General features: G+C 43.2%; 9 protein-coding genes and 4 long non-coding RNA genes across 24 annotated transcripts in view; 9 read left to right on the top strand and 4 right to left on the bottom strand.

Moving 5' to 3' along the window:
* Positions 1-37,420, top strand: part of INSYN2A (inhibitory synaptic factor 2A) — a 39,951-nt gene extending 2,531 nt beyond the window's left edge. Inside the window, exons 2-4 of the mRNA XM_069020267.1 lie at positions 9,759-10,917; positions 25,811-25,882; positions 34,899-37,420. Coding sequence (XP_068876368.1) covers positions 9,764-10,917; positions 25,811-25,882; positions 34,899-35,082 — 1,410 coding nt within the window. The 5' untranslated portion in view covers positions 9,759-9,763 and the 3' untranslated portion in view covers positions 35,083-37,420. The remainder of the gene's footprint in view (positions 1-9,758; positions 10,918-25,810; positions 25,883-34,898) is intronic.
* DOCK1 (dedicator of cytokinesis 1) overlaps positions 1-123,533 on the bottom strand; it is a 265,954-nt gene extending 142,421 nt beyond the window's left edge. For 3 of the 6 annotated variants that reach the window (XM_069020260.1, XM_069020265.1, XM_069020266.1), the window contains exons 1-27: positions 123,397-123,533; positions 102,680-102,763; positions 97,722-97,762; positions 95,774-95,829; positions 94,170-94,266; positions 91,097-91,245; positions 87,399-87,534; positions 86,455-86,612; positions 85,699-85,780; positions 84,856-84,991; positions 84,457-84,529; positions 82,571-82,713; positions 80,264-80,389; positions 78,959-79,083; positions 78,590-78,688; positions 77,839-77,911; positions 76,337-76,440; positions 75,795-75,978; positions 70,632-70,729; positions 67,117-67,206; positions 66,672-66,772; positions 64,519-64,653; positions 61,019-61,127; positions 51,430-51,500; positions 49,754-49,860; positions 43,694-43,821; positions 42,090-42,185 (exon numbers count right to left, since the gene is read on the bottom strand). In XM_069020260.1, the coding sequence (XP_068876361.1) occupies positions 42,090-42,185; positions 43,694-43,821; positions 49,754-49,860; positions 51,430-51,500; positions 61,019-61,127; positions 64,519-64,653; positions 66,672-66,772; positions 67,117-67,206; positions 70,632-70,729; positions 75,795-75,978; positions 76,337-76,440; positions 77,839-77,911; positions 78,590-78,688; positions 78,959-79,083; positions 80,264-80,389; positions 82,571-82,713; positions 84,457-84,529; positions 84,856-84,991; positions 85,699-85,780; positions 86,455-86,612; positions 87,399-87,534; positions 91,097-91,245; positions 94,170-94,266; positions 95,774-95,829; positions 97,722-97,762; positions 102,680-102,763; positions 123,397-123,442 (2,847 nt within the window). In that variant the 5' untranslated portion in view covers positions 123,443-123,533. The remainder of the gene's footprint in view (positions 1-42,089; positions 42,186-43,693; positions 43,822-49,753; positions 49,861-51,429; positions 51,501-61,018; positions 61,128-64,518; positions 64,654-66,671; positions 66,773-67,116; positions 67,207-70,631; positions 70,730-75,794; positions 75,979-76,336; positions 76,441-77,838; positions 77,912-78,589; positions 78,689-78,958; positions 79,084-80,263; positions 80,390-82,570; positions 82,714-84,456; positions 84,530-84,855; positions 84,992-85,698; positions 85,781-86,454; positions 86,613-87,398; positions 87,535-91,096; positions 91,246-94,169; positions 94,267-95,773; positions 95,830-97,721; positions 97,763-102,679; positions 102,764-123,396) is intronic. The other 3 variants (XM_069020261.1, XM_069020263.1, XM_069020264.1) reach the window with 2 other exon arrangements.
* An 89-nt stretch (positions 123,534-123,622) lies between these two features.
* Positions 123,623-139,606, top strand: LOC138112727 (uncharacterized). Its single transcript, XR_011151816.1, has 4 exons — positions 123,623-123,783; positions 132,512-136,980; positions 137,858-138,016; positions 138,921-139,606. It is a non-coding gene; the product is annotated as an uncharacterized lncRNA (long non-coding RNA).
* Positions 139,607-166,877: 27,271 nt separating this feature from the next.
* Positions 166,878-173,189, top strand: LOC138112885 (uncharacterized). The gene is made up of 4 exons (XR_011151892.1): positions 166,878-166,965; positions 169,206-169,274; positions 171,538-171,619; positions 172,881-173,189. It is a non-coding gene; the product is annotated as an uncharacterized lncRNA (long non-coding RNA).
* Positions 173,190-197,738: 24,549 nt separating this feature from the next.
* On the top strand, positions 197,739-255,930 carry C6H10orf90 (chromosome 6 C10orf90 homolog). The gene is made up of 9 exons (XM_069020258.1): positions 197,739-198,072; positions 224,972-225,066; positions 227,354-228,422; positions 242,441-242,713; positions 244,611-244,837; positions 245,856-246,051; positions 253,570-253,633; positions 254,712-254,811; positions 254,965-255,930. Exons 1-9 carry the CDS (start codon positions 197,937-197,939, stop codon positions 255,001-255,003), a joined length of 2,199 nt encoding a protein of 732 aa, XP_068876359.1. The 5' UTR covers positions 197,739-197,936; the 3' UTR covers positions 255,004-255,930.
* On the top strand, positions 200,011-203,426 carry LOC138112726 (uncharacterized). The gene is made up of 2 exons (XR_011151815.1): positions 200,011-200,069; positions 201,366-203,426. It is a non-coding gene; the product is annotated as an uncharacterized lncRNA (long non-coding RNA).
* Positions 255,931-267,842: 11,912 nt separating the features above from the next.
* Positions 267,843-453,782, top strand: ADAM12 (ADAM metallopeptidase domain 12). Of its 2 annotated transcripts, none has more exons than XM_069020257.1 (24): positions 267,843-267,854; positions 269,061-269,367; positions 285,408-285,529; positions 313,664-313,737; positions 365,928-366,006; positions 369,601-369,677; positions 382,302-382,485; positions 386,356-386,421; positions 387,259-387,330; positions 389,345-389,514; positions 390,714-390,798; positions 395,557-395,705; positions 414,123-414,300; positions 419,140-419,229; positions 421,048-421,243; positions 439,172-439,280; positions 439,380-439,578; positions 442,092-442,169; positions 444,717-444,825; positions 445,338-445,473; positions 446,092-446,200; positions 446,644-446,826; positions 451,478-451,596; positions 452,474-453,782. In XM_069020257.1, the coding sequence occupies exons 2-24, from the start codon at positions 269,235-269,237 to the stop codon at positions 452,532-452,534; spliced, it is 2,778 nt and encodes a 925-aa protein (XP_068876358.1). In that variant the 5' UTR covers positions 267,843-267,854; positions 269,061-269,234; the 3' UTR covers positions 452,535-453,782. The 2 variants fall into 2 exon arrangements, with proteins under 2 accessions (XP_068876358.1, XP_068876357.1); XM_069020256.1 differs by having other exon boundaries at positions 451,475-451,596.
* A 16,895-nt stretch (positions 453,783-470,677) lies between these two features.
* On the bottom strand, positions 470,678-479,643 carry LOC138112723 (uncharacterized). 5 transcript variants are annotated; one of them, XR_011151810.1, is made up of 4 exons: positions 479,485-479,643; positions 479,331-479,402; positions 479,201-479,255; positions 477,411-477,716 (listed from the first exon to the last, which is right to left on the bottom strand). It is a non-coding gene; the product is annotated as an uncharacterized lncRNA (long non-coding RNA). The 5 variants fall into 5 exon arrangements; XR_011151814.1 differs by having other exon boundaries at positions 479,201-479,242; XR_011151812.1 differs by having other exon boundaries at positions 479,331-479,381.
* A 7,488-nt stretch (positions 479,644-487,131) lies between these two features.
* DHX32 (DEAH-box helicase 32 (putative)) lies at positions 487,132-508,656 on the top strand. The gene is made up of 11 exons (XM_069020250.1): positions 487,132-487,763; positions 489,953-490,143; positions 491,760-492,156; positions 494,038-494,283; positions 496,422-496,521; positions 496,637-496,795; positions 504,046-504,237; positions 505,237-505,386; positions 506,384-506,574; positions 507,413-507,594; positions 508,325-508,656. Exons 1-11 carry the CDS (start codon positions 487,494-487,496, stop codon positions 508,515-508,517), a joined length of 2,271 nt encoding a protein of 756 aa, XP_068876351.1. The 5' UTR covers positions 487,132-487,493; the 3' UTR covers positions 508,518-508,656.
* Positions 508,657-508,746: 90 nt separating this feature from the next.
* On the bottom strand, positions 508,747-516,488 carry BCCIP (BRCA2 and CDKN1A interacting protein). Its single transcript, XM_069020253.1, has 7 exons — positions 516,182-516,488; positions 514,679-514,753; positions 514,104-514,184; positions 513,298-513,390; positions 512,604-512,791; positions 511,279-511,456; positions 508,747-509,113 (listed from the first exon to the last, which is right to left on the bottom strand). Exons 1-7 carry the CDS (start codon positions 516,320-516,322, stop codon positions 508,943-508,945), a joined length of 927 nt encoding a protein of 308 aa, XP_068876354.1. The 5' UTR covers positions 516,323-516,488; the 3' UTR covers positions 508,747-508,942.
* Positions 516,489-516,530: 42 nt separating this feature from the next.
* On the top strand, positions 516,531-527,068 carry UROS (uroporphyrinogen III synthase). 2 transcript variants are annotated; one of them, XM_069020251.1, is made up of 12 exons: positions 516,531-516,852; positions 517,156-517,262; positions 518,156-518,245; positions 518,564-518,608; positions 518,888-518,971; positions 519,328-519,424; positions 520,611-520,685; positions 521,163-521,237; positions 523,730-523,813; positions 524,104-524,189; positions 524,762-524,860; positions 525,519-527,068. In XM_069020251.1, exons 3-12 carry the CDS (start codon positions 518,183-518,185, stop codon positions 525,663-525,665), a joined length of 855 nt encoding a protein of 284 aa, XP_068876352.1. In that variant the 5' UTR covers positions 516,531-516,852; positions 517,156-517,262; positions 518,156-518,182; the 3' UTR covers positions 525,666-527,068. The 2 variants fall into 2 exon arrangements, with proteins under 2 accessions (XP_068876352.1, XP_068876353.1); XM_069020252.1 differs by lacking the exon at positions 518,564-518,608.
* Positions 527,069-527,099: 31 nt separating this feature from the next.
* On the bottom strand, positions 527,100-548,691 carry EDRF1 (erythroid differentiation regulatory factor 1). Its single transcript, XM_069020254.1, has 25 exons — positions 548,528-548,691; positions 546,987-547,195; positions 545,553-545,619; positions 544,277-544,402; positions 543,669-543,793; positions 543,166-543,325; positions 541,850-541,951; positions 541,456-541,577; positions 540,685-540,796; positions 539,858-540,005; positions 539,675-539,783; positions 539,259-539,370; positions 538,071-538,331; positions 537,693-537,764; positions 537,427-537,577; positions 535,408-535,596; positions 534,162-534,362; positions 533,620-533,838; positions 532,309-532,532; positions 531,771-531,929; positions 531,193-531,342; positions 530,808-530,961; positions 530,420-530,535; positions 529,643-529,806; positions 527,100-527,908 (listed from the first exon to the last, which is right to left on the bottom strand). Exons 1-25 carry the CDS (start codon positions 548,591-548,593, stop codon positions 527,737-527,739), a joined length of 3,690 nt encoding a protein of 1,229 aa, XP_068876355.1. The 5' UTR covers positions 548,594-548,691; the 3' UTR covers positions 527,100-527,736.
* Positions 548,692-550,314: 1,623 nt separating this feature from the next.
* Positions 550,315-555,065, top strand: TEX36 (testis expressed 36). The gene is made up of 4 exons (XM_069020472.1): positions 550,315-550,365; positions 551,202-551,333; positions 553,351-553,431; positions 554,742-555,065. Exons 1-4 carry the CDS (start codon positions 550,315-550,317, stop codon positions 555,000-555,002), a joined length of 525 nt encoding a protein of 174 aa, XP_068876573.1. The 3' UTR covers positions 555,003-555,065.
* The last annotated feature ends 21,651 nt before the right edge of the window (positions 555,066-576,716 follow it).

The following is a 576,716-nucleotide window of genomic DNA, read 5'->3' as shown; positions in this document are numbered from 1 at the left end:
GGAGCTGCCCGAGTGCCGAGTCACGGAGTGTGCGTCACCTTCCAGACCAGCACCACCAGGGACCAGACACCACTGGTCACCACCAGGATGGACACTGCCTGGGATCCAAACTCAGCCAGGGATCGTACAGAAGGCATGGAAATACCAACTTTAGAAGAATTTAAAAGCAAACTTAGCCATGCTGGTCCTTTGCTGTGACTGATGTGGGAGAGAAAGCCAGGGAAAACTGTGAGCTTGCCAAAAATCCCTGCTAAAATATAAGGCTACCTCCATAGAGCTCTTGAGCTGTGATGTCTCAAGGCCATTTCTTATTCAAGCACAGGACAGGGAGAACTAGGGATGTATAGTCCCATAATTCATGCCCACTTGAGGAAATGACAGTAAATCTAGAATATCTGAGACCATAAAATATTCACGTGATTATCTGAACTAGCTATTAATAAAAAGCTCTTATATTCTGCTTTATGACAGGCACGGTTTAAAGAACTGCTGAAAATTTGTCTAAGATATTAAAAAACATGTAAGCAACAAATCTATTTTATAGCCCAGTACTCCCTTGTATTTTTCCTAATCAGTTTGCAAATTAAATAGGCTTTATAAAATGAAATCACGAGCATATTTTAAGGAAAAAAATCATCTCAAGAGTGGTAATTTCAGTGGGAGTTCCACATTCAGCCTTCTGAAAACTGGTGCTTGCTTAGAAAATCCCGAATAACCTCTGAACACACACACAGGTACGACTCCCTGGGTATTGACACTTGGTTTTAAATTGTTATTGACCACACAGAATATGCTCAGAGCATTCTCTTGTTGTAGTGGCACATCCCCATTTGAAGGCTATTTACTCCAATTTTACTACATTCAGGCAGAAAAATGATTCCTTAATACTCCTGAGAGCAGTTCACCCTGTTCATGCTTTTGCACAGCTCCGTGTCAGGGTGATCAGTGCCTGAAAACTGCTTCCCATTAAGACATCCCAGCACAAGTCTCACAGGCAAAGAGAACTGGGTGTAAAAATAACAATTCAGAGATCAAACAGCAACTTTTAGTGTCCTCCTTGTCTGTTTTTCTCCCCCTTTAGTAGCACCAGACACCAAGCCTGATTTTAAACCAGTTTTTCCGGCTAAATCCACTGGGTTTGATACAGAGGAATGTAGAGGAGTAAGGGCCGTTTTCAAAGTCTGAATCAAAAAGAGATGGATAAAAAGGCTGACGGTCTGCAAGTCCTGCTTTGTCTAGGTGCAGATCTGAACTTCTAAATCATTACAAGAGATTTCTGTCCTGGCAGGGAAGTGCTGGAGCTCTGCCATGTCACACTCCCCAGAGTTGCTGATACCTGGTCTCCAACTCGGCCCATATCAAAAGTAGTTGCTAAACATCTCCCAAACCCCAGCCTTAACTCATTTTGTGACATCCATGGGAAGAGAAGCAGGTTGCTGCTGTTATTTTTGCCTGCCCATGATTGCTGTAGCCTATAAATAAAGCCCACGTAGTTACCAAATTAAACCAGTTTAAAAACAAAAGCAGAGGAAGCTCTTTCCATCTGGTCTGAGCGAGGAGGAATTGTCACAAGCTCACAAAAAAAGGATTTACTTGTTTTGTGCTTTTGCCCACCTTCCCTGCTTGTTTTACAGCTACCCTTCTCTCCTCTTCCATTTTTTTTCCCAATTCTCACGTCAAGGTTGTGATCACATTGCTTGGAACAATTTGGTGAGGTCAAAGCTTATAAAGCCCAACCATGGTGTAAATGACTTTTAAAAACTGCAACAGAGGCTCTCTGATGCCCAATACAAACCCATTTGAGCAGGAGTGGGAATTCAGGACTGTATTTTAAAAGTTAATAACATCACAAGTAGTTTTGGTCTGGTCAGTTGCTTCCTGGGAGAAGGAAGAAGAGGGAATTCAGTAAAATCACTATTTTTGGTGTATTTATCTCTGAATAAGCACAAAGTCTACAAGCCCAACATCTCCTTCCAACCATTAGTAACTGGTTGTTCATGCCCATTTTGTTATTATATTCATTATTCTCTCCTGAGAGAGAAGAGAAGAGAAGAGAAGAGAAGAGAAGAGAAGAGAAGAGAAATTAATGAGGAGATATCCACGAGTACAGAAATTTAACTTGTGCATCAGTTGAATACATTTTTGTGTATCAAGGCCATCAGCAAATAAAACACTGTGATATCTCCACGGAGCTGACAAAGAGACAGATAAAACATCCCACTGCTGGAGAGAGTAATTCAGCAGAAATTATGCTTGAACTGCCTGGGAGCAGTGATAGCACTGATCCCTTCTGGAGACTGAGCCAGAGTTGCTGAATTCCAGAGGAATCCGTGTGTTTTAGGTGGCTGTAGTTGAGCAAGCTGGTGAGAAGAACGTGGTACATTCCTGCATTCAAAATTTGTACTAAAAGCACACAAAGCCACAAGAAAGGTGATGCAAATTATCTGTCTGGTGGCCAGTTGTGGTGCCTTTCCCAGCCAAAAAATATCCTTGAGAAGGTCTTTAATTATTACTTCACTAAACTTCCTAATCGTCCACATCCCAACCAACCCATCCTAAAATCCAGAATGACAGAATGGTTTGGGTTGGAAGGGCATTAAGGATCATCTCATTCCAGCCCTTGCTATGGGCAGGGACACCAGGTTTATTTTAAGGTCTTAGTCCACATTATCCCAGGTCCACAAAACCTGGGAGCAATGTATTCAGCAACTCCACACTGCATTTGCTTCCCTCTTCATTCCCCACATAGTTCTTCCCACATGGCACCAAAACTGTGTTACCTGGAATGAGCAATTTCCATCAGCCCTCTCCCAGAGCCCTCATGTTTGATGAGAACCTGGGATTTTCAGAGTTTAAGACAACTTCCCCTCACACAAGACTTCAGCTCTTCCTTCCCAGTATTTCAAAAGCATCTTAGAACCAGCTTTGAGGAAGCTTTGCAGGTTTAGGGACTGTAATTCCCCTCAGCAACTGAAGCTTTTTGCTCTACGAAAACTCTTTTTGGGTAACTAAAGGGAATTTTTGTACAATGCTCCAGCAGGAGTCAGACTGATCTGTGCAATTTCCCCAACATTAGCATGCTCAGATGCACCTGCACATGGACAATTCAGAATTCCAGCAGAACCAGAACCTGCTTGAAACTTCAGGAACCTGCTTGCTCCTCAGGAAGGTGAAAAATGACACAGCTCTTATTTGGTGGTGACTGCTGCCAGCAGTGGAGTGCAAAAACGCATCTCCCAGACAGATCCTATTTCCCAATTAACATCCCGCTAATGATGTCAAGTTTTAGACCTAAATTACCCAGCTGAGTTGTTTAACAACCCTTCACACCCTCCCAAGCCTGTCTGCCGGGAACCCTGCTCCAAGCAGGAAGAGCTGACAAAGCTCTGATGCCTTACAACCACTGACCCCAGGAAAGTCACTGTCGTCTCCCATTTGTAGGGAGCTCCAGCACGATGGGAACACCTGCATTCCCAGGGCAATGCTCTGATATGCATAGCAAAATTAAGGATGCAGGATCGAAGCCCGGAGCTTTTTCCTCTTCACCCAATGCTTGAAAATCTCTGATGAAGAAACAAAACCAGCTGCAGTTCCTGTAGGTGCTCACAGTCTGGCCATCCCTGGCAGTGCCCAAGGCCAGGGTGGGTGGGGCTTGGAGCAACCTGGGAGAGGGGAAGGTGTCCCTGCCCATGGCAGGGGTGGGATGAGATGATCTTTAAGGTCCTTTCCAACCCAAACCATTCCAGCACTCAGATCCCTCTCTGCAGAGCTCTGACAGTTTTACAACCCTGCTGGTCAAAGCTGAAGAGCAGAACTGCTTTTTCCCCCTCTCATTTGCCTGGTTTTTTTCTCCTTAAACACCCACAAAACCTATCGATGTCAACTAAGAACAATTAAAATTTAGTATTCAACAGTAATGCCGATAAAGAACTGCCTTTAAGCCCTTGTTTTTACCAGCTTGCCCTTTAAATTATTTACCAGAAAGTCCCATAAAAATGAAAAAGCAAGTCCTGTGGCTTTTGGACTCCTGGAAGTCAGTAGTGTGAGCAGAACTATTAGGGATTCTCCTGGCAACCCATCCTCAGCAGCATCCTGCTCCTGCTCCTCCCCCTGAAGCAGGGACAAAGCCTTGCCCAGATTTACATGACAAAATAATACTAAAGAAACCTTCACTGCTCTCTTCCTTGAGCCAGAGATGCAGAGCTCAGGGAGAAAAATCAGCATTGCTCTCTTAACAGTGACATTATTTTTTTCCAGTACACTAAATCCCAGCAAATGTTTGAGATCAGAACACCATGAATTCACAGGGCATATCTTGTGACACTGCATTTGTTCCACTGGGAAGTTAATAGTTATTAACTCACCCTGTAAGTCTACACTGCTTTTAAAGCAAGTGCAAATCTCCTGTTAATGGTACTATTCCTTGCAAAATTCTGTTATGGGGAAAATAACCCTTATTTTCCAGAATTTTATCACGTTGAATGGATTCCTTTTAATTTTATGCACAGAACAATATAGGAAGCAACAAAGCCAAAGTATTATTAAAATTGGTGTTCAGAAAGCATAGTAGAGATGTCAGAATTAAAGGAAATTGTCTCTACCAGCTGCATTCGGGGAAACTGGCTTGGCTTGTAAGGAAAATTTTAAGTAGTTTATCCTCCAGTAGATTCCTGTTTTATCTAAAAGTCTCCAGGCTTATTAAATCGTACATTTTATTTGTTGCCATTTAGTTCTAAAGCTGAAGCTCACAAGAGCATTTAAAGGCATTTACTGGGTATCTCAGCCATTAGCTATGATTTTCTACATCATTCTTACCGAGCCTGCCAATGGATGGGAGGGGGGAAAAGACAAATCCAATGCCATAGGATCCTGTTTATTCCGAAGGAAGACTTCCAAGGCACTTGGAAATGCAGCAGGAAGGATGACTTCGGTATTGAGCAATAAACAAGGAAGTTCAAGAGAGAGAAAATTCAAGTTCAGTGCCTCGGGGTTTCAAAACAGAGTTAAAAAAAATACTGGTTTGACATTTAGCAGCACTGCTAACTCTGTTATTCTGCATGAACAATTCTGTGATGAAATGAAGACAGGCTGGGCTACCCCATCAGTTTTCCTAATAATCCTCATCAGTACTTTCTACCCCATAAAAACTGGGAATACCTGCAACCCTCAGATTTATCTGGAAGTCAGAATTTCCCCTCAGTCCTTTTGTATTAAAGCTCTTCCAAAATTCGTAACACAGGCAAAGTTTCTGCAAACAACTTTTATAATTAATAACTGCATAAGATAATCCGTATATTCCAACATTTTTTATCATGAGAGCCTTCTTTACTGGGCATTGCTTCTAGGATGATACTCTATAATTTTTAAGTTTCTAACATAACAACACTGTCAGCTAATTAACAATTAGATTCCTTTGAAAAGGATAAAAATACTCCTCATTTAATGGAGTCAAAATGTATGGGATATTTAGAATTAACATTAGGTTTCTATGAAGTAAATCTGAGTTTCTTTCTGCTCTTTATTTTTAACAGTACAATTGGATGAATATTCCAGGGATGCACTTATGACTTACAAACATCAAACAGTTTTTGAAAAGTACGTGGTTTAAGGTGGTATTTAGGCATATAAAAATTACATCTGAGGCAGTGGGGATTTCTCAGGAGAATGTCCAGCCTGGAAATATTCAGAAGCCTAAAGATGCTGCACATCACTTCCCACTTTCCATGCAAAAAGCCAATTATTTGCAATTCCCTGCATTATTTTAAGCCAACCCATCCATCCACAAAATCCTGGGTGCTCTTAATACGTGCACAGATGTTTCCAGCTGCATCTCCAAAGCCTTCATCTGCTCTGGAAACCCAGGGACTGAAATCTGTGCCTTTCATCTGGCATTGGGAACCTGCAAAGTTCAAGCCCATTCTGTGTATTAACACATCCTGAATCTGCCTGTGTGTCATAAAACTGAGAGAAAATGAAAATTACAAGGTGAGCTCCAAATCTCCTCTCCCCTCATTAACCAATCAGTCTGGAAATCCCACACTGTAATTCTCCTCACAGAGCAGTGACTCTGCAGAGTTTGGGATGCAGAGGGAAGGTCCTGCAAAGATTTGTACCCCCTAACTGGTGGTTTCCAGAATTACCCTGATGATTTTATAACAACTTAAAGCCCCTCTGTGCATCACTTTTTAGTTATTATTATTATTGAATAGTTTATTTCCATATTCAAACATAGAGGGATGCTGCTTAAGGGCAATCAGTCACTAGTTTATAAAGAAATCAAGGCTAAAAACTGAAAAATGAAGCTTGTGATTACTTAAATATTTAGTTTAGCAAATCATCTCTTTGTTTGGAGTAAGTACAGATAAAAAGTTGAACTCCATTATCTGCATGTAATTGGCATCTGGAACTAAAATTCAAATTGAAAGGCTTTATTACCCCCCTGACAGCACGAGCCATAAAGTGAGAAACTCCAGCTCAGTAGTTTCCTTATGTACTCAAAAATCCTTCAAAGACGCCGTGGCAGTGCCTAAATAAGCCAGAATTGGAGGCAACACTTTGTCCAAAACTGAAACAAACCAAGCAATATTCTATACAGTCTTCCCTGTGAAGTGTTTAACTCACAATTGACTCCTTGCTCAACTTTCTTTTATCAGCTGAGCACACAGAGTTCCCCTCGGAGACACCGGGATCCGAGCAAGGCTTCAAAAAAAAAGTCAAGTTCTTTTGGTTGTTGTCATTCTTAATCACAGATATCTCTAAAGTTATTACTCCCAGCTCCTAGTGGGAATAGAAAATTCTGGATCAGCTAAATCAATCAGGCCTGTGCAGTTGGGAAAGGGAGACAGCAATTTGGTGAAGAATCAATTTATTGGCTATTAAAGATGTGCTTAAAATTAACTGCAGAATAAAGTTCCCCATTTATCTACTCCGGAGGGTATCTCCAGACTCCTGGCTTCTGCTGGGTTATGGACTCCATTAATTCCATGTGAAGTCATCCCAAACAAAGCCAGCCATCCTGCAGCCCCCAAAAATGATGGGATTAATGTGAGAGGTGAAATAATCTGAAAATTGACACAGGTCACAGACACCAATGAAATATCAAGCCAGTACTTGAAAATAAATCGTGTTAATGGATCCTGCTGTCAAATAACCAAGTGCCCAAAAACTCACTTTGACAACTCCAGGAATCCTAAGACATGGTTCTAAAGGGTGACTTTCGGAGCCAACAGCCAGTTTTTGTAGCCTTTTTGGATAAAAATGTGGTTTTTTCAGCCACAGCCACAGAGTATTTCACATCTTTGTGAATGCAACATTTCGTTTTTGCCACAATTTCTTGGTAGCACAGGAACTCCCACTGGCAGGTTTGAAACTAATGGCTGTAATGGCTGTTGTGTTCTTGTATTTAGGGTTTTTTGGTCAACTCATTCCTTTACCAGACTGTTGTGGAAAGTCTGCTTCCTGTAGTTCTGAAGTGCAGAGTTTTGGGGTTTGACAGCAATTTTTACAACAGATTTTAATGTGGTCCAGTTGCAAGCTGAAGGACTGGGTTTGTATCTTACACACCAGTTTATTCACTAAAATATTCCCAAATCCCAGCCCTAGATAGACAAAAAGATGGATGTCTGTACTCCCTCCTTACTGTGGGCAGAGTGTCCCTCAAATAAAGGCATTAATTTCACTCACAAACACAATTACAATTAAAATACAGCCCAAACCAGCCAGGACAGGACACTGCTGTTCCCCCACAACCAACTCCTTATTTAGGGTTTCAACCAGAGCAAAAATTCCTGACATTCAAATGTAGTTTATTCCCCCCAGAATCATTCCCTATTTGTACCTCATGTGTTAAAGGCACAGGGATTACTGATCGTATCCCCTACTCTCATTTTATCTTCACACTCTCCCCTCAGAATTTCCATTTTATTCCCTCTTTTCCCCCACAACAGGGACTCGGTCACCTTGGTATCAGATCCTAGGCTTGTATATATAAAGTATCTGGTTGAAAACCAGGATCTGGCAATCTCAGATTCCATTATTTGAATGTTTCTGTCCTGAATTTTTCCCTCTTTTTGCTTCTTCTACAGACTTTGTACTACAGAGTCACAGAAAAACTTCTTCCCCCTCTCCAATGACTGCAGCTCCCTCACCACTCCCTGAGCATCCCAAGTCAGACAGAAAAAGGCAAACCAGGGGGATTCTGGAATATTTCAGTTCCTTGCTCACCAATTACCAGTGCCAGGGAGTTAAAACATGAAAAAATCATTAAGTAATTACACATTTTCATGAGATTTTTGACCCAGAAGTCCAGCCTTGGACTCTCTGCCGTGCACATCTGTGTCTATCTTTAGGGAAATGTTACTAATAGTTTTAAACCTCATAAACATCCAGTTTTCCACTGAAAATGATTTTCTTCTTAAGCTTTCTTCCTTTAAATATAGCCTAGTCAAGGATTCACTCCCTTGTGCCTGAGTTGGCTTTCTAAAACATATGCTATTATGGCACTTAACTCTTCAAGAGCTTCACATATTTTATTAAATAGACAAAGGAATTTTAATTAAAAACATATTTCAAATACACCTGGAAGTCCCTTTACTTGTTTTACATTGTACTCCTGAGTCCCTCTGAGGGTTTAAATAGGAGATACATGCAGAATATTTGGATTAAGTGGGAATTTGGTAATTCAGCAAGTCTCAGGGAGAAATCTGTGCAATGGGAAAGTAAAAATTACAACTTCAAATGAGGTGTAAAAATGAAATCTTAATTATGCAGCTACTACAGATCCCCTATGATCTGTACAACCACTGGGGTTTGGGGGTTTTTTTGGGTATGTGCTGCGTTAAGCACTTGGCATCTTCTCCTCCTTGAGGAGGGGCTTATATTCCAATGGCAGATTAAGTAATTTCTGTGAATCATCACAGGTTTGGAGGTTTTTTTAGTGCTTTAGGATCTTTTGGGATAAGCAGCTGTACCATAAAAGCACATTACTGCTTCTAGGAAAGGATGAGTTGTTTTGCATTTGAAGCAAAAGCTTAATTGATGCACCGCTGACTTCCTCCAAAACTTCACTAGTTCATAAATTTCACACATCCAGCACTACCAACCAGTTGCTAATAATTAATCTGTATTTAGTTTTAGCCATGAGGTAATTTTTTATAAAAATCCAAATAATGACACCTCTAATGACCAATTAATTTCTTGCAAAGAATGCTGAATACATTACACAGCAGAAATGTGTTTGGTAAGCAAGCCCACTCTAAAAATAATGCCAGTTTGACACTTCTTGCTACTAAACATTTGCATTAAAGGAGAATTAAGGGTGGGCAGAGCTCTAAACTGTTCTTCATTTGGACAAAGACACTTGGTTTTCAATCTCCCTGTAGTTTGTACTATCAAGTAAATTCAGAGGACTGGCTTCCTGGGAGCACATATTCCCGAAGGAAATTGCTTCCTGGGAAGCCCTGGCATGACAGTCACGGTCCTGTCGTGGCAAAATAGGTGTGGAAAAACTTCTGGCACCAGGAAACCTCCTCTCTGAGGAGCAGGTGTTCACAACAGATCAAGATAAGAAGCGCAGTTAAGGTACAAATCTCTAGAAAATCACCAAGGGCTGCGACTCGAGAGAATCGCGCGCACCGGTCGCGAGTTGCAGCCATTTCAGCGGGATCAGAGGAATGGGGCCCAAATACTGCAAAGACCTAAGGGGGAAAAGTGACATTTCTATTGTAACTTGAGGCTTTTTGCACTCTTCTTGGCTGCAGGCATCATGGTGAGTAAGGAGCCCAGCAAATGCTTACTCACCGCCTCGGACAGCGACGTCGAGCCTGCGGCTTCCCTGGCGCTGGAGATGAAATACGCGCTGGATCCCAACCGGCAGATCAAGAAACGGAACAAAGCCCTCCAGGTGAGGTTTAAGGATATCTGCGAGGCCCAGAACGAGCAGAGGGACAAGCAGCTCTCCACCTCCTCCACGCAGGACCCTGACAAGAGGGAGGCCAAGGCCATTTCCTACAAGACAGCCTACCGCAAGTACATGACGGTGCCCGCCCGCAGGTCCATCCCCAATGTCACCAAGAGCACAGGAGTCCAGACATCCCCTGATCTCAAGAAGTGCTACCAGACCTTCCCTCTGGACCGGAAAAAAGGGAATATTCTGAAAAGCGCCTCGACTGTGGACACACTACCGAGCGAGAACAACGGGTTCCTGATCGAGGTGAAGGACAGGGAGGGCCGGGGCTCGGGGGAGGCCGCGGCGTGGGGCAGGAAGGCCGGCAGCCTGCAGACGGCCGAGTTCATCTCCCACATCTCCGAGCGCCCCGCGCACGACAACGGGGCCGAGGCCTGGCAAAGCAGCGATTTGCACAGTTCTCCCAAAGAGCCGCCTCCTCCTCTGCCCAGCTTGGCCGAGCCCGGCGAGGAGGAGCTGGCGCGGCCGCCCGGCCGGGGCAGGGCAGCAGCAGCACGGCTGGGGAGCGACGAGGCCACCCAGCCCCTCCACGGGAGGGTCTTCAAGACTGAAGTGGCCACCGTTTACCTGCCGGCCTCGCAGCCCGACCTGCCCGGCCTGGGCGACTGGGGGCCGTGCCCCGAGGAGGACGACAAGAGGACGGTGCAGCTGAACGGGGTGCAGCCCCCGGCCAGAGATGCCCGAGTGTGCGTGGCACGGGCGCAGTGCCCGGCCCCTGAATGTAGTGACCAGAGCCTGCAGGTCAACGTGGCACCCATGGAGGAGAGCCAGCCCTGCCGGACGGCCGTCGCCGTGAGCCAGGAATGCCAACAAATCGTGCCTCACACCGAAGTTGTGGACTTGAAAGCGCAGCTTCAGATGATGGAGAACCTGATCAGCTCTAGTCAGGAGACCATCAAAGTGTTGTTGGGTGTTATACAGGAGCTAGAGAAGGGAGAAGCTCACAGGGAAGGGTGAGTAGAAGCTTTTTTAATGAGTATGAGCTGACTGAAATGTCTTTTCCATCAGTGCTGCCCGTGAGTTTGCAGATGCCAACGCGCCCCCGCCGCCGCGCACGTGGCGCTTCTCACACGGAGTTTTGCTGCTCTAGGAGAAACCTGCCAGCAGCATTCAGATTGCTGTCTGCTAGTCCCAGGGTGTAATTAAGTAATTATTTAACGAAGGGCCCATAATACATCTTCTTGTGCCTTTTCTAAGGAGCACAGAACAAGCCGCTCTCCAAACAGGATTAGCGAGGATGTTTTCACATCAGCAACTTGCATTAGCCATAATTCCTCACACGGCATGAAAAGCAGCAGCAAAACCTTAATTCTGTAAGAGACTTACCTTTTTAAGATTAAGGGATATTATTACAACTCCTAATATAATTCCATTAATGGCATACGAATCTCGTCTGGTTTCCTTGCACCTGCATTTTTCGTGGTATTTCTTTCAGAAGGAAATGAAATGAGAACTTTGAATATCAGTATCTTCTTCAGAGCTTTCACACAGCTCTAAACACAACAAACCCAAGCAGAAATAAACAAAATTGTGCTTATCCCTAACTTTCATTATTTAAATCAATCCATAAGCCATTAAAAATATTAGAAACTGTAACTCAGTACAACCTTTAGTCTTTACCTGGACAGTTCAATCCATCTCTTATATCACCTTAACAAACATTTTGCAGACTGACTCACCTTAGTTCCCTCATCTTTATTCAGTGAACACACCTCACAATGTATGCATGCTGTTTGTATGTTTTGAAATATTTCTGTAATTAAATCCCAATTTGCCAGAAGAAATCAGGATTTTAAAAGGAAGAAGCCAGCAGCTTGTGCTACTTGAAGCAAAACCTGCTTTCATTTGAGTCAGAAAGGTACACCCTTAATTTAACTTTCTTTAGGAATGTAGAAATCATGTGAATCCTTAAAACTCAAAATGTTTGGCATTAAGAAGTCATCTTAGTTGGATCCTGCTGTCAACACAGCCTTTGTGGTTTTAGTTTATTTTACAGCTGGTTATATTATTATTTCTATCCATATAAATTGTCGATTATCTAGATCAAGGACCTTATCAAGTCCTGGATATTCAGACTGGGACGTTTCTTGACCTACCTGAAAGCCACACAGGCTTCAATGATCTAAAGCTATTTTCCAACCTAAACAACTCTATAATCTATTTTTTTTTAAATTACTATTCAGAAAAAGAACTCCCCTGACTTTCTTAACTTAGAGAAACTGCAGGAGCTTTGCAAAGAGGTGCCAAGCTGCTTTTCAAACCACAAAATAGAGACAACTATTTCATCATCATAACTCATCAGCCGCTCAAGAACCCTGAGTGCACAAACACCCACACCAGCCCCCAGAGGCACCTGCTATAAATACCTCTGCTTCCTCCATACAATTAGCCATCCCTATTTTATCCTTTCCCAAAGATAGTACAGCCACAGGTGCAGCAAATACAGGTTTTTTTATTGCCCTGACAGACCAGAGCTGTTAATGCAGCCGACATTAAGAGTGTATCCCTGCCCTCAGTGCAAAACAGATCTTGACCAAACTATCCAGGATCGTCTTCAAATAATTCCCCTCCAGCTGTCAGCCTCACAAAGCTGTGTTAGCCCTAAAATGGTGAAATTATCCATAAATCCCAGTTTAGAACATCTCTACAGCCTCTCAGACACTCAGACTCATGCACTGGAGTTTACAAGATTCCATTTGGCCAAAAAGAGCCTATTTATTAGCACTGCTTTCTACCTGGAGCCCCTTCCAGCTGCTCCTGCACATGCTCCAGACACATCCCAGACCTGCTCCCTCCGTGCTGGGCAGGAAGGTGTCGAGATGGGGAAGGAGGGAAAAGAAGGGAGATGCACACTTGTGTATTTTCCAATCCCTGCACTCCAGATCCCTCTAATTTTGTGGCTGTTGGATGATTTGGAAAGAGACTGCACAGCTTTGTGCTCAGGACCTTCCCCAGTGATCCCTCTCCCGAGCTGGGAGAACACTCTGTTCTCCTGCAAACACCAACACATCATTAACATGAAGCCTGTCTTTATCCCCAGCTCCCTCAAATTACACAACTCTTGCAATAATAGGCTGCCCCATCCTTTTATTAGAATAATTCTTGCCAAATGCTGCATTCATCCTACAACATCTTTGCCACAGACCCTGTGTAAACTATTACATATCTCCTCAGTGTCAGCATGTTGAGCTTTTTTTCTGCTATAACCAGGTTTAGGTCAGTTTATATCAAGAAGTTAAAGCAATTCTACTGTTTATTGTAGCATCTTCCATCTGCTAGAACAGTAAGAGATGGTCTGTATTTATGGAACTCTGCTGCTTTTCTGATGTACATTAAATTCCTTAGAAGAGCACGCTACAAGAAACAGATACAACTAACACACTGCTGGTAAAGAAAAAAAAAAAAGAATATGAAGGGGGGGGGAAAACCCATCAAAAGCAAAAAACAAAGCCCCAGCTAAATTTCTTAATCAGATTTTTCTGCCTTTAAGGAAATCAGTGTTCTTTAAGTGCTGTTGTGGTGCCATGGGACTGGTGCTCAGCGGATTCATTTTCACTAATATGCTGTAGGTCCTGAACTGCTATTACTGCAATTCATCACTAAATGAGTCGATGCCAGCAGAATTGTAGCAGCATCTCTGAAGGCAGCAGTCTCATCCTTTGGGTGACTATCATCTATGTGTGCTTTTGAAAATGTCAGTGCTACATCATCTGCAATTAGCAGCAACAGCCAGCACTCAACTCTGCTTGAAGGGAAGGGGAAAGCCACTGGAGCAGGAAGGGAAACACAGACCCCGTGATCCCCATCCCAGTATCAAAGGGCATTATTAAAATTCTGTATTATGTGCATCATTATTTACTAAATCTTTGCCAAAATGGCTGTTTTGCCCTTCTGTGTGGAAGCTTCTACAAAAAAAGCACATTACATCCCAGCAAACATTGCTGGATGCCTTAAGTCATGCATGAAGGAAGTGCAGAGCTGCAGCTTCAATTAAGAGTCCCAGCTCAGAGTTAAAAAGATGTTGAATATTACATGATGCAGGGTGCAGCTTTACAACACAAACCCGGTTTTATGCTCCAGTTTTATTTTGATAAATTATCAGTGATCTCACTTTACAGACATATTTGTGTTCAGATAGAGAATTTAGGAAGCCAAATGTGTGGAGCATCACTAAGGCTGACAGGACTGCGAGTAAAATGGGAGTTAATCATTCTGAAACCTGGCTAACAAAGATCTGTGAAATACATAACAGGAGATGAGCACATAATCAGAAATACTTTGCTGCTGGAGAACAGCAGTGACCTGCCCTTTAAATCCTTTCTGTGGAAAGGAACAGTAATCTGGGCCCTCCTCATTATACAACAAATCAGCAATTTTAATAAACAAAGTGCTCAATTTGCCACACAAAAACAAGTCAGAGTATTTTGACTCTGCCAGGCCAAATGCTACACATTAGACAAGAGTTAAATGAACCTGTTTCAGAGCTAATTTATATTCATCTATTAGTCAGCAGTGGTTCAGGAATTTAAAGAGCTTCTCAACAAACTCCTTTGAAGAGGCTTTGAGAGAACACATTGTCATGGATGGAATTTAAATGTCACTTCAGGCTTTCCAATGACTAAGGGATTTTTGTGCCTCATATTCTCATTTCTGAGCAGAAAGCCCATATTGTGTGTCTGGATGGAGGTTTGCACCCAAGGGAAGAGGAGAGCAGGGAGCATCCTCACCTGAGTCCTGCCTGAGCAGCACTGCCAGCACTCATCCTCAAGGTCATCCAAACTGATCCTCCTGCTCAGCAGTGATGGCAAGTGAAAGTCAGGGAGCCAGAGCAATTATTGCCCAGATTGTTTGCTCTGCTCCCTTTTGGGAGCCAGCCCAGCTATCCAGAGCAGACCAAGGAGACAGAGCAAATCAAGGCAGGAACAACCTCTGCTGTTCAAACCAACTCAATCCATCCCCACACCAGCCAATACCTTCCAAACTTGGGAGTTCCTTATTTCACACCTGGAGAAAAGGAAGCTTAGAAGAGTTTCCAAGAGCAGAGCCTGTAAAAGCACAGCCTTTGGGAGCGATGTGCCAGCTGCAGGAATGATAGGACAGGGCTTGGTTTGGGACTACCCCCCCTTAGTGGTTTTATTTTGATTTTTATCAATGGGAACCCTGGCAAAGGAAAGGTTTAACAGGACCATTTCTAAGAGAAAACCTGGAAATGGAGGGAAGCAATAGACAAGCTAAACTACAAAAGACAGCTGAACTACAAACAAATACATGAAAACCAGAAAGAATACAGCAAATTCCATCTGGGATGCACAAATTGTGTCACATTCTGAGTGACTCCAGGTTTTGGGAGACTGTAAGAGCAGTCCTTGGGAAGAGGACTGTGATGAGTGCCTTCATTTCCTGCTGTGACCTTTACATCCATCCATCCTGCCTGGAATGCCCTCTGGAATGGTCACAACTCATTCCATTATCCCCTGAGACCACCTCCTAAATTCTTCCCTCTTCTCTCTCACTGGAGCTGCTGTATTTTGGGGTGTGCATCATTTAGAGATCACTCCCAAACACCTTGGAAATTGTAACAATTCACCTTCCTGAGGCAGAGCCAGGAAATCTCTTTGGATGCATCTTCCTTAGTCGAGGAAAAGGAGGAATTTTTCCACAAACCAGAGCTTTGTGGGTCTTGTGATCCTTGGGCCAGTGATGGTTGAGTGGTGCTCACTCAACCCAAAGCAGGAGCAGTACTAAGACACCAGAAGTCCATTTATCTGCCCTCACTGTAAGAAATTTGGTTTTCCAAGCTCTAAACCAGCCCTTCTCTGCTCCCCCAAGCACAACAGGAGCAGAGCAGGCACACACTGACCTCCCTCACCACTGGAACTGTTCCATTATATTCCAAAACTCCATGGAGGTTATTCCAGTACCTGCTGCCAGTCCATGGGATCTCCTTGACCCCTCTTATTTAAAATTCTCTTATGTAAAAACCAACCAACCAACGAAAGCTGATGATATAAGGCTGACCACTGAAATATCCAGCATTATTCAAGGCAAAAAATCTAGCATCGCCCAAGGTTTAACCTCAAATTCCATTTTTTAACCTCACATTCCATTTTTTTCTGAAGTAGCTCCCTAAAACCAATCTGGAGTTGGATCTCCAAGGGCAGGTACCAGGAGTAGCTCAGAGCACAGTATTTCACAGGCCTTCAGAACATGATGAGATTTATATTTTTGATAGCATTTTTCATTAGAGTTGGACACATTTATGCTGGGGCTGAGAATCCAAGTTTCAGATCACACTGTCAGAGTGGATAAAAAGGGCAAAGTCTCACAGTTCACAGACATCCTGGAACATTAATGTGTAATAATTCAGAGTACCTGGGTACTATAACATTGAAGATAGAGAGCTCTTAAATAACCCTGCTGTCAGAGCCACTTTCTATCAAGCCTTTGTGAGGAATAGAGTGGTGGGAGGTTTTCAGCAAGGAAATGAGGGAAAAAAAGGGAAAAGTGAACCCTTAGCAACAGCCAGAATGTGGGCTAAACATTAAAAAGAAAAGGAACAATCTTTTTGCAAAGTTACTTGGTATTAGTACTCTGTTTTCTCCAAAAAAAATGCCACTAGGAACGTTCTGAGTCTCAGAAAATACAACTGATTTTGCTAATATAGTCCAGCTTTTTATTTGCATATACTGTACAGGCACAATTTAATGGAAATGTATTTGAAATACTGAGAAAAATAATTTGATTTCTATCTGGTTGCTATTCACTGGACTTTTAAAACCAAGATGAAATGTCATTCCCCACCACACCTCCCTGTTCCAGCCAGGATCAGCAGCTTCAAAGTGCAATTAAGGTTCAGGACTTTTCCAGCAGGTTGGCTACAGGGAAAAAGAGGCCAATAAAAGCAAATTCCCACTATTCAAATCTGGAAACACTGATGAAGTCTATAAACGAAAGATTAAAAAACAGTGCAAGCAAACAATGTTCTTGCTAAATATATCCCTGGGAATTACCATGGATCAGAAGTTTCCCAAGTGTCACCAAGCTGCCCAAATCATACACCTGCAAGGAGAGTTTTCCTGCTAAATCAGTCTTTTTTTAAAAAACAGGATGACTGAAGGTAAAGAATTACCAAGTTTTCACAATTAGGATAATCCTTTAATAACTGCAGTTTGGCTGTTGGCAGTATCAGAATGCAGAAGCAGAGCCTGTAAAAATGGGACCAAAATGAGCTTTACAGTGTTAAATTTCTCACTGCTGTTCCTTCACCAGGAGATGAAACAACAGATTTCTAATTGACACCTCCTTCTGAGCCCCAGTGCTTGCACAAAGGTACAATTATCTCTTATCCTGACTGAGGAGAAATGGCAAAAAAAGAAGAAAAAGACTCCTCTGAAGACGGGGGTGTTTTATTTTTAAACTGCCAAGGCTCCAGCTACCCCAGGTTCCAGATTTGGGACGGGCAGTTCAGTCTCAACAAAGCTCCTGTGTAGCACATCCAGGGAACTGAAGGTGAAAAGCTGGGACAGGATGGAGAGCTGAGCTGGATTCAGGTACCTGGGGGTTGGAATGAGATGGTCTTAAAGGTCCTTCCCAACCCACACCATCCTGGGATCTGTGGCCTGAGGAAAATTTAAGTGAGGAGGTCCAGGCATGGATGTGTCCATCCTCCCTGATCCCACCTCTGCAGCACTGCTGGCTCTTTGGTGGAGCTGTTCTCACACCTGAACAAAACTGAGGTGCCCACACTGTTCCACAGCTCTTACAGGTTTCGCTTGGAGCTTTGCCAATACACAGGAATTCTGAAGATGGATGAGTAATTCCCTGCCACAGAACCATTTTTTCCATGTTAAGCAGCAGTTAGTAAAATATTTAAGTGAAACTGGGACAATTCTGAGCTTTCTGTGATAATTTTTGCATGCCACAGAGCAGCAATGGAAGGATCAGTGCTCCAGGTCAACCAGGAAGGAAAACTGCCATTCCAAGGGAGGCTGGAAATCTCTCCAAAAAACAGTCCCAACTGTGTTTGGACCTCTTTTCCTAAATAGGATGATGATAGGGGATGTTTTCTACCCCATTACTCACTGCATGAACCAACCAGAAGAGGACAGACAGAACTATGTGGGGGAATACTGGGATTTTTTGCCCTGGATTCCAGTATCAGAGAATCACTAAATGGATTGGTTTGGAAAGGACCTTCAAGACCATCCCATTCCACCCCCAGCCATGGGCAGGGACACCTTCCACTATCCCAGGTTGCTCCAACCTTGCCTTGGACACTTCCAGGGATCCAGAGGCAGCCACAGCTTCTCTGAGCCTGTGCCAGGGCCTCACAGGGAATAATTTCTTCCCAATGTCCCATCTCCATCCACCTTTTTTAGTTTAAAGCCATAGAAGCTGTGTGTGGTCCAGTAATACCTCAGGATGAGAGGCTTGACTGCAGAGGCCAGAAGAGCTATTTTGGAATTAAGAAGTAAGTTTACACTCTGGAATGGTTTGAACCTGGCATGGGTTAGGTCATTCCTTTGATAAATGAGAGATTTGTTTACTTTACTGTCATCCACACAAGCCCAGAAAGAATTCCAGGGATGGGACCTGGAACTGTGCACAAAACTCAAGCAACTGCCCAACTCCTGGTCTGTGGATTCTCCTCAAACTCCCATTATCCAAGGAAATGAGAAAACACAAAGTACTGGGACCTGCTCAGGCTGCAACAGGAAGAGTTCAGCACTTCCACAGTCCTTCCTGCTGGTTCTTTGGTGGCTTTTTTTCTCCATCCTTCTTCCAAGTACAGAATCCCAGAATCATTCAGGTGGGAGAAGACCTCCAGGACCATCAAGTCCAAGCTGTGCCCGATCCCCACCTTGGCACCAGCCCAGAGCACTGAGTGCCACATCCAGTCCGTCCTGGAACACCAAGCACTGGCTCCACACAAACACCAGGATCAGTGGCCAGCAATCCTCCTCCCTCTTTCAATTTTATGCTACTGCACAACATGTGGAATGTTAAGCAAGTCTGGCTGGTGCAGTTATTATTTGAAGCCAGTGTAGGCTTAGAGATACAATGCACAAAGGGTATCTGAGCTGGCACTGAAACATCAATCACAGCAAAATGATGAAGGAATACCACAGGTTCTCATTTCCCCCATCTTCCCTCCTTATAGAAACAATTCCTGTGAGCAGCCTCAGTTGAGAAGTCCAAGCCAAGCAGAATCTCAGGTGTTGTGTTTTAGTAGTAGGAACTCCTCAGCTCAGGGTGGGAGCAGCAGGAGCTGTGAGGGCACAAGGATTTCCACCCTTTAACACATCACCCCAGCTGGCCCCAAAAGGTACACACACACAAAATTCATTTTAAAATCCCGTGGATTTGGGTGTCTAAAGGCACTGGGAAGAGGAACACTTGAAGCTGCAGGAAAGGATGGGTGGGTGAAGCAGATCTGATGATGAGCTGCAGGCTCAGGAGGCTCAGGGCATCCAGGTAACAACCCCAAATCCAGTCCTGAATCCTCCATCAGGCAGAAACCACAGCGGAGAGATTTGGGATGAAGGGGGAAGGGACAGAGCTCATCCCAGCCTCACTACTGGAATGTGCTCCCAGACAACCTGCTGGAAGTGCCTGGCCTAAGAATTACACACCAGCAATGCAGCTGCTGTTCCACCAGAGCAAATTCCCTGAATCGTTATTAACACCATGAGCTGACATTTTAATTATCCTCCTGATTCTTCTGATGAGACAACAGAGGCACAAATATTCAGGAGAGATGTTAGACCTTGTACACACCTAATTCCTGTAAGATTTCATTATTTCACTTGAAAATCATTTTAATTCTCTGCGTTCTCGCCGGGGTTTTTTTTTTTCAAGTAACAGTCCTATTAAAACATGTATTTATTTTTTTTTTAAAAAACCACTCCCTGACTAACCTGAGTGTAATCCAGAATGTATTTACAGGGTGAAAGCACTTGAATTACTGTCGTGGGAGTCGTGCCGTACGCCCACAGTGCAAATACCTCAAAAAGCAAATTAGTCATCTGCTTCCAACTGTCAGGAGGCAGCAAAAGACAACAAACCACTGTCTTGGAAAGAGCCTGAAAATCTCACCACTGAGCTTCTGTACATTGCAAAGGATTTTTTCAGAAGCCAAATCAGTAATGTCAGCCTTGAAGTAAAAAGAGAGCGAAGAGTGTTCAGTGTGGGAGTGTCCAAGGCCAGGTTGGATGGGGTTTGGATAGTGGAAGGTGTCCCTGTCCAGGATGGGGGTGGAATGGCATGAGCTTTGGAGAGAGGAAAACTGTTTTCATTAAGGTTTACTTAATCCTTAGTTGGAAAATCACCCAGGAGCACAAAGCTGGGATCACTTAGACCTGTGTGATCTCCGAGTGCTCCCAGAGGAAAAAAAAACCAAAGGGAAATGGGGAAAACAGAAAACAAAACCACAGAAAACAGAAAAAGAGTTAGGAGGAAAAACCAAGAAAACCCCAAAGCACACCAGACCCTGAAACACATGGAACAAATCCATGTTTGCATCCAGAAAAGCCTCAAGGTAATTCCTCAAAGCACAACATCCATCCTGATTTTTATCAGGCTGTATCATCTCTAAATGCAAACTGCTAATTGGTAATTATCAACTTCAGGAAAACACAGCAGGAGAAAGGTTAAAACAATTTTTCTACTCTGAAAGTGATTTTTCAGAACACCTTTAAAGGAGCCAAAGGCTGGCCCAAGGTGGTTCAGACCTGCCCAGATCTGGTCTGGGAGCAGAATCTGAAGTCCTTAAAGGAACCAGAGGTTTTCATCCACTAAAAACCTGATTTTGCTTTTACAAAAGCATTTGTATGAGGCTTCCATTGAACTAAAGTGGTAAATCTTTCCTAAGGCAGAATAAACCTCTAGGGGTAAGCAGGATTTATTTTAACCTGCAAAAGACACACAAGAGATTTTTCTGCATTTTACGTGGTTGAAAAATGACTTACTCAAGTCATAAGGACAACTAAAGCTCTTGTGACAAAGTGGAGTCATTTTATTGTGCCAAAAGGCAAATTATGTTCATAATAATAATAATGCAAATTTTCTCTTGAAGCCCAGTTATCAGAATTATCAGTTCTGTAATACTTCAGAGTGGAAAACAAAGACTCTGAGAAGTTCTCCATCAAACTGTTGATTTTTAAAGGATTCTTCTGTAAAGATGGGAAACATTAGGCCAGGTTGGATGGGGCTTGGAGCAACCTGGTCTGTGAAAGGTGTTCCCGTGGCAGGGGGTGTTACTGGGTGGCTTTAAAGATCCTTTCCAGCCCAAACCACTCTGGGATGCTGGGATCCATGTGTTTAACCAGCTGTGCTATGAATTGTCCCAGCAGCTCTAGGAAATAATAATTTAAAAACCCCAATTAATACAAAGACTTCAGGAGAAGCAAGGCCTGCACTTCCTCTGAGCAGGGCCAGAAGTGTCACTTCAAGCACACTTCAAAGGCCCACTGCCTGCTTAAGATAATTTGTTTCACTATATTTAAATAACAAACATCAACCAAAAAAATATTCTTGAAGTCTGTTCGTCCTCCTTGGTGCTGATAATACACTAAAAGTGTGAGGAGCATCAGGATCATCCTGATCTGTACCCAGCACAGCCACTTCTGGAAAATTCTGCCATTAAGGGACTCAATTTATATCAAGTATTCCCTGCATCCCAGCAGAGAAAGGGAAGACATCCAGATCCAACAGATCTATCCTTCTAAATCACTTTTGAAGAGTTTTTTCTTTGTTTTTAATAGATGCCCATATTAAAGAAAAAACAGCATACACAGATCTAAGCTTCCCTCTCCCAGTTCAACAGGGTCTCTCTAATTTATACAAGCAAGGAAATATTCAAATGCAAAGATTTTGATGTTAAAGTTGGTATTTTTGAAAAAAAGCCTCCAGCAGGTGCACAAATTCTGAGTTTCACAGGGATTTAGAGGGTGTAATCCCTTTAGGCTGCTCCGAAAACTGCAGCCTATTCTTAGTTCCTGCCAGTCCACGTCAGCAAAATGGCTGTTCTTCATTATAAAATTTTAATAGTTGGGAGTGTTAATTGAGGTTAAGCTCAGGTTCTGCTCGGAATGCTAAAAAAAAACCAAACCTGCCAGAAAATGAAAGTCTCCTGAAAATCACATGGGAAAACGTGTGAAGAACTGGAGATGAGATCTGCTTTCCAAGGGGAGATGCAAACAGAGCAATGGAACTCACCCAAATCCATCCTTGCTCCAGGACCTGCAAGGCCAGGTGGGACAGGGTTTGGAGCACCTTGGGACACTGGGAGGTGTCCCTGCCCATGGAACTGGATGGGATTTAAGGTCCCCTCCAACCCAAACCAGTCTGGAATTCTGCGATTCCATGACCTGCCCATGCTCTGCACATCCACGTGGAAACAGAAAATACAGGATCTAAGGTGCAAAGGATGAAGCTGTGGAGCAGTGGCTCCTCCTCAGTGGACATCAGAACACATCCAGTCCAAAGAAGTCTGAAACTCCAGGAATAACCCCTGGGATCTAAACCAGGCCCAACCCAACTTTCATTTCTCTAAAAAGGCGACAGATTTTCTGTAGGAAACTTGGCTTTGTGAAAGACTTGACATTTGAAAGAATTTCTTTTTACCAAAAATAACAACTGGTTTACTAATGAAGGACAAAGTTTTTGGTCTCTCTCCTAGGCTGGAATACCTCCCAATTTATTTTTAGGAGGAAGGAAAAAAGCAGCTTACTCAAAACACTGCATGGCACAAGGAAAGCATCAATACCCAGAACTCTGCTCTCCTCCTGGTATCCAGACTCTGCTCTCAAATCCTTGCTAGGAGTTAAAACTGAGGCAAACTCTGTTTTTCAGGAAGTCTGCACTGAAAATCAACCTCATTGCCTAAAAACTGCATGGAAATGCTGTGCCAGTAGTGAAATCCTTGCTGGCGTGAAGGAGATGAATTCCATGCAAGTGTTTGTGTAGATAATTATGTGAAAACAAGAAAGTAAAAATCCAAAGCCCTGAGGTATCAACAACAAAATTCTTTCATGAGGAGTTTAATTTTTATAGAAATAATTGAATTTATCCTGTTCTAACACTCATGTAATTCCGTCTTGGCTAAAGAGTTCTCAAACTGCCAGATGGAAACCAAACACTGGGAAACCATGGAGCGTTCTTGGGGCTTTCAGGGAATTCTAACAAGATCACTCAAAAAAGGAAATAATAGAAAATATGTAAAAATCATCTCTGAAAAGCTCAAAATACTCAGTAAGGAAAAACTGCTTTAAGAAAATTTAATTGAGAATTGAATTGGACTAGAAAATGAATATATCACTATAACCAGTGGAGACTGAGAATTGCAAAGATGCTAAAACCAAGCAGAGCTGAATACAGCAGTTGAGAAATCAGGATTTCAAACTCATCACCCAAAAACCATCTCATTTTTAAATACTTACATCCAAGGACCATTCTCATCAGCTTAATGAGTCTGCCTTATACCAGCAAATATGTTTTTAAGTATATGGAAATCTGGAATTACTGTGCATTTAAAGACCATCAAATCATAGAATGGCTTGGGTTGGGAGGGACCTTAAAGATTATCCAGTTCCAGCTGTTTGCAGGACTCCAAAGGTGAATGAAAATGTCCCAACTGGAAAACAGCTTTGAACAAAAAACCAAACCAACTTTAAACAAAAAACCCAAACCAAGCTGGCACCAGCACAGAGAGTTTATGGCTTTACCTATAAAGAGGCTCTCTCACAGCAGAGCCACATCCCTCTGAAGGCAACTACTGACTGCTCTTTATGTCCTCAGTAAAGAAAGGCCTTCCCCAACTCATCTGCAGACTTTAAACGTTGGATCTTTAGTCAGAGCTTTTGGTAGCTGATCAATAGCTTGGGAAAAAAAAAAACATTTTACAAGTCTCAGGTTCATAGTAGTGATAATTTGAATGTCGAGTTGTGAAAGACTTGAGGAGGGGAGATGAAAATCAGGAATTGTTTCTCCTCCTTGAGAGGATAAGAGCAAATATAAACCAGGAGTGGGGATTTTCCCAGAAGGAGCAGCACACAAAGTGGACATTTTGCTTTGGATAAATTCTTCTGCACATCTGAAGGAGAGTGGGTTTAGATTAAATATTGGGAAGGAATTGTTCCCTGGGAGGGTGGGCAGGCCCTGGCACAGGGTGCCCAGAGCAGCTGGGGCTGCCCCTGGATCCCTGGCAGTGCCCAAGGCCAGGCTGGACATTGGGGCTGGGAGCAGCCTGGGAGAGTGGGAGGTGTCCCTGCCCATGGCAGGGGTGGAATGGGATGAGCTTTAAAATCCCTTCCAACCCAAACCATTCCATGGTTCTGTGACTTGGCTTTGGTGTTGTGATAATTTTTAGCCATGTTGGTAATCTGAGCATATCCCTCTAATTAAAAAGCAATTTTGAGGCCAAATAACAACCAGCACCTAGAACAGCACGAACTCCACGATGCATTTTGCTTTTAGAAGGGAAAAAAAAGTTTTAAAACAAGTGAACCCACCCTCTTGTGAGCTTCTGTTGGTGCCACCACAGCGCCAAGAGCTGCACCCACAGCCCCAGAGCCTTTGGCTGTGACACCACCCCAGCCACTGATAATCCTTCAAATCATAAAGAGCAGTGACACAGGCCCAGCTGATCGTTTTCTGAGCTACAGAAACAGCCTGAAGCATCTCAGAAATGCTGATTTTTCAGCGTGGGGACAGGCACATGGCACAGCTGGTGCAGAATTTCCCACTGACACTTGATACTGCACAGGCTGGATGTTTTGTCAGGTAAAAATTAAGCCAATTTTTTTTTCTCAAATGCTGGATTTTTCCTTTTTCTTCACAGGGCAGCAGAGGAGCAGGTGCCAGGGCAGGGAAGGGGCAGAGATGCCCCTGGTTAAGCAAAGCAACCCCAAATAATTGGAGGTCAATCAGCTGAACTGCCTGGGCTTGAGAGCAGAACCTGCCTCCAGCAGCATTCCCTGAAGGAATCTTGACTGGATCTGTTTTCCACATCTCCAAAGTTCCCTAGATGAATTATTTCCCCACTTCTTCTAAAAACAACTATGAAGAAGCTTTGCCAGCACTTGTTTGTATGTAGCAAACTGAAAATAACTTTAAAAGAGTCGAAATTTGTGATTGGTACTTAGATTTTTCTTTGTAAAATGCACAAATACTGACTTAACAATTTGCATTTTAAACTTATTTGCATGCCAGAGCATTCATGTTCTATTTTAATGAAATATATTTATTTTAATGAAGATTTTATGTATAAAAAAGTACCTGCATACCTTAAAAACCCTTTTTTAATTAAAAGTGACCAAGGCAGAGACAATCAGAGGTAAATGAGAAGTCACTGCTGCAAGAGACTTCAAACCAGAGTGTGACAAAGCACAGCTGCAGGCTAAGGGAACACAGGAAATGTCATTTCAAAGGCACTTTCTTCCTTTTAACACACAAACATCCCTACAACAAATCTTCAGACCTCACTGAGAGGCACAAAATTCCTAAACAGATCCCACTTTGCAATAATATATTCTGTATATTCCTCCTGATATAATGGAGGATTTATTGCTTGACAATCAGAGTTTGCTTAGTGTGAAAGTGGAGAAAAACATTAATCCACCCCAAAAAGCAATTTCTTAATTTCAGCTGAATATGCCATTTTTGATGCTGTTTTCCTAGCGGCTGGATTTTTGTATTCAATAGTCAAGGCAAAAAAAATAATCCTGAAGTTCTGATTATTATGAAATAATCCTGAAGTTCTGATTATTATGAAAAAAGAGTCATGGAAGGCAAAGACTTGTTAAAATAAATAACTTTTTTAGTTCTTTTATGTTCTTGTGCTTGCAGGCTTTCCTATCGCACCGGTCAGGACACGGCCAACTGTGACACGTGCAGGAACAGTGCGTGTATCATCTACAGGTAGGTCAAAAACCCCAACATTCCCATTTTATCCTGAGGGAAAGCAATGATTCAGTCACTAATGCAAGCTCAGCAACTGGCCTTGATGCTCCAATCAACACAACAGAAAGTGAACTTCACTGAATGAATAAAATTCAGCACCTGTGTAAGTCTAAATCAGAAAGAGAGGATCGTGGGCAGCAGAGCTGTGGGAAAAGTTTTAGGAGGTGGGAGCTTTAGTTTGAAATTGCTGGAGGTATTTAGGACTTCCTGACCAACAACTCAACTTCAAATTTACTTTTATCTGCTTCTACACCTACTTTAGATTTATTTTTATGGCAATAACAACCAGACTTGAGAAGTCATTTGGAGAGAGGGTCTGTACAGCAAAGAGAAGCAGATACAGATCCCATCTACAGTTTTAGAGTAAAATCAGGGTTAGACAGGATATTGGGCAGGAATTGTTCCCTGGGAGGGTGATGAGGCCCTGGCACAGGGTGCCCAGAGCAGCTGGGGCTGCCCCTGGATCCCTGGCAGTGCCCAAGGCCAGGTTGGAGCAGCCTGGGACAGTGGAAGGTGTCCCTGCCAGGGGCTGGAATGAGATGAGCTTTAAAATCCCTCCCAATCCAAACCATTTTCTGATTTTTATAAATGGACACTCCTATCCAGGCCTTTTTTTTTTTTTTGGCACATCCAGTGAAGGAGTAATAGGCACTGGGCATGATGTGAAGCTGTCATGAGGCTGATGACGTGTTTCACACTGACAGCTTAATTGTCCTCCTCCTTTGGAGCCTCAAAAAACCCAACTGACTGTTTGCAGGCATTGCAGGTGAGATGAAAACAAATGTGTCTCAGGATTTCAGCAGATCAGGCAGTGCAGCACGAATGAAAATGCACAAAGTTGACAATTCCAGTGAGGACAGACACTCAAATGAAGGTACAAAGACAGGATTTCCCTCCTCGCTCCTTAATTCTCTGCTCAATCTGCTTTAGGCAGAAGAGCTGGAGCTGTTTAATTATGAATTTTCACTGCGAGAAATAAAAGGAAAAAATGGTGGAAACCTCCAGCTCCACCTTACAACCAGCCACAACAGGGTTCTGTGCAGGGGCAGGGACCAATTAATGTCTTTATTCCTCCTTTAAAGCCAGTTCAGAAGCACAGAAATACCCAAAGCCTCCTGTGCCTCCCTTCTCCTGTGCAATTCCTGGCTCGGGGCAGCCTGGAGGTACAACACAGCCCGTTTCCATCAGGGAATTATCCTTGTTTCATTAGCTAGGAAAAAATCCAATTAGAAATTTTTGCAAATCTTCATTTCTGCTCAGTGGATTTTAAGTGAAGGAAACTTGCAGCTTCAATTCTTGCACTCAGTGCAGATGAAATGATTCCAGAGCAGCAGGCTGGCAGAGTTTCCCAACTGAGAGAGGATGGAGTGAGCAGGTCCAGCTCCCCATTCCCACCTGAAATGCCTTTGGATATTTGCCTCAAGGCATGTTTGCAGGGGATGTTTGAGCAAAAACCAGCTCAGCTTTGTGCCAGTTTAGGGGAATTCGTGCTGCAGGCAAGAAATCTGAAACCAGAGACACAGCAAAGTGGGGGAAACACGAGAAAAGGGGGTTAGTGAGACAGGATAAAGCCAGAAGGGATAAACCAGGAATTCACTGATAAAACCAGCACTGGGATGTCCTGTAGGAACTTCTGGTCCTCCACAGGGCCCTGACACCTCTGGAAAAAGGGCAGCAGTTCCTGTGTCAGGCTGGGATGAAATCCAGATGTTCTTTTGCCAAGGATTTGCACAGAAAATGCTGCAGGGAGTGACCCGAGTTCTCTTTAGGACAAAACAGCTTTTAGGAACAGAAATTAAAACTGTTCCAGGTGCATCAATCCCTGAGGTAGTGGAGGGCACTGGACCTGTCAGAGCAGGAGGTTCTTCTTAGTCTTGAGCTCTTTTTCCAGTTAATACATAGAAGACACTTAAAATACATATAACCAATGCCCTTATGGGACAAATTGATATTTGAAGAGAAATCCTTCAGTTTGCCATAACTGACTGGGTGGGTTTTTGAAATATGATTCAATTTTGAGCATTGTAACATTAAAAAAAGAATATTTAGAGCTGCTTCAAATCTTTATTTTCAAGCAGCATCTTAGAGGAATGATTAAGTCCCCCAAGTGCATCCTGCAGTGGCAGCAGGTAGAGCACAGGTGAGGAGGTAGAAATCCATGGAAATAAATTCTTCCCCCTCCAGATGAATTTCCAGAATATTGATGTAATTCAGCACAAAAGCCAGAGACAGTGGAGAAGGCAAAAAAAAAAAAAACAACCTGCTGTGCTTTAAAGGGTTTTTAGCATCCAAAATACCAATACTGTCAGTAAAAATTCCAAGAATAGCCTTTTGGGAACACAGTTATTTTACATATTAAATTTAAATGGTTTTGTTAAGGTTACAAATCTATTTAGTATTATTTTCTCTTTATATTAAGAATATATATTTCTTAGTACTAAAAAGAAAGGAAAATCAGGTTACTTTCTCATTTTTTAAAATAAATAGGAAACTGATCAAATATTAAAGAGTATCACAAAGACAAAATAGCAATACCCGAAGCTGCTTTAAAAATCAGAAGGAAAAGAAAGACATCCCCATTTGGGTATTCCATTTTCCTCAAAATTCTGCTTATTTCTCCAAGTTTTTCAGCTTGGAACTCCAGACCTTTTCCACTGACACCTTTTCCCACTGCACCAGAGCAGCCACAGCCTTAAAACTGTCACTAAAAAATACTCTTTATAACATTTCCAAGCAGAATTTAAAACAGTAGCCAAAAATGTGATTAAATTGTAAAAAAACCCCGACCACTTTACCATTTTCTCCATCAGTTTCAATAGTCATGAGGTCACAGAACACTTCCAAATACATCTGCTACAAACACAACACGAATTTCTGTCTGATGTTGATGCACCATGGACACTTTTAAAGACACAGAATAAGTTTTATTGGGGGGTATTGCCAGGATAAAGTCAAATTCTGAAGTAAAATCTTGCTGTGAAGAAGGAATTGCATTGAAATGCAGAAACTGTGGCAATTGTGAAAAACCCCAAACCCATGTGGACTCAAAGCTTCCCAGCCTTTTTTATTCTATAATTATCTTCTCCTGGAACTTTCCTTTTCTGTTCCTGTTTAATTTCCCATCCCATGTGAATGTTAATCCTGGAGCAGGAATCTGCAGGAGAAAATGGGGCTTCTCCTGAATATTTTGGTGCATTATTCTCAGGCCTCTAGCAGGAATTATTTCTGGGAAGGAGCATCTTGTAGAATTCCTGCTGGATTTCCCTTTAGGCAGAAAGGTCAGGAATTTTCAGCAGCTTTTACAAGGAAATGTTAACTTCGAGAAGGAAACTTTTAGGAGCTGAAATCCCAATTTTTGCCTGGGAAAGAAAACCAATCAACACTCCACTATTATAGTTCTGGGGGGAGGGAATCCCTCAAAGCTGTCTCAGCCATTAATGTGGCTACTTTTGACTCCTTTAAAATTTTGATTTATGCTGCTGTGTTTTATTTTATTTTAATTTGAGGTGGACTCTCAGTATCCAGCAGAAAATGTATTATTAGAATCTATAAAATGTAACTCAATACAACACCTGCAGGTGAAACAGGTTAAAATATGGGGATCAAACTTAACCAGGCAGCACAGAGCCCACATGGAGGCAATTCACTTTTAAAGGTTCAATATTTAAATATTAACTATTCAAATTAATAAACTGTGGCAATAAAAAGTGAACATAAGGCATCAATCCGTAGGATAGCAACAGTCTGAGAAAATCAGGTGATTAAATGCTGAGAATAGTAATTTTCATCACCTTTTTATTTCCTACCCACATTAATTAATTTACATTTTCTCATCTTATCTCTGGCCTGTAAGATGCTTATTGGAAACAAATGGATCTCAAAGGCTCCTTAATGCTGGCAGTGCTTTGGATCCCAGGCTGTGGTGATTTTCGGGCTGAAACAGGGAATTCAGCAGAGATTGCTGGGAAGTGCATTAAGCTCATTTTCAAGTGATTAGTGCTTATCTGGATCTCGTTTTTCCAGGATGTGGCAGGCACTAATGCCATGTCATCCAATTAATGTGACCCACAAGGAGACATGAAGGAATTCTCTAATTCCTGCTTCACCTCCCTGCTTAATGCCCAGGGTTGAGCTGCTCTGTAGGATGTGGGGATGACAAGGGAAATTCAGGTGTCACCTGAGTACCTGAGAAGGGATTTCCCTGGAGGCAGAAGGACGGAAAACTGCCCAGAGCCTGTGCAGGCTCCAGCCTTGGAGGTGTCAAGAGACAAGGGAAAGAAGGACAAGGAGCTGCTGGAATGAGTCCAGAGCAGGCACCAGGATGATCAGAGGGATGGAGCAGCTCTGCTCTGGGGAAAGGTTGGGAGAGCTGGGATTGTTCAGCCTGGAAAATTGAAGCTTTGGGGTGACCTTATTGTACCTTCAGTGCCTCAAGGAGCTACAACACAGATGCAGAGAGACTACAAAGGTCTGGAGGGACAGGACACAGGGAATGGCTTCCCAGTGCCAGAGGACAGGGATGGATGGGATATTGGGAAGGAATTGTTCCCTGGGAGGGTGGGCAGGCCCTGGCACAGGGTGCCCAGAGCAGCTGGGGCTGCCCCTGGATCCCTGGCAGTGCCCAAGGCCAGGCTGGACACTGGGGCTGGGAGCAGCCTGGGACAGTGGGAGGTGTCCCTGCCCATGGCAGGGGGGGCACTGGGTGAACTTTAAGGTCCTTTCCAACCCTAATCATTCCATGATTCTCTGATAAATCCCTCAGGAGCTCCATCCTGAACCCGGATTTCTCTGATTCAGCAATTCTCCAGTAGCCAACAGATCATGAGCATCTAAAACCTTAAAATGATTCATGACAACAACGTGTGACTGTGCTAGAAAATAAGAAAACCCATCCATATCTCGGAGCTTGTTGCTCCATACCCTCCCACAGTCCATATGTTTAATCCCAATGGTTCTCACTCCTCAAATTCTGCTTTCAATCCCTCACACAGCAACTATATTAGAAAAGGTTCACTGCTGCCTGCACGCAAAAAATAAACTCATTAACATATATTGTCAAAAACAGAAAGCCAAACCCAGAAAATTCATCACAGCAATCCCTCAGGTCCCCTAAAGGGGCTCCAGGACAGCTGGAGAGGGATTTGGGACAAGGTGTGGAGTGACAGGACACAGGGAGTGGCTTCCCACTGCCGGAGGGCAGGGCTAGATGGGATGTTGGGAAAAAATCCTTCCCTGTGAGGGTGGTGTCAAAATAAAATTGTCCAAGGGCTGTTCTTTGATTTTATTTGGCCAAATTTTCCTGGGCAGGACATCAGTGCAAACACTGATACACAGGCAACTGCCCTAAAATGGGAAGTTTTGGTTGCAAACCTTTTAAGTCTATAATGATTTTGGGAAGAAAACACAGAAATACTTATCACAGATAGAATTTTACTGCTTGTAGTTGTTGATAAAACCAGCCCCTCTATTTGGAGGAAGAATTTGGGATAGGCATTAAACATGGAAAAACTGTGATTCAGTGTTCCAAAATTAACAATACTGTAGCGAAGTGAAGCTTTAGGATGTCCTGACCAGGTGTGGCAGGCCAAGGTTTGTGCTATTAAATAATATTTAGATTTGTCTCTTGTTTCTGTAGGGCTTGTTCAGAACTGTCAGGCTGTTGAAAAATAGTACTCTATTATCTAAGAAAAAATGCTTCTGAAGCAAATAATTCCCATCTCCGTATGTAATGCCAGGAGAACAGGAGAGTCCTGGATAATTACGTTAATGGAGTTATTATGGGCAAGCTTAGGGGACAAAACCCAAGTTTGAAAGTGAAAAGAGGCACATGGCAGGGAGGATATTTCAGGAAAAGGTCATTTGGAGAGAGGACACCTAGAGATGCTGAGGGGACAGAAATAGCACTGAGCAAAACAGGATTGGCAGAGCTGTGACAGGTGACAGAATCAAGCTCAGGAATGCAGCTCGGTAACAAAAATATCAAGAGGTCCTGCAAATATGGAATATTTGCTGAATTTAATCCCTGGCAGTGTCCAAGGCCAGGCTGGACAGGGCTTGGAGCAACCTGGGATAGTGGAAGGTGTCCCTGCCCATGGCAGGGGTTTGGAATTGGATGATCCTGAAGGTCCCTTCAATCCAAATCTTTCTGGGAATCTCTGACTGATAATGATTAAAAGTATTTCATATGACTGATATAAAATTAAATTAAGTAAATTAAGTAAAACTTAAGTCAGCTATAGAAAGGTATGTGAAAATTTTAAAAAGTTCTTTAAAAACCCAAAACCAGAAGGTTTTTGTCTTATTTCTGCAGCACAATCAGGTATAAATTAAAGCCTAAGTTTGCAATCAAATAATCTGCTGATGGAGCAATTCCATTAAAACACCTCCAAAGCTGGATAAATTGATGCTGATAGACACCAATCAGTTATTCTGCAAAACTTACAGTTCTCAATGCTGAAATAACACAAATGTTTTTTCTTCAGCCTCTTTATACCCTTCAGAAGCAAAATATTTCCCTTGGATGTAAAGAGCTGAAAGCTGATCTGTGCTGCAGCAGCAAAAGGCAATAACATGAGGCTTGTCAGACAGACCAGAACTAAGATGCCTTTTTTCTCTTGAAGTCTATCTTTAATAGAAATTGATTATGTAAAAAATTACTCTGTTCAGCAAGGGGTTTTTTTATAACATTTTCTTCTTTTTACAGCAATTTCCAGCAGCTCTTAAGAGCCTCCCTGCAAGAACAACGTTTGAAAGAAGTAAAAATGAACTCTGGCAATGCCAGAGCTGAAAGGGGTTTTTTTCCCCCAAAAAAAAACTTTACACTGAGAAAAAAAAACAGATATAACACATGCTAAAATGCTGCTCTTTAAATGAGATTTGGTGAGCTCCTAGAGAAGCACCTCCCTCATTCCAAGATCGTCTCACTCAGAGAATTCCCGTGCTGGGGCATTCCCAATGAGCTAATATCCACATCTCATTAACTAATGCTGAACTAAATTCATGCTGAACTTCTCTAACCAACTATTTTTTGCCAGCTAAATTGCACACAGAAAGTGTTATCAGTGAAGACAACATTCATTGTTTTTCCACTAACAGGGAAGGATATTAATCAGTAGGCTTGGAATGTGCTTCTGCACCAATACAGCTGCCTCCTGAAAATTCACCATTCCACACTTCTAGCACCGAGCTGAAGTTTTTTAAATTATCTTCCTTGATCTGGAATGGCTTTTTATTCATTAAAAACACAGCAATGGGTAACATACTCTCTATATTTGAACTCTTACCTAATGTATTTCTCTTCTCTGCTATTGAAAAGTTTATCCGGATCACTGAAATGCTGGAACTTTTGCTAAGACTGGATTTAGCATTAAACCAAACACCAAATCAGGCACAGACAGATGTAAAAAGACCTCACACCTCTCCAGCACGCCTTTCTGGGGTTTCACCAGAGTCCCTGTAGTCAGAATCATCAGCTCTTTAAAAAAAAAACAAAGCACAAAATTATCCTTATCCTTCTCTCAGCATCTCTGATTCCTAAGAGGAAAATAAACCCCACTGAAATCAGCAGATGGTTGTAGATGACATTCTGTGCTCAATTTACAACAGCTGTCACATTGAAGCCCACCAAAATTTCCCCTTGGAAATCTTGGAGGTCTTTTCCAACCTTAATGATTCAGCTTGGAGAATTTCCTCTGAAATGGCTGCAGGTGTTCTCTGCTATATCCCTGCACTCCTTAAGCCAGACAAGGTTTAAACTGAAGTTTAAAATAATCTCTTTTTGGATGAGACCTGGGGAATCAGATCTCACTTCTCTAATGGTTCACTCCAAACAAGCAATGGCAGAAATAACGCAGAAAACAGATTTAATACTAATTAAAAGTGAACTCAAGCCCAGGAATGATAATTTCCTATTTAGGTAATGGTGAAAGCAGCCAGTGCAAAGCCCAAGACAACTCAGCAGTGAAGGGGGACAGGGAAGAGATACATTAACCCAAGTGTCTAAATTCCCAAAATTTCACCCTTTTAAATTCATCCTCTGATATCCAGAGGCCCCACTGCAATGGGGCTGGACCAGATGACCTTCAAAGGTCCCTTCCAACCCCAAATCTTCTAGACAAGACAGGAACAGCCTCAGTGCAGAACGTGGCCAGAGGCTGCTGCACAAACCCAACCAAAAGCACCAAGTTCCAGAGCGTTTCTGAGGGGCCAAAATTCACTTTCCACCATCAGACAGGATTTTTGCTCCACTTTATGCTGTGGTTCCTTTGGTTTATAAGGTGGCCTCGAAATGCTCTGCAGCACAATGCTCGGGTAAGGGTTGTAATTTCATCTTGATGATGGTTCTTAACTGCTGGAAGGGTTCTGTAGCCAACACAGTGTTTAGGATCCAGGACAGGGATTTCACAGCTTCAGTTCTTGTTTTCTGAATGCAAGGCTGCACTATAAAAAAGAATTGCTTTTTTAAGTTATCTGTTTATTCCACACATGTGTATGAGCCTGTAGATAGGACAGGAAGTTGGTGAAATTAATCTGTTCCATGGTAAAACTGGCAAGGAACAGCTCAGGTAAAGAAGCTGCTGAGACCCTCATCATTTTTGGCCAACCTCTCAGCTTTTCCCAAAGAACAAGGATGCAGGTGCCTGGCTGCCACCCTGACTTCCCAGAAGGGAGAATTGAGCCTGGAAGCCCTCAAAAATCATTTCTCTGCCAAAAAACTAAGTTGCATTTCTAGTTTTCAGTCACTTCACAGCACCTCACCATAATCCCCAAGACCCTCCTAAGCAGCAGGGAAAAGCTGAACAATCCCATTCCTATTCCTCTTCCGTAATATATCCCTTTTTGAACTTCTCCTTTCCATTTTGGTGCAGGAAGTATTTTTTTTATTTGACTTCCATAAATTAAGCACTCAGCTGTTGGGTTAATTAAATTTTTTTATCATCATAATTAACAAGTGGTTTTTTCTTCCCCTTTCTAGCGTGGAATTGGATTTTAAACAGCAAGAAGATAAACTCCAGCCAGTTTTGAGAAAACTTCATCCTATTGAGGAAACTCAGGTTGCACCTTTGCCTTATTCTCAGGAGAGCTACTCCTCTACTCCCAAGCAAAAATCCAAAACTGAATCAAAAAAGCATGGAAGATGGAAACTCTGGTTCCTTTAACCCAAGTCCATTACGTGTGCAGTTCAAGGCCTTCTTTGACAAATACTTGGAGTTCTGTCCATCATCTCTGACGGGATCTTGGTGGAATGAGGAGTGTTCCTGGCCAACGGCAGCGTCCAGTTCTCACCGCGTGTACCAAAAAGGCCTTTGTACCTATGGACTCATGCCCAGGAGCAAGGGCTTGGGGAACCCCCTGCCCACTTCTACTTCCAGTTTGCCAATGTGGGATGTAAAACCTGAATGGAAATCTGGACAAAGACGGGAAGTAAAACTGCTCCCCCCCCCTCAGATCCGAAAGCGTCGCGCTCCGACCTGTTCAACCGTAGGCCGTCATCCCGCTCCCACAGGAATGGTTCAAGCCTTCTGGGGGTCCGGGGTGTTGTCTTTGGACACCAGTGAGGGGGAAAAATAACAAGCAAGCCTTATGTTTGCAGCAGTGTTCAGTTTTACAGCTCCATGTTGATCGGGGAGTGCAGTTTTCAGCACAGAATTCCTGGACAAAGCACAATTTTTCCCGTGGCCCGAGGCCGCGCTGATCTCCGAGACGTGACTGTGGTGTATTCTCTGCCTTCATGCGATGTAGACTCCAACCAAGCGCTCACATTTCGCCATCATTTCTGGTTCAGCTGTGTCCTCACCACCTGAAGAACCACTCTGCTGCTCAGCCCCAGCCGGGGAGCGGCCAGAAACCTCCCAAAAATCAAGCCCAGCCTTTAAGCACCTCCAGCTCACAGGGTCCAGGTCACGGGACAACCTCTCAGTGTCACCTTCGGTACCCAAAAGGTCTCAACCACACAGGAACAAAACCCGACCCCAAAGCAGACCGATCCCAATCTGGATTGTTGGCGTTTGCCATGGGTTAGTATTTTTTGTAACAGTCTTTGGAAAACCTCTCCACTACTGCAGGAGATTTCGGGGCTGCAGCACTGCTTGGAAGGAGCTGGAATTTGAAATGCTATTTATTTATTTATTAGGCTGCTCAGATGGGTTTCCCAACTTATTATAATTTATATCTCGATCTATTAATTGTACTCAGTAATTGAAACACTTAGGGGAGAGATGGGAATCAGATTTTTCCTAATTTTGTTTGGTTTGGGTTTTTTTTTTTTTAAGTGGCACTTAAAATTTTGCTCTGACTCATAAACTGCAATTTTTTCGTTTAAGTATTTGCTACTGTCATTAAACTTGCATCTAAAATGACCATTGGTGGAAAAATTCCTCATGCTAGAAGTGGCCAGGGAGTGGGAATCTTGGCTTTTGTTTTGGTTTGGGGTTTTTTCCTAAGGATTTCAGATAATTTGAGTGGCGTGTGACAAATTTGGTTTGAAATTGCATCCCCTGCAGCAGCAGGAAGGTACAAATTCTTCAGCCTTTAGGTGCAAGAATTGTGATCATTAATTTGCACATACTAAAAATTTGGGAAGTGTTTTCCTTTACACTGTTTCTCCTCTTAGCTCAGAATCCAATTTATTCCTCAGATGAAACTGGAGGAAAAGAACTTTTTTTTTTCCTCCAAAAGAGCAAGAAAAGCAAGTTAAACTGGGAAATGCAGAAGATGCCTACAGCCAGCTCAATTTTTGCAGTAAACCTTCAAGAGGGCTACGAGCACTTGCACAGAAGCAAATCCTGAAATCCTTTGGTGGAAGCTGAGGGATTAGGAAGGTGATCCTGTACACCAGGAAGGAAGTGCCATTGTTTCATGTGGAAAAAACCCCGTGTTACACGTATTTTATATTGCTTTTAACTAAAATATAAAACTGTTTACGGGACAAGCCCACGTGACATGGTTTAGAAACCCAAATATTTCCAAACAAAAAAATACTTTTTTTTGTAAGCAGAAAGGAATCTCAAATACAGGCAGAACGAGGAAAATACAGCAGCATTCATTATTAAAATAATGTTAATATTAATGCACCCCTCCATGCTAACAGGCCTAGTGTTTGGGGCTTTTTTAAAGAAATGAAACCAAGCATCTCTCCACAGCAATCAGTTCCCAACTCCTCAGTGCCACCCCTCTGTAGCTTTGCCCATGAAGCTGTTTGTGTGTGCAGGGACCCTGCCACAAACCCGACCTGTTTGTGGTTACTGACTCATCACGGGAAAAGAGGGAGGAAACTCACACTGGAGAAACAAAGAGCTCAAAGGGAAAGTTCTCACAGCGTGTTCTATACATGTCCAGGCTATTTTCTTAAGAAGTTGCAAATTTTTAATTTTTTACATTTTTTTAAACCTGGGGAAAGCTGACATTAACATAGAGTCTTGCTTCCAACCAACATCTCGTGTTCTCTGGTACCCTCCGATGTACTTTGTAATAAAATGTTTTTGCAAGTGTGTAAAATGTATCATAATTGTATTGCCTTTAGAATCACTCAGGCTCAGGTTAGATAGACACCAAGAGAAAAAAACAAACCCAATTCTTTAGAGCTTTTAGTGTAGAAGTTCTTGGAGGTCCTAACAAGGAAAATGCAGTTTTTATTTTCAGTGTGGCTTTGCTGGATTCACTGGCAGTCCCCTGCACTTCATACACTGATTTTCTATCTGCACTTCTCCCATCTCCTGCTATCAAAATACTTTTTAGCCAATAAATACTGCAGTGATTTTATATCCCTCGCTCTTTGCTGAGTCCTTATAATTTCCATCCAGCAACAGTTGCATTCTTTGGTTTAGAACTATGAGGAAAATACTATTCCTGTGAGTAGCATTTGGTTTCTTAAAGATTAAAAACAAAAAAATCACTGTAAAAATACTTTAAAAAAAACAGATAAACTGAAAAAATCATGATTAAAACTGGAAAATCCTACCATGGGTACAAAGTGTTTGCTTTTTCTTGCCTAAAATGCAAAACCACCATCCATGCCTTTAATTCCACTCAATGTTTTAAAGGTTAAATCCCTTTTTCCAATCAAATAGGGCCATTTTTCATGAACTTCCCAACCAAGTCAGCTGTCAGATGACACCAGCTCTTCAGGACCTGTGTATTGCCACACGTTATATATTGCTGCTGGAATTGAACTGGAATTGAACCAGACTGCCCTAAAAATCCAACTGCACCGACACCATTTTGTCTGGGAGAATGAAAGGGACTGCATGAAGGTTTTTAATATTCCATAAAATCCATCTGTGGTTCATTGAAATAACTGGAGTGCTACAAATGTGTCCATTTGTTTAGGTGAATGCAGCTCGTTCCCATAAATGTTGGTAGGGAATGCAACAGGGATGCAGTATTAGTGATGGAATAAAATCATGGCCACCATCCAAATACCACTTCAGTTTCTGTGAAATTAGCTTGCAATATGTAATTTCAAAAGAGAAGAAAACATGTGACTCAGTTAAGCTAAGGAATTTTACATGGAAGAAGTCTGGTGAAGAAAACGAGGTTTTCTCCCCAACATTTTGGAATCCATGAAGCCTGACCTGGACAGATTTTAAGGCACAGGAAGATAATTTACACCCAGGTTCAACTCCTGAATAACTGCAGCCCCAGAAATCTCCTGTGACCATCAATAACTCTTATTTCAGACTTGTATTTTACAGCCTGCTGGAGAGGCCTCCAGCCTAGAAGTGCCAAGAGACAGACAATCCACCACTGTCTTTGACTGACTGATTATCCAGAGCTCCCCCATCAGTGGCACACTCTCTGCTCCCCTTCACCTTTGGCACTCTCCTTGTGTCAGGTGCCACCTGCACTCCACAGAGATTCCCCTTCTCAGTCTGCTTCCAGGACCCTCAGACAGATTCCACAAACCCCTTCTTCTCCTTCTGATGGCTCCTGCACCATTTCTGTTCTGGTTTCACCTCATCCTTGTCCCAAAGCACAGCAGGGAGAGCAGCGACATGGGGCACGTTCCATTCATCAGCAACACCATAAAGTCCTGTCCACTGCTTCCTGCTCACACATCCCAATAACCCAAAGAGCCCTTTTTCCCTGGTCACAGCACTGACTTCATTCCCCACACACCCCTAGATGTTTTCCAGAGCCACTCTCCTTAAGGACATACTCTTGGAAGTTAAAATCACAGGATCATGGAATGGTTTGGGTTGGAAGAGACCTTAAAGACCATCTCATTCCAACCCTTGCCATGGGCAAGGAATCTTCCACTAGGCCAGGAGATTTCCTTTCAGAAATTAAAGAGCTTGGTTTCCTTGGCTTTGGAAACAAAGCACATCCCAAGCTGCTGACACAAGGCAAAGGAGCAGCCATGGATCCTTCTGGAGCTGCCACTGAGGCTGCTCCGTCCTGATTTACTGCAGGAGGCCGAGATGCTGCCTCACATGGAACCCAATGCTGTTCAAAAGCCACCAGGCAAGGAAAGAGATCCTTTAAAACCACCCTTGCAAAGACTCAAAGAAGTTTGCTCAATTTACTTTTTCTTCAGGCAACGTGTTCTTCAGTAAGGAAGATTTTGTGGGTTTTTTTCCAGGTGACTTCTCACTGTGCCAGGAGCAGGAGCAGCTCGAGGCAGGAGCAAAATTAACCTAAACCAGGCAGTTTGGAGCAGCAGGACACAGCTCAGCACCCTCAGGCTGCATCCTGTACTTGCCTCTACTACTGATAGAATCATTACATAAAATAAATATAAATAATAATAACAGAATCTTCTACTCAGCAAATGGATCAAGTAAAAATCACCAGTGAGACTTCCAGAGTGAAAAATAGTCCAAACCAATGAGGATTAAAAACTCTCTTGCTACCAAAATTATGGTCAAATCAGATTTTAAACTAATCACTTTTACTCCATTTTATTTAATAACGTCTAGTTCTCCTTGCGACTGGTCTCTTAATTCAAGGTAATTCTCTTTTGAAGATATAGGACAAAACTTGCTTTTGATTTTATCAAGGAACTCATATTTACGGAAGAAAAAATGAAAACCAAATGTGCAAAGCCAAAGGGGACTACTGGAGGATCTTTCCAGTTCAAGGCTGTAGAAAAGGCACATCCTGTAATTAAAACTTTTCACTTGAGCACTTAAATCCTTGACATTCTTCCACTGCTCATAAACTGCATTAAGCAACATCAGGTTTTGGATGGAGATGGTGTCACTAAGTATTTTTCCAACATGCCAGCTTTAGCACACCAATACAGATATATTTGTAGAATAAAAAAAACAAACGGTTATGTCCTGTATTGTACTTCTTTTAAAGAAGTTATCATTACTTGAACTGTGCTTCTGTGAGATATTTCAAATTCCTTCCTTCCAGTCATCCTGTATGGTTCATTTTCTACTACAGGTAAAACTAAAAAAAAAAGTCAGTGTATCATTTCAACCCAAATCTGATTCAAGAGAGATCAGGTTGTGCTTCCTAGTAATTATTATTATTATCAATTTTACTCCTCCTACTTTGCTGACACCACAAAAATGAGTGGTTGCTGGTTGTTTAACAGGGGAATCTTTTCAGCAAAGGCTGCATTGTAAGGTGGGAGTAAGTACTCATTAAACACACCCTGAAATCTCAGTGTTCATTAGCTGATTATAGAGGCTGTGCATGGAGGGGTTCCAGGCTGTGCTCATGAGCACGACAGAGATCTTTAATACCACGGTGCTGAGTTCAAACACACACACAAGTTTTTAAATCTACTCTGCTAACTGCAAAAGGCATAATTAACATTTTTAAATATCACCTGAATCATGCTCATCAAAACAATAATTAACTCTCATTCAGCCTGAATCTGAGGAAGTTAAAATAACACACAAGTCTTTCAACTTTCTTGTACTGCTGCTGCATCCCAGCACTGGAATATTCTGTAGGAATGATCTGCATGGAACCATCTCCCCAGAGAGGTTGTGGATTCCCATCCCTGGCAGTGTCCAAGGCCACGCTGGACAGGGCTTGGAGCACCCTGGGATAGTGGAAGGTGTCCCTGCTCACAGCAGGGGTGGAATAGGATGAGCTTTAAGGTCTTTCCAACCAAAACCAGTCTGGGATACTGTGATTTCTTGCTCCAGCAATGGATTTGGAGATCCATTATCCCTTCCTTACAACAAAACCCAAAGTGATACAAGTGGAAGAGCAAAACTAAGCCAGTGGATGATGCACCAAAGACAAAATGAAATTGCAGCACATTTACCAACACAAGCACCCCCCAATGCCAAGGAAATGGGCAGCAGGAGGTAAGGAAGACATGCTGAGGACACAGAGCCCTTTAAAAAGTCAAATACCACTGTGTGCAATTACAGGGGGAATTTAAATTGGGAAGGAAAGAGGAGATCAAAAAAACAAGTTGCTGATGGACTCATCTCTCTAACAATTAACCCCTTTGTAAGAAAGAGATCCGTGCACTGAGCCAAACTGACCCAAACTGATGCAGAACTGAGGGAAAAGTGCTCAAACACAGCACAAACCTGACCCACTTTGACCAGTTTCCTGGAGAGATCAGCTGCCAGATGCAGACAGCTAAGAAAGAATACAAGGGAAAGGCAAACACACAGAGAGACTCCCAAAACCACACTCAGATCTATCCCCATCTCAGATATCAACAGGCCTCACTATGGTTTTCACTCTTTAGACCAATCTTAATTAACAGTTCAAAAATTCAAGTGTCAGGCTTCAAAATCAGAGTGTTAAGTCAGCAGGGTTGCTTGCATCAGTCCTTCCTCTAAACATAATAATTCTGGGTTCTGTTCTTCAATCACCTGAACACTTACCTTGATTATCTCAGTTTTAAGTCAAAAAGACAAGTAAGTGCTTGTAATGCAGTAACAAACAGCCAAGTCCCTCATTTCCACACTTCTCAGCTGGCTAATTACCAATCCTACATCGTTTTGGTGCACACAGATATCAATCCTGGCTAATCACCTGCTCACAGATATTTTTCAAGCCCTTTTTTTTCCTCTCCCCTTGTGTCAACCACAGTAAAATTACCAGGCAGTGCTTTCCAGCTTCCTGAGCACACAGAGAGTGAGAGGAGGTTTTGATTGCTTTGGGTCACCTGGGATTGCAATCCTATTACAGCCAGGTTCAGGAAGATGTGGCAGAGGTGTTTGAGTTTACAGCAGGAGACACTTACAATGAGCTCTGAGTCCCGTCCCATGGAAATCACTGTTCTGTTCACCGTCCTCAGCAGGTTCTCCATGATGATCTGGACATGTCTCTGTGTGGGACCCTGAGGATGAGGAATAAATTAGTGGTAACTAGAAACAACAGACACCAACACAACTGAACTATTTGTGTTGCCTTTCAACCCACCTGTCTGGTGAAAATTAAATGAAACATCACTTGCTGTTGATCAAAAGCAGCGAATGAGCCTCCCACTTTAACAAAGTGTATCTCAGTAATACACGTTACTGATAAATTAAAATGTGCTCTTACAATGTCAATGGAAAGCCAAGTCCCTGGAAATACAGCCTATGACATTTAGTTACCCATTCATTTTCTTCCCCCAAGTCATTTTTCCAACATCAAACCCTCACAGGCATTACTGGATCAGGGGTGCTGTTCTACAACAGCTCAGTTAAAAGGAAAAGCAAAACTTTCATTAAGGAACTGCCAATTCCAGGCAGCTGTTTCAAGTCAGTATTAGAAGCCATCTACCACGACTTTTGAAAGAGTTAAAGTGAAATATTTATTCCAAGCAGCTTTTAAGGACAAGTCCAGAAACCTCACACAGAATGATGGGCAAAAAATAAAGCCAAAAACACAACAAGGAGAAAGAAACAGATGAGCTTTGCTCCTATCTTTTACTTTATAGATGAAAAATGGATTTGCATATTCGAAGGACAATCCACCACCAGCACAAACTCATCCAGGAACTGGTCCTGCTGCCAGGATCAGCCTGGGAGAGGGTGGAGCTGCAGGTGAGCTCCTTCCACAGGCAGAAAAGCAGCCAACAAAGAGTGACAGGAAGCAGCCAAGCTGCCAGAACCGAATTCCTCCTGTAAAACAACCCCCTCTCTGAAGCAGCCATGCAGAGCTACTTCCAAAAAGAAACAAAATCAGAGCAAAACCCAAAAAACCACAATTAAATAAGATGCCAGATCAGATGCAAGTAGCTGACCCCCGAGGTCCTTTCCAACTGAATTAGTGCATGATTCTACACAGGACTGAAGGTTCAGGCAGCAGCAGCAGCCCAAATTTTAGGAGAGCATCAAATCACTGCAGCTCTCTGGCAAAGCACCAATATTTGTACATTTGTTGAGGTCAAGAGAAAACAAAAAAAGAGACTATTATGCAAAAAAAAAAAAAAAAAAAAAAAGGGATATTACACATGCTGCACATCTGGGAACTGTGCCAGCAACAATTCAACTCAAATGCACATTTCCCAAAATGCCCATGGGATGAAAAAAAAAAAACCCACCAAAACAAAACATTTTCCACCTGGAAGAGGCTGGGCAGAATAATGAGGAAGGTTTAACTCCTAAGGATATTTATTTATTCACTATCCCAGAAAAGCTGCATTGGGTGTGCCTCAGAAAAGAAGCGCTGTGCTGGATGTGATGTGTGAGATGTCACACATCCTCATCACTGGAAAACTAAAAGAGGTAGAAGAGACTGGTTAGGAGGTTGTATTAAAAAAAATAACAATTCTAAGGCTTCAGGAGTTACCTGCTTAATTCACTTTACTGAAACAATTTCTGTGAAGTGTTACTCATCACAGAGCCACCCTGCACTCACCACGTCTTTCTTGTAGAGCACTTCCAGGATGTTACTCAGCAACTGGCAGCAAGCCTCCAGATCTTCTTGTCTCTCCAAGTGATACTTGAGCTGGTCTGTCATTGTTGGCAGCAAGATTTCCCTGCAGTCTGCACACAAAACACGAGGTTACAAACACAGGTTTCAGGGCCTTTGGGCTGATGTGCTTCAGTGCTTACATAAGGCACAAAAATATCAGGAAAAAAGAAATTAACTTCCAGCTTTTCAACCAAAACCTCACCTCACCTTAAAAACTTCTGCCTCTGAACTGCTCCGACCTTTGACCATTTGCCCCTATTAAAAAAAAAAGTATCTCCTTCCTTGCTGAAGTACTCAAGACTGTTCCTACATGAAGGAAAGCACCAGGTCAGAATGAATTACTAATTATCCATATAAATGTCAGCCCAGTGACCAGCCTGGTTGAGCAGATTTGCCCCAGAGATGCTCTGTGATCACAGCCTTGTGCCTCTGCATTTGTGCAACTCCAGGATCTGTTGCTCCCTGAATTTTGGGCTAACATGGAAAGGAAAGAGCAGATTAAGCAAAACCCCACAGGGCACAAGGGTCCTGCAACGTGAACTGTCCCCAAATGCAGGGGAGGGGAAGAACCCCAAGGCCCAGCTGCTGAGCTCTCCAGGAAAGGCACAGAACTTGTCTTGGCAAAGCCTGAGAGGTGAATCAGTCTTTAAGAACTTAAAAGGCCCCTGATTAAAGGTTTGAGAATGCTTCACAGCCCTGCTAAGCCCCACTGGTAGGGAGGGGGCAAAGATCAATTTAGTATCTGAGTCACCTCTGAGTTCCACTGTCTGGAGCTGCTCTGATCAATGGGGGAGGCAGTCAAGCTGCATTTCTGAGAAAGGGAAAACTAATTGATTTGTCACAATGCTTAGTTTGGAATTACACAACCAGCACAGAACACTCTGGTCCCTGGGGTGGAGCTGACAGCTCCTCAGCACCCACCTGGGAGCACCTGGGGCTGGTGATAAACATGGGGGGAAACAAATTGGGCTGGGCACTCCAAAAAATCATCCCAAAGGCGATGAGGAGCAGCTGAGGGAGCTGGGGGGACTCAGCCTGGAGAAAAGGGGGCTCAGGGGGACCTTCTGGCTCTGCACAACTCCCTGACAGGAGAGACTATTGAGTGAAGGACACAGGGAATGGCTTCCCACTGCCAGAGGGCAGGGCTGGATGGGAGATTGGGAAGGAATTGTTCCCTGGGAGGGTGGGCAGGCCCTGGCACAGGGTGCCCAGAGCAGCTGGGGCTGCCCCTGGATCCCTGGCAGTGCCCAAGGCCAGGCTGGACACTGGGGCTTGGAGCAGCCTAGGACAGTGGGAGGTGTCCCTGCCATGGCAGGGGTGGCACTGGATGGGCTTTAAGATCCCACCCAACCCAAACCATTCCATGACTGTGGTATTTCAGCCAATCCAGTGCTGTGGTGACATCCTCCACAAGGAGATGAGACCTTCAGTTTATCTTTGCTATGAACTATTTTGGAAAACCCTGAGCTGACCAACTGGGTGTTGATTACCAGGAAGCGCTGAGGAGGAAAGGAGAACCCCCATCACCCTGCCTGCCACAAACACCTCCCAGCCCTGATCAATGGGGAACCTTGATGGTCCAGAACACTGGCTCCTGCCCACAAGCCAGCTCAGGATCTGATGCACAATGATCACAGACAATGATAATTCCACATCTGTTCTAGAGCAAAGTCCAGCCCGTGGTGATTTAATGCCACAGACAATCAAATAGTCATCTGTATCAAAGGATGCTCAGCAGGAATTATCAATCAGCAGCACCCAAGGAAAGCCTTCAATGAACGGGCACAGGAACTCTGCTGAAGGTGAACTCACACCATAAATTTGTGTCAATAAAAACATTCTGTTTGTTGGGACACTGACAAATCCATTTATTTTATGGTTCATTTCGTTCACGTGGCCAAAAAAGTTTAACCTTTGCTCAGCAACTTTGTTTCCACTACACAGCTGAGTTGAGTCGTAATTGAACAATAAGAACTCTTATAAATGCTGGGTGTTGTCACTAATATTCAATAGACTCAAACTCCTCACGGAAAAATCCCTGGATTTTCTCTTTCAGACCACAGCAGCTCCACAGCTCACTTAGCAATTAGCTGGAAGTCATTTGGAAAACAAAGCAACAGCGAATCCAAACGACTCCACAGGACAAAACAAATCAGACAAATCACTGTTTACATAAACCAAAACCTTGACATCTGCAAGGACAGGACACTTCCTTTAACTCCCAACCACGAGTACTGAAAATATGCACTAAATTATTATTAAACTGCTCCACAACTCAGGAAAAAATCGTATTTATGCCTTTTTGCTTAATTTTTAATTGGTGGAATGAAGATTATATATAACATTATATATATTATGTTATTATGTTGTGGTAGGGATAATTGTTATTTATTTAGATATGCATTTACTTCTAAATGGAAACATTTATCTAATTACTACATATTCATATTTATGTTGTGTTTATAAAGATGAATAAATTTTAAAACTATATTTTACTTTTTTTTTTAAGATCCACAAACCCCACCACCAGAGTCCATTCTGATCCAAGGTCTCACGCTCTCCAGCTTTCATGTGGAATCATCTATCACTCAGCAACATCACTACAGCAAAATGCTTTAACAAACTGCTTCACACACCCACTCCCTCTCACCCCCAAATCCTTCAAGCTTCACAAATTCAGTATTTTGAATTTTAATTCCTCTGGAGACACAAACACATCTTCCTCGACCTCTCAAAGCACAGAATTAGAGCTTTTTTCTCCACCAGAAACGGGCTGATGAAATTTTCTGTGCATTTGCCAGCCTTCCCCAAGTCCACAATCCTGTAGCTCATATTGCTTTTAGAAAAGAAAATCTCATTTGTGCAACAGGATCCAGGATTAGCTGACAGTTTATATGGAAGTATTCCTTATCAGTTTCAAATTCCTGAATCAGTGAGAAGCAGGAAGGGCAGGGAACCACCTTTTAGTAATGAACTCCTACCCACAGAGCAAGGGGGAGAAAAATCTAAATTTTAAAAAGGCTGTGGATAGGGGCTTGATTTGTTTTTGAGTGAATTGGAGCATTTATGAAAGGCTTCCCAGCACTACTGGGGCTTCAGACACAAACTTCAGAGAATGGTCATGATGAAAAATTATGGTGAGAAGATCAAGAGGGATGGGAGCCCCTTTCCTATGACGAACAGATGGGAGAGCTGGGGGTGTTCACCTGGAGAAGAGGAGGCTCCAGGGAGAGCTCAGAGCCCCTTGCAGGGCCTAAAGGGGCTCCAGGAGAGCTGGAGAGGGACTGGGGACAAGGGCTGGAGGGACAGGACACAGGGAATGGCTTTAAGCTGAGAGTGGGGAGATTTAGATGGGATATTGGGAAGGAATTGTTCCCTGTGAGGGTGGGCAGGCCCTGGCACAGGGTGCCCAGAGCAGCTGGGGCTGCCCCTGGATCCCTGGCAGTGCCCAAGGCCAGGCTGGACATTGGGGCTGGGAGCAGCCTGGGACAGTGGGAGGTGTCCCTGCCATGGCAGGGGTGGGAGTGGGTGGGATTTAAGGTCCCTCCCAACCCAAACCAGTCTGGGGTTCTGTGATACCAGTGGCAAGAGAAGCTTTTAAGGCCACACTTTATTTATTGGCACATCAAACCCCCAGACATCCATGGGAATCCCACAGTGGTTTGGGTCAGCACACGTGCCTGGAATCCCCATTCCAACCCCACCAAAGCCTGTTGGATTTAAGACATTCCTAACAGGCAGTGACAGGAAAACCCTGGTTAGGAGCCTCCTGATAAGATCCAAGAGCCATTAAGCAGCTCTGTTCTGTCAGCAAACCCAGCCTGAGTCCTGATTAATCACCCTCCCACTAAAACAGATCTGTTTAAATTTCTCGGGAGCTCAATAATGTTGGACCACACCATCCCCTGCACCCTGAAGGGCTGAGTTTGAGCGTGAGGTTTCAAAAACAAAGCAGCCCCACACAATTCCTACCTCCCCCTCTGAAAATGAAATTGTTTCAATAAGGGAAGGCAAAGATCAATATGGTAAATGCACCCTGTGCCCCTGTAGCCTTTCTCAGGAGTGTGTTTTACACTCATAATTCCTTGTTTTCTCTGACTTATCTCCATTTCTTCCTCCCCAAGAGAGTAAAGGATGATGCCTGATATTACTGACTTCTGCCCCAAAGTCCTGGCAATCTGAGAGCAGCCAGGAGAAGGGAAAATTATTACACAGTGAGCTGAGAATGAATGAAGCAAATGAGTAACACTGATGCACGGCTCTAGCCAGGAAACATGAAAATATTCTTGGGGACACCATTTCCTCCAGGTCCCAACAAACACCAGCAACTCCACCTGCATTCCTCCTTTTTCTTCCTGAAAATGCAGCACTTAAGGGCTGAATAATTTCAAATCATCTCAAAAGTGGAGGGTAAAGTCTGGACTTGCTGTTTCTACCAAATTTCTAAGGCAGAAAGACCATGGTGACACGGCTGGTAAACTTGGCTTTTCAGAGATTCTAAGAGTGGTATAAAACCACCACAATGCCAATCCACTGAGATTTTTTAAAATTGGAACCAGAAAAATTTGTTTTATCAGCACTCAGCGATCCTGGCTTTTGTGGTCAGAGAGAAGAATCCTTTCAAATCTCCCTTCTCACTGAACCAGTGCCTATTTGCTCCCTCATTACCTTCCCTGACAGCATACACACACTTTGTTTGGGTCAGTTTAACCTGCAGCCAGCCTGAAAAGGAATCAAGTGTTTCACCTCAAAGCAGGAAATCGGCAGGATGAGTGCTTGAACTTATCTTTCACTGGCCCACTAATGCAAAAGGAGAAAATAATAAGGCATGGATGAACAGCACACTCAGAAAGGTTCCTGTGCTGCTTTCCTTCAGCCAGGGAACAGCTTCAAGGCAGGAAGGACATCAAAAACTTCCATTTCCCCCCCACCGAGTTCACTGAGCACAAAAGCTGAATTAATGATTTTTGATAAACCCCGACACAAAGCTACAACAGAGGCCAATAACACGGCTGCTTCGTGCCCCTTTAAAATACCAAATTACAAATGGTAAAGAAGTGAAGGCAAAAACTTGTAACCTGCAGTGTCAGTTAGGATTTCCTTGTGTCCAAGGCAAGGCTGGATGAGGATTTGTAGGAACCCAGAGTGCTGAGGATATTTCTCTGCCTGTTTTGAAGGGTTTGTACTCCCCTGAACAACACTGTTTTGACCTCCAACCTTGGAAAAAATTACCAACGATCAGACAAGAACTAGAAATACAGTGGTGTGAATTAGGTGATAGACTACTATGTAAGATTGTCACAGGGTAAAAAATTCAGAGGTTTTGGGCTTCTCTTTGTAGTAAATAGATAAGAGTAAAAAACATCAAAATGGAGGATTGTTGTTGTTCTCCAAACCTCCTCCTTCTTCTTCTATTACTCCACATTCTGCAGTAAAAGTAATTTGGGATGACTGGACAAAGAATTCCGCAGTTCCTGGCTGTGTTACTGAATAATTGGCAGGAAAGTGAAAATAATGTACGTTTATAGTAACCATTGGTTAAATTATCTTTAAAAGGCTGTGTAAATCTTGATAATGGGGCTTTCTCCTGCATTCTCTGCTCTGTGCTGTGTCTGGGTCATGCTAGTGACTCTGTTTCTCTGATAAGACTTAATAAACAACTAGCTAGCAGCAGTGAAAGCTGAAAGTCCCCGTTTGTCTCTCGAACTAACTCCTGACAAAGACTTTAAGAACTCTCTCCCATCAGGAGAGGTTTGATTTATGGCACGGGATCTGTCTCAGGGATTGGAGCAGCCTGGGACAGTGGAAGGTGTCCCCCAAGCTGGGGTGGCACTGGATGGGCTTTAAGGTCCCTTCCCACCCAAACCAGCCTCGGATTAGGATTTTAAATCTTGTGCTTCCAGTGGAGAGCCCTTAACGTGTCCCAGGCTCCCCTGGGATGGCAGGAAGGCCAAGGCAGAGGGCTGGGACAGGGAATAGAGGCCTGGAATGCTGCCTGCTCACCGTGCTGGGTGAAGAGGTCGCTGTGCACGATCTCGATGAGGCAGTAGAGCTTCTGGATGGTCAGTCTGCTCACGGGCACGTTCAGGATGAACTCAGTGAAGAGCTTGCTGCACACACAGGGAAAGGAAAAATCCATTAAATCCCCACCCCCAACCATGGAAAAACACCCAGGAATAAAGAACCAGACACACAACTTCATGCTTTTGGTTGAGCAGACTCCATTTGTTTGAGACATAAAAAAACAAAATCAGAGAATCGTGAATAGTTTTGAAGAAATTTGTTCAGTTTTTGATGTCATTTCTTTTGTCCCCTCCCTTTTATCTCAGTTTTAGACTCTTCTTCTGTGTTTCATTTAAGGTTTTAGGTTTCAAATCTTCCATGTCTGTGCTTCACTTCTATCAGCACATTTATGATTACGGATGCCAAAAATAAAGTGATAATTAACATTGTAAGCTACCAACAAAAAAATGAATAATTAAAAAACCCCAGAAACAGACACATTTTAGGATAAGGATAATACTGAAAAGACTTTTCAATAATTTTGCCTAAAATCTTGAGTTCTTTGCTTTTCCTATTGAGACTGCACTGCTAATTATAAGGCAACCTCAATTTCAGTACTCCCAGTATTTAATTGCAATTTGTAGTGGTAATACCAGAGAAATAATGTAGTATTTGGGGTAAAACAGGCCAAGTCCTGCATTTTCATTTCTCTTTCCCCAGTAATTTTTGCTGTCACATACCAAAATTATCATTTAGTCCAGAAACTCTACAAACGTAAGTCCAGAGAAGTGCAGATGTAAAACACTTCACAGTCCAGGCAAGCAGAAGGTAAATGCAGATTCCTCAGGCCACTGGAATGTTAGACTAAGATTATATTTATTTATTTTATCTCTACTTAATTCTCTTTTCCACCTTCTGACATATCAAGACCATAGAAATAAAACTAGACAAAATTTAGAAGGGTTTGTGCAGAAAAATTCGATTTAAAATGTTGGGTTTTTTTTTTTTAGTTTGTAACAGCACCATGAAAAATTAAATTCTATTTTTCTCCAAGTTAAAAATTCTCCTGAAATACCAGTTTTTATTTGGTTCCTCTATTGCTTTTTTTTTTCCTTAAACATCTTCTTATTACTATCCTTTTTATTTACTAACAACACTGCAGTGTTTATGAGCTACTGAGACATTGATCCAGCAACAGGGCTCACTGAATTATTTATTATTTCATTATTTACATCAAATTTATACTTGAAAGAGTGAAGCATCATGGTCCAGCTGAAGAGTTTTGATGGCAGTTGCCTGACCTATGATAATTCTTGCTGCATCATTTGTACTGCAAAGTTTGTACACATGTTATCTCAAAAAAAAAAAAAACAAACCAGGCCCTTTGTGTAACCCTTAAAATATCTGCAAGGGACCAAAAAAATGTAATAAGAGCAAAGGGATGAAATTTCTCAGGTGATCCATATTTCACTGTATCATCAGTATATATTTTTATATATTTACATATAGCATACCTATAAATATATAGCATTTATATAAAAATATTTTTATATTTTAATTTTTTTTATGTTTTAATGTTAATATTCTATCTATTTTTCTCTTTTTTAACTTTTTATAGATTTTTATATAAAGATTTATATAAAATTAACACTCTACACTTAATTAACTCTACTCACCTGAGTTCCTTCGGATCAAACACTAATTTCACATCATTGACAATTGCTGGCAAGTATTTAAGTGCTGCCCCCTAAAATAAAAACAACAAAAAAAACCAAATAAGAGCAAAATTAATGCATTTAAAGGTGATGCAAAGACTGCAAGAAGAGAATCAGGCTTTGGTTTCACCATTTGCTGTGACACCTGAGCTGAAATTCAGCAAAAATTAAACTTTTAAACTGATTTAAAAGAAGACAGAGGCATCAAATGTTCATAAACTGGGGAAAACTTACACCAAAATTAGAGATTTATAAGCTCCTTCCAACCTTTATAGAAACCTTTTGGTTCCTCTAATCCCTTCATCCCCATCTTCTGTCGAGCACTTTCCCATCCTCCTCCTCAGCCATGCTGTAGTTGATTGGGTTTAATTTTCACACCACTACTTAAAAATTCCACAAAAAGGCCTAATTATCATTTTTTCCCTGCAGTAAATCCTTGGTAGAGGCACTCGTGAAACCGTGGCTCTTCCCAATTCCCCTTGAACTTGCAGCTGCCACTGCACAGCACATGAAAGAGCTTGGAAGATACAAACAGATGTTTAATATTTTAACTGTTTGTAGGAATTTTTACTCATTTTATCTTTTTCTTAGGAACAAGTTGCGTGTGCTGAGCACCAGAGGAGGAAAAAACTCCAAGTAATTGGAACATAAACCAGAACAGCCAGACTTGCCTCCCTTAACTTTGTGTTTTATTGATTACATCCAATGGTTTGATTACAGATGGAATTTTGCTTGAAAAGAGGCAGGATTGGATGGGATATCGGGAAGGAATTGCTCCCTGGGAGGGTGGGGAGGAGCTGGGATAGAATCCCCAGAGCAGCTGGGGCTGCCCCTGGATCCCTGGCAGTGCCCAAGGCCAGGCTGGACATTGGGGCTGGGAGCAGCCTGGGCTAGAGGAAGGTGTCCCTGCCATGGCAGGGTGGGACTGGATGAATTTTAGGGTCTTTCCAACCCAAACCTCTCTGTCAGTCTGTGATGTGAGCAGTGACTGTAGTTCACATTCCCCCAGTCCGGACAATTTCCATCCCCAGTGGTTCCTGCAGGTAGGAGAGCCCCAGGAGAACAGTCTCGAGGAGTAATCACAAACCCACTCCTTTCTTTTCCAAGAACTGCCCATTCCTGCCACAACCCCTGTCATTTCAAACCCAACCCTACAGCTCTTCAAAGCCACAGCTCGCTGGTTTGATGACACCCAAGGAGAACTTCAAGCAGCCACCAAGGCTCCTCTCCAAAGGGACCCCCCGACCTGTCCATAGGCTAGATGCAGATTTCAGAGCACCCAGCTTTCATTCTGTCTTGGGGTGACCTTATGATGTGTATCCCATATCGCTGCCTATGCCCAGAAATTAATTCTTGTGCCTTTCTATGCCTCTAAACTGAGCCTGAGAGGGGGAAGAAAAAAAAAACTGAGCAAAACTTTCTCAAAGCAGTTTGCAGCTTGTTCAAGGTCACATAAAGATAGGAGGGGTTTTTTTCCCAGCTGGGGAGGGGAGCGAGGAAGCACCCGGCTTGCTGGGTTCCAGTCAGCTTTTGGCCAGTTGTTTCAGTTTCTGGTTCTCCAGAGAGAGACTGAGAGTTGGACCTTGCTTTTCCTTCTCTAGAATTCCGGATTTTCTCCCTTTTATACTGGACTGCTTTCAACCTCAGAGCACATCGGGAGGACTTTCCACTGGGCACAGAGGGCCTGGCCCTGGGCCAAGCCCCAGCTCCGAGGAGACCAAGGGGAGGACTCTAATGCTTTCCCAGGTTTTTCCTCCACAGCGAAAGATTTTACCATTTAACCTCATTTTCCTTTCCCGTGTGTTTGTTAAATAAATAGTTTTATCTTCTTCACTTTCCTTCGAGGAAAATTTATTTTTCCTGAACCTGGTGGGGGAGGGCTGGTTGTGCCTTCTCTCAGAGGATCTATTTCTAAATTTGGCCAAACTGGTACAATTCACAATCCACTGAAGCTGTCAAGCTGATCATCAAACACTCCCAGATGTGCTTAAAGGTCTCCTGAGCTGGGGACTCTGGGATTATGCAAATGGAGCCATTCCATGTGGGCTCTAATGACCAGTTAGGAACCACAGTCAGCAACAGGGCTTTATTTGCTGATCATTCACATGCATGGAGCCATAAATGTTTAGTAACATCTTAAAAGAGAGCTTGCATTTTATATCTTGAAGTAAAATTTCGAACCATGCCCCGGCAGGAGCGTAAAAATTAACACCTGAATGGCTTCCATGAACTACTGTGGGGTGAAACATTATTTACAACAGCCATTTACAGCTTGTAGCTGCAACAATTAGCAGCAACTGAGGGTCTACTTTATGGACAAACAAATTAAAGTTTAATTCTGGAGATTTAAAGAAGATTGTGGAAGTGTATTTCCCAATTTCCTACCTCAGCTGGCTCGATTATGTGACAAGATGATCAGAGAATGAAGCTCTGCAGCTCCATGATTAAATCTGTATCTCTCTAAACCAAAGGGCTACTAAAATAAATTTTTATTGGTATTAAATCATGTAAAAGAGCAGCTCTCATTGTAGATCTTACTCTGTTAAAGCTGCAGCTGAAGTAGATTTTCTGTGAGCAGTAGCTCTATTGCAATGCTGGTAATTCCCAGGATACTGCAATGCATAAATGAGGAATATGAAATTCAGCAGACAAAAAAAACCCAGCTCTTGTCTTTTCATATAACATCAGGGGGAAAAAAGCATCTGGTTTGGGTTGTTTTGGTTTGCTTTTTTTTTTTTTCCTTCCATTTAAAGAAATTAAATTAATTTACTTTTCATTCCTGATCAGCACTGGACAAAGGCTCCAATTCCTCATTTCCACAAGAAGCACACAGCAAACTAAGCCAAAAATCATAATTCCATGGTTACACAGGGATGCCTTAAACACTTGAAAATTCCAGCCAGAATTAAAAAACCACAGTAGTGAGGAATCTTAATGTTCAATCCCACAGTTTTTTTGCAGTAATTTCCCTGTGATCACACGAGAAGCACACCCAAAGCTGGGAAGATCAGTCTCACACACACACACTCAATAATTACACACAGTTTCAAGCTGGGCTGCAATAAAAATTTTACTGCCCAAAGGGGCTTCTCTCTTTGTGCAAAACGAGTGACAAATTATTCCCACCCTTATCAAATTACAAAATCAGTCATTTCCAGCACTACAAAGCACACAAATAAAGCAGCAAAGGGGAAGGATGAAAAGGAGTGAAAGCAGCAATGAGGGCATGTGTGGCAGGAATAATGGATATATTCTCCCTGAGCTGAATGGCCCTGTACACTCAGTGTTCTGTTGGCTCTGGGGTGTTATTGGGATTTCATTTTTTTGCCCTGGTTGTGATTCACATGGCTCAGCATGACATCAGCAAGGCCATGGCAGCCTGCAGCCAACTCAGAGCACTCCCAATGCTGTGGCTCATCCTCCACATCCCAACCACACAAATCCACATTAATTTCCCCTTCATGAACACTGTATCTGTGTGTAAAAGGAATTATTCCCCAGAAAGCATGGGAAGAACCAGGAGCTGCCACCCCCTCCATGCAGCAGCTGCCAAGACAAGCCATGGAAGCACTCAGTGCCTCAAGGATACCCTTCCCCAACTGTGGAAAAGGCAATTAACTGGGCCAAGAAATACAAGTCACTAAGTGAAAATAATCAGGGCCAGAAAAAAGCTTTGTTTTAAATGGAATAAATTAAGCAGTAATTGATGGCCACAGCTCTCTGCACAGCCAGTGCAGGGGATGGCAATTCCCAGGATTTATCCTTCCACAGACTAATTGGAACTTATTCCCTAAATCATCCCAACCAGCTCTCTGTCTGGAGCAGGGCCCTTTGCAACCTTTAAGATAAATTCATTGATGGGCTTCTAACGACTTCCCAGCTAATTGTGTTCTCCTAAACTTCTCCACAGCTAGCAGCCAAATCACGTTCCTGTTGAAGGAATAAACTCAGTGTTGGTATCAGAAGGTCATTTGAGAGAAAAAAAAACCCTTCACAGGTGGTAAAAAAAGGCAGAATAAGTAAGATCAGGAGCAATGGAATTGTTAATCCCAACAGTGGCCCCTCTGAACATCAACTGACTTAACAGCTAATCGTGTTCTCCTGAACTTCTCCACAGCTAGCAGCCAAATCACATCCATGTGGAAGCAACAAACTCAGTGTTGGTATCAAAAGATCATCTGAGGGAATAAAACCGCTTCCAATGTGGTAAAAAAGCCACAATAAATAAGATCAGGTGCCATGGAATTGTTATTCCCAACAGTGGCCTCTCTGAACATCAATGAAGAGCCCCCTGCACTGCCCACTCTTCTCTTTTCTCACTGATAATTCATTTCCAGACAGGTTTAATGAGACAGAAATGGGTAAAGAATGGGATCTACCAAAAGGAAAATTAGCACATTGCCCAGATCTAAAAGTTCAAGGAGTTTCTATGAGTAAAAGTTTATGTGAATTATTTATCTTGATTCTGAAAGGAATTTTTTCTGCAGTTCTTTTTCTGGGTGGGAAAGCCTCAAACCACAAAAAACTTCACATTGACACTTGAATATTTAAATAAGAGTAAGCTTCATTTACTTATTGGGACAGAAAGAGTCCCAACTGCTAAAACTGCCAGGAGCAGCTGCTTTTCAAGGAAATTTCTGGAGTTTTTAGTTTCTTCACAAAAGGAATGAGAGGACAGGTAAAAGCCTTTTCTTTGTGTCATCAGGCAAATAAAAGCACATTAAAATAAGACAGGGCAACCTTGCTAAGTACCTTAAAGTATTTCTGCTATCATGTGGGATAACAGAAAAATGGGTTTTACTCATTTGCTTTTGTTTGTTTCTCTTAATTAATACAAAACCAGAATTACCTCTGTGATAATTACAGTAGTCACTGGTGAGTGAAAAGAAAGCAGGACAGCAAAGGAATCTTGCAACAATGGAAAATTATCCCATTCTTGGGTTTATAAATGGAATAGCAAAAAGAAGTCACAAAAGCTTCTTTGCAGAAGCTGTTTAAAAGAAAAACTAACTTAAGGTTGCCATTAGATTGACCAAATGACATTTGCAAAGTATTAAACAAAATGTATTCTGAGCAGAACACCACAGCTTTTTTTCTGGGGCTTAAGTTCAGCTCTTTGTAGTCCATAAAAGCAAAAAAACCCTTAATTTAAAACTGTCATTTTCCAAAGCCATTTGTTTCCATCAGCACGCCTGGTCTCCAAATTAAGCACAAAAACTCAGAGCCAAATACAGGATATTCTTCTGAACTCCTTTGTTTGACAAAGCAATACATTTGTTTAACCTCACTCCATTTGAACATTATTTTAATGTTAATTTTCATCTTTTGTGTCATTCAACACAAAGCACCTCCCTTGTACCCAAGCATTATCTCGGGTGCTATTCCATTAAACTCATCCAAACCTAATTAAGCCCAGTCAGCAGCCAGATAAAAAACATCCAGGAACTCCTAAACTCTGTTTCAGGTTTGCCCCAGCCTAGAGCAGTTATTCTCTCCACAAACTAAAGAACTTTTTATCCCAGTTGCAAAGCAGCACCTGTGCACTGGCACTAAATTCAGTGTTAAACAGCCCAAAGCACAATCACAAATGAATATCTTCTGCAGGTATTTCCCACATGGATTCTAAGAGACACAGAAACCTCACTCCACAGCTGCATCTTGTTACTCAGCTGGTTTTAAGGGATGGTTTTTAAGTATTCCACTTCTTGGAAAAGCCCTGCAGATTAACACAGTCTTGTTTTCTTCTCAGGCACCTTGTCATGTATTTCCCTGCCTTCACTTAAATACTTTTCTGTGGCTTTAGCAATAAATGCTGAATATTAAAGCTCAGAGTGGGCACTGAGAAATGAGTTAGAAGTGACCAGGATTATTAAGAACCCACAGGCACAGGAAAATTCACATTAAGAAATGGTCTCATCTTCCACCCCAGCTCTCTGTGGCCACACCCAGGATGATTTTATACACACAAAGTGCTCACACCTCCTTAATTCAGACCATGTAAAGCTCCCAGATTGTCCCTTCCCAGTCATCCTGAAGAAAAATCAGAACAGCAAGTTATCAGAGGGGCCCTGCTGAGAAGAGTCCAGACCTCTCCTCCACTGCAGGAGGAGCTTCTCTGCTTCCCAAGGGATGCAGGAATACCTGACTGAGGAATAGCTGCATTTTTCTCCAAACTGGAAACATCACTCTCAGGCTCCAGCTGAGCTCATGCTTCAGCAGGAAAAGGTTAAGGAAATAATTATCATGCACCAATTAGCAGAAAACAGGAATAAACCCAGGATGGCTCAGTACACTTGTAACCATGAAAAATTCATGCACACCCCAAATGCTGCTCACCTTACTGAATCAGGTTTAACTCTTGGAGTCAGACTGACGCTTGGAAAACAAACTGGAATCCCCCCTTCCCAAGCTGTTGCTGTAGCCCACTGCCACTCATCGTGCAAGGAGAATTTTTGTCAGTGAGAGAACAACCACAACATCTGTCAGCTCAAATCACTGCTTGGATTTCCCTCTCCAGCTTGGACAACCCCACACCTTAAACAAACAAGTGGAAAAGGCAGCCCTGAAATGTCTGTCTCCACTGCAGATAACAGTGACACCAGAAAAAGCCCCTAACCATTTTATTTAGCTAACTAAAAAAACCCCAGCTTCTGTGCTGTTTTGAACACTGTAATTTTTACCAGTTCACCTTCCCAAATTCAAACCTACAGGACTGATCACTGCTGCCTTTGTAGCCTGGCTTTTAGTCATTCTTGTTAATTCCAACACATCTGAGTAGAGAAAAGGCAAAAGAAACAGGAGATTTAAGTGCCAGTAAAGTGCTATAAGAGGTTTAAGTCCTAGTAAAGCTCTGCTCTCACTTGAGCCTCTCATTGGGGAATCTTTGATAGATCTGCTAATGAGTAACACCTCTAATGTTATCCCAGATCTTTTGGGGTGTGCATTGTGGTGTGCATTGAGGTGCATTCGACCTGGACATGGTGCACCTAAGGATCCTTAAAATAAATACCAAGGTAAAATCCCTTTTTCCCTTCTAACCGTGTTTGACTCTTGATTTTAAGACCAGGAAAAGGCATCACATCCCTCTGCTGTCCTGGCTGCCTCCACAACCCCCTGTAGCAAGAACCTTCAGAAAAGATAAAAAATTCCTTTACTTCCTTTAAACTCCCCTCCTAACGATGCCAGCAAGTGCCCCCTGTAAAATCCCAGAGCACAGGAAATCCCCATTTCACCTGCTGGGCAGGTGCAGCATTCCCAATCCTCTGCACCCCTTTAACCCTTTCCTCAGGTTTGGAACCAGCCCCACACCCAGCATGCAAGAAGTGGCTGCTCCAGGGCTCTGTGACAGCCCTGCCACCCCTGCCCACCCCCAACACCCTGCTGCTTTCCCTGCCATGCTCATGGAGCTGACGGCTCTGAGGAGCTGCCACTGGTGACTCTAAGGTGTCCTGCCCAAAGTGCCAGCTCCAAGTGGAGCACCATGCAGGGATTAATTCACTCTTCCTGACAGCAGTGTCCCACATCTGCCCACCCTTCAGCTCCCATTTCAGCCCCCCAGCTCTGGGAGGTCCATCCAGTGCTCCTCTCCACCAGCACAGACTGAGGCATCCACTCAGTCACTGCTGCAGATGCTGAATGAGGCCTCTGATGTCACCCCCGTGGTGTCACTGCCACCTCCCAGCACTCCTGCAGCTCTGCCAGGCAGGATCCACAGAATCCACACTCACCCTCCCCAAAAAAACCCCATAATTATCCACCCATTCAATAGTTTTGTTCTCTGTAACAGAGCACACACTTCTGCCAAGTGCTCACACTGCAGAGCTTCAGATACCTGAACATCATAAAAGCAATTTCACAGGCTGCAAAAAGCCAATAGTAACAATTATGTGTTCTAAGAGCTGAGTAATTAGAGTCCAGAGGAGATGAAAGCAATAAATAATGAATGGAAGGTTGTCAAGGCTCCTGAAAGGCCTCCTCAAGCACACTCAACATCACCGTGGCTCATCCCTCAGTGCTTCATCTGCTGCCCTTCAAACACAGACAGGAGCTGTGCTCTCCCCAAGTCTGCAGAGTTCTGAACCTGAACCAGCACAGCCACTCCTGCAGTGGGATCTCTCCAGCTCTTACCAGGAAGTTTTCCTTCCTGCATCTCAGGTGAACACAGCCAAATCCACTTTTTATGGTTTGTTTGTTGGGTTTTTTTTTTCCCCCAAGCTATAAATTGTTAAAGAAAAAAAGCTCATGTTCATCTGCCTTCCTGAAGCAGGCCCTGCAAAAGGGGTCTCAGGAAAAGAAATCTCACATTCCACTCCTGTAATGTGCAAACACCCTACTGTAAAACCCCAGAGAGCACACCCTGAGCCACGGACTCCAACTCCCCATTTCCATTCAGGAGAGATGCTTTGGCAATGAAATGAAAACACAGCTTTCTCAAAACATGTAATATCCCTATTTTGTTATCAGATTATAGTCTCAGCTTCTGTGCCTAAAATATTCCACTTCAGCTGCTTTATCCCCACTATCTGTTTTTGCTGTGTGCTCAGCATGGCATCAGGAGCCCGAGCTCAGCTACAAAGGACTGGGGGCTCTCACTCAGGGCTTTTCCAGCTGGACTTCTCCAGGAGCCTCTTCCACTGGCACAGGGATTTCCCACTGTCTGTCTTTGCAATCACCAGAGCAGGAGGAATCCAACTGCCCCCAAATTCTACCCCAATTCTCAGCCCCTTGATCATCTCCCAACTGATTCAGCAGGGCTGGGTCAGGGGTTTCATCCAGTGGGAACCACAAGAGGAAGTTCAAGGTGCACTTATCAGACACACATTTAGGGCAGTCTCTGTAGTTTTCCATGATGAAAAAGATCCACAAACTTTTGTATCCAGCCTCCTCTGGATACTAAAATCCATCAGTCCTACAATTCAGTGCTTTTGCTCTTTGATATCAGCACCATTTGAGGGCAGAGACCCCATTCCCAATTCCATGAGCCAATGTCACCAAAAGCAGATGCTGTTTTTAAAAGGGACACAAGAAAAGGGATAAGGGATGAAAGGTGGAGTTTGCAGTCTCACTCAGCACTGATTTTCCTTTTAAAGTATCTACTTTGCCTTAAGATCCTATACTGAAGTTCCTGAACAGCCTCAGATATAAATAAGTGCATTTAAATAGGAAGCTCTGCATTGTCATCAGCATCTTAAATGTAATGCCTTAAAAACACCTTAACATTAAGGTTATGCAAGTTAAAGAAGCCAAATGTCAACCCAAATTAAGTTCTCTTTTTAAAATAAAAGTCAGGGTTTTGAAGCAATTAAGGGTTGGACTTGACGATCTTAGATGTCTTTTCCAAATTAAATTATTCTAGGACTCCATAAACTTACTTGTTCAAAGAAAGTTCTTTATACAGTCACAAACCCTTCAGCAGAAACACCGAGTATGAACCTTGTTTGGGGAAAAATCAGCTTAAAACCAGCTTTTAAGCACAAACACAAGCAAATACTTCACTGACTGCCTTACTTGCAGTTTAGGATGCCAAAGTGCAGATCTGGAAAGCACAAACCTTCACTATGACAGTCTGATCAGAGTTGCTGCTCATCATCTCATTGATGGACTTAAAGAGCTGCAGCAGAGACTCCCTGAAGTCTGCTTCTCCTTTGTTTTCATACAGTCTGAAAAAGAATTAGGTTTCATCAGCACAAACCTCAATGGAAATACAGGATTTTTAAATCTGGTGATTTTTTTAACAATCAAATGACAGATGCCTGTTTGTTGTTTTAACACTTTTTCAAGAATTTCTACAAGTTTCTTCACCAAACCAAGAGTTTTCTTTCACAAAAAAACCTCCAGACAAGACAGACTGGCCAGACTGGACCAGCAGGAGCAGAGATTTTTATTGTAAAGGTTTCTCTGTGAAATGCCACAGCCAGCACTGCTGTTTCAGTCTCCTGGTGAATCCCTAAGCAGTGACCCAATTCCCTGTGCCCACACAGCCCTGGGACAGCCTCTCCACCCTGCAGATGTCTGGCAGGACCCTTGCCAGGCAGCTCTGTGCTGATGAAGCCAGAAAGCAGCCAGCCAACTTGCCAGCAATCATTAAAATCTACCAGTGGCCTAAGGTGAGTGACCTTAAACTCTGGGAAAGAAAGACGGAAGGAAGGAAAGAAAGAACAAAAGAAAAAGCCCATCGACCCTTTTGTTGCTAAAAATATACTTTTTACTTTCTGTGGGAAGGAAGCACTGAGGTTAAACTGTGCTTCAGCACTAATTCCAGGCTCAGTTTCCCATGGAGTCAGCAGAGCTGACACAGAGGAATGACTCAGCCCCAGCTCAGCTTCAGGGACAAGGTCCCTGTGCCTTCAGGCAGATGCCTCAGGGCTGAGCTGCCCACTAGGACCCCCTTCCTCTCTCTCTCAGATGCTTTCAGGGGATTAGAACTGCACAGGGCAACACCAAAGGCAACAAAAATACAGCAAACGTGAAGAACTTGGGCCACTGGTTCAGTGAGTGTTCCTGGAATTCTCTGAAGGTTTTAAAATGCAGAACCAGCCCTGCTTCAGGTGTAGGATGGCACAATCCTCACTGGAAAATGAGGAGAGACGACCACTGGCTCCACATCATCCTTGAAAACTTCCCCCTCCTTGGGCAGCACGTGGGACTCAATACCCCAGGGTTATTCAGACTTAACCTGAGCAAAATCAAAAGGGATCTGGAATCCAGATTAAATCTAACCAGGGGAGTTATAAACATCCCATGGGGCTTCCAGGCCAGGTTGGATGGGGCTTGGGGCAGCCTGGGATAGTGGAAGGTGAAGTGGGATGAGTTTAAGGTCCTTTCCCACCCAAACCATTCCATGACTCCTTCCCCCAGTAAAACCCCACATTTGCCCAGCTCTGTTTGCCTCCAAGAGTCTCACCCAACAACAAAAACTGGGCTTCCAACGCCCTCCCTGGTTCCACTGGCTCTGATCCCCCCAAACACCTTGCACCAAGACCCATTAGAACAGCTCCCAGCAAGAGTTCAATTCCCTTTTACTTTCCTCCATTTTCTCCTGGAGTTAAACCCAGTAGGAAGGTCTTGAACAAAGTTTGCAGCTCAGAAAGAGAATCTCACGCAGGAATTTTCCATATATAATCATTGCATGGTTTCTTCATGTTCCAAGATCACAGAATCCCAGAATGGTTTGTGTTGGAAGGGATTTTAAATCCCACCCAGTGCCAGCCCTGCCATGGCAGGGACACCTCCCACTGTCCCAGGCTGCTCCCAGCCCCAATGTCCAGCCTGGCCTTGGGCACTGCCAGGGATCCAGGGGCAGCCCCAGCTGCTCTGGGCACCCTGTGCCAGGGCCTGCCCACCCTCACAGGGAAGAATCTCCTCCCAGTATCCAATTTAAAGCTACATCATGATGGATCACATATTGCAGTTGGGAAGGGGCTTTTCTTGGGATAAACACAGAGTTCAGGATGTTCCTGCTGCTTTATGCTGAAGTTAATGTGTATCACACATTTTTAATGCTGTGCTCATAAACTTTTGGAAGCCCCAAATATGAAAAAAGCCTATATTAACTTGGACACAGAGGAAATGAATGCTACAGGAAAAAAAACCCCAAACCACTAAATCGTGTTATTTTGCTGTGCAAAATTCTATTTCCCTTTTAGGCTAAATCTGGGGATTATGCAGGACAAAAAACTTGTCAATTCCCCATTTTCATAATGGATTTCAGTGTCCCCTGAGCAGATCAGAGAGGTGAAACTTACACCAACAGAAAGAGTAACTGAACTTGACAGCCCAATAAATCAAAGTCCTTCAGACAAAAAGCTCTGCCTTTCAAAAAGGAAGTTGCAATAAAAAAATAAACAAGTTAGTCACAAATGTGTTCCTACTGTCAGTTAATAACATCTATTTATTTAATATACCTGATAAAGCACAAAAACTCTGCAGCTGTGAGAAAACCAGGTTTACACCAGGTTGGTTCTTCCAGCACTGCCTGGAGGATTTCAAGACTGCAGTAAATACACCACAACCACTGGGATCATTACTGAGGAAATCAAATAAAGATATTTCTAAAGGTCACTTGTAATATTTTGCCTTTATCAACCTTTGCTGTAGTGAACAAATAGCTGTGCCACCAGGCTTTAAGTGGATGAACTTCCAGAACTGAACTGCTAACAGGCTCCATCCATCCACCCTACCACCCTAGTCCTGAAGTTAAAAATATGCCATAATTTGGAATAAAAGCTTCAGCTCGCTGCTCGTGATTCCTCAGCAGAACAGCAGCAATCACTCAGAGCCCTGCCACCCTCCTGCATTTTAATCACCCCAAATCACACCCCCCAGGCAGGGTTTCAGTCCTGCAGCAGAACCAATCACAGGCTCGTTCAGCATTCAGTAATTCTGCTGATTAATCCCTTGGCATGGAGAGCTGTGTCTTCCCAACACTGAAGGGCTGTGAATTAGGGCTTCCCACAAGGAAACCCCACAGCCAGTCCTGGAGGGTCAGACTGTCTGTAAATCCAATCTGCAGCCAGAGGGAATCTTTTTTTTCTGTTTTCAAGTGATTTGTAGGGCCTGCTACAGGCTCAGTGACATTCAGTATTTTACGAATCTCGCAGCAGGGCTCCTACAGAAATAAATTCCAAGCCCTAAATTAGAGAAAAGGGTGCTGGAGATGGTAACTTAAGAGCTCTACATAAATCCCTTGTAATAAGGTTGTTACCACTGCTAACAAGCAGTAAAAGGACTCAATCTAAGCAAAGCTGAAGATCTCATCAGCTTGGTTTATAACTTTTGTACAAAACACAATATAGCAACAGAAGTTTCCCCAAATAGTGCCAAGCTTTAATTGTTCAGAGACCTAAACTATCATGATTTTACCAATTCACTGCTACTGAAAATACTCATCTCTGCTGAAGAGGGAAAAACCTCATCCTGAAGTAACCTCTCACAGCTTCAAGCATTTCTAAAACAATGCAATATTGAGCAATTTTAACTGAAGCACTATGAAATTTTGGCAGTTTTTGAGCATTATTGGGAATGGGAGGTTTAAGCACTGCCTGTACTCACTGGTTGAACAATATCCTGGAGCGGACGATGAACTTGAAGATGTATTCCAAGGCTTTCATGGCTTTGAAGAGTTGATCAGTGATCCCACACTTCTCAGCATTGTCCACGTATGTTTTTAAAACCTTGGTCAGTTTGCTGTTTAAATACAAAAAAAAAACCCCACATCCAAGTTACATTCTCACAGAATTTCCATTTTGAAAGGTTCAAAGAAAAATTATGCACCCACAGAGTTACAAAATTAATTATTCAACTCAAACTCATGTTCTTGTTTTGGTTAGTAGCTGTAACTTATTCTTGAGCAAAAAAGAGAAAAGTCACAGACCATAACTTTATCATACAGCAAATCTCAGGCTGATTTTCTGCTGGATGTTTAGGGATACTCAGATTTAAGCTCTGAGAAAGATGCACCTACTAAGAATAATCAGAATAATAAAAATAATTAAATGAAATACAAGCATGTTGTTAGAATTAACACATAGTATGAATTTCTTCATTCAACAAGGCTTCCCTTTATAAAGCCTTCCCGTGGATTTTGGGCTGGAATTTGCAAAATTTATCTCTCCATGTATGTAATACCAGCTGGAAATTCTCTTATTCCCCATTTTAAAGCCTATCAAACTCAAAAGTGAAACAATTTTCAAAATAATCCCATTTCAGCTCCCTCCCTTCCAATGAATATAAATCAGGGTTTTAATGCAACCACGAGCAATTCCATTTTAAATCATCCCAGCTCCAGTGCATGATCCAACATCCCCACTCCAAGTAAACAAGCGCCACATTATTCTCCACTGACAGAAAACAACACGGAGCTCACAGAGATCCTGCTGCCTGGGGATTTGTTGGAATAGGAGCAAACTGCCTGAGAATTTCAAGTAACCACTTCAATATTGCCAAGGCCACCTCTCTTTACTTCAGAGCAACAGCTGAAGGTTGGGCCTGATGATGTTGGAGCTCTTTGCCAAGCTGGATGTTCTATGAACAGAAGGCAGGGAGAGGGCAGGGATCTGCCATGTCCACGGGTGCACATCAAGCCAGAATTGAGCTCTTCCCTGCTTCTGTCTCCCTGCACTTGAGGAAGGGAAGCATTCTTTCCACGCCAGCCACAGAAAGGACCACCCTCAGCTTTTCCTGATAAATCCAGGTGCTGGAGGATGCTCCACCCTCAGCTTTTCCTGATAAATCCGGGTCCTGGAGGATGCTCCATCTTCTGCTCACATCACACGGAGTTGCAACAGCAGCGGCAACTCAGTGATCAAAACATCAACACTGAGACTGAAGGCTCAAATCTTCTTTGGGAATTAAAGGAGGATCAGGAAAGGCTCTTCCCCCAGAGGGTGCTGGGCACTGCCCAGGCTCCCCAGGGAATGGGCACGGCCCCGAGGCTGCTCCAGGAGCGTTGGGACAGCGCTGCCAGGGATGCCCAGGGTGGGAGTGTTGGGGGGTCTGGGCAGGGCCAGGGGTGGGACTGGATGATCCTGTGGGTCCCTTCCAGCTCGGGATATTCCACGATTCTATGATTTTATGATTCTTCACGATTTTAAATCAGTATTTTTGCACACTTTCAGGCCCTTTAACAGAGACTCTGCACCAGCAAATGCACCCCAGGTTTCCCGCTTTGGGTTTGCTTCCCCCCAGCAATGCAAAGATTCCATTAGATATTTTTCCTCCAACACTGACAGTCTAAAGCAGCAGCAAAGATTCCAACTGTCAAAAAAACACTTAAGACAACAAAAATAATGGACTTTTGGGTTTTTTTGTCCTTCACTGCTTCTTCCCCACAATGACAGTAATGTGGATAATCCAGGGTACAACGTCAATTTAATGCACCGAACAACCTGTAGTTGAAACACCCTAAATGGACATGGTATCTTTCCCAGTATGAGTGAGAAGTCATTTTGTTTTCCTTACAAAACAACTCCTGAAATTGTCAAATCATCCCCTTCATTACAACACAATCAAGACTTCTCCTTGCACGTGACTGAAAGTGTTACCAATTTATTGCAAGAAAGAAACAAAGATTATCCCCAGTCTTCCTCAAGACCCTCCCAAGCTCATGGGCACATCCTAATTAAGTGCCATAAACGAGTAATTAAATAATATTACCTGGAAAAATTCTCCAAGTCACATTAGGAAAAATCAATTTTCCCACTTACGTGTAGGCCAAGGTAGCACTGAAATGCTTCTTGATGTAAGTCTCCAAGACAGGGTTGAAATGTTGAAATTTTCTGTCAGCAATCAGTCCAATGATAAATACCTGAAAAAAACCAACATCATTAGTGCGTTACTCTCAAAAAAAAAATCTTTAATTTTTTGCCCATTCCCCTTTCTTTTCAGAGAAGACACATTACTGACATTAAAATTTCTGCTTCTGTCCTAAATTCTGCTGTTAATCCATTAAAATGGCAGGATTTCACTGCTTCGTTATTTTCTGGGAGGATGACATGAAATAATCCAACTCCCTCTGGATCTGAACCTTTAAATACAACTTTTAAATGAAATAATAACTATCAGCTCAGATTTTTTTCCATTACAAACTTCACTCTATCTTTTATACCCCATCATTATCTACATTTCAGACCTTCCCCACTGCAGACTCACCAAAGCATCAAACACCAAAGTGTCAAAGGTCTCACTCTCCGAGTTCTCCATCATGATGTTAAAAAGGGCATCCAGTGTATCTTGCAGAAACTACAAAGAAACCACACAGCTCATCATATTTCCAAAGGAATATTAAATTCAGACTCCACACAGGTCTCTATAGAGGTACTTGCTAAAGGCATTTTAAAAGTTAGCCAAAAAATGAAAAATCCAATGTTTTTCTTTTCAGCAAATTATTTTTTAGTGAAGTTCATTATCTCTACACACGTTATCACTCCAGCAGAAAAAAAGGAAGTCCGAAATCACACTTGGCACACCTGAACAAGGACTTCCATCTACGACAGTGCTCCAACAAGAATTTCCAAACTGCAGCTTCACCCCACAGTCACCAGGCCCATGCATTGCTGAAAACTTGGGTGTTTCAGAGCACAAACCACACAAGCAACTGAGTCTCATGCCAAGGAAACTGGGAGCTGAGCCGTGGGAGGCACTCAGAACATCCCTGCTCAGGGCTGCCCCGCCCAGATCCACAACTCCAACGGGATCACACATGCAGGCATGGGAACAGAGCACCCCACTGCTGCCCCAGCCCCAAACCTACACAGGAAGGTCTTCACTCCCCCCTGGCTGGGCACCCCCATCTGTGCAAGACGAGAGGAAAAGCAGATTAGTGCCAGGGGCTTCCAGTCAAGCACAGGGACAAAAGCTTCCTAATTCCTGTAGTTCTTCCCAGAGACAGCCAGGAATCCATGCACTGCCCAGAGATACTCATCAGTTTTGCTGGAATGGGATTGTGTGTCTGAGCAGCTCCTTCCTCCAGCTGGCACAGACAGACAGGGGCTCCTCCAGGGCACAGCCAGGACGGATCACAGCTCAGTTTGGGTCGAGAAAGAAGGGGTTAAATACGGATGGTTCCAGCACATCTGTCTCAAATCATCACAAAATGGTTTGGAAGGGATCTTAAAGTTCATCCAGTGCCACTCCTGCCATGGGCAGGGACACCTTCCACTGTCCTAGGCTGCTCCCAGCCCCAATGTCCAGCCTGGCCTTGGGCACTGCCAGGGATCCAGGGGCAGCCACAGCTGCTCTGGGCACCCTGTGCCAGGGCCTCAGCACCCTCACAGAGAAGTAAAATGAAACAAAAATAGTTTTTGCACTGTAGATGAGACAAGGTTGGGGAAGAGTATCTCAAATAGCAGAAAGGAACTGATTCCAAGATCCCAGCTACAAAGAGGCACCACACACCCTGTGAGAGGGAAAACCAGCCTGACTCCCACCTTCCTCCTTTAAAAATGTTCAGCTGTGCAATGAGTCTCCTGGATCAAGCATGATTCACCTGATCTCCTAAACCTACAGTCAAATGTCAGGAATTAACCCCCATTCACAGCTGAATGTCAAACTTCTTAAACCAAGTGAGCACTGAGTCACAGCTCCTGCTGCTGAGGATGAAAAAACAGAAAAGCCAAAATTCTTGCAGCTGATGTCAGCCCAGTCCTGGGGAAGAGCCAGCTCATAATTTCACTACAGGGGCAAAAGAAAAACATCACCTTCTCCCAGCCTTACTCATTCCATTAAAGAAGATGTGCAAATAAAGCACATTAAAGGCTGGACTCGATGTTCTAAAGGTTGAACTCTGAGATCTTAGAGGTCTTTTCCAACCTAAATGGTTCTGTAATTCGAAATGATTCCGTGGCTGCTGCCAGCTGGCAGGAAGGGAAGTGTAAAGCAGGGTTCTGAGCCTTGACAGGAGAAGTTTCTCTCTTGGTCTGAAGAGAAGTTGCACTCTTGGGTCCCACACGCTGAGTCCTTTGGAAGCCAAAGGATGGCTGGGAGGCTGACCAAGCCTTGATTTCACATTCAGGCACCTTAGCCTGACTTGCACAGGCAGAGTTCAAGCTTTAAATCCGTTCACAAGGACTCGGTGGAGCAGCTGGAAGAGCACGGCAGAGATGCTGCTGTGCAAAGGGGCAGGACGTTCCTCAGGTAGCATGAATAATTATAATTCCTGGACTATTCTGTTACCTTCTCATATTCCATAGACTCTGCAAAAATGGAGCCAGAGCCTCTGGGGAAGGGAGATAACATTTACAGCTTCCCCACACTCTGGGAACAGGCACAGAATGGGGATCTGGGCTGATCTCTACTCAGCAATAAATGAACGCTGGCAGGCCCAGGCCTTTTACTGGGAGTTTTGAGGAATGGCAATGGCTTAACAGAAAATATGAATGCATTTTATCACATCAGTACTTTTTTTAAAGATATCCAGACTGTACCAGGTATTGTGTTTAAAGACATGAAGGACAAAGAAAGCTGGAAGAACAGAAAGAACAGTTACAAATCAGATACTCCAACAGAGCAGGCTCCACAAAGATGGAACACTGCTGCAACAGATTGAGAATGTAAACAGATGGAGAATGGAATGGCCCTCTAAAAAAAAGGATAAAAATGGTGGTGGAAGCAATATTAAACATTCCTTCTTCTGCCCTGTGCATGATCCAGTTGTGCTCAGATCCCTGTGAGCAGGAAGGAAGGGAATCTCATTGACTCTGAGTGTGTGCAGCTGGAGAACTCACTCCAGTGCTTTTACTCAAACCTCATCTATGCTGCATCCTGAGGAAATCCCTAATCCCCACCAAGCAGGAATGTGCCACGCACTCTGGGATGCCACATCTGGAGAGGAGGGAGAACTCCAAGTGACAGAGCCATGACAGTGCTTGGCAGGAGCCAGTACCACTGTCAAGATTCTGCTGTCAAACGATCCAGGACAAAACCACAGCAGGTAGAACCTTCCTGAAACACAAACCTGTGAGATCCCACTTTCCCCACCCTCCAAGGATGACAGTATCAGCATTCCCAGATGGTTTAAGTTACTTCAAGCTGAGCCATTCATTATGCTCCTATTAACCACCTAAAAATGCCCTGAAGTAAGGAAATAACTCCCCAGGGCCTTCAGGGTCACCTGTCCCCAGTACATCTTTTGACTCTCTTTTAGATTTGATTTGTTACAACATCTTAAATGAAGTCCCAGCCTCCTCTTTTGCACAGCTAAATAATCACTCAGTGGCCTTGGCAAATGAAAATAACTTGGCTCAGCTAAATATTTCCAGAAAAAGTGTTTTTTTTTAAAAAGAAAACAACAGCAGCACACACGAGGATTGCATTCCACATCCACAGATTAAGTGTATTTAATATCACCATGTAAGAATTCTGAGATGCTCTAATACTGCAAAGAAAAACACCTTTTCTTCATGGATGTGTATATAAAAATTGACCAAAGTGCTAAAAAAAAACCCCCTAAATTTTCAGAAATGTGCATTTTATGTGTGTTTTATCAGTTCTCAACATCTGAAATGTTCTAGAGGGCAGGGAGAGGAGCATCAGCACCCTGAAGTTTGAGACTCCTGCTTGCAATTTAATGTGCAAGTGAGTGCAGTGAGCTTGAGGGGGGAGGTGTGGGGAACCAAAACAAAAAGATGCCTCAAAATCTGGGATTTTTAAAGACATGAACTCATTACCTTGACCACTTCACCACCATCAACCTTCATCAGCTGCTTCAAGTTCTGGTGCAACAGGCTCGTGTTGGATCTCCACTTCAGCAGTCCCAAGAGGTCAACTAGGAATTATAAGAAACAATTTTATCACACAGGGTATTTCCCTCCCCTCACCCTCCATAACCATGGGCAGGACAAAGAGCTTTATTTCCTTAGTTCAGCCTTTTTTCCCTGGACAACGACGCATTTCTGGTACCTTCTGACGCTGCAGAAACCTCGGACAATCCTTCTACCCTGACAGAACTCTGAAAGGCTCTCAGAAAAGCAGCCAGCTTTTGAAATATCAGCAGGAAAAATCTAGGCCAAGGAAGCCTGCTCCCTCGGTTTTTAATTTGCTGTACACAACAGTTGTGTATTTAGAAAAAGATGCCAGAATGAAATTAGTCAGCCACCAACACAGTCATATCTACAGGGCAGTGACTCTCCCAGCATTAATGTTTCCAGCTCCTTTGCTCTCACTGCATAAACTGAAAAGAAAACAAAGCACAGTGCAAGGCAAACAGCTGCAAACTAAATGAGAGTGGGGGGAAGCTGGGTGATGAGGAGTGCCCAGACTGCTCTCAAGGGATGGACCCTGAGGGCACAGAGCGGATCATGAGAATGGTCTTGTCCCCAAATCCAGCACCACGAAGATGGTGTCACTCCAGCATTCCTTGATAAAGAAGGGAATACAGAAGGCCAGCTCTCTCCATTAGTCATTGCAAAGCTTCCTTTAGAGAGAAGTTCCCAGGAGGAACTCTCAGTTCCCCTGCAGAGCAGCAGCTCGCTGGGAAATATCAACCCCAAGGGGTCAAACCCACCCCAGCATCTGCTGAGATGCTGAATTGCACCCAGACCCCAAAACCCCACACTCCTCCTGCCTTAGCCAAAGTAGCCTCAGGGAAAAATTCTTCCCCATGAAAAGTCACTTTTCAGCACAAAACAAACTCGCAGCAACTCCTGCTCAGAAGAAGCCCTCAACAAAAAACTGAATTCAATGATCTTAAAGGTCTTCTCCAACCTAAACGATTTCATGACTAATTTAAAGACTCACTACCTTCAGTTTAGCCCCTGACCCACTCCTGCACATTACCCACCTCCCAATATGATTCATATTATGTGAATTCTGCCCAAAATAACTCAAAACAGGCAGTTTCTCCCAACAAATATCCCCTCACCTCTCTGCTATTTAGACTTTCAAAGCAACCAACACTATGCTTACCAAGCCATGAATCTGCAGAGTTTATTCTGCAAACTATCTGCAAAGACCCAAAGCAGCTGCTATACTTTTCCCAAAAAATCTTTCATTCTAAGTAATAAATGAAGTTACTTCTAGTGGAGAGGACTGCAGTACTCCTTGGAAAGATTCCCCTCTGAGCAGCACTCAAACCAAGCCTTCTCATCATCTCCTTGTGAGGAGAAATAAAGAGTGGTTTACTACATTAAAACTTTGAAAGACTTGAATCCAAGCCCTCCATTCCTTTTAATACATCCTACAAGAAGTCTATAGCCTGAACCCAAAGTCTTAAGAAACTCAGCATTAACAAAAAAATGCTTCTGGAAGCAAAGCAAAGATGCCTCCATGAGTTATCCAAAGTGTTTCATGGATATATTCATAGCAGCTTTCCACCCCTGAATTTTGCTGCAGTCTGACTTCTAACAAGGCATCAGCTTGACAGAAGAAATGATCTGAACAAAAGCCAGCCCACAGACAAGCTCTGAACAGCATCACGGATTGCCCCAAGAAAACAAACCCACGTGGACTCGCAGCGTGCTGGCAGAGCAAATGCTAAATGAATATACATTTGTGAGCACAAAATGTCAGTGCAGGCCAGCTGAAAGGGAAAAATAACTTACAGGGTACAGAAAAATGGGCACTCACTGGCACTGCAAGCATTAATTAACCCCAGCAAAGTACCAGTCAGGCAGTTAATCCCACTCCTTTCACAGGGCTGCGTGTAAAATAATGCAGCAAAAGGATGTAAAACACTGGTTTAGCCTACAGGAAACAGGAATGTTGGAGTCAGCCTAGGTCAAGTGAAATTTGAGATTAGAAAACATCAGGAGAAAGACAGAATGAGGTTGCCCAGGGAAGCTGGGGCTGCCCCAACCCTGGAAGTGTCCAAGGCCAGGTTGGAGCAACCTGGGACAGTGGGAGGTGTCCCTGCCTACGGCAGGGGGTGGCACTGGGTGATCATTAAGGTCCCTTCCAACCCAAACCAGTCTGGGATTCTGTGATTTCCAACTGCAAAGGGTTTAAACAAACACTCAGGTTGCAAAGTCCCCAGCAGCAACTTTGCTTTATTAATGTGATTTATTATTCTATTGACTGCTTATGAACATTTTCTTTCACAAGGTATTTAACAAGTGGAAGCAAACAGCCCAAGTTCCTGCCTATCTGCTTCCCCTGACCTCTATCTGTGCAAAAGCTCCCCCATAGACACACCCAAACCTTTCTCAAAGCCCAGCCCCTGAATTAAGTTAGGTAATATTTCCCCTAAAAATCTGTTCTTTGAAATTCTCTGCTTTCTTGACTTTAACATTTGATTTCCAGGCTGTATGGCTTTTATTTTAATTCAGTGCTTACATCTTCACTTTTTATGCCACTACAGCACTTCAATTAGTCATGTGTGTATGTGTGTTGGGTTTTTTTTAATTATCAACTGTGCTAAGTCAAATTTTTCCCAACTGTTCTCCAAAATTCTGGTCTCCCTGGTTCCTCAAAGTCCTGACTCCAGTGAAGGAACAGCCACTATTATCCTGAGATTTGAGTCCTTCAGGCAGGAAAGAAAACAGAGAAATTCTTGAAATAAGCCTTAGAGGTGCCCTGGATGCTTCCAGCACAAACCCACGGGGACAGCACCAGCCAGCTCTCTGCCTACTGGAAACTGAACACTTTTCCAGCATTAATGCAAGCCCATTAATGCAATTTCACTTCTGGTCCCATCACCCTGATAGTAACAGGACATCCTGGAAGTCTTGGAAGAAGGACCAAGAGGATTTATTTCCACAGGCACTGAGGGGGGTTTTGCTCCTCCTCTTTGTTTTATGTCACTGGTCTTCTTCAAAATTAACTGCAAAATCCAGCAAAAGGCCAGGGAATGGTCCTGCCCTCATAAATTCTGCTCAAATCACTAAAAACCAGTGAAGTGTTAAAGTAGATACTTCTTACCACCACCCTCTCTCAAATAAAAGTCTCACCAGTGGCCAAATTTGTTATTTTGAAGACTTTTCCATGCTAAGGACATTGATTACTGATAGAAAAGCAACATTAATAACTCACAGTTCATAGAGGACTGAAGTCAAGGGAGTGCTCAAAGAGCTCAGGTGCAAGAAGGTTTCTGCACCATTAACCACCACACAGAAAAAGCCAGATGACTTATTCTCATGCTTTCAGAATAATTAAAAATAAGTCTTAAAGCCAGTTCTGAGATAGTTATGGAGGGTAAAGAAAGAACTATGAGTGGTAATCAAAAGAAAAATCTGCTTTGGCTCAATGTTTTGGTAAGTGAGGATAATAATGGATTTTTATTTACTTGTTTTTAAGGAAGTTGAAGGAAGATTATTAACCAACCATTTTACAAAACTTAAAATCAGCTTCAGAAATCACCATCTGAAAAGCACTGCCAATTTCCAGATGCAAACTGATACTTGAGGGAGGAATTTAATGATGGTTTTTTTGTTTTATTTCTTTTCTGCTCAACGACTCATGGTGATCTTGCTTAATAGTGTCACAGTACTTTGAAGAGAGAGAAAAGACTTTGGCAACTCCGAGGAAAAGTTTCACAGACAACATAATTACCAGCAGCATTAAATAAAGATCAGGCCCTCAAAGCAAACGCTATGTAAATTAAGTGCCAAACAATGCTCAGGTTTAATTTTAATAGCAGTTCTGTGAAAGCCACATCAATATATTGATCACTGGGAAATACTTTTAACTACTAACGAGCACTAGTAGGGAAGGCTGAAGGGAAAAACAGCACACATGTTCCAACAAAAAGCAGTTTAATTCCAGATGCTGGATCCTGCTCTCCGAGCCCCGGCCCCACTGTGCTGCTGTTGAGCTGTGATCCCAGCTTTGCTGGGAAACCCTACAAGCACATCCCAATTCTTTTGCTGAGCACCCTCCCAGGCTCCAAGCCTGCCAGACTGCAGTGGATCTGATGTGCTCTGCATGTGAAACACCCGGGATGTGCTGGGAGATGCCACTGGAAAACACCGCAGTCAACTCCGGGCTGGCCGTGGAGCTGTGCCCGAGCAGGGACATCCCCCTGGACAGGGGGGACTCAGGAATGTGGGAATCTCATCGTGATTCCCACCCACCTTCCCTCCTCATCCAGCTCCCCACAGACCCTCCTGAGTCACAGCAGCTCCCTGGAATGACTCACTCCCTATGGAATGACCCTCCCACACTCCCCACTCCGCTGCTGGTGCAGCCAGGAGAACAAGGGATCGCTCCATGGCAACGGAGCACAGAAATTACACAGAGGGCACAGGCTGGAAATGTGAAATATTGGCTGTGGTGGCTGCCACCAGCTTTGCACAGCCTTGGGATGCACTCAGCCAGCTGACAAACAGGGAAAATGTACAGAAGGCAAGGTTTAGAAGGAACAAACGAGGCCAAGGCCACTCCTGGGAAGGTGTGGGAACATGAGAGTGACCTCCAGGCAACAGATCCTCCCCTCACATCCCTTCTGCACACCAGGAGAAAACATCAAAGCTTTCCTCAGCCCCAAGATATGGATATTGCACCCTGGAATAACATAAATCAGCTTGTTTGGGAGCAGAGCCCTGATATTACCTACTCCTGAAAGCAAACACATCCCCTTCCTCAGTGCTACTTTTCAAGGAAAACTAAATTGCTACAGAGCCTGTTTTCAGTGCCCTTCAGGGCAAGAGTCTCAGCTATATGGGAAACAATATCCCTGGTTCCACTTAACCTCAGAATCCCAAGCTTCCTCAGACAGACTGCTCTGGAGCAAAACAAGAGAGAAAAGGTTGGATGGTTCACACATTCACTCACCCAATTTAATCCAGGACCTTGTGGCAAACAGCCACCACCCATTCCCATGGAATTGGGATGGAGAAGGCAGCAAAGCCAGCACACAGATCCCAATCCTCCTGTGAGGAGCAGTTCTGGGAACTCACCATTCTGGGTCAGTTTTGTTGAACAGACCAGAGTGGAAATCTGGAAAGAGTCTTTGCTGATGGTGCAGCTGCCAAGGTTCTGCATGCTCTTCCCTGTTGCTGAATGTCCCTTTTCCTCCAGCTCTATTTTTGTGGATGGCAGACTGAGATAGGTCGAGGCATCCTCCAGTTTCTTGGCTTCTGCCTACAGTGATGTTTGAAACACAGCAGGAGAAAATACCCAGTCAAAATCCCAGTAATAAGAAAATTTTAACATTTATACTGAATTTTCTTAGGCCTGGAGCCATCAAATTCACTTTTCCCAATCCACAAAAAACTCAACAACAAATGCCTTCGAAATTAAAACATATTAAAGGTTTAACACTCAATCACCCATATTCAATCACCCATATTCAATCACCCATATAAACCAACTACCCATGACTTGCTGCTTAGTTTGATTTAACAGAGGAGTTCAAAACACATTTTCCTGTGTAGTTCTGGAACAGAATTCCCCAGAAGTCAATCAGTGGAGCGCCCCCACGGGGAAGTCAAAATTCTACCTTGTAAACTATAAGGTCGTGCTCTCCATCTCTCAGAGTTGTCCCATCGTATCTCATGAGCTTCACAAATGCCAGAGCAAATATTTTCTCAGATTTATCTTTGGCTGTTACAAAAAAAAGACAAATCACCACATAACTATTTGGTACTTCTACAGACAGGGCACCTAAATCCCACAGACATGGACAACCTGCCAGTGAGTGACCACAGCAAAGATTCTCCTGTAAATTAAGTGTACAAGAAATTGGGGAAGTCTACTAAAAGCAAGATAGAACCAAAAAAAAAAAAAAAAAAATGAACATATCAACAGTAACCAGATGCTCCTTTTTCTCTATTCTGTCTGTTCTTTTGGAAAGCTTTATATTAAGGCAGCTTTTTAAAAACAAAACAGAAATGTGATGCATTTGGAAAGCTCAGGTTTTTAGAAGAATGGCAGTGTTTGGGAGCTGGAATAAAGATCTGAACAGCAGCACTGAGGATCTCATCAGAGCACAGAGCCCTGAGGACACACATTTGAAGGGGGAACATTAGAAGCAAAACAGAAACTGGATCTGTAATCGCAGATGAAATGCCTGAGTTTTTTTGAAAGCTGACCCATTCTGCAGCCAACAGGAACTAGAAAATGCATTTGCTTTGTTCTTGCCCAAATCTATTGGCAAAAGTTTAAAAAAACAAAGCAACAGAGAAAGGAGAGATCACAAAGTTGAGAAGTAAAGCCAGAAGGAAAGTGTCATCACCTCAGACAGCCCAAGGAGCCTGGGAGAAAGCCCTGGAAGGGGCTCCTTTTAATATTTAGGAATGACCTCTTTTAAATATTTAGGCTGTGGCCAACCTAAATATCTGAGCCATCATAAGAACATTTCTGACTCTATTGATTTGTAGCACACAATCATGATTCTGATAATAATGGCACTGACTTTTGGCATACTGTTTTCCTTAAGAATTATCATTCTTGTCTTGGGGATGTTTTTTGTTCCCATACCATTTTTGGGTGGGGGTTTTTTTGTTTTGTGTTTTTGTTTGGCTGGGTTGTTTGGCTTTTTTGAGGATTTTTTTTTGTTTTTTGTTTTTATCTAAATTATTTTACTAAGTTTCTCAATCCCAAAGTCTTCAATTCCTGACGCTAAGCCAACTGCAAACTTTCACATTCCCATTTGTTGATCTTTACTACTCCCTACCCCTAAGGTACAGAATACCACAACCCTCTGAATTACTAATGGAAAGCTTTATTCCATTAGTAATCTAGTAAAAAATCCCATTTATTCCCTTTGGAGAAAAAAACTGGGCAGGGAAGGAAAAACTCGATGAGGATAGGTAAGAGTGAGGAAGATGTAAAGGGAAAAAGGAGCTGAGACGTGACATAAAATAAAATAAAATGTCACAAATATAATCCTGCACTAAAACTGACAATAATCAGTTCAGGACTGGGAATGCCATCCCTGCTTCAGGAGACACTGGCACCAGGCACTGCCAGGAATTCCCAAGGAGAGGCTGAGGTACTCACAGTCCTGGGAAGATCTGTGGCGGAAGGTGAACCTCAGGTGGCTGCGGTTCACGTCCTCGATGGGGATGGCCACCTGCACACGAGGGGAGAGGGGAAGGAAATGGTCAGTGCAGCACCTTCAGCCTCTCCCAACCCCATCCAGACATCTTTCAGCACTTCCAAATGATCAGTGAGTGACAATCCCAGCAGCACATCCATCCTCGGCCACCCCCAGCAGCCCCTTGCTGCCTATGGACACAACAAGGGCAGCTTTGGAGTGAAAATTCCGGTGTGGGGAGTAGCTCCAAGGCCCTTGTGAGCACACAGCCCCTGCTCCCACTGCTCAGACAGACTGGAAGTATCCCAGAAAGCCACCATCAGCTCCTCTGCAATATCCAAACTTGGCAGGGAAGTGGAAAGATTATTGCCCCAGCAAAATGAGCAAGCTTAAAGCACAACCAGCTCCCCAAACAGTGATGAGTCCAGCACTCTGGCAAATGTGTTACAGCCTTCATATCCTGCTCCTCTAGGTCAGCTTCATGGAAACAGAGCAAACCATTCCTAAAGAGATGCTGGAGTTTCCCCACAACAGTCATCCTGGCCAATGGCTGAAATAAAATTCAGTGTGCAATAAAAGTCAGAGCCTTCCTTAGCTGAGCCATTCCTTGCCCTGCTGAACACAGGCACTGCATCTCCCCAGTTCTGTTTGCCACTGAAAGCTGGATTAACGGCACATTAACACCCAGAGAAGTTATTTTAACAGTTTCAATACCTTTACAGTCTCAAACCAGCGAGGCTGCTTCACTTGGTAATAGATCACTGACTTGTACTCCGAGATGGCTTCATCACCAGCACCAGGAAAAATCACACTCTGCAAAAACAAGTGACAGGGGAAGCGTTTATGCCACTTAAACCCCACTTTTTCAGTCAAATCAAGAAAAAATAATTCAGTGAAGAGAATGCTCCTCATGAAACTGGTATCAAAGTGCATTCATTGATAAGGCAAAATGTACTTAATGATGCCAAAAGTTTGGCTGAAAATAAAACCTGGGACCTTAAGCTGCCAAATACAGATGTTGGAAAGGCTTAAACAGATATGTATCAAAATCAAAAAGCCCCCAGACATGAAACACTTTAGTACCTCTAATCTTTTGCCATCTTCATCATAAACAGACACCGTGACTTCCACGTTCTTTGCTGTGGTTTTACTGCCTTTGTCAAAATCTCCCTGAACCAAGGTGACATAAATGTCATTACGAACATCTCCTACAAGGGAAAGCAAAGCACAGAATAACCCACAATTCTCACAGTAAGCCCACGGATTTGTGAAACCAGTGACACACAGAAACAACAGCAAAACACTGAAAACACCAAATTTCCATTTATTTTGTTTTTACACAACTTCTTTCATTATTCATTTGAAAGGAAAAGTTTCAACACAGCCATTTCTCCCATACAAAGGTGGTTTGCAATTTAAAGTATTTTAGCAGCCTACAAGAGGTCTCTAATTTGTTACATCAGGAAGAGATTTGATGTTTTTGCTGGCTTGGGGGTTGCAGGGGAGGGCTGTATTCAGATTTGTGTTTTAAAATGCTCCTCAGCTCCACCCCAATTCAATTGGGATTTTGAAGACGAGCTGGGGAAACGAGGGATTTCCACTAATTTCATGAGGCAGACTGTTTATGAGCCAACACAGGACCCAAACAAGGTGCTGAGGCACTCACACCATCTGAAGAGACTGTAAAACATTGGACAGACATCTGTCAGCAGCCACAGGAACACCTGGAACTGGGATGGGCTTTGGAAACACCTCATGGATCCTCCAGAGCCCATCAACCTGCAAAGGACAGTGCTGGTTCTGCACTTGCTCAGGACAGTTTTTATTTGGAGAAGCACCACAGTTCTGGGTTGGTTTTTATGGGTTTTGGTTTGGTTTCTTTTCTGTAAACACCTGAGCTGAACATGCACAGAATACATGTATTTAAAAAAAGATGATGGGGCTCTCTTTCAAAGGCATTATCCACATCTGGTACCAACCCTAAGAGAGCTGCTATCTCTAAATCAAGCCTGTGCCTCTGAAAAATCTGCTTTGGATTCAGCACAGGACAGAAGTTTTACATATGCCCTTGCTATGGGGATAATACAAAGTGTGTACTTTGTATACATTCTTTTTAACTGGGAGAAAAGAGGAGAATTTCCACTCTCACTGGGATCTCCTGTCTTCTTGAAGGGGGTGGGAGCTTCATTTATTGTTGCAGGTATTACCAAAGTATTTTACATTTATTTTAAATGAGACAGCATCTTTTGATGATGCTTTTTTTTCCATGCATACCATACCTTAAATTCATCTTTAATTATTTTTTTTCCTCCAAAACCTTCCATAGATCCAGATATTTAAAGCAGGTTAAAATCTAACAAAGCAGCATCAATCCCCACAGTGCCTTACCAGGCATGATAATCTCAGGAAAGCCCATTTTCCGAGCCACTGCTGTTGACCTGTCCACTAAGTGTGGAAACTCTTTCCTAATCTGATGGATATCTCCTGGAAGAAGTTTCAAAGTCACCCACAGACCTGTCGTGTAAAAAAAACCACAATTATGGAACTGCTGGGATTTATTCTTAGACACTACAGATTTCTTTTAACAAACTGAAAAATGTAAGAATATTAAAATAATTAAGGTACATTAAGATAACTGATCTCCCATTACTAAAAAAAAATACAAAATATTTTAGAACACCCAAAGGATCTCATCACTTCCCACAAAAATATGAGCACAGCAAACAGAATTATTTCTGATTATGTTCCATGTTCTTCTTAATGAAATGTTTATCTTCTATGGGGGAACAAGAGAAGAAGTAAGGATGATTTGCATGGAACGACTTCACTATTCCAAGCAAGCAACAGCAGCAGATCCATACCCCAAACTGATTTATCAACACCCCCATAAGTTGTTTCTACTGCTCTGAGCACACAAATCTACAGCATCAGCTTCACACAGCTGATATTTTTCTGCTCAGCAGCAGAAGAAGCCACTAAAAAGCTGCTGCTTGCCAACTCACATCAGGCACATTTGTTACAGCAAAAATAAAGATGCCAAAGTGAAAAAAAAAAAACCCATAAAAATAAAAAAGAAACCCAACCCAAAGAAGTCCTCCACTTGGTGAAGTGGCTGGCAATCAAGTTTAAGCACGAAATAATCACAGCAGCAATTTGCAGAAGAAAATCCGAAAATTAAAAGCTACGAAAAACACCCCAAAAATATTCATCCATGAAATAAATTGTGGGTTACCCTGTGAGAGAATTAACTGTACATTCATTTGGCATACACTTGGCAGCTTGTCTTTCCCATGGTATCTCTGTAAGAGTTTCTGTGCTGACTTGTTGCCAGGGATGGTTCTGACAGCTGCTACTTCACTGAGCTGCAACTCTACCTGCACTGACTGGCTAAGGAACAACTCCCAGTCCTCCTCCTGTTTGCTTGGGCACCCTCTTTTAGGGAAAGGATCTGAAATGAATCAAGGAAACCGAAATGTTTCCTCATTTTTGATACACACTGGCCACAGGTGAAAGCGAGGGGAGGAAATCGGATAAAACTTTTCCTGATTAGCTAAAGGAGAATCTAAAAATAAGGTTTATTTAAGATTTTGTTTGTTACTAATTAGTGAGAAAAATCAGGGAAAAGTGTGTGATTTTCCTGGAGTTTGGTCAGATATGAAGTGATACAGACATTCAAAGAGTGTCTGGTGGAAACTCTGCATTAACCAGCGTAACTCCATATTAATCCAGAATTCCACAAAAATACTGAAGCCAGTAGAGGAATAACTGGACACAGACACATCACAATCATGAGATCACACACAGCAATAAATCAACCCAGAGTACTGCCCTAGACAAGGTAGGGGGGAAGGTTTCAGAGTGGTTGCCTGGCTCTGGCTCCCTCCTCTCCCTCCTGCAAGCTCAGGTCTTCTGGGGAAGGAGCAAAATGCTGCATGTGCAGCTGCAGAGTGGAAAAATACAGGGAAGGAAGAGAAGGGAGGGAATATCCCTTCCTGCAGCATGGAGAGGCAAAAATCCACAGCTCAAAGGCACAAGAGCTGAGTCCTTGAGCCATCACCTTCAGCAGAGAATCACAAGAGTCACAGGATGGGTGGGGTTGGAAGGAACCTCTGGAGATCATCCAGTCCTGCCAAGGGGAGCAGGTGACACAGGAATGTGTCCAGATGGGTTGGGAATGTCTCCAGAGAGGGACACTCCACACCCTCCCTGACAGCTGTTCCAGAGCTCTGCCACCCTCATGGAAAGAAATTCTTCCTCACGGTGAGGTGAAACTTGTCGTGTTTTAGTTTATGGCCATTGCTCCTCATCCTGTCACTGAGCACCACTGAGAAGAGTCTGGCCCCATCCTCTGACACCCTTGGGATGTGTTTACATGGAATAAGGAGATTCCCTCTCAAGTTTCCTCCTCTCCAGACTGACCAGGCCCAGCTCCCTCAGTCTCTCATCATCAGAGAGATGTCCAGACCCCTCAATATCTTTGTGGCCTCCGCTGGACCCTCTCCAGCAGAAATATAAAGACATCCAAGAGATGAACAACACTACAACATGCAGAGTCCACACTGGGCAGGGGAAAAATTACAGGGCAGGAGGAAGAGAGGAACAAACCATTCCAACTGGTTTTGGACTCCAAAATTAAAACCACCATCACTCGCTGCAAATCAAGGCACAGAGGTGCATAGAAAGAGCAGTACCTACCCTGACCCTTGTGGTTGACTTCTTTAGCAGCAATCACTTTGTTTATAACAGTCTGCAGGAAATCATTCTCCCCTGCCACCCTGGGTGAAAAACGGGATGATATGTTCAGCTGCTTGTGTCGAATGGCGTCATCCAACGCTAGCCTGGAGGATGCACATGACGACCAACACCAGGAGACAAAGGGGCACAGAAAACCAGAAGTCACAGTGACAAGGGAACACAAAAGATTGTATCATAGTTGTGACAGAGAGTATTTATTAGTCAACGCAGGACAAAGGACAGGAAAGGTAACAAGAAAGACAGAGGGAGATCATTAATCAGAAGAACGCTGATCTACCAGAGAGAGTCCAGCACACCTGTGAGGGCTCTGCTCCCTCAGGGACAGGCACAGTCCTCAGGGAGCAGGGGGAGGTCTCCCACCTGAGATTCCCCAATTAAGCAGTGAAAACCCACACAGGCAGTTCTTTTATATCAATATTGAAAAATATATATATATATATTTATAGCAGACTGGCCCTGCAACACCTCCAGGGTCACCTCTGTCATTCCACAGGTGGAGTGCCCGAAGGAAAAGCTCCCATCAATCTCAGAGGGAAAAGGAGGAGAAGAGCAGACAACCCAAACTCGGTGAATAAATGAGAAGATGGGGATGATAAATAAACAGCAGCATTAGGTGTCACTGGAGTAAATCTTGCCACGTGCTGTTGAGAGCCATTTTGTGGGTGGCCAGTGAATGAGTACAAACAAACAAAGATATGAAAACAGAATTGCATGTGGTACAACAGAAACAAAGCATGGGATGAGGAGAAAAATGTGCCTCTTATACACAGCCCAAGTCTACCTTGGAAATAACAACACCAGCGTTCAACCCTGTGTTTGTTTGCACCTTGTTCATATTCTTTGGGATAGACTTTTGCAGGGGAGTGTTTTGATTTATTACAGGGGGGAAAGAAAAATCACACTGTGCATCTTTTTACAGCTCTGTGTATATGTAACAGAAAAAATGAATCAGTGCTAATGGAGCAGAAAACTGGATGTTCCATTAGCACCCCCTCTGAAAGGTTCATTTCCATTCCGTACTTCCACACTTGCTGAAAAACAACTTTGCTATTGTTTACCACACAAACATATCCTTCTCTTCCCCAAAACCCATTTTCCTTGAAAAATGGAATTGTACTTTGATTTTCTCATTAATGTCCCCTATCCCTGCAGCACCTGCACACCTTGCAGTCCTCTCACCAGCCTTCCACCTTCAAACCATGAGGGCTTCCTGAATTATGCCTATTTCTCAAAATAAAATTAATTTAAGATTTCATTATTTCAAGCTTTTTAAAAAAATATTATTAAAACCCCTCTGAATATCCCTCAGTGTTTTAATCAAGGAATTTAGCTCCCATAACTATGTTTTGCCTTTTGGAATAGATGGCAGGCCAGCATTTCCCACAAAACTAAGCATCCATACTTTATTTGTATTTATTTGCCTTATCCCTTCTACCTTTGCTCATTTCATGGAATTAAAACCTGAGGATCTATGGATGGAGCATGATCTTTATGGATCTCAGGCAGGGCTAAACCAGCAATGAACTTACTTTGAGCATTTCACCCCTTACACATTCTCACCCTGACATCTTTAAACAATAAGAAAACAAGGCTGCAAAACTGGGAATGCATACTTTAAACTCAAAAAAATCCCCAAAGTTTCTGGGGCTAGCAATTATAACTAACAGGAAATTATCAAGAAGAAGTATTAGCAACTATTACTCAGGATAAAATACCCCATGGAAATAAATTAACTTAAAATATTGGCTATTTTTTTTTTTTTTAATCAAAGTTAAAATCTTGGTTTTTTTCACTTCTGCTTGCTCGTGAAACTGCTCCCTACTTACGGCTGGAATGGGATGAAGTGCTGCTTGTCCTCATCATCAACCTTCCCGTTAATGATGTCAGTAACATCCATCACTGCAAAGAGAAACCAAGGGCACTGAATGAACTGATCAACGTGGGAAGAGGGAACACCCTGGGGAACTGAAGCAACAGTGACTCAGAAGAGGGTTGGAATTCTCAGCTGTGGAATTTCAGAACTGTCTATGGAATAACACGGTGCAGCAAACAAGCTTTGGCATCTCAGCTACCACAAGCCCTGCAAGGTAATGTCTAGGACACAGCAACTAGTCTGATGAGATTTGGAACGACTCTTTGAGTTTATACAACCCCACAGCAGTTCCACCACCCAATTTCCATGGAAAAGATGTAATAGGATATGGAGAGATCCATCCCAGAGGTACCTGCCACCCCGAAGGGTCTGCGCAGCCCCGACGTGAGCTTCCTGGTGTTGTTGTCCCGCAGCTCCATCCTGCCCACACGCACAATCTGACACACAAAACTGATCTTCTCTCTCTTCAGGTCTTTGCTGCCCAGGTCCTACAAACAATAGGAACATCAGGTTGCTTTCTAATAGTTGCATTTCAAATTCCATTTCAGTAGGCTGAGGGTTTTCTGCTCAGAATTTGCCTTCGCTGGGCACACCTCTAACACAAAGTGCTCTCAGAGTAGAGCAGTTTTTGTAACAATATTTAAATATCTCGCTGGAGTTCTGTGTAAATCAATTGCTTAGGAGGTCAAACCATTTCTAGTAAGCTAAAAATTGAAAAATTTACTTTGGTTTTAGCCAGGAGTTGAGAATATTTAGCAGCCGCTTGAGAGAAATGTCTCATGTGAGCCTTCGCCAGCACAGAATCGTGGAATGCTTTGGGTTGGAAGGGACCTTAAAAATCATCTTATTCCAGCCCTAGCAACGAGGAGGGACACCTTCCACTATCCCAGGTCGCTCCAACCTAGCCTTGGGCACTGCCAGGGATCCAGGGGCAGCCCCAGCTGCTCTGGGCACCCTGTGCCAGGGCCTGCCCACCCTCCCAGGGAACAATTCCTTCCCAATATCCCATCCAGCCCTGCCCTCTGGCAGCGGGAAGCCATTCCCTGTGTCCTGTCCCTCCATCCCTTGGTCCAGAGCCTCTCTGCAGCTCTGTTTCCCCCCTGCAGAGGTGTCCCCACACTGTTCACACCCAGCTCTTTCCCCTCCCGTGTGACTCCCAGGCGCTGGAGGGCAGCGCTCGGGGCAGGGCACTCACGGTGAACACGGCCCGCAGGTTGTGCAGTCTGTCAATGTCCTTGGGGAGGCCACAGCTCGACCACCTCACCAGGTAGTTCTCACTGAAAAGAAACAGTGTTTGGAGGACTTTTTGTTTAAATCACAGAGCAACAGAATCACAGAGTGGTTTAGGTTACAAGGGACTACTTAAAGACCACCCCATCCCACCCCTGCCATGGGCAGGGACACCTCCCACTGTCCCAGGCTGCTCCAAGCCCCAATGTCCAACCTGCCCTTGGGCACTGCCAGGGATCCAGGGGCAGCCCCAGCTGCTCTGGGAAACCCAGGAAAGGATTTCTTCCCAATATCCCATCTAAATCTACCCCCTTACCTTAAAGCCATTCCCCCATATCCTATAACTGCTCTTTAACATAAGCAGATAAAAGTCAACTTCAGACTTTACAGAAGACTCTTGAACCCAATCTCCTCATCCTAAACACACGAATATTGAGCAGAGAGCTGCCATTTCCCTTAGTGCAGACAGTTTTTATAAAGAAAGCACCTCCTCAGCACCCAAGTGTGGGAATTTTTGCAGCTCAGCGAGGGCACAGCCCTTGCAGGCGTGTTCACCTCTGATTTCCCATCTGCTCTGGGGGAACCACAAGCACAGCACGACCCTGAAACGTGCCCCAGCTGAAGGCACCTGCCTCTGCCTTTCACACAAATCTGACTTTGCTAAGCCCCAAAACTACCTCAGTGCTATCCCTGAGTAAGCACAGATAAAAATGGCACTAACCTGATGAATTTTAATTCCAGTGGGTCATACAGAGACATCAGGACTTCAGCGTCTTCTCCTATTTTACACACTACGTTTTTTAAATTTACAAATAAAGCAAATGAAGGGGTGGCAGCAAACTTGGCTTGTCTGTTGATATCAATATTCTGCTTCTGAGACTGCAATTCAAGAACAAAATAGAGTTTAACTTAGCCCAACAGACATCCAACTGCTGTAAAACTTTACTAAAAGCTTCCAAAGGAAGAGGAAGAGGTTTCCATTGAGTATCTGCTCTTGTGATCTTTTTTCTGTTAAGTTTTATGACAGACAGCATTTCCTGGATCTGTCTTGAAATGCCACACCATCAGGAGAAAGTTAAAAAAAAAAGAAGAGAAAAGAAGAGAAAAAAAGAGAGAAAAGAAATCTTCACTTGCTAAGTAGAGAGACAAATGGAGAAAAAAACTGAGCCTCAAATATACCTAAAAAAAACCAGGAACACACAACAGAAAAAGAAACGGAAAAGTTCTTCCTTTTAAAAATAAGGATTTTGAACTGCAAGTTGCTGACAATTCAAGACTGAGAAGGGCTTTAAATTTGCCCCTTTTATTTCAAAAGCAAGTTTTTAGGATTGGCATAAAGAAACCACGCAAGAATAGGATTTTTTTCTTTGTGATTCTGAAACAAACTCTTGATGACAACCTAACTTACAAACCTCTCACATGCACATCTCTGATATTAACCTACAAATGCACCTGATTTTGTCATATAGGTCTGAACCATCAATTCTACTAAACCCTTTAAAGGATGAAAAAAACCAGCCTAAGACATAAAAGTTCCTACAAAATGTTTAAGCCTGATAATTCTTCATAAGCACATCAAATCCCTCATTACCAATGCTAAAATAACAGCCATCCAATTAGTTTACAGCCTTGTGTTTCACAGAGAAAAGCCACAGTATCTCTCACTTTTTCCTCCTGTAGCCTCTCTTCCACTTGCTTGGAAGCTATTTCATGTGCTCTGAAAAGGCTGATGGTGCTGGTCTGCTCTGGGTCCAAAATGTTGCCATCTTCATCTCTAACCACCAGATCCAAATCCAGAATTCTAAACAAGACAGAAGAAATGGTTGTGGATTAGCAGCACTCAGAGGAAAGCCTAAAAAACACCTGTCAAGTGTTCAACCTGCACACCTGACACACCATGGAAAAGAAATTATTTGAGACATGATAATGCAATTTAACATGTCAGCAACCCTGGAGATCCAAGGCACTTATTCCCACAGCACAGGGAGAACTGATGGAAATGAAACAGCACAACAGCTGGGGAAGCAATTTCTTGAACAAATAAATTTGCCAGGGACTTGGGCTCCTCCTCTGATTTATCCAACAGTCTGAACAATCAAGTCCCACCACACACAGCTCATGTCTCCCACTCCACCTTCTCCTCCAACTGAAAACTCATGTTTTACCCAAAGCCCACAAGGTAAGGCAGAAGTTGTTTCCTATTATTTAGAGCAGAAGGCAGATTTCTGTCAGCAGGGTGTTGACATCCACAATTATCTTCTGCAGAGAGGAAGGTTTCTGCCATAATCAAATCCACGCTCAGGAAAAACCTTTCACATTTTTCCACATTTTCCACAGTGCTGGCAGCAGAGCCAAGGGTTAAAAAACCAGGTCACTTCCCCAAGACTGACCTTGTCACCTCCATCCCAATAAATGCATCCCCTGTTTCCTTCTAACTCTGTGGTCAGCTCTCCCAGTGGAGCTGCTGTAACTCTGGGGTTGAAATACATTTGCTCAATGAGCTTAAATCAAATTTGCTGTGTCTGGTAAGACACAGAGGTTCATGATTTATCTGAAAGGAAATTCCCTCTGGGCATAACCTGCAAGCATGTGAAAACAGGAGCTGTGGCACACAAAGATGCTTCCATGGACTTGGAGGATTCCTCCTCACCCTTTCCAGACCTGGAGGTGTTAAATCCTTGAGTGGGGTCAACACCCAAACCCCTCCAATTAACTGCACTGCAAGGGAGACAAACATCACTCAAGCTGCAGATTTTTAAGCACCACCTCCTAAGCTCTGCTCTGGACCCAGCCACCACAAAATTCTCCAGCATCCCCAGAACACCACACTCCCAGATGAATTTCCTGGTGAGAAAATGGTTTCATCATCAAAACCAAACAGAAAAGCAGCCAAAGATGTTTTCCTCCTCCCTACTACTGCTCCCTGACCAGCAGCCACAGCAGGAGAAACACCCACAGAGCACTGGAACTGTCAGTCCTGCAGTGTTTCCATGAGGAAAATGCCTGGGCCAGGGGAAAAGATCAGAAATTCAGGGAAAGACTCATAACCCAGACTACAACACACCAATGTTTGCACAGACTGCCAAAGAAGTTGAAGCAAACCCTCCTTTGATTCCTTTGTTTTAGCCTTTAACTTGCAAATGATGCTTGGGAAAAAATCTGAATATTTGTTTCTTAAGCGTCCCAGTTACAGATATCGGCAACTGAACCAAAAAAAAAAGCATTTTCACAACAAAATTTACCTGACCCAATTTCAGAAAGATATTAAAATACAGATTCCTAAGGCCATTTTTGCTTCCTCAGTTATTCTGACAATATGCTGCAAAACTTCTGCCTATATTTATAGAAGGAGGAAATCTTATTTACAAATCAGTGTTTCACAAGTCAGGAAAAGTGAGGATATGATTAGGACAGAAAACATTTAGAATTATTTGGGTTGGGACCTTAAAGATCACCTAGTATTTCTAAAGCAGATAATGAATTCATTCTGTCTGGATCCTAAAATCCCCATTCACGCTTCCTTTAAGCACAAGTGAATGCAGGATTTTATTAGAAGCATATGTGGTGTGGATTTACTCACAAGTTCACATTCACCTCCCTCCTGCACTCCCCAGAGAACGCTCTGATCACTTAATTAGGCCATCAGAACATGAGGAATACAAAGCACAGCACAAGATGTTCCACTGTGTTTGAAGGCTCAGCATCTGGAGGTTATTCAGAGCAACTTTTACCAACTCCTTGGGCAGATGGTAAAATCCAGTAGCCAAAGAAATAATCCCAACAACATCTGGTTAATTGTCTGCAGAGTTGCCACCGTCCATATCTCGGATTACAAATGATAATTACTGACTGAATGCAGTTATTATTTTAATTTTTATTAAAAAAATATTTAAAATTTTTTTTAAATTTCTTTTTAGATTTTTTTTTTTAATCACAGCTTTTGCTGATGAAGCACCTGAGCAGAAATACTGCAACTCTGGCAGTTCTTAAGGAGCTAAACACAAACAGCTGAAATATGATGGGACATCTGCATCACAAAATTTAAAGACTGGGTTGGTGAAAACTTTTTCACACCCCAGGTGTGCAGGACAACAGAATTCCACAAGATGGGTAACACTGGAAAGGAGCACTACAACATTTGTCTCTCAGTATTCAAAACACTCTTCAAACGATGAAGAGTAAGATTTGATTTCTCCTTTTTGATCAAAATGAAAAGTCATCACTGCATAGACAAGTTATAACCTAAAACTTTTATTTACAAAAATTGTGCTGAAACCCAGCCAGCTGCCTGGGGAGAGAATGATGCCATGATGATTTTTTGCCTTTTCTTTTATACCCCTGTTATACCTTTTTTACAACTTCTGTATTCCCAGTGCTTTTTGCCTCCATTCTTGGACTTGTTTGTCAAGCTGAGAGACTCAACATTTTAGAAGCTTCGTAGCCAGGGATCAGTGTGCCCCAGAGCCCAAGGTCCTCTCCAGAACACATTCTGTAAACCAAGATAGAACCATCCAGGGGAAGGTTCCTTGGGGAGGGGGGCTCACTTGAGCCTCTCATTGAGGAATCTTTGATAGATCTGCTAATTAGTAAAACCTATAATGTTATCCCAGATCTTTTGGGGGTGCATTGTGGTGTGCATTGAGGTGCATTCGACCTGGACGTGTACACCTAAGGATCCTTAAAATAAATACCAAGGCAAAATCCCTTTTTCCCTTCTAACCGTGTTTGACTCTTGATTTTAAGACCAAGAAAAGGCATCAAGAACACATGTGAATCACTAAAATATCCCACCACGTGCAACCTGCACTGCTTTCTCTTTTGGGTCAGTATTTCCTTCCCAACTTCCACTCTCTTGTGCTAAATGGCTCCATTCTTTTATGAAATCTCCCTGTTAATCTTCTGCTACCAGCTGGATCCTGTGGAGGGAGAGGAACCAAGAGCTACATGATGCTTCTGAGCCAAATCCTTCAACATCACATTACAGCTGAGTGACTCGAGGGCACAGGCAGCTGGTGGTGCTCAGAGGGTGACAATGGTTTGTGCTGCAGAAGCAAGTGGAGTTTAAAATTCTGGGGTTTTTTGCACTTTTGAATTGGCCTTAAAAAATTACAGCTCATACCAGCATCAAATTGATGAAAGCATCAGGAAAGAGAGATGGATTCCACTTTACATGTTTTACTTTAAAGATGCTGCATCAACTTCCATCTTTATCTTGCTGTAACAGAAGTGTGAGTACACAAATATTTCATCTCTACAACTACAGGGAAAAAAGGAATCCTGCAAGAAGTCCTTGACAGCTGATGTGTCTTACACAGGGTGATCTGGTTGCAGACAGAAAAACTTGGAAGATGCTGTTCACAAACCTGTTGCCATAATCAATTTTGGCAGTCACTTTCTTTTTCAGCTCCTTGAGCTCATCTTGGGGCAGGGTCCCAGAGAGGATTTGGGATCTCCACTCAATCAGGTCGTAAATCATGTGCCGGACGCTGCGGAACATCTCCCTGTTGTCCTGCTGTTTTGGGGGGAAAAATGGGGAGAAATCAGGTTTGAAGGCTTGTGAATACACAGGATAAACTGCAATTGTAAATATGAATTCAAAGGGTAAGTCTACAAGAGCTCTGAAGCAGGAGCCTCACTTCCTACAGCACAGAACACCGAATATCCAGAGTCCTGCACTCAGCTTTAAGGAGCTAAATAGGGATAAATGTTTGTTTTCATGTTACCCTAAAACCTGGGTCATGCTGCTTTCAGGCATTCAAGGGGAAAAAGTCCTTTTATTGATTCCCAGGGTAGCTTTATTCAGTGACCCTCTGCACTGAGCAGAGCAGGACTGAAAATGGTGCATTTGAACAGCAAGAGGCTCAAGTTCTGCAATAGCCCATCTGCAACAGATGGGAGAATCCTTCCCCTCCCTGGTTAAACCTCCACAATAGCACTTCAAAATCCCTTACTGTGCACATCAATGCCATACAAGCCCACAGGTAACTTTTAAAGGACAGTGAAACACCAGGAAAAGACCTAAACTTGATAGGAAGTTAAATACCTGAATTGCTTATAAAGCCTGGAACTGTGGATATTAAATACTGCCAGCAGCACACACAAACTTTCCTTGGCAACATTCAGCTAAGCTAGGAATAATTAAATAATTACAATAAAATTCTCCACTGAAAAAGAAAAACCAAGGAAAAAAATGCAGAAGATGCAGGAAAAGAACATAATGACTCCAAGACTCTGGGAAAAGGATATCTAACTGTGAAACTTAAAGACTTCAGTCTGTTCAGATTATCCAAAAGCTGGCTTGATTATAGTGGGAGAATCTTCACAGAGAGAAAATACCCATTATTAAAAGCTCTTCAATGTAGCAGAGAAAGACACAACAGGCACATATGGCTGGAAGCTAAATACAGACAAATCCAAATGGGGAAGAGGTTCCTGATTTTCGAGGCTGCAGGCAATCAAACCAGAGAGATGGGAAACATTCCACATCCCCTGCTCTCTGCAAACAAAATCTGAACATCCATTCAAGATTCAAACACAAATTACAAACTGATTTAAGTCATAAATGTGGCCCTTTCATGGGTTTTGATATGCAAGGCATGGACAGCATGGAATATCCCTCAAAGCTGCAGACTGCCCAGTCTGAAACCAGCTGCCTCCAGTGAACCAAACCTCCCTTGATTGCCTGCTCTTGGATTCCAAATTATCAGCAAAGCACTGAAGTATTGTTTATCATGGAATCATAGAGTGGGATGGTTTGGAAAGGACCTTAAAGCCCCTCCAGTGCCACCCCCTGCCATGGGCAGGGACACCTTCCCCTATCCCAGGCTGCTCCAAGCCCCAGCCCCACTTCCCACCCTGGAAGTGTCCAAGGCCAGGCTGGCACTGAATGGGCTTTAAAAATCCCTTCCATCCCAAACCATTCTGGGATTCTACAGCAGTAGAACCAAGGGCAAAGCTGTTCTCAGTGCCCTCCTGAGATTCTGCTCCTCCTGCTTTTATTTCTGCCTGTCTACTTCTTCCCTGCTCCTCGGCACACAACTCCCTGCTATTCCAACACCTTAAAGCTCCCTCTTCAATACATAATCTGTTTCTTTTCATAGAAGATATTATCCTTCACCTTCTCTATTGCCACACTACATCATTTCCATTACACTCTTACTCCTAATCTTTATTTTCATGGGTGTGATTAAAAGCCACATTAGTCAGCACAAACATCTTCATTACCACTCGGTGTCTTCATTACACAGCTTGCACTTTTATGATACAAGATTTCAAACATATTTATGGGAAACAGAGACTGCATTAAACTCTGCTTTAAATAAAGGAATTTCATGGTCCCATTATCTTGTTACAGTGACCTTGCACAATGAGAGCATCAGAAGTGTGAGCCAGGTACCTTAAATCCCACAGCAGGCCTTGCTTTACAGCTGAACTGTGCTTTTAAATGTAGGTTTGAACTCTTGATCTCACTTATGTGCACTTTCATCTCTGTTTTTCTATGCTCCCTTCTGAGAGACTATCAATAATTATCTGTACAAATTTCTAAGAATACATTCTTATGTGTTTGGAGCCTTAGCATATCAAAATAAACAGGGATGCAAGTTAAGGTGTCAATAATTTGGGAGTAATCAACTTCAAGTAAAGGAATACTGAGAAGTTAAAGGCCTACACTGATAAATTCACAAAGCTTTCAGTTTACACCCACAAATTCAACAATAAATACTCAATTATTCCATAACACAGACCGACAGTCTAAATAAATAGCCTGAAAAGTATTTTTTTAAATTTCTTTAATAAAATTACATGTTAAATTACTCCCCATCTGTATACACCCGAAAAATCAAGTATGTTTTCTATAACAGAACCCACATGAAAAAGGGGTCATAATTGCTCAACAGATTATTGCTAGATCAAGGTAACACTCTAAAAATCCGATTCTGCACAAGATGTGTGCCACATCCACGCATTTTGTGAGCAGTTCCAGGAATGGTGACTCCACCACAGCACAGAGCAGCCTGGGCCAAGGCTTGATGGTCTCTTCTGTGAAAATTTTTATGCTGATATCTAATCAAGATCACCTAACCTAGAATCATGTTTTCTATAACAGAACCCACATGAAAAAGGGGTCATAACTGCTCAACAGATTATTGCTTGATCAAGGTAACACTCAAAAAAAAACCTGATTCTGCACAAGAAAAGAAATGGATTTGAAAAAACAGGCAGGAGAATCATGGCTGAGATTTGTGCTTTAACAGAGATGATGCTACACAGATTTTCAGCACTGGAAGTAGCCTTTAGAAACACCACCACAAGGGGAATTTCATTAATGATTCCTTCATAAATAGCAGCTCCTTCCTGCATCTCCCTGCACCTTTCCCAGCACCACTTTTCCCATCAAGCTCTCCCAGTGTCAACGTTTTCCTGAGCTGCACATACCACATAGAGCTGCCTCCAGATGACAGACCATTCCCTCAGCGTGGTGGTGACCTCCTGGATCAGGGGCAGCTCGTTGGGGATCACTGTCTCATGTTGGCTGAAGAGGAAGAAGGAAAAAATGAGGCTCAATTAAGCAGCAGAATGAAGAATCACAGAATTAAGGTTTGAAAGGAGCTTTAAGGTCATTGAGTGCAATCAGCACCACCATGGTCACCACTAAGCCATGTCCCCACGTGCCACATCCACACATTTTGTGAGCAGTTCCAGGAATGGTGACTCCACCACAGCACAGAGCAGCCTGGGCCAAGGCTGGATGGCCTCTTCTGTGAAAATTTTTGTGCTGATATCTCATCAAAATCACCTAACCTAGAATCATTCCTAGGGAAGAACTGTTCATTTCCAAAGGGAACTGAATAAAACTGGGTTGGAATTAGCATCACTTACTATAAATTTATAAGCAAAAATAAGATCTTATCAGATATTGAAGCACTGGACACCAGTACAGCCATACCACATAAAGGGTATTTTGATGGGCTGAGATTATGGAATCACAGAATGGTCTGGGTTAGAAGGGATCATCTTAAAGATGATCTTGATCCACTCCTGCCATGGCAGGGACACCTCCCACTGTCCCAGGCTGCTCCCAGCCCCAATGTCCAGCCTGGCCTTGGGCACTGCCAGGGATCCAGGGGCAGCCCCAGCTGCTCTGGGCACCCTGTGCCAGGGCCTGCCCACCCTCCCAGGGAACAGCTCCTTCCCAATATCCCATCTAAACCTTCCCCCTCTCATCTTATCACTCCACACCCTTGAGAATTCCTCCCAGCCTCTCCTCATTTCTACATTCACAAGGATATCAAAACACACCTCACTATAACATCACCAAGATATTTATTTTACAAGAAACAACCAAGAATAAAACCAGATGTACCCAACCTACAATAGCACAACACTCCCCTGTAATTCTTTTTTTCAAAATATTGGTCTTGCAATGAAAATTAAGATTCAGTTCATTACCACGAAGTTCCTGTATGATTTGTTTTAAAATGAGGTGCCATGAAGGTAAGAAACACCAGCTAGATCTTTTAATATTGCAGAAGGAGGGTACTTAAAGGCAGTTTTGCAATCAGCAAGAAAGATGTCATTATGCAGCAACCTCATGATTAGTAGTTTGATCATTTACATATTTAACAGAGTATAAAAATAAATCAGGCACAAAGGAATAAAATATTTTAATCCTGTTTCACTCCATTTCATACCTGGGTAATGATTTATTAATTTCACTCCACCTCCTTTGTCCCCTGGGATATGGTTGTGGGTTTTTTCCTGGTTTTTAACTCAACTTTTATTTTCATGTTAGAGACTTTTACCTGCATGTCCAGCAAAGCTGATTTGATACATAAGGATCTGAACAACTGCTGAACAACAAACACAGCTCAAACCACTCAGTGTTGCACACACCACCGAAGAGAACAGGAAAAATCACAGAATAATTTCTCACAAAGGCAAAAAACTACCTGGAAACAGTGTAAGTGACCTGATAATGCACTGAAATGATGTGGATAAAACAGGAAAAGGGAGTTTTGTTCTTTTCAAATCCAACTTACCCTTTGCCTTCAACGATTGCTTCCTTAAGGTGGATGTATGAGGCAGGGAATATGCCCTTGGAGAGGGAGGGAGAGGAAAAAATGTGTTAAATAATCAGTTGAACACAACATATTGTGTTTATTACCTAAAATATGCCAAGACACTGCTGGGTGTGCAGAGCCATTCACACCCTTGAGCACCAGAAGAGTTGTGTTTGAGACTTTTCTAATAGATATTGAATTTTTGCACTGCCTGTCCTTTTCAAGAAGATGTAATTGCAACCTTACAGCTCCTCTGAAAAAATATTCTAAATTAATCAACATCCCAGAAATAAAACGGTATTTTTAAAATAAACTAACCCAAGCTGATAAAACAACTTCCTCCATCTCACTCTTCAAGGTAGGAGTTCAGTTTTCTGATCTTCTGGGAATGTAGTAATAGAAAGTTTTGGAAAGCCACTGGGGGAAATGGTGCATGGGAGTTGTCTTTTCACCCCAGTTTAAAAAAATATTTAAAAATCACTAAATTTAGTGGCAGTCAGACAAATGCAGCAACACGTGGAATTAATTTAAGAAACATGTCTAATTGCTTCTCAGACTGTAAAAAGCACGTCCATGAAATATGGTATGGAAGAAATGTAACGTATTCACAGAAAAAAAAAAGAAAATACAAAAATAGAATAAAAACCCAGGCCTGGTAAGGAAATGGGTGGGATGAACCACACAACTCTGTACTTTCAGACATGCAGACTCAACTGAAAACACACCTCTGGATACAAACATGGCATTTGTAGAGTTTTGGTGAAAAAAGAAGCAAACCCTGAAGTTTAGTTTTATTTAATTACTACTGTGAAGTAAAAGGCTCAAAAAATAAAACACGATGCTACAGCCAGTGTTTGTGTGGTTTCCTCTCCTTTTATTTCAGCAAAGCTGCTGTAAATGCAGCCCTTGGTGCACACTGGAATTACACTGCAGGAGAAGCCTCCTCCTCTCCAAAGGGAAGGACTGAAAAATCCCATGCTGGGGGCTCCACATCCCTCTCCAAGCTGCAGCTGCATTTCACCAGGAATTCATTATTAAACAGACACTGGAGCAGTGTCAGCCTCTAAATAGACCAAGGAGAACATCAAGGTCTGAACTTTTTACTGAGGCACAGGCTTGGGACAGCAGTTACTGCCCAAAAGGAGATGATGCACATGAAGACACATCCAGTGACTGATTTACCTTTAAACTGCAAAAATGGGATCACAGGAACACAAAACAGCCTGGCTTGGAAGGGACCTTAAAAGGGACCTTAAAAGGGACCTTAAAGCCCATCCAGTGCCACCCCTGCCATGGGCAGGGACACCTCCCACTGTCCCAGGCTGCTCCCAGCCCCAGTGTCCAGCCTGGCCTTGGGCACTGCCAGGGATCCAGGGGCAGCCCCAGCTGCTCTGGGCACCCTGTGCCAGGGCCTCAGCACCCTCACAGCCAAGAATTTCTTCTGAATTTCCCATCTACATCTCCCCTCCTTCAGCTTAAAGCCATTCCCCTTGTCCTGTCACTCCATCCCTTCTCCAAACTCTCTCTCCATGTTTCCTGTGGTTCCTTCAGGCACTGGGAAGCCACAATGAGGTCATCCCAAAGCTTCCCTTCTCCAGATGGAACAATCCAAATTCTCAGCTTTTCCTCCCAGCAGAGCTGCTCCATCCCTCAGATCATCCTGGTGCCTCCTCTGGACTCTCTCCAGCAGCTCCATGTCCTTCCTCCGGACCCCAGAGCTGGATATGCCACTCATCCTTTAGGCCTTGCTAAAATAAGTTTTTATTAACTTGAAAAATTCCTACTGGCCAGAGGCTGAGGACACAGAGCAATAGTGACCAGTGCACACCTGGGCTCCAGCTCCATCAGCACCAGAGACCTCCACAAACCCACACACCCAGTGCCAAAAGTCCACCTTATTCCAAGAGAAAAAACGAGCATCTCTCACCTTCTTGGATTTCTTCCGTAGTGTATAGCCCCTGTACCAACCTAGGAGAGAAAAAAGGGAAAAAACATTAAAAAGTTCATTTATGGCACCTCCCAGCTGCTCCTTCCCAGCTCAACAGCACTGTAAGGTGTTTCTGACCGTGCTTCAGCCCTGCACATCCCACCTGAATTCCAGCTTTCCACAGGCTTAATATCCTGGATAAAACAAGTCACCCTGGAAGCTATAAAATCAGAGAGATGATGGAGAGAAGCACATGACAGAGATGGTGCCTGGCACGATGTGTGTAATTGCTGTGCATTTCATTTTAATTACTAACTCACCAACACAAAACCAACTTAAGAGCATTACCTTGACAAAAACTGATTGTTTGACTAGCTCCATTTCAAAACCCATTTCAATTCCACAAACCCAAGTTTTCAGCTGTTAGCCACCTCACCGGAAAACAGGAATACTCTGGAATTTAGGAGTCACACATCAAAATACAAAAGCATTTGGAGAACTGAGCCTGGATGCAGCACCCACCCCTCCAGCCCTGCAAAGAGGGGTTTGTACAGCAAAGCATCCCTGTCTGGGGGAGGATGGGGAGAGCACAAAGCAGATGTGGAACAAAAACTGCAGTCCCAGTCCTGAGAACAGGGAGGAAGTTCCATGAAATCAACACATGCTGATAAATTCATTATGCACACTCTGGGACCAGAAACCCAAATCACAGGCTCAAGCACATGGGATTTTTCAGTCTGCTCTCCTGCAGCACGAGCCAAAGTGATTCATCACCTTCTCACTGCAGCACTTGGGGCTGCTTAGTGCCACCTCCTCCTTAGACCTGGTGTCTGTACCCACCACACAGAGCCTGCCATGGCCTCACATCCCACATTCCCACTGCTTCCCAAGGAACATCCAGCTGCTGCTGAAATGAGCACTCCCAGTTTTGCTCAGGTGCAAAGGAGGCAAAGCATTTCTGCCTGTGTTAAACTCCACTGGCTGAAATCCATGCACAGATTCCAATCCTAATAAAAAACTAAACTTCCACCGTTTTAGATTAATAAACCTACATTTTGAAGTCCTGGAGTTTAAACTGTGGAACCCCAGAACTTTGATCAGATGCACTGTACAAACTGAAGAACAAACAATCATTCTCTCTTCTCCCAGCCCACCTCCTGTGCTGCCTCAGGACATCCCACAGCACTTGTGGAATAAAAGCCCTGCAGCAAAGAGAGCTCCCCATGGAGGAACCTCTGCTTCCTGAAGTTTTGCAGCCAGAGCTCCCAGGATCAGGGAGAAGAGAGCAGCCAAAATCCACCTTGGAGAGCTGGCAGCACTCCTGCTCCTTGCAGAGGTCCTGATGTGGCCAGGCTGGTCCAACCAGGCTCTTCCCTGCAGGGAGCTGGTGCTGGGTATCCAGCCTGGAGCTCTGCAGGGAGCCCAGTTTGCAAATGCAGCTCTCACTGGTTCAACTGGAGGCACTGGGTCTGGCCATGAATGTGCTCAGATGGGGGCAGTGTCACTTAAACATGTGAAGTCATCTCTAATCAACTCCCCAAAAACATGGGAGAGCTGGGGGTGCTCACCTGGAGAGGAGAAGGCTCCAGGGAGAACTTAGAGCCCCTTCCAGTGCCCAAAGGGGCTCCAGAAGAGCTGGAGAGGGACTTGAGACAAGGGCTGGAGGGACAGGACACAGGGAATGGCTTCCCAGTGCCAGAGGGCAGGGCTGGATGGGAGATTGGGAAGGAATTGCTCCCTGGGAAGGTGGGCAGGCCCTGGCACAGGGTGCCCAGAGCAGCTGGGGCTGCCCCTGGATCCCTGGCAGTGTCCAAGGCCAGGCTGGACATTGGGGCTTGGAGCAGCCTGGGACAGTGGGAGGTGTCCCTGCCATGGCAGGGGTAGCACTGGGTGAACTTTAAGGTCCTTTCCAGCCCAAAGCATTGGGGGATTCCAGGAATTCCTTCCCTGGGAAGGAGGTGACTCTGGCACAGGTTGTGGACCCCTCATCCCTGGAGCTGTTCAAGAGCAGACCTTGTCCTTAACAAACACTATGGAACAGCTGGAAATGTGCATCCAAGGAAATGCTCAACTAAGAGGAGACCAAGGAAATATTTTTGTCTCTGTTGAAGCTGCAGAAGACACTCAAGAATTTGCTGTGGTTACCCTCGAACAATGCATCCATTTTTGACACAGTTACATTGAAAAACAAACAAACAAAAAAAAAAACTGCACCAAAAACTGAACTTTCCCGTAATACCAAGAATAACTTCTGTGAAAAATCCCTATCTGGAAAGCCAAATTCCCTTCTCACAGCAGCATTAGAAATTAACTGAAGCTCCAGCACATAACCTTGGTTTTGAGGTTGATTTTCTGTTACATTTCCCAGCTATTCCCCTTAATGAGCCACGGGTATTGATCACATGGTTCCATTTGCCCATTCCATCAAATTCCATCAAGAAATGGAATTAAGACAACAAAGATCTGGAAAATACTAATCCAGAATGTGGTAAATCCTTGGGTTTTAGGGTATCTGCTACAAAATGCAATCCTCCTCTCCTGCAGAGAAGGATATTTAGGAATTCCTACAGCTTTCCTGCTTGGCTTTTCCTCTAAGGCTCAGATTAGAAGGACAGAGAAAGTTTTCTAACTGAAAAATAAACTAAAATACTTCCTGAAAGAAAAATACTAGTTTTATTTTAGTCTTAAAAAGTGGCTTCATCTTTACTTTGGTTTCTGGAAGAACATAAATTTAATAATTATCATGAAATGTGCACATTCATTTCCAGTCTCCTCACTCCTATAAAAATAGGGAATGTTTTTACCAAGACTGAAGCCTCACAGGATCTGCACATTGAATTCATTCTATGCAATTTTTCTGCATTTCAGAGAAAAAAAAATTCCATAATTAGAATGCAACACATCAAAATTTTTAGTAATAAAAACAAACTCCAAAATAAGTTCAAGTCATGGGCAAAAAAAAGGAAATATTATTTTAAACACAGGGTCAAGGTTCATTTCAGCCATCAATTCCAGGACATGGTGGCAAGAGATATCCTACATCTGCCCTAAAAACAGATCTTCCAGACCAGGGATGTGAGACTGAGCCCTCCCAACTCCTCACCTCTCTCTTCTGCAGAGACCCCAACTGAGCAAGGATTTCCCATGAGCTTTTCTTGGCAATGCAGATTCAGAGGAAAAAAAACCCAAAAAACAAAAACCAACTTATTTCTACCACTTCAAAGACACAGATCAGTCTTCAAAACTGCTCTCAACCTAGGAATTATCACAGAAAACTAATTTAAAATAGTATCAGATTTACAGCAGGATGGGAGGAGCAGAATGTCTACTCCATCCATGAATAAAGCCAACTGTTTTTCCCACGGGGAAAAGGGGTAGACCTTGGAGAGGCAAAACCCCAGATCCTCAGCAAAAAGGCTTTACTGCCTCTTCCAACAACTCTTCTGTCCCAGGATTATTTAATTAGAGGGTTTTCCTTTGGATGGGCCCATTCCCACCTCAGCCTGGCACAGGCAGGTGAGTCCCAGGCACACACCTGGAAATTTATGGCACAAAACCTTCCGGGGGCACAATCCACACAAATTCTATCCGGGGAACCAGAGATCAAACAACTCCAATAATCCCCTAATCACAGCAGCTCTGTAAACAAAGAGAGATAAGAGTTACAGCATCTAAATCCCCATCTCAGCAGGTAGGGAATGAGCAATCAGTGCTTGGGAGAACGGGAATTTGCATTTCTTTTCACATGAACTCATCCCATGTGCTCCAAGCCCTGAGAGGGTGAAGGTCTTCCCATTATTCCAGTCCATGGGAAAGGTGGCTCATCCCCACTGCCCCCCTTAGCTGGCAGCAGTCAGCATTTGAGAGGGTTTCACATTCCCTGCTCAGAGCTTCTCCCACATTCATGAAATAAATCTATTTATATATAAAAGTACAAAGCTGTGCAATATTTGAATCGTTCCATTTGCATCTGAACTCATCGCATTATTAGGGTTTTATTAAAGCATGCAACGTCAGAGAGTGGAAAGATTGCTTTGCTCAAACTTGGCATTGCAGCAGCAAACTGAGCTCCAACAAAAGGCCAGCCCAGGAAGAATGAGAAAATTCAAAAATACCCCTTCACAGTGATGATCAGATCTTGCTGAAATAGCATTGTTTCAGTAAATAATAAAAAAAAATCCAGTTAAGCCAATAACTAAAATAAATTTATCACACAGATCTACTGAAATATCAATGACTAGAGAAGCAAATTAAATCAATGTATTAAATCAATATATTTATACATAAACCATGTTTCCACAAGACAAAAAAGTGTTACACTATTTTAAACACACAAAGTTTAGTTCTATGTTCCCCACACCCTTCCAAACTGCAGCATGCCATAAAATTTCAACTCCAGGATGTAATGAAAGAGTTTTATTTTGCTTGGATTAAGAGCTGAAAACGTTGAGACAACTTCCATATCCTGTTGATTATCAAACTCAGCCATTCAGATTCCCTTGTACACAGATCAGGGAGGAAGGATTTTGGTCCAGGTGATGTTTCCAGAGTTTCATCTCAGAAGAGGCATCTGGGAAAGCCTGAAATCAGTGCAGGGCACTAACACAGGCACCCATCTTAGAAGAGACACAATTTAGGAGCCAGGTGACCTTCAAATTCAGATTAAACTTCTTTTAGCAGCAGGTTCTTTTGCATTACCCAAGGGTACCCAAAAACCATCTCTCATTTCTCTTAACGTGGGGGAGATGCTACAACAGATCCATACAAATCCAGCTGTGGGAACATTCTTATTCCCCAGAAAACCCCATACTTACTCCCCAGCTCATCAACCACACATGCCTTCATTTGTTTCAGCTTCCAATTCATCACTTGGCAGCACCAGAAGGTCACAAACAGAAAAGGAACACAACTCCCCTCTAAAAAAATCCTCTTTTTCAGTTCAGGTTTTGCCCCCTTACCCTCATATGTTTCCAGGATGTGCACGGTGTCCCCGATCTGTAAGGAAAGTTCATCTGGTCCCCTGGCATCGTAGTTGTAGAGAGCTGGACAGAGGAAACACTGCTGTTAGTACAGGCAAGACAACAATTCCAGGTGTTTCTCCACATAATTGCTTTTATTACTCATTGTTGCCATTCTGAATCTTTCTGCAAAAAAAATTGTTTGAAAATTCCATAAAAATTCAGCCAAGTTCTGAAATCCATAATATTTCCCCTTGTAACAAAAAAAACCCCCAAGTTCACTCTCTAAAGTTGTCCCCCACTCTGTTTATAATCATCTTCTTCATGGCAATACACTCAATTTTTGTTGGATTTGCCAGCCTTCCAGCACTTCACATCAATTTTAGGCAATTTTAGGAACTGCTCTGCCTTGCCCCATCAGCTCAACACACAGAGAACTTCCAAAGTGCCTTTAGAAAACTCAAATTGCCATGCTAATATTAAAGGATGATTTCTCAGTCACTTCATTCATTTACTGCATGCATAGGATGCTGAAAAATATGATTTCAGAATTTCTGAGTGCCAGAGGCAACTGCATCAACCCACTGTATATTAAATTACAACCAAAACCAACAGTAACTCAAAGACTACTCCTCCCTACCCTTCCCAAAGGAAAACCTGGACACTCTTGAGCACTGAGATTGGCAATGCTCACAAATTCATCTGACAAATGATGCTACAACTAGGCTTGGTTGGGAAAAAAATACCCATGATGTGAAAAACTAAACAGTTACAACTCCTAAAGCCAAATTTTTGGTTTACATACAGCAAACTCTCTGTCGGAGAAAAAAATCTTCCAATACCAAGGAAGGTCCTCCTGACCAAAGGCAACAACTCCAATATTCACAAGACTAAAACTAAGGAATTCAGGCAAGGTGATCCCACAGAAGTTTCTTCCTCAGTTTACAACTGAGCAGCTCCTCCCTCCAATGGGGATCAATAATACCTGAAAATCAGAATTTCTCACTACTTGTTGCAACTCTTCAGGAAGCAAAAGCGTTTTTAGAACATAATAATTACCTCCTAACTTCCTCCCACCCCTCAGATTACCACTGCTTTTCTTTCTGCCTCACTTTCCAGGGCAGGACTCGGGGATATTTTATCGGAACAGAAAGACCTGGATAAGTTACGTGTGACTCTCCCAGGAAATTTTCAGACCAAGAGTTCATAGAGCACCCACAACACGTTCCACACTCATTACAGGTAACAAAGCACTTCCAAAAAACCCCTCCAACTCAAACCCTATGGCACAGCTATAAATGAAGCAATGAGAGATGGGATGCAGGGAACACCTCCCTTACCTGCCCAGCTCTCTCCTACCCCAGCAGTCCTAAGCAGCAGGCAAGAGCCTGCATTACACAGGAGATCAACACCACAAATTACATCTCTAAGAACTGGTAACTGGAGAAAAAATACTGCTTTGACCCCAAAGCTGATAATCGGTTTAGCCCTGAGTTCACAGGCTGGGAACATCCCAGTGGGCACGAGGGAAGGTCTAATCCCAGCACGAGGATGGGGCACAGAGCCCAGTGCTGCCTCCAGCTCCAGCCTCTAGGAATTACTGCTTGTTCACCCCAGAACTCCTGGAATTCCAGCTGACACAATTATCACCAGTAAATAAATCCATAACAGGCTGGGTCCCTTCTGCAGAACTCCTCTGGCTTGACAGACTCTAGAGTTCAGAGGTAAATATCTGAGTGCAGAAACAGAACAAAAACATCAAAAAGCAGTTTGGAAAACACAGGATAAGGTAAAACATTATTAATGGAATAAAAGGACACTACAAGGTAAAAAGAATAAAGGCCAGGTGCACTGCAGAGACCAATAAATATCACCAGTATTTAAATGAAGGTTTTAGAAAGTAACAATGTTTTTATTGACATCAAAACAAGCCAAGCTAATTCCTACTTTAATATTTTCCTTAATTTTGTCATTATTAAAGAGAGATAAGCCCTCTCTCCCAGGTATCTGGCACAGGATATCTGAAAGCCATAAATGCTATTCAGGAGAAGGGGGCTCTGAGAAACACATCAGCAAAAATGAGCATTTTAAACTGCTCTGAGCAGAGGGATGGTCACAGTGGTGACCACACTTCTGCTTGGAAACGCCCCCCAGAAATATTCTCATTTCAGCTTTTGTGCATAGCAGGGAAAACAAAGTTACACGGTCCTAACTCCTCCAAACTCGTGTGGCTGGAGCTCAACACAAAAAAATCCATCCTTTGGGTGTTTACTCAGATCCCTTCAAAGCTCACAGCTCAACCAAGAGGCCCCTGGATATTCACACATCCAAAAATGAATCCAAGGACAGTCTCCCACTTCCAGGACCCCAACAAGCAACTTCAGTGACTCACACCAGACATCCCAGCCAGGAAAAATTTGCATTCTAACAGATTAAAAACCAGCCCTGGACTCAATTCACACTTCAGCTGAGCATTTCTCCAACATTTAAGTGGAAAAACACTCAGGATCAAAGGCAGCTATGAATAAAAGGCACCAAAATTTGTGCCCAGGAGTGCTAAACTGGTGTCTGTCACAACAAGGAAGGTCATGCACCAGGAGCTGCAGTGTAATGACCAATTCTTGTGGCAGAAGATGACAAACAACCATCAAATGGTAATTACTGCCCAGACAGCTCCCACTGACCTCAACTGACTGAGGAACTAGGGAGAGGTGATTTATCTTTAAAAATATATATATACATATATATGTATATACACATATATCTATATATATACACACACACATATATATATATGTGTGTGTGTGTGTGTGTGAAAAATATGTCTATGAGACAAAATAAACCACGTTTCTGGCTTCCAACAGCATTGATAGATCATGAAGCAAACAACCAAAATAACTATAAAGTGCATCCCACCCCTGTGATCACAAAGCAAGGCTTGAACTACACCACAAACTCCCCTGTAAGGTAGAAGAACTCCTCCTCACAGGAATCTTTTTTATGTACAGCGACATCAAAAGCTGCTGTGACAGAAAATGTTTGATTGGAGCAAATGACAAGGCTTTAATTAAAGGAAAAGACAAAATTTGGAGGAGTAAAGCATGAAACTGGTATGTTTGCATTTTGTCTCATCAACTGTATCCTGAGCTATCATTTAAAATATTTTAAAACCTGAGGTATAACTTCTAGTTTTTAAGGTGTTTTTTTAACTGATGTTTTGCTTAATTTAAAAAAAAATCCAACATCCACACAAGAATCCCGAAGTGCCAAAAGCAAAGGATTAAGTGTGGGCACAGAAAGAGCCATTTTTCTCAACTCTAAGAGTTGATAACAAAAGGAACAATGAACAGGGCATTACAGTAATTGCACCAAAGCTCCATTTGCTGTTAAAGAACACAAAACAAACACCTCTGTGAGCTGCACTCGTTAATCTGCACACGCTGGAAAAATGAGGAGGCCAACACTAAAAGAATTAGATTTGACAGAGGTGGGAAAAAAAAGAAAAAGCAAACAAAGGTAACATCAACTGATATTGAAAAAGCTTTTTTCTGACTGTATGAAAGGTGAGATATCTTAAGATGCCATAAAGATGTTGCAGAGTAATATTCCCTGGTATTACTTTGTGTGAAAGGTTGTATTAATCATCCTAAACTCCTAAAAGAAACCAAAATACATTTAACAAATGATCAACTTTATTTTACACTGTCTTTTAAAAAAAAACAAATCCCTAAATCATAACTGTGCTTTTTCAATAAAAGCAGACTGAAACCACAGAGGTGAAAAAAAGCAAAGTCTTCCATAAAGTCTCTGGTATTAAAAGACACCTGAAGGTTTTCCTCTGATTTTCCCTAAAATCTAAGTGGCTGATTTCAATATTCAGGCAGATTCCTTAGTCCTCTGCTACTCACCCAGAGGAGTTTCTGATTCCTACACCTGAGGCTAATGGAGAAGTGAAAGAAAAAAAGCAGTGTTGGAGTCAGGCGTTGCACCTGAGAATTGTTAAAGACAATTAGTTCATGTATGCCTTAACCAAGGGTAGAGGATCTCACCTTCACCTTGGGTTTTGTCACCCCTGGTCTTACCAAGCTGCATTCAGAGTTTTCTCAATGTTTTGGCTATTCTGTTATCCAAACATTCCCAAAAATTCCTTTCCTGAAGAGACGAGAAACCTGGAGAAATTCTTAGACCTGAACAGTTACGACCCAGTTAAAGGAGAAATCCAGCTCATGGTTCCTCCTGTCCAGTGATGCTCTAATCTTATTGATTAAATCCATGAATGTGACTTTTATCACAGGATTAGCCTAAATCCCATGAGTTCAAGTAGATAGAAAGGATTTATCATTACTTTCCCTTACAAAGGTGAGACAGCTCCTTTCACTCCTCCTCTACGTGAGCAGCAAATCCCTGAAATGCACATGGGTTCATCTGGAACTTCCTCTTCTCCATGACTACACAGGGCATCTGTTGAGGGTGAGAGAATCCTAAACCAGACTCTGGAAGCCCTCAGCCCGAAATCCCTACAATGCCAGCCTTCCTCTCCTCTTCCAAAGTGAGCACACAAAGTGAGGGGCCACCAAGCTTTTCTAAAGGCAGCAGACACCTCAGGTTTCACAACAGATGGCAAGGGCAGCAATATGTTCTGCATTGCATTTGGTGTCTCATCACCCACTGCCCAACGGGAATCCATAAACTGAGGAAACTTCATAAATCCAGAACAATCCCAAACTTGAGGCCTGGTGCCTTCCAGAGGTGTGACCACCCTGCTGCTGAGTCCTGCAGGCAGAGCTTGAGTAGGACAGAGCAAGATGCTCACTTGTCCTTCCTGCACTAATTAAAAAACATGGGGAAATAAAACCTGGAGCAAAGGAGGCTCAGGGGGGACCTTGTGGCTCTGCACAAGTCCCTGACAGGAGGGGGCAGCCGGGGGGGTCGGGCTCTGCTCCCAGGGAACAGGGACAGGAGGAGAGGGAATGGGGCACCAGGGGAGGTTCAGGTTGGACGTCAGCAGGAATTTCTCCGTGGAAAGGGTGATTTGACATTGGCAGGGGCTGCCCAGGGAGGGTTGGAGTCCCCATCCCTGCAGGTGTCCAAGGAAGGGCTGGAGGTGGCACTCAGAGCTCTGGGCTGGGGGACAAGGTGGGCATCGGGCACAGCTTGGACTCAACAGTCTGGGAAGTCTTTTCCAACTCAAATGATCCTGTGAAATGAAGAGTTCTGGACCAAGCCAAGATTTCCAAGAAATAAGTTCAGCTTCTTGCTTTCCTTCCTCCCCCCTTTCAAGGCAGACACTTTATTTTTAAGGAGCTAATGAAGTAAGATGCTTACTCACTGTTTTAACAGCCCTCCCCACCACTTCTGGCTGATCTGTATGCAGAGTACTTCACCACAAAGTACTGAGGGTATAAAGCTGAAAGCAGTGCTAAAAAATATATATATACATCATTATTGACTCTAACAGCATTATTAATGTGCCATAATGCACAGCTAACAAGAAGCACAATCAAGAACATCCAAATTGATTTTTAATATTAAGAAGTCCATTAAGTGAAACACCCTGGATGCAAGGAATAATCACATCACCCCGAGCTCTTAATGCTGGCTCTTGCAGAAAAAGCAAGATGCTGATTTAGACTAACACAAAACATTATCCAGAGGCAGATGTTTTGGCATCTGTCTTGTGGCAACTCAGAATCACAAAGTGAGTGAGTTTTGATGTTCCCTCAGACCTCCTGCATTTCACTGGGGGCCACTAAGGAGCTGTAACTTGGCTCTTGCTCTGGTGGGGCTCCAGGCACCATCCTCCAGGAAGGCAAGGCCAGCATTTGAGCATTAGCTGTGCTCACCCACACGTGCCTCCAGAAAGGATGTGAGCACTCGGAACTGAGCATAATTCAAAACTGATTCCACACGTGGTTTTTAGAAAATTTGCAAAACCTCCAGCACTGCTATGTAGAAAACACACCCAGGGGTCTGCTGGGCAGGAGATGGACAAGAGTTAAAGGCTAGAGGGGAGGAGGAACTCATCCAGCTTATGGTCAGTGCTGGCAGAGCATCAACTGTGCATGGGCTGGTCATGAGTCAGGCCAGATCCTCCGGCCAAGACTCCCCAGGAGAGAAGTGACCAGAACTGGCAGTGCTGCAGCTCCACGCCCAATCCTGGCTGATGTTCCTCCATCCCTGCCCATCACTGCCCCTTCCCTCGTGGCAGCACTGCCACCCACCCCATCCTCAGCCGGCACTGCCCAGGGTCCAGCCTGCTCAGCACCACGGGGACGGTACCGACTCCATCAACAGCAAGGACAGCCTCAGAAGTCCCAATTCCAGCCACAGAATCCCAAAACACTTGGGGCTGGAAAGGACCTCTGCAGATCATCCAGTCCATCCCCCCTGCCAAGGCAGGGTCACTTGGAGCAGGGCACACATCCAGGTGGGTTTGGGATGTCTCCAGAGAGGGAGACTCCACACCCTCCCTGGAAGCTGTTCCAGTGCTCTGCCACCCTCATGGAAAGAAGTTCCTCATGTTGAGGTGAACTTCTCATGTTTTAGTTTAATCCAGCCAACACACACACAGGTGCAACATCCCAAACACCACAAGCTCAATCTGAAATCCAGCTTGTGAAAGAGACTTAGAAACCCTGAAGTCCTTCCCAACCCAGCACTCCAGGCTACACCCACACAAATGGTGTCAAAGCCCCCACAGGGCCAGTTTGGTGCTCCAGGAGATCACAGAGCTCCCTATGAACATCCTCAAGGCATCAGCCCCCTGCTTCCTCAAGCCCCTCCCTTGCCATGGCAGGAAGCTCCTATTGCACTGAGCAGAACTGTGCAAAGAGGGTCTTTTACTAAGCAGTACTACAGCAGTGAGCTTAATGGCACAGCTAGATTTTAATGGGCATTTCAGTGACTATAAAAACTCAGGTTCAACACACTGAAACTCCTCTTGCACTGCTGTAGAAACAGGATAAAAATGACACAATTCACTGCAACACTGAGCTCATGATGCAGAGCAAAGAGCCTAAAGCAAGGAGGAAATGAGGTGATGGGAAGATGCTTTCATTTCCTACTGTTCTTCCTCCTCAGGATTTCTACAAAGGAAAACAAAACCAAAATTCCTCTGTTGCTTTCTCAGGGAAGCCTCTGGAATGGGAGAAAAAAGATGAAGGAGTTTGGGGCTTTTTACACATCAAAACTTACTCAATTTATTTTTCTTTGCCATCCCCTTATTTGTCTCTCAGTCTTTGAGGCTGTCTCCAACAGCAAGAGAACAGACCCCAAGTCAAACCAATCCCTGAGGAACATGTTCTCCTTTCCCCAAAAGGACACCCAGAGAGAGGAATGACCTGCTGAGAGCCACAGTTTGACCCACCAATACTTTCCCCCTCTCTCCCAAAACAACCAGGCTATCCCAGAAATGGGAAATCGGCGACGCTTTTCCTGAATTTGTACCTCACACCAGAATCAGGGGGAAAACGTCACCATGGGAGCGAGTCAAACAGCACTGAATGCACTAAAAGATAAGAGCAGCATTTTGCAAAAACAGGGAAAAACTGTTTTTCTCCAAACCAGGGGCAATCACATGCTCCAGGCTGCTTCCAGCAGACTTGGCTCAGCCCCTGGCCCTAACAAAGGGTCACTGTCCGGCTCCCTCTCAGCACCAGCCCCTTCCACCAGCACTGGGGCAGCTCTCAGAGAGGAGTTCATATCCCTGTAATTCTGTTTTTCCCACCTCAGGGCAATCCTTTGAGCCCACACCGATTTTTATGTTCATTCTGGAAGAAATAATGAAAAGTAACTGATGTGATCCCACTATTCATTAAAGACCCAGCATCACATTTTACTCCATAAATTTACAGACTTCTGGGAAGTCAGGAAAACCAGGGTAGAGGGACACCCTAGATCTCTGCTTCCAGACACTGAGCTCCACAATTCTGGCACAGTAAGAACCTACAGGTATATTCACCACAATTCACTTTAGCACAAGTTTATTTAATAATTCTAAAGCCTCTTCTAGTCTAACTGCAGAATATTCTGAGTTGGAAGGGACCCACAAGGATCATCAAGTGCAACTCTTTTTCATTATTATTATTTAAATTAGTCAATGATTTTTAAGATATATAGTGTAATAAATTAATATTTTGAAGTTGATGTAGCCCAGTAATCGATCCCAGATGTACACAGGAACTCCCAGGTGAGAACTTGGTTCCCCACTGCTAAGGCACCCCTCAGCCTACTGAAACACATCAGCAATAACCCTTATACCTACTTCCCTCACTGCCCTGAGCCTCAAAATTGCCCTTGTTAATTCAGAATAGCTCAAAGCCATAACTCCTTCCTTCCCAAGCATAATCATCCAAAGAAAATGTATTTTAAAACCACCCTGATGGTCACATATTAATGCCAGGAAGGTGGCTAAGATGCCACTAACCCAGCAGTAACTCACTAACCTCTGCTATAAAAAAAAAAAAAAGAGTATTTTGATTATTCTTTCCTCCTTTTTGGCAGGTTATTTTTCCAGCATCAATCTGAGAACTCCCTGAAAAGGGGTGAGGCATTAGCACCCAGCACATGCCTGCTGGCAGCCAGGGAGGGCAGAGCAGGAGAGCAGAGCCAGCTCCTGGCTAAGGAGCAGATCCGTGCTGTTCCTAGCACTGCTCTGCTGGAAACAACAGCTTAAGGGGACATATTTGGGGACATATTTCCCTGCCATGATTCCCAAAATCTGCTCCAATGTCTCTATTTGGAAAGCTCCAATAGGCAGCACAAATTTGTGCTAGACTGGACAGCGTAGCTTTCACCTTAAAACATTTGCTTCCCTCGCTGAAAAAGTACTGCAATAATCTAAAATTAGTGGTTATTTCTCAACTATTCAACTCCTCTCCACTTGCAGGATTCTCTACCTCAAACTGTTAAAAAGCCAAACTGTTGACAGCCAGCACACTGCACACTCCATTCATGGCCAGCAAACCAGCTCATTTTTGATCTATAAATCATCACACATTTGCACTGGGTGAGTTTGGTGCAAGCATCCTCTGAGGCACTGCTCAGCAGCGTTGGAAAAGGCAGGGAGAGCATTTGTGCCATTTTCCTGGAGGAATCTCACTCTTGCTAAGCAGCCTTCAGCCTTCTGGAGAAAAACAGTTTGAACTTCAGAAATGTTTCTTGCTCCATGAGTGGCCCAAAAGCAGGAGGCTGCTGCTGCATGCAAAGGTAACAACACAAACCCTGCCATGTGCAGGTGTGGCAAGAAGGGAAACACAACTGTGGAACTCAAGACTTCATTAATAATCACCAAGATTTTACTTTCCACTAAGTTTACCCAGGCATTTCTCAGCCCATCTCCTCAGCACCTAAGCTGGCATGCAATTACTCCAGTTCCCCTCCCCAAAACTATTTTATCTTTTCCACACTTTTAATGTAACTGTTATGGAAGCATCAAGACAGAGTTTTACAAATATAATACTCCTGGTCTTCCAAGTTTGATTTAAGAACAGCTCCCAGATCAGCACGCTGTGTTATAGATGGTATCACACCCAGACTGTAAAGGCTTGCAGTTATCCCAATATTTTAAATATTCAAGACCTATAATTATTAAAACTTCTGGTTTTTGACCAAGAACACGTTCACTTTCGTGTGCTCTGTGGAAACTGCAGCTGCTGCAGGAAGCCCAAACTGTACTTTCTGTGTTTAAGGCAAAAGTCTGAACCAGTTCAATCACTCATCACAGCCCAGTAAATAAAGAGAAACCTCCTCTGCAGCACAAGTGATTGATAAAAATCTGTTAATAAATCATTTCAAGAACACATTCAACTAGAAAAATCCTGAACCCACACAAAACTTCCAACAGTGTCAGCAGCACCATAACGGAGTCATTCCCTCAAGTCTTTATTAAAATGTGCTGATCTGCCTATATCCAGTCTTTATTTTTAGGAACAAGAATCCCCACCCCACAGAGCTCAAAGCAAGATACTTTAGTCACTCCCTGAAGACTCAACTGATTCTCAAAGAAAGTTTGGGAGATTCTTCCCAAAAAACTCTTTGCTAATCTTAAAGGTCTTTTCCAACCTTAATGATTCCAAGATCATCAAATCCAACCACCAACCCAGCACCATGGTCACCACCAAACCATGTTCCCAAGCACCACATCCCCACGTGTTCTGGACACTTCCAGGGATGGGGGCTGCACCACCTGATGGGACCCCACTCCCAGTTTGTGGCTGCAGCCCTGGTTTAACCAAGCCTTTGCCATCATCTTGCATAAGCACCACCTCCATCAACATCCCAAAACTGGGATCTAGCAGGAGACAGAGCAGACAGAACCCAAAGTCCAATTCCCATGATCAGCACTTTAGAGACAGATCAAGGCCTTATAAAAAAACTCCCTCAGCCATGAGCACCTCCTGGAGCTCTTCAGGACAGCAGTGGTCAGCATTAAAGCAATCCCATCTAACTGCAGATGTCCCTATGAGCCAGATAAACATCTCATGTGCTTTTTTAAATCCTTTCAGAGTCTTAGGTACAGTCAAATGCTCAAGAACATGACCAATAAATACAAATAAACAAAGTGTAGTGCAATAAATACCAAAAGAGTATTGGATGCAGAGCCAGAAAGTTTGGGGTTGGTCTTTTGTCCCGTTTGACTCACACACTGTGGAAGCTACTGTCCAAGAAATACCTCTGCACCACAAAAAATATCTGTTCTCATCTCAGCCACTTCACTGGGAGCAAGGACAACTGTTTTCTCACCAAAAAAGCTCAATGATTGAAATCTCTGGAAAAAGGATCTTTATCCACTGCTTTGTCACATGTCACTAAATTAATTTCAGAAAGGAGTCAATGCCAGGTGTTTGTGAGGCAGTCCCAGGGCTCCAGGAATTCTGAGCTGCTCCTGTGCACGCTCCTGCCACCGCCTGGGAAGTCCAGGACAAAAAGTTTGGTTCCTTTATGCCCAAGTGTCAGTGAGCAGCACCAAAAAAGTGCAGAACAGCCCAGTGGAGGTGACAGAGAGGTGGGACACAGACTGTCAGCAGCTACAGAGGCGTTGCTGACAGGGTGGCAGGGAAGGACAGAGCTGGATACTGCCACACCAAACACACACACCTTCTACAGACTAACTCTAATTGGAAACAAAAGCCAAAATAACTCCAAAATTTAAAAAAAAAAAAAAATGCCACAAACCACCTTTTTTTTTTGCAACCAGTTTGAGTCACATCATTTACCCTTCACACTGGAAACTTCAACATCAATCTAAAGAAGGCAAAAAACACACCAAAAAAAACAAAAAACCAAACCCACAAGACACACCAGGCTCAGACAGAAGGAAACAAAACAGGCTCTCAAGTCCATCTTAGATTCTTGGTCTAAGAAGCACCAGGAAGGTGATGGATTGATGGAGACACCAACATCTACCAGTCATGGCAAGAAAAATGTAACAGGCAAGACTGAGAAGGCACAACAATGGGAAAAAGGGCGAGCAGGAAGGAAGGAATTGCAGCAGGGATGACAAGGCAACAGCTGATGTTGGGAATCTGTGTATAAGGACAAGGTAAGAGATATAAAGGAAAAAAAAAAAAAAAAAGAGGTCTGACACCAGGCAACATCACCACTACTTTGGGTTACGTAAAGCATATTAAAGGCATCAGTCTAAGCAGTATTTTCTATATTAAAGCTACAAATGAGACATGGATTGATGCAAAAGAACAGGAATTTTCCCACAGCACCCCAAAGCAGGAGGAAAAAGTCAATCAAACGAGAGCTGCTGGACACATCCTCTTTTAGCTCTTTCCATTACTTACAAAACAATAATTAAAGATTTCTTTCTTCTGTTTTGATGTTAGTTGTCACTCATACACTCCCATTTTGAGAGATTAACCTCATATTTATCAACAGAAACACTCCCACAGGCCCTTATCTATAACTTTTCCTGGCCCAAGTGACATGTTTCACCATATCTCTGCACAGTCACTAAACTGCAGTGCAAGCCCTCCTTCAGAGGACAGCATTTACAGGGCATTCCAAGCCACTGCCCTGATAATCCCCAGCCATGGCAGGGGCAGGGTTTGCTCACTGGAGTCATATGCACAGCAGATTTTTCTGAAAGCAAGCGTCCTTTTAAACCATTCACCATCTGCCTCAAGACTCAAACTCAAATTCTCATCAGCAGCTTCCATCTGGCTCAGCACTGAGATATTTCCTGTGTCAGGGTCTACTACAGGAGTACTTTTTACATTACCAGTTGCTTCCACTTCATTTCTGATACACACACACACATTGCACACTCTGCATGAGGCAGCTCCTCAATAAAAGCACCCAACTCCATGCCCTGAACCATTCCCTGCTGCCAACATTTTTTCCTGCAGACCAGCTGGCACCATTAGGAGGATGTTAAAGGCTAAAGCACCAGCTGCGAGGCAGGGAAGCTGCTGGAGACAGGTGAGAGTGGAGCTTTCCATGATCCTGCACCTCTGCCCCCTCCCAGAGGCACCAGCAGCACCAGGGTTTGCCATGCTCTCCCTTAATTCTTTTTCTCCTGTTTATTCCATGTAGAGAAATTGGGAAAACCCTCCTAACACAGCACAGCTGAAGGTCTTAGGTTTGGGTGCAGCATGGCCACATCCCCTCCCTGTGGGTTCCCTCCTCCCGAGCTATTCGGGCCCCAGTCCCTGCACTGATGTTCTTTTATTCCATCCAACTGCGAGCCCAGTGACGCCAGCGCTTCCGTGCTTTGTTTGGATAAGCAGGAGAAGGAAGGCAGAGTAAACACAAGCACCTAAGGCTGCACTTCCAGAAGGCATCTGCATGCCTGAGGAGGCTCTCAGGTATTTCAGAGGCTCTGTGCTCTCTCCAGTCCCAAGTGCCCACCTGCACTGCCAAATTTTCCAAATGCTCCAGGAAGCTCTGCCAGAAGCTGCCCGGAGCTCCATGAGGTTCCTCCTCAAGGAACACAATTCCTGATGCCCCCACTGATAGGCTCACCATATTTTAAACAACTGCTAAAAGCAGTATTTGACAACACAGACTTAACACCTTTTGATTGCAGATACATTGCTTCATCAATTTTAACAGAGTCACAATACATCCAGTCACACCTGGCAGCTTTTTTGGCAAGTGTTTGCTTCATGAGGACTACCTCAAGAGGTAAGAGCAGACAATTGCCCTGCATATACCACAAGACTGGCTGATTTTCCAATGGATGGGGGAGTTCAGCACACTTTTGGTGCTCCTTACTCTCCCACAAGTCTAAAAGCCTAATCAAAACTCTGTTTTTAAAGGTATATAAATAACTGCAAAGTCTTAACCTGTCACGGTCAACAGCTTTTCTTTGGCTCGGATTATGATTAGAGCTAGCATTTATATGGTCCTGAATATTGGTTTTGGTGACATCTAAGGCAAAAAGATCTATTCTATTATCAGCCCTCCCCACATGGGACTCCTCAGGGTTACAGGGTTTTCCCAAAACCACCACACCTGCTCAGCCTGGCAGCTGCTCCAGCAGGTTTTCCACCTCAATATTCAATCATTTGTGCAGCACATCCGTGAAAGTGGCACAGGTACTGCAAGAGCAGGGAGGGACAAACAGAGCGCCTCAAAAACCCAAGTGCCTACAAGCACAAACATTGATTATGTACAATTTTGGTGCCATTTCTGTTCAGAAATTACACAGCAAACCCTGCACCACTCACTTGTTGGTATTTTCTACTGGTGAACACAAAGACATTTTGCTACTCCAACGCCCTCAGGCAAAATCAGCCACCAAAACCGTCTGCAAACGTGTTCTAAAAAGTGTTGTGCTGAAATAATATAAGCAGCACTCGAAATAAGGCAGCAGTGCTAAAAAATGTCATGCAATAAACCCCAAAATTCATGTATGGCAGCCAATAGTTGCTTCAGTTCTTCATCCATCTGTTTGTTTTGTCACGTATATGGTACATGATTACACATAATAGTTCTCAATGCAATTATTTCAGTTTAGTTACAAAGCTATATGGAGCAGAAAAATATTTCCAGAGATATTTCACATTTTTGCTGATGAAACTGAAATGCAGCAACTGCTGCTTCTTGTGTTACAAATCTTCACATCAGAAATCAGATTTAATGCACAAATTACATAAACATGGCCAGATAACACTATAAATATATAAATGTTTTCACAACTACAGTCTGGAAAGGGAGATAAAGTTTCAGAATTACATGAATTATCTCTTATTGAACATTTTTTTTGTTTAGATAGGGCATGATTTCAATTCCACACACACACACCCCACACCCCCCCCAGCTAAAAGAGGAAAATATTCCAGTAACTCATTAAGGAATTCATTAAAGCCTTACTCAGAAAATGACTATTGTCAGAACAGCTTTGGGGCCACCACAGGCTAGAAAACAGAATTTAAAATGCTTTTAAGTTTAATTAAAAAAAAATTTGACTTGTCAGTGGTCCACCTCCCTGCCAAAGAAGACCCATAAGGAGAAGCAGCTCCACTGAGGGTTTTGAGGAAGTTTTGGACTTGAAACAACACAAAGGGGAGAGGCAAAACCAACATCTTTGATGGAGTAAATTCTTTAAAACTGGATTAGAGGCAGTTCCTTGTTGGAGCTCCCATTCATTAACAGGAGTCAGCCCCAGCTATTTATCTACAGTTGGACACATCCACAGGTGTTTAACAAGAGGTATTGGATTTCAGTCCTGCAGGACCACTGAAGAATCAGACAAAGCAAAGGGTCCTCCATGTGCTCGACAGCCAGCACTGGACAAACTCCAGAAACACCAATATTTAAAGGAAAAGTTATCCCAACCCTTATTCCTGTAGCTGCAAGCTGACAGAGGGGCTTCCTGGAGAAGGTTTGCCTTTATGCTGCCTCCAGTTTATTTTCCCCTTCCCTGAAAGCTTTGCCTTTGGAGAAAGGAAAATGCCTCTATAACACAAAGAAATCTGTGCCAAGTGTGGCAAACAGCCCGAATTAGTGCACCTAAGTCAAGCACTTACAATATAACCGATAAAGGGATAATTACAAAACCCACCAAGGTGCTACCTGAAATCAGAGAATCCCAGAATGGTTTGGGTTAAAGGGACCTTAAAGCCCATCCAGTCCTATCCCCTGTGATAGGCAGGGACACCTTCCACTATCCCAGGGTGCTCCAACCCCATCCAATCTAGCCTTGGACACTTCCAGGGACACAAATACCAAACCAAACGCCTTAAATCAACCCCCAATGACTACTGTCATTGCCATACCTGTGTACCACGTGAAGTGTAAAACCTCACTTGTTTTCTACCTCCCCTTTTGTTTTCTAGGAACAAGAGTAAAATTAACAGCTGAAAATCCCCTAAACCGACTGAAAACTTCCTTTGCAAAGTTCAATAAAAGCTCTGTATTATGGCCCTAGGCTGCTGGCTACCTAATGAAGTCAGTTTGTGCTCCATGAGGAAAAAAAAAAATAGTAATTCCTGGAAAATCCCATCAGGAATCATTTCTCAGAACAATCCCAGCTTGTAATGTCACTGGCCTGGATGAAAACAAACAGGAGTCCACGGTCACTTCCACTTATCTGGTATCTTTATCCCTCTCCAATCTGTTGTTTGCAACAAGTGTTTATTGACAGAGAACAATAGTGGCTGCTGAGTAAACTGGGAGGAACCGAGCACATGCCTGCAGTCCAACTCAGGTCATTCCTGCAGGAAGAAGCGTGTTACACCTTCCAGCCCCTTCCCTCTGCTTCAGGGGATGCCAGGGATGGGGCAGCACGGAAATGCATCCCCTCAGCAAGCAGGGAATTAAAGGGTTTTGTAAAATAGAATCATGGAATGGTTTGGGTTAGAAGGGACCTGAAATCCCATCCCATTCCACCCCTGCCATGGGCAGGGACACCTTCCACTAACCTGGGCTGTTCCAAGCCCCATCCAGCCTGGCCTTGGGCACTGCCAGGGATCCAGGGGCAGCCACAGCTGCTCTGGGCACCCTGTGCCAGGGCCTGCCCACCCTCACAGCCAAAAATTCCTTCCCAATATCCCATCTAAACCTATTCTCTGTCATTTTAAAGCCATCTCCCCTTGTCCTGTCACTCCATCCCTCATAAAGAGTCTCTCTCCATCTTTCCTGTAGCTCCTTCAGGTACTAGAAGGTCACAATGAGGTCACCCCAAAACCTTCTTTTCTCCCAGCTGAACAATCCCAATTCTCTCAGCCTTTCCTCACAGCAGAGGGATGTAACAAATAAAACCCTCATCTTGGTGTCCATGGGGAATGTTATCTCTAGGAAACTGAATCTGCATGTGCTCTCTCCAACACACTGATCAATGCAGCAGCAAATCTTCCATGGACGTTTTACCTTTCCATTTTTACTCCATGGGTTTGGGATGTGTCACAGCATGGCCCTGCTGTCACTAACAGCAGTCACCTGTCCTGTCCTGCCAGGCAGCTCCAAACCTCACAGCACAGCAGCACTAAAATCACTAAGATGCATTCCTAAGATGCATCTTCTTCAATTTCCTTTAAAAGTTTCCTTCCCTGCTCTAAGGCACAAATACACACAAGATCATCACCTTAAAAAAGAGTCTCCACGTGCTACCACAGCTCACCACAGCCTGGACTGTAACTCCAGAGTTCCACAAAAGCCTTAAATCTGTCCAAAAGCATCACAGCCCTCCCTGAAGACGCAGAAGTGGAGCAACAGTGCTTGGCTGTAGGATTTCCTAGGCTTTGACCAGCATTCCTCTTCCCAAATTCTATCCCCCATTCAAAGGGCATTGCAAGAGCAGAATTCAGCTGCAAAACTTTTAAATCATGAAGAGTGTATCATCACTTAGTCCACCAACTCGTTAAAACCCTCGCCTAATAACCAAATAAATATATTTCTATGTACCTGGTTTGGAGGTACTTCCATAAATACCTTTGGCAAAGCTATCCCGACCTCAGAGAGGCACTAAAACACCCTAACCATGAAGTGTGGCCAACATCCCAATCTTAAATCAGGCCTGTTACGATCTGCCACGTTGGGATATGCAACAGAAACTCACCAGGAACAAACAAAAATCCTGGAACTCATTGAATTTGGAAAACACCTCCAAGACCATCAAGTCCAAGTCCAATCCCCACCTTGTCACCCAGCCCAGAGCACTGAGTGCCACATCCAGGCATTCCTTGGACACCTCCAGGGACAGGGACTCCAGCCCTGTAACTGGGAGTTCTCCTTTTACATCTGACCATCCAAAGGCATGTGGCACTAATTTTCTATTTCACCATTTATTCAAATGAAAAAAAAAAGGACTAAACTACCACAGAAGTGGTCTAATTACTCCATAGGAACACAGAGCTTTGGACACAGAGGCATTTTAAATATGAAATTTGCAGTCACCACAGTAGTACCAGTTCTACCTCCCACTGCAGCTCTCAGCCCAAAGGAAAAAGAACAGCAGAATTCAGGAGGATTTGGCAGCTGCCACAGCCACTTTGCACCATCTCAGAGGAGCTGGTCAGGCTCCCAGACTTCCCAAAGCAGCTCTTTACATCCCTTCTCCCCTGGCAGAAGGAAAACCACCAAAATTACAAATTTCACATCACCCTAAAAGCGGCGAATGTGAGACGGAGCAGCCACACTCCACGGCCACTCTGTGACACCGAGGGGACACAAACAGCTCTCAGGACTCTCTGGAAGCCTCTGGTGTCCCCATGGAGGAAGCCACACACCCACGTGGTCCTCTCCACACAACCACACTCCTCCCCACCAGCTCAGGGCAAGGGATGAAAGGCAGGATTGAGATGGAGGACAAGGATCTGCAGCACTGGGAGCAGGGAAAAGCCTCTCCAATGAAGGCGATCATTCCCCTGTTCTGCATGGCTCCCCATATGGTAACCTAATATCCGTATTATCCCATTAGATCCACACCCATTCCTCCTGCAGCCTCCCCTGAACTCTCTCAGGAAGCAGAGCTGAGTCACGCTCTCACAACTGCCTGCTGAGATAATGCCTCTGCACAGAGGCTTGGGACAGCAAATTCACTTTACTCGAGTGCAGGGCAGCCAGAGCACCCCCAAATCCCACGGGAGGGAGTGCTCCTTAACACACCTGTGTCCTACCAGCTTCCACTACTGGCTTGTTGGCATAATTTGTTCCAGCTGCATCACAGCCAGCAAATCTTCAAGTCTTGAGATGTTAGGAAAACTCTGTTGTGCACAGGGATAGACCAGAGGAGGGGAAAAAGGGATATAAATGTATTACATAAGCACATGTGCATATTTCAAGTATACACACCTCTATATATAGACATTTATATATATTTCTGAGCTCCCACAGCTGGGACATAACAAACATAACCACAACACACACCTTCCTGATATTTCTGCTTTGGGATAGCCTGCACACAGAATCGCAGAGTATCTGGGGTTGGAAGGCACCTCTGGAGATCACCCACTCCATCCCACCTGGAGCAGGTGACACAGGAATGCATCCAGGTAGGTTGGGATGTCTCCAGAGGGGGAGACTCCAAACCCTCCCTGGGCAGTTGTTCCAGGGCTCTGTCACCCTTCATGGAAAGTTCTTGCTCATGTTGAGGTGGAAGTTCTTCTCATAGTTTAGTCCATGGCCATTGCACCTCATCCTGTCACTGGGCACCACTGCAATGAGTCTGGCACCATCCTTCTGGAGATCTTTGCATGGACTGATGAAATACACAGTCTGCCACATTATGTTTCACTAAGTCCCATTAGCACTCCTATTAGAGATTTTCCTCACTGTCAGACAACACTGAGTCAACATCGGCCTCCAGGACTGGTCATGGCAAATAGGAAGGAAAATATTCCCATGTCCAAATTCTCAGGTTAACAGTACCCTCTCCAATTCTGTTTGGGACTACACAACTGTTGCATCAATTCTCCACAACCTCCAGCTTTCACCAAGTAGCAAAAAATAAAACATCAGAAAACTCACAGTGCCCTCTCTTAACAGCATAGAGGTCCATAAAGCACATATAATCCAACTGAATATTCATTTTCTTAATGAGGACATCAAAAAGAAGCTATCCCTCCCAAAGCAGCACCTAACACTGGCATAGGCCAGTGAATCCAATGTTCAATTAGTTCTAAATCTCATCTTATCTCCGTGCAACACCACAGCCACTTTCAACTCTCACACCTCTGTGACTCAGCAGAGAAATCCCCAAGTTTGGTGAGGATCTCAGCTTCCTTACAGGTAAAAAAAACCAAACTATCAGAGAAACACAAACCTATCATAAAACCATGACAAGCTTCTCTGCAGAGCAGTAGACACAAAATACCAACTAAGCACGAACGGAGCACATCACCTTGTGCTTCTTCAAACTGGGAAACGGGGTTTTTATGCTTGAATTACATTTAAATCCAGTTCTCTTACTACACACGCAATCCCCCACGCTGGAGATCCAAGTACGCTTAGAGCATGTTATAAAACAATCAGTCTATTTCACACTTCTCTCTCCTGTCCTTTTCAAATCAATTTCAAGACATTCCTGGAAAGCAGGGCCCGGGCAGGCACCCCCACCAGAGCAGCAGACACGGAGTTCCTGCAAAAGAGGAACTTGCTTTCGAGTGTCACTGGGTTGTAACATCAGCTTATACTACGTGACAATTCAGTCATTCCAAAATACCCATCCCACACCACCAGGCAGATAATTTGGAAACTTAACGAGCGACTGCCATCAGCTGCACTTCTGCTTCCCTGTGTTTGTCCTGCATCCCCAGCAATGGAATTACCCACGGGTCTCACACAGTGTAACCAGCACTTACTAATAATTTTTAAAAGTCAAGCTGTGGTTTTCTAGGGACATGCACACAGAATTTAAAATTAATTCCCTACAATTCACTTAAGTTTTACTCAGACCCCAAAACTCCCTTCTTCCTGCTCTCTTTGTTTATGAGGTTTAGCTGTGGGTTTCTATGAAAAGTTGTTCTTCACAATCAATCCAGCCCAAGAGCTGTGGTGGACATTGAACTTCATGTTTCCAATGTGAATAGTCAGATTTATTATTTCCTTCCCCCAGACAAACGCTCATTCATGCCAACAAAGTTTCCTGCGCCGCAACCCCAAAATAAAAGCCTTTACTCAAAACGCAACATCTTTAAACTCGAGATGGGCCCTCTCGGCACAGCCCTGCCCAAACCTCACCGGGGTCTGGTCCTGTTTAGTTACAGCGGGGATGTTTTAGCCACCAGCTGGGAACAATCCCCCTCTGTTCGAGACGGACGGAAGGAGCGGAGTAGGAAATGGATCCCAGGGTGCGCGGAAACCCCTCATCTGTATGAGCATCACACTCCGTGCAGAACCCAGAGCCTCGTTCCTTACACCTCCCACGGAGGGACAGCACACAGGGCACACGGTGGGCTCCCAAAGGAGCCAGCCTTGGAAGCGCATCCCGCTCCGCCGCCTCCAGCGCGGGGAGAAAGAGCCCGACACGAAAACAACTCCGAGCTCCTTCTCTCCGCGCAGCGCTCGGGGAGCGACGGAACACAGCGGAGCGGAGCAGAAAGGCAACTTCTCCCAGCGGGGCACGCCGTGCCCGGACAACTCCTCAAGTTCCTGGGAGCCAGGAGGAGCCGGGCGGGGGAGGGCAGGGACCGGAGGGGACTCGGGGGACACCGCGCTCCATCCCGGCCGCGGAGTGGAGCGGGGAGCCGGGCAGGGACGGGGAGGCCGCGGCCGGGGTCGCCCCTGGGCGCAACAGGCAGGAGCGGGGGCGGGCGCGTCCTCACCTACGCCGTACTTCTCCTCCCTTTTGGTGGGCACCCAGCGGGTCATGGCGCCGGGAGCCGCCGGGATGCCAGAGCCCCGCTCCCTACGCCGCCATTTTCCGACCGCGGGACGGGAAAAGTTTCTCCTGACGGCGGAGTCATGTGGTGCGGGCGGAGCCAGCCCGGCCCGGCCCGGCCCGCCGCCCCTCGCCCGCCCGCCCTCCCTCCCTCCGCGTCCCCTCCGCTCCCGGCCGGCGTCCCGGGCCGGCCCCGCGGCTGCCACCAACGGGAAGGGCTGCCCTGCAAAGGGGCCGGGATGGGGAGGTGGTCGCTGCCCATCCCCGGTTATGTACCAGGTGCCTCCCCGCCGAACCCGGCTGTGTTCCAGGTGCCCCGGCTGTGTTCCAGGTGCGCCCGCTTGTGCTCTCCCGGGAAGTTTCTGCTTGCGCAAAGCCGGCGCTTCTGGCTGCGTCCGACCCGGAGATGCGGCTTTAAAACAAAGTTGTTGCGAACGTTTAATAGTTGGAGTAGGATCTGCGTTTGGAGCTTGCCATGCAGGAGCTGGACAAGCACGAGAAGTGAGGCTGTAAGAACATTATGAGGTTAAACAGGGCCGAGTGCGGGTGCTGCAGCTGGATCGGGAAAACCCCCCGGTAGCGATCCAGGTTAAACAGGGACAAGTGCGGGTGCTGAGCTGGATCGGAAAACCCCCCGGTAGCGATCCAGGTTAAACAGGGACAAGTGCGGGTGCTGAGCTGGATCGGAAAACCCCCCGGTAGCGATCCAGGTTAAACGGGGACAAGTGCGGGTGCTGAGCTGGATCGGGAAAACCCCCCGGTAGCGATCCAGGTTAAACGGGGACAAGTGCGGGTGCTGAGCTGGATCGGGAAAACCCCCCGGTAGCGATCCAGGCTGGGGATGAACGGATGGAGCAGCCCTGGCAGAAGGACTTGGGGGTGAGAGCTGGACATGCCCCGGTCATGTGGGAAAAAAAATCGAGTCTTGGACTGATGCCACACCATGGGCGGTATGGAAGAGGGGAATTCTGTCCCTCTGCCCCGCTCAGGTGAGACCCCACCTGCAGAGCTGCCTCCAGCCCTGGGATCCAGCATCAGAAGGCTGTGGAGCTGCGGAAAGAGTCCAGAGGAGGCCACGGAGCTGCTCCAAGGAGAGCCAGGCTGGGAGAGCTGGGGATGCTCACCTGGAGAGGAGAAGGCTCCAGGGAGACCTCAGAGCCCCTCGCAGGGCCTGAAGGGGCTCCAGGAGAGCTGGAGAGGGACTGGGGACAAGGGATGGAGGGACAGGACACAGGGAATGACTTCCCACTGCCAGAGGGAATATTAGGGATAAATTGTTCCCTGGGAGGGTGGGCAGGCCCTGGCACAGGGTGCCCAGAGCAGCTGGGGCTGCCCCTGGATCCCTGGCAGTGTCCAAGGCCATTGGGGCTTGGAGTATAAAGATCACAAACTTTCTGATTTCTAGACCTAAGTCCAAAAAAATCTCGTCCAAATCTAGCATCTCCTGGCTAATTAAAGCTTGGAATAAGTGATTACAAAGGAATGAGCAAGGGAAATGAACTTCCTGTTCCCAATCCCTGTAGTCTTTGGAGACATCCAGGATCATGATTTCAAACCAAAAGTTTTTAAAACGTGTTTAGGAAATAGAAAATATAATGTATACAAGTTAAGAAACAGCAGAGGGATAACACTTAAGAGAAATAAAAAGTGAAATACCTGACTGGCTTTCATTTGGTAGGATTAGTCCTCTGCTAAAGGGCAAGCCCCATAGCACAAATTTAAGGATTAAAACAGGTCCAGGGCTGAATCTTTTTTCTCCTTATTTTCTTGTGTTGTGTTGCTGGCAAAGGACTGGTTTCTGCAACAGCATTTTTACTGTCAGGTTTTGAGCTCAAGTACCCAGCCACCTGAAGGAGTCTGCTCCTCTTCCCATGTATCTTCCCTTTTCCCACCCTTGGAATTAGTTTCCCAGGCCATCACATGTTCAAACTATTCTAGATTCTGTTGTGCCTGTCCTGCAGAATCCCAGGCCCATTGTGATGGAGCCAACTCCTGCACCTTTTGCATTCTGCTTGGGAGTGAGGACATCAAAAGGTTTTCAAAGTCCTGGCTTGTCCTCTTTATCCCTAATGGATCAATGATTAGAGCCTTCCCCAAGACAGCTTACAAGGGAGCTCTTCGGTTTCACACCTTTATTTTCATAAGGTCAATCAAAGTGAATTGAAATGTTGGACCTGCTTGCTCTGTGCCTGCAATCACCTTTGGTTTCCCACACCGGGGGAAATGGAAAGCAATAATATTAATTTCCAGCTATGAATGTTTCACCCTTTTATACAACTGGTATGTTATTTTTGTGGTGCTCCTAAATTCATGCAGCAAAACTGCCAGAGCTGCTCAGGCCTCAGGTGGTTATGGGGTTTTTAAGGCTATTACTGGAACAATCTGTAAATCTGGAAGCTGATTAACTTTTCATTTACATCACTGATAACCAGGAATCACTTCCGTGGAACCGTGGTGGCTTTGCAGGTCCAGGGTGCGAGCAGGGGACACAAAGCAGGACACTGATGTTAATTTAAACCTGCAGATGGCTGTAATTAGTTAATAAATGAGCTATTGCTGCAGTCTGTCTTTCTGGGCCTCAAGGTTGAAAGCTGAAATGTGGTGTTTGTTTCTGTTTTGAGGGAGGCCAAGGGAGCACCCGTGTTTCCCTTCATGAGAAATGCGCTGCTGCCAAGCTTTCTTCAGGTGTTAACCAAGAGTTAAATTAAATTCTCCCACAGATTGGCACTCCTTAGTCCCAGCTTGCCTCTGTGTCTGCACTAAATGGGAATTATATAGACACCAAAGATCAAGTGCAAGCCTAAGGCAGGACGCACCAGGTTCAATGAAATGAAAGTTAAAGAATTGCTTATAACTTCTACATATTAAATCTGTTCAATAGCAAAATTGATGTTGATGGCAGTGGAAAAGAAGAGGTTGGTCCTGCTGTCTGATCATGGTCTGTAACAAATATTACACAGCTGATCCCATGACCACCATAAAGCCTCACTGCTACTGATGAGGGTCTATATTCATTTTACTGCTTTCCACATTCTCATTTTAATGAAAACGTGTTACAAGTAGAGCTAATGCCATTTAAATTTTGATAGCTGGTAAAAAGTACTTCTAATTCACCAAGTATAAATATCCCAATGCTGGGGTTTTACAGCTAGGAAAAAATGGTAATTTTTGGACTGTGATATGGAGAAAATAAAAGATTTTTATTTTTTCTCCAGCAAACATAATATAAACTGTTCTCCTGAAAAAAAACATTTTTCATTAAACTGTAAAATGTTCAAGCTGACATATTCTACATGCTTAGGCATAACATACTTCTTCACACTGTGCAAGTATGTTTTTCATTTATTAAGAGGAAACTGAAAAATGCTTCTTTCCATAAAACCCAAAAGTTTTATCACATCCTTATGTCAGCTCTTGGGGTTCTCATCTGATTTTTTAAATGCATCACAGTGAATTGGAGACACTTCTCTTGGAGCAAAGGAACATTCCTTTGCATTCCTCAGTTCCAAGAAACCCAAATGCATTTTTTGGCCACGAACGATGTTTGAAATTCTTGTCACAGCATCTTTTCAAAAGGCTGAATGGAACCAGAGCTGCTGCCCTGCTTGAGACAGATTTGCAATAAGTAAGAGATATTCCATAAATGTCCAGGTATGATCAAGATTTCTTTCATAGTTACTGCAGATGACTGCACCAGGGGAATGTTTGTTCCATCTCAGTTAAATATCACCCTTTTTTGGTAGTAATTTCTTTTCATTGACAAGCCTTGTAGGTAAGTTCAGCATTCTCAGGCAAAAAACACATAAGTAGTTCTTGTACACTCACAGTGCAAATTCTTCTTGGAAATATTGCTCCCAGGAGGAGATGGGTGGACTTATAAAAAAATAATGTAATAACTTTTTGGCTTTTCTAGTTGCATTAAAGATATTCTGTTGGGAATGTTATGGCTTCCATTCCATCTGCTGATCATTTATTTTTGCTGTAATTTCCATTAGGGGTGAATGACCTCTTGTGTCTATGACTGGCTGCATGTTCCATGTTTAGGTGTACACAAAATAAGAGATTTTTACACCTGGTGGAAAGACTCTTGTAATAACTGCTGTGCTTTACAATGTATTACTCTGAATCAGAATGGGAATAAAAGTAAATTTATGAGTTTGTACAAAAATGACTTCAGCCTTGGCTTTGCAGACACCTGATATGTGTCTGATTAATTTGGGGGTCTCTTGCAGGTGAAAGTGGACAATTTTCAGGAAGAATTAAGAAGCCAAAACTACATTTCCTTTGACATTCCTGTTGGCTTCGGCCAGCCAAGGAGTGGCATTTACAAACCTGGACAAAGCTGGAGGGAAGTTCTGTGCTCTTCCAGGCTTTGCCCTGTGTTTTTCAAGGGTGCTCAGTAATCTTTACTCCTCCTCTCACCTTCTTAGAAGCATTTTGATTATCAATGGGTGTTTCTTCAGTTTTTCTTCCAGAAGGATGACATTTGGGATGCCCAACGTGCTGCATGCAGGGCTTCATTTGCCAGCAGAAGTGTTCAAAGGCAACATTTGAATTTATTTAGCTCCTGGGACATGCATTGCAGTCATTGCACTGATTTAGGGTCTTTGGGTTAAAGAGAGCATCTCTCCTTCCTGCTGACTCCATCAGCAGTTACTGCCTTCTTGCATTTGAATTTTTATATTCAGAGATTATGAGACTATTAGGGATTTAAAGGGTGATTAATTATTCCTTCAGTGAGAAGTCCAGAAAGGAGCTAAAGGTACTAATTTATTAAGTAATATTATTTTATTAAACTGTTTATGTTTTAGCCTAAGAAACGGGGCTTGGCTGTACATAAGGAAAGGGATTGTTTCCTAAATTATGTTCCTTCAGACTGTGCTGCTGAAAGTGATCTAATGAGCAAGGGGTTTTCAGAGGGGTTGGATGTTTAGATGCAAATGTGTGAACATCTCCCCGGTGCTCTTTAAAGTACACAGGGGTTCCCAAAGTGATGTGGTTTTGGAAGGATGGGATTATTATGGATACAGCTTAGTTTATACCCTGGTATTTCATCCTGTGCTCTGTAATAAAAAGTGGTTTACAGTGCCTCAGCAAATGGAAGCGGCTTCACGTCTACAAAAGAGGGAACTCTGATTTCTGGTCGTGCAGGTGTAAGGTTTTACATTCTTCAGGGAGAAAGTGCAGAGAGATTTTATGGTGGGTCAATGTTATCACTGTGTGCTCTGAATAAACACCATTTACATAAAGAGCAGGTCTTTTGTCAAAACCATCTCAGGCATCACCTTAAGGACATTTTATGGGATGGGCACTGTATGTCTTGGACATTGGCTCATGAGCTCTTTCCCTGCGGGGTTTTTTTGACCCCTTACCCTTCCCAGGATGTTCATTCCTGCAGGACTGAGGCAGCTGACATCCTCTTGGCAATTGCAGGTTTCTCCAACTCTCTGCAGCCTGAAATCTCACAAAATCTAAACAAACTTTTTTATTCCAAACTGAAATACCGACTAACAGGAGGAAGATACTCATGTGATTGTTACATTGTAAACTCCAAAGCACACAGAAGTTAATTTTTCATCAGTTCCTCGCACAAATTAGGTTTTAATTCTTATTAATTAACAGCAACAGACTCAGGAATATCTTTGCAAATTTTGCAGTCGAGCCCAAAGCAGTTAAGGGAAAGGGTTGTACAAATTAATCTAAAATACAAGTTAACTTAGTTAACTTAGAGTTCACTCTTGTGGCAGCCTATTCCTCTTTGCAACACCTGTAAATAACCAAGAGTACAAGGGTTTGTGTGGTTGTGGTTTTTTTCTGGTTGTGTTTACTGGTACATTTTTCATATATTTGATATCTATACTCAAAATGAGATTATGAGCTCAATTCACAAAACTCTTTGACAAATTCATATATAACTGGCAAAACAAAAAGCTGGATGTAACAAGTCAGGGATGAATCATTTCCAGAAAGTCAATAAAGTTTAACTGTATCAACTCCAACAGATCCGTGATTTTAAATCTGACACGTGTAGAAGCTCACAGTTAAAAATAAGGAGCATTTTCCAAAGATGTTTTCTGGGACTATATCCTGGTAAAGCTGTTACTTATTAGAAGCCAAATAATGATTACACTGAAGAGTGCAAGCTGGAGCAGCAAACATCCATTATTTCTGGTAATAAGGCTCAGCACTCATGTTGCACTTAACATTATGAAAGCACTGAACAAATATTAACTCTCTCTTGTGATCCAGGGAGCTTTCTGGATCTCCATTTGCAGGAGGGAGGCAGCTGAGCTAAGGCCAGCTTTTTAAAATGTGACAGGCATTCAGAAATTGAGAAACTCGGAATACCAGGCCACTTCTGTCACCTCCTGATGATGTGATTTTCCTGAGGCCAAAAGTGACACGTTAGCTGAGGCAGGGTTAGATTGGATGATTTCCTCGGCCTGCAGACAATGTTCCCTCTCATCCCTTGATGAACGATATGAGATGACAATGAGAAATGACAGGGAGGGAACATGATGTACTAGCACCTGTTAGAAGGTTTGAAAAACTGGTTATTGGAATATGGAGTGTTTGAAGCAATGAGGAAAATTAGTTTGTGGGAGCAAAGAACCGGGTGGGATTCACAGAAATGGCCTCTACATATAAAATGTTAATTTTTGAAGGAAAAACAAAAGCATCCTATCAATTCTCTATACAAATTTTATCCTTCTGAGCCCTTGGAAGACCAAGTTGGGAAGGGATGAGAGGATGCCCAGGAGGCTGCATGTAGTGCAGGAAGCTGACATCGCTTTTGACAGCGGATTGATCCAAAGCACTCGGCAAACCCTGCCCTGGGAATTGTGCAGCACTGACAGTCAGGGGCTGGGGGCAAGTGGTACCATTATCTCTCCCTGGCTGCTCTCCAAAACTGGGTTTCTAAATGTATTTCTCACTGCAAACTCTGGCAGACTTTGCTACCAAGTAGGATTGGTTTCCTAAAGAGCCTTTTAAAAGACTTTATCAGATGTGCCTTAGGACAAAGCCTTTGCTCTCCTCTGCCTTTGGATGGAGTCTTCAGTTCAGCCACTCTCAGGGGAGATGATGGGGTGGCAACTCCACACCTTCTGGCTGGGTTGCCATGGCAGGCCCAGTTCCTTTTGGAAAGTCCCAAATGATTTTGTTTAACCTTGTAGCTCACAAAAGACTGAAGTAGCTCATACTGGCTTCTCCAACATGAGGTGTGATTTATTCACTTGAGGACAGAGAGCAAGCCAAAAATTCAACCACTTGCTTTGATCTTCTGTAAATCCTTCCCTGGGAGGGTGGGCAGGCCCTGGCACAGGGTGCCCAGAGCAGCTGGGGCTGCCCCTGGATCCCTGGCAGTGCCCAAGGCCAGGCTGGACATTGGGGCTGGGAGCAGCCTGGGACAGTGGGAGGTGTCCCTGCCATGGCAGGGCTGGCACTGGATGAACTTTAAGCTCCTTCCAACCAAACCATTCCATGTTTCTATGAAACCCAGTGAATTTTTGTTCCCCTCATGTAAGATCCAGGATTCCTGAAAAGTGAAGAAAGGTATTTGCTGTGTTTTGCCCAAGGCTCAGTTTTCCACGTGGAGCACGGAGCTGTTCTGCAGCTGGCTGCCAAACATGAAACGGTGCCTCGCTCCTCCTTGGAAAAAAGGCAGGAGCTGATCTAATGCTCAGTGCCTTCCTTTTGTCTGGCTTAGGAAAACATCTCCAAATTCTCTCCTGTCATGTTGGAAAAATGTCACATTTTTGTTTCCAGCAGGATCCTGCACTGAGAAGAGTCAAACACAATAAAGCTGATATCTGTATTCCTGAGCTCGCTCTGGCTCTGCCCAAACTCCAACTTACAAACTATTTATGTGGAGTTGTTTGGAAATGGAAAGTTGTGAGTGCTGTTCCTGATTTTGTAATCAAAAGTTGTTTGTGTCAGCCATAGGAACTCCTCACCAATGTGTGTTGACAGTGGTTGGAATGGAAATACAGAATCCTCTGTCTGAAAATGAGAAAATCTTCTTCCTCATCAGAAGCCTCCACCTGAAAAACAATGATTTACTTGTCTGACAGAGAGAGAAACACTGATAAAACAAACCATGTTCCAGGCCATTTTCAATGTTCATCATCTATCTCTCTATGAATATGTACATTTATCTCTAAAACACACATATTTCTGCAATAAAAGTATTAATATTCTGGACAGGAATCCAATTTTATCTTTAAGCAGCATTTGCCAGGGATTGTTAAATCATATAATGGAAGCTTTGTCTAGACACATTTCTCAGTGGCCAACTTAATTTTTTTTACTTTGATTGTTTTTAATGTATTTCTCGGAAGAAAAGGTCCTAATAAATTTGTTTACAACCTTTTCTGGAAACTCTGGCACTTTTACAATGTTCAGTGCTGGTAATAATTTTTCTATCCCAAGCCCCCTATTCTTGGAGTCTCAGTGTTCTCCAGGAGAACCCTCAGCTGAAAGTTGCCTCAGATTGTTATTAAAAAAGTTATTAGGTTTTTTTTGCAAGTGAAACATTATCAAGTGTATGACTTGGAAAGGAGCAAAGCTTGCTTTCAGTGACTGCAGGATGTTTCCATGTGATGATTTTTACTATGAGTTATTAACATAAATTGCCTGGGTGTATTTCACAGTGGAAAATCCAAATTATGACCAAATCCAAATTATCAAACCCGGGACAGCCTCAGCACCCAGGCAGGGACCCTGACATGGCTTTAAAGTCTCAGCAGTGGTTGTTGGAACAAAGGGCAAGATATTTTTGTGCAGCATTTTTAAAGCTGCTGCCTTTGTCCTCCCACCCCTGGCCTTGGTCCAGGCTCCCTGAAATCAATGGAAAGGCTCACGTTGATTTTGGTGGGATTTAGCTCTGGACCAGCTCTTTAGGGTTCAGATTTTAGACCTCTCAATCACAAGCATTAAAGCAAGGCTGACAAAATGTTACTGCTTTCCACAGTGCTGCAGGTGCTGTTCCTGAGGCTTATAATGTCATGTTTGCCTTTGTTTCCAATGCACTTTATTAATGAAGTATTATTTTCTTCCAGTTGCCAGGTGTGCACCTCAGTCACCTCAAAACCATTAACAAAAGCATGCCAGGATAGTTTTAAGAAGCCAAAGGAGCTGCATGAAGCTGGATTTTCACCAAAGGCCATGAGTTCATTTAAGACACCTTTCCTTGGTTTGGGGTGTTGGGGGGGGTTTAAGTTAATTTTGGAATCTTCCCCTGCAGCATTATCTTGTTTTAAATTGAATTCTGTGTAAATTCAGTCTGTTGTCTGAGAACTTCTGCATCAGTCGGAGAAGGGGAAGTGAAACTCATTAATTGGGTGAAGAAAGCAGAAGGATTCCTTCCAGGTTTCAGAGCTTGCTGCCTCCCACAGATTTGGGGGATGTTGAGAGCTGCCCCTGCTCCCAGACAGTGGGGTGAGGGGACACAAGGTGCTCATCAGAGGTTCCCACGGCTGCCAAAGCATTTAGAGGGAAAATGTCACTTTGCAAGGCTTCAGTCATCCCAGTATTGCCTGCTGGTGGCTCCTGGGGAAGGCAGCAGCTCCAGGAGGGTTCTTGGATTGCTCTCACCCTCTGGGACCATCTGCTGGGACATTTCCAAGGACATCCCAAGGATGACATCACCTCTGCTCACAGGAGGGAGTGTGGTTTCCATGGCCACCCTTCCATCCCCTCCCATCTCCCTGCCTGCGCTGCCACCTTAAACACAAAGGATTCACTTTCCAATTCAGAGAGGTCTGAGCTTGTGCATCTCTAAACTGTCACACTTTGATTGTTCTTTCAATGCTTTAAAAACTCAACTTTTAGCCTGACTGCAGAGCAAGAAATATTTCTTCCTTGAACTCTCTGCGTTTCTACAGCCCTCTGTCTTTAGATTAGACAAGCAGATACAAGAATTGTCTTGTAAAATTGTAGTTTCCCTTTAATAAGCCACTCTGACAGGCAATTATTCATGCAGTCTGCTCGGTGCTAAATGTTTTTTCATGCTGTGCACCCCTGTCTCTTGATTGCAGGAATGCACTCCTGTGAATTATAATTATGAGCAAATATGAACTGGTGTGCAGGAAATGATTTACTAGGCCTTCCATTGCTACATGGTATTGGTTCCCCTCTTCTAACAAATAACATGTATTTTTTCATTCTTTGGGTTTTTAAGTATTTACTGCAAGTTATTTTGAGAGGAGTTGGTGAAACTCTGCATAAGGAACCTCTTCAGTGACAAATTGTTTGCTAATGTTTAAATTTCAGGACAGAAATGGCAAGCAGGTGTTAAAGCTTGGTGCTAGAATATTAAATACTATACAAACATAACCAGGTGGATCCAATTCACCTTGATAATTATCCCATTTTCAGGTACTTCCAGAGAAACCACAGGCTTGTCATACTGAACTTAATAAACCAGATATTCCCTCATGATTAAAAAAAAAGGTCTGATCTCACTCCTTCTAGATCTGTGTATATTTGGGGCATAGAGAGTAAAATCTGAACGATATTAAAACTATGTAATAATAACCATTTTGCTCTTTGGCTTCAAATATGAGCTGGGTGATAGAAATGCAGCAGGAAAGCCCAAAAATAGACAGAACATCGTGGGTCTTTCAGGATCTAAAGTATTCCTCCTCTCCAGGCAAATCCTGTTGGCTGAGATGTCGTGAATCCTCAGAGAAAACATGGGAGGTTCTGTAAGGTTCAGAGTTGTATTTAATTTTAGAAATAGCATCACTTCCACGGGTATGTAAAGAACAAATCATGTCAAGCAAAGATGACTCCTTTTTTAATTAAATCCTAAATTAGTGGGAGAAGACAAGGCAGTGCACGAAAGCATCTAGAATTTACTAAAGCGTTCGACACGGCGCATCTCGGAATTGTGTTTGACAAATGAATCCAAATGGATTACGCAGAAATGCAATTATGAGCCCGAGTAATTGGCTAAAGAATGTGCTGAGGAGTAATGATCAACAGGGGAGTGCAATCGTGGGCCCACGCAGGACGTTATTAGGGTTTCACAACCCCCCAGGGAAGGAGGTTTGTGGTGATAATGTTGCAGCAACAAAATTTAACTCGCTCGTGGGGCTGTGTACCTGGCAGAACCGAGGATTCGAGGAGTCAGAGAAATATTCTTTCCCTTATTCCTGTCTAGCTGAAGGTGTGGTGGGCAGCAGAAATGCACGGCGTGGCTCTGATCACGAATGCATCTGCAGCTGTCCTGAGTCAGAACAATTTCTCTGCCTTACAGAGAAACATTTGCAGACAGATTTCGGTGCCCAACATCACCTCCTGTGCAAGGCTGTCACCTTTTGAGGCTTGTTCCCCCATGGTTCACCTGGGAAAACACAAATTAAACCATTACATTTGCCCGTGGCAGGGCAGCAGTAACCCGCAGATCACAGGGTTTTCTGACCAGGCATATCCCTGGTGACTGGATGCTGGGAATTATGGAATCATTTAGGTTGGAAAAGGCCTCTAAGGTCATGGAGTCCAACTATTAACCCAGCACTGCCAAGGCCACCACTGAGCCATGTCCCTAATCACGAGGAGGAGGAAATTTCCTTGCTAAAAGGACAAATAAATGTAAGTCCCTGAGTGAGCTGAGCAATTGCCTTCCCTGTGAGGAGCAAATCCGAGTAAAACACAAGCTTGGATCACACATCAAGGAAGCAACAGGCTGGGGTGAGAGGAATAATTGGCCTATTTCCCAAATTCACCTTCTGTGTTTAGCTATGGCCCCAAAATGAAGGGCAAATTGCTGCAATTTGGGGTTGTGTCCCTGTTTTCCCTTTACCCTGTTTGGCTTTCCACAGGTGCAGAGGTGGCGAGTTTGGCTCTGCCAACGCAGCATGTTTAGATGAGCGAGGTGGGATGTAAAAAAAACCCCAAGTCAGCTCTCTGGAATATGTAAACAGATGAAATTGAAGCAGGAGCTCTTTCTTAGTGCTCAGAAAGCTGGGAATGTTTATCCAAGTGCTCCATCAGCTATAACAGAGACAATGAAATGCTGCAGCCAATATGGGATGGGATTCTAGACCCGACATTCTGCTCCAAGGGCTGAATTTGGTCCTTCAGGGGAATTTATCAGCCTTTGTAGGAGCAACTCTGATTGGAGAGGAAGGGACAGGACCATTCTCCCCATTTCTGTCAGGACAGTTTGGCCATGATGTAGCTCATCCACCTACAACAGTTCAAGTGGTGAATATTTAGTCTGAGTTTTCATCCAGTCTCCCTCAGCAATCAGTGAAGGGAGGATAACACAGCTCACTTTTCAACAGTACAGAATAGGTCACGTAGGTAGAATGAGAAAACCCCTCTTTTTCTGCCAAATGAAACCTGGACAGCCGTGCCAAACTGTGGGCAGTTCTTCACACCTGAGCATTTCGTTACCCACCTCAGCTCTGGTTTATTTACAGAGAAGTTTATAACCACTGGCACATCCTATGTTGATTTTTCCCTACATTTTTTGCCCGACCTGCACATGCATTCTGCCATTCTCCCCTTCTGTAGGGCAGGGGGTGACATTGGAGGCCTTGACTGCACTGATCAAACTTCAGAAATCAGTTGAAACTTTTTAATAAAATAAAAAAATACATTTTTTCCTCATGGGTAAATCTTTCCCAGGCTTTTGCTGAGAAAGCTTGGTCCAGATGATCCCTCCAACCTGGTATTTGGTGATTTTTTTCCACCAGCATTAAACTGGTAGAAAGAAGCCTTCCAGCTGAGAATATTTTCTATACAGAAAAGGAGAGCACTTGGCCAGGACATTTCAATCAATCCCATGGATATATTTCCCTCCAGTAATCCGGGCTGACAGAAGAGCTGTAGGATTGGGGAGCTGATTCCCAGGAGTGTAAACCAGCTCCACCTGCCCACAGCTGAGGCCACCTGGGCTGGGAGCTGCCTCACACAGGTGAATGTTGTTATTCCTGGGATTTCAATGATTTAACTGCCTCACTAGGCCATAATCAGGAGCATAAGGACCTTTAATGTTCCTGTAGTCTTCATTTTTATTTCTGGACCAAGCAGCCACCAGCGCTGAGCAATGCGTTGTCACAGTTGTGAGTAATGAACCTGAAAAGTGGACACTTTGCTAATTTGCTAAAAATAAGATTTTACATCTCTATAAAAGCGCTCTCTCATCCCTTTGGATGATTAAATACAGCACTGAGATGTTCTCTTGCATCAGTGTATGGCTCTGTTTAAACTGACTTCCCAAAATTCACTCTTTAATCCTATTTCATGTGCGGTGGTCTCACAGGGAGAGTATAAAATGTGAATGGTGGAGTCGTAGTCATAAAATAAAGAAAGAAAAAGGGCTCAACACTGGGACTATGAAAGCAGTTTCCAAGCAGTCCTTATTGAAATTAGGTTTTAATCTGGTAAAAATAGAACATACATTTACAAGCATCTCTTTCAATGGAGTGAAAATCCTGCAAAATAAAAAGCTCTGCAGTTTATCCTGTGGGTTCCTGTTTGCTTTTATGAGGATTTTGTCAATGACAGAACAAATATTGTAAGCATTTCCTGATTTTTTTTTTTCCCCTCTCTATGCTTGGGAAAATAACAAAATAAAGAAATAATTCCTTATTTTTCCCCCTGCCTGTTCATTCTGATACCACTCTTCAAGCTATTTCTCTTCAGCCTTGGTGATAAATGGGGCTTTGCAGGGAGCAGCCATAAAGCTCTCACAGTTTGTTTGTTGCACGTTGCTTATGTGGATTTTAAAAGAACATTGTATCGTAATAAACAGCCATGAAAAATTATATATCCTGATCAGCTGTACTAACAAGTATTTGTGAAATAAATCAGAGAGTTCAGAGGTGTTTAGTACTTTCAGAGGAGTCTGTTTGCCAGGCTGTCGTGCAGGGATTTGATTTCTTTTCTTTTTTTCTTTCGTTTTTTAATTCAGCTTTGGATTTTTAGACTTATTTTCCCATACAATTTGAAAATGTCTCCATCCATCCATCATCCATCCCTCTCTCCTTCCAATGGCACTAAAAATGGGATTTCCATATCTGTGTTCCTTCCAGGTGATTTCTTTTCCTGACCTGTGAGGAAAACATTCATCCCAAACAACATGGCCCTAAAGTCCAGTTATTTGGAGAAGCCAAACAAGACATGTTCTATCAACACATTCCTTGTAATTAAATTAATCTCCATTTTCCAATTAGGCTTTTCTTTTTTTATCAGTCCCCACACTTAATAATATCTACAATTACGAACAGAAATTTTAGTTAATAGTGTCTATTAACAACTGGCTTTATAAGAATTTATCTCCCATTTCAATATCTGTGGTCATAGTAACAGAAGTAATTGAGGATTAAATGAGTTTTCAGCCTTGAGCGTTGCATAAATTGCATTATTTCCTTTTTTTCTTGTTATTTATGCAGCACCACAAGTTCTGATGGACAACCCTTTGGTGAAGGAGTTTTCCCAAATATCCAACCTAAACCTCCCCTGGTGCAACTTGAGACCATTCCTCTTGTCCTGTCCCTTGTTTCCTGGAAAAGAAGGACAAAAATGCTGGCAAATAGAACAAATTCCTGAAGGTAAATGATAAATGATATTGATTGAGTTCTTCCACACCCCAAATTTCCATAACCATCCGTTTTAATCCCCAAAATGAAGCCTAGAGCAGAGATGTAGGAATTTCCTGCTGGAGCAGAGGAAGGCAGGGCTCCAGTTCCTCTTTTTGCAGCCTCTCTCTGCCTCCTGCCTCACTCCTACAAGTCCTAAACATTTTCTGAATGTTCTGGGGGTTTTGTCCTCCCCATTTTCTCTTTTCTTTATCTCTGCCTTCCCTTTGCTTTTTTCCTTACTCATTCCATTTCTTTTTCCCTATTAGTGCTGAATGTCACCTATATCCTTTTCCATTTTCCAGAGGCATTCTCTCTTTTCTCCTTTTTCCCATTTATATTTTTCTTCTGGCTTTGTGGTTTTGTTTTTTTTTTTTCTTTTGACAATTTCCATTTTTTTCCTCTTTGTAGGGAGATTATATTAAGTGACAAGAATAATGTCAAATAAATGAGATTATGTTAATTAACAGATCTTGTCGCATTTCCATGATTCACAGGAAAAAATATTCACACTGGCTGATTTTTCAATTAAATCATTTGCTCTGTTATCTGCTCAGCATATCTTTATGAATATGCAGAACTGTAATGCAGTTAAATTGTTTCAGGGTCCTTGTTAACCTCAAAAAGCCACAAGGTGCCTACTAGCAAAATAGGGGATTTTGGGGGGTTTTTTGCCTTTTTGTGTCAAAATCACAATTCTTTGGTTTAGCCTTGATATCTTTTCCAAAGAAGTACAGGGGATTAGATGTTTGGAAAAGCATCTTGATTCTTTCTGAGGATAACAGGCTCATTCTTTTCCTTGCTCAATTTATTTCATCTTAAAAGTATTATTTTTTGCCTTTAATATTTCTCATAACGTCTCTTTATCCCATGGGAGCTCTAACCACGAGCAAGCACATCCCAAAAAAAAACGCCTCAGAAAGAATCCGTAGAAAATTAGCTGGAACTTCAAAGATACCAGAAGTATTAATTCTGAAGTGGAAGATTGCTACTGCCCACATACAAAGGGAACCTTTTGGGAATAAACTGGAGTTTCCTGAACATTCCTTTCCTGTGGCTGGGAAGGAATTACAAGGTCTGGCAATGTGGTTAATGGCAAGCACCGACATCTCTGATTTCAAAGCCTCTGACAAAGCCTTGTGGAGACGTTGCAGTTTGAAAATAAAAAACTTTTTTCTCATCAGCTGAAAAACTGGAGTGTCATGGGCACCTTCCCAGGGGTTTCTGTGCTGAAATCACTCACATTGGTTCTCTGGTGAGATTTCACTGAAAATAAGGTAACAGAGCCTTGTGCCATGGAGGAGAGAGGAGATCTCTGTCCCCTGGAGGCTCCAATACAGGATAATTTGGAGGAGTTACAAGGAACAGATGAAGTGAGCTGGTGGTTGTTTACTGATGGAAATCACCCAGTACAGACATCCCTCCTCTCCAGGTTTGCCCTTCAAGGGCTTTCACTTTCCAAAGCTCCTCTGTGTTTTCATTACTCTACTTGGGACCATAGAAAAATTAAAAACTAGAGAATTAAAATAAATAAAAATAAAAAATAGGAATTAAAATATTGCAGCAGTGCATATAATTTAACATTTATTATTATTATTATTATTATTATTATTAATGCAGTAAATTCTTCTACTTTATATGGCACAGTGCAGTGTAATAATTCTTTTTCTTTGCTACAAGGTTAATATCCTTTCAAACTCTCAGCCTTTTTGTCTTTCTATGTGTAAAATAAGGCAATTTGCTAGTGTGGAAAATACTTTTTCATTATAAAAGTGGTATTTTACGTATTTGGTAAGTCTGGTTAGAATGGGGAAAATATGTGTAACAATCTCCAGAATATTTCACTTGGGATTTTCATAGAATTATGGAATGGTTTGGGTTGAAAGGGACCTTAAAGCTCATCCCATTCCACCCCCTGCCATGGCAGGGACACCTTCCACTGTCCCAGGCTGCTCCAAGCCCCAATGTCCAGCCTGGCCTTGGGCACTGCCAGGGATCCAGGGGCAGCCCCAGCTGCTCTGGGCACCCTGTGCCAGGGCCTGCCCACGTTCCCAGCAGATCTGGTTATTAAAAAAAAACCAAAAAACCATTGCAAGGACTATTCCATCCTATCCTCAGGAATAGGAATTTTAGTACTAGAACTTGGATGGTTGAATATCATTTGGGGGAAGGGATAGAGCCCAAGGACACATGAGGCTCACAAGGAGCACAACCATGGTATCACTCCCTTCTTTTTCTCTGCTCCTGATTGAAGATCCCTTCTTTCTCCAGCCCACCTGGGCAGGGCAGGTCACAGTGCCCTCCCTCTCCCTCTGATTAGGATCTGAAGTTTCCCCTTCCATCAGTCAGTTCTCCTTTTCTTCCAGGGGCAGAGGGGTCTCCAATTGCTGTGACCTCTTTAACTCTCTGGGATTCAGCTCATTTTTCCAAAATCTCCACAGCAAAACTGCCCTGCACGTTCCAGCCTTAACTTCTAGGCTGTTGTTTTAAAAATAACCCCAAGTGTTCAAGGACAGGAGCACAATGTCCACCCTTTTGTGGTGAGTGGAGGGTTCAGTCTGGTGGGGAAGGAGGGAAGGCACAAATGGTATGGGAACCTGATCCAGCCACCTCTGTCATGACAAAATTCAGGTTCAACAGAGCCTCCCCCTGCCCTGGAGTTCCTCTGAGTGTCCGTGGATGTCCGTGGGTGCTGCTCCTCCCCTTTGTCCCAGGCTTAGATAGTCCAAGTGACTGCTTTGACTTTGTTTCAGCTTAGGCTATAATTAGTTTGAACATCTCTGCCTTTCGCTGACTCTCCTCATTTTATCAGAAATAAATGTCCCTAATCAATAGCCATTATTCTGGTAGATTCATTAGTCCTTAATTGCTGACAGGGTTCCTGCCCTGCCCCGTGCTCGCTATGGAGCTGAAATCCCAATAGTGCTCATGGAGGTGATGTTTTCACCCCACTCCATTTCCCTTTAGGATGGATGTTTTGATGGGAACCAAAACCCAGTTAATGTAGTTTTGAAAGTCATATATTAAAAAATACAAGTGGAATTGACTTTTTGCCAGAAGTCTTTGATTTTTCTGGGATTGCTCTTCCCTAAAATGCACTTGAATTGGCACCCTCAAGGGTTTAAACAAAGGAGATAATTAAACAGATCCTTCAAAGCAGAGACCTACTGGTGCACTGGAAAATGGTGCTTAAGCACATTCTTTTATTTGAAAACTGTAACTTTGTGCCGAGTTCTTTTTATCTTTTCTCGCCCATCTTTTATGCCGGCACAATTATTGGTGGCTAGCAGCAGCTGATTCCATTTTGAAATCCACATGAGAGATACATTCCTTGGGTCCCATCTCAGGACTCACATCATGCACAGTGCCAGCACGATCCAGAATTTCCTTCTGATCCTGAAAAAGACCCCTCGTGCAGCAGGTCAGGAATGGGAGAATCAGGGCTTCTTCTGACACCACCAAGCTGCAGGGCCACTGGGAAGGTGGTGGCTGTCCCTAAAGGTCACCAGTGGTGTCACACACCACACAACTCCCTCGTGCACCCCTTGGAGGATTTAAAGTAGTGAAGGGTTTAAAAATTGCATCAGTTCTTCTGAAGGCTCCATTAGGAGCCCAGTACATTCCCTGGTTTCCAGCAGGGAGGAAAGAGGGAAGGAGGGGAGCATGATTGTGCACAGAGTAAAAGTAAAGCCGATTTGAGTAATCAGCTGTAGGAAATTAACTCTGTCAGATCCTGGCTGCCTCCTTTCAAGGTGTAATTATCTATGTTTTGGAGTAGGACCTTTAAATTACTTGTAAATATTTATTGAGAATAACTGCATAATATCACAGTGCTCTTTTGTGACATTCTGAGTTATGGAAGGAATAAATCCCCTCATCATCAGGGGAGTCTGTGGGCTTTGGATTCTCAGATTTCCCTTGTCTCCCTCCCACACACTGCAGGTGTGACACAGGATGATGTCACACTTTGCCAGCTTCGTTACTGTTTAGTCAGAATTTTGCACAAACAAGCCCAGATAAAGTTAAAAGATATCTGTAACTCTCAATATTTGAGCACTGCTGGTAACAGCTGGGCAAATAAATAAGGATTTGCACTCTTTAATTGTTGTCGCTCTAATTATGGAGTTAATTTAAACCTGAACTCAGGGCTTCTTTTAGAGGTTTCGAGGAGAGATGCAATTTATTGGCTCTGTTTAAATAGACTTTGGGAGAGCTGAGAAACAACAGTGGGGTCTGGTTTCACTGCTGCCAGTGGGAATATCCCCTGAAAAAAACTCTCAGTATCACTACAACCATCACTTCATACAATCATGGAATGGTTTGGGTTGGAATGGATCTTAAAGCCCCCCCAGTGCCACCCCTGCCATGGCAGGGACACCTCCCACTGTCCCAGGCTGCTCCAAGCCCCAATGTCCAGCCTGGCCTTGGGCACTGCCAGGGATCCAGGGGCAGCCACAGCTGCTCTGGGCACCCTGTGCCAGGGCCTGCCCACCCTCCCAGGGAACAATTCCTGCCCAATATCCCATCCAGCCCTGCCCTGTGGCAGTTTGAAGCCAATGGGAACCTTCCTAATGATTTCTGTGTCACCAAAGGGTACCTGCTCAGCGATGGAAACCAATGCCATAAGATATCATTCCTCACCTTTTGTCAGCCTCCAGACCAGGCTGGGAAACAAAAACAGAAATAAAAGCTGCAAGAAGCTGAGTTTGGTTGAATTTCATCATTCCTACATGATCTGATCAGTGCTGGGACTGTGGATTAAAGAACCCAGTGATATTTGGAGAGATGTCAGGCAACATAAGGTGCTGTATGTGATTATTAACCTATTTTTTGCCTTGGATTTTGCCCACATGGCCATGGGGGAACCTACTACAGAGCCAGAAAACTTCTGGTTTCCTCTACAAGTGGGGAAAAAAAAAAGAGTTGAGCAGGAAATTAAAACATTAACCAAGAGTTACACCGAAAGAGTGAGGGAAAAGGGTTGAGGAAGGGAGAGATGCAAGTTTGTGAGAGTTTGAAGTAGCTGTCTTTGAAGTCTTTTATGTTCCACACATCTTTCCTGCTGCAGCCCATCGGGAATTTGAGGATGGAAGTCCAGAACTCCATGTTCAGAGGAGATGAAAGGCAGAGTTGTCCAGTGGTGAGAGCAGATCTCTGGAAGTGCATCCAACCCCACGTAACTGGGATTAAATGACAGGACATGATGTTACTGCTTAAGGGGTAACGTGGCCCTCAGTGCTGCACAAGGTAAAATGAAAAATAACTTCTGGAAACACTCATGGATCACTGAACTTTGCAACATTGGTGGTGGGGGCTGAAAAATGAGTGACTGGGGATTAATGGGGAGAGTATGCTGCTATAAATTACAGAGAGGTGCTCAAGTTCATCAATAAAAGCTTAAAAAAGGCTCTTTAAATTAGCTTTCTAATTGATCAGGAGCAGTTCTGAGAAAAGATAGGAAAGGGTTGGAGCAGCTGAAGTCTGCGAGCACAGTCTGGACCTTGAAAATCTCGGTTGGCTTTGTGAGTGAAGATGTATTCAGAATATCTTTGGAAAACTGACTCACCTTGATGGATGTCAGCTTCCAGAGAGGCAGAAGTCAGTGACTCAGGAGAAGGAAATGGTAACTCATGCAGTGGGGACAACAATTAAGATGTTTTCCTTTCATTTTGGTAAATATTATGAGATGCAAAATAATGCAAAAGGGTTTAGGATTGCTTTTGTTTGCTGACACACCTTACATTTAGAGGAACAGGGAATAATGGGTGTTTATTCTGCAGCAGTGTCTATGTGAGTGCTTAAAACCTGGAAATATATTTCTTTTTTTTTTTCTGAGCTTCTCCCAGCATTGCAGAACACAAACCCAGTGAGGTTGTTCTGTTTGGGTTTGAGTGTGCCTTCTTTGCTATTTTATTCCAAGTAGGGGCAATTTCCCTTTATTTTCAGCTGAGCAGGATATTACAGTTTAACTCCATGGTGCAGTTGCTATGATTCCATGAGCTCTGGAACCAGCCTGTGCTGTGGAGCGTGAAGGCTGTTTTGGGATGTTGGTAATTCCTGGAGTGGGCATCATCTCATCTCCAGCCCAGGACTAGCTGGGAGGAGGCTGAGATCCTGCTGGCAGTGAGGGCTGGCTGAGCTCCCCCCAAAACCCCCCACAATTTCTGCTGAGGCTGCTGGTGTACAATTTAAATACCAGAAAGGCTCAAATAAACCCCATCAGCTGCTAAACAGATGAAGATAAATAGACCCAGCAAGCACCAGTGGCCACACAGTTGGGGTTTTTTTTCCATCTTTTGAGTCCTGTCATTACACTGAAGTTTTCAGGCAATTCCAAAGGAATCATATTTAGGATTTGTAGAGAATAAGCCTGTAAAGGTTCACAGCTCCCTGCCTGCCTTGAGGTGGCATTCCACAGTGTAAGCAGCAGGATGAGTCCTCACTCCCTGGTTTAGATTCCTTCGCTTCCCCGCCACTCACAGCCCTCTCAAACATCATTAATCATTGTCACGATAAAAGCTGGCTCTGCACATGTCTCACTGTGCTCACAGTTCCTTCTGGAGCTTGTTCCAGTTAACTTCTCGTGGGTCATACGATAAAAGGAGATGAAAGAGCAGCTGCTGAGGATGCCTCCTCTGAAAGGGTTCTCCTATCTCCCCCTGTCCTGCCGTCGCTCATTTCTACCGGGAAGAGCAGGAGATAATTATAATCTCAGAGTGGGAAAATAACTGTCTGCCTCCTCACTGCCGCCCTGGGGAGCGTTTAAGCACTACTTAACCACGGGTTAAGCATTGCTGGCTTTGCACTAAAGTTTAAGTACAACTTGCTTTGAATAAGCACAGGGTCTGCTCTCCTGGAAGCGCTTTGAGGGCAATCATCTCCTCAGAGACATCAGCTGGTAGGATGGGCTGGCACCTGAACTGCCTGCAAAAACTTGTGCAGCACTTGAGTTGCTGAAGAGTTCAATAATTTAAAAGTGGAAAAGACGTACCAAATTATCGAGGTAATTTTCCTGAATATGGGTTTAACTTAATTTTCTGTGTCTGCAGCAAAGCAGTGCCCAACATTTCCCTTGGGAGCCATCCTAATGAATCTCATTGCCAGTGAATTTTCCCTTATATTCAACCTAATTTTTCCCTGTCTTAATTTAATCCCATTACTTCTGCTTATGCTCCCTCTTGCTACACTAAATAATTCAGTGTCAGTAATTAGGTACAATTAGAGATGCGTCAATTAACGTTGGTCGGCACAGCTGCAATGCCACGGGAAGGTCCAGGAGACCTGGCTGGGTTTGTGGAGTTCCAGGAACTGCTGAACACGGATCTGGTCCCTTGCAGGCTTCCATCCCGTTCCCACTCCTCTATATTTAGCTGAAGTTGCTGGGCAGAGCAGCTCAGATATTCTTATCAGCTTTTCATTATTCTGGTGACACTGAACACATCCATCCCCCAAGCCAGTCAGTCCCATTTAGGCCAATAATTAGCAAAATTTGTCACGGATGCGAGCGTGGATATAAAAACACAGACACATGAAATCACCATGAGTTGTAAGAAATACTGGAGTTCCTATTAACCCATTAAAGGGTTGAAAGAAGTTCAGCTCCTGTCCTTGTTCCATTGGTGGGTTTGTGCTGCCTAGAAATGGGAGTTTTTCCTGCAAGATTTGGAGTTTCCTTCCCTTAGACTACAGAATATTTCCTTTGTTTCCTACAACAAAGGTACTGTGGTTTTGTAGAGATTTGAACTGCTGAACACTCAGCTGGAAAAGATTGACTGTAGCAGTTTGGATAAATCTATTTGATGCACAGATGTTCTAAGAACCTATTCTGCATGCTTGCCTGACTTGCTTCCCATTCCATTTTAAAGAGGGATTCCGCCTATTCCATCCATCTGCAACTCCTCTCCCTTGCCTCTAAGGAAAATAACAAACCCTTACCTGCAGTTCTGTGGAAGCACAGACTGCTTTGGGTGGGAAGGGACCTTAAAGCCCATCCAGTTCCACCCCCTGCCTTGGGCAGGGACACCTTCTGCTATCCCAGGTGGCTCCAAGCCCCGTCCATCACCTTGGACAGCTACAATTTATGGATCCATGGAAATCCAGCTTGGTGGGTGAGCAGCGTGCAGAGAGAATTCATCCACATCAGTCAGGAATTCAAGACCCTTTTTAGATAAGGAGTGTTGGAATCCTCGGGATTGCCTGCTGGGACAAAGTTCCCTGATCCCTCCCTGTTTTTGATGGCATGGAACTGCTGGAACTCCCCCAGGAAGTGCCACAGGAGCAGCCCTGGAAAGGATTGTCCCCAGAACTGCAGAGTGGGTGGTTATTTCCTGACATGGTCCCTGTGTTCCATGGTTTGGGGGGTACCAGCCACAGATATCAAAGCCTCTCCTTATTCCAGCTGATGCCCCTGGATCTTCCCAGAGATTCAGGGAGCAGCTTTATCTGCTCCCGTGGGCAATATTGTGCCCCCAGTTCAGCAATATAACCAGTTCTGTAATGCTGTTATTCCATGCAAATTGGCTTATTATCCTTTAGAAAAACCTAAAGATCTGTGCTTACCCTTGGTGATATTTCAGCAGAGATCCACAGGAACTTGTTTCGATAAATTAAAATAAAAAATAAATTTAAAAAAAAATCCCCAAATAGCATGTGTCAGTGAATGGGAAACAACTGTTAGTTTTGTTTTTTCAATTTAGGAAAAGAAAGCGACTCCAGCTGGAAAGAAAGGAACCCCAGGGTGATTTTGCCAGAGAGGTTTTTATATATCTTGTTCTGTATCCTGTCACCAACATAACAGACAGCCTTCCTGACCTGCAGGGGGAATGAAAAGGTGCTTAAACTTAATGCTTTTAAAAATAATTAATCATCTATTATTACTGTTATATATGGCCAAGTTCAAGAAACACTAAATTGCTTTTTATCTTTTATCAGTGAAAGCCAAATTTCAGGCATGGGAATGGATAAATCTAGGTCAGTGGCTGGATTTTCTGTGGTTTCTCTGGCATTTGAACAAATTAAAAATACATTTTGAACACTGAATGCATCAATCACTAAGTACTCAAAAATGGAAAGAAATTTAGGGGTTGGTCCTTCAGGAGTTTCCTGGGTTCAGTCACAATGTCATAATAAACATATTTTTAATTGTATTAGGATCTCTGTTCCTATTTTCGTTGTGGCATTTGGGCATGGAAGGAGATAATTTCTCTGCTAGAACTTATTTTGTCTTTTTCTTCCTTCAAGGCAAACTGTGGCTGTTTGTTGTATTTTTCCTGTATCGCAGCCCTGCCTCCCTTTGACCTTTGGTATGAGCATCCTTGTCCTGGTCAGTTGCAATTAAGCCATGAATCCATCAAATTTCAGCAGGGCTGAATTGTGCTATTCCCTGAAAATCCTCTTCCTGTGCCTGGCACTTGTAATTCCCCATCTTTTCTTCCTCCTGTTTCCCACCCAGCACAGGTGACGGTGTCTGAGGCTATTCAGCAGCACAATTGGTGCTTTTCTTCTTATTTTATGACATTGTTGGGCAAAGATCTGTCAGGTGAAAGGATTCCTGTGGACCAGGAGTTATCCCTAGGCCTGCATCTTAAACATATAAATTATTCTTTGTCGTGTCAATAAAAGGTGGAATGGAAGGCAGAAAAATTTGGGGAATTTTTTTCCTGGTTTTTTTTTTGTGATCAGCACTGCTTTTCTGTGTTCTTACCTATTCATTTCAGATTATATCCTTGGTGAAGTGTCATGAGTATACTGCTTGGTAATTTAAGGCAAGGTGGGTAGAGATGAGTTTTCCAATGAAATGTGAAGGAATACTTACCCAAAACTAAACTCAGAAAGGGGTCTGGAAGGAGCCCTCCCACAGCCCAGATCAGCCCCCAGATCTGCCCACTGCTCCCAGAGGACACTGGGGTTGTGAGGCAGAAAAAGCAAGGCACAGACAAGGAAAGACACTGTTGGTCCTGCATGGACATCCATAGATCGGATATTAGGAAAAAATTCTTCATGGAAAGGGTTGTCAAGCTGGAAAGGGCTTCCCAGGAAAGTTATGGATTCCTGGAGGGATTTAAAAGACATGAGATGTGGTTCTTGGGGACATGGTAAAGTGGTGGCCTTGGCAGCGCTGAGTTCATGGTTGGACTCCATGATCTTAGAGATCTTTTCCAAACTTAATAATTCCGTGATTTTATGAGTGGGAGTAGATTTGGCCCAAATGGGAAAGAACAGAGCTTCAGTGGAGCTTTAAAATTAATCTGCATACTTTCAAAGCACCTTTCTTATCCTTGGCTGAATTGGAGTGAAACAAGAAGGAATCTGAAGTTTCTTTCTCATTTGGAGCTCACAAACTGCATCATTTCAGATGGCTTTCAGGGGATTGGTAATTTTAAGACAGATTTCCTGGGAGTCCCTAAGGGCAAACTTCATCCAAGCAAAAGCAGAATGATAGATGTGCTATTTAGGACACCCAGCTCCACATCTGTGGATATTTCAGTGAAATAAGATTAAAGGAGGAGAAATTCTTTCCATTTCCTTTGGGTTTGGTTGGACCTCCAGAGACAACAATCTACCCTGAGGTTTCAGACAACTGGGAAACAATTCCACCTCCCAAGTGGGAAAATGAGACAGCCCATCTGCACCTAAAGCTTCCTTGGTGGGGAACTGGAAGTTGGTGAGGGATGGACCTGGCACAAGAATTGAAAACTGAGGAGGACGTTGCTGGAGGGTCTCCACCATCATGGTTGGACTTGGTTGGTTGCACGTCTCCATCCATAATCATAAAGTTACAGAATGGTTGGGGTTGGAAGGGTCCTTAAAGCTCATCTTAAAGCCACGGGCAGGGACATCTTCCACTACCCCAGGGTGCTCCAAGCCCTGTCCAGCCTGGCCTTGGGCACTGCCAGGGATCCAGGGGCAGCCACAGCTGCTCTGGGCACCCTGTGCTAAGGCCTGACCTCCCTCACAGGAAAGAATTTCTTCCTTGCCTGCTGCAGCAAATCCAGAATTTCTCCCTGACTGCTGATTTCCTCCTGCCAAGGAGAGAGAGCTGGGCTGCCCTTCAGCACCTCCTGAGCTGCCTCTGAGTGCAGGGGAGCCGAGCAGCAGCGCGGGGTGAGCAGGACACTGGAGCCACTGGAAACAAGCTGCTGTCATTAATATGGATTCCAGGGTAATTTTATATTTCATGAGCTTCTTTTCTTTTTCTCTTTCTCTTCAAGCCCCCAGGAGATGGCAGATGGTTTTGGGGATCACGTGGAAAGCAATGTGTCTTACTTTAATTTTTTTTATTGTGAAGATTCCTCCTCACTTGAAGGGATTGAGAGAGGGAAATCTCTCTTCTGGCTTTGTTTTTGGTTTGTTTGGTTTTTTAATTAATCAAATGCAGTCAGCATTTCTGAAAAGTTTGCAGTCAGTTTTCCTCTTAGAGCCCTTTCAAAGGGGAGAACTGGGTTTCCAGATAGTTTCCAGATCCCTCCTTCAGGGGTACAGCTCATGTGCAGTAAAATACCAGGATCAGTGACACTGCAAAAGGTTTGTGCCACTCTAGATTGTACATTTATTCCTCACTATCTCCATCTAAACCCAAATTCAGAGCCAAACACCTCGTGAAATCAAATCTATACATACTATTTGCAAAATTAGGTCTAATCCTCCAGTCTGTCTTTAAGGGAAGGTATCACAAATAAATTACAGGAGCCACATTGAATTTCTTCTGGCAAAATCCAACAGCAGCAATGAACCCCTGGAACAATGAGCAACATCACCCATCAGATCTCTATTTCCTCTCTATGGAGTTAATCTCTTGTGGTATTGAATCTATCTAATGTCTCTGTAATTGTCCCTTCAGCTCCTTTCTGATGATTTCTTGCTTTCCTTTAACAATGACAAAATTTTCTCTCTCTTTTGCATATGGGCAGGAAGATGAAGTTGGGTTGTTTTTTGGGTTTTTTTTCTGGAAAAACTGTAGAAATTGCAGTGCGTTAATTCATTGCACCCTAATGTTTAATACAGGAATATCTGCCACAGGCTTTCCATCATGGATTTCTTCCTGATTCCTTCCTTCAGTACCTGGCCAGTGGCTTTGGCCAGAAGATCCTGCACCCTCCCAGCATGAGGACAAGACCTGTCCACAATAACATGGAACCACTGGATGTATCCAACCAAAAAAAGGCTGGCTGTGCATCCCTGATGGATAAACGTGCTGGAAATGGAACCTTTTCCCCAGTCTGCTCCAGGAGAGGTTTACAACTGCTCCAAGGCATGGGGATGGGGACTAATATTGGAAATCTTGGCTGGATGGAGGCTGTTCATGCTTGGTTGCTGCATTGCTGCCAGCTGGCAAGGCTGGAAGCATCCATGAATTCCCTTAAAACATGGGAATTCCATGGGGACGGGACAGTGCTCAAAGACTGCAGAAGTAAATACAGCAAAGGAATTCCAGAGGAAATGTCAAAGTTCTGCCAACTCTCCTCCCTCAGCCAACTTTTATTTTAGCTTGAAATGTAAGAAATAATTTACTTCTTAGAAAATACGAGGGCAATTCATAAAGAATTCATTTCCCCTTACCTTGGTGATTAAGGTGGCTCTGTTTTTCCTTCCTGTTTCCAGGGAGGGGAACAGGCAGCCCAAACTCTGCTGAATGAAAGATAAATGAGTGATAAAATTGCTGGAGAATCTCTAATGTGTGTGCTCAAGCCATCAGGCTTCAGCTCTTATTAAGTGTGAGCAAGGACTGGGACTATTCCTGTGTTTGACTGACGTCGGAGGCTTTAAAAAATTTATTTTAAAGGATAAAAGCTAAAATAACTTTTAGATATTTCACTCAAAGTAACCAGAAATATTTTGCAGAGTGTCATGGTTTAATAATAATAAAGAAGAGAGAGAGGGGGGACTAAAACCCAGACAGAGCAGTGATGCCCAAACAGCTGCTCAGCACCCGTCCCCCAGCACAGATCAGTGCTCCCAGCCAGTTCCCCCAGTTTATAAACTGGGCCTGGCATTCCAAGGTGTGGAATGTCCCTTTGGCCACTTCAGGTCACCTGTCCTGGCCGTGCTCCTCCCAAATTCTTGTGCAGCTCCTCACTGGCAGAGCCTGGGATGCTGAAAAGTCCTTGACTCCAAAGCATCAGCGTGTTCTCAGCATTGTTCCCTCTATCCCAGCCCAAACCAGCACAAGGTGGGATGAGGATCACATTTCCTAAACCCAACAGGAAGGGTCCCCCAAACCAGACCTCTCAATATTGGCTGCACAGAGGAAAAAAATCAAATCATTTTTATGTCCCTTTGCAATTTCTCTCTGCCTTATCTCCTTCACTTGATGCTGAGGAAAATAAAATGGTTGTGAAGGTAGCAAAAAAAACCCCAACAAAGTACTTGGAGTGTTTCTCATAAAATGAGATTATTGGGCTCTATGAGCTTCTCCTAATGGTTGAAATAGACAGAGGCAGCCTGAAGCCCCAGACTAATTTTGCAGTGAGTTTGTTACACAATGAGCCAGGGAACAAAGAAAGAGCTGGAAGGAGGGGAGGATGATGATGGAGCCCTTCCTTGGTCTGTGATGTGCCTTTGCCCATTCCCAAGAAACAAGGAAGAAAAGTCTTGTAAAAATTGTCAGCAATATGAAAGTACATTATCTGGGACACCAAAGAAAAAAGATCATAACTTTTGCTCTGTATCCTCTCTATTCCCCTGGCATCGAGTGATAGAACCTTAAAATACTCTCCTTTTTTTGTTTTATTACTTGGAAAAGTGGAACAGAGTTACAAATCTGAAGTTTTTGAGAACTGTTTTCTGAAAGAAACTTCTAATGGTATTTTTGCCTGATGTGCAATATTGTGCTCTCTTCCTGGGCATATGGAGTAAAGGGATCTCCTGGAATACCCAGGGAATGAATACTGTGTGTGTATAGATACATACAGATATAGATATATAGATATAGATATAGATATAGATATAGATATAGATATATAGATAGATATAGATATAGATATAGATATAGATATAGATATAGATATAGATATAGATATAGATATAGATATAGATACACTGTCTTTAAATACTCCTACACACTACTCACATAGTAGAGTTAAAGTATATAAACTACCAGCCAAAAAATATCCTAAAATAAAATCATATTTGCAGAACTGACAGGTGGCTGCTGGAAGTGGGAGAATACTGGGAAAATCCAGCAAAGGACAGTTCTAGAGTGAGACATGAGCACATGTATGAGGTAGCAAATATACAGCTGTCTATAAGAACAAACTAAAGTTTTGATAGACCTGAATATTCCTCACTCTCCATATTATTGATATAAATAATTAGACTTCTTTTTTGTTTGTTTTTTCCAGCTAAGAGTGGATATTCCAGAGCTTCAGACAAAACCTACTACATGGAAGAAAACCCCAAACCCATTAAAATTTTTGTGAGTGTCCACGCAAACGTTTTTCATTGAATCCTGGACTGGTTTGTGTTGGAAAGAAACTTAATACTCATCCAGATCCACCCCTGCCATGGGCAGGGACACCTCCCACTGTGCCAGGCTGCTCCCAGCCCCAATGTCCAGCCTGGCCTTGGGCACTGCCAGGGATCCAGGGGCAGCCCCAGCTGCTCTGGGCACCCTGTGCCAGGGCCTGCCCACCCTCACAGGGAACAATTCCTTCCCAATATCCAACCTAAACCTACTCTGTGTCAGTGTGAAGCCATTCCCCTTGTTCTGTCACTCCAAGCCCTTTTCCAAAGGCCCTCTCCAACCTCCCTGTAATCTCCATTTTTGCTCATGTTTTACACATCAGGAATATCTGAAAACACTAAGCTACGTGCTGGAGCACAAAATCTGACCAGGACAGCAGGGATGGGTTTCCCATTCAGCACAAGAATTAGGCACAGCATTCCAGAGAAAAGATGGGAAACCAGAGCAAAGTAAAGGTTCTGGGGTTTTTTGGCACTTGCAGAGGCTCTCAGGATGCTCCCTGTGAGTGTGGGATGCCGTGGGATTCCCAGGCCCTCACGGATGCAGGGAAGCCATCCCTGAGCCCGAGGTTCAGTGAGGGTGCAATTAAGTGTGAGATTCAATTAGGGGCTCCTGGAGGCATCCCCTCTTCATTTCAACCAGTATTTGTACAACTTCTGCATGAGATACAGATATATATAGATATATATAGATATATGTACAGAGTTCTTCCTGCTTTCTGAACTAGAAGAAAAATCCCCACCGGAATTAAATGTTCCCCTGGAATTTCATTCCTGATGCATTTTTCTTATGTAAACAGCTCCTGGGGAGGGAATGATCCCTGGGAGGGCTTTTTTTTTTTTTGCTTTCCACGTTGATTTAAAAGAAAGAGGATGAGACTTCTTCAAAGCACAGTTCACCATTTCCTTCCCCATGGCTGTGACAAGTTCTCCTGAGGAAACACACACTCATTCCATCATTTCCCATCAACCCTGACACTTCCAAATCACATCTCACTGTCACTCACTTTGCCCTAGCACACGCTCCACAGTTCCTTGTGGCAGAAGGATATTTCCAAGCCCTTTTCCCAAAGCAGTCCATGGGAAGCACAGGTGGTTCTGGCACTGCCGTGTTTAGGAGCAGAGGAACAGCACAGGGTCTTGCTGAAATCTGGCTGGGAGCCCCTCTCAAAGGAGAGTTTATAAAAGATATATAAGAGAAAAATTAAACCATTAAGTTTTCATGGAGTGTAGACTGAGGTGTTTAGAATTGTAAATTTTCTCCCCTTTTGCAAAATCCAAAGAACAAGCTTAAAATTGTAAATTATTTGACCTACAAAGCTTTATATCATATATATTTAATCAGGATCACAGAGGTGGTTCTCCGCCTCTACTCTGCTCTTGTGAGACCCCACCTGGAGCTCTGAATCCAGCTCCAGGGTCCTCAGCATGGGAAGGACGTGGAGCTGCTGGAGAGATTCCAGAGGAGGCCACGGAGCTGCTCCAAGGGCTGCAGCCCCTCTGGAGCCAGGCTGGGAGAGCTGGGGATGCTCACCTGGAGAGGAGAAGGCTCCAGGGAGAGCTCAGAGCCCCTTGCAGGGCCTAAAGGATCTCCAGGAGAGCTGGAGAGGGACTGGGGACAAGGGCTGGAGGGACAGGACACAGGGAATGGCTTCCCACTGCCAGAGGGGATATTAGGGATAAATTGTTCCCTGGGAGGGTGGGCAGGCCCTGGCACAGGGTGCCCAGAGCAGCTGGGGCTGCCCCTGGATCCCTGGCAGTGCCCAAGGCCAGGCTGGACACTGGGGCTGGGAGCAGCCTGGGACAGTGGGAGGTGTCCCTGCCCATGGCAGGGGTGGCACTGGATGATTTTTGAGGTCTCTTCCGATCCAAACCATTCCATGATCCTCTGGCAGGCACAGACAAGGGGAGAGGTGCAGAGAGAGTTGCCCACTGTAATAAATTCCATTGAATTCCCAAGCAAAGCTGACCTAAGCCAGAATCACATAACCAGTTTAAACCTGTCTCCCTGTGCTGTATGCCTGTGTTTCCATGGGGAAATGGAGTTTCAGGACATGCAGTTGGATTGCTGGACTGTCCATAGGAACAGCAATTTGCAGATTACCTTCTACTCCTGGGCACCCAGAGGAATTACATGCTTCTGCAATAGGAAATTAGGGAACTGGGAAGTGATTCCTTCAAGGCAAAGGAAGATCAGGAAAGAGCGATTTGAGAATAAATATAGATGAATAAATAAAGAATTGGACTCAGCCCCGTGCACGGTGCTTTTTTGTGCCCCTGCTGAGTGAAGGGATGGGCCCCTCTCTCACCAAGAGCAGCCTGGGAAGGTCTCACCGAAATGGATTTTTACAAAGCAAAGTCTTTTCCTCAGCCACTTCTCATTAGCAATTTTTGTCTTCCACAGTAGTGCTAATTATGGTGAAAGGAAACCTTTCTTCAGGGGATACAGACACAGACCACAGATCAAGCACACAGTGATCATAAATATAGTTCATGATCTAAAATAAGGGTTTAAGTGTAATTCATCAGCCAGCTTAACATATTGTCTGAGTTCTTTCTCCTTGAGGATATTTAACGGTTTGTGGTTCTTTTAACAAATAGGGACATTCATATTTAAAGAAAAAAGTGAAAAAACATGCTGGAATTTCAATTATCTTTTTACTGCAGTATTTTTTTTTTAAATATATGAATACATATCTAAATCTATAAATAAACCTTATGAGGAAAATGTTCTTCCCTCAGAGGGTGGTCAGGCACTGAACAGGCTCCCCAGGGCAGTGGTCACTGGAGGTCTCTCCCAACCTTCAGATTCCATGATTCCATATATTTTTTTTTTTTTTTTTTGCACGGGGAAGAATAAAAACTCCAGGTTGTGTTCTCGTGTTCTCCTCTGCAGAGACAAACACAACGAACTGTACCTATAATAAGCACAAGTTCTTGAGCTAAAAAACATCAACCATTTTCAGAATCCAGTTAATTATTAAAAGACCCATAAAGATTTTGAATGCATGGCTGGCTTTTGTGAGCTTATCTGATAGACTGAGTTTCTCTCTTTAGTTGATTCAGATAACTCCAAGTTCTTCTCCTTTCTCAAAAATACATCCTTGCAGCTGGATGAGAAGATGTGTTTGGGTAGGGGGTGCTTTGGTGAGGCACAACAGAGGAATGAGAGCTCCAGAAATGTTCAAAGGAGGAAAAGAGAATTGCAGATTTGTCTGGTTTCAGCACTAAATGAAGGTCCAAATCAATTATTATCAGAGGTTATTATAAAAATGCTCTAGGTGAAGTAAACAGTGGCTGGCACACCAAGGAAAAGCAGGTGTGGAATCAGATGGACCTTACAACCAACCCACATTTTCCTAAGGGGTTAAAAACGCCACACTGCACATTGTGCAGATCTTTCCCCACGTTCCAAACCCGATTCCAAGGAATCAGTTCGGGTCTCTTGTTTCGGCTTCGCTCCTCTGGTGGCTTCCCGTATCTTTCTCACGTCACTTAGAGCAAAGTGATGATCCAGGGCAGATATTCCTCCCCCAGCTCCATCCCTGTGCCAGGATCCCAAAAAGCTGCTGTGCATGCCTTGTGTTGTCCCTGCTGGGGTATGGCTCCACTCCAAAAAGCAGGGAATCAAGTGTGCGTTAATTTTTCATTTCCTAACGAGCTTTTAGGATTCTGCTCAGAGCATGAAGGAAACATTTCCAAAATAGAAGTGATTTCCATGGCAGGCCTTGCTGGGGATTGATTGCCACTCTGGCAGATGAGCAGCAGCCCTTGAGCACAGAATCACTCAGTGCTGCTATCACAGCCCCCAGTCCTGCTCCATCACAGCAGCTCTGGCACAGGAACCCTTATCAGGGTGGCTGAGGAATGAAATCTCTACTGACAGAAGGACTGGGACAACTGGATTGTAAACAAACCCATTTGGGACACTTAAGAAAGGTTAAACCCTGTGATTGGTTGTCCAGGAGAGGAATTATTATTTCTTTAGGAACTGGAGCCTGCCAAGTAGGGAATAAAGTGAACACAGGTCCTGAGGTGAAATGAGAGCTGGCACATGGTCAGAGTTACATCATTACACTCCTCTTATCTGGGGGGGTTCACAGCCAAACACCCCTCTGAGCTCCCCAAAGCCCTGCTGAAATCAGTGAGTACATCATCAATAAAAAGTGAGTGTACTCCAAAGTCACTGCTGGCAGCCTCAGTGCTAGTTAGGTATTTTAAGTGCTTGTTTTGATGCAAGGAGTATTCTCAAAGGAAGTTATGGGAATAAAATACTCCTGTAGAGAAAGATGGGTTATTTTTTATCAGAGCTACTTCCAAAAAAATCAATTTCTGAGAAAGCACATTATGCTGAGGGAAACTGGTACAAAAAGGATGGAGATGTATAAAAATGCTCTCCTCTCTGGTACAATACTCTGACTTTACTCATCCCCAGCAGATCAATAAGTAAGTTTGGTCCTCATCCTTTTACCGCATGAGTTGTTATTATCCTCTGATTCAGGTCTTAAATATTGAATATTTAGGGAAATGTACATAAAAGTTTCTTTAGCTATAAATGTATATAAATGTGTACATATTATAAAGTAGAAATATATATGAGTGAGGATAAAAATCAAGTTCAAAGATGTGTGAGGAAGAATTTAAAGTTAATTACAGAGGTTCTTCATAACTGTGGCTGCCCCCAGATCCCTGGCAGTGTCCAAGGCCAGGTTGGATGGGGCTTGGAGCAACCTGGGACAGTGGAAGCTGTCCCTGCCCATGGCAGGGGTGGCACTGGATGGGATTTAAAGTCTCTCCCAACCCAAACCATTCCAAGATTCTGTGATTTCATTACCATAACCCTGCACTCTTGGCTTTAAAATGCTTTCAAAGCAATGGGAAAAGTCTCCTTTGGACAATATCCTACAATAAAAGTGGAATTTGCAACAGATGAAAAGACTTCTAATTTTGGACCCTATAATTTACCAGTCCAAATAAGTGATTTTACATTTCTGCTTCAAGGTACCCTCATTCTCCTCAAGCAAATGTTGAAGTGTAGTTATAAAGGGAACAGAGCTCCACTGGTTTGCTGAGCCTTTATCTGCTTTTTCCCCTGCTATTTTTATTATAATGGTCATTTTAATGCTCTTTAAACACTGATCTTCCTTTTGATTGGCCATTGATCCTAATGCCTAAATCCATACCTGCTGTGCTGAGGTATATCTTGCTGTATGTTACTAAATCTATATTTTTATGATCTGTTATCCAAAAGAAAACAGAGTTTAATGTGATGCATGGGTTGATGTTAGATTTTATTTCTGTATAAATAACAGTGGAGCTCAGGACAGTGCTCTCAACTCACCTGTGTGCTCTGGTTTCACAATTGTGTACACACATTATTCTGATGGGTTTCATGCTTGATTTTGCTTTACAATGAGATTTTCTCCACCAAAGGAAAGACCAAAGAGGTCCCATTTCAAATGTCCCTGGGAATGCTGGGCCACCGTGGGCCCTGACAATCACCCTTGTGTGGCCCAAAGAAGGATGGTGCCCATGGGTTTTCTTCCTAACACAGCTATTTTGATATGGAATTAAATACTTTTTAAGGCTATCTAATGAATTTTGAAATGTTTTTCTGTCCCTGGAAGTGTCTTCATTAAATAATATTAAAGTCAACCTCAATGGCATCTTATGGCAAAGGGACACAAATGCCAGCTTTGCCACGGGCAGGGACACCTCCCACTATCCCAGGCTGCTCCCAGCCCCAATGTCCAGCCTGGCCTTGGGCACTGCCAGGGATCCAGGGGCAGCCCCAGCTGCTCTGGGCACCCTGTGCCAGGGCCTGCCCACCCTCCCAGGGAACAATTCCTTCCCAGTATCCAACCTAAACCTATTCTCTTTCTTTCTTGTGAGGTGGAACAGTGAAGATCTGGGAATGCTGGGATTCTGTCTTCTCCCCTTTCTTGCTGTAATGTCTCACTGTGTCAAGTCTTATTCTTGGCAAGAAAGACTTTCTACACCTGAGGCTGCCTGACATTTTTGGTACATTTGTACGTGTCGTAAATACACTCAGACCAGCAGTTTACAAAACTAAATCCATGAGTGGTAATAAAGAGTTCATCCTCCTTTTTGAACCAAAAATTTGATTAAAATAACCAAAAAGTTGGTGGGTTTATAGATAATTTTCACTCATTAACAGCAACTAAATAAATGCTAAAAGCAATTTCATTGCTTTCACCATGGGAAGGGCTGTGGCTGGTTCTGGGATTCAATGCTTTGATGGGAAACTCCTGGAGTTCAACAAGGTTGTTTTGTGACTGGGTAGCTCCAACATCTAACTTGGCTCCTCCCAAACCCAAACCCAAACCCAAACCCAAACCCAAACCCAAACCCAAACCCAAACCCATTACAACATAATTTTAATTTGGAGTGAACAAAAGCCCCCGAGAGCAGCTGGATGGGAATTTTTGCAGCCCTTGTTTTCCCAGGGACCACGGGCAGCACAGCAAGAGCTGTGATCCCAACCCTGCTTTCGGGAAAGGAGCAGTCACCCTCTGCCACCCCATCTGCACAACTGGCCCCTTCCCTGGGACAGAGCTGCCTTTGTCCCAGGAGGGAAAACACAGAGTCATTTTATCACACGGGGATTTGGAAAATGCTCAGAATTGTTTCGGGAAGAGAAAACTTATTCACAGATCCTAAACAGGACTTTATTTTTTTTTTTCCCCCAAGGAGTTTAGTGATTTGCAGAGTCTTTCAAGGAAAACCCTTGTGAGAGATGCGAAAGGAAAGTGTTTTCAGACAAAAAGTTGGACAGAAAAACTCCTAAATCCAATAATTGCTGAGTTCACTCAAAGCTTAACACGGGAGCAGTGTTAAGAGCAAAGCTCTTCTTATCTCTTTGTTTTAGAGCACTGGGTGCTTTAAGTGTTTAGGGCTGATCCTCTCCAGAGGGTAAAATCTCCCTGTTTTCTATTCAAAATTCCAAAAGCATTAGAAGTTTTATAAGATTTTGGTGCTTTATAGGCAAACACAAGTGGGAAAAATAGGAAGTGACTGTGATTTTATGATAATTATGTACATTGGAACTGTTCACAACCTGACAAGGAGCCATTGCTATTCCTCAGCATCAGGATTTCAGTCCTGGAGAATTCAACAACCCAAGGAGGAATTAGTTCAGGCCTTCCCATGGAAAATATGATTTGTCCCTTCTCTCTGTCTCTCAGCTTTCAACACCAACCTTGAGCCCCACAGTGTCAGAAAGTGCTGATTCACATCGTGATTCTTGGAAAAAAACAAGGAATTGTTGTTTCCCAGCAGGTTTGGGGAGGCTTGAAGGTACTGTGGGCTGATGCAGCAATTAAATAACTGTACATAACATTCAAACTATACAAAACCACATATCTGACTATGCCCATGATGCCCCTAGAAGTAAAAAAAAAATGCACATTATCAGCATTTCAAAAGAAACTAAACTATCAGTTCATGAATTCAGAGTAATCCTGAGGTTTAAGCACAGAAATGCTGCATCACCTGCAGCGGAAGATCTTTCATGGCAGTGAATGTTGCTTTTACTAGAAAATAGATTTAAAAAAAATCCTTAAAATAGATTAAGAATTCAGTGGCATAAATAACTGCCACAGAGCACCTGTAGCTATTTTACTTTTTTTAAAATAATTCATTGCTGAAATGCTTAAATGCGTATTAAATACTGCAAGTTCTACTGCACTGCACGAGAACAAAACCAGGTTAGCACTGGAGCTAAAATACATGGATTTTACACTAAAAGGTAACTTAGTATGTTCTTTCCAGGAGGAGAGCTATGGAATGGCTTGGAAGTCCACATATTTTCTTGTCCAGGGCAGGTGTGGAGGAGTGAAAAACCAAGCAGTGGTTGATGGACACCCCACACGTGCCTGAGCATCCCCTGACTGCCAGTGCATCCACAAAATGCCTGGAAACACCACCCAAGATCCAGAACAGAATTAGGACAGAACAAAATCCTGCATTTCACAGCTCCCAGGGAAAGCCTTTCCATCAGCACAGAGGGGAAAGAGTCACATGGAGCTGGCAGCCCTGGAAATTCAGTGTGTAAAAAGCAGCGAGGTCAGAGTGTGATCAGCTCCCAAGGGGCAGGAAAAGTCTTTGTGTTTTCCCTTTTTGAAATAAATCAGGATGCCAGCTTCAGCTTAGGAACAGGCCACATCATTCTTAACAGACCCAAGTACAGGGCCATTGCCCAAATTACATTTCTAAATTAAAATTTTTAACATAAACAACAGATTTTCTTGGGTTGACAAAAGCTATAACCCCAAACCCCTGCACTCCAGGTGACCCTCTCTCCTCCTCTGTGCCCTGTGAGTGGTTCCAGCACTGAAATCCCAGAGTTTTAACTCTATCAACTTACTGATATTATGGAATAGCATTAATATATTTCTCCATTCATATGACTTCTTGCTGCTAAGTTGCATTTTTCATCTTTCTTTGGTTTTCCCAGCCTGGTTTCAACTTTAGCCGGGAAAACAGTCTGAAATATCCCAAAATCTACCTGAACCACAACCTACACCTGCCCCAAACCTTGCAGCAGGCTGTGAGTAAACCCAGAGTATGCTGTGTGTAAGCACAGGGCCCTTTTTTGAATACATCCATTGTGGCAAAACTCGTTCTGCTGGTTCATTGTATTATCACAAATGTTTTCGCTGACTTAACTCCTCGGATGACTCACACAGAGGCAACTGGGCTCCCAGAATAAAACACTGTTGTAGCAGTTTTTCCACATAAAAGGCAAGTGTTTCAGGGATCCTGCTTCAACAGGGGTTTCTTTTTTAATGTATATAATGCATGTTCAGTCTCATCTCTGCTCCAAGTTTGTGAATAAGCAGCGAGGATCATCTCCCGCTGGAGCAGCTTGGAAGAGGGAGCTGCAAACCTATACAGGCCATCTAAATTTATATGGGAAGGAAATTTGTCTCCTGGGACAGCATTATCTCTGTGTGGTTTCTATGGTTGCTTGTTCAGGTCGTTCTATTCCTCCTCATGAAGACTCCCTCTCTGCCAAAAACTAAAAAGCTGGTTTTTAAAAAAAATGAAGAGTTACTGACATATTCATGTTGTAGCAGAAATCGTTTTGCCAGGAGTGACTGGCATTTTCCAAGCCGTGTGACTGCATTAACCGGGCACGTTTAATGGGGAGCATTTGGGAACTGATGAAGGAATGCTATTTATACCCTAATTCCCATGGCTCCTGGGAAAATGGTGTAAGAGTTGCAACAGGAGAACGAGAAGATCCGTGCAAAGGAGGTGCTGGCTGTCCTTGGGGAAAGCCAGTTCCAGCTGATGAAGGCTGGGATAGGCAAACACCGACTCACTCGAGGCTGTAGTGGAAGGAGTGGATTTTGGGGTGTAAGTTTTCTTTTTAACAGACACTTTCAATGACGTCTGTTTTTGTCTCGTGCTTAAGTGGATCTGCCTGGATTTAGCACCGAATTTTTCCCTTCAGCACAATATTAACCAAGGTTGCACCTGCCTTTTGTTGCTGTGACCCTTCTTTGACTGTGCAATCAGAGAATCGTGGAATGGTTTGGGTTGGGAGAGACCTTAAAACCCATCTGTGCCACCCCTGCCATGGCAGGGACACCTCCCACTGTCCCAGGCTGCTCCCAGCCCCAATGTCCAGCCTGGCCTTGGGCACTGCCAGGGATCCAGGGGCAGCCCCAGCTGCTCTGGGCACCCTGTGCCAGGGCCTGCCCACCCTCCCAGGGAAGGATTTTTCCTCACCTCCCATCCAAACTGACTCTCCTTCAGTTGAACACCATTGCACCTTCTCCTATCACAACAGGCCCTGCTAAAAAGCTGTCCCTGCTTTGTCCCCACATCCTTCTTACCACAAAAATCCCTTTGGGCTCGTTGCTCTAGACCTGGTGAAAAAGTCACTGTCTGCTTGGGCACAACAGAGCAGACCGACAGAGCCTCTTGAAGATGATGAATACTGCGATAATCTAAATTATGCAAACAGTTTTATTATATTAAATATCTATATGCACATCCACTTATGCGAAGGAAAAAAGCTTTGGCGGAGTTCTGCAAAACTCCAGTGCCCTGTAGACTTTTTAGAAGATACTTAAGAATTATTTAAAAACAGAATTTGAGGGCTGGGAAACACAGCTACTTGTTCTGCAGTTAATTCCTTGAGTTCAGAGTAACTCGGTGTGAAATGAGGTCGTGCCTTTGACACCGGAGCGGTGGGAGACACCCGATCACCGTGGGATGATGGAGCAGCCCACAAACAGCGGGGCAAACAAGGGCCAAGCCATGCTTCCAAGGACTTGGTAGGGCAGTGTCCTGCTGGGGATGAGGCTTTTGCACGCCAAAATCTCTCTCCGGAGCTTTAGATCCAGCAGGCTTGAGAACTTGATCGCACGGATTGAAAGGAATTGGGCGGGGAGGTTAAAGAGGGAGTTCAACAGCAGCTCCGAAGAACCTTCAGCACCTGAACTGAGAACAAAGAAGGGTCTGTTCCTCTGCTGAGCTCCCTGGCAGCAGCAGGATTCCCTCCAGCATGGAGGATTTGGGAAACTCAGCTGCAGCCGCTGCAGGGAAGAGTCTGCGGGGGATGCTGAAGGTGAGCTCGGCGAGCAGCGGCTCCGATCCTCTCGCAGATGTTCCTGTGGTGAGCAGCAAGGATTTGGGGAGTAACTGGGAGGGGAAAACTGAAAAGCTTCCTCTGCACCTGCCAGACCCTGCAGAGCAAAGACCTAACAGCCAGCAAATCTAAGGTAAAGGTAAGGGTAAATTCAGAATGATTCGCTGGTAAAAACGTCCATCTGTTGAAATCAGAATATTTAATTATGGGAGAAGCCTTGGACACTAACTGATGCCTAAGCAATGTGAAATTGAACTGTAAAAAGTTTAAATTGTGTGTTTCTCTTAGCTAATACTCACACTGAGAGGAAAAATGTGAGCTGGTTAGAATTAGAAGGAAATGGATGCACAAGGGCCCAACTTGACTTGTCAAGGATGCTCAAGGAGCAAGATTGCAGCATGAGGCTCTGCACTTTTGAGTTATGCAACCAGGATTTCTCTATTTCTAAAACTTCAGGTTTAATTAATTTTCCTCTCCTTCAAAGTTCAAGAAAGAAAATAAACCATATCAGAAATATAAATGGTGCTACTATGGGCCTTTTGTTTCACTTCTGCATATCTAATAAACTCCCAGATATATTGTGTGTCTCCAACAAAGCAAGTCCTCTCGTGTTGGGGAGAGATTATTCTCACAAAGGGGAACCTCTTTGTCAAAACAATGGGAATAAGAAAGTTTTCAAGATTAAAATGTCAGGTAGATAAACACATTACTTTGAACCCTATTTGTATTCCGTGGCTGGTTCAAACACTGGCAGTTATCTTTCCCAAAGTAAACATGCGTGAAATCTGATCAGCTCTTTATTGTACACGGAATAAATTATGCGAGGCATTGTAGGAGCCTCCTATATGGCTCATTTACACATCTTTTGATAAATGTAATATGCAGATTCCTGTTCCTTTGTGAGGCATTAACCTCCGTGCATATTGATGCTGTTATTCCCAGAGATGACAGGCACTCAAAGACCTTTCTGTGTCTCTTTGAAAGCTGGCAGGGCCCTGATTGGGGAGGGATTTGCTCAGGGATGTACAAATGACCTTTCTTTAGAATTCAGCCTTGTCATAAATTTTCTTCTCACTGTCAGAGAATTAAAGGTTTCAAGTGGTTTTGATAAAGGTATAAAGTGGTTGGCAGAAAAGACATGAGTTTATTGCACTGTTCAGGAGGAAGTCAGTCATGATCCACCAGCTACAGGAATTACTGGAAATTTAAATGATAAAAATTCACATTCAGTGGCCAAACTCTTCAAAGATAAATCATTTGGGATGCTTATCTCCATTTAAGACACCCAGCAAGTCTATTTGAGGAAAGGGAAGAGCTCCCTAAGTGCCTCAATTTGGGGCTCCACTCGGGCACCGACAATCCCCACCCACCAAATCCACAACGAGGATGTTGGAAGCTTTTCCCAAGTACCTGTGCAATGGTAGTTTTTGCTAAAACCTTGTCTGATAGGGCTGCAAAGCAATATGGCCACATCTTGCTACAGAACCTTTGCTGATAAATGGGATGGAAATTATGTGCACCCTTTGTTTTTTGGGGCAAAAATGTTCCTTTTCCTTATTTGGCAGCAAAATGAAAAAAGAAAAAGGGGATGCTGTACTCTAAAGGTGAGGATTTGTAGATTTTTCTTTTGAGAGAAGCAAATCCAAAGGAAATCTGAAGCTTTAGTTAAAGTCTGCTCCTTATTCAAAGTCAAGGCTATTTGTTCTTGCAGCCTTCTTGTTCTTACACAAAGTCAAGGCTAGAATAAAAGGCCTTTCGGGGATGGGAAAAAGGCAAAGCAGCATTTTGTGGGATGTTCTCCCAGCATGTGAGGGCTGGTGGATGTGAGGAGAGCAGGAGTTTGCTGAATTACACAAGTCCCCTGCAAAATAAAGCAGCTGGAGGGCTGAGGATGGAGGTGTCATTTGCTTGACAGTGCAAAGATCATTTCACTTGACAAGGTAAGGAAGGGCTTCGCTACAAAACATCCCCAAGCTGAGAGCTCATCTCCTGATTCCTGGTTTCATTCCAGCCAGGAGGAGTTGGAAAAGAGTTGAGGTCCTGGGGAGGGAGCAAAAGAGTGAATGGCTTTTCCACAAGTCTTTGGAATATGGAAAAGTCGAGCTTTTGCTGGTAATTGAACAGAAATGCTCAAAATGAGCTAGAATGTGGCAAAACCTCCAAACAAGTCAGATAATGCTGCTTTATAGTAAAGAAACCTCTTAAAAGCCACAGAGCCAGGGTGTCATTGGCTTAATCCTCATGTGGGCATGACAACAGCAATTCCAGCAAGGAGCTTTTCAGCTTAATCAAGTCTCACTCAGACTTCCAGGACCTTGAAGTGCTTTGAGTTGCTCTAACACAAAAAAATTTACAAAACACTTCCTGAAAAAACCCTCTATGAATTGTTGGACACACAAAATTCTCATTTTAAGCTTGCAGAGACATAAATATTTCAGCTGATGTATTTGGCTCTGCAAGGCTGTCCAACAAAGGAGAGGAAGTTCCTTGGTTTTCCTCTATTTACAGTGAAGCTGCAGCGGAAGTGCAGGTCAGGAGCAGTAATTCCAGTGAAATCACCATCAGGTCAACCAAAAAATCATTGACTCCAAAACCATGAGGTTAAGCTATATGCATGCAGATCGATAATAAATGAAGCCTTATTAATTATTCTCTGGAGTTTGAGAGCGTGGGATGCATTTACTGAAAAAACCTGGAAGCTCAGGCACAACCATTGGGGCTTGGAGCAGTGTTTCATTATAAAGCAAAACAATTACAATAAAATACAATAAAATACAATAAAATACAATAAAATACAATAAAATACCATACCCCAAGAACAGCAAAGCAAAGGCCAGAGTGCAGCCACTCACTTTTAGGAGCACAATATTAGGAACAGCCCTGCAATAGTGCTTTGGCAACACCACACTGGTGCCAGCAATCCACGTTGTCAGGGGAATTAATTCCTGGTGTCTGCCTGCCTCCAAATGCTTTGGAGGCTGTCATTAATGGAAAAAGATGGACTTGGAAGGAAGCAGAGTAAAAAACAATTAAACAAACTATTTCCTGATCCCTTTTATGCCAAATTCTGGATTAATGAGCAAGATCAGCCTACGGCTTGGTGGAACACTTGATAATTCCACATTTCCGGTTAAATCCACAGCTCAGTGCATGTGTTTGGTGCTTGTCTCTGAAGGGAAGAATTACTCACACTCAAAATTACTTGCTGGTTGCTGGCACGGAAAAATATTCTTTGTATTTCTCTGCCCTGGCCAGGAAGGCTTTCAGATGTTTATTTTATGTATCCATATCTTCCCGTTAAATGATTTGGGACAGCTGACTATCTTTTTGTGGATGCATTTACACAATGCTCCTGTGAGATGGGTAAATGTGATTCATTCATTTTACAGGCAGGGAACTGAAGCAGAGGGAAACCAAGGCTCAAATCAGTGTAGAACTTAAAAAGCCCAGTGACACTCCAAAGTTTGAAAGAAAAACCACCAACCCCACCAAAAATCCAACCTCAGTCAGTATCTTAAAATCTTTCAGCAGCCCACTTGGTGGTTTCATCAGCAGACTAAGGAAGGAGATGGATCCCCCCTAAATGATCCAAAATGACCCAAAAAGAGGAAAATCAGAAACACAGAACAAATAGTCTAAACTCAACCACCTTTGCCATCAGGAGTGCTGCTGCAGCTCTGCACATCTGCCAGCAGCACCTCCAGCCCCAGAGCAGGCAGCTGAAGGTAATTAATTTTTAACTCCTAATTAACAGTCCTCTAAATGCAGTGCTGTAGCCAGTGAGGTCTTCAGACACCCAGAGCCTGCCTCAGATCAGGGGATATCACTTATTTTTGGAAAGGTACTCACAGACTTCTCTCGTTCTGTCCTGACCTACTTTGGGATACATCTCTAAAACAGCTGATTTCTCCCACAATGATTGAGTAAGCAGACAGAAAAATAATGCTGTGCTGCCCCTTTTCTACAGCGGTGCAGGCACTGTAAAATAGGAAATAGAAATAATAGGAAATATAAATAACAGGAAAATATAAATTAATCTTTTATTCCAGGGGGAGAAGATTGTCAGTAAAAGCTGAAGAATGGAACATTCTGTAGCTGTTCATGCAAAAAGCATCACAGAATATTTTGTATTATAAACCAAGAGCCATAGGATCAATTCCAGAATGGTTGGGGTTGGAAGGGACCTTAAAGACCATCCAACCCCTGCCATGGGCAGGGAACCAAGTTTTCCTTTCCAAGGAGGAAAATTACCATTTAGGAGGATGAAGAGGGAAGGGTTGTCTCTTTTGGTATAAAATGTTCTTTCATGCCAAACTTGCTCCAGAGGGAGCAGCTCAGGCTCTTCCTTCTGTCTGTCCCTCATTTTGGGAGTAGCTGAGGAGGAACAGAGGATGTTTGCACCACCTCCCTCAGCACATTGTGCCTTCCGCACTGTGCTGAAACATTTTATTCCATCAAAGAGGGTCCTTTGCCTTAGGTATTACAGCCAGGGGAAGCTGGAGTGGGTTTTTTCTTTCTTTTAGCTGTCTTATTCCCAGTTTTCAAGCTGCATGCTAAAAACCCCCATCAAATACAGAAATGGGAATCTGCTCCACTACTATGGCTAAGCTAATTTGGGAAAATAAATATCCCGCTCGAATTCCAGGTAGGATATACCAATTACAGCTCAATTGATGGAGGTTGAAGTGGTGTCTAGTATAGCTGTTTTCTCACCCACTCCACCAGCTGAGAGCTAAAGAAGGAGCTGTGCTGCTTTGCAGGCACTGGGACCTCCTGGAATTAAGACTTTCTGTTGAGTTCTGCCTCCAGCTCTGGGTCCACAGCACAGGAAAGACATGGAGGTGTTGGAGCCAGGCAAGAGGAAACCACTGAGCTGATGAGAGGGATGGAGGAAAGGCTGGGAGAATTGGGATTGTTCAGCCTGGAGAGGAGAACCTTTGGGGTGACCTCATTGTGACCTTCCAGTCCCTGAAAGGAGCATAAAATACAGCTGGAGAGAGGCAATTTACAAGGAGCAGGGGTGACAGGACAAGGGGAAATGGCTTTAAGATGAAAGAGGGTTAATTTAGATTTGATATGGGGAAGGAATTGTTCCCTGGGAGGGTGGGCAGGCCCTGGCACAGGGTGCCCAGAGCAGCTGGGGCTGCCCCTGGATCCCTGGCAGTGTCCAAGGCCAGGTTGGATGGGGCTTGGAGCCACCTGGGATGGTGGAAGGTGTCCCTGCCCAGGACACTGGAGGGGCTTTTAAGGTCTCTTCCAACCCAAACCATTCTGGGATTCCCTGATAATTGATTTTCCTAGAAAAACAAAGAGAAGCACTGGAGATGCAGTCCCACATCCAGATTAAAATTATCACAAATGGGAAAACCCAAAAATCAGTGACCAACCCATGAATTTGCTGGCTTGCCAATCTTTCAAGCGTGGAGATGTCTGAGCAGCAGCTCATGATGCTTGTAACAATCTGAACATTAATCCACAGTTCCCAAGCAAGCCCTCGTTTGGAGGGGGGAGTTGAGCATTTCCCTCCGACCTTCCTGAACCAATGGAAGTTGGGAAAAGCCAAGAGGAGTAGAGTTTTATCCTATTCCTTCAGTCAGCATTTTGTACAATGAACAAAATCAATAGGGAGCGGGATCTGTGTGGGGTTTTGGATGAGTGAGCTGTACAAGGAAAAAAAAACCCCACTGAAATATTCAGAAAAGGTCATGTAGAGAAATAGAAAGGTGAGATCCACATGGCAAAACCTCACCAATTTCTTCAGGAAAACTCTCACCCTTTAACTCTTTGCTGGTGAAGGCAATCCTGGCTGTGGGGAGTTGCCCAGCAAGGGCTTGCAGAGGCACCTCATGTTATGCAAACTGCAGAATTTAAGACTTTGGGGAAATTCCTAAAGCCATTTTCTCTGCTCCTGATAAGGGGGGCCCTACTGGCATTATCTCATCTGATTAATTAGTAGTATCCTGCTCTGTTAATTAGGCAAAACTTTGCACCTCATTGACCTAACACAACGTACATAAAATCGTCTCATGAAAAATAGAGAGCTCATGTTTTACAAACTCTTTTTTATCCTCCTTTTTCTAGTGCTCAATGGAAAATCGTACCAGATACAGGTTAAGGAAAATCTCTGTTGCCTCCAGCAACAATTTGGAGGTGGGCAAATGCTTTCTTTCCCATATTGCAGATTTGTTGTTAGAGAAATGCTGCAAAGTATTGACCTGAGTACTTGGGAAATGTGCAACAGTCAGTAAAAACAGAGTTACCAGATTCAGTTTTCTGCGTGCTGTGCTGAAAGGTCATTGTGGCCAGCTCAGCTTTAAATGTGTGTAAATGCTCTGAAACAAAGTTGAGAAAACCGTGACTCTGCAAAAAAAAAAGGTTGTGGGAAAACCAAGGGATGTTTTGGAGTTGTAACTCTTTAGCACCTGGGCAGGATTGAAGAAAATGGAAGCTTTGTTTAAACTCAAAAATAAAACAAAAGGCCTCTGTTAAGCAGGGATCCATGAGCAGGAACTACATCCTGCTATAAGGGCAGGCTTGGAGAGTTGGGATTGTTCAGCCTGGAGAGGAGAAGGCTCCTGGGAGAGCTCAGAGCCCCTTGCAGGGCCTGAAGGGGCTCCAGGAGAGCTGGAGAGGGACTGGGGACAAGGGATGGAGGGACAGGACACAGGGAATGGCTTTAGGCTGAAAGTGGGGAGATTTAGATGGGATATTGGGCAGGAATTGTTCCCTGGGAGGGTGGGCAGGCCCTGGCACAGGGTGCCCAGAGCAGCTGGGGCTGCCCCTGGATCCCTGGCAGTGCCCAAGGCCAGGCTGGACATTGGGGCTGGGAGCAGCCTGGGACAGTGGGAGGTGTCCCTGCCCAGAAACTGGATGGGCTTTAAATTCCCTCCCAACCCAAACCATTCTCTGATAAATCCCCCTGGAAACAGCCACCCTTTGCATTTTTAGAAAAGATAACAAACCTGGTGCTGCTGTAGCTGATTTGATTTGGCCTGAGATGGTTTTATCTCCATCCACACCTGAGGGGCTCTGCAAGAGCAAAGTCAAGCCAGGTCCTCACAGTGAAAAGTTTTCACATCAACCTTTAAATGCCTTTGAAGTCAATATTTTTAAAGCATAGAAATTAACAAGAACTGTAGCATGACTTAAGTAATGTTATGTTATCTCATATGTGGAAAAGAACCCCAATTTGCTTTTCATTTTTTAAAATACCAATAAAATTCAGGTTGGTTGCAAGAATTCAGGAGTGCCAACATTTTTATTCATTTTTTTTGGCCCAACAATTTCAGCATTTCAAATCAGATAAGGGATGTTATCTTTGCAATAAAAGGCTATCGAGAATCTAAATGAGAAATCAAATGCTTTTTCATGCTGGTTTATTTTAGATTAGAGAAACTTGAACCAGATGTAAACCTGAATTGCTGAGGCATGAGAAGGGACTCAGAGCAGAGTGATAAATATCTGAGCCGTGTTGTTCTAGGTGCAGATTTGCATTAACTCAAATAAATTGATCTGTAAGCTTTTCTAAAACTTAATTAATGCTGCAGAACAAAGCTGGAGATCAATTATCAGCTTGATATCTTGGCATAGATAAAGTTGAACTAAATTAACCGTCCAAAAAATGTATGGTATCAATATCATAGTGAAATGATTACTGGCACAGGATAGAAATGGATCCCCGTGCAGCCTGAACCAGAATCCTTTATTCCCAAATGCTGGAAATGCAGGAATTCTATCCAGAAACTCTAATTTTTCCTTAGCAAAATGAGCATTTTATACTGAAAAAAAAAAAAAGAGAAACAAGAGACTAGAGATGCACAGACATGGAGAGTATTTTTCTAAGCATACTCAGGAGCAGGCTGACTATTTTTCTTCCAGAATAAGAGAATTTCTAGGTGAGCTGGTGGACAGCTATCATGAAATTGTTAGTTACTGTCAGGAATTAGGTGGCAGTATTGAATTAGTGAGACAGAGATGTAATTCCTGTGTGTCTGGTAACTCTTCAGGTACTTTATTTTTACTGCTTTCTTCTGCTCCTTCTTTAGGCTGACTTTGCTCATAGGTTTGCAGTGTAATTAGGGCTTTTTAGTAAAGTCTGTGCAGTGCAGTGTTGTCTGCACCTTGAAATGAATATAAGAGATGTCTGTAGGAATGCAGGTTCCCTGGGTAGGAAGTTCACACTCACAGATAAAATGTTCAGACTACACCAACTGGAGAAGTTTTTCTGGAGGAGATATTTAAAATGCCTTTAAATTCACTGATATATTGCAAACTCTATTTTTTTTAATGAGGACAAGCCTGAAAAGTCCTATATCAAAGCATCCCAAACGAAATTCACGATTCCAAGACTGCATTCCAGGCAAGAAATATAAGTTAATAGTGTATCTTATCCATTGGATCTGAATCTCCATAGATCTTCACGTGCTCCATCTGAATTTCCTGTTGTGACAAGAAAAATAAATTAAAGGTGTTTGCAGTTCAGTCTTGGTGTTAAGGTAGGGATGGATGGATGGACAAAGGGATGGATGGACAAAGGGATGGAGGGAGGGATGGATGGATTGATGGATGGATGGATGGACAAAGGGATGGATGGACACAGGGATGGAGGGAGGGATGGAGGGATGGACACAAGGATGGAGGTATGGACACAGGGATGGAGGGATGGATGGAGAGTTCTGTGATTTCCCTTTTATCTGTGATTTTCTTTTCCTTCTGTGATTTTCTTTTAATGCCAAACTGCATCCTGTGCAAGCTAAAAACACATGAGCATTTGTCTTGTAATCAGCACCATCTTCTCCATGATCCCTGATCCTCCTAAAAGCATTCCAGGTTTCCCACCTCACTTCCACACAGCGTTATTTAAAGGGAGTGGCCCCACTGGAAGGTTTTCCAGTGCTGTTTGCCTCATTTAGAAGTGCCCAGTCGATGTTGTAAGAGGCCAGAGGCTGCCACACACTTCAACCTCTGCTTCAGCAAGGCATTAAAAACTTTCCAAGACAGGGACAGAGCATCCCAGAGATGAGTTTAGATCTCTTCAATCGATTGCATTGATCAAACACTGCTCCATTTTAAACTCTGAGTCAGATAACCCTAATTTGTTTGTAAAAGGGTCTCTTTGAAGGTAATCTTAATTAAGTAGAGGGAAAATGAGCCTGTCGCTGATGTGAGGAGAGCAATATGGGCAGCTAAATAAATATCCCACCACCAAAACCATCTGCTGGTGGTAAAGCTTTTCAAGAGAATGATTTGGGAATCACTGAATATAAAGGTATTTGTCCTTTGATCAAGGACTTCTGCTCAATTCCCAACGGGATAACAGACAGCTCCTTGCTGGCTGTACTCATGGAATGGCAATGAAGGTGTACATGCAGTGCACTGGGAAATTCAGCCTCACAAATGTCATTTATACAAATGTTTGGGGACTGCCCAGCACCAGGGAACCTGTTCCCAGCAGGGCCTCAAGGAGCTGCTGGAATTCATGGAAACCACACAAATCCTGTGTCTTGGGGGAGCTGGATTATAAATGACACACAGCATCTCCTGCTGAGCTAGAAACTGTTCACAAAAATGGGAATAAATTGGATTTCACCTCTCCCATGCAGCTGCTTTGGGCGTGGTGGGCACAGGACCCTGCAGGCTACGTTGCACCTTGTAGTAAAATGCTACAGACTCAAAATCTTCCCCCTCTGAAGGTATTTCTGTCACAGAGTATTTAGGAATGTTGGCTGATCATAGCTTGTTGCTTCACTTTTGCAGTTCCTTTGAAGTCATCAATATCCCAGGTTCATTTTGTAGCAGAGTTAGCTCAGGGGAGAGGAGAAAGATGTGCCATGGATTCAATTCCACAGCTAACTGCTTATTGGGACTCTGATCCTCTAACCCTTAATCAAGGGAAACTGCTGGCCTTGGCAAGACAGGGGGAAAATGCTCCAGGAGGCGTCTTTGAGTTGTTTTCATCCTGTTGCTCATTATTTGAAGATTATACATCCAGTAAGTGCAGTAATAGGGGGTTGTTTTTATGTCCCTTCAAGAGTCATCTCGTCTCACAAGGACATCTAGCAGGGAGGAGAGCCTTTCCCATAAAGTGCAGGGAATTGTTTCCCAGCTACAGGACCAGCTTGTGGAGCTTTTATTTCCATTTCTTTTATTAACTATTAATAATGATATATGCTCTTTGAAGTACACTCTGTTTACACATAGAGAGCATAATGGAATGGCAATGATGAGGCAGAAGGTAAATCTGGGTTTCTAAACAAAACATTTTTAAATGATAAAGTAGTTCCAAGCAAAGAAAATGCAAGGAAAAAATTGATCACTTGGGATGCTGTTGCTGCCTTTTGGGACTGTCTGAAGATTGCTGACTAGATTAGAATAAAACCACCATAGCACACAATTAAATTTTCATGGAAAATGTTAATTTTAAATATTGATGACAATCTTTTCTTGCAAACCATTTAAAAAAATAACTGCAGCAGCTCACTAGTGTCAGTGAAATACAGTGACACGAGGGAGAGTTACGGGGCAGGTAATATCCATCCTGTGTCAGCAGAAATTGTTGGCAAATGCAGCTCTGTTGGGATTTAGGTTGGGATGGCACCAGTGTCATCTCTGTGGGACAGCTTCTCCAAGGCTTGGTCACACTTTGCTATGAGGGTAAAGCTTCAAATAAGAGGCACAGGGTCTGTAAGATCCACAGCCAGGACTGGTGTTCTTTGCACAGAGCCTTCACCTTGAACTGGTGAAGATTTGAGAAATTGTCCAAATGCCAGAGGAGGCCACGAACTGCACCAGGGGCTGGAGCCCCTCTGGAGCCAGGCTGGCAGAGCTGGAGGTGCTCACCTGGAGAGGAGAAGGCTCCTGGGAGACCTCAGAGCCCCTTCCAGTGCCTAAAGGGGCTCCAGGAGAGCTGCAGAGGGACTGGGGACAAGGGCTGGAGGGACAGGACACAGGGAATGGCTTTGCACTGACAGAGGGCAGGGCTGGATGGGATATTGGGCAGGAATTGTTCCCTGGGAGGGTGGGCAGGCCCTGGCACAGGGTGCCCAGAGCAGCTGGGGCTGCCCCTGGATCCCTGGCAGTGCCCAAGGCCAGGTTGGTCAGGGCTTGGAGCAGCCTGGGACAGTGGGAGGTGTCCCTGCACATGGCAAGGGGTTGGAAGTGGATGATCTTTAAGATCTTTTCCAACCCAAACCATTCTGTAGTTCCTCTGGCAGGCAGTGACTTCCCTGATGGGATGGAAAGGTTGTTTTTGCAGACAGCCCTTATTTCACTCTAAACTAATTTCTCCTGCTCTCTGCCTGACATCTCCCTCACCGTGCCCTCACGGAGCCTCCAAGGACCATGGAAAAATACACACAACAGATGAGAGTTATGCAACTTCTTGTTCCAACAACAATCTCTCCCAGCTGCTGGCCGGGGAGTTGGTGCCTCTGTAGGGCCCTGCTCCCACGCCTCCAGGTCTGCTCAGCCTGGCTTTGCCAAGTTCTGATTCCAAAGGTACAGGAAGGAGCAGCTTAGGGGCAGAGAGGTTATGTGCAGGGAAGGAACTGCAGGTAGCAAGAGGTTTTCTGGTTTTGTTCCTTTTTAAGGGTCTCAGGAACTGTGAATTGCCTCAAACAGTGGGGTTTTTTGAAGTTCTACCAGGAAGGTAAGCGAAGCAGTGCTGTGTTACCTAGAAGGTAAAATGTAAGGGGACAAAAAAGCATTTATAGGGTTTTTATATGCAATTATTGAGAATTGAAAAAGCGAACAGGAAGCAAAAAGGAGGAATGTTAGACAGAAAGAAGGAGAAAACAAAAACCAGAAGTGAGACAGTCCTTTAAGTGGATGCAAAATGATGGCACTGAAGCCAGTGCTTTGCCACCTTCTTCATCTTGTTTGTCTCAGAGAAGTCCTCAGAAATGAGCTCCATGACAGTCACCAGAACAAGAAAAACTAAATCCTGTGGGAAAATATGTAGGTGGTTGGGATCTGACATCGCTCACACTGATGGTCTGGTGACCACCTTCCTCCCATCCCTACAGCAGCTTGAAAACTCTAAAGAGCTGCCAGGTTTCATTTAACCTGAAACTATGGAAACTGAAATCATCTATGGGAAAAAAGACCATTAAATCATTTTATTGGAGGTGTTTAATTGTTGAGACTGCTTTGCTCTTCTCCAAAGCTCCCTGTCAAAGGCAACCAGCACTGCCAGGCACAAGAGTCAAAGGAATGTCACCACAGAATCATGGAATTGTTTGGGTTGGGAGGGACCTTAAAGCCTGTTTTGTCCCACCCCCTGCCATGGGCAGCGACACTTCCATAGCCCAGATTGATAAAACCTCACTGAGAGCACCTGGATTGGCTGCTGAACCTCCAAAAAGCACTAAGATGAGATGAAATCCTGTTGGGAATTCAACCCCAGCCTCAGGGCCTTGCTGGCTGCCCTGGCTGCAGCAGGACACGCTCAAAGATGGACCCACGGACCTGCAAAGGGCTCTGACTGTGCCCATTGTTGTCCTTTCTGTCCTTGGTGCCAAGTAATTTCCCTTAATACACCCAGGGGGAACCCTGGTGGGGTGCTGGTGCCTTCTGGATTCATTCCTGGGCACTCACTCTGGGCCCCAGAGCCCAGAAGATGAGGTGATGACACAAATGCATCTTCTAGGTCAAATCTTGGCCACCCAGCTTGGTGGCAGAAAACTCTTTCACTTTCCTTTTGCTGTTTAACCAGGAGGAAACAAAACTTTCTCTCTCAGTTTAAAAACAAGAATTTCCCTCTACCACTGCACTCCACTGAAACTGTGAGAATAACAGGGAGCAATTAACAGGATATGTTATTTTCTTTTGATTCATCGTTGGGCTGAAGAAAAACACTGGATTTTTTTTTTTTTCCCACTGAGGTTAATGTGCCTCATTCAAATAACTTAAAAATAAATAATCAACCCCTGTTCTTTTCTCATTTACATTTTTGTTAGGATTCCTTGCAATGTGAGCCAGACCTTGTCTCTGTTGCTGTGGAAGCCTTTTCTTAAGGTTTACCAGAGAAAAGGGTTTGAAAATGTAAGTGGGAAATTGACTCAAAGATACTGATTGTTGCTACAAAGTGCATTATAATTTCATTCTTTTCTTGCTATATATCTTCTTTTTAATATCAGAATAGACTTGTAATGTACGTTTCAAACTTATAACAGAATTTTTATATCAGAAAATAATTATTGTGGTAATTATATGAGGTTTTTTTTTAATTGTGGGCAATAGAGACCTTGAAAATGGTAAGGAGACTTGTGAAGGAGGAAAGAACAGTGCACAGGCAACTCACTGGCTTTATCAGTCCAGGGAGTAAAAATATCCTGAGTTTTTGAAAACCTTTTTTTTTATTTATGTCCTTTGAAGAGGAAAAAGGGTTATTTCAAGGTGCTCGGAGTTCCTCTGTTAGGAATGATACTCAAAAAGTTTAGATTTAAAGCTAAGCCAATTTGGACTTAAACATCCTGTATTGAGAGGGAGTATTACTTCCTACTTGTAAATTTAAATCTGAAGCTTTGGGGCAATTGCCCCGGAAACTTTCTTTTTTTTACACCCTGCATACATGACTTGGTTTCTGTTGGGTTTTTGTTTGGTTTCTTAAGCAATAATTGTCTTAAATCCATGAGGGGAAAAAAGAACCAGCGCTGAAACAGGCTGTGAAATTGAATTATAAGAATACTGGGGATAAATTAGCAATGAATGTTTTCAGGCATTGTGATGGTGGAGAGACAGACAGACAGGTGTGGGTTGACAGCTCCCCAGATTTATTTAGGGATTGGAAACCCATTTGGAATATTCTCCTGAACTGCCCTGGAATCACAGCAAAACTGTTCAGCCAGAACAGCACAAAGGGACTAAAACGAGATTTTATAATATTTGTGCAGGGAATCTAAAGACTTCTGGCTGCTGCAATATAGAGACTACTTGGAGCAATTAAATTTCTGTGTCACTCTTGATTACATCAGAAAGGTGGGGCAAGCAGAGACAAATGCAATAGTGGAGCCTCTTTGATAATCAGATTTATGTTCTTAAGCTCCACAGAAACGTTTGAAAATGGATTATAAACTACTTGGTCACTTAGATAACATAATAATTTCTTGGGAAAATACCCTGAAACACCCAATAACCCAGAAACAGCTTTCACTGAACAATGGGAGAAAAAGGAAGAAAAACCCATTCTCTGGCTTTGCCATGGCTTTTGAAGCTCCCTAAATTCCAGTTTGGTGCTACTCTTGGAATCTCTTTGGTTTCTTTTGTTTATTTGGACACGACTTCACGCCTGCAACCTTATTTTGTTCAATCACCAACATAACAAACAAGTTTTTTATGCATGATTTGCTCATTAGTGGCTGCTTCAAACACCCCATCTCCTGGTACATAATCCAATTTTAAGAATAATTGGGAAAATGATGTCGTGTAATTAGCATTCCGAGATCTGGTTTAATCCGTGTGGCTCTGGGTCAGCTGGGGAGAAGCAATTTCAATTAGTGATGGGTTGCCTGGGCTGGGGGAGCGGGGAGGGGATGTTACACAACCCTGCGGTGCCACCTCCGCCGCGGAGCCTTGGCCAGGCTGCTCCAGGATCTTCCAGAGAACACCATCCTGCCAGGGATTCACTTGGCAGAGCTTCCCCCTTTGATTTATCTCAGATCTGTGAGGATCTGATCTTGCACCTTGGGAAGCTGGAGGGAGTTTAGCAGTTCCCTTGGACCCAACTCCAGTCCTGGCTTAATTTGGGCTGACAGTGGTTGGAGCTGGGCTCATTAGGGCAGCTCCCTGTGTGTGTGTGTGTGTGTGTGTGAGCAGGCATGTGCGAAAGTGCAGAGCTGATGGGGATGCTCTGGCCACACACCAATCCCAGGAATGTCACACAAATAAAATTCCACCCCCCCCCCCCGGAGCCTCTTCACAGCCAGGCTGGGAATGCTCCTCCTCACCGACTCATTTGTGGCCCTGCACGAGGGGATGCCTTGCCCTGAGACCTTGCCCTACCAGGATAAGCATCTGGCAAAAAGGAGTGAAAAAAACCTTCTAAGCAGACATCATTAAGGTTGGAAATATCCTTATAAACCTGTCCTGTGCGGAGAAATGGAGATTGTTATTGCTATGCAAATGGCTGTTATGTACAAGTCTCACAGGCTGCAGTGGAGATGAATCATTTAAATTGACTTAATCACTACATATTCTGTTAAGGGGTTATCTGCGAATCTCATTAAGTACCAGTGCTAATGGTTGGCACGTTTAGGCCATTGTTTTAAAACTCAGAAGTCACCAAGTTTGTGTCTGACAGAGAAACAAAACCGCAGGAGCTCGACAGCCTGACTTTTTATTTTGGATGGTTCACTTAATAACTCCTCGGAGAAAAAGAGTGACAGCATTGGGATTTATGGTCTCACTTCAAGGTATTCCACAATTCATCCTGAGAAAGTCTTGGCATTTTCTTAAGCTATTTAAATAGAATGACTCAGGGCTTATAAGTGTCTCATTTCTAACTTGTTGCTTGTGCACTTTTCAGTCCCATACACGGGGATGTACCTGGAATTCACACCATGGAGAAGTCCCACTAGCTCCCATTTTTCCATCCATATTAGATTTAATTGTGCTGGCTAATACAAGGATTTAGGGGATCAGCTTGGGCAATATTTCTTAATGATGTAAAGTAGCATAGGAGCACAGAGCTTGAAGCAGAGGATTGAATTCTCAGGCTTAATGAGATACGGGGCTCTGGCTTATCTATTCAGGCAGGGATTTTTATTGACAGCAGGAGCATGAATGCAAGCTTTGGAAATAAAGTGAATGCAGCAGCTACCCAGAAGATCACCTTGACTGCAGCTCCTGCCGTCAGATGCCCAATCTGCCAGGAAGCTTCTGCATTATCCCCAGCCTCAGTCCAAATCTGAAATCCAAAGATTTGAACTCATCCCTCCCATTTTCTTCCTCTGCAGAGCAGCTGGCACAGGGACCGGCCTCTGTCCTCTCAATCTTCTTTTCCTTCCCTCAGTAATTTTCCACTTTGCACCCCCCCACACCTTCTCCCCTCACTTGTTGCAATTGGTTTTATGCAAAATGGGCTTAATCCTTCCCGAGCCGCATCCCTGTGCCAGCACATGGATGGAGGAATGCAGATACGGGGTACCACAGACTGGTGTGGGTTGGAAAGGACCTTGGAGACCATTTCATTCCATCCCCTCCCGTGGGCAGGGACATTTTCCACTATCCCAGGTTGTCCAGCCTGGCCTTGGACACTGCCAGGGATCCAGGGGCAGCCCCAGCTGCTCTGGGCACCCTGTGCCAGGGCCTGCCCACCCTCCCAGGGAACAGTTCCTTCCCAATGTTCCATCTAAACCTACCATAAACTCATTATATTCTTACTGATCATAAGCATGGGGGTGTATTTTGCAAACTCATCAGTTTAATACAGTGTCTCTACCCCAATGATTTTATTCCTGTGGTACCACTGGGGCTGGTTTGGGCTTGGCTTAGCCTGAGGTGAGGATCTGGATCTCACCAGGCATGGATGGACATGGCACCTGCCCTTAGTGATGGGACAATGAAATGATGGTAACCAGCACTGGGGTGATGGTGGAGGGAGCAGGGATTGAAGCTGAGGGGTCCTGGGGCTGCTGAGCACCCTCTGCCAAGATCAATGGGATCAGGACATGGCCCAAAGGCACGGAGGGCAACCAGGCTGCTCACAGCCAGGTTTTTATTTCTGGAGATCACACAGCGCTGACAAACCTATCAAGAAATATTCAAGTACTACCAGTGCACTCCTTCATGGCTTTAAAACCAATGTAAATTTACATGCAAATGAGGTGCAGCCCTCCAGCTCTTGGCAATTTGCCACGGCAGCCTTTGCTATTGCCCCCAGTAGCTCGTCTTTTATGGGAAAGCCATCAGTCATCCCACAGCCCCGGAGGAGGAGAATTTCCCTGCATGAGCTGCATGAAGATGGCCCTGCACACTGCTGTCCTACCCCGAGCAAAGGGATTCTGCTCCCAGCCCTTGGTTGGCTCATTGGTTCCTTTTCCAGCCTACTGAGCAACTGCAGAAATTGGATTTCTAGGATTAAAACAATAGGGTGCTTTGGAACTGAAATTCAGCATTCTCATGTATGTGCAAGTGATAATCCCTGGATAAAAAATAGAGTTTAACTGTCCTGTGTACATTCCCTCTTTGCAAATATTGCATTTCCTCCCGTTTCACTGGCTAGTGGTTACATTTACCTCTTTGTAAGGAATATCAAAGAGAAAAGTAATTCTTGGGGGTAAAATCCCAGGCCTGGCCATCCCTGCAAAAATATTTCAGGGCATAATAACTCTAGAAATTCCTCCTGTTTATGGCTTGATTGCTTCTTTTAGTGAAATGTTAATAATGCAGCAGTGGCCAGAGAGGGTCGATAATGAGGTAATGTGTATTTATGGGCTCTGTGTCCAAATGGTCCTTAGCACATGGTTATTTGAAAATAAATAGTGTATTGATTGAAACAGCTACGGGACAAAATGGGCTTTCAACACGTGGGCAGAGCTGATAATTACTTGGGATATTTTTCTTTGTTGTTAATATATCAACGAGTCTATTTTTAGCTCTTTTGCATAAAAAGGCAAATCCACTCAGAACAATATGATAATTTTTAATAGGGTTTTTTAATATATATATATATATAAAAAAGCGTTTTCTGCATCAGTTTGAAAATTCTGTGATGAAAATACGATATTCACACCTATTTCCCATCACTAGGATATCTCCACAGTCTCATTTCAACACAGTCAATACCACTTTGAAAGAGGTTTTAAATGGCATTTAATGTAGCCACACTACTAATATTCCATTAAAACCACATAACCTCTTGTCATGGGAAAAGTCAACCGAATGAGCTGCAAGCAGTGGAATTTATAGAGTTCAATATCCAGCTCTTAAAACCCTCAGGTTTTGGGGGGGAAGTCTTTGTGGCAATAATTTTTGGGAAATAAATGAAAATTATGTGAGGGATGAAAAAAGGGATGAAAAAACCCATGGAAAGAACAAAGCAGGGTTGTCAGATGAAGAGATTCCCCTCAGTGATTCGATGGATCCTGACCTCATATTCAGTTTTCCTTGTATTCTAAAGCCAACAGATAAAATTCCTCCACAGAGGAAGAGCTGATGTAGCTTATTGGGTAAATATCTGATTAAAAATCTAATTCACTTCTGAAAAAGCTGGAATGGATTGAAAATTTGGAGTTTCAAGCAGGAGGTATAGTGACAACTTGCTTGTTTCTTTCATCCCAAAATTATCTATGAAAAATTAAAGGTTATTTTTAAAACATGAAATAACTCTATTCCGAGCTGCAGGCAGTAGGATTGGGCTTTCCCCAAATATCTGGGATGTTGAGATGTTTGAACCAAATATTTGGTACTGGTATTTACCTATGAAATCCTCATCCCAAATATTTGGTGTTGACTCTTGCAGAGGGATGTAAATATTGACCTGCAGAGCTGATCTGGGGATGAAGAAGATACTTGGTCTGTTTTGTCTTACAGTCAGCAAACACCACAATTCCCCACATCATTGCCCAGTCCTTGGATTTTGCAGTGGGAAAAATGCAGGTTAAGGAAGTCTGAGGATGTGTTCACTGTCCACAGGGCCACACACCCAAAATGTGACACATCCTCCTCCACTTGCCTTTGCCCTTTTAATCTTCAGATCCTTTTCAGTGAGGTCACAGCTAAGAAAACCCCGTTATTGTCTCCTCTAGGCGCTTTTTTGAAGCGCCATTAAAATCTGGAGCATTCTGTCCCTTGGCCTCTTCTATAATTCATAAGTATTTTGTAGTTGTGATCTTTTATATTAAGAACTTCCAAACCCCCTAAACTATCAAGTTCAATCCCACTTAATTGCCTGCCTGCAGCATCAGAAAGCAAAAAAAGATGAATCATTTATTCATTTATAAACCTTCTCTCCACAGCACATCCCAGCTTTGTAGATTTAAGAACAACTTTCCTAATACCTGTAAGTTTAAAATGAAAATGTTTATAACACAGAGCTATAAGCACTTATCAGGCAATTGAGGTATTTTTCCCTTTGAATGTGCCATTTTGGTAATTCAAAGGCCAGCTAATGGTTTTTTTGGATAGGAAGGAGCAGGGTTAGAGGGCATTTGTTGAGGCAGTTGTAAAGCCAACCCAGATTCTGTAATTGCCAGTGCAATCCTGCCGTGCTGCCCGCAGCAGCTGCAGCACTCCAGCTCTGTTTATTGATCCCTGTGATTCAGTGTTTGTGCTCATGGGCATAAGTCAGCACTTTCAGCAGATCAGCTGAAGGATCAATCGCTCCTTCCCCCTCCTGATCCATTTTAATTGGGGTATCAAAGCTGCTGTAATCCTTTCTCAGGTCAGGAGATGTGTTTGAAGCTGGGACAAAGCTGTGCTGTAAAAGCAGAGAGATTCCCCTATGCAGATCTGAAGGAAAACCTCCTCATTCCAGGAACCCACCCCAAAGCAGCAGCCAGCGATGCTGAGCTCGCTTTAAATTGTTACAGCAACCAACTCAATAAATAAAGTGGTTCACTTCCCTCACCTCTCCCTTGGCAGCAGCGCAGGACTGAAAGGCAAACTGCAGGACAATGGTGCTCCAGGGAAATTATTAAGCTCAGACTCAGAGTCTTTATTTTGACATTCAGGAACAAGCCAGAGTGCAGACATGTTACCAGGCGTGTGAGGGCTGAGCTCATGTGAACTCAAGCTGTGTCTTTTCCTCTTTTGAAAAAAATTCTCCCTTGAAAAAAAATTCTCTTTCCTTCCATCACCGTTTTTAACCCACGAGAAATAATTCCAAAGGAAAGGCAAAAAAGATTCCCAGAACAGCTGCTGGCTGCTGCACTTAAAGGAGAGGTGCAATTAAAGAATTGCGATAGCAGCTTGTCAAAATACAGGATTGCTCAGTGGTGGGACTGGGGGTTTTTCCACTTTGGTTTGGGGCTTTGTCACCTCTGCTTTTAGCTGTGTAGGATATTAAGGCTTTCACATTCCCTGTGGAAAGTTGGTCTGTAGCTTCTGAGGATTTCCTGGCAGATGTCCTTTGGAGAGAGCTCATATGGGAGCCATGAAGAGAGGTGGAAGGGGAAAGGAGACTTCTCCAGGGCTGCTGCACTGATGCACATTAAGAGAATGCACTTGAGACCGTCGGGAGTGACTTCTCCCATCTAACTTTGGTTTTCTCCATCCTCTAGTCCCAAGAACTCTTCCAAGGAAGTTGGAGCTGATAAATCCACATGCTGTAGGCTTTCTTCCCTCTGAAGGAAACATCTTGCTCACAGGCTAACGCTGCCCCTCACACACAACCTCCTTTCCAGGGCAACTCAGAAATGGCCCTAGAGAACCAAGAGAGGTTTTTTATCTGGGAAAGACCTTAGAAAATTTTAGCTGGCACTCAAGAAGTGGAAAAAAGACAGAAGAAACCACAGCTGCTCTTACTCCTGTTGGGTTGCAGGCAAGAGGCAGGGAGAGCCGGGTGGAGACCTTGATGCAGAGGAGCTGCTTTAACAAAAGAGCCACAATTCAGGCTTTTCACGGGAGAGGTGCAGAGTTTCCCCCAGGGTCACAGCTGGGTGGGAGGACAGACCCTGCTGGCAGGAGGGGTGGGATCCTGGCAGTCCCCATGCAGAGGAGGACAGCGAGTGGCTGCCACCCCAGCACCTCTGCCCCGACACCAGTGGGAAGGTGAAGGGAGAGCTCCCTGCCCTAATTAATTTAGAGTGGCCTGCAGATCAATCAAGGCTGAAAATGCATCCCTTGGAGCGTGGAGTTTACATTGCAGGCACATATTTATCCAGGGCCTTCAGACCGGGCTCCAGCAGCATTGGCTCACAGCAAGGGCAGGTTCTCCTGGCTCCTGCTGAGCTTCCCGTGCCTGGCACAGGGGGCACACCTGGGAGCAGCAGGCTTGGGACCTGCTGCAAGCTTCATTCCCGACTTATTCAGGAGGAAGTTACTTCTCAAGGTCCCTAGAAGAGGCTGCTGGCGAAGGGGGAGCCCAGGCAGCTGCTGCTTCTCTGGGCATCCCTGCATTCCAGGGAAAATGCAGCTCCAGCACCCACAGATTCGTGGGTGATTTCAGCTTTCCCTGGGCCATAAAGGACAAAGATGTGGAACCACAGTCTAGAAGGAGAAAGGGGGGTGGGGCTTCTTAATGTATCTTTTATCAGGTTTTATTTTCTTTGAGAATTGGGGGTGATTTTACGTTTTGACTGGTTCTGAACAGTTTCATGCTGTGCTGTGGGAGCAGAGAGATGTGAACCAGAAGCAAAACTGTGCTCAAAGGTGTTCAGTGTCAGAGCTGGAGACCCTCACACAGCAAAGCATAAACACAGGTAGTTCTGAATAATTTGATTCCCCAAATTTTTCCTTCAAAACTGACAGATTGTCCTCATTTAATTTTGCATTTAACTGCAACTGCAGCACTGGTCTCACGTTAGCGATCTTAGATTAAAAAGGCTTCTGTCTACACAATTGGGTAGCACATCCTGCCACCCATTTACACCCACAAACAGGCAAAGATTCGAGATCCTCTTAAATACGTTTTTAGTGAAGTTGGAAGTGGTGAATCCCTGACAAGGATTTGTGAAGATGGGAGCCCCGAGTGGAAAAGGTAAATAAAATAATTAGGGGAAAAGTGTCAGTACACGAAGCAGGGGAGGGACAGAGTAAGAGATGCAAAGCAAAATGCAGCTTGGCTGGGCTGGGAACACACAGCAGGTGTTTGGACAGCAAACAGGCATTAGTGGATGATTTTATGGCGAGCCTACAGTGAAATGAGGGAGTGCTGCAGATGGAGGTGAACTGATGGACAAAGAGAGGTGCCTTTAAAAATTAACATGCACAGAAAGAGGGGATTGGAGGCGGAGCTGCCGTAAAACTGCAGAGATGGATGGAGAGGCACCGGCAAAGGGGAGAGTGGCAGGGGAGGAGGAGGAGGAGTGGATCGCGGACTCCCGATGGAGAAAGCGATTATCACTTTGAGATAACTTTAATAGCCCGAGTTCTTGAGACGCTGTTATCAGAAAGGGAGCTGGAAATGCAAGCCCGAGATAAAAGGAATGGGAGCTGTGACACGAGCGGTGTAAGGGCATCCACCCCACCTCTGAAAGGCGATGCTGAGGAGGCTCAGATTGGATCTGCTGCTCTTGCGTGTCAGCCCCAGCCCCAACCTGAGCCTGTGGCAGATTTCCCTTTGTTCTCTGACTGAACTTCCTTGGTTTGCAGTTTTCCTCGGAAAAATGGGATTTGGGCAGGTGACCTCGAAGTGGTTAGAGGACAGAAACGCCCTGGGTTTGTTCTGTGCTTCTTATTTTACCTGTTAAAGAGCTAAAATCCAAGCTGTTTGCAAAGGTCTCTCCAAAACTCTTTTCCTTGCTTTCCATAGCTGATTTATGTACCTATATATTTATGTAGATAGATAGGTCGTTGAAGTTCATAACAGAGATATAATTTTATAAATATAAATTCCACTACTCTAAACTGTACTCTGGTACCTCTGCCCTACCATTTAATCCTCTGATGGATTTATTGCCTGCTTATTGCTTATTATTCTGCCTGTGGTTGCCTGTATTGCTTATTTTCCCTTTCTTTTCTCACGGATATGACGACCCCAGCTATTTTCTCACCTGTAATAGCATTCATTTCTTCTCCCCTACCTGATGCATCAGAAATCAAAAACGCGTTTGGGAAGCAATCAGAGGAAAAGCACTCTGTGGGTTAAAGGCATGGCTCTGCCTGGTAACAGTGTGATCCTGTTCCCAGTGTTCGGTGTCCTGCAGGTTGTTCCCATTAGGAACAGACAGTGCTGATGGAGATGTGTCATCCTCTGATGAGCCCCTTTTGTTTCCAGGGAATGCTCCCACTCCCATTTCCCTGGGCAGAGCAGGGCTGGAGTTGCAGGAGAGCCCTCGCCCCCCTGACCCGCCCGACTCAGTGCTCAGTACCAGCAATGTTTTCTTCCCTTTATCTTTTCTGTGGCCCTGGGTGATGCCTCCTTGCTGTCTTTCCTTGCTGTTTCTCCGGCTTTTTCTTCCTTTCCCTCCCAAAGAAGCCTCAGAACTCTTTCCCCCTGTGTGTGCAGGGAGGCTGCTGCTCATGGATTACAGAGAGAGCTTCTTGTGTTATTTTTCTTAAAGAGAATGTGTTTTTTTTTAAACGAATGAGTTAAACCAGAGTTACTCCAACTGACAGGAATAATCTCTCTGATTTGGTACCTGATCATTGCACCTTGTTACAGGTGAGCCCCTAATGAGAGCAGAAGGGTTTTAGTGCTTCTTCCTTTAATTTCACAGAATCCCAGACTGGTTTGGGTTGGAAGAAACCTTCAAGCTCGTCCAGTCCCTCCCATTGCTGCGGGCAGGGACACCTCCCACTATCCCAGGTATTCAGCTGGAACAACAGCTCCGTATCTCCCTTATGCCCAGTTTCTAGGTGAAAGTGTTTGATTATTTTGTATTTTTTCTGCTCTTTCTTTGTGTGAGAGTTTGACAGTTGTATTAAGGAAAAAACAGCTCGAGGGTTTAGGTGTTGCAGCCTGTTCTGAATGTGATGGAGTCCAGGATCAGATGCTCCTCACCTGGTTGTGATGTGTGCCATGCTCCTGCTGTGGTTTCTGCTGAGAAAAAAAAAATTAAAATAAAAAAAAATTGAAAAGAAGTAGTTGAAAATAAGCAGCATTAAGCAGCTAGGAAGTTAAAATGCTCATTTTAGTGGTTCATGTTTATTGTATAACAACGAGGAAGAGCTCCTTTAATTAATATTAACAATCAAGAGCAGATTAGACCAAAAATACCCTATTACCACTTTCTCTAATCCACCTCTAATTGTGTACCAAGCTATCAAGGAGCACTTAAACCCCAAAAAGCCTCAGCAAGAAGCAAAGGCAATTGTCTGCTTCAACATCTCCGACAGTTGGATGTGGAAATCATTCGGCTCCAGTTGTCTTTTATTCCGTCCTTCCAGTGCTCTTCACAGCCCCACAACAGTTTGGGGAGTTAAATGGGGTCTGTGGGGTGCAGCCAAACACCCAAAATGCAGGAGCTGCCACTGAGGAGGAAACTTATTCCAGGGAAGAGGACTGAGTTTGTCCTTCTCTGGATTTGTGCAGAAACAGAACATCTTTCAACGTTATTAAAGCACTTTGCCTGAAAAAATGTGGATCTGATTACTGCTAGTTTGCATTCCTTTTTCCTTAAGTTTGGAGAAGGCAAAGCTCTCCAGTGAATTAATTAATTTCACTCCATTTTGACAGAGTGCTTAAATCAGCTCAGAAGTGCCACAGCTGAGTAAACCCAGCTCACAGGCTGTGATTGCTTCTCTTGGAAGGCCCTGCTCAACACCAGCAGCAGCTGAAACAGAGCAGGCAGGAGAAGCACTTCATTAAAGAACCCTTACAACACTGCTACAGCCTCGGCTGGTCCTGTAAGAAATTGATAGGAGGTTTTAAAGAATGACAAGGAACTTTCCTGTGCATTTTCACTTTCATGATCCGATGGAAGATGTTCCCCTGTGTCCCAGATCTGATCCCCCTTTTACTTCCCAGCCCCCTGTGCATCCACAGCAGGTTTGCATCCCACAGACAGAAGTTTGCAGCTGCCTTTTCCCAAGGCTGGAAGTTATTTTGTTGGTATGTAATTAAATTGAGATATTTAATTAACCTGAAATGTTCAGAACTTGTATGCCTGAGATCTCTCCCTCTCACACTTTGTATATTTATATAACTATATGCTGTAATTATATATGTTGCAATTATATACATATAAATATATCTCACACTTAGATATATTTTCTATTTAATACCAAGATATATTTCCCTCTTGAAAGGTCCATCAGCCTTTCCTGTGACAATCTGGCATGAACTTTGTCCCAGAGGAAATGTACATTGAAAGCCTTTGTTACCAACGTGCATACCTATGAGATGGCCTGACAGGCTTCTGACTAAAAGTGTCTTCCCATATTGATCCAAGTGGACACAATCTGTGGGCCAGCTCCTGTGAAATATGGATTCCTTCCTTGCCTGCCATTTAATAATTATTTCTTTTCAGTGCAGCAGGATTTTAAGATGGAGTCACAGATCCTTCTGCCTTTAATTCCTGCACTAAGTATTTTTGCGTGCTTTGTTGTGAGCCAAAAATTCCAATGCAGTCACCTACAGCTTGGAGATGGGAATTGCATTCGTGTTATCCTTATCACTGCTGTGTTTTCCCAAATTCCAGCTCATAATCACAGCCATCAGCCTCATCAACCTGCTTAAGTTTTGATCTTCTGGAGACCTGCTCTTCAGAGACCTGACCTGTTCAGAAACAACACCCTCCCCTCTGCAGTCAGATAAACTTCTGTCATCTCCCAGCTCCCTCTTCCCTCTTGAATTATTTACTGAGGTCATGAATTTCTTAGAAAATCAGGCAACAAGACACAGAGAAGTGAAGAGAGCCCTTTGTAAGTTTGTGTCTGGGAATTAATTTACTGCCTTGGATTGGGAAATGGCCAAAGGGAAGATGTGAAACCCCAAACACGACACAATGAAATTGCTTCTTGTTGCTCCTTGTCTCAAGTCAGGCAGGTTATTGTGCCTGGAAATTTCTTTTATACAAGATCCAGTTGCTGCAGAGGATGAAGTAATCAAAACCTTGGGAGCCTCAGCAATTTACATGGAAAAGCAGAGATGATACAGGGTCGGGACCTCACATCTGCTCCACTGAGGCCACGAGTGCACCCAGGATGGCTTTGAAAAGGTTCTGTCTAAAACAGACCCAAAGAAGCAGTTTAGCAGCAGGAAATTGTGATCAGAGGGGAGAGTGCAGGGTGCAGTCCTGGCCCTGCTCTGAGGCTTCGTGGCAGCATCTGTGTTTTCATAATCCTATTTGGAAAAAAGAATAATCATGTCAGGGTTTCGGCTGTAATGGGAGAAGTGAACAGCGCAGGTAATTCTAAGGTTGTGATCTAATGCTATTCCATTATCTAGGCAATTTCAAAGTTCTAGTGGGCAAACAGCATGTTTTAGGTCTTCTTTATTTTTTTTTTTAAATCATGTAGATTTGTGTTAGAGTTCAATGCAGCCCTCATGCTGCAAAACTGAGGACTTCTGAGCAAACCAGCTGGATCTGTGGATTTTTCTGGGATGGAAGGCAGAGGAGCTATGGCATGGGCTGCATGGGAGGCTTTGCCATCCCCATCCTTGGGATTTCAAGGCCAGCTGGGGGAAAAATCCTGAGCCAGTGTGTAGGGGTTGAATCTGAACCCTTTTGAGTCCCTTCCCACTGGGGAATCTTGGGATCCTGTGAACTGTTTGATAGATATTATAAAGGCTTGCTAGTCAATCATGTGTACCCCTGTATTTTTATTTTTTTTTTTACCTCTGTGAGCCCTGAATGAACCCGTGAAAACATGAAAGGGAAAAAACGTCACATTTCTCCTGTCTGAAATGATCTATTTATTTTGCTGTGGCTGCCAAAGTGAGAGGCACAGTCCCATCTGTCCTGCAGCACTGGCCAGGCTTCCCAGCTCATTGGGGCAGGCACTGAACAGAGACTGAAATGGAGCAGTGCCAGAGAATTTACAGCTGAAGTAAAAGCTGGGAAAACATGGGTGACTCTCACAAAACCTGAGGGAAATACAAGGTCTCTGTGAAGATCAGAAGAGCTGTCCCAGGACTTCAGCTCCTGCACCATTTTCGAGGTGTTTGGTGTTTTATTCTCTGCAGCAGTGACAGCAGAGGTGACCTCTGAGTGAGGCCTCGAAAGAGGAGAATCAGGTCTCCTTTTAGACTCTGAGAGGGGAATTGTTTCAGTCCATTAAGCCTGGCATGGAATGCAATTCCAAGCAGGGAGGGGTGACCTGGCAGCAGCCAGGGCTGGGCCAGGATCGGAGCAGGGCCAGGATCAGCATCTCTGGGATGGTTTGTGTTGGAAGAACAGGGAAGAGCAGGGCTGCGAGCAGGGAAGGGATTCTGCAGGAGCAATGAGGCAGAAAAATGATCCGTGAAGAAGGATGGCTGTCAGTGAGGTGGTTTGGGAATTGTCAGGGTCAGGGAGAGATTCCTAACAGCCCAAGACAGAGGCTAATCAAGATCAAGATGAGCACTTTGCAATGTGCAATTAAAAAGCAAAACTTGCCCATGGAAGACCTTAGAAATGTGCAGGAAAAAGCACAGAATTTGCTGTAACTGCAGCAGAACTTACATCAAATGACATAAAAAATGGGGGTTGGAATGAGATGGTCTTTAAGGTCCCTTCCAACCCAAACCATTCTGTGATAAATCCGAATAATCCTGGTTCTGGGAAGCAAAGGCACTGTTAAATGGTTGCATCTATCTAAGAGATCATAACTTCCTCTCCTTCTCTTTATTCCCATTAAAATATTTGGGATCAACTGTCGGTGAGACAATACTGAGGATGCAATCCCAGCACTACTAATCAGGACCCATGGACAGCACGGCCAGGCACAGAATACATCTCTGTTTTACTCCTTGAACCCAATTAATACCAACTGGTTTATTAGCAATTAAATAGCTGATGTTTAAATATGAAAAATGTTTGGCAGATAAATATTAGAGGAAATAGAGGCTGTTACAGGCACTTTCTCTTGGCACATCACATTATTCATCTCTTTATTGTGAGAAACAAAAATGAGGGAAGAAAGAAGAAGCTTTTTCTTGGTGCAAATTTGCCACAAAGTGAATCTTTAAGAGGTGGGCTGGACCTGGGGTACAGAGGAGCTGATCTAGGCTGGGCAATACAGACAGATCTTCATCATAATCCCTGCTGCAATAACAAAATCTGTAACAAAGAATTTAGGTGGCCTGGTTTTCAGTAACAAAAAGGAAAGGGTGCTTCAAAGTTTTTAGGAAACTTGTAAGCCAATTCTCTTGTTTCTCTCTCCTATCTTGAATATGATGTTGTCCTTTAGCAGAGTTCACAGGAAGTTTAATATGAGATATCCTCCCTTATTCCTTGTCCCACACCAACAGTTCCACTGGGGTTTCCTTGGCCATCAGGTGGTGGACATCAGATGAGGAATTGGACTCTCCAGGTCCTACTTCTGTGGCTGAAGGCAACTGCAACTTCTCTTGCCTCTTATCTCCCACCAGCCTTGAAGTTTTATTCCTTAGCAATGGTTTCCCAGAGAACCTGTGGCTGCCCCATCCCTGGAAGTCTCCAAGGCCAGGTAAAAGAGCCAAGATTTCACCTGTGTTGTAGCAGACATTTGGGAAAGAAACCCTTACCTGCAGTAAAATACTTCACCAAGGCTTAGAGTTTTAAAATTCATGCAAAAAGTATTTGAAGTTACCAACGACTATTTATATCCTTAAAATAATGGTTCTCACAGAACCACTTCACAGGACTTCTAAATGAAGTTTAGAGAAGCAGCAATGATGATGAATAACGACAAGAAGAAACCATTGTGGGAAAAAGAATTGTAGAACCGTTCCCCTCACTGTTGCTATGTGAATGTTTATCAGGGAGACATTCACCACCCACATTTTCTGGGTGATTTTGCAAAAATTCCAATGCCACTCCCTTCTTCTTTTGCCACAAATCCAATTTTTGCATTGTTTATTGAGAAGTTAAAGGAATTTCAGCAGCCTGGTCTGGTGGGAGGTGTCCCTGCCCATGGTCTTTCAGGTCACTTCCAGCCCAAACCATCCTGGGACTCTACGGCTGCAAAAGGGTTTGGAATTTAGGATCCTCACTTGGGCCCACTGGTGGGAATTCATCTCTTGAAAACCCCTGCCTGTGGCAAAGGGAGCTTTTTAGAAATCCAGTGCTGGATTGCAGCCAAAAGGGCTCAGATGTGAGTTGAAAACAACGCAGGGTCTCTGTGTTTCTCTCTGATTTTAGTGTAGCTGTATGTGCTCAATGTTTTTAATGCCTTGTTCTACTATAGGGGGGGAAAAAGTTAATTACACTCCAGACAAATATTTAGTGACTTTATGTAAAACCACTGAAACGTGAGCCTGCAAACTGTCCCCACAGCCAGACTTTGCCCCTGACTTTCTAACTTCAGTTATTCCCTCATCATTGCACTGCTCCTCCTTCGTGCACGGATTACATGATGGGACAGAAAGTAAGTTCTGGTTTAGCCAAGGGAAAAATCACACAGGTGCTTTTATTGCATGTCTTCACAAGCAAAGCAACTTCCTTTCCAAAGTGTCTTCATACCCACTAAAAACATAGAGAAATTATACAAAACCAGGAGTATTTATCAACATAATATTTTCTTTTCCTTGATCCAGTGCTGGTGCAAAAACCCCATCCTTGCTCTTAGGTTTAAATCATGCTTTAATTAGGTTGTTCTCAAGTCACCTGTGACTTTATTAATCTTGCACAAATAGTAGCTGCTTCCTGTAGGTGGTGGCTGGAGAATAGTGGGTTTTATTTGTTTTAAACTGCTTGTTTTGTTAAATGAAGTGCTTGAACTAATTAAAGACGTTTTTGGGGATGTCTCAGCTTTAGCCTAATGAAGGAGAGGCACAAGAAGGTGCACACAGACACTTCTTATTGCCCATAAATCTGCTCTTATTGCAACTGTAAACTCTGCAATGGAGTTTTATGGCTCCCATTCCATCAAAAACTGTAGAGGCTGTTACTGATGTTGGATAGTTGAATAAAAGCCGTTTTGAATTTTGGGTTTGATTGCTTTTACTTGTGAATTATGCTGAAGCTGCTGTAGTCATTATCTTAAAAACTATTTAATTAAATGCAAGTATCCAGCTGTGTGTATTTTCAAAGAGCCAAAGTGCTCTAAGATCTTCAGCAGAAGAGCAATATATATATATTTATGTACCACAGGGTTTGCAAAACCCTTCCCTCAGTTTTCATAGAATTTCCTCACTTTGGGGTGTTTCATTTGCAGCTTTGATGATTGGTTTGGTCTCCATTTCTTGTGTGTAATTTGAATTTTTTGAAATAACAAGCAGAAATGAAGGCCAGGGCTCAGCTAGCACGATCAGAGTGCAGCAAGCCTGGGGCAGAGAGAGGAGCAGGGACTCCAGTCCTGCTCTGCCTTCAAAGAGGAGAGAGTCTGCAATGCCCTGACTCTTCTGTCCACCAAACCTGAGCCTTTTTTTCCTCTTGATTTTCTTCTTCAGTCTCTCCCGGTCCTAACTGCACTCCTCCCTCTCTGAGAGATCATTGTTCTCCTTCCCCTTTCACTGCAGCCCCCAGCTTTGTGCCAGATCCATCCCAGATTCCTGTCCAAGTCACTCTCCTCACTCCCTGTTGTTTTTTCCTTTCTCACAATTTATCCCCTATTTTTCCTGTCTAAGTATCTGCCTTTCCCTGCCCACCTTTAATTCATGTCTTGGCTCCCTCATTTGTCATTGTCCTTAATCTTTTTCTTCTCTGGGATGAGCTTATCTCTTCTCTCACCTCCTTTCCCCCACCTCATTTCTCAGGAAATCTGTCTCTTGATTTCCCCTCTTTTTTTTCCCCATTCCAGTGGCATCCAGCCCCTTCACTCAGCCAGTCCCAGTTCTCCTCCTGCATCCACACAGGAATCTGTGCAAATCCTCAGCCTATTCCACACCCACAAGAGTTCAGCTCAGGCTGCTGCCCAGACTTCAGCCGTGCCTCCGAGTTAATGATGTGAATTAAGGAGTCAGCATTAACTTGGAATTTTCTGGCTTTTGACTTTTCTTTTCACAGCTTGACGTTTTCGTAATGCTCTGTTTTTCTGAGACTTCAAAAAAAAACCCCAGATGGGGAATAATGTGCCAGCAGAACGTGTTTTGGCATTTCTGCCACAGCTCCCTGGGATGGTTACTGGGGTTGTCCTGGACTGTTGCCCCTCCTGGTGCCATGTGCCAGAAGAGGCACCATTTGGTGTCTCAGAATCCCAGGATTATTTAGGGTGGAAAAGACCTCCAAGCACATCGAGTCCAAGCTGTGCCCAATCCCCACCTTGTCCCCAGCCCAGAGCACTGAGTGCCACATCCAGGCCTTCCTTGGACACCTCCAAGGATGGAGATCCCACCACCTTCCTGAACAGCCTGTTTTTATGCTACCAATCCTTTCCAGGAGGAATTCCTCCTGATGTTCACCCTGAGCCTCCCCTGGCCCAGCCTGAGGCCGTTCCCTCTCCTCCTGTCCCTGTTCCCTGGGAGCAGAGCCCGACCCCCCCGGCTGCCCCCTCCTGTCAGGGACTTGTGCAGAGCCACAAGGTCCCCCCTGAGCCTCCTTTGCTCCAGGCTGAGCCCCTTTCCCAGCTCCCTCAGGAATTCTCCCCTTCCCAGCTCCATTCCCTTCCCTGGACATGCCCCAGCTCCTCAATTTCCTTTTTTTCAATGAGGAACTCCTAAATGGGGACAGGATTCAAGGTGCTCCTCACCAGTGCTGGGTACAGAGGGAAAATGCTGAGAGTCTCATCCCAAATCCAGCTCAGCCATCTCTGGCAGGTGCCACCTTGGGGAGGTGGCAGCTCTAGACAGGTGTCCCAGCAGGGAACGCATTCCCTGCCAATGGTGCCAAGGAACAATGGGAAAAAAGGGAAATAAGTGAGGTGACAAGCTGGGAAACAGCCAACAGGGAAGGGTCAGCCCCTGGGCAGAGCAGGGAATTGATTCACTCCCCTCCCAGATGCATCTCAGTGATTTTCTGCAGCACCTTGACAGGAAGCAGATACTACAGTGATAGCTAATTTAAGGGTATCAATAGGCAGTCACACTCCAATCTCCTGAATCCCAAATCTTTCCCGTGGTCACGCCATCACCCTGTCCCTGCCCAGCCACAGGAGATGCTGAGGCTGAGATGTGGCATTACACACATCTGCTCTGGACTGTGACAGATCAGGCGCCTGCAAACCATTTCCAAGGTATTGCATGACTTTGTATATCCTAGGAATGATTTCAGGCAATTACATACATGGATGCAGCTTTGCACAGCTGCATTATTTCATGGACAGTGGAGATTTGCTGAGGGAACAGAGCTCTGATGGTGTCCACTGGGGCACCACAGGTTGTATCCATAGCTGCCCTATATCCACATCTCACCTCAGCTGCCTTGAGGAGACAAATGGCATTAAAAATTCTTGATTGGAGTGAAATTCCATCATCTGGATTTTTAAAGTGGAATGGAATTTGCCCTTGGGATGTGCTTAGGGACGTGGCTCGGTGATGGAAATGGCAGTGCTGGGTTAATGGTTGGACTTGATGGGTTTGGAGTCTTTTCCAACATTAATGATGCTGTGATCTGAGAAAATACATGATAACGTGATCAGGGGTTAAAGAGTTGTTGGATCCCCCTGAGATGCAGACAGAGAGATACAATTCCTGTTGTGACCAGCGCACCTTTAATCTAAAACTATTTCAGAAGTTCAATTCGTGTGGATTTTCACTCTGCATTTGCAGGGAAGCTCCAGCCTGGGTTAATAATACAGTGGCAGCACTTCACAACGCTTTCCACCATCCAGAAGTAGCTATTAAACTGTCAACAGCACTAAAAGATGATATTTTGATGGCAATGGATAGGAACCCCATCTCCCTACTCAACATTTCTGCAGCTTTCAAGCACAGTCAAGCATAATTTGTCACTGCCTTGCATGTGTGACACTGTCTGAATAGGGACTCTGAGCTACAACTCTGTCAATCGTTTTTTTTTTTTCCCAGGCAAAACTCCTGTAGCACCAACAGGCAGCAATTCCCTTTTCCTGCTCTGTGCCCCTTGCACTCTTTGCTGTTCACCATCCCCCTGGAGACCTGTGGAGGGGTGGCAGGACATGCCAGCTCCGGGGCTGGGGCTGATATGGACCTGCATAATCCCCTTGCCCAGCTGCAGCCAGAGATATCATTTTATGTGCAGAATGAGGAGTGGATTTGGGCTCACTGCATCCTGCTGGGAAATGCTTCCAAGGGCTGCCTTGGCCAATATCTGCCTGGCTATCTTCTCCCTTGCAGCCTAACCTTTCCTTTCATGCTGCACATATCCTAAAGGACATTTCCAGCATTCAGTTCAGGTGCAAACACATTTTTTTGGCTGTTGTCACAAGTCCACCATAGGAGGGGGTGACCTCAGCAGTGATCTCTGTAATCACCACCTCCAAAGTGCACCTGCAATCTGGAAGGAACAGCAGATTCTGCCTTGTGCCAAAATCCAGCAGATAATCACAAACCCTTCTGTCCGTGCTGCAGTTTTAAGCTGGTGATCAAAGTCTTAAGAGTCCTTCAGCCCCATCTACATCAAACACTGAATAAAGTTGTGTTTTTCTCAGTCTAAACCTGTCTAGAGCCAGAATATTAGAGGCAGAAATAAGCTTCATTTATAATTCTACAAAGCAAAATCAAATTATCTCATGTCCTTGTGCCCCAAGTTGTTTTTCTTTCTTATCCTAACTGGAATAATGAGAAAAAGGTGGGAGGAAAAGTGCATCCACCTGGGCTGTTCCAGAAAGGCTCAGCAGCAAACATTTTGAAGTCTGCCATGAAACATTCATCAGCCTCATTTGCATTACAATTGTCATGGTTCTCTGGGTGAAATCCTGAAATCATTGCAATTTTTTTTTGGATTTAAAGATTGCTCAAATCACCCCATGCAGTTGATGGGAAGGTACTGGGGACTTCAACGAAGGACATGAACACAATGCAGTTCTGAAAGGATTTAAAGGAATCTGCTCTTACGCTCCCTGCATTTTAAGTTCTGTAACTTTTTGTTGTTTGTTTGGCAAAAGCATATTTTCTAGAGAGGTATCTAAGAAATTCAGAGGTCACTGGTGTACTCAGAACATTCTTGTAGTAGGTAATCACTGTCTCCAAAGAAATATCTACCTCAGAAGTACTTAAAGGTATTTTCTCCTTGACAAGCCCTTGGTGCACTGTAATCAAATTAACTCTCAGTATCCTTTTGCACAGCAAACCAGTTTGAATCACATCTTTTTAATTTGCTTTACTGAGTTCAAATAATTCCTGAATAGTGTTTTTCTGCAGTTCTATTTGGAACGTGGATACCAAAATTAATGCAATATTCCAGTGCTGCTCTTAGCAGTATCAAAGAAAATGATATCAATCTTCGTTTATCCCACTAAGGCATTATATAACTACACAGGTAAATGATTAAAAATCCTTCCTTGTGTTCCATCATTAGTCTTGTGATCAGTTATCAGAAGGATGATTATTAAATTGTTATTATTTTCAGTTATTAATGATTCCTAGATGGCAAACATTGTGAAAAAGAATGGTGCTAATACTGATCGGTCTAAAACCTTGCAATAATAATTAAAATATCACAGTGAAAAAAAATCTCCTTCAAACCACAATTTCAAAAATAACACTGCAGTGTATTTTAAAGCAAATTATGAATTTGCTGCTTTTTCCCCCCCTCTCATGCTTAGAACAGGAACATTTTGGCAAACAGGTGTTGGCTGTTTAGAAGTCCAGGACGTCATCACAGAAATATGTGCGAGCAGCATATTTGGAGATTTCCTCTTAACTTTGCTCCAGAACACTCAGAAAGAGGGACATTTAAATTTAAATACAGAGGGCTATTCAATATTTAACTCAAGAAAACGAACTGTTCACACAGTGCCTTTATAACCAAACAGCCAAGGGACACAAATTGTCCCCGGTCAGCCTAAATAAATCCGCCGGTTTCCCCGTCCCCAGCACTTTCAATCAGTTTTTCCCCGGACACAAAGCACCCAGTGAGCGGCTCTGCCGTGGCCGCCGGAGCAGCAGCAGCAGCTGCTGCGGGCGCTGGAGGGTGAATAATTGATGTCCTGGCAGGCAGGGCTGGCAGCTCCTGGCTGTCCCTGTCACCAGCCCGAGCGGGGCTGGCCGGGCAGCGCATCCCGCCGGGAATGCCCTCGGGAGCGGCTCCGCGGCCCCGGCTGCGGCTGCAGGTGACGCCCGAGCGCTCCCGGGACGCGCAGCCCTTGGCCACTCGCTGCTTCTGGACCGTGAGCTGCCCTGCCCGGAGGGCAACGGGGCCTTTGGGTGAGTTCGGGCTACTTTTGGGGTTTTCCGAGCCTCCCGTGACCTCCTTTCTCTTCCTCTCTCTTGTGCCGGTCTTTCTGGAAATAGGCTGCTTTCTCTTGGGGTTTAAAGTGATTTAAAGAAAGCCTAAAAAGGCAGGAAACGCCTTTCTTTTTAACGCTGGGAAATATGTAAACAGTACCTACAGAACTGGCACCAAAGTTACGATCAAGCCTTCTGAAGTTACCTGGTGGTATTTAAATTTTCAACCCCCCGTGGCACACTACTGAAACTAAAGATATTTATGTTCCATTTATGATTTGCCCGAACTGAGATTAATGTAATTCAGTGTCAAATGCGAGAACCTGAAAGGAGTTTTACTTTCCATAAAAAAAAAAAAAAAGTTGGTTCCCTGTTGGAACTTTAACTTGTGGTGTTGTTTTTTTACTCAGTTAAATACCTTGGTCATTGGGTTGAGAACATGACCTGAGACCTGTGTTAAGTTCTTACTCTGCATGAAGTCCTTACTCTGCGTTAAATATTCTATTTTACCATAAAGTAGGGGGAAAGTAACTTGGTTTTCCTAAGGATAAGAAGGAGATCTATTTTATATGTAAAGCACGTGGCAGTGATGAACTAAAGCAACTCTCACCCCTTCTTTATCAGGTGAAAAACATCAAAGTGTTTTTATTTATTAATCATTAACAGCAGACCTACCTGTAATATTTGTTTCAATTGTCTGAGTGCTGCTATTTTCCAGCAGTGATCCTGTCAGCAGTGCCTGGGAGCTCTCAGGTAACTCAGTCCTTGGCACAGGTAAAAAATTGATACAAAAACAATCAGCTCCCAAGAGCAGAGGCCATGGGTAGGAGCAGGGATGTGAGATGAATCCTGAATAAGTCTTGATTGTGGATAACAAGCTCCCCCTCTTTTTATTTGTTTTTAGTTGCATGGTCCGGATTCTGCTGCTTTTGCTTTATTTTCTTTGTGTAGATCACAAAAGCATTTTTTATTTGGCATCCAAAACCCAGCCAAATTTTGAAGGGACAAAAGTACAGCACAACGATATCTGGTGCTAACAGTAATTAAATGCCCCGTGTTAAAACCAAAAAAACAACAAAAAACCAAGAGGTGAAAATAGGGATATGTAAACAACAGGAGATATGCAAAGAATGGATGTAATCCTGCACTCCTTAATCATGGGAGTAATCCTTACTCAGGAAAGTAATCCTGGTGCTTTCAATAGACATCAGTGGGTGCTGGAGCACCAGGCCCAGCTTTTCCAAGGAGATAACAATGTTTTATGTGGTTTCTTTCTGCAGTGCAATTTTAGCAACCCAGCTCTTGGTGATGTATTTGAATGCATTAGTGATAATATTGAATTAGGCTTTACCTGATGTCCGTTTTGCCTCTGAAAGCATGAAAGAGAATGGGATAATGTATGAGATGTGGCAGGGAGAAGGTACAAACCCCACGTGCTTTATTGGCTCACCCTGTTCCCTGTGTTTGCAAATCACTTTTTGGTCTGTGGGATGCATAATTTTTTTTTTTTTTTTTTAGGATAGGATGCAACTTTAGCACAAAAAAAAATCACCTGAGACCTGATATCCCTTAAAGTATATTTGTGTCTCCCTAAAAGTGACATTGATAAACATTGTTCATCTGATTTAAATACAGGGGGATTGTGGCAATGTCCTGGGAATGATTTTTATTGCTGTTATGTTCTGTGATCTTGCTGGAACGACACATTTTTATCTAAATGTGGTGGTTCTGCTGCCCTTTTCACCAGCCCAGCTCAGCATTTCTGAGCTTTGCCCTCCCAGCCTGTGTGGTGCTGCCCTGTAATCCAGGATGGGGCTTGGGAGCACCTGTGTGCCCTTCCCCAGGCAGTGCATCTGCTAATGAGGAAAACTAATTACTTAAAAGCTTTCAGCAGGATGGGGTTGTGAAGTATAAATAGTCATGAACTGCTCTTCCTGCTCTGTGTTTGTGCTGCTGCCAGCAGTGGTGGGGTGGAGGTGAGTTACCCTGTGCAGTCACTGCTCTGGTAAGATGCCTCTTCTGGGGGAAAATTCTGTTCTGTGCACCCTGAAGGGGACTAAACACAAAAAATCAGAGGTAAAAATGCACTGGATGATGATTCCAGGTGGTATTAAAACCAAGTGAAGTTGGTATTAAGTCTCTATTGGCTTTTTGTTGTTGCATGGAGGTATCAGGAATGAGCTGCTTTTCTCTCATCAGCTTTCCTACAAGGCAAAGATTGGGCTGGTTTAAATTTAAAAATGAGGTTTAGTAGATTTTTCAGCATTTATTTGCTACAGAAGCAGTTTAATGCTGAGGTTACATCGCTCCTGTGGCCAGCAGAGAGCTGGAAGCCCTAAAATGACCCCAGTGCCAAGGGGCTGGGGGGGTGGGCAGAGTGCCAGCTGCTGCCAGGGAGAGGCTGGAGTGGCCCTGGGCAGCGTTTTCCTTCTCTTACTCCATGCAGCATCCAGGAGCATTGATTCTCTCCAAGGAAGTCCCTTTCTGTCCCTGAACCCTGCCCGTGGAGTCAGTTCCTAATCCTTGCAGAACCCCACAAGCATTGCTTGCACCTTAATTTGAACTTTTTAAGTTTTGAAAGTACATTTTTTACATCTGTTCTTCTTTATTGAATTATATCTATAAAACCCCAAACCACACATGCAGCTATTTTCATTTGAGGATCTCCTTCTGGAATTGGGCACACAGGTCAAGTGCCCATTTTAGTTTTTATTACCTTTTGAGAATTTTAGAGGTGGCTGTTCAAGCAAATTGGTTGAAGAGTTTTTCAAACTTGACCAAAAAATGCTCTGGAATGCTTCAGCCTGTTTGATATCAAAAATGGTGCGTGCAGCAGTGTAGAGCAGCTGGGTTTGGGGTTTTTTGGTGCAAACTGTGTATGGAAAAGGTGTTTTCTGTGATCACTGATATGTCATTCTTATATCTCTCGTTGTTAGGGTTGGTGGTCTTTGGTTGAAGGCTAAACTTGATGAGTTTAGGTCTTTTCCAGCCTCGGTAATTCCATGATCCTGTAATTTTAAGTGGAAAAGCTGAGCTGGTGTGATTGTGCATGTTGTGTTTAACACATGGCTCCAGACGGATAAAACTACAATGCATGTTTTTAAAATGAAGGTTTTCCCTTGTCCTCCATGAGCTCCTTTGCTGTAAATCCCAGCCTGGGAGCAGCCAGGCCTGGAGGAGCAGAGTTCCCAACGCTTCTCGCTCTGTCTGTGACCCAGCCCAGCCCCGATATCCCCCCAGGGCATTTTCTAAGGTGTTCTTCTCTCCCACAGCGCTGCTCTTGTTTCATCAGACATTGCTGCATCCCTGAGCCGAGGACAGCCACGCTCCCACCTCTGGGTGCGGTCCCAGCCCCACGCCCGTCCCAGATTGCCATCAGCGATGGGCATTAATCGCTGCATTAATTAATGACGTGATGCTGGAACACGGCAGTCACACACCTGACAACCCTCTGAGAGCAGCTGGGCGAACTCCTGCGGGGAATACACCATGACCGCTGTCTGGGAAAGTGGATTCCCTTTCCTCCCCTTGGTGTGTTCCCATTAATAATTGTTAGGATCCTGAATAGGGTTGTATCACAAACAACTGAAAATGTGTTTCCTGCCTGTATCCAAACCTTTCCTGGTGATTAAAGCCCATCAGTGCAGGATTTAGGAGGCGCAGGGGACAAAAGAGTGTGGGAATCACACAATAACCAGTGACAAAATTAGCTATTGCTAAATATTTGGCTGTCTTTTGGAAGAAGAACAGAGTCAAGAGAATATGGATACAATTTCCCTTGTGTCTGTAGGATGGCCCAGGATAAACATACAGAAAAAAGGAAGTGTTTTAGCAGCAGAAGGTAACTCTGGCCACAGTCCCCGTGGGTGCTCTGGGGCACCTCTGGGACTGGGTTTCAAATCTCTTTGGATTTAATTGATTGCATTTAGTTTTCTGCTTCTATTGCTCTCGATTCCTAGTGCCACTTGCAGCTGTAAACATGGAAAATGGGTTTGGGAGGCTTGGCACACACAGCTGGGCAGGTTGGGGAGATACCTGGCAGGGCTTGGCTTGGAAATTCCCGTGGGAAGCAGGGCAAGGCAGAGCCCAGGGCCACACATGGAGAGCTTCTCTCTTCAGCCCTTCTGCCTCTTCTGAAACCAACTGCTGCTCTTTGGAGCATGTAAAAGGATTTTAAAATTCTCTTTCCTGATAAAATCAAACTTTTAACAGGCAAAGTTCCCCTGCGAATTCTTGCAGAAGGAGAGAACTTTCTTTCTTGGTGTAGTTTTGGTTAACAGGACACCTTTAGGAACAGATTATGCTGAAAACAAGGTTTAATCGACATTAGGTGGCTGGCTCTCGCTTTGCTCAATTTTGCTCAACCCTCTTCTTGCTCTTGTGGCTGAGGGACTAAAAATGAGCTGCCCCCAGAATCCCTCACCTGCATTAAGGGCCTTGTGCAGCACTGCAAAGCAGAGGAGCAGCCTGCAGGGAGGGTCCGTGCCAGCCTGCAGGTGACTGCACCAAATCCCTCCGTTTTTAAAGCAGCAATTGAAGCCATGTGGGTTTATTCTCGTTTTCTGTGCCTGGAGCTGGTTGTGGTTCCCACCAGAGCAGGCACTGCCACAGCAGGGAGGGCACTGCAGGAGGGTCTCTCAGCCAACCCTTTCCATGTACAATAAAACACTTGATCCATGTAAAATAAAGGAGTTGATGTCACCGTGCAGCCTGAGAGCTGCCCAGTGGGAACAGCCTTTGTCTGCTGAGCCCAGAACTGAAGCACCCAAACTCTCCTTTCCCTGTTTCATCCTCTCACTGTTACCTTTTCCTACAGAGTTTCTCAAGGCTGAATTTTTTTGCAGGCAAACGCTGCTTGCTTTAGGTTTTTTCCTTTCCTTCCTTGTCTGCACATTGCAGAACAACAGCTCCTGACCTACTTCTGTCTTTTAATTGCTGCTGCAATGTGAATTTTAATTCCATCCAGAGTCCAGATGTACTGAGGATGCACAGCACATGCCAGGGCCAGGCCATTTATCTCCCAGGCCAGTCTTTCCCAGCCCTTTGAATCCAGCGACCCCTTAACCTTTCTGAAAAAATATCTAGAGCCATCATCACGTATTTCGCTGTTGGCTGCTGATGGGAAATGGAGATAATAACTGTTAATCTAAATGCTAATATGTATTTTCTCTGACAGCTTAGTTTGTTTTACTGTTCTTTAACCTTTGGCTGAAAATATTAATGGAGATGGATGTGAGCCTTGTGCTTCCATCCCCCAGTGCCCAAATGAACCTGGGCGCTGACAATTTATGGGAGTCCATTATTACACTTTATATTTTTATTATTATACTTAATACTTTTTGTTTCTTTTCATGGCTACTTTTGGGGAATTATGGACATAAGAGGATGAGTGGGTCATTAAGAGCTGTCAGTATCCTGGATTTGGGGGAGATCACAGCTTGATGAACAAGGAATTAGGTTTGGCACTCTCCAAAAGCATTCTGTGAACTTTGTTCACAAAAAAAATATCCTTTTTTACTTCTCTGCTCTTGAGAAGAAACAGCAGCTACAGGTGCTGCATTTGGAGCATCTCAAGAATTTCCTCTCCCAGGGGACATTGTTTTGCTTAGCTAAGATCTCCCTATTTTTATTCCACAGATATGGGAAGTGAGGGCAAGTTATCAATGTGTCTTCTACTCAATTAAATTAATTCTCATGGAATTAAAATGGAACTCAAGGAAGGCTCTAATTTTAATCATTCTGTGGCTGTAGCTTGGTGAAGGACTCTGGAATCCCTTGGGATGGGGGGAAAAAGGATATTTGAAAACATAAGCTGTTTTAGCTCAGGTTTTTCTGGGATACACTAAATTTCAATAGGACAGGAGTTTAATTAATAATAATGAGTAAGTAGAATACAGAAAAGGAGAGTTGTTCATACTCTGGAGGGTCAGAACAGGAGGAGGAGGAAGGTGGGGATACAGTCTCACACAAGCTGTGGGAATGTGGCTGGGAGGAGAAGGCCAGGGAAGGGCAGCACATGGAGGAGGATCCTTCCCTCCACCACTACGTTATCCTCTTTCCCATAAATATTTCTGGAGTCTTTTGCTTGCTGGTCACTCTGCCAAGGGAGGATTTAACAGCACAGATGCATCAAATCATTATCCCAGTGATGTATTACAGGTACAATGTGTATTGCAACCTGTTCTCACAGCAGACAGAGCGTTAGTGCCTGATATTATTACTGATATTTGATGTACAATCCAACTCTATTTAATTAGTTCACTAAAATGCATTTTCTGCCAGAGATACGGTGAACAGGAAGGAAAATCACCTTCCTGGAGAAATGCCTTATAGCAGGATGACTGAAAAAAAGCAGATAGGAGAGTCTGAGAGGCAGAAATTGAGCACATCAATCCTGCAGACCCCCCAAAATCTGTTGGATCTCGCAGCTGAGATTTTTGGAATACAAGCCAGCAATTTAGCTGTAAAATAAAACTCTTTAAAAGGAAACTCTCATGGTATTACCTATAAAGACTTTAGAACAGCAGATTAATCTGGAGTTTATGGGTAAGGTAGCAGAAAGATGCTTCTGTGCTCGAAGAAGTGTTTTTATGTTTGGGAAAATGACCTGTTCCTCATCCAAAGAGCTCAAGCTTTGCCTTAAACATGAAATTCAGCTGTGGCCTGGGGAGTCACCCCTAACACAGCCACACTTCTGCATCTCCTTGGTACCCACATTCACAGTGGCACCAGGAGATCATTAAATAAGATTTCATCTTCTTTTTGCATCCTCTCTGGAGGCAGGAGAGCAGGATTTTGGCCCGGGGTCCACACTGGTCTCTGGGCTCCCCTGCATGGTTGATGGCAATTTGAGCACTGCTGAGCTGCCCAAAGCCAAACCCTCCCTGGGCAGCACACAAACCTTCCCCCAGCAGCTGAGTGATCAGAAACAGCTTCCTTGCTCCTCTCTCCTGTGGGAAACATGGGCTCGCTTGGTTGCTGTCTGTGGGAGGAGGATGCGGGAGCCAAACACCACTGCAGGTCCTGTTCTCCTGCAGGTGGGAAGATAAAAGGGCTTGGAAATGGGTCTCAGAGCCCTCTTCCATGAAACCAGGGGATCTTCTCCTGCTCAGGGCTCACTGGGGGGCTGTGAGAAGGGCCCCACTTGTGTTGCTGCTGCTGCTCTCCCCCTGTGGGGGTGGCACTGGAAGTGGTGGATGCAGCAGGGTGGGATCGCAATTCTGGACCATTGGATTAGGGAAGGTGCCCCTGCTTGTGGCAGGGGGTGGAATGAGGTCCTTTCCAACCCAAACCATTTGAGGATTCTGTGATTCCTGCAGTGTCTGGCTGGGAATAATTCCACTCCCAAATTCTCATTCCCTGTGAACCTCTCCCTGATCAAATGCGCTGCTCTGGGAAGGCTCGTGGAAGCCTCCAAGGGAAGAGGGCTGGATGTGGGGTTGTACAAACTGAAAGAGCTGTTTTGGTGGCTCTTTCCAGGAGCCTGTCCAGCCTGGGGAGCAGAAAGGTCAGAGAAGTCCAGAGGGGAGAAACCTGAGCAGTGAGCTGCAAGGAAACCTGTGCTTCTGCCTGTGTTTCCAGCCTGGTAAATGGAGCCTTGCCCTGGGTCTGGCAGCTGTGGGAAGAGTGAGGAAGGGGTGTTTTCTCTCATCCCAGGACTGCCTTTCCAGCCTCGATGGGCATGGCAGGACACCATGGAATAATTTGTTCTTAACCACTGGTGCTCATTTATGGTGTATCATTTATCTGCAGCGAGCCTCTCTACCACATCCAAATTCCCCTTTATTGCTTCTCATGTTCTTTCTCTTTCCCTTTGTGCTCCTCAGGTAGCAACTGCACTTTAGCTTGTTTTCAGGAACAGCAGTAATATTTCCTGAGCCAATTCCTTTCTTTAATTTGTTGTTGTTTTGGTGTCTGACATGTCCAGAGCTCTCCCTGGCCTCCAGAGTCTCTGTGCAGTACAAGTGTCTTGAACAGTTTATTTTAATCAGGCCTCCCAGAATTCAGTAAATACTTCAGGCCAATTTCTCCAGTAAATCTGAACACATTCAGCAAAAACATGTGCAGCCAGCGATCAGACATAATTGCCAACAATTTCACACCCACAGAATCCTTGCCTGCCTCTAACATTCCCAAAGCCCTGTCCTTCCCATCTCTGCTTCGAGCAGGAATCTCCCAGTTGCTAAGGGGATGGAATTTTTGATGCAGTTCTATGTGAAATGTTGTCAGCATCAAGTGCAGAATTAGCTGTGCAGTTTTCTGGTTAATGTTCTCTGTGTCAGAGTGGAAGGACCAAGCTGCAGTGAGGAGCAGCTCTCCAGAGGTCTGGAGGCCAGGTTTGATCCAGGCACTATCCAGGCATTCCAAATATGACTTGAATCCGTGTCTGCTGCATTTGACTGGAACTCTGACAGTTACAGGCTGTCACAGGAGGCTTCCACTCCTGTTTCTGACTCAATTACCCAGGCTCATGCTTCTCCTAAGATTGCCATTGCTGTAAATAAAGTCAAGTTCATTCTCCTTTTTCCTTGCTATTCTAAGGAAAAGGGAGAGGCTGGTTTTCCCACCCAGCATCCAACTGAGCCCAAGCCTCAGGGGAGCTTTTGGTTGAATTTCAATTAAGCATTTCTTTTTTTAGCCAAGTTGTGGTTATTGATCCACTGAATTTTAAAAAAACAGAGCAAAACCCTTCCCGTGTTTGTTGCCCATTCCCAAATCCTTGCTATAGGAGTATCTATCATAAGTCTTATCCTAAGGCCTTAAAATAACAAATGTACCTAATCAGCTTAGGTCCCCTTAAAATTTTACAGGCACAAATCATTACTAGGCAAAATACTGCAGCACCCCACTAAGTTATGTTATTGCCACTCTATTTTCCATCATGTATCCTGCTCCTTATGCAGCCTTGTTTTCCTTATTCCCTATTTTTGTGTGCTGAAAAGTTGCTTGCATTAAGCTGTTCACAACCCCTGGTTTCTTTCCTGAGTCATCTGTTGGTTAAAGCTCAATAATGTTTGGGTATGTTGAATTATTTCTTGCACTTTTGTAGTGACCTGAGCATGTCCATGTGCAATTCCTGAATCATATCCAACTCTGGAGCTCATTAACTGTGCATGAGTCAGGCAGGCTCCACTTCCCATGTAAGTGCTTCCCTTCTCTGCTTCTCCCCTTTTCCCATTGGGATGGCACAGGCTGATGGAGAGGAGGGTCAGCAGAGGATCATCCATGGAAGTGCTCTCCCACGGAAATGAAATCCCTCTAAACCTGGGGAGCTGGGATGTGCACACCTTAGAGTGCTGTGGAGTCTTGGATGGGTTGCTCCTGGATGTCATGTGGGTGTTTAACTGAGCTGCATGGGATAAAAGCCTCCGAAAAATTCTGTGTCTTGTGGACATCCCTGCTGTGCTCCCAGGGTTGGGGTTGGAAGGGACCTTAAAGCTCATCCATGGGCAGGGACACCTTCCACTATCCCAGGCTGCTCCAAGCCCCATCCAGCCTGGCCTTGGACGCTTCCAGGGATGCAGGGGCAGCCACAAATGACAGATTGTGCATCGCTGGTGCTCTGTATTAGGAGGGCTCATTAACTCCCCAGAGCTGCTCCAGGAGATGAAAATCTCCTTTTCACAGTGCAGGAATTTTAACTGTGCCCTGGCTAGAGATTACCTCAACCTGCTATAAATTGAGATGTTTCACTAATTGCTTTCTTGGTTCATTAGCCGAATTGTGAGTATGAGGGAAATGGAAAAGGCTCGGGATGAATTTCCCTTGCAATCCTTAATTTAAATGGTGAATAATAATTTAGTGTTGAACAAAACACGGTGGGTGATTTGCTGTGCTGGAGCTCGTTTTTTACCTTGGGATCATTTGCCACCTTTGAAGCTTTGTGGGAAAATGATCCTCAGCTCTGCTTCGTTGTGATGTGGTGTGACAGCAGGCAGGAAGCTATCATCATTACAGAATAATTGTAATAATCTCAAAATTTATACAGAAACACTTTGTCATGGGAAGTCCCTCCTCAGACATTGTTTTAAGCAGCGACATAAGGGAGATAAAAGGCAAAAAATCTTTAAAAGTTTTGCTTCTGTGGCTCTTATTTCCATTCCAGCCATGGAGGTGACAAAACTACAATGTGTCCCTGGTTTACTCTTTCCAAAACTCAGCTAAAAATCAAAGATTAACTCTGAGCAGCTGCAGGGAACAAATTCTACTAATTCATCACAGCCAATGCTGTAGAATTTAATCTGTTTTATGAAATTCCTCCCATTGATTGTTATGGCAGGGCTGTGGCACAGGAGGTCATTTGTGAGCTCTCAATTGCTGGTTGTGTGACAGTGAATAAAGGAGGCCAAAAGAAAGGTTAAATTAAAGAAGCTGCTAGAAGCTATTTATGTGAAATGGATGTATATTATCTAAATTAATGACAGCAAACCTCCAATTAGCTGAATATTGATGCAGAATTCGAGCTTTATATGGTAAATACATGTTTTGTCCAGCCAAAGGGTTGGGTAAGGAAGTGTTTAACTGGAGTAGGGTTACAGGTAAATGAACATTTTCTGTTTATTGGGGCACAGTGACCTCGCTGCTGACAAATCTTTACAATAAATCTGTCATTGCTTCCCAACATCAATAAAGAATATGAAACTTATGACCTTGCCCTCTAAAATATCCTCCTGTAACACGGGATGAGCAAAAGCCTTGAATGTGCTGCCTTGTGTTTCAACAAACAACTTAATTTTTATTTTAGAGCAGACATTTCCTCCTCAGCCCAGTGCATGTTGGTTTGGCTTAAATGAGCGTGAAGGGGAACCTCTAAACTTGGTTCTGTTTTGTTAATTTAGAGGATTCCTCTGTAAAAATACATCATAGAGGGCTGCAGCTATGGACTCCTTCTGTTGTGGTTTTTGCAACTTATACACATTAAAATAACGGTGTGATGGAGTGATTTGATCCATTTACTCCTTGGGAAGGGTAGAATTTTGTTGGGGATTGTCAGTTACTTCATTATCCTGATTGTGGTCATTGAGATTCAAGGTTTAATGACACTGTGCAGAAAATCTCTATTTTAATGTGCATGTGTCTACCCAGGAGCTTCACATCTCCCCATACCTCTTCCTGTTCATCTTCTGAATTTGTGATTTTAGTGCATCTCTACCTTATTACTTCTTTTTTGACTTGCTGACGACTCCCAACTTATTTGGTGTCAATATTTTGCAGCAATGTTCTCCTTTCTGGGCCATTCTGGGAAAATATCCGTTCCTAGAGTTCTAGGACGAGTTTAGGGAGATGTGGAGGCAGTGCTGCATTTTATTTATTTATATTTTCTTTGATTTCTGGCTCTGCTCCTTTGTCACCCTGGTCTTCATTCCTTTCTAGGTGATGTACCCTGGGTTTACTTTTTCTCACCTTATCCTCTGAGGTATTTAATCCCATCCTAATTTTGAGATGCCTGTGATATCAAGATCCCTTTTTGAAAAGGAAGCAGCACTCTGGATTACTCAGCACTTCTGGGCTGTGTGTTCTTATTCAAACTCACACACTTTGTGTTATTTCAGTTCCTATTTTTAAGCTTCAGGTACAAATGCAGCTTCCCTTGTCTTCACTGTTCTTTGCAATTATTTTTTTTTTTAACCTGAGATTTTCTCTCTCCATTCTGTCCAAAAATAGGGAGGCTTTTATAGCCAGCTTTTCTTCAGCTTTTAGGGGGGAAAAAAACCACAAAAACCCAACCAAAAAAAAATCATGAAAACTCAACTTTAAAAGTATAAAGGATGCTGTTCTATTCTGAGGTGGATGGAGCCAGGCTTTCTTTGCAGCCTCCTCCTCAGTCCCCAGGGCCTTCCCAGTAAAATTCTCTGTTTTCCTTCTCTCCGTTGTGTTTTCCTGAACAGGGACTGTGCCATCAGAGTGGGACTTTATTTTCTGTGGGGGTTTTTCTTTTGTTTCCTGTGTCCCCCTCCTCTTTCCCAGTTTGTCTAAGTGGGATTGCTCTCTTTATGAAAGCTGAGGGATATTTCCAACACCCACACTTGAAGACAAATAATTATATATTATAATATATGAAATCTGGACACCCATCCACCTTTTCCTTCATTTTTTCCCCCTACCTTTGATCCCCACTGCTGTTTATTCTACATTTCTAGCACGAGACATTTAGCAAAGGCTTTGGCTGTAAGATGAATTCCCAAATCCATAGCTTTTCCTCATATTGTATTTTCAAACTGAAATCCTCTTGAAAGGTCACTTGAAGGTTTGAAATACCAGAGCACTTTGATTGCTGTTGGTTTTTCTCACGGTGATTGAGCAGCCATCAAGCTCATCAAGCTTCTCTCCTAAAAACACAGTCACTGGTTAAATTTTCTGTTCTTGTAAAGGAAGAGCCCACAGAGCTTTTCCACACAGCTGCTGCTGGAGCTGTGTTATTCAGGGATGGATATCCACAGGAATGACACCTGGATCTGCCCATATGGGGCAGAGGGGAAACCATTCCATGTGTGTACTGTAACTCAAGGAGAGCACAGATCCATTCATGACTGTGATGAGGGATTGATTTCCACAGCCCAGCAGTGTTTGAGTTACTCAGTGCATAGCTCAGAGCAGCTGGGGCTGCCCCTGGATCCCTGGCAGTGTCCAAGGCCAGGCTGGATGGGGCTTGGAGCAGCCTGGGATAGTGGAAGGTGGAATGGGATGAGATTTCATGTCCCTTCCAACCCCAACCTTTCCATGATTCCATGGAACAAATCTCTGTATGATTAACTCAAAACCACATCCCCAGGGAGGTGACAGGGTGACCTCTTTATTTTGGGGGCTGGTTTGTAACGGGGCATGTTTGTTGAGTGAATCATCTTTGGGATCATTCTAAGAACAAGTTTTCAGTCATCTTGCTGACTGTGGATGTGTTGTGTGGGATAATGTATTTATAGGTTTGGGTTGATAACCTTTCACCAAGTTTGGCTCAAATAAACATTACTGAGTTCGCAGTTTTATAGGCAATCCAAACAATGGATAACTTCAGTATAAATAACTCTGAATTCACTCAGGAATGGCTGAGGGTGGTTCTTTCATAAAAGAAATGACTATAGTCCTACCACCATCAAAAATGCAAAGATCAAATTGCTTCTAAGACTTTAGGGAAAAACATAATATTGAAGATTTTTGGCTAATGGTGACTTCTCTCAGCACTGACCTGCCTTCACATGAGTTTGATGCTGTTTTAGTTAATCTTTTTTAGGCAGAATGATGAAGTGTCTAAACATCCCTGTGTCATCCCAGTGCTGTTTTCTCTTTACCATCAGGATGTTTCTGTTGTCCCACTCTGAGTTCATGCCCTTAGAATACTTTGCCACTCACCTTCCAGGCTTTGGGGATCCAGCTCTGCATGGACAAAAGGCAGAGGGCTGAGTTATGGTAGAAAAATGTTAATATCATAAAGTGAATTTTTTTCATCCTTGGGAGAAGATAGATCATATAAATGAGGCAGTCATTGCTGAGCAGAGAACTTAAAATCTTTCCTTTCCCCAGTACAAAGTGCCAAGCCTTTTTAAGGAAAAGGAAGATGGGAAGTGCTTTGTGGAACTCGGTGGCAGAAATATAATAGCTCTGCGCACCCCTCTTTGAAAAGCTGCAAGTTGGGGTTTTTTTAATGAGTGAAAAAGTAAATTGTATATTATTTTTTACAAGAGAATTAGCTTTTATTTATGTAAAGCAATCAGTGTTTATTATAAGTTAAGCCTTTGGAGAAACGGATTTTAAAAACACAACATTCTCTTGGATTTACAATGAGGGTTAAGTGCTTGGTTTTCACCACAGCTGAATAAAACCTCATCCTTCAAAAAACCTGTTAAATATTCTTCAATTCTTGTAAATATCCCTCATTTCTTATTAAACGTTCTTCAGTTCTGTATAATCCTGTATCATCTTCTCTTTGGCAGCCGCACAGCAGCTGTTGGCTTGCTGTCCCTTGATTAATTCTCTCCCTGTTCCAGGGTGGAATACACCTAGTTTGTTTAGTGAAAGGGAATATAGCTCATATTTAAAAATCCCTTTTAATGCAGTTACAGCATCTTTGCAGATTTAATTAGGTCTCAGCCCCTTCAAAATCACAGAAGTCAAAGGTCCCATCTTACTTGTCCCTGAGGCACCGTTACACAAAGTCCCCAGATGGCGCCGAGTTCCGAGCGATGACTTTACCATACAGGGGCTAATTACTTCTAATCTTACACATTGATGAGGCTGGATTTTATGTCTCTGAGCTACTGGGACTGGAGCTGCCAAATTATCCTCTCCTGTAGCACGAGGGTTGTTTCTCCATGAGAGGGACTCCACGAATGCCAATCCCTTCCCACCAGGCGCTCGCGTTTGAGACCGTAATTATTGCTGGCACACGGCTGCATCCGATGAGCTCCCGCTAATCCACGTTGGGATCTCGGATAAGCTGCTTGGGCCTGGCTCAGTTAAGCCAGGGAAGGGTGAGCAGGGCAGGAGGGGAAGCTGGGAGCTGAGTCCTGGGGGGTTGTGGAAGCTGCAGGTGGACATGGAGCATCCCTGAGCCCAGCCTGGAACATCAGCTCTTTCATTTTGTGAGCAATAACCTGCATCAGATATTTAAAAGAAATGACTCAACGCTTTCCCCTTCTGAGAGGGGGGGAAATGTCTTTGGAGTCTATAATGCATGAAGGTGTTGGAAGCCTAATCTAGTATAAGCTGCCTTCAGCCAGGCCTTTCAGCACCAGGGAAGAGAAATGAATGTCTAAAAAGCAGCAAATAACTCCAATTGCACTCTGATTTCACGGCTATGAGTGCTGGAGGTCAGGAACATAAAGCTGTTTATTTCTCCCCACAAAGCAGAGACTGTTATCGTAACCTGCTGTAGGTGCAGGTATTGCAAACTCCTCCTTCAGGGAAATACTGGATTTTATTACAGCATTACTTCACACCAAATAGGCTCCTTTCTCTGCTTCTTTCTCTACTAATTTTGACCCAGCCTTGGAGTTGTGTCCCAAAAGGAAGGAGGAGTTTTTTCCAGGAATCTGAGAGTGAGGTTAGAGTAATTTGGGGGTAGCATGTACCACATCTTAATCCAGCTCTGCCAATGAGTAACCATGACCCAAAAGCTTTGTTAGGTAAGGAGAGGGTTGGGAAGAATAAGGTTTGGAGCTGGTGGAACTTTTAGTTGTTTGTTTGCAAGGAAATCAATAACACCTTGATTTAGCTACTGCTTTTCAAAAGACAACAGGGAACTAAGCTGGAACTGCTCTCTGGGAGGAAAAAGATAAACCCAAACCACCAAAAAACCCCCAAAACCCAACAAAACCCCCACACCCTCAACCTAGGAAGTCCTGGGAAAATCCTAGTATTATCACAATGCACAGCCAGGAACACCAATGTACACCCAAGGTACAGAAACCTTTTGTGCTCATTTCAGGACTTTATTTAGCTATAAAAAGACCATTATAAATTAGAGAAATCCACCTAATTTTGAGTTAATGAACTTTCCTTAACTGTTGAATGAAGTATATAAATCTAAATTTATAGATTTATCAGCATTACATTTCTGGCCAAGGTGTTAATCCCAACATTCCTCTAACTCAGGCAGTGCTACATTTGAGTAATAAGATGGTTTTTAATCAATGTGACATAGACCAGACATATACTCCAAAATAATACTTTGTTTAGGTTATGAGAAGTATTTTTGCCTTTTTATTTAAAATAAATGACTGACTTGCTGGAATTTTTGGGTTTAGGTTTTTTTTTTTTTTTTACATCATAGGTGAATTTTATCCCACTAAGCACCAAAAAGTGCACACACTTCTGAGTGTGTTTTAAATTTTTTTGCTCTTTTAAAGGGGAAAAATTCTAAGAACCTGGGGTTTAATCTGTTTAAAGAGGACAAAACTTTAACCCAGTGCCCTTGCAGGTATCCCTGCAGGGTTTGTCTCTCCAGTTGGCTGCTGTTGGTTGGATTTAATTGACAGTAAATACTCATGTGGTAAATATTGGCCTTTTTGCCTCAACTCCCTTGAGTAATGCAGTGCTCTCTAGATTAAACCCCTGTGTGTCCACAGCTGTTTAGCATCCCACTGTCCAGATTTCATGGCTGCATTTAGGGAGAGAAAATTCAGGATCACTGAGCTCCATGGTGCAGGGTTTGAAATAAAACTGGCTTATTTTCCTCCTCAGGGTGGGCCAGCTGCTGGAGTGCTCCCAGCACACATTTAAACTTGTCCTAGCAAAGACCAGGCTTTTGTCTGTTTTCCCTTTGGATATAAGAGCCACCAAAGTAACTTTTTGGAGTGGATGTAAAAAAAGGTCCATTACAAAAAAAACAAAAAACAAACAAAAAAAAAACCAAAAAAACCACCCCAAAAAAACCAACAAACAAACCAGACAAAACCACATCTCACCCTTTAAAAAACCCCAAAAACCAACCAAATAAAAAACCCTATCAAACTAAAATTGCAAATTAACCAAAGTAACTGGAACTAATCCACTAGAGAGATCTACCTGAGGCTATTGGTCCAAGAAAATCAGGATAAAAAGAAGATATAGGTGCAGAAAGGAGAAGAAAGGGTGCACTCAGTTTGCTTGAGGGCTGCAGCCATGGGGATTGGCTGTACAGTTTCATATCCCCATTTCCAGCTGCAGCTTTCCCAGAAGAACATTCCACCTGAACTTTCCTACCCTTGACTTTGGGCAGAACATGACCGAGTCACGTCCTGCCTGAGCCTTGGTGTGACCAGCACAGGGCTGGGAGCTCCGAGTGCTCCTTGTTGAGGCTGAAAAGGCTCAGCTGTGTCCTACAGGTCATTTCCCAGCTTCCAGCTGCAGGATTTGATGGCACTTCCATGGTACAGGAAATATCAATAGTGGCCCAAGAGGTTTCTGAAAGTGCATTCAGCAAAGTCTGTGTCCTGTAACTGGTGGCCCTGAAGAGGCATTTGGGATCAATTCTCATCCCAAAGCACCCAGTGGAAAAGCTGGAATTGGGAAGGGCCGGGATTTGGCTGGGGAAGAGTGTGGCTGAGTTATTTAATGGCTTGTGTGCTGGCTCTGGATCAGAGATTGTCGTGGAAAGGAACAACTCCGGGACAAACAAAGTGGTGCTGGTGGCAGCCATCCCCAGCCACCTCATTTGCCTTGGATGGAGAATTGTTTCAGCATTTGGTTGTTCTGAGCTGTTCAGTTATCACTTCACACTGCATTATTGCAGGCATTCTCTGCAGTAAAATCTGGGAGTCTGATGCTGAGTCTGTCACGTTTAGGAAGGTGATGGCTCCAGCAGGGCCTTGCTCTGTGACTTTAAACAGGACAGATGTTGTACAAGATCAAGGTATCACAGTACTGGGGTCAAGCAGCTGTGGCATTATCAGATTGGCCTCCAACACTTCACTTTTCTCCGAGCCCCTCAATTTCCATAATCTTCCTATGAGATTTCCATATTTTTTTAGACAGTGAAAGCAAAAATGTGAAATGGAAAATCCAGGCTGACAAGAAGAAGGCCGTTCCATGAGCAGCAGAGCTGACAGAGCCCATGAGCCCAGACCCAAATATTGTTCCTCACTCCTCCCCATGTCTCCTTTCCCATCCCCTCTTCTATCTGCCCCCTGTGCCTCCTCCTTGCTCCTAGGACAAGGGATGTGCCCTGCCTGACTGGGAAATGTGTCCATGGATCAAACAGGGATGACCTGGTGATCTTCTGTCCCTGGTAGCCTTTCATTCCCACAAAACCATTGATTTTTGTGGTCAGCTTGTTGGGAGATCAGCTATCGACCCTGCTGTCAAGTTGCTTGAAAGAGGTCCCAACCTCAAAAGCCCCAGGCTGGATGTAAAGAAGGATAGGGCATAAATCAAATTCCTTTTGGAAATCAGGCTAAAAATGTGATCCAAGTAAAGAGCACAGTGCAAAAGGGTTGTGCTTTATTTTTGTTGGTTGGGTTTTTTTTTTCCTTACTTGTAGATACAGTAGATAAAAATTAGGAAAAAACCAGGACTTCTAAACCACAGGGACAACTTTTTTGCAGGGAAATTTCTGTCAAGCCCAGGAGAACATGGCCCTTTAAGTTTGTTCCTATGCCACTCTTAGTGATGTCGTAATTAAAATATAAAGGTATATGAATTACTTTATTCGTGGAAGTGGCTCTTAAAGGACAACTATTACTAGCAATAACTATTCACATATTGAAATATTTTTCTGTTTGGCCTGGCGTTGAATTTCTTGGGGGGTGCGTGTGTGTTTTACAAGCACAGCCTTGGAGAACGAGGAATTACAGGAAAACGTGTTTTCTCATCCATCTGTTGCAGCTCTGATGTTGAATGCAATTATTGTTGAATGCAATAATTTGGGATCTGAGCTGAGTTTTGCACAAGAACTGGAATACACAAACAGCCACCAGGTTTGGGTGGTTGCTAGGCAGCAGCTGATGGCTCCTTGGAAAAGCAGCCACGGCTGCCTGGGCTGGGTGCTGACAGCCCCAGCCTTGCTCCTTCTCATCCAGGTGACATCCACAGCCAAAAGAAAGCTGGAGAGAACTCCCCATTTCATCCCAAAAAGCTGCCAGAAGTTAGGGGTTTGAGGGGTTTAACATTTAATCAGCGATTCCAGGCTTTTCTGCACTATTTCAGAGCTAAAACCCTGAGTGATTAAAAAAGACAAGAGAAAAGGTGATGGCCAATTGTCTTCTGCTGAATCTGGTGATAGCACCAACAGCCACCAGGTTTTATGGTCATATGACAACATTTCTTATTTAATCTCTATTATTTAATCTCTATTATTTAATCTCTCTCTGTATTTCTCCACCTGTTGCAATGGAACCCAAAAAAGGGCAATTTCAAGATCAAGCAAAGCGTGGGTGTGTAGTAAAAGCACGTTGTGAATAGAGGTTTGTTTTTCTGCTTTCCCTTCTGAAGGCAAATTCAGGTAATAATTCAACAACCAAAAAGTTTTATCTGATGGAATAACTGCAAAGTTCAGCTGTGTGAAGAGCTGTTAGATTTAGAATAGAGGCAAGTCCGTGGTAACGGAAATAAATTAGAGGGAGCTGCAAAATATTCTTAAATTATACAAAATAAAACTATTTGTGATCACGCCAGCGACTTAGAAACTGAACTTTTGAGGCCTCATAGTTATTTAAATCTTGGCTATTGTGGTTTTATCCTGTGAAAGCTGATTTTTTTTATCTTGGTTTTAGCCTCCTGCATCCCCTATTCTCAAGCAGTTTGTGATGGCTGTAATCACAGCAGTTAATGTGAAAGACTTCTCAGAAAGAAAGAATAATCCCAAGTATTACACAAAAAATGAGTGCTTCTATTGTACAAAAGTAACATGAAAAGTCTGTATTAAATGTGGCATGGCTGGAGCTCCAGCAAGTTTTGTTTTGTTTTGTTGTACAAATCTTTCAGTGTCAAATTGGGCTCGTGAACATCCCGTTTCTTTGTTTTGGAAACCAAATAGGAGGGATAGAGGTGTGGGCTGGAATCACTCCTTTGATGCCTCCACAAAGACATCTGTACCCACGGCACACATCATTTTCTGGAGTCACTGCTGTATTAAGAGTATTAAAAGGAAAAAAAAAAATCAATAAATACCATTGTTAAGCCAAAGCATCCCGAAAAAATCCCTGCAGCAGGATATATACTGAGCCATAAAAGGCGTAACAGGCGGTGCATTTGTCCTCTCTGAGTTTCTTCTCTTTCAAAAGCAGGTAAATGTAAGAAATACTGAATTGGGAGGCCACGCAAAAACCTCGAGCTCTTATTATGCACAAGCAGCTCTGGGCAATTGTGTACATTTTGTAATTGCTACCAGTTCTGAGCAACACGGGTGGAATTTTTATTTACAGACTCCATTTGTGCCATCAAATTCTCTGCATGTTATGACCTTTACATAAATACTCATAATAACACTAAAATAACTCTTCATAAATATAGTTTTTTGGCTGCAGAGCTGCTTTGCCTTTGTTTGCTTATACGTTGTGCTTGTCATGTTTACAGTCACTTAGGAATTTTCTGGCTGGCTCAAGCATTCCTGAACTTCCAGAAATGGATGTGGTCCCTAAAATGGGGGTGTCTTAATGCCATGTTGTGAAGGGGACTCTGAGAGGGGCGAAGGAACTCTTCCATCAGCTCTTTATGGAATGTTCCTGTTAATTACACCTTTATTTTGAGAGGATATTGGGTGTTCAGCAGTCAATAAACCAAATAATGTGGCAGTAGGTACTAATGAATCTCTGTGTGAGGCTCTGAACCAGGAATTGTCTTCAGAATTCCTTAAAATTAGGCATTGATGTTGCTTGGACTCGCCTCCTTTCTTTGTCTCTATCTCCTGGTTCCTTTCTTTTCTCTACAAACCTCTGGCACATCCGGTGTTCATGTTGAAATATTGAATATGTTTATTCATATTTATTTGGCCTAACCCAAAAGTCAGTGCTACAAATTTCTTACATGAAACAGCCTCAATGAGTGCTTTGCTTTTGGTTTTTCCTCTCTCCTGCCTCCCATGCCAGGCCAGTGACACTTCCAGAGCCTCTCAGCCCCTCACCTCCAGCTGATTCCCACTGATCCTCCTGTTCCCACACGGTCCCAAATGTCACCTCCAGGGCAAAACCCCTTCCTGGAATTCCTGACCCCACTCAAGGGCTTGCTTAAAGAAATAGCAGCAGTTTTCCAAAGGAATAAAATAAAATTGTCACCAAACAGGAACTTTGGCAAGAAACCAAAGGCATCACATCCCTTGGTGTGAGCAGAGGGCACTTCATACAGGAATCTGAATTTTCCAGGATTTCCTAGAGAGGATTCCTTCTCTCAGGAGGAGAGTTTGGGGGTGTTTTTTGTTGTTCATGCACAATCTCTCACTGCTTTGACAAATCCTCTTAGAAAAATGTGTCCAAATTATAGAAATGTGTCTGTGTCCCAGAATCATGGTGAGATGTGTGGACAACATTGGATTGCCCAACAGCACATGACTGAAAATTAAAACAACAAGAAGGGAAAAAGAAAAAAGAAAGAAAACTTGGAGGACAAAGGGAAAAGGGAGAAAGTGAAGAATTTTCTTCATTTTGTCTCTGTGTGTGATGGATGTGCTGGGGGTGATTCCTCTCTTTATATTATTAAGGGAAGATAAAGAATAATATCAGTGCTTAATGAAAACACCATTTTTTTTCTCTTATGCATGGGTTTGAAAATATAATTCCTGTGCTCTTTCTAGCCCCCTGATGAGCACCTTGCTTCTAATGGCACGGATAATGAGAGATTTATGACTTGTGGCTCTTTGATAGCAGACCAGGACTCATTTGTCCCTTCCATGGTGGATCCTGTAATCATCTCTGCAGGCAGCCAGCACAGCCCCAAGGTGTGCAAGCAGGGAGAGATAATTCACTTATCAAATCTCACTTGTAACAGAAGAAAATCCATCCTGACATCTTAAAAAAAACCCCATTTTTTCTATTTTGTTTACACAATGAATCCTGTTCAGGCTGAAATTATTTCAGGCTGTTAGGCTCGCTCTGATTTGAAAGCCTTCCCCACAAAGCAGCCTTAAAACACCATCATTTGGTGCCACTGTGTTTAAGTGCTTTCTTTTGTGGCAAAGTGCTTGTTTGTGTTGGTTTGGCTTTTTCATGACAAGAAAGGTTTGAAGTAAAGAGCTGGCAGCTGCTTTGCCCTCCTTTGAGCCCACATTGTTGTTTGACCCCTGTTGTCACCATGTGCAGGCGACTTTTGTAAGTGCAGCAAAGATGCTCTAGGAGGACTGAGGGACTGTCCCTCTGTCATCCTCCCTTGATGAGCAGGTCCTGTGTGGTTTTTAGGTGTGTCCCAGCTCTCAGGATGGCACCCTGTGCTCCTTAAACATCCTGGTGAAAATTTCTGCCCGGCCTTACGCCAAGGTTGCTGAAATCCTGCAGAGATTGTTAACGTAACCCCTCCCCTCTCCCTTGAATTTAACATCACTTCTGGAGGCTCAGGAGAATGTCCGTGAAGGACAACAAGAGAAGCTGTGGCTGCCCCTGGATCATTGGAAGTGTCCAAGGCCAGATTGGATGGGGCTTGGAGCAACCTGGGACAGTGGAAGGTGTCCCTGCCCATGGCAGGGGTTGGAACAAGATGATCTTGAGGTCCCTTCCAACCCAAACCATTCCCTGTGCCTGTGCCGAGGCTTTTGGAGATGCATCACTCTCTCCACTAATGACTAAACACAACATTTTTTGGTAAATTCCCTATAAGTCAATGTAATATCAGCAAGGACTCTGATAAACGGTGGAATTTTCAGCATTCCTGTCTCTCCTTTTAATAGCAGGAATGTGAACTTTACCTTCACTGCTCAGTCTTATTTTAGATGACACCAGGCTCTGCAGTTCTATGATATCCTTCCTTTATGACACATGGAGACCAGAAGACGTGGGTTTGGTTCCAGTGTTCATTCCAGCTTGGCTTTCATCTCCGACGTATCCGTAATGTCCGGATGGTTTTTCTGGATGACTCAGATCTGAGGGAGCAAATGCTGATCTCTCCCAGCCCTTACTGAGAAAGGAGAGTGATGAATCTTTCATGATAACACTTCTTTTCCTCAAGGCTTCTGCAGGTATTTGAATTAAAAAAGCCACAAGGAAATTTAAACATTTTTAATGTTTTAAACAGAATCGAGTATGAATTACTTCCTCCAGTGAGAATAATACATAGAAGGAAGAAAAGGCCTTAAAAAAAAAATGTTTAAGTGAGACCCTGTGTTAGCAGTGATGGCTCTGATGCCTGACCCTGCAGCCAAGCCATCAGTGTCCTTTAGCTCCCAGGTGCTAAGCAGGGAATTTGGGGAATTTTTGAGCGCTGTAGGGATCCTGGCTGCCATGGACATGGGAGGAAGCCCAACTCCCCTCACCGGTCTCGTGGATGTTGGGCAAAGATCAACAAAAAAGATAATTTTGTTTGTAAAGTGGAGAAGTTTTCCTCTTTTTATACCAGTCTGTGTTCTGCAGTGCTGTTTTATGGCGTTTTCAGGGAAGCACTGGAGGTCCCTGGAAGTTCAGAGGAGTTCACTATGAGGTGATGCTGGTGGCTCAGAGGGGACAGGGGATGTGGCCAGTGCAGAGCGAGCAGGGCTTGGAGCAGAGCAGGGGAGACCAGAAGTGCTGACACACATTTGAGATTTGTCAGAGTATGAACAGTGAGTGACTAAAATATGCAACTTTGCTGACAAAAACGGGGGATGAGGCCAGGGCCAGTGGTCTAAAGTCATTCCAGCTCTGTCTGGTGTCAATCATACAATGCTTGAAGTTGGAAAAGCTCTCTAAGATCATTGAGTCCACCCATTCCCCCTGCACTGCCAAGGTCACCCCTAACCCACATCCCCAAGTGCCACATCCAGAAGATTTCTGAACGCTTCCAGGGATGGTGATACTGCTGCTTCCCCAGGCAGCCTGTTCCCATTCTTGAAAACCCTTTTGGTGGAGAAATTTGCCCCAATATCCAACCTAAACCTCCCCTGGCACACCTTGATGCCATTCCCTCTCTCCTGTCCCTGTTCCCTGGGAGCAGAGCCCGACCCCCCCGGCTGCCCCCTCCTGTCAGGGACTTGTGCAGAGCCACAAGGTCCCCCCTGAGCCTCCTTTGCTCCAGCCTGAGCCCCTTTCCCAGCTCCCTCAGCCGCTCCTGGGGCTCCAGCCCCTTTCCAGCTCCGTTCCCTGCCCTGGACGTGCTCCAGCCCCTCCATGTCTTTCTCACAGCTGGTTCACCATCAAACAGTGTCCCCCAACCTGGCATGTGTGTAGCAAAGACCTGGACCACTGGGAAACCAGCATTTTCCATGTCTTTTATGTGAGTCCCAAATTTTGCACAAAACCTAAGCTGGCTCCGTGTGGGGCTGTTCCGGGCCTGCCAAACATTCCCGGGCCGCGATTCCTCAGCAGCACCCTCACCTTTGCCATCGGTCTGGGCTTCAGCAGCTGATTTACGAGTCCATCTTTTCTGAATCATTATCTGAGGCGGCTGCCAGTTGGCCCAAGGCAGGATCCAAGCACTCGAGGCTGGGGGAATCAGTTCCAGCTGCATTCCGTAATTAGGAAAACCCTGGGCTGTAGCCGGATGTCCAGATGCCTTGCCAAGGAGCGTAGCATTTGCTTCAACAAACAGGATTTGTGAGGGGAAAAATTAAAAAGAGTGAAGATGACATAGGACAGAGGTCATGTGCCAGCAGTCGCTCCTCTGTTCCTCATGGCATCTCCCATTTTTAAGCTGGAGAGCTGGATGGTGGTGGGAAGGCCTGGGGAGGTTAAACCAATCCTCGGGATTTCAACTTGGAGAGAAATAAGTTTCTCCTGCTCCCCACAGAGGTGGAAAGTACTTGAAATGCCATTTCTTTCATGCTTTTGCATGAGGGGAAAAGTGAACTTTGCATTCTGTTGTGTAACAAGGGTTCCAGCACAATGTGTTTTGTCAGCAATGAGAATTTGAATACTCGCTGTGTGACACATCTCAGCTGAAGCCTGTACTGCCTTCATTACAAACACAGGTTCAAGCTCTTTTCAAAGGTTTGGGGGTTTTTTTTTGGTTTTTTTTTGCTTGTTCTCTCAACATGAATTAACAAACGCGAAGCTTCCAGCAATGGATTTAATAACACCATGATAAATGCCAGTGCCTTTGCCACCAATGCCATTTAATCTGTCTCAGCAAATACATTCAAGGACTGGCCAAAAGTCTGAGTGGTTTCCAGCTATAGGATTCCTATAGCAATATGAGAATGTCCTTGCACAGCATAGGGTACAAAAGACAATGCAAAACTCCACTGTGGAGAATTTAGCAAAGAATATAAGTATTTCCTTTTCTTCTTCTCACCTCAATTCTTCTTGTCTCTCCTGCTCCAGAAACAGCTACTTTTTAAAGTTAGGCAAGAATTTACCAGTCTATTTCCAGGGGTCTGTGGAAAATTGGAGGGTTCTACCCACAGATTATTGCTAATCACAGGAGGTTCCTTGGATAAGAATAATTTACCTGTTATGTGTAACCTGCAGTGTGGACTTTGACAACTTGTTCTTTGGCCCTGTAGTCCTCAGTCTTTCTCTGGTGCTGGAAAAGCATCTGAATGAATTTCATGGAAGAAGAAGCCTGTTGGATCTGATTTATCCCCGGTCAGCCTCTGGATTCCCTTGTGCACTGGTTGACATTCACAAGTTGATGATCTCCCGTTGTAGTTTCTTGCTTGATCTGAGACAACTGTGGGGTTCTTACTCCAAAGCATTTCAGGAAAATATCGATAAATTAGTGGAAGCTGTTGCTTTAATTACATAGGGATTTTTTATCAAATTTCTATTAATGTCTCACTCAACCCAAGAATTTCTTCTTTATCCCCCTCTGTAAGTTATTCCCTATTTAGTTGTTTTAAGAAATAAATAATACAGCACACGTGGCTACTCTTCGTCATGAAAGTGCCCACGTGTAACTCACCACAGCACTGACACACTGAAAATAACCTTTCCATGAGGCTTCCCCAGCAGCAGAGAAGGATTTTGTCCTTTGGTTTTGTCCTCCTCACTGTGCTCCACGACAGGGTGAGGAGCTGGCTCCGAGGGCATCTCACCTGTGTTTGGTGCCAGCAGTTTCCAGTGCTAGACCAGGTTCCCTGCCTTTGCACTCATTGCAACCCAGCATTATTCCTTTGCCAAAAACCATGGAGTGGGCCCTCTGCTCTGGCTATTTTCTGGATTCTCTGTTTTTCCCACACTGTGGCTAATGTTTGCTCTGTGGCTCTGGACTCTCTGTTGCTCAATGACAAAAACAAATCTCTTCCTTCATGCCAGCTATGGATGTACGCTGTGGCATTGGCATCTTGGAGTTATGCTAAGGAAGTGTTAAAGTATATTTTAGTGTATTTTATTAAAACAAAAAGCTCTTCAAACATCCTCTAAATGTTGCGGTGGGAACAAAGATTTCTTGAGGGATAGAACTGATATCTCCCTCCTCTTCCCCTTCACCCAAAGAGATGAATTCTGTTGTGGTGGGCATGCTTTAATAAACAGTTCCTAAAGGGGAGCTGATTTATATTCCTGTGTTGATATAATGCAACACACAAACTGAAATTCTGCTTAGCAAAAAATTTTCTCCTGTGGCAGCCTGCCTGGGTGGAAGAAAAATAATACAAAAGGTCTTACCAGTGGTGTGACATGTTGCTGTAAAACAACAGCCAGGAACGTCAAGAGATTTCAGTCCAAATGGAGAACTTCTGAAAATTAATTTTGGATGCTTAATACAAACTAGAAAGTAACGTAATTTCTGGCAAAGCAGTTGACAGCAGACGTAATGCATCAGTGCAATAGCCCAGACTGTGTTAAATGGAAATTAGCTCGATGTAAAAACTGCAGAGAGAGAATAGTGCTCGCACAAAACAACCCCTGACAAAAGCAGAGGTTGAGGTGCTGGTGGAACAGTTATCACTGAACTAGGAATGTTGTGATGTAATAGAATTTGTGGACGTGGTTTGGATTCACTGCAGCTCTTTAAACGGGAAGGTGACTTAGTGCCAGTGAAATCCAGCTCGTTGCTGGGCTGTCTCTGCTCCCCATTCTGCACTGAGCACAAAAGGGGCATTTGTTGAAATCCACATTTCCCGGCTTCCCCGGTCCCTCCACAGTCGTGCCTGAAACCATGGAAATCAAAATCAGAGATGGTGAAACTTTGGATCAGCCCTGGACACAGTATGGGACTGTCAAAATCCTTGCAACAGGATCCAGAGGGTTTCAAGTGCCTCTTCTGTGGAGGGGGAGAAACAGATCCCAGGGCAATCAGATCATTTCCAGGACTCTTTCCCTCCTGCTGCACTCCATTTAAAAGCACATTTTCTGACTCATCTCCTCCAGAACACTGAAAATAATGTTCCTTCCTCTGTCTTTTTCCCCAGGGGTGACACAAAAGCACTGGGGCTCTGATGGTCAGAGGACATGCACAGGCCTTCGGCGGGAGAGTGGTGCGTGGGGAAGATTGAGCCCTACCAAGGTAAAATAAATACATTCTGTTGGGAGAGCAGTCAGAAGAATGCAAGAAGGTTTAAAAAACAATCACTGATTGCTGAGCAGTATATTTGGACTTGGTTTTGTTTAGCTAAGCTTAGCTTAGGCAGCAGAAAAGCCAAATAAAATGGTGGCTAAGTGTCGTGATTCTGCGTGCTCTTGGTGAGGGGGAAAAGATTGCATGTTTTGTTGGGAAAAGAAGTTGTAAAAAACCCCCCACGAGACTAAATCAAGCAGTATCCCAAACATCAGTACACTCTGCCTGACATGTCCTCGAGATAAAGCCTGAGGTTTTCAGCTCACCACAATTACTTTGTGTGTGTGTTTTTTTCACAAGATGCAGTGAAGCTTGAAAGCTCCCAACGAGCACAGGATGAGCTGGGCAAACCTTAAAGATCCATTTCTTTGCTAAAGATTGAGAGGACGAAGTAATACATATATTCAAGCAGAAAAAGGAGAAGTAAATTATTTAAAATATTGGTGCACGAGTTTGTAGCTAATCAGGAGCATTTCTGACATGCCTTTGGACTCTTGCAGGATGTCTCCATCTGTGCAGCCCTCAACAAAAGAAAAAAATGTCAAATTAACTACTGGAGCATGAGAGATGCATCCAAAATAAAGTCTCTCAAGGAACATTCTTCTTTGGTGCCTTGTGGAAATCTGGGGGAAGTTGAGAGTTTTGGAAGGCATGCAAAGGTCTTAAACCTGTAGGTAGAAGTAAATGGAGTGAAGAAAATATGAGGCAAATGTTGTTACAAAACATGAAAGAAACAGAGGAGGAAGAAAATGCTTTCCCTGGGGCTGTGAAATTATTGAATTGTCAAAACCACAGGCAGCTGGCTTAAAGAGTTGATAAAATGTATCTGGCATTTCACCTCGTTAATAAACTCTTGATCTGCCTCTGCCCATTTGGGTTCCCAGTAGGCTCCTTCCCAAGAGATACAAAGGAACTGTTTCTGGTGGTGTTTTCCTGCATGGAGGAGGAACACAAGGATGGTTTCATAGGAGCTCAGAATCATGGAGTGGTTTGAGTTGGAAGGGTCCTTAAAGATCATCTCCCCATGGGCTTCGGTGCAGTGTCACCCAAGCTCTGAGAAGGGTGACCATGGCACCAGGGAGGTCACAATGCTGTCACTCTCTCCCTGGGGGAAGAACAAGATTGGGTTTTATGAAGCTCTTGTTGAATCCTGGCATTGATTATCGCTTCATAGACACCCAGATGGGACTGGGGTCTCTCCTCCTCCCAACAAGCAGGAGTCAGTGGCACCTAGACATGGAATGAGCTTTCCCTGGGAAGCTCTAATCCTCAGATTCTGCACGCCAGTTCAGTGTTGGGTTTGGGATTTCTTGTATTTCTATTAGGATCAAGAGATCTGGGAACACAGGGCAGGAGCAATCTAATCAGCCAATTTACAGCAGCAGTGAGATTAGGCCAGATGCTTTATTGCATGGGACTTACGTGCCCAGCTGGGTGGATAATAATAGCAGGAGGCTTTAAACTCGGGTTTACTCTTTGTCAGAGAGCTGGAACTTAAGAGCACCTCCTTTGTCACCTCGAGGGAAGTAAGGTGTGGTCTATCAAGATGGATGTTTCCTGACATGGATGGAAAAATTAATCTGGCCCACTGTCAGTCTCTGGGCCACTGTCAATCAATCTTGGACATATGTGTTTGTACATCATTGGCAGGTGTCACCAAGGAATCATAAGAAAGAGGGGACTAATTAATTAAAATAGTACCCAGAGCCCTTGTGGGTAACTGTATCACTTTTCTGGGAGAAGATTTTTCATGCCTATAACTGGTGAGGTTGTAGAGCTGTCATGCCCCTGGTGCCCCCATGTCCTCTGCAGCATGTGATGTTACAGGCCAGTGATCCATAATAGACTTAAATGCATTTTAAATTCCAGCAGATCGTGGTGAAAGAGGAGTTTATAGTCTGAAACTGGCAACTGTCTTTGCCATGCCCACTTTTAAACACCCACCAATCCCATCCGTGGGGATGGGTTAAATACTCACAGTAATACTATGGAATACAGGTTTTAAATTTTAATATTTTTTCCTTCACCAGAGTGATAAAGTTTTCATTGAGGCCTCCCAGACTATTCAGAGCTCATTTCAAGAGCATGCATTTTTAAATGACAAAAAAGTTAATATGAATGGAAAGTTTACAAGAGATCTTGAACAAAACTGTCTGCTGAGATAGATGGTGGCTGAGAAACAGTTGCACACAGGATAATGGATTATGGTGATAACTGGGAATCTTTTCATTTGCAGGAATCTCTGCCTTCCCAAAATACAACATTGATTTCACCAGTAATCACTGCACAGATTGATGAGCATAAACCCAAAGGAAACCAGCCCTCTCTGCCTATGCAGGCCCTGATCCCCCAGCCCACAGCTTGTCACACGAAGCCATCTTTGCCCAACCACGGCTCAGCCATTGTTAGCAGAACATTTTTGGTGCTTCCCAGCGGATTAGAGATCCAGGCATCCTTAGAAGACACCATGTCACCATCAGACTCTCCCAGTCCAAACCAGTGTCCAAGCCAGCAGAGAGGCTTTGCCTACATCACTGTCACAGCCAGGCGTGTTCCTGTGGGCTCTGGAGAAGACCAGGCACGTGGCCCTGGGGCTGGGCAAGAGCCCAACACCGTGTCCTCCACATCCAACAAAGTCCCTGCTGCCCTTGGGTGCTGGCCTCCCCCAGCCCACTCAAACCAACCTCCCTTAAAGGTTTCCAAGTCTTGCTCAAAATTAGGTGAAGAGCCCCAAAAGCAGCTTTTTGACCCTGGAATCAAGGAGTACAGGGTGGGTCTTCAAAGCATTGATGGGAGGGAGAAAGTGCCACCTTCATTCATCTCCTGCATCCAGCTCCAGGTGTCTCAGCCATGCCCAAACACCATCTATTACTTAGACAAGTCACTCAATGTGTGCATTGACCAACCTCGAGTGAAATGCCAAAAAATGTACAGATCCACGTTGTCCTTCAGCCTGAAGTGCAGTTTGTCCGGATTAACAGCAGATGGAGTAGATGGCATAGCTAATGGAGAGCCCATGGAGGAGAGAGCTCCAAGGAAACTCCCAGGAGCAAGCAGGGCTCCAGTCAGATCACACCTGGGTGCAGACTTCACGGGAAATAAGGTAATTAAGAAGGAGAACACAAAGGAAGGACATTTGGGTAGTAAATACCCTTTGCAAAGTGTCTTTGCCTCGGGACTTGCAGCATTTGTGGATATTCCCAGAGGACCTCACAACACAGTAGCAACAAAGGAAGAGGATGAGCAGCCTGGCAGCCACCACACTGTGTTTTCTCTCCAAATTCCTAATTCAAGTGCTGAGGCAGGTAAGTCATTTCTAGAAACCTCAGGCTGGTGAAGCAGAGGTCCAGGCTGGAGCAGCCCCACCACAGTGATTTTGTGAGAGCAGATAACAGCAATCCTTGCTTCTGCAGAGGGCACAGGGAGTTAGAGCACAACCCAGAGGTTTCCAGCTCCAGCACTGCCATGAATATTTGCCGTGCTGCTGATGCGTGCTGCTCATCACCTGAGAGAGAAAAATCCCCCTGTGTTTTCTGCATTCAACCTCTTTTTTTAACCATTTATAACAGTATTTTTTTCTATTCTCCCAGCAACCTGCAAGTGCTTATCCCCTGAAAATAATTAGGTTTTTCTTTGAATAAGGGCTGAATTTCAAGGTGTGAAATTAAGAAGGAGATGACTGCACTGAGCTTGGTTTTGTGCTCCTTGCAATTAAAAATGATCTTCTTTTCAGCTTTTATTTAGAAGGCTACAGTAATAAGCCCAGGCTTTTATATCTAATGGAACCAGGTAAAAGGTTTGAAAATCTTGTACACATTTGTTTCCAACCTTTCCAAGCATTTTACAATCATAAAATGCTCTTTGCATTGTTGCTCCTGGGGAAGGGAGAGGGGCTGTGGGGATTGCTCCCTGCCCAGAGTGGTGCAGCTCCTGCTGCACTGGGATTTTCCAGCACACTTGGATAACCACAGCTGAGTTTATTGACTTTCCAGGAAGGGAAGGTGGATGGGAAGATTGTCAGTGAGAGTCTGTTTTTTTACCAAGAGCACAAAGATTAAAACTTGCCCCCTCTGTATCCTGCGACCTTGGGCTACATTTAATTGCAATTACCCTGTTCTTTTATGGCCTTTTTGATCTAAGGGTCAGTGTATGAACATGAGCCACTTCCTAAGGTTCCTTTGTACCTTCATCTTCCCACTGTGCAAGTGGAAGGAAACAGAAAGATGAGAAGCCTCATGCTGCCTCAAGGGCTGGGCAAGGTGCAAACTCCTTGCAGCCACTGCTGCTCTCCCTTTTTCCATGCCTGAAGTCAATGGGATTGTTCCTGCAACTCCAGAGGGCAGGGGCAGAGCCTGAGAGAAAATATTCCTCTATTTTCCTAAGCATAATCCAGCCTGTGTGGTGTTGGAGGGGAGAAGGCACAGTGGGGAGCAGGAGAGGGAAGATGCCAACCAGTGCTAAGGGCTTGGGGGTAGAAATATAAAGGGATGGCACCAGCAAATGAAGCATTTCATTGCACACATTTGAAATATCAGGGAGTATCATTCCATAGGGAGCGTTACGTATTCAAGGCTTTGTTCAACACCATGTAAGGTTTCTCTGTGATAAACCAGGTTTAAAACTGAGCCTTCCCTGGGCTTAGTGATGCCATGGTGGGTGGCATGGAAGAACTACTTTTACTAGAAATAATTAGAAAGTGAATTGGGAGGCTGCTCATGGTTCCATAGTTTTACTGAAAGGAGGAAGCTGGTGAGGTAAGGAGCTGAGAAATACTGGTTTGTGATAAAGGACTTCCAGCATTTGTGTACACTAGACTATAGGTATAAATAAACATGGGAAGTGTTACCTTTTTAACTGCTTCCGCCTTTTGTGTGGGCGATAATGTAGAATGTAAAGATATACATTTCTCTTGCTCAGCCCCTTTGTAACGTATAAGGAGGTGATTATCAGCTTACTACAACTTTCCTGTGTGAAATTTGTATAAACAACCAGAAGAATGCCCCAAAACAACGGCCCTTCCCAGCAGGATCACCCAAGTAATGATCTCTTGCACAGCCATCAACCATTCAATGGGACAAATCATGAGAAACCTGGTAAAAGCATGGGATGTCCATATTGCTCCCTAAAATGAGAGGAAATTGGGGTTATTTTAACCTGGGAGAAATGGAAAAGTGAGTCTTTTTTAGTTCTGGAATGGGTGAAGTGAGGAGAAGTTATTGGTATGAGATTATTAATCGCAGAATTACTTAGGGTGGAAAAGACCTTTAAGATCATCCAGTCCAACCAGCCCCCAGCACTGCCAAGGCCACCACTGACCCATGTCCCCAAGTGCCACATCCAAAGGGCTTTTGAATCCCTCTAGGACTGGACAACCCTTTTGGAGAAGAACTTTTAGGCCATTCTAGATTCCCAGTTATTTTGGATATTTTTTCCCTGCCATTCACTAATTCAAATCTGTTCCCGTTAAGCTTTGCTCTGCTCCATGTTTGTGCAACGAAATGTTTGTGAAATGAAGTGTTTCAAAAGAAGGGAGAACCAGCAAAGAAGGGACAGTGAGCAAGTTTTGACACAGTGTTTGTGCTTTAACACAGTTATCTTACAGATGAGGGAACTGTGGAGAGCACTTTGTCCATTACATTTCTGATGACCCAGAAAGCTGGAGCTTATATTGGTTTGCAGCTGTAGGCAAGAGCTTCCTGCCAGCAGAAATACAAGTGGTAATAACATCACTATGCTAGAAAAAAAAAAAAGAGAAAAATTACTTTCAAGGCTACACTTCTCTGTATGAAATCTGTAAATGCAGTTTCCAGGATGTATAGGTTGCTTTATTAGGATCTGAGTTGGAATGAGCACCCAAATATTTCTCTGCTTTACAGGTGCTGGGGCTGGGTTTGCTGTTTCCTATAGGCCCAGTTGAGTCATGGCCTCTTTGGAGTGTCTTTTTCCTAATCTTTTGTGTGACTTCACTGAAGTAATGATGACTCTACTTACTGTATTACTCATATTATTTCATGTCCAAATTCAACTATTCGAGACTTGGCTTTACAGGGACCTGGATAACTTAATCTAAGGCCCTTCTTTCAGCAGGAGGCTGGGCCAGGTAATCTCCAGAGTTATATATTTCCACCATGTGCCACATATGAAAAGGATACTTTAGGATTATTAATGAAATGTAAATCTTGGGCTCTGCTCATGGATGGGAATTACACTTGGAAATACAAATCTGTGGGACTCAGAGTTCAAAGTCATGGTTCATGCTAGAGCATCCCAAGGATGGAATATGATATTTCCCCACTGTGGACTGTACCTTCTACTTGCTCCACTGCTTTGGGCCTTTACTTCCATTATCTGGCAAGAAATTGGATTGTAAATGCTGGAAAATCCATGTTAAACATGAAGTCAGACTTGAACCGTGGGAGGACAGAGTCGCAGGACAGAACTGTGTTTATTTTTAGTGAGTGGCCAACATTTCCATCCCTTGGGCAGCTGAAGGAACGTCTGAAGGGTCCCACTGGGGGCCACATGACCCACCCACCTCAGAGACACGGCCAAGGGCCAGCCCAGGCCAAGCCCCACAAGGTCCCTGTCGTGGGTGATCGATGTGCATCACCCTGCCTTTGGTCACGGCTTTTAACAAGCTGTCAGAACCTGCTAACGCTGCTTTTCAGGCAATGCTGCAATTTCCTTTCCTGTCTGCAGCTGATGTCTCATAAATACAAGGTAAGTTGGAAATGAAAAGATTAGTCTTGTTTCTGCTGAAGACAGGAACATTTTTAATCTTAATTTCTCACCTACCTTTCATGAAGAATATATTCCCCACGAATATCTAGTTCTCCATCCATCTTTCACTATCTATTACCTACTGGGCTCTAGGCTGAATCATTAAAAAGAAGCAAAGAGAAGAAAATGGGACAATTTTAAATTCTTTTTGACGTCTTGATTAAACAATATAATCACTTTTCTGGGGAAGATTATAAATGCCAACATCTAAATTTATCCATTTAAGCTTAGATAACCGTAAACTTCTTGATGCCTGAGCGCCTTCACACATCTCAGCTATTTTCTAAAGTAAAATATTTCCTGCTCACCTCTACACTTTTGTTCTTCTTTTGTTGTCATACCCAAAGCTCCTGTGCAGAGATTTTAAGGAAGAACAACTGAGGTATAGAGTGAATCCAGTTTGGATGGCGGGTGCTGTGCTGGATCCCACTGCCCTGAGCTGAGATGCAGATGTGCAAGGAGGGTGTGGGAGATGACACAAGGGCATCTCATGAGCATCACACTCCCGTGTAAACCATGCAGAATTAGGGACATCAGGGTTATGAGATAATCATCAGCCACAGTGTGGCCACGCAACCAGGGCAGTGACCGTCCCTGTGCTGGCACTGCTGAGGGACCTCAGATCCTGGGGTCAGTCTTGGACAAGACAGACACTGGGGGGCTGGAGCATGTCCAGGGCAGGGAACGGAGCTGGGAAGGGGCTGGAGGCCCAGGAGCAGCTGAGGGAGCTGGGAAAGGGGCTCAGGCTGGAGCAAAGGAGGCTCAGGGGGGACCTTGTGGCTCTGCACAAGTCCCTGACAGGAGGGGGCAGCCGGGGGGGTCGGGCTCTGCCCCCAGGGAACAGGGACAGGAGGAGAGAAAACAGCCTCAGATTGCACCAGGGGAGGTTTAGGTTGGATATTGGGGCAAATTTCTTCACCAAAAGAGCTCTCCAGCCCTGGCACAGCTGCCCAGGGCAGTGGTGGAGTCCCCATCCCTGGAGGGATTTAAAAGCCCTGTGGATGTGGGACAGGGGGCAGTGGTGGGAAGAGTTGGACTCAGCTTCAAAGGTCTTTTTCAACCCTGACGATTCCGTGGTTCCGTGCTGGAGGCAGCAGTGGAAGCTGGATGAGCCACAGTGGGGTGGCTGTGATGAATGTGCTCAGCAGTGCCTGAGCCCCTGGGAGCTGTCCCGGCTCAGGGGGTGTCCAGGGGGGCACTCCCAGAGTTCCTTTTTCAGAATTCAGGGATGAAATGCTCAGGAGGGGAAGCAAACATTCACAGCAGTGAACAAAACACATCAGAGGCTTGGTAATGTAGCTGCTTATACCTTTTCCCAAAGAGCATGGCAGGTGACTTGAAAGCATAATTTGCTTAATTAAAACAACCCAAGGCAGCGAGTGGGGAAAACTGAGATGGGATCTGGGCTTTGGGAGTGTTAAAAGGCCCCAGATGATTACAGACTTCTGTTTCCTTCTTCAACTTATTTATTAACAAGTGCTGAAGTCAGCAGCACGTTTTTAAGGGGTAAATAACTAGACTTTAATTTGTTTCAAGACCTATTTTAATTTTTTGATGCATGTATGTATGTTCCTACTCATACTGGAGTAAAATCAGAACAGCTGGTGCTGTGGGACTTTGATAAGCTGCTAGCTGCAATGCAAAAATATATTTTTATTTTAAAAGAAGAGCTCCAGGTATTTGAGACATTTGTGTATCAAGAAAGTATTGTGGGTCACCTTTAATGTATAAGCCTGGTAATCAAAATGGGTTAATTAGGAAACCTGAAGGCTGTAAATAATACTTACTTTCATTAACTAAATTGTATTTGAAATGTTACGATGAAGGAATGTGGCCTATCTGGTGCTCTCACCTTATCTTCTGTTTACAGGAAAGTCATCATGCAATAAGCCAAAGTACAATATCTGTGTGTAAATGTAAATACATATATAAAAATATATCTATATCTACATGAACAAGATATAATTAGAGGGAAGCAGTTCCTTACAATATGGAATTTATTGTATAGGATCTTGAGCAGCTCCAGCTGATGCTAATTAACTCTCCACCCTGCAAATGTGTGCAGCAGAACTGGTGGTGAAGACAGGAGAAATATGAAATATGGCACAGGAGATTTTACTTTAGCTTGCACCTGCTAAGCACAAGGAGCCAAATCTTCAGCTGATGTCAACCAATCAAAATCTCTGCCTGCAGAGGAGTGACACTGATTTACACCAGCCAAGAATCTGGCCAGGGACATTACTGACTTGGCATTATGGATGCAGCAGCTGGTGCTGACTTGTTAAGAACAAAGGACCACATGCCAAAAAGCCCATTAAAAGGAGCTCCTTTGATGTTTCACTTCATCTGGGATAAATTTAAAATGGAGGAGGCTGTCAATTTTCCTTAGTCTAGACATTCTGTGTCATTGGGTCCGTGTCACGCTGCAGTGTGACCTTCATGTGCTGCATCGCCAGAAACTGAGCATTCGATGCTTTCAGATGTTGAAAACTCAGTGAGGAATTGGCAATCCTGTTATGGGTGACTCTGGAAGATGCTGCCAGCCTCTGAGACAGACCCCAGCCTGTGGGGGGAAATAGCAGTTGTCTCTCTTTATCTTGAAGTTTTAAATTCATTTTTAGAAGGAAGGAGATGCCTCTTCTTTTCTGGAGGGTCCTTTTTGCATTTTTTAGAGTACCTGCTCTTCAGCTTTGCTCTTTGTCTCAAAGGCCTGCTGTCAGTTTCCCCATCATCTGGTGGGACAAAGGGTGTAGGAGAAGTAAGGTATCAGCATGGAGGGGTATTCCTTAATATTCCATTCCTTTAACCTATTTATTTATTAAGTCAGAAGACAGATGTGGTGACCTCCTGCCCTGTCATACGGAGGCAAGGCCACCCCTACAGATCGTGGGCAGTGATGTCAGCAAGAGGGGAGGGTGATGCTCAGGGCTGTGTGAGCCAAAGCTGCTTTTCACTGACAGTGCTGTGATGTCACAGTGACCCTGCCTGAGATCATTTTCCACTGGAACCAATTGTTCTTTATCAATTCCTCTGTGGCTTAAGGCAACGAGCAGCCAGAGATGGATGAGTTTTCTTGGGGTTTGTTTCTTTGGGGTTTTCCTGTGGGTGGTTTTGTGTGTTTAAGGGCATGATCATAAAATAATTTGACTGGAGTTGAAGTTTCCTTCAGGAAGTGCCATTTGAGGATTAAAGACTCAATTTTCTGTTATGGGATGTAGCAGTGAAGCTGTTGGGCAGAAAGGCCATTGTTTCTCTAGAAGACAGAAGGATGTCTGCCCTGTTAATGATGTTACAGAACACATTTTTATGAGTGGAACCTATAAATTCCATTTTCCCAAAGATGTTCCTGTTGTGTGAAGATCCAAGTTAAAGTTCAGCATGTGAAAGCCGAGAGTTTGATTCTTCCACTGTTTTCCATCTTGGTTAGTTTGGACTCAATGATGTTAAAAGTCTTTTCCAACCTACACTGTTCTATGATCCTGTGATTCTGTGACATTTCTGTCTTGAGCTGTCAGAGCTGGTAAGAATGTGAGACAATTTGAAGTGAAAGACTGGAGGGTGTAAGTCACTCGTTAGCACTCTGGGCAAGCAGCAGGCTGGAATACCAGAATCATTAAAATAATGATTAAAAGAGATGGGCTCTGTGGATTCAGTGACTGCATTATGCCACTGGAGTAAAGGGCCTCATTTTCCCCTAATTCACACTTGGTTTAAACTATGAACGACTCTTGTGCAGTCTGTGAAATGAATACTTGGCTCAGCCTGGCTGTGGTAAATTATCAGAAAGAGCTGAACTAGGTGCCTCAGACATGATGAGAATTCCAAGTGGTCCATGCCTTTCTTACCCTGCAAATCACCATTTAAATGTTCTGAATCATCCTGAACATTTTTTTTTTTTTAAGTCACACTGCATCAGATTACTCCTTGAGTCACTACAATAGCGTCTGATAGCTTCTAGCATGACATCCTGGAAATGCAAACATGGGTTTCTAACTCCGTGGTTTTGGGTTTGTGGCTGTTACAGGGAATGTCTCAAAAGTACAGCAGTAAATTTCAAAGTATTTTTCAATAACTGTTTCCATGGCTCTTAACAATATGAACAGACATCCTCTCACTCTGACGACCAGTTGCCTGGGAGTGTTGGGTTTGTTAAAGACACGGCTCTGGCACAGCATGGCCAAAAAAGCATGACAAGAAAAACTGAAGATTCGAGGCATGAGCCTAAAACCCAAGACTGATTATCTCAAATGAGAAAATAATTACCAGGTACTTGACCAGCCTCCAAATTATGAAAGGTTTAATGAAAAGGAAATACTCTTTCCTTTCATCCTCTCCCAGCTCATAGGAAGGAAAAGGGAAAAATGTTAGTAAAATATACAAACATTGTAGTTGAGCAGCTGGATACGGGGAGCTCACTGGTGCCAGCAGTCACCTCAAATCGTGTGGGTGGGTTATTAGCTGCTCACTAAAATATTCTGCTGCAGTTATACCTTCTCATGATTCTGAGTCTAAGGTGATGTTCTGCAGGTGCCAGGCAGGAACATTTCCTTTTTGCAGAATCACAGGACCATTAAGGTTGGAAAAAGCCCTCCAAGATCACCAAGGCCAACACCACCATGTCAACTGAACCATATCACCAAGTGCCACATTTACTACTCTTTGGAGCACTTCCAGGGATGGTGAGTCCACCTGCAAAGCCTGTTTCTGGGATTAACCACTCTGTCAGTGACGAAATTTTTCCTGCTGCCCAACCTGAACCTGCCCTGGCACAACTGGAGGCTGTTAAATTCAGGGTTTTGCTGGTGCAGCCACTACAAACCCTTCTTCCACCAAAACTCTCCATGGCAGCTGGAGTAGTGGCACATCCTGTGCTGAGCAGCACATGGGTACCCATTCTCTCCCTGGAATAAGTGGTGTTCCCTTGTTTGGCATCAAGGGAGAAGGTCAATTAACTATTTGCAAAGTGCTTTGAGAAAATAAATTGCCCTTCAGCATAGAAAGGCTGATTGTTAGGGGCTGGTGATTAGCTGGGTTTGGGATTGTTTGCTCTGAAGTCAGTGCACTAATTTTGCCCAAAGCCTTCTGTAAACAAGCTGTTTCTTGACAATAAGAAGCTTTTCCTTCTTTGGACTGATTGTAGGTTTGAAGCATAGCAGCTCTTAGGTACACTTTCCATTTTAAATGATTACAACTTTCTACAGTCAAATATTAGCTTTTGACAAAAGAAAGCCTCTTCCTTCTAAGAAATGTGGCCACAGCTGTCAACATGGTTTAAAAAAAGCCCAAAAGAGGTAGCTAGGAAAAAGAGAAGCTTTTTTATTAGAGATATTTTTTTAAATTTAGACTTTTAGTTTGAGGTGTTACTGTTATAGCTGAGATAATTAAGCTTTATCCCCACCAAGCAGGACCATTGGAAGAAGCATTAATACAGGTGCATTGACACATTCATTGGGAGGAACGGGCTGGCTGAGCCTCTCTCTTCAAGGCAGTAAAGTTACCTTGACTTTGGATCTTGACAGTTCTGGGAATGGAGCTGAGGACAGGGCCCAGCCCTGTTTCTCAGGATCCAGCCCCAGGTTTTTATTGAAAGGTGACTCAAGACTTGTTACACATCACATTTTGACCAGGGAGCATGGGCAGAGCTCCATTACCAGGAGTTCAGGTAGTTTCCATGGATGTTAATGCTGAGCAACAGCTGATGCTGCCTCTTGCAAACAAGTCATCTGACAAGCATCAGGAGGCCGTTTGGGACAAAAGCCTCGTTGCTGGTCAGCAGGAATTTTAGCCAAAACATCTGAATTTCATAGCACCCCTGGCCAACTGCAGCTCATTGACTGATTACAAGTGATGCCTTTTCCTCGGCAGCCATCTGAAAAATAAGTTCTCCATCCTATCTTGCATCCCTTGACAAACCCTGGCATAACTAATAATGCTGTCATGGCTCTCAGTGTTTCCACTTCTCTGGGTTACCAGGCTGTTGAGATGATGTGCTCTGTTTGCTCATATCTAAGATTGCGTGGCCCAGCTGTGCCAAGCCTTGATTCATGATAAGGATTGAGCCATCAGTCTTTGTCAGGCAGAGGTTGGAGTCTTGGTTGGGATTATGGATGGCTGCTTGAGGCACATGTGGGTCTGTACAACTGGATCTAAGCCTTGAAGGAGGCAGAAGTTTCTTACATTTAAGGAATGTTAATTTCTGCTCCTCTCTGCTTGGGGTATTGGCAGCATCAGCTCCCAGCACGGAGGTCCGGGAGAGCTCAGCAGCTCAGGATGTGGGGCTTTTATTAAATTAAAATAAACCCCCCAGCAGGTGGTCTGTAATGTAAAGCCTACCTCCAGTGCTGATGTCTGATCTCATTAGGGACACACAGGGAATCAACCCTGACTGTCCCCTCCCCAGCCACCTCTCAGGCTGACTTGGTGGCCGGGCAGGATTTGCAGCCCTGCCTCTGCTAAAATGAACTTTGGCCAGTTTCAAAGAAGCACTTTGTCACAAATCAACAAAAATCCACACTGGAACACTGGGAAGAGTGTTATATGCAAGGATGAAAAGCTGAATTATCCTGCTGTAAAGTGAAATGGGGGGAAAAAAGCAGTAACAATGGAACAGGGGATGTTTGCCTGGATTGTGTGTGTCTCAAGGAAAGGCAAGTTTAACCTGCTGTAATGCAGGGTCACTTCCCGTTAGCAAAACCCCCTGAAGGGAGAGAGGGGGAAATGTAAAAAGATACTTTACAGTAAAACAATATACTTATTTTACTCTGAGATCAAGGATTCTTTTTTATTTTTAAAGGAGCTTTTGAAAACCTACCCCTGGTTTTACAGAATATTTTTAACTCCTCCAATATCGTATGGTTTTCACTAAGTCATTATTTAAAAATGGAGCTGTTGTCATCTTTCTTGCACAGGGCGAGAATGACTCTTCTCCAGATGTAATTATGACTTTGTTCCTTAAATTTTCTCTTACAAGCAGCTGAACTTTTACAACTACAATCTATACTGGCTGAATTTTATTAATGGAGTCATTCTGCTCTCTGTTTCTTTGAGCTTTGCTCTCCCATATCTCCCAAAGCATTACACTTACATGTCTTTGTTCATTAGTTTTAAAGCCTTTCCTCGGCTGGGATAATAGAAAAAACATCTATTTCTGGTCATCCAGTTGCAATTCTGGCTATTCTCAGTGGGACATATATATTTCAAGTTGGGTTGGTGGGGATTTAGATATACAATTCCAGATAGTCTTAATGAGAGTAACAGTCCTAATTCCCCACTCAGAATATTAAAAATTGGTCCAGGGTGTACAGAGTGAAATGCTGTGATCTTACCTTTAAGTACCTTCGCCTTGTTCTTTTTTTTTTTTTTTTTTATTCCTAAATATCATTTGCATCTGCGTTCGTTCGTTAAAGTAATTGAGAGCTGCTTTGAGGATGAGGGAGTTGATTTTTGGAGCCCCTGTCTGGGTTGCTTTGCTGTGTTTTTCCGGGGATTGGCTGCACCTGGGTGCACCTTTGGAACAGAAAGGTTAATTCAAGAGGGAGCTGGAAGAAAGAGTTTAGCAAATTGACTCTGTTATTATTCTGATTGCCTTCAGTGTTAGACAAGAACAAGACGCACCTTTTTTATTGCCTTAATTAACTACCACCAAAAAAAAATCCCCACCATACTGTGAATCTAATAAGGATTAAGATTTAGTTAGAATATTAGAACCAGACCCACAAGGAAGATACCTTTCATGCAGGAAGGACATGTTGATTTTGTTCCTGAACTTCATCAGGAATGGTGGGGTTTTTTTAATTCTTTCTCAAGGCAACCTTTTATCATAAAATGCTAAGAAGCATCCATCCCCTGTGCTAATTTTAGGCCCCATTCTTAGTTTTGTTCATGCACTCCTTTTCCTTCTCTCCTAATCCACATCTTCACAGGGATCCCCCAGACCTTGTGGGGAGGATGTCACTGGTGGCTTTTCTTTTAGCAGGGAAGTGGTGCAGACAGAAGGGAAGGTTTTCTCCATTTGCACAATGTGTAAGAAATTTCCTGGAGCTTAATTGTCCATTCTTGAAGGTTCCTGTACTTACACGTGGAAGCCAATATCCATGGATAGCTAGTCTGGTAGTTAGGAGTAAATGGAGTGTGAATACTCCAGGCAGCTCTTCTTTCTTGTGCTCAGATCAATATTCTGAGTTAGGGAGGAGAGATGTGACTTGGAGTCTTCTCCTTCCCTCCCTCTGGTCTCCACTGTTTTACCCTTCTCCCTTACAGCCCATTTGGACCCCCCTGGTGATTCCTGCTGATTTTGGGGGGGCCCAGCAGCAGCAAATGGTCTCTTCTGGGGATGCAGCCACGGTTTGAGCAGTTTGACAGTGAAGCTGTTTGGCTTCTCAACACACATTTGCTGCACAGACCATTTCTTGATATGAAGGCAAATTATCTCCCACTGTGCTGCTGCCATGGATGAGTAGAAACTCTTTTCTCCTTTCTTCTTTCTTCTCTTCTCTGTTTACTGCTGGCCAGTAAACTATTTTAATTTAAAAGGTGATTTAATGAGATGATCTGTTTTCCATTCAAGTTCTTCCTTGTGGCTTAGCTCCCCTCCCTTCCCCCCCCCCCCTCTATCCATCTGATTTCTTGGCTGCCTGAGTGAAAGGACTTCCTCCCCTGCTGCTCTGCAGTTACTCAGTGCTACCTGCTGCTTTCTTCATCTTCTCCTACCCCACTGCTTGTTCCTACCTCCTCCCACCCTTTGAGTCCATGACCCCATTAATCTGCCCCAGTGTTTTTCCCCCTCTCTGTGCCATCAAACATTTTTGTGTGACTGCAGGAATTGGATCAGTCAGGGAATGAAGGAACAGGTCCCTGGATATGCATGAGCTCTGAGAGGATGCACAGAATTGAGTCTGTCCATTTTCTTGAGAGCATTTGCATCAAAATTATTTCCATCTGAGAAAAGAGCTTGGTTGTGACAAAAGATAAGGGAAATATTTGCAATGTATGAAAAGCAAGGAGAAAAATAAGTTCTGTCAGAGAGCAGGAGAGCTTGGATGCTACCCCAGAGTCTGGGAACTCTGTGTGCACCTCCCAGCTTTGACCAGATTTTCTGTAAGGCTGTGAAATTACTTTGGATGGGTTCATCTCAATGAATTTAATTAAAAACGAGGGTTGTTTGTGCTGATCTTCAGGGATCCCTCACTTAGCGGGAGCTGACTCCTTCTCACTGGATGGGCAGTTACAGAAAGGAGATTCAGCTGTTATGGTTGGAGTCGATGATGTCAGAGGGCTTTGCCAACCTAAACAATTCTGTGATTCTGTGCTCCAAACTCTGATCTACAGGGAAAGAGAAAACCAGTAAATGCTGTATCTTAATGCCTCGGATTTCCTCAGAAATACTGGATAGTCAAAAAGAGACATGAGCCAGTCAGGTCACTAAAATGCATAAGAGATGATAATTTTGTGGAAAAGAGTATTTCTTATCTCTTGTGGGTAGATTAAGGATTGGGACAGTGAACTGAAAACTTCTCACATGGCAAGATCTGATTTTAGTGAGTGACTTTGAGATAAGGAAGTGTCAAACACAGAATCGTAGAAACACAGAATCATTTAGGTTGGAAAAACCCTTCAAGATCATCAAGTCCAACCATCACCCAGCACTGCCAAGTCCATCACTGACCCATGTCCCCAAATGCCACATCCACAAATTCTTTAAATCCCTGCAGTGCCATCTCACCCTTTGTCATGGATTGGCTCAAAGGAGAAAAACATTTCTAATCTTCACTCTGTTCTCAACCAAGACATGGGAAAGAAGTGCTTAGAGAGGGGCAGCTGGGAATAAGCAGAAAAAGGAATTGTGTTATATCTGCTTTTAAAAAAGGAAACAAGCAAAATGAAGGAACCTCTACAAGGGTCCGGAGGGCCAGGACACAGGGAATGGCTTCCCTCTGCCAGAGGGCAGGGATGGATGGGAGATTGGGAAGGAATTGTTCCCTGGGAGGGTGGGCAGGCCCTGGCACAGGGTGCCCAGAGCAGCTGGGGCTGCCCCTGGATCCCTGGCAGTGCCCAAGGCCAGGCTGGACATTGGGGCTTGGAGCAACCTGGAATAGTGGAAGGCAGGTGAAGTGAGATGGTCTTTAAGATTCCTTCCAACCCAAACCATTCCATGATTCTAGGATTTAAAATTGTTTAAACCTCATCAAAATCATAGTTATGGATTCACCAGTGACTGTGATGAAAACCAAGTTCTAACAAGTTTTGGGATCAGGATTTTAACCCCTCTTCAGTGGAGTGGTTGCCTCAGAAGCATCTCCCATCCCCAATATTTCCAGTGCCCCATTCTGGCTCTGTGCAAAGTCACAGCAGGAAGCACCACCCAAAAGGTCCAACTTGTTCAACGCTTTGCCATGAAATTGTTTTGATGAGAAGGATGTTGCTCAACACCTACAACTGCAGGATCCTTCCACGCCAATAAAAATTATGTGGACGAGAGGACTGAGGGGGGAAAAAAAATATTCCCATGTTATAGGACTTGGAGTTGTTTTTCTGTTTTTCACAGGAACACCAATGCTGCTGGGAAGCAGGAAGAGGAACAGCACAACAGCCCCTGGTTCTCTTCCAGATGCAGCCTCCAGAGAAGCCATTGCTGCTGCTACTGATGGCTCATCCAACAGGGCAGTTCCCTCCAAAGACACCTCCAAATCCAAAGAGATCCAAGCACAGGGTGTCCTGAAACCAAAAATGCCTGTCTCCGACAGTGTATGCAACAGAAAAGCGTCATCAAGAATCCTCCGGGAAGAAAATGTTCACAGGCAAAAGCAGCTCCTAAAAAGTAAGGTACAAATCCTACTGTGGTTGTCAGGAATATGGTTTCAATAATAAGATGAGGTCAGTCTCAAAGAAAAAAAGTGAAATAATGGAAAGTCAGGCCATTTTTGTCCAGCTTTAAGTGCTGAGCGTTGAGTCATCTGGTGAGAGATCAATCAGCTAATCTGACTGTATACATTGCTATGGTTAATAGAAAACAAGATTTAAATTTCAAAGATAGGCTTAGATTCCCAAGAAAATCTTGAAAAAGCATTAAAATTGCAAAGTCAAGCAGCCCCAGACGGATCAAGTAACACCAGAACTGAGGTTATTTTTACAGCCTTGTTCTGATACCTTTTTTTCTCTCCCACAACTTTTTCTTTCTTTGACACAACAACCTGAACTATGATTATCTACAAGGTTTCAGTGTGTAAAACATAATTTCTTTGGGTTCAGCAGTGTCTGGGATGTCTTACTTCCAACATTTATTCTCACAGCTAAAATGCAGGTGACACCAGCAGCTGTATTCATGCACCAGGTATTTTTGCAGAAGATGACTGAAATTAATTTGGGTTTAGTATGAATATGTCTGTGAGAAGTTTATTCCTTAAAAATGCTCTCATGGTCAATAGAACCTTTTTTTCTTACAGCTGTTTTTTCTGAAGAGAATTTTTTTGTAGAAAGGTAGGCAAAACTTTGTCATCATTGAGCATAAAGCTACTGAATGTCATACATTTCAAAGCCTAAATGCTGTTTTCAGTGCCTGAAGTTAAATCATGGCATTCCCCTAACTGGAAGTGACTTTGTTTTACAAAAGTGAAGCATCCACTGAGATCTGGCAAAGCCCAACTTAATCCACACCTCTGTAAACCTGGCTTAGGGAGGAATTTAATTTCATGTTCACAGGTTTCAAGGTTTATTCCGAAATGTTGGTGAGAACAGTGTTAGGGAGGAAATACAATTCAGGCTTTTATAAGGCAAATGTACCCTACACAGATCTTTTTAATATGTTTTTAAGTACAATATAATATGTACAATATGTCATAAAGAGGAAAATATTTTAAGTTTATTGTAACCAAAAATTGAAATAAAACAGTAACGGGCTTTATTCCCAGATATTCAGTTCTAGAAATCAAATTATTTGGCAAGGAAGGAGCACTCCAGTGTGACTTTTCAAAACAGTTCATATGGAAGTTCCTTTGTTATTTTGGATTCGTTCTGTCCTCTGAATGAGAATCTTGTCAGCTCTGATTTTTGAGCACACAGCCTCTTTTGGTCCTAATTTGTGCAGGGAGTATCAGTCAGTGAGCATTAAAACTTAATTATAAGTCTAGAAAATAATCTCTTTCTCTCAATGTGAATTGACAGCTTTCATAATAATACCCTAGAATGCACAATAACCTTTTGTTGATTATTTTTTTCATGGAGTCTTTCCACTGGCTAATGGATATATAGGAATGACAGAAAGCAAACTGGATTATAAACAAAGGGGAAAAAAAACGGTGATGCTGATGAAAGTCTCAGTGTGGTCAAAGGGAAATGATTTGTGGTTAAAGCCCGTAACAATCTGGTATTTTCTGCAATAAATGGGAATGAACTCCAACTGCAGGTCACAGCAGGATATCCCTGGCTTTCTGTGGGGCAACTTTTGGGAAAGGAGCACCAGCAAAGAGAGCTGAGTGCCCAGGAGGTTTAATTGTGATTGTGCTTCCATGTGAGGGCTGGATAATGCGAGAGGCGCCCTGGGTGTCACAGGGCAGCGAGGAGCACCCACCATTAGATCTGATCTCCTCTGCCTAATGAGGCCTGTTAATAACAGCCTGGCTTTCTTATTTCAGGAACTGCCCTCTCTGTCTAATGAGGTGGAGAACCCAATAAAAAATTAGCCATGCACTCCTAACGAACTTTTAAATCTCTCCAAGGTGATTATGAATTCCGTGGTTCGAGGGACAGAACAAAGGAGCTCAAGGCACAGGACGAGTGGGAGCGAGGCAGGAGGGTGCCACTGTCCATGGTGCCACTGTCCAGGGTGTCACTGTCCAGGGTGACACTGTCCAGGGCTCGCTCTCCAGGTGTGACTTGGGAAAAAAACCTGCTCACCTGGCCAGGATCCAGCTCCCAGCTGGAGAAAACACCATGGACACTGAGGGTAAAGCATAATTTTTTTTTCCTTTTTCCCTTTTTTCCTGCATATTTTTACTTTTTTTTCCCTTTTCTCTCTTTTTTCCCCCATGGATGGTGTTTGCTTCCTGGGAACTGACTGAGGACCTAAGTTCACATTCCCTCGATTTTTTCTCCTTTCCAGTGAAGTTTTGGCAGTTTGTATCCTCTGCCAAGACTTGCTTGGTTGTCTGGTTGTCCAGGCTCCCCGTTTGGAGCCACAGCTGCTGCTCCTGTGGGGGAACTAATCAGGAGTTTGGGGATTTACAAATTCCCAGTTCCCCAAATGTCTGGCACTTCCAGCACCAGCTGTAGGTGTGGACATGGCCCAGGTTGGTACCAGGCTCCAGCAGCAGATGGACTTTCCTGCCTTTTCCTCCAGCACATGTTGCAGACCCATCTCTGCTCCTGTCTTCTGTCCTAAGACATTCCTAAACGTTGAAGCAGCCTTTGACTGGGAAGTGTTTTCTTTCTGGATCAGCCATGGAGGGATCTGACAATCTAAATAAACAAGAAAGTTTGTGAACTGTTGGTGACGAGTTGCTTCGGTGATGGGGTGAGAAAAGGAAGTGGGCAAAACATCAAGAACTTGAATTTGGATGCAAAAATATGTAATTCAAAACATAGATATGTATAAACCTTATAGGACAAGGGGGAATGGCTTCTCACTGCCACAGGACAGGGTTGGATGGGATATTGGGCAGGAATTGTTCCCTGGGAGGGTGGGCAGGCCCTGGCACAGGGTGCCCAGAGCAGCTGGGGCTGCCCCTGGATCCCTGGCAGTGCCCAAGGCCAGGCTGGACATTGGGGCTGGGAGCAGCCTGGGACAGTGGGAGGTGTCCCTGCCCATGGCAGGGGTGGGATGAGATGATTTGAAGGTCCTTTCCAACCCAAACCCCAAATCATTTTCATCACTTTAATAATCTCTTCCTGAGCTCCGCCCTATGCCCATCACACTTTTTCCTTTGAATTACATGAGAATAAAGCAGTGTCTCTGTTCCCTTTAGGAAGCCCTGGAAATCCACAACCCTCAGTTCATCTCTCGCTCCCAGAAGAGGCTGAAGAGGCTGGAGCACATGGTGCAGCTGAGGAGGGCCCAGCAGAGGGAGGCTCCTCCCAGCACCCCCGCAGCGCTCGTTCGCAAGCTCTCCACATCCACTGCCAGCAGAAAGAAGCACTTCACCATCCCCGACCCTCTCAGTGGTGAGTTGTGACCAGCAGCAGGTCTGTGGCTGCCTTTGAAATCCTGTGTGGAATTGCCATATCAAATTTGGGAAGAGACACAGGAGCGGCTGTTCCTGGCTCATCCTCCAGCATCTGTCCAGATGCTGCTGGCAGGAAATCCCAGCAGCTCAGAGATGGGTTAGTGAGGATGAGGAGCTTTCTGTGCTCTGTGGCAGCTGGGAGAGACCTCCTTGGGCACTTCTTGTCACTGCCACATGCAGTCGTGTTCTTCAGGATGGTGCAGGTGCTGCTGGCTGTGGGGGTGATGGCAATAAATGGAATTCATGCTCTCCCAGCTCACAGAATGACCAGTTTGGGGACAGAGGTGACAGCAGGGAGGCAGCTGGGATCTGGGATAGGAGCCCCAGCTTCAGGTGTGGCCTTGCCACTTGCCTCAGAAATCCCAGGGCTGGGAAAGAGCTCTGGTCTGCCCAGCCCTGCTAAATCAAGGCATCCAAACTGTGATTTCCTAATTGAAGCTGATTAGGTTGTGACAAACAGCCTCAACCCCCAGTGAGGGACCCCCTTCTCTCCCTCACAGCCCATACCACACCTCTGTAAATGTTATCTAAGCACAAGATGTTAAACAAATTGCTTTTCTTTTTCTTTTCTTTTTTCTTTTTTTTTTTAATTGCCATCTGGATGTTAATTAATTCAGTTGACTAAAGAACAAAGATTTATTTGATTGATTGGCATTCCTCTTTACATCTTGGTTTTAAATCAGTGCCTGCTTGAAGATACATTATTCTACTGAAAAGCAATTTAATTGAAAAGATTAAACAATCTAGAAAAGACACCTGGAGGATGCAGGTGTGGGAATATTTGATGTCCTCAACCCTGGGAAACTCAAAGAGGTTTTTGGCTCCCTGGGGAATGACGATGGGTGCAGGAGAGGTGGGTGCAGCCCCATTTCAGGGTTCTTGGAGATGCCTGGAGAATTCTACCTTCCAGTAGTGGTGTGACAGGGTCTGTCCTACATCAGAGACCTACTGGGTTTTTATAGTGAGAGCTAAATAAACACAAGGAAACACAGCACAAAGCATGAATTCTATCTTAAAGCTCAATAGAATCAATTCACCATTTCAATTATCCAATTTAATTTACCTGGAATCAGATCTCTCAGGGCTGTGCAGTGTGAGGACTCATGAGCTCTGCCAGCAGCAGTGGCACAGACCAGGAGTTTGTCATCTGTCTCAGAGGAAGTGGCAAAAATCTCCCCCTTTTTTCTGCTCATCTTTGAAAGTCTCCCAAACCACTCTGCAAATACTTCAGGAAAAGAAAAAAAATGAAAGACTAAACCTATTTCTCCTGAAATTATAATGAAATTTTAATCTTTCTGCTTGTTTAATGAGTAATAAAATCGTAATATTGAAATATATTCATTAATTATTGAAGTTAATGACTATTTCCATCTTTTGGTAGTTGGTCATTAAAGGTAAATTTGTCTAAAGAGAATCTTTGGTTTCTGTAACTCACCTGCCTTTGTGTAGCCACATGTGGTTTTCTGTTTGTGAGATGTTAATATCTTTATAATGACAGGAGTGTCCCATGTCTGTTATTTAAGCAGAACTGGAGTTAACACTGGAAATCCAGGATGCCTGGATAAAGCACAGCTCCATAGGCTGCAGTACAGAGGGCTCTGTAGGACTGTGCTGAGCTTGCTCTGAGTCCTGGCAGTTGATATTTTAGGGTTTGTGGGGGTGGATGCTGCTGTGCAGCAGGATTGGTATCATCTGTGAGACCCAGAGTGGGGGATTTTTTTTTCCTCACCCAGGGCACTGGATGTCTCTGTGCTTCTGATGTCTCTGCTGATGACATCAATTAATTGCTGATGGATCCATTTATAGGGAATCTCCCAGCAAATCTCTTAGCAGAGAAAGGATGCTCCATCCCCAGAAAGCCTTGGCACAGGCAAAGTCTTCATGGAATGGTTTGGGTGGGAAGAGACCTTAAAGATAATTTCATTCCACCCCCTGCTGTGGGTAAGGACACCTTCCACTATCCCAGGTTGCCCAAGCCCCATCCAGCCTGGCCTTGGACATTTCCAGGGATCCAGGGGCAGCCTCAGCTTCTCCATTCTCTTAAGAAATCTCTGCCAAATGCAGAGATTCCCTCCCACAGCTTTCCTGCTCTCAGGAGTTAGGCTGCTCCTTCACAGCAACACCCCCTGGAACAGCACTGGAAGTTGGAGGGTAAAAGGATGACCTGGGAACGTGCTTAAGCATTCAGGCTTGTATTGATGGCACCTCTGGGTTCCAGGCTGTCACCTTGTGGCTGTTTGTCGATCATTTCCTTCCTTTCTCATTTTTTTTTTTTTCTTCTCTTTCCTGATGTCTTAGGATTTGTGGAGGTGAATCTTTATGGCTCTGGGGTTCACAGGGCTCATTGCCAGCACACCCTCACACATTTTCCAAAGGGCTTTTTCCCAGGAGCAGGTTGGTTGATGGGTTTAATTTCCACTGACCCTGCCAGAGTGACCCTGAGGATAGATCAGAGCCCAGGGCTGGGCAGCTGGAGCAGGTCATGAAGCACACTTAGCTCAAGCACTGACTGTAACAGCAGTTATCCAACTAATTTTCCACCTCAAGAGGACATTCCCTGACCAGTTCCCTGTGTGCCCACACAGGAGGGTGGCCCAGGGTGGGGAGAGGTGGGTGCCTGCTTTTATTCAGGTGGAAATGGGGCCTAAACTGCAGCCAGAAGTGTTTTGTTGAGTTTGCTGCACTTATCTCTCTCTGAAATAAGCTTGGTACATGTGCTTCTCTCTGGTCTTGCAGCTTTTATTCCAATAAAAGAATTTACACCCAGAGCAAAGACCTGCAGATATTTTTCTCTCTCCCAGAGAGATTATTCTAGCAGCCTAAAACATCTTTATTGATAATATGAAATTATTGACTAGCAGGGTTTCCCCATGTTTTGACAGCGTTGTTACAACCTTAGTTCCTTGTAAGAGAAAGAAATAATTGGCATTCAACATCATTTCCATATAAATACCAACATCTGTGCAGTTCCCATTTACCTTCCCGTGCTCAAAACCCCGAGTTGTTTACCAGTTTTTAATTGTCCTTCACGAGTGGGGTTTTACGAAGCACTGAAAGTAATCTCAGGAAAATGAAAATGTTTATCCTGCACGAGATTTTATCATCACAAGAGCTCTTTGAAGGCAGAGAACCTGCAACTCTCAGGCAGCCTTTGTGCTGTGTAATGGGTACTGCTAAATTTTGAGAGTGCTAATTAGCCCAAGATAGACAACTCTGCTGTTGACTGTGTCGAACAAATTAGAGATCCCACTGTGACGAACTGAATAGAAACAATGTTCAAATAACTGCATTTAAATCTCCAAAACCCGTAATGTAATTACTGCAGTGACAGGACTACCAGCTGTTTATAGGCCTTTAAATCTGCATAATGAACAGCCCTGTGATCTTGGTGTGCACCGGCACTTTTGGAGGTTTTACACAATTCCTCAGGCACATTTGGGGTTTTTTTCCCTACCTTCCCTTTTCCTGCCCTTTGAGGGGGTGGTGGTTCAGTGGAATTGGCCATATAAGTTGAAGGTTTTCCTTCAACCCCACAGTGGGGCTGCTGAGTTCCTCTGGATTTGCATCCAAACCCTCTTGTCTTTAGTAATATCTTGGAAACAATTTATATCTCTTCAGTCGTGCATCTAAACCTTCCCCAAAAGTTTTTTTTTGGAACTGCAGGAGCCTGGAGGGTGAGGATTGCTGTTTGCTTGGGTTTTCCAGGGGTGGGTTTCTCCCCTGTGCCAGGGAGGTTTTTATTTGGACTGAGGGAGGAGAAAGTGGCAATCAGAGGATTTGCAATAATCCTGCAGCCACTCAGGTGTATTCTTGTGGTCTTCACACTGGTGCTCAGCTGTGCCTTGATTTGGGTCCTTTTCCAGGTCCCTTTTCCCCATTAAAACTTTTAATAGTGCCACCCATTCTTTTGGTCTTTCTGGCTGGCAGCTCTGAATAAAGCCTAAGCTGCAGTCAGGTAATGGAATTAGGGAGAGGAATGACCTGTTCTGAAGATATTATTAAACCCATATTAACTCTGCCCCACCTTCCTCAATAACTGCTATTTTTGGGGGAAAAAAATGCTTTTTAAGATTATATGCTCTAATGAAATGAGAAAGATTTAGAAAAGCCAGGTGAGATGCTCATTTTTAATTTTTTTTATCAAATCCATGAATATATAAGTATCATTTGGATAGAGAGGACTGAAATCTCCAACATCATCCCCAAAATTAATTCCATATGAAAATGTTTTCATAAACCTCTCAACATTACTGCTTTTTAGAGATATTAGTGCTGTTTTCCATAAAGACTGAAATATTGAGGAGGGGCAGAAGGCCCAGTAGTAGCAGGAGAGACCTGAACAGCTGGAAAACCTGGGAGCCACCTTCCTGTGGGTGCTCTTGGGGCAAGGAGCACTTGTGAGCTTCAGGATTTCTGTGGGGTGAGCAGGAGCCCAGGCAGCCTTACCCTCAGCTTATTGGATTATTGCATTTTGTATAAATAATACCAAACCCTCATGTCCTGACTGCAGCTGAAGCAATTCAGTGCAGGAAGTCACTGACAGAGGATGTGCAAAGTCTGGGCAGTGCCCCTGGGTACAGGCACTGCTTTACATTCCCTGGATGAATTCCCAGGAAAATCCTATGGGCACGCCGAGCTCAACATCACTTCCACATCTACCTTAGATTCAAGGCTAATTTATTTTTTTAGGGGACTGTTGATTTAAAAACCCCCAGTGTTTAAAAATATGTTCTGTGTCCTAGGATTTCTCTGGGCAAATGGGTTTTTGGTGAATTATTTTTTTCAGTTCACTAAAAAAGCAGATAAATTAGAGAACTACTACCAGCAGTGCTTTGCTTTTCACACACCCTCAAAGGCACATTTTAGCTCCTACCAAACTTTGAGAATTCACATTCATGTTAGAAGAAAACGTGTCTATATTCTCTATATTTTGATGAATTTTGTCACCGTTTTTCTCTTCTAAGTGCTCCAGTGATTTAGTGGTAAATAGGAAGTCAGGGGCTGCTTCCAGCACAATCATTTTATCTGTTCTCTGTCTAAATATTTACTGACTTCCCAAGCAGGAGAGTTACTCATCCTCTTGGAGGTGCAGTTTAGCATTAATTACAATATATTACAAGGACGACCCATTTACATTCATTTACAGCTTGCTGAGGTGGAGATGTGAGACCACTTGTAAATGCCAGAAACTCAGGAGTTTCACAAGGTTTCAACAAAACACCAACGAGGTGATTCAGTCCTCTCTGTCTCAGCCTTTCTTTAGCTGTGGTGCATCCCTGGAAATGCTGAAGGTCTGCTCTGAACTCCCTTCTTTTCCCTCAGTCACAACGGTTGTCTCCAAAAGTCCTCCAAGGCTATGAAATCTGATAAGGAGCTTTGATAAGGAACTGCCAAAACACAATTTAGAAGCCTATCAGCTTGGGGAATTGTCCACCTCGTGGCCCATTTGATCTTTGCTTGGTAGGAAAGAGCTTTAATTCAGGTCTCCCCGATGATCTTGGCAGGTTGTCACAGCTGCTCTTCCCCTTTGAAATGCACTTTCTTCTCAGTGCGAGGATTAACAACTATCTAAACGCACACATGACTTTTATTTTCTCATTTCTGCCCCTTTTTTATTTACTTCTCATTTAACTTTTGAATCCTAATCCTACAATCCATCAAGGATTAGCCTTATTTCTGCTTGATGTTTGCATGTGAGTTTTCTTCTCGTAAATAGCAAGCTGGGAGATGCTGCAGGAATGTTTAGCCATGAGAATTAACCTCGTGGCTCCACGCTGCTTCACAAAGGGCATTTTTAGAACCGAGGTGGATTTATTATTTTCTTGAAGGATTCTCCCCAGAGTCTCTTTTGAATCCATCCCTTCAAAGCCCTGCACAGCCACGTATCTTGTTCCAGGCAGAACCACGGCAAGGATGGGTCTGATGCCCTTCTGTGTCAGCAGGAGAGGTTTATTCTGGAGCAACAGCACCTGCACAGCTCCCAGCCTCTGTGCTGCTTCCCAGAAATTTAAAACAGAGGCCACCCTGTCTTAGGGACTTGTAGGAAAAACACAGATTAGTTTATCATGCTGTATGTGGGATAGGAACTGGGTCTGCAAATCCCTGGATGGGTTTTTCCTGCTCTGGTGGCTACACAAAGAGGTCTGGAATGTAAAAGTGTCATCATGCCCCATCCCTGGAAGTGTTCAAAGCCAGGTTGGACAGGGCTTGGAGCAACCTGGGACAGTGGAAGGTGTCCCTGGGTCACAGGCAATCTGCTCCCTGCACTTTCAGGGTTATTTGGATAGCAGCAGCATCCAAGTGTTTATTCCTTTTAAGTGAATCAACATGTAAATGAGTATTAGAACTAATAAATAAAAGACAAATGATGTTTTCCTAGCAAATTGTGCATGTGGCTTGTGTGTACTGAAGATTTAGCAAGGATGATTAAGTGTAGACAACTGCTGAATGGGGGAAAGTCAGTCCTGAGGCAGAGGAGGCTTCAGAGCCTCTCTCCTTTCTCAATTTGAGCTTTGGAAACCACACCCGTTCAGAACTGAAACTGCTGCAGAGCTCCCTTTGATTTTTTATTGGAGGGATGGCTGAGAGACTTGGGATTGTTCAGCCTCAGAGCCCCTTCCAAGGCCTAGATGGGCTCCAATGGGAGAGGGACTTGGGTCAAGGGGTGGAGGACACAGGGAATGGCTTCCCACTGCCAGAGGGCAGGGCTGGATGGGATCTTGGGCAGGAATTGTTCCCTGGGAGGGTGGGCAGGCCCTGGCACAGGGTGCCCAGAGCAGCTGGGGCTGCCCCTGGATCCCTGGCAGTGCCCAAGGCCAGGCTGGACACTGGGGCTTGGAGCAGCCTGGGACAGTGGGAGGTGTCCTTGGCATGGCAGGGCTGGCACTGGATGAGCTTTAAGGTCCCTCCCACCCAAACCATTCTGGGATTCCATGAATTTTACAGAGAGATACAACAGTGATCTCATTTATTTCCTGGCTTCCCACCTTGTACAAACACCCTCCCTTCCCATTCAGGACCCATTTTTGCAAGGAAGGTGTTAAAATCACCTGTTCCTGAGAACCACCAACTGCTCAGATCAGTAATTATTTTCTTGCATCTCGGGAAATTCTGATTGGAATTATCACAGACCTCTTCATACTTGACCAGGAAGGAGTAATGTCATTTTCCTTTTTCTAAAGCTCAGAGAATTATCCACAGCCCTGCAAAACAGGTGTAAATTGAGTCAGAAATTACCGTACCAGGGCAGGTTCCTGACACACCAAGGAGGCAGACAGGGTGCAACTGCCTGCAGGAACCTGTGAGGAGGATTTGGAGAGATTGGGAGGTTTGGATCTGGCCTTAAGCTTTCATAACTTTAACCAGAAATGGTAAATCACGGCTCCATGGAAGATGACATTTGAGATTTCAGTAAAAGCAGATCCCTCCAGTACTAACTTTATTTTCTCTCTGCCAGACAACCTCTTCAAACCAAAGGAAAGAGTCATTCCTGAGAAGGAGATGCACATGAGATCTAAAAGGTACAAATCCCTCTGGTTTAGAGTTTGTTCTGCTGTATCACCTTAGATTTGGACAGCCCTGCCCTTCGAGCAGCCCTTTTCCAGCAGGTTCTGACAGCATGGGGCACCCATGGCATGGAAACCAAATCCTCAGCAGCTACCTCATGTTGAACTCCCAAAAATGGAAGCAGTGAGGTCACTCAGGATTTTTTTTCCTCCTGATTATGGCACAGAGGATGGGAATGACAGCAAATTATGAGGAATGTGGTGTCTGAGCTTTAACTGCACTGCACTTCATGCAAGGGAAGCTGCAAAAGCCACCGTGAGGAATTCATCCCTGTTTTGAGATGTGTCCCATTCCTCTTCTCCAAAATGCAATCCCCAGCCAAAACAGGGTGCTTCAAGAACTTGCAATTGCAAAAGATTATGAGGGAAAAACACAACTAAACTAAAGGCTTTGTGCTCATGCAAAACCAGGAATGCTGGGAAGGGAGGTCCAGCTTTCTCTTCCAAATCCTGGGAATTTTATCATTGATTTTAATGGGAAAAGATCAGACCAGGAGTCACCTTCTTAATGGCAACTCCTGTTATTTGTAAAATGGGAAGATTGTGTTCTTCTTGGTAAAAAGTGTTCCTAATGACAGAGAAAAAATGTTAACAGTTTAGAGTCTTACAATGATGGTTTTCTTATATTTTAGAAAATTAGTTGGAAATGATTGCTGGGTATTAATTGTGTGACATAAATACAAAAAAAAAAAAAAAGTACAGGCCAGATTCTGGTTTGAATTATGTTGCTGGAAATGGAAACCAACTCTACTGAGCTCCTGAGAAGCTCCTGCATTGAAATCACCTACACCCATCTCTTTCTTTACTTTTTTTATTCCAAACTCAGAATTTTCAACAAGATTCAAAACAAGCCAGATTTCATATCAAACCATGATTGTTAATAATTTATACTTCTCATGCCATAAATCTAATTCAAGTACTTAGAGATGCCCATTACAAGTATTGCATGGAAGGCAAACATTCCCTACAGGAAAAATCAATTATTTGTGAGCCCCAGGGATGAGATGAACTCCACTTTCTGAATTCCTGACAGGATTTATGACAATTTACCTGAGGTTAAAAAGAAACAGGAAGAGAAGCAGAAGCGGATCATCATCCAGAGTAACAGGCTGCGTGTGGAGATGTTTAAAAAGGTAAAGAATTCCTGTTATTTCTGGAGCAAATAGACCCAGTAAATTTGAAGTCTGGGATGCCAACACCACCTCACCTCCAGTATCACTAAAGATTTCTATCACCTCATGGATTTTAACAGTATTTTAAAACACTTTTGCATCTTTTTTTTCTAGCAATTACTGGACCAGCTCCTTCACAGAAACACGGAGTGACAAAGGAGTCTCTTGCCCATCATCCTAATTGGATCTTGAATGCCTTTGACTGCTAGATAAGCCATAAAATTAACTGTTATCTCAATTACCTGGAGGTATTTTTCTTATCTTTGGCTCTTTGTATAAAGAAAGATCATTTATGTTTCAATTGAAATTTTAAGGCGCCTTTCAAGTAATCAAAAACAGCCTAAAGGGGAGCACAGCTGTTGCAGAGCATCACCTTTTGGTCAGTTCACCCAGAGGAAATAATTTTAAGAATTTTTAATGCAAATACTGAATTACAGGGGTATTATTTATCTTAATCTTTTTTAAAAAGTACACTTCTCCATAGCAATAGCACCGCATTTGTAAGATGTGGAAAACTTACTTCTCCAAAGTATTTTATTAATTGATTTCGTGTGCGTGAAATCCTTGAAGAAAACTGTTATTTGTTATGTTTAGGAACCAGTTGAAATAGCATTTACCACATCATCAGAGCAGCAGCAGTTTCACATTAATACTTAACATTCCAAAAGGGACCAATATTTCAGCTTTCTGAAGAACTCCATTCCTGTTCATAGAGTGAAACTACCTAGCAAGCTCTCCCATTAAAAAACAATATTTAAAAATTTGTTTGTAACACTTTTTCTCACGTTTTTCATTGTCACATACGTTTTACTCCACTTCTGTGAGCGTGAAGTATTTATAGAAATGGCAGATGAAGGAGTGGTGCCAAGAGGGATGTTTGCATCAAAACTCACAGAACTCAAACCAGCTGTCATGTTTCCTCCCCAAAAAATATTTAAATCTTTATTTGTACATGTTGGAAGTAAAAACAAGCAGCTCACAAACCGATGGAGTTTATTTATGGAATAAAGTATGAGGATAATATTGATCCAACTGCTGTGTTTTTATTTGGTGCTGTTAAATATAACACAATTATTGAAACTGCCTGAGAAGTCGTGCCTTTGTACCCACAAATCCCAGGGGAAAAAAATACTGCCCCTAAAAATCACTGCAAGTGTTAAACTTCGCTGCACAAAGTTTGAGGAGGGGTTTGAATGAGGCTGGAATTTGGCCTTTGATAGTTCTGCTTTGTTTTTCTAATCCAGCCTGAGATGTAAGGTCAGGATTTTTGGAAGAGGGGGATGTTTGTGAGCCACTGGGATAACCTCCAGCTGGGTGACCTGTGCTGGACACGAGGACCTGGGTATATTTTGTGCTCTGTTTCTGTTGGATTATTCTGCCTTTTTGTGTTTCAGCTTCCCAGCTAACGTAGCAATAATGCTGTTAATTTTTGCTCGCAGAGAAGACAGAGACCTGTTGAACAAATATATTGCATTCCAGATAGGCATCCCCAAAAACTCACCAACAGTTCAATCCATTGGGAGAGGACGTGGAAGGTAAGGCAGTGGGGAAGGACCTGCCAGGGTTCTTCCCTGAAAAACACCTTTTTAACCAAGGAAGTCATTGAGTACTGGAAACCAAAGCCAAGGCAGGAGCACAGGTGACTCCAAGTAGAACTCAGAAAAGGGATACAAGAAGAATTATCTTTGAAGCTTTTATTCCCTTTTAGCTCACTACAACCACTATTTCCTATAGGATCAGTGCCCAAATCCCCTTTGAATTTAGTAGGAACTGATAATTTTTCCCCCTTGAGTCCTCACTCTGATTTTTTGACTTCAGGAAAATGCAGCTTTGGTTCATCAAGTCTGTACCTTCAGGTGCATTATTTCCTGCACATCTGTGAGACAGAGGAATTTTATTTACATTTCACCCTACCTTAGTGTACACCCTCAGGCTTGCCTGGAGTCTCACCCCAAAGCCACAGCAAGATATTTTGGACTGGAGAGAAAATATCTGGAGTTTGGTATCCATGGAGGACACAGCAAAATAATCCCTTCCCAGGTCAGGGATGTCCCCTGGGCTGGGACTGACACCAGAAGGGACCCCCAAAACTTTTATCACTTCTTCTCTGGCAGAGAGGAAGAGACAGGATTTTCCTCATTGGGAGTAAGAGTATTTTCCATGGAAATCAGGCATTTATCCTGAAGGATACCCAGGAATTCAAGGGAGATGGTTTAATCCACCTGCCATAGTGTATCCCTACTCCATGCCCATATGTAAATGTATGTAAATAAATATGTGTATCTGACATGCTTCCCACTCTCTGGCTGGGAATATCCAGCAGAGGAGCTTGATATTCCTTGGAAATCATTGCACCCAGGTGATCCTTGTGAGGAAATGAATGATGTGAGCATTTCCTGGGAAGAACAGCACAGGCTTCAGGTGGGATTTCTCCCCTTGGCACCATCATGGATGGCCTGAGCAGGGAATGGCATCTCCACTGACCTGGTTTCCTCTCCCTCCTTGGGAACAGAGTACAACACCCACCTGCTGCATCCTCACCTCCCCTGGCTCAGGAGCAGCTCCCCTGGCTCACAGCATGAAGCCAAGTGCATCAGTCAAAGGAAAAAATCCTCTGGGTTTGTAGAAGGGTTATTTCCAAATGTTTTTATTTTCTCTAAACGTGATTTTAAAATCTGCAGGACGAATCTGCAGCAGTCTGAGGTGGGATTTCCTTTGTACAAATAAGCTGGTGAGGAAAATGCATGATGCAAATCACTGTCTGGGAATGTTTTACATGGTACAAAACCTGTGCTTCAGAAAACCAAAAATTAGCTCTGTTGCAAACCTAATTTCTCTTTCAGGGCCTGAGAAAAGAAGGTATCTGGTAATGGATCCAGCAAACAATTCTGACATTCATTTCAGCTCTACAATCCAATCATTGTGACAGAAAATGGACTGTGCAGGAAAATGTCACCTCAGGAAAACAGGAGCCTCCCAGGCATAGCCCTGGACAAGCAGGCATCAGCTTAAGGAAGTTCAGAGTTAGGGAAAAAGTGGTGGGATCTCCCTTTGGACTTGCAGGCACTTCAAAGAGCCCATTTGCCAGCAGGTAACAGAAAGATCAGAGGTCACCCACACTTGTAAAGCTGGAATTTTCCTTCTTGTTGGGAAAACTTGAGGATTGAGTTCAGGTTCTCTGGGTGTTGGTGCTGTGCCTTCGGGAGGGACACATCAGGATTCATAACAATGTTGGTTTGGGGGAGATTTGGGATGGTTTGGGGGTGTTCAGGCACAGAGCCTGGGTGGACTTGTCAGCACATTGCCTTGGCATTGTCCCTCCCAAACACAAAACCTCCCCATAGGGTTGGAATTCTGCGTTGATGGAAATGAAGCCCACATGGGGAATGCTCAGCATTTGAGGTGAGCAAGACGTGGTGTTTGGTTGCATGCTGGCATCATTAATCTCATCTGACAGAAATACCTCATGAAGGGTTGGAAGTCATTGTAACGTAAAGGACTGAGGGTTCCAGCCTTCTGGGGATTTATTTAAACCCAAATATTTTCCTGTGTATGTGTATGCAAGTCATTAGTTACATCTTGGAGTTTACTCAGCTGCTCAGAGAGATGAGGAGAATGTCTGGGTAAGATTTTTGAGGGGTTTTATTGTTGAGTATCTGGGCCTGGTCACGTTAGTGTAATGTTTTCTGGGAGAGAGCTGATTTACAAGGAAAACAACACACAAAAGCAGGGATAAAGTTCCTGGCAGCCGTCTCCAGAGGAAACCATTCCCTGATACAGCCCTTGCAGCAAGGCTAAAAATACAGCTTGCCTCATCTGCAGGGGTGTTTGCCCCTTTGAATGCAGGGACAGAAGTGCCTGTGTGCTTTGAGGGATGGGTCATTATCTCCCCAGGAGCACTGAGTGGCCGCTTGTCCCCGCTGGAGCCCATCAGGACGCGGGGCTGTCCCACAGGGTCACGTTTCTCCAGGCGCTGTGACTCCGGCCTGTGGAGTTCGTTGTTGGTTTGGGATGTGGCCGGATCCTGTGGGATGCCCTCCCTGGGCTCCCGCCCTGTCCAGGCCACAGCTCAGCACCAGGAAATGGGGGTTGGAGGAGTCCCAACCCCAGCTGCAACCATTCCCTTAAATAAAAGGGCATTTATTTCAACTGAAATGCAAATTCACCTGAGCATAAAACCAGATCTGAATGAAAGAAGCTACAGAAAATCTATCAAATTTACTGTCAGTAGAGGGGCTCAGTGCCTGTATGGAAATATTTATTAAGCTTTGGTTTAAATACGTGTCTATTTACACCAAAATCACAAAAGACCTCGCCCAAAATCCGTATCAGAGAGAGGAGCCTGTGCTGCTCATTGAGTGGTGCCACTCTGCCCATGGAGAAGGAGGTGCCAGTGCTGGGCACTGGAAGGGGAACTTGGCTCCCAGCTGGAGGTGTTTTGGGAGGTTATGGTTTTGTCTCTCGTCATTTCAGTTTAGCTGTGACAAAGCTGTTGGAATAAGCTTGTCATGTACACTGGGAAAGGATCCTTCCCTGGGAGGGTGGGCAGGCCCTGGCACAGGGTGCCCAGAGCAGCTGGGGCTGCCCCTGGATCCCTGGCAGTGCCCAAGGCCAGGCTGGACATTGGGGCTGGGAGCAGCCTGGGACAGTGGGAGGTGTCCCTGCCATGGCACTGGATGAGCTTTAAAGTCCCTCCCAACCCAAACCATTCCATGGTTCTATTCGAAACCTTATTTTTATGTCAAGAATATAAAGCATCCTCTCTTTTTTTTTTTTTTTTTTTAGGTCAGGAATTTTACTTTTCCTAGTTCTCCTTGGCTCTCTACCAAAGCTGTGGGAGGCAGAATTACTTAATACTCATTTTAGATGACCCACAGAATAAGATAATGAGGTGTATCATCTCCCTACCAGCTGCAGAGTGATTAAAAAGTAAAAATAAAAAAAGGAGAAGAAACTGCACCAATTTTCTCATGGTACACACAGTTATTTAAAATGATATAAAACAGAAGTGCAATGAGCTGCTTGAGGATGGTGCTGCATAGATAGGAATATGTAAAAGAGCTCCTAATTGCAGAAATTTGGTGGATATTTAAAAAAAAAAAATCACAGTGATGTATTTTTAGACTTCATGTTTAAAATACTTTTATTTTGTGCAGTATCTTACCAGGACTAGACTTCAGTTAATACATAATTATGGGATGCAAAGCCTGTCACACAGAGGCTGCTCCGTGGTTCCAGGGTTATTGCAGGTCTGCCACTGGCTTGAGAAATTGGTATAAAATAGCAAAAAACCTTTTGGAATCCACTTTATCTTCAACTTCTTGCTTGGGGCATCTGCTGTTTCACCATCTAAAGGCCTCTTGCAGCTGTGCCTGAATGGGGAGACATCCTTTTAAATTTCATGTTTCTGTGGTTTTCCAGAACTTTTTGTTGTTAAAGTGAGCACTTGGTATCCATGCTGTGGGGGAATTAATAAAAATCCTGGCCAAAGGGTGGTGAGGGGAACAGTGTCCAGTCTGAGTGTGGGCTAATTTTCTCATTGCCTGATAATGGTGTCTGGAAGGAAGGTCCCTCAGCAGTCATTTAATTAATTGTGATATATAACTGTGGCCAGGGAGGCAAACAAGAAACATATTGAGAACAGGAGTCTGGTTTTGTAACTGGGTTGTCCTCTGAAATTGTGGCACTGCGGAAGGAGGCAGGGAAATATGCTGCAGACAGATTTTGCCATGGTTTGGGGGAGAAATGATGAGAAAAGAGCAATGCTCTGGTTAAATCCCAGGCTGGCTGCACGTGCAGCTGCCCAAGGAGGGAGCAAGCGGCGCCCTCAGGGACAGCAATGCCTGGGCTTGAACAGTCCCGGAGTCACAGCATGCTTTGTGTTGGGAGAGACCTTAAATCCTGGCCAGTGCCACCCCTGCCATGGGCAGGGACACCCTCCACTGTGCCAGCCTGCTCCAATCCCCATCCAGGCCTTGGACACTGCCAGGGATTCAGGGGCAGCCACAGCTGCTCTGGGAATTCCATCCCAGCCCCTCACCATCCTCCCAGGGAACAATTCCTTCCCAGTATCCCATCTATCCCTGCCCTCTGGCACTGGGAAGCCATTCCCCGTGCCCTGTCCCTCCATCCCTTGTCCCCAGTCCCTCTCCAGCTCTCCTGGAACCCCTTTAGGCCTTGAAGGAGTTTTAAGTTCTCCCTGGATCCTCCTCTTCTCCAGGTGAACTCCCCCAGCTCTCCCAGCCAGAGCAGGGAGCTCCACCCCACTGTTCCTGGGATTATTTAGGTTGGAAAAGCCCTCTATGACCATCAAGCCTCTGAGCCCAGCAGTACCAAATCCAGCACTAAACCACGTCCCCAAGTGCCACCTCACAGCCCCCATAATCCCTGATGACAGCCCCGTCCTCCCCAGCCCTGCAGTGATGTCAGGGGCAGGGAGCCACCGGTTGTAGAGTTCCAATTTTTGGGGCATAACCCAGAGCTTGGATATGATACCCACATGAGTTGTCAGTGAGTAATGCTGTTCCAAGGAATACCAAAGGAATTAGTCACGAATCCCCACTTAGCCAAATCTATCCTCAGCTTGTGACGCTGCTGGGAGCACTTCTCTCATTTTGGGGTTTGCCATTAGGTGAAAATACAACTTTGAGGGCTCACTGGGCCTGCACGGAATGAGGGAATGGTCCAAGTTAAACTGCATGAAAGATGGATAATTATGGGCTGCCTGCTCTGTCTGACACCATTAGCTGATGTTACAAACCCAACATTTTACTCCTGTTTGGTGTACTTTAGAGAGGTTTCACTTGCTGTGTTTGGGGCTCAGAGTTGTGCAACAGAACCTAACAGAAAATGCCTACAATAAAGGAGCTCTGTTTCATTCTTCCCTTCATAAATAACAGGAGATTAAGACCTAATTGATTTCATTCTTCCGTGATGGATACCACAGTAATTTTTAATGATTTCTCTCAAGTTTCCCATTAGGAATATTTATTTTTCTTTAAAAATGCCCCCAAATATGCTGTTTTCCTAATTTACTGTCCCAGCTTTTATGATGATGGATGTTGCATTGTTCTGTGGTTTGCAGAGGGCTAGACAGGAATATTAAAAATATACGACTTCATAATTTTTAGTCTGAGTTGAATGCTGTCCTCTTGTGAGACATGTAAAAATTTGTGGCTTTTTTTCTTCCTTTTGTTTTCAGGGAGACAGTGAAATTTGAGGCAACAGATCAAAGCCCTTATTCTCAATGTCTAGTCTGGAGTAAAAAAAAAAACCCAACCCCCCTCACATATTTAATGGGTTATTTGTTGGATTTAAAGGGATTTTAGCACAGGACACCTTCCTGATGTATTGTCAGGAATGTCCTGTTTGATATAAGGATCTTGCTGGAAAATCATCACTTCTCAGTATTAAAATTAGTGGGAAAACTTAAAATTGTGTTTATTCCCCCTTGGAGGTTTAGGGCTGTGCAGACATCCCAAAGGTTGCTTGCTTATTTGTTTGGGTTTTATGAGGGTATTTCTCATGGGCTACTAAAACAGAAGAATGTTCAGCTCGTGGGGTTTTTCCCTCTTCCTGGAGGAAGGCTGGAAGAGGAAAATGTTGATGGGTGATCTGGTGCGGGGTAAAGCTGGGAACCAGGGAATCACAGAAAATCCCAGGTTGGAAGGATCCCACAAGGATCATTGAGTGCAACTGCTGGCCCTGCCCAGACCCCCCAACAATCCCACCCTGGGCATCCCTGGCAGCGCTGCCCAAACGCTCCTGGAGCTCTGGCAGCCTCAGGGCCGGGACCATTCCCTGGGGAGCCTGGGCAGTGCCCAGCACCCTCTGGGGGAAGAACCTTTCCTGATATCCAACCTAAACCTCCCCTGAGACAGCTCCAGCCGCTCCCTGCATCCTGTTCCTGTCACAGATTGGAGCTGTCCCTCAGGAGGAGCTGCAGACCCCCATGAGGTCTCCCCTCAGTCTCCTCCAGCTGAGCAAACCCAGAGACCTCAGGTGGTCCTCATGTGGCCCCTCCAAACCCTTCCCCACCTTCACAGCTCTCCTTTGGACACTCTTCTGATGGCTTTGTACCCTGAGCCCTACATTCCTGGGATGTTGAGGCTGTAGGGTCAGGGTTTGGGGGTGCAGGGGTGCCCCAAGGTGGGCAGGGTGCCGGTGATGTCCGTGCTCACGGAGAACTCGGTGTTTGCCTGACCGAGGGTTTGTGCTGCAGGAAAAGAATGTGTGAGGTTTGGGGTTTTATGTTTTAACTGCTGAAGAATTTCGGGGTTGCTGTTGTTGCTGTTCAGGTCCTGTATCCTTGCAGTGCTGGGTTTCTTTGTTTGCTCTTCCCTAAGCTCCTCTTGGCTTTTTCACCCCTGGCCCCGTGACAGCCGCCTGCAACGGGCTCTGTGCAGTTCCCTCTAAAGAAGTGCATGGAGTTTAATCACCATTAAGGCAGAGCTTTCTCCCCTGCCTTGCTAGAGGAAAGAAGCTGCTTTCCAAAATTATATTGCCCGTGGAGCAGCAGGATAAACTGGGCAGGGAAAACAGGAGAACAGGAATGTGATGAGCCCGTGGCACTCAGCATCAGCCCTGCTGTCCTTCTTCCAGGTACAAACGATGCTGGCAGGGAGTGCTCTCCAAACACAGATGAATGGAAGGGGTTTGCTCTCTCTGATTGTGGTTTATCCCTGAGACAGACTAAAAATCCCACATGTCATTTATTAAATGTATAAAGAAATCCAGAATGGCTTCGTCAGTTTTGTTTGTGCTTGAATTTAACGTTAAAGTGCTTTGTCACTCAGACAAGGTAGGAGTTGGTTTAGTTTTTTTCTTTATTAAAAAACAAATCCAGAAACATTTCCGTTTCAGTGTTTAATTCCATGTTCTATCCTGTTGATTTGCCATAGCAGTTCAAGGCTCTCTACAAATGCAAAGGACCATGTTACTCCAAATAGCTCCACAAAATCCCACCTTCCTAAGTGTGTCCTTTTCACTGTGCAGCAAGGGAGAAACTTGAGTCAGTCCTTGGTTCTCAAAAGGCAGAGAATCATGGAATGGTTTGGGTTGGAAGAGACATTAAAGCCCATCCAGTGCCACCCCCTGGCACGGGCAGGGACACCTTCCACTATCCCAGGTGCTCCAAGCCCCATCCAACCTGGCCTTGGACACTGCCAGGGATGGAAGAGCCACAGGAGAAGTCTGTCCCTGTCACTGAGCCATGTTGGATCCCAGCTGGGCACTGGGAGCCCTTTATTTTGGATGAACAAATGGACCAGGGCCTCATGGCCAGTGGAGGAACCAGTTCTGGCTGGAGCCAGGCACCGACTGCTCTGCCCCCTCCTGCTGTTCCCAGCTGCATTGGCCAACACAGCTCTGGGACAGAAATTCCAGATGAATCCAGTATTATGGGACCTTTAGGACACAAAGAGAACATCATAACCAAAGGAGAGGAAGGTAAGGATGTATTTATTGATAACAGAACAGTGAGATTGCTGATCTCACATTGCATTTCCTGGGCTTCACAGCCTGGTGCAGACTCACTGTGCTGCTCAGGGCAGCTCAGCAGCTCCTCAAGGCATGCACAGAGGGTGGAAGGCTGCCCTTGGAGAGTGGGAAATCCATAGAGTCCATCTCAAGTATGTGCAGCAACAGGATTTACAGCCAGGGTTTGCTTTCAGTGCTCAGCCCTGGTGGATGCTCTTCCATGTCTGAACACTGGGACAGAGGTCTGCAGAGCAGAGCAGTGCTCTGTGGCTAAAGGTCAGGCTGAATCGTACTCTATCTATGCCTGTTAATTATAGAGGACTGTAATCTGCCACTGCAGTCACAATTCAGCAGGATCTTGATTGTGCAGAGAGTTAATGAAGTGAGGGAGGACTGGAGACACAAAGTCTCAGCAGCTGGCTGGGGGGACACACAGATTTCAAAGGGAAGAGCTTTTTTGTTTTGTTTTGTTTACTCTAAGAAGGAAAAACTTTAGCCTGGAGGCCCCAAAACTGGAGATCCCTGTAGCTAAGCCCAGACAAGTCCTCATGCATTTTGGCACATAGGGGAATAAAAAAAAAAATCTGGATAATACTCAATGCTGTGATTACAGTGAGGTTTCCTGGATAGCCAAGAGGGGATCACAGCTGATCTGGGAAGATGTGAGAGCAGTGTTACAGAGGTGCTTTCTGCCCAGCAGAACCTCTTATCCTGAAATAGTTCAGCTCTCTGAGGTGGCTTATCCTCTCTTCATTTAACTCCAGCTGTAACACAAGGGATGCAAATCCTGCTCTGGCAGAGCAGGGCAGCAGACAGCTTTCCTTTTCCTCCCTTTTTTTTTCCTTTTCCTCCCTTTTTTCCTTTTCCTCCTTTTCTCATACTCCACACCCCATAGCATACCATAACCCATCTGACAATTAGTATAAATTTGTTACCTCGCCTTGGAGCTAATGCCACCAAAGCATTACAGTATCCGTCCGGAGGATTTATTTACACTTAATCCATTGCCTCTCCACTCCTTATGTTTTCCCTGTTGTCTCCATCAGTCACTAATTCCTTCTCAAAACTCCTTTAACCAAGGGGAACTAATGGAAATTCACATTTCCCTCAGCGCATCCTCCTCCTTGCTGGTGTGTGTGTGTGTTGAGCTCATTCCCAGGTAAGTTATTCCACACTGCTCCCTTCCTTACTGCTCTCTTCTGGACTGACCTTTCCAGCTCCATGTGAACCAAAGCTCCTGCATGAATCGCTAATTTGATAAGCACACGCCCGGCCGGCCGCCTGTGTTGTCACACGGTCAAATATTCATCCTTCCAAATCGCGAGTGCCCTTTACATGGAATTATTTCCACACCTAAATGCAAAGCAAGAGCTGAGCTGCTGCGCTGTGACCTGTGGCAGTGACACAGGGACAAGGCGGGGGCAGGTGGGAGAGCTGGGGAGGGAGAAGGGTTCTGCTTCGGGAATGACAACAGCCAGCGATGAATGCAGGGCACATTTCTGTGCACCCTGGCAGCATCTCCAATTCTCCCATTCTCCGGCTGAAAAATGCGTGTTCAAGTGTTTCCGAACCACTCCCGGGGGAAGCGAGGGCCGCGCAGTCCGGAGGTGCGCCTGAAGAGGGCTCCTGATAGGATCTGGGAGATCCTTGTCGCTTCATTCCTTGGATATTCCTCCGGCCACAGGTGACCCGGAGCCCCAGGGCGAGATATTCATGCACACACCTCAAAGCACAGCGGGGCTCCAGCAGCAGGATTTGTTCTCTCCAGCTTGTGGGTAGTGCCTGGCTCGCTTTTCCTGCAGAGGCTCAAAGCCAAAAGCAAACCAAGCACCCAGCATGTGCCAGGCTCTGTCTGTAGTAACAGAGATAAAAGGGTGCTGCGTCAGGCTCCCCTTGCCCAAGGAGGTAAAAATGAGGAGTAAAAAGAGGATTTAGCCGTTCTTATGCTGTTGCTATTGCAGGATAGCCCTGAACTAGCACAGAGTGGAGGGGATGCTTTGGAAGGAAAAGTTTCTTGGGGCTGAAGTGAAGAAAAACGAATTATATAAGGTAAGGAAGATAAGGAGGATAAAAATGAAAGGGGGGAAGCATGAAGAAGGAGCAGCAAAAAATAAAAAGGTAAAAACAACCCCAAAAGCAGTGAGACACATCCACACACCCCCCTCCATTCCTCTTCCCCTGAGAGTGCTAAAGAACAGGGATGGATGGAGAGATGGAGGGATGGATGGATGGATGAAGGGATGGATGAAGGGATGGATGAAGGGATAGAGGGAGGGATGGATGGATGGATGGATGGATGGATGGATGGATGGATGGATGGATGGATGGATGGATGGATGGATGGATGGATGGATGGATGGATGGAGGGATGAAGGGATGGATGGATGGATGGATGGATGGATGGATGGATGGATGGATGGATGGATGGATGGATGGATGGATGGATGGATGGATGGAGGGATGGATGGATGGATGGAGGGATGGAGGGATGAAGGGATGGATGGATGGATGGATGGATGGATGGATGGATGGATGGATGGATGGATGGATGGATGGATGGATGGAAAGCCACAGCCCATGGGAATAACCTGGATAATTGGGGCTGTGGCCCCCTTTGAAGCAGCCACACAACTGGGATGCAATTTTCATTTCCTGCAGGGAAACTCGGCCTTGTTCTTCTGAAGTGGATAAACCAAACCTTGTAAAACTAATTGTGGGAGGCACTTTGACATGAGAAATTCAAAGGCCAGGCCTGGCCTCTCCCCTGCACACCCCAGTGAAGCAGAGGCACTTCCCATTACCTGCCCTGTGCCTGGAGGGTCTTTTTTTCCCAAGAGAATTTTGAAACTGAGATAAAATTGTGCTGTTGTTCTCCAGAGGTAGCTGTAATTCAGTAGCATTCCTACATGGATGTTATTAATAAAATAGTTGGGGCTCTTTGGTGTTAAATTATCCATTTATCAATTTCAAGCCCATAAAATTAGAGTGGTAAAAGGCAACAATTCTTTTCTGGTAAAGTTTTGGGGGGAAGAGGAGAAACTTTGATAATATCTACTTCATTCATGCTAATGAATGACCAAGATATAACTGGCTCCACATTCTCTGCCAGCAAATATTGTTTCTCAGATAAAAGCACTACCACTGAAAAGAAAAGCCTTGTGGGATTACCAAAACCCTATTTAGAAGTCTTTAGCTCCCTTTGACTGACTTTTTTTCTTTTTAATGGGAAAAATACCTTCGAAGACACTAAAGATGTCTACATGGCTTTTATGGTGGCCTTCCACAAAGGAGTTTTCTGTTTGAATTTTAATGTTTTTAACCAATGTTCTGTGTGGAGCACATATGTCCTTAATGAGAGAGTTGATAGAGTTCATTAGTTTATATCTGAGGGATGAAATGTTGCTGAGTGTAGCTGTTAAATTGTAATTGATAATGGCTGAGTAGGGAAAAGTTAGCATTTGGCTATTTAAAGTTACACACAGGCTAATCCCGAGGAGAGGGAATAAACATGGTGAGGACAATGTGAGGTGAGACTCGAGGTGTAAGTGCAGACAGAATGCAAATTTCAGAGCAGCTGGGGGCAAGTCCGTGGGTCTGGTTTTGGGCAGAGGGGTAGGAGGTGAAAGGTGGTTTTTAAGGGTGAAGAGCAGCAGTTGAGAGCCCTTTCTTCACATTCTTCATGATCCCAGCCCTTTTCCAGGTTTATTTGTGCTGGGATTACCAGTTATCCCTGGATGCCTCAGTGATGCTGCCAGGGAACTGTGCCAGGCTCCAGTTTGGGAACTACAGAGGTTGTACCCCTGGAATTTCTGGCTCAGTTATCCCCAGAGCTGGTGCAAAGCATAGTCTGGATCACTTGGAATAATCACCAGCCTCTGCTACAGAACAGCCCCAAATCTGTGCTTCCAAACCCCATTTCTAAATGGGATTGCATGGCTCTTATGCCTGCTGGCCTACAGACACATCTCAGAACACTTCTGCCAACTGTTTCATGCACAATGAACACGGAGCCAAGCTGCAGAATTCAGTATCCATATCCAAACTCTGAGATTTGGGAAGAATCTTAATAAATTAAAGCTAAAAACCACACAATAAATGTCTGTAAGGATCTTCAGGATTAGACTCTTTTTTTTCTGCTGCTCCACAGCAACATGTGGGCATTACATGTGTTTTGGTGGTACATTAAGGAGTAGGTAATCTGTATTTGGTTATTCTCCCAGACAGTCAGTAATAATATTTGAATGAGGGAGATTTTAAAAAATGCATCTGGCAACTCTGTGGGTGTGTTTTGTTGTTTGTTTTCTTTTTTTTTTTTTTTTTTTTCCCCTCTCCTTCTTTTAAAACCCCCACAATATAAAATAAGAAACACCACCAGAAACAACTCTGAAATAATTATGAAACCAATAAATAACCCCTGAGCTCTAACGTACACAGATGACTTTCCAGAGGCGGCAGCCAGGCTTGTGTGTGGAGTAAAAAAAAAAAATGGGAAAACTTCGGGAGCAGGGATGGGAGGGGGGACCCCGAAGCCCCCCGGGGCTGGGACCCTGCGGAGGGGCGGCCGCGGGGCTCAGATGTTCCGCGGGCGATGGCTTAAGTTCGGTCCTTGCCAAATCAACAACAAAAAAATGAAATAACCGACACAAACCTATTTAAAATAAAGGGGGGAAAAAATAAAAGAGGAAAGAAAAAAAAACCAACTCCTTTTTTTTTTTTTTTTTCCCCCTGAGCAGCCGAGCCCAGCTCATCAGCAGCTGAGGCAGGAGCAGGAGGGGTTTTGGAGTTAACTGCATGCAGGAAATCTCTCACATCCTGAGTCCCAGCTCGCTCCTCTCGGTAACTGTATATTATGGGGCTGCTCTCCAGCCCCAGCTGATGAAAGTTTGTCTCCCTCAGTCTGGGCTGCGATGTCAAAGCGCCTCCAGGCAGCGCAGCCGCGCTCCCCCCGTGCGCTGCCCCCGGCCCGGCTCCCCGCGCTGCTGCTGCTGCTGCTGCTGCTCGGCCCGGGCTGGCTCCTCTCGGCATCGCCCCGCGCCCGCGGTAAGTCGCACACAGCCCCTCGGGGCTTTTCCCGACACGATCCCCAGCCCCGCGCTCCATTTTAGCCGGACAAGGAGCAGGGAGATGGATTCAGAGCGCTGCTCCCCCCGCCCGCTGCGGGGATGGAGCGGGAGGTCCCGGCCGGGCACACGCGGAGCTGCGGAATTCCCGCTCCTCTGCGCGGCTTCCCTGAGATTTCCCGGGAAAACTCCGCTGTGCGGCCCCCCGGCACTCCCAGCCCCGTGGGGTCCCATCCTCCGGCACCCCCAAACCCGCTGGTTCCTTCCCGGGACTCTCGTCCCTGCACCCCCAGCCCTGCCGGTCCCGTCCCTGCACCCCAATCCCGCCGGTCCCATCCCCTGCGAGTGGAGCTGATCCCGGGGACCCCCCCCTTTGTGTGTATTCGGGGGTGCCCTGCAGGGTCCCGGGGGGAAGGAGGGGTAAATTCTCCTCCCACGCATCCCCTACAAACAGCCCCCGGGGCTGAATTCAAGGATCGGGGACTCTTGTCGGAGTTTGGGCTCTGTTTCCAGCTGGGAAAAATTGCGCGGAAAAGCCAAATAGTGATGGTAAAAACGTCCTGGCTGGGTAAAAGTTTTCTCGCCGGCGCTGTGTTCATTCAAAGTGAGCTCCAGGCGGGGAGCGGTGATTCAGCTGTGGAGCGCTGTGCTGTCCATGTTATGGATGGGGAACAGCCTGGGAAGCGATTGTCTCTTCCTACAGCAAGTTTGGGGTTTATTCCGGAATTCTCAGAGGGCCCAGGTCCTCTCCCCTTCTTTAAGCATCTGACAATGCACATTTTATGTGAGAGAACAAAGGAGATTCTCCTCTATGAAAACATTTAACAGCACTGAGGGGGGTGTGTGTGTCCCTGTGTGTTACTACAAACTCGTGTATTTGGTCTTTTTTAGTCCTTTTTTTTTTCCATTGTAACTTGAAACTTTGTAAATATTTGCTTATCTCCAAAATTTATTGACAGCAACTTTCACTGGGACTTTGGCTCTGAACTTGCTAAGAGAAAAGACGGGGAGATTCTTTAGCACATTGAAATCCCAAAGGGGGAAAGGACAAGGTGTTGCATTTGATCAAGCACCTGGAATTTATCTTAATGAATTAACAGGAGTTGCAGCTTTGCCTTTGTGTGGAATCTTGATTTCTCTTTGTCAGCGCTTGTATTTACACCAGTTCAGTGGGTTTGGGGTAAAGGCTGCAGAAATTCCCTGGCAGATGAGGAGAAATAGGTGCCCTGTGGTTGCTCCCTTTTCACGGGGCAAGGGAGGGTTGGTTTGGGTGAGAGGACAGGCCCCTTCTCTGAGTGTGGAAGCCACTGTGGCTGGCCAGGTCCCTCCATGGTTTGGAAGTTCACTTGCAGTCAGGAAAAATTGAGGTGAGATGCTTCAAAGTGTTTGTCCCTACAATAACAAGAGGGCACACTGTGGGTGACTTGGCGCTAGCACACAGACGAGTGAGCAGAATGGGAAGAGGGGGTGGAAATCCGGTTTCTTGTGGCTCAGACTTCCCTCAGAGCCCAGCTGAAGCTCTAAGGTTACACTCACACTGATGGTTTAAGCTCCGTGTAAAATTTGTGTTGGCTGCTCATCTCTGTGGTGTTTTTAGGCGTCTTTATGGGGCTTTAGATGTCCAAGTTGGGCAGCTGTGGTGGTTGCCGGCCCTTGGATTTGCCTTCCTGTATCTTCCTGCTCCTCTTCTTTCCCTACCATGTCCGTAATTTGCTCTTTTCCAGCCACAGCCAGTGTGCTCAGGGAGCATCCCCTCCCTCAATTCCACTTTTTCCTGTGGAAGCAAAGCACAGCTCTAGCCCTGCCAGAGCCTGTGCTGCTTTCTTGGTCACGGAGGTGCTGAAAGTTCCAGCCGCGCGTTTCCACACCCGGCCACGCTCCCAGTGACAACAAGTGCTCCTGGCTGGGCTGGCACAGGTCTCACTGGGCATTCCAGAGCCCTGCAGGACATCCTAATTTTTACAGAAACACGTGCTTAGTGATTAGGACAAGTTGGAGTTATGACATGCCTTGAGAAGCGGGTTTGAAACGTGGCAATAATGTGGCTCTGCCTGAGTGACAGGTCTATTATTAAACAGAAGTTGTCAGGTTGTGGGCTAGACAACTTAAAAGTAACCTTGTTGTTTGCTTTCAGTGTGTTTTCTTTCCAGTTTTTGGGGTTTTACAGTTGCCCTTCTACTTTTCAGTATTGCTCTGCTTAAATTTCTGCTTAAAGTACCTCATGGACAAAGAGGAAAACTGACTGGGGTGCTGGCCTCAACCAGGCCCAGTTAGCTCTGCTGTCCTTGTGGAGCGGCAGATAAAGTAGGATAAGATCTGATCCTACAGACTCAGGCAAATATCTTAAAATCTGCACGTGTACAAGGTTTCTTGTGGTCAAGGCCTTCCTGTTTCTGCAGGGCAGACAAAGTGGTGCTGTGGATAGGTCAAGTCTAAATGTGTGTGTGTGTGTGTGTGTAGACTCTTTAAAACCCTTTTAAATATGGTGTGTTAGCTGGGAAAACAGCAGGAAAATGACTCTTAGAATGATAGAATGTTTTGGGTTAGAAGGGACCTTAAAAAACCATCTTGCTCCCCCCCTGCCATGGGCAGGGACTCCTTCCACCATCCCACGTTGCTTCAAGCCCCGTCCAGCCTGGCCTTGGGCATTTCCAGGGATGGGGAGCCACAGCTTCTCTGGGCATGAAAAAATGAAAATCCTAAAACTGCAACCCAAAATTCTTTACCTTCAATTAAAATCACTTTTCTCTCAGATTTTAATTTGCTACTGATTGCAGCTTCCTTGGGTCTAATGGAAATAAATTGCAGGAGAAGAAATCTTGCCTTCTCTCCTGCTCTAAACCTGATTTCTCCAGCACATTCTGTTTTAGAGCTCATTTATAAATCCTGTCTTCTCTCACACTGCCCCAGCATTTTTGCAGATATTTCTGGTGTGTGTATAATCACCTCGTTGTCTGATGATTATCCCTTTCAGATCCCCTGCAGATAGCCTGGCATGAGCTGTCACTGTCCTTGGGGCTCCAGAGATCCATGCCAAAATCCCCCAGCAGAGGAATTTTATTCCCACTCTTCAGCTGTGTTTGCATCCTTAACCTCCAGCTCCCTGTGGAGCTGGCAGGTTCTTCACTGGTGTTTTCTTGGGTGTCTCATCACTTGCTGTGCTTGGGATTCTTGGCAAGGTCTCTATCTGGCCACAAAAGCATCCTTGAAGTCATGATTGGCAGGCTGTGTTTTGGGTGGTTTTGCATTCTGCTGGCAGCCCCAGTGGGATTTCTCTGATGGCACGTGGGTGGCTGCAGCAGACCAGGGCTGTGTTTATCTGTTTCTGCCACTGAAGATATCCATTCATCTGTTATTCCCACTGAGGCCCTCACTCAGATCATGAAATTCTGTTCTAAAAAGGCTCAACTCATGTAAAGGCTTGTTTGGTCCTCCACCAGGCTTCCCCAGACCTCACATCTCCTCCTCCTGACGGATTTATCCCTACTGTTTCCAACAGATCTCACATTGCCAGGGCAAAATGGCCAAGGAGCCAGCTGGGCTCTGCCTTATTGGTGTTCTTGAGCATCCTTTTGGGCTGTGGCAGAGCCAAGGGTGAGGCCTGAGCTGCCTTCTCAGAGTAACTGGGCTCTTGGGGTGGGTTTCTCCTCACTTTTGCTATGAGAGCTGCTATAATCCAGAAATTGACATTTTTAGGGTGTTTGGAAATGGGTCTGGAATACTGCCAGGTTATACAGCCAGGCTCTGCCATGCCAGCAGGCTCTCCCCAGCTCTGTCCACACCATCCCATCCTGCTTAGGATGCCAGGCTGCTCATATTGCTGGGATTTTTTTATTTAATCCCCTTTTTCTGATGACTTTCCTTCCTCTACAACCTCTTATGTTTTACTGCACTTCATCCTGGATCTCGCTCTCCCTGTTGCCTGCACTCTGTACTTAAATTTCAAGCAGCTTCTCAAATTTCTCCCTGGACAAAAGCAGATCATCTGCACAATTTTGGAGTGCTACAGGCCTAAATCACACCTGCAGAGGCTTCTCTTAGGTCCTGCTGGGTCTCCAGGGCAGATCTATGACAAAGTAAATTAAAACCCCACAGTTTGAGGGTAGCAGTTGATTCTTGATAGGACAGTGCAGTCCAACAGGTCAATCCCTTTTTTTTCTGGTTAACACAAAGCAAAGCGCTTCAAATGTATTAAATTTTCATCTTTCTGATATCCCACTAAGAAAAAGGATTTTTTTTCTTAGTAGATCCCTGCTTCAGGATCTTGACCCTTCTCTTTTTAGGGTGCATGCAGGATTTTGAGACTAGGTTGGTATCAAGTGCCTTGATGAACTGCATCATCTAATCAGAAATTAATCTGCTAAATCCCTCCAGGTTGTTCCACTAATTTTTTACAACCCACACAAAGGAATTTGCTGCTTTCCATGACCTGGAGCTAGGATAAGAAATAGTTTGGAGGCAGGAAATTGTCCTTCCAAAAGGTCAGCTTGCTAAAAGCAGTGATTAGAAGAACACATTCATTCTTGTCCTAAATCTATGATGTAATAAGGCAAGAAGTGAAATGTGTCATGGCCTGTTAGCCATGCTGGATAATGCACATCAAGGCAGAAAAAGCTGGATGCAGAATTTGGCACAAAAGTATCTTTAACTCATTTATTTTGAGATATTTATTAAGAGGAACCATGTCAGCCCCTGGAAATTTAGTTTAATAGTATCTATCATATGAATTAAGTGAAAAACCTTCTGACAGTGGTTTGTTGTGTTCTTGTTTCTTTTAAATGTGTTCTACTCCTGAAAGCAGCTGGAAGAGAAATAAACCTTGTGTGTGACTGCTTACCTCTGAGAGAATATATTAAGATACAAACTTCAACAAATCCAAGTATTTATGGGATTGTTTTGATATAGTTAGGCAAAAAAAAATTTAAAAATTACAAAATCTAGACTTTTTCATTTAATAAGGGGATCATGTGGGCCTGATCAGGCCTGGAGCTGAGCATGGCCAGTGTCTTGATCCAGCAGTGCTGTTGGAATGCAATGATGGTCTGTGCTGGAGATCCTCTGGTACTTCAACAGCTAGAAAATGTGAGGAGGATAGTCCAGTCCAGATTATTTAAGTTTCTATTCCATTCCTTTTCTGCCACTGAGAGCACTGTGGTGACAGAGAGAGCTGAGAATAAAAGCACTACATCCCCCTGCAGCACATGGGGGTGGGCACAGCACCTCATCTGTGCTCCTTTTTGAACTGGGGATCATAAAAGGATCTCCAGGTTAAAATCTGCTCTTGCATTTTGATGTGTGTTTTGAAGCATGAGGTGAGCATTCCAAAAGATTTAGGATTTATTTCTTCATGTCTTGCTTCCTAAGTGAGAAACAGGCACCCCTCTGAAGAGACACTTTGGGTAGACACCAAGGTGAAAGTACGGGATCGTTGCAGGAGAAATGCCAGAATGGTTTGGATTGGAAGGGATTTTAAATCCCATCCAGTGACACCCCTGCCATGGGCAGGGACACCTCCCACTGTCCCAGGCTGCTCCAAGCCCCAGTGTCCAGCCTGGCCTTGGGCACTGCCAGGGATCCAGGGGCAGCCCCAGCTGCTCTGGGCACCCTGTGCCAGGGCCTGCCCACCCTCACAGGAAGGAATTTCTTCCTAATATCCAATCTAAGTCTCTCGTCTCATAGTTTAGATCTTCACTTTAGAAAGAAGGAGCTATTCACTCTGCATGGTGTGTTTTCTTTGTTTCTATGCCTGACCCTCTTTTGGAATAAATTCTCTCCCCTCCATGGATCTGACTCATTTGTACAACCTGCTGCTCATGGCTGGTGCTGGCGTTTAAGATCCATTTTGCAGCACCAGAGGATGTGCAGAGCAGATGAGCAAAGCTGTGTTTGTGACCTGAGGAGATATCCTGCCCTGAGGAATCCATAAAAATAAATGTTCTTTGCTCCTGTAGCTCATCTGTGGGAGGAATGTGTGAAAGTCAGGAGTTATGCAGTGACCCAGAGCTTATGGTGACACTTCCTGCAAGGTCACACACATAAACCTGAGCAGGAGAGGTGGCTTCAAGAACATTAAGTAACTCCCAAGTTTTCTTTTCGTTCATGTTTTAAAAACCAGAAGAGAGCTGCAGTGACAGCTCGTGCTGGAACAGGTGCAGCTCATTTTCCTCTCCCTGTTGTGTGATGTGAGGAGCAGGAATTCCCCACACAAACAGAAACTCCTGATGGATATCAACTCCCCAGCCCAGCAGCTCCTTTTCTAGGCTTGGGGAAGAACTACAAATCACATCCCATGCCTGCTCACCTAAATGAATGCTGCAAATCACCTCAGTTGCATTTGCTGTGCTTCCCAGAGAAATCTGAAGGAATGATTTGTGTGCCTGTGACGAGCACAGCTCCCACTCCCACTCCCACTCCCACTCCCACTCCCACTCCCACTCCCACTCAGTGGTGCTTTCCCCTGCTGGTTGTACACAGGAAGGAGCATCCCTCAGTTCAGCTGTGCTGAGGACTCCTTATCCTCGCTGAGGCAGGTTAGTAAATCACTGCAGAGAGGGATTGCACTGTACCTTTTGGAAGACCACGAGGAAATTGTATTTTAGAGAGTAATTTGAACTTCACTCAGTGAAAGTAGCCTTTCATGAGGCTTTGGAGGGGAGGAGTTGGAGAGGAGCGCTGGACCTGGATTTTCACATAATTATGTGGACTCATTGCTAAAAAGTGAATATATATTTAGTAGCTTTTTCTCTGCCCTTGGAGCTCTGTGGATTCCTTGTGCTTGTAAAGCACAGGTTATTATTTCTCTGCCTCAGTAAGTGTTTTTGGTAGGAGCTGCTGGTGCAGAGGGGTGCGAGGCTGAGCTCATAATCAAAACAAGAATCCATGGGACTCTTTGGGGAAGAAGCAGCAATTTAGGAACAGGCAGATGTGTCCCAGTAGAACCTATGATGAGCTGAGATGGCACACACTTCACTTTGGCACCCTGGAAATACCTGTGGGAAAGGCACTGTTCAACCCTTGAGGATTTTCATCCATTATTAGCCGTGTCCTGCTTGTTTTTACAGGAGGGAATGGCTGTGCCAATTGATATGGTGTGGATCAGGGCTTGGAAGAGAAGCAGCTGAAAACAAGATTTGCAGCAGGAGGACAGAAGTTCTCCTAAGCTGTTGTGTCATGAACTTTCCAAAGCTCCTTTGGGTTGGAATCTTGCATTTCTGACTTGCCCTCTTCTGTGAACTCCAAGCCCTGAGCTCTTCTGTGGGGGGAACCTCTTGATCCACCCCCATGACCCACTGTGCTGAAATGCCCTTTGCTGCAGAGCTTCACTGCTTTATTTTTCTATATTTGAAATGTTCTCTTCTAGGAAAAAAAAAAAAAAAAAAAAAAAGACAACTCTGTCTTTGGACTGGTCCTGAATAGTAATTCCTCAGTCAAACATAACAGCATCCCAAATGAGGCTGGACAGCTGTTTCCCAAATATATGCCTGTATATATGCTGTACACATAATAAAGCTGGGGTTGGGCTATTTGAAACGTTCTGCAGGCTCCCTGCCCCCTCCTGCAGTCAATGGCAAATGCTGTTCTCCCAACTCCACTTGTCACATTTTGTTCTCGGGAGCAGGGAGGATATTGGGATACACTGGCTTCTTCCCTTGACTGCATTTCAATATGGATTTTGTATAATGAGGGCCCAAATCCTTCTGCCATTACTTCTGCTTTAATCACACTGTGCTCTCCCCAGATTGCTTTAATCGCATTTGCATCAGCAGGAGTTGCTCTCTGTGATGAGCAATATTTCATCTGCAAACAGAGGAGACACATCTCGGGCACTCGAGCAGGAAGGAGCCTCCTGGCCCGGATTTGTTGCAGCACAGCTCTCCAGTGAGGGATGGTGCAGCATCCCGATTGGAGAAATAGATTTTCAGGAATTAGAGGGAACAAAAGCTATTTTTACAGGGTTTTGGTTGGTTTTTTTTTTGGTTTTTTTTGAGGACCTGTCAAGTGTGATGGCTCCCTTTTAATTTTCTAGTAAATGGCTTTTTGGCGTGTGTTATCTGCCGAGAAACGCTTGGTGCAGAGACATCATTTTGTACTTCAGCCATGACATTACTCTAGATGAGAACTGAAAAGTTATATAGATATTACACCAATATATAAACCATGTGTGTTAGGAAGACAAGTTCAGTTTTGAAATATTTGCCTTAGCTATGCTTTTCACTTTCAATCTGTGCCAAACATGTGCTTGAATGACTGATGGAGTCATATGGTTCCCTGAATAAAGCACTTTATTGTGCTCAGACTTGGAGCCTTCCAACAGTTGTATTACAGAAGCTTGAAGATTAAGATGATCCAACTGCTTAGGGGGTATGGTCCACAAGGAACATTTTAGTTTTCCTTTTTTTGCCCCTCCCTCCCCCCTTCTCTATTTTTTGTCTTTCTCTGTGTCATCGGTTTGTTCAGCTGGTGGGGCAGTGACACTGACCACAGAGAGTCTGGTGGAGGAGAGCAAAGAGACACCTTCAAATTTCAGCTTTCCTTGCCATGTCCACATTAAAGCAGTGAACACATGGCATATTCCAGGGAGTTTATGGGATTTCATGGGGGAGGGGTGAGAGGGCTGTTCCCTGCCACTGATTATTTCATCAGCAGAATGAGATTTAGGAAAGGAGGAACTGTGCACGAGCAAGTGATGACAGGAGGTAGATCTGAGAATTATAAACCCAAAATATTAAAAGCCATGTTTTTAATGCCATTCAGTTAACGGGGATCAGGGAATCTCAACCCTCCATTTCTCATCCTGGAGCTGCCTGGTGTGGATCAGTGGTGATGCTGTAGAGCCTCATCTTTACAGACCCAACAAGTTAGAGATGGGATCTTTTTCCATTAGAAGCCAAAAGAACAGAAAATTAAATTCAGAAATGCGTGGAGTCATCTTGCTGCTGCCTCTCCTCGGGCTCATCAAGGACCAATGCTGACTTTTCATGTTTGAAAACTTTTTGTACATGAGTAGTAATTTTGCAGTGTGAAAAAAGGATAAGATTCAAGCTCAATAGGATGCATGGAATTAGTTGCTTTCCAAGGGTTACTTGTGCTTAAATGCCTGAGGTCTTGGGTTTGGGAATTTGGGAGAAGGGAGAAAACAAGCAAAACTTTGTATTTAGTTTTACCTTTTTTTTATTATGTTTTCCAAGCAGGCCATGAAAGGACTAATTTTCCTGGGTTTTGTAAAAAGAATTAATATATTAAAGGAGCAAAGGTTAGCTGGGAAAATAATTCATGATTTTGAACTAATGAAAACTTTACTGCAAGAGATAAGAGTTTTACTTATGCACAGGCAAATCTTGGCCAGGCTTTTGTGCTTATAAATAAAGGAGGGCAGAGTCTGGTGCTGTGCTGCCTTTTATGAAGCTGTGGAAGTGCTGAAAGTGGGATAATGGGAAGCACCTTATCAGTGTGGTGATTTTTGTCCTTTCTTTTGAGAGGGTGTCTGTGTCCTCAGCTGGTGGTTGATGTAAAGTTTAAGCTGTTGCTTCTTTGACCCCATGCAAGTCACAGGGCTTGCTTTGTTTAACCATTATGCACTGGAAATCTTGTACTCGTTTATTTTGCAGCATTTTCACATTTAGTATCAGATATAATTATATTTTGCATTTTTTTTTTTTTTTTATATTAGTGCCCAGGGAGGTTGTGGATTCCCATCCCTGGCAGTGTCCAAGGCCGGGCTGGATGGGGCTTGGAGCAACCTGGGACAGTGGAAGGTGTCCCTGCTCATGGCAGGGATGGAATGGGATGAGCTTTATGGTCCTTTCCCACCCAAACCCTTCTGGGATTTTATTAAGTACCAATTTGTTTTTCCTGTCTCGGGCAGAACAGGCACCATTGTAGAAGGTGGTTTCAGCAAGATCTGTGCCTGGATAATGTTTAACTTGGGTAATGTTTTGGCTTTTCCTCTAAGATGGGGTGAAATAGAGGACTGGAATCACACACCCCTGGGCCTTGGCCACATAGTTGGATAGTTGACACTTTTTTTTGGCATTATATAATCTGATCCCTAATGTTGACAATTTCCATTTAAAGCAAGCTGATTTTTCTTTTTTTTTTTTTTCCCTTGATGGACAAGAGTTGGATGAGATCCTCTCTCCAATTCTATATTGGAATCCTGTCTCACTTTATGTATAGGCACTTTATAGTCCTGCCATCCATAAAGATATCAGCACTGGCAAGATAAATACCAAGAGGCATAGAAAGCTTAAGGGACAATCATGGGTCCTGTCATCTTTGGTTTTCTAGATTATGTAAAATAATTCTTTTAGTTCCCTTCTTGTAATTCAGTCTTTCCACTTCCCTGCTCTCCCTGGCAGCCTTTCCAATCCACCAGCTCCAAGCTGAATTCATCTTTTGTGAGTGCAGGTGAGGAGAAATGCCCCCAGAATTCCAGATGTGCTTCTCTCACCAGCTCTCAGGAGTAAACTTGGATCTCTGACATTCCCTGGAAATTCCTCTTTTGATGCAGCATTATCAACGTTATCCTGACCACCATGTGTGGGTCATCCTGGTGTCACCTGCTTTGAAGAGGACTGGTTAGAGCAGAAATCTTACTGGTCCCTAAGGGTACAGCCCTCCTGGGTTTCAGCCCCTTGCTCCAGGTTGCAAATTATTGGGTTCTTTGTAATATTCCTGTCCTTCTCTGTGCAGTTGTATCCTAACTCTGAGCATTGGATTTCAGGAGGACACTTGAGGAAAGGTTGCTGATAAAAATACAGACTGATCCTGATACATTTTTTTTACTGATGCTTAGTAAAACCCTTCCCTTGCCTGGCTGTGGGCAGCTTCCAATTCTTACCTTGTTTCACCCCTTCTTAAAGTTCCTAAGTTCACCTCCATCTTGAAGGACAAGACTTGGTCCTCTCCTCCCAGTGTGTGAGCATAAGAATTTTGGATGAAAAAGTTCTATTTTGAGTTTGCAGGTGACAGAGGAATCATCCCAAATGAGAGAAAAGCCCCTGATGGGGGGATAAAGCTCTTTTCCATCTGATGGGCCCCCAGCCAGCAGTGGATGCTCTGGGGATACCTCAGGAACTGGCCCCAAACCCGTTGCCAATGGCTGAGTGAGTGCTGGATGCAGTCAGGTGTAAATCCCTTCCTCCATAGCCAGGAATGACCCCTCCACATCCTCATGGATGCCACAAACTGTGCACTACACTGAGGAAGCTGAAGAAAATGAGGAGGGAAATGGATAAAGGATGTCCTTCCTGACTTCCAGGGCATTGCCTGTGGCACAGAGCACTGCCCTTGGTGATTTCAGTTTGCAGAAATATTACTCTGTTCCACTATTCTTTTCAATCCAAAGATTAATCCAGTATTTTGGGTGTTTTGTTGCAGAGGAAAATGAGGACAGGCTGTGAGTTAGAGTCTTGAGTCTATTTGCAGTAGGAGCGGTAACACAAAGATAATTTAATTTAATTTAATTTAGCCTTTTTTTATTCCCTCACTTCTGTATCTTTCATAGGTCAGCAGTAAGTGCAGGGGGTGGCATGAGGAATGTTTGGGGACAGTGTGGTTGGGGGCAGAGCTGCAGTCTGGGATGGAAATGGACATCCCACAGCATCACCATGTCCAGGGTCATTGACCCCAGTTGGGCTTTCGTGGGGTTCTGGGGCTGTGAAAGTCCTTGAGCACCTCATCACTGATGGAATGCTGGAGCCTCTCTCCTGTGAGAACAGGCTGGGAGAGCTGGGGCTGTTCAGCCTGGAGAAGAGAAGGCTCCAGGGAGAGCTCAGAGCCCCTTCCAGTGCCCAAAGGGGCTCCAGGAGAGCTGGAGAGGGACTGGGGACAAGGCATGGAGGGACAGGATGAGGGAGAATGGCTTTAAGCTGAAGGAGGGGAGATTTAGATGGGATATTGGGAAAGAATTCTTGGCTATGAGGGTGCTGAGACCCCAGGACAGAAGTTGCCCAGAGAAGCTGTGGCTGCCCCTGGATCCAAGGCCAGGCTGGACATTGGGGCTTGGAGCAGCCTGGGACAGTGGGAGGTGTCCCTGCCATGGTGGCACTGGATGGGCTTTGAGGTCCCTTCCACCCAAACCATTCTGGGATTCTCTGAACCAGGTTTTTCTGTGTAACCATGTTACCATGTGGGACAAGAAGGGGCCCATCCACGATGGGAAGGAAGCTCAGCATCAGAGCTGACTTTTCTGTAAATCTGTGTGTGAGAGATGGATGTTGTTTATAAAACCAGCCCAGGTCTGACTCCTGTCCTGCTCTGTGCTAAAGGGAGCACAACCAGCACTGGCAGAGGGTTGGGGTGTGCATTTAGTGGGACTTACTCCATTTTCCTTCCACTTCATCCCATTTTATCCAGAGCTACTCAGCATTGGGAGCATTCACCTCTTTGTTTATCACGAGGACAAATGAATTGCCCTGCCTCACTAAAAGCTTATTAATTTAAAGTAAATGCAAATCCAGAGTGTGTCTGGGCTTCTTCAGGAGGCAGAGGCCGCTAAGCAAAGATGTCACATCACATGCTCAGAGTTTATTTTGCACAGAGCTTGGAGGAACTGAAACACAAAGCAAAAAGATGAAAACCATTCTCAACTTCTTTGCCGACAAGCCCTTGTATGACACTGTGCAAAGCAGAAAAGTTGTAGAAGTACGTGGCAGATGAAAAATATTTAAGCCACACAAAAGTCACTGACAGGTAACATCTACTCATCTCACTATTTGTACAGAGTAGCTTTTATATTACTGGGGAAAAAAAAGAATAAAGGGCGCTGCATCAGCTTGTGGGCTGCTTGTGGATCAAAAGCATTACCTTCAGTGCAGGCTGAAAATAGAAAACAGATAGACACAACTGTGAAGTTTTTCATGTGAAAACGTGGGAGACGAGCTTGCGTCAGGAAGAGCTGGACAGAATTTCACTGAAATGGAAAATAAGTAGGTGAGTAAGTAGGTGCATGTGACACAAAAGATAGGAAACCTGGCTCTAATATAACTTTCTGGTATTGCATATGGCCTGATTTTCTTCTCCTCTCATGACACATTACTGAAATTTCAATTCTCTGATTTCAATTATTACACCATTTATATTGCTGTAGTACCAAGAGTCCCTGTAGAGAAGAGGCCTCATTATTAATGTAACACAAACAACTTTAATGGTTCAGCTTCAAAGAAATCCTCCTGAAAATGGGCAAAGGAGAGGAAGAGTGGCAGAGAGGAAATACCAGCACATCTGTGTGCATGAGGAACTGCAGCTCTGGGAGCTCGGGGATGTGTTTGGGGTGATGGAAACCCTTCCTTAGCACAGATGTCCGGGCCCATCCTGCTGTCCTCCTCTCCTGGATGCTCTTTGGGAGGGCTGGCTCTGTGCTCACAGATGGGTGTCCCAAAACCAACAGAAGAAAGCTGGGGATGTGTTTTGTTGAGATGTTGTGCAAGGGACTGGGTGGAGTATCCCTCACTGGGATAAATTCCTTGGTGATTCCAGCTGAGGTGAGGGCTGTGTGGGCCAAAAGCTCTCCAAGGTTGCCAGGAACTGTCTCACCTTTGTACCCACCTGATTTAATCCCATTTTTTTCAAAGTTTCCTGCGCTATTCCCGCTTTATTTTTTTTTGCCTCTCGCCTTACAATTTTTGTGGGTTTTTTCCCTCCTCATTTAGGATCTTCCTCCCCCCTTATCAATGTCCCGTTGCTCTGTGGCCTTTCAGATCTTTCCCATGGGGATGGATAACTGGGGGTTGCCTTTCCTTAGCTGTGATCCCTTATTTTCTGCCCCATGTTCTTCAAAGCTTTGCAGTCAGGCTGCAGAAACCTATTTAAAGGATTCACCTATTGATCTTCCCCATACTTTATTTTTATTTAAAGACTGGGCTAGAGTTTATTTATCAGCTATACAGATTTCTTTATTTTGCAGTCTTTCAGTCCATAAATAGAATGAAATTTTGTGAGAAAAACATTATTTGATACACAAAAGACACCGTGCTGTGCTTATATCACACTGAGGGCAGCCGGGAGTTAAGCAAGTGCACAGTGCATGTGCCCAAATTCTCTCCAGAATGAGGCCCAAAATTGGGCTGTGGTGCTTCCTCTGCCTTCCACAGGAAGCTGTGATTTTTATCACACCTAATAATTTAAATAAAAACATTCAGATAAGCAGCCAACTATCTGGCTCAAGGAAAGCAACTAGACAGAAATCAATCTCGTGTTTGATAAATGCCGTGGCTTCAGAAGAGTTTGCAAACTCTGAAGCTTGTCTGCTTTGTTTCCCCCCAAATAAATTATCTTTTCCAATAAAGATATAACTGCTGCCTATAAACCTGTCTTGATGTCTGTCTCCAGACTATCAACACTTGTGCACAACGAGCGTTTTCAGCAGATAAATAAGCACGTGTGGAAGATTAAATTTGCTCATTGTAGCCTTACTTTGTTATGCACCACGAGCATCACTTCATTGGGATGGAAGAGGAATGGCAAAATTGCACCATACTTTGTGTGGATTTTCTTCCCTTTTCCCATTGTATTTTTATAGCTGGTGCACTTCCAGACCAGGCTGTCTGTTCAGGGAATAACACATCTGTGCACAAATGCTGATCCCTGCCTTTTTTCCTCTGTTTTGGGTAATGCTGTGAAGTTCATGCTTTGCAGAATTATCAGGAAAGGCACGTGGAGGAGTATCAGGGAGACTTTGATGTTCCCTGATATCCCCATGGCAGCTCCATGGTGTCAGACTACGTGGAAGCCATGCAGACAATGCATCCACGGGAGGATAAGGATCCTCCAAGGCATTCTGAAAGCTTAGATCTCATGACACTTTCAGAATGCAAACCCTACAGAATAATAGAAGGGCCTGAGTCATTTAATTTGTGTGATTGAGATTGCTCTAGTGAGCCAAGGAGAAAGGGAGAGCCAGGCTGGAGCCAAACTTTTCTCATTTTGCTGAGATATGCTTCATAAATTCCTGTCCTGAGCAAGGAGCTTCCTGCCTGATAATGAGAATAAAGGGTTGGATGTTCTGTCTAGACCCTCCCAGGCTGATGAGATGGTGTCTCTTGTGCCTCCCCAGGGGAGAACCAAATCGTGGGCCAGGTTTGGATCATCTCTTCTAAGGACTGACACCGTGTCCTCCCAGCCCTCTGTCACTTGGGCTGCATTACAGGGGTGTAAGAACTCTGTATAACAAACAACTTTCTTCTCTCCAATATATTTCATCTTTTTCTCTTGTGAAGGGTTTTTTTGGTGTGTTTTAGACAAGGTGTCATCTTTTTAAAAGAATGTTGGAAAATACCAGACTTCTCTTCTGCTCACGTTGGCTTAACCATAATGACAGCACAGATGTTTTTAAAGCTAATTCTAACAGTGAATAACTGGGGGTAATTCTGCTCAGAATGTAACTCTTGACCCTCAGAGAGCATTAGGTGAGCACAGAGAGTGTGGCAAACCCCACCAGTGTTTTGAATGTCCTGTGGCACATGGAGGCCATCCCTATCTTCTCTTTGATTTATTCTCAATTGTTTTTCCAGCTCTTGTCCTGTGATATTGGTTTCAGGGCTCTGCCTTGACAGGCACAATGCCATTAATATGTTCAGGGAGAGGAAAAACGCTTGATAAATGCTGCATGCAAACAGCTTTTTGACCTGGTGGTACGAATTGAAGTCATCTGCTTGTGTAGGAGTAGAGTGTTACCTCAGTGAGAGTTTCTATTCTCTTCCAGGCCTTTTTTTTTTCCACAGGAACAAGAATGTGCATCCTCCATGGTGATATCCTTGCATCCTGATATCTCTTAATGTGCAGTCTTTGTCTTGTGCTGTTGCCATCTAATCCCCCTCCAACCTTCCTCCCTGAACCCCAGCCCTCTCTGAAATTTGTGTAGGTTTGGACACTGACATTACCAGCCCACAGTGGTTTAATGTTTAATCCTTTTCCTGAGTTATTTCCTTTTCAAATATGCTGCCAAGTCCCTTAAATAACAAGGTTCACCTTGTCAGATGCTCTTCCCAGCTAACCTGAAATGCTTCTCCCTGTCCTTAGGTGAGAATGTGGAGTCCCTGAGGCTGCAGATGTCAAAGGACCAGTCCACAGATTATGAGATAACAATTCCCTTCCTTTTGAATGGAGAACAGTGGAGACCAGTAAATGGCATTTATTCAAAGGTTGGTCCTCATTTTGCCTACTCTTTTATTCTGAGGTGTGTAACAATTTAAAGGCTGTAGGAAGAATTCAATGCACTTTCCTCCTATAGGTTATAGGAGTGTTTTTATGTTGTTGTTGCCAGATACTTAAAATTGTTGCTTATTTAATTTAAGAAATGGATAAGGTCTTTGGTTGAAATGAATACCTTTTTCCTGCAGAGGTGCATTCTTCTTTCTGATGGCAGAAATGAAAGTTTAAAGTGAAGTAATAATAATTTCATTGCTTGAGATTCTATCATGCAACAGCAAAAAACAAAACTGAGGGAGGGGCAAGCACAACAAAGGTTTGTTTGAGTAAATACAGTTGGACAGCAAGAACTTTAAGGACCAGTGTAAATAATGTTGCTGTGCTGGCTGCAGCCTGAGGCATTATCTGGACTTAATTATCCCATGGGAGACCCCCAAATTCCATCTCCTGTGCTGGATTGGGAATGAGGGGTGATTCTCCCTTCGCACTCTGCTTTTCCCTTTGCCTAACAAGGGAAGAATCTGCCACTGGCTCTGAGTGAGCAGAGATTGTTTCCCCCTCTTGACAGGCCCTGATAAGCTTTCCTCCTTTTTTCCCCTCAGACATTTGTGAACACTATAGGAAGCTGCTTTTAGGAAAAAAGGCTGGTTTTTGTCTCCTTCTTGAAGTATGGAGACAGCTTGTTGTTTATTATCACCAAAGATATCGTGGCAGTCTCTTACCCAGCCTTTTAACTCAGGTCCAGTTTGATTCCACCTCACTTTTTATATTGTTCTTTGGATTATCTGAATGAGGAGGGAGAAAAGTAAAGTTTTTCAATAGTTTAAAAAAAAAAGAGGGGGGTAGGAGGATAAAACCCAAGCAAAAACCACTGCACAAAAACAATGCAAAAAAGCCCAGAGAGCCAAATAGAAACAGCTTTCCTTGCTGGATTGGGAAAGTGTTTCATGGAGAAATCCTGCTTGACTACTGCCACTGCTTGCAGGACATGGCTTTGGATCACACTGCTGATTGACACAAGTAGGTGTGAAAAGATATTTCAAAACAAGGGCTCTGACTTTCAAAATAAGCTGGTCTGGATTAAAATTTTTCTTGCTTTTCCTTTGTCCCTTTCCTAAATAGGAAAGAAGGGCCAGTCCCAGTTCTGAATCTGTGCGGTGATGAAAGGGATATCAGAGTGGGTGTAGAATGGCTTATCTTGGAGAGATAACACAGATGGCTTGGTCCTAGATGTATGTGCAACTCTATTTTTAGATCATTTAATTAGAAACAGGCATTCTCCATATAGAGAGAGGCCTTTTAGCTACTCACTGGAGCTCTCTGAGAGAGTTACAACCAAGTATCTTTCTGTGAGTAATGATAATGTGATTTATATCGTTAATTTGTTTCCCAGAATTACTTTCAGTTTAAGATGAACCCTAGAAAAGATTTGTGGCTTGGTAGAAAGATCCACGTGCTGTATCAGCACTTCCCTCCCCCCCACCCCCCCTTTGAATACTACTTCTCCATGGAAATTTATAAATTAAATACACAAAAGTGCACATCAGGCTGTGGGAAGAACAGCGGCTTCGCTGGTAGAGGAGAAGAGTAATGAATATCTTGTCACATAAATATTGATCAAAAGCACAAAAGTTAAATACTGCTGTGTTTGATGGCTAAATAGGATCTATTGTTCTTCAACTCGTTTCAAAGTGTTCCTCTGTTTTATTTTAATCGTATATGAAGTTAAAAAAAAGTACGTACTTGTAACAGGGGAATGGTATTGCAATAGAATAGATGGTAAAATAAATAATGGAGTGGCTATAAAAATGCCAAGGGATTAAAGTTATTTGCGTACAGATAATTGCCTGGCAATGATGGCCCCGTTCCCCAATCCTTTAACTGTAAATACTCCTGCCTAACAATTAGTCCCTGGGAAAGCACACTCATCACTTAGTGCAGCTTTCTCTCCCATCTTGGAGATAAAACTGTCCCTTTATTTACCCCAGGAGTCACTGCAGTGTCTGTTGGAATCTCTCACTTGGAATCTGTCAGGAATGATTATTAAGCTAATGACTTTCTCATTGAGGGCCGACTATGCCGTACACTGTGCAGAGCAGGAGCAAAATATCTGAGATAATTCACACTGTCTGATGGCACAAACACACAGAACTGCTCAGCAGCAGCGAGAAAATTCCATTTACTGAGGAAAAAATAAAAAAAGAAAGATTGCTTCTCTCTAACCAGATTCTACTTGAATACACTTGGGATGTGCTTTTTCAAGGACAGCTCATGATTTAGGTGCTTCCAAGGAAAGTTCAAGTTAATGGGAGGCAAACCCCAATTTTAAATTTAGACCCGTAATTAAATTATACTTAAAGAATTTGGGGTTCCCGAAGTGTAAGTTAACTGGTTTGTGGCTGGAGAGAACCAGTCATTTACTGGGCAGATCAGTTTTTCTCTTCACCTTCCCCAACTCCAGCTCCAGAAGACCAAGACCAGGATTTCCTGGTGGTGTCATTTCAGAAATGTTGTTGCTTTTTTCCTGTTTAAAAGATGCCTGTGGTGATGCCAACACTTTTTATAGAATCATGGAATCCTTTAGGCTGGAAAATACCCCCAAGGTCATTGAGTCCAACCTCTGGACATCACCATATCAATTAAACCACAGCACCCAGTGCCACGTCCAGTCATTTCTTGAACACTTCCAGGGATGGTGTCTCCAACACTGCCCTGGGGAAGCCTGATCCAACTCTTACCCACTCAGTGAAGAAATTTTTCCTGATATCCAACCTGAGCCCAGCTTGGGGCCTTTTCCTCTTGTCCTATCAGCATCCTGGATAGGGAAGAACACTTAAAAAATAAAATATGGATACTTAAGAGAAGCTACTATGGAAATACCTGAATGTTTTTACAACTGTGTGATGCTGTTTGTTTAGTTGGGGTTGTTAACATCTCTCCTGGCATCTTTTTTTTTTCGATTTAGAAAATGTATCATTTTCAGTGAGAAGATTTTACTGGTACCTAGTTAAATTCTTTTATTAACTGGATATAATATTCAGCTGCTCATCCTGAGCAGGCTGCTGAAATTAGTGGCTGCTATTTTGAGTGTCCAGTTGTTGCTGCTCAGGGCTGCTGAGGGGAAAATGCTGCATTTGTGGTCGTGTGGCAGCGGGATCGGGCCCGCAGAGGGTTGTGCAACATCACCCCATGCTTCAAACAATAGCTGCCCATATTCCCTGCAGATGTGATTTCCTCCTTCCCTGAAATTTTGTGTGCATTACAGCATGTGTTGATAGGTCATTATACATTAGAGCTCCAGTTGTCTTTCCACTTCTCTTTTTTCATTTGCTCAGCACTTTGCTTTCTGTGTTGATTTCCACCCCTCACCTCAGTGCTTGGTTTAAACACACGAGGGTTGGGCTCTATTTTTCTTAAATATTTCTAAGGTTTGAAGGAAATTGTTTCATTTTATATTAAAGTGCAGCACAAAGCCTCTTCCCCCCCCCCCCATATTTCCAGCTGAATATTTTTCTTCCCAACTTGGCTCGAGATTCGCAAATCAAGCCAAGTTTGATGAGAGTTTGGGTAAGTGATGTTTTAGTACACAGAACACTTTAGGGAAGATTTTTAGAAGACCATCTGTTTGGCTTCAGCTTTTATCCTCACACCCTGTTAGGGCCACAGAGGGCTTGGTGTGTGCCAGATCCCTGCAGCACAGGAGCTCTGGGTCAGGTAATATCAGTGGTGTTATTCCAGAGCCCGGAGCACATCCCTTGTCATGGAGAGACAAGAGCCAGGCAGGAAATGTTTCACATGGGCACTAAGGGGTTTTTGGCTCCATTTCTACACTTGAAAGGTCATCACAGTGGGGAAATGCTGCCTGGCAGGGCAGGCATGGAAAAGCTGGAATGCTGGGGGCAATCCCAGTGTGGCATCACCCTGTTCCCAGAGGGACACACTGATTAGTGGAGCTGGCTTTGTACCCAGAGTTGGGTCCAGATTGTAAAATGCATGAAGTTCCTGAGAAATGGGATGTATTTTGTGAGGCTTTGATGTGATCAGTTATGCAGGTAAGCACAGAGAGCTCAGGGTGAGGCACCAGTCACTCAGGTGTGTGGTTTTCTCCAGTCTTGGCTCTGCAGGACCTGTAATTGCTGGCACCTGTAAGGACTCAAAGATAAGCAGGACCAAGTGCTTTCAAAGATGTAATACTCTCGATTTTCTAATAGCCCATGAGCAAGTTAGGTGCAGCTTTCCTTACTGGGGGATATTTTACATGTTTTGATACTTATGGATCTTCTTTTGTAATTCTGATCTCTGTATCCGCCCCAGTGCAATATTAACCCGTGTGTGCTCCCGTCAGGATACAGCTGCCATTCATAAAAATAAATGGGAATGCAGCTGAACCGGGGCAAGTATTTGAGGGCCTGCAGTCTGGAGCTGAGTGTGGTTCCTCAAAAACCATATGAGAAGCTACAAACCCTGAAATGCTTGAACTTGATTTAAGTTTGCAAGTTGCCAGCCCAGGTTGCTTCAGAACAATGCAGTGAATTTGATTTTTGGTGTTAAATTTGGGAGATGTGTGAATCAATGAGCAAATTTTACTGTGTGACTTGTTTTAAATAATTAAGTGAATTAGCTGCACACAATCTGCCTGTCACTGGGTTAGACCCTTAATCCACCTGGATCACTGTGAGCCTCATAGGACTCTTTTAAAATACTGTCACTGACCCCAATATATAAAAATAGGTTGGAAAATTCACCTCTCCCCCACCCTGCAGAGACTGAGACCTCTTGTTCTGTGGTTTCCCACACCCCAAGAGATTGGGGTTGTGTTGGAGTTCGAGACAAGCAGAGGAAAAGAAAGGTGCCCATGGTGGGCAGAGAGCATGGCAAGACCTGCAGGATATTTCTACTCCCAACACCAGTGACTTCTAAATCAAAATAAATCAGAAATTCTTCTCCCCGTTGGGGAGGGGGCAGATTCAGGGAACAGTAACACTGCTTTGCCAAGCTGAAGTTTCCAAGGCCAGGTTCTGAGTTCGTGTGAATCTGTTTCCTTCCTTTTCCTGGGCTGGAATAAATCAGGGTTGCAAATTGAAATCTTAAAGAAGGGTTTTAAAAAAAGGGAGAAAGAAAGATGAGAAGGCAGAGTTCCTTTTCTTGTAGCAACACTCTTTTTTTCTTTCTTGGTGTTATGTTATGCTTTGAATATAAACTCCAGCAATGAAATGTGAAGATAAAGATGAAAGCCAGCTATAAAATATATATTTAGACCATATTTCTTCTGGTTTTTAAGTGTACACTTGTCACAGCTCTAAGATTGTGCATGTGAAGTGGCAGAGGATTACCATTTCCTGCTGCTCAGCATGCATTGCATCTCCCTTTGCTCCTGAAGAAGCAGCTTTTGCATCCCTGCCTGCCCCATTGCTAACTATTGTGCCATGGATTGTGTTGAGGAGCAAACATCAGAATCTTGATTATTGGTGTGGAATTCTGGGCACTGATTACATGAATCTCAGCGTGAAATTCTCTGCTATCTATAAAAGTATCATCAGCTCTGACAGTTGTTGGTTATCCTTATGATTCTCCAGATTTATCACATCTATTGGGTGTTACACTGATGCTTTTCATCTTTTTGCATTTTTTTTTTTTATGCCTTCACTGTAAGGCCCTAACTAAAAACCTACTGAAATAGGGATTTTTTTTTTTTTTTGCCATTGAGACAAAATACCATTTTCAGGAAAAGGAGATAACTTTAAATTTGTTAAAAAGCCGCTGTAATAGTGCTGGAGATCCAAGAACACATTGGGAGCTGCCAAGCAGGAGTGGGCCTTACCCGTTTGATCCTGTCTTTGTTCTTGCATCACTGCAAACTGTCAGAAAGGGCAAAGGCAGTCATAGCCAGTGTCTTATCCAGAGTTTTGGTCTCCACACCAGTTTCAGTTTTATTAGGAACTTATTGGGGCATCAGTAGAAAGGCCCCAGTATAACCAGATCATCAGACTGGCAGAGTTCTGGAATGGTTTGGGCTGGAAAGGACCTTAAAGCTCATTCCATTCCAGCCCCTGCCAGGGGCAAGGACACCTTCCACTATCCCAGGATGCTCCAGGCCCCATCCAACCTGGCCTTGGGCACTGCCAGGGATCCAGGGGCAGCCCCAGCTGCTCTGGGCACCCTGTGCCAGGGCCTGCCCACCCTCCCAGGGAAGGTCTCTGTGCTGGTTCCCATTTCCCCTCTTTGCTGCCCCTCCTGCGTGACTCACACAGGGTTTGATGCACAGCTGAGGGGCTCACTATGTCAGATAATTAATTTAGAGCTCAGTGCTTTCAAGAGCAAATCCATTCAAGTTTATTTCATAACTGGCATAGCCTTCGTGCAAGTGATAATTGTTTATATTCCCCTCAACTGAGCCTCCTGCTGTTCCTTTTCATTTGAAATAATTACCAAAGTTTAGACTTCCAGACAATTGTATTAAGGGGAATCATACAGTGCTGCTTAAACAAGGCTTTGAAGGCTGAGAGGACAGCTTTCATTGCTCTTTTACATGGTTGTTTTACATATCTTGAGAGGGAGAGGCATAACCAGAATTTATAGAGCTCTCCATATTTTTTATGACTCATGAGCATCGACTATAAGAGGCAGAGCTGTGCTCTCTGCATAGGCTGTGTCATCAGCTGGGAATGCAGCTTGGCACAGGCAGAGGAACAGCACTAATCCTCCACAACCTTCCCTGGGAGATCCTCTCCTTGAGCCTTTAATTAATAACCTGGAAGTCATTAATTTAATAGCCTGGTAAACAATCTGATATTTCTCTTGCTTTTCCTTATACCCATACTCCTGCCTTGTAGGGCCACTCTGAGGAGTAATTAGTGCAAATATGCTCTATTAGTTAATAACTCTTCTGTGTTTGTTTAATTTGGAAGCAGCAGAAGTTTTGCATGGACACAACCAGGGAAGGGAGCGTGGCACCTCCTCTGGCAGCCAGGGGAATTCCTGAGTCCCAGTGAGCCAAAGCAGCTCAAAGCCACCCCTCTCACCTTACCTCATCCAAGAGGAGGAAAACATGTTCCCTTCCTCCCATCCAAGCTCGTTTAACCAATTGATGAATCTGATAATTGAATTCATGATGTTTTTTAGAAATGTTGGTAGGTGTATCCTGGTTCCCGGGACTTGCTGGAGCTCACACAGCAGCTCCGGGGCTGAGAAATTCCTGGAGCTGGGACCACCAATAAAATCTTTGTGTTGGTGATTGAGTGGGGAAAATTCTTTTCTCTGTCTGCACTGAATCAGTGCCCTGGTTCCAGCTAGATACACGAGGATTCATTTCCTGCCTGAGTCGCTTGGGCATACTGGGAAGTGTTAAGCAACTGGGATTCATCCCAGAAAAGAGACCATTTCATTTTTAGCTTAAGTGATACAGCGAGCTAAGTTTGTAAAGCTTTGTGGGAGAGTTTCTGCTCAGGTATTATTGGAAGCGAGGGGTGTTTCAATGAACAGAAAATGGAGAGCTTTGTAGCAACAATCCACCAGACACCTCCTGCTCTCTGTGGGGTTTTGTAGCCTCCAAGAGGGTGAAATTCCCGTTCATGAGCTCGTATCACACTGAGCTGTTGGAGGAATTCTGTCATACTTGGCCAGGGGAGATCACCAGTGATATAATGGTGCTGAGCTCTGCCTCCCAGTAGCAGCCCTCGTGTGGAGGGGCTCTGCAGAGGGTTTGGTTGTGACCCACCAGCTATGAGGTAGTGTCTCAGATCCGAGCTCCAGCAATCCTCCAGAAGCTGATGGGGCTCAAGCAATCCACTTTTACTTGAGTTTTTAGGCTGGCATTTCAAAAAAAACCCACAAACAAAAAGATCATGCTTTCTGCAATAAAACGGGGGAAAAAATATTTTGATCTTAATGATGCAGTTCATGTTAGTGACCCTTTAATGTGGGATTAAAACCTAAACCTAAGTTCCTGCCTTATGCTGGGTTTGTAAAGTGCTTGTACTGAGGCATTTTCATATTGAATTAATTTAGCTTATACTTGGCTATTTCACGTCTCTTGCAACAGATCTTGCGAGTGTAAGGTATGAATTTCAGGCTTGGATTAAAATAATGCTTTGCTTTCCAGCTCTGAGCATGTGATCATTTTCTCTTTTTTTACAGCAGGAGGAGAATCTCCCTTGTTCTCAGTTCCTATTGTGAGTGCTTTGGGTCAGACTGAACCCTAGACTAGAGCAGGCTCTCTCCCACCAAATGCCCCTGGTACCTGGAATGTGCAGCTCCTGCAAGGAGTCCTTTGTGGACTTGTAACAGCAGCAAAACTTGGGCCTTTTCCAAGGACTGAAATCCTCTGAGAAGGGGAAAACATGAGCTGCTGACATATTTTGTGATGAAGACCCTTATTTCAGAAAGCCACAGTAAATTGAGTTCTCAGTGTATATTTTAGGGGTGAAGAAGTAAATTTAGCTGGTCAATCCTCTGAGTCCTACAGCTAACAAGCCCAGTGCCTTTGTTGTTGAATTATAATTCTATTTCAATGTGATTTACTCAAGCCCCAGTTGATTTGCCTCTTCTATAGGAATATTTCTCATTTTTCAGAATTGTAATGAGGAGTCATAGAGGTTATATGCAGTTTAAAGCCTGATAAAAAAATAATTAGGATTGATAATAAAGCTTTTTAAAATGCAGCAGGAATATCTTGACAATAAAAGGCTTTCAAGGTGTTGGTATTTTTCTAGAAATAAAATGACTGCCAAAAAACTCTGCCAGCTGCTTTCAAAAAGCTTGTGTAGATGAGGCAAAAATTATCTGTGTCATTTTGATATTGCAGCAGCAAGTTTGTGTTCAATTTTCATCTCGTGGAAATTGCGTGTCCCTCTTGCGTGGTGCCTTTCCTCAAGGACACAGTTCTAAAGCAAAATGGGGCTTTGGGAGCTGAATATTGCAATTCCCAGCCTCACAGAGATGGTGGGGTGATGGAGCTTGGAGAGGCTGGGGATGAAATTGCTGTGAGATGCATTTCCATGGAATATTGGGTGTGCTGCCAGAGCCTGCAGTGTTTCCTGCTCAAGGGTGTGCTGGGGCTCTTTCTGCCCAGTGTCACCATGACTCTGCTGGTGGCACTGGTGGCTCTGAGGTGTGGTTGCCCTCCCTGACAGAGCAGTTAAACACACACGTGGTGGCTCTGAACAGCCACTGGAGCCAGGGAGGGCTCCTGCCCCTCCTGTGTCACGCCAGGATGTGTCAGGCTCTGTTTAGATCCCCAGCTCTGTCCCTGCCCTTTCATGCTCTGCCCAGGTTCCAGGATGTGAATGTGTTGTTTCCTCTGAAGCTGCAGTCACGCTCAGGAAACGAAGAGCTCCTCAGTCCTGCCCTCGTTCCTCTGCCCTTGCCATGTCTCCTGCCTTAGGATCAACTTTATTTTGCTTCTGCTGCGTGACCTTGTTCCTCCTTCCTCTTCTGGCCCTCTCCTCCAGCCGGGTGGTTCCTTGGCAGGGTTCATCTCCTTGTTTGTTCCTTCTCTCTCCACCGACCACATCCTCTGAGGAGCATTCCCTGCATAAAAATGGTCTTTTTGGGGTGAACCTGCCAAGCCCTTCCCAGCCAGTCATCACAGTCTGGAGTGATTCCTGGAATCACAGAATGGTTTGGGTTGGAAGGGATCTTAAAACCCATCCCATTCCACCCCCTGCCACGGGCAGGGACACCTTCCACTGTCCCAGACTGCTCCAACCTGGCCTTGAACACTTCTAGGAATGGGGCAGCCACAACTCTGCCTCCTTCTGAGTGGCAGCATTTTGCATTGTGTTTTTGAAGTGAAGCCTATAAATAATGGTAATGTTTAGAAGAATTTTATTTATTACCTGAGACCACCTGAACAGCCACAGGAGCAAAGATTTTTAGACAAAGCTGCTGCCTGGGGAGGAGAGGGGAGGGTCAGATCTTCTCTGAGTTGCCCAACTTTTGCTGATTTTTGGTGGGTGTTCTTTTCTGGCACTGTGAGTGCTGGGCATGGCAGGCTGCTCCAGGCAGCAATCCTGGATGTAATCCCACTCTGGTGTCTTCCATTATTTACTTTAGCTTCACCCATTCCCTCCTCTGTGCCTGGATGTTTCCCTGTGAGGTACAGCTTGTCCTGGGACAGAAATGCTGCTGAGGGAGAGCTGCTCCAGCTGCTGGCAAGGGGCAGGGAGACAAAAGATGTGAGAATCGGGACAGCCAAGAGCCTCCCTGGCCCAAAAAAGGGCCCTTGCCCTGGCACAGGCCAAACCTGCCTCTTGCAAAGGAGAGGGGAGGTTCTGGACATGGATCTGCTGCAGGAAAAGTCAACAAGAGGAACTGTGGGATTCTGTCCTCAAAGCAACTCCGAGCCTATTCCTGTGTTAGCATTGCCCACTCCCTCCTGGAGAAAGAGTGGGATCCCGAAATTGAGTGTATCCAACAGAAACTGCCTCTCTCCTGGTTTCAACAGACAGAAACATTGTTGAAACCAGACTTTTTTTGGCATTTATTGGCATTACTAAGAAAGAGTTGGCCAGGAAAGCTGGCAGAAGGAGATGAGTTGGAGAAGCTTTAAAGATTTTTTTTTTCTATAAAATGAATATCCAGAAGCTGTGTAAATGTATTTTTTTTTTCAGTTTGAAAAGTGTATAGAAAGACAACCTATACATATTTTTGACTGAAATACCATCTAAGCTGGATGTGCCCTCCAAATTCGTTTCCCTCAATTAAAAAGATGGGGAAAAGAAAAGAATAAGAAATGACAAAACAAAACAACACCTCAGGAAATCCCTAAAATGTTTATTCAGGAACAGAGCAGCCTGCTACAATCATTAGCTTGCAAAGGTATTTCTGTTAGAGGGCAAAGTGAATTTTAACCTTTTATTGCCAAGAGATGTCATGTTTTTAGTGGAGGAGCTATTGAGGTGTGTAAATCCCTGTGAATGAGTGAGCGGCATCTGTAAAAACCCCAACCAAAGCCCCAAAGCACACCCTGCAGAGAGGAATTAAAATCAATTTCAATGCCCACAGTTAAACATAAAGTACTACATTTCATGCTTTATTGAGTTTCTATTTATTACTTAATTTCTGGTTGTAAAAGGCTTCAACTGAAACAAAAAGATATTTCAAAATATTTGACTCGCTTTTTCCTTATGAGCTCAGTGTGGAATTGCCAACTGCTATGGGGTTTTGATTATAAAGGGAAAAAAGGGCTGGATTGGTTTAAAATGTGATCTGTGGGAGGCCTCCCGACCAAAGAGGATCTTTCCCAGGAGCTCCAGAGGAGAGAGAAAGGAAAGGAAAGGAAAGGAAAGGAAAGGAAAGGAAAGGAAAGGAAAGGAAAGGAAAGGAAAGGAAAGGAAAGGAAAGGAAAGGAAAGGAAAGGAAAGGAAAGGAAAGGAAAGGAAAGGAAAGGAAAGGAAAGGAAAGGAAAGGAAAGGAAAGGGAAAGGAAAGGGAAAGGAAAGGGAAAGGAAAGGGAAAGGAAAGGGAAAGGAAAGGGAAAGGAAAGGGAAAGGAAAATGCTGCTGCAGGGAGACCCACAGTCAGGAGCCTGGGAACACTGCATGTCACAAGGGCAAATTTAGGCTATGGATGGAAACAGTTGGGATTTTTAAGATGGAAACCTGAATTATTTGCTTTGTGCAGTTGAATATCTCCCATTTTATTGTCCTGCCCCTTCCTGTCTATAAAATGGGAATAAAGTTTAACCCAGGCAATGGGGCATAATTTGATTTTTGTAATGGCCTTTTCAGACTAAAAGTGTTACTTGTGTTCCTGCTCTGCCTGTGCAACCTTTAGGAAATAGGAATTTGCTGCTCTGGGGGAAAGAGGGATGTCTTGCACGTGTGGAAAAATCCCATATGTGTTGATGGAACAAGGGAACAGATATTTTCAAGATTTTAGGTCCCAAGGAATTAAAGAGGAGGAGTGTTTGCAATGCTGAGCATGAGGATTGCCACTGTTGCAAGCATCTTGTAGATATTGTGAAGAACATTAAGTGAGATTTTTACAGCATTTGATCAGCCTATAATTCAGTTTAGACAGTCACCTTTCTTTGATGGAGATCAACAGGGACATGAAAACACTTTAAGAAATATTTTGATTATTACTATTTTGGTCTATTATGTACCTCTCTTTTACATGTACATTTTTACATCTTTCAACGGTGCAATTTGATCACCAAGCACTGATTTAGTTTGAAAATTGCATTTATCAATATTATCCCACTTTCACACATCTTCTATTAGCTAATTTACAAAGAAAGCTCGATGTGTAGAATCGAAATCAGCTCTAATTTCAGAGCCTTCAAGGAATTAGTGTTTAGCAATTTCCCTGAATCTGTGTGAGATGGAGACAATGAGAGCTGGACTGGAGTAATTTCTTTTGTAGAAAGAACCACACTGCTGAATTTTCCTGTATTTATATCAATGTAGTGTGTATATCAATATCTATATATATAGCATATGTGTGCATATATATCTATATACATCTCTATACATACTGAGATCTATATCTATACCTATACAGCTGCTCTGTTTCCAGCCTTATCTCAAGATTCAGCTCTCAAACCAGGTTTTGAAGGTTTTCTGCAACACTCTGTGAGGAAAAAGCAGCTGAATAAGGCTACAGCAAGATCTGGCATTGAAATCAAATCATAAACTCAAGCAGTGGAGAGGGAAGATGCACAGCATGGAGTGAAACTCTTATCAGTGCTCTGCTTTTCCAGGACAGGTTATTAGGGAGGAGTTCCATTTAGGAGCAGAGGGTTTATCAGTGTGAGTCCTCATGATGGACTCACCAATGCCATCAGCTTCATATATGGAGATGGAGCTGTTCTAATTTTAGGGCAAGGCACTGGGGGGAAAAAAAGAGCATAATGTAAAAGAAATAAAGACCATTCCAAGTGTGGATATTATCTGTGCCATCACTACCCAGCTTCAGACTGCACAGGGATCAGCTGCTGCAGATATTTTGGCTGATGTGGATGAAACAAATGTCTTGTGGAGCTCTCCATTATTGTGTACAATATTTCCTATACTTCTATTATTTTGAGGCAGGTCACAAAGGGAGACTTTGATATTTCTGTGCAAAAAAAAAAAAAAAAAGCATTTGAGAATTCTTCACAGCCTTATTTACTAAACAATTTAGACAAAGAGTCCAGTCTTTGTTTGAAGGCTTCAAAGGCAATGTTGGCTTGTTTTCCCAGCAAAATCTTTATCTTTCTCAGTGAAAGAAAAATCAATACAACCCTGGTAACACAAAGCTGTGTCTTACCAAGGTATATTCCTCAAGCCCTGTTGGAATTCTGACATTGGCCATCACACTCCAGCCAAATTATTTGGAAATACCAAGAAGTGCTTGGTTTTGTTCAGCAGCCACTGTGTCATTTTATGGGTTTGCCTTCTATATTGTTATATTATATACAAATATTTCCTTGCCAGAGCAACGAAAGTTTCAAAAGTTCCTCATGAACAACAATGAAGTTGTTTTCATGCTCTGTCCTTTTGGTGTGCTGGCTGGCACCCGAGCTGGTGAGAAATTTATTCAGCATAAAATAAAGTCTTAGCAATTTATTGCTGTCGTTACTTATGCCACAGAATCATTCCTCTGCATCCCTTGGAATGTACAAATTTGCTCCTTCAATTTTAGGGAGCTCTTTATTGATGCAATGTCACCGTCACAGCCTTGCTGCAGGGAGAGGAAATAACTCGTATTTAGCCTCAGGAAAGTTTGTGTGTTCAAGGTGTTCTTATCTGTGAATTTTGATTTGCAAACTACAATTTGATGGAGTTGTTTGGAGGGAGCAGCTGCTATAACTCCTTTATCGAATGCATCTTGAAATTTAGGTTTATTTAAAAACGTGTGCAGTGTAAAAACAAGTGTCTGTTGTCTGAGGGGAATAATGCAGCATCCCTCAGCTCAGGCATCCCTCGGGGTGAGTGCACACAGGGCATCTTTGCTCTTCCTAATTCTTTCCCTAAGTGTAACCAGTTTATGCAATCCTCAGATGTTATTTTCTTGTTCCCCTTGAGGAGTTGTCCGAGTTCCTCTCTGAAATTCTTCGGTCTTGTGGTGATCAAGACTCCTCATTTAGGCTGGGATATGGCCCTAAAAAGCTCCTTCCCTCATCACCTCAGGAAATCAGCGCAGTGGGGGGAACCCCTGCAGAGCCCTTCTCTATTTATATGTTGATGAGCCTGGAGGAAAATTTCCAAAAATGCTGGAAATACTTTTAAACCTTCCAGAAGGCTCTGCCTGGCTCCTGTGCTTCAAAGCCCTGCTGACCCTTTGGGATACAACAGTGGCAGTCCTATCTGGGGACCATTCCCTATTTATAGGGACACTCCTGAACCTTTCCAGGAGCCTTTCTCTTTTTATTCTGCCAAAATATATGGCTTGGGAGTACAAAAACCAGCAGTCTGGTGCAATATGTCAACAATATGTTATTTATAACAGCAAAGTTTTATTCACTCATGCAGTTGAATGTGATTTAAATATGTAACGAGTGCAGCATTAAGCATTAAGCATTAAGGCTTTTTTTTTTTTTGGTAAAGGAGTGGTAATTCAGTAGTTCAGGTGCATATCTCAGTGAAAAGTTGGACTTCTTGCTGTCTGGAAAATCAAAGAGCAGTGTTGAATGGCTCAGCAGCAACAATGGGGTGCAACTTGTTCATTCCTTGGGAAGTGGTGGAGTCACCATGCCAGGAGGGATTTAAAAGCTGTGTGGATGTGGCACTTGGGGACATGGGGCAGTGGTGGCCTTGGAAGTGCTGGATTAAGGGTTGGACTCCCTGATCTGAGAAGTCTTTTCCACCCTAAATGATTCCATGATCATTAGGGTCTTTTCCAACTTAAGTATTCCAAGGTTCTCTGATTAATACCGTGGAGGACTCGGGAGCGCAGGTGGGAGGCTGAGGATCAGACATGAGGCATTGAATCTCGCAGGAGACTCAGCCCTGGGGGGACTGGAGGTGTTTCATAATAGCTCCTCCTTGAAAAATTACTGGGAAGGGAAACAGTCATTAAAATAAATGAGAGAGATAACTCACCCAGGAGAACACGGGAAGGAGAGCCAGGAATGCTGGAGAAACCATGGCTGTGGTGAGGAGCAAGGACCTGGGACTGTCAGCGTGGAGAGGAGGAGGCTGAGCAGGGACGTGATGGATCCTGCAGGGTGTAAATGGCTGCAGGAAAACAAGAGGCAGTAATTAGTTTGAGTGTCACTGTTAGATACGCTCCTGTCTAGCAGGGACAAGAAGAATGGCCCTACAAGGCAGCGAGGAAGAGCTCAGTAATAAAGATAATGAGAAAAGGATGTATTTACATGCATATCATGAGGAAGGGAGGCTTAAAGGTCTCTGAGTGCACTGGAGTTTCAGAACAGCCGGAGAAAGAGCTGCTAATGAGAGTGGTGTAGTTGATCCTGACATGGGGCAGGAGCCTCTGAGGCCCCCTAAGCCACATTTTCCGTGATTTGATGCAAAATGGAGACCGTTCTTTCTGTTTCATGAAAACCTCCTTTGTGAACCTTGCCATCTCTGCGTTTCAAGGGATAAGATTTGGATTTTTCTGGATTTTTAAATACCTGAAACTTCATAGGGAACACTTTTGTGCTGAGGGTGAAAAATGGGTGCCCCACAGCTTTTCTTTCTTTTGTAATTGCTGGTTTTGTACAACTTGGAAGCAGACTAAACAATACATAGACAACTAAAATATTAGCTCCTTTCTCAGCTGGGTGAAGAGAAAGTTCTTCAGCAGAAGTTCAGCCTTTTGTTCTATTACATTTTATTATTTCCCCACGGGTGGACACTGAAATCAGAGAGGTGGATCAGGATGCCATGGAGGTTGGGATATTTATTACTTGAAGAGGTTTGGTTTAGGCTGGAAGCTGTGGCTCTGAAAGGTCTCATTAAATTTTGTGCCGTGCTGCAGTTCTCTCTCCCCTGTACCAGGTCATTGGCTTCTGGTTTGGGGGATGGAAGCAAAAGTAGAGTAGGATCTGTACAAATAATGGAGTGAAAAGAGGGGGGAACACTGTAAATACAGGGTTGAAGGGTCTGTTAGCAACTGAGAGCTGCCCAGGAGGGTGGATAAGGAGTCCTCTCTCAGGATGGGATGCTCTGGCAGCCCGGGCTTTACATAGAAGGCCCTTGGAAGGAGGTCTGGTTCCATAAAGAACAATTAAAATAAAGGTTTTACCTTATAACTCGACTTGCTCCTCATCTCAGCTGCAGCAGCCACTGCTGCTCTCTCCCATCATTCCCAAGCTCCTCTCAAGTCCATTTTCCCACAGTCCCTGTGGACACTGGACTCCAGCATCTGCTGAGCTGCAGAGTTCTGTTCCTGCTCGTTCTTTCTGTGATGCTTGCTCTGCTCCATGGGGCTGACAGTGGGAAATGGAGATGTTTCCTGAGTCTCTTCTGCAGGATTTTTCTCTCCTTCCCACCCCTGTGCAGTCGGTTCAGAGCAGACTCAGGAATATTCCTGCTCATTTGCACTCTGAAGGTGAGAGCAGACTTTGCTTTATACTTCTATCACATGTTGCAAATGCCTTTGAGATGTTTCTTTCATTGTTATCTCAAAATTCTGTGCTCTATTGATTTTTGGATTTTCTCTAAGGGGCTGAAAATTTCAGCACTAACCCTGAAACCAGCTGAAATAATTGATTATCTGTTTTTACCTCCTCTTCAGTTATTTACCTCGTGCCCTTCGAAGGAGAAAGGCTGTCCTATTTCTCGATGATTTAGTGTAAAGCAGATCTTTGCTGAGTTTTAATATCAATTTATATAACCTTGATCCAGGGGTTATCTTTTGAGAGCCACGGGTTTATCTAATATGTCATGGAAGAAGTTGTTCTAGAAATAATTTTTTTATAGCTTATTCTTATTGAACATACGGGTAATGTGAAAAGAAACATTTTTTCTATAGGCTCAGATAGCAATTGAAAATACTTAAATTATCTCCAAGAGTAATTAGATGCCTAATGGACTCTATAACCAATTTAGATATCTTAAAATACATCTTATCATGAATAGATATTTTTGTATACAGGTTTTTTTTGTGTGGATATTAATGGCAATGGCATTTTTATCTGTGTTTTGTCTTTGCCTCTGTGGCAAGAAATATGCTGGTCATTAATACTTTAAACCTCTGGGTATCAGTCAGAACACAACATGTGTTTTTGTTCTAGGATGAGCTTTCTGAGATAAATTTACTGTGCTTTCCACACTCCTTTGAATCATTTGTTTTCTCCAAGAATATCAATGTATAGGTGGGGTGTCTCTGGGCAAAGTCTCTTTCTAATTAAGCAGAAAAATGTGAGATTCTGCCCCCAAGTTTCAGTATAATTTACTTTACTAGGAAATCTTCGGATTCTTCTTTCTTGTAGGGCACATTCCAGGATATAAAAATGATTCATGTGTCTTGGAAGTACAGCTTTGGGAAGTTTGTCAAGTTATCTTGAGTAGCCCAAGAGTGGGGTGAAATCGCCCTTTTCATTAGTTTAAAAAATATTAATATTTTATCTGCCTTTGTAGAACCCATTCATCATCTTCAAAAGATCATCAGAGACAAATTGTGGTTTGAAAGAGTGGAAATTAGACCCCGACTCATCACTCCTGCTTTGCATTCCAGTGTTTGGGATGCAGAAGGGAACTGGAATCCAGAAGCAAATCTGCGACTGCAATAACAAATTAGCGCAGAAGATTTAATCTGAGCCACATAATAGGGAAAGATGTTGAGGGAGAATGAGGCCTGAGCTCAAAGATCTTGGCACAGGCCTGGTGCAGTGGAACTGTGTGATGGAGGGGAGAGGGAGGCTCTGAAAGTGAAGAACAGCATATAAATTAAGCCAAATAAATTAAGTGATTCAAGCATTAATCTAGCCAGCCCTCCGAGTTCATTCAGAGAAGCAAAACATCTATCATTGCTTCTCTGGAGATTGTAGCACTGTCGAGAATTCAGTTTAGCCAGGACATTTAGACCAACCCTTGCATTCAAAAAATTTCTTAATTTTCTCATTGTCTGAAACTGATTGTATCTTTTTGCCTTTCAGTAAGTTTCACTTAGTTGCAATTACTTTGGCTTCAAAATCTTGAGATCGAATGAATTAATGAAAATGGAAAATCAGAACTCTTTCCTAATTAAGAACTGAGCTTTTCAAGGAATATGAAAGGATTTAATTTAGAGAGAGATGTTTGGAGAGCATGAAATGTGGCTTGAAGGAGATACATGTGCATTCAATAGAACTCACTGAGCCCAGCCAGATTTGTATTGACGGGAAACAAAAAGCATCTGAAATCCTCTTCCAGTGATAGGATAATTTATGGGCTTTTTTGAAGTGCTCTGAGTTGACTTTCAGTTCAGGGAAATGGGTGGCCACCTCTGTTTGTGTCTCAGTGGACACAGTTCCTACTGAATTCCTCAGTACTTCTTTCCTTGTGAGTTTGCTGAACCTTGGCAATGGGATTTTGGATTTGATTTTCCATGGCTCTGTAACCCTTCTGCATGGATGGGGGAAACCTCTGTCCTGGCACTGCTGCAGGTGACACTGAGGAGTGTAAGGAGTGGCTCAGATAGTGGCTCTGACCATTCAGAATGGATTTTATTTCCTATTATCCTTGAAATCCGGTTCTCCTGATCTGCTGCATCCCTGTGTGACACCTGGGGCTTGTGCCCTCCCCAGGCAGCTCCCACTGAGTGGAACATTACCAGATAGGACCTGAAGGATGGGCCATTTCTCATGACTGGAAATTTAGGAGTAGTCATCATCATCATTCTCCTCCCCCACAGTGCACAGCACGTCCTGGGTCCTCCACAAGTGATGGCTGCAATAATTGCGTGTGTGGAAGGGGAGATGTTTCCACAGAGGGTCAGGTTGGCTGCTCAGCTCCAGCTCTGCTATAAAACACGAGATGTGTGGGTGGGAAAATGCAGAGCTGTTAGCTGGGAGTACTCTCAGGAAGCATGGTGGGACAAAGGCAGTAAGGTGCCGAAAATATAATTGCACTGGGTAACGAGCTGATGAAGCCTTTGACGTGGTCCATGCTTGACCTTGGCTTTTTGAGCACACGGAGAGAATGTGGTGTTGTATTCAAACTTCTGGTAAAACGAGGTCACAGCCCCCGCTGTCCTTACAGAGAGGAGGAATTTTACTTTTCCAGATAGGAACAACCCAAACGGGATCCACTAAATTTGCACGGCACAGTCCTCAAAGAAATCCACGTACATTTAAAATTGGCAAATATCAACAGCTGCTCACTGCCATTATCATTACCCAAATTGCAGAGGACTGTCTGCAGTGAGTTCTGTTCCATCACGAAGGTTACCCAGCCCCAGTGCAATTGCTGCCTGCCTGCCAGCACTATGAAGTTGTGTTTTGTCACAATTTTCTCCAGCCCAGGCATGTTTGTTTTCTTTGCACAGCCTTGCACCAAGCATTGTTTAAGCAGCACATAATGGATTCCAACCAAGAGGTGCTTTCTGCTCCCATCTGTTTGACAGCCCAGCGAGCAGTTGTGATTCACACATGCAGTGTAAATACTGGGTAATGACTGGGGCTTTATTTGGAGCCAGTTCCAGGTTGTTTCATTCCTGGGCCAGCTTCTGGACTGGTTTCGAGGCAGGGAAAAATGTCTGATCCCGGGCTTGAAGTTTTCAGGTGTTCAATGTCCCTCTAACAGAGTGACCTCTCTTGGTGCAGAGGTGATGGTAAAGGCTGCCAGGAGCAGGAGCTGCCACAATCTTCTCAAATCTCTAAGGCTGTGTGGCATCCAGTTGCCTTTTCTGAATATAAGGCCACCCAGGCATTCCCCCAAAAGCTCACAGGGTATTTCTATTTTGACCTTTTGGGGCAACATCGCTGGCAGTGCCCAAGGCCAGGTTGGACAAGGCTTGGAGCAACCTGGGATAGTGGAAGGTGTCCCTGCCCATGGCAGGGGTGGCACTGGATGGGATTTAAGGTCCTTTTCAATCCAAACCAGGCTGTGATTCAGTGAATACAGTGAGGAAAAGAAATATTGGGAAAAATTTATTTTTTAGCCCATTTTTAAACCAGACTCTTCAACAAGTTTTTTGTTTTGCTTTTTTTCCCCTGTTATTAAAAAGATCTTTATATTTACAGATCTTTCAAAAACTCAGCTCTGTATTGGTGTAATCAGTCAACCTCCTGGCCACCCCCTCAGGTGTCAGGGGACAGGCAGGGTCCAGCCTTTCCCACCAGTTTAGGGAATGGGATGTGATAGGAAACACACCGTTCCATCAGGCTGGGATCCAAAAGCTCTGCTGCTCCTGACCTGCTTCCAAGCTGAGATCTTACTGCTGGTCCTGCTGGGCTGGGTGGGAAGTCCTGCACTCCACAGAGCCACATCAGTACCAGCATGGGCAAATTTGGGGATCTTGGATAGATTTGTGGAAACAGCCCTTGACAGAGATACGGTGTGTTTGGGATGCACCGCAGTAAATGAGGGCTGGCTAAAAGCACACGTATTTTATTATTATTTTTATTGCTTGTTCTTACTACAAAATCGAGTTCACACTTTGGTGCAGCCATTTCCATTCAGTCAAAACCAGATGCTGTTGCATTTTCCTTTCTTCCTCTTTCTTGTGGCCTGTGAATCCAAGGAATCCCCCGCCCCCAGATGCGGAGCAGACTCCTCACAGGTCACCAGGCACTCAGGGAAGGGCAATAAATACACACCAAAGGCTGCTTTGGGCTGGTTTGCATCCATCCTGCTGCAAAGACTCAGGAAAGGCTTCCATGCCTCCCCTGGCTGGTTTGTATTCCAGCACTCATCCCTCTCCCAACCCACACCCTGAGCCGGAGGATCCCGGAGCTCACTCCCCATCAGCTCTGTCAAAATGTTGGCAGCACCAGTTCCCCTTTTTCATCATTCACTCATGTTTGTTCTCAGAGCTTGTTTTTGAAAATCTTTCAAAGATTTTTTTTTTTGTTGCAAGGTTTGTCCTGAAAAGGGAATATTGATTTTGACCTATTTTTAACCAATATAGTTCAGAGGATAATTGGAGAGCTGCTGTAAAAACCAAGGCTGCCCTATTTGCACTGCTTAGATTTAACTAAAAAGAAAGAAAGAATTTATTTCACTTTTTTTTTTCAAGTATGAAGCTGAAAATTTTCTGCTAATCCCTTTTTAGCTGGCCAAATACACCTAAATATATTTTAATGTAACCTCAGTGCCTGATCAAGAAAATACGGTGCAAAGGTTGCATTCAGGTTTTATGCCTGACTTTTTATTGATGCTGAATAAATTCACAACATAACTCAGCCTGACAAGGCACAGATTCCTTTCAAGCATCAAACCAGTTATTTTGGATTTGCTCCTGAAATATTTGCTCCTCGGTGTTATGACGTTTGGAACATGTTTTAGAGAGGTTATCCTTTGATTTTTAAAAAAATGTAAATCAGGAATACCTCACAGAAAGGATGTAGCTAAGTTGTAAGCATGCTTTCCTTTTCCAGGAGCAGTCATTAGCTTTGTATTCCTGCATGGAAAGCAGGAAATGGGGAGCCAGAGCTGGGTCATTTTATTGATTTTGGTCTGGCACAATGAGCTTCTCGGTTTCCTCTTTCTTGAGCGTTGTTTGCTTGGATTTTTAACTCTGGATAGGGATCCTGGGACACCAGCAATGAGCAAGGAACTGGGAATTTAAACAGCTCTTTATAGAGATTCAGAAATTCACAGGACCATCATGTTGCCAATGCCAAGATGCTGCCAAACAACGTGATGGGCAGGGCCTGGCACTGCCACTGCTCTAGAGAAAAATATGGATATTTTTCATTTTAATTGAAAGTGTTTCTAGCTTATGAAGAGAAGTTTCCCAAATAAGGTTCCCAAGTGCTCCTATTTCATCTGTATCCCATGAGCTCCATGGTGGGGTTTTCTGCCAGCTGGTGGAAGGTTTTCCTGCTCATTGCAGAGGGGTTGGACTGGATCATCTTTAAAGGTTCCTTCCAACTGAAACCATTCCATGATTCCTGTAAGGAAGCCAGGGGGAAGGGGCAGAAAAGTTGGTTTAGGACCTCATCTGCAATGGGTTCTGCCACATCATGCGGGGCAGCAGGTTTTCAAAAATTCATAAATTATATATATATATATCTATAAATCTTCCATAGATTTATACTATGGCAGTGTGGGGAGCAGGAAAAGGAGAGGGTGGAAAAGCCTGACTATCTCCAAGCAGCAGTTTCAATTCACTGTAGGAGTTAAGAAAAAGAGGAAAAAATTTTAAAAAGGAAAACAAATTTAGCTATTGTGCCTTCCAGATAGAGGAATCTTGCATCTCTTTGTACAGTCAGCAAGAAAGCAAAGATCTGATCATTCTGTGTTCAAATAATCACTTTAAAATAAACTTGGGGACAAACTGGAAGTTCTTTGGTTTCCTACATTATTGGACTGGCTCAGCCAATTTGTTAAGGGCTTGAGAGTCTTTGCTAAGCCATTAAAGAAAATACAAAAACAACTGCAAAAGGCTCTTCTCTTAGTTGGTGCTCATTATAAGCAGCCACAGGGATAAATCCTTCTCATCTGAGAGCAGGGAAAGCACAGCTGAATTTGCTGCCCCCAGCAACCTGCAAAAGCCATAAGAATTAAATGTTTATACTTTTCGTGTCCCACACATGAAATATCGCTTGGTCTTGGAGGTGTTTGCAGAAAACACTGCACTTTGTGTTCACTTCTAAACTGAAGCCAAAAGAAAACCAGGAGATATTTCTTGTTTTAAGAGCACTACGTACAATTTACAGCATTCATTGGGGGTTGTAATTATATTAAATGTATGTATTTTGTAGACATACTGCATTTGTTGGATTGAGTTCCAGTTCCCGTGGTAAGATTCCCTGAGTGACTTTATTTCTTACAGATTTCCCAGCTTCTCCCTTTTTGTGTTTTATAGATAATAAAGGAATAATATCAGCCCAGAGATCTGATACTGTAAACACACCTTTTAGCACCAATGCAGGACGTCAGTGTGGGACAAATGAGGGAAATTAAAGGTATTTTCATACCGATAGCAAAAAATGGCATGGAATTTTTCCCTACTGGAAAAAATGGACTCTTCCCCCAGTTATGAGGTTTCTAATTCCTGGTGTTAACTCTTCTGATAAAGGAAAAAACATCTCTCTTTGTGGACATAGCTCAAAAGTCCTTAATTTCCAGAGCTGTGCTTAGGACATAACAAAGTCATGACCCTTAGTTTTGTGCACAGAGGAGAAAGTAAAAAGGGTCATGGAATCACAGGAAGGTTTGGGTTGGAAGGGACCTTAAAGGTCATCTGGGGACCTTAAAGCCCATCCAGTGCCACCCCTGCCATGGGCAGGGACACCTCCCACTGTCCCAGGCTGCTCCAAGCCCCCATGTCCAGCCTGGCCTTGGGCACTGCCAGGGATCCAGGGGCAGCCCCAGCTGCTCTGGGCACCCTGTGCCAGGGCCTGACCACCCTCCCAGGGAACAATTCCTGCCCAATATCCCATCCATCCTTGCCCTCTGGCAGTGGAAGCCATACCTCCTTGTCCTGTCCCTCCATCCCTTGTCCCCAGTCCCTCTCCAGCTCTCCTGGAGCCCCTTTAGGCACTGGAAGGGGCTCTAAGTTCTCCCTGGAGACTTCTCCAGGTGAACACCCCCAGCTCTCCCAGCCTGTCCCAGAGCAGAGAGGCTCCATCTCCCTCATCATCTTCATGGTCTCCTCAGGACTTTCTCCAACAGCTCCATGTCCATATCCTGCCCCAGAGCTGGACGTAGTGCTCCAGGCGAGGTCTCTCCAAAGTGGGCCTTACTCTTACAGCAAACATCAGTGATTTTAGCACAGTTTAAAACTGTGGATCAGCAAATGTTCCCAAATTATCCCCTGGTAGAGTCCTTTGTCTGTCATGTCATTGAATCTGGTTTGACTTGACGTGATTTCTGCCTTCAAAGTGAAGCCCAGGCTCTGTGAGGGTTTGCTGCGTTTTTATTTATCTCCCTGTGGAATGTCAGGAGCCACGTTGCATACAACCAATTGCCATCCATAATTCTCCTCATAATTATTATTTTTTCCTTTCTGCCTCACCATTTTTTGGCCCGTTTCAGCACTGCATGGGCCTAGGTCACTTTGGCCACATGCAAAGCTGAGCCTGTTGCAGGGTTGGCTTTAGCTAAGTTAATACCAGCTGTGGAGGGCCTGGAAACCTCTTTGCTGGATTTAACAAACCTGCCTATTTCAGTCTGACCCTGTCAGGATATAATTTAAAACTTTGAAACCAGAGAAGCAAAATGACCTCTTTTGGTTCTATTTCTTGTGCTGATCTCTATCCTCAAATACTGTATTTAGACACTGGATACAGCTGAAAATGAATTTCTGTTTCCAAACGAATTAATGCTGCTGGTTTGAGTTCATTTTCACTCTTTTCTTTATCTGTAGATATTTCCCTTTATTTCTATTATGTAATTGCTAGAATTTATTTGAAGTTGTGTGTGCTGATCTAACTCATGTATCTCAATCCGATAAAATCCTTAACTTTTATAGAGAGGAAGCTGCAAAGACAGATGTGTTAGGACTCCCCATTCCATCAGTTTTCTGCTCTTCAGATGTAATAAGAAATGACTTGGAGTCTTCTCTCCCAATCCCAGCAGGGAGTTTGAAGGGAAAAGCTCACAGCCTTGCACTGGGATCACAGCCCAAAGGAAGGGGGATCCAGCAATAATTAAGATTTTGCTCAGTGACAACTCCTTTGCATTCAAATTTCAGAATGGGCATCCCACCAAGGTGAACAAATCTTCTCCAGATGTATCTTCTCCACAAGTATTTCAGGAATAAAAATGGGTTATTTTGAGGCTAGATATCATTATTATTAGACAGTATTCCCAACACCATCCCTATATTCACAGGGAAAGCCCTTAATCCTCAAACTGTCCTTCCTTTTTCTATATGAAGATCAGAAGATCGATGTGATTTAAAAAGGAAATAATAAAAGTAGTACTCAAAGAACATGTACTAGTTAAAGTAGATTTACTGCAGAACTTTTCTGACTCAGAAATAAGCTACTGGCTCATCATCTTCTAGCTAATCAAGTACTGATTTATTAATTTTTAAAGTCTGCTTTATCAGTGAGAATTCTTGCTTGACCTTGACTTAATGTTTCACTAATTTCCTTCAGCATATTGAGTTTTACTAACATCAATTCAAACCAAAACCCCTCAGCTCCAAGCAAGGAAGAAGCAAATTAAGGGGGGGAATGCTTTTCCAGGTTTTTTGATACAATTTGATGCAGATTTTGGAAGTAAATCCTCTAAATAAGAGGGAAAGTTACAGAGATTCCTACTTCAATCATCCTGAAGTCAGTTTGGCCTCTTAGGAGATCAGGGAAAAGCTTGTGTGCACTGATGAAATCTTCTCTTATGCCACAAAAAAAAAAAAACAAAAAAAAAACCCAAAACATTGCCAAAAAGGAAAACAGCAAACTGCAGTTTTAGAAGAGAACTAGAAAACCTGAGTCTGTGGAGAAAAGAAGGTAGAACCACAAACAATTCTTCATTATGGTTTAAATAATGCCACTCTCATCAGGTTCACTTGGCTTCCACAGTCAATAATATTAAAGGGATCAATGTGGGAATAAGTTGTGGCACCAGCACAGAAATTATTTCTGTGGCTCTTAAGGAAGACTTACAGCATATGGCTCTTTCTGAAATGTTCTGAGCAGGAGACTGTACCCCCACAAGGTGCTTTTTTTGATTATTCTGAGTGGAAAATATAAAGCAGTGCTCTAATATCTGTATTTATAGTCATTCCCATTTCACCCTGCAACTCAGTTTTGAAAATATTGATTGTAAGGGGAGGGTATCACAGTGTTTAATGGGATTCAAAATGAGCTTTTAAGGGTTTGTGGCAGAAATGTGCAAATACTTTAGGGGAGACTCCAGAACCACTGTAAGAAAAATCCAAAAAAGCCCAAACAAACAAACAAACAAAAATCTGAATTGATTTCACAAGTGTATGGATTAAAGAAGAGGAGGAAAAGCCAAAACACAAACCTCAAATGCCCTTTCTGAAAGATACTCATTTTTCTTTACCATTAGAAATTTATAATTTCAAGTGTTTCTGTTTGTAGTCACCCTAACACCTGTGCAGTGGGTAATTTTTGCTGCATTTGTGCTTATGAATTCCAGTCAGACTAAGAAAAAGTATAGTCTCATCTCCTCCCAGATGGAAAAGGAGGAAATGAGCTATTTGTTTGAAAGAAAAATCAATGCTGAAGCAAGATTCTGAACCTGGGTCTTGTGCAAAGCAATGCAGCATCCATAACTGGGGCCATTATTGTGCTCCGTGAGAAGAAGTTTCAGCTTTAGGAATTCTCTGAGAGATGATTTTGTCTTGTAACAGCCTGTTCTATTCTGCAGCTGCTTTTTTAACTTTGCAACTTTACCAACATCAATTGACTGTCAAATAAGTACCACTGTGAACTCATGAATAAACATAGTTGTCATTTCCATATTAAGAGGGCCTTCAGCTGAAAAGAATCCATTTGTGCCACTGCAATATCTTAATTATTTACTGTGTTATATTGTAATTAATTGTGGTTTACTCTCTCAAAACTCCATATTCTGTAGATCTCACGGGTTTTGGAAGCAATGCACTAATATTAAAGTCATAATCAACACTGCTTCTAAATATTCATGCCAATAAATGACTCCCATGTGTTTGCTGAGTGCCAAGGATAGTCTGAAGCATTTATTTAGCATTCTAGTGGGATCTGGTTTCTGCAGAGTTCACAGAGATGCAGAATTTCAATGCTGTTGCTGGGAAAGCACGTTTGGATTCGCACGAGCAGGACACTTTGGATAAAGCAATGGTATCCCTGCCAGTCTGGGCTTAACAAAGCCTGAGAGCACTGGGGAAATATTTCTCATTTGAACAATTTTGTTTAGTCTATGACAGCCTCCCAATAATTTCACTTTTTAATAAACATCTCTAATTTTTCAAACAATTTGAAAATCACTGCATTCCAAGGGCGGGGATGCTCTGTCTGTCACAGAGGCCTCACTGGGGCTCCGCTGTAGCAATCCCGAATTCAGACACATTTCTCAATAAATCAATTAAACACTAGAACCCTAAAATGATCTTGCTGCAATTGGCTGGCATAAATCTCCAGAAAAGCGTCTTGAGTGTAGGGGAACAGCTGATTTATGGAGCTACTGTGGGAATTTCAAACAAGGAAATGCTGTCGCGCAATCCAGTGAGTTTGTTTAATGAAATGTAAGTTAAATGTAAACAGTTTTAAAATTTATCTGAGCCGAGACTTTTGGATCAAGAGTAGCCAGCATATTGCAAATTGTGCTTTCTCCTTTTCCAGAGCCTGGGTAGGTGCATTGCCCCTTCCTGCAAGTTTTTAGGCCTCCTCTGCTTCAGATCCTCTCTCACAGCTCTCCTCAAAATTAATGGGTTTACCTTTGGATGCTTGAGATGAAAAAGAACTTGGTTTTTATAATCAGGGGAAAGGCAATGTGAAGATTGCACGCAGTCATGATGGTGCTGAAAATGCAATCCAGATGTCCTGATCCATGCTGGAGTGCAACTGGGATTTCCACGGGCTCTGTTGCTGATGGCGTGTTTAGAAAATTCTCTTACTTACTTGTATATGCATAAATACTTTGTCTATTGTTGTCACAGAGATACTTGATAATACTGTCAACCATATTTTTATTGATATTTCACTTTTTTTGCACTTGACAATCCTTAAGGGTTCCTTTCAACTCAGGATATTCTATGACCTTAATTGCTGCAACACCACATCTTTTTTTCTTTTAAGATAAAAATTCCGCCTTATGAAAAACTTGAAATGAATCTTTAAAAATTGGAATACAGCTTGGATATTGGGCAGGAATTGTTCCCTGGGAGGGAGGGCAGGCCCTGGCACAGGGTGCCCAGGGCAGCTGGGGCTGCCCCTGGATCCCTGGCAGTGCCCAAGGCCAGGCTGGACATTGGGGCTGGGAGCAGCCTGGGACAGTGGGAGGTGTCTCTGCCCATGGGAACTAAACAGTTCTTAAGACTCCTTCCAAGAGAAACCTTCCTTTGATTCCATGATGTGCATTTCCCTGGCAGAGCTGGGTGCAGGATGATGGACTCTGGGTTTGGACTCAGTCAACTCTGTTTCTTTTTCAGAACCACCCAGCACTGCTGCAGTTTGTAATTCAAGCTGAAAATAAACATCTGGTCATCGATCTGGAGAGGAATGAGTAAGTACCCTGCTGCGTGGTCACTTTGTACTCTTGGAGGAGGGTTATAATTTTAAAATTGATGGTTTAAAATTAACCTGGGGCCAGTTTTCCTAGTGGTCCCCTATAAAAAGTCCCCTAACAAGAGAGTTTTGTTCCGGTTTGGATTATGGGTATTGGTGCATTGCTGATAGAGCAAGAATCTCTATGGCTGTGTGCATTTATGTGGGGCTGAAAATGGACATGTTGCCTCTCAGGGTTTTCCTGTGTATTTGATTTGGATTTGTCCTCCTTTCCTGTGGTAAGGCCTTTTATTTATAGTAATCTGGAATATCCTACAGTCTCTGGAATTTTCTGGGGAGGACTCCTCTGTCCTAATGCTGCCTGCACCCATGATTTGCTCCATGCAGCGTCCATCAGGGATGATGAGTCAAGACACTGGGCTTAAGCCCTGCTGGAATGTTAAATGGAGCTCTCTGGGTTTGCTGGCAAGGGGCTGATGATGGGATGGTTGTGCTGCTCATGAGGCCCAGGACCAATGCTGGGCTTGAGCCCTTGTTTGTGTGCATCTTTTCCCATGTGCTCTTGGCAAATCCTGCTCATGTCCATGAGTTTGAGAGAGGGATCAGAGACTGCTGTGGACATGGTCCCATGGGCAGAGTTTTTAAAAAGGGATACAAAACCCTACAGGAATGAAATCACTGCTCTGGAAGTCCATGACAAATGGAAAAAGTCATCAAATTCTTTGTCTACCCCACAACTGTTCTGTTTTCCTCTAAGAGAATCTCAAGGATATGTCGTGGGAATCCAGATCAGGACAACTGCGAGCTGTTTGTCAAAGGCAAACCAAAGATCACGCTCAACCTAGGGAAAACTTTTTATAACTGTTCCCAAGGATCTGTGAGTTCTGTAGGTTCCCCTGCTGGGGAGTCAAAGCCACAAAGGTATTTTTTTCAGTTTAATAGAGAGAGCATGGATGGGAGCGATGCAGTTTTATCTGTTAGGAGGAAGGAATGTGCCTGTGAAAGCAAATGTCCAGGGGAGGCCAGGGACATCCTGCCTCGGGCTGGGGATGGACAACTTCAATGGAAAACCACGGGGCACCTCTTTAGTCCTCTGGAGCAAAACAACGCAAGATGCTTTTTATTCCCAGTCATTTGGATGAACCCTAACATTACCCAGCTGTGAAGAATTCCAGTTCACTTTATTATTCTCCATCAAGCCCAAATCTTGAGCTTGCTTTATATTATTTTTTATGCTCTTTAGCTGTTGAAAACCTGTCCTTGAAGGGTGTGTAGATCCCCCATGCATAGGTTGCTGTGTTCCAGTAACTAGAGGAGAATTTAATTCCTTTAGTAAACAGGGATTTCACTTTATATTCTCTTAATCTTTGTCAAAGGGTGTGCCTTCCTGCAGGAATGGGAAGTATGCAGCAATTGAGGAAACTATTTACATTCCATGTCAGCGATTAAAAGAACATAAAAACATAAAAACCATAAAACTGCTAATACAGGCTTTGCTGAACATACCAAACTCTCTTGTACCTGTAATAAAGTCAGATTTAGAAGATTATAAGATGCAATCTCTACCTCTTTTAGAAGCAGGACAGGAAAGTGCAATAAATTACCTCTATGGGCGTCTGCCTGACTGCGTGGATTTGGAGATATTGAGATCTGCTCCTTAAGAAATACAACATTTATCAATTATTGTTTCTCAGCTGGGGTAAACTGGGATTGTCTTCTTTAGTTACTGAGGTGTCCAGCTGAAGATTTGCATTCTGGGAGAGTCATGTGTGGTGTTGACAACACGAGGTTGCTCATCCCAGCAGCAGCAGCTTCGAGGCAGTGTTGTGGAATGGGACACTCAGCCTTGCCTGGGTTTGGCATTCATAGCACACGAGGCAGTTCACAGATCCCAAACCACAGGAAAAAGTTGGTCGTGGTTTTGCAAAATCATTTTGCCTTTTTCTTCAGAATTTCTGACTTTGATTTTCCTAAGAAATGATGGTCTGAGTGTTGCAAGTCCGTGCAGAACTTTTCTCAGCGTGTGCATCTGTAGGTCAATTTTTTGTTACTGTAAATCACAACCACGCACTGGTCTGCAGGACTGAGCTGTGCTTCCCAGGGAAAACCATCCCAAGGTCTTTGGGCTTGTCTGTGGAAGTCGTGCTCATGTTCCTTCTGCCTGGAGTGCTGGTGTTGGGTTTGTTGTCACTGGCACGGACAGACAAGTGGTGACACGGGAGGTGAGGGGGCACGAGCACCCTGCTGCTTCCAGGGGGTCTGCAGGGGCATGGGGTGAGAAGTAATGCCCAGGAGAGAAATGAGAGCCTGCATTTCTGCAGAGCAAACATCTGATGGCAGCAGGCCAGGCTGGGTTCTGGACTCCAGAGGTGGGAGAATCTCATCTCCCTGGGGAAGGGAGCGATGTTCCCGTCCCTGCTTCCTGGGAATCTCCAAGGATGCAGATGAGCACACAGCCCCTGCTCCCTCTTTCTGCTGTTGGTGTGGAGTATGCAGCTCAAACGCCCTGCAAGCATTGAGCCATTACTCACCTGCTGCAGGTAGGAGTGGGGAGAGAAACACAAACACCTTGTCTGGAGTAAAAAGTGGCCGCACACGAAGCTCTGAGACATGTGCTGTTATCTTTCTGTGGTTTCATGCAAAGCATGTTATTCCTTCGAGCATGGTGGGGGTGGAGGTGCATGGGACCCCTAAATTACATCATTTCTGCATTGGGTCATGCAAAAAAAAACCTGGATGTGATTTTCCATGGTTAGGAGGAACAGCTGCTTTGAGTAGTCTTGACATTAAACTCCATTTATTGAAAACCTTAGAGATTTTCCAAACCTTGAGTTATATTTCAAAACATCATTCAGATGCATTAGGCAACCCCAAGTGGGGAGCAACGTGTGAAACCATCTGTTATCTGTGGAAATACTGAATGTCAGTTTGGTGTTTTCTGATATTCAGACTCATCAAAATGTGCTCATGTGTACTGGGCAAGATGTTCTGAGTGACTTCTGGAAGAGTTACTGGTACCTGCCTTTGCAGCCTAGGGTTTGAAATCTTCTCGATGGCTTGCAGCTGTTGAGATTACTTTTGTGGATATTCATTAAATACTTCAGTGATTAATTTCCAGGCACTGCCCATCTGTAATTGCAACCCCAAAATTATTTGTGGTGGATTCAATTTGTCACGGGCAGAAAACCTGCGAGTGAGCTCACGTTGCAAGTACATTCCTTACCATGATTTAACTGCAAAAGATGATTGCACTCCTGAGAACCTTCAGCTCTGAAGGTTTAAATGTTTTAGAAACACTTGTCATATGGAGAGATTTCCAGAATCAGCAAAGCATCGATCAGCTGCAAAATAAACCACTTTTTGGAGCAGCTGACTGGGCTGGGGTGCATTACATCAGCAATACTGATGCTCTGCTGGTGTGCAAGGGACAGTAATGTATGCACTTAGAAATCCTTGAAAGTTGATTGCAGCATGTGGGTCTTAGAGGGAAGCAGTTCACGGCTGTGTCAGTGAAACAGAGCCCCTGTAAGATTAAATCTGAGCTGGAGAGTGGAACAGTCTGTGGCTACTGGCTGTTTGTCTGTGACTGGAAACGTTTTGCACTCTGTCAGGGCTAGGTCTGTATACAGCAAAGCTCTTAAGTGTTCTTTTAACTTTAAACATGTGAGCGATCCAGGTAAAGTCAGCGGAATTACTGATTTTCAAAATTAATTTCATGCTTCCATGATCTGCTGACAAAGGTCATAATTATGAATGTCAAAGAAATGTAACTCTGAACAGATGCTGGAGAGCTCTCCCAGTGCTGACTCCTGTGTGTACCTGAGGCTGGGGCACAGAAGGATAAAAAGCTGAGATAAGTCAAGTAGGGAGGGGGGATGGCTTTGCCCCAAGGACATCAAGAACATCCCAGGTGTGTCCTGGACAGTTTCCTTCACTGGGATCTCGCTCTCCAGCTTTGCAGAGGGGGCACTGAGGGTGAGATCAGCGTTGTTGTGGCTGGTGGGCCACTGGCAGGGTCCACTGGAACATGGCAATGGAAAGAAAAGGCTGGAATATTTTAGAGGAGCTGAGTTCACTCTTCATTTCCCCATCATTTTATGCTCCTTTTCGTCAGGTTTATAGCCCAGCCTTAACAAAGCAATATAAAAAAGGCAATATATGAGGTTACATTGCTGCCTTTTATTCCCTCTGTAAAAATTCTTCCATTTTATCAGGAGACAAAATCCACCTCAGGCCATGGTATAAGCCTCCATCTTAGTCTATAAATCCCTTAGGATCCCAGAGATCTCAGAGATTTAGAGCATCTCTGACTGTCCCCCTTGCACATTTTCCACTTCTTCATGGAGACACGGTACCCAGGATGGGTTGGGATGTAATGGCCCCATGTTGGAGGTCACTTTGAAAGCTTTTCCCTACGATTGAGGAGGCTCCAGCAGCATTCCCTGGGCTGGAAATCAGGCAGTAGCCATCTTCATGCATAGTGCTGATGTGACCAGTTCCAATGAGGCTTCAGAGTTCAGCAATATTTTGTTTTCCCTTTTGATTCAAAGAAAAGAAGTTGCTCTCTCCACTTTTCTGCCTGACCTCCCTGAATGGGAACACTGATTGGTGTGCAAGTGACATTGGAGCTGGATTAATTTAGCAGGGAAACAACCCATTCCCAGTGCCAAAGAAAATAGCTGACAAGATTTGTTAATGAACTGACATGCTTCTATAGAATCAATGGCTTGAAATGCGGATGGAGAAACAAATCTAAACAAACAAATCCCAAACAGAGAGCTGGGACCTGTCAGAATATACTTGCTATTATAATCCTGTGCTGTGTCTTAGCCAAAAAACTGTGACCTCAGCCTGTTTTATCTGCAAGTGCTGGAGCTGGCAGCTGTACTGCAGCATTTCAGCCTGAGCTGACAGTTGGGATTTCACTGTAATTGAAGTAAAAGTTTCACTTTAATGGAAGGAACAGTTTTTCCCCTTCTGCAATGGCACCAGTCAGATGGTCTAAACCACACTGAAATGTGGCAATTCAGCTACCACAGCTACAGCAAAAACGGGATCAGTCTGTGGCTCTAAGGGTACAGCTATTTCCCACAGGTTTGTGGTATAAAAATGAAATATTTATCATGGACACTGAGAAACCAAGGTTTGTTCTGTGATTTTTAGCAATGGTAGGTGAGGTTGTGTGGTCAGGGCTACCTCTGGCTGTGTCATTTTGGAGTGAAAAGGTTCAGCCCCACATGAGAGAAACTGCTGCTTTCTTGGTCTGGTTCTTTCTCTCCTTACAATCACAGAATCATAGAAAATCTTGGGTTGAAAGGGACCTTAAAGACCATATAGTTCCAACTCCCACAAACACCAGGAGTTCCCCATAAGGAGTTCCAACTCCTTACATGAACACAGCAAAAGAAAGGAGCAATGAAAGAAGATATTTATGTGCTGATATGCTGGAAGTGGAGAGGATAAAAAGACACAGAAATACAAATTCTGAGACCTTTTTGTGGCTGACTGTCATGATGTCTCTCAAGGTCAGCCTTCTCTTCCCCATGCCCACAAAACAGCAGGGTAATGGGGCTGTGCCAAATTCCCTGGAGAGAAGAGAGAACTGTGTCCCACTCACATCCCAAACCCTGGTTTTGGGGGCAGATGTGGGGTCAGGGGAGTCAGTGCTGCCCTGCCCCTGCCCTGCAGCCTGGGCACGAGGACTAATGGATCAAACCCTTTTCTTTGGGGTGGGAAGTTTCACAGTTCTGTGTGTTCTGCAGAACTGCAGACCTTGTTCACGTAGTAAACAAAATCAGTCTGATGGGTGGCACAGGTGCTGGTTTCTCTGCACGAGTGTTTTCCTGAGTTTCCAGAGTGTCATCAGCTGGCAGCTTTGAGCCAAGTCAACACAAAGTTTTTCTTGTTCACTCTCTGTCAGTCAGAGCAGTCCACAGCTGAACCTTCCAATTAAAGACAGAACAATAATCCAGACGCACAGAGTAAAACATTTAGTAAAGAATTAGCCTGCTTTAGGTTCCACTCTCTGAAGACGTTGCAGCAGCCGGCTCCAGTTCTTTCGGAGCTGTGTTTGAACCTCCCCTTGCAGTGCAGAATGCGAGGTTTCCAGCACTTCCCTTTGCCGTGGCTCAGCAGAGAGGTCGGGAGCAGAGCTGGCCACGGGCAAGGAGCAGGAATGTTGTTCCCTCCTTCCCTCTGCGGGCGGGCTGAGCTCAGCCCCAGCGCCGTGACAACGAGCACACGGCAACATGCAATCCTCTAGGAGAGTAAATTCATAATTAAGGGAGAGACAGGAGATAAAAACCTTCTGGAAACCTCATAATCTCCTGCTGATAGTGCAGCCCACGTGGCGAGGAGCGCTGCGTGTCCCAGGTCGCTGTGCAGGTTGGCAGGAAAAGGATGGGAGGGTCCAGCTGGAGCCAGGCTTGGCTCACAAACCTCCTGAGGGTTCCTCACGTGGTTTTTCTATCTGCTCCTTGGGCAGCTTTCAGAATCCTTTTGCTTGTTGAGGTTTTTAAAATTTGTTCCTGACAAGAGTGAGCAGCGTCTCGAAGCAGCGAAGGGGAAATGCTGAGCTCTGCTCTGCAGCCTCAGTGCCCGGGCACTGCTTGGGGTGTTGGAGCTCCTCCTCACAACACCTGTAAAGAGACCAGGCCAGACCCAAGAGGTTTCTCCTGATTTTCAGGAGCACTTGTGGATATTGCTTTCTGGCTTCAGAAACACAGGGAGGACTGTAAATGAGTTTTCGAGTCAAAACTGAGGGTGGGCAGGCCCTGGCACAGGGTGCCCAGAGCAGCTGGGGCTGCCCCTGGATCCCTGGCAGTGCCCAAGGCCAGGCTGGACATTGGGGCTGGGAGCAGCCTGGGACAGTGGGAGGTGTCCCTGCCATGGCAGGGGTGGCACTGGATGGGCTTGAAGGTCCCTTCCAACCCAAACCATTCCGTGATGTTATGATTTATGGAATTGTCCCTTCCCTGAGTTTGCCCCCTGGGGTTTTAGTTGGGGGTCGAATGTAGCAGAAGGGAGATAACAGGAGCAGGAGGAGAAAGACTTGGCAATGTGTGTCCATGTCAGAACAATCTGGGAAAAGATATCACAACATAAAAAAAATTTCAAAAAATAAGATGCAAGATTTAGGATTCTTTTTATCATGTCTTCCATTCTAATACTTGAGATTCATGTCCTCAAGGTTTTTCTGCTGTGTCATAAGTTTTTTTAAAAACCAACAAACCAACCAAAAGCAAACCCCTGATAATATTGTCACAGTCATGCTTAAATCCTAAGGTTTGGCAGCTTTGCCATGCTGTGGCCATGGAATTTAGATAAAAGTCTTCCCCTCACATCTGCACCAAGTGGTTTGTGTGTGGAGGTCCTGGGAGATGGCTTTACATCCCTGTAGCCTTAAAAGAACAAATTTGTATCACTAACTGAGTGTAGGGATTTTTTTAAGGGGCTAAGGATATGGCCATGCTGTTCTCCTGAAGAGTCCATACCTCAGTTTCCTTGAAAGATCTCCGTCAGGAGCTGAGTGCAGCAACTTCCACATAAATGTTCATCTAATCTGTCTCTCTTTTCCCATTTTTTTTTTCTTCCTTCTCTCTTTTTTCTTCTTTATTTTCTCTTTTCCCCACCTTTTCCAAGCTCCCTTGAGAGGGATTTCCAGGTGTGTATGAATTTCCATAGGCACAGCAGGGCAGCCTTCAGTATTTCAAGCATTTCTTTCCTGCCAGGGCTGCCGGGAAGGTGGCCAATGTGCACAGACCCCTCTCTAAAAACCTTGGGGTCCTCCTCTGTCACAAAATCCATGGAAAGAGGAGGGAAAGCAGGGGAAAGGAGTGAATGTGTCCACAGCAGAGTGTGATTCCTGGATGTTTCTCTGGGCAGGATCCGATTCAACATCCCTGATGTAACGGCTCCTTTTCCATTGCTCGAGCGCGGCGTGCGTGACTCAGGCTGCAGGCATGTCTGCAGAGCTGCCTGCTGCAACAGCTGGCTCTCTGCACCTACTGAGGGGAGCTTTGCCTCTTCAAAAAATTAAAAAAAGGAGAAAGGAAAAAGATAGAATGAGAATGAAGAAAAAAAAAAAAAAGAAATGAGGGAAGAAAGACAGAAGAAGGCAGGTGAAAGGTACTTGAGGACAAGATTTTTCTGTGTATGGGGCTGAATTTAGAGGAGAAGCAGACACTTTGCTGGACTCTGAATTTGAGACTCTTTCCAGAAAATGTCCATTCCTTTCCAAGTGACAGAGCAGTTTCTCAGGGCTCCGAGGATGGCAGAAAATGCTGCTGGATAAATCCAAACCCATCCCTGGCTGAAGAGCACGCGGGGCCGGGAGGTGCTTGCTCCCTGTCCCAGACAACCCATGTCCAACTGCCCCGCAGGAAAGGAGGGATCCCGCATTTATTGATCTCATTTCCTCCCAGCAGAGCCTCGAGGATGAATTTGTTCACATTCTGAGAGCCTCGAGGATGAATTTGCTCACATTTTGAAGATGAAAAGCAGCATGCGAGCGCGGAGTGTTGCGATATCAGCCAAGAGGGCTGATGCAAAAAGCAGAGTCTATATGAAGAGTGGGGAGGAAATACATATATGGAAACGTAAGCTTGGCAAGAGGGTGCTTTTTTTCCCCTTCTTTGATGTCTGGCCTCAGTAATCCAGACAGATTCCTTCAAGAATTGGGTCCAATTTATTCCTGTGCTTTTATCTTGCTACCTGCTCCTTGTTCATTTGAAGTAGCTGTGAAAAGCCCAAGTACCTGGCTGTGTGTGGAAGTGTGCCTTTTGTAGGAATAAGGGAATTTGAGAACACTGGAATGATCCCCCGGAATGGGACTATTCCTGGCAATTTGTGCTTCCCAGTCCTCCTGGGAGGAGAGCAGAGCTTGCCTGTTCCTTCCTCTGCCCCACATATTTGCAGTCTCTCGGTGTTGCTCGGTCCAGGAAAAGCACAGTGTCCTCTTCCTATCTGATGCTCTTCCTTTCCCTGAGGGAAAAAAGAGTTATGTTCAGTTACAGCCCCAGTTAGGGTTCAGTTTCAATGCAGTCTTTCTCATGTTACATATTTTATCTGCCCAGCATAGTCTGCTACAACTTATGTATAAAAAGGTCATGTTTTATTACAGTTTTTTTCTGCAAAAAGAAAGAATAAGAAGATGTATCTCCTGAGCTCTGATAAAATACGTAAACTTTTGGCTTCAGAAAAGCTGCATATGAAATTTAGAAATAAAAAAGCAAGCTCCATCACCAAATTAATCAGGAATACATCTATACAGCCCACTCTGACTTCAGGGGAATGGCTGTCCATTCACATCAGAAATGAATTTGATACATTTGAATGTTAGTTTTACTCTGGATATTAGATAAAGAAAAAAAAATACACAACTGGACGGGAATTAGGAAATGGAAGTAGAAATATTTTTACAACTTAGCCTGAAAACCATGGAAATGAGTTTTCTTTACACACAGCCCCTCAAATACAGCTTAGAATTTGTCAGCTGTGCCTGGTGCTGGTGTGGTTTGCAGACAGGTTCTGCCTTTCCTCCTCAGCACTGGGCCTTGCTTGCACTTTGTGCCCTCCATCCCTCTCCCCCTCCCAAGCCATTGGTAAAGCAAACTCCCCATTCCCCCAGCCATCCCCCAAACCCATTTATTCCCATTCCAACTGAACACCGAGGCAGTAAATGCCTTATCAGTTTTGAAACAGCGGGCTGGATAATTCCAAGCAGATGTCTCCCTTTCCTCAATCACAACATCAGTTATGTCTTGGTCAGTCTTGATTAGCTGATTCTTACATAATGAGGAACTGCAGTTAATGGCCACTTCTCTGTGGGCTGAACATGCTGAAAAGAGCAGCTTTGCCCCTGGAGAACAAGAGGCTGATGAGGCAGGGAAATCAAGCTCAATGGAATGAGGCAGCATTATGAGTCATTAGGAGAGATGACGCTCTGGTAACAGATGAAATATCTCTGATGGAGACCAGTTGTAAAAGCACAACTCGGTGCTTAATAAATGTATTGGGGTGACTCAGAAATCCAGAGCACACATTTGTCTCTCTGCAGTGTTTCCTGCGTTGGATGTGTGTCCTGGCTGGATCTGGGCTTTGAAAGGGACACTCTTACACTCACTGCATGAAAGATCACTCTGCCATAAATACGAAAATAAGAGTGATCAGACCTCTTGCATTTGGCTGAAAAATGGGCAAATCCCCCAGAAAGGACTGGGTGCCTGTTAGGCGTAACCTAATTTGTTCAGATTTAAAACTGATCTAGTTGAAGATTGGATTGTTGGAAGCCACAGCAGTTTCACAAGTTCCACAGAACCCTTTGATAGCTTTTAGTTGGACGAATAAAAATCTAACCTAGGAAAAAGCAGGGATTTTGAATGCTACACAAGGACTGAAAAGTGGAATGTATCTCTTACCCCTACATAAGCAGCAAAAAAATCCCCCCAAAGACAAATAAATGATACCACATTATTATCTGGGTGATAGTGTTGAGGTAGCATAAAACCCAGCAGTGATTGCAACATAAATGCTTCTGAAACAAAAATATTTGGGGAGGAGAGGAGGGAATGTGCTAGAAAGATTTGATTGTTTTATTAGAGAAGTGGGTAGTTATTAGTGTCTTCTGAAAACAAAGCAGTCAGGAGCAAGTAGCTGCAGTTTTCTCTTGCTTTGGGGTTGGATTAATGCAATCTTTGTTCATAGAGGAGCTGCATCATCGTTAAGAGCCTTCCTCACTTTGTTTTGTGGGTGCAAATTGTGGCACATTAATGTCTTTCCAAAGCGTTCTGTGGATAATGTTCAGGCAGGGCATGCATTTGACTTCCTTTGAACTCAGAGGCCTGGAGATTTGATATAATGACCTTTTTAAAAGGAGAACGAAGCCAGTTAAGATGTTTTAACTTGGTAGCACCTGTTTGATCTTGCTAAATAATAAGTGATCTTATTTTCCAAAGAAGAATGTGGATTTTTGTACTAATTTAGAGGAGTATCCATCAAAATTGCAGTAGTTCCTTGAGAGGAGTCACAGGTGCCTCAGTGCAAAGATGGGTTTATGTTGATGAAGTTTGCCCAACCTGTCCTGCAAGAAACCAGCATTTTCCCTGCGCTTAGCAATTCCTGGAAGAAAAATACTCAGCACTGTCTGGGCAGCATCAGAGGAGCTGATTTATTTTGGATTTTCCAGGGTGTGAATCCATTTGTTTCACTCCCGCACCTCCTAATAATTCAATGCAGAACAATGGTGCAGTCTGTCCTTCTTCCTGCAGCACAGCTGGCACTGTTACACACCCAAACCCTCTGAATAATAGGGAGAGAGAACACTTGCATCTTCCTTTTCTTCCAGTGCTTGTGCCACCAGCCCAGTGCCCCAGGGGCAGCATCAGTGTGACCCCAGAAAGCCCCAAGGTGTTGGGGACCAGCACTGAGTCACCAGCAGCAAAAAAGATCCAGCAGCAAATGTGTATTTTTTATAAGTAATGAATTCACTTCGTAGGAAAGGGCAGGGTAGAGAATGAATTGTTTAACAGATTAATGTGAATGTCTTTTGTATTTCATAAACCTCTTAATTCCCTGGTGTGCTGAGCCAGGTTTTGTTTATGTACATGGAAACACGAAATCTTTTCCAGTCCCTGTGCAAGTAACACAGAATTGGACTTCATTACACTGGCTAATTTAACAAGTCCTGGGAGGCTTTTTGTTACTCAGGAGTAGAGGAGGAGCCACGAGCCCAGAAGTGCTGCACCAGCACAATCTCTTGGAATGAAATAATCTGCCTTTGCTTTCGGAGCTCTCCAGGAAGGCTTTGCCTGTGAGGCCGGAGCTCAAAGATTTGGGACAAAACCCAGCTTTCCTCTGGGGCTACCTGGGCAGGCAGGAGCCTTGGTGGCAACCTCCAGCCCAGTTCCTGCTGCAGCACACTCTGATATTGGTTCCTCAGCAAAGAGTTGGAAGCATCCGGTTTTAGTGACGCTCTGAGCTTTAATGAAGGATTTGGAGATCTTTTCTTTGTAATGAAAAGCATTAAAATTCTAAGTCTGGGAATTTATTTATCTCTCATAACTAGTGGATAATCATGGTGCTGAGAAGCAGGGCATTTAAAACTGCTGATATTATTGCTGCTGTGCCAGTTAAACAGAACTAATGCAAGCATTGCATAAATATTTTAATAGCTTTTTACTGTATTTCTTTAGAAAATGTTTAAAGAGCCACCTAATGTCAGACAGAGATACTTCCTGAGTAAACCCTTGTTAATTCTCTTTTAATGGCTTTATTAACGTTGTGTAATTGAATATTGATACATTTAGCAGCCCTTTAAGCATCCTGTTTTATTGAGGTGTTGCACTCACATATTGATAAGTAGCACAGTGTTAGAGCACTGATTAATTGCATCTTTGCTTAGTTCTCCTTGAACTGGTTCAACGTGAAAGATGAAACGTAGGTGCAGGAGAGCTGTCATTTTTATCAACTTGATGTATTTTATGTGCATCGTTTGTACCACTTAATTGAGCTTCATTTTGATTCCCAGTATGCCCAGTTAGTACGAGCATGATCACACTGCCAGAGATAGGGGAGTCTAAATATTTTACTCTATGAAATGTTCTGTCTTTTATCTCTTCTCTTATGAATAATTTACTTGTTGGTGCAGCTTCAGAAGTGAATCCTGTTCTGCAAAAACATATATATTTTACTGGGAAAAGCAAGGATTACAGTGATATTAGCTTTCTCCTTGGAAACTCTCCTCACAATGTCAGAAATCTGCAGAGAGGTGGATGCCTTGTCTTGTGTTCCTGGTTTTAATTGCCGGTGGTTTTTCCCTTTCCTTCCATCAGAAGCACTGGCATTGCCACACATATTTAAATATAGCATGGCTGCTTTTCTCCTCTCCAGTGATCCCCTTTGCTTCTTTATGCATATTTTTTACACACTTCAAGCAGGGTGAAAATTTATCCGAGAGCAGAGGGAGCATGGAAGGTCATGTAGTGTCTGCAAACAGCATCTCTGGGGCTTTTGCCAGTGCTGGAGTTTGCATATGAGCTCAGGTGAATTTTCTAGGTCTTCCTATGTTTCTTAACCTATTGTTAAGACAATTAGAAAGGAAAAAAAATATCTCTCTTGTGTTGGTTTCCACAGAATCCTCTTAATAAAGGTTGTAGCCTGGTGGGGTTGGTCCCTTCTCTCAGGGAACAAGGGACAGGATGAGAGAAATGGCCTCAAGCTGTGCCAGGGGAGGGTCAGGTTGGATATCAGGAGGGATTTCTTCTTGGAAATAGTGGTTTGACATTGGAAGGGACTGCCCAGGGAGGTGTCCAAGGAACAACTGGATGTGATGGCAGAGAAAAGAGGCTCAGATAAGACACATGCACATTAAAATCTTCTATGGAGAACCCTCCCTTCCCAGCAAGGTTGCACAGGAGCTGCTGCAAAGGAAAACAGAGTCATCGTGGTGAGCCCTGGAAGTCAGGACGTTGCATATGCACCCAGCTGGATGCTGAAAGCTGCTCTGGTTTTCAGTCCTGGAGGGATTCTGAAGGGATTATTGGAATCCAGAGATAAGGAAAAACTAAGATCATATCTCAGTCTGAGCAAAGGATGAGCGTCAAGGATGTGACTGACAGTGCAACTATTGATAGGGCTAAAATACGAGCATTCCTTTAACCCTGGAAGTTGCACACCAGGCATGAGGTTGAGTGCCCAGCTGGGACTGGAAGAACATGTTGAGAAACTGTCTTTCCCTTTAGGAAATTAAGTCAGGAAAGAAGTGTAAGGAAACCAATATGACACGATCATTCCTCACTAAAAATTGTACAGGAAGCATAGGTTGGATCATGGGGAAACGTTGCTCATTTAAGGTCTTCTGAACTGGCAAAGCTGCGTTAGTGTCAGTGATGAGCAATTTCTGTGGCTTCTCCACACCAATATTTCTCTGTTCCTTGAATAAAAAGATGTTTTGGAAGAAGAATAAGTAGGGAGGAAGACAACAGGCAGAAATGGAACAGAACAAATTGATCACAGGATGTAAGTAAAGTATTTGAACCTTGGTAGTGTGCCCCAGCCAAACCATTTTTGGTTATTTTTACCAGAGCCCTCAGAGTGGGGCCAGGCTGGAATAACCCTCACCAGCCTCACCTGGCCTTTCCACCTTCAGCTGCCACACATCAGCCCCAAGAGGGGTTTTAAGATCCACTCTGAAGTTTTGAGGAGAGAGGTGGGGAAGGTTTATATCTGTTTTCTGTTCTTTGCTGCCTTGTTGTTTGGATTTACTGGACTAACTTGGCTGCTGATCACTGGAGGGGTTTTGTTGCTGTCATCATCTTGACTCTGCTTGCCTGGAACAGGAGCCCCACCTGTCAGAGCCCTCAGGAATTCATCGAGGACTGAAAGGTAAACTGTGCTAAAGTGGGAAAAGAATTGGGAAAGAAGAAGCTGAAAAACTAAATACCAAGGCAGCAAGGAATAGATAAAAAAGGACTGTGCTGCACTGGATTAAAACCACTCATATTTTCAGAAAAATGTGTGTGGAGCTCATGGACAAAATCGAGAAACCAATCAAGCAATGTGAGGTCTCGTGCACAGCAGTTGCAAAATGTTTATGGACTGTTTTATGTAAAGGTTGTAAAATGTGTGAGTATAGTATGTAAGAGTAGGTAGAATGTGTAAGTAAGTAAAATGCATAAGTAGTGATATGTATAAGTAGCATAAGATAAGCAAGTGAAATGTATAAGTAAGCAAGGTGTGTAAGTGAGGTGTTATATGTCAAAGCTGTGAGATGTGTGAGCACAGGGGTGTTTTAAACAATAAGATGCTTCTGCATAATCAGATTGATTTGTTGATCAGAAGGCATGAGTTCCTGCACCAGGAGAGATCCTTTGCTTACAAAATTTATGGTAAAGGGAAAACTGCTAGAAAATATAAGAGAGACATAAAATGAAGGCACTTGTGTACTTCATTCCTGACATAATTTCCTCAAGGGAAAGACACTTCCAGGGATGGGGCAGCCACAGCTTCTCCAGCCAGCTTTGCCAGGGCCTCCCCACCCTCATTGGGAGGAATTTATTTCTCATGTCTAATTTAAAGCTACCTTCTTTCAGTGGCATATGAACAAAGACTGGGCAATGGTGTTGGTCTGAAGTTTGGTCAAGGAAAAATTAGGAAGTTTGAGTCTTAGAAAGAGGTTTAGGATGTGATTTAAGTTTAAAATTAGCCTGTTTTGGAGCTTGGGTACCTTTGTGCTTTTTATCAACAGTTTGTGTTTGGTTCAGAGGAGAATGGGAACTGTACCTAGCCATGCTTAGAGAAGAACTAATGTTCTGTATTCAGATATCTTAGCAAAAGTCAATTCTCATTTATTTCCATGTATTACTCATGTCATTGCATGAATCATTGCAAAAGATATGGAGAGGAGAATAAAAAAAAAAAAAGTCAAATTGGAAAGGCCTAGTATTTTTCATACATTGCCAGTTATGACATTTAATCTTAATTGTGTCTGAATTTGACTGATTTTCCAATTGCCTGAGTTTAGCAAGAGTTATGTTGTTGCTAGGACACAGAGATTTTGTGTGATACAACTGTCATCAACCTAAAAGAAAGATTTTAAAGACTGAATCTTATATTTACACTCACAAGTCCATTTTGAGCCGTGATATCTTAATGCGGAAGGTCCACAGCATCCTTATTCTGAAATAAAGTCATCGAGCAGTGGTTGAGGAATGTCTCATTTTTTAAATCTCTCTGTGGATAAACTGGAAAGAGGAGCATATCCACCCTTGTGGTCATTTCCTGTGGTTCCTTAGTCATGGTTTGTTTGGCCTTTTCATGTTCTCAGTGGTGAGTTTGGTCTGTTTTGGTTTTATTCTGTTCCATGGGAGGTGTCCCAATACCATCCATTTCTGCCACCAGTTTGCTTCCTCCTTGTGAAAATTAAGCATTTATTTTTGGGCACAGGCACAGCTACTGGGCTGGTTCTGCATCTCCTCCAAGACCATCTCCTATTGCCATGACCTTGGGGAATGCCCTGCTTGTGTTCATGTGGGCCTTGAACCATCCACGTAGTAATTATGAGTCCTAATTCCACAGTGGTGACTTCCCAGCCCAACCTCTGGGATGTTTTTATGGAAAGATTGGAGGCTGTGGGTTTTATGAATCAACTGAGTGCCTTTAGCAGCAGCAGTGCCTTCATTTGTCTCTCAGCCCTGAAAGTCCACAGCAGAATTTCTGTAATGATGTAGAATAAGACTTGTGAGGTCCTTGCCAGGTGTGATCCATGTCCCTAAAGCCACCAAAGCTCTGCAGGTGGTGTAGATGGAGAATTGCTTCCCCTACATGTAGTAAATGAACCTCTCCAGTGCTAATTGGGTTGAACTATTTATACCTGTGACCCAGCTCTTACAGCAGGTCATGGCTCTGGGTGCATTGCAAGAACCCAAATCATGCCCTGGGTGATCTGAAAGGTCCTTTTTTAATCCTGAGAGATAACTAGCGTGGAAATGGACTCATTAAGATTCAGCTGTTAATTAGGAAGCTTCCAAATTACGGCCATGTTTGGGTCCCAGTAAGTTCACACCACAGGATCCACTCAGTCCCATTTATTATCAGTGCATGGTTAGGAAATCTGTAGGATGCAGGAGTGAAGCTGGGAAATCCTTTGGTTTCCTTCTTTCCTGTCCTGAAGACAGACATTTTTGGATAAGGTCACTAGAATATTTTATTTTTTTCTCCTGAGAAAATACTTTGAAGGAAAACATTGTAATTTTTTTCTGAAGGATTGTAGAGACTGTCATAACAAAAATGGGATTGCTGGACAAAACCCTCAAGCTGACAAATTATTCAAAGTGCAGGGTATGGGGCTCCAAAATAATCGTCAATTTGAACTGAGTGTGGAATCATTAAGGTTGGAAAGTCCTCCAAGATCATCAAGTCCAACCATTAAGGCCACCACTAACCCCTGTCCCCAGGCACACAAATAAGAGATCCATTTAGATCATGCTAAAACATTTAATTTCCCAACTTTATAGAGAATTTTATTTTTATTGCTAAAACTTTTGCTGAATATCAACTTTTTTTTTTTTTGGTTGGAACTTAATATTTCAGCACAGGAACGTGGTGCAAGGCCAAGGCCACTGCAATGTGTGATGGGCACAGTTAGAATGTGATTCATCTCCTGAGTTCATGGAAAAAACTGAAAGAGGTTTGAAATTTATGAGAGCAGAAGACAATGAGTATTTCACTAGGGCCATTTAGGACTGTCATTTGCATGAAATTAAAGATGGTCCCTTATAAATTTATGTATGAAGTTCTGACAATCCACATCATTTTGGAGACAGAGATTTAGAGGGTGATACTGGAATAACATTTGGTGGATATATTGCTAGATCAAAGTCTGTTGATATTAACATGAAATTTCAGTTTTCTTTATCTTTTACAAGGAACTTCTTTTTCTGCCCTGGAGGAGTCTCCAGTAATCAGTGACTCAGCAGGATTTTGGCAGGCCCAGGGAAGGGTAGACTCTCTTTTAGCACACTTTGCTGCTGGATGTCTTTATTTTCTCCAAAAGGGCATTTTTTGAGGCGAGAATTCAGTGCAGGCAGTAAAAAAAGCTCCTTTACCCAATGTGAAAGCTCAATGTGGCCAAAACCTGACATTTTGTGGTGTCCAGAGAAGCTCTTGTGCTTTGAGGGTGGAGTGGGATGTAGGTCAGACACAAATACAGATGCTGTGGAAGAATGTAAGCAGGAATGGTTTAGGCCAGAAAAACAGAAATGGATGATGTTCTGCTAAAGAAATATGCTCATGTTATCACCCTTGGCTAACACTGCTGACTTAGCTTGGGCTTTGGATTAATTACCACAAACTGGGGGGTTTGTGCTCACCAGAAAGTGCTTTATTATTACAAGTACAGCTGACATCATGCAGCTGCCAGCACCTTTTTTTTTTTTTTTTTAAACAAATTCCATCCTCTTACCTCTTCTGTGTTTTAATGTGTGCATTGGCTTGCCAGGATATCAGATTATCTTCTCCAAGTGTCTGTGGCCACTGACCTGGTCATATCTGAAGACTTTTGCATCCTGACCTGGTCAGTAAAATGTGTTCCAGAGCTCCAGTTTCACTCCTTATCTCTATAGTTACAGAATGTATCTCTAATGAATCATTTGCAGAACATCTGGATGGCTGTGGATAATGATATCCAACTGGAATTTATCTAGTTGCCACTGTGCTTAATTTATGATTAATATTTTATCTATATGGTCATGGGCTCACAGAATGGTTTGAGTTAGAAGAGAGACCTTAAAGCTCATCTCATTCCAGCCCCCTGCCAAGGGCAGGGACACCTCCCACCAGACCAGGTTGCTCATGTGGAGGAATATTGTTTCAATGCAATCCTTTTTATTTACCAAATGTCTGTTTATCTTGATAGCAACAGAGGATTTCCTCTGTAAAACAGAGGTGGGTGAGTGAGCACAAATACCTCCAGATGATTTGGCCATCCAGGTGTGCTCAGCTGTGAAATCTGCTGCTGATGGAGGGGTCTGAGACAGTGGCAGTACCTTTGATCTCTCCTGCTTGTCCTCCTGTGGCCCAGCAGAGTTCTATGGCTTCCAGGCTTGTATTCTGAATGTTTGGGGATTATGGTGAGGTTCTGGGAATTCCTTAACCTCAGATGGACAGAGAAGTGAATATTTACTACCAGGTGATTCCTTCTACTCCTACATTCTTGTGATTCCTTTGCAAACTATTATGTTGGGAAATTTTATCAAGCAACACCATAACTTGGTCATTTGAGGGTGGAAATATAAAGATCAGGGACCTAAAATATTGGGTGAGCTTTTGTGACCTGTTTGAATGTTATCTAAGCATAAAAAGGTTAAGCTCCATGAAAACAAAGTTACAATCCATTTTTAATATGTAATAAGGGTCTTACCTGCTAGATAGAAAATATTCCCTTCTCAGGTGCAAATTATCTCTAGATGGTGCTTTAAAAATTCTTTCAATATGAACATTTTGGGTTTTTAACTTGGCTTGAACTTGACTTTTCAGATTATCTTTTAAAACCTCATGTATTACAATAAACACGTACACGAGACCTGATTGACATTCCAGTATGGTTTAGTTAATGATGTTAACACAGGAAGATAAAACAGAATAAACATTAATTTATTTTTGTGTCCATGCAAGTCCTGTGTAGTGCAGTGACTGATTTCTTCAGGGAAAAATATCTTTGACCATAATGTTGGATCAGGTCCCTGCAATCTGTCCAAGTTGAGCTTTCAATATAATTTTCAAGCATGTTTCTTTGAAGGAAGTATTTGACCTAGTAAACCATCATGTTTCACCGTCACAATTATCATTCCCTTGGGAATTAGCCACGTTTATCCAATTTCACATGCTCTGTTGTGCTGTTCCTCACTGTTGGGAAGCTGATGCTTTGGAAACGCAGTTCTGGAAGGGAATTACGTGACCTTGAAGGACAGAACTGCAGTCTGTGTCTCCCTGCTCTTCCTCCAGAGGCCTCTCCCAGGGCTGACCAAGTGGGCTGGTGAATTGCCCTTAGTGCAGGACAATTCCTGGGGACAGACTGGGGAATACAAGCCACAGACAGATGTTGTGCAGTAAAATCAGAGCCTTGCAGGGAGTGCTGCTCCTTCTTTATGCCAGGGAATCTGTAATGGCATCAGGGATTGGAGTGTATGGCACTACTGAAGGGATGTGGGGATATCAGCGATGAGCCAGGGGGGGAAAACTTCCATGACAGCTTTGGAATGAGGGAGGTGATCTCAGTGACAGTTTTGTTATGGCTTAGGGAGATCCAGCCACTGTAGGAGGTTGCCAGTCTAAAGTGGTTTGGAGTGCAGTGTTTAATTTGCTCCTGTGGCCGAGGAGTTGGTGTGACATTGCTGGGCTCCCAAGCATGGCAAAAGGCAAAGCGTGGCAAAGGCTTGGAAGGAAACCCAGCTGGGGAACAACCAGCCTGAATCATCAGCTGTGAATCCCCTTGTTTGCCTGTGGAGGAAATGATAGGAGATTAATAAATGAAGCCTTCAGGGGCTGGGCTGGGAGGGGAATGGGATCCAGTAACACATTCTAGGCAGATTCTGGCTGTAAATGGAGCTGAGAAACCTCTGAGCCTGAGCAGGACAGGCTGTGCTATAACCTGAACTGGGCAGGGAATTAAGCAGTGATCCTTTTAGGGACTGACAGGGAATTCTTGACACTTGTGTGTCCTCCAGCAACTCTTACATCTGTGTGTGACTTGTTACACTGACTCTGAGATATCTTAATCTAAGCTATCAACACTGGGCTCTTTTGGGTTTGGTTCTTCTAAAGGAAACTTGTTTCAGTGAGTTGGTCTGAAATACTGGGATGGCAACAAAGAAGTATTTGCCATTTTTTAACAAGTGTCACAGCTGAGCTTTATGCTGTAGAGGACGTTTCTACACGTGGAGCAAAACTTCCCTGCTTTGCTCGTGGAGATTCAGAATTATTCCTCTTTCTCTGGGGATCACAAGGAATCAGTGACAGAATATAAAGGCTGTGCATGAGATTTTCCAGTACTGACCTACTTCTTCTCTCGTTAAAATCACTGTGAGTTTTACCATTGGCTTTTCAGGCAGAGTCAGGCCAATATTGTGTGCTAATGAAATTGCTTTCCAAAAAGCTTCTCCAGTAGTTGTGTCCAACTGTTCCAAGCCATGGGTCACAATAGGATTTCAAAAGCACTGAGGAGACCATCAGCATTGTGAAACGTATTTCCTGGCCCTGGGTGGCTCAGATTTGCATCTCACAGGCTGTGGCAGGAAGAAGAAACCACACAGAGGGCCCTTTCTGGAAGGATCTGTTTGTGCATTTGCCTCTGTGGTCTCCTCCTTCAGGTCTCCCTCATCTTGTGGAGGAACCTGGCAGGAATACAGAGGGCTGAAATACCCCAGTATGCAACACAGGGGGTGTATGAGACAGGTGGTGTCAGGGATTTCACTGCTTTATTATTTATATCCTTTGAGCTTTTAACATTTAGGAATTGTTTTCCTTTTAATTCTTTTGTAATTTGCTCCACAGCTCAGTGTTTCACACTGTCTGGGCACTCGAGCCCAGAGAGCTCTGCCAGAGGAACCCAGACACAATGGAAAAGGATTTTCTTTGGTTCAAGGCATACCCCTGAGAAGGAGCTTTACCTGGGTCAGGTTTTTCCTCAAGTATCTACAGGAAATGCTGAATAAGCATAACAGCCTAAATGGATGGAAGGCTGATTTTCCTCATATTAACAGTAGGATCAGAGCCAGGGATTTGGTTTGGGGCTAAAGGAACTGCAGGATGTAAAGCCGAGACCAAAAGAAAAACAGGATTTTCAACTGTATGCTTTAAAGTTAATGAATGGTTACACTGTCTGGAACACCATGCAGGAAAGAAAAACTCTGGGCTTCTTTCAACTCATTATTTGGGGGGATTTTCCTTTTTTTTTTTTCCCTTGCACAATTTAGCAGTCAGAGATCTACAAAAGGAAGACCTGCACATTCAGATAATTTGAGGGGATCAAATATATATATATATATTTTTTTTTTTTCCCTAAAAGAAAAAAGTGTTATCTATCCAAAAATCATTGAGCTGAGGCTGTGCAAGGCTGTGAAAGCAGCAGCATTGTGCCCTCCAGTGACAGGAGCTGCTACAGCAGCAAGAGTGACATTCCTGCAAGCTCCCGGGGGACTCATCCACACAGGGATGCTTGGAAAGTTAATGTGAATTAATCAAAAATATGAAGTTAATCCAGTCTAAGTGAAAATATCTACATTCCACTCTTACCACTTTCCTTTCAGCAGATGCCTGCCTGCTTAATTTGCTCTTAATTTGCTGTAATCTCCCTACCCCTGGACATCCACAGAATTGTTTTTGGCTTTTAGACTAAAATACGCCAGAAAAGAATGCAGTCTCTGCATCTGTAAGGAGCTGCCAGTTGTAATAATGGTATGCTCTTTGATGGGTAGTCTTGCAGGAACAGGGAGCTTTGTGGTGCACAAGACCTTGATTTTGCAGCTGGGTTCCAGGAGGAAATCCACTGGTTTGGGGCAGGGAGGTGGAATGAGGGTGCTCAGCATCCTGCTCTTCACTGACCCGGAGCGACTCCAAGGGCTGGTCCCTGGAAGAAAAACGGCTGAGCTGTGAGAGAGGAGAGAGAACCTGGCAGTGCCCAAGGCCAGGCTGGACAGGGCTTGGAGCAGCCTGGGACAGTGGAAGGTGTCCCTGCCCATGGCAGGGGTTGGCACTGGATGGGCTTTAAAGGCCCCTTTCAACCCAAACAATTCTGATTCCTTCTTTAATTGTATCTTCATTCAGGTTTCCAGCACTCGTGTGCCCGGAGGGCAGCCCCAAAAGGTGGGCAACCCGAAGGTCCATAGGGGGGTATTTCTGTGAAAATGGAATGACTGAAAACTGAGCCTTGTTCTTCTGCATGGGGGGGATAAAACCCCTGAGGTGACAGGTCAGAGCTGAGCTCTCTTCTGTTGTTTGAAGTGTGAGCATTGATGCAAGGCTCCCCTGCCCTCCTTTTCTGTATGCAGAGAGAAAAAGAGAAACCCCCTGCGCCAGGGGAGGGGCAGCTTGGACATCAGCAGGAATTTCTTCATGGAAAGGCTGGTCAGGCACTGGAAGGGGAAGTTTGGTGTCCAAGGAAGGGCTGGATGTGGCACTCAGTGCTCTGGGCTGGGGACAAGGTGGGCATGGGGGCACCTTGATGATTTTGGAGGTCTTTTCCCACCCCAATGATTCTGTGATCCCAAAATGAACAGGAAACTGAGAAAGGAGAATGAAACCAACAGAGCTGAACAAGAGGCAGCATTTTTGAGGAGTTGTGTTTTGTTGCTCTGGGTGATGTGAGCAGAGGTTCAGGGCTTGACGAGCAGGAGTTGCATTGTCTGGCACTGCTCAGTGGTCCTGTTGCACACAGGTCTGCCTGAAACGTGGGAAGAGGGAAATCCTTGCTCTCCAGTGCAGTGATCATATGGAGAACAGCTGTAATTGAATTAGAGCCTGATTTAATGAAATGCTATTAGAAGTGACACCGCCTTGCTCTGTCGTGGCAGCCCTTTGGAGCAGCACTCAAAGCAGCTGCCAGGTGGGAATCACCAGCTTTTAACTCTCATTTCCTGGCTTTTTTCTCCACTTCTTTTTCAGAAGAGGAAAAGTACAAAGAGACCTCAGCTTACAGAGATGTGAACAAGTTGTCCTTTGCACAAAAAAGAGATAGTTTGGTAAAATAGACATGTTTTGGTCAGATCACTGTAATACATCAACTTTCTGAGTAATATTTTCAGTTTGCACATTTTTTCCCATACCCTCATGGAGTTTTGAAGGGAAAAAGTTGGTTTGCAGAGTAGAAGAAATCGTTGGTTTGCAATAACTGTGTCATTGAAGAGAAGGTGCAGGTTCACAAAAACACCTCAAGTTCCCTGGGTGTTTTCTGTGGTGGAGGTAAGAGGGTTCCCATCACTTAAATAAAGAGCAAAATAATTTGTTTTTTAAAGTGTGTCATACAGTGTGTAAGTTCTCTTTGCTGTCATAATTGGTCCCTTTTTAATGGGAGTCTTCTATGATAAAGAAATAAAGCTTGGAGATACGGACTGAAAGCTCTTCAGGATTCTTTGGTTTTGTTTGTTTGGCACCAAGGAGAAAATTATTTCCAATGCATCTTGGACTTCATCTTCAAAGTAGTAATTAGTAATAATAGATTAACACAATCAAATTTCTGCAGAGCAGGAAGAAAAAGTCAGTATTTTGCTCTCTCCCAGTCCCTGGTAGCAAAACTTTCTTGGCAATGGTGAACATGTGATATGGACAAGGAATTCCATTGCAATGGCAACTCAGAAGCAAAAATATTAATTTCTATATTTGCTTTAGATTAAGCCACAGTACAGTCTTCGTGCTTTAGTCCAAAAAATAAGCAATTCTGTTTAAATGGATGCTGAAAGAAAAACAGAAAACTATGAATAAAAAATGTCCCAGACATGATAGGGCTGGTAATTCCTGAATAGAAATCACTGCTGTGGTTGTTAGTGCTGTAGATCAAATTTACAGCTGTCTGAAGGTGCTACATTTAGAATTGTCTCGTTTGTAAATCATTATCCAACTTTGAATACACTTTGGGGGTTTTGCTTTTTTTAAAAATTATTTTTTAACCTTTTTTACAAGCAGCTTGTTGAAACAGTTCCTATTTCTGCTCTTCGTGTTCCCTTCCTATTTAGTTTATTAGGGCAGCAGACTTTAAAAAGCAAATTTATTCATTACAGAGGAGGACCATGCATAATATAGAATTCATGCTGTTTATCAAAGCCTGAAAAAATAATTATGGAATTTGTGCATGAGGGAATAGAATTTACACGTGTTAGTAGGATGATATTGTTGTTTATCCACCAGAAAAAATTTGTTTGCCTGAGGCCAAAAAGGTGTAGCATTTCACAGGACTCACTTATCAGAAGCCTCCTAACTTTATAGGAATTATTACATGGATTTGACTGCCAGCCATCCCCTTGCCTGGAATAAAACAAAATAAAAGTCAAATAAGAGCCTTCAGCCTTTATTTTTTTTTTTTTTTCCTAGTGGTTTTGAGGTATTTGGCTTAATTCTGACCTTCTGATCTGTTCAATTTAGCTTGTCCTGGGGAGGGTGCAGCTCAGGCAGTCTGGGGCTGTGCTGAGCAGTTTTTTGGAGGGCTGATGCCTGTCCTGAAGAGAAATTACTCTGTTTTGGATCCATGAAAAATTTACATGCATATTAGACTTGCCTTAGTTTTCTGTAGAGCCTTCTGTTATGAAGGTTTAACTACAGCTTTAATTTTATTGTCTCCATGAATCTGCCTACTGAGAGTTGTCCTTTGAAGCCAAGTAATTTTTACTCAGTTGTTTTATTTATATTTGTAAATATTTCAGAAACCAAGGGTATTTCTAATTGCTTACATCACAAATTATACAGCAGAAGGCTTTAGACTGAATGCTCATCTCCCTCCAAAAAAACTAAGCATAGAAAACAATAAAGACAGCAAATAATGAAGACAATATTATAAAAACCAATAAAGACAACAACAGAACACATGGTCAGCCTTAAATGAATGTTGTAGACATTGTTTTTCCTTGGTAAATCAGAATTTCAGCGGTGTCTGTTCCATAGGAAAAGTAGAGATGAGAGAGTTTTATATCTGAATGCAGCCCTGCAAAACCCCACCTGGGCCATTTCCATGTGAATTAAAGCTCCAGAGGCTTTGGTCAGGATAGCTGTCATCCCAAATACATCCCTAAAATCATAAAAATAAACCATCAAAACCTCTCCCTTCAAATACTGCCACCAGCAAGGGAGCTCCAAACTTCAAGCCAACTGTTTGCATTTCTTTGAGACAAAACAAACATACCCAACCTTCTAATTGCACAACAGCTAAATTCGAATGGATGTGAAATGGTGGTGTAGGACTTGTGGAGCCTCCTGCAGTTTCATGGGAAAGAAAATGTATGAAAAATATGTGCTATTTTATGCAACAGCAATTTGGACTGCTACAAAAATAATTACTTTTAAAATCCACGCTGCACATATGCAGATGGTTAACAAAGTCTGGCTCTGTCGCCAGATGAAAATGATATTGGGAAAATCCATGCTGCAGAGATAGTGCCATTCCATTAGAAATGTGCAAAGTATGCAAAAACATTACAGCCAGATTGTTTTCCAGAACGGCCTGGATCTCAGAGCCAGATGTTTTATTCTTTGCATATCTTGTTGTAACTTCACCATTGCTGCTCTCTGGGTTTGTCCAGCCTAGGAGAGGAAATGGGAGTTTTAGATGTGCTATCAAATGCTGCTCTGGGACAGACAGGAGGTTCCAGCCTGGTAATGTTTCTCCCAGCTCTCTCCTGGTTATTCCTGTTCCCTAAATCACACAGGGCTCGTTTGGGTTTAACTCCTTTGGTTTTCAACCCAAGTTTAACGCATGGCAATGGTAACACTGCAAAAGCAGAGCTCTTGTGCTGGGCAGGACATCTGAGCCTGCTGGAATAAATGGGATTTTGGGGCATGGAATGGCAGGAATGGGAGGGGTGAGCACTGCTCTGCCTTCACTGACCACACTCCCAAAACCTCCTTGCCTTTGTCTCAATGAAAGTTTGTTGGTCATAGGAAAAACCACTTGAAAATTTCCTTTATTTTATAGATTCAACCCTAGGTTTTGCTGAACTGAGATCTGTAAGATTTAAAATTAGATATTTTGTTGCATTTTTAGGGAATGTTGGTATTTGTGTATTCCAAAAACTGCCCTTCAGAGGCTTCCACAGAACCTTCCCTCTACACGGGATCATTGCCAAGGGCAGCAGTACCTTGGCCCCTACCTCTGAGTAGCATCAGACATTTACAGGCATCCAAAACCCACATTTTTCAGTGGAAGTCATTTGTTCAGTTAAAACTGGCTGATAAACAGTAATTTTTTCTTTTTTTCTTTTTCCAGAACATGGCTTTTCCCAAAATTTCTAAAGCATGAATGTATTCTGTAGTATTCAGAGGGATTTTTATCCTGAATTAAATCAATTTCAGTTGTCATCCTTTATCTTTATTACTGAATTACTTAATTAGTAATTTCTGAGAGCAGCCATAACTGTCACAGATACTGTGGGAGAGTCATCAACACTCTGCATGTTGATATAATTGCAGAGTTTTGTTATTTTTCCAAGTGTTCTTGTTAAACACCAAGTGCTATTGCCAGTGGTTTGCCCACAGTATTCCATGATTGAAGGAAATCCTTCTTTAAATCAGTATGAACTGAAGTTGTGGGAGCCTCCTAAACTGCAATCCAAGTTCTGCAGGAGCAGGTGTCAGGACAAGAATCTAAAACACGGTTTAACAAGCATGTGACAATAAATTAAGGAAATACATTTGGATATGTGAGGAAGAAATGGCTTCCACAAAAATGCTCATCTCCTCCCAGTCACAGCTGTGACTTTTGAATATGTATTAAGCTCAGCGTGGAGAGCTAAGCTCGGAATTTGGCAGTAATAGTCTATTCATAAATATACATGAAATGTGAAAAAGGAGTTTACAGAATTGGAAGTGAGCTCTGGCCAGGGTAAGCACACATACCTTGAGATAAAAATTGCAATTCACTGCCGGCACATGAGGCCTCTGCTTTGAGCTGACGAATGGACCGGTGCTGTTAGATTGTCTCGTCCCCCCTGCATTACTTATAATCAAAGAGGGAATTAACAAGTGAGTGGCTGTTTAAGGGGAGAGAAGGAACCTTCTACCCAGGCAGTTCAGGGTTTAATATCTTCTCTCCAACAGAAACAACTCGTTTAATGTTCAAAGAGAGATTTTGGCTTTTTCTCTCCACTCACTTCACCTCCACAAACCAGATGGCAAATGTCTCACTGAAAGAGCCAGTGCAAACAGAGACTGCATCTGCCCACCCTCCTGTTTGCCATGCCAGCAAAGGGGAAACAATATTCAATTTAGAGTCTTGTATTAAACACTTGCAGCTACATTTCCAGTTCTCCCCCTTTTGCATTCCCACACTTCGTTGAGCCAAGCTACTGACAGTTTTTACTTATTTTGATGTATAGCAGGGAATGAAATGTATTTATTGACATCATATTTCATGTGGCATCTTCCAACAGCGAGCAAGTGTGCCTTTGACTGGTATTTAATATTTTCTCCTGACTCGTATTTGATAGTTTTTCACTTACATGTGCACAGAAATCTCCTCATTTCCAAGGTAATTGTCTGTGATTTGAAAGCAGGATTATCATGTAAATAGTTATATTTTTATATATATACACACCTTCAGAAGCCTTGGTGGTGAAGGGTATCCTTTAGAAAGGAAGGATTGGAACAGCAAGGGTAACATAGCAAGAAAGGAAATTAAATACTGGATTGGATTGTGTTTAGTAAGAGCTGGTGGTTGCACCTCACTTACTTTGTATCAAACAGATTCTAGTTTGTTTTATCAATTCTACAATATTTAAAGTTTCGTATTTAGGGTATCCAGAAAACAAATGAGATTATTTCTCAGGTTTTTTGTTGCTTGCATCAGCACTGAGAACTTTCCAGAAGAGCATCACACATTGCCTTCAGGTTTCTGGTTTTTTTCCTGCGCCCTGTCAGCCAGTGAGAGTCAAGACATAGGAAGAATGGAGCATATGGAAAATGTTCCCATATTTCTTCTCATGAAAATCTATTTGGCATTAATATTATCACATTAAGACTTTGATTACTGGCTGATGAGAGGAAAAGTGAGGTAATAAATCATGATTTCACTGAGTTTGTGTGGGAAGAGTAGGTGTGCTTTAAAGGACACGTTAAATTATGACAAAACTCAAAATAGTACAGGAGTTTCTGGTCGAGGTTGGTGGTGAAGAGGAGTTTTTTAGAAAGGAAGGATGCTGGAAGAGGAAAGAAAGCAAATTAAATATTGAGTTGGATTGTGTTTAGCAAGAGCCAGCGGTTGCACCACCACTTAATTTGTATTGCACTTACAGATATTTTCTTTAACTCTTTGTCATTTAACTTCCTCCTCGGTGAATATTGCAGTGGAGAGGTATTTATTGCAACATGGGTTTAAAATACTCCAAAAACCAGATAAGAAGTACATCGTTAAAATAGGCACATTTGAAAATGACAACTGAGCAGTGGTAGAGCTTCCCTGGACCTTTGTCTGAAAGCACCACTATTATTTTCACTTCAGGGTGAGAAGAGGGAAATCAGATGTTTTAGATTACATTTGAGATGAAAATAGATGTGATCAGTTTAAAGAATCAGGGGAGATTCTGTTTGCATAAATTGTAGCTGCTCTACATAGTTAACCTTGAAAGCCTTCTGTCAAAGAAATGCTGTTTTGTTGAAGTACCAAGTCTCCTGCTCTGTGATGTCTCATTATACAGGAATAGTTTGCATTCCCAGGCACTCTAAACACCATTATCTGCTACTTGTCCATTTGAAAAGCAATGTCCAATTTGCTTATCCAAAGGAAATAATGCTGTTTGTGGAGAATTCACATTAATTCTGAGCAAAAGTCCTCACTGGAAGTTAATACATGGACTGACTGACTCATGGTTCTTTCAGGCAACAGTGTAATTTAAAGAAATACAGATGTATTTAAAAGCAAATCAGCTTTTCCCAATGAGTTTTTAAACTTGCACCACAATAACCTGATGGATGGGCAGTGATTACAGGCAACATGTACAGCAGTGCTTGAGGAGGATTTCATTAAACCCAAAGAGGAAGGAGGAACTCTGAGTAGGAGCAACCACCAGATTTATTGCCAGCAATGCTCCTCAGCTCTGTGTTCTCTGCAGAAGAAATGTGGAGCTTTCAGAAGGGCTGAGAGGACACAGGAGTTGAGATCTCACTATGAAAGGCTTTATTTTAAAATGTTGGTGTTTAGCAGCACCATCATCACCTTGGTGTTCTGCAGGCCACTGAAATCCTGCTGCAAAACAGGCAGAGCACCCCATAGCCACAATTCCTAACTCAAAAAAGCCCTCAGAGCTGTTAAGCTCCTCTCTGTCACTTCTTAGCTGTATTCTTATTCAAATCCACCACTGACACGGTGGTTTCCCAAGGAAAACCCCATCCCTGTGGGGTGGTTCCACAAGTGGCCCAGTTAACAGCAAAGTCTTTTCTCCCTCATCACATGAAAACCCTCTCAAGTTCAAGTAAGGTGCAGATTATTTGTTTACCTCAAAGCTGTTGATGGCAGTGCAGAATAACACAGCACCTGCAAAAAAAAACCCCTTGGGATCCCACCAGGAGCTGAATAAGAGCATTCCTTGCTGACACTCATTTTTTGAATTTTCCTGCTTCACTAATCCCTGTTTCACTTAGGATCTCCTGCCCATGGATCTCTGCTCAGTACAATACTAGGTCAAATGCCTTGCAACAGTTTAAGCCATGTAATCATCTTTATAAAAGCAAACATGTAATCATATCAAGGAATGAAATCAGGTTTGCTTGGCATGACCTATTTTCCTCCAGCAATGCTGACAAAGATTAGGTTCCAAAATTCCTTTTGCTTATAATTGTTTTATAGGCCTCAGCCTATTTAAAATGTAAGTTCAGGGGCTTTTGTCCTGAATCCAGGTTAAGTTCTTACATTCCTGGTAGGGAGAGCAGCTCCCAGTGAAAATCCTGCAGGACAAATACTGCTCCATAAAGTGGGCTGGGTGAGCTGGGGGTGACTCTGGGTTTGGTGTCTTCTGCAGCCATCTGATAATGTGGGAAGGGAAAAAGGGGGGATTAGAGATATGGAATGTGCCCTGACATGAAAATAAAGCACATGGAAGCCTTTGTGATGCTGCTTTAAGAAGCATTCTTATATTAGTGAAGTTTGGGATATGAAACACCCTGGATTCATTAAAACCCCATCTCAATTTCTCTTGCTTTTTGGATTAGACTCATTAACGTGATTATTTGTTTTGATTTGAAGTACAATGGTATTATTGTCACAATGATTTCCCTGTAACTTTCAGCCTGCTGGACAGTGCCTCACCAGCTCAGTTGTATCAGCAGCTGCTCAGACTCTGAGCCTTTTGGTATCAGTGACAGAACTTCCACCATTTATTCCCTTTTAAAATCTCAATTTCCTAATAGGAAGCAAATGGGTGCCATTCAGGCATAAAAGTGAATATGTGAGTGACAGAAAGGCTGGGATACAGCAGAGTGCTGAATTTGGAGACAGAGAGCACAATGGGCAGCTGAGGAGCTCCCTTCAGTGAAATGCAGCCAGGATCAGATCAGAGCTGGGAAGTGCAGGCACAGGCAAAGCCACTTTCTGTAAAATCATTGCAAAATTCAGAGCTGGAGAAAGAGCCATTAATAATGTCAGGATCCAGGTCTGGCTGCTTTGTGTTGCCTTTGTGCTGCTCATGTCTGCACCTTACAAACCACTTGAAGGCCTTGTCCTCCTGAAGAATGGGGGATGATTTTAAATGTGCACTGAAGTGCAGAAGATAGGAAATGTGAGTTCTATTTTTCATGTATTTTAGCTGGTAATACTGAATTCCTCTCTAAGTTCTTCAAGCAACTAACAGTATTAAAAACCAGCATTAAAACCAGCAGCTTGGGGATTACTTTGTCGAAAAATAAATGATTTTGCAATTATTTTTAAAAATATGTTGAGTAAGAATAGTTTTTACACTTCAAAGAAATTGCAATTGTTATTTATCCATAACTCAGTACGTGACTCTGAGCTTTGCCTTTTGATGAAATGGAACAAATATGATGGATAAGAGTGGGGATGTAAAAATGACATTTTTAGATGAAGGCTTGGAATCTTATTGAGGCTAAGAACAAACCAGAGGCTGCCAGCTCTTCACCTGTGTTTACACTATTCCTCATTCGTTATTTCTGGCTAAATATCTTTTTAAAAGGTAATGAATGCTGTTTCAATAGAATATCATAGTTTGGGAAGAGTCTAAAACTGCTAAAACATGAACACCTGGCAGCAAAACACAACATAAGCTACAGGCACAACTTACATGTCTAACAAGATTACATTGGAATTTTATTGCAAAGGTAAAAATAGAGGCACTGATTCACTTCTAGAATTAAATGAAAATAGAATGTTCTGTGTTTTTATACAGACAGCAGAAAATGTGGGTTTGGTTCGTTACTTAAATAATTTGTAATTCCATACATTAGGGTGGATTATGATTATTACTTAGGAGTTTTTGCTTTCCCATTTCTGCTCTCTCACCTGGTAATACAATTTTGTCCTCTTTCTGAATCCTTAAGAGCAGAACAATTAATAGTCATGAAATCTTTTTCTACTGCTGATGTGGCAATGTGTTTTCTGATGATAATTATTTGTAATCAGGCTAGAATTTTCCACCATGAGAATAGGATGGGATGTTTTGTAGTCAGCTCCAATTTGCCCAGGGCTGTAGCCACATCCACGGATAAACACAAATGCCTGGAGCTGTTCCCCATCACATCCATGTGTCTCTGCCTGCACCATCTCACTGTCATCTGCTCCTCCTCAATCATCTTTGTGACCCCAACTGAGCAGGGAATTCCCTTGCTCCCCTGCCTGCCCCCAGCCCTGCTAGGTTTGTAGTACATTGTCATTGTCCCTCTCTCAAAGTGGTGTCTGGGTTATGTTTCAGTTTTCATTAGGAGTTAGATTTATCTTCAAGAGGTTGCATTGGAAGCCTGATGAAACCAGATGTGAGACACTTCCCATTGTGAATTCCTGGGACTGTACAAGTCCTCCAGCAGCACCCTGCACAGGCCTAGGTGAGATAAATGGTGCAGATCTCCAGGTCCCACTGCCTCCTCTGCAGTGCTGGGGATGAGACCATGGCTGAGTTTCACAAATGAGGAAACAAAGGAGTTGGGCAGATGAAGAGAATTCCAGAAGCTGCTTCAGCATAGGAGAGTTAGAAGTAGACCCAAGGGGTACTTGCTGCTGATTTTTCTCTTTTGTCTCCCTTATTGCTGCCTACTCTCAAGTGTTGTTTCAGATGTTTCTCTTTTAGCCGACCTTTAAGGATCAGATTTTCTTTTTTCCCCTTCTTTATCACCTTAGGGAAGCTTCAGGGCATGTTTCAGGGGTGCTGGGTGGTTACCCTTGTATGGGCTAAGTCCATCCTAGTGCTCCCCAGCCTCAGCAGGGCCTGATAGTTATACCAAAAGACCTCCTCCCCTTCAATTCCCTCAGCAATCGTCCCCTAAACCTTCACACTGTGAGATACCATGGTGCAGTTCCCTAAAGGCAAGCCTGCAGTGCCTCTTCATCCTCTGCCCCTCTGCCTTGTGTCCTTTTCCACTGATGGATCGCTCCCTTTGCAGAGCCTGAACCCAGGCTGGGCTCCCTCCCTGGCTGTACCCTCACACTAATGGCCTTTGGTGCCACTTTCTGGCTTTCCCCTTCTTTCCTGGTGTTTGCACTGACAATCCCACTCTGCCATCAGCTGATGCTTTAAATCCATTTGCAGTGACTCAGCACCTCACAAACCCATCCACTGGGGCACAGCATTGTTGAGGTACCCACAGCAGGAAAGGGTGAACTCTTTAATCCACTGTGTTTAAGTCATAATGGTTGGCTTGAAGTCGATATGAGCATTTGGGAAACCACATGGAAAAGATGCTTTTACTTGGGAAATTGTGTAACCACTGACACCTCAGAGGACAATTTGGACCACTTCTGCAGGCTAATGATCCTCCCTTGTGCTGTAGCACCATTTCTACTGCTCTTCTGCACTGCTTGGCTCAGGATGCTGAGAGCCTGAACATTGTTGGGATCACTCTTGCTGGGATAGCAGCACCTGGTGTTGGCCTGGAGGGGACAGACCAGTGAGGAGCTGGAGAAAACCCCACCAGTTTCCTGGTACAACCTCCAGATTTTAAATTCCCGTAACTAAGCTGAGAAGATTAAGTTGTGCTTTATGTCTAAAGCTTCTGCAGTCTTCTGATTTTCCAGAGCCATAACCCTTGCCTTTTCCAATTTCTCTCCACATATGAAAATTTCCCCAATTAATTTTATTAAGTTTTATTCTGCCTACAGTGCAGAAGTTGCTGATATTGGAATTGTAAATACCGTGAGGGCTGCAAAGGGACTCTTTCCTGTAGTTACCCCTTCTTTTATTTTAATGAAGATTTTTGTAACGTTTTCCAAACTCACATGAGAGTTAATCAGATGCAAGGCAGAAAAATGTTGATAGTTATGGATGACCAGGAATACCTGAGGGAAGCAGGAGCTTGCCCTGCTTGTGAGATCCTTTCTTTAATGATTTTTTTTTTTAATGAAAACATTTTTCTTGCCTGTACGTGCTGAATGATTTTTCTCAGTCCTATGTCTTCATGATAGCATAGAATAGCACTTGCCACACTCTCTTCCCTTGATGTTTGATTTGCCTCCTTGCTCAGAGGAGCCAGGATTTTCCTCTCTGTTCCTGGATGTCAGAGCCACTGCAGTCTAAGTTGCACATTTACAGGTACAATGATGTTCTGCTGTTGGGTTTTGTGTCTTACAGCTGATTTCATTCTTTGTTAAATGGGCCACAGTGAAGGGTCACACTCTGGGTGTTCTCAGCAGTTCCTGTGCACAAAGGAGATGAAGGACAATTCTGTTTTTTCTTCCTGTTTGCTGCCTTTTTGCTTTCAAAATACAGAAACACCTTGGCACAAAGTGCCCTGAGCAAACCTGGGCTTAGAGAATGTACAAGCCCCAGTTCAGACCTGCACAATTTAGTGCTGCTTCTCTGCTGAAGCCCTTGGTTACTCAACATTTACTTTTATCAAACAATTTAAAAAGAAAAAGAACGCACAAAAGACCACTTTAAAAGCTTCAGCTGAGTGCTTAAAGGTTTTTCTGAAGAGAGCTGGAACTAAGCATGTGTTTTTATTTAAATGGGTGCTGAAATCTCAGCTGGATCCTTGCCATGATTCTGCAGTTTCTATTCAGTCTTGGTAGGCTTTGCCCATTGGGAAGAGGAGATGTTGGCAAAACAGGAAAATGAAATTGTCCCCCCCACAAGCCATTGGCAGGCGAACAGAGGGAAGAGAGAAAACTTGAAAATAGTTTTCATTGCAATTTCAATTGACTGGACTTCATTTTCTTGTCTGCAGTTCACTGTTGGCATACTTGATGCATGTCCACCTCTGGACAGACCCACTTTAGCTCTCCTGTGTATTATCTGTCTCTGTCTCACACTGAATCCTGCCTGCTGGATTCCTCCTCTCTTCTCCTACCTGCAGATAAACCATATTTGCTGTGCTGATTTGAGTGAAATACCGACTCTGATGAAGACAGCTCAGGGTTTGACTGCAGCAGACAGGTTTTTATCTTGCATGGCAGAAAATGACTGTGTGACCTGTAACATCATCTGCACCAGCCAAGTGTGAAATCAGCTGTGCCAGGCAGCTCATACGCTGTAATGAGGGAATAATTCCTCTGTGGAAATAAAAATATTCATGCTGTGGCACACCTGCTCTCGGAACATAGAGACATCCAGCAGGAAAAGGGATTTGTCAGCCTTTCTCCTTCACTGCTACTCACAGCTGACACCTTACAATAAACCCACAGGAGGTTCAAGGCTTTGCTACAGCAAGAGCTGTGTCTCCAGGAAAGGACAGGATTTCAGAACACAGATGTTTGCAGAGGGATAAAATGTCTGAGCAGCTCCCTGAGTGCTGCAGCAGGGAGTGCTGACCTGTGATGTGTTTGCTGCCTGTGACAGCTCTTTCAGAGAATCACAGAATGGTTTGGGTTGGAAGGGACCTTAAAGATCACCTATTCCCAACCCCCTGCCATGGGCAGGGACACCTTCCACTAGATGAGCTTTTTCTGAACTTTTAACCCCTGGAATGCCATTTTCCCTTTCTCTCCATCTTGGATGTTTTTTGTTTTAATAGCCACGTTTAGATCTATACCACTGGAAAGGTACTGTTCTCTTGAGGATTCCTGTTATGCCCTTCACAACTGCAATCCCAGGAGCAGATGGTTATTAGGAAGTGGCAAAGCTTGAAAAGAGCAGTGCACATTCCCCATCTCCCTTTGGCTGAAAGGCTGCGGGCAGCCGCTCACACTGGGCTGCAGGACTTGAATTTCCACGGCATTGATGCCATGAGCAAAAGGCTTTCTCCCTTCAGCTGGGAAGTCTTCCACAGCAGCTCAGCACATAAGTGCTGTGATTTAGCAATTTTACATGATTTTGCCTTTTGGATTAATCTTTGACATCCCGAATTTGGTGTTTTACAGAAAAGATGCGCTGCCGTGGAGCGAATTAGTTCTACTGTTGCAGTTGAGAAAATAGGCTCATGCCTTTGAGAGGCCAGGAGAGGAGTGTTCTGGGAAGCAATTTGAGCTGATATTGTTGGGAGGGTAATATTGCCTGACAGATCTGCTGTGACAGCTGAAGATGTGCTGGAGCACAAAATAGAAAAGGAAAAGATTGTTGTTAGGCCAGCAACAAAATGAAACCCTACTACTTGTGACAGCTGTTGACAGCATGATATCACTGTCCTCAAGCTTTGCACAGATCTGGAGTATTAGAAACTTCAAAATCATGTTGGTTGTGTGTTTCTGGAGATCTTGTTAGGAGTAATGCTCCCTGACAGCAGCCAACTGTAATTGGCAACGGGAATCCTTCAGATGCAAACAGAGAAACAAAACCTCAGAGTTTTCGTGCTGATCCTCTCCTGGGGTCACTGGTCACTGCTTTCCTACTGGAACCATCTGCAGCTCAAAAAGTCAGGAGATTCCTTTTTTCTAGAGGATCAAAGAAAAAAATAAATGGGAAGATGTATAAGCAAAATTAAGTTCAGTGAGATGCAGAGGGAATTTTGGGAAGCAGAGGAAACCTTGACTTCCATTTGTTGAGGTTCAGAGTCACAAGCCTGTGTTGGAGAAACTTTAAATTTCTTTAAAACTCTGTAGATCTCAGCAAACTTCCCAGCAGGGAAATCCCACTGAGAACTGGTGTCCCTGTGTCCTCTCCTCTCCAGACACTCTCCTGGCTATTTTCTCCCAGCCTAGGCTTTCCAGGTGTTTTTGCTGAGGTTCTGCCACCTTTCCAGCTTTTAACCATCAGGAAGCTGAGACAAGCCCAGGAGTCTCTGCTTGGGTCTTGCTGAAGTCTGAAATGTGTTTTTGGCACCGTTCTCTGTGTCTTGGCAGATTTGGGGCTCTGGGGCTGCAGTTACTCTCCTGTTTCAGTGGCACTGTACTTTGAGCCTCTCACCCATCAGAAAGACCAAGAAGTATTTTCCCTTAGAAGAGCAGCTTTCTGGAATTCCAGTGCTGTGATGGTTTTTTTCTTCCCTCACCAGCTACAATTACTGTCTTGCACTGAGTTCAAAACTCAGCTTCACTTGTTTGCTGCCTGATGTTAATTCAAGGTGTCTCTTTTGCATTCCTTTTTTTTTATTGTCGTATCTCTTTCAGCTGATATGAATCACCATAGCTCGGGAGGAGATGATGAAATTCTGCTGATTTGCCCTCATATTTATGAAATATTTCTTCCTGTGCATTGTCTGATTGTGTCCAAAATATGCCCACAAAACCAAATATGGGCATTCATCAGTTGAACTCCTTAAGAGTAAAGTTTTTTATCAGATCAAGGTAAAGAAATTAACTGCATAATATGCATCGTCATCCAAGGAAAAACCTCCTCATAGCTCTTGATGCTGAAAAAATCAAATATTTTGAGCTGCAGAGCAAAGCTCTTCTCTCTGGGTGTGTTATGATGAGGAGAACATGTCTCAGGAGGTCATGAAAATTGCAAAACATTGCACTTCCCAAAGTGCAGCTGGAATATTTGTCCTGTCCTGGAGTGTGACAAATTGGAAATCCAGGACCAAGTTGGTCCAACGACAGAATCAAGAGATATTTCGTGAATTGCATCTAAAACAAAGATGTGGCAAAGATTAGCATAAAAGCTTCTGCCTTCCCTAAAAGCCATGGCAGGTACATGTGGTTTATTGCTAAAATGAAGTACCTACTTGTAGCTCAAAATATGAGTCCAAAGAATATGGGTTTTGTAAGAAAACCATCCACATCCCATAAAAACTGGTCAGGAATTGGAGAAAAGCTTTGTCCTGGTTTTGGCTGGGATGGAGTTAATTTCTTCTCAATATCAGAGCACTCAAAGCAGTGGAAGGTTGTTCCAAAACATTGCTGACCCCTGGAAAATACCTACAAATATTAACAAAAAAATTCTACCTGTTTCTCTGGTGATTTTTGCTTTGATTTTCCTTATTTCTGTTTTCCTTTCATGCCTTTTATTATGTAGCTGGCTGAGATGCTGGGCTGTCATCCCTGGGATGGATGAGCTTTTACTGCACCTCTTTATACTCTGCCCACTCCATGCACCTCAGCCGTGCTCTGCCCCCTCACAACGAGGGAATATCAGGAATTTCTGTGGCATAACAAAAGAGACAGCTGGCAGAACTGAGGGGGAAAGGGGAATGTGGCTGGGCTGAGTCGATTGCACGATGATATCACTGTCTAATCTCAGAGCAGCTCATTTTTTGCAACCTACACATCAGCCATCAGTTAAAACAAAAACAAAAAAAAAACCCCCAAACCCTTTCCATTATTTTGGACAAGGATCTAATTAGGACCAGAAGTCTGGAGGGGAACAGCTCAGTGTCCTATTACACATTTCCCAAATTGTTGGATTCGCTGCTATTTTGTTGGTGGCTCTGATGGTGTCGTCTGTCCCCTCACCTGATGGAGTTTTGTTGTTCAATATTATTGAGATCCCCCTGACAACCTGGCACCTCCTCTCTCGTGTGCTTCCTCCCTAACTTTTGTGGACCAGTCTGTGGGAGCAGACAGACACAAGAGCTGTAGAAACCCTGGTGGCCCTTCAGTGTGTGCTGCCCTGGCTGAGCAACCAGCACAGCGCTGATAAAATGTTATCTCCTGCTTTTCTGCCGTGGAAGAGCTGTAGGGGAACATCTCTCACCAAGTTAAACAGCCTTGTTTCCCTGGGAGTATTGACCTGGCTGGAGTAAAATAAACACCCTTTGTTTAGGTGTGACATATTTTATGTCTCTTTTTGAACATTTAAAGAGTGAAAATTCAGTAGTGTGTGAGGAAGCAAAGAGAATATTTTTGTGCTTGCCATGCACTGGATAATTATACGTTGATTACCTGGAGCCTAAGACAAGAAGAAATGGTTTTAAACCAAAGGAGAAAAGATTTAGATGAGATATCAGGAAGGAATTCCTCCCTGGGAGGGTGGGCAGGCCCTGGCACAGGGTGCCCAGAGCAGCTGGGGCTGCCCCTGGATCCCTGGCAGTGCCCAAGGCCAGGCTGGACATTGGGGCTTGGAGCAGCCTGGGACAGTGGGAGGTGTCCCTGCCCATGGCAGGGGATGGCACTGGATGGTCTTGAAGGTCCCTTCCATCCCAACCAGTGTGGGGTTCTGTGATTTTCCTGTGGTGTCTCAAAGTTCTTTTTTGGAGGGATTTACTGCAGGGCTTTTGTCTCTTTAGTTCTCTCTTGGTAAAAGCAATCTCTTGCCTCACCTGATCCTGTCCAACACCAAAACATGGGTGAACATGTCCTGGCCTGAGTGCATCCCAAATGAAAGAAAGATGATTCTGAGAGGTTGGGTAATGACCAGGAGATAAAGCCAAAAAGTCTGACCCTGTCATGCAATTAACCTTTCTTATGAGATCCCACTTGTAAAGGCTGCCAAATTCTCCTCTTGGAGATTCTGGTGTTCCCATATGTCTTCAGGTTCTCTGGGTTTGGGTTTCTGCAGCTTGCAATGTGCTGTTGTGGGAACAGCCTGGTCCAAGGCACTGCCTTCTCCTCCTGTCATCAGCAGGAGACAAATTTAAGGGATGGGATCACACAGCTTCATCTTTTCCATGCTGCAGTCTAGTCTTAAGCCTGTTGGCAAAACTTGTACCCTGCTGAATTCCTTGGTGATGAGTGTTATTTCTTTGACTGATGTGCACAGGCAGGGGAACATTTCTACATCACTGCCCAAACTTCCTAAAACATACTTAAATAATTTACATAAAATCCAAATCTGCGTGTGAAATACCCTCATGAGTCAAGGGTTTGTTCACTGTGAATCCATTCCATGAGTGGGAGGAAACCTAAACTGTCTTGGCTAAAATGGCCTTTATAAAATATAGATCAATTTCCTAATATTTATGTCAGATTCTTCTCATTATGGTTTTTTTTTTTTCCCTTCTTTCTAATTTCAGTCTGAAACTGTCTCAGCAGCCCCTTGCTCACAGTGCTTCACGTGGATGTTAACACTAAATCAGGAGAGTTTCTTCTGTGCCTGTCTCATTAAATATTATCTCTCTGATTTGCCAGTGTGGATTATAATAGAGACATTAAAAAGGCATGTGTGTGCAATTGCTTTTTAATGCCACTGCTATTTATGGGTGATTTTAGTTTCAAAGTAACATGGAAAGTCATGTAAAAACATAAAGCTCCTGGTGATAAGGGAGTGCCAAGGAACATTGATCATACATGAAGTTAATTTATTCAAGTAGTGTTAAGGATCCTAGAATGAAGCAGATTTCTGTGTGCAATGTATTATGGTTGTGCCAGCCAAACTCAGAGTTGTACTAAATATTGCAACCTCACAAGCAGTGAAAAACCATAAATTTTATAGCTCTGTATGAGCATTATTAATGAGAGTCATAGCAGTTCCAGGTACAACAGACATTGCCTGATCCATGAATAATAATAAAAAAAAAGTTAATTCAGTTTTGTGTGGAAACACAAATCTACATTTATCCAGCAATCCTGGTTTTTACCTGTGCCTGACAGTTCCCACAGCAGAGCAAGCCCAGCTAGCTCAGAAGTCTCCTGAAGAGTTTTAAATCCCTAAGAACCTTTCAATACATCACTTAAACCTTACCTGGGGCAGGGGGGCTCTCCAGAATCCTGTTGAACAGTTTCCTAAAAGATTTGCTTCTTCACTCTGGGCATCTTCAAAGTTAGTAACAGCTACACAAAGTGGAGCAGTGTCTGTCAGGATTCCTCAGGTCAAGAGTAGTAGCATAAACTTACTTCATTTAAGTGTGAATAAATCTGTGTGATGTAAGAGGATGGGGCACCAGGTGCATATATTTCATATAGAAACAGATAAATGTAAGTATAAAATAAAACTCTACAGGGATTTTGTGTGTCCAACTTGACCAAGTGCCTTAGAGAAGACTGACTTTCAGGGAGTGGTTACCCACGAGTCTGTAGCTCTCTCTGAATTAGCAATTCATTTTTAAGACTGTTTAATGTATGTGAAAATGCATATAGTACTCCAAAGATTATCTATAAATATATTTGTGTGTGCACATATAATTTCTGCAGGTTTGATTCACATCTGTATAATATGAATAGTTTGCCTATAATCCTGTGGAACTTCATTTCCTGGCAGATAAGTCTCTATTAATTCCTAAAACCCTGAGCAACAACAGAATTACTTTGCAGTGTTAGGGGGGAAAACATTGCAATAAAAATGAAGCATACTTTTAATTATCTGTAGTCATTTGGATGAAATCTATAATGAGCTTGATAAATGCTGATGCTCTAGGCATCAATTTTTCAAATGACAGTAGAACCAAAAATATCTGGGAAGGCATTGTTAGCTCAGACTGCACAATATTTTGGAGGTCTTGGTTAGTAGGAATAATTAAAATGACTTATGTAAGATAAGTGTCATATCTCTGTCAGCAACTAAATGTTAAATGTTATTATAAACTAATTACTTCCTCGAATTGAAAAGAAAATTATAATTTTGTGTCTTAACCACTAAAAGATGGTGTCTGATCCTTCTCTCACCCAAGCTCTTTACCAGCACGTCTGCAGTGACTTCACTGCCAAGAGATGCCCTCAAAGCGAGTGAGGAGCGAGTCTGCACCAAAAACCTCACTGCAGGGAGAAGTCAGGATCTGCTTCTGACGTTAATCAGCTCCTAAATGAGCAAAAGAAGAGGGCGCTGATGCTGTGGGGTTTCTCTTTGTGTTTGTGAGTGCAGGGAGGAGGAGGGATCCTGATGGCTCAGCCCTCTGTGAGTCCTTCCTTCCCACGTCCATCTGCTGCCGCTCCGTGCTCGCAGCCTCAGAGTCGTGGCTCACCTCTCCAAAGCCACAGGCGTTGCTCTGATGCTCTCCTGCAGGCATTTGCTGTTGGATTGATGGGTTTAATTTGCTCATAAAGGGGTCTGACACATGGCAGAGTCAAGGAATTAGATTCAGGGGAAGTGCAGAGCAGAAAGAGAGGTGAAAAAGGAAAGAAAGAAGTTAAAAACTAATTTGCCCTCACTGATTTCACTGCTTATTCTTCCTCTGCTGCCTGAAAATAATGAGCATGGAGCCTGACCTGATAACAGGGGTGATGAGCAGTGTTATCTCCTTTAAAGGTCCCACTGATGCCACATCTTGTGGAGTTGGACACTGACAGGTGCCAACCTCACACCGTGGTGTGGCACCCACAGGTTTCAGGCTTGTTTAAGAAAAGCACCAATGTGGTTGTGTTGCTTTTTGTGTTCTTGTTTGCTAAGGAAAATGTTTCTCCTGTAAAACAGTGCTGTAATAAACCTCAGCATGCCAGGGGTGATGAAAGAAGGGCTGAGGGAGGAATAATGTAGGGAAAAGGAGAGGCAATGGAGAGATGATGAGGAGAGGTTAAGGCAAAATGCAGGGAATGCAGGAACATAGTTAAGGGGTAGGAAAGCAAAAGGAAAGAGGAATATTTCAACCTCATCCTTTCAGCTGGCTCTACCCTATAACCTCGCTTGTTGCTTGGTGCATTGTTTTGAATCCCCCATCCCAATTTTAAACCATATCTTGACGCAGAATTAGTTGGAAATGAGTCAACATCTCTGGAAAGTATAGCCTAATGCTACTTGAAATATCCCTCCGGGCTTCCCCAGGCCACCAAAGTGCCATATTCCAGCAGCTGATCAGAGCCTGGGATGTGTTCCCCTGTCCAGGGGCTGAGGGTGGGAGCAATCCCCTGTCTTGGAGGGTATGCTTGTTTAGGGAGTGGTTCAGGAACCATACAGCGACATCTTTGTGCAAGAAATGGTGCTGCTGGCAAAGCCAGAGAGCAGCTGTGGGGTTTTTGGATGGGAATGGTGTTAAAAGGAGTTAACAGGAGTCCGTGAGCCCACACAGCTCTGCTCGCTCAGGTAACAATAACCCTCACATGCTTGAAAGCCTCGTGAGCATTCCCAGGCAGCATTCCCTCCAAACCAAACCCCCCAGGTTCCTGACACAGTGGGAATCTTCCTGGCTGCTTTTCTGTCCCACTAAACTTGTGCTGGACACTGAAATCAAAGCCTCCTCCACGGGAGCAGCCTCCAGAGCACAGCACGCTGCGATTGTGCCGTGAGCCTGAGCACAGAGCTGCAGGCTGGTTGTGCTTCCAAATTAATTGATCTTCATGGAAGTCACTGCTTTAATTGGGAAGGAACAGTGGCAGGAGACACTGAGAACACCCTTGTGAGCCCGTGTTTAATCTCAGTTTCCACCCTGCATTGATCCCTGGCTCATAAAGGATTTGGAGGCAGAGAAGGAGCAGTATTTTGGGGAGATGTAGAATGTTTCTCTTGTTCATGAGTTATACCCTTAGTATTGGTCACTGTGGGAGACTAAATATAGGACTAGGTGGACCTTTGGTCTGCCAACCTGCAACTTATTTTAGGGCTTTTGCACCTACCGAGTTTTAAAGCAGATTTATAGGCTTGGAATTTAAACAGGGATTTAAATGCAAAGACCTCCTTATGATCTCTGCCCTCTTCACACAGCATTTTAAAAGGGTAGTGGGAGGGACAGTGAGGCACAGGGCAGAGTGAAGGTATATCTCTAAAAGTCCATGATTCTGCAAGCGAAATATGAGCACAGCCTGCTTAGAGCAAATGGCTCATGCTTGTGGCAAGGAGGAAACTGTGGGTTTAGTAAAAACAAAAATACAATTTCATGTTTCAACAAATTGGCAGAAATGGCAGTAAAACTTCCTGAAAATTAAAAATGCAAATGCAGGCCTACAGGCACACACTCCAAAGCAAGAATAAGGTACAGAGAGGATGTAATTGTTGGTTGGAATCTAAGGATAAACTTAGGCTCAGTGACTTTTCATTACTGTAAGAGCTTGGCTTCCTAAAAGTGTTGCAGATGCTTGCAATAACCTTTTGTAATCCCACAGCACTATTTGCATTTCGTTGGTTCTATTTTAATAAGTTCTGATTTTTCATTGGAGTTACTTAAATTTCTGTGTTTATAAATTTTCCTTGTTAAGAGTCTTTTTCTTGGATCTTTTAAACAGAATTCCGTAGTAGTCTGCAAATGTTCAGATGCAAGTACAGTCAGACAATTTGCCCAGTGACATCTGTTCAGCAGCATAATTTTACTCAGCTATGAGTGACATATTTAATTAACTGAGACATTTCAAATAGAATTTGACAGCTTTCCAGCCCAGTATCTCCAAACTTACTACTGAGTGAAAATATGCCATCCTAGGAGCGTTACAGGGCCTGGGAAGAATTAGTTTTATGAAGGGCAGTGCTGGGATGTTGGAAAATAATGCATTAAAATATCATGTCTGCCACTTGTGATATATGTGCCTCTTAGCTTCTGAAACATCTCAGTGATTCTGGGAAGTCTCGAGCCTTGATTTTGTTCAGAGTTTCCTGCATCTGCAATTCCAACGCTGTGTTGGGCAGGTAAGATCAGAGTGTTGTAAAAAGCTCTTAGATTATCTCGTACAAGTTTTAGTGGAAGCCTAATAATGGGAAGTGTGCTTTTCATCAGAAACCACAGCACTTCCATCTGAGGAACAGATCCATGGAAGGGCAGCCAGGAGTTCCAGAGCCGTGTCAGACTTTAGTCCAGCCCGAGCCAATTCAGCATTGTCGCTTGCACAGATGGGTCTGGGCTCAGCCTGCAGGGCAGCAGAGCACATTCCTTCTGATGTCTGCCACAGATACTTCAGAGGTGCAGTAGTTTCAGTGGTTATTTCCAGCAGAATGCTTTCACTCTTGGCACGTTGCTTTGGGGTTTCACTGAAGCCACTTCCATTACCCGAAGTTGAAACCACTTAATGGAGCTTGAGCAGTAAAGTCTCTCCAAAGCAGGCAGCCCACAGGGTTTGCCTAAATGAGCAGGATTGTATTTTCCCATCAAAAACCCATTAGCCAATAAGCATCAGCACCTCTCTGTTGCTGACAACAATTTGGGGCTGGTGTTACTCAGGAGCCTTTCCTGTTCTGTTTGCTTTTCCATGGCACCCAGCCCAGCTGAACCAGTAACAGGATTTCTGTTAATCCACCACACAGGGAAGCTCAGGGAGCTGATATAAAATATTCCTCACAAGGACAACTCCAAGAGAGGTGCTGTAAGCTCTGCTATATCAGAATTGGACAGTGGAAAACAAAGTCAGAAAGTCTTGGAGGTTAACATGGGAATTCTGGGAATCCAGTTGTGAGTTTGGCTTTGGGTTGTGTGAGATTGAGCAGTTCCAGTCAAAGCCCATGGAAGTGCTGCCATTCCCTCTCCTGATGGAGAAGTTTTGCTGTGTCTCTGAGCTCTCTTGTAAAGACAGAATGAACCTTGCTGGTTTTCCTGTAATTCCCCCACACGTGCCCTGTGTGTTACTTCCTCCCTCAATGACCATCTCAGGTGTAGGGTCACCTAAACCCATCCCATTAGGATCCCTGGGGATCTTGGCCAAGTTTAAGCCATTTTAGACAAATAACTTGTTTTTACCCATCTACTTTGTTGGAAAATGTGTTATTTATCTTCTTTATGCTTTCTCTACCACACTGGTTAGCAGCAGTCTCTTCATTAATGTTTTGGAATTAGAGTGATAAATAAATGCTACAGTTCTGGCAAGTAAATGGTGTCATAAATGTGACAATGAGTGATGGAAGCAGGGTGTGCATCGAGGGCCCAGAACAGCATGGGAGGCTGCCAGCGTGCTGGATTCCATTTCAATCTTTGCCTGTTGAAATTTGGGGAGGTGAAGCTTATGGATTAATTTCCCAGCAGTCAGGAAAGAAAAAAGCTCTCAATCACTGGGTGATTGCCAGCCAGAGAGCTGGGTTTCTCCTCAGCTGTTCTGATTTGTTTGCTTAGACTGATCTTTGGTTTTCTGCACACTGCCACCCCATGTAGTGACGAGTCATGAACACAGGATGCTTGGAGGCTTTAAAAGGTGGATGTGTCCCTCTTCTCTTCCTGCTCCCAAAACGCCAGAGAGCAGCTAAGGATGGGAGTGCCTGTTCCCACACCAGGGATCACTCAGAGCATGGCTCTCACCTGGAGCACGTGTTTGTCAGAATTGGCTCTCAGTGGGCCAGGCACTATTTCACTCATGCAAGTGGATGTATTTTAACTCCAGGAGACCCAGGATTGTATGAATTTCTGCATCACAAGGTCTGGGTGCAAGCACAGAGACATATTTTTCAAATGTAGTGTATGATCTACTCAGATTGCTTATCTCCAGACCATGTGAAATAGGCTGCAGGCTACTACCATAGAGTTACTGTTGAAACTTGGGATGCTTGGTTGATTTCCCAGCTATTATAGTTTTATTTCACTCCCCTGTTTTCCTCTGAATTGTTGTGCTAATTAAGCTTGTGAATTTCAATCTCTCAGGTTCTTCAATTATGACATTGCAGCCCCTCTGTGGCAGCACACTGGAGTGTGGCAGATAGGATATTATGAAGTGGAGACATTAAATGGGAAAATGTCCAAAAGCATTTCAAATCACTTAAGATAATTAAACAAAGGGAAAGAATATGGCGTGTTTCAAGAATATGAGGTGGTTTTGTGAATAGAATGATGTTAGGCACCTGTGCATGGGAAACTCATTACCCATGCTGAACTCATTTTTTACATTGTAATGAGAAAGAAGAATTGAAAAACACCTCTGTGAACATCACCTTGGTGAGTGCTTGCACTGAGACCACCACAGCAGAGGCAGCAGGTTTAACAGACTTGTTTATTCCTCTGGATGTACCTGGGAAAAAAATACAGCAATTGAAGAAATACCAACTAATTTCAGTGTCAAGGTCAAAATGGCCTGAATTGAGATGCTTAAGAATTAATGGAGTAGGCTGGTGTCAGTAGGCAGAATAAGTGACATTTTTTATACCTGCCTGTTCACCATCCTGTTTCAGTCTCTTCACCTCCCCCAGATGCAGGAAAGGTTTCAAATGCATCGCTGGAGGGGTTTTAATAAGAGTTTGTGTAACAGAGTGAGAGTGCTTGGATGGGGGAGAAAACAGGCACTTGATCATTGGGAAGGACAGAAAAGAGTAAGAAGTCTGAGTGAAGGTCAGGTGTGCGTGTGAGCTGCAGGCAGCACTCCTGAGGGGAAGGGGGGAGCACAGCCACCTCTGCCTTGCTGTGGTCAGTGTCCCACAGGGCAGCACAGCAGCTGCCTGCCAGCCTTTAAAAAGTCATAAGAATATTTAATGTTCTTCCTAAAACACCAGTTCTTAAAGTAGAGTGACTACACAGTGCTGTGAATCAAAGCCAAGGGGAAGCAGAAAATCAGCCTTCAGAGCACACAGAGTGTTCTGTTCCTCTCCAAAGCTCAGTAGGGCTCAGTAGCACCTTCTCCCCACCACTGAGAAACCAGGTAACCAAAGGGGGGGCATCCTTGTGATGTTGAACCCCAGGGTTTGCTCCTGCTGGGAAGGTGCTGAGATTTTTCCTGAGTAGCACTGACGTGAGAAGTGCACAGTTCTTGTCCTTTTTTACAGCCTGAGAGTCTGCACTTGGTGCCTGGATGGCTGAAGGACAAATTTGATAATAATCTGTGTGAATGACAGATGTAGCAAGAAGGAAAGTCATTGTCTCAGCTGGTGGAAGAAGTGGACTGGGAAAAACTAGAAAAGGCTGGATTTTGGGAAATGCATCATGACAGTAACATCTGTTGGAATGCAAAGACATCTCCCTTGGAAAGTGGTGGGATCAGCATTGCTCCTGACATTTGCAGCTTGATGAGGCAGAACCTGGTTTGATCTATAGCACATTTGGCTTCCAGGAGGCCCCCTGTATGATCCACTAGATTTTTTTTCCATCTCTGACTCCTGTGACTGTCTGTCTGACTCTCCCTGGGTGATGAAATATCATTATAACCTTTTGAAGTAATATATCGGCGCCTGGAGAGCAGAGACTGATTTTCTCATTTGCAAGTGAGAGGCAGTGTGTTAAATTACCACTCCTGTCATTAAATGGATTCAGGAAAAAAAATCTGATGTGCTTGAACCAGGACATTTTTCCCCTCCCCAAACAAACTACCTCAGATTTCACCTTGTGGAGGGCCAGGAAGGTGAGGATTAGAAGTTTAAATAATATTCATCATATCCTCTGAGGCTTGGGTTACTTGCTTGACACCTGAAAATGTTTCAGCAAATCTGACAAGGAGATTTTCTACTGACTTAGAGAGGATGAGAGAACCTGTGCTGTGTCTGTTGTAGATCAGGAGGCATAAAATTTATCCTTCTAGGCCATGGAAGCTTCTACTTGTTCATATGGCTCTGGGAAATTTGATCCTGAGCAAGCTGGGATAGTGGAAGGTGTCCCTGCTTGTGGCAGGGGGTGGAACTGGATGAGCTTTGAAGTCCCTTCCATCCCAAACCATCCTGTGATCATGTGAAATGTGAAAAAATGACTGTGCTGATAAACCCAGTGACTAAGCACACGAGTAATTGTGCTCAAGAATGGCACTTTTGCGTCTTTGGAGCATCAGTGATAAAGTTGTAGTGTTGTTTCAGCTGATTTTTTAAAATCACATCAAGCAGCTGATGCAGTTCTCCACAGCATTTGTTTCTGTCTCTTCATGCAGGGCAAAGTATTGATAATCATCTGGTACTGCTGAGCATTGTAGCTGGCAACATTTGAAACTCCAGACATGGTGATGAATTGCTCTATGATATATTAATGTTATTTTGATCCCTGCTCTTTCAGAATTACATTGATCCAATTAGGCTAAGTAGCTTGCCATCTAAATTAATTTACTTTCCTCTATTAATCTCCTTTACTCCGGGTCAAAACCAGAAATGTAAATCAATCCATTATATTGCAGATCTTTGGGGGGTGGGAGGGTAATTAAATTACCTAATAGATACATATGCTGGATTGATTGTTTGCTGTGTTAAACGTTATTGCCATAATTGGAAAGTGAAGTGGTGCACACTCAGTAGTGGAATTTGAGTGCTTGTTACACTTAATTTTCATAACCTGTCAAGAAATGCCTTGCTGTCCCTGGGTACCAGCCCTGCATACACAGCTACACAGCTTTTAGGTCACTGGACATTTTGCAAGTGGGGATAACAGCTCCTTCCTCTGCCAGGAGCTGTTGGACTCCCTGGCAACATCTCACAGAGGTCCTCACCCTGCAGCGTGGAGGAAACCTTTCCCTGGCTCATTCTCAGGCTGGCACCAGCACCGGTGTGGCAGCAGAGCAGATGTCTCAGCAATGATGTCTGAGTTACCAAAATGAAGGAGGGTTAGTGCAGACTCCTGGAAAACTCTCTTGTTTTTGCAGTGGCACATAAAATTTCTAGGGTTTGGTATCCTGGAGTCACAGAGTGGTTTGGGTTGGAGGAACCTTGAAGCCCACCCAGTGCCACCCTGCCATGGGCAGGGACACCTTCGACACCTTCCACACCTTCCCAGGCTGCTCCAAGCCCCAGTGTCCAGCCTGGCCTTGGGCACTGCCAGGGATCCAGGGGCAGCCACAGCTCTGTGTCCCACATTGGGGCATTCTTTTTCTTTCCTTAGGTTAGCCCAACAGTGGGATCCCATCATCTTGGTGCTCTTACCAGTCTTTCACAGCTCACGCTGGGAATTCTTACTTTCAGCCAGTATTTTCAGGGTCTGCATCAAACTTTCATCCTGACAGAGACATTGCTGACAGCAGGAACTTGTTTACCTGCTGTGTTTCCTTACTTTTGTCAGTACAATTTTCCATGGAAGACTCAAACAAAAATGAAGCTCTGATGTGAGGGAATGAGATCCAATCCAGTGGCTGGAAACTGAATGTTGGCACACTTAAAACAGATACAAAGTGCAGTGGTTTTAGGTAGGGCTGAGTTTAAATCCTGCCAGGTTTGTGATAGCTCCATCATCATGGGAGATCTAGGTAAGGGCTCTTTACAGTAAGAAAATGGATCTAGTTCCTTCCCTGTCATTGTAGCAGAAGATAAATTTGGGTCAAATGACCCCTGTAATGGGGCAGGGCAAGTTGGTGATCACAAATCCCTTCTGGTATTCAAACCTACGGATCTATGAAATATTTCTAAATCTGTGCCTGAAGGCAGAATCAACAGCAGCAGAAAGGTCACCTTTATCATCATTGCTGTCAAACACCGTGGAAACAGCAGAGCACAAAGCAAGTGTGTTGCTCAATCACTTTGCCCTTCTGCTACATCTGTTACCTTTGCCTGTACTTTGTCCCATTAAATGAAACTCACTCCCCTGTCCTGGATGAAATCCCACTTCCAAAAAGTGCACAGCAAAACTCTGTTGGCTTCAGCGATGGGATCTTGCCTTTACAAAGGCAATTAATGCCTGCTAAGTGCAGAACTTAGCAGTGTTAGATAAATAAAGATAATTATGGAAGCAACTGCTCTTTGTGATAATGAGACAGTAGGAAACAGAAAGGGACTTTTTTCCAGTGCAGTGACAGGACAAGGGGAGTGGCTTCACATTGACACAGGGCAGGGCTGGATGAGATATTGGGCAGGGATTGTGCCCTGGGAGGGTGGGCAGGCCCTGGCACAGGGTGCCCAGAGCAGCTGGGGCTGCCCCTGGATCCCTGGCAGTGCCCAAGGCCAGGCTGGATGGAGCTCAGAGCAATCTGGGACAGTGGGAGGTGTCTCTGCCCATGGCAGGGGCGGCGCTGGAAGATCTCAAAGGTCTCTTCCAACCCAAACCATTCCATGATTGTTGGATACAGCCCACTGGATACAGTTCCTGGCAGGGTTTGAGGAGGCTGCAGGCACAAGAGGTGAGATCACCATTGTAGTTAAGCGTCCTGTGAGGCACCACGGGTGTCCCTGGAGGTTGGTGTCATTTATTATTGTGTATCTAAACCAACACGAGATGTTTGGTTGGGCACCCGAATCCTGCTGTGGGTGTGGTGGCTGCCTGAGATCCAGTTCCTATGGACCCACCAAATGCTGCAGTGTTTTAACATTCCATATCTATTAATATGCTAATATTTCCCACAAGCTGAAAAATGTAAAAGTTAAGTGTGAGCATCCCTGCTTGAATACTCACCATAATGTGTCGGGGCTTCATTTTTTGCCTTGCCACTTCCTTATTTTCTTTTTTTCCTTTCTTTTTTAGTTTTTGGTCTTGTTTCATTCTTTTTTCTTTTCCCTTCCTCAAGACAGAGTCTTTTAAAGCTGGGTTTTCTCCCTAATAAGTGTTCATAGAGTTCCTAGCACAACCGGATCCTGATGGAGCCACTGGATATTAATGTGCTGCAAATTAATCCGTAATGAAAATTAAATGTGTGTTTATGCTCTAGTTGTAATGTTTATACAAATACAGGAAATGTGTGCCACGACTGTGTAATAGTTCCCACCAGAATATTTGCAAGGGTGCAGCATTAACCAGCTTTAAGTAAAAGAAGGGGCCTGGTTTGTTCGAATGAACAACCCAAGGGACAAACACAATTTGAAGTGGAACAGAACGAACACTGTGAAATACAGAGGCAGGGATTTTCCATACTCTACACTCTCCAGGTTTCTGAAGGTGATGGTGGCATTTATCTCTTGCCTCCGTCTATGTTGTGCTTTTGCATTTCGCCAGAAATTTTGTCAAAACTCAAGGATGTTTGTGATGAGGGGCACAGCTCAAGACCTACGTTAGGAGTAAATGTGAATGAGAGTTCCTCCTTCTGGCTTTGTTAGAAATGCTCTTTAGATAAGGAGTTGAAAACAGATCAATAGCAAGATTTCTTTTTTTTAAAAAAGAGGCAGGTGCAGCTTTCCCTCTTCCACAAGTTCCCTACAAAAAGAGTTTTCATAGTTGTCACACACATGCCTCTCTCTGGAGATTCCTGGAAAATGACAATTGCAAGTCCAAATTTTTTATCTCATTGCCAAAGGCCGGAGGGGAAGTGTGGAGAGAATAGGAACAAACTGCCTCATCTCAAGCATTATCTTGCACAGTCTCCTGGTGCATCATTTTGTTACATTTCCATTTGTGAATATCCTTTCAGATGACCAGAATAAATCCAGTGCTGTAACTTCTGTGATGTTCGTGCAGTGTTTTCCCTGGAGTGCCAATGGAAGGGAGTTTGTTTCACTCACCAAGTGCTAAAATTAGTCTTTGGGTGGTCACTTGCTGATGAATACAACAGATTGGATGGGAAAATAAGGAACACAGGGAAAACATTTTCCTTTTCAACAAACCACCATTACTTAACAATATTCCAAACCCCAGTTTTCCCATTTAACCTAAAATGTGTTGAAAATTACATGGAAGATTCAACACTGAACTGTGCTGGCACCGAGTCCTCATTTGGAAGAGAAAAGAGTCTGGAAACTTGTAGTCTATTCACAATTACCACAGGAAGTGTTCCCATCCTGCAGCTTCAATATTTGGAGTTCTATTTTCCCTTATTCCCTGTAGTTATCGAATCCTTAATGCCTGGCTTTGATCCTTATCTCAAACAGAACTGCTAAAGGATAAATTCAAGGTGAGGTGGCCTCAATATTCCGTGTGCTCTGTTTTTTCCAGGGGCCTGTTAGCCAGAGGCTTCACAGAGACCCATTATCTGCAGGACGGCACTGACGTGGTTCTCACACACAATCACACGGTAAGGTTGGGCTTTCGTGGGCAGATGATGCTTCATCCCTAAAGTCCAAAGTGTTCTCTGCCAGGATCTGAGCCTTGGGATGAAACAGCTCAACGTGTGATCTTTTTTTGCTGTTGCCTTCAGTGTCTTTGTGACTGCTCTGATCCTACATGTGCATTTCTAGGGGGAGACTTTAAAGGCGAGCTCTGGAGTTTCAACCAGGTGATTTTTAAAATTTGTGAGATTGTTTTTCTGCTTCTTGGAAATTAACCCACTAAAATTTGTTAATTATGGCAGCCATGGGTGATCAGTTATGGAGAAAAGCCCTGGTTCTGTCTGGAAAAAACCCTTAAACATCTGATTTCCAGAGTGCAAAAGTTCATGTCAGGTGTTAGAAGGCTTGGGTGTCTTTCCTCACTGGGGAAGTCATGGCTGGAGTTGGGGAGAGGGTGTTGGTTGGATTTACTTTTAAATCCAGGCCATAAATGTGTTATGGATGTACTTTATGCTTGTATTTGTGTGTGTGTGTATGTGTATTTATGTACGTGTATAAATATGTATATATCAATATTTATAAAAGATATATATATATCTTTAAAAATACAGCTTGTCAAAATAAGTAGCTAAAACCTGCTTTTTACCTATAAAACCTCTTAAGGCAGGAACATTTTTTGTCCTCTGACAGCCTGAATGCCTTAATTAGAAATAATGCAGCAAGCCATTTTAATTACAACGCTTATCTTTTATCTGCCTAAGTGCCATAAAGTATTTGTTATGTTATGGTATTTACTTACTGACACTGTCAGCAGAGGCATCGTGCTTTGTGTTTCCATCCTTAATGGGCTTTGCTGGGATCAGGGAAAGGAATTGTTTCCCTGCATAACATCTTCTGAAAAAGCATCTTCATTATAGCTCCAGACACCCCAAGTGAAGCAATCATTTTGGAAGCTTTCAGTGCTTTCATTTTGCTGGGTCCTCATATCTCCTTCAAAATCAGCTCGGGAGAAAATAGTCATTTGTTTTAGAAGCAGGAAGGCTGCAGAGACTCCTGAAGGAAGTAAAAGGAAATAAATGAAGCACATGAGTCTTTTAGAGATTTACCTGAGTTAACAGGACTATGTGTACAGCTAATGACAGGTTTTCCTTGCTAAAAAACAATGTCTGTTTGCATAATGGCAAAGTAAGTCGTGATTAATAATGACAGTGCATTCTGCTGCCTAAAAGAGGGAGAGCAGTGAATTCATTTTTCATTAAATGCTGCAATACAGTTGAGAAAAGATAAGTCTCCGATTTTATTTTTATATCTCTTCTTCACTGAGGACATCAATACAGTCTGGAGTTGAAACCAAATCTGATTTTCCACTGAAAAGTTGCTTAGTCAAATTCTGCTTGGAGGTCAAAGCAAGGCAGGTTTGTGGAGCTGTCATTTGGGCAGTTCTCTAGCACACGAGTCAGTTCCTGGGTTATTTTTCAATTTACAGCACCTGAAAAATTGTCAAAAGCTGCTATTTATTAAATGATCTCAAGTAAGGGTAGAGTACTGTTTTAAGTATGATGGATCAGCCTTGGTAATTATTTGCTTTTAAGGGGTCATCCATTTTATATACTAGTTTGAAGGAATAAAAAGATTTGATAGCAGAGAAAAAATCCTGTAATTCAGTGGAGTTACTGAGCTAGAAATCAATTTTCTACCAGTCCCCTTGCAGGCCATGCTCTGATAAGTTTACATTTTCGATACTGAACTTTGGCATCACGTAGCTGGATCTCAGAGAAATTGTGAAATGGGCCACAACCAGGAGCTCAGAGTTAATAAAATGACAAGTTGTATGTGGAGAGGGAAAGAAATCAGGCCCTTTGCCATAATTCACTCTTAGATAAAGACAGCTGGACCACAGCAGCAGCTGTGTGGGGTGAGATATTGGCTCCCCTCCCCCTTCACTGGGCCTGTGCTCAGCTCTGGTGATGCTCAAACCCAAAGATTTCTTTCTCAGGAGCTCAGAACGTCACCTCTGCCTCATGCTTGCTTTAAGCAATGAGAATAAACCTATTTTATTTTTGGTTTTAGCATATAAGGGTCTCAGTGCTTGAGTGGGGGGGCATTGATTTTTCTTCTATCAGCTGGATGCATGTAACCACTAACACTAAAATAAAGTGAAGTAGTGCACCCACACTGAAAGCTTTGACATCCACAGCAATTGTGACTGAAGTGATCACCCCCCAAAAAATTCAGTCTATGACTCCCTCCCTTCTCTTGTGGCTTTGTCTTTGCTAATGTGTTTATGAGGATTGAGGATAACAATACCCGAGAGTAAAACACTCTCACCCTGTTTCTGTCGATTCTTCCACTGAGAAAAGCCACTGAGATTTGTGTTTAGAAAGTCAGAGCTGGCTGTTCTGTGTTCACTTGCTCGTGCTGGAAATCAAACAAACATTTCTCCTGGCATAAACTCATTTGCAGAAGATTCCTGTCTGAATCATTCCATCCTGCTCAGCATTTCCATGACTGTTGTTTTCTTCACCAAAATCGAGGTGGTCTTTCGAAGTCTGCTCTGTGAGGCTTTGTGAGTGGAAACCGTGCCCCAGACTGGAAAGGTTAATTAATGCAATAATGAACGAAGCATTAAAAGGCACAGGGAGATGACTGTCAGGTTACAGCACCACTGATAACTTCCCTTAATCAGACAGGAACCTTTCACAGCAGAGTTTTCAGCTTCCAGGTGGCCTTCAAAGGACCACGAGAAAAGAAATGCTGGGTGTGACACAGTCCTTGCTTTCCAGCCAGTCACATAATTGGGAATGCAGTATAACCTTTAGTCAACAATAAAACTAGCCTTGATTCCAGACAGATATGTGGATGTGCTTAGAAACCCTCTGTTGTGGGTGCCTTTTGCAAGCACTGGATTATTAAAGAAATACAATAACCTAGCCACAAAATGAAATTGGACTGTTGTCTCTCAAAATAGAAGACCCCCTTTATTCTTGTTTGTTTTTAATAACATGCAGCTACTTGGTTGGGTATTTCAATAAAAAGTTTCCTTTGCAACCTGTTTTCCTTCCCCTTCATTTGCTCTGTGATTTTTTTTTTTTTCAAGTTATAGGGTTGGGATTGGCTTTGTTATATTTCACTTTTTGCATATCTACCTCCTATAGGGATGGGTCTAACTCTAAATAAATATAGATCTATTTAGATCTAGTTTTAGATGTAAGTCTAAATGCCCTTAAATAAAAATAGGGGTCTCTCTAGACAGCAGTAAAGTGTGGCAGCTGATTTGTTCATCTGATTAATTTTATAAAATATTCCATATTGTAGCTTTAAATAAAATAGAAAAAGGGGGACAGTCATACAGATTTAACATTATTGATCCTTTAAAAAATAAGAACACAAAACAAAAAAGCTCCCATATCCTTTTGGGGTTTAAAAGCACCCAAGGTTTCCATTTAGGAACTCTTTGGCCTGTTAAGCCCAGTGAATACTTGGTGGGACAGGAAAGGTGCTGTCAGTGTGATTCTGGATGCTGTAGCCTGAAACTGATAATCACCTTGAAATAAAAGGACTGGAAAACCAGGAGCAAAGAGCATTTGTGACCATTGAAATGTTTTCTCTTCCTGCCACAGGGTCACTGCTATTACCATGGCCACGTGCAGGGGTACCCCGAGTCCTCCGTCAGCCTCAGCACCTGCTCGGGACTCAGGTGAGCCAAGATTTCAGAGAGATTTGAGCTCCTGAGTGTTTGGTGTGACTTTTAATGAATGAATCAATATTGGGGAAGGGGCTGGAGCCCCAGTAGCTGAGGGAGCTGGGAAAGGGGCTCAGCCTGGAGCAAAGGAGGCTCAGGGGGGACCTTGTGGCTCTGCACAAGTCCCTGACAGGAGGGGGCAGCCGGGGGGGTCGGGCTCTGCTCCCAGGGAACAGGGACAGGAGAGACAGGCTGGGCCAGGGGAGGTTTAGGTTGGATATTGGGGAAATTTCTTAATGGAAAGGTTAGTCCAGCCTTGGCACAGCTGCCCAGGGCAGTGGTGGAGTCCCCATCTCTGGAGGGATTTAAAATCCATGTGGATGTGGCACTTGGGGACATGGGGACATGTGTGGCCTTGGCAGTGCTGGGGAATGGTTGGACTCAGTCATCTTAGAGGGCTTCTCCAACATAAACGATTCTATGATTCTATCTTTTTTCAAATATTAGATGAATCTCTACAAATTAATTCCCCTCTAGTTCCTCTGAAGAGAAAAAGCAAAGGATAGATAACACAATTTGGGGGGTTTTCCAAGAGCCATCCCTTCTCTCCTGCTGCCCATCCCTCTCTGTGCCCATTGCAGCGCTGCAGTGCTAGGCACATTTTTGTACTGGCAGTGTCCAGTGGCTTTCCAGGCCTCTTTGTCCTCAAAACCATTTCACCAGTGCTGTCAGGACTGCTTTGCCAGCTGTGGAATCACTCATTGTCCAGCAGCTTCATCATTAGGAGAGGTGACTTCATAAATCAGAGAATCAAAGATTCTATGGTATATAGAATATGCACGGCTGTGGAGCTCAAGTAACTGTGTTTATGGCAGGTAAGATGCTCAGCTTTTGGATTTTAGCTGCTTGTTAACAGCAGAGTAGCTGATTCCCATCGCTGAAAACCAAACCTTCTCCGAGTTTGACAAAGGAATGGTCTGACAACATTTTCAATACACAATGGACACAGTTCAGGAAACAATTATCTTCCTTACTTGGACAATCAGAGGCTGGTATTTACTCACAGAGCTGTTCCAAATCACAGTAATTAACTGTAAATTGGCTCTAGCGTTCTCCCTGGAAAACCCAGTTTTCCTGTCAGATTTCCAGCTGTCTCAGCCTTTCCTGGGTTTAATTTATCCACAAACAGCAGGAGTGGCTGGAATCTTTTCCCCTTGGTTTTGCATTTTGTTCGATAGTGGCATTGTCAAGGCTTTTGTAAGGGAGCTCTGGGACAGAGCAGCAGAGAGAGCAAACAGTTTGATCCCTCCCTCTGGGACCCATTTGCTGTAGTGGATGGGATTCCTTTGGCTCATTCCCACACAGACAAGGGCTTTATGGGTGCTCCACTATGGATCCAGCATCTTCCAAAAGTTTAATGAACCCCTTGCATGAACAGTCAGCATTCATCTGTCATTCTCGCTGTAAAATATATCCAGAATTTAAAACTGTTGGTAAGAACCTAATGCAGAGCTCTCAGTATTTTAGTTAAAGGGATCACAGCTCTGCAAGGGCTACAGGGAAAATTTGTACCTCGTGGGACAGGGTCTGCATTGATGTCTTTGTTCCAGACTACCTGGAAATTAATCAGTCTCAAGAGAAAATACCCTTCTCCACATTAGAAGTCTTTTCTTTCTTCTCCAAAGTGCTCACTTTACAACTGTGGAGCTCCTAGAGTTGTTTCCCAGTTTTAGGTAGCTCAGATACGTCAAGACAGCAGATGCTGGCAGTGACATTTTTCTGACACTGTTGCAGACAAGTCCCCAGAGTGCAAGCTGGCAGGTTTAGCCTCCTTCTCCACAGGAAAAACGGAGCAGCACCTTTTGCAGTACAAAATTTTGGAAATTTCCTTTGCAGTGCATGTTTCGTTCTAGTAGGAGATCAGCTGAGGATAAATCGCAGTATCTGTGCCTGTTTCACTGCTGAGGTTGGTAAACAGAGTGTCCATGAGCGAGAACAGTTTGTGAAAAGGGTCCTGTGCCTGTTGTTTCACTCCACCAAACCTGTTTCACAGCCCAATAACCAACAGCAACAACTCCCAGGCAGCAATAACTCCCAGATATTGCCTGTGCAGAACCACAGAATCACAGAATGGTTTGGGTTGGAAGGGAGCTGAAAGTTTATCCTGTTCCACCCCCTGCCATGGGCAGGGACACCTTCCACTAGACCAGGTGGCTCCGAAAGAAGGGCAGTCCAAAAGAATTTCATGGCTTGCTTTGCTGGCAGCTTGAAAGAGTTAGCTTGAAAGAATAGTTATGGGTAAGATGGGATAGAATAGAATAGTGTACTTGTCACCAACTCACTGGAGCAAGGGCTCTTTCTTTTCCATGTCATGATAAAGACTCCAAGCTGTGGGAGTAGAGACATAAGGCACTGTGAGGCCATGTGGCCCCAGGTGGGGACAGTCCCTGGAGCAGCCCTTTCACTTGCAGCAGCTGTTGGAAGGGAAGCCTGGTCTCGTTTTCAGGGTCTGTTCCTGGCTCCGTGACAGTTCCTAAGTGAATCGGACAAATCTCTCTGTCTCACTTTCTCCATCTGTGAAATCCATTTAATGATTCTTACCTACCTCACACAGCTGCTGCGTGGAGCTGAGCTTTAAGTGCCTGAAAAACATCTAATGAAAGGAAGTGCACGCTGTCAGCCCTCTGAAATCCTGGAGAACCAATATCCTCCCACTCCCACCAGACAGGCACCTTGGGCATTGTTCCACGTGTGGATAGGTAGGGGCTGCACATTATCCCCCAGATCAGCAGAGTTCATTAAAAGACATGAAACTCCTCATAAAGAGTAAGTTCCACATTTTCAGTGTGCTCTGAAGCCTGAGTGCTCAGCAGCAGTCAAAGAAGCAAAAGGGATCATAGGAATTACTGAGATAGAAATAGAGGATGAAACAAGAACCCTCATTACCGCTTTAGAAATCCACAGAGCACTCACGTCTTGAGTTCTGCATGCAGTTCTTGTTTTCCCCTCCCCAGCTCCATCTCAGAAGAGAGATTATATCCAGAAAAGGTACAGAGAAGGTCAAAAATTGTGATCAAAGGTATGGAGCAGCTTTTATCCAAGGAGAGAAAATAGACTAGGATTTGTCACTTTTGAAAGGAGATGGCAGAGAAAAGGAGCATGATGAAACAAGGTTGAGTGTCACGCTGGAGAGGGGACAATTACTGAATATCCTTCATAACCTCAAAATTAGGAGACATCAAATGGAACTTTAGAGCAAAGGAAAGTACTTTTTATTCACGTAACGAAGCGCTGGAGCTGTCACGGGCGGGTGTCAGTGTAAAAAGTATCAATAGATTCTGAAAAGATGTGACAATTTGGGAAGGGGAGCTCAGGGAGCCTTTCCAGGTCTGTCAAACGCTGAGATGTCCCTGACACTGCTGCTCTCAGAGCTGGGAGTGCCAGCTGGGGGTGCTTGTTATGTTCTTATCTCTCACCCCTGAGTTCCTGCTGTTGGCCAAGGCCAGAGATGGGGTGCTGAGCTGGAGGAACCTTGCTCTGACCTCCCCCAACCATCTTCCCTCCACATGGCTGAGCATTTGAGATGTGTTATTAGCTCCTGAACACGACACGGTTGCCCCGTGACAAGGAAGAATTGTGTGAAATCTGAAAACTAAGGTTTGTCTGGTTTAAGTTAATCAGGCAGATAGAGGGGTAAGAGATAAAGAGGGGAGAGGAGGAAGCACAGCTCTCTCAAACACACATTTTCCAGCTCTGTTACATCTTCACACACATAACATTCGAGCTCCTCGCCTCATGTAGGAGCACAGTGGCAGAAATAGTGGGATTGACACTGAGAGCTGCCTAAAATGCAGGTTAGAGGAGAACACAATCATGCCATAATCTGCATCCTGCTGGCTCCTCAGAGAAGGAAGAGCTGAATGGCAGAGAGGAGTCAGGAAATGCTGAATGCACGAGAAGGGAACAATGGCTAATCAGGGTTTCTGTGTGTCCATCTGGATCAGAAAGCCAATTAGACTGTCAGAGCTTGTGGGAAGGTGAAGGTACGACAAAGTTGAGCTGTTTCCTTCCTGTCCTCAGGAAATACCCTTCTGTTTATCTAGCTTGGAGGCTCTTCAAGTTTTTAGCAAATAATTTTGGCCTGCGGCCACTGCTCACATCTTCTGTGTTAAATTTGTTTAGACTCAAATGATTTTTTCCCTGATTGCTTTCCCTGTGAGTGCTGAATCCACCCAGAGCTGCAGCCTGGAGAAGGGCACAAACCTCCCTGGTCCAGGAGCTGGCAGAGGACTCTGGCATGGTAATGTGATGCTCCAAAGGCATCTGCAGTGACCTCTTAGATGGGGGTAGCTTGAGAGGTGCTCCCAGAAATTCCTCAGGAGCCTAAGGACATAAATCTCCCAGGAAACACCAAAATGCACTTGAATATCCTAAGATATTTTACCTAATTGTTAGATAATAAACCCAGTCACACATACAGAAAGTGTTCAGTCATTGTCCAGCCTCGTCAGCAGCTGAAAGATGCTGTGTCCACAGCAACAGGGATGGGGAGAAGGCCCCAGAATGGAATAGATGCTCATTTTTACTGGGATTACAGAGTTATGGTACCCGAGGCTGCCAATACCATTTTTCAAATGCTCTGGCTGAACTCACTGCAGCGCAGACACAGTCAGCTGAAGAGAGGATTTAAATGTGACACTCCAGACATCAACTATTTTAAAAAGGAATGGAAGTAGGAAACCAGTGAGAAAAAGAAATGTAAATTCCTCACGACTTCTCAAGCATCATTTCCCCACAGAAGGAGAGATTTCATCCAAAAGTTAAGTTAGGAGAAAATCCCTGTTGAGAAAAGCACTGGTTTGGATGTGAGCTTTTCCTCCATACTTTCTGAAGAGCTTTTAGATCATATAAACATCCTGCATGGTTTGTAATTTATCTGACCGGAAAACTCCTGGAGGATTTTGAGCTCAACATTAAAAACCATTCACTTTCTGGGCTTTCATAGCTTCTGTAGGCTGCCTGTTCCAGGGGGAGCAGCTCCTGGATCGGGGTCACCTCTGTGATCTGAGATGAACATAATGTCCAGCCTTTGACCACAGTGTGCACAGGGTCCCCAGTGCACAGGGATTGCTGCCAGGACAAGGATGAGGGATGATCCCTACCCAGCTGTCTGAGCCTGCTGCTTCTCCATCCACTGCTTCTGGCACTTAGTGGGATCTGCAAGTTTGAATGGTCTTTTCCTGTCTGTTGGCTGCAGGGTGCTATAAAGTGTGCTCACTAAATTGGCACAGATGCCAATGCCCCTTCCTCCTCCTTCCTCCTCCTTCCTCCTCCTTCCTCCTCCTTCCTCCTCCTTCCTCCTCCTTCCTCCTCCTTCCTCCTCCTTCCTCCTCCTTCCTCCTCCTCCTTCCTCCTCCTCCTTCCTCCTCCTCCTTCCTCCTCCTCCTTTCTTCTCCTTCCTCCTCCTTCCTCCTCTTTCCTCCTCCTCCCTCCTCCTTCCTCCTCCTCCTTTCTTCTCCTTCCTCCTCCTTTCTTCTCCTTCCTCCTCCTTCCTCCTCCTTCCTCCTCCTTCCTCCTCCTTCCTCCTCCTTCCTCCTCCTTCCTCCTCCTTCCTCCTCTTTCCTCCTCCTCCCTCCTCCTCCCTCCTCCTCCTTTTTTCTCCTTTTTTCTCCTTTTTTCTCCTTTTTTCTCCTTTTTTCTCCTTTTTTCTCCTTTTTTCTCCTTTTTTCTCCTTTTTTCTCCTTTTTTCTCCTTTTTTCTCCTTTTTTCTCCTTTTTTCTCCTTTTTTCTCCTTTTTTCTCCTTCCTCCTCCTTCTTCCTCCTTCTTCCTCCTTCCTCCTCCTTCCTCCTCCTTCCTCCTCCTTCCTCCTCCTTCCTCCTCCTTCCTCCTCCTTCCTCCTCCTTCCTCCTCCTTCCTCCTCCTTCCTCCTTCCTCCTTCCTCCTCCTTCCTCCTCCTTCCTCCTCCTTCCTCCTCCTTCCTCCTCCTTCCTCCTCCTTCCTCCTCCTTCCTCCTCCTTCCTCCTCCTTCCTCCTCCTTCCTCCTCTTTCCTCCTCCTCCTTTCTTCTCCTTCCTCCTCCTCCTTTCTTCTCCTTCCTTCTCCTTCTCCTCCTTCCTTCTCCTCCTTCTCCTGTGACACTTCCTCTGACAACACAATTACTGTTTGTTTCAGCCCAAATTCTGGACATGAACTTGCATTTTCTCTTCCCATTCAAGCAACTCCTTGCTTGAATTCCGGGAATCGAGGTTGGGGCCCAATCTGCATCCACTCTGGACAGGTCTGTCTTGCACTGAGAAAGGATGAAGTGTGTGCTGCACGAGTCTCTGGCCATAATTCCATTCCAGAGATTATACTTTCAGGTTTGTGAAAGGCACTGGCTGGAGTAAAAGCCCTGTGAGTAATGATGTGTCTGTGTGAGAACACCTCCACCACTCCTGCGAGATGTAAAACCAGTGGTGCTACTGCTCTCACCACCCTTTGAGATGCTGCCCTTGGTAGATTTGGGTCAGATTTGTTATTTTAATGGAATCCTGCTGTGCAGTGCAGTAGGATAATGGGATTGTTTGGCTCTTGTGTTGTGCTCTTCATCAATAGATTTTTTTTTTCTGTGGATACTAAAATTTACTCCATTTTAGAGGTGAGTGTCATAGGTTAGCAAGCATAGTCCCGGAAGGGATATCCTTGCTAAGGGGTGCTTACAGCTTCCTCTGGGACCTGATAGAACCTATCAGCTGGCCAGTTTGAATATGGACAATTCTTTAAGCCACTTAAAGTTGTGACCGCCTCTGTGATACACACTTAAGAATAGACAAACTCCCCCCCCAAGCTCTCTCTCGTTTCCGGCGCTGGCACAGGTGGCTGCAGGCCCCGTGCAGGGGCCAGCAGGCCCGGCCAGGCCCTGCTTGGGCCAGGCCGGGCCGGGCCACGGCCAGCCTGGAGCCATGGGCCTGTTCCAGCCGTGGAACCCCCCCCCACTGCCTTGCCGTGGGCAGCCGGAGCGGCTCGGAACCCCCCCTCCACTGCGGCCGAGATTCAGCAAAGCGGCACCTCTGTCCGGCAGAGGTCAGGTGACCAACTGCGATAAGCCACATTCCAGCTGTAAGGCCGAGGTGAGATTAACCCTTTTATTGCTGTGAAGAGCTGAAAACCTGAGGGAAGAGAGAGAGGAGATGCTTAAAGCTGAAAGTCTGTTGTGAAGCTATGATATATCAGAGTATCCTGTTGTAATTTCATGAAGATATGGGGGGTGGAGTGTTCAACTCATAAGCAGAAGCACCTGCGCTGAGATAGGCAGATGCTGACGCAGCTGTAATTTCATGAGAAGTTTGGACAGAGAGAGATGAACCAGATGAACCAGATGAGGACTTTTGCTCCAAAGAGGAAAGGAGAAAAACCTCAATTCCTAGAGATGCTTCCAGTGATAGTCTCAAAGATGAAGATGACCCTTTGCTCCCAGGGAAGGAGAAGGGCCTCTGTTTTTTTTCTGAACAGCTCAACCTTAAAATTGTACCCCGAAAAACTTCAAGAGTGGACCCTCGAAAGCAGTTGCGGGAAAAGCTGCAAGTCGGGGGAAGGGACTCACATCGCAAGCAGAGAGACTCCTCTTCCTAAATGGACTGAACAATATTTGGAAGTGGGTGGCTGTCTCGGTGTGATACTGTTTTCATAGCATGAGCAAAAAGAGACTTCTCTTTCTAAATGGACTGAACAAGGTTATTATGGAAGTGGTAAACAGACTGAACATCTTAAGGGTTGTCTTTACATTGTCAGTGGGAGAAGGGAGGAAGGTGGGGGGAGGAGGAGAGTTCTAAAGGTGGTATAATTTTTTTTTCTTTTCTTCTTTTAGGTCTGTTAATAAACTTCTTTATATTCATTCAAGTTGGTGCCTGCTTTGCATTTCTCCTAATTCTTATCTCACAGAAGATAAACAGTAATGAGTATTTTAGACCAAACCACTACAGTGAGGAATTGTTGCAGAAAGAGGTGACCAGGGGCATTGGTGGAGACAGGAGCACTTTTGCCTCCAGACTTCCATTCTCTGTATTTCCCAGTCCTTTAAAGTTAAAGAATGACCAAACCATTTGAAAAATATCTAAATATCAGCTCTATTAGAAAAACAGTCAATAGATCATCCTGCTCATTTATCCCCATAGTATCCATCTGCAACTTATTAAAACGGGCTGAAAGTGAAGTCCTCAGTCACCACTCCATTTTTCTTCCTCTTTTGTTTGTTTTCCTGCTTACTTGCCTGGGAATTTGTTATTCAGAGTCCTGGGAATGTAGAATGTATAAGAAAAATAAATAAAAATACCCTCTCAGTGCACAGATCACCCCCTGAGATGGTGCCTGTTGAGCAGCCCTGCACTCCAGGGTCACGAGGCTCCAATTCTGGTACCTTTTCACCTAAAACTCCTTGAAATCCATGGAACAGCTGTGGGATCAGCCCCTTTCTTTCTGAAGCTGTAACATTAACTGTGGAATTAAGGACCTGGAGGTTTTTAGGTGGCACAGGAGCACTGCAATGTCTGTGGGCAGGGACAGGCTTTAAGTGAGTATCCAGTGTGTGAGCATGATTGCCCTCTGATTAATTTCTCACAAACTCAGGACATCTCCATTCCTCTGCCAGTGGCAATAGAGCTTTTTATTATTATTGTTTAGAATGAGTATAACTTTGAGTTGCATTAAAACCAAATGTTTAATTGCACTTGTGGATCTCAGGTTTATCAATTTACTTAATTTCCCCTGTATAGTGCAGCAGAATAATATATAATAGTTTCATATAGTGCTGTCCCAGCCAAGTTTTTCTTCAGCATCACAATTTCTCAGACAAGTATGTGTTGATGGTTTATGTTGGCAGGACCTTTGCTTCTGCTGACAAGTTGGAAAAGAAAAATCCCATTTATATTTTGAGATTTCCTAAAGCCTGTTGATTTATGAAATATGACTGGCCTCGCTTTAGGTTTTGTTTTGGTTTTCCTTTTTAAGAGGGGGAAAAAAAAGAAATTATATTTGATTTTCTAGACAGTTTAAAAAGTGGAATTATTCCATTAAATTGTGTTTCCCTGATTGAGAGATTCCTGGCAAGTGAAACAGCGATTAATGAAACGTTAATTATCTGAGTTATGTTTTAATTTCTTTTTGTTTGAGGTGGGGAGAGTTCTCCTGTCTCATACAGACGTTCCCCACGTGTCCACATGGCTCAGAAGGGAGGACAGGAGGCAAACACCAGCGGGTTTCCCATGTGCAGGGTGGATCAGCAGGGATGTGGATGTGCTTTGTTCAGTGCTGACCCCCAGACAGGAGCAGAGACCAAACCCTGTGCAGAGATGGAGTCAAGTTTAACTCAGGCTCAGGACCACACTGGAGCTGGTTCCAGTTGGCCTTGAGCCTGGGAGTTGATGTCTGGATGTGCTCTGTGGGATGGATATTTTTCCTCCCTCTCTGCTACCAGTGATGGAGAAGACAGAGGGATTGTTTCAGGTAGGGCTGGGATGGTCTCTTGGCTTTCCTGCCTGCCTCATTTGCAAATCTTTCTGACTTCCCAGCATCTGTAGGGTTTGGGACAGAGGAAAACACAGATGGCCGTGAATTAGACACCTGACACCAAAATTTGAATACTTATTGCTTTTCTTCCCCTCAAATATTTATGATCCTGGGAATTCTGGTAGTCTTTTGTCTGATAGAAATCCCACAGATTGCAGTAGAAGTTGGTCTTCACAACTTGCTGAAAATCTCTTTGGGGTTCTTTGTATAATTTTTGATTGGGGATCTGTCGTTTGATATAGTGTTTGCCATATTAATATATTATTTACCACACTGGAAAACACTACATTGTTCAACATTAATGGCTCCTGAAAAATTGAAAAGTTTCTGGGAATATGGGCTGACTCAGGAGTGTGGGAGAACTGTGATCCACAGGGAGACACAGAAATGGTGTAACAGAGGCTCCTTGGAAACACCTGAGGAGAGTGGAAGGAAACAGTAGCTATGGATTTATTTTATTTGCCTCAAATTCTCAGTCCTGAATGACTGGTGGGTACTGTTCACACCAAAGAAAAAGAAAGGAACCATAACTCTTTGCTCGTTACATTTTTAAGGTGCTGTGCTTGGCAATGCACGATGGGGAAAAACATGCAATTGTAGGAAAAGAAAATTAGTCAAAAACAGAGAGCTGGCCAAGAAAATTCATATTTGATATTCATTATCTTATTACAGATGGTCACAAGCCAAGTGCTGATATCCTGTAGGCAGCACTCAAGGGATAATTGTGCCTTAAATGAAAAGTCTGTTTCCCTTTATGCTGAATCTGCAGGTTTTCCTTGTCCTGGGATTGCTCCATAGGCAAAGGTGGAATCGTCCTTAAAGGCCCTTACTGTCCCTTGGGATGGGAATCAGACTGGTATGCTCAGGAAATACCCAAATTAATCACTCTGGCATCTGATCATTTGTCCATGCCCTCAGCAGGTAAAGGAAATGAGGGGTAAAGAAGTGGTTATTTAGTTCTTTTGAAAGAAATGGTTATTTAGTTCTTTAAGACAGATTTTTGGGTACATCAGGGATACATTGGAAACGTGGCATTGATGCAGCACGTTTTGGATATGAACTTCTGCAAACGTGATGCTTACTTTAAAATATTTTAAAAAAATAAAAATGGAGAGAACTCTACTCAGGATACAACTAAGTCTCTCCCTTTCTAGTGTAAGTAATTAAAGAAAATTATTTAAGCCTCTAATTTTGAAAGTGAATGTTCTAAGAAGGGCAAATCTAGCGTTAAAAATAAACCTCTTCATGCTTTGCCGTTGTTTTTGAGTTGTCAACACAGGGAGCTGCTCAGGCTGGCCCATTTCAAACAGTGACTAATGGACTCCTGCCTCCAAAATTAAATGATTAATTGCACAAGGCAAAGACAACAATCCTTATTTGATTGTGCTGATTACAGAGCTACTGGTTTTTGGAGTAAAGGGAATATGTTGTCCTAGTTTCCTAAATCCTCCAAGGAGTAAGGCAGCTCTGACAATAATTGAGAGCTGTGGGGTGTGAGGTTACTCAAATCACGGGGTGACCTGCCCAGAGGTGTCTCGTATGTCAGGAGGGTTGTTGGGATCCTGGCTGGAGCTGCAGGGTTGCTGGGATAAATCAGTCCAGCTTTTCCAGCCGTGATCCATCACTCCCAGCACGCCGTGTGATGGGTGAGTGTGTCTTACCTGCTCTGCCAAGGGGCCTGAGAAGCTGCAGATGAATTATCAGACCCTGAGCTTTGGTTCAGGTCAGTAAAACAGGCTCCTGTGACTGCTGTTGTACAGATTTTGATATCATGGCTTTCCAGGCTGCATTTTTTCTTGGACTTGTAGCTGTTCCAGTCACCAGTAAAATGTCTATTGGCTTGGCTGAGCTGGTGTTAATGGTGCTCTGTAGCAAAATTGTGCAGCCAGCTTGGAATTAATACTTCACTTAATTTGTTAGCAGACCAACGACTTTGAGCTTCTTTATCATATCTTCCTAATAATAGACTAGCTAAGGCAGCTTTGTCCTAATTATCATAATTTTATTTTTAAATAAGGCTTCATGGTGTCATTAACCTGCTTTTGGGCCCTTCCTCTTTCTCCGATTTTATCCTTCTTTTTTTAACTTTCTGCAGGAAAATTGTCCAGCAACATGTATTGGCCTCATAGTGGTTGTAGCATCTTACCTTTGCTGCAGCACAGACAGGAATAAAAAGGGCAGACACTTCTAAAACACCAAAAAGACACACTAGGAAAATAAAGTCACTCCATCCCTTGTCCCCAGTCCCTCTCCAGCTCTCCTGGAGCCCCTTTAGGCCCTGGAAGGGGCTCTGAGGTCCCCCTGGAGCCTTCTCTTCTCCAGGCTGGCCACCCCCAGATATTCAACCTTTTGTCACTTTTCTTTTGCTGTGGCATCTCAGGACAACTGGGCAGGACCCAGCACAAGGACCCTCTTTTCTCTTGCAGGCCATAGCTTAAAGAATTCAGCAAGAGGGCTTTCACTGGAAAATCTGTGAGTTCCTCAGGGAGCAGGTGGTGTTGCTGTCAAAATTATTATTTTGGGCAGCAAAATGAGCGAAACAGGAATCAACTGTTCCCGTTTCTGAGCTTCACTCTGCTGCCCACTGTGCAATATTTAATAATCCATCCTGACACTGCGAGGCCTCTTTGATCTGGCAGAGCCCAGGCTCCCATCAGGGTTTGGTTTAACAGCTGTAATGCACACTGCAGACTGCAGTGAATGCTTTCCCACTGTACCTTTGCTTCCCAAAGCGTTTCTCCAGGCTCTTGTTCGTTCCCATTTGCCGTGGCTCCTCGGAAGCCGTGCGCCGCGGCTCCGTCGGCGTCGGCAGTGCATCACTGGGAGAATGGAAAGCAAATAAAACACAAATATCATTTTGTTCTGCAGTGCAGCACTTCAGAAGAGACAAATTTCTGTGAGCCATTGCTTCTTTTAAAGTACCGTGTGTGCTGCAATGACAAATGTACAGCTTTGATGTTTCCTGCTCCGCTCGCCCGTGACATTGTAAATCAGTGCTTTGCTTGCTCAGACTCCATCCTTATTAAACTTGGTGTAACTTTGGTGTAGACAAGCTCCTGAAAACCACGAGTCTCACTCTGCTCTCCTCTGTCCCAGGGGAATTATTGTGTTTGAAAACAACAGCTACGTTCTGGAGCCACTGGAAGGTGCAACCAGTGAACACAAGATCTACCGAGCGGAGAATCTGAAAATAGCCCCAGGATCTTGTGGCCACCAGCTGGACATCCCTGCCATGAGGGCTGCTGACAGTGACACGTCCCAGCATTCTCTAGCTGGCAGGGTAGGTGGCTGATGTGCTTTTATGTGTCTGGCTGGCAGCATTTCCATATTAGTGCCTATGACAAGAGTCTCTACTGAGCAAAACATTAACCCACATCATCAACTTCCCTTGGTGTTATCTGCTGAAGTGCGGCCTTGAAATTATTTGTTAAAGCTTTATTACTTTTCCTCGACTCTCCCTAACTTGCTTTTCACTTTCTTTTCAACACAGAAAAGTTTATGGGTTCCTATTATGGTCATATATTTTGGTTCTTGTATGGTTATAACTAGAATTTAAGGCTCCCTAAGAATACTGAGCGATGTCTGGAAAAGTTCTTGCCCTCCCAAGATGAAAGAGAATGTGATAGCTGGGATACTTTGCTAATACCAGGTCTGGAACCTTTAAATTTTAGTAGAAAAGTCTCTTATGCAGACAAAACAAATTCTCAGCATATTATTTTACAGCTGTATTATTGTAGTTGCTGTGATGTTGGCAGAAATGTGCTTCATGTGAGACACACCTAGCTAACAGAAACCAGAAATTAAATGAGCTAAAAACCAGGGAGAGGAAATGCTGTAATAAATTCATCTATATATTGGATGAGGATTGTAGAAAAGGCTGGGTTAGTTGTTCAGGAATTATATAATAATACAAATCTGCCATCAGCATTTCTTAAATGTCACAAATGGGGATTTGGACTCGCATGTATGGCTCAGGCTTTGCACCAGATCCATTGTTACAGAAAGCGACCTAAGTGACATCCCTAGGTATAATTTGTGCAATGGAATTAATTTATTTTACATTTTTAGGAGTATTAAATATTACATCTAGAGCATTAGCCCTTGCATGTAACATTTTAAGAATTAAATGTATTTTGAAAAGTATGTGTGGGTGGGAAATATTGGAAAAATAACTTCTTAAGGTTTCCCCAAGTTATTTGTGACTTTGACTGAATTCCACTGAAGTAATCAATGCAATAAAGAAATAAAATGTGTGCAGGTAACAAGCTGATACAATCAGAGCCATTTTATTATCAATCTTATGCTTCTCCCATTTTGCTGGTGCCTTCAACTACATCCCAGATTTTACTTTAAATATCCAAAAAATATTTTTGCTGTGGTTCAGTGGACATAATTATAAAACCTGTCAGCAGTCACATCATATGGATAGGTACAATACATTTAATGAGTAAGTTGGTTAGACTTCTAATGTAAGAATTTTGAAAGCTGTCAAATGTAATGTGTGGAGTGAGTTTTCATATTTCAGTGTTGTCACTAAGCAGTCTGTCAGTGGACACACTGAATAAAGATGACCTGCAAAGTGGGGAGACATAAAGCTGCTCCAAGTCACACTGGGTGACAGAATTAAGCAGAAATCTGGCCTAAGGTTCAGGGCATGATGAAAATATTTGGCTTCTTGACAGGTCTGGGGGAAGATTTTTGTTTGGTTTTTTCCCCCGACTCTTCACTCAACCACCTACACAAAATTCTTATTGAGCAGAGCTGAAATGTGAGATCAATATATCACAGAGGGCCTTTGGGTTAGATGTAAGTACAGACAAAGGATGGGACAAGCAGCAGACTCAGCTTCCCAATCCAAACAGGAGCTTCAGTGGAGCAAGGCAGGAGCTGCAGAGGACGTTGCAAACAGGCTGTGCCCCGCTGGAGCGGGGTCTCTGTAAGTACTGGGTCATTTCATGACTCACTGGACCCTCAAATTGCACCAAGGAGTGTTACAGCTGAGCTCCATTGAGACAGGACCCTGCAGAACGTCTGGTGTGTGGGACAGACCCTGCAGTAGGGAATTTTCTCTGTAGCCACAAAGAAAAAAGAGCCATTTTGCTGGTAGCCACAACCAAGCAGGTGACTTCTTAGAGTGTGGAGAAAGAGAGGCTGCACCTCTGCAGTGTCAAACCAAGCTGTGCCAATTCCCAAGGAGGGAAGTCTGAGGAAGGGCTACAGCTGCTGGGACAGCAAGTTTGTGACAGGATCAGGTGTGGAAGAAGCAGAGGAGAGAGAAAATGGTCAGTGGAACAAAGCCCATTGTCCCCTGCCTCTCGTGGCTGTGTCATTGACTGTTCATTTCAGTTCTGAAGGATTAACTCAGCAAAGGGGTTGTGCATTGATGCAGCTGGCTGCAGAAAGCAAGCTGAAAGAAGCCATAATTAGGTGTATTTCATCAATAAATATTGTATCCTAGGAATGCACATAGCCTTTGGGCAAATCTCAGGAACAGATTTGTTATGCAAGTCAGTCACCAGAGGCTTATGTGATTTTTATACCTGCAAGCCAATTTCTCTCCAGCTCACTCTCTCCAGTCCAAACAGTTTTACTCTGGGTAAGAGGGAAACGTTCTAAACTGACTTATGTAACAGAGCTCTCCTTGTACCTTTGAACTCAGATTTTCCTGTATCGTATTTTCTTCCCTTGGAGGAGGATGAGAGGCACCTTGGAGATGCATCTCTTTGGGACCTCATAATAAATTTCAGGGTTTGAGAGTTTTAGTGTCTGAGAGGTCATATCCATCACAAACTGCCCCCACATGGCCATTTGCTTTTTCGTGGCACCTCACTCATGTCTGACTGACATCACACCCCAATACCAGAAGTTATAAAAGTATCCACTCAGCTCATTTGCTAGAGCCCCTAATAAGTGTAATCCTGTCAAGTGTTTGTATCCTTGATGTTTAGTTCATGAACAGCAGCTTTTAGTCCTCTCTCCCTCCATAAATATTGTCCAAATGAAACTTAACTCTTTTCAAGTTACTGGAGTTTGCAACATTTTAAATATGAGTTTGAAAGTCAGATACTAAAGATTGCATCGTTCACTTTTCTCTAATTGTTGCAAAACATCAATATCATTAATCTGCAGATAAAGAAGATGAACAGTTAGATAATGTGAAGAAAACTTTGAAATTTGGCTGGAAGGCAATGTCCAGCACTGGGGATCACTCAGTTTGCCTTGGAACAGTTTTCCTTGGAAAGCTTTAGTTATGTTTTAGGTTAAAGAGCTTTGCTGCAGCTCAAGACACCATGGTCAGTTGTAGGTCATACATCTGTTTAAGCCCTTTAAGTTCTGGCAGGAAGATCAGATATTCTGCTGAGACCTCTTTTCCCTAAATATCCTATTCCAGACACAAGGGAGGAATGATAGGATAGATGCTGCTGCTGTAAATCACAGAACTTTCACAGGCACTAAGAGGTCACTTAAATTTAGGGGTAGCAAAGGAGCTGTGATATGTTTTGTACTCTTAAAAAATCATTTCACTTTCTTCAGTGATTTTGTTTTTTCAGCTAAACATTATGATACTTTTAGACCTGCATTTTATATGAGTATGCAGATACAAAATTAAATGTGTGCCTTCCATTTTTCAGGTATTAATTTGCTTCCCCAGACACTGACAGTTGGTCCTACTCTTTTCATTTTTGGGTTTTTTCTTCCTACATAATTTATCAGTTGACTGCTTGACCTCTTCTCTGCTTCACTCAATATCCTTTTATCTCTCATTTTTCTCAGTAACCAGTTTGTCTATTTTGTGAAACGTTTGTTAGAAGTTACCTCATCCCTTTAAGTGTGCCTTGGAAATAGCAAAGGTCTTTCTGCTAGAGGGGATATTCTCCTGTGAGGAAAGATAACTCAAACACTTCAACTGCAGAAAGCTGAAAGGTTGAGAGAGATTTTGCACCACTCTCCTGCTTACTGTGATCAAATCCTGAGGGGCTTTGTAAGTAAGGAAGACTTCCATGAGGAGGAGGAGGAATACACTACAAATTTGTATGTAGTAAAATCGTAGTAAAATGTAGGAAATCTGAGGCACTGGGTGTTTCCTCTTGCAAGCACTTTGTTGTATCAATGCTGAAAATAAAATAAGACTTCTATGTTTTTCTGACAGTACAAGAGGGAGACTCTGAAGACAACAAAGTATGTGGAGCTTGTTATTGTGGCAGATAATCGTGAGGTAAGGAACTGCAAAATAAAAAGTTATGGGAAGCGTGAGCAGGAAAGGGGCAGCCCAGTTCAGTTACCATGGTGCTGCAAATAAGGTGCTTCAGTCAATAATATGGTGGTTTTCTGAGGTAAATTACCCTCCCTAGTTAGGGCTGAGCAAGGGAAGGAGTTATTAAGAGAGGACAATACTGATACTCAACTGCAAATTTCTTGCAATATTTCCTAAGGAGTTTGACTCTGAACTAACTGGGGTGTCTGTCAGTATGGAAGAAGAGGCAAATATTCATTCCTTGAGCAAGTTAAGTCCTCACTGCCATTCACTCTGCCCTCAGTGGGGCTGTCAGTGCTCCTGAAGCAGTGCTTTGCCATCACATTCCGTGGAGCACGACTGCCTTCCTGATGGTTTGCGAAGGGAGCTTCAAAGTACCCAGCACTGGCTGTAAAAATGTTCCAGTGAGCTGAATGGCAAAGATCTGAATCTTGGCTTGAATTATTTTCCTGGGGGTTTTTTTGTTTTTTTTTTTTGGGCTCCTTGAACACTGCTACTCAGGGAATTGCAATCACTCTTTGCAAGACCTGCTAAGAGAAGAACTTTTTCCCAAAACATCAGTCCTGAAAAGACCGCTGTGTAACACTTGGAGATTTTAAAATCTTTTCACGAGACCCAAAATCCTCTCCCACAGCTGTGTTTCTTTTGGGGCAGACTATGGTCCTGTGAATCCAACAGGAGTCTGCTGGTGGCTTTTGGCTGCACCCTAATTCCCAAACATCCCTGATGTGCTGGCTCTTGTGGGGGGGAAAACACTGACATTGGTGCTGCTGGTACATTGATCCTTTACATTCCAAGTTTCAGAGACAAGGCAAAGATGTGGAAAAAATTAAGCAGAGGCTGATAGAAATTGCAAACTACGTTGATAAGGTAAGAACATGGGATTGTGTTGTAGTGCTAGTTTGGTTTAGCAAGCTGTAGGTTTCCCTGAGAGCTCAGCAGGGCTGCTTAGGGCCCCGTGACCATTTCGCCCTCCCGTAGCCCATTTTGGGCGGCTCTGCAGTTCTGCTCCAGCCAGCTATCAGCTCTACAGCCCAGTGACAGCAAAGGAGGCAGAGAAGGGACCCTCACTGGGCTTCCAAAGGTCTTTAATGTTACATGGTGTCCTGGCCATCCCCAGAGGCAGAGAGAGCTGGTGATCCGGGCACGGGGGGGTTTGTCAGATCGCAGGGGCGGTGCATGGGCGAGTTGGGGTACAGGAACCCATAGGGAGAGCCCGAGGGAGTGGCCAGACCCAGGGGCAAGGGAAAGCAGGGGGAGCAGTATGGGATAAGAAAAGTAGTGGATAAACAGATTGCCACAGGATTGTTTCTCTTTTCCCAACCTCACTACACCTCCTGAAGGGTGTTGCTGTGAAATCTCTTTCTTCTGCTATTAAATCATAGCCACATCTCCTCATGCACTCACCTTTCATGGAGTTAATCCTGCAGCTTTCCTGATACTCCAGTATTTCAGAGCAAAGCTTCTCGCCAGGCAGGAAAAGCAAATTTAAACCTTTCACTTGTGCTTTGATACACTAAGCCATGAGCTCTGCTCTGCTGTATATAGAATGCAAAGACCTATTCCTAAGGAAAAGCACAATTTAGCCCTGGGATTTTATTCACTGGGGAATAATCACCTATGGAACATCCTATAGAAAAAAAAGAGGATTATTTTGAAGAGGAATTTGGAGAACAAAGTCATTTGCAGCGACAAGGGAAGGTGCAGTTGCAAGGCCAGCAAAGGCCTGTGAAAACACAGTTAATAAGACATATAATCCAAGGAAGATGGCAGAATTAAAAATAAGGAAGCAGAAGTTGATGGCTGAGTGAGAGCAATAAGAGAGGGAGACATACACTGGATTCTTTTGGTCTTGAAATAATTTTTTGACAGTAAACAATAAAGGCTAAGAGTCCTCTAGAGTGGTTTTTGAAAAAATTAGAGTTTATTTTTTCTGGGCTGTATGGCCAGAAAAAATTAGGAGTCTCATAGTGAAATTATAACTGAGAGAGTCTTAATTTATCTGAGAACTTACCAAGAGGTACTTCAAGGGCAATACTTCAAGGAGAAGCATTCCTGATTAAAAACAAGCTGCTGAAGACACCTCTACCTCATCCATAATTGTCTTGCTGACTTATTGCCAGAGGACAGGTGTTTATATGTTACCTGCTCAAAATTAATTTTGCATATTGTAATATATTTTTTGTTTCATGCTTAATTTATGCTCAACAAATGCCGGTGTTATGCAAATGACTGTAATGCATAGAAACAAGACAAAGATCTATTGTATGTTTTCCTCAGCCTGTCAGGCAGATCTGGACTTGATCAATCCTTGACTCCTTCCTCACATTAGTCTCACATTTGAATTGCTGTTGTGGCTCTGCTAAGGTTGCTCTGGCTCCCCTCTTGCAGCAAAATGGCTTTTGTGGTGGGGGAATTGATAAAATCACTTGGTTTTATCTGCTCTGAGCAAGACTTGATGACCCTGGATCATTTTCAGCTATTATTGTGAACCACAACCATAGCACAGCACAGTTCCTGTCCCTCTGGAATTGGATCTGGGCAATCCAGGGTGGGGCAGCCCTGGGAGAGTCACCTGCCGTGGCCAAGAGTCCATTCTGAGCTGAAGGCCATGGGGAGGGAGTTGCAGGGTTGGGTAGGACATGGAGAAGCAGGAAATCCCTGGATCTCTTTGAATGCCTTATGGGTATTGAGTTGGGCCAGAGCTGTTTGCTGGAAGTCTTGGAAATATTTTGTCTGAGTCCTATCAGATGTTTTGCCCTGAAGACTAAATTGTTTTAATCTCTACTAGAAAGGGTCATTATGCTTTTACTGAAATATTCTAATCCAACATGGTCTGAAATGTTTTTTAGATGCATATTTCGTACTTTTCTCTTCTTCTTAGTTCTACAGGCCACTAAATATCCGAGTGGCCCTGGTTGGAGTGGAAGTGTGGAATGACATGGATAAGTGCTCCATTTCCCAGGACCCTTTCACCAGCCTGCACGAGTTTCTGGACTGGAGAAAGCTCAAACTCCTACCTCGTAAAGCCCACGACAATGCACAGCTGATCAGGTAGACTTGACTCTGGGTTTGATACCTGCTGGGATTTTGGGGATTTGGGGGATTTCAGGATAGCTGTACTGAGTCCTTCCCCAGCTGCTAGGCTGTTGGGAGGAACATCTGTGCTCCTGAGGGTTTGTCTTTCCCCTCTGCAAACATCAAACACAGAAACACTCTGCAGGGCCCTTCAGCAGATGCTTCAGTCAAGTTCCTTCCCCAGCCCTGGTACTCGAAGCCTGTCCTGAGTACAGCCCGTGTAGAGCAGTAGGTTGTAATAAACTGCTGCATACTCACGGTATGAATTTGCAACCAGTTTAAACTGGTCTCAGTCCAAATTGTCACTGGAAAAGGCAGTCCTGCTCTGACCCCAATGTGAAGCCTATTTCTTAGTGAAAAGACCTCAGTATGCTTTAAAATGCTGTCTAATTTAGACAATTCATTTGCCCTCGTGATTCAAAAATTAAACCATAAACATATATTTTACCCTGCTGCTTATTCTTGGATTGAAGTAACTCAGTAAAGATCCCTGTCAACCCAAACCAGCCTATGATTCTGTGAAAGAAAAAGCACTCTTAAAAAAAAAGGTAAGGGGAACACCTCTTTCTTGAATCAGGTGTTATTTTGATCAATCGACTATTCTTTATACTAAGCAGATGAACATACCTGATGTCTCAGTAATTAAAAGGAGTTATTTACTTCCTACATTACCTGAGTAAGAATAAATTAAGCCTTTCCAAACTGTCCCTCATGAGATATTTGATTGCTCTCTATGTATAATAACACTTTGTTTGAAATTATTACTTTCTAGGCTGTGGATCATCACGAGTAGCACATAAACTTCCCCTTGCATTACAATAACCCTTCTTGGAGTTAGAGACATTATTTTTATGCTTGTACTTCTGTTCTCAACTTCAGTCAGCAGAAACAAAGAAAGGGAAGAAGGGTCCTGTTGCAGCAGTAAAAACAAAGGAGGGTGATCCAATGGGAGAGATCCAATGGATGTTCCCAGAGCTGGGACACCGTGGTTCAGTTCAGCTGAGTCAGCACAGCCCATCTGGGCTTTCCATTGCTTTAGACCTGCAAATCTGAGGAGCTGAAACGGGGTCTTTGTTTGAGATTGGCAGAAATACAAAACTGAAAATAATAGGGAGGTATCTTGGCATTGACTGGTGACTCTGTGTCTCCTCTCCCCCTTTCCCACTCTCCTGCAGCGGGGTGTACTTCCAGGGGACAACCATTGGCATGGCTCCCATCATGAGCATGTGCACGGCAGAGCAGTCTGGAGGGGTTGTCATGGTAAGTGGGGAAAGCACAGCACTCAAACTGGCCCAACTGGTGTGACACCATATCAGGTTCTGCAGTCCTGCATCCCGGACCACAACATCAGCCCCATTTGTCCCATTTTCCATCTCTGGATTGTTTATATCCCCGTTCAGATTGCTTGTAAATGATAGTTTCCATAGTGAAAAAAAAACAAAATATTGCATTAAAAATATAGCAGGGCCTCTTTGCAAGAAGTTTATACCTCTAATTGTTATTGAACCAGGTGCTGAAGTGCTGTGAGGGAAGAGAACCAGAAGATGTATTTGTGGTACACTTGGGCATACTTGTGTTACAGGCAGCAGCAGTCTATCCTGAATCTTTTATTATATTGATTTTATTCTGTATTTATAGAGTTTCCTGTGTTAGGCCTTATTTTCCATCTTTGCAGCAGTGGTTTTATTGCATTGCCAGACAGTGAGAACAAACAATGGCAGCATTTATTCCACCTGAGTCTCTCCCAGGGTATTACTGTTGTTGTTAGATGCAAGACATGGTGAACACACAAGTAAACATCTTGTCCAATTTCTGGAAGGAGTTCAGAAGTATTTTCTTTCTGTTGGTTTTTTTTTTTTTTTAATTTTAATTTTACAGTGCTTTGTGCTAACAGAGGGAAGAAGCTTTAAAATAGAATGATCAAATCACATAATTTGGGAAAAGTTGTAGAAAGACAAAGTTTCAGGCTCTTAGTAGCTTGAGAAGCTGAGTCTGTAACTGCTGTCTGTAACAATTATTCACTGGGTACCTGGGGAGAGGTACAAAAGGAAAAGGAGGAAAAGAGGCTGGGAGGGCTGTAGGAGTCTCCCAGTGCACTCTCAAGTCTTGGTAAAGGCACAGATGAGGCAGACAGCCCCATTTGACTCTCAGCCCTGCATTCATTGCTTTGGCTTTATCTGATGCCCTTAATGATGAACTTTTTGTCCTTTTAATTTTTAGCAGAAGATTTAAAACACTCCACCATGTAATTTACTGCCAAGTCAGTTCTCTTCACTCTGGAAACTGACATTTTAAAGAGAAATAATTACAAATAGTTCATTCCAGTAACAAGAAGACAAGAATCAGCATTTCTTTAGAGTGTTCTCCTAGAGAGGGGACTGATTTATATGTCCAGGAGAAGCCCAGGGTCTCTGGGTGAATGCTGGTTCAGGCTGCAGAAGGGGAGCACGATGTTACCCTGACCCTCCATGAATTTAAGCTTTTGAGGTGCAAAGTAACTCAAAGCTTGCACAGAATAACCAGAAATGTTCTCCAGTTCTTTAAGCAAATCCTCAAAAAGGAGCCAAATCCAAATGAAGCAAACACTCACCCCAAAACCCAAAAGTGCAGCTGTCCAACCACCCCCTGAGTTAACAAAGGCTGATTCAGGTGTAGACAAAACATATTTATATCTATTGGTACCTGTACCCTGGCACAGCTGCTCAGGGAAGAGGTGGAGTCCCCATCCCTGGAGGGATTTAAAAGCCCTGTGGATGTGGCACTTGGGGCCATGGGTCAGTGGTGGCCTTGGCAGTGCTGGGGGAATGGTTGGACTCCATGATCTCAAAGGTCTTTTCCAACCTAAAAGATTCTGTGATCCTATGAAAGAATGAATCACTCTTAGCCTGGGAAGGTGAGGGGCCCAGGTGGCTCAACACTGGGCAAATGAATGTTTGGCCAACCTCATAATTTCAGCCAAATTCTTACCTATCCCACCCCCAACACTCAACACCAAAAGCTCCCATGCTCTAACACCTGTTCTGGAAGAGAAGACAATGAGAGACTGCGTAAGAAATGACATTTGAATACAAAACCTGGAGTGACTCTTGTCTGATGTGATTTTCCTGGCTCTTTTTGCAGTTAGTCAGCTCTGCTTTATGATCTAAATTCCTCTGTCATGCCTCCCTGGAAGCCTGCCTGCCTCTCTTCCATAGGGCTGAGTTCTCTCTGTAGGTGACACCCTGTCTTCCATTAATTTTCAGAGAAACACAAAGCAGAGAGAGCAGCCATGTGAGTGTGAGAAGCTTTAACAAGACCTTTATCATTTCATTTTCCTCTGAAGTTTCTGTAGTGTCACAGAAAAACCAAAGAGAAGTTGACATTAAAGGAAGTCTTTGACATGATTCAGTCTTCATTCTTCTGTTTCCAAAGGTTGCCCACTGAATTTGTGGATTTAAAAGTAAAATACTTCTGAGAGAAGAGGAAAGTGACTTTTTATATGGGAAGATAGTGATAGGGCAAGGGAGAAAGGTTTTAAACTAATAGAGGAGAGATTTAGATGAGATCTCAGGAAGAAATTGTTCCCTGGGAAGGTGGGGAGGCCCTGGCACAGGGTGCCCAGAGCAGCTGGGGCTGCCCCTGGATCCCTGGCAGTGCCCAAGGCCAGGCTGGACATTGGGGCTGGGAGCAGCCTGGGACCGTGGGAGGTGGGGTGGGACTGGATGATTTTTGAGGTTCCTTCCAATCGAAACCATTGTGGGATTCTGTGCCTCTATGAACTGAGTGAACACGCACTGAAAGCACCAGGAGCAGGGCATTTGCCTGTTGGAGCTGTAGACAGTATTTAATTATTAGGATTTGATTTAAATCCCAGTGGAACGAAGCAGAATTCAGCTGAAAGCAGCTGCATGTTTTGTGCAACAGCTTATAATGTCTTAACAGTAGATGGTTGCTTATTCAGTGCTTGTGAAATGTGTTTGGTAATGACTTTTACTGCTCAAGTTAACTTTGAAAGACCCTGGTGGAATAAATCAAAGTCACATTGCTATTCATTTCTTTAGTCCTTGTGATACTTAAGCGGTCTCAGTATCAAATGGAACATGTCACTGTTTGTTTTGATAATCTTCATTTATGCTGTCTTCAAATAACCTCTTTTGCTGAGGCATCACATTCCTTCTTTTAAAAACCCTCTCTAGAAGCTGATAAAATTGCATTCCAAGTGGGTCTGAGCAAGTAATGAGAACCGCATGGGCTGGAATAATTGTTTGCCTATTCAAGTCCCAAATTACATTTCACATCATTTATTGCTCTGCTTCTGGAGTGGACTGTGTGAATCCTTGGTTTTAGTTTTAGTTGACAGCTTCAGAACATTCAGAGAAATATAATCACTGCTCAGTAAGTAGGGGAGATACTGGAAAAATAAAGTCTGAGCTCAATTGGCTGTGTGTCTGGGTAGCTCAGTGAGGAGTTTCTGTCTTGACCAGATAGCCCTAATTTCAAAGCATCATCCAGTGGGGTAAATTATATGGAATTATTTCACTGTTTCTTAATCTTCAGCCCTGCATTGTTTTCCATTTGGGTGAGAGGCTGTGCTCTTCCTACGACATCAGGTTCAATTACATTGAATTCTTTAACTATTCCATCAATTACTGTGTGCACAAAGATAAATCCATCTGTATCTGACCAGTATCTAGATAAGACATCTCATTATGTAGGTGTTGTGCAGGACAAACTGCACACAAACTGGCTGCCACAAGATTTTTATATTAAGATTTAAAAATTTGGGAAAAAGAAATTTTAAAAGAGACACTTTTTAAAAGAGAGAAGATAAAATTCTTTTGAGTTTATTCCAGTTGCAGAAGGAGCAGTTTGGTGTGTCCAGAATGACTTTCTTCTCATCTCGATTTTGTTTGTTATTTGAGAAATGATTTACTAAAACTATTAGCCCAGACAGATGAAAGAAGAAACTCTTAAATCTACCCCAAGTCATGTATTAAAACCTCCATTAGTACATAGATAATGTTCTAGACAGTTTCACCTTTCACTTCTTTGTAGTCTGGAGTTTGGCTTAGATGATGCTGAAAGAGTTATTTAAAGTGAATATATTCATGCAAGCTTCTGGAGCAGGCAGCTGTACACAGTAATTCCATTTACTGACTGATAAATAGTGGATCATGCATTTATATTACATGTTTATGCCTTCAGGGAAAGCTTTCTTACAAGTGTGGTGGATTTTTTTCCCTCAAGGAAAATGATCAATGTGGAAAGGTCTCTTACTTGTGGTTAAGCCAAAATGTCATTCAGATCAGCAGCCTGTAATCAGATCATGCAGTGAATTTCTCAGAAATGATTGTCCCAAAAATCAGCATTTAAACAGGGATTAATGTTAAAATTTCAAACTGACACTTCCAACATTTAGAGTATTTGTAGGTTAATAAGAGGCCATGGAAGATTTTGGCTTGCTTTGGCCTTTCATTTTAAAAAGGAGATTTTCAAAGGTTCTTGGTTTTTCCTTACAAGGTTTGTGAAATCTTGGACATTCTGATATCAAAGAAACAGTCTGAAGCAAATTCAATAGTGAAATCTCTTGCTGCATTTTTAATTTGCCTCCTGACAAGATCCTAAAGGATCTTCTCACTTCTCCCTCATCACACCCATCCTCACCCATAAATTACTGCCCTTTCTAACACTCCACATCTGGTGACCTCTCTCTGCCACTGCTGGGACTTGGGAGTTTGGGGGATTTATTGAGCAGCAGAATTTCACACCCCAGTAAAGAGATGTTTAGACCTGCTCAATGCTTTCAAATATCTCCTGGGGAAACTGGGTGGCCAGCCAGGCGGTCCTGAAATTCCCACTCTGCACTAGGTATATGTGAATAAATTTACAATTGAGTTTATTTAACAACACAGCAACTACAGCTGCTAAAGTTATAAAGCATTTCAAAGGACAGGCAGTAGGACCTCAGAGGGGGAATGTGTGCCTTGAGTTGGGTTTATATGCTGAATTGACTGGTTCTCCTGTGGATTTTTTTTGAAGGATCACTCAGAAAACCCTCTGGGTGCAGCAGTGACGCTGGCTCATGAGCTGGGGCACAATTTTGGAATGAATCATGACACACTGGAGAGGGGCTGCAACTGCAAAGCATCCACAGATAAGGGGGGCTGCATCATGAACCCCTCCACCGGGTAAGTGCAAGGCTGAGACTGGCAAAGCTACAGCTACAGTGGGACATCTGTGGTTTCATTTTGTGCCTCAGGGGCACTGACAGGTAAAAAAAGGAAAAGATTTTTCAGCACCTGTTAAATCTTGTCAACCTGAAAAAGTTTAATGTTATCAGAGCACAACAGGTACCATTGCACCTTTCTGTTTCCAGGTTACCAGTGTGAGAGACAAAAGTGCTGTAAGCAACTGGTTAATTCTAAAAAAACCAATCCACAGCCAAACAAACTGCAGTGCAAGTGGTGAATCAGAATTCCACCTTCTCTCCTCTGGCCAGCTGAGCATCAGTCATGATGGGAAATGAGCCAAGACTGAGATGAGTGTGTAAGAAATCCAGTAATGCAGGAAGTGCACTATTAGAGTCTGCAAGCTCTTTGTCTCATGCAGAGCAGGTTTTTAGTTTTGCAAAACTTCTGTTGTAAGTGTGGAGCAGTTTTAGCATGTGAGAAAATTAAATCTGTAAGGTCAGTGGGATTAAGGCTGTTCTGTGTCCAGAGGGAGATCTTCCAAGAAAAGAGATTAGAAATGTGGGAAATAAAAACTGGTGAACCCGTGGTCACTTCTGTGAGTGCTGGGCCAGGAGCTGGGCTCGATGATTCTTGTGGGTCCCTTCCAGCTCAGGATATTCCCTGATTCCCTGTGTCAGTACTGAAGGATGGCTCTGCTGGTGGCAAAAGCACTGTGCCAAGGGACAAAAGTGTTTTGTAGACACTGAAATTCCAGGCACCCTGGGCAGAGCTGTCACTGCTTGCTGGGATGTATTTTAAATTCCTGTTAAAAACTGAAGGATACAAGGAATGAGTTCTCCATGTCCATGTTCAAACTAGGACTGATAGGATGAAACTGAAGTAAGATTTGCCAGAGCTCTCTGATGCTAAGCCATGTGTTAGACTGGACCAGCTGCAGGAATTATACTGCCTGTGACTGGAATCCAGTAAGAACCAGTGAGGCAAATATCTGCCAGCAGTGTAGGTACAGCTGGATGTGCCTGAGGACAAGAGGATGGTCTGGATGTTCTCTGATGTCCCTTCCAGCTCCCGCATTCACTCTGTGTGCTTAAAGTTCATCTGTTGCTTAAAAACCTCTTCTGGGAATTGTGATCAGCTCTCCCTCTGCCTTTTCCGAGACTGCAAGTTTCTGGGAAAGAAGGGGAGCAGTCTGGGAGAGGCCAGGGAGTGTTGGGCAGGGTTGCTCCCTGCTGGTCAGCCCAACAGCAGCCTTGGAATTCCTTCAAAGGCAAAGCTGTCACCCTCCATCAGGGCAGAAATTGGGATTGTGGCCAGAGGCCAAGCACAGCAAGCTGAGAGACAAACAAAAGGGAGTTGAGAGAGTAGTGGAGAATGAGAGGGACTTCTGCCTGGAAAAGAAAAATAACTCGGCTCTTCTGAGACAATAGGTGGTAATTGTCCCCATGGAATTGCATCCTGCACAAGTCAGGGCTCTGTGCACACTGTGAGGACAGAGTGAAGTGGGAGAGGGCTCTGAGGTGAGGTGGTTGCTGGTGAGCAGTGGGCAGCAGGGCTGGGCTCTGAGCTGCTGGGGGATTCATTCCAGCTTCTGTCAGCTCAGCTGAGTTACTGGTTCTGCATCCAGCTGCTCCAGTTCAGAGTAAATACAGGGATGCTCTCAGGACAGAAATTTCTAGACCCTGTCTGAACTCATCTGGTGAGAGGGGCATTAAAACAGCTCCTTCCTCATTCTGCCTTCATGCTGGAGTCCTTTGGGTGTATCTGATCCTGTCCTGGGTGCTGGATGTGCCAGTCCGGACACTGGGCTTGGGCTGGCTCAGGGCAAGGTCAGAGCAAGGTTGTGCCCACTCAGTGTTCCTCAGGATATGAGGGATTGGATATTCCAATCCTCATCCCTTGGGGATGACTCCAAGCAGCTCAGCTCCTGTGGGGGGGTTTCTGTAGCACCTTCCAGGTTAAAGGCTGTGCCCACCTCCAGCACCCCACAGGGTTGGGGAGGGGGAGTCAGCTCCACCTTGTAATGCCCTCTTTGGATTTTCACCAAACTCTGCATCCAGCTTGTGCCTGAGCAAGAGCTGTGGCCTTCACAGCCCTGAGCAGGCTGTTGTGTTTGCACTGATTATTGATTTGTAAATGGAAACTTTAACTTTGGGTTTATAGCCTTGGGCTCTATCTCAACACCGTGCTGTCAATCTGTGATAAATATTCCTGGAGAACACTTCTTGCCTTGAGCCAAGCTGCATCTCACCAATTTCAAATTAACACTTTGAATATTTAATTACCCAACGTGTCTCACCAATAGCAATATTCCCTTGAGCACCATTATTCAAGGAACACTGAAAAGTTTTCCTCTCTGGAAGTCCTTGTCTGTTAAGGGAAGGCCAAATGAATGCTCCTTATCTCAAATGCACTCTGGAAATAGCCAAAAAATCAAAACTAAGAGCATCCCATATCCATTTAGAGAGACAGCCTGCTCTCAGTGTACTCATTCCATGCTCTTCTAATTGGTTTAAGGTAGATTTAATGAGTGGAATAAAAAAAATCGAGCTGAAGGTAGTGTAAAAAGTACTGAGAGGCCCTTATCTGATGTCTGTAAAAAGTAGGAAATATCTAAGTTATACCAGAAAGGCCTCTGTGAATTTAACTTTGGAGTCAGTGGTGTGGTCATGCACAAAAGGGAATGTTTTAAAGCTTATTACTTAAAAGGGATTTCATCAATTATTGTAATTTCTTTCAGTTCTTCTGTTTCAGTCTTTGAAGAGGTCTTGGAAATTACATCTTGGTGGAAAAATCCTCCAGGGATCAGGGTGGAATTTAAACTCTGTTGGGTCTCTCCTTTAATCAGCTTCCTACAGTTTTTATTCTTAAAAGATACCAGCAGGATGAACACCAGTTGTGTGTGAGCTACAAATGTCTAAAGACCTACTACTTTAGCAAAATGTATGTTTTATAACATGAAATCGAGCACAAAACCCCCCAAATTTGTGTCAGTCTGGGACTTTGAGACTCTCAAATATCTGCAATGAAAATCACATAAATCCTTCTGTAGAAACGGGGGTGGTTCCAATAAAAATACTATAAATGAGGAATATTTAGTACTAAAATTAATAGTTAGTAGGAAGGAATATTAATATTTAAATATATTTAATTTTTGATACTAATCATATCAGTAAGGAATATGTAATACACATTGTCCTCATTTCTATGTATGTGTTGTTTTTTTAATTGTTTTGTACATAGACCATTCCAAGTGAAAAAGAAGGAATATTAGAGAGATTTATGGATCTTTTTGCTGAGATCTCATTATCTGGAAACTGAGGGACTAGGCTGAGCCAGTGAGGCCACTTCAGTATTCCACTTATTTACCAATATCTCCCTAAAGTGTCCACTCTTAGGAGTGAAAATATTCCTCCTGCCAGGCAGATAAATACCAAAGAGTTCCCATCCAGATGATGGGAGCCATCCAAAGAGTTCTGGTGCAGGGTCTGGATTTATACCCTTGCAAATGTGAGCAGAATTTAGCACTGCAGAGCAAAATGCTGCCAATTAGCAGTTTATTTAATAATTCTGGAAATGCAGTTTTTACACATCCTTCATCAAAATTGGGCACAGGAACATTCATGGGGGTTGAGGTCAGGTGAGCTCCCACTTAGAAGTTGAAATATTGAGTTCAGATATGTTTGAGATTCTTTGCCAGCCTTAAGGGGAACAAAATTTTGATAGTGTTCTCCCCTCCTGTGAACTCAAGGGTTGAACTTCCCCTCAGCCACTTACCTGTGTCCTTGAGCACTGTGCTCTTTTAGTTTCCATGCAGGTGATCCACGCAGGGAATTGTCTGCAGGGAAGTGAACACACTGGAAATTTGTTCTTCCTTCCCTCCTACAGGGAGCACTCCTTGGTGTCTTTGCATTTTCTCTTCCTAGGTGAGGTTAATGAGAGCAGGAACCCCCCAAGGCCAGGCAATTTCACCAAGCCCGTTCAGATGCTGACCCTACCATTGTCTTTTTCCCTTTGGGATGCCCTTACCTGCAATAACAAAATCCTCTTTCATTGGCCCCTGGCAGAAGTGTTTTCTCTTCCCAGGATCGTTTCTTGGTGCTGGGTCATCCCAGCCAGGGCTAATGGGAATGGCTCCTGGAACAGAGCCATTTGTTCCATCTCTCTTTGCCTCCCCATAGACACAACCTGATGGAAAATGGGGAAAGGGCTGCTTTGTGGTGTCTCCTCCAGTCCCCTTTGCACCTGGATATGGGAATGGTGGAGATTTTTCTCAGGTCTGGCCCACTGCCCATACCCTGTTTCTTTCTCTACACATTTTTTATGAGGTGGAACACCCCACGTTGATCTGGAGGGTTCTCGTCACAGCCCATGATGGAGAAAAGATTAAATAAAGGCAAAATAATTTAAATACTCAGGAGAATAAAAATACTGTATGAACTATTGTTTCAAGACATGAAACAAGTGGCAGATACTCAAGAAGTGGAAAATCTGATGTGGGAGAGAGCATGGCCGCTGATATTTGCTTAACAACCTTCTGAATGAAAGGACATCTCTTGGGAAGCTTTTGTTTTCATTTAGGCTCCTGGTAGACCTGGTTTTCCTCTTTTCCAAGAGTTCCAAGGCATATTCTGATCTGCATCCCTTGATGACACACAGGAAGGTGTGGGCCAGGCACAGGAGTGAGGAAGCAGCTTGTTTAGGATACCTCCCCACACAACAACTCCCCTTTGTCACGTTCCTTCTGTGTGATGTTCCTTTTGAAAAGTCAAGAATGAATTGAACCCCTCTGCCTGCATTTTCCCCCCATTCTTATCTTGGATCTTGTGTTCCCGTTTCCAATTTTCACAGCTGGAATTTAAAGTCACTCCGTGCTTCTCACTCAGTCAGATTTTAAATTGAATTTACTCAGATAAATAGGACTGCAAGTGTTACAGGGAAGTGGGGCTTGGGCTGTGGCACTGCTGGTGGAAATTCCTCCTTGGTTTAGTGATGATCATGAGTGAAAGAAAAGGAGAAATGAGATCAATTTAACCTCTCAGCTATAGATTATTATTTCAGAGGGTTTTTATGGAACTGTGCCTCACGGGGAAAAAAAGGAACAGCTAATTTTGAGTAATTGCCTTTCAGTACACAGTTTCACTTCAATTATGGAGTTTTTGGAGGCAGGGTCTAGGGGAGGAGACCAATTAGGAACACAGAAAGAGCACAGAATAGAAATCACACGTAGAAAAATATGGGTTCATTTACTGTTGTAATTGGGAGAAGACATTTTTCTAACCAGTCCCAAAAAAACCCCAGTAATCAGTAGGTTCTTAAGTAAAATTAAAACCTTTAGGTTAGAATTAAAGCAGGGAGCCAATGGGAAGCTGCCTATTTGTGAATGAGAGTGAGAGCAAAGGTGATCTGTTAAGACTCAGCTGAGTGACAGTCCCACATTAAACTAATTGTCTTGAATTAAGCACCGCTGAGGAGAAATTGGGGAAAATTAACAATGGGAAAGACCATCAGGTGGGCTTCTTCCAGGTACCACTGAAAAAGAGCCTTGGTACTTACTGGGTTTTAATTCCCTCCAGGAGCAATTAGATATTCTGCACTGAACACTGAGTACATCAGCAGTAATTAAGGTGAAATAAAATATTTAAGTGGAAACAGAGTGGCTTTTTCGTGAGCAGCAGTACCAGATGTCTGTGATCAGCTCCAAGTGACACTGAGCAAGACCAGGAGTTGCACAGGAGACACAGCAGATGTGAACATTCCTGTTTGCCTCAGTGGGGATGAGCTGGTCCGTGGATCTGTTGTAGAAGTGGTCCAGGCAGCCCAGGATGAGCTTAGGAAACATTTGTTCTTTCACAGGCCAATTCCCAAGATATTCTTGAAAGGCAGATCCGTTGCAAGAGAGGAAGAGTTCATTTGATGCTTTGCTTTCATGTGTTAGCTCCAGTGGCCAAGGAGAGGTGCATCACACTGTATTTTGTGTTTATTTATAAATAAACACCCGTTCCTGCTGGCAAGGAAAAGCTGGTTTTATCGGCTCCCCTCTATTGACAGCCTCTGTGGTAGCAAAGACATTATCAGAGACATCTAAAATACCTATTTATTTGCTTTCTCTTCCTGCCCTCATTCCCATTTCATGATTGTTCCATACTCTGGAAGGTCTTGCTGATTTTCCTGGTGTAAATGCTCTGATTCAATCTCTGTAGTGCTCAGACTTGGAAGATTTCTCTGGAGTTTGTGCTCAGTGCACGGGCAGGGTTGGCAGAAGCTTTGGCATTCACATGCAGATGTTATTTCAGGAGTCCAGGATCAGAATACTCCCTCTTTCCCAAACCTCTGGGGTCCAAGGGTGCATCTGGAAATGTTCCCCAGATCCCCTGAGGAGTCACAACTTGGATTAGTGAATATTCCTTAATTAAGTGTCGGGTCACAGGTGTGTGAGTTGTATCTGTGTACAGGGTCTCTATCCAAAACCATCTGATATTTCTGGTGGAAATATGGGTTTGGGCAGAGAAATTGGCCTGTAGATCCAAAACCAAACCTGGGTTGCTCCTGTGCTGCAGTTTGCTTCTGCCTCTGGTGAACTGGAGTAGCATTTGTGGGGCTGTGTGAGAATCCAGATGATGGGAGCCATCCACATGAAAAGCAAGGCTTGAGGAGGAGGAAAGATGAATATTAATGAGGATTCCTTAGGGATCTGTCTGGCTGTCCAGGAGTACAGTTATCCTGATGGCACTGGGGTAGATGAGCTGCAGGATTGGGTCAGGCTGAGGGGATTCAGCAGCTCCTTCACTCCTCCCCCCCAGGCAGTGTCTAAGGGAACAGCACCCCATCATTAAAGTGTTCCACAACTTTGCCCTTCCATGGTGCTGAAGGTCTGTGCTTCCCTCGTGGATCCCTCATTACCATTAATGAGCTTTAGGGCTGCACATCAAAAGCAGGCCAGTGGCAGCAAGGCTGAGTTTACACCGCATGAGGGAATATTTGCATCTTAGACGGTGGCTGAGGGCTCTGGGAGAGCTGCAGGGCTCAGGGGGTTTGGCTCTCAAAGGGTTCTCTGAGGAGCCTTCTTGTTTTGTCATCTGCTTTTGTTTGGTTTTTGAACTACTATAGAAAAGTATATTTATTTAACTACTTTTTAAACACGTAGTTAAGTAAATAAAACATAGTGAAAATCTCTTAGGGACAAGTTGGGAAAGTACTGATCATTTGTGCCGTTTGTTGTATAAAGTATTCGTTTCAGTCACCTTTTCTGTTTTTTGAAAAATGATCTCAAGGAAGCAGAATATCAGGTCACCCTCATTTTGGTCATTCAAAGGCTGAACTGGAGTCCCCAGATGTGAAAATATAGACCCTCCAGAGATTTCCAGCACACTGCTCCGGGACACAGCCAGGTATGCCATGAAAACAGCATCAAATTGAAGGGAGAAACACTTTTTCCAGCACCTCTCTAGATTAAAAAAAAAACCCAAAAAACTTAGAGAAAGACAAAAGGTCAGGGTAAAATGGGAAAGAAGTCAGAAACAGAGTGTGGGAAAGGACACTTTAATTTACTGAGTGGTTCTCTTTTTTTTCTTGCAGGCATCTCACAGCATCTTGTAGCTGCAGAGCTGTTAAATGTTAGATAATCAAACCATTAGTAGTTAGCACAGAATTCCCTGACCCCTCTCAGTCGGTTTTCAGCTGTTCAGACCTCACTTTGCATTTTTCAGTCTGGCAGCTGAGAGACATTAAACTCTGGAGTCAGCAGAACTATCTGGAATTACCTCTGTTACAATTTGAGGAAAATGAAATTATCTTTCAGATGTAAACAGTTCCTAATTAAACTCTGAAGCTGTTTACGTTTCCAAACCAGTCTGAGCTGAGCTCGGCACAAAGACAGACTTCTTTGTTGTCTTTTTCTTTTTTTAATAAAGTTGATATACTGATGTAATAAATTACTTGTGACAGAGCTAGGTCTGTTGTGCCAGCAGTGCAACTGCTTTTTTTTTTTAAAAAAAAAAAAAAAACACCAACTTTAAGCAACATATCCCTCTGCCCCAGTAATTTAGCACATTGCATTCTGGTCCTTCCTTTAGTAGGAAACAGCCACGAGATTACAGAATAGATTTATGTCACTCTTTCCCTTCACTCCAAGTAGCCCCACGTCTGCAGTGCATTTGGCCTTCTTTTTTTGTTAATAATTTCCATGCCTTGCAGATATATTTAATTTGTGTGATAAATAAGATCTGTGTTGAAGAATTAGTAGCATTGGTTGAAATCCATTTAATTTTTCCCAGTCCTTTGCAGGAGTGGATCACTGTTAACAATTAGCACACAGAGCTGTGGGGCAAAAAAAAAAAAAAAAAAAGAAAAAAGATAATTGCTTTTTATTTAGTTTAGTTTTTCCCATTTCAGTGGATGGGCTGTTAGAAGGGAAAATATTTGGCTTTTGCTGGTGTGTTCTCAAGGAGAGCGCTCAGATTGACAACATGACTTTGCTGTAAGTGAAGCTGACAAGGAGAGAGGTGACTTCTCAAATGAAAACACATTTTACTTCTGGTGTGATTATTTATAGCAGATACTTAAGGACAAACAGGGGTTTCTGCCATGAGATGTATCCACTTTTCCTGGCCTGGATGCTGGGATGAGGGAGCTCAGCTGCCTTTTGTCTTGTTGCTGTAATATCCATAGGAAATATAGCTCTGAGAGGGACATTTTTCTCCTGCAGTGCTGCTATTGCCATGACCCATGAGAACAAATCATATAAGGACATTTCCCTTTATCTTGGCTTTCTGTTTCATCAAAAAAAAGAAAGAAAACAAATGCCAAACTTTTCAACCTGCAGGGATAAATCTGCAGTGCAGTGCATGGAGAGTTAAGCACAGTGTCCAGTTTTAATTGGTGTTAATGAATTCCAAATTCCTGGCTTAAAAATGGAGACATACCTTAAAGGGAAGTCCGTAAGGTCACATGGAAGCTCCTTTTTGAACGTGTGTTGTGTGCCCAGGAGCACTTGAAGGAATTGATGTGGACTTGGAAGGCTGAATCCCTGTAATTAACTGATGCCCACAGCTGCATTTGCCACAGTTGTCATGGGAATCGCAGAGCCTTTTGTGCCTGGCAGAGATGTGCAAAATGTTTAAAATTTTCCATCCTGCAAAGACATTCTTGATCATTTCTAAAGTCAAAGCCTGTCACAAAGTGCTGGGCACATTTACTGGGGGGTTCTGGTGGCAGCAATGCAGGGAGGCTCCATTTCAGCCTTTGCAAATGAATGACGCAGCCCCAGGGATGAATTAAGATAAGAAAGTACCTATTTTAGAGTAAAGGCACTGAAAATGAAGAGGTGAAATAAGTCTGGTGTCCTAGAGAGCCTTTCTGTCTGCCTCTTATAGCATGGAAATTGTGTTCATCTCCACCCCTGACGCTCTCCTGGCAGTCAGCCACCACCAGTGAGAAATCCAGAGCTGGTAGGAAAACTCCCATGGACTTCAGTAAGGCCAGGATTTCACCAGGATCCATATGGGGTTTTTTTTTAGATTTATCAAAAGCTTTTCATTCCTGTGAGTGAAAGTTTTAATTTGCTCATTAAGGATCCCTAAGTCTTAGATCATGGCTGGATCCATCCTGTCCTCATGGCTTCCAATAATGAAAAAAATGCAATGTGGCTGCTAATTTTTCTTTGTTCCAGCTCTGTGAAAAGGAAAGGGGAAGGTAGAAAAGTGATTCTTTGTTATTATATATTTAGGATTTTTTTAAGAATTCCACTTCCATTGTTCTGATGTGATTTAGGTGATATGGGATAAAGAGTTTTTTTTCTCATAACAGGGGCAGGGAAGGTGGGAATGCTGGGGAAATTCAGACTGATTTCTGGCACTGTTCTTCCTCACTTATCTTTCTTTTGGATCTTCCCAAAGAAAAAAAAAATTGAGCCATGCCACTTGCAAGTCAGATCCTCCTGTCTTGGAGTCCTGATTATTAAGAGTTTGGTAGTACAGATGTTAAGTGAAATCAGTATGAGCCTGTCCCCCATGTATTTATTATTCCCAGCTTTTTTCAGGGCCCAGATTCTTTTCTCCAGCACCCACATCTCATCAGTGGCATTTCCATGCACTTCACTCTCTTAGTGCTTCTGCCCCTGCTCTTCCCAGTGGAACAGCATCTCCACGTGCTCCATCCACAGGGTCGATCCTTGGCATTTGTCTGTGCCAGGAACTGGACTCGAGGATTCTTGTGGGTCCCTTCCAACTCAGGATTTTCTATGAAATCCCTTCTCCCTGGCCTGGGTTTCTCCTGGTTGGGTTTAGCCCTATTTGGGGTCCACTTCCCTTAACTTGGTGTCATTTGATCTGCTCACCCGATGTCCAGGCTCATCCTCACCCAAATCCATCTCCTGAGCCCAAATACCCCCTTTATGACAGCTCTTTCAATCAATCTGATTCCCAAAGTCAGGTTTTTCTTTTTCCGTCCTATCTGCTCCTGGCCCATTTAAAAAAAATCACCTCCAAGGTTTTTCAAGGGAGAAAATCAGAATGTAACTGCCTGGAACACAAGCAGATTGTAAAATCACATTGGGAGCTAACCAAAGCACCTTTTCCCTATTCAGAAATCAGTAGGAAGCTGATCTTCAGCAATGGTTTGGACCATTTGTCTTTATTTGCTCATCACCTGCTGAGGATGGTGTGTTTTGTGTGACAAATTTAAATTCAGGGCACTCTGGTTGTGCTCCTTATCCACATTTCCCTTCACTGCCAGGAGCTGCTGGCAGGCACAGGGTGTCTGCATCCCACTTCTCCTTAGCCTGGGACCAGACCTGACCCGGCCTTTTCATCCCTCCCTCTGCTCTGTCTTGCTTTTTGACTTTTCCTGTAGTCAGCATTGGATTAGCCTCAGATTCTAAGCAGTAGATTGTGAAACCTGAACTCTCAGCAATCCAGCAAATTTTTATTAATGAGGTAGTGGTCTAAAAGGAAACAGAGCAAAAGATGAGCCAGAGGCAAATTCAAACTGATTATAGCTCCTTCCTTGGCTGTCTGGTTTCCAACAGGAAGAACAGTTGTCTGAGTTCAATTCCCAGGGAGTTTTTGCAATGCAGATAACTCCAGCATAGAGTCAGGATCCTGTCAGGGGTGATAAATTGGTTTAGTATTGCTTCACCCCCAGAACACAAAGGAAAGTCACAACAGGCCTCTCCTCCAAGAAAAAACTTCTCTGACCATCCATTTGTCAAAGGGAAAGTAACTGCTAATAATGTTTTATTTGGCAGTTTTGTGACTGCCACGACAGTCTATACTGTATAAAGCCATTAAGTGTTGCTCCCTTGCAGAATGGATTTTTGGGAACCATCCAGGCATTTGTTCTGTCGCTGCTTTCTGCCCTGAGGTCCCACATCCAGCGTGATAAATCTGCCTTTTTGAATATTCCAGGTAGTTAAAACTTCACCTTCCATGTAATGGGAGAGGTCAAGGCTCAGCTGGGGCTGTGTCAATCCAGTCTGGGCACCTGAAGGGAGACTGCTGGAATTCATTCTGGGAATCTGCACTATCCCCAGGGAAAAATTAAAACAAACTTAAGGCATTTGTGTGCAGAGTTTAAACATTTACTTGGAAAGGCTTTCTTGCCAGTAAGCCTGGAAATTCCTCTGTAGCACAACAAGCCATCCAAGCAGACATCAATTAAATTAACCACCAGTGTGAAATATTCCCAGTTATTTACTGGAAGAGTTAGAAGCCACCATGTAGTGAACGTGACAAAAGCTGTAGGAGAAATCTGGGCTTGTTTTGAAGTCACTGACCATGAACTCAAACAGAAGAGCTTTGATGTCATCTCTAACTACATGGCCCAATTCCGTGCTCTACTTTATTGCTGCTCTAGGGATTAAAACTCTAAAAGAGGAGCAAGGGAGTGAAAAATAGGCTAGAAAAATAAGTATGGGTTGTCAGACATCTCCTACCTTTTAAAGCAAACTTCCCATTTAAATACTTTATCTGTATGAAACCACTCTACATTTTTAGTTAAATCCCTCCAAATCATCTGAAAAAGATGTGCCACATCAGTTCTGGGACTGATATCTTGGGCAAAGCTGCTTCCAAGAGCCCAAAGGCTCCTCCAGCTTCTCCCCTCCTCCTAATTTTCCCAATTTGTTGTTTCCAAAAGCTTTGGGTGTGAAACAATCTGCAGATCCCTTTAAGCTCCCCCTTTATTGTGCTGGTGGGGTCAAAAACTGCATTTGTGCCTTTCACCCTCAAAAGTACTTAGAAATTAAGACATTGTTTAAATAATGGATTAAAAAGTCTTCCCATATTATGGCACTTGTCTAATTAATAGATTAAAAAGTCCTTCCATGTTATGGCACTTTTCTAATTTTAAACAATTGCTACTAAAATGTGAGGTGTAGGAAATAACGTGTAGTGACAGAACTTGATACATGAAGGGGTCTGTAGTACTTGAACACCTATTTCAATATCAAAGAAAACTGGATTTTATCTCCTGCTTGACACCTAATTCTGTGAAGTTCTTTATGCTTACTAATTCATTAACATACTTGCTGTACAGAAGAGCTGGAGTGTCAAAAAATGTCATCTAATAGCAAATTCACTTTTATTCTGGTAGGCTCTTCTCTCTTAGGAGCCCATAAAAAGTTGTTTTCAAAAGCTGGAGAGCAGTAATAATGTCTAGAAGGTTAAAACCAAGGGGGGTGCTTTTGAGTGCAAAAGAATTACGTCAATTAGATCAGGAGTTAGAGGAGGCTGGAAAATTGTCACAGTTCCTTGAAATCAACACCTCCCTGGGTCTAGAAACATTCATGCTGCCTGAGTTTCTGCCTTCTAGAAGTTTATTCTTGGGTTAATCTCTCTGGTCCTGCCATTTTTTTCCATGGAAAAATTACTTATAACTGTGTTAACAAAAACAACCCTATCCCTATTCTTTAATTTAATCTCCACCCCCCCCTGTTTTTATGCTCTTATGTAAGACTTGAATATGCAGCAGAAAACTTAACAAATTTCTGTCTTAGACATCTGCAGAGTCTGAACAAGTTCAAGCTCACCTCTCCACCCTCCAGTAAAAGGTTCTGCACTGCTCTCCTCCTCTCCAGTTGTCAGCCAAAAATCAGGAATTTTGGAGATTTAAGTAAATATTCATATTTTTGAATCTCAAAGGGTCCTCAGGTCGAGACAGACACAAAGTCACTGTGGTGGTCAGTTCAGACAAGGTGTTGTCATGGAAAGCGTTGGAAATTCAGGTGTTGGACTAGGGAACCTTCCAACTCCAAGGGCTGGGACGCAGCACCCCTCTGGTCTTTGAGCACCTTCATGCTCCTAAAAAGCACAGTTGATGCCAGAGATATTTCTAAATATGGCCCCTCAAGTTTGGGTTTTCAGGAATTCTGGGCAAAGTTCAGTCCCAGTTTTCTGCATCTTTGGAAATTAGCTAACCAACAGTGGTTTCCATAAGTAAGTATGCTCCAAAAAAAATCAAAATGTCCCTTTTAAAATTAATATAATCTCCAATTATCATATTACCTCAGGGAGGGAGCTGTGGTGGTACTTAACAGACCTCTTTGGGGCTCTTGTGCATTTTAATTGAGTGAATAATTGTAAAACACTTCAGGGTCTTTTGGTAAAAGGCTCTGTATAAACATTGCCATAATGCTGAATAATCAGGTTGGGATGTGAACTGGAAGAAATGAACCCTATAAATAGATCTGTGTATACATATGGGGGGAGGGGGGGTGGTGTAAACACCAATATTTGGGACAGAAAATGTCAGTTCCTTTAGAAAAGTCCTGCAGCTCTTGAATAAGAAATAAAAAGCGAGATTTGGAGAGTGATAATCGTGATAATCAAAAGGTTTTTGAGATATGGTGAGCCTGGGGTTTATCCTCCTGTGCAATGCGTGGAGAACTCCCAGAATTGTTGTGTTAACCCTTCAGTGATGCTTGCTGAGAAGCAGCCAGATTTGTTGTGTTTATGGTGGAGGAACTCAGAGAAGGTGGATCCAAGGTACTGAGATGTAGACAGATGGGATTTGGAGGAACCAAAGGAGTTCCACCTTTCCTGAGCTGGTGCTGCAATGCAGCAGGAGGGGTTTGGGTCTCCTGCAGCTCAGGGCAGTGCCCCTCCAGGCATATTCCAGATGGAGCAGTGGGAATGACGTTAATGGGGTCATGTCCCAGCCTCAGCAGTGGCACCAGTGCTGGACGTGTGGAGCTGATCTGCCGTGACCCTGCACGGATCAGTAGCCGCTGCATCTCTCCTCAGTGCTTTGGCTGTCTCCTCTCCTCAGCCTGTAGTTTTCTGGGGCAGTGGCTCTGTTCCTGTGCTTGTACTCTCCTCTCACTCAGCCCCTTAGGAAGGGGAATTCCTCTGAAATGGAGATGATGGACATGAGCTTTTCTATTTCATGCAAAAAAAAAAGAAGAAAAGAAGCCTCTGCTGGGCAACGAGGTGCTGGTACAAAGAATCCTCTCTTCTTAAATGGGACTTGACAGAGTGCTGATGCCACTTCACTTAGTTAATGGAAGGAGCCATCTAATACAGGCTAAATGCAGAACTGCCTAAAGGAACCTGGCATTTGGAGGGCTGGAGCACTTGAAATATAAATGAATGGGACAAGCCCAGGCTCTGTTTCCCAAGGAATCGATTACCAGGGATCCTCTTATGACTGTGAAGGTCTTATTTGCACAAGCAGGCAAAGCTATTTTTGTTGGAAACTGGGATATTTGTTTCTAGGGTTTAAACACATCTTTTAGGCACCAAGGAGACTCTGAGGAATGCTGTGGATTCAAGAGGGGTAGAAAGACTGAAATGATTTTCCTTGCTGTAAAGCCACTGAAGAGACTGATGGTAGTGCTGGGAACCATTTGAGTTCTGTAGATTTGTACCCACAGCCAGAGCAGTTTGCCAAAAGGATCCATTGGGTATTGAGTCTATAGATTCAGAAGGTGTAAAAAATGTATGGGACACAGCATTTTAGAATAAGAGTTGGTTGGACTAAAGTTTCCTTTCTCTTTCCAGCTGTAAAAAAAATAAGGATGTGTAACAGAAAATGTCTTGAGTGAAGATGAATGGAGTATAAAGATTGCTAATGAATTTTTTGCTTCTGGAAGGTTCTCCCATGGCATTTATGAGTTGGTTTTCCAAGGGGAATGTGTCCAAGCTACCACAGGAAGCACGAGCATCCCTTTTTAGATATCACTGAAATCTTGGACAAGTCAAGGACTGACTTTACTGTGGAGACCCCATTTCTTTCTCCCACCCTAAGGTAGCTCCTTCCAGGTGAGATCAGAAGCCTCTTTACATAAATGCTCCTGCATTTATTCAGAGGATGAGTTCCTTTCATATCACCATTCCTTTGTCATTTCTCACAAGCTCCAGATCCACTCCAACATTGGTTCGAGTGCTCCTGACATCCGATATCTGTGACTTCCCTTCCCATCCCATCTGCCAGGGATTTCATTCTTCTGATGAAACAGCTTTAAAATTGCAAAGACAGGCAAAATACAGCCTCAGATCACAACAGTGAAGTGCTGTGGCTGTTACATGGAACTTTATTGGTCAAAAAAATGAAGACTGGGTGTATATCAGAATATCACATTAAAGATCAATCAGGTTTCCAATGAAAGACCAACTGGCACCAATTGATAGGGGATCTTCTCTTGCATGGTGTGGTTACCCTGAAGTTTCTCTGTTTCCACCAGCTGGGTTTGTTTCTGGGTTTTTATTGCTTTATTTGGGGATTACTTGGTAAAGAAGAAGCATTTTCAGGAAATGTCATCATGTGCCATGTGCTGCTCTGATGTCAGCTGAGGAAATTGGCGTCAGGAGCAGGAAAAGCCAGAAGATGAATGGATCTCTGAGTTCAAAATAGGAAACAGCTTGAAGTTCCTTTGGGGGGAAACATAAAGCTCATTCATTAGAAATGACACAGTTTCACCTCTGGCACAGGCAGAGGACTCTGCCCTCCTGCTGATGGACAGACACACCTCACATCCATGCAAATGATCCTGGGAATCCAGGGATGCAAAGAACAGCCCTAAAGCATTGACAGTTCTGACTGCTGAGCTGTTCTCATGATCCGTGTGTGGCTGAGAGGTGTCACATGGAAATCTGCATTAGCTGTGTTCCTGAATGGATTTCACTCCCTGTAAGGTGTGTTTGTCTCCTTGTCTCACCCTGGTGGATATCAAAGTAAACCTGTGCCACTGAAGAGTAGGATCTTGCCTGGATGATGCAGTATTCATTTATTCATACTTTGATATGAGGGCTGTGTCTGATCAAGCCCTCATCAGGGTTTATCAGTCAGATATATCTGAGTTTCTTTGTTTTTTCCTGCTGTTTGGCAGGAATCCATCCTGTGAACAAGTGAACAAGTACATCCATCTACTTCACAGTCAAGTACACAGAATTTTGTGAGGTTTCTTCCCCATCAGACTTAGGTTAGGACAGCAGTTTGTAATGTCCTGTTAAGAACATCTCCAATTGCTCAATATAAAATGGTCAGTGGTTTTCCAAGTGCCTTTATTTTCTGTTCCATTACTCTGAGTACCTTCCCTGTCCTCCCTTGGGGCCCAGCTAACAGCCTAGCTCCTACCTCCTGCTATTCTGAAATTTCTTTATTTGTCTTAGGCTCTGTCATTTTGCTGAAACATTGATATTTTCCAGCAATCAGCTTATTACATGGAGATGCCTATTAGCTTTCTGAAGTCATGTGTCAGTGAAACTCAAAACTGTTTAGTTTAACTTGACAAGCCCTATAGTGATATTGGAAAATTATTTTCTTCTTCAGACTCGTGTTTATGTTCTTTTCCAATGAGCTGGCTGTTTTATTGCAACAGAAACTGTAAAAGAGGTAATTTTAACTAGGCACAAAATATATTCTGTTCTGTAATGTATCCATAACCTTCTAGAAGATCCTAATTAACTTCCTTATGTCAGCATAGGAAGCTCTATTGCATTTGTAGTTGCCAAACATTTCCTTCCTTTTAATAGAAATTATCCCTTTGTGAGACCTACGGGCATCATCATTCCCAAAACAAGCTTTTCATTTCAGGATATCAGAAACATCCAGAGATTAATGCAGGTCTGAAGTTCAGCAGTGCAGAATTTCTATCTGTTATCTTGCTTGTCTGCAAAGATAACAATCCTAATAACACGCGGGTGACACAAAGCCCTCAGTGAGTAAAGCGAAATTGCCAGGTTGGCTCCTGAGCTGCTGAAATGTTGAGTTACTACTGGGCCATGGTGTGACAAAGGTATCAGGTCTGAGGGGAGAAGCTCTTCTACAACGCGTTTGTGACACAGATTCAATGTAATTCAATGTGGACATGAGATATGGGGAAAAAATTCTTCCTGTGAGGGTGGGCAGGCCCTGGCACAGGGTGCCCAGAGCAGCTGGGGCTGCCCCTGGATCCCTGGCAGTGCCCAAGGCCAGGTTGGAGAGGACTTGGAGCAGCCTGGGATAGTGGAAGGTGTCCCTGGAGGTGAATGAAATGGTCTTCCAGTCCTTTTCCAGCCCAAACCATTCCATGACTCTTTGATTCCACGGCATCTCAGCGCAGAGCAGGCACAGCAGCCCTCAGGACACCACGCTGTGGGCCAGGCCCAGGTGTCACTTGGTCTCACATCTGTGAAGCAAACTGCAAACATTCATCAGCAGAAATGGAATCAAGTTCTCCCAGAGAAAAACACCAATTATCTGCTGGTATTTGTACTGCACGGGTTTGTTTTGTTCGCACTGTCTGGGTGTTCCACAAAAGAAATGGGAGCTGTTGTGTGCCTGCCCAGCAGGGCCGAACCCTGCACTCAGCAGTGGGAATTCAAACCAGGAGTATTTCCATCACAGTCCTTGCAGCCATGCTGATTTAAAATAAAAACTGTCTTTGCTTTAATCATGCAATTCCCAAGCTCAGCTTTGATGAATTGCAGAAGCAGGCTCTTATCAAGTAACAGTGGGTTTTTTCTTTTATTCTTTTTTCTTTCCTGAAAAGAGCAGGAAGTTTACCATTCTGCAGAGCAAGATGAATGAATTTGCCATTTGATGCTGAATTTTCCAAGAAGGATTAGGATCTTTTGCAGTCCTGCAAATGCAGGATACTACTTGCAAGCCCAGCATTTCTTTAGGCTCATTATCATAATTATAACTCCATATGCAGAAGAGGGAGAAGGAATTTCTAATGTGAACACTTCCAATCCTTAAGAGCAGCTACAAATTGAAGTGAAAAGGTGGAAATTCTCTCACTCATAGTAAGAAATTATTATTAATGTGTTAGGCTCAATTTCACAGTGAATTGCTCTAGCTCAATTCTGTCTGATGAAAAGTGAACACAATCTTCTGGTTAAGGCACAGATGTGCTAAAATGTCACAGTGTGACAGGAGAGAGAGGTTTTCATCTTGTATAAGAACCTTCCCTTTTGTCTCCATGTGTTTTTCTTCCAGCTATCCATTCCCCATGGTCTTCAGTAGCTGCAGTAGAAAGGACCTGGAAAACAGCCTGGAGAAAGGAGTGGGAATGTGTCTCTTTAACCTGCCTGAAGTCAAGGAGTCCTTTGGTGGCCAGAAGTGTGGGAATGGCTATGTGGAAGATGGAGAGGAGTGTGACTGCGGGGAGCCTGAGGTAAGACACCACCTGAGAGTTACTGCTCACCTCCAGCCTGCACGTTTTTGACAGTGGAGGCTTGGTTTGGCATGTTTGGTGTAAAACAGAATTCTCCCTTCTCTGCTTCCATCCCATCAGCTTAAACCTCAGAGTCTCACAAGTGCAGGGAGTGCTGAGTGTATTCGAGTTGCCCAAGTTCAGGCAGAGCTTGGGTTAAGAATGTGCTCAGTTCATCCTTAGAGAGCAAACTCTGGCTTGTCCAGCAGACTGGCCATGACCTCGTGTTCCTAGAAGTTCCTTTCAGCATTAGCTAATGAGCTAAACTCAAAAGAAGTTTGTGAACTTGGCTCGAATTTCTCAAGAAAACATGCGTTAGTTGAAGGTTTGTTTCCGTCAATGAGAGGCCACTCGTATATTTGTATTTTATCAATATAACCATAGAAACTCTGCAATCATAGAATGGTTTGGATGAGACCTTAAAGATAATCTCATTCCCCCCCTGCTGTGGGCAGGGACACCTTCCACTATCCCAGGCTGCTCTGGGCCCCATCCAACCTGGCCTTGGACACTTTCAAGGACCCAGGGGCAGCATTCTCTGGTCACCCTGTGCCAGGGCTTTGTTAATCCACATATATGACACTAAGAAAATAGAAATATTAATATTGGTTGGGTATTTTTCATTGCAGCTCCAGTTTTTAGGTACAAGACCTTTCCTTCCTTCACTGCAGGATTTTTCTTTCCCTCTAGCCAATTACCTCCCAGCAGACATAGCCTTCACTGCCTCCCAAACAGATTGCTGCTGCTTCAAAGATTGTTCCATTTACTTTAGTGAATGTGTCAGAGGACTCCTCAGATCAGCAGGAGATAGGCAAAACCTGGGGGTCGAATGATATCCGAGCTGGCATCCTTATCCCTTTTACATCCCATCCTCATTGGCTTTATTGAACTTCTCTCTGATTATCTGAATTAAAGGCAGCAGCAGATGAGGGATTTGTTTCCTGTGATAAATAGGGACCTACAGACAAAAGAGATGGGGCAGTTAACACAGCAAGATATTGCTGCAGCCTGCCCATGGAGTGTATTGGATTTGTCCAAACCAGGAGGATTTCCTGACAGTTCACTCACTCTTGAGGGTAACAAGGTTGGAAGAAGCAGTCTTATCTCCTTGTTTAAAGTCAACAGAGTGCAAGCAGCTTGCAAATGTCTTTCCTAACCCAGTTATCTTTCTTGTTTTCATTTCTGAACATTAGCGATACCTTTTCAAATCAAAGCCACTTAATGTCAGCAAGCACTGACTTGATTTGCCTCTTCTGTCTGTCTTTCTGTCTTTCTGTCTTTCTGTCTTTCTGTCTTTCTAGTTCTATTGGAAAAACTGCAGCTTGAGTGCAATTAAATGTATTTGGGATTCACTGCTCTAATCTGAGTGGTTGCAGAAAACCTGTGTGATTAGTTACTGATTCACTGCCAGTCATTTATACCAGCTGAGTTCTGTCCATGCTGTTGCAGTATTCAAGAATCAGTGATATTAGGATTAAATTCTTCTGTGAGGGTGGGCAGGCCCTGGCACAGGGTGCCCAGAGCAGCTGGGGCTGCCCCTGGATCCCTGGCAGTGCCCAAGGCCAGGCTGGACATTGGGGCTGGGAGCAGCCTGGGACAGTGGGAGGTGTCCCTGCCATGGCAGGGGGAGGAACTGGATGATTTTTGGTATCTTCAAACCCAAACCATTCCATGATTTTATGATGCTAACAATTTTAGATTATATGACCAAAAATGTCTGATGTGCTGCAGTGTCTGTGGAAGGAGGGTTAATGCAGATTATAAATGGAACGATAAAAGAATGAAGAGGACTAAAAATCCTCGGTCCTTGAAAGATGAAAATGTGTCTACTTTTATAACCAGCTGCAAGGGGGAATAGAAGACTACAAATTGCTAACTCAGAAGTCAGACAAATTACTTCCAAATGTAATTAGGAGTGGGTGCCCAAACATCTGTGACATGCCAGGGACAAGTCAACACGGCTTTTGTGCCAGGAACTCTTGTCTTACAAAATCTTGTCTCACAAAATCTTGTCTTCAAAAGCCATCACAGTACTCTGAAGGGTTTAACAAGTGGATGGAAAGGGACAGGGCTGTCACTGCAGCCTGTGAGTTCAGAGAGGCTTTGGACCAAACCTTTCACCAAAACCTCTCTAGGAGATTGAGCAGCTGTAAAGGAGAGAAAGCTGCATGGGCAAAAATTGGGTTAAAAGACAGAAGATACCACCAGATATAAACCATCCATTTCATGCAGTGGAAGGAGATCTGCTGTGCTGTATCCATGAGATGTGTCCTGGGGACTACACAACTCAGCATTTTCATAAACAGCCTGGGAAGAGGAATAGTCTTTAATTTGCTGATGATATTAGTTAGGCTTCTAGAGATGAAAACTGGCTGTGAAGGACTGCAGAGAAACCTTCTGAGACAGCTGGAACAGGCATTAAGATGAGAAATGGGACTCACTGAGGAGTGATGCACATTCCAAAATCACAAAGAAGATGATGGACTCTGAGCTGACTCTGACCATGGTGGAACAAGACTTCATATTGCAATAAATAGTCTCATGAAAATGTCAGCCCAGTGCTCAGGAGTGGTCTAAAAGGTAAATAGGCTGTTAGAAAGTACTAGGGGAGAAATAGGAAAACAAAACAAAGCACCAGCAGACCTCTATAAATCTGCTGTGCCTGAAACTGCTTGTGCAGGTTTTCTCTACCCCTCCCTGATCCCAGGGAGGATAAAGCAGAGTGAGCAAAGATTGAGAGAAACGCAGTAAGGTGGTTCAAAGTTTCGAAAGGGTTCTGGCTGGAAAAGGAGAAAATGAAGGAAAATGCAGCATAAGCTGATAAAATGGTGAGTGGAATGGAAAAGGGTGAGTGAGGAGAGATTGTCCCCCATGAGAAATGAGCAGATGAAGTTAGGAAATGGCAGGTTTCAAACAAGCAGAGGGAGCTGCTCCCCTGACTGTGTTGGTTACCTGTGAGTACCTTTACTCTGACTCTTACAGGTGCTAAAAATGCCCGTGGAGCCAAGGGAAAGGCAGGAGACTGGGAAGGTGTCAATGTCCTTAAACTTCTTCTGCTGGCTGCTCTCAGGGGGACACAAAGACAGAGGAGTTATGGGCTGACCCAGCAGGGTCTGGTTGGTGTTCCTAGAAAAGAGAGGGTGAAAACCGGGTGTCCTGTCCACAGGACAGAGCCTGACATCACGTAAGTGGTGCTGGGGTTGTTCTGGGGTTGGGCTGCTCTGGTTCCTCTGATGAGCCAGGAGAGCCACACTGGGAAAACCCCTCCCATCATTGCTGTTGTTGTCAATAAAAAAAAAAAAAAACAAACAAACAAAAAAAAAAAAAACTCCAGCACAGCAGTAATTTCGGGTGGCAGCCTCCATCCTCCAAAAACCTGGTGAGCCTTTCCTGTTTGTTCACTTGTTTATGTGAAAACCATTCCTGACAGTTCGATAACCCAGGCACAAAAACTATTTACCAAGCTCATTCCCTACAATGAGCAATAAGTGAGACAGCAATTGGAAATTTCAGAGGCTGCTGTAGCACCACTCCAAGAGCTGTGTCTTTATCCCAATCTTCCCGTGGAGTGCAGAACGCTGCAGTGGGGCCAGGGGATGGGGTATTGCATCTGACTGTTTCAGAAGGACCTTAATGGGACTGACACTCTGCTCTGCTCATCTCAGATTATTTTTGAGGGGAATTTATAAAATGGGCCTCTGTGCAGAGGAGCATTACTCCTGACACGCAGCAGCTGCACAGGAATATTTCTGTAGCCTGCTGCCTTCTGGGGATCAAAAATAGGGGCAGGAAGTTGTTCCTCTGCTTCAGAGCAGAGTTGGCTTTGTACATCCAGGAAGGTATTACCTAAAAAACAGTGGAGTGCTGAGAATCCTTCTGTTTTTTGCTGGTGAGTCAGTGCTAGCCCTGTCTGGCAGTTGGGAAGCTTTCAGAAGTCAGCGAAGTAACAAGAGGCTGTGAACATCCTTCTAACCCACTTATTCTTCCTGTGTTCCCTATGTTGTTAGTGATCCCTTGCTAAGTCAAACAGACTTAACACAGCTGAAGAGCAATTTTATCTGCTGCTATTTCTGTGAGAGAGATGAGATTCCAGCTCAGCTGGTATAACTTGCAGCTTTTGGGCATTATCTTGAAAAAACAAATCCATTCTTTTCTGAGGCTCCTTACGAGCTCATTCTACTGACAATAAAGTTTGCAGAAGGCCCACACATGCCACCATCTAATCCACAAGTGTGAAATTGGGGTGTATCAGTGAGTGAGGCTGCAATTCGTGCTCATTCCATATCTCAGAGCTCTGTTACTGGTGTGCTCTGATAAGGGATTACATGGAGTCGTGGTGTTGTCTTCCTCTGTGGCAGCCCCAGCTTCCATCCAAGCAGGAGCCTGGCCAGCAGCTGTCACAAGATAGAGCTGTAGTCATGATGCTCAGCAACTGCAGCACAGCTCCTGGATCCTCTCTGCAGGCAATGGAATCGTTCCACTGACTCCTGTAGAAATAAAACACCACCGTGCTCTGTCAGGATTGGTGTCAGCGCACTTGGGTTGTTTGTGCTATTTGGGATCAGATCCATAGCTGGAATAAACCAGCCCTCCTCAGCAGCTTCTCTGGTTTTACTACACTTATTGGGCTTGTTGAATCTGAGGGCAGACAAGGCTCTTTGGATCAGGTTGTCGAATTTCATGCATAATTCATGATTTCATGCCCAGCTTTTCTTGGCAGAGCTATAGGCAGCCTCTTGATTTACGGCTCATTGTGACTGAACGTTGTCTGCTCTAAATTTACCCTCCCAATTCCTCCAGGAATGTACAAACCGGTGCTGTAACGCAACCACCTGTGCCTTGAACCCGGGAGCAGTGTGTGCACATGGGCTCTGCTGCGAGGACTGCCAGGTGAACCACGGGAAATGTCTCTTTTCTGGGAGGGGAGGGCAGAATTCCATGATTTTCCCAACTGCAGGGCAGTAAGCAAGGATGGAGGACGAGCAAATTGGTATCGATAAGCATTAAAACATTTGCATGTCGTGTGAGCAATTAAAAAATTCTCAAAATATAAATTATTGAAGGAGCAGAGCAACAGACTTTTAAAATTGTCTGTGCTCTTTGTGGCCCCTCCAGCTGCTCATGCAAAACTTCTTTTTCAGGAACTTTTGTGTGCTTTAATTTTTCTCCTTCTTACATGGCAAGCAGTCATTAAGTGCTGAACCCTCTTTTTTTGGGGAAGGCTCTTAAATTATTAATTCTATCAACAGCATATGTATTTTTAATAGCAGATCATCAGCTGTTGAGGTCTCCTAACACTCCATAAAAGCCAACTTGCCACAGGTATTTACCTGTTTGAATTCTCAGACCATCCCTTGCCTATGGGCTAATAAAGCATCCAGCAAGGCAACCCACAGGTCTGGAGCAGCAAGGGTTCCCTACAGCCAGGAACTGCTTTTTAGCAAAATTAATCTTCATATCCTTTGCTTTTTACCAAAGGCAATGTGATTAAAATTCAGGGCTGCTCCCATCTTTCTGGCTGCTGATGAGATGTGAATGTTCAGACTGGCACATTCCACCATCGCCTACTGGATGCCATCAGATCCAAAAAAAATATCATTATCCATGGAAATCAGCACAGGGCAGGAACAGTTACATGGACTAGTCATGTGATTAAGTTTGAGAGATCTTGATGCCCATCACAGCAACATTTCCATGAGGAAATGTAACTCCGTAGATTCATTCAGGTTCAAGATCTATTCAAGACCATTGAATTGAACCTTCCAACCTGGGAATTGTTTGGCATCTGAATCCAGGATCAAGTGGGCTGGTGGCTTCCTCAGCCCTAACACAGCCCAGTGTTCCATGATCAGCTGCCCTGGATGGAAAGGTCTCTGATCTGACTTCTGCCCAGTGCTCCAGATCCTCCTTTCCAGAGTTTTTGTGTTCAGACACAATGGAGGAGCCACACTGCAAACATCAGGGCTGGGGTTGCCTTCTGGCCTGAGCCACATGAACCATGTGTGCAGCTTCATCTGACCCTCCTTCCTGCCAAACCCTCCCAGTGTGGCACAAATCAGCATATTTAGAGCTGTGGAATCCCTGTGCCCTCCTCTGCAGCCAGCTGGGGCCGGGCCAGTGGAGAAATCTGTTCATGTGCTGCATGGCTGTGATGCCATCATGTGATGCCTTTTCCTGTCTTAAAATCAAGAGTCACACACAGTTAGAAGGGGAAAAGGGATTTTACCTTGGTATTTATTTTAAGGATCCTTAGGTGCACACGTCCAGGTCATGTGCATCGAGATGTACCCCGCCCAGTCTATCTCTGTCTTCATCTTCTGCCTCCACACCTCTTTCTGCCCCCCCCCCAACTTCGGGTATAACATTAGAGGTGTTACTAATTAGCAGATCTATCAAAGATTCCCCAATGAGAGGCTCAAGTGAGCCCCCCTCCCCAAGGAACCTTCCCCTGGATGGTTCTATCTTGGTTTACAGAATGTGTTCTGGAGAGGACCTTGGGCTCTGGGGCACACTGATCCCTGGCTACGAAGCTTCTAAAATGTTGAGTCTCTCAGCTTGACAAACAAGTCCAAGAATGGAGGCAAAAAGCACTGGGAATACAGAAGTTGTAAAAAGGTATAACAGGGGTATAAAAGAAAAGGCAAAAATCTTCATGGCATCAGCTGACCCAGCCATGGCACAGCCACTGAAGTCCTGTTTGTTTTGCAGCTCAAACCAGCGGGGATTTCTTGCAGAGAGTCGAGCAATTCCTGTGACCTGCCCGAGTTCTGCACAGGGGCCAGCCCGCAGTGCCCGGCCAACGTGTACCTGCACGACGGGCACGGCTGCCACGGGGTGGACGGGTACTGCTACAATGGCATCTGCCAGACCCACGAGCAGCAGTGCATCACCCTCTGGGGCCCAGGTGAGTGCCAGGACAGGGTCAGAGGTGTCACAGAGGCTTGGGGGGAGGGGGGGGAATCGAGATCTGGAGGGGTTTTATGCAGCACCAATCTGTAGCTATTGTTTGAATAATGAGGGAATGGCTCTGTGATTCATTCCAGCCTTGATTTGCTATCATGTTCAGTTCTTGCAGCAGGAGGTAACGAGGCCTGCGCTGCGACACGCTGCAAATGGATAGGTGAACTCAGACAAATCATTTTCTCCTGACTTCAGGATTTCCTGATGTCACCCCACAAAGTACTGAATGCTCCTGGCAGTCTGAAATCACAGCCCTTTTCAGGCTGCTGTGTGAGCTTCCTCCTGTGCTCTAAACACCTCATCTGCAAAGCAGATGTGTCTGCTCCATCCCCAGCCAGGGCTCAGCTTTTGACACTAACAAGAGACTCCTGGATTATTGTGTGTATTTTATTAACTGGTGTCACCTGTAAACTGCCTGCTGACAGTGCTTTTAGCAGGGTGTGCACTGAAGCAGAAAGAGATTTCATTCTCCCATGGGAATTTGTTCCCTTTTTGCAGAAATCTGGTAACATGAGTTCTTGAGCTGTTCTCAGCATCTATGCCAGGAAAACTGTTCACCTTTCTGTAAAGCCCTGTGACCCTTCCACTGCAATGCAAGTATTAATTCAGCATTTTGCTGTGAATCCAAGTCATGTCTTCTTCAGCATCTCTGACCCTCTCTCTCAAATTTGAAAACCATTTACCTCTCCTAAGGAGAAGCATCATTTAGAGATAGGTGTAATTATTTCTTTTAAACTAACTTTCCCAACTCCCTTAGCCTCTTGCAATTCAGTATCTCTCTCTTTAACTCTGCTCCAAAACTTCTGTGTCAATATAATGGCACACAGATGTTTCCCTTGGTCAAAACCCTCCCCAGAACTCTACTGCGGAGTTTATCTGTTTCCTTCCCAGGGAACGTGGACCTTTTGCAACCTCTCTTTAAAAGAGCATTAAAGCATCTCAAGAACCAACCCCAGTGGTACAGGCAGCAGGTCAGCTTGGCCACGTGGGTATAAGAACACGTTCAGGGGGAGTTCCAGTTCAAAATTAAACTCCTCACGTGGAACAAAGCGTGCCTCTGATCCACTCCCCCGAATCCCACGCGCGTCGTAGAGTTGATATGAGCTCATCCAGCCATGGACAATTATAGCCTCCAGTCTTAGTCAGACTGGGAGTTCTAATCCCTGGATACAGAGACATTTTCTCTTGTAGAAAGCAGAAATCTCCTCCTGAACCAGTTTCCCATGCCGTGGAAAGTTACTTGGTCAGGCTGTTTGTGGTTGAGAAGAATTCCTCTAAAGGTCAGGGAGCTGAATTGCAGCAGCTCCTTGCCAGGTCTGTTTCCTAACACAGCAAGTCCTCCAAAGCCCTGGGCTCCCCTAATTCTTTCCTGTCTTCCTTCTTGGGACTATTCAATGTGGGGACTGCTGTGTGTGGAGGCTCCAGGGTCCAGGCTGAGGGGGTCTGTTAATGAGAAAGATGTTTTTTTAAGAACAGAGTTCAAACAGACTTCTACTGGAATACCCTTTGGTTTTGTCTTGGGAAGGCCCGAGGATAAGGATTTTAAAAAGGGAGGATGGGACCTGACCAAACCTGAACTGGAAGTCTTAATTCTTGCTACGTTTTTGGAAGTAGGAATTAAAAATAATCGCAGAACCACAGAACGGTTTGGGTTGGAAGGGACATTAGAGACCATCTCATTCCACCCCCTGCCATGGGCAGGGACACCTTCCACTAGACCAGGGTGCTCCAAGCCCTGTCCAACTGGCCTTGGACACTTCAAATAATGCCTATATTCTGGATTTAGAGACTAGGGGTGCGGATATTGACTGCTTTATCACACATCTGGCTGAAGCAGGAGCTGGCAGCTGTGGGGTGGAATAGGAAGAGAGCTGCGTGGCTCATGCAGTTAGAAAAATATCATGGTACAGGTAAAAAAAACCCTACAGTTCTTTCCAGCCTTGCTTGCAGCACAAAGAGAGATTTGACATTCTAAGGTGTTGTCTCTGGACTTGGTATCAAAAATATACATTGGAACCTTTTACCAGGTTGTTGTATCTGATTAGAACTGTTTTTCACAACTGCCTATGTTGGAGTGAAGTAGTTTTGTGGTTTGAAAAAAAAAAAATCTCCCCCTTAAAGAAAAACAGATCACAATTCATTTTCATTCTTTCCTTATTTTCTTCTTCCCAGTAGGAGAAAGCCATGCAGAACAAAATACAATAACTTTTCCTAAAATAATGTGAGGAATGAGACAACTCTTTGTAGAAATTAAAACAATTTATTAAAACAGAAAAATTGAAAAATTGCAAAAAAAAACTAACAAAATATAAAAATTTGGGATCCAGATGGCTCGGGAGATATGCCCCAGGAGCGCAGGGATTTAGGAACTTTAGGCTTAAGACAGCTCTGAACCTCAGGTAGAGAAAAAAATAAACTTGCAGTTTAGGCTGGTCAAAAAGAAATCTATTTCTAAAAAGCCCCTAGAAAGGGGTAGGCTTCTCCAGCACTGCCTTAGCAAGCTGGAGAGGATGGGAGAATGAGACACGTGTCTTTCTTTTGCTCCCTTTATAGCTTTTGCTCCGCCCACAGTCCGCCCACAGCCCACCCCTTTGGTTCAAGGTGATTGGTGCTCTCCCTTTGACAGACCATCTCCGTCCACCAATGGCTCCTCCTGGTCAGAGGGGTGATATTAGTTGAGATAAGGGTCATGTGCTTATGGGGGCTGGGCTGTTTGTTGCAACTGGGGTTTTTTAAAATCTGCCTTGAAACCAAGATACAAGTAAAACATAAAAATACATCCAACACATCTTAAAACACTTGTAAAGGTATACAGTAAACACAGGAAGACCAGAAAAACTTGATTAGTGTACCTGGACTGATGGATTGCTTTAACATTCAATTTAAAAATATTAAGCTCAAATTAATTAAGGCACTTAATATGCAAAGACCAAGCACAAATAGGGATTTCATGTATGACAAGTCCCCCCTTTTTCTCTTATGTTCACATCTTTGGTCTTTGCATTTAAGTGGAGGTGGATAACTCTTCAGGGATAGATTCAAGCTCTTTAAAACTGTCCCACACTTGCTGGGCAATTTTTCTCTCCTTTCTAGTTTTCTTATTGTTACTATTATTGATGTGCATAATCTTTTGAGCGAATGGTGGACGCTGCTGTTGTCCTTGAAGATCCTGGATCAGTGGCATGCTTTGGACGACAGTGGTGATTAGACGGATGAAACAAGGGATTAAACAAGGGAGAAAAATAAGTCCTGTAAGGGAAAGTCCAACAATAATTAAAGCTTTCTTCCACCATTGTCCTTGGAAAATATTTTCCCACCATTCAGAAGTGATCAAGGGCTGCCATTTCTGCACTGGAACATGGGCTAGTTTCCTGATGTTTTGGGTAATCTTGGTGATGGCTTCGCCGTGATCATCAATATGGATGCAGCAGTCTGAGGTGTTAAACTTGCCGCATACTCCACCTTCTTCAGCTAGTAAATAGTCCAATGCCAGCCTATTTTGGTACACGGCTGCTCGAGTTTGCCCTTGCTGTGTGTTAAGTAGTTCAAGAGCAAGAGAGGTCTCATTAGTGATTACCTCAATTAGTGCTTGCAGTCTGATGATCCGGTTTAGCATGTAGATGGGAGTTCGGTACCCCCAGCTCCCATCCTGTGCCCATGTTGCAGGTCCATAAGTCTCTAGGATCCTCTCAGGTGGCCACTCTTCTTCTCCCCATCTCTGGGTCCCTCCTATTACATGTCTCTTAGTACGGAAAAGTTCATCATAAAGGGAGATTCCAAGGTGGGCTCCAGCGTTTTCAGCAAGTAGGAAGAAGTTTGGTTGAATGGCTCCAAGAGTGCAGCTCCCTTTCCAGCGAGGTGGTAAGTTGGAATAAGCTCGGTTACCACAGATCCAGTAGAGGTCTTGTGGTGCTTCCCAGAAGTGGGGTTGTATACTTGCTGCTGTAATCCAGTACTTGGAAATTTGTGGCAGGACAGAATATGGATTTCCTTGATCCCAGCACTGCCAGAGTTTTTTAACAGGATTCAAAATGCAGTTTTTGTTTTTAACCTTTTCTGCAGACCAGAATACATCTGGTTCTTGAGGTATCCACCAATGTTTTTGCCCATCAGTTACCAGGTACCTTTTGCATATTGTCTCACCAACTTCTTTTAAAAATTTTCTTCCTTTCCTCCAGATGCATTCTTCTCCAATAACAGTATTGCTTAGCAGCCAGGTTTCATTGTCATGTCTGGTTGTGGGGGAGAGATTACTCAGTCGGAGTAAATCGGGGGGTCCAAGACTGACTCCCCGCCAAGGCCAACTCTCCGATTCTAAAGTTCCTCCGCACACCCAGCAATTTGTTAAATTTAGCTGTTGTCCAATCCTTTCTGCCAGGTCAATAAACAAGTTTTTCCTTGACATCAAAGGATTGTTTTCTTTTTGTTTTTCCTTTTCTTCTATGACCACCTCTTGGATCAGGTCAGTGTCATAGGTCTTTCTTTTTAACAAATCTTCTGTCTTGGTTATGTATCTAAAATTGAAACAGAGCCAATCGTCTTGGGAGGGACACTCTCCCTTCTGCTTATGTATTTGGGTGCCAATGTTTTTGCCAATCCAGTACTTGTGACCTTTTTCTGAGCAGATACTCAACCTTGTTATGTTGTAACAAGATGGATTAACATAAGTATGTGCTCGGAAAAAGTGTCGAATTTGAAATGAGCCTCCTTCTGCCTGGTACACAGTCTTGTAACATCTGTTACAGCGGCTGTCGGCTGCTTGTGTAAAGGGAGGCCAGAGGACCCAGAGACAGATGACACTCAGTAGCAGGATGTTGCTCACTTTCCCCTTTAGGCATACCCGAGAGGAGCTGTCAGCATTTGGGTTGCCTCTGCTGGTGGGGGTTGTCATCTTTGCTTCTTTTGTCCTTTCTTTAGGCATCTCACCTTCAGATGGTTCTTCAGTGACCTCAGGCTTCTGGAAACTCATGGTTATTTTAGGGTTGGCCTTGTCAAAGATTAGAGTTATCGTGCCCATAATTTTGGAGTCTGATTGGACTGTTATTGGAAGAGAATGCTGGCTTCAAATGGAGCCTTACTATACAGTTGATGTGACAATATGGTTGTGTGAAGGCAGAATCTGTAAAAGGGAATAACAAAGAACAGAATTAACAGCAAAATATTTTCAACTTAGTTTAACAACTTGTAGCTAGCACTTATTACTGAGGTATAACTGGGGAAGAACTGGGAGTACAGGATTTTATTAACTTGGAGTGAGGGATGCTGAGTGGAGCTTTCAAACAGGGTGTTTAGTTTGATGGTTTGTCTGGAGGTTTCTTCTCTTCAATTGGTGGTGTTACTGGACCCTTCACCCTCTTGACATGCGTCCAGCCCTTTTCAAATGTCCGGACAGCTGTTTCAGTGGTTAGCTGGACCTGAAATGGACCTTCCCAGGATGGGGTTAATGACTTTTCTTTCCAGGATTTTATTAACACCCAGTCACCTGGATTGATGTGATGTAAATTAAAATCAAGTGGGGGAGTTTGTGGTAGAAAACCTCTTTCCCTTAGCAACTCTAGATTTTTGGCAATTATCTGTACATATTGTTGTACATTGGTGTTTCCACACTCTTTCACATTCAATTCTTGTGGTGTAGCAAGGTAGGGTAATCCATACAACATCTCATATGGTGAACAACCCAAATCAGATCTTGGCTGTGTCCTGATTCTAAGAAGAGCAAGTGGAAGGCATTTTACCCAGGTCCATTTTGTTTCCAGCATTAATTTTGTGAGGGTGTTCTTGATTGTCTGGTTCATCCGTTCCACTCTCCCAGAGCTCTGTGGATGCCACGGGGTGTGTAATCTCCAATTTGTTCCTAATTGCTGAGCCAATTGTTGTACAATTTGGGAGGTAAAATGAGTACCTCGATCTGAATCTATGCGGTGGACTATCCCATAACGGGGGATAATTTGCTCGAGGATCACCTTACTCACTGTCTGGGCTGTTGCATTGACAGTTGGAATAGCTTCCACCCAGTGGGTAAGGTGATCAACGATTACCAATAGGTATTTCCACCTCTGGACAGGAGGCATTTCTGTAAAGTCAATTTGAATGTTTTGGAAAGGCCTGATTGCTAATTCAATTCCTCCGCCCGTGTTCTTTTTCATTACCTTTTTGTTAACTTTTTGACAGATTACACAGTCCCGGGTTATTTGGTTGGCTATTTCATAAACACCAGTGCATCCAAAGGTTCTGAGATAGTGATCCGCCAGAGCCTTTGAACCCCAATGATTGCTTTGGTGAATATTTTGTAGAATTTCTCGGGTTAAATTTTTGTTTAAAATTTGGCGTTTATCTGGTAAATACCAGCGGCCTTGAGAATCCTCATTGGCACCAATTAAAACTAATTTCTCTTTTTCCTGATCAGTAAAAATGGGCGTGGGTAAAATGTTAGTTTGTGGAATAGTGTCAGATGTGGTGGTGTTAGTTGGAAGTTGGTTTACTTCCATCACTTTTACCTCTTCTTCCACTGCTGCTTCTTTTGCTGCCAAGTCTGCTAGGTTGTTCCCCCGAGCTTCCTTTGTGGTTCCTGATTGATGACCTGGAATATGCACCACTGAGATCACCTGAGGCAGTTGCAGTGCTTTTAGAATTTTTAGGATCAATTCCTTATGTAGGATATCTTTCCCTTTGGTGTTTAGGAACCCCCTTTCGGACCAGATTTTTCCAAAGGTGTGGACTACGCCATAAGCGTATCTGGAGTCAGTGTAAATGGTCCCGATGCTTCCTGCTAGTCGGTGGAGTGCTTTTTCTAGGGCATAGAGCTCACAGACCTGAGCTGACCAGGTTGGTGGCAATCTGCCCTTTTCTAGCACACACATTTGGTGTCCATCGACCACTGAATAGCCAGAGCATCGCTTTCCATTCACCACTCGAGATGACCCGTCAATGAAGAGGATTTCCCCTTCATTGAGGGGACAGTCCACCAGGTCCTCTCTGACTTTTGTTTGGATGTCAATTATCTCAATGCAATTGTGTTCAATTTCTTTTTCTGATGGGGTCCCATAAAGAAATTGAGCTGGATTTTGGTGTGTACACACAACTAACCTCAGGTGGTCTGAGTGCATGAGAATGGCTTCATATTTGACTATTCTTGGGTCAGTTAACCACTCTGCAGCCCTGTGAGCTAAAATGGTTTTGATTGAGTGTGGTGTATGCACTGTCAAGTCTCCACCAAAAATGAGTTTTTGACTCTCCGAGACCAGAACAGCTGCTGCGGCGATGGACTGGATGCAGACGGGCCATCCTCTGGACACTGGATCTAGTAATTTGGAAAGAAAAGCAACCGGCTTCCTGACTCCTCCCCACTCCTGGGTCAAGACGCCATAGGCAACTCCCTTCTCCACATTAACAAATAGATCGAAGGGTTTTTCTAGTGAAGGAAGGCTTAAAACAGGTGCTTTTGTTAATTTCTCTTTCAGATTTTGTAATTTTTGTGTGTCTGAATTAGTCCAATTAAAAGGTTCTTCTTCTATTAGTTTTTCATATAAAAATTTGGCAGATTGTGAATACTGATCAATCCACAGTCTGCAGTATCCAAATAGGCCTAATAATTGCCGGATTTCTCGTTTTGAAGTTGGAGGTGGTAGATTTAGGATTCCTTCTACTCTTTCAGCACTGAGTTTTTTTGTGCCATGGCCAATTAGATGTCCCAAATACTTCACCTCCTGTAGCACAAATTGTAATTTAGGTTTTGACACCCTCAGCCCGTTCCTCCCTAGAAAATTCAGTAACTGAATTGTAGCAGTTCTTACCGTAGACTCCTGTTCCCCAGAGAGGAGCAGGTCGTCTACGTACTGAGTTACCTGAATCCCTTCGGGTGGAGAAAAGGAACTTAGCAAATCTTCTAGCGCTTGGCCAAAGAGTGTGGGTGCCTCGGTGTACCCTTGAGGCAGGCGAGTCCAGCGCAGCTGCTGCCTCCGTCCAGTGTCTGGATCCTCCCAGGTAAATGCAAAGATGTCTCTGCAATGAGAATCTAGAGGACATGACCAGAAAGCATCTTTAAGGTCAATAACAGAGAACCAGGCATGTGCTGGGGGTACCCGACTCAGGAGTGTATAGGGGTCCTGCACCAGTGGGTACCTGGTTTGGACTCTCTTATTGACCTCACGCAGATCTTGTACAAGCCGGAATGACTTATCTGGTTTCTGGACAGCCAAAATTGGAGTGTTGTAACTGGATTTGCAGGTCTCAAGAATTCCATCTTGTAATAAGTCCATGATAACAGGCTTCAGGCCCTTTCTTTTGTCCTTGGAGAGGGGATATTGTGGTACACGTACTGGCTGGCTATTTGGGAGCAACTCAATTGTTAGAGGTGTGATGTCCATTTTTCCCCGGTTGCCAGGTTTGGCCCACACTACCGGGTTAATGTGTTGCTCATCTACTAAAGATAAAACAAACAATTTAGTGGTCATTTTTCCACCCTGCGGTACCACCCCAACCCTCAGAGGTATTTGGAAGTCACGTCCTAAAAGATTGATCCCAGCTTGAGGTAGGTATAGCACATCCCCTGTATGGGTACGTCCTTGTATGGAAAGGATTACATTTTTAATTACAGGAACAGCAAAGCTTTCACCATTAGCACCATATATATCTAGTGTATCTTGAGAAATAAAACATCCTGGAGGTGTTTCAGTGACACAGGTTCTTTCAGCACCTGTGTCCACTAAAAACTCCACTTGTTGTCTCTGGGGTCCAGCTTCTAATTTTATCAAGGGCTCTTTAAGATGTTTTTGCCCCAGAGAATAAAGCCCCTGACCCCTTCAGTTGTTCAAAATTTGTCCCTCCATTTGAAGGACTCCTTGATCTCTCTGCTTTTTAAAACAGTACCACTGCCCGTGGCCTGGTTTATTACAGTATGTGCAAATTAACCTCTCAGGTCTTTGAACAATTGGGTTAGGTTGTTTATTGCAAACACAAACCTGTGGCTGTTGCTGAGAGCAGATTTGGGTTTGCTGTTGTGGGATGCCCCTTTGGGAAGTTCTTTGTGTAGGAGGATTGTGGATTGGAGCATTAGTACTGTTATTCATTATTCGGCTTTTAGCCTTCATCCTCTCTTCATCCCTCCTAACAAAGACTTTTTGGGCTTCCTCCAGTAATTCATCTAGTTCCCTCTCTGGCCATTTTTCCAATTTTTCCAATTTTTTCCTGATGTCAGGCCAGGAGTGAAGCACAAAATGTACCTTTAGCATAGTTTTGCCTCCCTCACTGTCTAAGTCAATGACAGAATAAAGTTGAATGTTATTCCTTAACCGAGCCATCCAAGCTGTTGGGGACTCATCCTTTTCCTGTTCCCCACAAAATGCTTTTTTCATATTATTAACTCGAGGAACAGCTTCTCTAATCCCTTTTATAATTAAATTTCTGTAGTCTTTCATGTTCCTCCTGCCCTCTTCTGAATTTGGGTTCCATTCAGGGTCTGTCAGTGGTAATTTTTGTTCTCCAATTGGGCCCTGATTAGAATTATTTTCTCTGTCCCAGACTGTCACTCCTGCAGCTCTAATCAATTTTCTTTCCTCAATGGTGAATAAGGAGTGAAGGATGGATTGTATCTCTCCCCAATTATAAATATTAGGGCCGAGGAATTGATCAAATTGGTCAGCTAGACCAATGGGGTCAGCCATCAGACTTTTCATTTCCTTTTTAAATTCCCGTACCTCAGATGAAGCTAGAGGTACAACTACATAACCAATTCCTCCTTGAGCATTTCCCATGGGTACCTCCCTAAGAGGTAAAATTTTAGACTCATGGGGAGTGCTAAGGCAGGTGTGACAGTCAGGTGTTTTAAATGATTTCTTTCTAGTGCAAGATGCTGGGCCATCCTGACTAGAAGAAATCCTTTGTCCGGTTGTCTTTTTGTGAGAGCAGGAAGGAACAGAATTTTCTTTTTCACTTTCATTCTCATTTTCTGAGTCCCTTTCGATTGGGTGGCTTGATGAAGGAAGGACCCTTTCTTCTTCAATTTGGACCCTCCTTTCTGGAGGAGTTACTGGAGGAAGGTAGTCTAGGGGGTCCCACTTTGGTTTATTTAATTTAGGTTTTTGCTTTTCCTTCTGTTTGTGTTCTTCTGCAATGGAAAAAATTTGGTTTGAATTTTTATTAAGTCCAATTGAATTAGATTTAGTTTCCTCTTCCAATTCTAATTTTTTGCTTTGGTCTTCATTTTGTTTTTGCCAATAATTTAACCAAATTTTAGCATAGTCTAATTCATCAGAATGTTTTGGAGCTTTGTAATGTACATAAGAATGCAAAGCCTCACAAAGCCATTTTTCAGAAGACCCATACTTGGGCCATCTGAGTCCATCTTTGTTAATTCTATGTTTTGGCCACTTAAAAACACAGTACCTAATCATTTGACACTGGTCTTTTTCTTTAGTTAAAAGATTTTCTTCCCACTTTAGGAGCATTTGCCCTAACGGGCTCTCTGGGAAAATTTTGTATTTCTTCATTAGGTCTTTCTTTTTGCTATTTGCTTGTCCCATTTTGTTACTGGGAAGCAAACAAGTAGCTAGTGCAGAAGAAAAAAAATTTCCTTTTTTTTTTTTTTTTTTTTTTTTTTTTTTTTTTTTTTTTTTTTTTTTAATTAATTAATTAAACCAAAGTATTGTATTATATAAAACAATTAAAATATTGCATAAGGAAATAATGTTACAAAATAACCTAAATTCAATACACTATCACAATTAAAAAAATGATAATAAAGTTATAAGCATAAAATACAATACAACTAATATAGAGAAAAGCAAGCAGGGTTAGTAGATATATAAGGGAATGAATGATGGCGAATCTGTGGGAAAATTAAATATGGTAGGCTGGTGAGAAACAAATATGTTGCAAGAAAATATTAATTTTAATTATAAAAAGAATAATTAGTGAATATTTAAATTGGTTAAAGTATAACTGAAATTTAGATAGTTTTATACATATATACTTAGAATTTAAGAAACAAGAGTTGTCTTTATTAGCAAAGGAGAGATAAATTTAAAATATTTATAATCGAATTAAAGGAAAAAGATTATAATGAATAACACAAACAGTAATTCAAAATATCAAAGTAGTGTCTTATGATTAAAGCAGATAAAGCAAATTACAACTACAATCCAATAACCCAAACACTCCAAACTAACAGGAAGTATAAAGGTGCTAGATAGCACTGACCAGAAGAGTGCAGCTAAAACAAGTTCACACATGCACTTAGAACAGCAAAGGGGTGCAGTTCAAATTAAAAGGACACAAAATGGCGGCCGACCACGTGGCGGCCCGAAATTTCAAAATGGCGGCCGACCACGCGGCAGCCCGAAATTTCAAAATGGCGGCCGACCACGCGGCGGCGCGAAATTTCAAAATGGCGGCCGACCACGCGGCAGCCCGAAATTTCAAAATGGCGGCCGACCACGCGGCGGCGCGAAATTTCAAAATGGCGGCCGACCACGCGGCAGCCCGAAATTTCAAAATGGCGGCCGACCACGCGGCGGCGCGAAATTTCAAAATGGCGGCCGACCACGCGGCAGCCCGAAATTTCAAAATGGCCGCCGACCACGCGGCGAAAAGAAAAAGAGAGGGGTTTAAAATGAGGTTTCTCCTCAGTTCTAGACCCGAGGAGACTGAGACACTAATAAAAATGAATTTGGGGCTGCGCACACCCCTAAAACGTGGAAACCTCCCCCCAGAAAGGCTGATCACCACACTCGATCTTCCCCTCTGTGTCTCTAAAGGGGTGATCCCTCGTGGTGCCCTTAAAAATGAACCCTTTCAAGCACACTCACACACACACTGGGGGCGGCCAACCCCCCCACACACTCTCTCACAAAAGGAATTCCACTCGGAGGTTCCCCAAAAACTAATAGCCCTTAAAAAGGGTAAGTCCCTAACTAAGTTCCCTTTAAGAAGGGTTCAAGCCTTACCACAAGTCTTTCTCCACCGGAGGTGTCCTTTCTCTGCTGCAGTAATCCTTGTGGGAGCCCAGAAAATCCAAGGAGAAAAACCAAAAAACCAAAAAAATCGCAAAAATTCAAAAATAGTAAAATTAACCAAAATACCTGGATTTTAGGGCAAAAATAGGATCCCGGACGAGCCCCCAAAAGAGTTGTGAGGAATGAGACAACTCTTTGTAGAAATTAAAACAATTTATTAAAACAGAAAAATTGAAAAATTGCAAAAAAAAACTAACAAAATATAAAAATTTGGGATCCAGATGGCTCGGGAGATATGCCCCAGGAGCGCAGGGATTTAGGAACTTTAGGCTTAAGACAGCTCTGAACCTCAGGTAGAGAAAAAAATAAACTTGCAGTTTAGGCTGGTCAAAAAGAAATCTATTTCTAAAAAGCCCCTAGAAAGGGGTAGGCTTCTCCAGCACTGCCTTAGCAAGCTGGAGAGGATGGGAGAATGAGACACGTGTCTTTCTTTTGCTCCCTTTATAGCTTTTGCTCCGCCCACAGTCCGCCCACAGCCCACCCCTTTGGTTCAAGGTGATTGGTGCTCTCCCTTTGACAGACCATCTCCGTCCACCAATGGCTCCTCCTGGTCAGAGGGGTGATATTAGTTGAGATAAGGGTCATGTGCTTATGGGGGCTGGGCTGTTTGTTGCAACTGGGGTTTTTTAAAATCTGCCTTGAAACCAAGATACAAGTAAAACATAAAAATACATCCAACACATCTTAAAACACTTGTAAAGGTATACAGTAAACACAGGAAGACCAGAAAAACTTGATTAGTGTACCTGGACTGATGGATTGCTTTAACATTCAATTTAAAAATATTAAGCTCAAATTAATTAAGGCACTTAATATGCAAAGACCAAGCACAAATAGGGATTTCATGTATGACAATAATATTCGGTATATTGAATTCCTTATTGATGTCTTCCCTTGTACATCTTTCTTTATTCATCAGGTTACAGATGTCCAGAAGCCCAATGATAAATGTCAATCTTCATATTTTTAGATCTATTTAAAGGAAAATGATGAACACTGTCAGAGCTTGTTTACATTAGGCTGAGCAGTAGGAACCTGTTTCCAGAAAAGCACTTCTGTTTCTTTGGGGTTGTTTTTGTTGCTCTCAACACAGTGATTCAGATAAAACAGAGGAGTATTTTTTGCTCTGTCTTATCTGCATGGAAGGCTTGGTGGGAAGGAGAAGGGAGGAGCTCCTGGGGACAATCTCTGAAAATAGCCATGAATTCCTCTTACAGCCCAGGCTGATTCCAGTCTGGTCCCAGAACACACAGAATTCTCCGTTCTCTCTCCCACCATAATTCATGTCATTTTTATCCTTGAGAGCAGGAACTGCTTGTGACCTTTTTTATTCCATATTCAAAAAAAAAAAAAAAAAAAGGCACTGATCTGACCTATTGATAGCAGTGACTGGAAAATACATCGACAGTGATGCTTCATGTGGTGTCTGTGACTCCACTGGCATTTTCCAGGAGAAACAGCGCTCAGACAGAGCTGCTTAAGGCAGAGAAATCATTGATTGCCAAGGAACAGAAGATTCTCAACTTTAGATTTGTGGCTTTTTCTACATTGACAAGAAAATGATTCTTCAGGGAAGTTTGTCAATGTATTTTCCTATAGTTCCCCAAGTGGGGAAAAAAGCAATAATTTTGGGGAGCCAATGGCAGGCATTGACTTAATAATTAGAACACATTTAAATGTGTTGCATGGACATGACCATTTGTTTAGGCAGGAACATTCTTAACTTAGATGTCAATATTTGTTGCTGTGTAAGAACTTTGCAGGTTTTGCCAGCTACAGCCCTACAGAGACAAAATAAATGGGCTGCCCACCTCAGATATCTGACCAAACCATTGCTGACTGGGGTTTGAAAAAATGCTAATTGTCCAAGCACTGCAAAGATCTGAATTCAGTGAAATCAAACTATTTGGATCATCACAGATTTGTGGCCAGGCCTTTTCTTCTGGAGATGGGAAAGATATTAAATCATATTCTCAGGGGTAGTGACATCATCCTCCTTAAATGCAAAAAAATGCTCAACCCCATCTTGCTCTTGCCCAGACAGAACAGGGATCACCAGGATGGGGAGAGAGGCCAAGGGCAGCTTGTGGAAAGTTTCCTTTGCATCACCAGTGCAGCAAAACAAACTTAATGAACTGAAACCCAGATCACACGACAGAGAACTGTGATTTTTATGCTTATATTTATTTGCACAGTTATTCGTGGTGCTGGCTGGCACAGCCCGAGCAGCAGAACTCCAGCCTGTTACTCAGAGGTTGTTTTTTCCCTTCTCCCCACCCACAGACAGCTGGGAATTGAACTGAAATATCTCCCTTTTCTGCTGTCAGCCTGACAGAGGATGTTTCTCTTGTTCATGGAATCAGCACCATGGTCAGAAATTTCCCTCGTTCCTTTCAGGAGACTGTACTGGTGTTTTCCCATGGCAGCAGGTCTGAAATGACACAGCGTTTCTGTGCCCCACGACATCTCTTTTTTATTATTTTAATTTTTTGCAACTGCATAGGGAAAGAAGTGGGCTCATCAATATACACATTTGGAGAAGAAAACCCCAGCAGTCTCCAGGCTGCCAACTGCAGTGGTGAGCTTTGACCTTCTGCAGCTTCCAATGGCTGATTTAATCCCTTCAATGCGGCTTGGCGTGGAAAGGCTGACAGGACCTTAATTACAGGGTCATGATACCATAATTACCAATAGCAAAGTGAAATAAACTCTGCTCATCCAGCTCAAACCACTTAATAACTACCAGAAATCCTTCACAAATCGTTTTGCCTCTGCATGCAGAGGTAGAAAATAGAGGAAGACAGGACTTTCTGCTTCAGTTTATGTGGTGCAGTCGTGATAAATGGGTTTCCTCCAGAAACACAACATTACAATTCTCTTCCTTAAGCATCCTCTGAAAACCTCCTTTTAACTTGGTAGCTCCATCTGTTCAGTGTCTTACACTCTGATATGTTTCCATCCATAAAAAAGTCCAAATATTGTGAGAAGCCAGTGGGGAGAGGGAACAGCCATCTGAATCCCAAGCACCAGCGTGTCTTGGTTGGATACCAAAGGCAGAAATTGAAGCTGGGTTTTGGTTTCCAGGCTGCAGATGATCATTGGGTACCAGGTGTTTTCACACACAGACTGCTCTGAGCCTGGCAGGGGAGTGGTTTTTTGTGCTCCACGAGATCCTTTTTCTTGTCAAGTGTTATTAGCTGGAGTTAAAGCTCAGTGTCTGAGCCCTGCAAGGACGCTGCAGATGTGCTTTCCTTCCTGCAGGCTGCTTTCCATCATCTCTGCAACACTTTTGCATTCAGGAAAAAAATCAACCACACACAAAACTTCCACCAGGTGAGAGAGGAAGAGAAATGCCTTAAACTCAGTATTCAGTGAGTGCTTTCCCTTTTTAAAACCATTTTTAGAAGAAGCCTTTGTTACATCCCTTGCAGTCAGAGCACAGGACAGGAGCATTCATTTGGCTTTTGGCAGCTTTGGGAGGGGACACCACTGAGGGGACAGCGTGTCTGGGCTCTGGGCTGCTGTGCCACATCTCCAAGGGAGCATCCAGCCCTGGCATCTGCTGAGTGAGCTGGGCCACCAGGCTCCTGGCCAAAAACAAGACCCAGAGCAGCTGCATATGACCAGGGCTGCACAAGCTGGTCCTTGCACACGTGGGAGAAAAAGCAGCTTTGGAAAAAGCAGCTTTCCTTGGCCTCTTGCTCACGGCAGGTTTATTCCCTCCCTTCCCCAGCCCTTCTAAAGCTGCTGTGGAATATGCACATGGTAATGTTTGTCTCATGCTGAACTGGGAATGTGCCCGCCCTGGAAAGATGAGGAGGGATCCACATGCTGAAAATGGAAATGTAACTTTTGCTTTTTTTACACAGCACCCTATCTGGATGCTTTTGTTGATTTTTTTGATTATTGCTTGAACTTTAATGAAAAGGAATTGAAAGAATCCTGTGTGAGTCCCTTTTAATAGTTCCAGATTTGAAAAAATATTCTAAACTCAGCAAGCTTGATCGTAATCTTCCAAAGAATTTCAAGCTCTTGTCCTTCTCTCCAGGGAACCTACAGCTCATATTCTGTTCTTTCTGTGCCTTTCTTTCTGAATTTTCCAGTTTCAACATGTAAAAATGTTAGAAGGAAAAGAGGGTGCCATCTTAAGCCTCTCCAAGTTTTAATATTTTGTCCTTAATAGCATTAGATTGCTGTTCAGCAGTATATAGTATTAGTCAAGCTTCTGACTATGAAATGCAGATAAATAATTGAAGTTTTAATCTCTGAGTTTTTAGTGAAAAGATCCACACTGGCTGGAAGTTTTGCAATCATATTTGTATGTTCTTCTCCAGGAATCTGACCCCTTTTTTTAAAAAAGAAAAAAAAAAGAACGTTTTCCTCTTTGAAGGCTTTCAAAAGAAATCTTCAGGCTGGCTTAAATAAATGCTCTGTTTTACCCACAGTTAGAGACATACACACTTGGAAGTGGCTCAAAACATTTGACAAAATGTAGCATTAGTTGAAATATTCTGTCTCTGGTAAAGATCAGGAACACTGCAGAAATGGGATATTCTCAGCCTTTGGGCTATCACATCACTTGCTGCCAAGTTCTTTTTCCTTTAGTTTGGCTGATCTATCAAAAGCACAGAAATGCAGCTAGCAGCTCTCTGATCAGAGTTTTAGCCAGAGTATCTCCTCAGCTCCTTTTCTGCTCAAAGCCAGTCTCCCTGTTGGAGCAGTTGGAATGTTGGTAGTGACTTGATGGTACTATTAATTATTTTCATGGAAAGAAAATACGGAGTTGTAAAGAGCCCTAACTAAGGGCCTCTTAATCTTGCAAGAAGCAGCAATTATTGGCTGGAAATGAAAGCCACACTTCACTGTAGAACAGAGGGATTAAATTCCAATACACAGACTAATGAATTGTTGCAGCAGTCAAGCCAGGGAAGCAGATCCTTCACCTCTTCAACATTCCAGGTGAACGGGTGCATCTTCCCCTAGAAGATACTCTATAATTGGTTATAATCTGGGGGGAAATAAGCAGGAGATTGTGTATAAAACATTAGAAGAGATGTTCTAATAGTACCCTTGAACTTCTGAAGTGCAGGGATGAATAATCTGCCTGCACAAGCTTTTCCAGTCCTCCTCCCACTGGGGAAGTCCCTTTGCCATTAGGATGTCTCCATCAGAAAAGACCACACTGGATAAGAACCAGATGCTGCCTGTCCTCCCAGATTTCCACTTCCACCACCATGGTTGAAATGTCCCTTTTTTCATGTCAGTCTTTCTTCTCAGGAGTGTATTTCCTGAGGATTAAGGTGGGATGGGTTCCTTTCCTCTCCCCAGTGCTTCAGCCTGAGTTAACAGCAGCACATTTCCCTTTGCCATGTCAGGTCCTCATAGCTTTACACCCAGCTTACAACTGGATATTTTCTGTTTTCTTGTTTTGCATTGCAGTCAAACAGGCCTTGAAAGAATTTTCTTTCGGGTCTTGCTAGAACCACGTGAACTCCTGCAGAAAGAAGGGAGTTAACTTTCCAGCTGGCCTTTGCTTGTCTCCACCAAAAAAGATTTGGCATTTGCTAAAAGTTTTTGTGTCCTGGGAGGATTGGCAAGAGGGGTATCACCTTGAAAAATCCTGGAAGGGATGGAATTCTGCACTGTCTGTTGGTCAGCACTGCCAAGAGAGACAAACAGCACTGGCAATCCCACACATCCAAACTCTTCCATTAGAATGCGGATCCAGCACCGCTGTTTTGTTGGGCTTCATCAACATGCAGCTCACATCCCCCCTTTCCCCTAAAGCACCAGTGGAGCTCAAAGGAAATTATTAAAAACACCTTGTATGAAATGAAAGTTCTGATTAGGTTTTGTTTCAGGTGCGAAACCCGCTCCTGGGATCTGCTTTGAGAGAGTCAATTCTGCCGGCGATCCTTACGGCAACTGCGGGAAGGACTCCAAGAGCTCCTTTGCCAAATGTGAACCCAGGTAGGGCCTCTCCCTGCAAACACAGCAACAGGTGCTGGGAGAGGGCTTGGAACGTTCCAGATGATTCACCTAATCTTTGGTTGTGTTCATTTCCATCAGGGATGCAAAGTGTGGAAAAATCCAGTGTCAAGGAGGAGCAAACCGACCTGTGATTGGTACCAATGCTGTTTCCATAGAAACCAACATCCCACTCCAGGAGGGTGGCAAGATCCTGTGCCGTGGCACCCACGTGTATTTGGGGGATGATATGCCCGATCCTGGGCTTGTGCTGGCAGGAACCAAGTGTGAAGATGGAAAAGTAAGATTCTGGAATACTCCCAGCCAAGGGGAACATCACTACCCTCATTCTGCCAAGTGTTTTGTACTTCTTTTTTCTTGGGGATTATTTTTTCCCCCACAAAAATAATTGCTTCTCATGCTCAGACTGAGACACATTGTACTCCCTTCTGGCCACTGTTCTGGGTTATAGATTTGCAGATGCAAATGTGAGCAACCTGGTCTGGTGGAAGGTGTCCCTGGACACAGCAGAGGGTTGGAAATAGATGAGCTTTAAGGTATTTCCAACCCAAACCATCCTGGGATTCTGTGCACTGCAAGTTGCTTAAGTTTATAAGTGATTTTTGAAGACAGTCCCAAGTTTCTGCCCATGGAAGCTTGAGGTTTTCTGCAAAATAAGTGCAGCAAAATACATTACAGGCTTATTAGTGAATTCCTGAGTTCGATGTATTCACTTTCTCAGTGTCTCTGGCACTGCAAAATTGTCATTAACTTCACTTTAGGTTTCAAAATGTATTTTATCTTCTGATTATGGCTCTTCCCTTCTTTTTTTTCATGCAGGAAAACTTATCTCTGTATGCACTCTTAGAAAAACTCTAAACCCATTGATGCTCAGCCACCAAAACTGATTTTTGCAATTGTGTTTTGCGAACTTTGTGAATTATCCACTGTGTGTGCAGCCCAAATTTCACGTGGCTGTCTCATTCTAAGTTTTTCTTTTGTGAGAAAAGGAACTGAGAAAGAAGGGAGGCAGTCATGAGTTTACAGGGGGAGGAGGAATGGAAAGCAGCCCAAGAGCTATTGAAATGAAGGAGGTTTCCACACCCTCAGTGGATTGCTTGCAAAAAGGAGGAAAAACGAGTGCTTTGATAATTTGTGGTAAATTCAAGTAAGCCTCTGAATTTCTGAATGCTTTTGAATTATGTTGGATTATCTCACTGCGCTGGGAAGGGGTTTGAAATCCATCCCCAGTGAAACCACAGCTCTGCTACAGGAAAACAACCCTTAGAGCATTTCGAAGTCAATCTGGTATAAAATGTCTTTTCAAAGGCAACTCAGTGCTGAGAAAGCACCCCATTATATTTTACTAATGAGTATTTAATCTTTCTAATCTATCTAATCATACACATCCACACTATAGAATACACAGGCTAATACTTCTGAAATTGTATGTTTTACTTTGAGGACATTAGTGCATTTGTATTATGGATTAAGAATATGAATTTAAATATTCTTGGGTTTTCTCAACTGGAGATGCACAATTTGAAACGCAGCCATTTTAATGTGATCAGAATTCTGGGAGCTGCTGCACTGTGAATATTTGAATTGTGAATACTGCTGTAATCAGACCATATTCTCTCCATGCCTGCATGTTGATGCCAATTCACTCTAATTTCCTTTCCATTTTTCCTTCTCCCCAGGGGATAAGTGCCCTGATTAAGCATCCCTGTCGCCTCCTTCAACACTATTCCCAGCTTAATGCTAATTATTGTGACTGACTTTTACTACTACTGAACTGCACTGCAGTTAAACATGAGCAAAAATGTGCAGTGTGGGGCTTTTTGACCTTTTCTGTTGTCAACATAGCATAGGAACAGTTATTCCAGTCCCAATTTATTCTTTTTTCAGTTTGGAGTAGGGTAACTCGTCATTACTGACGTCCTCATCAGTTGTGTGGTTGTTTGATGTTATTATTATTCGGCACTAATTTTGCTTAACCTCAATTTTCAGCTCCATTGGCAGAGTAAAGTTTATCTGCAATGACTGGAAAACAAAAACAAAAATTGAATTTTACTCCTGTGCATATGCTATTTGTTTACTTCCATTCCCTAAAAATATTAAATGTTAAATAGGGTTGGTTTGTATATGACACCAAAAGGAAAAATTGTCTAACTTGGAAAAACTTACAAAGCTCTTGGTTTTCCTGGAAAACAATGATGAGCCCATAAAAATCAGTGACCTCATTTCAATATTCACCTACTCTGGGTCCAGTTTCTGTACTGGAATGAAAAATATTTCACTATTTATATAAAGAGAACTCTGATAATTTACACCGTAAGCACCTAAAGCTTTCCTTGAGGAATCATCTGCTGCTGTGAAGACACAAAGGCAGACAGAGCAGGGACCTGAAGGAATCCTGCTCAGTGCATTCCTAGCCCTGAAAAAAATGCAAATTACTGGTTTTTTAATTGGCTTGAAAACCTCCCAAACCCCAGGGTCTCCCCACTAGTTCCACTTGAGTGGAACTGTGAAGGTTCGCTTGCACAAGCTCAGCATATCAACCACTATGAACTGTGTGTGAAACCAGGGCTGGCCAGGAGAGCAGAATTCAACTTGCTCAGATTTGGGTTTAAAAGACTTTAAAAGGGCTGAGGAAAAGAAGAGCAAGACACCCAATCCTGGTGTCCTTTGTGTCCATGTAATTATGTATATTTGTGTGTTGGGAAATCTTTAACTGCTGCAAGAAGGGATATGATGCCCTGGGAGCCCCAGCAGCTCTGTCCCTGTTAAAACTCCTTGTCCCTGATTTTGCAGATCTGCCTGAACCGCCGGTGCCAGAACACCAGTGTTTTTGGGGTCCATAAATGTGCCACCAAGTGCCATGGACGTGGGGTAAGCATCCTAGGAAACCATTCTTTTACAATCACTCCATAACCACTGGACAAGAAATCACTTTATGGAATGGCTTTGGGATCTATAATTGCGTGCAATAGATCAGTCAGAGTCACTGCAATACATTTTTATGATGTATTTCCATTTTCACTGTCCCTTATAGGAAATGATTTTTATTTGACAAAGAAGTGTTTATCAGGCAGCAATTATCTTGTTCCTAATTGACAGCCTGTGATACAAAGGAATCTTGTAATCCTCAAAGCAATTTGAAGTCTAACCCTCCATCATGAAGAATTCCTATTAAAAATCAAAACTACAGTTTCTCCATAGATACAAAGAAGTTGAAATTTTTGAATTGAGTGTATGAAGCATTTGGATCGAGAGGGAAATGAGACAGCATTTCCAAAACTATTAAAATAAAGTCAAACCATATTGACGAGTTTTGTGGCATGAAAGTGGTGCAGAATGGAAAATGTGATGATATCATTTAATAATATCAGTGTTTTGAAACCCAGTCTATATTATGATAATGTTAATTATGTCAAGCTATGCCTTATTAACCTTGATTTGCTGATGAGCTGTTTGTTTCTGTGAAAAGCTGTGGCAGCCACATTGGAAGAGCCATAGAAATTCACTCTCCTCTCCTGAGGAAGGATTTTAATTTGCTTTAGCTTATTTTATCACCCTGAATTTGCAAAACTGAGCAGTGTTGATGGTGCTGCCTCTTATCATTGAGCTGGAATGAGCAGAGTCTTGGACTGGCATTTTCTATGTCTGTACAAACAAGACCCTCCTTGGTGGCAAAATTGACCTCATGGAATTGTAAATGGGAATTCCTGCAGTGCTTTAATTTAAAAAATAATGCTTAAGAAAGTATATTTTTAATTATCTTGCTGTCTTTGAAAAGTTGTTTTTTGTTTTTTTTTTTTTTTTAATTTTACATGACCACAGCCAGTCTGAGCTCTGTGAATATTTTAGTACTCTGCAGACACAGGCAGCACAGTTTCTGAAATCCTGCCAAGCTGACCTGGCCAGAATATTGCATGTTCAGAATAACCCAGACTCCTGTGAACTGATTTGTGTCTTACTGAAAACTCAATTACTGATCTGTGCTGTGGGTTCTCCATGGTGGGGGCAGATCAGTGATGGTTGGGGCTGGCACAGAATTAAGGAGCTTATTGACAACGAAGCCTAAGCCCAAAAACTTCATTTACAAAGTGATTTGAGCACCTAAATGTGACTGTGCCATCTCTGTGTTCAGTTTGGGGCCCACCAGGACAAGACATGGAGGGGCTGGAGCATGTCCAGGGAAGGGAACAGAGCTGGGAAGGGGCTGGAGAATTCCTGAGAGAGCTGGAAAGGGGCTCAGGCTGGAGCAAAGGAGGCTCAGGGGGGACCTTGTGGCTCTGCACAAGTCCCTGACAGGAGGGGGCAGCCGGGGGGGTCGGGCTCTGCTGCCAGGGAACAGGGACAGGAGGAGAGGGAACGGCCTCAGGCTGGGCCAGGGGAGGTTTAGGTTGCATATTAGGGAAAATTTCTTCATGGAAATGTTTGTCCAGCCCTGGCACAGCTGCCCAGAGCAGTGGTGGAGTCCCCATCCCTGGAGGGATTTAAAATCCATGTGGATGTGGCACCTGGGGACATGGGTGGTCTTGTCAGTGCTGGGGAATGGTTGAAGATCTTAGAGAGCTTTTCCAACCTGAGCAGTCTATGATTCCCTGTATTCTGTCGATCCAGCACAAAACTTTAAGCTCTGTATTCACCACACACCAACTACTTGAGGAGTAGCAAAAGGAAATAATGAGCGTTTGGACTGTGAGACCTCCTGAGGGAAAAGCCCTGGATCTCCCGGCTCCTTCCCCTCTGTGCAGCAGGAACAGGCTGTGTTTGGGATGGGCTCCAGTCCTTCAGAGCTCTCTGATCCCTCAGGGGGCACTGGATAGATCAGGCCTTGCAAGCTGTTCCCTGACTCAGATTAAAACCACTACAACACGGAGGACTGTATCTTTACAGACAGTGCAAGTGTGATATCAAAGCTCCCTGAGGGTTTCCTCAGCCCTGATCCCAGTTTCACAGGCTTCTCCAGCAACTGGTTCATCTTAGAGCCATGGAGAAATCCGTACTGGGCCCAGTGCAAGCCCTTGATGGAGAGGAGTGCTCGGGCGGCTGACAAAGCTCTACAGCCTCCACAGCACAGAGAGACTCCTGCTGCTGTGAAGGCAGGAGGAACAGAAGTTAACAGGCAGACAGTGCTGCTGCTGGAAGCAAAGGGAGAAAGACTTAAGAGGTGTCTGATTATCCTCATATTACTGACGTTGCCAGCTGGGGCAACTCCAACGATTACCTGCCAAAGGTTTTTAGGATCCCTCTTACTCCGTGGCGAGTGGCTCTTTGCCACCTTAGTGTGCAATAGGCAGCTATCAGCACATCTCCTTTCTTCCCTAAGTTTTATTCCTCTCTGATGTGTCACTGTCTGATTAGAAGCCCTTATCAGCCAGGGCTGCTCTCGGATGTTCTTTATGTTAAGCCATTTGTCTCGTTTTGCAGGTCTGCAACAACAAAAAGAACTGTCACTGCGAGGCTGACTGGGCCCCCCCGTTCTGTGACAAGCCAGGCTTTGGTGGCAGCGTGGACAGTGGGCCCATCAGACAGGCAGGTCCGTGGGAATTCAGGCTCCACCTGTTGTTTCCATGATAAAAAGTGGAAAAACAAAGTGGCATCTTGTAAGCAATGAGCTTTGGCCAACCTCAGAAAGAATTATTTCCACACATTGTTAATTTTACAGGATTTGATTATTCCATGCCGATTTTTCCCCAGAGTGTTGGAACTTTAGCGACCTCAAAGAGATGTTTCTGATTCATGTTTGAGTCCATGACAGGACAAGCAGTCTCCTCACAAGTACATTTATAAATTAAACCTTGATGGGAAGCAATGTCTGTTTTCATAAGAACAATGCTGGCCTAAACCAAACTGGATTCTCTTCTCTGCGTGCCAGATGCTGCAGTGAGTGGCAATGCTGAATTTATGACATCATGGTTATTTCCATGACAAAGCTTCCCATCATGATTTCACTACTGACAGGTCATTTTTTTTAAAAGATAGCAAAGAAACCCTGGTCAGGCACTAGCAGGCTCTTGGAAGGAGTTAACTCCACGTGTTTTGTTGCAGACAATAAGAGTTTGACCATAGGAGTGTTGATAACCATCCTGTGCCTTATCTTTGCTGGATCAATCATGTACCTCAAAAGGAAGACTTTCATGAGGTGGTTGTTTACAAGCAAGAAGACAACAATAGAGAAATTAAGGTATGATCATTTTCCCTAATTATATTCCAATAGATATTATGGAAAGGAAGCAGTAAACACAGCAATTCCTATCACCGTGAATGTGTTAGAAAGAGCCAGACTTGACAAAAATATTCACCAGATATTAACAACAGTGTTTTCCCTGGGTTAGTTTAATTTCATTGATAGGCAGTAAATAATGTAGGTATTGGTTTGAATATATCCCTCTTTCCTTTTTGGATGAAAAATTAAGCAGCAATGGATGTATTGCCTTTATTTTCATTTGCCTGAAATAGTTTCATTACATTGCATAGCCTTTTATCTAAACTCAGTTGAGTGAGCTGAAACTTTCCTATTTGAGGTCATTACTGTTTAATGTTAGATTCATTAGAATACTCTCCTGGGTGTTACAAAGCTGCATTTCCACAGATTGCAGAAGCTAATTTAACAGACTACTGGTTTCTAAAAAATCAATATTTATTTGTATTCTTGCAGGAGTGCTAGACAATTTTTACTTTCTTTGTTTACTATAACCAGGCAGAAAGTCCTTGCAAAATGCCATTCTGAAAAGAGGCTCCTGTTGAAGAAAATGTTATAAAGCAGAAAGTTGTGTTCAACAATTAAACCTTTGTATTGCAGGTCTGTGAGTCCAGCAAGACCTTCCAGTTCATCTGAGCCAAATCATGTTCGTACCACATCCATTAGTAAAAACCTCATCACAAAGCCACAAAATACAACCATACAAAAAGTGAGTCCCTAAATAGTTTTTTAAAAAAAGAGGGGGAAAACCAAAAAACCACATCATTTATTTTGGATCTCAATTAAGTGATTTATTATAATACAATAATTACATGAACTTAATATCATGTAGGACTAACAGTAAGTAAAATGGGAGAGGATGTAGGCTTCAAAATACATTTGTGCCTTCCCAGTTTAAGACAGGTGGAGATGTCCAGTGCAGAAAAGAAATAGTTTTGTCTCTAAGAGAGAAAAGCAAGGGACTAACATGGATTTTAAAGTAGCAGTAGGCCAGGTTTGATGGGGCTTGGAGCAACCTGGTCTAGTGGGAAGTGTCCCTACCCATGGCAGAGGGTTAGAACAAAGTGCTCTTTAAGGTCCCTTCCAACCTTCCAACTGGGATTCTGTGCCAGCTCTTGAAATTTATGACTTTGATTGGATGGTTTTTCCCAGAGAGATGGCCCGAGGCGGCCGCTGCCCTATCAGATCATCGACATCAGTGACCCTGTGAAGACACATGAGGTGCCACCACTAAAAACACCCCAGCGAGTGCTGCCACCCCTTCCCCAGCTGCCAGGCCACCAAGCTGGGCCTGAGAGACCCCTGCCAGCTAATCCTTCACTGAGGTTCTCCCAGGTAACCACTGATTTACTTCTATTTAATATTTACTCTGTGAGGTTCTGGAGAAATGAAGTGTTTTCTCATCTTTCATGCTGCCCTTTTCCCACAGTTTTTCCTTTTTACTTTGTGTGATTTTAGAACTGCGCTGTAGAAAAATTGCTTTGTGGTAAGTGGGGCTGTGACCCTAAAATTTAGGATCCTGAACTCTGTCTTCACCGCTCAAAAGACAACAGAACAAACAACTTAGAGGCAGACACAGCCTCCTCTCTGCAGCTGCCCAACCAGAGGGGAAACTGCATGGTTAGTGGGGTACCAAACACAGAGGGAGAGTTTAGGGAGTCACATTGCAGATGTCATGTGCAAGAGCAAAAGGTTTCTTAGCTTGATGTGCTCGTGCCCTGCCAAGGGCTGCACTCACCACACTCTGTTTTCCCAGGGCACAGACCTAAAAAACACTATTTCATGTAGACACAGCTTTCATTGTAATGTTTAAATAGACATGGTAAATATTTTTTATTTCTTATTTTTGAAAAGATACATCTCAGGGTAATAGATAGGGTAGATGAAGCTGCCTGTGCAGTTGTCTGTATTAAATAGTGCCTTTTCTTGTCACTGGCTGCTCTCTTTTGGTGGCATTTGTGGAGTGACTGTTTCTAAGCAAAGCACCCAGGCAGGCAGCAATTCCTGCTCTGCAGACGTGGAGCTGCTCTGGAAATGCTACAAGGTTAAAATGAAGTGGATGTTGTCAACACCAGGCTCTCAGCTGCAGGAGCCCTGAGAGCTGCTCTGAGACCCTTTCGTGGTGATGGGTGGGAGGATATAGCTCTGAGACAGTGCTGGAGTGCAGGGCTTTGAAAAGGAATTGGAAAAATACCAGAAACAAACAGGGATGAAAGAGGTTGCCCAGAGAGGTTGCCAGGGTGCCCAGAGAAGCTGTGGCTGCCCCATCCCTGGAAGTGTCCAAGGCCAGGTTGGATGCTTGGAGCAACCTGGGATAGTGGAAGGTGTCCCTGCCCGTTGTGGCAGCAAATGAAGTGTATCTAGATTTAATTTTTTTCTAAGTCTGAACATTGTATCACTCAGGTTAGACCAAATTTACCAAGTGCAGCCAGTTTATTATTTGATTTTTCATCTTCCCCTTTTCCATCTTGCCAGTTGTTTTCCTTTGTGGGGAGTAAGAAACGCTGATTCTTTCTAAAATTAATTTTGTAGGGAATCTGAAGCAGTACTGATTCCTGTTGCTTGTCTTTAGCTCCCATGGTTTCATTGTCCATTTTCTTGCATTCTCTAACATTCTGCACAATTCACAGTGGTCAAAGGGAAAGTTTTAAGTGTAAGTGCTTTTCTGTTTCTTAAGCAGAATACAGATGGAGAAAAGGCTTTCCAAGGAAAAGTAACCATTTCTCATTCTGAGGCTGCATCTGCACCTGCCCCAGCCTCACTGCACGTCACAGCAGCCCAGTGCTTCCCTACAGCTCACGTTCCTAAGTCCTTGTGCTTCAAATCCCACCCAAAGTGCCAGGTGGAACACCAGATCTGCAGTACTAACATTAGCAAAGACTGACAGATCTGAAACTGCCAGAAAGCTTTTCAGCTTGGCAGCTCGAATTAATTGTGACCCTTCCTTCATCAAGTGAAATACCACCATTTTCAATCTCTGCATGGAACACAAGGAGGACAAACAGGGCATCAGCTCCAGGAAGCCTAGAGGATGATAGAGCAAGAATGGATTCTTTCAAAATAATATCATAACCTCAATATTGTCAGAAACAGCTACTTTTTATATCAGAGGGACACAAAAAGCACTGTATGGGGAGAAAATCGTTCATTCTTAAGTTAAACTTTTTTCCCTCAAAGCTTGGAAGTAGTAAATTAGCTGAAGAATAGTTCTGGATAATAAATATAGATACTACTTCATGTATTGCCTCAGCTCTTTCTTGGAAGCACATCCAGCAGCTCAGCAAGAGGAAGGGTTTTAAAAATCATTGCCACATTCAGGATGTCACCCAGATGCTCAGTGCTGCAGGATGGTGCTGAGGAGGAGTGTTCACCATAAAACTTCCTTTCTGCTGTGAGTAAAATAGTTAAAAAACAAAGACAACATGGAAAACCCCAACCAATCAACCAAACAGAAAATCCTCAGCGAATTAACTGTTGCCAAGTTTAATATTTCATTATCTTTTGAGTGAAAAATAGCTTTTCTTTCATTGAGATGCCCTTGCAAGGCAAACAGACTTTACTTATGGGCCAGACTCATAGTCAATATAAATCAGCAGAGGCCCATGTGATTCAAGGAAACAGGGCAGGTTTATCCTAGCCATGGGTTCAGTCCAGGCATTTGGATTTGATCTCTTCCCCTTGGTTTTCTTACCTTTAACGTTCAATTGCTGCCTTTGACACTCTCATCCTCTTATTACCAAGATATATCTCATATTTTACAGCTGATCCTAATTGCAGGAAATAGAACTTTGTGGTTTCACTTTTTCCTCAGTAAAACAGAGCTCAGCTCAGCTCCTGCTCCTTCTGCCACAGTTGGCCTGGGAATACCTCTCCTGTGGCACCTCAGCCTGGCTGTAGACACAGAGGGTTTTCAGTTGCTTCTTAAAAAATCAGTGGAAAAAACCTGGAATTTCATGCACCTGATGTCTTTGGAGCTGCTCAGTATGAGAATTATGCTTTTCATTCCACCATTTAAAACAACACTTCCGCAAGCAGAGCCTGAATGCATTAAATGCCAGGTTATGGATATAAAACTGGACAAAGAAATCCATCCATAAACCCTTTGTGTTGAAGGGCTGAAGCTTTGTAGGGACAGAATTGGAGAAGGGAGGGAGAGGAAGCAGAGCTCTGGTGGTACCATGAGCTGTGCTGCAGATTCCCAGCACATCAAAGGCTCTGCAAGGCCCCACACGTGTTAGCACACGAAGTTTGGATTCTCCTGTGGCACAGAAAGAATAGAGAAGCCCCTCCTGTAATCAGTCTGGGGGATGGGATTTATTTCTTCAAAGAGCTTTTCCTCTGCTCCTCAGAATGTGTGTGTTCCTGGTGGCATCTCCTTTCTATCAAATGCTGTTCCATTTTGCTTCATCTCAGCCACCATTTAGTCTCCATTTCCATTTTGATCAGAATTCCCTCCCTTTTTAATTTTTCTCTTTCATTTACCCTTGCCACTTTCTGTCAAGACTCTTGGCTGTTTCCTCCTTAAGGATACTTTAACTCAAGGATGACATTTTGACTGGGAAATGAATGAATAAATAAATCAGGTGTTGGGCCTGTGTACCCATCAATACCAGTACTTGTTATGAAGAGAGTTAAAGAGAGGGTGGACATTATATGCAACTTTAAAATGTAGTTTGTGGCAAATTTCAGCTTATTATACATGAGATTTACTTAAGCTCCCTTATTTTCTTCCTGATCAAAATGCCTGTGGATAATCAATCTGCATTTCCTTCTTGAAAGAGCAAATATTTGCCACAAAAAGTGAAAAAACAAAGCGATGCTCAAAACAAATAATGAAAAGTTGGACTTTATTCAGGAGTAATTCGTGCTCTGATTGCTTGTTTGGATCACATCTTTCAAGGGATCTTTAATCAGATTATGCTTGTAAGGTCTTCTTGTTTCCTTTAACTTTACGAATGATACTTAGGGCAAACAAAAAATAAGGAATAAAATGCCTTGGGAAAAGCGTGGCTATGCAGCTCCAATAGGAGAAAGATCTGAAGTGAGTTTGGGGATAAACTGGAGAGTTTTTGTGTGCCCTGAGCAAGCCACTTAATGTGTCCCAGCTCTCCATAATGAGGACCACAAACAGCCACATTCCCCTGTCTGTGGGGCTGCAGGGACCACACAGAGGAGCCAGGGGCCAGCCTGACAGCAGATGACTTCTGTTCTTTATTAATGAAGCCTTTAATTCCCCAGAATGAAAGCACAGCAGCATCTCTGAAAAAGATCCCACAGATGCTCCCAATCCAAACCAGACTGGGGCACTTTGGTTTTGTGGTCAACTGAATTTCCATTTTAAAGTAGTGTTGAGCATTCCCACCTTCTCTAGAACTACTTCTACAAAGTTATGTATTCAATCTTTGCTGTTTTCATTCATTAAGCATTGAGTCCAGTAGAGATGCACCCTGTACTTACAGAGTAAAAAATCAAAAGACATAAAATCATGAGAATATAGTATTAAATCTTTCTTTTAAAATATAAGTGCCCACTTCTTAAAAATAAGTTATTTTTTACTCATTTAAACTTATCTGGTCATAACTGATTTAAAAATATCTTCAGTTTAGGTTTAGATTAGGTATTGGGAAGAAATTGGTGGGGGCACAGTGGAAGGTGTCCCTGGCACAGTGGAAGGTGTCCCTGGCACAGTGGAAGGTTTCCCTGGCACAGTGGGAAGTGACCCTGGCACAGTGAAAGGTGTCCCTGGCACAGTGGGAGGTGACCCTGGCACAGTGGGAGGTGTCCCTGGCACAGTGGAAGGTGACCCTGCCCATGGCAGGGGTGGCACTGGATGGGCTTTGAGATCCCTGCCAACCCAACCCAACCCAACCCAACCCAACCCAACGCAGTCTGTAATTCCATGATTCTGTGAATTTATGTCAGCTGTGGCTGTGTGAATGGCTCGATGTCCATTCTGGACACTAACAGGAGCCTCTGTTTCCAGCAGGAGCCCCCCAAGCCCAGCCCCCCTCGGAAGCCTCTCCCCGCAGACCCCCTGGGCCGAGCGCGCCAGGGCCCCGCCGTGCCCGGACACCCCAAGGCTCTGCCCCACGTCACCCCTGCCAGGTCAGTGCTCATGCCAACACCTGCATTTACAGCACTTCATCAGCAACGTGGCTAAAATGGCTCAAGGAGCTGCTGCAACAACCACTTCCAGTCTAATTTCCATCTCTAATTTTGCTTGTCGTGCCACTTCTCACTGGGAGTGCACCAGCACAGTTGCTCTGACTTCCACAGGATATGAGAGTTTATGATACCTGTGAAGGTTTGACTGTAAGTACCTGGCTGTATATTTACAAAAATTAACCAATAGATAATAAATTTTCTCCTCAGAGCCCTCCCAGAATTAGGCTGAGAACAGAGTGCTGTTAAAATCAGCCACCAATAAAAGCAATTTCCTGATGACACATTTCCCAAGGGAACATCAATTTATATCATCTGAAAATGATATCCAGAAGATTCAAAAAACATAGAAATTGTACACTTAAAAAATATGATGTGTTTTTGGAAAAAAAATAATGAGGAAGTGGAGTAACCACACCCAGTGTTAATGGGTTAAGTCAATGTTTTCTTACCCACTATTCCTCAGTTTCCTGTGAATAAAGTGAGCTCCAAGGAAGATAAAAGTGGTGTTTTAAGCTACAAGAATTCTACCAGTAAAGCACTTTAATGCTCAGAAACATTAAAAATAGAATCAATATATTCTCCTAATATTCCTAGCAAAAAGACTGCCAGAAGAAACTTTGATTAAACTCATGGCTCTCCATTCTAGTCAGCTATTCTGAAAGGAGCAACATTTCAAGCTGACTTCTTCCTACAACTTTTGGAAACCACCTGGAATTCTGCAACATTATTAACAATTTTGATCAGGTTCAAAATTGATGAGCACCAAAAGAAATGGGGAGATCAAATAACAATTTGCTGTTTTCTTTCTTTCCAACAGACCTGCTCCCAAGCATCCACCACAGGTATCCAGGTCCAGCCACACTATGGATGTGAAATGAGTAGAAAAACCCGACACCTTTATTTTAAAAAGTGAAGACAGAAGTTTGCACTATCTTTCAGCTCCAGCTGGAGTTCATTTCTATGACAATACTTAGAATTTTAATGTTTAAAACAGCATTATTTTTAAGAATTCTGAGCTACTGCCTTTGGTGCTGTGCTGTGCTATGGTGCTCTGTATACTTGCTCAGGTACTTGTAAATTATTAATTTATGTTGAATATTTATTACAGTGCAGTGCACTGTAGTAGATATTTTTACCACAGCTGAGTTTTCCTAAAAAGGAAGCCTTTTTTTTGTAATATTTCACTGAACTTGAATAATTCTGCTCTATTGGTCCTATGTAGATGTTTTAGTTTTGATCTCTTCTTTAAGGAGTGCTGATACAGATCAATCAAATGTGTAAACAACTCAATCTCAATGGTTCATAACCAACTTTTGAATAACTATGGCAGGGTAAAAAGACAAAATCTCTCCTGGAACTCAGTGAAATGCCTGATACCTGCACACAAATGTGTTTAACCAAAGGATCACTCTGTGTTTGCAGCTGTACTGTAATCTCAGTTTTCATGTTACTGTTCAAAACCTTCCAGAAGTCTCTGTGCTGAAAGAGGATGTGCCCACCTGGGAGAAGTCCTCTCACTGAAGAAGTACTGTATATCACAGAACTGTATTGTTTTGAACCTCATTTTCCTCAAGCACAGCCTGGTTAGTACATATTAATGCAGGTATCAGGCCTCCCTGTGCCATCTCCCTTTTGATGCTTTGGTAATTAAATTCAACCATCTCATTGTTGTCCTGATTAGACTGGCAGTACATTACACCCAGGGCTGGGGGGAAGCCAAGAATGACAAAGAATTACATTTTAAGAATCAACTTTTTATATTTTATATTTCCTTTTGCCTCACCGCTCTGCTTATCACCTGTATTTTGCATATTTACTACTGTTTTGTATTTAACTTCTACAGCGTTGCTCTGGGTTCCTTAAATCCCAAATCAAAGTGTGTATTTTAATACATAGACTTGGATTATCCAAAAAAAAAAAAAAAAAAGGTTCATCTCTGCTATGTGATTACACCTGATCTCTTCTGTGCCTTCTCAGTAGCACTGCTGAACACAGTTGTTTCACCTGTAAAAACAACAGTTGAGTTGAAACAGAGAAGGGACTATCACCTTTAATAGGATGGTTTCCTCATTGCTTGTGGTTTTTGTTTCCTTAAGCAAAAATAAAAGCATTGATAGAAACTTGCATCTCGCTTCAGGAAGTGTAACTGTATTTCATTTCCCCAGTTATTCCCCCTCGTAGCAGCACTGCCCTCATGTTTATTGATGAACTGAACAAACCGGAATCAACCCCGGCTTAGCTTGGTGCTGAATAGCAAAGGAAAAGCTTCACAAATGTATTTCAGTTCTTAAAGCACCTCCAACAGCAACAGCAGGGCTTTCTGTGTGGAGAATCACAACAGAAGGATGCAAACATCCCAGGCTCAGCAATGCCTTTTCTGTACTTTGCGTATTTCTGTATTTAAAACACCAATTTTTTTGTATCTAAAGTAGGGGGGTACCTCCATTTGGAGCAGCCACATGATCTCAGTTTGCTTGTTTAAATGCTCCCGTTTCATCAGAATTCTTCTGCAAACTGCTGAAAACCAGAAGAGGAAACTGTAAGTAGAGAAAGAAGAAGGTGACATTAAATGAGTAAAAAGTTTCTGTTATCAGCATCAGGAGTTCTGAATTAAACAGGAGCAGCTTAGGTAAGACTTTGCACGTGTATAAACTTAAACATAACCAGCCTAGGCAGGCTTAAAAGTACAGAAAATAGGAATATCCTTACAGGGCACCCGGTTGTGTCCCTGTCGTTTCAAGCAGCCACCTCACCAACACCATGTGTCAAATTTCTTAACTATTCCCACTAAAACTTCGAGATTTCTAAATGTTTGGGGAAAAAAACCCATAATTCTCTCTCTGAAACTAAGGTAACAACACTCAGCAGTCCTGTAAAAATGAGTACAATTACTTGACACCAAAAAAATTTATTGCTGAATAGTAAAGGCTGATTTTTTTCATAGCAAAACGTGGGTGCAATGTATGGAACAGCCATAAAATGTGGAATCCTTCCAGTCAGCAATTGGCAAATTTTATATACTTTTATATATATATATAAAAAATCACATGCAAAAATTTACAGGCAGAAAGGCACCTTGGGGGTTGGGATGGGACAACAGATATCAGAGGGCAGCAAGAGATGACTCCAAATGATCCATCAAATCCTTCTTTTGTTTTGGGGAATTGTAGCAGTAGTAGCTGGCTGTGAGGTGTTTTCACACCTAATTAGTGCCTTCATGATTAGAGATGCAGATGGCATGGAAAATTCCATGGTGGAAAGCAGGTGAATGGTTTTACATCTGTAAGGGCAGTGTAAGCAAATAAATTACTGGGGGATACACCAGGATGTGAAATCCAAGGTGTGCTCCTTAAACAAGCTCAAGTCCTCTCATAATAAATTCAGTCCTGTCATAATAAATCCCTCCACTTCCCTGCTCAGCAATCTTTGACTTCTAAATCACCTTTAATAATTTAAGGTTACACCAACCTTTAAATCGTCAGTATTTTATGGTTCTCAATTTACTTTGGTGGGAGAGATTTTTTTAATGCTGAATCTTCCTTTCTGTCTTCTCCCACACCCATATTCCAATTTCCCACCTCTGGAATGTTGGTACAGCCAGGCTGCCTTTCCAGAGGGAAGGCAGGAACAGAGTGTGCTCTCCCTAAAGCAACGCTGCCTTTATGCTAATCAATAGAACAGTAAGTACAAAACACCAAAGAAAACGAATAAATAGGCAGTAAACAAAAAGAAAATTGCATATTTGCCATCTTTCTGCCCATCAAATCCCTTGGGTTTAGTATTCCTAGATTGTTTGTAAAAGCAATTATCAGGGTAGCAAGATTTATCTTCTTTTAATTTCATGGAATATTTTAAAAGCCTTTTCAAAAGCTCAGAGAAGAAAGAGATACAGAGCTTTTTCCTTTGTTTCAGTTCTGGTTTCTTCTGATCATTTGAGTATGCAATATTCTCTTTTATTAACTTCCAATCAAATAACAGCAGTTTCCAATTTAACTGTAAATTACCATGTAACAGTAAACAAATTCATTCTTTATCTTACAAGCACTCTGCAAAACATAATTTTCTAAACTCGGTAATGCTGAAACTGATTCTGCAGAGAGACCATCCCTCCACATAACGAGACCACACATAAACATGCCCCATAAATTACAGGCAGCTGCCCTTTTCACTCAACACTTACAAGAGAAATTAAAAACCTGGAGCATATTGAACATTTAGAACTCTTGGAATTCAGTTCATTCAGGAATTTAATATCCAACATCATCATCATGACAAAAGATATTTTTGTTTTCCATGACCTTCTTTTATTTTTTAAGCAATGTGCAAGACCACGTGTATCTATAGAGGTAAGCAATACATTTTTATGCTTCACTACATGTCTTAATTCTTACATATTTAAATGTTTAGCTTTTAATGTACTTATGAACAATTGGGGAAGGGGCTGGAGTCCCAGGAGTGGCTGAGGGAGCTGGGAAAGGGGCTCAGGCTGGAGCAAAGGAGGCTCAGGGGGGACCTTGTGGCTCTGCACAAGTCCCTGACAGGAGCTCGCAAGGAACAAGGCACAGGGTGAGAGGAAATGACCTGAGGTTGCACCAGAGGATGTTTAGAGTGGATATCGGGAAAATTTCTTCATTTAAAGAAGGAATGGAAGAGATAAGGACATCTTTCTGCCTGTGTGTTCTCACTGCTCCAAGAACCCGTAGCAAAAACTAAAACTTCTGTCCAACATGCTGCCTTTTGCATGTGCCTTTCCTTGGCACGGCACTGCTGGGAGCAGCTGGAGGTACTTCCAGGAGATTTTCCTTCTATCGCCCAGAACTGGAAAAGGCGACACGTGCTATATAAAAGCAGCCTCGTTAAAGCAAGAGAAGCGCTGGAAGCTGAGCTGGCTGAGCACAGAAAGAGGACGGAGCAGCCCCACAATACCCGGGCAGTGCCATCAGGCAGAGATCCTCCCACAGCAGCTGAATTCCAGGGAATTCCGGGGCTTGCAGAGCCGGGAATTCAGCACAGCACAAGAGCTTTGCCTGCCCCGCAAGGACTTTGGGCACCAACAGGGCGCTGGGAGGGTTTAAGTGAGTGCCTTGAAAGGTCCGGCTTTAGCTACGGTGCCAAGGCCAGCACATTTAAAAGGCTCTGCCCTGAAAGGTCCGGCTTTAGCTACGGTGCCAAGGCCAGCACGTGTAAAAGGCTCTGCCCTGAAAGGTCCGGCTTTAGCTACGGTGCCAAGGCCAGCACATTTAAGAGGCTCTGCACTGAAAGGTCCGGCTTTAGCTACGGTGCCAAGGCCAGCACATTTAAAAGGCTCTGCACTGAAAGGTCCGGCTTTAGCTACGGTGCCAAGGCCAGCACGTGTAAAAGGCTCTGCCCTGAAAGGTCCGGCTTTAGCTACGGTGCCAAGGCCAGCACATTTAAGAGGCTCTGCCCTTCTTCTGTGCCCGGCAGCGTTGGGCAGATCTGCGAGAGCAGGGCCATCCTCCCCTGCACACCTGCAGTGAGTAGAGCAATGGGTGCTGCTGCTTTTTCACATGAGGGATGTGGGAATGGCCCTGGGGGCAGGCACTAAGTGCCTGGTTATGCCATATATTGGATTATGCTGGATTTGGAGGAAAGGACTGCGTGTTTTCTAATTATTTTTTTTTTAAAGCAACTTGAATTTTGTATTTCTCAGTGCTTGACTTGGCAATCTTGATGTTACTTGTTATAAAGACACCTAAAACTACTTTTTAAACCCCCAAACTTTCAGGAACAGATCTTTCAGGAACTTTCTGGAACAGATCTGAAAATACCTCAGATCGTTTACATATTTATCATATATCATTTGCTTTTATTTAGCTAATATTATTTTACTGTTAAAACTGTAAATTACTACTTAATCCCAAAAACCAAAAGCTAAAATATATCAATATATATTTTTACAAAAATTCATTAATTTAGCCTAATTTTCTGTAAGAATTTTAGACGCCTTAACAACCTGAATATATTTTTAACTTCTAGAGCTGAAGCTAAATTTGCTACAAAACCAGCTCATGATTTGAAGTAAAGAAGCATCTCCTTGGAAAATTTAAAGATGAGTATTAACAAGGTTGGGTAAGAAATGCTAATTTTTTGTTTGCTAAAGGGACAGTCATGAAAGCAAAAGAGGTCTTGAAGAAGAAAAGGAAGCAGTAGAGAAGAAAAAAAAAGAAAAATCAGCATTTAATTTCCAGCAGCTTAAAGACAGTTTGTAACATCCTCAGGGGAATGCCAAAAAGTGTGTTTGTTTATTTGAATTTCTTGCTTTACATCTAACTCTGCGTGCAGGAGGGTTCTGGTTTTGTTCTAAGAAAACAGTGTCTGTAAATCCCATGGATGCACTTAAATACAGGAGGAGATGCTGAAGAGGAGGCTGAGCTCCAAAATTTAAAGTGCCAAGGGACCCAGAAATCTGAATAATAGAGGTGAAACAGGCAAGTTACAGCATTTGGGGCCAAATATTCATATTTTCACTTTCTTGATAGGAAAAATCAAAGTTGTCTGAGGCATCATCTCCAAGATGGCAAACAGCAGCTTTTCTCTTAGTTTCTCCTTCTTGACTTCTGACAAATTGACCAAGCTCCAAACAAGCAAAAATCACAACAAATGGAGAAGGAAACACATTTAAAAAATAAACCCAGAGCCAGAAAACCTCTGTATAGAGATTATTTATATCTGCCTGTAAAAACTTCCAGTCTTTTATAATACTGAAAGGCAAAGAGCAAAGCATGTCCCTTTTCACAATAAAAAATACACCTGAGCAAGCCACATCTCCCACTGGCTGCTGCAGGTCTGGGTTCCTCCTCCTGCAGCCCCAGGAGCACAGAGTGGAAAAATCACCCTAAATCCTCATTGAAAGGTGGAATCTCCATCCTCCACCCCTCTAATCCGAGGTGCTGCTGCCTGGAATTAAACTATCAAGTCTAGGTTTTAACAAAGCATGAAGTACCAGAGTGCTTTAGTACCCCTGTTGCTCCTTCCAGCCCACACAAGGATGCAAAGCAGAGTCACTGCACTGGTACAGAACCCAGTCATTTGATTTTAGCACTCAGTAAAGCAGTAAGTAAAGCCCAGTAATTCTGAAACTGCAACAAGTAGATGGTTTAGGAGAATTTTTAGGCAGTCTGCATGAGACATACATATTTATATTAAAATATAGGTCAGGGACAGCTGTGAAAATTAATCAAACTCCTTGTTTATCACGAGCATAATTTTGGAGTGCATTAGGAATGGATGAAAAATATATTCATTCAATGAATTCATTCAGTTTGTAGAATTTTTTTCCCTAAAAATGTGGTTTGGACACATTTTGGACCATCCCTTCCTTTCCAGTTACCTTCAATCTATTACCTCTAATTACTAACTTAAATTAAACCAAAATAACAGCTCTGAAGACAGAAAATTGTGTGGATTTAACACAGCAGGGAGATTTTATAGAATTCCAACATTCCCAAGGATTCAGTAAGACATAACAAACTACAGGGCAATTGTTTTAATACAATTTCTATGCTCTTATCCCTCTGGAGCTGGAATTTCCAGTGTCAAGCAGGGTTGTCCTTCCCCACAACCCAAGGAGGAGCACAGAGCATGGCCAGGCTCGGGGGTCTCTGTTTTAGCACTACCCCCAGAGCACTGTCTGCCCCTAAAATAGGCACATTTCCTATTCAGTTCCCTTCAAGAAACTCTGTTCAACCTTGGCCCTTCCACATCCAGCAAACCCTCTCTTCACATATTCCCTCTTCATCACTTCTGGCTTGTTTTCCTGCCGTTCCTTCCTTGGTTTTGTCATATCCCCTTTGTGCTCTCGTGTCTTTTTGACAGACTTGTGGCTTCCTCAGCCAAATTTATCTAAATCCTCTGGATGAATGAGTTTCTTTTCACTTCCTTATTCCAGCCAGACTTGTCTTCTGAGCATTCTCTTTGTTTTTCCAGGACTCCAGCCATTCCCATGACAGCACCATGCCTGGCTCAGAGGGCTCACTTGGGATTTCTGCAGGCAAGGAGAGCCCCAGCTCCCTCAAGCATACAGTGGGTACAGCTCAATTGCTGTGCCAGGCCAGAGCCTAAAGCCAAATTCCAGATTTATTACTTGAATAACTCCAGCTTTCAACCCCAGACTAGAGCAGCACAAATTTTGCTGGGGCACAATTCTCCTGCCAGACCATTTTAATTTTTTTCAGCCATTCAGGCCAATCCCAAACCTAAAGGTGTTTTACAGAGGAAGATTTTATAAAAACCTCTCCAGGGAATCTCTTTTTTTTTTTTTTCTCTCCTTTATTTTCTCCCCCTCTCTCATGTCTGGTTTCTGTGACGAAGCTTTGCAATCTCAGACAAACACTATAAACACTCCAGGAGCACCACCATAAATAACAGGAAAGATAGTTAAAAGGATTGATTGGAATAGATGAATTACCCTGTCAGGATGTTCCCAGTCTGGATTTCTCTTCTCCTGCAGCTTTGACTTTTGTCTACTATTGAAAAACCCTGAGATTCTCCTCATTCTGTGAGGTGGCACCTGAGCACCACCTCAGCACTGACTCTTTACATCCCCCCCATTACTGAAGTTTCCCATGGCTGTAACAAAGCCTGATTTTTCCAACAGGAGGTCTGGTTATTGCTGGAATTTTAACCTTATTCACTCCTCATTTCACCACTTCAGCCAATGGTGACAATTCCCCAAAAACTACAATTGCAAAGCCAGTACTTCTCCCAGCAGCAAATTCTAATCACAGATGCTTTAAATTATTTTGTGTGGGGGTAAGGTCTCCTTGAGGGCTCAATTAGTGTGAGACTCATCCAAGTCAGCATTTTCACCATCTGACTCCAGTAGAACGGGTGCAGCCCCAAGCACTTCACACCAAAAAAGAGGGCCCAGCTCTTCTCTAGAAGCCCGTGACACAGCCAGAGTGGAAATCAAAGTCATAACAATCTCTACCCTGAGGGACAATGGAGTCACTAGAGTGTCAGAATGCTTTAAACACAGATAGAAAATTACTTTGGCGATTTTATTCATGGTGAACAGAGCTCAGCTGATCAGATACCAAAGAACTTGGGTGCCTTGCTTACAGAATGAGGCTGTAGGCATTCAAACAGCAAAAACCTCATGGTAGCAAGAGAATGTGTTGAGGTGGCCCATTCCTTGCAGGAGCTGGTTAGAAAGGCAGCTCAGGTGTATAAAAGGTATTGAAAGAAGGGATGAGGAAAAGGTAAAGGTACAGGCAAGGAAAATGACACAGTTTTTACAACCCCCAATGGGAAAGAGTGCAGGGAGCCCCAGGAGCAAAGGGAAGGGAGCGGCCACCAGGACAGCGACTGGGAAGGAATCAATGTGCCTTTTGTAAAAAAGGACGTCAGAAATGGATTGTTAAGGGTGATTTACTAAAATATGGGTATAGATCTATTACTAATACCCAACTGAGAGGGACAAAAACTCTCTAACAGTTTGAAGTTAGAAAGTGTGTGTTTATTGGGCGCTGAGCAGCTGCGTGGAATAGTTTCCTAATATGCAGTGCCAAAGTATAGATGTTTACAAAGTCTATTTATCCAGAAAGGTTATGAATATCCAAAATACAAATACATATTTATAAAAATGACCCCTCCTATTCTCTGCTTCGTATGGAAATTAGCTTTAATATCATTAAGCATGCATAGTATAGCTTCTAAATTGGGTCGGTGGTCATTATTAATTGAGGAGTGGTCTTAAGGATGAAGGAATAATAGTCTTCTTCACTTTTCCACCTTTCTAGGTTTTGACAATATAAATTACCTCTTGGGGAACATCCAGTTTCTTCCTTATGACTTCTGAATGCTATCCAGATGGGAAAAATTAGCAATTGTTTAGATTTCTTTAGATCTATTTATCAATGCTCTCTGGTTCTCATTATAAACATAGCTAAGCAAGTATAAAAAGACAATTAATTATTTGCAACTTAAAAGCTTATTTCTAACTTAACTCTTATTAACTCTTAATTAAAAATCATGAGAGATGACTGTGATGTCTGCCCCAGTGTCCAACATGCCTGTTATAGCTGTTGTTCTGCTGTCGTGTGTCACGTTGCAAGTTATCAGCGGTCGATCGTGGCTTATTTGTTTTATCCAGACAACGTCAGTTCTCACAGTATCCCACAGTGGTAGGGAGGAGAAGAGAGATCCAGCAGGCAGGCACTGTGCAGCAAGACTCATTTATTTAATTGTTTTTCAACTCTTTTACAGACTTTTTTCTTCATAGTCTAATTGGTCAAAGGATCAGCCACCCCCTGGGGTGATTGGCTAAAATCCTAAAACATCCATTGTCAAAATATTTTTCTACTGTACCATAAGCAAAGCTTTGCAAGGTCACAGGTGTTCAAAGCTTATAGAACTCTGCTAATATCTTCTGTGAGAGAGAAAAATATCTCATGGGACTGGAAAGAAGCAAGAGAAATTCTTGCTAGCTGCATATTTGTATCCAGTCAGTCTCCGTATCTCTGCTTTCAGGAGGTGTCTGCTGATTCACTATTGGCAGGCCTTGTTGTCTTATCACATTGGATGGTAAAGCAATGGCTTTAGCTATGGGAGTATTTTCTGGAACAATCCATGGAGGTTTCAGAGCTTGGGCCAAAGGTGTTAACTCCTCACTGTGGTTTGCTGAAATAGATGGATAAATGATGAGCCCTAGAGTGCTGTTCCTGTCTTTGCCTATGATCAGAAACTCTTGCCTTTTCCACAAAGTCCCAGTGACTCCTGTGGGTATCCCTGCAAGGCTATTGTTCATGAAGGAGATCAATTTGGAGGCTGCCAATTCGCTTTGTGCAGTTCTGAGTCGCTGGGGAAACAGCAGATGGCCTCGTGTAGGGAGTCTGGGGAGGTTCTCCACTCATTGTGTGTCTTGGGAGATCTCGGGCTGAGGAGTCACCACCGTAACCTGTGTCTCCACACGTTGGCAGTCCCTGCTCTTTCTGGAGTTTCCTGGAACCAGTAGAGGCCTTCCATCTACATCTGTTGGAACCCTGGGCTCTGAGAGTTTCAGCCTTTTGGTGCTCAGAGGCAGTGATCCTCAGAAATGCACTGTATTCCATCCCAAACCCTGGGAAGAGTTTCCTAAACTGTGTGATAACGCCGAGGTTGTTGCTGTGTAATTAAAAGTTATGTCACTGGGTGAAATATGCAGAAATGTAGAAAATTAGGTTTAGAAGGTATAGGTAATAATAGGATACAATATGGAGGATTTGGGGTGTGGATTTATGTCTTCTTTTCCTTCTTCTTCACAAATCTGAACGCTCTGTCATTGGGTCAAAAGTTCTGCACTGCAGAACATGAAAAGTTAGTAATTGGATTATAAGTAAAAATATATAATTGGTTAGTTTAAAAAGCTTGGAAAATTGAAACTCGCAGCCATTTTTCCAGCCTGCCAACAAAGCGGCACTCTCTGTGCAGCTGTGTTACTGATAAGATATAATAAACAACTAAGTCCCAACAAGAATTCCTGATCTCCTGCATCTCAGTTCAAACTCTGAATAAAGGAACTCGAGACGTAAAGAAAAAGAAGAAAAAGCGATATCTGGTGCCCTCTGAGTGAGGAACTCAGAGTTTGAACCTCCCTGAAGACAACAAGAGACAAGAAGAAAAAGCAGCTTCGAGAAGGAAAAGGAAAAGGAAAAGGAAAAGGAAAAGGAAAAGGAAAAGGAAAAGGAAAAGGAAAAGGAAAAGGAAAAGGAAAAGGAAAAGGAGGAAAAGTCTCAGCTGGACTTACTTCTTCTGACTAATTCTAGCAAAACTAATCTTTAACTAGAATCTTAAAATCTTAATGTTTCTTTTAAAGTCTGTGTTTCCAGAGTGTCAGGATCTGCTGTTGTAGCGAGGCTCACCACACTGGAGCCCTTGCTGGACCCAGAAGTGTTTCCTGGTAGACACAGGAACTTCTCTGTCTGATTTGAATTTGATGCCAAAGGGGGAACAACTGTTCAGATGGTTTTTGATAAGTGGGAAAGATGAGCAGGTGCATTTTATTCAACCACTATTGGTGCATGTGTGGATGTGTGGATGGGAATTCCCACTGGGTGTGTGTTACCTTCACAGCTGCCTTTGCCCTGATGCCTTGGGTTTGAACTTTCCTATTTTTCAAATCCTTCACTGCCTGGTGTGTAACTCTGAAGTTTCTTGTAGCCTGTTAACTTCTGCTCCCTCGTGCCAGGCAGACAAAAGAAAGCCTCTCCAGGCCTGCTCTCCAAGGACACCCAGACCATCCTAGGCCCAAAATGTGTAAACCAACATCTTAAGAGGGGGGCAAGCTTGGGGAAACTACACCATTAACTGAAGCTTTAAAATGAACCAAACCTATAGAAGATTGAAGAACTCGTGACCTGGGGTCCACCTTGGGGTCCACCTTGGGGTCCACCTTGGGGTCCACCTTGGGGTCCATCTTGGGGTCCACCTTGGCAGTGGCCTCTGGCTCCCCAGGGTACCTTTGAAGGCCTTTCAAATAAATACTTGCCTTTATTGCCTTACTCCTGTCTAGTCTCTGGTTTTCGGTGGCCTCTCAGGGCATCAGCCCTTTCCCTTCAAACACTGCACAGGGCTGGGAGAGGCCAGCAAGAGTGAGACACCAGCAGTCAGCTGGCTCGTGCCCCCTGAGCTGTTTTACACTTTTTCTCTGTGCAGCAATGCTCGTTGCTTTGGGGTTTTTCTAACCCCCTTTAGGACTCTGCACTGGCTGCCTGCAGCAAGATTGAAGGGCTGCCATGAGCCAGGTGAGGTGTCTGGCTTGCTCAGATCCTGCTGCTGAGGAAAACTCCTCGAGAAGAAGATGAGTGGAGGGGCCAGGCCGGGAGGGAAGCTGTGGGGGTCTGCTCCCCATCCCTGCCCCTGCCAGCCTGGTCATGGGGTGCTGCTGTGGGGTGCTGCGGGCTGCTCCCCCCTGAGAGCTGAGGCTGCAGAACCTCAGGGGTTACTTGAGCTCATCTGGGGTCACTGGAGTCCTTTTCAATTGATCCAGGGGTTTCTTGAGGTCATTGGAGTCCTGGTAGGGGTTACTTGAGGTCAGTTGGGGTTACTTGAGGTCATTGAGTCCCTGGTAGGGATTAATTGAGGTCAGTTGGGGTTACTTGGGGTCATTTGATGCCCTGACTGGAGTTACTTGAGGTCACAGGGGTTACTTGAGGTCACTGGAGTCTTTTTTAATTGATGCAGGGGTTACTTGAGGTCATTTGGGGCATTTTTCATTGATCCAGGGGTTACTTGAGGTCATTTGGGGTTATTTGAGGTCATTTGGGGTTACTTGAGGTCACAGGGGTTACTTGAGGTCATTGGAGTCTTTTTTAGTTGATCCAGGGGTTACTTGAGGTCATTGTAGTCCCTGGTAGGGGTTACTTGAGGTCACAGGGGTTACTTGAGGTCATTTGGGGTGTTTGTAATTGATCCAGGGGTTATTTGAGGTCATTGAGTCCCTGGTAGGGGTTACTTGAGGTCATTTGGGGTTACCTGAGGTCACAGGGGTTACCTGAGGTCATTGGAGTCTTTTTTGTTAATCCAGGGGTTACTTGAGGTCATTTGGGGGTGTTTTTTAATTGATCCAGGGGTTACTTGAGGTCATTTGGGGTTACTTGAGGTCATTTGGGGTTATTTGAGGTCATTTGGGGTTACTTGAGGTCACAGGGGTTACTTGAGGTCATTGGAGTCTTTTTTTGTTGAGGCAGGGGTTACTTGAGGTCATTTGGGGTGGTTTTTAATTGATGCAGGGGTTACTTGAGGTCATTGTAGTCCCTGGTAGGGGTTACTTGAGGTCACAGGGGTTACTTGAGGTCATTGGAGTCTTTTTAATTGATCCAGGGGTTACTTGAGGTCATTTGGGGTTACTTGAGGTCATTTGAGTATTTTTTAATTGATCCAGGGGTTACTTGAGGTCATTGGAGTCCTGGTAGGGGTTACTTGAGGTCACAGGGGTTACCTGAGGTCATTGGAGTATTTTTACTTGCTGCAGGGGCTACTTGAGGTCATTTGGAGGTGTTTTTAATTGATCCAGGGGTTACTTAAGGTCATTTGAGGCCCTGATAGGGGTTACTTGATGTCACAGGGGTTACTTGAGGTCACAGGGGTCATTTGAGGTCATTGGAGTCTTTTTAAATTGATCCAGGGGTTAGTTGAGGTCATTTGGGGGTGTTTTTTAATTGATCCAGGGGTTACTTGAGGTCATTTGGGGTTACTTGAGGTCATTTGGGGTTACTTGAGGTCACAGGGGTTACTTGAGGTCATTGGAGTCTTTTTAGTTGATCCAGGGGTTACTTGAGGTCATTTGGGGGTGTTTTTAATTGATCCAGGGGTTACTTTAGGTCATTTGAGGCCCTGGTAGGGGTTACTTGAGGTCACAGGGGTCATTTGAGGTCGTTGGAGTCTTTTAAAATTGATCCAGGGGTTACTTGAGGTCATTTGGGCTCTCTTGAACAGGCAGCCCAGTCAGCACCGGCGCTGCCTTTGGACTTTGCTGTCCACAACCTCCACCCAGGACTGCAGAGACAGCAGAGACAGCAGCCAGGCCAGCTGAGCACAGGTGGGCCCATCACACGCAGGTCCAGGTCTCTAAAGTCCCAGAGATCTGGACTTCTCAGCTGGATGAAAAGCACAGGGGCCCTCGGCCAGCAGTAGCCACAGACACGGCCCTCTAGGGATTGATGGGCTCACAGGAGCTGGCCCTGCCTGCTTTATTCCCTGTAGTTCCTTGCCCTGCCTGGTGCAGGGAGCAGCCGTGGAAAAGTCAGGAGGGGGTGTTCCAAGTGTTCCAGGTTGTTGAAAAGGGTTGAGTTGATAATAACTAGGGCTTGTGAAGGCAAATGGAGAGCTAAGAAGAGGAGGGAGTGAGAGGGAAGCCGTGTGCTGATGCCTTTAGAAACAATTCCAGGGGTGAAGGGATGGGTGTAAATGTCTTTGCAGTGGGTCTGGCTGTCTCTGCTGACTTTGGGCAGCAGGTTGGTTGCAGAGCCCAGACAGTTTGGCTCCTGAAGCAGACAAGGGTCTGCACAAGGCTGGACTTCTGAATTTTGGGGTAAAATAGCAGGTTCAAGGGGGGATATGGAGCAGGTGATTCGAGAAGGCTGCACCTTCCTGGTACCTTGCAATGGGTAAAGGAAGAGGGCAGCGCGCGGCCAGGAGTTTGGGATAAAAGGAGGCTGCGCCCTCCAAAACCTCGGGAGAGAAAACCCTGCAGGTGTGTGCCCAGCAGACTCTCTCCCTTTATTCAAATAAAGGCTCCTCTGTCTCCTTTTCGGACATAAATCTCTGGCATTTGTGGATTTTCCTGACACACTCTGGATCAGCATGAAAGAAGTCAAGAGAAAAGTCTCTCAGCAGCAAGTATTGAACAGGAATTTTTCCAAACTTCACCTCTCAGGACACGTTTCCCTCCAGCAATGCCTCCCAGAGAACTGCAGGTCTCAGTAAATAACATTTCAGGTTTTTCTTCTCTAAAGTCATCAATCCATAAGCACAGAGAGCAGGCTGTACTGTAAAGCAATGTACATGCATTGAAACATAAAAATTATATCATTTCAAACAGCTTAGCCATGGAATTCCTGGAGTACCAAATGTCCAGCAGAACTGATTTATTAAGACAGAAACCCTGGAACCTGCTGATGGCTGGGACAGTAACACCCAGTAAATAACTGTGCTCCATCCTGCTCCCCAGAGCTGAGTCTTTGCTACCAAACCTCTCTTCTGTGGTTTTCCTCCTCCTTCCCTCTTCCAAAGCAACATTGCTCCCTCTGCCCAGGGAGCTGCCAGAACCAATTCACCATAAGCTCAGGTTGATGCTGGGAGCAGAGGGGTGGGAGCTCAGGGACAGAGAATTTCATCACAACTCCCAACTCCCAAACAAGGCAGCACTGGGAAGAGGGGATCTGTGAGCAGAGAGGAAAAACCACGCTCAGTTCCATAAAATAAATGCAAAACTAAATTCTATCCCACAAGTTTATGTGACTCCCATACTATTATTACACATTATCCTGACCATCTTTGAGAAAACCATTATGAAAACTTCAGCTTATCCAACACATGCCCAGCCCTCTCTGGCCCCTTGCACTCCTGCAGGAGCCTCCATCAAGCTGATTTTTTTTTTTTTTTTTAATCTTAGCTTGATTTACAGGTCATCAATTTCATTTCTCAGTGCTCTAGGTGCTCCCCTCTTCCCAATTAGGATAACATTACATCCATCAATTCTTATCTCTGAATCTTCAGCTTCTCATTCAGCCACCCAGCAGTCTTGATCAGAGCTTGCCAGCACCTTATCAGCTGCAACCACGTTGATTTCATCACAGCACCCATTTGCTAATACTCACTCTGCCATTACTAAATATGTCCAATTTTGTTTGCTAACGCTCATTCGTGCCTGTTGTGAAACCAAATCCAGGCAATCCTGCCTATCTCCTGCTTCATGGAAACCTGCAAATAAAACTAAATGTTGTACTTGGATTAAAAATGTGGATTATAAGCAAGGAAGTCTCCCTGTTACATCCTGCATCAGCTCCTCATTTTCTGACACCTGTTCCCTATGAAGGAAAGCTAAAGAGAGGAGGTCTAATTACAAAACCTCTACAATGGAAGCTTCACTGCCCTAAAAACTTAGAGTTTATTCCAGTCATTGCTATGATGTTAGCAGGGGTTTATCAGAATTACACAACTCTCCACTTTTCTGAACCCATGCCATTGCCATCATTCTTTTGGGCAAAGGAGTTTCCATTAAGCAGCAGCCCTCCCTTGCCCAGAGGATTCAGGAATGTAGCAGTGCAGGATACATCCTCATTATCATGAGGATGACAATTAACCTGCTCACATTTGGGACATTGCTGCCTTCCCCACAAAATGATGAAGCACTTCCATTTCAGCACCATCAACCACCAGGTACTAACAGGACCTTGTCCTCCACCTGCAGCCCTGAAAAGCTGTGTGACCTCCCCAGATCTCTGCCTTCCCAGGAAGCACCTGGTGAGCTCAGGTATTTAATAATATCCAGGTGACCTGTAAAAGTAGCCAACATCACTACTAAAAGTACAGAAGGAAAGGAAATGAGCCTGTTGCAAAATCAGGACATCGTTATCACTGTTAAAAAAATTAAATTAAATGTGTTCAATGCCATGTCAAATCCTGAGAAAAATGGGCTGATGGTAACCCAAGCCTAAAGTGGGAGAGATCTGAAAATACTTTACCTCTTGGAGACAAGAAATGATACCATAAATATATTTTAAAGACTCCTAAGAGCTTTCTGAAACCTCATGAAGGGTTGCCTCACTTCAGGGGAGGGCAAGAGGCAGGCAGGCACAGAAACAAACACTGAGAAATCCTCCTGCAAATTCCAATTTTCCTCCTGCCTTCACTATCCATTAGTCCATAAAAAGGATGTCATTACACCCATCTTTTACACCAGATGCTGTTCTTCTTCCTACTGAATTCCCAGCTCCCACTCTGGAACAAGGGTGTGACCTTTACATTTCCAGACATCAGCTGGAAATTACTGAAACCTAAAGGACCTGGACTTATGTCTCTGTTCCAAACCAGACAATGTGTGGCTCTGAAAATATGTTTCTTTCCCCTTGGGTAAGTCCTTAAAACACCCTTTTCATACTTAAAAGCCAAAGGTGTTTAAGATGATTTTAGCCTCCAGAGATTTGTCACCTGTTGCTGAAGGCCAGTATCTTCCCAAGAGTTCTTCACATGCTTTAACACTGAGTGTGTGCCCTGAAGAGCTTCCAGCAGCTCTCTAATTACCCATTATTTCCAGCAAAAATGGCGAGATCTTCATCTCTGCACCTTTTCTTCAGTGAATGTCTGCACCTGCCTTAATTACAGCATCATAAAAGCAGCAGGGAGGGCTGCAGTCCCACTCCTGCTCAAAGCAGGGTCAGCACTGAAGCCACATCAACTGCTCAGGGATTTACCCAGTTCAGACTTAGAAAATGCAGGGATGGAGAGGAGGCACAACCTCTCTATGCTCCCCATTCTGCTGTTTGGCAGAGAACAGCCCTCCTGGGGAAGGGCTTTTCCTCTCAGCCAGCCAGAAATCTCTCCTGCTCGAGTTCATGTCTGCTGTCAGCTTGTCAGGGGACTTTCAGCATCTACAGGACCAGACAGAGTCAAGTTTAAAACTTTCACAAGTGTGTATTTTGCATTTTCATCCTTCCTCCCTTTTAATTGAATACTGTGCCTCAGATGCTCCATCCACACCAGTGGTTCCTGGCTGATCCACATCTTCATTTAGTTTAAAATCCCTCTGGTTCTCCAAACCTTAACCAGAAATGGGAAATAAAAATAGATACAAGGATTTGGTAATTAAGAAATGAAACAAAATAAAAACACTGGGAAAGAACCCCATAAATATTTTAGCACCCCACCTAAAGAAATACCTCATCAGAGATGATTCTTTTCCTTTTTTCCTTAAATGGTTAAAAGATCAGCTCATTGTGCTGATTTGCAGCTGACATCCTCTGTCAGTATGACTCTTCTGTCCCTTAGGATGGTACCACAGCATCTGTCACATAATATTACATTTTACCTATTTTATATATAGATATATACATATATATCACAGAGTCCCAGAATGGTTTGGGTTGGAAGGGACCTTAAAGATCATCCAGTGCCATGGACAGGGACACCTTCCAGTATTTTAAATTTATCAATGCAGGAATTAAAAAATCTTCCAGGTTATCAAGTCAGCCTCCTGCTGTTGTAACCAACCATATTATTTTATGCCTGTCAAAAATTTAGCACAGAGACTCCTCAGTGTAATGAGAATTTTGCCCCTCCTAGCTGGATAGCTACTCCAAAAATCTCCCTGTGTTGATGTAGAAAACCTATTTGTACTGAGAGAGGTCTATTTTTTTGGTTCTTTTCCTTACAGAAAGGCCCAAATCTGAGAGGTGATTAATTATCTGTATTTATCTCTCAGAGGTTACAACTAACAAAACTGGGAGTATCTCAATTAATGAGTCTTCAATGCAATGCTTGGCCAAATAACATTCAATCACATCAAAACCAAGTTCCAGCTCGGTTTATTTTTTCACTTCTAAATGACAAATCATTTCTATTTATTGCAGTGCTTTCCCAAAGACTGGGATGTATTTTACCCCACCAGCAAGCAGAACAGCCCCCATGAAAATGTGTCTGTGACACTCTGGATAAACTCACATCAAAACCTGGTTGACTTGGATGAAGGAATGTGTAAAGTCATTCAAAACACAACATTTTACTGCCTTACCCAGCCACTGATGTAATAATTCTATAGCACATCTATACATTTACTAAATGTGCAGTAAAAATGTAAATGAAGCAAATCCAGCTCAAAGCAGGGTTTCAAACCCTGGCTCTTGGTTGCAAATATCTACTTTGACAGAGATGAAAACACGCCACAAGACTTGGGTTTTTCCAAGCAAAGACAGACAATCACAACATCCACTTCTTCAAGAAATGCAGGAGAAATCTCACAAATTTTGAGACAATGTAAACGTAAGAAAATGTGCACAAGGATGACCCCAGCAGCTCTTGGAACACATTCATCAGTCCAAGAATGATGAAAGAAAGCAGGACACACCACTCCCTCAACAATTTACCAAATTTCCAGGCAGGACAGCACAGCTGCATGTGGGGTTTTGAACTTCCCAGTAAGACCAGCACTGGTTACCAAAATACTGGGAAAACCAGCAGGAGGCAGCTGGGAGACACCCGGACCTCCAAGGGGAAGAGCTGCCAAAGTGGTGCAGCTGTCCCAGCAAGCAGGACAGAATTCCAATATCAAAATTCCAAGCTACAGCTAGGAGAAATAACTTCTGAGGATGACCAGAGCCCGAGGAAGAAAGAGCCAAGAGAGTTAACAAAAATCTTCAGCAGAAATTCGGGTGTTCAGCACGGGATTGCTGGAGGCCAACAACAATTCTATCAAGCTCCATGGTGAGCTCGGTGATTGCCAAGCCCCGGGGCTGAACGGGTGTCAAACAATGCAGCAATCAGCACACGGGGATTTTTATGGATTTACAGCTCCGGGAAGAACCAGCTGCTGAATCCCAAAAGAAGCCTTTGTGCTGAGGTTTGGTGATTTCTGCGCTGCCCTGGTTATGTTCCTTTAACCCCCAGGATGGAGGTTTGGTGACAGCCTAGAAATTAAAGACATAATTACGCACTAGAGAACCCTGGGAATAAAGTACCATTATTGGGATGGTCTGCAGAAAATTCCTTACATTCTGTAGAGGAAAAGCAGTGCCTAATGCAGATTGATTTAATTCAGAGCCACCCTACCTTCAGCATTCTGCTTTTAAGCAGAGCTGCTGCACACTGAACTCACCTGCCAGAGCTACTTCACTGCAGCTCTTTAATCCTTCAGTAAAAGGGATTTAAAACCTGACCTACACCAAACAGAAGCTGGCATTTGACTACAGTTTGGATTTTCAGTGAGAACGGCACAATTCCACTTGCAGCTACAAGGGAAGATAATCAGTAGGATGCAGAGCAGAGTGTACAGTGAGGTACAGTGGATCTTTGCTTTTGAATACAGAGAAATAGGTTTTCTTCATAAAATTCACATGAAGGGGAGAGGTCTGACACGGGAAAGGTGCCTGCTGATTAGCTGGCAGATAAGGGGAAGTCTCAAAGAGTTTAGCTTGGGACAGACAGGTTTAAATAAAGATAATAATTCTGTTTGATTTCTTTCTTTGCAAATCTAAGAATATACACATGGATTAGTGAAGGGAAAAAATACCATTATTGGTTAGAGCCAAGTCCCTGCAGACCTTCAGAAGGACATGAAGAACACACAGAGCAGAAGTCTCCTCTCTTTAGATTAGTTTGTGTGGCCTCTCTATATCATATACAAAACAAAACCTCAGTATACCTGAATTTCCACTTCCTTTATTCTCTCCCTTTTTGCTTTGATATGGATGCCTGCAGAGTAAATTTTATCTAAAATTTGCAAACACAACAGCTAAGCCTGATATAAAAGAAGATACACTGATAATTGAATTTTGGAAGCACAATAGCATCTCATTGATGGTATTTTAACACTGTAATAGCAATTATAACGTAAATGAAATTTACAGAACATCGTGTAACACCATTATTAAAACATTTAAACAACATAATAAAGCTATTTAGCACTTCTAAATCTGTTCTTTCAGACCAGAACATTTTCTTACTCTCCTTGAATTATTTAAGAAAAAAAAATGCCTCCACATTGTAACAGCCCATGGAATTGTTCTCCATTCATTGCTTCTCCTATGGAAAGCAAAGCACAAGGCCTTTTTTCCAAAATATAGTTGGACACATTCACTCTATTTACACAGCATTAAGCCACTGCTGTAGAAGATTAATCTTCATGTTTAATAATACAATGCTCTGATTTTTAGTTTTACTTTATTACTCGAACAACAGAACCCCAATTCTCAGTTTGCTGCTTCGTGTGACAGGTTATTCAGAGCTCTGTAAGATCTGATATCATTATTGTGACCAAATATTTCAGATATGGCCTTCTTCAGAGACTCAGAAATGGCTGCAGAGCCTGTCTTAAAAATACCTTTTAAAGGAAACGAAACAGGATCAAATTAAGTATTTGTATCCTTTTAGTTATCAATACATTTTGACTTCTTGTCACTAAAAAAACCCCACCAGATCTTATGATTGGATTTTACATTTTTATGGTTCTTTGTGTTTATCAGCCAGGTAACCCAAAGGAAATATTTTTCAGGTAAATCCCCAACACTGGAATAGTCCCAGGATGATGTGGAGAGGTCCCAGACAGCCAGGCCATGGATGGAGCAGAGAAACAAGGACAAGGAAGGCTCCAAGAAACAAACTGCAAACCCAAAATACAAAGAACAGACCTAGAGGCAAGGGCAAAACAAAATATAAGAACAGAACAACTGAGCACAGCTGCTGCAAAAATTACTTGCAAGGAGGATGAGAAGAAAAGGGGATGCAGAAGGGACAAGACTGGAGAGAAAAGGAAGGAAAGGAGGATCAATCACTCCAAGTTTTGTCAAGTTGAAGTTTTGTATTTCACTCCTATATTTCCCTGGAAAAGCCTGCAACCCCACTGCAAATGGTGAGTCAGAAAGGGGGAGTAGGGCAAAGCCCCAACCTGAAAGTGGAGCTATAAATGAAAGTAACAGAGAGGTTGTGGAAAACAAATAGAAATAAGGAAGAGCTACGGAGAAGAGGAAAGAAAGAGATGATGGAGAGACTCTTCCCCTGGTGCACAGTGGAAGGACAGGTGGAAATCACCCTGGATGGTGGGAAATTCTGACCTGATATAAGGAAACAATTTATTTTACCATGAAGGGGCAAGAGACTGGAACTGGAACACAGAGAAGCTTCAAAACTCAACAAGACCTGGAGCTGGATCCAATCTGAGCCAAAGGCTGGACCCAGTGACCTCTGAGGGTCCCTTCCAGCCCCCAGAGTCTGTGGTTCTACCTCAGAACCCTCTGTCAGAGTGGGGAAATCTCCACATTCTGGAGATTTGGTATAATTTCTAACAAGAAAGGAACCTTTCAGCTAGAGGGATTACACACGTTTTTCCCTTGGTTTCACACACGAGATCTGACCTTTCGCAGGAAATGTGATTTTCAGATGAAGACAATGGAGCTGGGAGGGTGAAGGTCACATCTTTGTCTTTTGAAATAAATTCATGTGTAATCTGAGCTGCTCAGTTGCAAGTGTGCAGGCAGAGCTACTGCAGGGTGCTAACACCTTTATTTTCAGAATAGAAGGCAGTGAATAAATGATGAGTCCATTGGTGGAGACATTCACCAATTAACCAGCAGCAGCTGTTTGTCTTCTTTTCTTAGGGTACAATTGATTAAAATTGCATGCTTCATTTAAACAGAATTCTCTTGTACTGCACCAAAGGGGGAGAGCAAACTTCTCTTCTGATTTATAGAACATTTTTCCAGCTGAATACAAATTAGAAACCCATTCTGCTTTGTTGTTTATAATGTGCAGAAATGATTAGAAAAAACCAGAGGTAAAATATTTTGAGTGTTAATCAGACACAACAAAACCCAGTTGATGCAAGAAGTTATTCCAGGCTTAAACCATCCTTCTTTTCCTACTTATTCCACAAGGATTTACACACATCCACACACCATACATATGGTATATATGGATATATGGGATATCTACAGCAAAACTAGTGAAGAGATTCCTGCTTTGTGCTGCTGTGAGATATAAAAGCTCAAATGCAGCTAAAAGTGTCCAAACAGGGGGCAAAAATTGATGTTGACACCTCAGCCCTTCAACGTGGTGGCAAAGGCAGAGATGCATTGGCTGAGGGCTGAAATAATGAAGTACACAGCAGAAACAAGGTGTACCTTTGGAACAGGGGTGATTAATCTCTGCAATAATTTACCTTCTACTGCAGTGGATTCTCCACAGTTGTTCCACTGCAGCCACGAGCAAGAATTTGAAAAGAAAATCCTGGTTTAGGTTATGGCAGAGATGAGATGCTGCCTGGGATGGTCTGAGCAACATGTCCAATATTTCTCAACTAAAAAAATCCTTGTAACCAAGCTCTGATTACCTGAGAAGCTGAAGGTTTGTAACAAATGCATGAAGAAATAAATCTCAGCTTTGCAAGCTCTGCTTCGAAAAAAACGAATCTACTGAAGCTTTCTTTATTGCCTCTAAATCTCAAATATTCCATACAACACTATCAGTTTAAAACATCTGTAAAAGCATATATTAATATTTTAGAAGAGCTCTCCTTCATTGTGGGAAAAATCTGGAATTCCAACTTGGAGATTTAATGAAAAAGGCTCCTGGTAAAAACTTAATTCCTGAAGTCATTGCAGGTGTTCTCTAAAATTGTGCAAAACTAGGGCTCCTGACAAACTTGAGAATGAGTTGGCTGGTTCCAAGCAGATGTTATTCAAGCCTAAGAATATCTATTAGCAGTAAAAAAGGCATTTCTAATTTTCATTGTTAATGATTTTCATATTCTCCTCCTGGTTGCTGAACGTCCCCCACTGACAGAACTTGCTCTTGGTGCTAAGAAAACTCCTCCTATAAGTGATCTCATCCCACTGGGCACCTCCAGCATCCATTTTAACAGCTTTAGAAGTTGTTGAAATCATATTCGAGGCAAAATAGTCACTGACCTGTGCTCAGACACCTGAAAAGAAATGCAAATATATTCTCACTAAAAAATTCTAAGGACGTGCACGTCTAGACTTCTATTGATAGAAACCTGGGATCATAATCATGTTCTTCCTCAATGCAGAAGGCCTGAGATAATCCACATAAAAGTACACAGATGCTTCTCCACCTGCTTACCTTGGACAACCAGTACTTGGCTGAGGAAAAAAAAGACTTTAAAAATCATTTAAAAAAAGAAAAAGAAGGAAATCAAGCAACATTTTGTTCATCATTTTTTAAAATTATGTCAGGAAGCACTCTAGAGACTTTTATAACTATAATTTAATCTACATTATAACTTTAGTCCATATCATTTAAACTGAGTATGAAAGTAGAATTATGTTTTCCCTCATGCCTGCTCAAAAAACACATTTCTTAAGCATTTTTTTCTTCAATTTAAACCTATGTAAGGAGGTTTTGAATTAGTGATATCATTATAATTTAAAATCCGTGGTTTTTTTCTGATAGGGAACACAGGGATGACTGGACTATAGTGAAGGATCCTTTAGGGCTGATGACCTTTAATCCATGTGTGTAGGACACTCTTGGCTCACAACCTGTAGCACATCCCTAAAAATGAAATTTAAATTGTTCCCACAAAAACCCCAGAGAGTTCAGCACATAGCAAGTGATCAGAGACATCCCTCCAATGTTTCCCAAACTTTTACTTTATCCCTCAAAAGAAAACCTCCTCAGGCTCTGCACAGCTGCTCCATCTGTCAGATCCAGGCACCAAAGTATTCCAGCCTCCACTGGGACCCCAGGACTGTTTGCAATGGAATAAATGGAGAGCAGAATGCAAATGCCACCATTACTGCTTGGCCAGTTACAGCAGAGTTTTGCCACTTTTCCCCATCTCCCCAGCCAGAGAGATTTAAAGTTGGCCCACACAGGAAAAATCTAATTTGTCACATCCTTAACTGGGCTGGGAATTAGGGATTCTCATAGGAAAAATGGCATTTAGGGTCAAAAAAAAAAAGCCATTTTCACAATAAATACCTCGTCTGCACGTGTGGGTAAGGCAGTATCTGAATATTGGACATCTTTGGAAAACCAAATTGTTTTTATTTAGACACCATTACAAATTTGAATAGAAAAATACTTCTAATACTCTTCAGAAAATGAACAGGTTTGATCTCAAAGTGAACATTAATGAAATATTTACGATGATTCTGAAGTCCAGCACGGTATGGCCGCTATTAAAAAAACCCCAACTCATTCAAAAGCATTGCATTTATTAGAATTTACTGTAACATTTCGGTGCTTTTGAATGCTGGGTGTAATCTAAGGGGTGTTGAGGGAATAAAAAGAAGTGGCCAAACCCTAAGGAATGCTGGCACTAACACAGTCTAATCCTGCCACCTAGTGACAAACTTTCCCCGGCAAATTACTACATTTCCCCAGAAAATGCGTTTTTCTGCAGGAAAACAACCAAAATGTGGAGCCTTTATAACCAAACTCTGAATTTTACCACCGCTTGGTGTTTAATTCAAAGGAAAGGGAAACAGAATCGGGAATTATTTGGGACAGTACCTAAAAAGTGAATTATTTAAGCACACAGAAACTACTGGTTTGGTACAAGTGGAGCTGCCAAGAGTTTATTAGTGAGAACTAATTTTATCTAATTTTATATTTTACTCTTGAAATATACATTTACAGCAAATATTCAGCGTTTCAATCCCTCCCAGCTTTCAAGTGCTTTACAAAGCTGAAGGCAGCTCCACATAACCCTTGTACTTCCTTAATATTTGACTCCTTTAGGATGCAACACTGGATCTCCTGTCATATCACAATTATTGTGCTTATCAGCCTCTTTATCTGCTGCCTCTTTGGAGCTCGAAGCAGCTGAATGGGGTGGTGCAACAATTCTCTAACTACAAAATGTGGTTTGTTGATGGTTCTTTTTCCTAAAAATTAATATTTTTAAAAAAATTACTATATATTTTTTATAAATATTTCATGTATAAGAACATGGATTTTGGACATTCAACAAATTATATTATTGTTTGATTTGGCACTTGTACCTATGAGAGGCTGGAGAACAAAACACACAGAAATACACACAGAAATTATTTTGCATCTGTACCTAAGTAACAGAAGCAACTTTTAAATTCACTGTTTCATGGAGGAATTATATCTAAAGTTATTTTATTGAAAGGCTTTATGGTTGCCATACTGAGCAGTCAGCTTTAGTGCAGCCTCTATTTTTCACTGTAAATCTTTCTATGCACAGTATAAAAAGATTTATAGGGAAAAGAAATTCAGTAAACTCTGAAATTTCTTTCCATCAAACCTGAGATGCTGCAGGCAGGCTTTGGTCTGCTGCACAGATATGAATATATATTTATAAATATATATATACACACACGTAGCTCGAGTCACAAAGCAAGCAAATCTAGGAAACAACAAAAAACAACAACCAAAAAAAACCCCAACAAAAAAAACCCCAAAAATTTAAAATAACAGTTCCGAAGCTCCCTTCTATTCTTCTATTTTTTTAAAAAAAATGTTTAGCTATAAAATAAATTAAAAAAAAATATATAGAAATTATATAAATAAAAATATTAACACATATATAAAATAAATAAATAAATATTTTATATATATATATATATATATATATATATATATATATATATATATATATATATAAAATCCGGGCAAAAGAAACATATTGCAATTATAATATATATTCTTAATTGCCCCTTAATTAACCAATAACTTCTCAACCTCAAATACAGAATTTCCAGCCTGTATAAAAGGAAAATTCCTATAATAAATAAAATATAACTCACAGCTTTCCAAACAAACACCAAAAGTGAGGACAGCAAAAATCCCTATGGAGGCATTTAATTAGGCAAGATATATTCAGTTAAGTGATTTTAGAACCCAAGCAGAATCTTTTGTTTCTGGTTAATCTACTTCCAATAAATCTGGATATAAGAAAGACATAAAAAGAAAGATTCTGAAAACAAAATGTGACTCTTGATAAGCATCAATATAATGAGAAAAAGACATAAGTGAGGAAAAAAAGTCTGTGTGAAATGTGAAAAGAGACAAGAAAATTTCGTTTTGGAGATCTTCAGGGAAGAAAAGATTTTATAAAACCGAGAGAAGAGTGGAAGATGCAATTCCAGTGATAAGATGAGGAAAACCACTGGTTCTGTACATTTTTAGGATGTCTGGGAGTGAGGCTGGCAAGGAAATATTCTCAATACCAGTGGGTGAAAGAGCCAAGCTGGGAAAACACCCCCACAGCCCTCAGGAGCTGGGATGCCCAAGGATACCAACACTTGCAGCTGACTCTTGAAAAGATCATTTTGACATAGATTTCCTTTCATAAAGAATCAAAAAAATCAAACTCTACAGGTGTCAGTAGCACAAATATTACCTGAGTTCCATTAAAATAGTTCCAGATTTCCTTATGAAGTTTCTATTTACAAAGGCTGTGAATGGAGTAACCATAAATAGAATTAAATTGGTCTTCAGTTATGTTTTAAAACATTGCAAGATGTACTTACTTTGAAACTACTCTGAGAAAGCCAGGAGTGTTTGCTGGGAGCTGAACTATGCTGAACCAAAACAGAGAAACACTGAATGTTTTTAAGCCATTGAGCAACAAAAATCCTACAGCATTCAACAAAACCCACTCATTATTTATTCTCCCTGACTCACTCTATTCTGCATTCATTCCCTCTAAGCTAAAAGGTAACTCAGCTTCTTCTCTCATGACAAAAATTCCTTTCAAGGGTATTCTTAATATGCTATTAATTAATTATAACCCTTGGCTGCAGAGCTTCCATCACTTCTGCACACGGTGGCAGCCAAAGGTGGTGGGGTCACAGGGAAATAACGAGGCTCAGCAACACCCAGAGAGCATTAACTAATTAACCAATTTCATGTTCCCCACCCAGGTGGTATCAATGCTTCCAGCAGGTTTTCCATCCTCTCTGTGTAAAACATTCCTTTGTCAGGGCACATTTGAGAGAACAGCTTCATCTCCCTGGTGGGAAGGTTCACTGCAAGAGCATTTAGAGCATGGAAAGGTTTGGGTGGGAAGGGCCCTTACAGCTCATCCCTTTGCACCCATCCAGCCTGGCCTTGGACACTTCCATTGTTATACCTTTTTACAACTTCTGTATTCCCAGTGCTTTTTGCCTACATTCTTGGACTTGTTTGTTAAGCTAAGAGACAAAACATTTTAGAAGCTTCGTAGCCAGAGATCAGTGTGCCCCAGAGCCCAAGGTCCTCTCCAGAACACATTCTGTAAACCAAGATAGAACCATCCAGGGGAAGGTTCCTTGGGGAGGGGGGCTCACTTGAGCCTCTCATTGGGGAATCTTTGATAGATCTGCTAATTAATAACACCTATAATGTGATACCCAATGTTGGGGGGGGGGAGAAAGAGGTGTGGAGGCAGAAGATGAAGACATAGATAGACTGGGCGGGGTACATCTCGATGCACATGACCTGGACGTGTGCACCTAAGGATCCTTAAAATAAATACCAAGGTAAAATCCCTTTTCCCCTTCTAACCGTGTGTGACTCCTGATTTTAAGACCAGGAAAAGGCATCACCATCACTGCCAACCTCCCTGGGTAACCACATCCTACCTAAAGGAACTTTAAAATTCCAACATTTCCTGAAGGATTTTCAAATCCATATTTGTATGACATTATCTGGCCTCCCCACCCAAGAAACCAAATCTTATCTGCACTCAGATTTTTATGAGCATGATTTTATTGCTTGAACTATTATTTCTTAAAAGCTTTTCCCCATCACCCCTTGACTTGAATCCCATTTGTCTCCCTTCACTGGAGTTTCATCAAACATTGTTGCTCTTCATTAAGCAGAAAAGCACAACAGAGTGCTTATTAATTGATATATTTTACCCACAAAGAAACCAACAAAACCCCCTCCTTTATAACTTCCTAGAACTGTGATTTATTGTCCCACTTGCACAAGACTGTTATTAATGATTTATTCAATAAAGGCCATGACTGGAAGTAACTTAAAAATAAAAAGTGTAGAAATAATGAGCAGGTGAATTTGAATATTCAACACCTCATGCAAAGCTCATGAAAACCTTAAAAATAAACAGTATCATTTATCCTATCCAACTATAACACAAAGTGTAAAACAAAACACACCTACAAAAGGTAAAGACATTATCTTCCCTCCACCCCCCATTTCAGAGGCTCTAAAATTTTTTAAATCACTGTATTTATTATTAAAAGCTTTCAGGTTTCATTCATAACCAGGTTTTGTTCCCATGACCGTGAAGCCCTTTCTAACACATTATAAAAGGTTCTAGGGCTGCAGTTTGCTTTAGCACTAAAAAAGGAAGATCAAAGTTATCTTTCAGGAAACTTTCAAAGTGAAGGTGAAATAAAAGGTGAAACGGCCTCCGAAGACACAACACAGAGAGAATGAAGAAAAAAAAATAATAAAGCAGGATTATTTCTTAATCAACGTGTAAAATTATTTTTGCTTTCTTCTAGAGGTGAACAGAAATTCAAGGTCAAGAGATCACTCATTATCTAACATTTACCTTTTTTGCTTGCAGCTGAAAATTCTAACAAAGCTTGACCCCACTTCAAGAGTTACTCTACCTCGACAAAATAAGCTGAATTCCATAGTTCTTTTAACCACACACATCACAGATACATTAGCAATACTTTCTGAAAGAACATCTGGCTTGATTTCTACCAGTGCAGAAATTCCTGTTAAGTTCAAAGGCCAAACATTTAGTTCTGCACCTGTGTTGGAGCAGACATTCATCCCAAACATTATCTGCACACACCACAGCAGGGAGGGCTGGAATTGGCACACCAGAGCCCTGCCAGCTCACATTGGCTCCCCGGATATTTTGGCTCGAATAATGGCCAAAAAAATGGAGACTGACTTCCCTTCTGTCTGCAACGAAACTCCCACAGACCTGGTCAAAAGAAAATAAACAAAAGGTGACCAGAGCCTCAGTGTGGGATTTTCTGGGTCTTGAGTTGATGATGACATTGTGACAAGAGGTCTGTGATGAAACCTGGCCGTGCCAGTGCCCAGATGCACTGGGCTCAGGAGGGACACTGAGCCAGGGCAGTGCCACGTGGAACAGTCTCTAATGGCCACACAAACCAAAATGTTATTTCAGAGCACGTTGATCTGTGCCAGTTCCCAGTGACAGGAGCTGTGTGACCAGAGGAGAACAGCCCTGTCATCAGCAGCTCAGTACAAACAGTAAAGACAAAAAAATGTCCAACCCCAGCAGGCAAAGGCCATCCTTCCTAAAGGCAAAGTTCTCATCCTTTTGCCTCTGTGCATCTATTTGCAGCCCTGTGCCATGCAGGATTTGTTTATCAGAAATGTCTGTAATGTGCAACATTTTCACATCTCATGCTCCATTAAATAAGTTATTAAGTTACAAGTTCCTTAAAAGTTAGCATGGATGAACAGCTACTGCTCCATGAACCTTGTGGGTCCCTTCCAGCTCAGCGTATTTTGTGATTCTGTAATAAATACAAATCTTTAGAACCTGAGAGAAATCAATAGAATTTGTACTTACAATAAAGTAGCCACAAAATTCTTTTTTTATATAATAATAAATAAACGAAATTACCTTTGTGTATGTTTTTCCATTCTGCAGGATCTAAAGCATCAGGAATCCATACCCACAGAGAAAGGAATAAACCTCAGTGCAGGGAAAGGCAGACACCTGTGCCATAAAAACACCTGGGGGGGGTGTGTGTGTGTGTGTAATATATTTTATTGGGCAAATATAAAAAGCAGCTGCATCAATCAAAGCCTAAAGAGGCATTTGGAAGACCTTAGAATACAGAAAATTAATTCTGGAGTACAGAAGCTTCTCACTCCACCATCCATCAGAGCAGCAATGAACACTCTCAAAGTTTCACGCCTGCTGCCAAGAGCTGTAAAGAAAACTGAAGCCGTGAATTCCCCAAACAAGAGCTGAGCCCCTGCTGCTGACACAGCAGCTCTGCCAGTGCCTGCAGCCGCCTCTGCTGCTGCTGGAAACATCTCCTCGTTTGGGCCAGGTCATTTGAATAACCCAATAATTGCTTCTCCAACCCTTTGGGTTAAATCAAGGCTCATTTTCACCCCCTGCCACAGCCTTTGGGTGACCAAAGCTTTGCCTTCCACCTGCTGCCTTGTCAGCTGCCCATAAATCTTATCACCCCCTGTATTTATCTGTGATCACCCCACCTGGTTCATGTTCCCTTGCATTGAACACCTTCCTCTTTCACCACTCAACCTCCCTTTATTTCCTCAAAATCCACAAATTCACATTCCAGGCTTTGAAAATATTTCTGCCTTCACAGAAAAACACCCCCACATCACCAGTATCTTCACTGATATGGTTCCCAACTTGTACCAGGAAACTTCCAGAGACTATTTCTCACCAGCTTTTAAAGCAGCTCTCTCAAATAGCCCAAGGTCTCCCTATTCCCTGCCCTGCTACAACTCCAGTTTTTGTTGCTGCCCCACCAGACATTTTGGCCCCCACCCAAACTCCTTGTCCCTCGTTGCTGTCATCTGGAACAAACTGTACTAATACTGTTTTAGCTGACTCTTCATCTCATTTTAATCCAAATTCAAAATATTCTTTATTCTCTTCCCTGTGAATTGTCTCTACTTCTCCCTCCTCCTGTGGCTCTGGAAAGCGTTACGTCTGTAGCACACACGAATATTGTACTAATGAACTGAGAACACAAAGCTAGTCTTGCTTTTCTAAACAACAGAAAGAGAATAGAAAACAGATTAAGATATCCCACTAAATTAAAAAAAAAAAAAAAACAAAACCAACTAATAAATTAGAATAAAATTCCACTTAGGCCTCCTATCATCTGTCTTAAATTGTCTTGGTGTTTAAAGCATGCTTAAAGCCATTCTCTGAAACAGCTCAGGAAAAAATGTACTTGCAAAAGGCACCCAGAGCTACAAGTTTGCTTTTTCTGTCCTCATTCAAATGAGGAATAAAAACACAGATCTGCTGTGGGGCTGACAGTTCTGTGATGGTGTCCTAACCCAGCTTTACTGCAGATAATGAAATAACCAATGGTTTTATTGAGCAAATGTGGTGATGAATATGGTAATACCCAAAGAAAACTTGGTTTGAGCTGTCTTTTATTTCTAATTATGAACACTAAGGGCATTCAGACAGTGCTTCACACTAAGCCAGTCCATTCCAATTCTTTCCTGGAGCTGACCTGGGATTGAAGGTCCTGGAATAACATCCCAGCCAAGTACATTGCATAAACATGCACAATTTCAGCTCAATTCCTATTACATTTCCATCCAATACTGGGCAACCAGTGAGTTAAAATTAGATTTTTTTTTTTAATATCCTGAGTTGAAACACTTTGTTCTACCCCAATCCATCACTAGCTGTCAGAACTTTTAAGAGCAGTAATGCAAAAGTAATATTTTACCAGACAGCAGGATCTTAAGTGGAAATTAAAACACAATAGGAGTGTGACACATCTGTGCTGCTGCAGCCTCTCTTGTTGGTGAAAATTCTCTGGTTTGGTTTTACAGTTTGCTCAATAAAGTGTAATTTAGTTACAGTGTAAGCAAGGTTAAATGCTGCTGTCCGCAGGCCAAGAGACAAGTAACAGAGTCTTCAAATGAGGGGTTTTTTCACGTTTATTTGCTGTCTCTTGGCCAGGCACCAAGCTTTCATATTCACAGCAGCATAAAAAGCAACCAAAACAACAACAAAAATTCCTGCTGAGACTATTAAAGTGTCATTTGCAGCAGCAGGACTCCATAAATCACAGTGACATTCTCACCTCAGGTTCTGCCCCTGCAGTCTCTGCAGCTGCTTTATTCACACAGGTGACTGGATCAGCTTTATTATGCACTAGGAGACCCCTGTCCCATTCCCTGCCCCACTTTTATCTCAGGAAAATTCTTCCATGAGGATTTAACATGCCAAAATGTAGCTCTCTCCCTCCCAGCTTTCCTCCTTGCAGCCCCTGCCTTGGGCTGTGGATGATGAGCTGCAGGTCCAGATCCAGCCTGGGCTTCTCCTGATCCTGGACACACTCACACCTCTGGAGTCCAGCAGTCTCAGATCATGGAAAAACAGAGGCTCAGCGAGATAATCCAATCCCAGGGACTAACCTCAGGTGTCTGGTCAGGTAAAACTCAGCCCTTGGTTGGGCTCATTAGGAAAAACAAAGCTCAAATTGAATCCCAGCTCCTGATCTGAAGTGCAGGGGAGACATCGGGTCGTGGATCAGCCACACAAAGAGAAAGAGGAAATATCAAAATGTACCAACACACATCTTGTGCTGGCTTTTGTGCTAGAAGGGAAAATTAGCAAAGCCTTCAGGACAGAAGTAATTCAAGGTTAGGAGCAGCCCTTCCACTTGCAGCTGCAAAGAGGCTGTTCCACATCCCACTGGATGTGCACTGGAGGGATTTGGCATCAGAGAGTCTGTGCTGGAAAACAGGATGGAAAGAGGAACTGTTCTTGACAGCATCTGCTGGTTCTCATTTAACAGCCATAAACTGCAATTCTGCTATTTTAAAGGGCAGGATGTTTTACCTTCATAGTTCACAGGCTTTATTCACTGCATTATAAAGTAAATAATATAAACCCATCTATTGAAACAACATTCTTGGGGTATAAAAGAAGAAGTGATACCCTTAAATTCCCATTGCTATTGCAAAATAATTCTGCTGAAATGTGGGAAGAAAAATGGGGAAGAAAGATCTCTGTAATGCCATCAGTATTACAGATCCAAATTCTTTTAAATTACACACAGAAAATCCTCCTCCCCTGAAGGATTTAATAGCAAAGCTGCAAAGAGCACCTACATATTAAGAAGTCTTTATTAAATATCCAGAATATGTTATGTGGTATTTATTCCTTTCCTAGAGTGCATTATCATCAGCACTTGCACAACAATATATAATTTAAATCAATAGCAAAGTTCTCATTGAAATCTTTGAGAGCAGCTTATACCCTAATTTACTAAAAGCACTCATCTGCAGAGAGTGTTTCTGTTATTTATTAGAATTAATGAAATCCTTCTGTACTAGGTTAAAATGCACATCTTGTAAGTCCTCAAGGGCCTGGCTGAAAAGAAAAATAAAGTTTTACAGGACCTATTTTAGCAGAGGTAAAAAATGTCCATCAGTCAACAACCTGGCCTGTTAAAACATTATCATAAAAGGAATATTAGTTTCAGAATATTTCATTTTCAAATAGTAAATGTTCTTCTTGGTTTGGTAACATTTTAATCTGCTTTCCTGTATTACACATACCAAAAAGGAAAAACAAAAAAAAATTGCTGTGGTATGACAATTCCAATTTGTTCAGTGGACCAGGAAATATTGCTGTCCAGTTCTCAGGGTTTAGGAGATGAGCCTCTACTGCAAATGAGGAAATCAGAGAGCACAGAGTGCTGCTGCTGCTAAATACGTGAAAAATGAGAAAAATGCAGAATAATAGCAATTCACGTGTTTGCTGCATGGCATTTTAAGATTAATTTTACCAGAAAGAAATCCTTCATGTCATTTTAAGATGAATTTTACCAAAAAATCCTTTTGTGGGAGTGAACTTCCAATCCCCTCATGACATTTATGCCTTGTTGAGTAATTTGGTGCCCATTTGAGAGAGGCAGAAATCTCAGGGGTAGGGAGTTTGCAACAACAAACAAGGAGGGAAATAACACAAAATCAGACAAATCAGAGGGTGGACCAGAGGGATCCATGAAGGTCAGAGGAAAAGTGGAATCCAAATCCAGCTGAATGACCTAACTGAGCATGAGCACTGGACATTATCAGCATCCTGATTCAACAGGAAACTTCCTTCTGGAGCTAAAACAAAAGGTGTTATTTAATATTTGTCTTACAGTAGAGCTCAGCTAAGATTAGGAAACTATTTTGTTGCTTTTGAGTCCCCTGAGTTGGAGTTGCTCCACATCAGTAATTTTTTTCTTCCACCATCTTTCAAGGCCACTTCTGGTGCCCTTGAAGGATTAGAACTGACATCACTCTGGGGTTTTTTTAGTGTATTAAGTGTATTTTAACTGTGGCAAAAGCTGTTTGAGCCTCCCAAGACCTCTGGGCTCATCCACAGGGTGCATAAAAAGAGCCTGTGCCACTCGGACTTGTTAAACCCTGCAAAGAGCACAAAGGCAGAGCCCTGCCCGTTGCTGCAGCACCCAGGGGTGCAGGCTTTGTGCCGGGATTAGCTCCCACATGCCAGCCCTGCAATCACAATCAGCACTCCAGAGCCTCCCACAGCAGCCACAAAGGTCAGGCTCAGCAGCTCTTCCCAATTATTCCCCAGCCTGGACAAGAGCAAACCCTGGGACTCGTGGGCTGGGCTTAACGCTGAAGTGCAACAGCTGCTCAGCTTCTCTTTAACATCTTTTTGGTTTCATCACTGCCATTTGGAAGATTTTGGGTGATTTTTAAAAAATCTATTTTCTCGAGGCTCATTGGGCTTGTTAAACCACCCGGAGTAGGACAAGCAGACCACAAAGGCAGCTGGACCCCGAGCCTGAACTTTTAAACCCAAGAGTTGTGAAATACTAATCCTGGAGTGAGGAAAAATGGATTTGCTCAGGTTTAGAGGGCCAGAATGATCAATCAGCACACAAAGGACTCCTTTCATCACTAATGTGCTTTTGCTGGGAATAATATACGTAAGAAAAATGGAGTTTTTAACCTTTTCTCCAGAGAACCACTGCTTTTCAGAACTACTCGACGGCAGCGATGGGGATGAAGAGGAAATACTTGTCTGTGGAGAAGATTTAGAGCTTAATCCTTTTGATGGCTTGCCTTACTCCTCCCGTTATTATAGACTGATGAAAGAGAGAGAAGAGCTTCCAATATGGAAGGAGAAATGTACTTTCATGGAAAGTTTGCTTCATAATCAAATTGTGATTGTGTCAGGAGATGCTAAGACTGGCAAGAGCTCCCAGGTCAGTACAAGAGACTTGGTTGGGGGGTTTTTAATGTATTTTTAGAACATTTAATGAGGTATGAATTGCAGAGTTACTATAACTATTGTGATCCAAGTATTAAGGCCAGAGAGGGAAAGTGAAATACAGAAAGTGAATAAAGATTAATGCGGTCAAATACAGATTTAAAATACATTAAACATTTGAATAACTTTCTTCTAGTACTCAAAAAAATTTCCACGTTGAATTTTGGTTCTGATTGGTGCTGTATCAGGAAAGAAATACAAGGGGTTTGTCAGAAGGTGAAAAAAGTTCTCAGGGAGTGAAGGTCTGAAATCAGCAGGGCTGCTTCTCAGGGAGAATTAATGGTCTTTCCCTCCCTTCAGCCAGGAGCAAATGTTCTCTGCAACAGCACAAAATTACTTTACAAAACTCATGTTAAAAGACATCACTGAAGCCAAGATCTCAGTTGAGTCTAAGCACACAAATATCAGTCAGGACTATGAAATTCTGCTCTAACAATACATAACAACCCAGGTCTGTTGTCACAGTGAGCAGACAAGAATTTTCAAGTGTTATCAGCCAAAATATTATTGTTTATGACTGGGATCAGGAGAAAACTTTCTTGCAGGTAAAGCTGTAGGATATTTACTGTTGCAGGGCATTTCATATATCCTAGAGACTTCAATGCTGGACATTTCTAGAGATCACATATTGAACCAGAGACATCACACTTCTCCCTGAAAATTCCTACATTCCCATAAAAATGATACACACCCACCTGGTGCCTGGAATAACTTTTGGAGTGCCAAGCATTTACCCCTTGTTATTGACTGTAATTTACACACAAAAAACTTGTGTAATAGTAAACAACTTGCTAAGAAACGTTAGATTTTAAATTGCCCTTTAACAAGGAAATTTGTAGTGAACCTTTAATAATATGTAGCACATTACTGCTTGGTTTTTAAACATTTCTAGAAAAGCATATAACTATCCAGAAATAAATTATATGTGGTTGATGCATCTAGTTTAAATGAAGGATTTGAAACCTAATATGTCCATTAAATAATATTTATAATGCAATTTTAATTTCTCATAACAACAACACATGAATATTTTCCAGTGTTGATGTTATGTAAATATATAAATCAGAGAGCTGCTGTGTAAGTTCCTGGAGCAGTTCAGTTTCAGTTATCTCTGTTTGCAGAGTAATTCATCTGAAATTACAGATATTGGCTGTGACATTTGTCAGCTTGAAATCCTGTTTTTCCTGGGACATGTTTTCCATGGGTATGGAGCAGCAGGGGCAGGTTTGCTGCTGAGCCAGCTCTGAACTCAACAGCACCGAGCTCGCTGGATCCATCAGCACATTCTCATAGTGACTCTGCTGTCACCTGCTCCCCAGAGGCCACTTCTGCCCCTTCCACAGTGAATTCCAACTCGCCTGAGTCCAGCTGAACAATTCCCAGATAAACCTTCCAGTCCCTGTTGAGAATTTAAGAGATCCCAGGCACTGACATTGATAATTCCCGTGTGTGGCGCAGCCGCTGGCGAGCAGCGAGCGCCCAGCTTGATTGAAAGAATTCCAGTTGTTCGGAATTCCAGACCCAGCTAAGCACATCCAGCACTAAGCCCCGGTGTCCTGTTGTCCCTGCAGAAGAATTCCCATTGTTCGGAATTCCAGTCCCAGCTAAGCACGTCCAGCACTAAGCCCTGGTGTCCTGTTGTCCCTGCAGAAGAATTCCGGTGGTTCGGAATTCCAGTCCCAGCTGAGCACATCCAGCACTGAGCCCTGGTGTCCTGCTGTCCCTGCAGAAGAATTCCCATTGTTCGGAATTCCAGTCCCAGCTGAGCACGTCCAGCACTAAGCCCTGGTGTCCTGCTGTCCCTGCAGAAGAATTCCCATTGTTCGGAATTCCAGTCCCAGCTAAGCACGCCCAGCACTAAGCCCTGGTGTCCTGTTGTCCCTGCAGAAGAATTCCCATTGTTCGGAATTCCAGTCCCAGCTGAGCACGCCCAGCACTAAGCCCTGGTGTCCTGCTGTCCCTGCAGAAGAATTCCGATTGTTCGGAATTCCAGTCCCAGCTGAGCACGTCCAGCACTAAGCCCTGGTGTCCTGTTGTCCCTGCAGAAGAATTCCCATTGCTCGGAATTCCAGTCCCAGCTGAGCACGCCCAGCACTGAGCCCTGGTGTCCTGTTGTCCCTGCAGGTCCCTCAGTGGTGTGCAGAGCACTGCCTGGCCGTGCGGCCCCGCAGGGCCGTGGTGTGCACGCAGGTGCTCCGCCAGGCCGCCCTGGGGCTGGCCCTGCGCGTGGCCGACCAGATGGACGTCAACCTCGGCCACGAGGTCGGGTATTCCGTGCCTTTCGAGAGCTGCTGCACAGCTGAAACCATCCTGAGGTTGGTGCGTTTGGGGTTTGGAGGCCTTCGGGCCAAGGTGTAGCTGGAGGAGGTGGCGGCGGACAGCGCTGCAGGTCAAAGCTGCTTTGTAAAGGTGTAGAGTATTTTAAAACCACTGGATGTACTGAGGTGGAAGGGAGCCACCAGGATCTTCAGTCCAGTTCCTGGTCCTGCACGGACACCCCAACAACCCCACCCTGGGCATCCCTGGCAGCGCTGTCCCAATGCTCCTGGAGCTCTGGCAGCCTCGGGGCCGTGCCCATTCCCTGGGGAGCCTGGGCAGTGCCCAGCACCCTCTGGGGGAAGAGCCTTTCCCTGACATCCATCCTAACCCTCCCTGGCACAACTTCAGGCCATTCCCTCAATCCTGACCACCACAGAGCAGAGATCAGTACCCGCTCCCACTTTTTCCCCTCACATGGAAGTTTTAGACTGCAATAAGCTCTTCCCTCAGTCTCCTCTTCAGATTTTGGGATGACTCAATAAGAACTAAAAGGCTTAAAGGAGGCATTCTCTGCTAAATCAGAGATTTAAGTGGGCAAGGTTACTGTCCATGCAAAACTTCATTAAGCACCTCAGTAACCTCTATTTCTTTTCCTCTACTCTTTTTCTATTTTCCAATACAGGAGTGTTCATTACCATAAGAGAACATAGGATAATTTTTCCCAAAGTAAGGTTAAAATTCGAAAGCAATCAAAAAACATGGCTAGAAGAGGGTACACCCAGAAACAAGAGGAAAATAAAATCCAGGGGGATTTTTGGGAGATAAGAAATGCACTTAATGTAGTAAGTACAGGCCAGCAACAGCAGCAACACAGGGATTCAGCTCTTGAGCCTCCCAGAAAGTTATGAGAGTTATTTTCTCTGGGTTCTTAATATGGCAGGCACAAACTATGATATCCAGATCACAAGCTTTTTTCTCAGCTACTGGTTTCCAGTGCAGAAGAGGATACTCACCACTTCTGAAAATCAATTTCCACCACTCTTCCTCTCGCCTGTCCTTTCTCTTTCCGTGGAGAACCCCTTAAATGTCATCCTGCAGCAGAACTTCCTGCAGCTGCTCCTGTTGTGAGGGAGATGAATCCCTTCCTCTCAGACATCAAAACCTGCTTCAAGAATTCCAAGTCCTGCTGAGCAACACAACAAAAATAATATCCTTTAAAAAAAACTTCCAGCAGCAGGGATAGAAGTGAGAAGGGCCTTTTGGTATAAAGTAATTGCTCATCTTGGTTCAGGCTCTGCCTCAAGTGCACCTTCTTTTCCTCCTCTAAAAGGATTAGTTCCTAGCTCAGGAATTGTTTATGGCATGTGATATGCTTAGATAGTTTGGAAGATGAATAGGTTATGATTTTAGGGCAGAAGTATTTCTGCTTTTGCCTGGAGCATCCTTTCCACCACCGTGCCACTGAGTGGCATTGAATCACATCGGGTTTGCAGCTACTTATGGAAGGATTTAAACATGGGACTGAGACTGTGATATGTCTGCAAAGTACTCTCTGTTCTTATCAAATCTTTCTTATTGGAACACAAAGAACCAAGCTGCCCCCAAGAAACTGAATTAATTTCTCACAATAATTTCCAAGAGCTTGGTAGGGTTTTGTGTGTCTGTGTTGCAGGTTCTGCACAGATGAGATGCTCCAGAGGGAAATGATGTCCACGCCCCTGCTGAACCATTATGGTGTCATTGTCTTGGATGATGTGCACGAAAGGACTGTGGCAACAGATGCACTGCTTGGCCTTCTGAAAGATGTCTTGAGAGCGAGAGCAGAGCTGAGGCTGGTGATCCTCACTGCCCCCCACATGTCCAGCACCCTGCAGGATTTCTGTGGCAGCACCCTGCAGGATTCCTGTGGCAGCACCCCGGTGATCCGAGTGCAGAGCAGGCACCACGCTGAGGTCGTGTACTCCTGCAGCATCCACAGGGACCCCTTCCTGTCTGCTCTGAGGCTGCTCTTTGAGATACACCACACCAAAGAGAAGGGGGACATTGTCATCTTCCTGGCATGTGAGCAAGTAAGTTATTAACCTGTTCTCTTTGGGCTTTTAATCAGGAAATGTGTGCTTTTACCTGACTGATAAATATCTTATTGCCAGCAGCTAAGGCAGCAGATGTGCCACCAGGTTTTATCATTTCAGGGTTTTCCTTCAAAGAAGTCATGGCATCCATAACACTATAAAATATCTATATAACATGTAAATATTGTGTAGATAATATATACATTTTCTGTAGGTTTACAGAAAGGCCACCATCCTTCTGTGATGCAAAAAGCAGGAAAAGCAGCACACAGGGGCACAGGCCACTGGGATTTAATACATTGCAACCTATCCTGGCACTGGGCATCCCACACTTGGTGTTATCCCTGTTTTGTGGCAATGGACACATGGACATAGGTCCAGTCTCCATCAGTGTCCTACTGCACAGGAATGTTTTTACCTTAAACATCCCAATGAGATTGTTCCATTTGGATTCCACTTCCCATCCATTGGTGTGCACAACAGCAAGAGGGAAATGTCACTCCAGAGGTGTGAGAGAAAACCCAGGAATCTCCATGGGCTTGGCCATTCTAAATAGTGGCACCTCTGAATCTCTGTAGACAGCAGTGATTCCCTAAATTCACTGCACCAGCAGGTCCTTTATAGCTGTCAAAGCAATCTGACAATCAAATATTTCTAATATTTCCATTATTATTATTATTATTATTATTATTATTATTATTATTATTATTCTGATTGTGATCCCCAATCTTCCACTGTGTGTCATTAAATCTGCTTTAGAACAACAAATTCACCAGGAAATAATGACTTTTCACAGGCAAAGATAATTTACCATAAACTACCCAGGTGATGTTTGCTGCTTTTCACTGTAAGAAGGGGGATGGATATGAAACACTTTTAATAATGTTAATAATCAGTTTTAAACCTCATAGACACAACTTTTACAAATGATGAAGTAATGAATTCTCTGTGTTAGTCCCCTTATTTACAAGAGATAATGTCAGAGAAAAACACACACCCTTTCCATATCAAAGGATTGGGAAGAAAGTTTTACTTCTGCTTAAAAGGTTTTTTTTTTTTTTTTGACAGGCAGATTACCCCTCAAAACTAAAATAAGAATTTCTTCTTTGCTGAGAAGAGATCACTCATTTTTCTCCCTCACAATGAACAGAACACTCATTATGAGCCAGAACATCCCATGAATTCTTGTTTAACTGTGATTTAAAGTTTCATATTGGTAATGGTTCACTGTTCCCGAGCACTCAACTGTCTTTTAAACTAAACAAAAATATGAATTAACCAAGAACATCAGGATTTATGAGCTGCCCTGCTGCCAGCCTTGCTATTACATGTCATTCTTGTATCTTTATAACAATTTTTATAGAGCACTTTCAACCTCTAACTACTGTAAATAGGGGTGCCACTCTCAAAGAGAAACTCAGTCTGGCTTTTCAATTTTGCAAAACATTTGCTAATAAAAATGCTTTTAAAAAAATTCCCTTTCAGACTGAGCAAGCCCATGAATTATTTTTGTGTGCCTTTCAAAAAATCGTGCAGAACATAAATGATTTCTTATTAAAAACCCCCTCAATAACAAAACCCTAAACCAACAACAAAAACTTTTGCAATTCATATCCAACCCCTGGACTTGTGAACTATTTTAAAGGTGATGTCCCATCAACACAAGTTAAGGACATTTTATTGACTTTATTAAATCTTTATAGAGTTTATTAATCATGAGGGGAAAAAAATTCAAACCTTTACAATACTTATATCTTCTTAAATATAATAATTAAGGGAAAGTAGGCAGGTTTCTAAGTATTTTGATCATTTGAGGTGTTGTAATTGGACAAGAATATAATAATTTCATGAGGAAAAATGTATTTCTCTTGGTTACAGGAAATTGCAAAAGCTTATCAGATGATCAGACAGGAACAGTCCAATTTAAACCCTGACCTTGGAGAACTCATCCCCATCCCTTTATACCCCACAAAACAAGACCTGACTCCCAAACCAACTCAAGACAAACAGAAATGTTGCAAAAAATACAGGAGGAAAGTGCTACTCACCACCAGCTTTGGAGAATCTTTGATCTGGACTAAAAACGTGACCTTTGTCATCGATGTTGGTGTGGAGAGAAGAAAGGTCAGTGAAGGGAACCAGAAGCACTTTGCCAAAAATAAACTCTGCATGAGGGCCTTTGCAGGGCAGGGGAAAGGGAATTGTGCAGCTCAGATTAATGCAAATAGCTTCTGGAGGATCACATGTTTTTCTCTTCTTTCACAGCACAGGTTCTATGAGATTTTTAACAAGCAAATTAATAGACTTTAAATCATTTTCATGGACATCTCATGTGAAAACCCAGCAAGAAATCACAATTACTTCTCAACTTTAATCAGAAATCAATTTTTGAAGTTTCAAAAGCCAGATGAACGCTCCCAGCTGAAACTGCCACTCAGTTGGGCACCAAACCAATGACAATTCATTTGCAAAATACCTCTCACCTGAGTTCTGGCCTTTCAGCCATAACTCTCTGTTCAGTATCTTACAGACACAGCAAAATACAGTCAGTTCTTGGGCACCTATTGGCAGATCTCCTGGTTTAGTAGATTAATCTCATCCCTTATTTAATGACTTAGTAATTGCTCACAGGGGGAATCTCTATTTTTTTAAAGCTGCTTGTGCTCCTCCTGGACATGTGCTCCCATCCAAGTACCTCCAAATGCTGCAATTCATCTAATTAATACTTGATCTTCCACAGTTCATTCTAAGTTTGGCCTCAGTTCTTGTTTTCCACTCTGGGAAGGATTAGTGCAGCTGCAAAAAAAGAAACCTCTCATTTCTTTTATTTCTACAAAACTGATGTTCTAGGGAATGAGTAACTGTGTAGGAACAGGGACTGGAGAGCTGCACTGCTACAGGCTTTGTAACTGTCCTACTTAAAGTAAATATTCCAGGAACAGGCAAAAGAAACAACATAATACAGTTCCTTTCAATAAACCAAGGTGGAATAACCAAAATTGTAGTTAGGTGTTCCTAAAATTTTGGAGTAGGGATCATTAATCCTTGATTGGCCTTGCAAGTAGTTCAGGGAAAAGCTTATGAACTACCAGTACCTTTCATTTTCATTGCAAAAATCTGTCATTTTAAACGGTTTTAAACTGGCAATTATAAACTAACTCAGTCTCAAGGCAAGCTAAAAAAAAGTCACACTTTTGTATGCAAGGACAAAGAGCCTAAAAGCAGTTTTCAATTAGACCATGCTTATTTCTTAAACTTATTCCTACAGCTGCAGTTTTCTTGGATGGCAGAAGTGAATTTCATTTCCATGGTAACCTGAAGCCCAAAGTAAAATTCAATGAATTAAAAATTTTGCTAATTTAAAATACAAAGCAATGGGAACAAAACAGATCCAACAGTCCTGATATCTATCAAATCACCTCTATCAGTGATGCAATTTTTACCTTTAATTCAATCATTTTGTTTAGTCCTGTGATTATTCCTCCCTCACCAGTTCAAATTCTCATTCAGTCTTTGTGGCTCAAAGGCAGCTGAGCACAGAGGGAAGAGACAAAGTTTTGTGCAGACCAAAATCCCACCTGAGTGTTGCAGCTGGGATATATCAGCAATTCACCTGCAGGAAAAGAAATTTGTTCCCTGCACTGAAGGATATTTTGTCTTTTTTTATTAAAACCCTGCTTAAAGCAGAGAGAGTTGACTCAAAAGACAGGAGTGGAAAGCTGCCTTATCCAGGCAGTTTTATGTCTTGCTGGACACTACAGGCTTGTGGCCAGAGCAGTGAGTGAATCAGCTCCTCAGCTTAATCAAAATAAAGCATAATTAAGAAAAATATAAAACATGGCATCATATATCTCTAATACAGCCTTTGCCCCCCGTTCCAAATTGTCAGGTTTCAGTATTAAGACAAAAATCTGGAGTTGGGGAACAAAATGCTATCAGAAACTGTTGGGATTCTGTCACTGGAAGAAAGAAATAATATTTTTTGATGGGTTTTTTGATGAGACCATTTTCTGCTTTAGTAAGGTACATTTCTCCAGGAAAAAAAAGACATTTATCTTAGAGCACACTTAGTGTGACTGCAAAACATCTGTCAGTTTGTCAGGGTGCTGAGTGCTCTCCTGTCCAAGCTGCTGAAATAAAAAGAAATGAAAACTGTTACTGCCCTTTCTGTAAAATGACTAGAGAGAAATTCAGTGCAGACCATTCATATTTTTGCAGCCCTTGTGTACTTATCTGATGCTTGGTATCTCTTTCATTTAAAGGTGTACAATCCTAGAATCAGAGCAGACTCTGTTCTAACCCAGCCTATCAGCCAAAGTCAAGCAGAGATGCATAAACAAATTCTGGGCATGTCTCCATCAGGTAGAAATATTAGCTCAAAATTTAAATCCATTAGCTCAAATTATTAATACAACCAACGTGGCAAAACGCAGAGGAAGCATTTTAAAAAAGGTGATTTTCCTGAATTCTCTTTCAGGGAAAATCTTCTGCTTGTATCCTGAAGAATTTACATATAAGGAAATGAAGCCCCAAGTTCCAGCCAAAGTTCAGGAATCCAACCTCACCAGCATGGTCCTGTTCCTGAAGAGGATGGACATAGCAGGCTTTGCACACTGTGACTTCATCAGCAGCCCAGGTGAGGGGATGCACCAATTTGCCATATGTTTATTATTATTTTAGAAGTTATTTATGGGTTAATTTTGCCCTGTTGCTCACAGGACCGTTTTTTATTTAAGGACTTGTGATAATATCACCCTGCTTTTACCACTTACCTGCTACAGCAGTTCTCAGCTCAATAGCACTTAGAAAAAGGACCATAAAGTATCTGAATGGAATTGGAATGTTAAAAAAAGAAAAGTCAATATTCCAAATATCTTCTCATCTAGGTTCCATATTATTTTCCTGCAACCCACAAAGAAAATCTGTTCCCCATTGTACGAGGCATTGTACAGATATCCAACAGAATATATTCCTTTAATCAAAAGTTTACAACCCAAATAAACCACTGCTGTTACCTAGGGGACGTGTGTGGAGGAAATGAGCTTCCTCCTTATCCTCCAGCATCTCCCACCTCAAATTTACAATGGGCTGCTCCCTAAGGACAATATTCCTTATAAAATAAACCCAAATACACTTTCAGTACTAAGCAGGGAAGACAGTGAATTCTGAGGTAAGGGTCTGAAGGAAGTTGCCTGGTTTTTCCCCCTGACTTCGTAATTTAGGGTTTTTTCTATAGAAGGATATTTTCCTCTGTTCTGGCTTATCACAAAACCCAAGTGCCACTGCAAGTTCTGCTGTTGCTTTGAAACTCATTAAAGTGAGGGGAAATAGCCCTGGTTTCATTGGTTTGGGGATTGCTGGCTTCATTCTGATAATTTTCCAGTGCAAACATGACAAACTTTTGTATTGTCCTGCCTTTCCTCGTGCACATACACAAAATTGGAATGATCACTTCTCTTCTGTGTGCTGTGCACTGTAATTAATCAGTAATAAAGTGTTAATTTCCACTGTTGGAAATGTTGCAATAGATAGTTAACTGGAATTTTTAAGAGGAATTTATTCTACTTTTCCCTCATCTGCTTGTTTAGTAGAAACATGCCTAAAAGAAATCAGAAAAAACATGGTCAGTCTGATGGTAATTCAAAACCAATGAGAACTGGAGTCTTTTGGCCTTGAGAGTGTCACCTCCTGTGCTTAATCCACAAAAATTGCATGGAAAATGCTTATGGAATACAGTTTGCTTCCACTCAAATTTAAATGTATTTTACTATTTTAAAAAAAATCTACTTAAACATATTTGTGTTTTTCCTGGATATGAAGAAAGTTGTTCTTGAACTGTAGAAGGAATTAGTAAAATTTTATTAGGGAAAGCATTTGGCATTTTTGGATTTAAAGGTGCAATGGGGAGAGCATTCAGAGAGCATGAAATGCTAGAGGCACTTAAGGGTTTCACAGATGTAGGAGTTCTAAGTTTTGGCTGTATTTTTGGATAATGCAGCTGAAGAAAAGCATTGTTCTGATGTGTAAAAAATGCGTTTGATAAATGTATGGGCTTTACTTAGATGGATATTAAATATGACAAAGTTTTTGCTAACTACATCAAGAGTGCCCCATCCAGGTATTGAACAGGTTTAGGAATTACAAAACAGTGTGAGGAATGCTGGACAAACTGCCTGAACGAGGGAAAACTCCCACAAACACTGCAGGGGTCCTCTGAAAGCAGAGGAGAAAGTCTGCACAATTTCCTTGTCTCCTTCCTGTCTTACACAATTAAACATTTGAGAGGAACTTTAATGATCCAGCACAGCTCTTCTTTTACCCAGGATACATCACACACTGGCTTGCTTTCCACTTTGGAGCAGGCAGTGAACTTTTTTTTCCTCCTAGCACTTTTAGATTTCTCCCTACACGCTCCTCCAGAGGTGAGTGTAAAGCTCCCACAGTCAGAACACAGAGTTTGAAGTGCCTGCTGTGAACTTGTCTGAAAGAAACTGGAATACTGAGGGGAGGCATTTGTCAGGGGAGTCAGTTCTTGTGCTAGACCAACTCACAAAACTCAAAACACGTCAGGCTTTCAAGCACATAAGCCCAAGAAGATCCTCCAGTTTCAAGCCCCTGCCATGGATTTGAGTTTTCCATGGCTCTTCACCTCCTTGGAGCTGAGGTCCCTTTGAGTAAAGGGAGTAAAGACGTTGCAGCACCTCTCATGTGCCACAGGCTTTCCTCTGTCCAACAAACATTCTCACCTTGTCTTTGCAGTTGAAACAGAGAGGGGCTTGGAGGCCTTAGGTTTTAGCTTTTGTATTTTTCAAATGCTGTACTGCCTACTGAGTAACTCTGAGTTTCCTATTAACTGCTGTTCTCTCACGCTGGTCAGACATAACAAACCCTCTCTAGGTTTGCTCATCAGGCCCCAAAATGTGTAAACTAAAGCCTAGAGAAGGGGGGGCAAACTGGGGGTGATTACATCATTAACTGAAATTATAATTGGAGAATTAACCCTGATATGCAAATGAACCAAACTTATAAAGGTGTGAAGAACCTGTGACCCAGGGTCCATCTCAGATGGAGCCTTTTGACTGCCCAGGGTGTACCTTTGAAAGCCCTTCAAATAAATACCTACCTTTTATTCTCTTATTTTTGTCTAGCCTCTGCTTTTAGGTGGTCACCTCAAGGCATCAATTTTAGGTGAATTTCTCCTAAACAAAATCAAGTTTTCACTGAGATGACAGAGTAAGGCACAGGCATGAACTGGTGAGCAAACAAATCAGAAGGACACTGAAATTCAGAGCAAGAAGTACTTCACAATCTGTTTCCTGCACATAGAAAACATACAGCAGATAAGAAACAAAAATTACATCAGTAAAACATTTTATTTCTGCTCAGCAACAACGTGCACAAGGGATTTTTTCTTTTTTCCACTGCTCTTTGAGGAGAAATAAAAGCCTGGATTAACTCTGTCTCATTACTGCATTATGAAAGCAACAAACATGTCAGGCTTACAGCTGCTGCATTTAATTCATGCCATAATCGAGAGGAGCAAATGCAGCAGAGCTTGTTCCCCGTTCTGGAATTCATGAGCCAGAGGAAAATGAATCTGGCACTGCAGCTCCAAAGTGTGTTAGTGGGATTCCAGTGCCACTACAACAGGGATGTGTTTACATTTTGATCAGTTAATCAGATTGATCTTTGCTGGGGTTGATAATGGGACAAAAGAATTCCAGTCCCATAGATTGCAGCAACACTGAGTACTTTTGTAAATCGCTGGAAAATCCTTACCTAAACTAAGCAAATCATTATAAAGATGAAGCCATGTAAAATTTCTGTGGGGAGTCAAGGTGAAAGCACTTAGAGATTCTGCATTCATTCCAAATTTCCCTAAGTAATTTTCAGATTAAAGGATGTGTCAGTGGTCATGGATGCCATGACATTTGAGAGCTATGCTTTTACAGCCCCATGGAGAATATATTTCTAGAAAATCCAGAATAACAAGAATTGTATAAATTTATATCATTTCAAGTGGTTTCAGAAAAATAAATTGGTGGCGTATTTTCACTGGGGACTTTCAAAGACAGAAACTCAATGCACCATGTAAGGTCTGCTCAACAGAGACCATTCAGGGCAGATTTATTACCTTAAATTTACTTGTTAATTCTTTGATGTTTTAAATTCTGGCTTTCGTCAATGAAATGATGTGTGCAGACATTATTCAGTCTATTTTGTCAGGACAAGGCAGGTCAGGCCCTGTCCTGGCTGTCCCTGCTGGCAGAAAAGCACAGACTGGAGGAGTGATGAAGCAGCATGAGGGGGAATGGAAAGACTGCAAAGTACGAGTTTGGGAAAGTAATTCTTAATGATCAACTATCATTGCAAAATAATAGTTACAGAACTGGTGGCTTCAGAGCAAAACAGACACACAAAAAACCCTGACTCAGAAGTTACAGGGGGGAAAAGAGAATCAGAAGGAAACCTGACTCTTCTGTGCTTGCAGAAGAAAAACCTGTGCATAATATGAGGAAAACTTGGCATAGACTCCTCTGTCTCTTCAGTGTGCTATCCAAGGAGCAATGCTGGAAATCAGGAACAGCCAACACCGCTCCCCAGGACTGTTCTCCCTGCAGTAATTACTTTGGCAGCTCTCTGTGCTGTTCAGCCCAACAGAACCTGCAAAACCTGTGGTGTGCCAGGCAGAGAATCAGCTCTTTAAAGACAATATCCCTTCACCTGACATCCATGGCAGCTCTAACTTTTTAAGTTATTCCCATGGAAGGAAAAGATCTATCAAAAAAGGTGTTTTATATACTCAGCATTTGCAGAGTAGGAGACCAGAACACAGGAGCTGTGGATGCCCCAAAGAAGCACAGGAGAGCAGTTAAATGGACTATTAAAAATAATCAAATTTAAGTTTCATTCCTATCTCTAATATCCACTTATTACAGAAAGTTGACCAAATCCCTAAATAACTCGCTTCCTAACACAACAAGAATAATACTTTAGAATTTATTTGATCACACCTTGAGCACTTCACTTTCAGCCATGTGGGATGTGGCACCAAAGACTACAGGTGTACCTCCCTTTAGAGACAGAACTTACTCTGTTCACATCAAAGTTACAAAAATATGAAACCAAGAATATAATTTTAAGTAGCTTGAAAGTCTCAGATAAACTATTCCAGTGCTAACAGTAACATTTAGTTATATATTTGCTTTACTAAGCCTAAAAAGGATCAAAAGCAGGATCTGTATTTACATAAAACTGGTCTGCTTTCCTGAAAAGGGTCCAGAGCAACCCAGTCTTGAGCAGCCAAAGAACACAGACCAGGGAAAGAAAACAGCAGATTAGGAAATACCTTCTAAAATTCCAGGGATGTGACAGTTTCTTGTTGAAAGCACAGGACACATCTTGAGAGGATTTTTAGCTTTGCTCTTGTGAAAGCAGCAGTGGAGTCACAAATCCTCATGGTTCACACCTCAAGGCAGCAGTGGCTGGTGCTGGCAAGAAGCCCTACAAAGCCCTACTCTGATTTTTTATTTTTTACTTTTTTACTCTTCCTTCACCTGCTCTAATCCACCTTTACTGTCTTGTCCTTTCTAGAGCAATAAAACTCCAGGAGTCTTTTTTTCTATTTTTTCCAGAACACTCATAGCAAGACAGGGAAGTAATTTGTGCTTATAAATCTCAAGACAACTAACTCTAGGGCATAAAAATGCAAATTACTGATGCTATCAGGGGGCTGAAATTGGCTGCCATATAACCATATATTTTGTGAGCTCTAGCACAAACTACTTTGTTGACTTCTGGAAATTAGCTTTCCATGATTTCCTAGTAATTACTACACATCTGAATGACCCTTTTACTCTCCCTGTATTTTCAATCACTGATTTTTATTTCCTGTCACTGCTTCATATTCATCATCAGCTGCTACTTCTCATTTCTTTAAAATTCTTAAGTATTTTTTTCTCAGATGCTTTAGCTTTTGCAAGGGCTCATCGTTTATGCCATTAAACCTCACGTCTCTGATAATAAATGTTCTCTCTAGATAGAATTGTACAGGCAGAGGTGAGAACTCTGAGACTGAAATGAAGCAGGTCCACAGTTTTAATAGGAATTTACAGGCTCCTGAGAGAATTTGTCTGAAAACTGGGTGTTTTAAACTTAACTGAAGTCACATTAGCAGATTTACATGCTGGAGAAGCTCTGGAGAAGTTCATGTAAGGGGAATTAATGAACTATTTTTCCCTTCAGACATGAGTAACAGAACGAGGTTAAAAACAACAGGTGCTTGTTTGCTTCCCATCTTACTTTTTCCTTGATTATAAGTAGTTAATTACAGAGAGCTGGCAATCAACAGTTCCCTGCCAATGAAGTTAAAACCCCATCTCAAGATTTTCTTGCAAAAAGTGTGGGGAATGTGTGGCTAAATGCGAACTAGCAGCTAATTACAGCCTTGCTTTGCTTTTAATCTTGGTGATGCCAGACACATTCCCACCCTTAATGAATGCAAGAAATTATTGCTACTCATCTACTAATGAAGATCCAAGTGCAAATACACCCCCTGCCTGTGTGGGCAGCTGTGGTTGTGGGCTGGTTATTTTATTCAGGGATTTTTTTCACATTAAAGTGCAGACTGACAGCAGCCCACAGAAGCTGACAAACGGCCAGCGCAGCTTCTCCGGGCTGGGGACCAGGCCAAGTCCTGCTGCAGTGGAATTTCTGCCCCCAGCTTCAAGGGGGCTGGAATTTAACTTGTTATCCACAGAACTGAGAAAATAGCAACCAGTTCCTTAGAATGGAGTAAGGAGAAAGTTGCTGCAGTGGTTGGAGAGCAGTTGTGAATATAAACGAACTGGCACCTATAAAAGTTATTGAGCATTCAATACAACCTGGAATAGAAATCTACCTTTGAAAAGAGCTGGGAGGAAAGAACTTAAAAGAACCTTCACACTTCAAGAGTTCCCAAATTTCCACCTGTGTCTTTCATGCTCTGGCAACAATTTTTTGGAGTGTAGACCTGACAACTTCAAGTTCAGGTTCCCTCTCCCCAACCCCAGAACTGGAGCCACATATGCTTGTTTGACCTACTTTTATCACCATCAGATTTCCTACAGACCTGCTCAAGTTCTAACTTTAAGTGTTGATTTGCTTAATCCTGTCCTCTCAGGACATTTTCCTATATTCCCTCATTATTTTTGCTGCCTCACTGTTCTCACTTCTACCCATGGAGGTTGTAAGGAAGTTATAACCCACACTAAGAGAAAACTGAACATTGAGTTTTGTGGAGTGAGAAAGTACAGCCAATTGCTAGGGAGATACTTTCTTTTACTACAATCCCATTTTTCTTCTGGTATCATGAGAACTTATGTAAAAAAAGTATAATTATTAAAAAGGCAACCAAGAGATCTCCAATTACCTGCAAGAATAACAGTTACAACTTCTGTAAATGCTTCTCTGGTTAAAAAAGATCTTTCCTAGAGCTGTCCTGTATCTCAGCACCCCTCAAATGTGACCACCCCTCTTAAAAAAGAACGAACACAAAACAACCCACCTGAAAACTGCCAATAATGGAAGCAGTTTTGACACAGTCTAAGGGCAAATACAGAATTCAGGATTGTGTCTGGGCTTTTGACAAAAATTGTTCTGACATAAAAAGCAACAACAAAGAGATTTGCAGCTCTATGATTGTTACCTTGTATTTTCTTCCTCCAGAATTTTCTCTGCCTTCCATTCATCCATTACTTTTTGCTCTTACTCACTGTCAAATAAAAGAAGTTGATTCCTCTCATTTCCCCACAGGAAATACACAACTGAAATATTATAATGAGAATTCAGACATTCATTTCTGTGTAGCCACTCCCAAGAACTGGAATTCTCTTCCCTTTTCCTTAGCTCCTGAAAGCCTGATGCAGGCTTTGGAAGACCTGGATTATCTGGCAGCGCTGGATAACGATGGAAACCTCTCTGAATTTGGGATTATTATGTCAGAATTCCCCCTGGATCCACAGCTGTCCAAGGCACTGCTGGCTTCGTGTGAATTTGAGTGTGTGGATGAGATGCTCACCATTGCAGCCATGGTAACAGGTACTCCCGGGTCAGCTCTCACTGCAGGCCTTGTGCCACCTGCCCAATCCAGACTCTTTCCAAATCTATCCACAAAAGCAACCCAAAAGCAAAATTTTGTTATTCTCATCCTGCTTATTTCAAGTAAATTAATGTTTGGCTGTTCAAGTCTTGACTGTAAGGATACAATGAAACCTAAGTAAGGAATTCCCACAGCACATTCCATTTCCAGCCTTCAGCTGCCCATTGGCTTCCTCCCTTTTGTCAGAAACATCCCTTCAAAATGAAACATTCTTATCTTAATCTACATTAGTTACAGGTTGGTGCAGCAAATTAGGGGAAGTTCTAATTATAAAACAACATTGAACTGTTGATCTAGAAAGAGTTTCTTTGTGATCTTGTCTCTCTGCTTCAAATATTTTATAAAACTAACATAACCTTGGAGCCTTAGGCAGCAAACACATGAACCACAGGATATCAAGAGGCTTTATTTGATCTCCTTGCAGGACAACTTTTTATGCCCAAACTGGGTTGATTTTTAACTTGTGATAATTTTTTAAAGTACATATAACAAATGTAAATGATTGAGCATAGGCGCAACTCAATTTTAGAAAAGGTCAGCCATCTCAAAAGACACAAAAGTAAAATGCACTGGAAAGCACAAATTTCAACACAGAGGGGCAAATTAAGGCATTAAATCAATAAATTTAGTGTTTTTCTATAAAAGAAATATTTTGTTTGGATTTTGGATAAATTGGTTTGTGCCATCACGCAGCATTTTTGGTATCAGCCTGGGAGAAAGCTGCTCACTGTTTGCAGCACACATTAACTACACAAGACTGAAAGGACACTCACCTAAATAAACCCTTAGTGAACGCAGCAGGTTCAGTTCTTCAGCACCAATCCAACACTGGGGATTAAAGGCAATTGAGGAAGGAAAAACCCAGAAATACCCGTGGGGTTTTGTGCATGCACCTCTGTGTCTTCACCAAACCCAAACTGGCTTGGTTTTCTCCTCAGCTCCCAGCTGCTTCCTGCACGCCCCTCCTGGCACAGAGGAGATCGCTCTGACCTGCTGGCGCCGCTTCTCCCACCCTGCAGGAGATCACTTCACCCTCATCAACGTCTTCAACGCCTTCAAGGCAGCCACTGCCAACCCCACAGACCCAGGCAAGTGTGCCCGAGGCAAAATGAAGCCCACTGGGACCAAAACCAAAAAAACAAACCCAAAGATCTGATGATTCTTTCTAGAATTGCTGATGTGCAGGGAGAAACATATGGGAGTTGCTATCGCTGATGAATATTAATTAATTAATTAATTAAAGACTACCTAAGAGAGCATCCCTTACCCAATAGGGATCTATAACCACTATTCCAATTGTCCTTTGAAGTGATGCTGTGCAAAACCAGAATGATGGTTCTTCCTGTAGAAGCACAAAATCCAAGCTTAGGATGAATAAAAGCTGTTGAGGAGGGCCTCGATTCCCCCAACAGCCCAACAACTCCGGTGGGGTTTTGATAGCTGTGAACTGAAAGGAAAATTTAAGGGAAAAATGGAAAGTGGCAAAGTCCACATTTACAGGAGGCCAAATAAAAGGCAGGAGACTGCAGAGCAGCAGAAGCTCTTCACTGCATTTTCCTGTGCTCAAACATCCTGCTCCGCTTCATTTAGCCTGAGCCCAGTGCTCAGACAGCAGAGGGACAAATTTGCACATACTGAGTAAAAACTTGAGACAGGGAAGCAGGATTGCTTCCTTCCTGTTCAGTCATGTGGAATGCTGAAGGGAGCTCCAGGAGAACCAGTCCTTTACCCAAATGCAGGATCAGCACCAGCACCACAGATGTGATTTCAGCTCCATATCCTGGCCTGAATCCTTAAGGTCTGAAAAATAGAATCGCTACTCATTCTCTGGGAAGCTTTACTTAGAGCAAAGAAGGGATTTGATTCAGAAAGAAATAGCTGCAGTTCTATAAAACTAAGTGAGGATATCGAGTATTGCCCACTTACTTTGCAAGCTGAGCCTAAGCTGTCTGTATGGCTCATTACCAGAATTTTGGACACAATCTGCAGCAGTGCAAGAGCATTTCACAGAGCAGCATCTCTGTGGATTGCACCCATTGGTAAGATTCTGCCTTAAGTCAAAACACTGGTTTTTTTCCTCCACAGACTTCAGCAATGAGAAATGGTGCCGTGATTATTTCCTGAGCTGTTCTGCTCTGAGCATGGCAGAGATGATCAGAGCTGAGCTGGTGGAGATTATGAAGCACATTGAACTTCCCATCTCAGAACCAGACTTTGGATCAGAAGAAAATCTACTCAGCATTAAGAAAGCTCTTTTATCTGGTTACTTCATGCATGTAAGGAAAAACGCTGTGGTTTCATCTTCCTGCACTGTTAAATTACGTAGAATGCTTTCAGAAAACTTAAGTTCATTAGTGAAATCTCTTGATCACTAGAAAGGATAAAAGCCATTTTTTTTTCCCAGTGTATCAAACACTTCTGCCCATTCCAGCCTTTTCTCTGGGGTTCATCTCTCACTGCACACAGTTCACACACTCCACACAGCAATAAGAAAACTGCCAATATGCCTTTCACTCAAAGAACTCTTTTGCCTCAAAAAACTCTTGAACTTGAAATATTCCTTTAGGAATTATTCCCATTTTGAAGCTGTTTTTGTGAAAATTGCCTGGAAATAGAGAAATGACTTGGATATATTTAGGTGTATGTAATACACAGCTTGTTCATCTCAGGAAGGCACCCTGTGATTGTAAATACAAACTAGATTGATTTATTCCCACCTGAGTCCCCAGGCTTTCCTTCACATCCCTGTGCTCCACCCCAACACAAAAATGACCCCTCCCAACTGCACATTTCATGTGCTGACACATTGTATGTAAAAGTCTATTACAAGTATATATGCTAAAGAAAATATGTTTGTATGTTTTCACACAGATCCTTCAAAGTCAAAATCAGATGCTTTTGTACTTATTTGTTGCAGCTTCCTTTCAAACACACAGATCAACATTTTCTTTAAGTCTCACTTCATGGTATCCAGTCCCAAGTTTTCCCACACAAATCTGAGGAGAAGTTTAGCCTCTCCAGTTAAAAGTAGCTGAAGGGAAGTTTAATTTCTGATTTTAATCTACTAGGCACTGATCAATTAAATAACAGACAACTCTCTCAATTTTTTTTTAGATGGCTCGTGATGTGGATGGCTCAGGGAACTACTTAATGCTAACACACAAACAAGTGGCCCAGCTCCATCCCTTCTCATCCTATTACAACACCAGGAGGATTCCAGAGTGGGTTTTATTCCACGAGTTCAGCATCTCAGAAGGCAATTCCATCAGAGTCATCTCGGAGATCTCCCCCCATCTGTAAGTGAACTGTGATGAAGCTGCTCCTTCACTCCTAAATCCGTCACAAAATCCTCACTTTGGGGGGATAAAAAAATAAAAAAGGGAAGATCTCAGGGAAGATCTCAGGCCTTCGCTATTCTATTTGCCACTTAACTGTAATCAATTGAAAAACAGCACATTATTAGCTGCAAAAGTTTCTTACAAAGTAAAATACAGAGAAAATAAAATTCCGAGTTACCAGAGCAGTGTACTCACACATTAATCCAGCTGGGAAGGTCTTTGTTCCCTGAAAACCGATTTTCCAGCAAATCGTTTTCTTAACATATTTTCTGTACCCAGCCAGCTGAATCATGGACTGTTTATGGATTCAGAGAGAGACCAGAGCCTTCCTTTTGCAAAAATCTCTTTACATGAAGAATATGCATTTCACTCTCCCATCTTTTCTATTTCCCATGTTTATAGGAGAGCTTTTTTCATAATGCTATTGAGCCACTCTGTTCTAAAGCAGGGAAATTGCTATTTCGTGCAATCTGCAGCACTGGGAACTGCACTGCACCTCAAGTGCAGGCTGAGGATATTCAGTGCAAGGCTACTGAAAGCATCTTGGAGAGACTCTTGGATTCTTGCAGAGTTTTGGGTTGAAATATCAACTTTGTAGCTTCTTTTATATATGCCTGGAAATAATGATTCAAATATTTCAAAATTCAGTTAAAAAATTAATAATGTTTTTGTTTAATTTGCTCCCCAGATTTGCAGAGCTGGTACCTCAGTATTATTTCAGCAATCTTCCTCCAAGTGAAAGCAAGGATATTCTGCAGGAAGTCATCAATCACTTGGCACCTGTTTCAGCCACAAAGGAGGAACAGAAAACTGACAATAACAGCAAAGAAAATGAGGAATTTCCCCAAACTCCTACTGAGCAGAGATGTGTTATTCAGTGATTTTAGACTGAACTATCACATATTGGACAACAATAAATAAAAGCAACATAGCCAAAGTACATCCCCACCTTAACCCATGAAATTATTTCAAACTTTTGACAGAAATGTATTTAACAGCAGAAACAAAAAGAAAAAGCACTTTTCTCAACAAAAGTGGTTGCAGGCACTATTTTGGAACAAAGCCTCATGATTTAGCTTTGGTTAAAAATACATTCAGGAGATACTCAGGTTTTCTTTTGACACTGAGTTTTTATTGACTGCTTCATGGTGTTACCAAAGGAAAATAAGATGCAATATTTAAAAATATTAATTTGGTGGATATTTTTGGTTGCACAAAACCGTGGACTCAACAGCAGCTCTGAAAGTATTGCCAAGTCACAGTCCTGCATGGCTGCTCCATAAAAACCTGGTGTTTGTAGGGAAGCTCAGAGAGAGAGATAATCTTTCAGTTTATCCATAATTCCATGAATTCCATCAGCTGGAACGATCATAACAGTCCTCAAAGGCTTCATTGGTACATCATCAAAGGACCATCTGCCACCCAGACAGGTGTCACTTTCCTCTTGCACAGAGTAGTTGAATTTCAGAAGGGCTTTCTAAACAACAGAAATAAAAGCATTCAGATTAAAATGTTTAATTAGCATGAAGATAATACATCATCCCAACAAAGTGAAAATAATTAACCTACTATGCCCATGCTTATTAAAAAGTTTTGTTCCATCTCAAAGGGTTCACCAAAAAGACCAAGCAAAAAATCCACCATTTAAAGTGTTTTAAACAATTTTCTTTTCACAGAATTTATATCATCCATACTAAATTCTACAGTGACTGCTACCATTATAGTTTGGGATCAGAAAAACAAACTAGGAGAGAGGGGGAAAAAAAAAAAATCAATGTTTTGAGGCTTTGCTGTTTTCAGGGCCTACTCTTAAAACTGCTCAGAGTCCTAAAAATTAACAAATCTGTAAGAATATGAGAAGAAATCAAATACTAAGGGGATGGGCACCCATGTGAATCCTGAGGAGAATTTCAGAAAGCTCTTGGAAAGGCTCCAGATGGTTGCAGCCACTGGAAGATCTATTTCTGCTTCTCCAAACAGGCAGGTGTCTATAATGTGTGTTATTTCTTTTCAGGGATATAAACTCCATACAGGAAGTCCCTTTTCATCAGCTTTCCCAGACAAAATTCCTGATGCATAAGAAAACTGTACCTAATAAATGTTTCCAGTTCTCACACAAGTCAGATTAAGAACTCTGAGCTGAACCATCAAGTAGGAAAACTTCCCTGATTCCTTCCCTTTGTGGGAAAATTAAGATCCCCTCTCCTTTTAGGTTTGCTTTCCACTAACAATATATCAAGGCTTTAAATCTCATTTTGGGAGAATCACCACATTAATTGAGTGGCTTTGCTCAAGAACAATTTGAGCACCTTTAATCAATTCCAAGTCTGGTTATAATAGATTTTCTGGTTATCATTTTAAGGAACAGAATAAAGCCCAGGGAAGAGGCAAGTGCAGAAAAAGGCTTCTCTCAGTTTGATATGGCTCCAAGTGTCTGCCTCACCACATTTAATGCTATTTTATGGCAATCTAATTAACATTATGTGTGATCAGGGAGGACAGACACTCCAGCACTAATTTAACACACACACATTATTAAGTATGGAGAGACATTTAATTTAATACCCTACATAATGTTTAAAATGAATTTTTTTAAAACACTGGGAAGACTGTTAAAAAGAAAAACATGCTCAGTTTGAGTCTATCCTTTTGAGATGAGAATTACTGGAGTTTAGATGAAAGCACACCATTAGCCTTTAATACATAACAAAGCTAAATAAATACATTTATATATATATATATATATAAAATATATAAATAAATACAAAATGGGCCTTCTAGAACAGAACAACCATGGACACATGAGCATCACAGGCTTCTCCCCAGCAGCTTTTCAACAACATTTTACACAGAGTTCAGGTTCAGCTGTTTCAGCTGCTGTGGCAGGAAGACAAAAACAAAATCCCCAACTTGCTACTGCACAGAGGCTACAACACCATTCCCTACAGCCACCAGTGAATTCCCCCACCTACATTTCTCTCCTTCCCAAGAAATAAAATTACAGCCCCATCACAGCCTCTGTCAGAATGATTACACACAGGAACCTTTGCCATTAACCACCCCATGCATGTGCAAGTCCTTTGCCCTGCAGGCACTGCCAGAAATGAAAAATAATGGGCTCTTGACAAAGAAGTAATATTGGAGAACAGTAGTTTTAAAGCTTTGGGAACAAAAGAAACCATGAAAAATTCTTTGCATTTCAAAGCACATTTTTAATTTAATTTCCTGCATTTTCCCCTCACCTGATCTGGCTTGGGACCAGCAGAATTTTGTGGACAGGCTGCCTTAGGAAATGGGAAGTCATATTTCCATGTCAGTGTTTTAGCACTTTTAATTAACATACTTGCCCTGAGTAGAACAGAGACAGAAAAGGGATGCAAGAGCCACTTCTTGGGATTTCCAGAAGTTTTAATTCTGAGCATTTTTTGAGAGTAACAGGCACCCAGGAGGAAAGAGATAAATCAATACACAAAAAGAGCTTGATTGCTCCCCTCTCAAAGCTATTCCAAAACACCTTGGATTTAATTTAAAAGTATTTGTGATCATCTTGATAAAAGCTCCCCTTGAATTTGAGGTGAAAAATCTCCTGTTGATGATATGTAAAGAAAAAGAAGCATTTTGAATTAAATAATCATATGGTACCTCATGAAAGAATTCTTCCTCTGCATTTGCAAACATTAATTCCTCCTTTGGCTGGTTTTTCCCTTCCTTCCTCTTAGAACTGCTCTTTGTGGCTTCTGTAAAGGTCTTGCTGATAAGGAGGTAATAGTGGCACTTTCCACAAGGTTTGTTTGTTCTCTGTGCCTCCGTCAGCTCCTTCCTAAAGAAGAACAAATGCTTACACACTTACACAATTTAAATCCTAAACAAGCATATAAGTACACCTTATAATGTATTGGTATAGAAAGGATATTCAAATTACAGCTATTCTTTTATGAGTGCCTCAGAAAATCAATTTTGCAGATGCATTCCTGGTACTTAAGCATACTATTTGGACTTTTAAACTATGAAAATATGGAATTTTTTTCCCATAGTTCACAGGACACTCACAGTGAAACTCTCATTAAAAATACATCACACTATCACTTCTATGAGGAATTGTAACTGAAGAGACAGAAAATACTCTTGCCCACCCTCGTGTTCAACATGTTGTCACTCCAAAACCTTTAAGACAAAGAGGCTGAGATCTGAAGTTGAGCTGTGACAAGTGCTGTATTTGTGGTGACCTCAATCTGACTTCTAATCTCATCTCACATGAGAGGAAAGAAGGAAAAAAATGAAATTAAAAAAGAATTATCTTCATTTGACTACTGGAGTTCCTGATCCAACAAAATTTCCTTGTTCCCAGTTCTCAGCATGGCACTAAAATAATGTAATGCTGTGTTGCAGTGGATTAATTTATTTACATTCACCCAGCTTTTGATATAAATCCATGAATTGGTAGAGATCAACCAGCACTTTACTTGCTTTTTTCATTACTTGAAACTAACCAAACACTGCATATTTACATGGGCCAGAACACAACCACCTTTTAAGCCTTTCCCTCAATCCAAATCTCCCATTCCAGAGTCAGACATTAACACAGAAACAGAAACACCCAAGCTGCCCATTATCAGCGTGCTAAAAACGTTCTCATTTTTAAATATTCCTAGCTCAGTGTGAAAATAATCTGCAATACAAGGATAAATTGCAACATACACACAGCTATTTCTGTAGAACTGCACATGTTCTCAAATTATATCCTCTAGAGTTTAAATTTTTGTATCCTTATAAAGATATAAAAAATATTTTAAAAATTAACTGAAGACCATATATAAGACAAAATTATTTTTCTGTTCATGTTTTACTTCTATCTATAGCATCAACTGTCTCAACACAGAGCTCTATATACATAAGAGTTCTGAAAAATATGAAGAAAAAATACAATTCAACATCATGCAAGAAAAAAAAAATATAAACAAACTTACTGGAGCTGCTGGTGCATGGGCAGAGCAATCTGTGGAGGGACATTGATGAACCTCTCACTCAGGATGAGCCCCACAGGCTTTGTGCTGTCGTTCAGGAGTTTACTCAGCTGCTCCACCACACGTTGGTCACAGCTCTGCTCACAGCGACTCAGGAGCAGCTCTTTGATTTGCTCAGCACACTGGGTGCCCTGCAATCAAAAGTTGCATTTTCTTTACCTGGTACAACAACTATTTACACAAGGAAACCTTGAATGTCAACTTCAAGGGCATTTCCTACAGGCCTGGTGGCAATTTCCCTCAGCAGCCTCTAAAGCACTGAACAATTTCTCTGAAATTGTTCTCCAGATCTGGAGCTGAGAGCAAACAAAGGTTGTGAAGTGATGGGAATGAGGAACTGCAACACCACAGCAAAACTCCACACTGCAGAAGAACAAAGTGAAGAAATACAAGAGACTGACAGCTCACTTACCCTGGAAATATCAGGCCTAATTTTAACTCTATTCCATTCTTTGCTTTATGTTTGACCCTCAGCAAGTTACTACATTCAGAAAAAAGCTTAGCCATGTGCAAGTTTTACAACCCCAGTCCTCCACAGTGGAATTCCACATGCTGGTCCAGATGTCCAGGCTTGTTACACAGGGCAGACAGCAGGATGCAGCCTCATTTATCACTGATGTTAATGAGGAATACCAACCTTCCTTTCTGTTAAGTTCAAGCAGCTTATAAAACCAAAGACTTCATCATCATCTTCTTCATCATCACTACTGTCTTCCTGCACTTCTGCTTGCTGTTGAATGGAAGGAAAAGCAACAACTCATATTGACATTCTATTTCCACTCTGTAGCAAAAGATGTTTTTCTTTCTAGAAGATGCTCAGCACATGACAACCACCAAGGAAATCTGCACAAACACACACTGCAAATTCTGCTGCATCCCTGAACATCTCACTGTGCTCTGAGCCAGCTTTAGAGAGAGCCAGGTCATGCATCTTCTACAGCAGAGTCCTTTGAAAGGCACTACAAGTTGACAGATCACAGTCAATAAGCAGCATCCCGGCCCAGGGGATGGCAGTATCTTAAGCAAAACCAATTCCCTTCAGTTTCTAACACAGGGAAGTAAACCTGGAATGTCTTAACAAGCACAGAGCAATGAAGATTTGATAGGGAGGGGGACAAAGAGCTGTGTCTTTGTAGGAAAGTAACAAGATCCTATTTCTTATGGAGATGGTAACAATATTTTCAGCATTACTACACCAAAATTCAGAGAGTGAAAAGCCTTCCACATGTAAAAATAAACCAGCTATAGTAATATATCAAATTCCTTCTTTTCTTGAAAGTGGCATGGAAAATTTCAGTTCCCATAGAAGAATTATTCTCAAAGAAAAAAAAGCAAGAAAGTACACAAATAACACAGACAGGATCCCCCTCTGAAATACAGAAATCATGTCATTTCAACATAAAAAGTACTGCACTTCAATTACAAATGTAAAATCTGTCTTACCTTGATAATACTCCCAATATGATTCTGTTGTATTAATAGATCAGTTAATTCAGCAGTGTTAACAGGAGCTTTTAGAAACAACTGGAAGACAGGAAACAAAAAAGTATTAAGTTTTAGGCACTGATGGTATTTCATGGACCACTTAGTAGAAAATAAAGTGAGTTTTTTTATTTAACTTCCTTCATTATAATACTGCCAAAACTAATAATCAGCTGCTTGAAGTGCTTGCTCCTGCACCTTCCACACGCTGGTATTTCCCCACTGTATCCCCTGGAGCTTGGTATGATCTGAAAGCTGTGGCTATTCCATCCCTGGAAGTGTGCAAAGCCAAGCTGGATGGGGCTTGGAGCAAGCTGGGATAGTGGAAGGTGTCCACTATGGCAGGGGGTGGAACAAGAAGGGCTTTCAGGTCCCTTCCAACCCAAACTATTTTGGGATTCTCTAATTAAAGGAAGCAACGTAATATATAAAAAGTATAAATCAGTACAGAGAATGTGAACCAATGCCTTTGCATAACTCTTCAGATATTATTTATCAAGGGACAAATCAGCCAAGCTAACAAATAGTCACAGTACCTGCTGTAGTAACTTCTTTATCCCATTATAGTCATTGTCTGATATGGAATGTGCTTCAAATTCAATATTCACTTCCTGTGGTGTAAAACAGAGAATGTCACACACATTTGGCAAGAAGTTATATCAGAACAAAGCTAAACTGTAAAATACTTGAAGACAAGTAATGTCAAAGAGCAGAAACAGAACTTATTTCCACCTTGTAGTAATCTCAGCAATTGTTATCATTTCTCCTGTGATCTTCAGAGAGCATCTGTGAAATTAACTTTTCAAAACTAACCCACCAACTGTGTAGGGAACAAACCTTTAATGCTTTGCTCTTGCCATCTGGTTCACACAATTACACCTATTGTAGCCACACAGACTTCTTGCAGAGAGGTTTGATCCAGGCAGTTAAACCCAGGGAACTGCAGGACTGGGGTGTAATGCCTTAGCTAAAGGTGAAGATTGCTGCAGACATTTAAATAATTACATCAAAACCCCCATTTCTGCTATTTCCCCAAATCCTCCTGGCATCATTAACCCCAGTGTGGAACTCTGCTCAGCAGGCAAATGATGAGACCCAGGCACCACAGAAGCACAATGGGAGCTGTTGCTTCTCCTTCCAGAACAAATGCTGTGTGCCTACCAACACTTTTATTGGTATTCTATATTGAAAGTCACACCTGCCAAGGCTACCCTGCCTACCTATCCCACTGTTCAAGATCATTCAGAGTTACTTCGTCTTTTAATTGCCAGATTCAATTACACTTCCTGAGTAACCTCAACAACTCAGCCTTACTTTTGTCACCAATTCAGCCTCTAACTCTCTGCAATCCCACACCGAGGTCATGGCCTTTGTCATCTACTGGAAGAACAGTGTTAAAGACCTGTCTGTAATGTAGAAAGAAGGGACACAATCCCTTGGGAGGAAGTAAAATTCAGGAGACACTGGCACAGGTCGCCCCATCCCTGCAAGTGTCCAAGGCCAGGTTGAACGGGGCTTGGAAAACCCTGGGATAGTGGAAGGTGTCCCTGCCCATGGCAGGGGGTGGCACTGGATAGGCTTTAAGGTTCTTTCCAACCCAAACTATTCCGGGATCCTATAATAAAAGGAAGCAAGCAAATACAATAATAAAATATAGCGAAATATAATGAGAGAGCAAATCCTCTGTGCTGACAGCACCATTTCCAAGCCGCCGCCTCCAGCCCCACACCTGAGCGGGCACGCCAAGGGCCGGGGCTGTACAGCTGAGGCCTCGGCGAGCCCAACTTTTCAAAGACAGCTAAAAAAATTGAAAACCTTCAACAACAACGCAGCGAACACGCGTCAGGTCACCGACCCCGAGGGACGCGTCCCCGGCCCTCCCACAGGACACGCACCGAGCGCCCGCGCCGGGCCTCGCCGGGCACAGCCCCTTCCCAAGCCCTTCCCGAACCTGCTCCCGACTATCCCCCAAACAATCCCCGTCCCGAATCCCCTCCCGGCCGCTCCTCTAGGGGCCGCGCGGGGCCTGTCCCGCTCACCTCATCGATGGGCTCGTCCGAGTCCGAGCACCCCGAGCCCTCGGAGCCGCTGCCGGAGCCCTCGGAGCTGCTGCCGGAGCCGCTGTGGGAGCCGCGCTCCCCGGCGGGGCCCCGCGCCCGGCGCTTGGCCGGCGTGGCCATGGCGCTGCGCAGGCGCGGCTCGGCGGAGGGCGCTGCGGCCGGGGCGCGGCGAGCCGCGGGATGTCGCCGAATGTCGCCGAATGTCGCCGAATGTCGCGACAGCGAGGGCCGGGCAGCGCCGGGCGAGCGCGGAGGGGCGCGGGCAGCCGGGCAGGCTGAAGGGGGAGGCGCGTCCCGCACCGCCCCGCTCCCCACAAACCCGGATTTCCTCTTTGCGCTGTGGTGTCACTTCCTTCCAAGGGGGAGTCCTGCAGGGGAATGGCTGTCAGGAATTAAATCGGGCTGTCAGGAATTAAATCGGGCTGTCAGGAGTTAAATCGGGCTGCCCAGGGAGGGTTGGAGTGCCCATCCCTGCAGGTGTCCGAGGAAGCGCTGGACGTGGCACTCAGGGCTCTGGGATGGGGACAAGGTGGGCATCGGGCACAGCTCGGGCTCGATGATCCTGGAGGGCTTTTCCACCCTCGGTGGTTCTGGGATTCTGTGCTTTTCAAAGAGTGTCCTGAGCATCGCCGACATTAGCAAAAATTACTGTAAGTAAAAACTAGCGTTAGTAAAAATTGCCAGCTGAAACAGGAATCAGGCGCCCGCTGCTTGCTCTAAAAGTTGTGTCCCGGCTTCCCGTGAGCCAAATTCCCTGGATAATTCCAGACAAACCAGCAGAAAGGGGTGATAAAGAGAGCACAGTAAGCACAACGTGATTCTGGTCTTTATAAAAAATACCGATCGGGAAAATGCGTTGAAATGTCCTAAGCACTGGAGAAATGGTCATTAATGATCAAGCCTCAGTTGTGTGGAACGTGTTCCATTTAACACTTTGTGTCTAATTTATGAAGAAAGGTGCGTGTTAATGAGGCCATGGAAAGAAGAGCATTGGCCAGCCAGAAGAAATGCGAGGCACAGAGCCTTGGGATGTAATTCCAGCTTTGTAAATACAATTCAAGTAGGTTCAAATTTTCGTGTTCCCGTTAAAGTAAACACGCCCGTGTTTACTTTTTGTTTTTATTTTGAAAGCTGTGTTTGCTCTGGGGGCACTTAGGTCATTGCCAAAATTTGAATACTGATATCCAGGGAAAGAATTCAGATGAATTTTCCTATGTGTGTAATCTATCAGGAATGTACCACAGTGATAATCAGGGTCAGTGTGCTCTAAGAAAGTGGATTTCTGTTTGTATTATTGGTGTATTTGCTTATGTTTTGTAACTCTGAATTTAGCCCCAAAGTCAGCTTTTAAGGAACTGAGAACGATCATCTTTCATTTTAATGTCAGAATAGATGTTTTCAATCCTGCCTTGTTTCCTAGAGTATCAGAGAAGGCATATGAATATTATCTATGTTATTATAGATGTATAAATGTGTGCATATAGACACACATACATTGAATTTTTAAAAAACCTTTTTGAAAAGGGTGAGACCCCAAATGCATCAAATTAAACCAATATCTTTGCGTACTCATTTTGATGAGCAGAGGGGGAAAGCAAACATGGAAATTAATAGAATAAATAACTTTTTAATGGAGAGGCGATGATTCCATTGCAGAACATGCTGTCGTTGTAGGGCTTGTTACTGCTTTTACCAAATATTCTTTAAAATGTGTTCCCCTTGATGAGTTTCATTGGAGCCTCTTCCTCGAGCAGTGCTATCTAAAGGCAGCATATTATTTTCTGCCCTTATCAGGGTGGATGCTCCTGCCCAGAGAATGCACACTAAGTGCTTACTCATTGTGTAAGGAGCAGTACAACTGGTAGCAACTGAGTTCTTGGAGCTGTTAAAGTCACTGTTGGAGTAAAAAAGTCCTCAGATCTAATGTAGATAAATTCCATTCTTGTATTTCAGGGTTCTGCTGTGTTTCCTTGGTGAACAATGAAGGTTCTGCTGCTGAAGGATCCCAAAGACAAAGATTCAGGACCAGATCCCTACATTAAAGTGAGTAAACTTTAGGAAAACTAAAAAAATGTGTCACTTCTTTATTAAGTATGAATGCAACTGTTTCAAGTGGGAAAAGGTCCTTAATATTAGGAGTGCATGTCTGAAATTATGCTAAAAGTACCCCAGAAAATGTGCCCTTCCTGCAAAAAATATTAGTTTTGGGACATTTGTACTGAATTTCTTGTAAAGCTCTCAGTAAAGTGCTGATACTATAGCAGTTTCATTTGAAATAATTAATATTGATGATGTTCATATGGACAGAACTAAGTTTACAGAAATTCTTTGTCTTTTTACTGGGACTGTGATGTGAAATAGAGGTTACCTGATGCTGGGGTCCCTTCTGCTACTGCCCTTGGTCATGTGAGTAAATCTTACTCATAAGAGTAAGAATTCCTGCTATAGGAGGATTATTTCTTTAGAGGAAGCCTATTGACAGAATTACAGAGATGTAATGTACAGGGATATTTGCAGGACTGGGTGGGCACCTGGGGACTCCAGAGTTATGTGCTGGTGTCTCCTGTACCTCAGGAGGCCACAGTCCCACAGCTATTTGTTTAAGAATATGTTGTAATATTAAATAACTAACTAAAAAATGCTGTTTGAAACTTATTTCAAGAGCTGCAAACCTTTTCTTGACAGGAATTAGGATCATACAGCTTGGAAGCAACGCTGATCCCAGTTCTGTCATTTGAATTCATCTCTCTTGACAGCTTATTTGAGAAGGTAAGGTTTAAAGTCTTTCCCTTGTCTTATTTCCAACAGGACTTGGTTGCCAGGATCCCATTTAATCATTCTCTTTGTGGTACTTTGTGTTGTCACAAACCAGCTTTGTACAATAAAACTCCATGTACAACATCAGGGACTTCACCCCTGCTCGTTAAAGAATTAAGTTTGTCAGACAGAATTCCCATCTGAGTTGTGTGACCATAAATTGTCACAAGTCCTGGGGCATTTCAGACAGTTACTGAAGCTCTTCTGTTCATCACCAGGTTATAAATAATTGATCAACTTATTTTTTAAATTAATTTACTGATTAATTTTTTTTTTTTTCACTTCTTAAATTTGCTGTTTCTAAGTAGCTTTCTCATCCAGAGTGCTATGGAGGCCTAGTTTTTACCAGTCCAAGAGCATTAGAAGCCATCAAGATGTGTTTAAAAGAGAAGAATAAAAAAGAAGGCAAGTACATATTGATGTTCCTTGGTCTTTTTCTTTCAGCATCTTGTGCAGTTTGGATTTTATTGAATTTTATTTCACCCACCAGTAGATATTTGGAGCATGGCTTTTGTAAAGAAAACTGTATCTCACAGTTCTTCTGGTCTCATAAAGGGCTCATGCTACATTGAGCTTTTAAGGGTTGTGTTTTCCATAATTGAAAATGAAAGGAAGGAGCTTTTGGTGCAAATTACTAATTAGTGAAAGCTTTTTTAGCTCTGTTTCTCTCATGCATAAGGAATATTTTGCTGCAGTGCCTGGTTTGCTTGCTAACTGCTTCCCTCCCTTAAAGAGAAGATCATCTCATAAAAACTGGCCCTTACTTTTGTGCCTGTATAATTCGTATGAAATGCTGCAGAAAAAGGGATTTCTCTGGCTTGAATAAGAAATTTCTCAAGTGAATTAATTATTAGCTAGAAAATGCTGAGGAAGTGCTGATGCATGAAGTGCTGATGCCTAAAAGCCAGCAGTGAGGAAGAATCCTGCTAAATGGAAATACCCATCACAGTGAAATGTCAAGTCCTTGTAAACTCTTCCAAATTCTTATGCTGGGTGATTCTGGCATGGAATTTCTACTTTATCTGCTCATTTTTGGGCTGTGGACAAATCAATGTCCTGTGAGTAAGGTTACACCCTTGAGTAAGCAGTAAATGCAGAGACCCTCAGCTTTTTGTAGCATTTGCAGCAGCAGAGGACAATATATTAAGATTTTAGGTCAAAAGTAATCTCTTATTTAGTTTTCATCCCTCATCTTGATTAGGACCTTGGGGAAATAGATATTTTAATAATAAAATGAGTCTGTAGTTCCTATTTGGGTTCCTTTCAAAGGCAATAAATCCTTGGGTTTTTCCTTCTGATTTTAATTTTTACTGTTGTAGTTTGTATTTCTTTTTTCCCCTCCAGGAGTAATAGAAAGAAACTCAGTGTCCTTTGCTGCTCTGGCTTAAAACAAGATAATAAAAAATTTGGTATAACTATTTTTGATCCATTAGGATTGGTACATCCAGATTGCTGCATATGTGGTGGAGTTTTAGTTATTATTCTGCTGTGTTTGTAGATTAAACAGAAGTCCAAATAGTCATTTAGCATTCGCATTCTGTTGTCTTGTGCTTAAATTTAATTTAATTTAGTACAATTTAATGTTTTTCAGCGTGGTCAAAATCTCTTAAACAAATGTGGAATATCAAACCAACATATGTGGTAGGAAAAGCTACAGCTTCTTTAGGTAAGCTGGGGTTTAAAGAAAGAAATCTTGGCTAAATCTGGCTTGTAAGTACAATTTTTGGAGGAGCAGCTGCTGTTCATGGGTGCTCAGAAAAAAATTTAAATTTTAGAACTGGATAATTTGGAAGAGAGGTAATTATATAAACAATAGAATTATCCATGCTCCATCTAAGGATATCCATGGATATAATCCAGCCTCTGGATTTCTGCTCCTTTTGTTGTAATGTGATGGTCACTGCTTGAAAAATTGGGTCAAAACAGAAAAAAACCCCTTTGTTCTTAATTTGCATGTGGTTTTGTCATTGCCTTTGGAAATGAAGTTGGGTGAAAGGGATTCTAACCTGGTTGAGATTGTGCACAAATTATTTGTGTGCTTGGATCAAGCTGTGCCTCCCTTTTCATCCCAGGTTTCTGTGACAGGAAATCTGAATCTTTGTCATTGCTTTCTGTATTTTTTCTTTGCTGCTTTTGGTTCTAGTGGAAGAGATTGGTCTTTTTCCACAAGGAGAAAAGTCTGGAAATGCTGAGAAATTAGCTGAATATATTTGTTCAAGTAAGTGGCTAAAATGTTGTAGTTAAATTAAGGTGATGTCCCTTCCATCATTTCAGAATTCCCCAGAGGTAAAATCAGGTGCACAGTGGGGCAAAAATACTTCAAAATCCACATTCAAGATATTAATTTACATGGAATCTTAGACCTTCTAGTTGATCAATAAATACTATATGAGCCAGCTGGCAAAAGTTTCTTTTTACTGGAAGATCAGAGCTGTAGTGATTGGAAATTGCTGCTAAATCAGATGGTTTAAATGCTGATGGCTTTCCCCAAAATTACCCTGTGGTTTCAGGGGGATCTGGTTTTCAGCACCAAAGCAGAGTGGGTTTGAAGAAGTTAAAGTGATGCATTAAAGTTTGTTTAACCATTTTGTTATGGTTAAATCTGTAATGCTTCTCAACCTATTATCAGATTATTGGGGGATTTTTAAAGTCCATGAGTTGACTTCCTCTGCTTTTACTATAATTTGTTAAAATTTCCAGTAGCAATAAGGAAGATTTTTAGACTTAGGAGCTGCTTATTTTTTGAGTGGATGGCTCAGTAGAAGCTGTGAAAAAAGAGGCTGAAGTTTTGTACTGATGTGAGAGAGCTGCTGAGCAAAGGCTGCACAGGAGCAGAGATTTACAGGGAAAAGAAAAGTGGGATTGGAGCTGGCAAGGATTGTTTTTGCTGGGCACAATGCTCTCTAATTCACTGACAAATACAATACTTCAACTCTAGGGAATATTTAATGATAAAAATTATAGTTGCCAACACAAGATTAAATAATAAATTCTGAAAATTAAAAATACTTACAACACAAATATGTCATAAGTAAAGAATTACCCATCTCCCCTGTTCAGCAGTATAAAAGCAAAGAATGGTTTCAGCTGATTTTTTAGTGCTGGACAATCTACTTCTGGTCATGAATTAATATTTGCCAGGGATTTTTTTTTGAGCAGAAAGACAAGAGAGATACCTGTTTATTGTGTTGTGTGAAGGTGAAAAAAATGAACCAAGCAGTGAATTTCAGTCACTGGAACCTGTTTGTTGTTGAGACATAGAAACATCCTCAAAGATTTATTGGGCTGTGCATATTTATATGCTCTCAGCTGATCAAGTGCTTTATAACAATATTGGAAGTACAGATTAAATTACCTCATGTTCCCTGTTATGTATAAATTCATTTTTGTTTGTGCATGAAATAAGTAAATGAGAAGAACAGCTCTGAATTTCTTACATCATGAGAGGTTATGGTCAGAATAAAAATAAAAGCTGAAATAATGAGATATTTTTTGTTGTCAGCTTTTGTGCTTTGGTACCCACTTCAATTTAAGGGGTTGGGAAATAAAGGAATTTATACTCCAGAACTGGCTGGCTTTACTCTCCTCAAGGCAAATATTTGGCTACAGAAGCAGGAGATCCCAATCCTTGTTGTGTTGTTCAGGCCTACCAAGGAATTTTTCTGTGCCAAAAGAATTGGTGTTTGTTTACAGGTATCACACTGATATTTCAGATGAGTGACATGAATTTCAGGAGAATTGATGCTGAAGTATTTTGATTTTATCTTATTTTTTAAAATATTTTTTACATTCTGAGCCAAGTTCATTCTTCCTCTAATTTTTAATTTTAATTGAAGCATAGCTGTGGTTTCTAATAAAACCTCAGTGTGCAGTCAGGACACTCAGGTGTGTCTGGGTTGACTCCTAAAAGGGTCTTTCCATTTGATTTTCACACTGCTGCCCTTTGTTTTTTATCCCCAAGGAATCTCTGCTTACATAAAACAAGGATCTCCTTCCAGCACTTGAAAGCATTTTTGTCTAGTAATTGTCTCTTAAAAATGTATTAACAAATCTGAATTAGGAATAAAATAATTTCATTTCTTTTGAAAGCTGAATGCAAAGCTGTATCAGTCTGTGTAGAATTTCATCTTGAAGTTTTCTCTGTGTTTCTTATTTATAGAAAATGCCAAAACTGTGCAAAGCAAGTCCTCTGTTAAATTCCTCATTTGACAAAAGCAACTGAGGATATCCACTCCCACCCCAGCAGTGCAACCAGAATCCTTTTTCCTTGGGGAATTAAGAAAATGGAATTGCAGATAGACTGAAACTTCTCAGCACAGTATTGTCCTTTTCTTTGTCTGCCTGAATAGTCTTTTATATAGAAAGAGCTCTGTCATTTATTGAGCGGGACAGATTTTAAATATAAAATTGAGGCAGGTTGTGTTGAGGAGGAGATAAACTGCATTTCTCTTCCCCTTGCCCTTCTACAAAGGAAGTTATCTTCTTTTTAGCCAATGTTCATATTCTAGTTATGGAATATTTTTAATGTTCCTCCTAAGTAGCCTCTGTCCTCTGAATCGGGGCTGCAGCTGCACTGCAGATGTTTTCAGTCCCCTTAGAGCTGTGTTTCTGGTGATAAATCAGCATTTGATACCTTTAAAATGTATTAAGTCACATTTACTCTTTATTAGAGGCCTGAGTTAATTAAAGTTCCTGTTTGTGTGTTTACAGGAGAGAAACCCAATTCCTCAGCTCTCCTATTTCCTTGTGGAGCCCTGAAAAGAGAAGTACTTCCTACAGTGCTTAGAGAAAAAGGTTGAACTTCCCCTGGAGACTCATTTTAATTAGTCAGTGATGAGAAAAGTTGTATCTAAAGCTTGTGAATCAAACTGGGAGAAGTGGAACTTGCTGTGAAGTGAGAGGATGGGAGTAAACACTGGGAGCTTGGATGGCTGCCCACAGCTCTGGGCATGCAAATCCTTCACAGAGCTGTCTTTTTAGCCTAAAATAGTTAAACTTCAGTGCAATTAGGATGTTGTGAGTGCTGAAATGAAATAATAGAAATTAATGAATTCATTAATTATGACTGCATATGGTGATTGCAGGCATACCCCTGGAAAGCCTCACTGTTTATCAAACAACCCAACACCCTGATCTGCAGGAGTCTTTGAGCAGTTACTTCTCCCAGCAGGTACTGGACACTGATGTGGTTTGGGATTTTCCGAGGGAGGTGACAGTGCCTCCCAGAATACTCCTTTTTTGGAAGTAGTGTAATTGAAATATCACTGGGTATCTTAGCTGTGTATCTCAAACCAGAATCAGCAGTAATCTGCCCTACATGGTTTGTGTAAAAGTAATCGTTTTTAATTTTTCAAGATTGGCTTTCTGAATTTTCCATTTGTAGGAGCCTCCATCACAGGATGATACAATTATAGAAACATGGAATGGCCTGGGTTGGAAGGAACCTTAAAGTCCATCCAGTCCCACCCCCTGCCATGGGCAGGGACACTTCCCACTGTCCCAGGCTGCTCCCAGCCCCAATGTCCAGCCTGGCCTTGGGCACTGCCAGGGATCCAGGGGCAGCCCCAGCTGCTCTGGGCACCCTGTGCCAGGGCCTGCCCACCCTCCCAGGGAACAATTCCTTCCCAATCTCCCATCTATCCCTGCCCTCTGGCACTGGGAAGTCCTGTCACCAGGTGCCAGGGCACTGACAGTGCTGGATGAGGGAGGGAGCTGTGCCAGTCTCTGCTTGCTTTCACCCAGGGGATCCCTGCAAGCATCGTGTTCTTCAGCCCGTCTGGTGTCAAATTCTGCCTCCAGCACATCCAGAAGCTTTCAGGGGATTTGATCAACCAAGTCAAGGTATCCTCTCTTGAACATGGTGGAATGCAAAAGGCAGTAAATTTTGGGTGGGCAAATGGGATAGAAGGGCTGTTACAACCACTGCAAACCTTGATTTTCTCTTTGGTTTGTGTTTATTTCTCTGAAGAAAACCCCAGTTTATAGCAAATACAGATGTTATTATATAGAATTATAGAATCCCAGCATGGTTTAGGTTGCAAAGGACCTTAAAACCCATCTTGGTTCCACCCCCTTGCCATGGCCAGGGACACCTTCCACTAGACCAGCTTGCTCCAACCTCATCCAACCTGGCCTGGGGCTGGATTTTAAAAAAGAAATTGTTTTCACCTGGAATGTTTTCCCCAACCAACTTCCCCCATCTCCATTGGGATAGACTTCATTTCCTCTTAGTGATGTGAAAGTGTGAGTAGTCACTGCCTGCACCAGGCTGCAGCTGATTAAAATTCCTCTCACTTTCCCTGTTCCATGGGACTCAGAGCTTTCCGTGTTTGTAATGGCAAGATAAATAAATATTCATCTTCCCTAAGTTGTTTCTAAGTAGCTGCCATTGATGGGTGGCTTTTAATACTGCAGCTCCTCAGCCTGAGCTGCTCAGGAAGCTGAGCTGTGAGGACACAGACCTGCCTGACCATTCACAGTGTAAATGTTGTCCCTGCAGTTTGCTGCCATCGGTCCCACCACGGCCCAGGCCCTGGAAGCCGCCGGGATCGCCGTGAGCTGCACTGCAGGGAGCCCCACGCCCCAGGACCTGGCTGCTGGCATCCACAGAGCCCTGCACCCACACAACTGTTCTGTGCCCCACTGAGAGCCCAGCCTGCCCACAAAGGTGAATATGGTGCTCTCAGAGGGGTTTTCTAATTTGCAGAGCTGTTGTCCTGCAAGAAAGTGTTTTTTTGGGAATATGCAGCACTGTCCTGGGCAGGGATGGGTGTGAGAAGGTTGCACCTAAATATCTAAGAAATCCAGAATCTGTCCAGCATCCTTCACAGCATCCAGCTATTCCCTCTCCTTGTGTGTGCACTGTGAGCATTTTATCCTTGAAAAGCAGCTGTGAACACTGAGACACTGAAATCAGTCCCACACCTCACCTCAGGTATCCCCCAGCACATAGGCTGGCTTTGAATTGCTCTGTATGATCAGTTTAAATTGCACATCTTCTTTTGTAGGAAAAACCCCCATATGCCAGTGAAGTATTTTCTTTTGTAAATTTGGTGGTTGTTCTGCTTTTCAAGTAAAAATGGTGATTGTAGATTCTTAGTAGAGTAGGAGAATTCTTGCAGTGGAGTTGCACTGTGTGGGGCTAATTCAGGTCAGTTGTTGCCCCTTGTTACCCTGACAGTAGAGTCTTAAAAATGAGGTTTTGGTTTCTGTTCCTGTAAAGAAGGAGGATTTATTAACAGGGAAATAAACTGGCTTAGCAGAGTTAATAATGGTGTTAGAGTTGTCTGTTTTGGATGTGGTTTATGCTTTAATTGTTTATCTCTGAAAGGGGAAAAATAATCCTATTTAGCACTAACGCTCCCTCCAGCTAATGCCAGCGGCTTCACAGGAGATTTGAATCATAATATACTCATTTATAATCCTCCTGAAAGTCATTTGTGTTGCTAACACAGTGCTGAGGTTCCTGAATTAACAGAGAAACCCTCAGTTGCTGCACAGTTCAGTTAAAGTCTGAGGATGGGACCTGAATTTCCAACCAGGTGAGAGGCTCCACACCTGGAACAAGAGGGAACCTGAGGCCAGTTCTGTTCCTATAAACTTAATTCCAGAGTGCTTTCATCAGTCACATGGGGCACAGCAGGACAAGTGTCTGGCTTATGAAACACTTCCCTTTCTCAGGATGAAATGGAATCTTAGAAAGATACAAACTGCTGGAAGATCACAGAATCCCATGCTGGTTTGGGTTGGAAGGGACTTCAACACTCATCTAGTTCCATATGCATGCATGCAAAACCCATTTCTACCTTTACATGAAGTGGTTTATACTGTTACCATGCAGTATGAACCACATTTATTTGTAGAAGAACATCAGGACTGCAGATGTTATATTCTGGAAAATGTTACCTTCAAATGATACATATTTACAAAAATCAATCCTCACATGCTGAGGTAAGACCCCACTCAGTGTTAGGTTGGAGTTTACAGATTTTTTTTCTGTCTTTCAAATAGTTTTAATTCTGTTGAGCAGTTTGCTGCTCTGAGGAGGGTCATACCAAGAAGAACAAGGCAGACTGATGAGTTTATATTTAATAAATAAACTTTTATTTAAAAATATCCTCTCCTTTATTCACAGTTTCAAGTCTGAAAAAGGTAATACTATTCTTGATCAATTCCAACACAGCTGAAACCATTCACTTTCCAAAACAAAATCCCAGAGATGGCTGATAAATTGCAAGAGTCACATCAAAGCTAGAAAGGCACAGGTTTTTGTGCAGGATCCTCCCTGGGATTAAGAAGTGCATCCACATATTCCACAGAAATCTCCTGGTACAGCTTGGGCTGCCTTTAGCAGGGAAAGTGTTCCAGTGCAGCCCTGCTTACAAAACACATTTCATTAAATACCAAAGCAGAGCAGCTGTGAGGTTACATCTTTATGCAAAACATGGGTATCACTGCAAGAGAAAAATCGACAATTTCCCTGTGGTGAAAAAGTTACATTTTTATCTCCAGAAACTCCAAACTGGCATTTCAAACAAAGAAACGCTGGGAGACGAACAAGGAGGGCTTTGTGGGGATAAAAAAGAATCCCTGTGCTTTCCCAGATTCCAATGGAACAACAGTGGTGAGAACTCACCGTCAATAAACACAAACATCCCATGGGAACACCCCCAGTGCTCCCAGCAAGGCACTGGTGCTGCAGCTCCGCAGCGCTGCCCTCACTGCATTCCAGGATTGCCTTCGGCGTTCCTTGGAGCCAGCTGCTCCAGCAAACTCAGGATGAGCTCCGTGCGCTCCAGCAGGGACAGCCCCTTGTTGGCAGTGGCACGAAGCAGCAGGGAATAAACCTGCTTGTTTGTTTTCAGAACTGCTTCTTCTTCACTGGTGCCCCTGCAAAGAGAGCAGAGAATCCCAACTCTTTACCTGAGCACGACTCTTCCTTCTGCAAATTATCACGAGTATCATTAAATAATATTGATGAGCATCCCTGGCAATAGCCTCAGCCTCCACCATTCGCTGCACTGCAGTCAGAGCATTCTGTTTATACTGCAGGCAGGAGCATAAAATATAAATATAATAGAATATAAAATGTACAAGCAGCAGTCAGGTTAATTGCAAGTGCTTCAGGAATGACTGAAAAAGGTTGAAGCAAATTAAATTCATCACGCCTTTGGCAGGAATCAGGCAGGTTCATTTATTTCAGAGAACAGGTAGTCAATAAAAAGCCACTGAAATGCAAAGTATTTCTGGGATAAGTTACAAGTATTCCCAGAACAAAGTATTACTTTCAATTACTTTTCCCCTCCGATTTGCACAGCCAAGTTCTGTTCTGCTCATGATTCCACTTTGGGAGGGTAACACTGACTTCATCCATTTTTACTGCCAGGCTCCAAGTTTTGCTATCAAACATTAATTTCCCCACATGTTCTCCTGTTCTCTGCCAAAGTGCACCTGAGACCCTGAAGTAGCATTTGAGCTCCAATTTCCTCCCTTTTTCAGCCCATTATTAAAGCAGGAGGCAGAATTTACCCTCTGCAGAGCAAAAGGGAGGAAATGCACACAGGATGTACAGAAGGCACAAGAAAGGTTAAATGAAAGGTAGTTTCAAGCTTGGCCTCAAAGTTTCAAGAAGTTTATTTAAGAGTCCCATTTCACAGCATTCAAACTGTAACAGGTTCCCTGTGTGGAATCTTCAGTGCAAAACCCCAAGGCAATGATGCCAAGGTAATGTGGGGGTAAAAACCCTCCAAAACAAAAAATGAGTTGCCTGTGTTTTGAGACAGCAGAACTAAACCCATTTACTCAGTTAGCTGTGCCATCTGCTTGGTAACATATAAATTACCCTGTATTAATCCTCTGTGTTTCACATATTCAGATTGCCACCTTGTGGAAGCTCTTTTTCAGGAGGTGAAAGCTCCTAACGTTGCCTGAAAAACAACTAAAAACACACCCAGGCTGTGTTCTCTTCTCATGTTTTTTATTTACCAGTCCACCACTATCAGCAGACAACTTCCTGGGTACAATGAACTCATTTCACAGTTTACTTTTAGCAGAACAGCTCTTGCATCAGCAGTGCTTCAATCCCCAAAACATTAACCCAACTTCCCAGCCTAAAAATAGCCTTTAAAACTAAAGGCACATTTTCAGAGCTTCACTTCATGTAACATTAACATCACACACTTGCTGCTTGGGGAGTAAAAGGTATTTTCTGCACCCCAAAAGGAACGCCACACACATTCAAATCAAACCAAGAGAAGGAGTGGGGTAAGGAATCTGCTGCCACACCAAATCCCAACATCTCTTCAAACTCAACACAAAAAGAAGTCAGGTTTGTCCTGAATCCCAGCAGCAGGACAGGACACTCCAGGAATTAGTAAATTAGGAATTAGTAAATTCTCTACACCAGTGCACATCTTCCCCATATCCATCCCTCTCTATTTGCAGCATTACTGATGTGCCTGAATTTCATCTCAAGTGTTCTGCTTGCCAAACTCCACTGACATTTTATCAGCAAGATGTACGAAGAGACCAGCAGCACACAGCAGCTTCTCCCCCAGGAACTCTGAAGTGCTCTGTCACACACCAATCCCACATCAGGATAAAGGACACCAAGCTTCAACTTACCCAATCTTTCTTTTGCTTGAAGTTAACAATTTAATGGATTGGAGGAGAAGGAAAGACATCCTGGACTCAAAAATCCCAAGCAGTTTCAAGACTTCCTCTTTGTTAAGGCCTGCAGGGGAATCATTCACTGACATGCTCTCAGCAGGACTTTTATCCTTGCTGATCTACAGAAGAGAAAACCAAAAACCATTTCACTGAATTCCACCTTTTAAACACAGGAAATGAGCCAGAACACCCCTCCTGCAGGTGAGGTGACTTTTACATGTGTTGCCCAAACTGCCAGCAAGGGACACACACACATCAGCACATACTGCAAGTAACTGGTGATTGAGGCACCAGGAACATTATTCACACTGGCTACAGATAACCCTCCACATTTTGGTATTTAAATATTAAATGTACCAGAGAGAGAGAGAGAGAAAGAGAGAGAACTTTATTATTCACAGATTCTGAAGATCTTAGAGAAGACTTTCAAGGGATAACATGGGCCCTTTTAAGGGAAAGCAGAGTTGTACAGGAAAAAGCCCATTCACATAGCAAGGCAGTCCAGGTTAAAATATGTTTTAATCCATCTCTGGATCATGTTCTAAAGGAACATTTTTTATCCACCTCCAGGCCAGGGGAGAACAGCAATAGATTCTAGCTCTGTCCATACTCTTTAAGCAACTAAATCTGCAGAGAAGTAACCAAGGAATATTTTAACTGCCAAATGACCATTTTTTTTGAAGGCATAAGCCAGAAGGGAGCAGGTGTCACAGCACCCAACATTCCTTTTACCTGTTCATTCTCTGCCACAAGATCCTTCCTGATGAGCTGAAATGCACCCCTGGTTTTGGTCATGATATCAAGGGCCCCAGACAGAGTCTTTAACTTCCCAGCACTGCTGTTCTGACCTAAAAAAACCCATAAAAATGAAGGACAAAAGGCTTAGGTTACAGACTGGATTCTTCTTACATTCGAAGATTTCAAGAGATAGGAAAAAAGCACATACTGCCCTAGTCAGCTAAAAACCAGCAAGATAAAAATGCCTTGTCTCCTCTCTTGAGGAAAATTCCATTCTGAGCAGCAGATTGCTGCTGCTCTCACATACATTTAGTTATCTAAAAATGAAACTAAGTAGGTAGTGGTGGTTTGGAAAGCTGTCATAAGCCAGAGCTACACTTACTGGCCATCTGGAACTCTGCAAAGGCCACTCTCTCCAGCTGCACACGCAGGAACTCACAGGGGGCATCCTTCAGGAGCTGGAAGAGCCGCACTGCTTTGCTGTAGTGGAGATCAGCAAGGACACGATGCTGCTTCCTCAGGTGTTCATCACCAACCTGCACTCAGAGGAGGGCACAGAGTGAATCCCCCACCCTCTGCATGTTCATGAGGAGCCACTGGAAAGGTTTACTTGGAGACTGTCTGTTGTGAGATAGCACTAATTTCTTTGGTTCAATAATTTAAATACATGTAGCCCAGCTACAGGTAGAAGGATAAATATCGAGCTCCACACATACTGAACATGTTAAGGACGGAATTTAGAAAACCAAAGCAGTCTGGAGCAGTACCTGGTTCCTGAGGCAGCTGTGGTACATAGAAGCCAGCCTGTGGTGGATGGTGGCAGCCCGGTACTGGCACAGGGGCTGCCGTTCAGACACTGTATCAACATCACAGTACTTCAAGGACTTCATCATGGCTTCACTGACTTCCTTCTCTATCTACAACATAAATAAATACAAATTTAAGGGAAAAAATCCCTGAAGAGGGGCTTTTCACTAGGGCATGTAGTGTAGGACAAAGGGGAAAGAGCCTTAAGCTGAAGGAAGATTTAGAGTAGATATTGAGAAGAAATTGTTTCCTGTGAGGGTGGGGAGGCCCTGGCACAGGGTACCCAGAGAAACTGTGGCTGCCCCTGGGATTCCTGGCAGTGTCCAAGGCCAAGCTGGACGGGGCTTGGAACAACATGGGACAGTGGAAGGTGTCCCTGCCCATCTTGTTCCATGGGGGAACAAGATAAGCTTTAAGATCTTTTCCAACCCAAACCATTCCATGATTGTACAGTTCCAATACCCATTTTGTTCCCTGTTCAGTTTTTCAGGACAACAACAATCCATTTTTTTCAGATACAATGAATGCTCTCTGTTACCTGTTCCTGAGCCTTTCTGGATAAGGGAGCATAATCCTGCTGCAGAGTTGCCATCGTGAAATACGTCGTAGACAGCTCCCAGTTCACAGAATCCCAAACAGCTGGATGCACATCCCTCTTACCCAGAGACCTCAGTGCCTTCAGGTAGTAGTCAATAGCCTGCAAAGGACAGAACCATGCACACACAGTTTGCCTGCATTTGTAACAACTAGAAATTAATTTCCCTTTTCTCAAAATATCTCCCTGAGCCTTCTTCAGTATTTCCCACTTGATAATCTCTCTAATCCTGACCATGCAATTCTTCTCCCTTGTGTGTGGCACTGCATTATGTTCAACATCATCATCTGAATGTCCCAGCAATCAAACCTCAACAACACCAGCAAAGCCTGCACAGCAAGGATTAGGATAGTATGGAAGCAGGAGAGCTATCCCAGGTTATTCCACCCAAATTTAAACATATTTACCAAAGTAGTCACAAATACCTCACAGTAAAAGGCATTTTGGGGTCTGGGCCCTGCTTAAACCAGTGAGGAGTTACCTTATTGTAATAAAGGGCCTCTTCTGGGGAAAACTCCCTTTTGTAGTCCCCTTCAGCTGCACAGTGGGCCTGGGCACAGATCCTCATCAGCCTCCCCGTGTTGCACAGCAGAAGGGCAGCATTGGTGGCATCATCAATGGACTCAAAATTCTGAATTCCTTCTTCAAAGCAGGAAAAACTTTTCTTCCAGAGCTGCTGCTCAGTCGTGGAGACATTTTTACTCACTAGGGTGAAGCACAAGGCTTAGAGACTCACTCAAATTCCTCAGAGGTACTGAATAAACACTTTTGTCTCTCTAATAAACCATCTTTTAAAATTTAAGGGTGGTAAATTATTCTGAAGATCCAATTCACAGAAAATACTCCCAAGACCTCCATATGGTTGAGGGTTTAATACCTGAAGTGCACTATTACACCTACTATACTTCACAAAGAATTCCAGTGATATGACACACAGAACACCAGGAAACTCACAGGATACATCAGATTTTGTTTTCACAGTAACGATTCAGGGGATTGGAGTTACTTCTATAAATTTTCAGTATTAAGCAAATAAAATGTGACTTTTACAGACAGGTAGAATTCAGTATTTCAAAGCTTTGATTTCAGTTAAATAACACCTGCAAAAACCCAGAGAGATGATGACAAATCACAAAATTGAAAGTCCAAGCCAAAATCCTTCAAATATTACTTGGACAAAGGTTACAGTAAACAGCTAATACTTGGGAAACTGGAGCTGTTGACACTGAACTACCAACACCTCACTTGTTCTAGTTTAGGGAACTCTTACTCCTAGACAAGACATTGGGTTTGCTTTCAAAAACAAAACCCCACTGAACACCTCACCCTACAAGCTTTTCCTCAAAAAAAGCCCACCAAAAATAAACCAGAAGGAAAGCTTCCAAGGATTTACTTACCAAAATTTCACAGGCTGACTTTACTGAAGCTATTCTTCTGTTTAAATTAAGCTGCTGCTTGTTCATGCTGGGCTAAACCCAACACATCAAGAATGCAACGTGCCCTCCCTTTCACAACAGAGTTTAAAGTTTCCTTGATGGTTTTTTGAGAGCATTCTACACATTTTAAAGGAATTTCTCCAAATTACACATTCCATTACTCAGTTTAAGCTTAATTAACTACAGTGTACAAGCCACAGTGATCTGTTGTAAACAAATAATTACAGTGGACATTAAAAAACGACAGTCATTTAAATGTCCTCTTTATAATCAGAAATAGATTTCTCATACAATTAGTGAACTTGATGAGTGCTGTAGCTCCATGAAATGGTCAGGAATGGAAAAAGGATACTTGCCCACTCTCTCAGTCTGCACTGCAGCTGCCTGGTTCATGTAGAACACTCCAATCTCATTCCTGATATTGCCCATCCTCTTGAGCACCTGGATGTGCTGCTCTGGGTTTTGGCTTTTTAAATTACTGAAGAGTAGGATTTCATAAGCTGCTTCATAGCATTTACAGCTGACAGAAAGCTGGTATTCCAAGTCTGTGGATAAATCTGTAGCCCAGGCAAACACTGGAAAACAAAATGCAAAGCCTTCATGTCAAACAGTATTTCTCTAATTTAAGTACAAGAGTTATGTCAGTTAGGTTTTATTTATTACTGGAAGAGTTACTGCCTTTAGTTGTTTCACAGCTGCAGGCCATGTCATACAATACACTGACAATCCCCTTCTGTATGACAGGCAGGATGAGGTTTCTCTGAAGAAAACAGAAGTGAAGTGCAGTAACCCCTCTGCCCCAAGTTCTCCTAGTGCATGGTTTTGAGGAAACCCAATGAGATTATTTATGTCTGTCATGTACCCAAAGTCTGGCAGTTCTCCTGTGTCAGGATCATACCTTGGCACCTGGATTCTCTATGAAGGCTGTGTAGTATCTCCTGATCTTCTTTAGTTTGGTAATTGTATTCTTCAAGGTAAGCTGCTCTGTTGTTGGCATTCTGAGCCAGCATTAACTGGATATCTCCACAAAGGGTTAGGCACTGACACAGGAACACCAGCACCTCGGGAAGCATGCTGCCACACAGACAGCAGTAGGTATCTGGTGGGAAAAAAAACATGGATGAGGGAGGGGAAAGAAAAGAACTACACATCAAAAGGCTTGGCACAGACTGACAAGATAATTGGTTTTTAATGCTACCTGTCTGCATACAGAGAATAAGTGTGAGAACACATGTTCTCCTCAGAAGAAATAACCTATTTTAAAGTCACAGTTGCTCTACACAGCTGATGGTTTGAAGAGTCCCTGTGTTGTCCAAGATGAGCAGTCACTCTGGCAACTACAAATGCTAATCTCAGATTTGACTAAAGGAAAACTGACTTTCTGCAGATTAACTCAAGTGAGATACAGACTGAAAAGTTGAATTTCCAGAATTTGAAGTTGAGTCTCAAGTCTGTAAAAGACTGAAAGCTGAAGAGTGCTCTGAGTTACTGAGAGGTCTATTGACGCTTTGTGCTAAGATAAGTGGGTTTGCTTTATAAACCTCCTCCTGCCCTAAGACAGGAGCCTTCCCTTCCCTTAGGGCAGGGAAATAGCAGCACTTTAGCACTAAGCTACTGGCATTTCCCAGTTGTTATTCTCATTATGGCAGTATTAGTCTAAACAGCCTGATTTTATTTCTTCCCTTTTCCTCAGTAATACTTCAAGACGCATTCTATTTTAGAGGAGCATCCAATTCAGCTGATGAACAAGTCTGGTGTTTCTCAGAGTCAAGGATTTACTTCAATAACATGGGAACCACCAGGGAAAAAGTACTGGCTTGCAGCAGCATCACCTGGAGCACAGAACACTCTCCTGGCCTTGGCATCAGGGCAGACTCTCCCAAATTCAACTGCTCTGAAGCTCCAAATGTGCCCTCAAGTTCCCAATCTGTCAAAATGGGATCGTCTTTCTATCGATCAGTGACAGAAGTTATCCTCACTACAGACTTCTGTCCTGAATACCGAGCTGGACACTTAGATTAAACACAGGCTTGTCAGACTCGTCACTGCCCACCACTGGGATAAATCAGGCACAGCAGTATCTGATATGGTGACAGGTATCTCCAGGCAGTGGCACAGGTGGCAAATCCATTCAAGGAACTTACCATGGCACTGCAAGGCCAGCTTGATGTATCGCAGTGCTCGCCCGTATTTCTGCAGGACCATAGCAGCATCAGACAGGACATAATAAGCTCTTGATGATTTCAGGATGAGCTGGAGTTTCATTTTGTATTGCCATGATCCAGGAATCATTCCTGACTGGCTGGAATGCTTCCCCTTCTGGAAGGAGCCCACTGTAAGAGGAACAGAACCTTGTCAGTGATCTCCCCTTTGTAACAAATGCCTGAGGTCAGACATGTCTCCATCAGCACAGGCAGAATGGGAATTGCCTGATTACAGCCCTGCACAAGCAGAGTTCTGCCAGCTTGTCTGCCACTCCATTTATCATCTGCAAAACAGACCCAACACATGGCACTTTTCCATGCACTCCACCTGATAGTAGGATACTGGAATCCAGTGGGACAGTGACAGTGCAGGTGGCCTCTCTGACCTCAAACAGCTTGTGAAACACAGGGGCAGAGGCCAACATTACTCCCTTAGGGAGCAGAAAAAAAGAACAAGAAAGCCACAGGCAGAATTAGTCATGCTCTCCACCACATCCTCAAGATAAATGCTCAGTTTCTGTATGAACAGTCCCAGTGAGAAAGCTTCCATTTGTGGGTTTAGCCTCCAGCACACGAGACCCTGGATAACCTGGTCCTTCCCACAAAGGAAACCAAGGACTTTCTCACACTCATTTCAAGATATCCTCTCTATAAGATTATGAAGCTTTTGTTTGATGCTGCAGTGGTTATGGAGCCCAAAGGAACAGGTCACTGTTCCTGGTTTAAGGCCTGTCCCTACCAAAGGGCAGAGTTTTGCCCTGACCATATGTGAACACAGAAATGAGTCTCTCGCTTAAGGCAGACCAACAAGGCTTGACTTGTAAACCCACTATCTTGTAATAATATACAAGTAGAAAATAAGCAGATACAGTAAATAAATTCTTAAGCACTACATGTTCTATTAGGACAAAAACAAACCTAAAACAGTAACACCCCACCCAGCTAAAGACACACACACTGCACATACACTGCATCCATACACCAGTCCGGAGTAGTTCTCCTGAAGTTAGAAATTCCAGAGTTTAGAGCACTTAACTTTTCCATATGTATGTAAATATGTACATGTGGCAGAGAAAATACATAATGCACATCACAGGAAACAAACACGTGGACTGGAAAACAAAAGTGAACAAGTAGCACTGCTGCTACTGCAGGGATGGACTGAAGCACAGATCCAGGAATCTCTGTGAGTGTGAATAACTCTGAACTGAACTGGCTTCTTATTCAGAGATTCAAAGGGAGGAGAAACGGAAAAATAAAGAACTGCCAAAGTAGGCAAGACAAATTTCTTTCTGAGCTGTGCTTACAGGGCTCCTTGCCTTGCAGAGAGCTCTACTACTTTCAGAAGAAAAGTCTTTCCTGGAACTTTTTAAGTCACTCCAGAGCAAAATAAAATAGAGAGAGACTGTAGTCTGAAACTTCTGGAGTTTGAGCATTTAAACAAACAAAACATCTTTTATTCGTGGCTTCCTTTCACAGTTGTAGAGGTACAAGAAAGAAAACAAAATCCTAGTTAACATTTTATACACAATTCAAGCAGCAAGCATAATGGAGGAGCAAAACCTGCCAGAAGGGAGAAATTCTTCCAGAAAACATCCAGGTCACACACACACAAAGAAATTAAGCCTATTTTTAAAACAACCCACAAAACTTAAGGTGTTCCACATACCAAACCTCAAAATACCAAGCCCTTACAGAAGTCATCTGAAAGCCACATGTAAATAGGGTCCAGTAAAATCATGTGTTGACTAATAAGATTCTTTGCTATGCAAAATAACTCAAATGAGTGTCTCTTTTCATATTTAAAAAGGAACAGACTGTTCTTCAATTTTCAGGGCACTTTTCCTTAGGCAATGGTGTAATTAGTGATTTAAACACACTGTTTTGACAACCAAAATAAAGTAGCAGCAGTTTGTGTTGGCACTGGAAAGGTCTTATTTGCACAACAATACAACTTACTTTTGTCTAGAAACAAGGCCATCTGTTTTTCCAGAGACTCAGGACCACCGCTGGTGGATTCATCCTCATATTTCAACGGGATTGGAGTGCTGGGGTCAGCTGCAGGAAGGTCACCCTCTTTTTTAACACTGCTGTCAACAGACTTCAAACCCTGCAAAAGGAAGAAATCATTTCATTCACCTAGACAGCAATATTTAGCAAACACAGAGTAGATGAAGAATTGGATGGGAGGTGAAGTATCTTCAGGAAGCTGGCAGTGAACTCACCTCCAAGACGTGGTTGAGCACCAGCCTGCAGCGCTCCTCGGTGCCGTGGCAGACAGGGAATGCACAGCTGGGCTGCATTGGGGCACCAGGGAGGGAAGAGAAGAAATGTTCAACACACAAAATACAAAAATTCCTGGCCAGAAGATGCCAATGAGAGGCAGCATCAAGACAAAGTGGAAAATGGTAAGGAAAAATCTACATGAAGCCTGCTCTACCATAAAACTCACACACCTCAGATTTTGTGAGCAGCTCATGAACAGCTTCTCTGCCCACTTCAGTTAACCTGGAGACAAAACTACCAGGAATTTCACTACCCAGTTTTGTCCCATGAACTGAATCATCCAAGAAGACCCTTAATAACCCCCCAGAGTCACTTACACGTATTCGATGCACAGACTTGTACTTTTCTGGTACTGACAACTCCCCAACAGATTTGATTATTGCCACTGCTTTATTGTCATCTGGGGGATCAGAACTGTTGCTGTAAGAACCATTTTCATCACTGTCTGGCATCTCTTCCTCTTCCTCACTGTAACTTTCATCAGAATTTCCATTTATAGGGAAGTCTGCACTGTCTTCTTTTTTAGGTTCATCCAGCTGAAAAAGCTCTGATAACATGTAGTTTGCTGAAGCAATAATCTTTACAAAGAAGAGAAAAAAAAGATTCATTCTCAAGTTAAATTTTTTTTAGAGGCAAGAACATTATAAATTATCTTAGAATAAGGAGTACAGAGGACATGCAAAGGGGTGTTTGATAACCTGTAAACACAGCTTGAGCAAATTCCCTGGAAGGGAAAAGGATCCAAGCTGATCAACTTTAGAAGAAAATAAAAACCAACTGGTAAAGAATAAGTACTTCCTGTTCTAACAGCTTGCAGATCACAGAAGACAACACAAGGATATTATGCCAGCAAAAAAAAAAAAAATTGAAGGGATTCCATTGGGATTTTGAAAACCTTTAACAACTTTAGAAGGAATCTACATTCTTATTAGTTAATGTGTGCCACGTCTCCTCTTCTAATCCATTCTAAATATGATTCAGATTTTTCACATCACATTTTTGGGATTAATTTTCAGTTGAAAACAGCTTAATTATTTAGAGACTCTCTAGCCCAACCCACTTATCCAGGCAGGTTGTTCAGAACTGTGTTCAGCTGGGCTTTGAGCATCTGAAAGGATGGAGACTGTAATTTCTCCATTTGGCCTGTCCCAGTTTTCAGACATCCTAAGAGTAAAAATGTTCATATAGTCACATCTTACACTTTTTATCCAGGATCTGCTCCCAGAGGGCTCTCTGGCAACAAGAACAAGAGAGAGAATGTAATAAGAAGTTCCTTTTTAGAGCAGCACAGAAGACTTGTGCAGCAATGAGGGGCAGCAAAAACTACTAATTAAAAAAAAATAGCGTGGGGATTCTTTTAAAAATCAATTTTTTAAGTTGATAAATAAATTGAAATTCCCTCCCCTGGGAGGAAGAAGGAGCCCATTATTTATTACCAGGTTTATTATGATTACAGCATTTCTGTTATATGTACACAAAAGTGGAAGAAAACATTGAATTCTTACTTGAGGATGTCTGCCATTGTCCAACAACTTCAGACAATTCAGGAGCAATGTTCTGATTGTGCCATAGTGTTTCTTGTTCTGGTTTTTCTTCAGCATCATATTGCAAGCAACTCTAAAAGAAAGTTGAACAAAATAGTGAAACCCCTGGAGAATTTCTTTGTGCTGGAAGAAAAACCAAATGTCAAACAATATTCTACAACTATGGATCTTCCAAACTTTATGATGTGTCTACGAGACTTTGTCAGCAAAAAAGTTTACACTGAGAAATGGTGAACAGGAAAAAGTCTGTTTTCATCTAGTGGGACTGAGATTTAGCCAGTTTGTGTATGACTGTCATTTGATCGTAATTTTGGTCTGTGTTCTGAATACAACTGCACCAAGAATTAAGTACTGCAACAAAAATGATAAAAACTCACTTGTACAGCAGAATTGCCACTGGCATTGTAAAAGGGTTTTGGTATTTGTCTTCAGTCTCCTCACAAAGCGTGGTGAGGTCATACAGCTTTACTATATCACTCCCACTTGCTGAAAAAGAAAACCTCTCATTAATCAACATCACATTACTGTCAATCTTTTCAAATTGATCTAAACCTTCCTACCTTTAAACAACCAATAGGTATGTCCTTCTTTGGTGCAATTTGATTTCAGAAAAGATAAGATATTTTGAGCAATATCTTTTATCACTTTGGTAGAAAAATTAGAGTTTTCCAAATTGGGAATATCTTCAGTCTTGATCATTTCATATTTCTGCAAAGAAAAGAAAATTAAAACTTAAGATTAAGAGGGGTTTCTGACACCAAAATTAATGTATCAGTCTATCAACAGCTAAAAGAAACAAAGGCTGCTATTATGATAAATTGAGTTAATTTCTATGATTCACTTTAAGCAAGCACATCTTGACTACACTACTCAATCAAAGCTTTAAGAAGGATCCATTTCTGTCACAAACATGGTAAATGGAGAACAAAGGATGAGGAAAAGAAAGGGAGAGAAGGCACAACATCTATTACTTCAATGAAACCTAGTCAGCCTAGGAAACAACTCCAGGCTACCAGGCAGAACAGAAACACAGACTGTCTACAGTAAAACAGCATAAACAAACATTCAAAAGCTTGCATCTATCTTGGCAAGGGAACACTGCAGATTTCAAGATGTAAGAAACAGATTTCTGTTGTTGCATTTATTTTTGCCTTCACTCAAACATCAGGGGAAGAAGGAATCTTGCATGCATGAAAGGGAGGGGAAGAAAGAACACACTATTTTTAGATGACTGCTGCAAGCTGTCTAAGATGCTTCTCATTCTCCAACACAGGATTTTTGTCATCTCTTCTCAGAGCAGTGTGAAGGATCTGTTATAACTGAGGCAATTTCAGAAGGTGAAGAATGAATTGTTATTTTAAGGCATAATGCAAAGAGTCAGACTTACCTGAACAATTCCATTGACATGAAAGCACATCACAAGCTCTGGTACATTGCATATTAAGTTGTCCAACCAATAGTCAATTCCTGTTAGCACATTTATTGGCTTGTTGTTATCCCTAAAACAAAATATTTCTAGTGTTAGATAAATCTTTATTTACCCTTCAGGAAATATTAGGGATGTTTACTAATGGCATTTAGGTTTAAGTCACCTGAGAGTGGAGGAACACTAAAACAATTATTTGTGAATTCTTATGAGTTATAGCAAAACAGATATGCTGCTCTCTCCAATGGAATATGCTCGAATTCCATCAGCAGTTTGGAATTTTTGCCCACATTTAACAGGCTTCAGATGTCACACTATTACCAAGATAATAAGAAGGAATAGCACTTCTAGCTGCAACTAATTATAGCACAAACCTTCTCCCAGACCGTCCAAAATTCACTGCAGAGCAAGGTACTGTTAATTCCTAGAGATGTGTCTTAAAAAGATAACAAATACACCAAGTGAGCCTCAAGTTTTTGCTCATTCTTTGCCTATGCAAAGGAAGACTGGTAATGAAGGGATTATCATTAAATTGGGACTAGAATAGTTCTGTCTTACTGCTCAGTAACGTTTTAAGTGCTTATGCCCAACAACTGAAATTCAGAATCCCAGAAGAAATATTACTGGCCACTTTTATAAAAACAGCAAAAAATGCAGCCAGCTAAATAGGAAGCAGAGTAACAAATCAGTCAAGGCTGGTATAAATAGTACCTTGTGAACTTCCAAGCTCACCTGAGACGCAGGCTCACAGCAGGGTATCTCCCACCTCCAAATATTGGCATATTTGATCCCACCAACATGTGGATATCTTCAAAGGTCCACAAGATATTACGAACAAAGTCATTTTTAAGTCCCTTCATTAAGAGAAAACAGAACTGTTCTGTAAATCAGTGGGATAACACTTGCTCTCTGTGACATTCTGTGGAATTATGAGACAGCAAGAAGCCAAAGCAGCAAACAAAAGCCAGCACGTGACGAACCCGGCTGCGCGTTCACAGGAGCTCAAAATTACAGATGCCACAAAAGCTACTTCTACAGGGGACTGAGGTTTGCCCTTAGTTCCAGTTTAGGCCCAGTTTGGAGGTGTTGCTTTAACCTGGGGGTTCAGCTCTCACATAAAGCATACCTGCCTGTTCTCCCCGTCATTGAACAAAGGAGTCAGGTTTTGTTCTTTGGGCGCTGAGGCCACATGCCCCACTAGATATGAGGGTTCAAGAGGCACATTTCCCTGTGGAAAGCACAAGGATAAGGAGTGATTCTGCTGCTGAGGTCAAGTCAGGCCATTAAAAAAAGATATGAACAACAAAAGCATGTAAGGGAAAAACCTTTACCTCCAACATCTTTTAATAAATATGCATTAAACTACAAAAAGCCTCTAGTCAGTGACTAGAACGCTTCTTTTTTACAGTTAGTGCCAAAATATTGTACTTGGTAATATTCTCAGGGGCTCTGGGAAAAAACCAGAAAGTATTTATAGGAGCTCCTTATTAACCCAGAGTCAACACCAGATTATCAGTGCCCAGAGGAAAAACCTCTATCCTACTGGTTTATTTATAAACTGAAGAAAATGGCACTGTACAAATGCACAGCAGCTTCTTTATGATAAACAGTCTGCTGGATTCGGCAATAGTTCCTCAAGAGGGTGGAAGAGAGAAGGAGTCCTTTTTCTAAAAGCTTTCAAGCACTGAAGTGTTTCTCCACACAACACATGCAGTTACAATTTTATGGATAATGTAGGTTAGAAACTCCCTAAATTTGGCAGATCAGTTTTAATTCTGTGCAAGCACAACTGTAGCATAACTATTACATTAATGCAAACTGAAGACAACTGATCTTTCAACTCACCAAAATTCAATCAATTCCTGTTTTATATTACTCACAAAAGCCACAGGAATTAAGTTTTCATTAAAAAAACCCTGAATGAGAGCCTGATTCTAATCATAGTTTGTTGCATAACTGCTGTAAACATCTCCCCTTTCACTTGTGTAATCTCACAGCAAGTATTTTTAAGTGTTGCTTAACTGTTTTCCTTTTTCAGGAATTTTTCCCCTTCATCTAATAAATTCAGGGCCACCATCTTTTGATGGATTTTTATGGCAGATTTAAAAAAGACGGCCAGAACCATAAACTTCCAAACATCTTCTGAGTATCAGGATTTTCCTACTTTTAGGTATAGGCACTGATGACTACTCTTAGCCAAAGGCTTTGTTTCTCAAAGATGCTGGGATAAATAACAATTTAACATTACAGTGACAGAACAAACATCTGAAATTTGCAGCTCTGACCCACTGGCAAAAGCAGGAACTTCACCTCCTGCCAATTCTCCTCATGCCTTAGCTCAGCCCTTTCAGCAAAGGGAGCTGCAGCAGCACCTTGAGAACCTTTCAACATCTGTGGCTCTACAAACACTGTGGTGCCACATAAAACATTGTCCACACCAACCTGGTTAGAGGCACCTGGGTCTTCAGATAGCGAGGAAGGCATTTCAAAAGGAGCTGGCCAGGAGGCCCTTCCTGCTTCATCACTCTCACCTGCAACAGGACCCTCCTGATGCTGCTTGGAAGTGGAAGGAACAGGCTGAGCAGCTCCATCTCCATTAATGCTGACAAGGAAACATTTACAAGTTCAGCTGACAAGATGCAAACAGATCCATTTTTAGAGTTATGTTTGATGCACTCTTGCCAACAAATGACTTGGCTGACATGCAGTTAATTAAGTCATGCTGTTTATTATATTCTTTAGTATTTCAATTTTAAAGTAAAATACTTCAATTTCTGTGAAAACATTTCATGTTATTTCCTGACCTCATTCCTCAATTCCCTCTGTATAAGGAGAAAGCAGAAAATAAGACAAGCCATAATGGAATTTTAACATTTACTTCAAGACCAAGAACCAGGCAGAAGTAAGTGATGCAGAATTCAAGTTTCATGCACACAAAAGGTTACCTGTAATACAAAAATTTAGAAAGTATTGCCTTCTGGTACCAATGTTCTTTACTCTTCTTTTTTCTTTGCCACTTCTGATCAATCAGCCTTTGATAAAACTCTTTCAGCCATGTCCAGTCCCCTGTCTAGCCAACAGAAGAAATATGAAATTAATATCAAGAAGCATCTGCAAAGTAAACCACGTGCCTTATAAACTTATAAATACTCATCCACAACAAGAAACCCAGAAAATAACCTCAGAGCTGAAGTCCTGAATTGGTTATTTACTGAAAATACAGCTTTTAGGAAAGTTGTGTTCTTACTGAAAATTTGACTTAATTAGAAAAATCAGATATATAATAGGCTACATAGTAAGAAATACACATTGATAATAAAATCAATCAAATGGTATGGCAATAGTGAAGTAATTACACAAAAGAATATTAACCCTACAATACCATAAACACAGGACATCAGATGTAGTTTGTGGGTAAACTGCTGCAGAACAGAGCACCTTTGGTACCCATACAACTCCCACTAATTTCCAGACATTTTCTTGCTGGCTACTCTATTCCTGAAATGAAGCATTTTGACTACGTGTAACACTTATCAAGAACCAAGTGGTTCACCTGAGAGGATCTCATGAAGAGTTCCTGGATATCCAGCTCATCCAACAGGAGTGTCCTTCCAATTCTGTGCACTGCCATGCTCACATGGGACTTGCTGTAAGGGATCTTCAGGAGTTTTTTAATGTTCTTGCAAAAGGAAAGTGAAAAGAGAGATTATTCAATACAATTATGCTGCACTGAAAGACCGTTCTCAGGAAACTAAGGCCCCATCATGTGTAATGGTGACTTGGGGATGGATACAAACTCCATCACTCCAAACACCCCCCCAGCCTTTGGTCAGTCAGGGTCACCTGTCCTGGGTGTGTCTCTTCTCAGTTTTCCAGGCACTCCCACCCCCTTGCCAGCATGGCTGGATGAGAAGCAGGAAAGGCCTTGGCTCTGTGTAAGCCCTGCTCAGCAACAACCAAAACATCTCTGTATTATCAACCTGTGCTCAGGACAAACCCAAAACAGTCCCATACCAGCCACTGGGAAGAAAATTAACTCTACCCCAGCACATGTGGTCAAATGAAACCTGACAGCACCAGGGATTTTAAGACCATTCCACAAGAAAATGCATTTGTTGAGGGCAGAGAACATGAATGACAGTGATAAAGAGGCCAAGTCATCAGTAGAAAGCACACACATGGCTTAAACACATTCTCTGATTGGATCATCATGACCAGCTACCAACAAAAATGACAAAAATATGGTTTGGTTTTAAAACCTTTATTTTCACAGCAGGAATACCAATTCTTTGTCAGGGGTCCAGAGCAATCCAGACAGAGATCTAAGTCTGAATACAAATCTGACAAATATTAACACAGTACATGAGTATGTGTTTCCTCTTCTGAGTAGCCTCATCTGAATTCTGCAGCTATTACCAGCACCAAAAGAGCTGACAAGCTGACAGAAATCAAAGGAAAGAAGTTGTTGGAGGGGAGCTCTCTCTTTTAGATAAAAACAGGGAAAAAAACCATCTTAAGTGTAACAGTTTACATCAAAATAACTGATTTCAAACACACAACACAACTACCTTGCAAGACTGATGTGCTGCATTCACTAAACTGCATATTTTAGCTGAAGATTATTTACAGACCTCCAGAGGAAATAAGATTTTCTCTCTACATTTCTTATTCCGTGATCACAACTCCCTTACTTGGTGATCTGTGATTCATTAAGGGATCTTTCCTTGTCCCCAAAGGACACAAAGATGCCAGAAGCCATGACAGTATCTTAAAATAAAAGTTTATGCAGTGTAATAATTTGAATGAGAGAATTTAAGATGTGTCCATACCTCTGAATCAGACACAACATCCACATCATTTCCAACTGAGTCAATGAAGTCATAAGCCATCCCAAAGCTATTTAAAAAAATATTACAAGTTAAGACAGTTCCAGCATGACATTACAGACCCATCTTTTATATCTATTAAATCTTTGAAAGATTTCATTAAAAAAACAAAAAAACCCACAGCTAAACATCACCAAGTGTAATGAGACCTAAAATTAACGAAGTAATTTCATCTTCATATTCTTCAAGTTTTTCAAATATATCTTTGACAGTGCCTAGATCTAATTTCAGGACATTTAAAACACTTAAAGTTTTGCTGCAATCAAAAAAAAAATCAGAGAAAATTAAGGACTCTTTTTAACACTGAAAATAAGAAGAGTTCTTCAACGAATTTCTCTTTAAGGTATTAAACATGTTAAAGACTTTAATTTTAGTAGCTGTAATTTCATTTTACCTCTTATTCACATTTTCCATAACTGCCCTACATGTTGTAACAGACACATTGTGTCTTCCTCCACCCTCATTAAGGAAATTACAAAGTACTTAAGTTAGAATATTTCAATGTACAGATCATTCTTTAAAACAAATCCAGATACTACTATAATCCAAAACATAAATGATGTGCAAGTTATACTTTGGTTATCAGCTTTTTCATACTGACACTAGAGAAAGAGATTAAACTGCCAGTCTCTATTTGACAAGCACAGTACCTAAAATAAACATGAAAAATTCATAAATCCCTGAAAAACATGTTACTCTGCTCCAAAAAGTACAGCTCCTAAAAGAGATGATGAGGATGTAAACAGAGACTTTGCACAAACTGTCAAATTTCACTGACTGGCTGATTTGGTGTGAATTTGCTTGTTCAGCACAGGATTTGAGGCTCCTGTTTATGAACACTCTGAACTCAACTTATTCAACAATTTAGCCAACATCCACACTGAAAGGTAACCCTGCTTTTTGGCTATGGCCCTAATTTCATCTATAGTGTGACATAAATATGAAATTCTGACATAAATACAAAGTTTCATTTGCCATTTGCCAGGTCCAGTTTCTGAACATCCAGAAGAGCTATAAATTGGCTTCCAAGGGGAACCACATGTTCCATTTTCACCTGTTATCAAAGGCAGAAGGGCTGGCTGAACCAGTCTGGTTTGATTTGGGCCAATCACGGAAGAACAAAAAGTCAGTTTGAGTGTCTGAGGCAAGGTGTCAACACACACGTGAACAGAGTAACAATCAACATCATTAATCATTTACAAAGGAGACAAGATCAGAGCATAGGTGAAAAATAGAGGGAGAATGGTTAAGACAAAGCAATATGTAGTTGCTGGGGTAAAACCTGTACTTTCTACTTTAAATGACACAAGATCCAAGTTCACAATCAGAATTATTCTTAAAGCCCTGGAAAATAATATAGGGGCTGCTGTTATTTACCTTGAGAAGGGTTTACTTTTTTTGCTGTTGCCCAGAATGGTTGTCCCTGCTGGTCCCAGCTTGGCACTTTCCCGTAACCAGTTGGCAGGAGGCAGCTTCAGGTCTGTTTTCTCCTGCAGACGAGCAAAGGCTGCTTGTGGAGGGGCTGAGGAGTATTTCACCACAGCACTGCTCTTCACCTCATTGCCTCCGAGGAACAACACCGACCCCTGGTTTCCAGAGAGAAATTAGCCTTCTATTTATAAACTGCTGGCAATTAAAACTATCAGGCTTCCTCTGTGGTAGGTTATTTTTAATGGTAAGCGAGCAAAATCCAGTCCTGCATTCCCTTATCTCTTTTCCCAGCACATACAGCTTTCCAGTTATCCCAATTCCAACCTGTATCAAGCATAAGCTCCACTTCAGGAATTATCACAGAATCATTTAGGTTGGAAAAGACCTCCAAGATTATCAAGTCCAACCTGTCATTGGTCATCACATGGTCACCCAGACCAGAGCACTGAGCAACACGTCCAGTCTTTCCTTGAACACCTCCAGGGATAGGGATTCACCACTGTCCTCAACTGGTTGTTCCAACGCTTGACAACCATTTCCATGTACGAATCCTTCCCGATGTCAAACCTGAGCCTCCTCTGGCCCAGCCTGAGGCCGTTCCCTCTCTCCTGTCCCTGTTCCCTGGGAGCAGAGCCCGACCCCCCCGGCTGCCCCCTCCTGTCAGGGACTTGTGCAGAGCCACAAGGGCCCCCCTGAGCCTCCTTTGCTCCAGGCTGAGCCCCTTTCCAGCTCCCTCAGCCGCTCCTGGGGCTCCAGCCCCTTCTCCCTGGACACACTCCAGCCCCTTCACGCCTTTCTTGACCTAACAGCCCCAGAAGCAATCCCAGAATTTGAGGCTGGACCTCAGCAGTGCCCGGCACAGGGGGACACCCACTGCCCTGGTCCTGTGGCCACACTGGGGCTGATCCAAGCAGGTGACGGTGATCTATCTTCTCGCCCCCCTGGGTACCCTGAGGAACGAAAATGAAGTGCTACCAAGGTCAGCTGCCTACACAACACAAAATCACTCAGGAAGGCTAAAACGAACACATGACTCCCACTGAAGTTTGTGAAAGTAGGCGTTTACTAACACCAAGTGCTCACTAACACCAACATTAAAACTAAACACGCTTCTGCCTTAACAAATAATAATAAATAAATAAGCCTCGTGTCTGCCTATTTCTTTCCAAACACAGCAAAACACGCAGCTGTCACCCGTGTGCGAGGAGCTTTGAACGAACACATGTCGAGGGAAAAACAGCTCCACAGGACACCACTTACGTAAATGCGATGCACTTAAGCATAACAACAGCAGCACTACTCGCAATTAACGCTTAATCATAATTAGCATGTTCTCTACCGCACTCCGGCCCTGACAAACTGGAATGAGGATCAAAAACACCGCTTCAATTAAAACACCACTGAGAGCTGTGTCTGTAACCACGGCTCGACCCCCCCACTCCGCCCCGCTACCTCACCTACCACGGCCCCCCCTCAGCGCCGCTCACCTGCTTGGGCTCCTCGGCGTCCCCCCTCAGCGGGGCCGCGGCGCCCGCGCCGCAGGGCTCCTCCATGGTCCGGGAATGGAGCGGGGCTCCAGCCGGGAAGGGGCGGCGGCAGCGGCGCCGCTTCCCGGGGGCGTCCGGCCGGGAACCGCCGCCTCTCGCGAGACCTTTCGAGAAGGCGCGGGAAGGGCGGGCTCTGAGGGAGGCGCCGTGAGGGGCGGGAGGCGGTGGCGGCTCCGTGAGGGGCGGGAGGCGGTGGCGGCTCCGTGAGGGGCGAGTGTGGCGCTCCCAGCGGGATCACGGAGTTACTGAGGTTCGAAAAACATATGGAAGATCGTCGAGGCCAAGCTGTGACCGATTTCGCCCTCGTCAATTACACCAAAGCCTCCTCGTCAATTACACCGAAGCACGGAGTGTCACGTCCAGTCGTTCCGTAAACACCTCCAGGGATGGGGACTCACTACCTTCCTGGGCAGCCCCTTCCAATTCTTGACCACTCTTTCCATGAATAAATTTTCTCTAATATCCAGTCTAGACCTCCCCTAGCACAGCTTGAGGCTGTTCACAGCTGAGCGGGAAGATCCCCCCGAGCCTACTTTTCTCCAGGCTGGTTTGGTTTGCCTGGATCACTGGGACCTTGGTGAAACAAGCGAAAACTTGATGGGGTATGTCAGCATGGGAGAGGATTGAAAATTGCAGTGTCCTGCCCTCTGCTTGTACGCTGAGTTTGACAAAAGCTAAGCTGTGATGGCCTCAGCAATCAAGTAATACCTAAATAGTGCCCATGGGATTTTTAGTATCTATTCTTTTCCTTGTAGATGATATTCCTCGATCTCTAAACCACAAGAGGCAGTACAGTTCACGACTGGTCAGGGAGTACAAATGCTGACTGCCTCTTAAATTACATCTATGTCTATCTATAGCCACATATATCTTTTTATATACATAAACACACACATATATATAGATCATGGAATCACAGAATGGTTTGGGCTGGAAGGGACCTTAAAGATCATCCAGTGCCATCCCTGTCATGGGCAGGGACACCTCCCACTGTCCCAGGCTGCTCCCAGCCCCAATGTCCAGCCTGGCCTTGGGCACTGCCAGGGATCCAGGGGCAGCCCCAGCTGCTCTGGGCACCCTGTGCCAGGGCCTGCCCACCCTCACAGGGAACAGTTTCTTCCTAATACCTAATCTATACCTACTCTCTGTCAGTTTGAAGCCAAAAAGGACACAAGTCTGTCAAGGCCAAGGAGGCAAAGTTTTGGTTTGTGCTACACTGGCCAAGTGTGCTGACAGTTAAGGAGTTGGGATGTTTCCAAGTCAGCGCTCAAACTCAAAAGCAAAGAAACCCATTAAGACGCAGTCAGGTTTTCTGTAAATATTGGTTGTGTGTTCAATTAAGATGTGTGTATGTGTAAAACCATTTTCAAAAGAGAAGGAAGTTGCATCTTAAAAATTCTGTCCCTAACATCCTTGGGGTTTTCCTCAAAAACAACTCTCCGCATGCATTCCTATTCAGGCTGTAAAGTGTCACTGAAGTGATTGTGCAGAACTGATTTGTTTTTAACATTTAATGCTTTTATGAGCTGTTATTTCCCCCTTCCCTGCCGCACATGGGCAAGAGCAGTGTTGCCCTGGGTTGCTTTTGGTTGTGTGGATCTCACTGAAACACCAGGGAGGCTCTGAGGTCACAGGGTAGGATTCTACACACGCCCCACTGCGTGAGCAGGTCACCAAGGAGCCGCGGTGGCCCTGGCAGTGTCCAGGGGTGGCAGTGACACCGAGCCATGTCTGAGGAGGGCTGTGAGCAGGCCGGTGAGCGGCGCCCTGGTGACTGGGTAAGGGTCAGGCAGGAGTCCCCGTGTCCCCCACAGGCCTTCTTTATCCTTAAACTCTCAAAGAAGCACCAAGGGTGACTTTGTCCTTAAACCAGAAATGAATCTTCCCACTCCTGAGCTTTATAAGGGAAGGGTGTCCTAGGTATTCAGAGGAAGTGTGCAAGAGTCCTGGCTTGCTAACTAACCCTGGCTGGATTTTTTTTTTTCCAGTTTTCCAGCAATGCTGGAGGTCTCTTATTTGATAGTTAGCCCTGGCTGATTTTCCTTCTCTTCTGGAGGACTCCAGCCAAGGTTTGCCTTGGTTCTCGCCTCCAGGAGAACACTGTGATCCCATCGGAAGTGCTAGGCTGGGACGTCTTGGCATCCCAGGGCACTGTGACACTCCTGGCACAGGCTGTTCCTCACTCTCTGAACTCTTTGGCTTGATGTTTGGTTAAGCTGTTCCTGAAAATTTTGTGTTTTCAAACCTGTACAACAGTAGGTGTAGCGGGGGGGGGGAAAGGTCGTTGTTTTCCTTGGTGGTTATTGCTGTATAAACAAACAAATTTCCAGAAAGTTCCTGGACATTCTTGTCTTGAAGGTTCCTAGAATTCTTGTCTGGTTATTTTATCTACGTTCGAAGGTCTTTATGGTAGGGTTTGCATTGTGTGTGTGGGAGGCTCCTCATTTTTCCAGACGCCACTAGGTGCTGCTGCAATCCAAGTAATAAAAGATAAATGGGAAAATACCATTTTACCCACATTTCTGATCAGATTTATTCGTGGGATTATTTTTGTTTTGTTTGTTTTTTTAGTTGGATTTTATTTTAAAGGGTCATAATCTTCATTAATTTCTAGTTTGCTCACGCTGGAGATGGCCAGGGCGAGCTGGAATCAACAACAAGCGCTTCACTTAAACATGTCCTGAACTCGGCAGCCGCTCTGGGAACGGAATTTAGAATGCCGCTGGAATACAAAGCTCGGGAGCAGGTGAGTCAGTTCCTGTGGCAACACAGCCGATTTTCGGAGCTCTTTTGCAAGTTGTCACTCGCGAAGTTGTAAGTAAGAACAGCACTCAGGGTCGCTGGCGGAGCAGTCACAGCGGGCTGGCAGACTTTGTGCCTCAGGGGATGGAGTGATTGCTGCCTGTGCTGCGGAGGAAACATATTTCCCTGTTACTCACTTATCATTTTGGTTGCTCAAAGTCTTGCTGTATTATTGCTGATTTTCCCTTTTATTATTGAGACACCGAATACACCGTGATCAGTCTCAGCCCACAGACTGTGTGTAAAGCCCTGTAAGGACGTTAAATGGAAATTTGATCCGCTGTTGGAAATTCAGTATATTCACACAAAGGGTTATTCTTTTGATCATTAAAAAGTTAGAAGCTTCTCATTTGAAGCATTTTTAAGGCTTGCTTTAAAATGAGATTTGTGAAAAAATTTAGGATGAAAAGAAATACATTATTTTTTAAAATCACAAGTATTTAAAATGTTGCAGTGTTGTAAGCACGTTTTCATGTCCTTATTTTATCATCACACTGAGCTTTGCTTTACCCACCCACTTTGTGCACAGAACATTTTCTATTTTCATTTCCTATAAGCACAGCAATTACAGTGGGTTCATTTCACAGGTTTTGCTATAATGAAGCGCAGAAATGGACTTGGAAGGAATATTTAAAAGGGAAGCTTGGGGCTACTGAAAAGGAGAATATATTGTAACATGAGTATACACTGTGTTAATATTACATCTACTTTTCTGTGGAACATCTGGCCTTAGCCACTGCCTGAAAAGGAGAACCAGGGTGGAGGGACCTTTTATCAATACCAGTGGGACTGTTCACCTGGTGTTTCATGTCTTGTCTTTACCAGCCCTCCACTTTTAAATAGAATTAGGGAAATTCTTCTCTGTCATAAATTGAGAATTCATCTGAGATCAGTGACGAGAGCATGAAGATGCACTAAAGGATAAAATGGAACAATCTGAGGAAGTTTGTTTAGGCACTGGTAATAAACACTATTCCTGAAATGTTGAGATTGACTTTTAATTGCAGTAGGATAATTTAGTAAGAAATTTTATACACTCAGAAAGTGCTTATTTTTAAACACATGTATGAGCCCACTGAACTACAGTCTGGTTGGATCTGCATGAGACAAGTGAACATGTGAACATACCTAAAAAAAGGTAGAGAATCTGCCTAGTAAACCAAATATCCTGAGATCTGACCATGCAGCTGACCCCATGCAGGCAGATTTTGTGTCTGGTGAATCTTCTTGCTGGATCAGGCCTCCAGTTACATTTACCTTTAGAACTGATTCAGATTCCCCTACTCTTGAAACACCTCTTTTAGACTGTGTTACATTAAAACTTGCTTTTTTTGTTTGGAGGGGAATATCATAATTGGAATATTGCAATGATATATAACAAGCATTTAAAAAGCCAAATATGTTCATTATTTCTAAAAGAGCTTTTTTGATGTCCTTTTTTTCTTCTGAAACTCTAGTTTCATTTAGAGACTGGATGAACATCATGTTAAAGAATGAGATTATAAATTAGTTAAGCAATTAATACCTCCTCCACTTCCCCTGCAACAAGCAGTGTCCATGACATTCAGTTCATAAATCACAGACTAATTCAGTTTTGAGGTCCCTTTTGTAGTTTATTTTAATTAGCTTTAGGCCTACTACATAATCAAGCAAGGCAATCCTGACATATATCCAGCATTTTGCTGCAGACAGAATGTATCATTTCTTATTTGAAAATTCCCACTTTTATATTAATCATGTATATATCCAGCAAATCCTCCTGATGATTTTATTAAAAAAAAATACAAAGTCCACATTTACCCCTAGAAAATCATGTACAGTTGAATATTTAACATAGGAATATGTGTTCTGTGCTAGAACAAAGGCAGCTGTAATTTCAGAATATAAGAACTAAGACTAATAGACTCCAAACAAAGTATATGAAAATTCATATTTTTTTGCTATCATTTCTTTTCTTTTAGAAAGCAGGAAACAACCATTTCCCATTCTCTTCTCATGACAACAGACACGACATATGCAATGCAGCAGAGTATTTTGACTTGGTAAGTATCCAGTCCTGAGACAAATCAAGCAAGTTCAGATCTGTTGGTCTGCCAGAGATTAAATACAGCATCTTTTCAGTCCCCTGTAAAAAAAGAAAGAATAAATGTTAAGATTTGTGAGAAGACAAAAATGTAAATAGCACGGGAAAATACACTTTTTATTGGTATAGGAGTGGGACTTCTCTGGGACTGTCATGGGTGTGCAGCAGCTTACACAGTCACTGAGAGTGGCACAGTTCAAAGGGAAGGAAAAAGCCATGATTTGTGTCAGGCAGGCATTTTATTCCTGTTGTGGTTTTGTACCCAGTTACATGCCCTGTTAGTCTGCTAAAAGTGATTGGCCTTGCAATGAATTTTTGTAGAGATCTCAGCCACTTGTAATTCACAGTCCCAAATATTTTGTTCAGACTCATCTTTATCACAAATTTAACCAAAGGACCTTAAGATACCCACAATATATCTCAAGAATGCATTCTCTTCCAATCCACATCTCTTTACAATACTCCTGTTTAAATGTATGCTGCACAAGCCACAACTTTGACTAGAATTTAAATTGTATTGGGCTTTTCTGTATGGGCAACAGTTTCATGTTCTTCCACTTGCCTTAGATTGTTGATATCATTCCAGGCAGCAAAAGAAATAGTGCAGTTCCCAGGATAATGACTAAAGGAGGAAGCAGTGAATTGTGATATAGGGAGTTTGTCTGACTTTGGGCTCTGTCAGGCCTAGACTTTTTGGAATTCATTATTCACTGAGTAACCTCCATTTCTGTTCACTTTGTGCAGTGTCTCATAGTTTTAGAGATACTGATCAACCATAATTCCAGATAAATTTCCTGCAAGCTGTGGAGTGTGAAAATCAGGCTCTGTCTCTTTGTGTTTGGACACACAAGGGATAGCATTGAAGATTCAGATTTCATGGTCTGTCTCAGTTTCTTTATTGCAGTCCAAACCCAGAATTATTAACCTATTTCTTTGGGTGCCTCTGAAGATTAATTTAGCTGAGTGTAGCTAAATAGCCTTGAGTAGATGGTGTGCTACAGAAATGCAAAGTAAAAGTGGTTTATTAGCACTGAGAGGTGGAAGGTCAGCAGATTTCCCATTATATATGCAACCAAAAATGTTCATACAGGCAAGTCTGACAATATTATTTTTAACTTGCTAAAGATCGACCATGAGTTCTTGAAATCACTGTGGTAACAGCTTCGTTCACTTCCCAGTGGGGTAGTGACTGTTACAAGATTCATCTGTGAAGCTGTGACTGGAAGTCATATGTTTGCATGAATTTTTCTTTCCTTTTTTTTTTCCTAGGGCATGGGCCTGAGGAAGTTGGATCCAGAGAAACAGAAACACACCTCCCATAACTTCTTTGAGTGGGCTCATGCACTAGACCAGAGCAACAGCAACAGCTTCTTAACCGTTTACCAGACCTCATTTGTGGCAGGTCTGACCCCTGGAAACAACGAGGGCCGGGGTTGTAGGCGCTACCCAAAACACCACACCCAAGAGCAGTGCAGTGACAAACCTGCTCCCGAAGATGAAAAAGCTGTGCAGCCATACAAGTCATCTTAATTAGCAAAACACCTCTGCAGCACTGACCTGGCAAACCTGAACTGTTCACTACTCAAACCAACGGTGAAGGAATAAACATTTGTGTAAAGCACACGTGGCAGTACAGTTGAGAGTTCATTGTGATCAACAGCCTTACATTACTCTGAAAACATACAGTACTATAAAAACTTTAAAGAAGAGGAGCATTATAAGGAAAAGAAAGATTGTGCATATTTTTAGACATATCTCTATTAAGAGAACAGAGATAGGGATTGTGCTTGTGTCATCTGATTCTGGTTGACCCCCATCTTGATACCTAAGCTTCTTCAGCTTCTGAATCAGTGGCAGGGCTGTGCCTCAGGCAGCTGACAGCACCTGTATTGACACAGGAGCATAATGGAACTGGATCCTCGAGGGATTACCACAGCAGGGAGCCAAACCCGTGTGTGTTCAGGTAAGAGAGAAACATTTCTGAAAGGTTTCATGGCTGAGAAGGCAGGTGACCAGCCATTAGAGAAAGTAGGTAAAAAAAGAAGCTGTGCATTAGATTGCTGTGCAAAATAAGTGTCCTGTTTGGTTCTAGCACAGCTGTTGTAGAAGTGAAAAAAAAAAGAGTGTTGTGAACAACATTTGTGCACCCACAAATTTGGTTCATGGCTGTAAGGGGGAAAAAAGCTTGACCTGAAGTGTTGCATGGAGGTTTGAGTTTGGGGTGGACTGTATCTTAAAATAATTCATGATTTTATACTTACATGTCCCCAAGGAAGATAATTCAAACCCAATCCTCCAAGCACTCTGCTCCCAGAATATTCACTGACGTTAGGATATGGCAGGCAGTAGAGTCAGACCTCCAGATGATGTGTTTTCCTCTTCTGGATCATTTCCATTAATATCAATAAAAATAATAAGCCAAACTGTATGTCTTAAAATATCCTACAAATAAGCTTGTTGCTATGTAAAATAATGTTGACTAAAAAAAAATAAATCATAAGTTTCTGAGATAATTTCCTTTATTTACAAGATAAATGGGAAAATAAACCCTTGACCCTTAGAATTCCCTTCATTGTAAGAGCTGCCTTGAACATGAGCTCAGTTAAGAAATGACATTTCTGCCTTTCAGTGAAGAGATACATCTTTTGGTGTCAGCATGCAGTGGCTGATGGCCTTTTTGTGTCCCATCAAAATAGATGGGATTGGACTGCCCAAACATGTAGCAATTTTATTAGCACATGTTGAAATAATAAACTAATTTTTTTAATGAAGTTGCCCCTGTTAGAGTTCTTGGGGTGCTGCACAATACATCAAAATCCAAAACATCAATGAACAATGTAAAACCAAATAAAAAGCCAAGCAACATAGTGCTATTAAAATGAATTGCTTTTTCTCAAAGTAAAGACAGCCTCCCTGACAGCTCCAGAGTCAGAATTTCCAGAGCTTTAGCCAACAATTTCATCCCCAAACTGATTCAGAACTGAAGTGTGTGCCAATCACATGGTGAATGAAGTGCCCCATGCTGTTTGGCAAACTCCAAAAGGCAATCTTGGACCTCCATCAGAAGGAAGGAACACATTCTTGCTCCATTAGTAATGTTTATCTGTGGTTTAGCATTACAACTGGATGTGGTGAAATAAATTACTGTAGTTTGTTATGCCTTAAAACACCGACAGAAACATTCCAGATTTCTTTATTTTCACCTCTTTTTCTTTTTTTTTCCTTCTCATTTTCGTTAAAACGTGATTAAAAAAAGAAAAAAGTACCTTTGGATTAATACATATTTCCAACTATATTGTAATAAAGATTCCAGAGGAGAAACTGAAGAGATCATGAAACCCTTATAAACTGAAGTACAGTGTGCTGGGTTGAATAAAACAGGTGATTCCGACAAATCTCATGCTCTGCCAGTGTTTCTTGGGTAAATAACAGGAGACATGATACACTGAATTTGGAAATGAGTAATGAATTCCCCAGATAAATTTGTGTACTTTGGCTAGAAACCATCAGTTTGTTTAATCTTGTGATGATAATGTCTCTGAGAAGAAGGTCCTATTGAGTTAAAATTTTTTTGAACAGGGATTTTTTTGCTTCTTGGGGAATGGAAGAGACAAAAGTAAGGCTGGTAACTCCCCTAAAATTTTCTAGTCAGTGCAGGAAAGTGCTCCTGGCTAGGAGTTCATTGGGATCAGATGGGTGTAGGTAGGCTCAGCAGAGTGAGCGTACTGTGGGTTAAATCAGCCTAAGTGTTCTTAGTGGTGTTGGTAAGGATGGACTTTTTTTGTGCCTTGTTTTATTAAAAAAACCCAAACACCCTCTTTACAGAAACAGCAGACTTCCCCCTATAATCCTTTCCAAGGAGTATTGCTGCCCTCTGTTTTTCTCCTGAGCCTGCATCAATGTAGGGACTGTCTATACAGCGCTCTTAGGAAATCTTTTTTGTGTTAATTTAAAAGTGTTTTCAGTGTGTTACTTAAATTCACAGAACTCAAAACAAAATCAAACAAAAAAAGTTAAACCAAGGGGCTGAACAGGCTCCCCAGGGAATGGTCCTGGCCCCAAGGTTGCCAGAGCTGCAGGAGTGTTTGGACAATGCTCCCAGGGATGCACAGGACAGGAATGTTGGGGTGTCTGTGTAGGGCCAGGGGTTGGACTGATGATCCCTGTGGGTCTCTCCCAGCTCAGGATAATCTGTGATTCCGTGATTAATAGAGCTGAGCTGAAGAGTAGCAACTTAGCCACTGAAGTTTCCATGCCCTGGCTGAAGCCAGCTTGGCTCTCAGGTGGGTGGTGGAGCTGTACTGGGTACTGGGTAACAGTCTTGTGCCTGTGTCTGCAGTGTTACACCCACTTGTTTAAAGTGTGCTTGGGTTTCTTTCCTTCTTTCTGCCCTGCTTGCTGATAACAAGATGTGAGGACATGATCTCCACCTCCACCAAAGCTGCTGTCACTCGGCCCATGATGCCCCTGGTAAGCCGGATGTCACCTCTTGTGGCTGTGTCATTTATGAAGTGTTGTGACCAATGAAATGCTGTTTACAGTCATTAGAGACCCTGATGTTGTATGAGTGCTGCTGCTTGTGGAGCTGGTAATTCAGTGGGGATGCAGCAGTTTGACTTCCAAGTCATCTGCTGTTAATCTGATCACTGTGTTCATAATGTAATCACTCCATGTAGCTGAAATGTTGTTCCTTAGCTTGCACTCTCAAGGTTAGAGTGAAGTAACTTGATGCGGATGTGGCACTGGAGATGAGACCTTTTCCTTCCCTGTGCTGCAGTTACACAGTGGCAGCTGTGTCCCAGCTCTGTCTAAACCCAAAGCTGATGCTCATTTATTTACAGTGCTATAATTCATGTGTGGATAATATTAACTTTCTTTAAATGCTCTTATACTGGTTTAATGTTTCCCTAACTGAGGAAAATGTTGGTGTAACTGTGGTGGTGCTGAACCAAGGGTACAGGCCTGTATCTAGTGGAAATGTCTGTGTTCATACACTGACCATGCTGAATGAAGTTTCTGAAATTAAGTAGAAACTTCAGATTAGGCATCTCTATCCTTAAGTAATAGTACACAAACGTCATCATCATCATCATTATTATTATTATTATTATTATTATTATTATTATTATTATTATTATTATTATTATTATTATTCTTTTCCTTAAGACTCCCCTGCTGCTGCTACATTATCTAATGAGCAGTAGATGGCAAGGACAGAGACCCATTCCACTCCGGAGTGGGAAAAAACTATGAAGAGCTGCCTCATCCCAAATTTCTTGGTTTATTCCTGCCTCCCCAACAAAGTAATAAAATAACAAGCTGTTAAAACATTATCTGTGGAATTTCTAATTAAAGGGAAGGCCATTTAACAGGGAAGCAATCCTAACTGACCTTAAATTGGATGTTTAGCCATAGTGAGTGTGAATGAACCAGTAAAACAACCAATTTATGATTTGGACAAGCAGCTGCTTTTATGGAAAGCATGTTAACTCTTGTCTGATCAAGCTTGTTATTCTTCACTATATTCACCTGAAAGTGAAGTATTTCAAATTTTCATTTTTTAATGTGGTGCACAGAAAAAAAAATGTAGTTTGAAACGGGTAAGTTTAATTCAAACAGAAGCAAAGAAATGCTTGGAGGCGACCTCTGGGACTGCAAGGACTGGAACTCAGGAATTCAGGAATGCCTGCTCACAGGTGAGTGCCCAGCCACCTGAACCAGGGAAAATCCTGTGCTTTCTCACCAGGCCAGTGTTTAACTGTTGCAAACAAAATGCAGCAGCTCTGGCAGACCAGGTAGAGGGTGATGGTTTTCCAGGTTGCCTGAACTGGTTCAGAAATTCAAAAGAATCTTAGGAATACCTTTTCTTTTAATTCCTTGCTGTAGGATGTGTAGAAATAGTGGTCATAGAGCACTACTCTGATAGCAATGAGTATGTATTTTTGTGATCCTTTTCAATATTCTATGAAATGAAAGAAATTTTGTAACTCAAACCATGCAATGAAAATAAAATTAAAACTCACCCCACCACTCGCAAAAAGGAAGGTTGTGTTTAGACTGCCCAGTGTATTCCAAAATGGCAATGTTCATATGCAAACAGAGCAGCACAAGTGTCAAGTCCTGTGCCCAGATTAAACTTTTGTGGGCTCAGGCCCTATAATACTAACCAGGCACTCATGCCTCGAATGGCATGGTAGGCATGCATTAATGACCCTAAGTGACAAACCTCCTCGTCTTGTTGCTCAATTAATCAATGGCCCAGTGGCACATTGGCAGGGCTCTTTTTCAAGCCGTGCCTCGCCTCACAAGGTAATCAGATGCTATATGGCTCTGTCTACCTATGGGAAAGCCAAACCCAATAAATAAAGTTTAATTTCCTGATTCCCCTGGGATACAGTGATTCTTTTAAACAATGCTTCTTCAGTTGAGTTGAAATTAAAAACCAGCATGATCAACATATTGCAGAATATTTAGTGGACCGAGTTAAGCACCCGGTTTAAAGACTTAAAAAAAAAAAAAAGAGGGCTGGAGGGGAAGAGTGTTGATACAGAAGCACAATATTATCCATAAAAAATGCCTAATCCTATCTTTGTTCCTGGTGTTAAACTCCACACTTCAGCTTTTTAGCATTGCTGTGCAGGTATTCAGTGCATGTGGGATGTTAATTTTCATTCTGAATTAAACGTGCTATCATTTAGATGAGAATTAACGTTTAATTTTCAAACTATTTTATGACATGCAATGCGGTTTAGTTCCATAGGAGGGCAGATGTGTTGAATGGCTTGATTTTTTTATGTGTTATATTAGTGTAAGAACTTCAGTTGGGAGTTGAATTATCAGATTTATACTGATATCAGTGAGCTCTCAGATTGTGTCAGAGAAATGCAACAACTTGATTCCGACATAAATAGAAATATTTCATGGGGTTTGATGCTGACAAAGTTCAAAGGTTTTTCAATAGTCATTTATTTTATTTTGTCTCAGAGACACTATAATCTGATTACAGTTACTTATTTAATCACTGACGGTATCCAGCAAATTCACAAAATCAGTTTTTTGGTTTACTACTTGGATTTAAACCAACTTTTTATTTCCCTAGCATTGAGTTTTCAATATGTGCTAATTTATGCTACAGTTTTCTTTATGCTTCAAGCTAAATTCAGGCTTAAATATAAAACAGCTTTAGCCTCTGGGTTAAATAATTCCTTACAAAATTTGAAATTTCAGTCTATATTTGCCTTTTCAAGTGAGTTGAAAAATGAGTGAAACTTGTTTTTATGGAGGCAGAAATGTGTGTGTCCCCTCATGGCTTAGCTTCCTGCAGAGCAACTGGGAGGGGCCCCGTGGCAGCAGTTCCTATGCCCTGAGCTCCCCACTGAGGGAGAGCTGTGTTCAGAAAATAGCAGGGATCTCCCCATTCTTTCCTTCTGGCTCTGTTATTCCTGACTCTCAGTACCTCCAGAGGGGGATCCCTGCGGAGCCGTGAAGCAGAGGCCGCTCTGCAGCCTGGGAATGCTGCATTCCTGAGAACACTGTCAAGCAAAGGCTTTCTGTGGGCAATACCATTTCTTCTGAAACTGGAGAAAAATTCCCAGCAGCTGGAGCTGGAAGAGCACGATGAACATTTCATCTATTTCATGTAACAGAGTCCCTGAAGTAGAAGAGGGTTTATTAACCAGTGAAGACATTAAGAGCCCAAATTTCCAAGAGAAATCAAGTCCTTCAGCTGCAGGAATGGTGGCATGGCAGCCTGACCCTTGCTTGCTGTTCAGCTGACCCCTTCTCTTCCCGCTGAGCTTGGCTGGGTCTCTCTCCAAATACACAGGAGCACCTGAAGAAGGGGTTCAACCAGATTTTCTGCAGCATGAAGCAGCTCTGAACTGCTGTGGAAGCAAATATTCAGAGTCAGTGGAGGATGATGGGAGGGGTGGTGTTCTCTTGGTATTCCAATGGTGTTCTCCTGGTGTTCAATTGTCCCCAGCCCCAACAGCCCACAGAACCTTTAAACCCCACTGTCCTTTAAAAAGAAGTTGTCACAGGGTCTCTTAGCAGATGGATCTGCCTTGCTTGCAGATGTGGACACTTTTGTTCCATATCCTTCTTCTACAACACAGCTTTGGACTATCAAGTGGTCCAAAAAATGTGTTTGGGAATTATAACCTAAGGAGGAAGATTTTCCTCACCTCCAGTCCTTCACTTATTCACAGGTTGCTCTGATGTTCAAACTCTCTAGATGCTGATCTTGCTGCCAAAGTAGATATCAGAAGCCAATATGGCAGCTGTCAAACAGGCAGAGATCCTGCTGAGATTTGTGAGATAATTCACATGTCAGAACACAGGCCAACTGATAATTTTATTTATCTTGATGTGCAGATGTCTGGTTGGATAAATTCAGAATCATTTCAGTCCACTGCTCAGTGTATGGTCTAAATGCTGGTAACTAAAGACAGGAATAGAATCTGTCACAACTCTTGATGTCCTTAGGACATGACACATTGGGAGTCTGTCCTCATGTTTTCCTTGCACTCTGATAATGAGCATCTACAGCTGCTTTGTCTGATGGAAACCTCTCTCCCCCTTTCCAGACTGGAGGCAAACATGCCAACATTGCTTTTCCAGAAATGCAAAAACTTTTTCCAACCAGCTCTGGATTGTCTTTTCTTCCTCACTTCTCCCTACTCCCCTTGAACTTCCCCAACAGGATTTTTGAAATCCATTTCTAGAAATATTCCATTCACTCTGACACAAAACAATATCTTTGGCTGTGATAATAAATTAGGCGCAGTGGGAATTGAAGCTTGTTCTTTTGTCCAAGGTGATATAATGGGAGTCATTCATAATGAAGAAAAAAGTAATTGTTATGCAGCATTTTTGTATTAAACATGCCTCCCCAAATTATCCAGAGTATAAAAGAGAATGTTTGGAGAGCTTTGTTACAACCATGCTTGAGCAAAATGCATGTGAATGTGATCTTATTTGCATAAATAGGATTTCTTAAAATACAAACCATTCGTATTGCACTGAGCTCCCTCAAGCCCTTCTACCTTACAAGACGGATCATAGTTTTATCATTAATCAAAACAAAGCCAAAATCAATAAACATGCATAATCAGGACTCTCTGATTCCAGTATGCAAATACACTACATATTGATGAAATGTTTCTGAATCTAAAATAGTTTTACTCTCTTCTTTCCCCCCAGAAGTCCCTAAGCCTTTTAATTTTAATATTTTATGCACTGCAATGCAAACAGTATAAGAATGAGTTTGTGTATCAGAGATAACAAGTTAAAAGATAAATGTTGGATGAATCTCCTAATAGTTTTTGCTTGCTCTGCTGACTTTAAAGGCAGTTTATGCTTCCGAAAGGCTGGTAATTACTTGACCTTTAAAGTCCCAATCCTGCCAAAGCTGTTGCTCTGCCGTGCTCCTTCCAGCCGGTACCGGAGCACGGGCAGTCGGAGCCTGGGCCCTGTGCCAAGGCTGTTTGTTAATTAGTGAAAATCATTTGTTCCTTGTGTTTAGGGTGATGGAAGCGTTACCTTGCAGGGGGACAAAAATGGTTTCAGGCAGGACAAGTTTGTGTCCTTGGTGTATGACTGAGGTGGTGATCAGCACCTGCAGCTCCATGGATTCCCACACTGGTCAGAGCTCAGCTCCCCTCACACACTGCAGATCATGCAGATATTTCCTGATACATATTTAGTGCTGCCTCCTGTAGTTATAAATTCCTTATCAGACATACCTACAGTATGATACAAGGCCCAATATCACCTGAAGATGCATCCAAATGTAACCATTCCACCAAGAGTGTCAGTAATTTCATACATTTCAGAAGCATTGCACTGCTGCTGTTAAGAACCTCTATCAGTGCATGGCTGAAATTAATGCTGCAAATTCCTTTAATCTGAATCACAAATTTCTAACAATTGAGCTGTGATGGGGTGAATCTTATCAGCAACTACATTTACCTCATTCAGAAGCTGTGCATATCCATAGCAGGTACAAAACAGAACCAAGAAATGGGCACATCAACAACCAAAGAATTAAAATAAAACAAAATTCTATGAAGGCTGTAGTTAAAGGAAAAGAAGGATGGAAAAGATCAGCATTAGAATAGCCAGGCTGCAATTAAGTTGAAAAAGTTCCTTGTTTGCTAGTTAAATAATAAGCCATGTCAGAACTCAAGAATTGGCTATTCCAGCATAATTGCATCTCTTGTGTATCTGTGGGACTCTGCTAACCACAAGCATGATCCTCTCGTGAGAGTCATCCCCCTCTGAGCTGATTTATTAACCCTGGAAAAAGTTTAAAGGTGTGATGTTTATTTTATATCATCATAAACTAAATGTGGCAGCCATCATAGATTAGGAAGCCCAATTTCAAACCGTGAGAGTCTTTTAGGCTGATTAATTTGCCGTGGATGGGTTTCACAGTGGGGCTGTCTGTTTGCCAAGTTATGCTTAATTTACGTTTGCTCAGTGCTTGCTTCCACAACCATGGAGTGTCTAAATAAATAAATAAATAAATAAGTAAATAAATAAATTTCTATAGGTAGGAATAGGTGCTCACCTGAAAAGGTAGAACCTATGTGTAACTGCACTGCTTAGTTCTAGAAGCAAAGTCAAGAGTGTCGTGTGTGTGTTTATGGCACAGATATAGATAAATATATCGGGTCAGAGGTGCAGTGAGTTCCTCAAAGTCAGTTACTGCTTGATTTTCATTCGCTATGCAGGTGGTTTCCAGGAAACTTTGTACTTTTGCTTTTTATTTGATTGATTCTTCAGTGATCTAAACTGAAACTTTTCTTTTAAAAATAGGATTTTCATGGCAAATTCCTGCAGTAAGGTACTTGCCAAAGGGAAGAGTAAAGGTTACTGCTGAAATGAGTTGATATAGGAGGAACTGATATTCCTCAGCATCTCCCTCACTGCTCAATTCTCCAAACCAGCAAAAGGAGGGAGAACTGTTTATCTTTGTTTCAACCCATGCTTACACAGCCTGAATCAGAATTTAGCCTCTTGCCCTTTTCTTTGGAGATTTTGGTAGCTGTAGTCCATTCCTGCTGGACCATCACAATCTTACAGTGGCCATGGCTGCTTTCGTTCCTTCACTGCATCCATGAGATGTAATGTTGAGTCTTCTACCTGTGCTGCCTGTTGATTTTAGCTGTGACTTGTCATTTTGGCAGGTCTAAGGCTAGTGAGTAACTGATATGACCTGGTGTATCAAACCAAGTTCTACATTAAATCTTTTTGTACTCAGTTATTTTCAAAAAGGAGGAAGAAAAATCCATCAGCCAAACCAGGAGAAACAAACTATGAAATCTCTCTGCATTTGGCAGGGGTGGTAAAGGAAAATACAACTGTGGCCATTTCCTTATTGCTTGTGGAAGGTATTCAAATAAATAAGAAACTGGACAGAATGAGAGTAGTGATGCGAGGGATTAATATTTTTAAAGCTCTTCGGTTTCTTTGGCTCAACCTTTCTGCAGAAGGGTGGAGTGTTTACATTAACCACCAGCATCCATCTCCAGGGGTGGCAGCCTGGCACCTCATCTCACTTTTGCATTTAAAAAGGACGGGGGGAAAAAATGAGCTGGTGATCTTGCAGGAACACTGAAGAGGGTAACAAGCTGGTGTGAAGGACAGCATGATCTTCTCCTCCAGGTGTGAGGGCTGTAAGTTTTAATGTCAGTGTGTACTGCAAGCCAAGGGCTGATCCTCCTTGGGTTATTAATCTCTGGCTCCACGGACTGCCATTTGCATTTAGAGCTTTGTGACGTTTTGTGTTTTCAAAATATTTTTCACATGAGACTTGTGAAGTGCATTGAAGAAAACAAATGGACCTCTCTCCACCCACAGGGTATAATTGACTGCTTGGCACAGATAGGACTGGAACGAAAGAAACCCCCTCGCCTTCATCTCCTTACCCTCCTCTGAACATTTTCATGACCTTTTTTGGAGAAGTCTGGCAAAAGTAATATCAAATGGGACTTTTTTGCTGTGTCCTCCTCTGTTTTGTTGCACAGTGTGGTCTGTTTTAAATAAGCTCCACAGTGCAGTCATTTAAGGGAATGAAGATATTTCATAGCACGCTTAGCATTTGCATTTGAATATAGGCCACCCTGCTGTTTGATTAAACTGGAGTTTAAGAAAACTATAAGAATCGAGGTTCATGTGCAGTGCAGTACTTCACACTCGGATTGCAAAGGTTGTTGAAGGAAAAAAAAAATGATAATATCCTTGGAAGTACATGACTAATGAGAATATATATAGCACTTCTGAGGCAGCTCAAATATATAATTATTGTGAGGATTTCACAGACACATAAATATAATGATCTTCAGCTAAGTAAATTGCTACCTACCAATGAAATAAATATGGTCCCTTCAGAATTTGAAATAATTCAGTGCTGTAGGTGGTGGGAAATGATTCACCTTAGCTGTTATCTCTGGAACAGTAATATAGAAATATATCTGCCAGTACTGTTACATTTACATTGTTCTTCATATCCTGTGGAGTTTGTCAGAAGATCTGCAGTCCCTGCTGGTTTCCACCCCCTTATTTTGATAAGGTTCCTCACAGCATGGCTCAGCCATGGGTTGGAGCAGCTAATATTGTTTACCACAGTAGGCATCCCAGCCATAATATTTTTCCAAGAAACACTGATGTGTTTAAAGGTCAGATTGATACTGATTTGACTGCTAAACATGAATTCATTTTTCTGGGAGTAAAAGGGTGTACATGCCTTGGGATAAAGGTTAAACTGTTGTTTATGCACTCGATAGGTGGAAAACACAAGGCTTTAATACACAAATCATAATAGCCTGGTCGGTCAGTCAGGGAGATGTGGTGCTTTACATGGAAATGGAAGCTTGGAATCCACAGGCTTTTCTGACTATTGCTGTAAAAAAACCTTACTGGTAACTTCAGTGCTTGCCTGGAATTTGTAACGAGTTTAAACTCCTTTCTGGGCACAGCTGGCCAGAACTCATCCAGGTCTTTTGGCAGCACCGATAAAATTGATTTTTGCTGCCCCTGATGAGGTGTCAGGGACTGGATCCTCCTGCTACAGCAAAGGGAGTGAAAGGAAGGAAGGTGGGAGAGATGGACAGCCCTACACACTTGGATTTGCTGCTTTTGCCGTCTTTGGTGGGGTGGGAGTGATGTGGTACTGTCTGCTTTAGCCAAAGGCAGCTCCTCCTCTCCTCTTTAGCTGCCCCCTGTCCTTCAAGTGCCTCTTTCCATGGCAGTGAAATCGTGGTTGGGAGGGCTGGCTTAGCCTCAGACATGTCTAGCAGGCAGCTGAAGTAAACATCTGGATTTTAAGGAAGAATGTGATGTGTTCTGAGAGCTTTGCCTGGGCTGGCTGGGCTCCCCAGGGAGGCAAAGCTCAGCCAGAACGTGCTCAGCTCCCATTTCCTAGAGGTGACCTCAGATGGAAGTGTGAGCACTCGGAGCTGAGCCGAGCTCTCCTGCAGAGCCCTCTGCATTCCACCTGTGGTGTCTCCAGGCCAGCTGAGATCCCATCACTGAGAGGAGCTCAGAGACCAAGGATATCTCAGCATTCTTACCTGGCTTCTGTCGGCCAGGAACTTGTTCTTATTTGAGTACCATTCCTTCCAATCTCTCAAAAAATTATGCAGCTCCCAAGAGAGATTTTAACCAAACTCCACACTCAGTTTTGTGGGAAGTGGTTTTGCTTCCATCAAAGGGTGTTCTTTGCCAATACCCTCCTTACATTCTTGCACTGTGTCCTTGTCAGTCACCCCCTCCTTTCCCATTTCTCTCCTTTTCTTCTAGCCTCTCAGAGCCTGAGTCACCTCACTTACCCATCCTGTAAATACCTTTCCTTCCATCTTCTTTCTTTCTGTGATAAGGAAATCTTTATTGTCAGGTTGCAAAGAGGTGGCTGCAGCCATGTGGGATCACATTATATATGTCCTTAACTACACCTTTTGGTATTTTGGGGTAGAGCTTTTGAAACCCTCAAAGCCCATCCAGGGCTGTTCCCATCGAGTTATCTTATAAATATTTTCTAGATTTGCTGTCTTATTTATTTCTACAGATTTTGTCTCTGCAAAGACTCCAGTCCTGGCACGGCAGCTCAGGTCACTCGTTTGATGTGGTTTTCAGTGGGATGTTCTGACACCTTGACCATCTTGGCATTTGCTTTGAGAACAGATGGAGGAAACAGTCCATAATACTCCTGTTGGCCTAAAAGCAGAGACTCCAGTAGTGCCGTGAGTGGCTGGCTGACATCAATAGCACAGGATGTGTGTTTGATTAGCTTTGCTCTCACAAGAAAGACCCACTGTATTGTTTTGAAGAATGTGTTCAGTTGTCTTAGCAAACTGAAAAATCCCCCGTGGCTCCAGAAATAGAACATTCAAGTGAAATGACTCCCATGGCAGGGATAAAAAGCCTTGCAAAATGTTTTGTCGACCAATCACCCTTAATCCTGAAGCTCTATCAGTTCAGAAAAACTTCTGGATTTCTTTTTTTCCCCCCATCTCCTGAAGATGGATAAATCTAGAAACCCTGCAGGAGGATTTCTGTCTTAGCAAACAGTATTTGGCTGCATTTTGAGTTGATATTTTAGCTCAACATTACAAATACTTGTGTCAAAGATCTTGGCTGGAATCCTGGAATAATTTCAGATGCGATGGTGTGATAATAAGAAAAAAAATCCTCCCTAGGCTTTTATGCCTGCCTCTTTATTTCTGCCAGGTTGCCATTGCTCTCTTACTGAAAAGGAGAAGCTGTAAAACTTACATTGTATTCCTGACGTTCCTTACGGGAAGATGATTTCTGTGGATGTTGTGTAAGAAAACCGCTTTGCTATTTTTTCAGAGGAAAACATGGCACAGAATAAAAAAGGTTCACTTGAGGAAAATCCAGCACTGGACTGGAAAGGAGAATTCTCGTTTCCTCTCTGTTTTTCTTCTTCCACCCCCATTTCTCACACTCAGGAGTCCCATGCCCTGTTTTCCAACCTTATTATTAATCATTCCCCTTGCACTGATAACTTCTAATTGCTTTTGTGAACAGCCACCTCTTTGACTTCCTGATATACGGTGCCTTATCCCTTAAACATCAAGCAGGAGCTGCTCGTTAGCTTAATTCCAGGTAGGTACTTTTACAGGGCTAAGTCCATATTCCTTTACTAGTTTAATAAGTATTTCAAAATACTACAAAGAATAGATATTGTATTTATTATCTATACTTGTTTGTACAAAGAATTTAAGTGAGTGTTTACATGTGGCTGATATTTTAGAAATATAATCCAACAGATTTTTCTAGAAATCAGAAAATTGAATTAAAATTCCCAGTGTTTTTGCAAGAATAGCACCAACCAAACCTGTAACTATGAGATGTTGCTTGAGCAAGTTTAAGGCCTGTTTTTGAATGTAAAAGGAAAACAAACATCTCAGAATTTAATCCGAAGAAAAAAAAAGGGGGTTCTTGTTAATAGTAAAAGGCAAGTGTTGTAGACACCTTCGGATTAGAAAAGGCAATTAATATTTATTTCATATCAAAGTAGATTGCTAATTAGGGCTGTGCTCTTCCCATCCCCCAGGGAAATAATCAGGCGAGCGAATCTCATCTGGAAAGTTCATGTATGGCAATGAGGAGCTCATCAAAAACCAGCACAAACCTGGCTGGCCTGATGAAATGCTCAGGCTGCCTCAGACTTTGCTCTCTAATGGGGTCTAAAAGACCTGGTATTAGTGAATTTATTTTACTGGTGTTCTAAAAGGCCATGATTATATATAGCTCAGTCACTTGTCAGTGTCCTTTCATTAACATGCCTAAGGAATCTTAATTGCTCAATCAGCATCACAGATTTTTGGTCTGCTGGTACAATTTAAGAGGTTATCCAAGCCAAACAGAGAAAATGGAAATCCTGCCCAAATGGATCCAACAGAAAGAACAAACATTACAGGGAAAAGTCAAGCAAGACTAAGAAGGGAATTTGAAGAGCAAACAACTGAAGATGGAAAGATAAACAAGAAATTACTTCAAATATACCCAAATCAAGAGTGGCAGGTAATAAGGAACAAAGGCAGGGCTGGGTATTGGTGTGTCAAAAAATGACAGAGCTGAAACAAACCAAAAAATTGAAAAACAACACATAAACTAAACTAGATGGAATTCAACATTCAAACCTTTAAACTATTAAGTAACACTTCCTTTTTGACAAAATCTTGTCTGTATCCAATGGAAAATGTCAGCTCTTGTCAGCCTTCCCAGCAGCATTATCAAGGTCCTCTCTGTTGAAAGCTGAATGGATGGGGTTTGGATGAAGAGTTCATATTTCTGTCTTATTAAAAAAAAAAAAAATAAAAGAAGTTTGTGGGGGGAATTCCTGTTTCCAACCAGATCTAATCATTACTGTGCTGTAAGATTTTTTTTTAAATTATAGCTAATATGAAAATCCTGCCTTTCTGGTCTAGTCGAATTTTTTTGTTATGGTTCACTGGTTCCGATAATAAATTTGGATTTTCAAATGTCTATTGTAATCTGGTAGAACAAGTAAATTGTCAGGAGAGAGCTAATTTTTCTTCAGTTTGGTAATTACTTTTTATCTGGAAAAAAACCCCTCAAAACATCACAACAGTCAACTTCTAATGTGACAAACAATTACAGAAATGTATCCCCAAGAATTATTATTGCATCTCATTCAGTCTTTTAACAGTGAGGACGCAGCGTGAACAAAAAGATGTTAAAATTTGCAGATGAAACAAATGCTGGAGTGGGGTGCATGAAATGAGGGAACCAGTATATGTTGGTGTTTGGCCATCATGAAAGAAGTGAAATTAGGTGTTAAAGTTGCATCAAAGCATATTTGAAAGAATCATTGTAACTCCCCACATGGATATAACACAGATAGTTTCTAAATTCTTTCCAGACCTTCGGGAAAAAGATCCAGAAGTTCCTGTAAGAAGATAATGGATATAATTTCAGATGGATAACTTTCAGGAGTTAAATATAAGACTATTTTCAGAAATGCATAAAAGGGAACTATTTTAATGCCTTGTGTTGATTCTGTGCAGAGCAGCACCTGAATTGCTTTCCCTGAATCTGATCAAGCTGTATTAGAAAGGGTTTAGTGGGAATGGAAGAGCTAACACAAGTGATTACAGCAATTGGGAAAAACTTCCCCAAAGAATTTAAACAATGAATAATAAACTCAAGCAAAAAGCCTTCAAAATAGTTCAAATAAAACCTGGTAAATTTAGTAATAGATTCATGCAATTTTCATTATGTTTTCCTGTCTGGATGTGCATTTAAACTTCTTCAAATCAATTCTTTGATGTTTTGTAGATTGGGTGATGTGCTTTGAGGTATTTGTGTGAGGAAAGGTGAACAGCCGGAATTTCTCTGTCCCTTCTTTAAATGCCCTGTTTGCTATTTCAGGTTTAACTGAAAGGTAGAGGTTGTCTCCTAGAAGCTTAACGTTACTAAATCAGCAGCAAGATGTCTGACATGGTTTGCCATTATTCCTAAAAAAATAATTAGCCAGTGTAGTGGAGTCAGCCCCAGTGGGGTACAGGTATATCTGCTTTATAACCTTTAAGACGTGAGCTTTAATTACACCTTGGCAGAGTCACTTTAGCACTCGAGTCCATTTTGCTGGATGTTGACATTACTAAATTATCTCATGTTCAAAATGCAAAGTAGCTGATTTTTTCCAAAATGCATTTCTTGGCAACCAAGAGATAAATTGGTCTGGTTCCATTTTTAAGAAGGGTTTTGTCCTTTAATGGTCCTTAGATTAATCCCGGTAATTCCACCTGAGAGGATGGCACTTCTAGAAAGCACAGAACAAAATTGTGCATTGTATTGCCTGCTTGCACTTACAAATATTCTGTAGTCTGTTCACACTGAAAAGAGATTTCTACAGTTATTTAAGAAGTGAGGTATAAATAGATGGATGTCATTAAAGATCAGCCTTCCTGCCTTTGAATTTAATGGCAGAGCTTTAGATGAAGTGAAGGACAGTTTGTCCTAGAAGATTGCAAGTTCCTTTTCAACAGAACTAAAGCCTTTAAATTAGGAGATGGGCACATGTTTATAGGTATACAGTATAAGAATTTTTAATACCTCTCCTACATTCCTTAGTCCATCTAAATTGTTTGAGTGATCTTTAGAAAAAAGAGGCTGTTAGTAATTGTTTCATTTAATGAAGCTATCAGGATCAGTGTTTGGGAATCTGCACCCTACTGCCTTTGCTCCTTCACAATAAGACATTATTTTAGGCACAGACTTTCAGTGTTTGTTCTGAGATTTTTTTTTTTTTTAAAAAGGGTGTTTAGGGGAGCCAGCGTAGAACCCAAGTCTGTCGCACGTTTCCAAGGTCTCTCCAGAGTTCTATTTTAAATCTATGATCTCATAATGCTTTACAAAGTATTGCTTTGAAGAAAAGTGGATCCTGTGTTTACCAGAAGGGAAACCACAGCCCAAGAATCTAAAGAACCAAATCTGCGAGGTGCCGATGCCGAGAGCTGGGCTGGGTGCTCCCACATCCTCCGCTCCAGCCACGCTTTCTCCTGTCCTCCCATGGGTGCACGGACCCAGCTGAACAGACCCAGAGCCCTCAGCTGCTCCTCACACGGCCTCTCAATGCCCTTCCCCATCCTCATTGCCCTCCTTTGGACACTCTCTTAGAGTTTAATATCTTTTTTACATTGTGGTGCCCGAACTGCCCCCAGGACTGGAGGTGAGGCCGCCCCAGTGCAGAGATCTTTGTCACTCTGGCTCTTGAGGGTCCCTCTGAGCATCGCGTGTGGCTGTGGTCGGTGTCTGCCGCTTGAAAGTGTTGTCAGCGCTTCTCCTTCTCATTCGGAGTCCCTGGAAGAACACTCGGTGTGGCACGGAGCGAGGGGCTCTCCGGTAGATGGTGCTGCTGTAAACCTTTGAGGAACCACACACACCTCATTCCTCATCCCTCGGGGCATGCAGGGAGGGCAGCTTGTTCCTGTACACACAGGCTTTGGGCAGGGACGTTCATCACAAATGTCCCAAAGAGACTTTTCCAGATGAAAAGACTCCAGAAAAAAATCTCTCCCTTTACTTAGCATAGCATAATGTGTTTTAAATACCCTAATTATAGCTACATATGCCAATTCATAAATAAAACAATGCAAAAAGTTATTCAGCCATGTACCGGCTCCATTATTTAAGACCAGGGAGACATCAGTCTTGGTGCCTTCAAAGAAAGAATTTCTTTACTGACTAAAAAAAACAAAAAACAAAATCAACAGAAACAATTAATGAATCTGTAACAGTGTATTAGAAAAAAGACAGGACTCTGCCTGCTCCCTTTGGCTTGGTTCTGGTGCTGGAAAATCTGTATTGTGTGGTGTACAAAAAAAAAATAAGTAGAAGACTTGAAGGGTCTCTGTATATACAATCCTTTTCTGCAAAAGTAATTCTTTACAGTTCTGGATTCCAGGCTATGACAAACAGGTAAGCTTAACAATAGTAGTTCAAACCCTCTTCCAAATGCTTTTTGTCTGAAAATTCAAATAGCAAATTTCCATCTTGGCCACGCAAGTAATGAGGAAGAAAAAAGCTTTTTAAAAAGTTGAACTTTCGATTCAGTATCTGAACCTTTCTCTGAAAATCTAGGCCAGGCACTGGAGGTGTTAACGCTGTCTTTAATCAGCAGGATCCTGTTCCTTCAAGAGGCCTCAGAGAATTTGGATTTGAAACAGGGAAGTATTTATCAGTTCAAAGATTAGTAGCAGATTAAAGTGTCACCTGTATCAGACTTTTGCAGTTACTGCAGATAAAGTTAGCATGATATGCTACTTTTGAATGGATACAGCCAAAGTCCCGCCGTCCCTCGCTTTGAACAAACCCCCTGTCAGGAACAGAGCTGGACTTTCCCCTCTCTCCTGCCATGCCCATTGCAATGAGGGCAATGCAGTGAAAAGCAAAAGCCACAACATTCTTTCCACCTTTGTCTTCCTGATTTAAAATTCTGCATTGGTTCCTTTGGAAATGAGTGATTTTGTATGGAATGATACCAAGACCTGGGAGCAGAGACCTGCCCACCTGGAATAACACACAGAGACAGGCAGAGTGGATGCTCCAGAGAGAGTTTTGTGTGTGTGTGTGTGTCTTCCTACTTACCTTTGATGAGATCAGGGCAGTACCATGAAGTAGTTATTTTGCAACTGAATTAAAATAGTTTAAGTCCACAATGCTGCCAAAAAGAGGGTCTGGGCTTTCTCCTGGTTCTCAGACTCATAGTCCTGGTGTGTCCCAGCACTGGCAGTGGTGCTTGAGGAATTTTGCAGTCACTCAGATCAGCAAGGTGATGCTGTCAAAAGCACACTCACTGGAGAAAGTTTAGTTTAGTTTAGTTTAGTTTAGCTTAGTTTAGTTTAGATTCTTTCATGGACCACTAAAGCTGAATCTGAAGAAGTAGAGGAGAAGCACTCAGGGTGGAGTAGTCAGGATCACCCCTCCAAGAGCTAATATGGTCTTAAGTGCACTTCAGCTGGCTGCTACACTGTAGCATGAATATTAAGTAAAATTTGCTGCCTAACCCAAAAATAGGGTTCCCAAAAGTTTTAACTTCCAGGCTACGTAGACCTGAAGATGTCCAAGTCCTTAAGTGCTCCTGTTCCTTATTTGTGTTTGCCAACTGCCTGAGAATCCTCTTTGGGCTGAGTATCAGCTTTGACAAGACCAAGTGAAGAGCTCCAGATAGAACTCAGAGCTGATCCCCAAAACAGTCAGAGCTGTAGCTGGGGAGGGATGGAAGGACAGAAGAAGGAGGGAAGTGAGCTGAACACTAAAATGTCTTTTGAATAGCTGTGATCAGACAGCTATTGTAGTTACACAAGTAAATGTAATGTGTTGCATAAACAGATGTATGTTCCATCTCCTCCTTTGAATAATGAAATTCAAATCTCATCTCTCAGGTGCGTTGAGTTCTAGATGGATGGGGCAGGAACCTTATTAGTTTTTCCTGTTGGTCTAGTGAACAGCAGTAGGAAAAGGAGCCAACAACCAACACATGGAGTACTCAGTTTGAAAAGGAAAGGGCTGAGTGGGATCTGTCTTGAGTCCAGTGACTGTTTGCTTTGATATCCAGGGAAGGGATGCTCTAAAGGTAGTCTGAAACCTATTGCATGTTGACTTGCAGCATCTCTGAGAGGCTATCAAATCCTATTAATCTTAAAATCAGGCCTTAATGTAATTTATTGAGGGACCAACTTGTGCATTTATCTGCTTGCTGAACTACATGCAGTAGTGAGCTCAGTCTTTTTATGACCCTCTGTGGTGGTATCATCTGACTAAGAATGTGGTGAGCCCCTGGACAAAATGACTGCTGTAGGTGAAATCTCTGCTGGTGTGTGAGAGTGTTTATGCTGCAGATGAGTTCCCCACCTACCAGGACAGTGGAGCTCTGAAAATCTCAAATTTCAGGCAATCCATGTGAGAAGAGAGTGCAAATGGTTTTGGTTGATTCTGCTGAAAAGACCAAATGTGCTTTGGAAGCATTGTCTCAGAGATTGAGGTTAGAGGGTGGTTGGGTTTATTTATGTGGGGTAAAGACAGAGGAGATTTTGGAAGGAATGATAGTATGTGCATAATGACATTGATTTTAGTAAAAACAGACTCTGCACCTACTTTTGGAAGATAACAAAAAATGGGACTTTTCTCCCATAACCGTGATTAAATAACTGCCCTGTGGCTGCTTTTCTGGTGTCAAAATTAACTAAATATATTTTGCATTGCTTTTATTGCAACTGGCAAGTGAGCAAGTCACTAATAGTAGCAGAGCTGTTGTGTAATCAAGGCTAATCCTTACTCATGGTAAGAATCAGAGCCAAAAGCCTATAATCCTACTGAGGCCACATTCCTCTGTAGTTTTCCTCTTAATATCTCTTGCTTTTTGCTCCTTGAAAACTTATTTTTGGGTTAAGTTCTTGACTTAAATTTTTTATTATTTCTTTTGAGGGTTTTTTTTTTCATAGGGAATGTGTTCATTGATTTTGCCTCGGTGCCCTCTTCACTGCACTGCAGCCTGCCTTGATGTCTCCAAAGACAGTAACAGCACTGCTGCATTGCTCACATTCCAGGTTTTTAGATTCCTGCTTTATTTCTGAGATTTTATATAATAGAAGAAGAGGAAATAAAGTCTGTGGAGACTGTGGAGAAAGGTCGACCATAAAGGCCTGTAACAGAGAGAAAAATAAAAGGCCTTCAAATTCAGTCCTGCGTTGTTGAAGACCTGACTCAGAAATTTTGAATAATTTCAGCTTAATATCCTAATATTTGTTTTACACTGGGTTGTGGGTAAGAGGGACATTTGCACGTGCACACGTAGGTGTTTGCAAAGGCTTCTTTGCCATTGTTGAAGAAATTCACTGGAGTCCTCTGCTCTAAACTGGTTCTGATAGCAGTTGCTGGAGATTAATTATAACTCTGGTACCTGTATATGCCAATTTCCTGGTGTAGTGAGTTTATTGTAATTAATAACTAACAGCTGCTCTGTGGCTTCGTGCACAGAGTTATTTTATTGGAATAACTTAGATCAGCTGTTATCCCCAACTTTCATCTACAGCTTTGGTGCCTGTACTGCCATGGCCTGTGGATCCATCCAGGTTGCTAACAGCTAATATCCCAAACTGCAGGAAACTCCCAGGGTATTCCCCAGCTCTGTGCCTGGCTCTGTGGGAAAGTTCTGCTCTGAGACCTGTGGGTGATCATCTTACAACCTGGAGCATGGGAGTGAATACTCCCTTTTATCTGGGTTTGAATGGGCCCGAGCTCTATCAAAGGTGGGGGAGTCCCCCGCCCTCCCCTGCCTGTGTGCCTGGCCTGTGGCAGGAGGGCTCTCCTCAAAGGCAGGCTGCCTCTTTGGGAAACACGATCCCAGGAAACAGTGGAGAGCAGCCAACCCAGGCAGGTCCCATCGCACTCTGCTGGGAGTGGATGCCTACTGTGGCAGAGATGGGGGTGCTAAAGGGGAGAATTAGTCAGGAAAAGCACTGTCTAAACTGAAGTTGAAGATTTTCCACACCATTTTTTTCTTCTTCCTTTTTCTGTCTGTGCATCCCTGACTGATCCAGGTAATAGGAGAAACCCAATCCCGAAGTGGCAGCACATTAACAGCAGCAGAGTCACGTAGCAGCCGAGGCAGGAGGTGACTTTTGTGCCTTGGTGTATCCGATCCCATTCAGCCATCGGATCCCTTCTCCTGAGTCCCCGGAGTAGCCC

Source organism: Aphelocoma coerulescens, chromosome 6 (genome assembly GCF_041296385.1).
Source record: "Aphelocoma coerulescens isolate FSJ_1873_10779 chromosome 6, UR_Acoe_1.0, whole genome shotgun sequence".
Lineage (NCBI taxonomy): Eukaryota > Metazoa > Chordata > Aves > Passeriformes > Corvidae > Aphelocoma > Aphelocoma coerulescens.
Note: the sequence above shows the minus strand (reverse complement) of the source record. Positions and strands in the feature narration are given on the sequence as shown.

Bases quoted from the DNA above. Each gene is read 5' to 3' on its own strand.
- DHX32 (XM_069020250.1), top strand. From the start codon at position 487,494: ATGGAGTTTTTAACCTTTTCTCCAGAGAACCACTGCTTTTCAGAACTA. The intron at 492,157-494,037 runs GTAAGTTATTAA...TCTTGGTTACAG, and splicing joins TCTTCCTGGCATGTGAGCAA to GAAATTGCAAAAGCTTATCA. The intron at 507,595-508,324 runs GTAAGTGAACTG...TTTGCTCCCCAG, and splicing joins TCGGAGATCTCCCCCCATCT to ATTTGCAGAGCTGGTACCTC.
- C6H10orf90 (XM_069020258.1), top strand. From the start codon at position 197,937: ATGCCCTCGGGAGCGGCTCCGCGGCCCCGGCTGCGGCTGCAGGTGACG. The intron at 228,423-242,440 runs GTAAGTCATTTC...TGTTTTTCACAG, and splicing joins TAATTCAAGTGCTGAGGCAG to GAACACCAATGCTGCTGGGA. The intron at 242,714-244,610 runs GTAAGGTACAAA...AATCTCTCCAAG, and splicing joins GCAAAAGCAGCTCCTAAAAA to GTGATTATGAATTCCGTGGT.
- TEX36 (XM_069020472.1), top strand. From the start codon at position 550,315: ATGTCTGAGGAGGGCTGTGAGCAGGCCGGTGAGCGGCGCCCTGGTGAC. The intron at 550,366-551,201 runs GTAAGGGTCAGG...ATTAATTTCTAG, and splicing joins AGCGGCGCCCTGGTGACTGG to TTTGCTCACGCTGGAGATGG. The intron at 551,334-553,350 runs GTGAGTCAGTTC...CTTTTCTTTTAG, and splicing joins AATACAAAGCTCGGGAGCAG to AAAGCAGGAAACAACCATTT.
- BCCIP (XM_069020253.1), bottom strand. From the start codon at position 516,322: ATGGCCACGCCGGCCAAGCGCCGGGCGCGGGGCCCCGCCGGGGAGCGC. The intron at 513,391-514,103 runs GTAAGACAGATT...TCCATTCAACAG, and splicing joins ATATTGGGAGTATTATCAAG to CAAGCAGAAGTGCAGGAAGA. The intron at 509,114-511,278 runs GTACCATATGAT...TCTGTTGTTTAG, and splicing joins AGGAAGAATTCTTTCATGAG to AAAGCCCTTCTGAAATTCAA.
- ADAM12 (XM_069020256.1), top strand. From the start codon at position 269,235: ATGTCAAAGCGCCTCCAGGCAGCGCAGCCGCGCTCCCCCCGTGCGCTG. The intron at 421,244-439,171 runs GTGAGTGCCAGG...GTTTTGTTTCAG, and splicing joins CATCACCCTCTGGGGCCCAG to GTGCGAAACCCGCTCCTGGG. The intron at 446,827-451,474 runs GTAACCACTGAT...CTCTGTTTCCAG, and splicing joins CTTCACTGAGGTTCTCCCAG to CAGGAGCCCCCCAAGCCCAG.
- UROS (XM_069020251.1), top strand. From the start codon at position 518,183: ATGAAGGTTCTGCTGCTGAAGGATCCCAAAGACAAAGATTCAGGACCA. The intron at 521,238-523,729 runs GTAAGTGGCTAA...GTGTGTTTACAG, and splicing joins AGCTGAATATATTTGTTCAA to GAGAGAAACCCAATTCCTCA. The intron at 524,861-525,518 runs GTATCCTCTCTT...TTGTCCCTGCAG, and splicing joins ATTTGATCAACCAAGTCAAG to TTTGCTGCCATCGGTCCCAC.
- EDRF1 (XM_069020254.1), bottom strand. From the start codon at position 548,593: ATGGAGGAGCCCTGCGGCGCGGGCGCCGCGGCCCCGCTGAGGGGGGAC. The intron at 543,326-543,668 runs GTAACCTTTTGT...TTTCCTTGTCAG, and splicing joins TCTAAATTTTTGTATTACAG to CATTAATGGAGATGGAGCTG. The intron at 535,597-537,426 runs GTAAGTTGTATT...TTCCTCTTACAG, and splicing joins GGCCTTGTTTCTAGACAAAA to TGGGCTCCTTCCAGAAGGGG.